The sequence below is a fragment of the Pan paniscus genome, chromosome 9 (genome assembly GCF_029289425.2).
Source record: "Pan paniscus chromosome 9, NHGRI_mPanPan1-v2.0_pri, whole genome shotgun sequence".
NCBI lineage: Eukaryota > Metazoa > Chordata > Mammalia > Primates > Hominidae > Pan > Pan paniscus.
The window spans coordinates 12,986,291-13,563,006 of record NC_073258.2 but is presented as its reverse complement, the minus strand read 5'-3'; the positions used below and the strand labels follow the sequence as shown (position 1 = coordinate 13,563,006).

General features: G+C 42.9%; 6 protein-coding genes, 1 long non-coding RNA gene and 1 other non-coding gene across 42 annotated transcripts; 5 read left to right on the top strand and 3 right to left on the bottom strand.

Moving 5' to 3' along the window:
• Positions 1-213,015: 213,015 nt before the first annotated feature.
• Positions 213,016-263,714, bottom strand: LOC106635240 (uncharacterized). Of its 2 annotated transcripts, none has more exons than XR_004664998.3 (3): positions 263,539-263,714; positions 256,622-256,688; positions 213,016-215,548 (listed from the first exon to the last, which is right to left on the bottom strand). It is a non-coding gene; the product is annotated as an uncharacterized LOC106635240 (long non-coding RNA). The 2 variants fall into 2 exon arrangements; XR_001338600.4 differs by lacking the exon at positions 213,016-215,548 and adding an exon at positions 239,479-243,604 and having other exon boundaries at positions 263,539-263,677.
• Positions 263,715-263,851: 137 nt separating this feature from the next.
• Positions 263,852-269,111, top strand: ZBED5 (zinc finger BED-type containing 5). Of its 3 annotated transcripts, none has more exons than XM_003818163.6 (3): positions 263,852-264,043; positions 265,649-265,762; positions 266,822-269,111. In XM_003818163.6, the coding sequence occupies exon 3, from the start codon at positions 266,963-266,965 to the stop codon at positions 269,042-269,044; it is 2,082 nt and encodes a 693-aa protein (XP_003818211.1). In that variant the 5' UTR covers positions 263,852-264,043; positions 265,649-265,762; positions 266,822-266,962; the 3' UTR covers positions 269,045-269,111. The 3 variants fall into 3 exon arrangements, with proteins under 3 accessions (XP_003818211.1, XP_008969671.1, XP_003818213.1); XM_008971423.5 differs by having other exon boundaries at positions 263,906-264,043; positions 266,827-269,111; XM_003818165.6 differs by having other exon boundaries at positions 263,906-264,043; positions 266,790-269,111.
• A 4,349-nt stretch (positions 269,112-273,460) lies between these two features.
• LOC106635239 (small ribosomal subunit protein eS27-like) lies at positions 273,461-273,870 on the bottom strand. Its single transcript, XM_014346690.4, has one exon. It carries the CDS (start codon positions 273,816-273,818, stop codon positions 273,564-273,566), a length of 255 nt encoding a protein of 84 aa, XP_014202176.1. The 5' UTR covers positions 273,819-273,870; the 3' UTR covers positions 273,461-273,563.
• Positions 273,871-312,506: 38,636 nt separating this feature from the next.
• On the top strand, positions 312,507-324,265 carry EIF4G2 (eukaryotic translation initiation factor 4 gamma 2). 5 transcript variants are annotated; one of them, XM_057299095.2, is made up of 23 exons: positions 312,672-312,864; positions 312,923-312,942; positions 313,838-313,964; positions 314,335-314,400; positions 315,173-315,313; positions 316,208-316,310; positions 316,813-316,944; positions 317,028-317,094; positions 317,181-317,332; positions 317,637-317,747; positions 317,933-318,016; positions 318,099-318,197; positions 318,792-318,933; positions 319,018-319,178; positions 319,529-319,642; positions 320,219-320,344; positions 320,471-320,575; positions 320,659-320,874; positions 320,958-321,216; positions 321,550-321,754; positions 321,880-322,091; positions 322,187-322,308; positions 323,438-324,265. In XM_057299095.2, the coding sequence occupies exons 1-23, from the start codon at positions 312,749-312,751 to the stop codon at positions 323,501-323,503; spliced, it is 2,946 nt and encodes a 981-aa protein (XP_057155078.2). In that variant the 5' UTR covers positions 312,672-312,748; the 3' UTR covers positions 323,504-324,265. The 5 variants fall into 5 exon arrangements, with proteins under 5 accessions (XP_063464455.1, XP_063464456.1, XP_057155078.2 ...); XM_063608385.1 differs by lacking the exons at positions 312,672-312,864; positions 312,923-312,942 and adding an exon at positions 312,507-312,514 and having other exon boundaries at positions 320,471-320,579; positions 320,663-320,874; XM_034932151.3 differs by lacking the exon at positions 312,672-312,864 and having other exon boundaries at positions 312,915-312,942.
• On the top strand, positions 319,695-319,836 carry LOC112441325 (small nucleolar RNA SNORD97). The gene has a single exon (XR_003029254.1). It is a non-coding gene; the product is annotated as a small nucleolar RNA SNORD97 (small nucleolar RNA).
• A 17,239-nt stretch (positions 324,266-341,504) lies between the features above and the next one.
• On the bottom strand, positions 341,505-390,889 carry CTR9 (CTR9 homolog, Paf1/RNA polymerase II complex component). Its single transcript, XM_003818160.4, has 26 exons — positions 390,739-390,889; positions 369,776-370,825; positions 368,464-368,562; positions 366,036-366,275; positions 365,438-365,555; positions 364,395-364,484; positions 360,910-361,058; positions 359,186-359,293; positions 357,700-357,807; positions 357,359-357,595; positions 357,039-357,128; positions 356,804-356,932; positions 356,509-356,692; positions 354,758-354,846; positions 353,255-353,440; positions 353,085-353,172; positions 352,755-352,903; positions 350,921-351,037; positions 350,615-350,760; positions 349,633-349,704; positions 348,592-348,727; positions 347,976-348,122; positions 347,068-347,225; positions 345,934-346,030; positions 345,604-345,716; positions 341,505-342,572 (listed from the first exon to the last, which is right to left on the bottom strand). The coding sequence occupies exons 2-26, from the start codon at positions 369,818-369,820 to the stop codon at positions 342,146-342,148; spliced, it is 3,522 nt and encodes a 1,173-aa protein (XP_003818208.1). The 5' UTR covers positions 369,821-370,825; positions 390,739-390,889; the 3' UTR covers positions 341,505-342,145.
• A 111-nt stretch (positions 390,890-391,000) lies between these two features.
• On the top strand, positions 391,001-549,456 carry IRAG1 (inositol 1,4,5-triphosphate receptor associated 1). 28 transcript variants are annotated; one of them, XM_063608383.1, is made up of 22 exons: positions 426,672-427,189; positions 430,363-430,467; positions 468,202-468,359; positions 486,307-486,413; positions 488,336-488,406; positions 490,687-490,860; positions 491,572-491,649; positions 492,373-492,425; positions 492,638-492,682; positions 493,815-494,432; positions 496,542-496,620; positions 512,649-512,772; positions 515,730-515,760; positions 517,923-518,063; positions 519,217-519,348; positions 521,409-521,550; positions 528,262-528,311; positions 528,858-528,965; positions 530,861-530,925; positions 540,557-540,676; positions 541,954-542,088; positions 545,970-549,456. In XM_063608383.1, exons 1-22 carry the CDS (start codon positions 427,123-427,125, stop codon positions 546,211-546,213), a joined length of 2,847 nt encoding a protein of 948 aa, XP_063464453.1. In that variant the 5' UTR covers positions 426,672-427,122; the 3' UTR covers positions 546,214-549,456. The 28 variants fall into 28 exon arrangements, with proteins under 28 accessions (XP_054950085.1, XP_054950084.1, XP_054950088.1 ...); XM_055094112.2 differs by having other exon boundaries at positions 426,675-426,905; XM_055094115.2 differs by having other exon boundaries at positions 426,682-426,905; positions 492,635-492,682.
• Positions 549,457-551,541: 2,085 nt separating this feature from the next.
• LYVE1 (lymphatic vessel endothelial hyaluronan receptor 1) lies at positions 551,542-568,873 on the top strand. Its single transcript, XM_003818158.5, has 6 exons — positions 551,542-554,076; positions 558,150-558,321; positions 558,445-558,584; positions 561,728-562,033; positions 562,634-562,712; positions 563,231-568,873. The coding sequence occupies exons 1-6, from the start codon at positions 553,992-553,994 to the stop codon at positions 563,415-563,417; spliced, it is 969 nt and encodes a 322-aa protein (XP_003818206.3). The 5' UTR covers positions 551,542-553,991; the 3' UTR covers positions 563,418-568,873.
• The last annotated feature ends 7,843 nt before the right edge of the window (positions 568,874-576,716 follow it).

The following is a 576,716-nucleotide window of genomic DNA, read 5'->3' as shown; positions in this document are numbered from 1 at the left end:
ATTAATGAAGCAGAAAAGATAAAAAAGCAAACAAACATGCAACAATAGAATACTAGAAACTAGCAAGAAAGAATTTTTTAAAAAGCAGAAAATAGAAATTAGATGACAGATAAAAACTAAACACATCTATTACAACAGTAAATGTTAACATGAAAAGTTAACCTAATGCATAAAAAGAATTCTCAGATTAGATTTAATATGAACTAAATCTAGCCGTAAATGCTCTATAGAAAAACAACACAACTTTTACTAGATCGCTTTCATTTGCTTTCCAGATCTACTCTGTTACACTCCACTGCTTTGTGAACCAGGAGGCCAACCAATACCAATGTATTCACACATGGCCTTGCCTCCAGCTTCCAGCTGGGTTTGGTCATAGGAAGCACCAGCCTGAGGTCTGAGAGAGGGAGGGAGGGAAGGAGGGAGGAGAGTGAGGTTGGGGCATTATCTCCCTGGCTCCCTTGTGCAGAATCACCACAGTGGGCTGCCTCCTGCCTCCAAGGTCCACAGCTGCCGTTAGGCAGCACCTTCTCTTCAGGCTCTGTCAGGCAAAGAAGGGGTGGTAATGTTGCCCAGTGGTTAAGTCCAAGGGTGCTACGCTGTCCCTGTGGTTTCTCCACACCCTTGCTCACACCTCTCTAAACAGTCCCTTTATTAAATTCTCATCAAGTTACCTAATTTGAGCATGGCATCTGTTTCCTGCCAGGACCTTGACTTATACACATTCAAACAAAATTACTCATAAAGCTGAAAATAAAAGAATAGGAAAGGAGGCCGGGCGCGGTGGCTCACGCCTGTAATCCCAGCACTTTGGGAGGCCGAGGCGGGCGGATCACGAGGTCAGGAGATCGAGACCATCCTGGCTAACACGGTGAAACCCCGTCTCTACTAAAAATACAAAAAATTAGCCGGGCGTGGTAGCGGGCGCCTGTAGTCCCAGCTACTCGGGAGGCTGAGGCAGGAGAATGGCGTGAACCCGGGAGGCAGAGCTTGCAGTGAGCCGAGATCGCGCCACTGCACTCCAGCCTGGGCGACAGAGCGAGACTCCGTCTCAAAAAAAAAAAAAAAAAAAAAAAAAGAGAATAGGAAAGGAATACTAGGAAAATTTAAAAACAAAAACAAAAACAAAAAGTCAGGGTTTGTCTTCCTCAGAAAATGCTGAGTTCAAAAAAAGTTCATTAAATGGGGTTTAAAAGATCACATTATACTGATGAAGGGTAAGATCCCATTAACATAAAATTATCTTGAAGCTATATGTGGTAAATTATACAGAATTAAAACATACGAAGCCAAAAAATTATCGGAAATGCAAAGTAAAAGGAGGCCAAATTTCAATAGCAATGAGGTATTTTAATACAGCTTTCTCAGTCTTTAAAGATCAAGTTAAACATTAGTGGGAAAATTAGTAAAATCTGAACAAACTCTGCGATTTACATAACAGAATTGTACCCATGTTAACTTCTTAGTTTTTTTCATATATACTGCAGTTATGCTGATTAACATTCAGGAAAGGTAGACAAAGGGGGAACTATCTGTACTAGGTAAGTGTGGGGAAACTGTACCATTTTTGCAAACTTTTCTGTAAATCTAAAATTATTCCAAAATAGAACATTTAGAAAAATACCAAGTTAATAAAATATAGAAATATATAAAATCTGAATGATGTAGTTAACAATATTGACCCAAGAACAAAAACTACTCTTTTCTTCTCATGTAGTCATAAAATGCAAACATTCTCTATACCTTAAACAAAAATAAACTCAAAAATTCTAAAAAGTAAAAGCATCAAACCACATTATTAACCACAATCCAAAATTAAGTAGAAACAAACCAAAATCCTTGACCATTTTTAAACCTTAAAACTTTCTCTAAGACCCTACATAACTACTAAGTTTAAGAGGTAACTAAAACTACAATTGCAGGAAGTAGCAGCTAATGCTGATTGCATTTTCAATAACCATTTTTTCTTTCTTCCTTTCTTATTTCAAATTTTACCTGATTTTTTAAAATATTCCCTCTTCTCCAAGAAGCCATCTGTTTCAGGTGAGGTAGGTTCCACTCCTGTTTCTAGGGGGTAGAATCTTGTTTGGTCTGAATCTAATCATAGCGGTCTCACTACTACCACTAGTGATCAGAAATGGTCACATGAAACATCCTGACAAATGAACTTTGAAGGAAAGTCAGAAGAATGTCTTCTCGCAAAAGGTTTACTTCAATGCTAAAAAGAAACTGTCCCCTTTCTATGTCTGAAAATTTTCATGGGCATGTGACACTCAAAGCTGCACCTTACCAACATGAAGGAAACCTACTTAAGAACAATCCCCATATACTAAAGGTGGCAGAACAGAATGATCAGAATAATGTGGGTCACTGATGGTATCATTGAACTGCTGAATAAACCAGCCCTGAAACCCTCCTACCTCAAACTTCTTAGGAAAAACAACTCCTCAAGGCAATTGTCAGTTTTCTGTTATTTGCTACAGAAAGAATCCTAACTTATGTATAAAATATCTGGAATGTAATTTAAAAAAAGAAAATAATTACATATTCAACCCTGTAGGGTCCAGCCAAAGCATTATTCAGAGAAAAAGTCATTCCCTTTCATCTCTTTCATTCCCGATATATATACTATCTCTAATAGATTAGGCATTTAAATCAAGAAGCTGGAAAAAAGAAAGGCAATATAATGTCAAGGAAAGTAGAAAAAGTAATTTAAAAATTCAATGTTTTTTCTGTTGCCAACTTAACTCTGCATATAGGCCTACAACCTCCTTTAAAGTAGAGCATTTTCTCATTCTCAGCTTCTCTATCATCTCTTAAGCTCAGCTTCAGATTTTGTCGCCCTTCTCCTAGTCCCAAGGCGGGGAGGGTAAATAGCAATCCACTTAGCTCCCTAGTACTTCTAGGAAGGTAAGCACTTACCAGGTCACTGCTATATCTTGCTCTTCAAACCAGTCTGTCTGGCTCAGATAATCAAGAGCTGACTGTGATGTTAAGGTTCTTGATATACAGGAAGGTAGGATCTCAGCTCAAATACTGTAAAACAAGAGCATCAGATGGCACAGATGGGACTCTCTAGAATGGAGTAAGAGAAATACATGCCAAGCCAAAACAAACATATCCCCGTAACTTCTCTGATAAGGATGTTCATCTGTTCCTTAGTGAGGAACCAGTAGATGTTTTCCTCAGAACACTTTCTAGGTCATTTATAATTGGCTGCATATATTTATGCTGAGGTAAGGTAGAATAAACTGTATCTAATTCTCATTCTAGAGCATGAATTCAGAAATTCTCCCGAAATCCTTTTGTCAATCTATTTAGATCTTACATTAAAATGCTATTTAATTAAAGACGTATGTTTGGACTTGGAAAGCCAAATCTGACCATAATAAACAATGTTCTGATCACCAAATGGGCAAAAACAAATAAGCAGATCCCCTGCATCATCATGATCATGATCATCATCATCATCATCATCACCAGAACAATAATAATAGCAGATAACCCTTACTGGGCACATAAACCCTTATTCGCCGTATGACAGAAACTACACTAAGCATTTTACGTGCATCACGTCATTTAATTCTGAAAGATGAGGAAGTAGAAAGTGGGATTCAAACTCAAGTTTGTCTGCTGCCAAAATCCACATTTAACCATAACAATAAAGTAACCAAACCAGGCTTTTCTTTTTTCTATCTGATGCTGCTAATATTACACTTTCACAGTGGTTTCTACATTCATACTCGTAACAAGCCAGTGAAGGAAGAATTATCCCCATCTTACAGACGAGCCTCAAAGATGTGAATAATATTCACAGATGATGTACTGATTAAGTGATAAAACCAGTACATGGTCTTCCTTCCTTATCCTCTAAAGCCCAGGCTTTTTCCATGCAGTATCTTGTCATGCAAGCCATTCCTCACTTGACTATCAGGCGAACAAGGAAGGTAAGGAATTGTCCGCTCGGATCAACATGGAACTTTTCCCTCTCTGCCTCTTTTTCCCATCCCTGGAAAAAAAAGCAGTTCTGTGCCCTTCACTATTCATTGCTCACCTTCATTATCTTCAGGCAATTTTTTTATCATGATGATTTTTTTTTCTTTTCCATTTTCTTATCAAGGGTTTGTACACAGGCTATAATTGTGTCACTCAAGATGACAGCCACTTTGGAAGTTTTCCATGCATTAGCACACTATTTAGAGAATAATCAACAGGCCCCAAGAAAAGCATAAATTTTAGCCAAAGCCATTGTTGGAATAGGGGGTTTCCAAGAAGTCAGAGAACTTTTTCAGAAATTCTCTAGTCCTTTTTGAAAGCAGGCTAGAGCAAAGAGATAAATGCCTTCCCTTCTTTCTACTAAATATTGGAAAAGATACTATTTTCCAAGTCTCCTTCCCCAGATGAAACAGTACTAGCCAGTACCAAGTGAGGAAGAAGTAAGTCCTGCATCTCTCTCTGTAATGTAACATGATATAACAAAGAAAGATGTACAAAATATAAAATGTTGTCAAAAAAGTTAAAATCTCAACAAAATGATAGATATCTCAAAAATGCACGTTATCAGTATCTCTTACAAAAACTTTTTGAAATTCCCTAATGCAGGACTATTAGGTTTCCCTCACTTCCCCTGAGTATCATGAGCTCTTTCCTACCTAAGTACCAAAAGACCAACTCATCTCTTGCTAACCATAAGCCAGTTCTCAGAGGAGATCTTGCACTATACTTGAGCATTAAAAAAAAAAGGCCATGATTTTCAGGGGCTAAAGACCTAGGATATGGTGGTGATCACCGAACTTCTGGTTGGTAAGCACTTCCCTCCTTTCTTCCATAGTAAGCAGAAAAGTCTTATTTTAAATTCTGCGGCTATGGTATTACTTTGCACAGTAAGTCAAGCTCAGAAGAGCATCTTAAAAAACTAAGTGGTGCCCCTACTTCTGGCAATGGCAGACTAGGTTATTTGAGTCCAAATCTTTCTCTAAAAACGGTAGAACAATCTAAACAAAATATTTTAAAAATCTGTTTGGAGGCATAGTAAAACTGCTATGATTATAAAAATTTTAGGGAACGGTAAGAATAAAATGGAGAAATACAAGAGGTTAGCTTAGCATTTGAGGCTTCCCTAGAGTTAAGTGCCAATTCTAAATGTAAAAGCAATGGTAGAGAGGCTGAGAAACTGAGTGACGTTTTCAGAAACCACAGAGCTAGAGTGACAAAAAATAAAGTTAATGGTCTTCCAAGAAGAAGGGATTCAGTAAACCCCAAAGGCTTTTGGTTGGTACCGCAAAAGACTGAAACTTTGGAGAAAATGTCAACAAGAAATAGATAATGCTCACAGAGACATACCTGAAACTGGGCAATTTACAGAAGAAAGAGTTTTAATTGGACTTACAGTTCCAAGTGGCTGGGGAAGCCTCACAATTCTGGCAGAAGGCAAGGAGGAGCAAGTCCTGTGTTACATGGATGGCAGCAGGCGAAGAGAGAATGAGGAAGGCACAAAAGCGGAAACCCCTAATAAAACTATCAGATCTCATGAGACTTACTCACTACCACAAGAACAGTATGGGAGAAACTGCCCCCATGATTCAATTATCTCCCACCGGGTCCCTCCCACAACACATGGGAATTATGGGAGTACAATTCAAATTAGATTTGGGTGGGGACAAAGAGGCGAATCATATCAACATGTATATCAAAATATCGTGTTGTACACCTTAAATATATACAATAAAAAATAAATTTTAAAAAACATCCTGGCCCGGCACGGTGGCTCACGCCTGTAATCCCAGCACTTTGGGAGACCGAGGTGGGCGGATCACAAGGTCAGGAGATGGAGACCATCCTGGCTAACATGGTGAAACCCCTTCTCTACTAAAAATACAAAAACTTAGCCGGGCGTGGTGGCGGGCGCCTATAGTCCCAGCTACTCGGGAGGCTGGGGCAGGAGAATGGCGTGAACCTGGGAGGCGGAGCTTGCAGTGAGCTGAGATCGCGCCGCTGCACTCCAGCCTGGGTGACAGAGCGAGACTCCATCTCAAAAAAAAAAAAAGATCCTGACATTAGAGTTATCCCACACAGATTTTAAAATAATTATTTTAATAAATGTAAAGGTTAAATATCAAAATAGAAAAGTTTTGGCAGAAAAACTATCAAAAGGAATTAAATGGAAATTCTAGAATTAAAAATTCCAATAATTGAAATGAAGAATTTAATGGATATATTTAGCAGCATATTATAGATAGATGAGAGGGAATTGGTGAACTAAAAGAAAATATAGTTGACTCTTCATATCCATGGGTTCTGCATTCATACAGTCAACCAACCACAGATTGAAAATATTCAAAACAAAACTGCATCTATACTGAACATGTACAGACTTTTCTTCTTGTTAGTACATCCTAAACAATGCAGAGTAACAAGTATTTGCATTACATTTACAATGTCTTACGTATTATAAGTAATCTAGAGATAATATAAAGTACACAGGAGGACAATCCCAAAATAGCAGTCAAGTTATATGCAAATGTGACACCATTTCATCTCAGAGGCTTGAGCATCTATGAATTTTGGTATCCAGAGAAGGTCCTAGAACCAATCCCCCATGGATACTGGGACAACTACATACAGAAGGAAGCATAAAAAGACAAAAAAATAAGTAAACAGCAAATGAAAGGGGAAAATATGTGGATAAATTTAAATCAAAATTGAATTAATGAAACAATAATAATATCCTATAATGCTTTAAATATATAGAGAATTATATAATAGTACATAAGAAAGGAGGAGGGTTTAAAGTGTTACATTGGCCAGAAAGTGACAAAAAAGAAAAGGATTTTTTTCTTTATCTCCAGGGTAACCACTTTAAAAGTATATAATGAATGAGTAAATAAAAGAAAAAATAAAAAATAATTTCAAAGAAGGAAATAAAAGAGAAAGAGGAACAGAGAATGAGTGTATTAGTCTGTTCTCACACTGCTATAAAGAACTGCCCAAGACTGCATGGTTGGGGAGGCCTTAGGAAACTTACAATCATGGCAGAAGGGGAAGCAAACACGTCAATTTTCACATGATGGCAGGAAGGACAAGTGCCAAGCAAAGAGGCAAAAGCCCCTTTTAAAACCACCAGATCTCATGAGAACTCACTCACTATTACAAGAGCAGTAACATGGGGGTAACCACCCCCATGATTCAATTACCTCTCCAGAGGTCCCTCTGCCAACACATGGAGCTTACAATTCAGATTACAATTCAAGAGGAGATTTGTGTGGGAACATAGAGTCAGACCATATCAACAAATGAGGCAAATACAAAGATGAAAGTTTTAGACCAAAATATATCAGTAATTACATTAATTGTAAATGGACTATAAATTCCAATTAAAAGGAAATATTTTATGAGTAGGTTTTTTTAAAAAATAATCTTTACTTACAATAGAGACCCCAAAACCTACGTCCACAGAATGGAGGAAAATAAAGTGATGGAAAAAGATATACCACAAAAACACTAATCAAAGGAATGCTGGTATAGCTATATTTAAATAGATGTCAAGGAAATAGCATTATTAAAGACAAAAAGAGAGAATTCATAATTATAGAGGAGTCTACCCAACAGGAAGCTATAAGAATTCTATGTATATATGTACCAAATAACATAGCCACAAAAAACATTAAGCAAAGCAAGCCGAGGTTGTCTAAGACCACAGAAGGAGTTAATAAACAGTCTGTTTAGTTTGCCTTGTACCACCAGTGCCTAATAAAATGTCTAATGCTTTTTAGTTAAACAATAAATGATATTTCTACTTAGGCTTACTCCAACAGAAATTATAATAACACATTCTTAATGCTTAAAACATACACAACAAACGTACAAACAAACACACGCTAATCTAATTACTATATGATAGTATTTAAAGGCATGGTAGGCTTTGGATTCATAATACCTCGGTTAAATTCCAGCTCCATCACTTACTAGCTATGTGACCTTGGAAGAAATAGCCTCAATGAGCCTGTGTTTCCTCATAGGTTTTTCCAAGTATGAAATAGAATAATATATAAAAAGTACATAGTAATGTCAGCCCCTAAGCAAATATTCCATAAATTGTAACAATTAATAGTAATGATTATACATTAGAAATTTGAAAATAATACCAAAATAGCAGTCAAGAAGCTCCTCTACAAACTAGGATCAGAAATGGAACTAGAAATTAATTTAGTTTGCATAATTATAAAAATTGGCCCTAAGAATGTTACTGTGGTAGACAAATTTTAAAATGGTCCACATGATTCCCACCTCCTATAATTAACACTTTTTAATAATTTTTCCCCTCAAATATGGTCAGCAAGTGTGACTTGTTTCTAACCAACAGAATGCAGTAGAGATGATGAGGTAGGTACATGATTATGTTTATATGATCATATAGCACCCATCTTGTTAGAGCCTCTCTCTCCATTGCTAGCTTTGAAGAAGAAAGTTACCATTAATCTGACAGCCACAAGGAAATGAATTCTGCCAACTTGAGGGAGCTTGGAAGTGGATCCTTCTCCAATCAAAGTTCATGAAAACCCAGCCTTGGCTGACACCTTGATTGCAACCCTTGACCCACAGAACATGGACCCTTGACTCACAGAAATTATGAGACAATAAATGTGTGTGTGTGTGTGTGTCGGTGAGCTTTATTGATATATAATTCACCCATTTACAGTGTACAACTCAATGGTTTTTAGTATATTTAGAGTTGCGCAACCATTATCTGCTTTGGAGAAATGTCTCTTCATATTCTTCACCCATTTTTAAACTGGATGGTCATTTTACTATTGAGTTTTAAGAGGTCTTTAGGTATTCTCAATACAAGTGCTTTATCAGATACATTATTTGCAAATATTTTTCCCCATTCTCCAGGTTGTCTTTTTGTTGGTGGTGTCCTTTGAAATAGAAAAGTTTTTAATTTTAATAAAGTTCCTTTTATCTATTTTTTCTTTTGTTGCCTGTGCTTTTGGTGTCATATCTAAGAATCTATTGCCTATTTAAGTTCATGAAGATTTATCCCTATATTTTCTCCTAACAGTTTAATAATTTTAGCTTTTGCATTTAGGTCTCTGATTCATTTTGAGTTAATTTTTGCATATGATATAAGGTAGGGTTCCAATTTCATTCTTTTGCATCTGGCTTTCCTGTTGCCCCAGCATCATTTGTTGAAAAGAGTATACTTTTTCCCTGTGAATTGCTTTGGCAATCTTATTGAAAATCAACTGACCATAAATTTCATGAAAGTTTATTTTCGTCCTCTTAATTTTATTACATTGATCTACATGTCTGTCCTTATGCCAGTTCCACATTCTCTATAGCTTTGTAGTACATTTGAAATTGGGAAGTGGGAGTCATCCAGCTTTGTTCTTTTTCAAGTTTGTTTTGTTTTGTCTTGTTATTGAAACTTCTTGAATTTTCACGTTAATTTCAAAATCCACTTGTCAATTTTTGCAAAGAATCATCTGGGATGTTGAGTAGAATTATGTTGAATCTGTACACCAATTTGGGGAGGGTTGACATCTTAATAATATTAAGTCTTATGATCCACAAATGTGAAATATTTTCCCATTTATTTAGATATTCTTTAATTTCTTTCAACAATGCTTGGTAGTTTTCAGAGTATAAATTTTGTACTTTTTTGTTAAATTTATTTCTAAGTGTTTAATTCTTTTTGATGCTCTTCTATATGAAATTGTTTTTCTTAATTTTATTTTCAGATTGCAAGTGTATAGAAATACAATTAATTTTTGTATATTGATGTCGGATGCTGCGACCTTGCTGAACTTGATTATTAGTTCTAATCATTTTTTAGTGGGTGCCTTAGGATTTTCTATAGACAAGCTCATGTCATCAACAAATACGATAGTTTTATTCTTCCTTTCCAATCTTGATGACTTTTATTTCATTTTCTTGCCTATTTGCCCTGTTGAGAACCTAAAGTACAGTGTTGAATAGAAGTGGTAAAAGCAGATATCCTTGTCTTACCCTAATCTTAGGGGGAAATCATTTAGTCTTTTACCAGTAAGTCTGGTGTTAGCTTTTTTGGTAGGACTTTCATAGATTCTCTTCATCAGGTTGAAGAAGTTTCCTGCTATTCCTGGTTTGTTGAGTGTTTTTGTCATGAAGAGGTGTTAGATTTTGTTCCATACTTTTTTCTGCAATCCTTTGAGATGATCATATGGTTTTTGTCCTTTTTTCTTGATATGGTCATTACATTCATTGATTTTAAGATGCCAAAATGTGAGTTGTTTTAAGCTAGTAGGTTGTGGTAATCTGCTATACAGTATAGTTAACATTTATGAAATGTTTATTATGTGTCAGAAACTGTTTAAGTGCTCATTACTAACTCACTTAATTCTTAATGTCACTGAGTATTAGAAAGGGCCACTATTATTAACCTTATTATACAGATAGAGAATATGAGGCTCAGGGAAGGTAAGTAATTTGTGCATGACCAGGTAACTATCCATACATAGTAGACGTAGAATTTGGAGCTAGGCAGTTTGACTCAGAATCTATGTTTCTAGGTAAAAAAAATTTTCTTCAAACCATTCAACCAATGGCTTAAGTAGGCATTGGAGAACCAGTTCTCCACACTAACTTCTGCCCTGGTTGAATGCTAAGGAAATTAACCCATTACAGACCATCCCAACAGCTGGACAATGTTCTCCATGGTGCCAATCTAAAAGTGAAGCTAAACTTCTCAAGAAATGTACCAATATACAAAAAATAAAAAACCTATTTGTTAATAGAGCTCATTTTTAACAAATAATATAGGGAAAACTGGATATCCACATGCAAAAGAATGCAGTTGGACCCTTACCTTACACCATATACAAAAATTAACTCTAAATGGATCAGAGACCTAAACATAAGAGCTAAAACTATAAAACTCTTAAAAAAAAAAAAAACATAGAGGGGAATCTTCATGACAGCAGACTTGGCAATGATTTTTTGGATATAACAAAAGCACAGGCAACAAAGGAAAAAATAGGTCAATTGGATTAGCCCCAAATTAAAAGCTGTGTGACAAAGAACCCAGTGAAAAGGCAACCCATGGAATAGGAGAAAAATTTGCAAATCTTATATCTAATTAGGGGTTATTATCCAGAATATATAAAGATACCCTACAACTCAATAACAGAAAAACAACCTGATTTTAAAATGGGCAAAGGTCTTGAACAGACATTTCCCCAAAGAAGATATACAAATGGCTAATAATCACATTCAAAGATGCTTGGCATCACTAATTATTAGAGAAATGCAAATCAAAACCACAATGAGATACCACCTCAACCCATTAGGATTGGTAGCATCATAAAAACAGAAAATAAAAAGTATTGGCAAGGATGTGGAGAAATTGGGACTCTTGTACACTGTTAGTGGGAATGTAAAATAGTGCAGCCACTGTGGAAAACAGTATGGTGGCTCCTTGAAACATTAAACATAGAATTACCTACCATATGATCCAAAAATTCCACTTCTGGGTACATACCCAAAAGAATTGAAAGCAGAGTCTCAAGAAATATTTGTACACCCGTGTTCTCAGCAGCGTTATTCCCAAAAGCCAAAAGGTAGAAACCACCTTATTGTCCATCAGTTGATGAATGGATGAGCAAAACATGGAACATTATTCAGCCTTGAAAAGAAATTTTGACACACACTACAACATAGATGAATGTTGAGGACATTATGCTAAGTGAACTAAGCCAGCCACAAGAAGACAAACACTTTATAATTCCATTCATATGAAGTACTTAGTGTAGTCAAATTTAGAAGACAGAAGTTAGAGTGGTGATTGCCAGGGGCTAAGGGAGCCGAGAATGGGCTTTTTTTTATAGGTAGAGTTTCAGTTTTGCAAGATGAAAAGAGTTCTAGAGATTGGTTGCACAATAATGTCAATGTACCTGACACTAATGAATTGTACAGTTAAAAGTAGTAAAAACAGTAAATTTTATGTTATGTGTATTTTTACCAAACTTAAAAATTTAGAAAAACACAAAAAAGAGAGATGTCTCAGGGAAAGTCCTTCAGTGAACAACTTGGGTTAGAAGGCAAGGCCTCCCAGAGGCATCTTCCAGAGATCTTTAGAGATGGTGGCAACCTGCCTCCTAAGGAGTGTGGGCCTATAACTGCAGGATCTTGTTTTGCTGAGTTTGTTATGAGAGTTTGAGCCAGAGCTGAATTGCTTGGGACAACAAAGGAGAAACTGCACCCGGCCCAGCACTTTCCTATTCTGCTCCTCCAGAAGGAAGTACTCAGCTTCTTTTCTTGAAAGCTGAACAAATATTTAAAGAGTATTTAGTTGAAGAGGCATCAAATTATCAGCCTGCCTGGGGTGCCCATGTGTCTCAGTCCAGCCCTGCTTCTCCCCATTAGGATATGGCAAAGCCAAGGGCTCTATAGCCAATCTCAGTAATTAGGAAGAGTTAAGCTTTTTGCTGTGTCCACAAACGGTATGGATTGCGGTGTTTCTGCTTAGCTGATCGGAAAATTGTAACACTTTGGCGTCAGTGTTTTCAGCAGCTTATAGCTGAGCATTCATTAATTATGCAAAACAGGCTTCAGGGGACCAATTCTGTTGAGTTAATTAATATTGAGTGTTGCTAGCCAATTAGCAGCCTTCTCCCTTATTGCAGGAAGGTTGCTATGGGACATGCCGGGCAAAGCTGGCTTCCCCTACACCTCTACTCTGACTCCTTCTCCCTTCCATGACAGCATCATTGATGAGGAGGTCCAAAGGCATAGAATTCCCCACCACCACCTGCCTGCATCCTGGGCCATTTCACTATCCATTTAGACATGGCACTCAAAGTGTGGGCAGCAGATCAGCAGAATCGGCATCACTGGGGATGCTTACTGAAATGCAGAATCTCAGGCTCCACCCTAGACCTAGTGAATTGGAATCTGCAATTTAACAAAATCCCTTGTGGTCCATATGCACATTAAAATTTGGAAAGCGCTGATGTACAAGACCCATCCAAAACCTTGGCCCTCACAATTCCTTGCCCTTCTTAATCCAGAAGCTTGCTGCTCATTTCCCTTACTGATCACAGACACCCATGAACACATCTAGAAACTTGCATTTCTCCACCACTTTAATTTTACCAGCCTGTAATGCACTCTAACAGTTTTCAAATTCCAACATGCAAATCTCTCATATCTAACGGAGACCTCCAGTGGATTGGCCAGGCCATAATCTCTCAATCTGACTCTCTCCTTGTAGCTTCCTTCCTTTTTTGATGATAGTGTAACTGCCCAGCGGGTTCACCTTGCCTGCTGCCTAGACAGAACTGATTTATCAAGACAGGGGAACTACAATAGAGAAAGAGTAATTCACGCAGAGCTGGCTATGCAGGAGACCGGAGTTTTATTATATTATTACTCAAATCAGTCTCCCCAGGCATTCAGGGTTCAGAGTTTTTAAGAATAATTTGGTGGGTTGGGGAGGCCAGTGAGTAAAGAGTGCTGATTGGTTGGGTCAGAAATGAAATCATAGGGAGTTGGAGCTGTCCTCTTGCTCTGAGTCATTCCTGGGTGGGGGCCACAAGACCAGATGAGCCAGTTTATCAGTCTAGGTGGTGCCAGCCGATCCATCAAGTGCAGGGTCTGCAAAATATCTCAAGCACTGATCTTAGGAGCAATTTAGGGAGGTTCAGAATCTTGTAGCCTCCATATGCATGATTCCTAAACCATAATTTCTAATCTTGAGGCTAATTTGTTAGTCCTACAAAGGCAGTCTAGTTCCCAGGCAAGAATGAGGTTTGTTTTGGGAAAGGACTGTTATCATCTTTGTTTTAAATTATAAACCATAAACTAAGTTCCTCCCAAAGTCCCATTCAGCCTACACCCAGGAATGAACAAGGACAGCTTGGAGGTTGGAAGCAAGATGGAGTTGGTTAGGTGAGATCTCTTTCACTGTCTCAGTTATAATTTTGCAATGACGGTTTCAATAGCACTTTAATCCTTCCTTCTTTATTATCCTCAACTCTACTGCCCCATGTAGATCCCACTACAAATGCTAAAGCTTTAGTGCTGCTAAGAAATCTTCTACATGTCCCCAGCAGCTTTCTACCCCATTCTGTAACTAATGGGCTCTTTTTGCCCACTGCCCAGATAGAGCTGATTAGTGAAGAAAGGGCAGTTGCCATAGAGAAAGAGTTTAATACATGTAGAGCCAGCTAAACAGGAGACTGGAACTTTATTATTACTCAAATCAGCCTATCTGAAAATTCAGAGGCTAGGATTTTTTTAAGATAGTTTTGTGTGTGTGTGTGTGTGTGTGTGTGTGTGTGTTTAAGAAGGCAGGGGGTTAGGAAACAGGGGGCTATTTTTTTTAAGATAGATTTTTTTAAGAAGGCAGGGTGGGGAATGCTGATTGGCAGGGATGAGCTCAATTGGTTCCTGGGTGGAAGCTGTAAGAACAGACGAGCCTGCTTACCAGTCTGGGTGGTGCCAGCTGACCCACCAGAATGCAGGGTCTGAAAAATATCTCAAACACCAATCTTAGGTTTTACAAAAGTAATATTACCCAGATGAGCAATTGGGAAGATTAAGAATCTTGTAGCCTCTGGTTGCGTGGCTGCTAATCCATAATTTCTAATATTGTGGCTAATTTGTTACTTTTACAAAAGCAGTCTTCCTCCCTCCAGGTAAGAAGGAGTTTATTTCAGGGAGAGACTGTTAACATCTTTGTTTCAAAGTTAACCTGTAAACTAAATTCCTCCCAAAGTTACTTCGGCCTACACCCAGAAATGACCAAGGGCAGCTTGGAAGTTAAAGGCAAGATGGAGTCAGTAAGGCCAGATCTCTTTCACTGTCATAATAATTTTTGCAAAGGCTGTTTCAATTCAAGCCACTATACTGCCATGCCTCATTTCATGCCCTCTTCTTGATGCAAGGAAGGCAAGCCCCAAAGTGGAGCTTAGCCTCTGAGTGTTCTTGGCTTTTCCCAGGAAATAATTCAAGGGCAAGCTAGAGGCAGAAGAAAATAGCTCTATTGAACAGACAGTGTTACAGCTCCAATGGTGTTACAGCTCTGTGCTCCTGCAGAGCAGAGCTACCCCATAGACAGAGAGTAGCAGCTCAGTACAGTTTTGCAGTCACATTTATACCCACTTTTAATTGCATACAGATTCAGAGGCAGTTTATGCAAAAATTTTTAGGGAAAGGGTATTAACTTTTGGGTAACTGGGCCATTGCCATGGAAAGGGGTGGTAACTCCCCGGTGTTGCCATGGCAACAGTAAATAGATGTGGCATACTGGTTGGCATGTCTGATTGAAAGCTGCTTCCATCCTGGCCCTGTTTTAGCTAGTCTTCAATCTGGCCCAGTGTATGAGCCCCACCTCTGGAGTCAAGTCCTGCTTCCTACCACAGTCTCATCAGAGGACCTCTCCTCTTATCCCACAGAGAACTCCAAGCCATCCAGACCACAATCATTTCTTGTCATCTTCAAACTTACCTGCATCTGCATTTATCTCTTCTTCTTCCTTCTCTCCTCAATGAAAGAGGCGACCCTCCTCCCATCTAAATCTAATGACTTGAAGCTCCACTGTTCAATGTCCTTCAATGGCTCCCTACAAATCTCCAGAATAAGGTTCAAACTCTGTCTCCCTGGTTCCTGACTGCTTTTCTTGCCCTTCACCCACTGTTCCTCCCTATGCCCTCCTCCTGCAGCCCTTGCACTCATTTGGAGTTTATCAGGTCCTACCAATTTATTGGAAGTCCCTCAAGTGTGGCATGTTATTTCCTATCCCCAATAATTGCAAATTCTGTTTCTTCTACCAGGAATGTCTTCTGGTTAATTGCTACTTTTCCTGTAAAACTCAATTCTACTTTAATCTCCTCAGATTTTTTTTTTTATCATCCTTCTAGCAATATGCCTTGGTACCCTTTCCATATACTATTGACAGTAATATCTGAAATAACTCTCAGTACTTTCCATGTGTCTATACTAAGTACCTAACCTGCTTAACCTCATTTAATCCTCATCATAACCCTCTGAAGAAAAGTTATTATTATCCCTCTTTTACAGTGGGGAAACTGAGGTTCAGAGACTTATAAAAAGTAACTTTTCAGAAGTTATATTGCAAACATAGGATTCAAAACTGAGATCTGTGTGACACCGAAGCCCAATCCCCTAATCACCATTTTACACGACAGTGCCCCATGTCATCCTGTGCTTTCCTTTACCAAAACATGATTCGAAGTATCCCTAAATCTCTGCTGGTATGTCTGTTTCTACCTGCTGCTCTTGGTAAAGGCAATGAGGTCTCTTCAGTCAGGGGCCGTGCCTTTCCTCTTTGTATACTCCCAGTGCAGACCACAGGGCCATGCATGTTAGCTTCCACAGTGGGCATGAGTATCTACTCACCTCGGCTGCCATAACAAAATATCATAGACTGAGTGGCTCAAACGACAGAAATTTATTTCCTCACGGTTCTGGAGGCTGGAAAGTCTGTCCAAGATCAAAGTTTCAGTGGGATTTAGTTTCTGATAAGAGCTCTCTACCTAGGTCGCTGATGACCATCTTCTTGCTGTGTCCTCATGTGGCAAAAACAGATAGATCTCTGGTGTCTCTTCCTCTTCCATAAAGACATCAGTTCTGTTACATCAAGGCCCCACCTTACAACCTCATTTAACTTTAATCACCTCCTTCAAGGTGCTGTCTCCAATACAGTCACAGGGTGGCTTAGGGCTTCAATGTGAATTTGAAGGGGATGCACATTCCATTTACAGCAATGAGCTACAACTGCTCCACTGTTTCAGGGACTCTGAGGCACAAATCTGCCAGCAGTGGAGGAGTATCTTAGATCTTCTAAGGTATTGGAAGTACCTGGGACGATCCAGGAAAACATCACAGAGAAGGGGTATTGATGGACACTTAGACTATTGAAGGAAGCTAAAATACTTTACCCCAAAATATACTTCTTTGACATATTTCAAGATGCATTATTCAGAAATGCTGGAAACACAGAATAGCTAAAAAGCTGCCTTTCGTGGAGATTTGTCTGCTTTTCACATATATAAGCATTGGACCCTGGAAACTGCAAATGCTGTGTTGGCAGTATTTGTTAATGGGCTCCATCCTGAGCTCAGTGTTCCACCTGGAAAACAGACTAAATTAGAAGCTACCTATCTAAATGAAATTGGCCTGCTTATAAAATACTGTGGTGAATCCCTACAATGCTATGTTACCTTGGTTATCTATTTATCTTCCTCTAACATAACCAAACTCCTTCTTTAGAAAGCCTATGCTCTCTGTGCTTTGAAGTGTAAGTTTGCTACCCTGTTTTCTCTAAAACTCCGTAAAGGCTTTGGCCTCGTGGGACAGATAAGCTTTAACCTGTTCCATTTAGAGATTGACAGTTTAATCCAACCATCCTTTTAAACTCTTGAGTTTTACCTGTCATATGACTAAAATTTTTCAATCAAAGCTATACAAAAATTTTGCCTATCATTTGAAGTATACACGTGTTCATGTCTGTGTTTATATAGTGTCTACATGGTACCAAAATGACTTGGAAACAATTTAGTATTCATAAATTACATAAATAAGCCCATATGCTTTTCAAGTTGATGTGACTTTAGTAATTTTTGGTAAGTAAAGTTAGCTGTAAAATTGTTGGTAAAATAAAATAAGAATGTCTTCAGAATTGTCAGTATTAACTACAATTCAAACATTTCATGTAGTACTAATAAAATATAGTATTTCATGTAGTATCAATATAGATTTTCATGTAACATTAATAAGATACAGTAAGAGATTTTCGTTTGAGTAAACTGAAAAAAAAGAGGGGGTGAGAGTGTACATCATGCTTTCTCTATCAGGTCTTTTGATTGTTCGGAAAAGCAATTCTCCTATCAAAGTCACCTATCATTTTTTCCTAGGTCTATTGGTTGGACAGATTTATGCTGTCTTTGCTAGATGTTTTAAGGATGTTTCAATTGTTTATTAAGCAATAAAACCATTGCTTCTGTAATACTTTTGATAATTGCTTAATTTGTCCATTAGCTTATGTCTTTGGTTTTGAGCAGTTAGATTCCAGGGTCTCTACAAGTAGTCATTGTGAGGCCTGGGGACATATGTGTGTACATAGTGCCTGGGCCACCAGCTGCAGGGCAGAGCCAGGCCCAATATCATCTCATTCTCCTAGCCTAGCTCTGTCTCCCAGCCAGGCTGAGAGAGGTCAGATCCTCCAGGCATTGTCTTCACAGCTGTCTTCTGTCCTGAGCTCTGTATCTGATACATAACAATTAAAATTGCTTACTTCCTAGGTTTTTCACTGAAAGTTAGGGTTACTAAGAATTAAAATTGTAGTTAATATATTTAATTACAGCTACAAGATATAAGAGAAAGAATCCTATATACAAAGGAAACTAGGATGTGTTTTTGGTGAAGAAGTTTACAAGGAAGACATGAGAATGTGGTATTTTTTTCAAGGAAAAGTAATTTTGTCTAGTTTGGAGGTTATTTAAAATTTTTTTTAGTGTGAAGGAAAAACGCATGATAGATAAAACTGAATGAATATAGAAAGTTGAAGAAAGAAAGAGAATGGGAAAAATTGTAAGAGGTTATAAAAGGTTTAGGAACTCTTTTGTGTGGTCAAAGCCGACAGAGATTAGACTGATCTGTTTTTAAGGTTTTATTAAAATTAGTTTTAGTATTAATAATACACTGATGCAAATGTAGAACTTTGTTTTCTCTTTTGAACTAGATTTTCATGTAGTATTAATAAAATATGGTAAAAGATTTTTGTTTACCTTTTGAGTAAACTGAAAAAAAGAAGTTGGGAGGGCGGTTGTACATCGTGCTATCTTTGTTAAGTCTTTTGATTGGAGAAGCAAGTCTCCTATCAAAGACTAAAGATACCTTTGCTTTTTAAAATCCATTAATTATAACTTTGGCTAAATAAATATTATTTTACAGTGACCTGTGATCTTATTTTGATTAAGTGTTTTATACTTTTGGTATTTGACAGGCTTCCCAAAATCTAACCTCAAAATTCTAAGATTAAGTCTTTTTGACCTTGCACTACCTTCTTGACCTTCCAAAAAGGGCCCCTGTAAGTCCAAGAGAGGCATTAAGTTTATTTGGTTTGTTAAATCATTGTCAAATAGAAATAATGTTTATTTTTTAGTTATGTTTGTATAAATGTGTTATTAATGTCTTCTGAAATTGTATGAGATTCCTAAAAACCTGATGTGTCTTGATACATGTTATCAGACATATTATTATTATGTAAAATTATCATAGGCCACAGAAAATAACCAAATTTCTTTGTTAATTCTGTCTTTATGACCATTTTAAATCTTGTCCATAGTAAATTTTTTTATGCTGATGCTTCCTCTAAAAGATCACTACAAGCAAGTATAATCCTAGGTTATGTCTTTAAGGAGGTTCTTGGAAAGGTTGAATAGATTCTGACAGGCATTTGAAATAGACCTTTGCTGGTGACTTTGACTGGGTAATAATTCCAAAACATTCAATGGAAAAAAAAACTGTACTAAAAAAATTTCTAACATAACAACAAACAGATTAAAAATCAATTACATGAGACTAAACTGATGGAGGACTAAAATAATTTTTATGACTTTTTTGTTTGAAACATTTGTGACTCTTTTTATGTGTTGTTTGTCGGCATCAATTTTTTTTCTTCTAAGTTATCTATAGCTTTACAGCAATTGGGTAAAATACACTTTTGTGAGCAAAATTAAAGGATTTACCTTTCTCTCTACCTGATTTCTCAAGAATTCAGAAACCATGAGTACTCTTATTTTATGGCAATATAGTTATTTGCATGAGTTCAATAAGAATCTGTGCTTTGGGTTTTTTGTTTTGTTGTTGTTGGGTTTTTTGGTAACAGGACACAGTTGGAAACAATGACTATTTTACCAAGGCTTTGATTGTGAGATCATATTTTCATATATGACCAGACTGCTTTGAGGAATTGAAGTTAACTTTTATAGAGCTGATAAAAGCCCCATGGACAAACTAACCTGATGCCATGTCTACACAGTCTTTCCAGGGTTGCTGACCTTTCAGTAAGTAAAGAATGTCACTTTCTGACAGGCCCAGAAACCTCAAGATATTTTAGGGACCTCAAGAAAAGAAGAATTCACCCAGTTTATATTGGTATTACAGATAGTTTTTGTCTTGGCTCCTAAGCCTCAAGAAATTTTTAAAAGTCTAATCCAGATTTTCTTGCAAGAATGTTCTAGCAAAGCCAACTCAAAAGAGCCTATATAGCCAAACACTTTTCTTGCTGTACTTTATCCAAATAATCAGGCCAAATATAATAGACCTGAAACTTACTTTGCAAATAAATTAGTTTTACTATAATTCATCTTGGTCGAAATGGGGGACTGGAGAGAGAAAAGCTATGTTTCAGAAGAAAACTATAGTACACATGTTATTATACTGCAAGTCTAACCATTGTTTTTGAGTTTTTGTTATTTGGCTACAATTTTGACTGACTCCTGAATTCGTACCTAGGTTTAAGTCTCCAAACCAACATTTCCAACTTTCTCCTGCTCTTCTGACTTAAAATCACTAGAAATTAAAACTGTGCTTTTCTTGAAGCCCTGCTAACTGAATCTAGACAACTTGATATAAACTTTAAGTTAAACCACTCTACAGCAACTTATATATAAACAGCCTTCATGCTTGTTGATGTATGGACTACTCAGGAAGCTCACTGGATCACCCAATTAGAACTACAATCCAGGAAAATCTGTCAGGTTGCCACTGCAATCTGAAATGCTTCAGAGATCTAGGAAAATTAGTTTATAGAATACTTCCAACATTAACCTTTGTTTTTCTCCTGTTTCCACACAAATGCCTTTTCTTAAAGATCTTCGTGTCTACCTCAAATGTAGAAGCCTGGCTCTGAAAGCCCATCTGCCATGCCACATTCTGAAATAAGATGCAACTGTTCAACTGAGCTGACCTATTCTCAGGACTAGGAGACTGATTTAAGAAGATATGATATGATACGCATAAATTTGGTCTTCTCTGCTTATCCCAATCTCTATTTTTTCTTCCCCTTTGCCTATCTCTTATCTCAAAAATTCTAACCCAAATTTCTTCAAAGCTATCAACTTGGCTTTTAATATGTGAAACTTTCTCAAAGTAAAGTTTCAAAGGAGGTGCTAAACGGAAGAAACTAAAATATTTTACCCCAAAATACACTTCTTTGACATATTTCAAGATGGCTTATTCAGAAGGGCTACAAACACAAGAATAACTAAAAAGCTGCCTTTTGTGGGCGAGATTTGCATCTTTAAAGGAAATAAAGTAAACAACAGATGCAAATAAGCTTTCTCTGAAACTCTTCCTTATCTGAATCTAGGAAAGATTAACTGAGACTTTGACACCCTTAAAGCTCTGAGAGAAACATCTACCACTGGCTACCATCATTCCTTCTGAGGGCTGCTACCTGTGAGGTTTCATCTGTATAACAAGACCACTTTTGCTAGCCAGGCCTCCTCTTCTCTCCCTCTTACAATCTCTTTTGCCATGCTCAAATCCCCAATTCTTTCTGTAACCTCAAGATAGCATAAAAGCATCAACCATTTGGCCATTTCTTTGAGTCTTTATATTGGTATGACTCTCACACACAAATGTGCACATAACAAAATTGTATGCCTTTTTTCCTATTTATCTATTATCAGTGTGTTTTATAAACTAAAATTGCCAAAACTTCAGGGGGAAAATTTAAACTTCCATACACTATATATAAGTTGAAAAGATGGCAAAGACCATTTCTGAGAGGAAGAAAAAGCAGGGATAAGGTGGGACAATGTCACAGAGTATTCAGGCAGGCTTCAGCTTAGCTATCAGACAGGATCCTAGTCATGAAGGATCTTGAAGGCTCTGTCTGAAATCACTGATTTTATATGATAGGTCAAAGACTACATAGCCTTTTACCTTCTCCATCAGCTTTTATCAGTAGGTTGGGGTTGCCTGGAACACTAAGTTGAGGATTCTGAGGCTGCATCTGAGTTCATCAGAAAGACGGCAGTAATAGATTAGTGATGTCTGTCCTGGCACTGAATACACAGGAATAAGAGTGGCAGCAAGAATGCTGTGGATTTGCCACCTCTGCTAGAGATCCTGCCCTCCAGGTCTGCCCCTGGTACTTCTAGGAGAGTTCAGACTCATGTGGACCTGTAAATATATCCCCTACTGTTACCATGTAGTGTCCACCATGCTCTTCCTTTCCTGCCCTGCTTTCCCTGATTGAGCTCATGGTCTGAAAAGCTGCTTAGAGGAGGCTTGGTTTTGCCCATGTTGAGGGTGCACTTTATGAAACTGCCTTAACCAGGCCAGGGTGTCATTTCCCAATGCACCCAGAATACTCCTGGGAGCCAGAACAGTGCTGAATTCCACGCAGAGTTGGAGAGAATGGAATATGACAAAACTGCATTTGCCTTTCCCCCATGACTCCAAAGCAGTTCTACTTATGCCCATAGCTCACCAAATTATCTCCTAAAACTTGGTCAGTTCTTTCAGCTTCCAACCTTCACCTTCCTAACCTTAGGGACTCAGACACTCTCCAAAGGGTTAGGTAGTGAACAAAAGTCATATTATCTGTTGTCCTTGTCTCCATTCTTCCTGTAGTCCCTGACCTCAGCTAAACTTCTCCAACTTTCTCAATTATAAGACAAAAGTCTCCTTACATATTTAGAAAAAAAAAAAAAAAAGGTCTGATGTGGTTTGGCTGTGTCCTCACCCAAATCTCGTCTTGAATTATAACTTCCACAATTCCCACCTGTCCTGGGAGGAACCTGGTGGGAGGTAATTGAATCATGAGGGAAGGTCTTTCCCATGCTACGCTTGTGATAGAGAATAAGTTTCATGAGATCTGATGGTTTTAAAAAGGGGAGTTTCCTTGCACAAGCTCTCTTCTCTTGCCTGCCACCACGTGACATGTGACTTTTACCTTCTGCTGTGATTGTGAGGCCTCCCCAGCCATGTGGAACTGCAAGTCCAATAAAACTCTTTCTTTTGTAAATTGCCAAGTCCTGGGTATACCTTTATCAGCAGCATGAAAATGGACTAATACAAGGTCCTTGTGAGAAGATGGATATTGACTATACCCTAAGCCCTCATCTTCCATCAGAATGCTTTATTACAGGGGAATTAAATTAGAAAACACATGTAACACCTGTAAGTTTCTCCCTCAAATCTAACACCACTGGAGACACTGAGAGCATACTGATAGATAAAAATTTAATGAAACTTTATTATGCAAATGCACTGTGCTAAGTACTATGCATACCCTATCTTATTTATTCCTCACATTAAATCTCGAGGAGGAGGGTAAATGTTGCGTTGTATGCTTTGGATTGTGATGATGCTTCTTGCATTCCTAGTGTTTATTTCCCTGTTGCCCTTTCTTAGGCAAGACTCTCAGAAAGGAAAAATGGAGTTTATATCTACACCTGAGCCAAGCTTTAAAAGGGAAACACCTCCCTACTTCTGAACACCAAACAAAGGAAAGGGTTAGTAATTACTAGGCAGGAGGATGAAGGAAACTTTCAATAATAATCATTGTTAGGGTTAGGCTTTGTGTCTCCACCCAAATCTCATCTTGAATTGTGATCCCCAGATGTTTAGAGAGAGACCTGATGGGAAGTGATTGGATTACAGGGGTGGCTTCCCCCATACTGTTCTCATGATAGTGAGTGAATTCTCACAAGATCTGATGTTTTCCAAATGGTAGTTTTTCCTGTACTGACACATACATGCTCTCTTACCTGCTGCCATGTAAGATGGGGCTGCTTTCCCCTCTGCCATGATTGTAAGTTTCCTGAGGCCTCTCCAGCCATGCAAAACTGGGAGTCAATTAAACGTCTTCCCTTTGTTTTATAAATTACCCAGTCTTGGGTAATCTTTACTGCAGTGTGAAAACGAACTAATACAATGATATTAACTAGCATATATTGTACCATTATTTATGCTCTAAGAACTTTACACATATTTAATCTGCACTATTATGCTATGAGATAAATGTTATTGAAGATTAGAGAACTAGGACAGAGAGTGGTTAAACAACTTGCCCAAGGTTAAACAGCTGGTAAGTGGTGGAGGCAAAATTCAAACACAGACAGTCGAATTCCAGCCTACACAGACTCCGGGCCACTAGATGAAGCTGCCTCCTCCAAGAAGGTGAAGTTCAAGGCAACCAGGTCACATCTGGTGGTCAGGCATCCTTGCAAATTTAATACTCTTTCTTGAGACAAGCTTCAGTGTTCTGTTGTAACAAGTAAAGCCCTCCTGTGTGCAGCTCTCTCTCTCTTAGCACTTGCCAACTGCCTTGGACACATCGTAGAGCATCTGCTGGTCATAAATACCATGGAAAATCAAACTGAAATACAATTGCCTTGACACTGGGCAGGAGAGGGAGAAGTCAAGGCATTGTCATGGACATCTGTCCTGTTGAAATTTTCATATTTCTATTGTCAAAGTGAGTCAACCAGACCCTCTGCAAAGAATGAAATTAATGGACCCAAATCAAAGTGAAGATTTGGTATTCTTGTCAGAGCCCATTAAAGTGACCAGTTCGGGTGGCAGCAGGTGGTGGCATTATCATGCAATTTCCGCAGTCAATTTGAAGACTCTCTCTCTCTCTTGCTGTAGCATGTGCATGCATATGAACACACACACACACAAAAGCCTCAAGGCACAAGGGATTTGGCTGGCCTCAAGGTTCAGTCTAAGGCAAATCAAGCAGCATTTCCCACAGGATCTTCTGTCAAACATTAGTGTTGAGGAAGGTTAATAGGCTTGTGGTTAACACAGGGTCCCAGGCTTTAATCATGTTGGGAATGCTGGATTAAGCAAAGTTAGTTGTGTTCCACAGAACTCCTCAGAGCCTTGAATATATTCATGTACACTACAAGTCTCCCAGAGGAGGATAGAGTATGCAGAATTAACCAAACTCCCTTGCCTGCTGGTGTTGCATGGAACATATTGAAGAGACTGCTTTTCTATAGCATGAGTCCTGGTCTTTCTCTCACCTCAAAGCTCCAGGTGCTGAGGCCTTTCCCTGCACATTCTTCCCAGCCCAGTTCTGCAGCCAACTTGACCAGGGCAGGAAGACATTAGCAATCTCAGCCTCACCAACTGGGGAGCCTCAAGAAGGTCATATAGACAAAGAAGCAACACTCCAACTCCCAGGTGCCAATTGAACACAACCTGCTCTTGCTTCCAACCCACTTCCTTGCCATGGGGTGGCTCAGTCCATGTATCTAGGCCTCTTCTGTCCAGTTTTCCTGCCCAGCAGTTGATTTCTATCCTGGGTCTGAACTCTCTGTCTTGAACCCCACTCCACTTGGTATGCCTCTTTCTTGTCACCCCTCCCCATGGACTCTTCTTGGTTCCCAGATGTCCTGTTCCTTCCTGGGAGCCTCCTGCAGCTGAAATGTTCACTGGAAATACTCCTGCCCCTCCCCCTGCATGACTACATAAATCATCTATCACTTGGGCAATCCTACCTCACTACCAAGTGGCCCTGGCATGGGTGTCTCTTGTGTATGACAAGCCCCTTGGCTCTTGGACAAAAGACTACCCACTATCTCCACCAGCACCAGACTCACAGCCAGGCCATTTGCTAGTCCTCAAGCCTAACTAGTGCTTGTTGCCCATCAATCCCCAAAGGTCTCTGTTGTTGATGTTCTGGCATGGTCAATGGCCAAGCCCTTCTCAAGTTGTGAATAAGAGCTTGGCAATTTCAGACAACATCCCCAACATCCCATGCATTAGTAAGACATGCAGCTGAGGTTTTAGGCTCAAGACTAACACATAAGTGGTGAAAAGTCTGGGGCTTCCATTGGGTGTGGTGCTGGTTGAGTGGCGTGAAGGTGATTTTGATGGTTTAGATTTTGGGAACAGGACAGTTATATTAGATCAATATTTCCAGGCATTTGGATTTCATGGACAATTACAATTTCAAAAATACTCTCTGGGAGAGTTTATAATATTGGCAACCAAGGTGCAATAAAAAAGTAATAATCTGTTAGTACCATCATTTCACACAAGAAGTTGTACCTTAATGTGAAAAAACACAGGGAAGATAATCTCGGCATTGAAAATGAGTTCTATGGAAAATTTTCACACTTTCTCTATTTTACTGGGGTCCAGTAGAAATTGGTCTTGGATCAGCCCCAGCCTGAGGACTGAAATTTTAGAGCCACGGCTCCAGAAGGTCTCTGAGGTCTCCTCAGAGGTTCTGTTCATCTAGTTGACTTCTCCTCACTGCCTCGCAATCAGTTACATATCTGAGAGTTCCGATTATTGGATGGCACTTGCCTTTATGAAAGCAAGTCTACCTGCCTGCAACTCCCACACCTTGGTCTTGGTTCTGCCTCGACCCTCCCTTTGGACATTTAAAGCCTGTGCCAAAGGCCTTCCTTAGGTGACACTCCTCCCTGTTTGCTCCCCCAGATTTAAGAGTGGACTTTCTGAAGAAGACCTCCCAAAGAGAAAAGGAGAGGTCTGAGCACTGGGGAGGGCTCTACTGGCCTTCCTTCCTCCCAAACCTTCATTCAACCACTCAATGGCATAGAGCAGGGAGATGCCCAAACAGAAAGCAAGAGACCAGAGAACCATGGGAGGTGGGACTCCTGAGGAGGTGGCACCCTGAGCCTTGTGTGACATGAGAAAGTTTTGGTGAGACATCATGGACTGGACCCCTCCCAGCAGAGTACACTGTCCTGTCACCTCCAAACCCAGGGCAGTTCCAGGGGTGGTTGCTTGGGGTGGTCATTGGAGCATGGAAAGGGACATGCCTTTGAGAACCCAGCTGTGCCCTCTTCTCATAGAGGAGAGAAGCAAAGTAACCCCACATCCAGGGAGCATCTGTCTCGGGACACACCTGTCTGTGGGCTATGTGTTAACTGCTCTTGAAGGATATGGCAGACCCATGCAGAGAGGCTGGCCCTACTCTCAGCTGCTCTCTGAATCAGGGCAGCTCATGCCTGCAGGCAAGCCACGGTCTCCCATCTGGAGAAAAGAAGTTGACAGTTTTTATGAGGCCCCAAAACACGAGTGATCTTCATTCCCATTTACTGAATGTTAATTTGTTTGATCATAAAATTTCTCAGTGGCTTCCCATTGTTTTTGAGATTTAAAAGCCATGTTTTTTCACTTAGTCTTCAAGGCACTGTGTTAGCCTCATCTTGCATACTCTGCCCTGACTCACTAAGATCCAGCCACACTGACTCTTCCAGTTCCTCAAATGTACCCTGACCTTTACACATATGCTGTCCCCTCTCTCTGGACCACTCTCCCCGTATGCCCCCTTTACCTCCTCAAACCTTACTCAGCTTTACTTTAGATCTCAGCTAAAATGCCCCTTCCCTGGGAGACTTCTCTGAACTCCTCAGTCTGGAGATGTATCATCAAATACCACAGCCACTACCATGTGGCTACCTAGCACTGGAAATGTGGCAGTCCAATTGAGATGCCCTGTAAGTGTCAAGTATACCCTAGATTTTTGAAAACTTAGTAAAATGTAATAATATACAATATCTCATTGATAATGTTTAATACTGATTACATGTTGAAATGATATTTTAGATATACTGGGTAAATATATTAAAATTAATTTCACTTTTTTTTTTTTTTACTTTTGCTAGTGTGGCTACCAGAAATTATTAAATGACATATGTGGTTCCCCACATCTGTGGCTCATGTTCTATTTCTTTCTTTTTTTTTTTTTTTTTTTTTTGAGACTGAGTATCACTCTGTCACCAGCCTGGAGTCCAGTATCACAATCTCGGCTCACTGCAACCTCCACCTCCCAGGTTCAAGCAATTCTCCTGCCTCAGCCTCCCGAGTAGCTGGGACTACAGGAGCACACCACCGTGCCCAGCTAATTTTTTGTATTTTTTTTTTTTAGTAGAGATGGGGTTTTACCATGTTGGCCAGGATGGTCTCGATCTCTTGACCTCGTGATCCAGCTGCCTTGGCCTCCCAAAGTGCTGGGATTACAGGTGTGAGCCACCGCACCTGGCCTCATGTTCTATTTCTTTTTTTTTTTTTTTTTTTTTTCAGATGGAGTCTCACTCTGTCACCCAGGCTGGGGTGCAGTAGCGTGATCTCAGTTCACTGCAAGCTCCTACTCCTGGGTTCACACCATTCTCATGCCTCAGCCTCCCGAATAGCTGGGACTACAGGCGCCCACCACCATGCCTGGCTAATTTTTTTGTATTTTTGGTAGAGACGGGGTTTCACCATGTTAGCCAGGACTCATGTTCTATTTCTATGGGATAATGCTGGGGCACATTGCCCTGGTGTGTGCCTAGACAGAACTTTATGTTTTTCTTCCTAATCTTTACTGCACTTTAGAATTATTCATTCCCACTGAAATATAAACTAGGTGAGGACGGAGACCATGTTTTTTCAGTTTCCCACTGTGTCCTTAGCTGTTAACACAGTCCTTGGCACACAGTAGGAATAAAATAGATATGTCAAATGCATTGATGAAATCTCTAACATGTTCCAAACACATTACATGCAGCATTTCCAAAAGGGTGTGCATGTGTGTGTGTACGTGTACGTGGCTAGGGAGAACAAAACTTGTTTGCTGTTGAGATCTTATAGAGAAGATCTTATAGAGAACGACAGAATAGTTTTGGATGACACTGAGTGAGAGGCCTCTGTGTGGCACACCTCACCCCTCACAGCCATCCTGAAGCACCTATGAAATCTTAGAGTCCCTGAAAAGACTATATGAAAACCACTGTGTTGCTTTACCCATGCCCCTCAACAGTTCAGTGAGAAATTATGGCAGAGGGCAGAAACATGACTTGTAGCCAGTGTGTGATGGAGTCAAATAGGTGTCAATTGAATAGCAAATCCCAGCTGAGTCCTCCCAAGGCACTAAAGAACCTCACTGTGTAGAGCAGAGGAGGTTCCTCAGGATACTCAGTTACCTACCTCCAGAGCAGCAAGCTGGAGGCTTTGTGACTATGAACAGCCCTACTCTGCTCACTGCTCTGAGACAAATGCAAACGAATATATCTACTTAGAAGGGGCTGCAGGGGAGATTAAATGAGATAAATTTACATGTAGCATCTAATATAGTACCTAGCACATAGGAGGCACTCAACAAATGGTTGCTATTATTATTGTCACTGTTGACCTAAAGGAAAAAACACTTGTTGAGGCATACTTTATATAGGTAGAGAGTTTATTTGGGCCAAGATTGAGGACTGCAATCAGGAAGCATAGAACCAAGTGTAACAGCCCAACAGGTGCATCTTGCCCACTGCCCAGAAAAGCCAAAGACTGAGAACAGCTGGTATTGCAGCAATGAAAGAGTGTAATTATTGCAGGGCCAGCCAAGCAGGAGGATGCTAGACATTTTTAAAATCTGCCTCCCTGAAAGCTTGGAGGCTAGGGTTTTTAAGGATAATTTGCAGACAGGGGGCTAGGGAATGGGTACTGCTGACTGGCTAGTAATGAAATCATAGGAGTGTCCAAAATGGTCCTCATGCACTGAGTCAGTTTCTGGGTTGGGGGTTTCAGGGTTGGGAATCTGTTCCTTGGTATGAGTCATGGGTCCAAATGGAGTCAATTGGTCACCAGAATGCAAAAGTCTGAAAAATATCTCAAGACCAATCTTAGGTTTTGACAATAGCGAACGTATCTATAGGAACAACTGGGGAAGTTATAAATCCTGTGACCTCCACAGAAGTAAATGATTATAGAAAGGCAAGCTAGGGAACAATGGCTGGTCATCATTTAACTACCCCTACATCCTAGTAGAATTCAGGCCCCTTCTATAATCCTAATCTTGTGGCCTTTCATTAGTTTTACAACAGCAGTTTTGGTCCCTAAGCAAGGAGGCGGTTAGTTTCAGGAAGGGATTGTTATCATCTTTGTTTTAAAATTAACAAAGGCAGTTAGCTTGTGAGGTTAGAGGCAACATTGAGTTAGGTTAGATTTTTCTCACTGTTATAATTTTTGCAAAGGCAGTTTCACAAGTTGCCCTGAATATAAGCTCCCGTTAGCAGAAGTTACACGTGGGTTTTTAAAGAAAAAGAAAAGGTAGTTCCTAAGTTGTTTACCAAGAATTTATATTAAAATAACACAAGCTATTGATTGGCTATACATTGTTCTTTGTACCACAAATTCCAGGAACATGAAGATAATGGGTAAGGCAGGAACAAAATGCTGTTAAACAACTGCCCTCAGGCATAGTTGTGGGGAGGTAGGGTGTGACTAAAGTCTCCATACTCATGTCTCTCTGGGCCTGATAAATTTTGCATGCCCTTGCATAGCTCAGACTGCTTTGAGCGATTTTTCTTTTCTCATCATCATCATCATTATTAAAAATAAGCAAGTAGTAAGCCTGAGCAGCATGACAGAAGCATACTTCATTATTGGCTAAATGTATTTCCTTTCTGTAGTCATTACTTACCTGGACCTATATCCATGACTTATACTTTGTATAGATAAACGCATGCACATAGATGTATACACAAAATATATAAGCCAATGGACTCTATCATCTGTTTGTATGAGATACGCAGGCAGGAACTGAGCTGAGTCCGTTTCCATAAGGGATCCAGCACAGACATGTGATCCTCAAATACAGAACCAACTGTGTCACCTCACAAAAACAATTTCAATACCACTAGGAGTGAAACCAGGGGCATATGAACATTTGTTCCTAATTAACAACAACAGAAAATCTGTCATGCTAGTCTTACTAACCAATTTTAACCCCAGTTCCTGAGGTGCTACTTGTCATGTTTCATTTGAGAAAAGCGTCATCGTATCTCCATGGTGCCCAGGATGCACTCTGGGTCTCTGCATTGCATACAAGATGGCAGCTCCCATTCGTCATGCATTAATAAGACAGCAGACCAGGAGGACTGGCTGTTCAAAGACTTGGTAACAACCCAGCACCTGTCAAAGTGTGAGCCAATGGAGCTGAAAACCGCAGCATTTTCACTGAGAACTGTTGTGGCAGAAGAGCCTAAAGTAAGAACTGCCAACCAGTAACTGGTGAACAGGCTTCTCTGTGGGCCTCAGCTGCAAGATTTTGGCCTGGAAACCAGGTGTGGTCCTGTCCCTTCCACCTTCCACCCACCCCTTGGAGCTAATTCAGAAGCCACATTTTGTGGCCCTTGCCCAATGGTCCATGAGCCCAAAACTGGAGCTGCAGAAGCCGAGAGCACTCAGAAAGCCTCCAGGGTATGAAAGGCCAGCAAAGGGTACCTAGAGTCCCAGGGTTTCTGACTCTGCCCTCTCCTCTCTAGCTAAAATCTCTGAAGGCACATGTGGACTCAGGGGCCAGAAGCCTTTCTACTACAGGAGGTCTATGAACTATTTCTGTAAATGGCTAGAGAATAAATGTTTTTGGCTCTGTGGAACCAACCATCTCTCTTGCGATGACTCAGTTCTGTTGTCCTAATTCAAAAGCAACCATGGCGTATTAGTCCCTTTTCACACTGCTGTTAAAGACATGCCCAAGACTGGGAAGAAAAAGAGGTTTAATTGGACTTACAGTTCCACATGGCTGGGGAGGCCTCAGAATCATGGCGGGAGGTGAAAGGCACTTCTTACATGGCAGCAGCAAGAGAAAATGAGAAAGAAGCAAAAGCAGAACCCCTGATAAACCCATCAGATCTCATGAGATTTATGCACTATCAGGAGAATAGCACAGGAAAGACTGGCCCCCGGGATTCTATTACCTCCCCCTGGGTCCCTCCCACAACACGTGGGAATTCTGGGAGACACAATTCAAGTTGAGATTTGGGTGGGGACAGAGCCAAACAATATCACATAGACAATATGTAAATGATAGGCATAGCTGTGTGCTAATAAAACTTTATTTACTAAAGCAGGTGGCACCCAGGATTTGGACAACCCTGCTTTACAGTGACAAAAGTGAAAAAAAATTCAGGTGGCAACCAGAACTTTTATCTTTAAACAAACTAGATTAGAATGGCATGGGATAGGATGGGATGGGATGGGATGGAATGGGACAGGTAGACTAGAACAGAATATGCAGAGTTTAGCATATGGAGAAATAAGTATTGTTTTGTGATTATTTTGTTACAAATATGTTTTTATCCAAATATACCATATGTGTGTGTGTAGCTGCATTCTAGATAGTGATTATCAATGTATTTCTTAGTCTGAGTCAGGATCATAAAAGTGGGAAATACACTGGCATAGCGAATAGAATCTGCTATTCTATACTGGAAGCCCCCGGTCAGGAAGTCTGGGTTAAAATCTCCATTCTGCCCCCAATTTATAAGATCAGACTTCCGATCTTTCAAAAGTCTCTTCCCCTCCCTGGGCCTCAGTTTTCCCATCTGTACACTGAGAGATTTAGGGATGAGGGCCGAGTTAACTTCTGGTTCTTAGAAGCTGTAGAGGCATAGATGTCATTATTTAGTGCCAGTGATCAGGAAATCCTGCAAACCAGATGGTCCAGGTCAGAGATTTCCAGATAGTCTAGCTTCATCCCCAGGGTCTCTGCCCCACTCCAGCCCTCTCTATTTTCAACTGAGAAGCATTTGGTTCATTTCATAGCTTGAAGCCTCATTTTACAAATCAGCTCCCACTTGTGGATGAGACTGAAACTCTTGGAGAGAAAGTCTTGCACAAAGACACGACACTCATCTTGCCCAATGGCACTCATAAGTGCCTGGACCAAACTCCAATTCTCGGTTGTTCTGTGTTTATTTTTTTAAATTTGAAGCCCTTGTCTTTTTTTCCATAGTATGGTCCTCCTTGGAGAGGGTAGTTTGTTGCAACCTCAAACCCCAAGCTTCAGCTCACCCTCTATTTCTACTTGGGGTCAATTCCTAAATACTTAAAAATGAGGCAGTGGCTGCTAGGAAACAGTTCAGGTTTACCAAGAATGGGCCACGTCAACTCAAGTATTTTCCTTTCTTCATGGGTTATTAGATGTGCAGGCAGGGAAATCAAGTAGAGAGCATGTATCTGAGTTTCTAGAAGATCCTGATAAGGTATCTCACAGGGCGCTGCAGAGTGGTGGGTGAGATGAAGGCTGGAGAAGGATCAAGTGAGGCAGGTCCATGGTTGGTAGATCAATCATAATCAAAAAGCATCATCCAATAGAGCAAAGGAGGGTATGGGAAGGGGGACTCAAATGCCTACATATGAGTGGTGGTGAGTTCTCTGGCCAACAGAAAGGGGTAGGGTCAGCTACAGGAAGAAGCCATCACCCAGGTGTAGCCTATTGTGGCCACAAGGGGCCTGGCCAAGTTGGAGCCAGACCCCAGTGAAGGTAGAAATCTAGATTTGCCAATTAAAAGTGCTGCAAGCACATACCAATGGAAAAACAAACACTGTGTCACACACACACACACACACACACACACACCACAACTGTGGGCCAAATACAACCTATAGCTGTCAGTTTTCAATGTTAGGATTAAACATTTGCCATTAACCAGAGAAAGGCAGTGACACAAGGCTCTATTCTCTAATCTGTCCTCTTCAATATTTTCATTTCCAGCTTGAATGAGGACACAGAAGCCATAATTATCACACAGACAGATATCAGGAAACTGGAAGCTGGGGGCAGACAGGATCAAAATTCAGAGTGATTTTCACAGGCTGGACCACTAAACCCAACATGTCGAGATGAGACTTATAAGAGAAAAATGTAAGGGCCTATACCATGGGCCAGAAACTGTTAAACCATAGTTGATCCCATTCACACCATATTGTTCTGCCCTCTCCCCCACTACACACTATATGTGTGCCCTCAGGTTCTGTTCCTCTTCTGGTGGACCTTCTCCTCTCCCGGGCTTCCCAAAGCAAGAGGGCACTATCCTAGGACCCCAATCCCTTCCTCTTCCTCAAGGAACGCTGCTGTCCTCAGCCTGTGGCCTCTGCAACCACCTACTCCACCTCCTGCTGAGGTCTGGAGTACAAGCCAGTAAAAGATACCTACCATCTAAACTGATGCAGCAACCCGGGCCTGACTGTTTTAGTAGACTTGGGAGTACTCAACCACCATGGGACTTACCCCAGACCCCAGCAGCTTCACTGAGCCAAGCCCAGCTCCAAGATGGCCTTGTCCCCCAGGCTGTGGGAAGGACTGGCCTTCATAGCTTATGAACCACGAGAACGTAAGCCCCACCAGGGCAGGGGTCCTGTCCATAGCATTCCTCACCATGGCCCCAGCACCTAAAACAAGCCTGACCTCAATTATGTGTGCAATAAATATTAGAAGTAAGGGCTACAAAAACACATACAGAAATTTGAATATTGACTATGAATTAGATGACTTAAATTATTGATAATTTTGTTACGTGTGATAATGACATTGTTACATAAGAAAATGTTTCTCTCTCTCTTCCTTTCTGTTTATGACAGGGGGTACAAACTAAAGTAATTTAGGAGTGAAATGACATGATGTTTGGGATTTGCCAATATGTTCTAGCCAAAAAGTGAGGGAGCTGGGGAACAGATCAAACTTTCTACTTTTTTTATGTTTGAAAATTGTCATACTAAAAGTTAAAAACAAAACAACAAAAAAAACCAGAAAACTGGTAAGGCTATAAAGCTGGTCTCCTACCAGCAGAGCTACAGGATTAGTTGCTGCAACCCCAGCTGGTAGTACATGGAGCCCTCTGGCTGAGGCCTCCTCTCCTTCCCTTTAGCTCCCCACGGGGATGGGAGGGCAGATTCCTGCCTTGTGATAAGAAAAGACACTGGATTATTTCTGCACACTGACCCTACCCTCCGGCCAGGCTCTGAAGCAGCATGTCCTAGGGAAGCCCCTGGGGCTGAGGTAAGCAGTACAGCTCTATCAGAAAAAGTATGGCAAAAGGGTGTATGGCACATCCTTTCAATGCCACAGTGGGGTGAAGGGCACACGAGGAATGTCTAGTGGATAGTATTTGGTTCAACTCATAATTTACTATTGATTTAAAATCTCAGATTTAACAAAGGTACCTACTGTTGATTTTGTCCACTAGAGATACAGATAATTTCTATCCACTGAAAATAATAATGCCTAAAATTACATTATGGGCCTGTTGGCCATTAACCCATTTTGGATCTAACCCAGCAATCTTCTACTAGCATTTTTGATAAATACCTGGCTTCTTAAACACTATTTGAGCCAGTTCTAACATCTTACTAGTTCCCTCATTAATTAATGACTGGAATAAACTCTTTCACATACACTCATTTTGTATTGGTATCAAAATGAAATTTTTTAACCTTTTGAAAATTATACTTCATCATCTCCCTGGAACTTACCTCCTGTAAGTCAGCTGTTCCTATGTTCTGTTGACATAGGAACTCTGGAGGTAGTCATTTCCACTTTGGATAGTTCCAATCATAAAAACAAAATTTAAAAATCTAAAAATGATTTATTTAATTTAGCTAGAGTCTGTCTCTATTGAGCTCTCTCCCTCTACTAATGCAGTGAAACAGCATTCAGACAAACCTGTGCTCATTTTATTAGCTGCATGACCTTGGGAAAGGTCCTTGATCTCCCCAAGGTCCTCCCCTTCCTATCTTCCAGTTGTGAGGACTAAATGAGATAGTCCATGTAAAGCACTTAGCACAGTGCCTGGTATAAAATAGATTAATTTATCTTCTTCTCAATCATTTTCTCATTCGTTCCTTTATTCAACAAACATTTGTTGAGGCACTGGTGGTAAATGCTGGAGATGCAAATATGCATAACAAATAGCTCCTGTTCTTAGGATGCATGCTAATTAGGAGGAGAAAAAGAAATGTTTATAAAGAAATTCTAATACAGCACGATAAGTACAACAATAGAATCATGTACAATGCACAGAGGAGAAAGTGATTAGCTCTGAGGCAGAAGCAGAGGTGGTTACCAAAGTAGGCTTCCCACAGAAGGTGATGCCTATGATGTGTTTTGAACATAAATAAGAGTTTCCCCAGCACTCAAAGAGGGAGAAAACATTACAAAGACTTGAAAAACAAAATAGTATGCTACACCTTGATGGAATATAAAGAGCAAATGAAGAGCCAAGAGATGAATGCTGGAGCGATAGTAATGGGAGATGACATTGGTAAGCAAAGGAGGTTTGACATTCTACTTAAAAAATGATGGCGAGTTTTTGAAAGGTTTTAGGCAGGGATGTGATATTATCATATGTGTATCTTAGAAAGGTTATGGTGACATGATCTATGACAAATGAAGCAAGACCAAGGCTGAAAGATATCTTTGACTGTTCTCATGGTGAAACAGAGTATGGTAAATTTACTATGACAATAGTGAAACAGAGGTGAAACCTGGAAACAGAATGAATGAAGAGGAAAAGTGTTCAAGAAGTAGAATCATCCATCCAGATTTGGCAAATGAGCAAGGAATGGCAGCTAACAGGTGCAGAGTAGGCACATAAGCCAAGATCAGCTCATTCATAGGCTGGCCAGAGACCAAAGAAGTATCTGACTATACAAAATTTGGTCCAATAGTATTGATGGTAACACTAGGACAGACTGTTTTTAAGAAAAAAAAAAATTCACACATTTAAACTTTAAAGAGTTTATTTGAGCATTCAATGATTCATAAATCGGGGTAACACTGGATCACAAGGGGCTAGCATTCCGCCAGAAGGGGCAAAAGAGGAAACTTTTATAAAGCATTTGCAGAAGCAAGACAAAAAAAGCAATTTTGATTGGCTAGAAGTTAGGTGGTGGTTTCTGATTAGCATAGTTTCTAGTTTCAATTTACTGTTTCCATTGTGTTTTCATTTGTTCATGTAGGAATTTAAAGTGCCAGAGCCACCCTAATCTAATGGACACCTAATTAGATTTTTTTTAAACAAGTCAGACACTTTCCTTTCTGAATTTGAATAGGGAAATGCAAAGATAATCTAGTTAATTGGAAAAAGAAAGAGAAAGGAGAATGGCGTGTAAAAAGAAGCACAGACGCTATTGAAAAGAGATCAATGCCAGAGGCTACAACAGCTATGACCACTAGAGAGCTGGACACCATACAGCAAAGCTGCTGTTAAAGCCTTACAGTCATTGGCATCTGGCGCATGAATTCATCTAAATCCATCTAGGTTCCTTCCAAAATGTGTAGCATTTTGTACCTGGTCAGATGTTAGGGAAAGAAATTCATCTGCGTGAATATTGCAATACAGGTCTCACCTCCTCCAAGTCTTTCCTCCAACTCTTCATTGACCACAGTTTGCCCTCTCTCCCCACTCTGATTTTCTCCATTGTGTAAACTCCAGGCTGATCTTGCTTGATGCCCCCAGGATCCAAAGTCAGAAGCACTTACCTCATTCCTAATTCTTAACTCTACTTGCCTGCTTGGAATGCAGCTCCCCTCCTGCTCCTCCCATCCAAACCCCAGGCTGCTCTGACCTTCAGCAGGTCAAAAGGAAAGAAAGGTTGCAACATGAGACAGAAACCTCTAGATTTACACTTGGTCACAGAGAAAGCAAGAAGAAGAAGAACCGTATTGCTTGCTGGAAAGAACAACCCTACATTCAATCCTTCATTCGGGAATAGTGTTTTACCAGGCCCCTGACCCAGAAGGTTCGAAACTAGCATTTATAAACAGATACAGTATCTGCAGAAACCCGGGTATCCACGCATTCTACTAATGGTCACATATATCCCAAAGGTTGAAGAATATGAGAACTTAACCTCCATGAGGGCCAAGATTTGTCTTTTTCATCACCGATCCTCAGTGCCTACAATAATGTCTGGCAGGTACCAGGAAGCCAGTAAATATTTATGGAGTGAACAAATGTATGGATTCACAGCAAGTCTACAGAGAAATCTCTGATGATATGCTAGAGTTCTTGGCCTTCAGCCTACCATGATTAATAATTCAATGAGAACATAAAGAGATTTCTGAAAAAAAATAAAAAATATAACAATGCAGCGGGGAAAAATTTTTAATGCATTGGTGAATCCACTCAAGATTTAAAATATCTGAAGAGGCCAGAGCAATAATCAATATGATGAGAGATTATAACAGAGCTGTCATACCAATTGAGAGATGTGATTTAGCAGCAGTACTCTTGGAAAAGAATCATGGTCTTAGCTGACCATAAACTCAGAAGGAATTTGAGGTATGAAGAAGTTGTCAAGAAAGTGGCTGTGCTCTGAGGTAAGGAATCCAGAAATGAGAGAAGTGATAGCCCAGTACAAGGCATGAAGCTCAGACCCCTTCTAGAGTGATTTGCTTGGTACTTAAAATATGCTCAAAGAAGGGAAATCAAGGAAAGAAAAGGATAGAGGCCATATTATATGAGAAAGAGTTGAAAAAACTGGAGGTGTTCAGCCCAGGGAAGCCCCAGGGAATATATTAGTTTGCTCAGACTAGATGTCTTAAAACAACTGAAATGTATGCTCTCCCCACTCTGGAGGTCAGAAATCCAAAATCAGGATGTTCACAGGGCCATGATCCCACCTTGTCCTTTCCTGCTTCTGGTAGCCCCCAGCATTCCATAGCTTCTGGCAGCATCACTCCAGTCTCTGCCTCCATCTTCACATGGTGTTGTCCCGTTGTGTATCTTCTGATAAGGATACCAGTCATACTTGATTAAAGGCCCACCCTATGCCAGTGTGGCTTCATTTTAACTAAGTGTATCTGCAGAGACCCTATTTCCAAGTGAAGTCATATTCTGAGGTACTGGGGGTTAGGACTTTGACATACCTTTTTGGATAATGCAATTCAACCCATACAAGAGGGCAAGAGAACCGTCTTCATGTATCCTAAGAACTGTCTTGTAAAAGATTTGATTTGCGTGGCCCAAAGGGCAGAGCTAAGAAGCAGGAATGCAAACTGTAGCTACTCAGGAAGAAGCACTTTCTAAGAGTGAAAGCTGCCTCCCTGTGGCTCCTGACTCTGAAGCTGCCCAGGAAGAGGCAAGTCGACCTGTGGCTCCTGACCTGAAGCTGCCCAGGAAGAGGCAAGTTGGTGGCATTGGGGGGCAGTCTCTCCCAGGAAGGGGATGGGGCTGCATGGCCTCATCTCACTCTGTTACTTGATTCTCTGGCACTCTGGCACGAGGGAACTATTTTTAACCAAGCAGAGATTTAAGTGGCTGTTTCCAAGAACCAGTATAAGTAGATGAGCTTCACGATAATGCAGACTGCTTATGAGAAATGGAGCATGAATTGCAGACCCAAAAAACGAATGTAATTCAGCCTCTATTTTAATTTTTAATTGGAAAAAAAAGCCCATCCCAGCCAGAAAGAACAGGGGAAGAGTGTACTTTGCACAGCGCTATAGAAAGAATTTGTTAGCTCTGCTGAAACAAATGGCATAGTCTCGTTGCTTCTGCCATCCCCACAATCGGGATAGGAAAGATTTCTACAGAGACTGCCGCTGCTGCCCGTCTCCATGGATAATGAAGGTCACGGTTTATGGGCACAAACTCTTCTGCTCCAGACACAGCTTCATTGGTATGCAGGCATGAAAACCCAGCAGCCAGCCCCACACACTGATCAGATTTTGGAATTTAGTCATAATGTATACCTTCTCTCACTCCCTCCCATTTTCTCCAGACAGTTTTGCATTTAAATGGAGCAAGAGGACAATAGAAAGGAGTCAGGGAAAGAGAATTAGCATTTACTAGGCACCTACTGTGTGCCAGGCATTTGTTTCATTGAATTATTCAGGCTTTGATTCCATGTAAGATGGGGTCAGCATGTGTGCATGTGCGTGTGTGTATGTGTGTGTACACACGCTGACATATGTGTGACCTAAATGGAAAATGAAGGGAAAGGAAAGAGGTGGAGAGTGCTTACAAGATGGAAAGAGGAATAAGGGTGGAGGTCCTGGAGCAGCCTTTTGAGACAATGAGTTAGGCTGTTTCTCTGATGGCCAGGCAGGGAAGTTCCTGCCTCCAGCAAGGGTATCCAACCTGGACAGGACCCAAGGGTCAGGTCCAACCAGAGTCACAGGGATGCCTGAAATCAAGGCCTGAGATGAAAGAAAGCTGAAGAATTTGAGAGAATGTAAGGTTCCATCAGTCCTGGAAGGTCTTCCAAGGCAGCCAGACCTCAGCTGGACATTTAGGTGTCTCTGTTCAGGATCTTGCTGCATCCAGAGCCCGAACTTTGTAATTTTACCCATTTTACATTTACTGATTTTCTTGATTTACTCTGGAACCTCAGTAAAACTCTCCCCTTTCTGGCTCCAGCCCAGTGGTTCTGAGTCACTCAGGTATAAATGGATCACTGGGGAGACTGTTTATAGAGCAGATCCCCAAATCCCACCAGCAGAAAGAGACGGGTTCAGGGGGTTAAGAATGAAGCTTGACGATCTGAACTTTTAACAAGCACCTCAGGTAAACAGAGGAGCATGCTTTCAGAAATACTACTTCAGGTCATTTACAGCTTTGTTCGAAGAAAAAGAGGATGTGTCCGCCCATGTGCTAAAAAGGAGAAGATAAAAAAGTGTCCTTATGGCCAAGTGTGCTGGTGCACCAACAAGTGTGCTAAAGCAGCAACATTCTGGGAAGTTCAACAACCATTAGATTAGACAACCTCTCTGGGCTCTCCCTTTCCCTGTGCTGAAATTTTAGAGACACTCTTTTTTGTACCTAAAAATCTCACCATTGCTTCTCTCTTCCTTAGGGTAAAGGGATGTCCAGCTCCAAGGTGTCAGCTATTAAGACCTTAGCATGAATTAGACCACACTCAACCAAATCCTTTCCCAAGAAAAGGACACACACAAGAGAAACTAGCTTTTGTGGAATGCTCCTAGATATTTCCGGCACTGCAGTCAGTACTCCGCAGTGAGGAAGACTGAACAAGACTTGGTTGATGCCCACACCAAGCCAGTGAGATGGCATTTTCTGCATTTGGCAGATGACAAAATTAGGGTCACAGAGATTTAGTAAATTGTCCAAAGTCACTTAGCAGATAGCAATAGACCCTAGATAGAATTCAAAGTCCGTTGGCCTCTGAAAATCATCCTAGCCTACTAGACCACTAGAGGAAGAAAGGGGACCCTACTGGGAAGGGCAGATCTGGGTGGGCTTCCAATAGAGGGTGGGAGAGGGTAGCCAGAACAGGACATAGGCCTGGAGGTAGAAAATTGTAGGCATAGATGTAGGGGGTCCAAAGACAACTTGTACTTTTGATTTGGTTCTCAAAATAAAGTGTTCATCAGTCTAAATAAGTATTGGCCTTTATCAAGAAAGAAAACATCTCTTTCTCTGGAGGGTTGGCCCTTTGGGCAACAGAGGAAGATCTGGGAGGTAAACAGCTGATCACAACTGGGATTAATGACATAGATTGGGTCAAGGCTTGCTATGCCTAGCCATCAGGTCTCAGGCATGATATGAGCCTCATCGGAATGGACAAAGGGTTGCACAGGGACTGAGCAAGAGGGATTTAACAAAATCTAGTTGGATCAAAGGAGATGCACAGGTGAACCACTGGATGCTATAGTGATGGAGACTATTGGGAGAATGTAGTAGAAACCAGGGATAGCCACTGGAGCATCAGGAAACAGGACCTGAGCTCTCCTGATAGCATGCCTCTGACAGCACTATGGCTGCAGGTCATCTCTGCTGGATGTCCTGCCATTTCCATAGCCTCTGCCTAGCTCAAACTGAGTTCACCAACTTGTCTGCAAAACCAGATTCTACTTCTGACTTCACTAATATTATCAGAAGCACCAACATTCTGGGAGGTTCGACAGCTATTACACAACCTCTTTGGACTCTCCCTTTCCCTCATATCCGGTTACTTGCCAAATCCTACCGATGGACTCTCCATAACGTTCCCCACCTCTTCACTCTTATTGCCCTGTCTGTACATAGGCTGGGGCCCAATGCACATATCTCTCAACCATAGCTTGCCATTCAAAGGCTTCTAGGGCCAGCCTCATCCTACCTCATAAACCAACCTTCCACTATCCCACTGTTCACTCAAATGAGCAACCCACTCTTGTCAAAGTGGCCTACTTTAAACCAGTCTGCGTTCCTTTGCTCATGCCATTTCTTCCACCCGGATTTCTATTTTCCCTGTGTATTCATTCACCACTCCCACCCCATCCATGCATTCAACAGATGTGAATGAGTGCCTTCTATATGCTAGGCACTCCTCTAGGTGCCAGGAACCCAGTGATGATTAAGACAAAGTCTTTCTGCCCTGGGAACTCACATTCTCCTGGAGAAGATAGAAAATAAAGCGGGGGAAAGGGATAAATAATGGCACAGTGTGTATGTGTGTGTGTTTGTGTGTGTCTGTGTGTGTGTGCATACACGTGTGTGTGCATGAGTGTGTTTTAGGCAGAGTAGAGTGGTCATGAAAGGCTTCTTTGAGGAGGGGTTAAGATCAGAGACATGAATGAAATGAGAACTAGTTATATGAAAACTCGTGTAAGAGCTTCAAAGTCCTCTCCTCCAACAGAGGGCAACATAAGCTGTATATAAGCCACCCTAACCCCTGAATTCCAGAACTTACTGCCTGTGAAATTCACACATCTCTGAGCATATCCTGCCTTGAGTTGCTTCTTACCTTTTCAAGCCTGACTAGATGATAAGTTCTTTGAGGGTAGTAGCTTGATCTTACTTCATAAAAATCACAGATTACTGGGGCATTGTGGCATGCAACACCTAGTGAAGGTAGAATAAGGGAGAAATCATTTCACTGTGCTTCTGTGAGACTACAAGAAAAAATTTATTCCTTGTGATTTAAGGAAGACCGTTTTGCAGGTGTCATTCATTCCATGTTGGACGTATCCCTAGCTGGAAGCTAGGAAGGTAACTGAGGTCATTTCTCTGATTTGAATCCATGAGCAGATAAATAAACCCCTCATGACTCAGGCAAAAATAAAAATAAAAAAAAAAATGCCACCACAGCCCTAAGAAGAACATCCACTGCCAAACTATCTTGAAATCATTGAGCTGAAGTCACAGAGCAAACGCCATTCCGAGGGTGCTTCTGCCCTTAGGAGAAGGAGTCCAGGATACATCAGCAACATTCTCATGACGAGGAGCAGCTGAGGACTAATGAAAAGGGAACTGAAATATGTGTAGACTTTATTGAATCAAATATTGGTTTCTAAATATTTTTAAAGTATACAGTGTTAATATTTAAAAGTGTGTATTCTTTTATACTACTTTAATGCATTTAACTGATTTAATAAACACTTATTTTATGCGAGGAAGCCAACACATATTAACTGTGCACCCGTACATCCAAGCACAGTGGGGGTACAGTGGTGACCTGACAGCTGTGTTCTTGTCCCCAAGGACCTTACAGTCTAGCAGAGAGGGCAGATGCTAAATAAATTAATGTCAACAATTAGGTGGTTACAAGTGAGCAAAATGCTGCAATTGGAGGCTACTGGAGTGTATGGGGCAGGGCAAGAGGTGGGCAGGGGTCAGAGTAAGTTCCCCAAGGAAGTAATATTACATCTGAGACAAAAGTTGACTAGGGCTAATGTGGTGACTCACATCTGTAATTCCAGCGCCTGGGGAGGCTGAGGCAGGAGGATCGAAGAGTTTAAGACCAGCCTGGGCAAGACAGTGAGACTCCATGTCTACAAAAAATTTAAAAACTTAGCTGGGTGTATTGGCACCTGTGGTCCCAACTACTCAGGAGACTGAGGCAGGAGGATCCCTTGATCCAAGGAGGTTGAGGCTGCAGTAAGCTATGATGGCACCACTGCACTCCAGCCTGGGTGACAGAGAGAGACCCTGTCTCAAAAAAAAAAAAAAAAAAAAAACAAGATAAAATAAGAGAAAAAAGTTGACTAGTAGTTAGTGAAGGAAGGTAACACAAAAGAATGTTACAGGCAGAGGAAACTGTGCACACAAGTTCAGTAGTGGAAAGGAGCATGGCACTCGAAACAAGGGCAAGGTCAACAGTGCTGGAGTGAAAGAGGCACAGGATGAGGCTGGGGGTGGTGGAGCAGCAAGAGGCAAAACCAGGCACGCTGTAGGCAAGTCGAGGGTTGTGGCTTACCCCAGGGGCTGTAAAAAGCCATCTCACATTTGAGTCTCGGGGAAGCATACCAGCCTCCATAAGACCAGAATCATATAGATCCCCTCTTTGAGGAAAAAAAATATATATATATGTGTGTGTGTGTGTGTGTGTGTGTGTATATGTGTGTATATATATGTCTATATATATGTGTATATATGTATATATATGTGTGTATATATGTGTGTATATATGTGTATATATATATCTGTATATATATGTGTATATATATATCTGTATATATATGAGTATATATATGTATATATATATGTGTGTATATATATGAGAAATGAATCACCTTTTAAGAAGCAAATCAGCTTTAATTAAAGAGAAATGGAAGAAAATCACTTGGACCTAAAAGTGCTTTTGTTTATTCAGGCATTACGCTGTAAAATGCTTTTCTTGCCTAATAAGAGAAGCTGGAGGATAAAAATTGTTTACAATCTAGGTAGTTAAAGAATCTATATGCTTGCAAGTCAGATTGAGATAAGGTCTCAGTAAAACTAAACATGATTATGCTCTTCTTAAGTGACAAATTTCTCAGTTGCCACTTCAGAGAAAGAGATAAGGGCTGTCTTCCTGTCAAATTGCTTTGACAGGCTTGTTTTTTACCCATCTGAAATGTAAACCTTTAGTGTTCTTACACGAACATCAAGAATTGTGAAACACGTTTTAGATAATCACGGGAAGTCATGAAACATAACTGGTGTAGGAGGTTGTAATCATTGAAAATGTGTAATTAGTATTAGTAACCAGATATAACTGAATGTAAAATGGATTAAATTTTTCTTCTTTTCCTTGTCTGAGCCCCATTATTGACTAACAATATAAATCCACAGTTTACAGTTTCAGGCATTTGAAACAGTAGCAATCTTTCCTTGGGAGCTGTTAAAATAAAAATGAGAGCTTTGTTCATACTACCTGCCTGCGGCTGGCCCAGCCACTCCTCCCCAAACTAATCCACTTCACTTTTCACACCCCTTAGCTTGTGCCGTTGCCCCTGCCTGGAATTCCCTTCCAAGTTCCAGCTCCAGAGCCTGGTGTTTCACACCACATGACTAAGAAGACTCTGCTACTTATTGGCAAGAAACCCATATTGTAAATTCAGGTCTTTGGAGTGACGAGTAAACCTCTTGAAAGCCACAACTCTAAATCCAATTTGCCACCATTTGCTGATTTCATTCTTTTTGTGGGAAAAATGCCCAAGGGAGGAACATGCAGACTAAAAATGTATAGTCAAATGACATACCCTGTAAATCAAAACGACATTGACTGACCCCTCTTCATAAAGCATGGGCTTTTGTGCTGCCCCCAGTGGCTAAGGTGAAAGAGTCGGTGAACCACCCACACCCTCCCTCTCCCACAATCCCACCACCATCAAAGGCACACACTGTGGATGGCCCAGTGGCCCGGGTTACAGAAACATTTGTGGCCAGAGTGAGGCTGCCTGCCTCACCTGGGAATTGAACCTGTTCACCTTGGCCTCAACTAATGCCAAGCCAAACAACAACAGACGATTTGGGAATGGAATGATCTTGGATATGTCCCATGGTCAATTTGGTGATATTATTAACACAAACCCCCAGATCACTTAAGATAATATTAAGATATGTTGGCACCTCTTCAAAGTGTTTCTCTCTGAGAAGTGGAAAGGCAGCAGGACAAATCTCGACTCATCAGAAAGCAGAGGTTAAACAATCCTCCCTGTGCTGCAGCTGACAGAATGAGGTCGAAGGGAGTGAGCTCCAGGTGACATCCGAGGATGTAGTCCACTTGGGCATTCTACCCAAAGCTGTATCCACAAACTGCCAATCAAAATGGCACCTTGGAAATCTGGTGTGTTTGATCTGGTTGGACAACCACATCAGGTCATGGAAGCAAAGAACTTCCAAGTTTAATGCTCCACGAGTCCACATGGATCCTATTAGCTCAGAGCTTATCCCGCAGAGACATCCCCCTGGACTCCAACAGTTAGATATTGCTGCCTTTGTCATTCCAAACCACCACTGTGCGGGCAGCTGCTCCTCTCAGACTGTCCTAATTAGCAGCATGGTGCTTATTAACAGCTGCTGCGTGTTCAAATGTTCTCCCCCGCATGGAGCCGGGCCTGCAAAGCCTCCCAAAATACATCCTCCTGCTAAAGTGGTGCGTGCCATGGCAGCAGATGTTTGCTGATGATGGGCCTGGCAATTTGCTTTTCCAGGATCTAAGATCCTGATTCTTCCCAGAGCCAGTCAGGGCGGGGCAAAGCACCCAGAGGCAACGCCACCATCATACAGACTCAAGGAGCTTAGCTGGGCATCTGGAATGTACTAGGCAAGAAACTAATGTTAGCTATCAACAGGGCTGATATTCAGCTAGTTTGCACCCAGACTGACATAGTAGTTGTCAAAATGGCTGTCCTCCTGGATGGTAAATAGCTGCTCGCTCTAGCCCCTGCCCACCCAATGTCCACCACCACCACTAATATCACCATCACTATGGTGGTGTGAGGGCCTCTTTCTTGGGACCCCAGAACCCCCTACAAGCCAGCATCCACTCTGATTGATCAGTGCCATAGACACAAGTCATTACATTCAATATCATGCCTGGCTATCACTATTATCATTCTCATTGTCATTATTTAGGGACTGATATTCTCACAAACATTTCTACCAGAAACTCCACCCCAGCCCTCCAGGCTCTCCCCTACTTCTCTGATTTCTCCTTATTCTCCACAGCAGGTTTTTATCCTCTGCCCATCTTTTGAAAGATTATATTTCCTGAGTCATCTCTTCCACAGCCAAGACTTCCCCTGCATTGCTTGGGGATTTGCCAATCCCATTGCTAGGGATTTCTTGGCCTACCTGGGTTGGAACTATGCTTCCAGTGATTCCCTTCACTGCATAGTTTTGTGTTAGCATGGACCACGAGAGGCATTTACAGGAGACTTGAAAGGCAGAAGTGAAGCAGAGACCATTTTCCTTTCACTCTCAGAGAGCCTCTGCAAGGCAGCAGGTGCTGTTGCTGTCTCTCTGTCTGCCCACCTCACCCATGTGAGGCAGCAGCCAGGTGGGCTGCCTCTCCAGCTCCTGCTGGCTTTCGCCCTTCAGCCGGGACAGGAGCACCCTAGGCTGTGTGATGGAGGAAACAAGCTTCTCCTGCAATGAAAGCTTAAAGGTGGTGAAAACATCAACACAAGTTCTAATCCAACCTCAAGAGTCCTGGCTCATCCTTGCAGGTCCCCTTTTGACCTGCTTCCCCACATCATATCCGTCTTCCTTTCCCGGCTGCCTGCTCTGTGGACACAAAAGTACCAGCTGTTAATAAACTGCTGACCCAGTTCCTGCAGTGCATGAGTTCAAATCCCTACAATAAATCTCTGCTTATATCTACATCTGTGTGTTTATCTATATGTAGACAGATATAGATTAGATAGACAGATGATAGATTAGAGAGGCGATAGATACTTAGATAAGATGACAGATAGATACAAGATTAGATGAGTAGATAAATGATAGACAGATAGATATTGCCTCATGGTCTGCTTCTCTGATTGAGCTCTGACTGATGCAAACTTCCACCCCGTCACTTAAGCCCTAAATCTAGTATCATCTCACTTCCTGTCTCTTCATCACTCTCAACATCTAAGTATCCATCCAACGAGCCACTCAACCTTCCAAACCTGTTGTGTTCTCTGGGTGCTTAAATATTTTTACTTTGTTCTGCCTTATGTTGGGATTTGACAACTGAACTATGTTTTCTAAATGGCAACTGGAATATCATGCTAGGAAAAGCAAAAGGGAATCATGAGTGCTTGTAGCTTAAAGGCTCAACAAAGAACGATGAACAACCTAATGCAGGACAGCTGTCCTTTTCATCCCCTCACAACGGTGCAAACGTTAAACAACCAGACATGAACCTTTGAAAGGGCATGGTCATCAAAGGGTGTCCACGGTTGTAGGTGAGAGTTACTCACTATAGAGCATTTGCTATAACCAGTGACAAGCAGTGAACTCACTGGGGGCTTGGCAGTCCCTTAATTATTAACAACGGCTTTTTAAAATGTGTCTGTATTTATTTATCATAAAGGCGACAGGAGTTGCTAAGAAAATTCATAATGCAAACAGGAGAAATGTTAGCCTACTTAAGAGCAAGGAGCTTAAGTACTGGCCTTTACGTTCACATAATAAATATGCTCATTACACATTTTTTCTACCTCTTTAATAACATCCTGGCAGGAATCTCTAACACATCTTCCCTCTTCCCTTTTAGCATTTTTTCTATGAGTGCTTGGTCATAATGAAGCTACATTTCCTTACCAATGTTTTGTTTTTCCATCCTATCATTCATCATCCATTAATTCACAAAACATTTCTTAAGTGCCTGTTGTTTGCCAGGTGCTGGGAATATGACAGCCTATTAGTACAGGATTTGTATTTGTGGAGTGTCCATTCTGATGGTGGAATATCTTCTATCAAGAGGTAATCAAACAAATAACAACTTCATTTACTAATAGGCACCACAAAATATACACACACACATAGTTGGGTAAGGGATAGTGAGTGTGCATGAGTGATCAAAGGTGGAGGTGACACCTAAGCAGAGATATGAACAAAAGGAAGAAACCAGCCATGGACCATATGGCACAAGAGCTTCCCAGGCAGTGGGAATAGCAAGGTTAAAGACCATCGGCAGGAAGCGTCCTGGGTCCCGTCATGCATTTATGCTGATTTTAAAAAAGGTGGGAGGGAGTTTCTTTCAGTTTCTGGAACCCTCCCAGCTCTTTTCTGCCTCGGGGCCTGTGCACATCCTATTGTGTTACCTGCATCACTCTGGCCCCTGGGCTCACCTGAATGACTCATTGTTCAGGTCTCAATTCTAAACATTGCTTTTTCAGAGGAGCAGTCCCTGACTATGCAACCTCAGGTGGGTCCTTCTTGTTATGTTCTCTAACAACACCAGCTTTCACCCTCACAAGGTAGTACTGTTTGCATGTGTACTTATTCAACACATAGAAAGCACTCAGCATCACTGCTGAAGAGAGGAACCACTGAGTGGATCGTAACAGTCATCCACAGAGCATCCAAACCAGGGAAGTTGAGAACTGTGAAAAGGGGTGGGGTGGAATACAAAAGAAAGAAAGTTATTGAGAAAAATAGTGATTTAAGGAAAAACAAAAAAGGAGGAAGGGAAGACTGCTAAGGGGAGCCAAGCAGAGGGACTGGGCTAGGGAGAAAGTGGTAGAGGACTGGCCAGGCAGGACAGTGGACAGCAGGGACAGAGAGTCTAATACCAAAACAGCAGCTGCACTGCAGGCTCATGCCAGCCAAGGCTTCAGCACTCAGAGGGACAGAGCCATGCACAGCCCGAGATGCAAGGCCTGGCACACCCACCTGCTCACCTGCTACCTACCAGCCAATCCTCCTCTGCCTGGACACTGTTAACAATGGACAGGGTCCCAGCACCAGTTCTGCATCAACCCCACATGCTAGTCTCTTCTTCTGTACTCAGAGCATTCATAGTCCCTTAACAATTCATCATGAGACAGTGGCCAAGCCATCCACCTTCTGTGCACCCCATGATACATTCCAGTTTGCTGAGATCCTTTTGCAGTGTTGCACACAATAGTACCCAGGGCACCAGATGTGGCTGAAGCCCCATGCACGGGCACAACTGCCACATTTGGAATCGTGACAGCATGACCTTCTCAGGGCCTTTGAAATTGGCAAACCCACAGCTGGGAGAAGGCTTGGGATGACAATGAGTTCCGCCTGCTTTGACAGGACAGGTTACAGCAGATGCTGTTGTATTTTATTGTGTGGCAAATGGATGTGACGTGGGAGGAGAGGAAAATAGAACCTGGGAAAGGGCACGCGAGTCTTTCTGGGCGGCCCCAACAGACGGGGCCATATATAACGAGATAACACAGGTTCCAATCCCAGAGCCAGCTACTGAGGCGTGACTTCCTTCTTAACGGAAAAAGTAGAAATTCTCCTTGAAATGAGAACTACAAGGCAGACATATGTGCCCAAGGAGAGCTTGAGGATTGAATGCCCCCACAGGGCTCTTTGGGGAGCCAGCAGCTTCTACTGAAAATGCCACCGCAGGTGGAGGCGGACTCCTGGTTACCTGCTCAGACTGGATGAGAAACAAACCCAAGCATTCTGTGTGCACTTTCCACAGGCTCAGGGAGACCGCATCTCTGATTGATGTCATTTTGGGCAGCTGTCTCCTTGGAGCTATTATTTCTCCAATTTTCTTTTGCCAGAAAAACAACTAAAGAGCTCCAGTACCCCCACTTCCCTGGGACATTTTTTTTTAGAATGTATCCATAAAATTCTATCTTTAAAAAGGAGTTGCTCGGTTTTCAACATGTGGATAATTGATTTGTTACAACTCACAAAAGAGCATTTGTCATTTTGCAACAACCAAGACCAACGTGCTTCCTCCAGAGATAAGCGTGGAAACACTTGACTTATTGCTGCCATTAAAGTGAAGTGTTCGGCTGATTATTTGGTATTTCAGAATTCCTTATAAATCACCACCTTATTTTGGTGATTACAATTTTAAGAAGAGATGCTTGATTTAGTGGCAGCAACAGGGAGGAGGAGCGATAGAGAGGGAGGGGCTGGCAGGAGGAGCAGCAAAGGCAAGAAGCTCAATAAACATACAATTGGAAACATCTGTCTGGTACATTGCCCTCTTCTCCATAACTTGCAGCTCAAGTGATATGCCTTCAGCTAGGAAATTTTCACTACTGGGCCTTTGTCAGAAAAAATATAAGAAGGGGAAGGGGCCCAGGGCTCTTTGCAGTGTGGGATGTGCCACTGCCCTCAGGGTTCTGGTTTCCCGCTAGTTGGGGGTAGAAGAGAGTAGAGCTCCAAAGTGAAATTCATCCTATTGTAACGCATGGGCAAGCCATGAGATCTGGGCCCATGTTCACAGAGAAAACAAGCAAGCAGAGGGCTGGCTCCAGCTCGACACAGCTGGATTCTGAGATGCAACAAAGTGGAAAATGACTTCTTAAGCCCCAGTGAGTCCATCAATCAACTGCATTTATTGACAGCTAAAGGGAGGCAGACCAATGCAGCAGGTGCTTGGAGGGATCCAGGAACGGTTAGACTCAATATCTGCCCTGGGTAAACTTACAGACTAACAGAGCAGGCCCAAGTGGCATGCAGATTGTCACCCACAGATTAAAAAGCTATGCAAATTAAGTCCTGGATGCGGTCGTGCATAGGTGGCACTTGGTTCTTCATGTCTCCCCCAGCTGTAAGTTGGTATCTGAAATGTCTGTCTTGGGGAACGAAGACCTCTCCTCCCACAATGAGAGGCCAGGCTTGAATGTCAAATGCCCCAGGAGAAGGAATGTGTTGGTAGACCCTGCCTGGTGGAATATGTTCAATGCTGAATTTTTAAAGTTGGAGCGTATACAGATGCCTAGGTGGCCAGGATGGTGGGAGAACCCAAAACTAGTCCTATTGGGAATATGTAAAGAAAATAGGACACTCAGCCTAGAGAAAAGAAGGGTCATGAGAGCTCGCATGGACCTGAAAGGCTGTCATGGGAAGGGGGAAACAATTTGTTTTGTAATTGCTCTAGAGAGGAGAGTGAGGACTACTGGTAGGAAGCTGCACAGAGGCAAGTTTCAGTTCATTCTACTCTAGCAATTAGAGCTACCTGGATGTGGAGGAGTGGCACATGGTGAGTTTCCTGCCATGGGAGGAGTTAAACGACAGTCTAGGTGGCCATGTTAGAGTCACAAATCAGAGAATCTCTGCATTTGGTGGAATGTAAAACTAGATGCAATTCAAGGTCTGTTGCCACTGTAAGATTATATGACACTGTGACCTAAATTCACACTAAAGTATGAATGGTTGATAGGTTCTTTCCAGAAAGTGTATTGTATTAAAACCAGAGGAAAATTTATTATAAAAAACGATGGATATGCTAACACAATCATATGTGCCTCTAACAGGAGAAATGGGCTTTGAAATGGATGATGACTGTGGGCGTCCATTTCAGCACTGAGACTCAGAGTGTTTAAAAGGCTTGCCCCAAAACATATAACCATTCATAGAAAGAGGGACATCTAGTTTATGAACCAGGGCCTATTTGACTTCATTCCCATGCTATTTTCCATAATGTTACAAGTAAGGTGGGACTTACAGGTATTCCTAACCTCCAGGATATTAAGTCGTGGGCTAAGGCCACATATGTGGCTTTGAACACATAGTGACACCCAAAGAGAGTAGGGAGGGCTGTAGGAAAAGACAGTAGTATAGGCTCCCATGTCCCATGCTCCATACACCCTTCACATGCCTGGCTGAATGTGTACATACACACACGGCCACACATATATGGCTGCATGTGTGCCTATACAGCCATATACATATATTATTAGCCGTCAGATGAAAAGGTCCAGGGTAAAGGTGGGTTTCACTTCAGCAAGGCTGTTGTCTGTTCCCTGACAGTCTCCCAGGGTAGCATTCACTACTTTAGCAAATTCCCTAGTCTAGTGTCTGGCCCTCATCCTCTTAGGCCTAAAAACAAGATTCTGTCAGTTCCCCAGAGGAAGAGGACTCAGGAAGGTGAATTCACCCAAAGCTCACAAGGGATCGGCGTCTAAACCAGTTACCAGTGTGTTCATTTGCAGCCAGGGCTCTCAGTGCCAAGACGCCTGGATATGTGAGCCCGAGCAGGTCCCTTCCCCCTGGAGACAGCTTTGTACAAAGCCAGCAGGCAGCAGGCAGCCAGGGAGCATGGAGCCAGCTCAGGGTCACTGGGAAGGACTAGGCTTCTTGGGCCAGGATGGCTTGATACCTCTTCCCCCAGAAAGACAGCCTGCCAGAGGAGCAGATGGAGGCCTCACCCTCCACTCTCCCTGCAGAAGCCTCCACCTCTGCCCTTGCAGCTCTGTGATGAGGGCTCCTGAAGCTGGCCAGCCCTCCTTCTGCCTGACTGTCCCCACCTCTTTCCAGAGGTTGCAGTCTCCATGTCTCACTGCCTCTCTAAGGTGGCTCTGCTAAGCTCTACCTGATCCTACCTGACCTACTTTATGGTTGAACTCTAAGAGAAGATTCCGTTTCCCTTACCTCCCGATGGTTGGAGTCCTGGCACCATCACTGCCCCTCCCTACACACACTTGGAGACACCCCTCACTTGGAGGAGCAGGTGGAGGCCCTCAGCAGGCAGAGTCAGCCAGGCTGGAGAAAAGGTGCTTCAAGGGTATCATGTTCTGCTTCCTGGTGCTGCGTATACTGCTGAGTGGGCCCACACTGCAAGATCCCCCAACCCCATCCCACCAGAGAGCATCTCAGGGATTTCAGCTCCCATCGTCAGCCTGAAAGTGAGTTCCTTTGCCCCAGACCTGGGAAGGCATATGCAGCTCTGAGGCTCTTTCTGAGCCCAGTTCACAGACCTCTGCATCCACAGCCCTGGAGTTTCCTCTTTCAACCCTGTCCCCATAACTGGCTGTCTTCCCTGCTGTGTATCCCATCCTCGCTCCAAACTTGAGCCCAACCCTGAGCTCCTGCAGCCGCTCCCCACAGAGCCCATTCAACTTCCTGGAGCTCCCCATGCCCTCCTGGTACCCTTTTAGAAGGGAACATTCATTCGGTTAATAACAAAACATTAGTAATAACAAGAGCTTACCATATGCCACCAAGCACCCTGCTGAATGCTTTACACACATTAGAATCTCATTTAATCCTCCAAACAACCCCAAGAGGTCATCCACATTTCATGGATGAGGAAACCAAGAAGCCAAGAGTAGAATCCCCAGTGTCACACAGCTAATACGTGCCAGGGCCAGAACTAGCACTCAGATCTGCCTGCCTCCAGAGTCCACGATTATAAGTTCTACCCTATCTTGCCACACCTGGGGCAGCACCATCCGGCTAGTGACAGTACCAGGCCTGCCTCACCAGGGAAGGGAGTAGTGAGAGGCCTTATCCCTTCCATCATTTGTTCAGAAGGGCTAGGAAGAAAAACAAAAGTAGTCTAGAGGAAAGGAGTAATGGGGGTTGCTATTTAGATAGGATGATCAGAGTTTCACTCTGCCAACTGCCCCCTGACTTTAATTTGAACTATTACACTCTTCTTAGTTCTATATATATTGCAAGAACAGCTTTGATCTTGTTTTAGCCAAGTTGTCACCCCCTAAAGCCTTCCAACATGAAAACTCTGGAGCCATCCTGACTTGATTCTTCCATCGTTATCCTGGGATAGGACCACTTACAGGCAAACCTCTTGATACCAGTATCTGTCCTCCCTAGAACCAAGCTCTGAGGCCAGGACAGCTTTTGGCAAGCTGTGCCTGTGCCCTGGCTAGTTTGCTTCCTCCCATGGGCCCCTAGCTCCCCAGCTCACAAACTTTGGGGCTTTCTGCACCCAAGCTGCCTCTTGCAGAGCCTCCCCATTATGCTTGGAAAAACCTCCTTCCGTCCCATGGTTCATTGACATGCATCCAAAAAGAGGAAAATTGTAATGAGAGAAAAAAAAAAAAAAAAACTAGCTACGGTTTTAAGATTTCCTGGCATAATTCAAAGGAAGATTATGCTAAGTATGGGGAAAAAATCTTTTCATCAAAGGAACATCATTAGAATTTTCCACATCACTTAAGCCTCTGTGATGATTTAAACCAGTGATTTCTTAAAATAATAATAACACTAATAATATGACTACCATTCTAAAAGCACACAAAACATGTTTAAGCAAATGCTTGGGAAGCTGCTCACCATGTCTTTTGATGGGTCTTTTTTCCCTTTCAATACCGTTAGGAACTGACAATCATGATTTTCTGAGTAACTACCATGAAAAGGGAATTGGCCAGAAAACCTTGCCTATGGGACTGTAGCATGCACAGGAGAGAAGTTGAGAGGGGCCACAATTAGACAATTAGGAATGGCAAGTCTGTTCAACAAATATATTTTGAGTACCTACTGTATGCCAGGAGCTGTGCTAGGCATTTATGATACAAATTTCTAAAAAGAAGAAAAAAAAGACCTGGACCCTGGCCTCAGACAGCTCCCAGTCCAGTAGGGATGATAGAATGGTGAGCCAGCCACTATAGCATGGTAAACGTTCAGGGTACCTCTCATACACACACAGCCAGCAACTCTAGAGTTCCAACTCCAACTTGTTGGTTCACTTGGGAGAGTCATCGAATTTCTCTGCTCCTCTCTTTCTTCACATAGAAAATGAGGATAGCAGCGATGAGCTGAAATACATAAAAGGGCCTGGAAGAGTGCCTGTCACAAGCTGTATGTACTGGCCACTCTTGTTATTGTGGGCAGGACACCCTGGCTAGATGGGAAGTTAGCCCAGCGGAGAAGGTGGGGAGTGGAGGGAACGGCATGGGCAAAGCAGAGGCGTCAATGGCAGCTTGTATGTGAGTTGCTCTGTCCCTGGGATGATGGAAGATGGAATTTGGAGAGTAGTAGCAGATACAGTAGGGAGGTGCAAAGGGGTCACCCCATAGGGAATCTTTGTCATGCTAAGGAGCTTGAGTGTTTTATTTACATGTTGAAAGCTGGTGAAGGATTTTAAAGAGAGAAGCAACAGAATCAGATCTGCAGCCTAGAAGAGAGCTTACCCTGGGGAGAGGCTGGATGTGGTCTGGGGCTCTCACTGGCAGAGGCAGACACAACCTTCCTCTCAGGAAACCATGAGGATACAAAAGTAGGATGGATCAAAAGAAGGAATCAAAAGATATTTAGGATTTCGAGTTCAAGATGATGGATTGAAGACATGTGTTTTTATCTCTGCTCCCTCCTGAAACCCCACTAAGGCAACAGTAAATGATATATATATCCCAAGGACAAAGATTAAAAGTGAAGAGTCAATAGCAATAAACTTTCAGAAACCTAGAAGCAAACCATCACTTGGTGGTTGACAAGCAAGTCCAAAGATTCAACTGGATTCAAGCTGAGTATGGTAAACAAAGCCAACAACCACAGGATCTGCCCCCACAGAAGTCCCAAAGGCCCAATAATGGTCTCAAATGGGAACATGGCTGGAGGTCTATTTATGAGACAGAGACCCTGCCCCAAGCTGGAGGACCGCCCATCCCCACTGGAGCACCCTCTCTAGCCTCTAGGGCAGTACTGCCCATAGAAATATACTGCAAGCCACATACATAATTCTAAATGTTCTAGTATCCACATTTTTAAAACTAAAAAGAAACAGGTAAAATTAACTTTAATATTATGGTTGAACCCAATATATACAAAATGTCATTTCAACATGTAATCAATATAAGAAATTACTGATGAGAACATTTACATTTTTTCATTTCAAAAAGTATGTATTTTACGATTATAGCACATCTCGAATTTTCATTAAAAATACTTGATCTGTTGTTAGATTTCATAAAATCTACAGTTGCAAAAGTAGATCCAGATACCCAATTTGTTCCAGAATATGTAGAAGTTTTTCTATACTGAATAGATTATATATTTTGAAAAGTAAATTGATCAAAATTAATTTTTTTTTTGAGACAGAGTCTCGCTCTGTCACTCAGGCTAGAGTGCAGTGGCGCAATCTCAGTTCACTGCAACCTCCACCTCCCGGGTTCAAGCAATTCTTCTGCCTCAGCCTCCTGAGAAGCTGGGACTACAGGTCCCCGCCACCATGCCGGGCTAATTTTTGCATTTTTAGTAGAGATGGGGTTTCACCATTATTGGCCAGACTGGTCTCGAACTCCTGACCTCGTGATCCACCTGCCTCGGCCTCCCAAAGTGCTGGGATTACAGGCGTGAGCCACCACGCCTGGCCAAAATTAAAATTTTAAAGTTTAGTTCCTCAGTTGCACCGGGCCACATTTCAAGTGCTCAATAGCCCCCATGTGGCTAGTGGCTATTGTACTGGATGGCAGCACAGCAAAATTACCCCACACTGAGGCCTAGGGGTGGTGAATCCCAACCATACACACACAGACAAGGATCCCCAAACATGTGAGGAATGCCTCTAGCCTGGAGACAGACGAAAGCAGATGGGGAAAAGCAATTTGAGAAAAACAGAGACTATACAGGGAAAAAACATCAAAAAATCTATTGCTATTAACCCTGGGGAAGTATCTAAAGATTTTGAATTCATTAGATTAAAACAGCATACTATTAAAAAACAATATTCAGAAGACAACACGCAAAAAGCACTCTTAGAAAGTAACAGAAACCTGTGAGGAAAAATGAACGATTCAATACAAAAGCTGGAAGATAAAATTAAATAGATAACCCAGAAAGCACAGCAAAAAGATAAGGAGATGGAAAATGAGGGAGAGAAAAGATTTAAAAAATTAAAAGATCAACTCAGACAATCCAGTCACTGAAAAATAGGAATTCTAGACGTAGAAAGGATAAAATGGTAGAGAGAGAGACACTAAAAATAAGTTCAAGAAAATATTCTGGAGCTGAAGGACATGGATTTCTAGAGTAAAAAGGCCCATTGAGTACCCAGCACAGTGGATGAAAATAGCCACTCATATGGTTTGGATGTTTGTTCCCTCCAAATCCTTTGTTGAAATGTGATTCCCAGAGATGGAGGTAGGGCCTGGTGGGAGATGATTGGATCACAGGGGTGGATCCTTCACGAATGGTTTAGCACACCATCCCCTTGGTGATGAGTTCTCGCTCAGTCCATGTGACATCTGGTTGTTTGAGGGAAACTGGGACCTCCCCCTTCTGTCTCTCTCTCTTTCTCTTTTTAATTATTTTTTCTTAGTCTATTGTGTGTTGCTAACCCCTTCTCTCTTTCTTGCTTTCACACTCATCATGTAACATACCTACTCCTACTTCATCTCCACCATGAGTAAAAGCTCCCCAAGGCCTCACCAGAAGCTAAGCAGATGCTAGTGCCATGCTTCCTGTACAGCCTATAGAAACATGAGCCAATTAAACCTCTTTCTTTTATAAATTACCCAGTCTCAGGTATTCCTTTATTGTGGCACAAAAACAGACTAATACAGTCAGTCACTCTAAAGCATACATAGAAGGGAAATTTCAGAACCCTGGGGGCAAATAAAATACCCTAGGAGCTCACAAAGAGAGTAGGGGAAAAGATTACAATTAATGGCCCAAGCACTTAAAACCCAGCTAATGAGGCCTCCAGGGGTGCAGATAAACAGCTAGTAGCATAGCTAGGACATAGGTGTCCTTCAGAAAGATGCCTCTTGGAAGGTAGTAATGTCACCTTCCTCAACACCTGCCTGGTAGGTTGAGGAAATGGAAGAGTGCAGAGAGCAGAGAGGGATGTTAGCTTACCAAAATGTAAGTCCTTCATCAGACCCGTGGGTATTTATAACCCTTTCACATGAAATACAAAAAATTATCAGGCCCACAATCACACAAGTAGTTGTGCTTTTAGTATTCATTGACTGAGAAAACACAATTCCAAAATACATCCCTGAAGCAACTACCGGTCTTAAGTATTTTCTTGTTCAAAAGAGCATCTATATACATTTGAAATATAAGTGAATACACAATTTCAAAATATACTCGTTTATAGGCAATGCTTGGTGAGTGTACGGATCTATGGAACTCTTTGCAATAAATCCTCATTTCCCAACTATCAGGGTCCAAGGTCCACCTGTTGGAAAAGATTGATCCAAACTATGGGGCATAGGATACTCTGCAATAGCAGAGAAACACTGCTACCCCTCATGAGGTCAAACTATTAATAGATATTACCAAGATCACAGAATGAAAATCTTTCAGGAGGAAGAAGGAGAAAGCCCCAAGATTCTGTGGGAAGATCCAGGTCTTTGTCTTCATCTCCTCCTGCGTGGAGTTTGCCATCCAACCCTGCAGGCACCAAAGAGTAGCATCTCAGTGTGTGGTATCAGAGCTCTCTCCCCAGTCTCCTAACAATTATCCTTGTCCCTCCACCCCTGCCCCACTCCAGTGAGCAATCCAATATGTGCCAGGCTAGGTGCTGCATACTTTAGTATATGCCATCTCTTATTGTTTAATCTTCACAACAACCTCGTGGAGTAGATATTAATATCCTCATTTTAAATATGGAAACTGAGGATCAGAGAAGTAAATTGCTTTGCCCAAGGTCACTTAGCCAATAAACAGTGGAGTCAGGATCCAAATCTACATCCTGTATGGTATAAATTTTCCTTTCACTCTTACACATTGCCTTTTCTCCTTCTGAAATATAGAATTGCTGTTGAGAGATGGGATAGAGGTAGGGGGGGTAGGGGGTGGGTGGTAATCATCCTGTAAGCTGGTTCCAGGCAGAAGGAACTCCTCCTAATGGCATTTCCATAATTAGAATGAATTTTTTCTGATAGTTATAATTTAGGCAATTGCAGTGACATTCAGCTGAAACCTGGCATGCAAGATGTTCATTTCTCTTAAAAGTTCACTTTTAATTGGCCCCAGTTCTTTCCAAGTCTGGAAGAAGTGCAGAATGTATTCTTCTGATGTTTCCCATGTTGAAGTTTATTTGACACCAGCACTCAATCCCTGGAGTTTATCCTGAAGTCTCTGGTAAGAGACAGGGCAGGGAGGACTACATAAGAAAGAAAGAGAAAGGGAGAAAGAAAGAGAGAGAGGCCTTGTCAGAAAGGGGGACTGCTCCTAGAGAGCACATTATTCCCAAAGGGATTCTACAAGTGCAAGCACATTCTATATGCCATATGAAGTAGAAAATGCCTGAAGATGAGACTTTGCTCCCTCATTCTGTACAGATCTCCAGGAACACATGGGCTACAATTACGGTGCTCCACTTAGTCAGTCTGTCCAGTCTTAGCTAGATCTTCCACTTGAATAGAATCCTCAGGAGAAGCTGAACTATGTCTGGTCAAGTGAGAGGACAGTTAAAGCAATACTCTTCCAGAATTCCTGTTTTCTTTGTTTCTTTGTTTGTTGTGTTGTGTTTTTTTTTTTTAATTATACTTTAAGTTCTGGGATACATGTGCAGAACATGCAGGTTTGTTACATAGGTATACATGTGCCATGGTGGATTGCTGCACCCATTAACCTGTCATCTTCATTGGTATTTCTCCTAATGCTATCCCCCTCCTAACCCCTCACCCCCTGACAGGCCCTGGTGTGTGATGTTCCCCTCCCTGTGTCCATGTGTTTTCACTGTTCAACTCCCACTTATGAGTGAGAACATGCGGTGTTTGGTTTTCTGTTCCTGTGTTAGTTTGCTGAGAATGATGGTTTCCAGCTTCATCCATATTCCTGCAAAGGACATGAACTAATCCTTTTTTATGGTTGCACAGTATTCAGTGGTGTATATGTGCCACTTTTTCTTTATCCAGCCTATCATTGATGGGCATTTGGGTTGGTTCCAAGTCTTTGCTATTGTGAATAGTACTGCAATAAACATACTTTTTTTTGGTTTGTTTGTTTGTTTTTTTAACGCAAGGTCTTTCTCTGTCACCCAGGAGAGAATGCAGTGGCACAACCATGGCTCATTGCAGTCTTGACCCCCCAGGGCTCAAGTGATCCTCCCACCTCATTTTTCTTTTTTTCTTTTTCTTTTTGTTTTTTGTAGAGATGAGGTCTCCCTATGTTGCCGAAGATGGTTTCAAATTCCTGGGCTCAAACAATCCTCCCACCTCAGCCTCCCAAAATGCTGGGATTACAGGTGTGAGCCACCATACTAGGCCAGCCTCTAGAATTCTTAATGCACTTCTGGGCTTTAGGAATAGCCCAAATCCCAAGGAGTCCTGTAATTTGCATTAAATAAAGAGAGAAAAACCAGGGAACCAGAGTAGTGTGGTAGAGAGAACAAAGGGTGAAGAGGAGCCAGAAGATGTAGATTTACGTTCCATTACTGCTCTGCCATTTGCTAGCTCTGTAACTTCCATGAGTCTCCATTTCCTGGGACAAATGATTAATAATCCCAAGATTATCATGAGTACTAAATGTGGCATTATATGTAGACTAGATCAAACTACTATTTCTGGTACATAGCAAACTAGGTATTCTGACAAACCCTCCAACCACCCTAAAGTATAGAAATAATTGAGTTTAAAAAAAGTAAACAATTTTCAGAGGCCAAAAACTAAGTAAAGGTAGAAAGCCTAGAGAGAATGTTGAAATCAACTTTCCTTTGTGGGCATCTGCCAAACCCAGGTGACCATGAGCTTCAGTATTCATGACCTAGCAGTTCATAGGAAACAAGAGACATAGACTATGGCCCATTTAAAGTGGAGAGTCTAATAGGAGAACCACCACCTGTGCTTAAAGCTAGGAACTCAAAGCCTTATTCTCAGTGTAAGGCTGAAGTTGAAATAACAGCCCACCCTCTCACAAGAGGGAACAGCAAAGAAAGTTGACTACCTCAGAATCTGGCTGCTAGGTGGACAGAACAAAAATATCTGAGAATTGCAACTACAAACTCAGGCCACAATGGGGATTTGAAGTTCAAATTGATATTACCCAGATTGTCCATAAAACCTCAAGCTTGAAAGTTCCAGTTTAATAGTGCCCAGGAGGCTACTGGAAACAAATACAAATTCTTTCTAGAGAAACTCATTTCCAACCCAGGCCTCAAATAATTCCTATATAGTTAAAAAAAGATGTGTGTTTATACTCAAAAAAGCGTAACACACAAGGAAACATGATACCTGAGCAAAAACCAGCAGAAACAGCACCAGCCTCAGCATACCCATAAAGACTTCAGATATTAGAATTATCTGACATAAAATATAAAATGATTGATATGTTTAGAAATAAAAATGAGAAATCAATAGTGAACTATAAACATGACCAAATAGATTTGAAAAAAGAACCAAAGATACCATCTACAAACAAAAAATGTAATAATTGAAATCAAAAGTCAATGAATGGAGATAACATTATTAGATACACCTAAAGAGAGAGATTTTGTCAACTCTAAGGCAAATTTTTTAAAACACCCAAAAATGCAACATAGAATTAAAAAATATTTTTGAAAATATGAACGAGAGGTCAAGAGACATCGAGGCTAAAGCAAGAAGGTCTAACTTACATCTAACCAAAGTTTCAAAAGAAGAAGAAGAGAGAGATGTAGAGGAGAAATATTATTCGAAGAATGAATGGCTGAGATTTTTCTGAGACTAAAAAGACATTAATCTTCAGATTAAGTGAATTCCAGGCCGAATAATTTTTTTAAAATCCATCCCTAGACCAGGCGCAGTAGCTCACGCCTGTAATCCCAGCAGTTTGGGAGGCTGAGGCGGGCGCATTACCTGAGATCAGGAATTGGAGACCACCCAGACCAACATGGAGAAACCCTGCCTCTACTAAAAATACAAAATTAGCCGGGCATGGTGCCATATGCCTGTAATCCCAGCTACTCGGGAGGCTGAAGCAGGAGAATCGGTTGAACCTGGGAAGGGGAGCTGAGATCGCGCCACTGTACTCCAGCCTGGGCAACAAGAACAAAACTCTGTCTCAAAAAAAAAAAAAAAACATTTATCCCTAGACAAGAGCCAGGTGCTGTGGCTCCTGCCTGTAATCTCAGGACTTTGGGACGCCAAGGCAAGTGGATCATTTGAGGTCAGGAATTCGAGACTAGCCTGAGCAACATGGTGAAACCCTGTCTGTACTAAAAATACCAAAAAATTAGCCAGGCGTGGTGGCATACACCTGTAATTTCAGCTACTCGGGAGGCTAAGGCATGAGAATCGCTTGAATCCAGGAGGCAAAGGTTGCAGTGAGCCAAGACTGTGCCACTGCACTCTAGCCTGGATGACAGAGTGACACTCTGTTAAAAAATAAATAAATAAATAAAATCCATCCCTAGACATACCACAGTAAATCTGCAAAACAGCAAAAGCAAAGAAAATGTCTTTAAAAGAACCAGGAAAAAAAGACAAATAACAACCTAAAGACAATGGAAGGAAGTCTTCATATGCTGAGAAAAAAATAAATTGTACACCCAGCAAAATTTCACCCATCAAGACTGGGGGTGAAATTCTTAGAGACAGGTGTTATCAGAAGACCCTCAGTATGCCAGCTATCAATTTATTGGCTCTCAGATACAAATTTGTCCTGCTCTGCTCCTGTATACCCCTATACAGGAGCTTTGTGGACAGTCTAAGTTTGGCCAGGCACAGTGGTTCATGCCTGTAATCTCAGTACTTTGAGAGGTCCAGGTGGGAGGATCACTTGAGGCCAGGTAAAGGTAGAGAGAAGGTCTTTAAATATTTTTTCTTTGCCAGCTGGCATCACATTAAGCTGGTATCATGTTATGGTCAATAGAATGTACTGGAGGGATATTGCAGGATATAGGGATTTTCCGTGCTGATTCCAATTCCTGACCTCCCAGAAAGCTCCGTGAGTAAGCCCAGCACCAGCCTCCTCCAGTGCATGGCAAGCAGCATCACCCAGCAGACAACAGCTTCCTCCAACTACTCCCTTTGGTGGTTTCATGGTGGAGCACCTCTGGCAATACCTCCTGATGAATAATAGCTTTCCCTAGCAACCTAGAGGACATATTTTTAGCAAGTTCTTCCAGTGCAGAACCACAGCAATTTTTCTGCCATTCAGTGAGCCATAATCATGCTTTTTTCCAACAAGGTCTGGGTCTCAGCCCTGCGGAGCTCATTCTTTGGATGCTCTATCTCAGCTTGTAGGAGTGGTGATTGCTTTCTATAGCTGCTATTCCTCTTAAAGTTCTCTTTACTACTTACTGCAAATCCCTTGTTACTGCATTCCCCCATTATAGTTAATTATTCTTTGTATTAAACTTTCCCTGCACAAATTAATGTGTGAGTTCTTTCTCCTGATTGGACCTTGGCTGACATATTCACTAAAGAGCATCTTTCATGCAAAGAAAAATGATCACAAATAGATATAGAATGCAAGAAGAAATGATGACTAAAAAGCAATAAATATGTAAATCTAAAATATACACACTGATTTTCTTTTTACATTTTTAAATACTTTTTTCACAAACCTAATGTTTTAGGATCATTTTTCTTTTTTATATCTTCCTATGTCTTGGACTATATTCCTATTCCAAGAAATTCCGCCTTTGGTCCTCTCCTCCTAGCAGAGCCAAAATGATGGCATGATGAAGCATAAACTTTGGAGTCAGATAAACCAAGGTATAAATCATAGCTCTGCTACTTGCCAGCTATGTAACTTGGGAGAAATTCCTTAACCTTTCTAAGTCTGTTTCCTAACAAACCCAGTTGCCATGAGACTTAACTGAGATAACTGATATGAAAGTGCCTGGAATATGGTAGGTTCTCTATTTCTTTTGAAGAAATCATTTTGAAGAGACACTTTCCCCCAGAGATCTCTGAATTCCTCTTCTAGTCATAAAACTTTCTTTCCTCCAGATGAGCACCATGCTCTTGAGAGGATTCTTCAGTGTTCTCTTCCTAATGGGTTTATTTAATTAGCTGATGTCTGCACATAACTCTGAAGAAAAATGCTGATCTAGCTCTCTCCATCAGCTGACTCTCTTCCCTATGTAATGGACTTCTAAATTTTTAAATCTGAGCCCTAGGTATCTACTGGCTCTAATGCTGTAAGGAGATCCAGGAGAAACCAACTGTTCTGAGCCAAGGATAAAGTGGCAAGGCAAGTTAATGCTTGCACTTGCTCTAAGGATATTTGCTGTGCTGTGAGTTTTAAGTCAGCCCATCTTTGCTAGCACTGATTAAGCATTTTGTAATATACAGGGCTGGTGGGTTGGAGAGTTTGGTATCAATACTCTTCTCCAAGCCTACAACATAATCTGGATATGAGCCAACCCTGCTAACCTACCCACCATGTGTTTCAGTCTAGCTAGTTTGAATGAACACAGCTAGATCCTGTATTCAGGATTCACAACCTCAGTTATGCAGCCACTCAGATATTACTTTGTTAGTGACACAAACTGAACATTCTGTTTGCAAAGCCTAGCATGAGGACCTGAATGAGACAAGTGAAAAATTTGTCTCTGCCTCCTGGGTGTTCATTCAAGAAAGAGCAAGTAAACTCAAAGTTTCACAACCTTAGAACGAAGATAAAGGCCTCAGAAGTTGTCAAGTGCCATCTCCTTCCTAATCCAGGACTTTCAGCCCCTGCTAAAACATTTCCAAACGTGGAGAGTTCACATTCTCCAGGGAATGGAGAGTAGCTAACATTAGAAAGTTCTTCTGCTCTTGCAGTTGAAAATTTTCTTCCATGCAGAGGATACAATGCCAATCCCCAAAGCAAGTGGAGAGGCCAGTATCTGAACTACAGATGTGTGAGGTAATTGGAGTGTCCCATGACTGGCATTCATAGGAAAGTATTCAGTGAATGCTTCATGGCACAGGCAACCATTATTCACTCGAGTTGGGACCTTCCACTGATGTCTTCTGAATCCAAAATCTCTCCCCAGAGAGGAGGACTTTCTCTTGTGGGGAGATATAGTAAACATACTTTCTTCTATTTCTCCTGCTATGTGTAACTAAAAACCTTGACATTATTTTAAAAAAAAAGAAAGAAAGAAAAGTCTGGCAGATAGAGAGAAGTAGGCAGATCAGCAGAGACTTTGGAACCAAGGAATTACACGGTGATGAGTTCCCTGGGTTTTACTTTTGTTTCACATATCCTAGACATGGAGCTAAAGAAGTGAGCAACCAGAAAATGCCAAGAGGTGCAGACCAAAAAAAAAAAGAAAGCCTCAACAAAAAAGCCTATTCTTTCTAGATAAAGGATCAGAAAAGGAACATCCTAGTAACACAGAAATTTTAGACAAAACCTCTCCACCCCAACCAAACACCACATGAGACAATCTGTGGCCCGATCCCCACCCATGCCAGCAAATGTTGAGTGGGGAGCCTAGACTTCATTCATGTGAGATTGTTAACAAGGCACCCATATTAGTCAGGGTTCCCCAGAGAAACAGAACAAATAGACTTAAGACATGTAGATATTTTTTGGCTCATACAATTAAGGAGGCTGAGAAGTCACACAATCTGTCATCTGTAAGCTGGGGAACCAGGAAAGCTGGTGGTATGATTCAATCCAAGTCCAAAGGCCTAAGAATCAGGAGCTCTGCTGTCCAAGGGCAGGAGAAGATGGATGTCCCAACTCAAGGAGAAAGAGAGAAAATAGTGCTTCTCCTGCCTTTTTGTTCTATTTAGGCCTTCGATGGACTGGATGATACCTGCTCACATTGGTGAAGGCAGATCTTCTTTGTTCAGTCTACCAATTTAAATACTAATTTTTTCTGGAAATGCCCTTACAGACACACCCAGAAATGGTGCTTTACCAGCTATCTGGGCATCCCTTAGCCAAGCTGAGTTGACACTAAAATTAATCATTACAGCACCCTAACATCCAGGCATGATGATGTCAAAAGTCAAGGAAGGAGCTGGGACTTATGTCCCTGCTGGACAGTAATGAGGCCAACTACCTCTCCCTCCTGCAGTGTCAGTGGAGACCACACTGGGATTCTGGACCTTCACCCCCACCCAGCAGTAATAAGGCATCTTTCCACTACTCACTGGAGTGGTGTCAGAGGAGACCTAGTGGAGAATAAAGACTTTCACCATACCCCAGCAGCAACAGGGTAACCCCATAGGGTGTCAACAGAGGCTAAGTAGGAAACCTATACTTCTACTTCCACCTAGCAGTAATGAGGCAACAGTGCCTTCCCCAGAGGGGATTGAATTTAAACAGAAGATTTGGGTAATATTTAGAGCCTTATAATTGTTTAAAGTCCAAGTTTCTATTGAAAATATCTTGTCATATGAAGAACCAGAAAATCTCAAACTTAATGAAAAAAATACAATCTAAAGATGCCAACCCCAAGATGGAAGAAATGTTAGAATTATCTGACAAAGATCTTAGAGCAGCTGTGAATTTTTTTAGTGCTCTAATGAGAAATTACTAACATGCTTGATGAAAAAATTGGAAAGCCCTTAGCAAAGAAATAAAATATTTCAGGAAGGATGTAGAAGATATAATGAAGAACCAAATGAAAATCTGAGAACTAAAAAATACAATACCTAAAATAAAAATCTCAGTGGATGGGTTCAACAGCAGAATGGACAGAGGGAAGCAATTAGTGAAGTAGAGGACAGAACAATAGAAATTATCCAATCTGAACAATAGAGAGAAAATAGACTGAAAAAATTACAAACAAACTTTAAGAGCCTGTGAAACTATGACAAAACATCTAACATTCATGTCATCGGAGTCTCAGAAGGAGACTACAAGAGTAGAGGTATGAAAAAGTATTCAAAGAAATAATGGCTGGCTGGGCGTAGTGGGTCATGCCTGTAATCCCAGCAATTTGGGAGGCCAAGGCGGGCAGATCACAAGGTCAGGAGATTGAGACCATCCTGACTAACATGGTGAAACCCCGTCTCTATTAAAAATACAAAAAAAATTAGCCGGGTGTTGTGGCAGGCACCTGTAGTCCCAGCTACTTGGGAGGCTGAGGCAGGAGAATGGTGTGAACCCAGGAGGCGGAGCTTGCAGTGAGCTGAGATCGCACCACTGCACTCCAGCCTGGGTAACAGAGCAAGACTCCGTCTCAAAAAAAAAAAAAAGAAAGAATGGCTGAAAACTTCCCAGATTTGGCAAAAGATATAAACTTACAGACTCAAGAAGCTGAGTGAACCCCAAACAGGATAAACCCAAAAAAATTTACAATGAGATACACTATAATTAAAATTCTAAAAACTAAAGACAAAAAATTGTTTGAAAACAACAGGAGAGAAATAACATCTTACATATATGAGAAAAGCAATTTAAACGACAACAGATTTGTCATCCAAAACTATGGAGGATGAAAGAAAGTGGCATAACATTATTTTAAGTGCTGATTTTAGAAAACAATTATCATCCCAGAATTTTTTATATGTTAAAAATATTCTACAGGGATGAAAAGAAAATCAAGACATTTTCAGGTAGAGGAAAACTAAGAGAGTCTGTCACCAGCAGATCTATCCTCAATAACTAAAGGGTTTTTTTTCTTTTTTATAGAGACTGGGTCTTGCCATGTTGCCTGAGCTCATCTTGAAATCTGGGCTCAAGTGATCCTCCTGCCTCAGCCTCCCAAAGTACTGGGATTATAGGCCTGAGCCACCATTCCTGGCCAAGAATCTTCCCTAAACAGAGAGGAAATAATAAAAAGAGGAATTCGGGAACAACAGAATGAAAAAAGGGACATGATAAGCAAAAATATAGATAAGAACAATAGAGTATCTTTCTCCTCTTGAGTTTTCTAAAATATGCCTGAGAGTTGAAGCAAAAATTATAACACTGTCTAATGTGGTTCCAAATATATGTAGATGAAATATTTAAGACAATTTTATTGTAAATGGGAAGAAGTAAAGAAACATGAAGGGAGGTGAGGTTTCTACACATTACTCAAAGTGATAAATAATGGCACCAGTAGACTGTGAGATTTACATATATATAACGTAGTACCTACATTTGGCAACCACCAAAAAAGTGACCAAAGAGATATACTAAACAACACTGTAGATATATCAAAATGAAATTCTAAAAAACATTCAAGTAGCCTACAAGAAGGCAGGTAAAGGAAAACAGAAAATGAAAGATGGCAAAAACAAACAGAAAACAAAAAACCAAATAGTAGACTTAATTCCAACATATCAATAATTCCATTAAATGTGAATGCAGTCAAACTACATCAAACAAAAAACACAGACTGTCAGAGTGGATTTAAAAAAATGTATCTCACATGTGTTGTCTATAAAAGATTCACTTCAAGTCTGATTACATAGGTGGGGGGCAGGAAATGTATAGAAAAAGATACATGAACATTAAACAAAGGAAAGCAAAAGTGACTATATTAGTATTAGAGCAAAAAGCACAATTATCAGAGACATTATGAATGATAAAAGGATCAACCTACAGAGAAGATGTAGCAATCCTAAGTGGGTACGCACCAAAAAACAGAGCAGCAAAGTATGTGAGGGCAAAAGCTAACAACAATGAAAGGAGAGGCCCAGCGGGTGGCTCACGCCTGTAATCCCAGCACTTTGGGAGGCCAAGGCGGGCAGATCACCTGAGGTCAGGAGTTAGAGACCAGCCTGGACAACATGGTGAAACCCCATCTCTACTAATAATACAAAAATTAGCTGGGCATGGTGGCAAGTGCCTGTAATCCCAGCTACTCCGGAGGCTGAGGCAGGAGAATCACTTGATCCCAGGAGGCAGAGATTGAAGTGAGCCAAGATTGTGCCATTGCACTCCAGCCTGGGTGACAAGAGTGAAACTCCATCTCAAAAAAAAAAAAAAAGATGAAACAGACAAACGCAAGATTATAGTTAGAGATTTCAACACCCCATTCTCAACAAGTTATATGACAAGTAATCAGAAAAAGTGATTAAGAACTTAAGAACACTATTAACCACAGAAATCTAATCAGCATTTACAGAATACTCATCCAACAATAGCCACATACACAGCTTTTTCAAGTGTCCATGGAACATATACCAAGATTGATCTTATCCTTGGCCAGAAAATAAACATAAACAATTTCTAAAAATTTAAATCATACAGAGTGTGATCTCTGATCACATTGAAATAAAACTTAAAATCATTAACAGAAAGGTAAGAGGAAGATCTCCAATCACTTAGAAAATAAACAATACATTTCTAAATAATCAACAGATCAAAGAGAAAGTCTCAAAAAAAATTAAAAATACACTAAAAAAACTAAATAAAATCAAAATAAAACTATCAAAATTTGTGGGACACAACTAAACCAGCGCCAAGAAAGAAATTTCTATAAGTAAATGCTACCCTAAAGAAGTGGAAAGTTCTCAGATCAATCACCTAAACTCCCATCTCAAAAACCTATAAAAGGAAAGCAAAATAAACCCAAAGCAAGCAAAAGGAAGAAAATAATAAAGATAAAATCAGAAATCAGTGATATGATATTAAAACAGTAAAACAATAGATAAAATCAATGAAACAAAGATCTGGTTCTTTGAAAAGATTATAAAATTCACAAACCTCTAGCAAGGGACAAAGATAATAAAGAAATAAGACATAAATTATCAACATTGGGAATTAAACAGGGAAAATTACCACAGGCCCAGCAGACATCAATGGATGATTAAAAAAAAATACTAAGAACTTCACTTGCATAAACTTGAAACATTAGACAAATTGAGTCAATTCCTTGAAAAACACAATTCACCCAATATAAACAGACTGTTTAAATAACACTGTAACTATTAAAGAAATTTAATTCATAATCTTAAAACTCATGATTGAAAATAATTTTTAAAAAGTCATAATTTTTAAAAATCTTTGGAGCCAGATACTTATATTTAATGAAAAATTAACACCAATTCTACACAAACTCTTCCAGGAAACAGAAGAGGAGGAAATACTTCCTAGTTCATTTTAGAAGCTAATATTACCCTCATACCAAGACCAGACAAAAACAGCACAAAAAAGAAAACTACAGACTACTGTCCCCCATAAATAAAGACATAAAAAGCCTTTAATGAAACAGTAGCAAATAGTATTCATGGTATTTTTAAAAAGTATACACAATGACCAAGTGTGGTTTATTTCAGGAATGCAAGGTGGGTTCAATATTAAAAATTAATCAGCATAATCCACCAGATTAACAGGTAAAAATAGAAAAAAATCACGATTGTATCGATCATGCAAAATAGCATGAGACAAAATTCTTTGACACCCATTCAAAATTTAAAGAAAAAAAAAAAAGCCCTCTCAGCAGACAGGAATAGAAACAGAAGGGAAACTTTCTCACCTTGATGAAGTATACCTCCAAAAACCCTACAGCTAACATTATACTTAATGGTAGAAAACTAAATGCTTTTCCCTTAAGATCACGAAGAAGGCAAGGATGTCTACTCTCACCATTCTTACCAACATAAAAACATGAAAGGCTGTACTGGAAGTTCTTGCTAGTGCAATAAGGCAAGAAAAGGAAAGAGAAGGGAAGGAAAAGGATAAAATTATCCTTATTTGAAGATGATATGATTGTCTATGTTAGAAATCCCAAGGAATCTGCAAAATAACCCCTAGAACTAATAAGCATATTCAGCAAGGTCACAGGCTACAAGGTGAATAAAAACTCACCATATTTTTATATACTAGTAATGAACACATGGATACAGATACTCAAATATAATACCATTTATAATAACTCACAAATATAAAATATTTATAGATAAATCTAACAAAACAAATGCAGGACTTATAAGCTGAAAACTACTGATGAAAGAAACCAAAGAAGAATTAAATAAATGAATATATTTCATATTCATGGATTGGAAGACTCACAAAAGTAAAGATGTCAATTCTCTTCAAATTGATACATAGGCTTAATGCAATTCTTACCAAAATCCCAACAAGATTTTTGTAGATAAAAGCATAATTATTTAAAAATTCAGATGGAAAGATAAAAGAAGTAGAATAGCTAAAACAATTTTGAAAAAGAATAATGTGAAATGAATCAGTCTATCAAATTTCAAGATTTATGGCCTTGCTACTCTAATCAGATATCTGGTATTAGCAGAAGGATAGACACAGTGATCAATGGAAGGAATAGGTAACCCAGAAATAGACCCCACAAAATGCCCAAATGATTTTTGACAAAGGTGGATAAGCAATTCAATGGAGAAAAGATTGCCTTCTCAAAAAATGGTGCTGGAGTAATTGGACATCCAAAGACAAAAAAAAAAAAAAAAAAAAAAAAAAAAGAACCTTGACTGAAGTCTCATGTGTTACACAAAAATTAACTCAAAGGGGAGGAAGCAAGCAAGTCTGATGTGACTGCTTAGAGCAGCAGATCTCCCATCCCAATCCTTTTCCAGTGCCCACCAGAAGGTCACTAGGTCCTGGGTAGCATAAGACAATGCACCTCCTGGTTACCTGGCTTTGTCCCAAAAGCCAGATGCAAGGTGAGGCCTCGGTTCCTCGGGTCAGCTTTTGAGGATGTGCAGAGTAGCAGAACACCTCTGGATTATCCATTTCTCTGCTGTCCAACTGAGGCAAGATGCAGAACAAAGCCCCTCCTCCAAGGACTAAATGTTGTAGAGGTCATCTGATCCTACACAGGTATCGTCTAATTCTATTTTTCAATTCCATTAAGTCCTCCAGCAATCCCTTAGTACCAGATTCTCTGAGGCACCTAATATTTTCCCCAGCTGTGCATCCTCCTGGCATATTTCATCAAAAGTGAGCCTGATGTGGGTCTCAACCTGGAGGTCAAAGGAGTCCACCATTACAGGTCATGGCTCCTAGAAATTGTTCCCAAGAGAAAGTCTACTGACCTTTGGTGACCTTGGATCCAAGTCAGAACACCCCCAGATTGTTGTGGGCAGTTTGGGGTGCCGTAACTTGAGTCGAAGATCAGCAGGCAGCTGTGTGTCCAGGAAGTCCCAGAACCCAGAAAAAGGTGAAAGAACCACAGCTTCCTAACCTGGAGATAAGACTTGGTGCACAGTTTTTCTCTTCAGAAATCTGAGGGCTGCCATGGAGAAAGGGAATTGTGTTCTGTATGGCTCCCTGAGTGACAGATGGGACAGCCTAAAAGAAGACACAGATAATTTTTTTTCCCTAGAACTTCACAATCATGAAATGGGCTGCCTGGAACAAGAGCAAGATCTGGAAATCAGTGGAGATGTTACAGCTGATGGCTTTTGGAAGGAATGTTGTGGGGCTGAAATCCTAGAGAATTTACAGACTTTCACAACAGGGGTCAAACTAGAATAGAAAATTCTATGGATCCTTCCAGCACTAAATCTATGACTCCAAGAGGCCAGACCAGGGATGAGGCCAATTAGGAAGCCAGAATCCATGCTGCAGGTAAGGGTCTTCACCCGCTGACCCTAACAAACCTGAGGGTCCACCCTAGAGAAATCCTAGAATCAGATCCTTACTTCCCCAGACCCAGATACCATATTAAGAACTGCTGAAAGGGGAGGAAACCTCATCTGAGGAGAGCCCAGGTTGCTCTGCCGCCAGGACACAGGCAGCTGGGTAGCTCTGAAGGCTCTTGAGTGAAAAGCCTCTATCGATCAGCCAGGTGCCATTAGAGCAAAGCCCTCTGGAGCTCCATGCAGCATCTCAACAGACCAGCTAAAACCAGTGGCTACTAAAGCCAGCTCAGATGACCCAAGCCCAGCCTGAACCACACTGGCCTGAGCAGAGACCACCTTGTACACACCCTTGCAAGAGACATATGCTGACTTGCTGCCCAGCCTCCTAACCCTGCCATCCAGCTGGTCATTGCCTTAAACCACAAGTTTGCAAACTTTTTCTTTAAAGACCCTGAAAGTAAGTATTTTGGACTTCGTGGGCCATATAGTCTCTGCTATAACTGCACAAAAGCACAGAGACATCATGTAAATGAATGCGCATGACTGTGTTCCAATAAAACTTTAGGTACAAAATCAGGGGTGGGCCAGATGGGACCAGCAGGCCATAGTCTGTCAACCCCTGATCCAAACTCATGACCACATTAGCCTGACAGGCTGGATTCTCCTGGACTCTGAGTTACCTCCATCACAGAGCCCTTCTCCTCTGTGCCTGGCCAATTTTCCTGCCTCTTTGGGGACTTCTGGCTCATTTGGGGCTGACAAAGACCAGAGAGCCCACCCCTGGATATCTCCAACCTCCTGATTCCTGCCATGCTACTCCTTGCCTCTTGCTGTATTCTCCAAGACACCCAGTGTCTTGCAGTTGTCCAAAGCTTCCCTCCACTCCTCTACCCATGCTGTTGCCCTGCCTGGACTGCCCTTCCCAACCCTCTTCACCAGCTGCCTCTCCCACCTTTAAGAAGCAGCTCAGCCATCTGACCTTCCAGGAGGCCTTCCTTGTACCACCTTCCCTCACTCTGCATCCCAGGCTGAGCCTAAGGCCCCCTCTTCTCCATTCTCATAATATTCCCTGCTTTCCCTGTTGTTTGAACATTGTCCATTTGTTGGCCTGCCTCTCTAATTAGGTTACGGATTCCTGGAGAACAAGAACAGTGCCTCACTCATCTATGTGTCCCTAGAACCCATCACAGGACTCAGCATAGATTCTCAGAAACAATTCGCCCAGTGGTGAATGTGTATCCCTCATCTGCTCACATACCACCCTGGATCTTTGTGCAATCATTTCTCCACAACTGACTTTTGTTTCCATCCCTACCCCATCTGCATTTGTAATGCTTTCATTTAGCAATCTCCTTAGAGGTCGGAGTCATGTGCATGCTTCTTCCTCCTTCTTCTCTGGACTTCAGGAGAGCTCCATCCCTCTGCCACCTCAGCTTCCCCACAGAGGTAAGCATTTCTTTAACAGATATAAACCAAAAATAAAATTTAAAGGCCCCCAACCATCTGAATGGGCTTCCTTCTCAGCCAGGGCTCTTAAATTTTAACCTGAAAGGCTGGTTCAGGCCATGAACGAAAGTGGGGGTCTGACATGCCTCATCATGCCTCTCTGGCACTAACGTCAACACAGACTTTAAGTCTGATAAGAAACATTGTACAACCTATTCTCGCTGAAGGCTGCTAGCTAAAAGCTTCATCTGCATGGTAAAATTTTGGTCTCCACAACCTCTTATCCCAACCCACACATTCCTTTCTATTGATCCCAGGCCTTTAGACAAATTCAACCAATTGTCAACTAGAAAATGTATAAATTTACTTATAGCCTGGAAGCCTCCACTTTGAGTTGTCCCACCCTTCTGAACCAAACCAACGTATTTCTTAAATGTATTTGATTGATGTCTCATGCCTCCCTAAAATGTATTTAAAAAAAAAACAAGCTGCACCCCAACCACCTTGGGCACATGTTCCCAGGATCTCCTGAGGGCTGTGTCACAGGCAATGTGACATACTTGGCCTGGAATAAATCTGTTGAAATATTTCACAGGGTTTGACTCTTTTCATCGACACAGAGATAATGAAGGGCTTGAAGTATTTCATCCCTGGGAATAAAGAAGAACTTTTCAAACCTGGGAGCATCATTACCACTAGAAGACACTCTGCTGGCTGCTAATCAAAAGAGCCCATGGATGCCAAGAGGCTGGCAGTGTAAGAAGAAGGAAAACTCAAACCTAGATCCCAGCTACAGAGAGCATAGTATTTGGGTGGGAAGTAGAAATGGTGAATTATAGCCAGGGAGAAAGCCGAAGATCCTGTTTTCTCCAGCCCCTCCTGGCTCTCAGCTCTCAAGCAAAACAGCTACACAGTCAGCTCTGGCCAGTCCTTGAGATTTCCCTGAGCAGGATGGGAAGAAGGCTGGGAGTCTCAGCCCCATTAGCAGGTGGGACCCAAGAGAACTCGGGACCACTGTGTTCTCACAGACTCGTTGGCTCCCCTGAGCTCTATCATGTTAATCTAGGTCATATGACTGGGCTTCTGCCTCTGTTTCCTGCCTAGCATGTCAATTATCTGCCGGAACTGGCTGTGCCCTGAGCCTCGGTCTCCAAGGCTGCAGCATGGCTCCTGGCCTAGCTCTTGCCATCATTTTCTCTGGGTTCCAGGATATGCCTCCTGTGCTCTGCTGTTACCACCCACTTGACACAGATGCAATGCCAACACACAAGAGGCGCTCATTAAAGGGCCATTCTGATCCTCTCCGGGCTCCCTGCTTTCCTGAGATGCCTGCTGCCCCTCCCCATAGGCCCCTGCACCAGATGATGCCAGCCTTCACCAGGCTTATTTCATTGGGGTACCTGGCAGCCACCACAAGAACTGATCCAGTAACCTTGCCAAGCTCCAGTCTGATCAGTCCTGGCACCTCTCCTGCCCACAGGCCTGGTCCTGCTGTACCTCCACAGTCCTCCTACCAAGTTATCACTCTAGCTGTGCTAGAGAAGAAGAGGCAGGTAGGATCCTCCTCTTAAAGCATTTTAGGGACTATAACTGGCCCCTCAGGGAAGAGAGTTAAATCTTTGAGCTCTGAGGCTGTACCCCAGCAGCCCCTCCCACCTAGTTCCAGGGCCTAAGGCTCTCCTGGCCAAGCCAGTGAAGAGGCTTGTCCATCATGGCTCTACCAAGGGCTGAGGGGAGGTAGCAGGTGAGGTCTGCAGGCAGAGATTCCTCAAAGAGCCCAGGAGCACCAGCTGAGATGACCTGGGGAGTCCTCCCTTGGAACAGGGTTCTGCCAGGGACTGGTTACACAGAGTGAGCTGCATCCACCTCCCCCAGGCTGGAGCAGAGTGGGAAGGTGTTGGGGACCGGAGAGTGGGCAGGAAGTTAGCAAGACCCAGGGAGGGCTTGTGTACGAAGCTGCCCTTCCTGCCTCCCGCTGACCCAGCCCCTCCTCTCAGCCTAGGGCAGCTAGGTTAGAAGCAATAATTCCCCAGGAAGGGGAAGGATGAAACAACACCCAGGAATCCAGTATCACAGCCAGCATTATCTGAGAGAAGGCTGGAGAGGAGCACAGGACAGGGAAGGAGGCATGCTTCTGAGGGGCCAAGGTGGCATCACCAAGATGCAAATGGCCGCCTCTTACTGAGCAGTTTCCCAAGGCCTGGCACTGGGCTAGGAGGTTTCCAGACCTTACTTCACCCTGACCGCAACTCTTCTTGGCAGGCATACCATCCTCATTTTACAGTTGAGGGAAGGGAGGTTCTGAGAGTGACCTCTCTAAGGCAGCACAAAAAGTGATGGGGTCAGCATTCAGCATTGCTCTGCCTGCCTCTGAGAGCAGCAAGACATGACCTCCCTAGAAAACATGTCCAAGAGGAAGGCAGGGAGTGGAGCCAGCCCTGGGAGGCAGGGCTGGCAGCATGGAGATGAGCAGATGGATCTGAGCAGTGTGTACCAGGCAGGCCTCCCCACGGAGGCCACTGCCTTGGGTGTGGCATGGGAGGGCAGGAGACAGAGAAACCCCAGGTCCCCAAGATAACTGGGGCAGAGGGGCCAGTAGGTGGCCAGCCTCTAAGCAGGGGTATCCCGTGAGCGCTGCCACCCAAAAGCAGTGCCTGAGACCAGCTATTTGGGATCTCAAGTGTCCAGCTTTGATCTCCATCCTCCTTCTTTCCTCTCCTGTTATCTTTCTCTTCTAGAATGTTCTCCCTCCTCCTGGTGCCCCGAGTTCCTGGAACATAATCGAGACTCTGAATCCTCCTTTTGGCAGCATTTCATCAATTAATCTTTCATCCACACTGATCCCCTGAAAAATGACTTCCTCATTATCCATCTTGCAGTTTCCACTTGGCAGCCTGAATGGTAAAGCATCTGTCAAGTTCAGATTCTCTCTGGTGCAGTGAGAAGAGCCAGGGTTTTGGGATCAAACCGACCCGAGAAGAGGCCCAGCTCTACCACTCTCCAGCTGTGTGCCCTTGGGTGAGTCACTTGGCTTCTCTGAGCCTCAGTTTCCCCATTTGTAAACAGGTTGAAAGCACACGCTTCATGGGGTTATTGAGAAGACCAAATGACACAATTCATCTGAGATTTTTTGCAAACTGCTATACAGGTGTAAAGCCTGTTTTGATTATTACTGTTTTTCACTGGTTCCCAGGTGGACTGAAGCTGATCTCCAGCTTGTAGGCCTCAGAGAGGCAAAGCTAAGGTTACAGGCTTAAGAGGTATCCTCAAATGCTCCTCGTCACCCCACTGGCCAAAGAAGTCACAGCATGCCCTGCAAGGCAAAAGCCCAGATATGACTGAGGCTCAAAGTGAAAGCCAAAATATAGGGGGCTCATCTCCGCTGCAGAAATATAGAAGTATGAAAAAAATGTGCAACCTTGCTCATGATAGAAAAATGAAGATTAAAACTATATCGAGACTTGATTTCTCATCAGCCAATCAGCTAAAATCCAAGTTAGACAACAAATTCCATTGGTGAAACTCAGGGGGAACAGGCATTCTTTACATTGCTGATGGGAATGCAAAAGGTACAGCTCCTATGGAGGAGAATTTGGCAATATCTAGAAAAACTACGTAGTTATTCATCTTTTAAGCTAGAATCCCACATCTAGGAGTCAAAGGAACACTTGTAAAACACAAAAGGAAAAAAAAGTAAAGGAACATTTATTCATTGCAGCAGTATTTATAAAAGCAAAAACTGGAAATCACCCAAACACCCTCATCCAAAGGGGACTGGTTCATTATACGATGGTGGGTCCGTGTGAAGGGGCATGAGGCACCTGCGGAAAGCAACGAAGATCTCTAAGTAATACTGTGGAGTGTTTGCTAAAATACCAGGGTAAGTGAGGAAAGCAAGCTGGAATACAGTGTATACAGTATTATTTTACCATTTATCTAAGCAAGAGGGGATATGTATACCTATTTGCCTACAGTTTTCAAAAAAAACCCACAATGAAAGGAGAGTTGGACTCTTTATGCCCGTCTTCCATTCATAGGCCACCCCTTGGCTCCATCCAGCCACTACTATAGCTGTAGGTGTACTATAGCTGTGCACACCTGCAGCCTGACACAGCCCCTTCCTTGCCCAAGCTGCACTGTATATATCTCCTGCAGGTTTCTCTGAGATGTCTCAGCCACTGCTGACAACCTCTTTGGCTTATGAGCACACTTGGAAGTTCAAGGGCGTTAACACCCCCAGGGCAATCCTTGATCAACAGGGAACAAGAACACACAGGGGCTGAGGATCAATACTCTCATCTTCCTGTCCTGGACAGGCGATCCTCAGGCACATTCTGCATGGTTCCTCAGAAGGTCCTCTGTGGGCCTGAGCCCCAGTTGCCCATTGTCATCAGCTCAACAACACCTTCTTAGCTTGGCATTCCTTCCTTTTGTTTCCCTCTTCCACAGTCTCTCATGACTGTCTCCTGGGGTCACCTCCCCAAATTAATTACCCGCACGCATCCATTGTCTCAGACTCTGCTTTGTAGAAAAACCCAAACCACGGCAATGGGTAAACCATTAAAAAAACGTTTTTTAATGATTACTGATAGGGGCAGGAGAGACTAAGGTGGCAAAAACAGGAATAGAAATTATATTTTATAAATACCGTTTACATTTTAGACTTGGGTTTTGAAGCATTTAAATATTTTACATAATTATAAAACACAATTACATTTCAAAAGGTAATTCCTAAAATCAAAAGTAAAATGAAACAAATCTAAATGTTTACAATGTCGGAGGCATAATCACACAGAAAAGAACTATTCCAAGTGCCTTTAAAAGGTATTTTAAAAATAAAAAATAATCTTAAACTCTTTTCAGTAGTCACATTGTTAGTGGTAGGGTTGCTATTGCTATTCTGAGATTGTTGTGTGCATAGTTATGAGATAAAACAATAAGCTATTATACTAATGTCATTGACAGCCTGGATTTTTAACATGAGTAAAAGAAGGTACAGGTATAAGGTTGATGATATTTTTAAAAACCTGTAGTTACGCATTTGAGTTACAGCTATCAATTTTTATAAACCCCAAAGTATATGTTATCTTTAAAAATAAACACATATTTTCCAGTGCCATCTCTTTATAGAGCCAAGAAACAATGATTAAAATGATTAGAAAGAGTGTTAACAAAAACCCTAGTGTCCAAATCGTAGTTCTTTAAAACCATTTCCCACTTAGAAAAAAAAAAAAAAAAAAAGCGAGAATTCTTGGAGAAATGGCTCATTCCAGATTACGGGAAGGAATGTACAAGATGAGCCTGGAACATTTTGTCATACCAGAAAGCAAAGAAGCTTCAAAAGACTCTTAGGCTTGGGGTAAAGAGTCTGGAGACCCTTGAATAAATTCTTCATGGTCAGCCAGTGATGGGGTGGACAATACGAGCACCAACAGGGATAAGCACCCCCATGGACCAAACCGTATCAAGTGTTTACACTTTCCAAATTGGTAAATAAATAAAAAAAAAGAATCCAGCATTTTTTCCTGCCTTTCCTATATGACTGTACTTCAGGATAATTAAACAGCTCATAAAGGGAAACTTCTCTCCATAGATGTAATAATTTAATAAACAAAGAAGAAATGGTAGAAGTAAACTATCATCATTTTGCAATCCAGCCAAAATGAATTGACAGATCCAGCCAATGATTTTCAATAGTTGTAACATCACAGAGTATGAGACACTTAGATGTTATGTACTTCTTAATGGTCTAAACTCAAACCTGGATCTGACCAAACTTATGGATCTACCTACCAAGCTAGGGTAAATACAGAAGACAGAGGAAGGTGTTAATAACACCACAGGAAGACAAGCAGCAAAAGTCAGCCTGTAGGAAACTACAAGGCATACGACTCTCTTTCTTCAACAAATAAACTTTAAAGAAAAACTGAAGCGAGACTTGAGAGACATCAAACAATTGTAGCATATGGACCTTATTTGGATCCAATTAGGCTTGGCATGAACGTCAAAGACAGGACTTGGCTTTGACCATGCTCCACAATGTACAACTGAGGTCGCGACTTTTCTGTGCTGGGAATCAATCGAGGCCTATTGGGGAAACCCTTGGCCAGTATTCATGTTCCCTGGCCCTTCAATCCACTATCCCATACCCCTGCCACACCCTCCAGCCCTCTCACTGCTCATGGCATCAGCCCTGAACTGTGTGTCCTGCTCCACGGCCTTTATCCCATCCTGTTCTTCACTTCTGCTGTTTACAGGCCTCATTGTTCATTCTCCTGTTTCTGACTTCATCCATCTCTCCAGAAGCAACACGCAAGACTACCATCTCACTGAGTCCTGGGCTCCCCCGCCACATCCTCCAATCCAGCTCCTCCCTCCAACCATGCTGCCTCATTTGCTGCTTTGAGTTAATGACGTGCCAGTGGCCCCCCAATCTCCAAACTCCATAGGTCACTCACTACACAGCTCACTGGGCCCATCAGTGCCACCCGGACAGTCCCTAAACTCTTCTGACTGCACCCATTCTCTCTACACTTTCAGGGAGTTGCAGAACGTCAGAGTGAGAACTGTCCTGCATCTGCTGATGGATATTAGTCCTAGGCTCCAAGAGAGCCTCCATCCAAGAGTCTAACAGATAAAGCCTCCACCGTGCCCATCAGCATGGACTAACTGAGGCCTGGCCCAACAGAAGTCAGGAATGATAGGGACAATGGGCTTCTATTCATACATTTACAGAAGCAGCCAGACGTGTTCTAATAATTCCCCTGAGTTATCTTTCACCCCAGGTTAGCTGTCTTGGTGGGGGTTAGGACAGAGACATTGGCCTCTAACCTTTTGCAGAACTTAGGACAGAGGCTTTGGGGATGGGATGGGGACCCCATCTAGGGACATTAAGCTCGGGTGAGTCATCCAGCCCCAGAATGAGAAGTCCATTTTCAGACTTAAAAGAGCCTCTTCAGCGCTAACCAAAGAGACAAGCAGCCCCTGGTTGAAAATAAACAATTGTTAGGGCTAGATGCCTTGTACTTGTGTGTTCTGTTTCTCATTCTTAAAAAATGAAAAGTGACTCAATAATTTATATTAGAAACTATGATAACACAGGCCAAAAGGAAAGGGAATAAAAAAGTAAGCATTCTTCTAGGAGAAAAACATAAACAAAGCAACATAAAAAGCAAGTTGGCTTTTGAAGCCATGACTGTGAGGAAGTTTGCCCTTCCTCCTGCCATGGCACTCCTTTGGGAAGCTTCTGTCTTCTGGATGGAAAGGGAAAAGGTCTTTGGGTAGCCACTGTGGGGAAGGTGTTGTGCTGGGTGTATAATCCCGACAGTGCTGAGCAATAAGCATTTCTGTTTCCATCTCACTGATTTAGTACTGAAGCTTGAAGAGGTCATGTGGCTTGACCATTGTCACCTGGTAAAATGAGAAGGAACCAGCACATGAACCCACATCTGTCTGGCTCCAAATCTCCTGCTTCTTATTTAACTCTTTGCTGGCTCTGGTACAAATCAGAATACCTAATTCTCCCTTCCCACAAGAGCCCTTCACAGTTTCAAAAACAACCGCCAGCTCCCCTCCTCTTCCCTGCTTCCAGACCAAAGTTTCGCAGCCCAAATAGTCCCAGTCCTGCATCAGTCAGCATGACATGGCTTCATATCTTTGCATCTTTCTTCTCGGAATATGTTCCAATTTGCCCAAATCCCCTTAAACATGTGAGGCCCAGAAGTGGACATGGATTTTCAGATCTAGACTGATGGGCTGACCAAAGCAAAGCCTGCAGGGATTATCTTCCCCTTTGATCTGGAATCGAAGCTGACGGTAGCACAATTTAGGATGGATTCATTAGCTTTGCTGACAGCCACAACACATAGCTGGCTCATGATGAGTGTTCACTCAGCTAAAGCTCCCCAGAGCTTTGCACCCTGGCCTCTGCTAAGCCAGCTTTCCTCGTCCTACACTTGAGCAATTTGTTGTTTGGAGCCTTCATTCAGGATTTTCTCATTATTGATTTCAGTTCCACTCAACAAACACCTGCTGAGCTAGGCACAAGCGCAGGTTGCTGGGGAGCTGGGAGGCGCAGGCACCATTGAGCTCTGCACTGCTATTTTCCATCCCTAGCCCTGCTCAGAGTTCCTCTGGGCTCCCCTGCATCCCCCCTCTGAGGGCCTGGCACACATTGCACTCTTCTCCCAACAGTTCCTTTTGCCTTCCTCAAGAGCAGAGCCACACCTTGAAAATTGCCAGGTCCCTGGAGTAGTTTTTGAGTGACCAGAGCTGTGCCAAGCAGGGTATTTTTGTTAGTGAGTGAGCAGCTGCCCAGAACATTTCAGGAGATGATTTACTCCTTCTCTCAGAGCTGCTTATACCAGAGCTCTCTGTTCCTATCACAGCCTGCACCTCCCATGAAAACCCTGTCACAGTTTCTGATCTGAGAGGAGCCTGTTTGCCTGAAGGAAGAAAAATTCTCTGTTTCTTTCTGCCAGGTTTTCTCGCTTGTCCAGGATGTGTCCCCCTGGCCTGGAAATGGGGGTGGAAGTGTAGGGGCTATTAGCTGACCCCAGCCTGGACCCCGCCCAGCAGTTTGTCTGCAGCTGGAGGTGCCATGTCCTTGGCCCCTACCCTCTGACAAGCTGATAGTGCCTGGGCTTAAGCATTCAACCCCATGAGGCCGGGAGACCGTAGGATAATTCTGGCCCTTTCCAATTCCTTGACCCAAAGCTTGCATTTTAGCTAAAATGTCTTGCAACTTGGTTTGGTGCAAATGGTGGCTGCATGGTATTGTGACAAGAGCTCTAAGCTGGGAGCCAGAGACCTGGGTCTGGGTTCAAACTCTACCACTCACCAGCTATGTGACCTGGGTCTGGGCCTCAGTTTCCTCATCTGCCACAAGAGGGCTGACATATAGACTCTCCAAAGGCTCTTAACGTTGCAGTATTATCTAGTAGTGTGGGTTGTGAGCATGGCTAAGGAGCCAGAGTGCCTGGGTTCACCCCAGCTGTGGCATTTACCAGCTGAGTGACCTGAGGCAAGTTACTTAGGTTATTTAAACCTTACTTCCCTCATCTGTCCATGGGGATAATACTAGTACTTACCTCCTAGGATTCTTATGAGGATTAAAGAAGCACAAAAGTGCTTACAGTGGTGCCAGGCACATAGTAAATGTGCAATAGCTGTGGTAGTGTTCTTGTTTTTATCACTAAGTACCAAGCTGAGTCTAGCCTTAGCTATCAGGGATGGGGGCTTCCTGTAGAAGCAGCTGTACTGGCAGCATTGTGTCTTCCTTCATCCTGACAGAGTCTGTGAAGTCAGTTACTACAACAGGAAAACCGGTGACCTCAGAACCAAAGTTCACTTGAAGCCCCCTCCAGCCCCAGCCTCAGCCCAGCCCAGCCCTGGACCTAGCCCAGGCCTGAGGCTTCCCAACCAGGCCCAGCCCCAAACTCCCTCCCTCCCAAGCTCAGGCAGACCCCTGGGCCTGAGGGGTGGGTTAGCACACTTGGGCCCCCAAGTCCCGAATCACCAGGCGATTAAACTTGCCTTTTATTGTGGTCCTGAGGATTATAAACAAGCAGGCCTGACATACGGGTCATTCCTGAGACTCCTGCTTCATTGGCTTTAAGGCCCCCTTGGCGGTAAAGAATTTCAAAGCTGCTAACACCATAGCATATTAAAGTGGAATAAATTCCTCTGAATGGTCCTCAGGTGAGAACCAGTGCTGAGCAAATACCTCCTGGTTTCCTCTTGTAGGACCCAAGACTGACCCCTGGTGGTCTGTAAGACCTGCTGAAGCCCAGACTTCACCATGGTCATCCTTGAGAACCTTCTGTGTCTGAATCTGGTGTTCTCTCTTTCTCTCTCTCTCTCTCTCTCTCATCTATTAGAACTCTCTCTTTCTTTGTTCTATCAAAGAAAAGACAGAAGTCATTTCCTGAGTCCCTTGGGGGTGGGAATGGCATTGGAGGGAAAGCTTCAAAGCCAGTGCTCAAAGTAGAGTGGCAGAATATACCGTCCTGCCCTCACCCTCTGCACACACATCAGAGTCCCACTTCTGGCACATAGCCAGGCAACCATCACTGGGCTCATGCTGCACACCCTGCTTTAAGGCCAGGACCAAAGAGCTTGGTCCCAGGCTGTGTCTACACAACCTATGCCTTCAGGGCCAGTGTCTAGACAACCTGCATCTCAATAATCCAATCTGCATACCATGCTTTGTAACTCCTGTATGTGAAGTTCATATCTCTACAATCCAATTTCTGTACACTGTATGTCTCTTTAACATTTGTCTCTACAATGTATCTGTACACTCCATGTCTGTACAACTCCCCTGTACATAATCCTGTCCTGGGAAGCACATATCCACACAACACGCTCATGCTGTCACATGGGTTTCTGCACACAACATGTCAGGGCAGAGAATGGATGACCAACCAGGAGGAGTTTTGCTTGTGACTCGTTTTGAAAAGAACGCCTTCCTCCTCAATTCATACTCCAGGATGGTGACCGCAAAAGCCATCTGGATTGTTCCTCCAGAAATGGCTCATTTATCTCAGGACTTCATAAAGAAAAGAAAAAGTTAAATGAGAAGAGCTAAAAACCTTACTGAGAAATGGCATGAAAAAGAGATTCTCTGTTATGTTTTTGAGGTAATCAAATTCACTATATTTTACTTGTAAAATAAACTTTGAAAAAAAACCTATCTCCAGCTATGCTTCTCTTTTAAAGTAGTTCACACTGTCCGTTTCTACTAATTGAGTTAATTAGCACAATATCAGTGATGTCATCATCACAAGGGTTAAGGTTAAGGTTAAGAAGGTTAAGGTTAGGTAAGGTGAAGATCAAATTTCTGCAGAAAATATAGTTCACAACTTTAAACAAGATAAAAAAAGACTGTTTTCTCCAAAAAAATGAAATATTCTTCATTACAATAAATATATTGTAATAAATGTTTCCAATAACAATTTTAGAGTCTTGAGCTTAAAACTATTGTTTAAAAATTAAACTTTAAAAATGTTGAATATTAAGGGAAGGCTCTTTGTCCATCTTAATAAACAGACTTAGAAACTCAATTTTATGATGACAAGATATAGAATAAGCATAGATTTCACTTAAATGTTAAGGCACAAACTATCTAAATAGTTGCTAAGATTTTAGCCATCTAATCTTGTTTCTCAGTGGAATGCTGCTGGCATTTGGGGTTAAGAATATTCTCACCTTGTGTCAGGTTGTCCCAGGCATTGCGGGATATTTAGCATTCTTGGTCCTGTCCACTGAGTACCAAAGACATCCCCCAGTCAGTGTGACAACCATAACCACTCCCAGACATTTTCAAACACACCCCATGGGGTGGTACTGACCCCAATTAAGAAGTGCTGGTCTCACATGGACACAGGAAGGGGAACATCACACACCGGGGCCTGTTGTGGGGTGGGGGGAGGGATAGCATTAGGAGTTATACCTAATGCTAAATGACGAGTTAATGGGAGCAGCACACCAGCATGGCACATGTATACATATGTAACTAACCTGCACATTGTGCACATGTACCCTAAAACTTAAAGTATAATAATAAAAAATTTTAAAAAATAAAAAAAAGAAGTGCTGGTCTCAACAAAACTTAATTGCTTATCCAGGACTCTACATTCTCAAAGCAGGGGTGGACAGCTCCTTAAAGTTTTCCTCAAGGTTTTTGTTAAAAACCCGTAGGCTTTGGCTTTAACTCATTTTTTATTGAAATTTTTATTGAGATGATTATAAAGTCACATGCAGTTATAAGAAATAATACAGAGAGAGTCTTTGTACATTATGTCCAGCTTCCCCATGGTAACAAAATGTTTGTTTTGTTTTGCAAGACTATAGTACAATATCACTGATTGACACTGAGACAATCCACACATTTTATCCTGATTTCCTACTTTACCTGTACTGATTTGTGTGTGTTTGTGGGGTGGGGGGTGTTTCACACATTGCTATCACCTGTGTTACGCTCATGCCTCCACCGCACAGTGAAGACATTTCAACACCACCAGGATCCCTCATCTGACCTTTCATGATCACACCTCTCTTCCCCCCCCTCCAACCGCCTTCCCCGAGGTCCTAACCCTGGGCAACCACCAGTCTGTCTCCCAATTCTAAAATGCTCTCATTTCAAGAATGTTATATAAATGAAATCATGCAGTATGCAACCTCTTGGTATTAGCTTTTTCCATGCAGCAAAATTCCCTATAGATTGATCCAAATTGTTGCATATATGAGTACAGGTAGTTTGTTACTTTTACGGTTGAGTAGTATTCCATGATATGTATGTACCACAGATAGTTTAACCATTCAACTGTTGCAGGACATCTGGACTGATTCCAGTTTTTAGCTATTACAAATAAACCTGCTATAAATATCTGTGCACTGGTTTTTCTGTAAATGTAAGCATTTCTCCGGGAGAAATGCCTGAACCTGTAATTGTTAGGTAGCATGGCAGTTGCATTTTTTTTAAAAGAAACTGTTAAACTGTTTTCCAGAGCGGTTGTGCCATTATTTTGATATTATACATTCTGCCCATTTTCTTTTTTTTTTTTTTTTTCCCGAGACGGAGTCTCGCTCTGTTGTCCGGGCTGGAGTGCGGTGGCGCGATCTCCACTCACTGCAAGCTCCGCCCCCCAGGTTCTTGCCATTCTCCTGCCTCAGCCTCCCGAGTAGCTGGGACTACAGGCACCCGCCACCACGCCCGGCTAATTTTTTTGTATTTTTAGTAGAGACGGGGTTTCACCGTGTTAGCCAGGATGGTCTCGATCTCCTGACCTCGTGATCTGCCCGCCTCGGCCTCCGAAAGTGCTGGGATTACAGGCGTCAGCCACTGCGCTCGGTCCTTTTATGGTTGAGTAGTATTCCATGATATGTATGTACCACAGATAGTTTAACCATTCAACTGCTGCAGAACATCTGGACTGATTCCAGTTTTTAGCTATTACAAATAAAGCTGCTATAAATATCTGTGCACTGGTTTCTCTGTAAATGTTAAGTATTTCTCCGGAAGAAATGCCTGAACCTGTAATTGCTAGGTGGTATGGCAGTTGCATTTTTTTAAACGAAACTGTTAAACTGTTTTCCAGAGTGGTTGTGCCATTATTTTGATATTATACATTCTACCCATTTTCTAATCGGATAGTTTAGCATTTTTGCTATTGAGTTTTGAGAGTTCTTTATATACTCTAGATATTAGTCTTTTGTCAAATACGTGGTTTGCAAATAATTTTTCCCAGTCCACAGATGTTTTTTCATCCTCTTCACATGAGATTTCACAGAGCAAAAGTTAATAATTTTGATGAGATCTAATCTATCAAATTGTGCTTTTGTTGTCAAGTCTGAGCACTTTTGCCTAGCTCTAGATCCCAAAGATTTTCTTCTTTGTTTTTTCTAAAAGTTTTATAGTTTTATGTTTTATATCTAAATCTGTGATCCATTTTGAGTTAATTTTTGCATAAGACAGGAGACTTAGATTGAGTTGGGTATTTTTTTATTGCCTTTGTGTCCAATTGCTCCAATACCATTTGTTGGAAAGTCTACTTAAATTTAATTTTAATCTAGGCTAAATTACAGACATTTGAGGTTTATAATCATTTCCCACACAGGCACAGGAGTAAGCAACAGAGTTCATTAACAGTTAACACAAGCATACATATTTAGAGCTAGTTACTAACTAGTTAAAGTAGTGGTATTAAACAAAAGTTTTGAAAAATATCTGCAACATATCACAATTGAAGTTCTAATGTCTATAATACACAAGGAAATCTTAAAAAGTGAGGGCCGGTTGGGCACGGTGGCTCACGCCTGTAATCCCAGCACTTTGGGAAGCCGAGACGGGTGGATTATGAGGTCAGGAGATCGAGACCATCCTGGCTAACACAGTGAAACCCCGTGTCTACTAAAAATACAAAAAAATTAGCCGGGCCTGGTGGTGGGCGCCTGTGGTCCCAGCTACTCAGGAGGCTGAGGCAGGAGAATGGCGTGAACCCAAGAGACGGAGCTTGCAGTGAGCCAAGATCGCGCCACTGCACTCCAACCTGGGAGACAGAGGGAGAGTCCGCCTCAAAAAAAAAAAAAAAAAAAAGTGAGGGCCAAAAACAGAGGCAAAAACATCTGATAGAAAAATGAATAAAGCCAAGTATGGTAGAACATGCGTGTAGTCCCAGCTGCTTATGAGGAGTACCTGAGACGGGAGGGATTGCTTGAGCTTAGGAGCTTGAGACCAGCCTAGACGACATAGATAGACTCCATCTCTAAAAAAGAAAAAGGAAAAGAAATAAAAAAGAATGAGCAAAAGTCACGAACAAACAATTTACCTAAAAAAGATATAAAATGCCCCTAAACACTTATGAGAAGTTGTTCAATTCATTATAAGAAAAATGCAAATTAAAACTACAGTGAAATGACATTTATCACCTATGGATAATGAGCAAAGATTTTAGAACTTGGCAACACTCTATGTTGGCAAGGCTGAGGAGAAACAGACACTCTTACACATTGCTGGTGGGAATGCAAAGTGATACAGCCGTATGGAAAGGAATTTGGCAGTATTTAACAACACTATATATGCATTGACCTTTCATTCCAGAAATCCCACTTCTAGGAATTTACTCTAAAAATAAGCCTGCAAAAATACAAAATTACATACGTACAAGTTTATTCACTGCAGTATTATCTGTCATTGCAAAATATTGGTAATAACCTAAATGCTCATAGATAGATTCATTGAATCAACTAAATTATATCCACACAATGCAGTGCTGTGCAGTGGTAAAAGAGAATGAAGATGAAGCAATGTGGAGTGATTTCCAGGAAATATTTTGTAAGTGAAGAAGCAAAGTGCAAAAGAGTATACGTAATATTCTACCTTTTGTGTAGGAAGAGGAAATAAGAAAATTACATGTATTTGCTTACTTCGTTGTGAAAGGAAATTGAGAAAAGATAAGCCAGAAACTAATGAGAATGGTTCCCTACAGGGTAGATGGGCTGGTCTCAAACTCCTGACCTCAGGTGATCCACCCACCTCGGCCTCCAAAAGTGCTGGATTTACAGATATAATCAGCCTCCCACCAGCTGGGACTACAGGCACACCACACCCAGCTAATTTTGGTATTTTTTGTAGAAATGGGATATGCCACATTGCCTAGGCTGGTCTTGAACTCCGAAGCTCAAGCAATCTGGCCACCTTGGCCTCCCAAAGTGTTGGGATTACAGGCATGAGCCACCATGCCGGCCCAGGTCTTCTAAACATTGTTTCTTACAATAATTTGAGGGTTTCTTGAAGAAATGGCTGATTGCAAGTTTGAGCCAAGAAGGACCTGGGATATCTTAAAAGTAAAAAAGTGCTTAAAAAAAATGAAGAAGAAGCAGCACATCAAAAAACATAAAGGCCAGTTTGAAGGGGCTTCTCCTGGCCAAATCTGGGTCAATGTGAACATCAAAATACATAGCAATAATAATGACTTAAAACTCATTGAAGGCCAGGCGCAGTGGCTCACACCTGTAATCCCAGAAATTTGGGAGGCCAAGGCGGGCAGATCACCTGAGGTCAGGAGCTTGAGACCAGCCTGGCCAACATGGTGAAATCCCGTCTCTACTAAAAATACAAAAATTAGCCTGGCGTGGTGGTGCGTGCCTGTAATCCCAGCTACTTGGGAGGCTAAGGCAGGAGAATCACTTGAACCTGGGAGGTGGAGGTTGTAGTGAGCCAAGATCATGCCATTGCACTCCAGCCTGGACAAGAGTGAAACTCCATCTCAAAAAAAAAAAAACTCATTGAATAAAATAAGAATCTATGAGTGTATGCTGATAGAATTAAATAAGTGAATAAATAAGTGGGAGATAAGAGAAAGATCTTTCTTTTAGAATTATGCCAACAAATTAATGTAGAAAAAATGATGGAGTTAGATAAATCGCCATTTTGCAATCATCACAGTTATTATAGATTCAAGAGTTAAACAAAGTTTATGGGAGGCTCCTGTTTTGGACGAGCCTCCTGCATCAGGACCAAGTAGACCGGACCAAACCAGAATGGAAATTTTGTGCTGAGTGCCATGTCATCAAACTGAACTTTGAAATAGGCAAGTTTACCAAAAAACAAGAGATTCTAGTCTACCTGAGTCGGCATAAGGAAGTCCCCTCTGTTTTAACCCCATAACAAGAGCAACTTTGAAACAACCAATCTACTTTTTATCCTCTGTTTCTGCTTTCTTCAGCCCTTTTCAGCCTATAAAGTCAATCTCCTCTGCTCAGCTCATTAGAAAAGTCATTCTTAATGAGATGTTGCCTGATTCTGGAATGGCAAATGGAAGTCAATTCAATCTTTAAACTAAATTTGTTGTAATTTTTTCTTTTGACACAAGTAAGAATTCTCAGCGGGTGCTAAAATTAGTGGGTGATGATTCAATAAGGAACAGGATATTTGCCTAGTTTTAAAGTATCTTTCAAAAATTACTTATTAATTACACAGGGGAAAATTATAACTTACAGTAAAGAAACCTGGAGGACAACAATATAACCAAGGGATCAATGCCACCGTCACCCATGAGACAAAGCAACCACATGTGCCTTCGAATACCATGTTCTGAGAAGGACACAACATACATCTGTGAGTTTCAAGCTCAAATGCAAGATCTGAATCTCATCATAAGGAAATGTTAGACAAACCCAAACTGAGGGACACTTTACAAAATTACTGACCTGTGCTATTCAAAAATGTCAAGGTCAAAAGCTGAGGAAATATTCCAAATTAAAGCAGACTGGAGAGATATGAGAACTAAATGCAATGCTGGATCAAATCTTGGACCGGGGGAAAAATTGCTATAAAGGCAATTGGCAAAATTTGGATTTGGGCTGAAGATTAGATGACAGCATTTTGTCAGTGTTAAACTTCCCAATTTTCATCATTGTACCATGGTTATATAACAAAATGTCCTGTTCTAATAAAATACACACTGATATATTTGGAGGTAAAGGAATATAATGCCTACTTACTCTCAAATGGTTCAGGAAAAAAACATTAATACTTAGAACAAATGATAATGCAAACAGGCCAAAATGCTAACTTGGTGAATCTGAGGGAAGGGTAAATGGGAGTTCTTTGTAGTATTGCAATTTTCTGTACATGTAAAATTGTATCAAAATTAAAATCTACCCCCCAAAATCTTTTTCCACCAGTAAAATTTTTTCTTAAGTGAAATTCCACCTGGAAGCCCAATGTGTCCAACAAATAAACTTGGAGTCATTTGAGTGAAATGGGGATGGTAGCTCCAGAGGTCTGCCCACAGATTCCCCTCCCACTGTCCACAGCTACATCTGAAGGGCAAGGCCATAGCAACTTAGCTGTTCACAACCAGTCCCTCTCTATCAGAGCACTGGATGTGCCTAGGGTGGCATCTCTGTCCTCACCCCTATTCAGAGCCTCTTCCCTGATCACCTCTGCCCTCCACTTTCCTCTGAGTCACACTCACTGTGCTAATCAGGCCTCTTCCTAATATTTATGCAAATATGTTAATTGCAGAGAATTCTCACACTGTCTGCTATTGCCTAGGGTCCATGACACTCAGAAACGTTCTTCGCCAATCACACAGGGCTTCCCAGTTGCTAGTCCCATTTCTGCTTCAGGCTGCAGCTGCCCACACCTGTACCACAGATGGACTTCAGAAGAAGGAGCTCTTCTTGAAGAAGTCAATGCACTATGCTGATCCCTGCTATCTCCTCTTGGCCCTGTAAAATACCTCTGGCAGCTGCAGTGGAACTCTTTGGCATTAAGCAAGGAAAAGATACTGTATTCATTCCTACCGCAACAAACTACCATTATTATGGTGACTTAAAACAACACAAATTTATTCTCTCACAGTTCTGGTAGTACATAGCCCAAAACCAATTTCACTGGACTAAAGTTGGGGTGTTGACAGTGCTAATTCCTTCCAGAGGCTTTGAAAGGAGAATCTGTTTCCTTGTTTCTTTCTGCTGCTGGTGCCTGTCTGTCTTCCTTGGCTTGTGGCCTCCTCCTCCATCTTCAAAGTTCATCACTTCAATCTCTGCTTCCACCATCATATCACCTTCTCCTCTTCTGTGGAATCTCCCTCTGCCTCTCTCCTATCAGGACACTCATGATTACCTTTAGGGTCCACTCAAAGAACCCAGAATAATCTCCCCGTTGCAAGCTGCTTAATCACATCTGCAAAATACCCTTTGCCATATTATAAAGTAACATTCACAGGTTCTGGGGATTCAGAAGTAGATATTTTTAGGGGCTACTATTCAGCCTACCACAGAGACCTAAATTGATTGCTGCCCAACAGGTTTTCCCTGTTACTCAAATTCCCCAGCCTTTATGATGATTTGCTGTCTTTCATTTAATTATTCCCCCAGGTGCACTGATTTGAGTTCAGAGTAGCTCGTTTGTAACATACACTGCCTTCGTTTTGCTGCTCTGCCCTATTGTGCCCCCTGCCGGCAGGTGACACTACAGAGCTTGTACCCACACAGCCCTCACCTCATACATGGCCATTGTCAAATGAATTGATGGATAGCCCTAGCCCTGGATGGAATCCCCTGAAAGCAACAGAAAGGGGGTTGAGCAAGAGGATCCTCCACTGTTTTCCAAGCCTCTGGCTGGGGCAGATTGAGGTCTCCCTGGGAGATCTCATCAGCAACAACCACACTCATAAATCAAAAAGGAACTGAGCCACAGTGCTCCTGGAGAATGAAAGGGAAAAAAGAACATTGGTTCATGTTTGGGCTGATTCTAAACTATATGGGAATGAAAGCTATGGGGGTGATGAATTTCCCTTTAATGCTGTCACATCTGTAGTCCTGGAGGTTTAACCTCTGATTTTTGGCTGTAAAACCAACATTATTTCTGCAAAGTTGACACCAGATGCTGCCAGAGAGATATAGCTAAAGTGATAAAAATCTATTTAACAGATTTAGTGAAGCAAATACAAACTAATTAACAATTTTAGAATTGGGATTAAACACTAATTCTTTTAAACTATAAAAACTGAGATGAACAAAAGGAAAAAAAATCTTCTCCCTCTGAATAACTCAAAGGAGCCATCTGTTTGTCATTGAGAAAATGGCCCAATTGATAAATTTTGAACAAATTCCTACTTTTTTTCTGGATTTGAATGCATTATGGACAGCCAGCCCAGAAAGAAGGCACATTACTCCCTGGCTAATGTGTCAATCTGGGCTTCCCTGAAGCTTCAGAAAACAAGCTATTTGTGTACTGACTCAGAAATAAGGAGGCAAAGACTAAAATGATATCTTTATGAATCATGCTTGAGGCATATGTTTTTGACCATTAGTAAGAAACGATGGCCTGAGGTTCCTTCTAGCTTCCTCATGCAGTAGCCATTGGTGAGACACAAATTCTTCATTAGCATCTCTCAACAAGGGCTGAGGAGCCTCTCTGCTGCCATTCTAAGACTTCCCAGAATGGCCAAATTAGGCCAAGTCTGAATCATAAAATTGTGGAAACTGGACTTGCTGACCTCCCGTCTCCCCACCTGGATGTTCTCAGCCTCAATATGCAGTTTAATTCTAGAACGCAGGCTATAGAATTAATCCCATCCTAATCAGGGTCGGGCAATGAGGAGAAATTCTGTTTACTCTGGTCGCAAATTCAGTTGATTTGACATCAAATCTGATTGTTGGACCCCTTCTGAGTGTCCCCTGGGAAGAACTCAGATCTATTGTGAGCTACTTGAGGATGGAGATCTTTGCATCCCTTGTGCCTAACCCAGAGGCCTGCATATATAAATGCTCAATTAATAATAATAAATTACCACTTGTTGAGTGCCAATTATGTGCCAGACACTGTGCTATCCCGTTTAGTCCTCTCAATAACGCTATGAAATAGGTGTTATTATGATCCCTGTTTATGAATAAGAAAACTACATCTTAGATTAAGTAATTTGTCTAAGTTCATACAGCTCCTATGTGGCAAGATTAAGTTAAAACTCAGGCCTGTCTAATTCCAGAACTGATCTATAACCACTACACATATTCTGCCATATGCATGTACACAATAAATCATTCCTTCACATTTCACTGTATTCTAAAAAAAAGTTTGTGATTACTTTTCACAAATACAGCTAGTAGAACTCAATTGGGAATATTGAGTTTCAGGAAAAATAAGAGTGGAAAGTCAAATTGTTAAGTGCATCGTCAGTCCAAATGAGGTCGGTGGCAGCACTTGGGGAACAATCTGAGGTACTCCTTGAGGTTTGGTCCTTGGACTCTTGAAGCAGGCAAGGCTGTGGACAACTGGTTCCAGGATGCCAGAGAAAGTCCCATCAAGCTATGATGACCACAGAAAAGTTGACCAAAGACCATGGAGGGTGACCTGCAAGTGGACCAAGCCTGTCAATAGGATTTTGGGAACAGATCCTGTAGATCTGGTACTATGCTGCCTCATTTTCTCCCAAGTGGGTCAGTGTTTGGAGTCTAGAAACAACATGTTTTCACAACTCAAAATTCTTCATTGGGTTGGGGCGTTATCAAAGCCAGTTACAGCCCATATCCTTTTTATCTGCCCATCCTGTAAAAGGCAACCAAGCTCATGGATTCCTTGTAGTTGTCTGAACATTTCCTTGGTCAGTGTTCCTTCTTTACTCCAAAAGACCCTTTACAACTAGAAATATAGGCCATTCTCTTGGGACGTCCTAATGGCTATTATCTAAAATTCTCCTGATGATACAGATACACACTCAAATATTAGAATAGCATAAACATTTTTCAGACTAGAGTTTCCAGTCTGTGCTTCTGGACAATGAGCAGCCAGATTAGACCCCTAATTCCTAAGCCTACCACTGGGCAGGATGGCAAGTGGTCACTATCAGAGAGGCATGGCAGCACCATACCAGATACAGAATAATACTTGAAGAGCAGAACGCGAATGAGCAATTAAGTTGCCTCAGTTTGCCAGTAAATCTGAGAACAGACCAACTTTGCTGAGATATAGATTACAGCAGGTAGAAACTGATTTTGTCACCCTCTGGCAATTTAAGCCCCTGATCTTTCCCTCAATTCCTGCCCCATATCAGGGAGCTAGTCACGCCATTGGGCTTTTCATGCCAGTATTTCTCAAACTAAGGCCACTGGACATTTTCTCTGAGTTCATGAGATTCTGATAGTTTTTCTAATTTGTTTTCATATTGATGAAAATATAAAAATTATCAATATTCATATCTTGTGGGTCAACTGAATGACCAACTCAAACCACAGAATTTCTATGTCCACATGTAGATTTGTGTTTATGACAGCATAAGGGTCAAATAGAACTGCTTTAATTCTCTCAGACTAGTGAAAAATGAGTGTGATGGACTTCAACACAAACAATGTGATCATTGACAAGTGAGGAACAAATGACCTCACAGCATCCTGTAGAAACAAAAGTGTCATGATATTTAGGATAGAGGAAGATGGAAGACACACTGAGTCATCGTGCAGCATGCAGCACATTCAGCAGAGTCGTGGCCAACTCACACAAACCTGTGCCATAGCCCCAGGACCATATCCACGTGGCAAGAAATGATTTTGTTTTAGCAAACCAACATCATTGATCCTATTAAAGATTAATCTTAATTCTATTGATTTTGTGGATTTGTTTGTATTTTATAAATTCATAAAAGCTTGTCTAAGCTTTTATGTTGAATGTTAATGTTTACACAGTATTGCTTATACTTAAATTTATACATGGGTTATGTTTTTAAGATTATACTTAGTTTAGCATCTGTGTATATTTAAATTAATTATGATAATAAAATTATTTGTCAGCACTGTTTTCTTCTAAAAAGAGACTATGCATCGTTCAAGCTGGAAGCACTATTTATTATTCTCTGAATATTACATCGTCAATTTCTCTAATACAGTGGCACTTGCCCCCCATTGGTCAATGGGTGTGTCTAATGTATTCTAATGGTTAGACTAACTTCTTTACTTTGTTATGGCCTCCTTGTTCAAAATCCATGCTCCTGAAGAATGCTGAAATGATCAGTAGTGTTAAACAGGAGTAGAACATAAAGTCCTAGAAGGTTCTCAAGGCAAGTCCTCAAGGGCTAGCATTTTGTCAGAAGGGAAAAGCAGAAACCCAGCATCAGATCTAGGTAAGACTTAGTTGTACCCAGGCAGCAGGACAGTCCAATGCTCAACCCTGGGTTATCTTGATCTCCTCCCACCATAACCATTAAAAACAGGCCTGGAGGACCAAGCCTGCAGCTGAAAATCCACCGGCCCCAGGTGTGAAGTGGCAAAGGCTGAGAGGCAGGACCCAGACTGGTGAATTCACAGATCGATTGCTGGCCACAGAGAAAACAAATTATTTTAGATATAATTAAGTGTAGACAATAAAACACCAAGGCCATCCCAATAAAACATCACATTACTTCTGACTTGAGCTATACAAAAGAAGAGAAGCAAGATCCCGTTAGAAGAAATTGTTGACATATTAGAGCTTTGCCCTTAAGCCCCATCCATGGCCCTTTAAATGTGACCAGCCTGCATATGGACAGCGCTGGGATCTGAGGAGGGGATGCCACCTGGGACAGAATGACAGTCAAGGTTAGTAATGCTCGCTCTGGGCCACTGCCTAGAACAGTTCCTGCCTGTCCTGAAGCAAATACCCACAAAATCCAAGAGAGCTATATGAACGAAGGAGGTAGACAAGCTTTTACATGCAGACACACTTGGTTTATATTAAATACATACACATACTTTTTAATCCCACAAAGAACTATGCTTTCTGCCATTTTTCTTGAAACATACAACCCCTTTTGGGCTACCTTTCATGGGTTTTCATTGTTACTGAAGACATGGATACACACAAATACTTTTATATCATAAGGGAAACAATAGTGCAAGGGTGCTGCAAAGGATAAGGGACACACAGTTTAAAGTTAAGAGATGGTGTGCTGAACTCAACAGCACTCGCTCTGAAAATCGCAGGCCCTGCCCAGGCCTGCTGAAGCCACTGTATATGCCTTGCTAAGGCAAACATCAGTTCTTCTCAGCATTAATTCCAGGTGCCTACAAAGGGAGCAGAGGATGAAATGACGTTCAAAGGCCATTCATCCTTTGGATTTGGGCCAACCATTCTCCAGTGTAACCAGTTTGCTGCTGGGCATCTTTTTCTGTAATACATTTATTAATTAACAACCTATATCAGATCATAGAAGTAGATTCCCAACGCAGAATACCATTACGTGTCTGGGTACACATAATGATGCCATTCCCACATCTTGGCCAACAGCCCACACTAACACGGCCCCGCTGATGTGGGTATAACACATTCTATTAAATGAAAAACCTAACATAATAGCAGCTATTAATACCTTCTAATATTAATAGGCAGCATTAATCTTATGTAATAGAATCTGTCCACTTACCAAGCACTTCGTTTCACAGCTTTTCCCAATTTCTTTAAGTGTCCTCCCACCACCCTGATCACTATCTGCTGGACACTCTCTGATTTGTCATAACTACCAAGGTGAGGGCTGGAGGGGCCGCCAATGCACTAACAGCACATAAAACGTAACCTCAATTGGGACTCTAAAGCTCTCTTATTCTCTCAGCTACATCCACCCCAAGAGGAGAATGGACACAGGAGACATCCTCTTTAGTATAACACACTCTTGCTATCCTTCAGATCTCAGCTTTGGTGTCACTTCCATCGGGAAGACTTATCCGCCTGTCTCCTCTACCTCAGTAACAACAACAACACCCGGATTAAATGTGCTCCAACAGGATTCCCCAGGACTGTTGGTTTTTCCGTATTTGCCATCACCTCCTGTGGTCTTCTTGTTAGCAGGGGGCATATCTCCAACCAAAGCATAGAAAGCATTCAATAAATATTGAGTAAGTGGACAAATAACTGAACAGATTTTTAGATGGATTAATGCATAGGTAGATGGGAGGATGGGTGGATGGGTGGGTGGCTGGGTGGATGGATGGATGGATGGGTAGATGGGTGGGTGGGTGGATGGATGGATAGATGGGTGGGTGGGTGGGTGGGTGGATCGTTGGATGGATGGATGGATGGATGGATGGATGGATGGATGGATGGATGGATGGATGTTCTTTGACTTTGTTAGAGGTTCTGTCTAAGGAAAGGAGTGTTCTCTGGTATGATGGTTTAAGGGTGATCTTGCCACAAGATGGCGCTCATAATTTTCTTAATTTATGGGTTTTATGGAAAATTTCCATTTCAAATTTTAAATTGTCTTAGAATCATTATATATGTTTCACAGCTAATGTAACTTATTTACTATACTGTCCATGTTTCATGTTCCAACACATTTCACTCAATAACCAACATGCTCTTTCCTCCTGGAACATCAAAACGACCCTGCAGCATTTTGCTGTGATGTTGGGTGGGTTGCTTTGGGGCTCTGTGCAGAGTGCAGAGAACAACGTTAGTCCCTTGATAGCACAGGGAATCAAGGCATTGTTCTTCTACCACACCATCTCCAACAACAGAGTCAGCAGAAAAGCGAAACCTCGACTTGAAATATCCATTAACCTTTGAAAACATGAATCTTGCCTTGACAAAATAATAATCTCTTACATTTACACAGAGTTTTATGCCACACAAAGCAATTTTGCATCACCAAAAAACAGTTTTTGAGTACTTGAGAACATGCCAGTCACTTTGGATTTATTAACTACATTTAACCTTCATGCCAACCCTATGAATTATGTCTTAATATCTCCCATCTTACAGATAATAAAATGAAGGTTCAGCGAGGGGATGTGACCCACCAGAATTACCTAGGTGGTAAGTGGCAGAGGTATAGTTCGGACTCAAGTTTTATTTTTAACTCTACATTAATTTGCTTCCCGTTATTTGCTGTGACATAAGCTATTTCAGTGTTAAGGAGACCGTGTTAGACAATAAGGAGAAAAGGAAACTTCCACGTATAACTTCCTGTGATTATGTGCATATATTTATGTGCACATGCATACACACACACACACATACATAAACTCACCAGCTCTATAAAGGGAGTAATAATTACCATTTCCAAGTAACCACAACATGCTAGGCACAATGCCCAAAGGTTCTTTCACACATCATTTCATTTTATCCCTACCTACTTCTGTGAGAAAGATCATTATCCCCATTTTACAGATATGAAAATTGTAGCGCAGAGAGATTAAATGGCTTATGTTATGTCACAGAGGAGCTAAGTACCAGGGCTGAAATTCAAGTTCAACTCTACCTGACTTCAAAGCTTCAGTCCTTTCTGTGGCACAAGATATTGCCAGGGGCCACCTGAGTACGGGTAAGGGGTAACTTGGGAATTCTGGGAAGGATTCCTGGAGCTGCCTCTCTACTCTTTCTGCTCTTATCAAACTGCATATAATCACCAAAACTTCCTCTGAGCCCTCATATGTTCTGTTCTTCTGCTGGAAATGCCCTTCCCTGCGGAGTTTGCCTGGAAAGCGCCTGCCACCTTTGAGCCCCAGCTCAAGTACCACTTCTCCTATGGTGCCTCCTCTGATAGCCCCCCACCGAATGTACACACACATCCTCATGCCACATCCATTGTCCTTCCTCTAAATCTCACCCTCTTCCCCTATACACACACATACACTCATCTTGTCAGTTTTTATAGAATCCTAAATATCCTACTGCATGGAGTCAACCGTGAATGGCCTGAGATTTTTATCTATCTGTAAGCTAACAAGCTGGCCTGCCACAGACTCACAGATGCTGGCAGAAGATGCAGATGATGTCCTCACTCCCTATCTCTGGCACCTTTAACGATGGCCTGCTCATAGGAGGAGCTCTGTCCATGATTGCTGAGTAACTGAGAGAGTAAGTTCAAGGCAAGTCCAAATGGTTGATGATACATAGGTACAGATAGGCTGTTGGCAGATCTGTGTGGAGCGAAGGAAAGAGATGTGAAAAGAAAGGCATGAGCAGTGGCAGCAGGTGGAGTCTGGGAGGAGTCAGGTTCCCCTCCATGGACTAGCTAGAAAGGCCGTGTCTATTTGTAAGTATTTAAGTCTCAAGCTGGAAAATTCGAGAATTAAGCCTAGCACAGTGGCACACGCCTGTAATGCTAATTACTTGAGAGACTGAGGTAGGAGGATCCCTTGAGCCCAGGAACTTCAGACAAGGCTAGGCAACATAGTAAGACAGATGAAAGAAAAGAAAAAGAAAAAGAAAGAAGGAAGGGGAAGGGAGAAGGGGGTAGGGGGAAGGGGAAAGGGGAAGCGAAAGGAAAGGGAAAAGGAAAGAAAAAGAAAATTCAGGAATCAATCTCTCTCTTGCTCTCGCTCTCTCTCTCGCTCTCTCTCACCCAGACTGCAGTGCTGTGGTGCTATCACGGTGCGCTGGTGCCTCAAACTCCTGGGCTCAAGCAGTCCTTCCACCTCAGCCTCCCAAGTAGCTGAGACTACAAGTGTGTGCCACGACACCTGGCTAGTTTTTATATTATTTGTAGAGACCGTTTCGCTATGTTGCCCAGGCTGGTCTCAGACTCCAGGTTTCAAGCCATCCTCCCACCTTGGCCTCCCAAAGCACTGGGATTACAGGTATGAGCCACTGTACCTGCCTCTCTTTTTTCTTTTATTTTATTAACACTTACACATGGCACTTACTTTGTGCCAAGCACTGGCTTGAAGAACTTTACATTTATTGACATATATGTTACACCTGTGTTCATCTTCACAGCCTCTGTGACTGCTGCAGGGAATTCAGTTGAATGTGGCAAGAACGACACCCCCTGACTTCAGGGTAAACACCTCGACTAGTCTGAGGCAGGCTGCAGGAAGTCCACGTGGAGAGAGAGGGCTGTCTGTTGTTCCAGCCACCAGTTGCTTGAGTGTTCCCAGGCCTGGCCCAGACTTAGAGGAAGGCTGCAAGATGACCCCAGCCGCCATTAAAACCAAGAGAGAGCCTACCTGAACCATCTACTCCTAGGTTTGAGAGAAAAGTAACTGTTTTGAAGCCACTGCTGTGGTGTGACTTGCTATGCCGCACTAGATGACTGACACAGGCTTGGGTTTCCTTTGAGATGAGTGCTGTTCTCAGCCCCAGAGTCCAAGTCCCTAACCACTACACTAAGGTGCCTCTAGTTAGGCCCATAAAATGAAACCAACTAGATAATCCCATCAACACGCCAGATCTCCAAGTTGCAACCGCCTCTACTAATGATTCCTGCGTGTTTCAAAAATGTCTGCTAATCCTTTGTTGTTTCGGTCATTCTGCTTGGCTCTAGTTAACAGTACCTCTAGGGTTGCAGCACTTTCAGCTCTTCCAAAGTATGCACACAAACAAGCTTAAGTGAAGCCTAGAAAGACCTCTAATGCCCACAGCAAAACAAAACTGGAAACAGACGAGGGCCCACTCTTCAGCTGTATACCTTGACCGGTAGTAAGAAGTCTAAACAACAAAAATGCTGTTGGTTAATGTGGAGTACAGCTACACCACAGAACTTTATTTAAAACACATTTTGGGCCAGGTGCGGTGGCTCACACCTGTAATCCCAGCACTTTGGGAGGCTGAGGTGGGTGGATCACTTGAGGTCAGGAGTTCAAGACCAGCCTGGACAACATGCCAACATGGTGAAACCCTGTCTCCACTCAAAATACAAAAATCAGCCAGGTGTGGTGGTGCACATCTGTAGTCCCAGCTACTTGGGAGGCTGAGGCAGGAGAATGGCTTGAACCTGGGAGGCGGAAGTTGCAGTGAGCCGAGATCGTGCCACCGCACTCCAGCCTGGGCAATAGAGCGAGACTTGATCTCAAAAAAAATAAAATTAAAATAAAAACAAAAAATAAAACACACTTTGGGGGGAAAGAAGTATACCTGACAAGAAGATTCTCTAGATAGGGGTGAGCAAACTATGGCCTACAGGCCAAATCCAACTGACCACTTGGGTTTGTAAATAAAGCCTTGTTAGAGCACAGCCATATCCATTCACTCATATGTTGCCAGTGGCAGCAGCAGAGTTGAGTCGTTGTGAGAGGCTGTGTAGCCCACAAAGCCAAAAAGATTTATTCTTTACAGAAAAAACTTTGTCAAATCCTGCTTTAGGTAAGAGACATTTTGCTCCTTTTTAATGTTTTAAATGTCTCTCAAATCATCCACCCCTTTCCCTCATTCTTGTTTTTAAATGTTTAATTATGAGATATTTCAAACATACAGACAATATGACTAAATAGTAAATAACTTGCTTACGTACCCATCACTGACATTAAACAGATGTTAACATTTGCCATATTTGTTTCCGCTCATCTTTAAAAAAAATAAAAAATATACAGCTAAAGTATCCCTATCTCTTTTTCTTCCCCGCTTCTCCACAGGTTGTCATTTCTTAAAGTTGGAGTGTTTCCTTCCTATTCACGTTTTTTGCACATCACTACAAACCTATACAATTTGCTACAGGCTTGTACTGTTTTTCCATAAATACTGTCATATCACATGTGTCTTTTGGCCACATTTTTCCACTCAGTATTATGTTTTTGAGATGTATAGTTATTGACACATGTATATCTAGTTCATTCACTTTCATTGCACATGACATTCCATTTTATGAATAAACCACAGCTTACATTAACAGTTATGTAACAACATGATGAGAGACAATTCGGTTGTTTCCACTTTTCTCTGTTATTCACGATGCTACATTCAACATCTTTGTATACATCTCCTTGTGCACAAATATATGAGTTTCCCTAGGGCATGTTCCTTTGAGGAATAGCTGGTCAACAGGTGGGAATATGATAAATGATCTTCCATTCACCCTTCCAGAGTCCACGTTCCATTCATTCCCATCCTGCTCTGGGCCCCCAGAGCTGCATAGTGTGAACTAACCAGCCGGCTCCCTTGCCTTCTGTCCCTTGTGTTGAGCCAATGCAGAAGACCAATGGGAAGTTTGGAAGGTGGAAGAAAGTGCAATCAGGATACTTATTTCCCCAGTTTCCTCCCCATGGGATCAGCGCAGGCTGATGAGGCCCCTCTACTGAGGGTCACAGCCCTCTCTGTCTCCAGGTTCCAGTAACTGCTCCGGCAGCTTTGCCCTTCAGGACTAAGGGTGGTCAGGTCCCACTGACACTAATTCCTGGGTACTGCCCCATCCCTTGTGCTTTTCCTGTAACTTGTCCATATCTTTCTAAATAGTCCTATTATTAAACTGCCCTCAAATTATCAAATTTGAGGGTGCCAACTGTTTCTGCCAGGGCCCTAGCTGACACAACGTGCATCCTCAGCTTTATAGTCTTTGTAAACTGCTCCCCAAAAGACCTGTATCAACCTGTACCCCCACACATTTGTGTATGAGTTCCTATTTCTTCACATTTTCTCCAAAACTTGGTGTGATCTGATTTATAACTTTTTCCAATGAGGCTGAGCAGGAGCATCTTTTAATATATTTGTTGGTCATTTGTAAATTGTCTGCTCATATTGTTTGCCTGATTTTCAGGCTTTTTCTTTTTCTTGATAATGTAAATGAGTCCTTTAGGTATACTGAACACTCATTCTTGTTTGACTGGAAAGAAATCTCCTAATCTGGGTCTGGTCATTTCCCTTGATTTATGGTGGTGGCTTTCAATTTGAAGGTAGTCAACATTGTCAATCTTTTGCTGATCTTGCTTTTTATAACTTAAAGTCTTTCCTAACTTATTGCCATAAACATAATCTCTTATACTTTCTTCCAAAAGTTGCATAGTTTTGCTTTTCATCTTTAGCCTATCTGGAGTATATTTTATTCCAGGTATTAGGTGAAAGGTAAGAATATAATTTTATTTTTTCCATACAGATAGCCATTAGATTATTGATTAGCCCTCCCCATCTTCACTAATTCATGAGGCCCCTTTGCCATATTTTAAGACTCCATATATACGTGAGGTTGTTTCTGGGCTCTGTTATTTTGTTCCATTTGTCTACTTGTCTATCCCTCTCCCAGTCACACTGCCTTTATGAAAAGTCTGGAAGTATCCTACCACCTTCCTCCAAATCTGCTTCTTCTTCAAAATTATCTTAAGTGTACTTTCTCATGTGCATTTTAGGTTGTAGATGTGTGGTGTTATTTCTGAGGTCTATGTTCTACTCCATCATCTCAGTCCCAAAACTGCTCAAACTTACAAGCAACTTCAGCAAAGTCTCAGGATACAAAATCAATACGCAAAATCACAAGCATTCCTTTACACCAACATTAGGCAAGCAGAGAGCCAAATCATGAATGAACTCCCATTTATAATCTCGACAAAGAGAATAAAATACCTCTAGCATGCCACCATTATGGTTTTGCACAGATTCATCTAAGTCACATAGGCAAAGTGTGACCACAGTTTGACCTAAATCTTTGCAGAGCGCCCTGCCATCCTCCCAAGAACATACATAGCATGGCAGACAAATACTCCCTATTTTGCAAGAGGTTGTCATGAGTCAGTTTCTTATCTGCCTGCCTAGTTCTGATGAAGCATGAGCTTTCAACCTTAATCATCCCCCACCCTGCTAGAGTACAGCCACACATTATAAAACTGCTTATCTATAGTCTAGAATTGGTTCCCCCATAACAGAGCAACCTACTGCTCATATCATCTGTCATCTGGACCCTTTCATTTTGGTGTCATCCTGGGGACAAGGTACATAGGGAGCTGACACCATACTGATCGTGCTTTTGCTATCTATGTAAGTAGTAAACTGTAGGCTTGTTTTGTCTTTATCAACCAAATCTATGGCTGGGTGATAAACCCTCGTAACTACTGCAGTAGTCAATGATGCCTGGAAGCTGCTTGACTCATTGGAATGATGTTGCTAATAGTCTTCTTCATGATTTTTAAAGTTAAAATCTCATTTTCCTTCTAATATATATTGGAGACTTAGCTCTTGTTTTTCTAATTAAATCTTATTAGAAGTGCATCTATCTGATTAGCTTTTTCAAAGAACCAGCTTTAGTTTTACAGATATTCTCTTTGTTTGTTTGTTTACGATATATTTTCAGGTCTTTATTATGTTCTTTTTTTTTAGATTTATTTAGTTCTTTTTCAAATTTCTTGCAGTGGACACTTAACTCATTACTTTTCAGTCTTCCTCTCTCTAATATTTGGTAAATTTTAAGGGTATACATTTCCCCTAAGTACGTTTCACTTGTATCTCACATGTCTAGTGAGTTGTAGAGTTTTGTTTTCTTGTTTATTTTGTTTTGTTTCGGTCATTCAGTTCTAAAAACATTTCTCATCTCAATAATTATTTTTTCTTTGAGTCATAAATTATTTGGAATTTTTAAAGTTTACGAATGCATGAAGGATTGGCTGGTTACCTTTTCATTAATGATGCCTAACTTTATTAAATTGGAGACAGACAATATAGCTGTTTGATAATGAGTCTTCACTTTGTGGCTTAGTGTGTGGTCAAATTTTAGAACCGTTCCAGGTATTCTTGAAAAGAATTTGCATTCTTAAATGATTATGTTTAAAGCTCTGTATATTTCCATTGAATTAAGCTCATTAATTTTGTTCTTCAAATCTCCTATATCCATATTAAATTTTGCCTATTTGGTCTACTAATACTGAGAAAAATGTTAGCCTCCCATTATGATTATAGGCTTGTCAATTCTGTCTTATGATTCTACCAGTGTTGCTCTGTGTATTTTAAGGCTGCATAAAAATTCATAATTATTTTAGCTTCCTGCTTTATTGTTTTATCATTATTTAATAACCCTCTTTTTACTTAACAAAAATAAAACCTGTATTATCTTACTAACATATCTATACTAGTTTTCTTATGATTGGTATTTTCATTTATGTATTTTCTTTTTTTAATTTTCCATTTTTATTTTTATTTTCTTTATTTTCATCATTCTCAGTTCCTATGTTTTTGAAATAACTCCCCTAAATAGCATTTTGTTTTGTAGCCAGTTTGAGAGCTTCTGGGTTTTTTGTTTGTTTGTTTGTTTTTGAGATAAAGTCTCACTCTGTCGCCCAGGCTGGAGTGCAGTGGCGCAGTCTCGGCCCACTGCAACCTCCGCTTCCTGGGTTCAAGCAATTCTCCCTGCCTCAGCCTCCTGAGTAGCTGGGATTACAGGTGTGCACCACCACACCTGGCTAATTTTTGTATTTTGAGTAGAGACAGGGTTTCACCATGTTGGCCAGGCTGTTCTCAAACTCCTGACATCAGGTGATCCACCCGCCTTGGCCTCCCAAAGTGCTGGGATTACAGGCATGAGCCACTGCGCCCGGACAAGATCTTCTGTTTTTTAAGTGGTGAGTTTGTTTCATTTGTAATTATTTCATTTATTGATATATTTGTATTTGTTTCTACCTTCTTATTTTATGCCTTCTATTTACTCTAGTTTTTCTTTTTGTTTTCTTTTTTCCTGCCTGCCATTGGATTGAGTTTTATTTATTCCCTCTCTTTCTACCCTCTACTGATTTGTAAGGCCTACCATCTATCAGTTCTTATAGTGGTTACTCTTAATTTTTGAACATGCATACTTATTTTAACAATATCTAAGTTTTATATATATATTGTTTTACTGCTCTTACTAATAACAATATATTTTAACTTTACATTTGCTTATCATTTATGTTATCACTGACCAGTATTATTTGTATACCATAGGAATTGGTTGTTATTTTTCTCATTTTATACAGTAAGGAGGGATGTATCCTTTGTATATACCCAAAACTGTAATGATTTATTTGCTCATTGTCATTTTTCTACATCCCACTTCTTCCTTTTAGGTTTGTTTTCATTTTTTTCTGAAATGTGCTCTTGACTAGTTCTTTAAGGAAGGGTCAGTTAGTGGTAATTTATACAGTTCTCATCTAAAAACGCTTTTACTTAACCTTCACTCTTGAGTGATAATGGAACAGAATTCTCAGTTGACAGTTATTTTCCCTCAGCTCTTGAAAATAGTCTTTCATTGTCTTCTAGAATCTATTGTTGCAGTTAAGAAGACTGTCGTCAATCTAGTGTCCTTTTATTAGCAATTTGTCTTTTTTCTCTCGTTGCTGTTATGATTTTCTTTTTGTTCTCAGAGGTCTGCAGCCCCTCTAATATAAGGCTTTTTTGCAGTAAGTCTCAGGATTCATGGCATTTCTGAATCTGCAGTTCCTTGCCTTTTGTCAGTTCTGGAAGAGTATCAGCTAATATCTCTTTAACTCTTTAAAGACCATCTCTACCCCATTCTCTGTATTCTGTGCATTTGGAATTTGGAACTTCATACACAGAAACACACATGCACACACACATGCATGTGCACGCACACAGACAGGAACATTTATATGAAATTCTTATGCTTACTCTCTGGTATACACACACAGACACACACACATATACACACATATTTTTCCATACTTCTGTCTCTCTGTCCTTCTTTTTGGGAATTTCCTCAGATCTTGCTTCCATTTCACTAATTTGGTCTTCAACTGTATTTGCTGTTTAACAAATCCAATGACTTTTTAAATTTCCAATGATTATAGTTTTATCTAAAAATTATATTTGTTGGCCGGGAGAGGTGGCTCACGCCTGTAATCCCAGCACTTTGGGAGGCCGAGGTGGGTGGATCACAAGGTCAAGAGATGGAGACCATCCTGGCCAACGTGGTGAAACCCCGTCTCTGCTAAAATTAGCTGGGCGTGGTGGTGCGTGTCTGTAGTACCAGCTGCTCAGGAGTCTGAGGCAGGAGAATCACTTGAACCTGGGAGACGGAGGTTGCGGTGAGCTGAGATCACTGCACTGCATGCCAGATTTACTAATAGAATCGAGTCCTAGCTATTCCTGCAACACTATTCTATGCTCTATTCTATTAGATTTGCTAATAGAATAGAGTGAGACTGTCTCAAAAACAAAACAAAAAAATATATATTTGTTGTTTTAAATTTGCTCATTCTTTTATCTTGATAATGTCAAAAATCCTTATTATATATTCTTTTTCATATTGATTTTTGGTGTCTTAAACTCTTAGATATCTAATTATCCCTTTTATTATATCCCCTGACTTTTATTCTGGATGGATCATTTCTTCATTTATTTTGTAATTTTTATGGTGAGATAACATATTGTTTCATTCCAGGGTCTCAATTCTAATAGTCTGCCTTAAGCAAGGTCAAGACTGTCCTCTCATCCTACTGTGGATGTTATAACCAAAATTAGCAAGACCAGTAACACACACACACACACACACACACACACACACCAGCTACAACCTCAGCTCTGTATTTACTGCTTTGGTTTTCAGTTCCTTCTTCACTTTGGGCCTCTAGAGGATCTCTTTTTTCTTGAAAACTCAGCTATTCATTCTGAGTGGTTATTATAATACCTTACCCAGCATTTCTAGGTGTTTTTATGTGGAAAGTTTTATGCATTCCTAATCTGCCATCTTGCTGGAACCAGAGATCAAACTGAACTTACTGGCATGTTGTATGTAATATTTTTTAACTATTGTGAAGTCAAAATTGGGTCATTAATGAGCAGATAACTGGTGGGGATACATCAGTGTATAAGTCATGAAGTTACACGTGTGAACTTCAGCATGGTTTCACAGAAATATCTTAGCGCTTCAAGATCCATAGACATTGCTTTGAATTTTAGCTCTGCAAAATGTAATACCTATGTGATCTTAGGTAACTTAGGATCTCTAAATATATTTTCACCTGCAAAATAGAAATGTTCATGTTTCACGGTCACTAGTGATGCCAAACCTAAAAACATGTATTAAGATCTATTTGGAATAAAAATATTTTAAAATCGTATGACACACTTGCATGCCTTCTTCCAAAGAATAAAAATTACTTTACCTTGTCTTAGACACTCGGAGTCGTTGCTTCCAGCCTGAGCGACCACGCTGAGAAGGGAAGAGAGGAACATGCGTCAGGACTAGTGTGGTCTGTTGGTCTTTTCCCCATACACAGGATGCCACCAATACAAAAGGGCTAGATGACAAGTGACACGAGTCTGCTGTGCTACATGCCAGGGCAGCCTCACAGTTAACATCTGCTCTCAAGATGCTCATACTTAGAAAAAAGTCAACCATGGAAATATAAGAACAAGTACAAAGAAGGTTCTGCCAAGACCTTTCTATACACCCTCTCAAGAATTTTCACAACAGCCCTGAGAAAATTATATTATGCCCATTTTACATATTAGGAAACTGAGTTTCACTAAAGGTTATATGATCACAATAATTCAGGAAGCCAAAAATGAGACCTTCTTAACCGCTCCACCACCCCTCCTCCGTCAGCCAATTAGGCTGTCCCTCCTCTGCACTCCCAAAACGCTTCGTGCTTGCCCGATATAGCACTTACCACACTGAACTCAAGTTTTCGGTTCAGAGTCTATCCCCGCCCTTAGAGCTTCTTGAGGACACTAATTGTCTTGTATTCATCTTTGAATCCCAAGCCTCTGGACAAGGTGACTCTAACAAAGATTTGCTGAATGAAACTCAGACCTCCTATCTCCAAATCCAGTATTCTTTCCTCAGTCCCACACTATTTCCTGGTCGTTATCACAGAAAGCACCAGAGCCCACCTGGAATAGCCCCCTGCCCATTTGCATCTGAATCCATGACTCTCTTCCAAGGTCAGGAAATAAACAAGGCTTTTTCCCTGGGTAGCAGAAACTAAAGCCAGATCCATTGCTGTGTCCCTCTCCAGGCTGGGCACAGAGTCTGGCATGGGGCTGGGCACCTCTTAGGGAATCAGAAAGCCTGGGTGATTGAAATTGATTAGCCTTTTGATTTGAGGAGCCTCAGACACAGAACAGTGCTGACTCGGGGAATCACAGCTCCCGCAATGACTCATACATCAGGACCTCTTTAATGGGAAATTATGGAAATGTGCTGCCTGGAGCTGTCTTAATTAAGAACGACCTGATCTTGATTGCAGCGTCTGAGTGAACTCCCCTCCCCTCTCCTTTTCTCCTTGACACCAAGAAGCGGAATCTGGCTGCCTTTGACAAGGCTTTCCTTCTCCCAGTCACGCTGCTGACAGGCTGTGGTTGGTGACAGTTGAGCTAGTTGGGGGTGGCAGCCCTTCAGCCAGCAGGAGGCTCCCTAATGGACAACATCAATCAGTGAGTAGCAGAGATTCCGGAGCCTCTGTCCTGTCCCAGGTCTCAGGAAAGGCTGGGGCTAACTAAGTCTAGGAACAGGCAAAACGTAATCAGGTTGGATGTTTTTCCGGCACCCATTCTCCCCACCTCTGTCCCAAAGCTAGTTTATCCTGGAGACTATATTCCAACTAGAAAATAAAGATAGACCCCCTTTACCACCTACCACCTCTGAGCTCCAGCCCCCAACCTAAGGGCAAGCTGGGCCTGAGCCCCCAAGGGAAGAAAGGGTACAGCCATTCTCTCTCCATGCTCATGGACATCCTATTAACCCATTAATGCCAGAGGTTGCAATTTTTTTGAAGTACAGACATGTGTGAAAAATCAGGCCGTGGCAATGACCTTGAGCAGTAGGATATAAATAACTCCCAGATGCTTAGTGTTCCAATAATGGAACACTAGGCATAAATGGGTTTAATATACTCAGGGTCCAAAAAGATGACTGGGCTCCAGGAAGGTTTGGCTTCTCAAACCAAGATTCTAAACCCCAGCCCAGAGCCAGATATAACCTGGAAATTTCCTGTCAGCCCAGATTCCCTCATTCAGACCATCCCTGGATTCCCCATCACCATACTCTATCCACGTGCCACACCCTCATTCAGCAAACATTTGCTCATGTGTGTGAGGTCCTGACACCCTGTGGCTCCATGTCCTTCTCCCCTCCCTCTCCAAACACACACACACACACACACACACTCACAATTTTGAAATCGGGTATTTATTGACCTGATAAAAGAGTTTTCAAAGAAGTTTTATCACCATGTGTGACTCATCTTTTAGTTGGTAGCTTTAGGTTTCTCTTGTCCCCAGCTTCTCAAGAGAGTAATTAATAAAGCATAAACAAACATTTAAATCATTTGGGAACTCACTATTTAAATGCTCCAAGAGTGAGCTTCATGTAATGATACAGCCATTCCTGAAATCATCTGTGGGCAAAATCTCCTTAAACAGGAAGACCCTGGGATAGAAGTCCCACTTGAATGAATAGGGCTGTTAAACCTCACCTGACAGGACAAGATGGGGGATAGTGTGTACCTACTCTCCATATATCAGCTGCCCTAACTTGTTCACAAGGGCTATCAGAAACCTTAATCCTAGAAAACACCCCTTTTACCTGTGGCTTGGCTCTGCTTCTCCTACCTAACCCTTTCCAGTGGCTTCGTGTTACCCAGATGAGTAATTATCAGAGTGTGGTTCCCAAACCAGCAGCATCAGCATCACTGGGAACATAAAAGAAATGCAAAATCTCATGCCTCACCCAAGACCTACAAACCAGAAACCCTAAGGGTAGGGAGGACCTGCGGCAATCTGTGTTTTAAGCAGCCTTCCGGGAGACTCTAATGAGAAAAGCTTGAGAACCACTGCCCTACATAGAGATGCAGCCTTCGCAAGACCTGCAAGGCCCTCCACAAAGATGCTGCTAGCCCACAGGAGCCTTTGTGTAAATTACAGAGTCTCCTCTGGGAGGATGTGACCACAAGCACACACTTGTCACACAGAGCCAGAGCTGTATTTTAGCCCCACTCGCCCCCTTGGCTGGGCACCCTCATAAAGTAAACAGCCCACACAGTGAGACATAGCAGCCCTGCCCCTAGGAACAGACTCTCTGACCCAAGGCTTCACCACTGGCCTCCTCATCCCCTATGTTCCGGCCACTCCAGACATTTTGCAGTTCCCTGCACACATCATGGTACTTCCTGCCTCTTGCATGCCTTTGAACAAGCTGGTCTCTCTACCTAGAATTCTCTCTCCCTTCCCCATGTTTCTACCTAGAAAACTCCTGCAACCTTTAAGACTCAGCTTGGTTGTCTCCTCTTCCAAGAAATAATTGCTGACTGCAGGAGAGTCTGATTCCACTCCTCTCAGCTCCCTTACTGCGCTGTGTTCGCCTCTCACATTGCCCTTACCTTGCTGCATTTTAATTGTTTGTTTCCTTGTCTCTGTCCTCCTCAAGGGCAGGATCTGTGTCTGATTCACCTTTTGTTACAATATCAGCACAGTTCCTGGCATATTCATACCGTGACAGAATCTACTGAATGTCAGTTCTGTACCAGGCTCTCTGTACCAGAGATAAAGTGAAGATCACACCAGACAGATTGACCTCATGGAGGTAATTCACAGTTAAGAGAATGGTGGAAAGGGAAGGAAGGAAGAAAGGAAGAAGCAAGACCTTTGCAGAAGTGGTGGGACATAATTGCTTTTCTGGTGATTTGGAATGATTTAGAAGCTGCCTCAAAAACATGATAACTTCCTCCAGCTATGGAAGGATGAATTCATTTTCTGTAAGGCCCTCTCCAGATATAGTCACAAAGCCAAAAAAGTCAAGACCAGTCCAAAGCAGAAAAAAAGTTCTCTAATCAGGAGGCCTGTCCTCCTGTGGAGCCTGGCTCAGTACCAGCTACTGAAGGGCCACCTTGCCATCCAGAGTGTTCAGTGCCTTCCCGCAGGGGATACCACCAGGATAGTGAACAGGGACAAGACCAGATTTGAAGTCTTGATGCCTCACCTCCTGCAACTAAGGCTCAAATCACTTTGTCAAGACTCAAATCAGGTTGGCATAACCCTCCTCAATTGGCAGCTAATCTAATAATGAGGCTTGAATTGCAAGTTTCTGTTCACTGTAGTAATGTAATAATGGGGATTCTAGTTGAAGCCATTTGACTTCTGGACTAATTTCTACATCCAGTGAGCAATGGCAATTAATAAAATAGGCATTCAGTTTATACATAGGAAAGATGACTTTTCTCAGAAATAAAAGAGCAGGTCTGGAGGTGGGAGGAAAAGTGATAGGGAAGAGGCTGTTGCAATCACCCAGGAGAGAGATGATGAAGCCTGCACAAGAGGAGAGGCAGTGGATGCAGAGGTCATTCTAGAAGGACATAGAGGTTTGGGATATAGAACTGGATGTAGGAGAAAGAGAACAAGAGGAAGCAGGAGGGAGGTGAAGGGGTCTGGTCTGGATTCTGAAGGTGCTGCAGGAATAGCTAGGACAGATTTGCTAATAGAATCGATTTTTGAGCACACTCCCCAGCCTAAGCCCAGGGTTACATGCACACACACAGACAGAGGCCTCTCACCCATAGACTCACATACAAACACAGAGAAGGCATAAAATTGCACATACAAACTCATCACAGGACGAATGGGGACTCATTGACAGATGTGCATAAACATATTCACTCACTTAAAACCAGAGTTTTGAAATAATTATTCAGAAAATGAACACAAAAATAGTTTAGTGTCAATTATAATAAATAATTATATACTTTATTTTATTGGGCTTTGCTTTCGTGTACTTGGCATATATTGTGTTTTTACAAATCAAAGGTCTGTGGCAAGTCTATTGGTGCCATTTCTCCAACAGCATGTGTTCACTTCATGTCTCTGTGCCACATTTGGGTAATTCTTGTAATATTTCAAATATTTTCATTATGATTATGTCTGTTATGGTGATCTGTGATCAGTGATCTTCGATGTTATTGTAATTGTTTGGGGACACTATGAACCATGCCCATATAAGATGACGAACTTAATTGGTAAATGTCATGTCGGTTCTGACTGCTCCACTAACCAATTGTTTTCTTGTCTCTCTCCCTCTCCTTGGTCCTTCCTATTCCCTAAAACACAACAATATTGATATTAGGCCAATTAGTAATCCTACAATGGACTCTATGTGTTCAAGTGAAAAGAAGAGTTGCATGTCTCTCACTTTAAATCAAAAGCTAGAAATGATTAAGCTTAGTGAGGAAGGCATGTTGAAATCTGGGATAGGCTGAAAGCTGGGCCTCTTCTGCCAAACAAGTAGCCAAGTTGTAAATACAAAGGATATATTGTTAAAGGAAATTGAAAGCGCTACTCCAGTGAACACACAAATGATGAGAAAGCCTTATTGCTGATATAGAAAAGTTTGAGTGGTCTGGATAGAAAATCAAACCAGCCACAACATACCCTTAAGCCAAAGCCAAATCCAGAGCAAAGCCCTAACTGTCTTCAATTCTATGAAGGCTGAGAGAAGTGAGGAAGCTACAGAAGAAAAGTTTGAAGCTAGCAGAGCTAGCTTCACATGGATCTTGAGGTTTAAGGAAAGAGGCCATCTCCATAACATAAAAGTGCAAAGTGAAGCAGCAAGTGCTGATGGCGAAGACGAAGCAAGCTATCCAGAAGATCTAGCTAAACAACAGATTTTCAATGTAGATTCAACAGATGGGAAAAGATGCCATCTAGGACTTTCATGGCTAGAGAAAGTCAATGCCTGGCTTCAAAGCTTCAAAGGACAGGCCAACTCTCTTATTAGGGACTAATGCAGCTGTTAACTTTAAGTTGAAGCCAAAGTTCATTTACCATTCTGAAAATCCTAGTGCCCTTGGGAATTATGCTAAATCCTCATGGATGTAAAAAGTAGAACTCTGTTTATTAGAGGCTGGGAAGAACAGGGAAGAAGGGAGGATATAGAGAGACTGGTCAATGGATATGAAATTACAGCTAGATAGAAGGAGTTCTAGTGTCTATAGCACTGTAGCATAAATATGGTTAACAATAAGTTATCAAAAGCTAGAAGAGAGGATTTTGAACAACACAAAGAAATGATAAATGTTTGAGGTAGTGGATAAGCTAATTACACTGATTTGGTCATTACACATTGTATGCATTTATCAAAATTTCACTCTGTATCCTGTAAATATGTACAAGTATCGTGTCAATAAAAAAAAGAAAAAAGAAATCATTCATGAAAAACAAAGTTACGCTGAATCTACTCTGCCTGTGCTCTATAAATGGAAAAGCAGAGCCTGATGACAGCACATCTATTTATGGCATGATTTACTGAATATTTTAAGCCCACTGTTGAGACCTGCTACACAGAAGAAAAGATTCCTTTGAAAATATTCCTGCTCATTGACAACACACCTGACTACCCAAGAACTCTGAGGGAGATGTACAAAAAGAAAAAGATGAATGTTGTTTTCATGCCTGCTAACACATTCATTCTGCAGCCCATGGAGCAAGGAGTATTTTTTTTTTTTTTTTTTTTTGAGACAGAGTTTTGCTCTTGTTGCCCAGGCTGGAGTGCAATGGCATGATTTTGGCTCACTGCAACCTCCACGTCTGCCACCATGCCCAGCTAATTTTTTTGTATTTTTAGTAGAGATGGGGTTTCACCAGGTTGGCCAGGCTGATCTCAAACTCCTGACCTCAGGTGATTCACCTGCCTCAGGCTCCCAAAGTGCTGGGATTACAGGCGTGAGCCACCACGTCCGGACTCAAGGAGCAATTTTGACTTTCAAGTCTTATAATTTAAGAAACACATTTCATAAGGCTATAGCTGCCATACATAATGATTTCTCTCATGGAGCTGGGCAAAGTCAATGGAAAACCTTCTGGAAAGGATTCACCCTTCTAGATGCCATTAAGAACATTTATGATTCATGGGAGGAAGCCAAAATATCAACATTACAAAGAGTTTGGAAGGAGCTGACTCCAACCTTCAGGGATGACTCTGTGGCATTCAAGACTTCAGTGGAGGAAGGAACTGCACAGGCAGTAGAAAGAGCAAAAGAACTAGAATTGGAAGTGGAGCCTGTAGATGTGACCAAATTGCTGCAATCTCATAATAAATCTTAAAACTTGAATGGATAACTAGTTGCTCCCTGTGGATGAGCAAAGAAAGAGGTCTTTCGAGATGGAAGTTACTCCTGGTGAACATTGTTGAAATGACAAAAAAGGATTTAGAATATTACATAAGCTTAGTTGATAAAGCAGCAGCAGGGTTTGGGAGAATTGACTCCAATTTTGAAAGAAGTTCTACTGTGGGTAAAATGCTATCAAACAGCATCACATGCTACAGAGAAATCTTTCAGTGTTGTCTGAGTTCAAGAAACTGCCACAGTTACCCCAGCTTTCAGCAACCACCACCCTGATTAGTCAACAGATATCAACATCAAGTCAAGACACCCCCACCACCAGCAAAAAGACTGAAACTAACTGGGAGGCTCAGGTGATAGCATGTTTTAGCAAAAAATGTTTTTCATTTGTTTGTATTTTGGGGGAGGTTTTTCGTAGTTTTTTCGGGGGAGGAGGTGTTTTTGTTGTTGTTGTTTGACACAGCCTTTCTCTGTCACTCAGGCTGGAGTGCAGTGGCATGATCATGGCTCGCTACAGCCTGGAATTCCTGGGCTCAGGGAATCCTCCTGCCTCAGCCTCCTGAGTAACTGGAACTACAGGCACATACCACCATACCTGGCTAAAAAGGTATTTTTAAATTAAGGTACATACACTGCTTTTTAGACCTAATGCTGTTGCATACTTAATAGACTACAGTATAGTGTAAACATAATTTTTATATGCACTAGGAAACCAAAAAACATTGTGTGACTCATTTTATCAAAATATCCACTTTATTGCAGTGGTCTGGAACTGAACCTGCAATAGCTCTGGAGTGTGCCAGTGTCTGGATTTTTTACTCATAAATAATGAATTGTTTTATTAAAATGTTCTATGATTATAAACCCTCTCCATCTATAAAACATCTTGTATTTGCATGGCACAGTTTACTTTTCAAAGAAAATTCATAAATGTTATCCCCTTAAAACCTCCAAATGCATTTTGTGCTGTGTACTGACTATTAGCACTCAGAACGATGCCAGCTCTTTTTAGCTCTTCTAGTGTCACCAGGAGCTGGAAACCAAAGACTACATTTTCCCAGATTCCTCTGCCAACAGGGTTCTGATTTTTATTCCACCGGTAAGAAGCATTCTCATGAGATTTGGAAGGTGGAAGAGGAACAAGCCATTATTAGTACTCAGACATTGGAGGGCAGAAGATTTTACAAGTGGTTTCCATAGGTCCTCCTAGGAATCACCCACATCAGTACTTCAGGCAGCTGAAATCATTGGTGGAGAGTTTTTTTAGCAACTTTTTGATCTTCTGAGGCCATCAGCAGTTTTTCCTGATCTTCACTCTTCCAGCTCTTTCAAATATGTTCTAAACATCAAGTTTTCTGTATTAATTTCTTCCTGCATGTAATGCCTTAAGCAGTTTTCCTGACTGATACAAATGTGTACATTACACACAGGTAAACATTAGTAACTATTTTTCCACTATCAGGTTAAACAGCATCTTCACAAACAATAAACTAACAGTACCATTTTACTTTTCTATAGGTGATCAGATTTGGATATTTGCTTATGCTATCTGTATTAATTTGCTAGGAGTGCTGTAACAAAGTACCATAAACTGAATGGTGTAAACAACAGAAATGTGTTATCTCAGTTCTGGGGGCTGGAAGTCCCAGATCACAGTGTTGTCAGGGCTGGTTGAGTGCTGTGAGGGGAAATCTGTTCCAGACCTTTCTCCTAGCTTCTGGTGGTTTGCTGACAATTTTTGGCATTCCTTGGACCCTGCCACATCATCCAATCTCTGCTTTCATATTCTATGATGCATGCGTGTGTCTGTGTGTGTGTGTGTCTGTGTCTGTGTTCAAATTTCCCCTTTTTTATAAGAATACCCGACATATTGGATTAGGGTGCACCTAAATAATCTTTTTATAATTTGATTGCTTCTGTAAAGACCCCATTTCTGAATGAAGTCACATTCTGAGGTACTGAGAGGTAGAATGCAACATATTTTGGGGAAAATGATACAACGCACAACACTATTCAATTCCAGGTGGAAACTCTCAGCAGCAAAGACGTATAGCTTAGGAATTTAGGGAAGATGTAGGCTAGAGATACAGAATTGGGAGTATTAGCAGAAAGTGGCATTGAAGTCACTGGGAAATTCAATCAGAGAGAATAAATAGAAGAAGAGAAGAGGTCTGTAAGCAGAATCTGGAGAATACTGACATGTAAGTGAGGGGTAGGTAAATGCGAGGCTGAAAAAGAGGGAGAAGAAAGGCAAAGACAAGGAAGTATCCCAGAGCCAAAGGAGGGGCAAGGTGAGGCATGAAGAGAGAGAAGTAGAAGATGGGGCAGGTTGGACTCTGGGCGGCACAGAGCTTCAGACAAGTGCTGTTCATAGAAACTAGCAATTGAGACTCCACATGCTAGGCAGCTCAGCCCTGTGCACTGGGCAGCTCAACCCCATGTACTGGGAAGCTCTACCCCATGCACTGGGCAGCTCTATCCCATGCACCGGGAAGCTCTACCCCATGCACTGGGCAGCTCTATCCCATGCACTAGGAAGCTCTACCCCATACACCGGGAGGCTCTACCCTATGTACCAGCCAGCTCTACCCCATGCACCAGGAAGCTCTACCACACGTACTGGGAAGCTCTACCCCATGCACTGGGAAGCTCTACTCCATGCACCGGGAAACTCTACCCCAAGCACCGGGAAGCTCTACTCCATGCACCGGGAAGCTCTACTCCATGCACTGGGAAACTCTACCCCAAGCACTGGGAAGCTCTACCGCATGCACCGGGAAGCTCTACCACACGTACTGGGAAGCTCTACCCCATGCACTGGGAAGCTCTACTCCATGCACTGGGAAACTCTACCCCAAGCACTGGGAAGCTCTACCGCATGCACCAGGAAGCTCTACCACACGTACTGGGAAGCTCTACCCCATGCACTGGGAAGCTCTACCCCATGCACTGGGAAGCTCTACTCCATGCACCGGGAAACTCTACCCCAAGCACCGGGAAGCTCTACTCCAAGCACCGGGAAGCTCTACCTCATGCACTGGGAAGCTCTACTCCATGCACTGGGAAACTCTACCCCAAGCACTGGGAAGCTCTACCCCATGCACCGGGAAGCTCTACCCCATGCACTGGGAAGCTCTACCCCAAGCACTGGGAAGCTCTACCCCATGCACCGGGAAGCTCTACCCCATGCACTGGGAAGCTCTGCCCCATACACTAGGAAGCTCTACCCCATGCACTGGGAAGCTCTACTCCATGCACTGAGAAACTCTACCCCAAGCACTGGGAAGCTCTACTCCATGCACCGGGAAGCTCTACCTCATGCACTGGGAAGCTCTACCCCATGCACTGGGCAGCTCAACCCCATGCACCGGGCAGCTCAACCCCATGCACCGGGCAGCTCTACCCCATGCACCGGGCAGCTCAATCCCAAGTACTGGGCAGCAGCTTGACTCCCACTGGTACTGCTGCCACCAGGCCATCTACTCATGGCACTGTCTTCCTCACCCCTCACTCCCAGATCCCACTAGCCCTCTTCAGTGGGCCCTGCTAGAGTGAGAGAGGCAGCAGTTTCCTCACTGAAGTCATCAGGAATCTTTCAGAAGTGTTTAGAAGTGACAAAACTTAAACTCAAAAGACCTCTAACAAAAAATAAGACTATATTGCTGGAGTGGCTCAGAGAACTGAAGGGGACGATGAAGAAGCAGAGCAGCTTCAGGAACCCCGGGAGAGGCTGGTTCCCAGAAAGCAACCCCGCAGACAAACATTCCTGTGGAGGACGTTAGCTCATTAAGGAGAGCCTGCAGAAAGGAAGGAAGCAGGGTTAGGCGAAGGGAGGACTTGAGGTGTGAAATTGCATCACTCAGCAGAGTCCCCACCTACCCCAGGGGAGTTCTGAAGCTGGGGTGATGGTGCCAAGTTTTCATCTCCCCATGTTGGTTGGCTGCCCTGAGTTGAGGCAGGAATGCCAGGTCTGTATACCCCACACCATAAAGGAGGGTGTGACCTTAGACAAGGCAGCTCTCCTCAGCTGAGTTACCATAGGAGACGGGCAGCTCAGGGCTTCCTGCCAGCAGCTCCCAGCAGCTTGAAGTAAATAGCCCTTCATCCCGTTACAGACTGAAAGTTTCTGTCCTCCACCACCCCACCCCAAGTCATATGTTGAAGCCCTAACCCCTACCGTGACTCAATTTGAAGATGGGGTCTGTGAAGTAGTAAAGATTAAATAAAGTCATGATTGGCGCCCTAATCCAAGAATGCTGGTGTCCTTATATGGGGCAGAAAAGACATCAGAGCCCTCTCTCTCCACCATGTGGGCACACAGAGAGAAGGCAGTTGTCTGCAAGCCAGGAAGAGAGCCCTCACCAGAAATCAACCATGCTGGCACCCGGATCTTAGGCTTTCCAGTCTCCAGAATTGTGAGAAAATACATTTCTGTTGTTTATCACAGACAGCCACCAGTCTGTGATATTTTGTTATTATGGCAGCCCTAGCTGACTCCTACAATTTCAAAGGACAGTGTCTGCAGCATATTCCAGGGGCCAGCACAGGAGCTGAACCAGGGACACCGTTACTCAGGATTGACTCTCTCTCTCTCTCTCTCTCTCTCTCTCTGTCTCTCTCACTCTCGCTCCACCTCTGCTCTTTTCCCTAAATTGTAAGAGACAACATGACCATCTACAGCCCCTCCCCTGAAGCCATGATCCAAGCAAGAGGAGCAATCTCCCTCGGGCTTTAATCGGAAAGATCCCAGGAAGGACTCTAATTTGCCTAGTTTATACCATGTGCACCCTCCTGGGCCAAGCCCGAGGTCAGCAGCATGGAGCACTATGATTGACTTTGCCTTTGATCAAATAGGCTAGATTTGCTATCAACAGGCAAAGGAGCAAGGGGGAGATGCTGAGCAGAAACAAGAAATAGATATGACACCCATTATTTTACCAATTATTTGCTCAGTCAAATGTCAGTAACTTGACCAGGAGCAGTGGCTCCCACCTCTAATTCCAGCACTTTGGGAGGCCAAGGTGGGCAGATCGCTTCAGCCCAGGAGTTCAAGACCAGCCTGGTCAACATAGTGAAACTCAGTCTCTATAAAAAAAAAAAAAAAAAAAAGTACAAAAATTAGCTGGGCCTGGTGGTATGTACCTCTAGCCCCAGCTACTTGGGAGGCTGAGGTGGGAGGAGCCCTTGAACCTGGGAGTTTGATGCTACAGTGAGCCATGATCACACCACTGCACTCCAGCCTAGGTGAAAGAGTAAGAACCTATCTCAAAAAAAAAAAAAAACTTAGTAGCTCACCAACCATGTGACATCAAGCAAATCAGTGCCTCTTTGAGCTTTCTCCTCCTCTGTCAAGTGGTGATGACCATGGACGTAGTGAGAATAAACGAGATAATGCATATAATAAGCCTGCCTGGCACAGGGTTGGCACATAGTAAATGTCCAATAGAAGATAACATCTATTACTTTTATTATCTGAATACTGCTATAAGAAAATATAATTTTGCATCTCAAACTTCTGAGCCAATTTTCAAAGCATGGATGATAAGAAAAATCCAATTATATTTGCCCGAGGTCCAAAAACTCATAAAGTTACCTGGAATATGCATTTTTCAAATAAGGAAACTGAAGCCCAGAGAAGTTAATAACTATCCCAAGATCTGAAAAAAGAAGAGATAGGGCTGGAATCAACAACCCTGAACTCTAATAGCATCCCCAGATACCCGCAAACCAGCTGCCACTCCACCCTGCCATTGTCTCCACAGGCACCCGCAACCAGACTCCAACCCATCCTAGCCCAGAGATGCAGCCTCATCTTTTTGTTCCCAGACACCCAAGCTATATGATCAAGCCCAGGGATGCTCAGTAAGCATTGCTGTGATGGAATTGAAACCCTATAGGATATCTAGAAAGCAAGTGGGGTATCTGGAAGTAATAAACTTCTGACTGCTTGTTCATTTGGAACCCAGTGGGGGTAGTACAGATTCTTCTCATCTCTCTTCCTTAAGAATCAATTAAAAAGTAGTGATACATTTAGCAGAGATTAAATAAATTAAATAGCCTTTTATGGGATTGATACTTTGGTTACATTCATAAAAGTCACTTGGGGTTAATTTGATATATCATTTGGTAATTGAAGTACAGATTTCAAAAACTGAGTCTTTGTGTCCTGAGAAGAAAAAGAAGTGTTTGGCCAGGGGATGTGGGAGCAACAAGTAGAAAGTAGCATTTTTAGTTGAGCGTTGAAGGATGACTAAGTAGGGTTGGGCATTCCAGGCAGGAAAAAACAGTGTGAGCAAAGATACAGAAGCAAGAAACGGGGAATGTGTTTGGGACTGGCAGGATCAGATGGGAGTTCAGAGGTGTTTTGGTGAGCATCAGAGCCTGGCCTGGAGTCAGGGTGAGGCTGGCTGCAACAGCCCCTGCACTGCCCCTGGGCTAAGCAGAGGCGTGAAGTTGCAGAGGAGGGTATGCAGACAAAGGCATTCAGACTTCAAAGCGATAGAATTTGGGGACAAATTTGTCTTTTCTGATCCCAACTTAGGGGTGCGGTAGGAAGACAGACCTGAGTTCAAATCCCACTTCTGCCATTTCTGTGATATGAGGTTTTATGCAAGTGGTTCACCCCTGGTGAACAACTATTTTTTCAGGTGCTAGAGACAATAATAATGCTCCCCTTAGAGTATGTAAACCCAATGCCTGTAGGTGCCAGGAAAGTAAGGTAAATAACATTGCCTGGCTATAATATAACAAGTACTAGAGACTGCATTCAATTCTAATCCTAAAAGTAGTCAGACTCAAACATTTAAAAATATTGGGCAGACTAAACGAAATGCACTTGGGCAGCATATAGCCAGCACGTGAATTGTTGATTATCTCATAAGGTTGTTGCAGGAATTAAGTGAGATAATGAACATAAAGTACTTCGCACAGTAGAGGAGCCAGACAAAAAGAGTTCATACACTATGATTCATTTATATGAAGTTCAAGAACAGGCAAACTAGTCTATGGGGAGAGAAATGAGAAAAGTGTTTACCTGGGAGGAGGAAGGGAGGTTGGCAGTGAGGGGGTGTACAGGAACCTTATGGGGTATTGCAAATGTCCTATGTCTGGCTCTAGCTTTGGTTACATGTTTTTAAACATACATAAAAATTAATTGAGATATACACTTAAGTTTTGTGAGCTTTATTGCAACAAGTTACACTTCAATCAAAAGGGAAATTTTAAAACAAGTCCTTCACAGAGTAATAAGAGCTTAATGAATGGTTGTTGTAGTTATTATGATCATTACTACTTTTACTACCACTTTCATTATTATTAAGCCACAAAGTCAGTAAAACAACAAACGAGCAACAAGTAATCATCAAAGACCCGCTAGATGCTGGGTGCTGAGTGTTTATTTCAGATTACATCTCCCAAAAATGACTATATGTAGATACTTAGCCTTCCATATCTATAGGTTCCACATATCTTTTCTTGTCATTATTTCCTAAACAATATGGAATAACAACTATTTATATAGCATTTATATTATATTAGGTATTACAGGTAATCAGAGACTATTTAAAGTACATGGAAGGATGTGTGTGTTATATGGAAAGTCTATAAATCCTACATCATTTTATATCAGGGACTTGAGCATCTTTGGATTTTGGTGTCTAAGGAAGGAACCAATTCCCCATGGATACCAAGGAATGAGGCTGTGTGTGTGTGTGTGTGTGTGTGTGTGTGTGTGCACGCGCTATGACATGTTTCATTTCCCCCACCAAGAGATGGAGTCTATGTTCCCTCCCGTTGTATCCAGGCTGGGCTTGTGACTATTCTCACCAATAGAGTGTGGCAGATGTGATGCCATGTGACTTCTGAGACAGGTCATGAAAAGCATATGACTTCTATCTGGCTCTCTCTTGAAACACATGCCTTGGGAGCCCTTCTTCCCATGCTGCAGAAATTACATGGAGAGGCTACATAAAGATGCCTGAGAAGCCCTGGCTATTCTAGCCCTTAGCTGTTCAAGGCTTCTTAGCCCGGGAACTGGATACATGAGTCAAGAAACATTTTCAATGGTGCTAGACACCATCTGACTGCAGCTTCATGAGAGACCCTGAGCCAGAACCACTCAGCCAAGCTGCTCCTGTATTCCTGACCCATAGAAATCATGAGAGATAATAAATGATTATTATTGCTTTAAGCCAGTAAGTTTTGAGGTGATTTGTTAGCAGCAACAGATAACTGATATAGATGTTGGTACCCGGAAGGAAGGTGATGCTGCAACAACAAAAACTAAAAATGGAGCAGTGTCTTTGAGGGCAGAAGTTGGAAGAACTTTGAAGAGACAATGGCATCTGATGGCTTCAGGGAGGTGGGTTGGAGCCATAATCTTGAAAGACAAAATCCCAAATGCCATAATTCTGAACATTAAAATCCTGAAAGATTAAAATCCCAAAAATATAATTCCAGAAAAAATAATTTTAAAAATTATTTAAAAGACATTGATTTACATTTTAAAAGGGGTTTTATTTGGGAAACAAATTTAAAAATGACAGAGCACTTCATAGGCCACTTTGTATGATAAAATAGGCAATAATAACCTACATATTTTTGTAAGCATAAGTGCTCATGTATTCTAGGGACAGTCACAGGGGTATAGCAGTTATGAGCAGATTAACCATATTCATAAAGAAATAGGTCAAAAAGTGAAATGTACAAACACCTGTCACTATAGTTGGTAGTTGCGTGCACCCAGCTTTATAACTGCAGTCGTCTGAAATACTGTGATGGACAACTTACATCTTTTGATGAGATCCTTCAAAAACCATTATGGGTCACCACTGCATATGCAGTTGCCCAAAGAGCCGAGATTTCAAGAGATTTTATTTTTAACAATGCAAATGTACAAAAAGGACATATCATCATTTATTGAGGAATTTTCCGTGTTTTTACATTGAGAATCAGGGCAGCCAGCTGTGTTAGTCTCCAACTGAGGCCAAAAGCCTCGGGACCTGGGTAAAACCTGGTGTTAAGTCCTGGAGTCCAAAGGCTGGTGAGCCTGGAGTTCTGATATCCAAGGCAGCAGAAGTAAAACCTCTCCCAGCTCTCAGAGAGAGACAAATTCACTTTCTGCATTTGTTCTTTCTGGGCCCCCAGATGATTAAATGGTGCTCACCAGTATTGAGGGCAGATCTTCCCCAGCTAGTCCACCCAGACTCACACACTAATCTCTGGAAACACCATCACAGACACACCCAAAATAATGCTTCACCAAGTTTGTAGGTATTCCTTATTCCAGTCAAGATGACGCCTCAAATTAAGTCCACAACTCCACCCCTTGCCAGCTTGGCACCCACACATACCTCCTTTTATCTCCTTAAATAAAGACAATAACAAGGTAATAGTTCCACCTAACATGATGCAACCATCCTGTGTACAATCAAAAACACAGTAATTTCTCTCCCAGAATTTGGCTTTCAGGATTTCAACATTCTAGATTTTAATCTTTCAGGATTGTGAGTTATAGGATTTTAGACTTTGGGGATTTTGATCTTTATAGATTTTGACCTTTTAGTATTTCTACATTCAGATATACAGCACTTGGAATTGTGTCTTTTGGGATTACAACCAGCACTGCAAGAAGGCTATCCATGAGTGCTTAAGGGAAAGTAAGAAAGATGATATTAAAAAATAGAGGAAAGGGAATCTTTATAATATGGTCTATCAGTCTGCTTGAACTGCCATAACAAAATACCATCAGCTGGGTAGCTTAAACAACAAAATTTATTTTATTTTTCACAGTTCTGGAGGCTGGGAAGTCCAAGATCAAGGTTCTGGCTGATTTGATTCCTTGTGAGGGCTGTCTTCCTGGCTTGCAGATGGCTGTCTTACTGTTGTGTCTTCACCTGAAGAGCAAGAGCTCAGATGTCTCTTTCTCTTCTTTTTTTTTTTTTTTTTTTTTTTTTTTTTTTTTTTTTTGAGACAGGGTCTTGCTCTGTTGCCCAGGCTGGAGTGCAGTGGCACAATCTTGTCTCACTGCAACCTCCACCTCCCAAGCTCAAGTGATTCTCCCACCTCAGCTCCCAAGTAGCTGGGACTACAGGCACACACCACCACACCCAGCTAATTTTTGTATTTGTAGAGACAGGGTTTTACCATGTTGCCCAAGCTGGTCTTGAACTCCTGAGCTCAAGTGATCTGCCTGCCTCAGCCCCCTAAAGTGCTGGGATTACAGGTGTGAGCCATGGCACCCAGCCCTCTTCCTCTTCTTTAAGGGCCCTGGCCTGATGGAATTAGTGCCCAACCCTTAGTGACCTCATTTAACCTTTATCACCTCCTCACTGACTCTGTCTCCAAATACAGTCACATTAGGGTTAGGCCTTCACCACATGAATATGTGAGAGGACATAAACGTTCAATCCATAGTATACAGTGAGGGAAAACTCAGCAATACTATCTTCTACAGTAAAATGGAAAGTAGAAAATGTACCTAATGAATTGGATGATCTAGCAAAGGAGATTTCCAGGCAGAGTGTTGAAGGTGCCACCTGGCTTCTGATTGCTTATAATAAAATGTGAAAAGTGAGAAGATATGTTAAAGAAAGAACCATTGAACATAAAGGGGCCAGGACTTGCTGAGTTTAAAAATAAAAATGTCTTATTGCTAAATTCTCCAGATAGGAAATGATACTGAAATTTTAAAATGTCCTCCAGGCAAAGATCAAATTCAGTGTCCCGGCAGGAAAAATGATCTAAAGATGAAACTGACAGAGTGAATGCAAAGCCCTTTATTAAGACCTCAGAAATATGTAAGGTGGTGCTTCAAACAGGGAAAAAAAGAGGTCCCTCACCCATAAACAATAGGGCTTCTGGTAATCTTAACTGTGGTATCCCATAGCAGCCTTACAGGAAACTCAAGATGCAAAGTAGCCTATCACATTGATACTCGTGGTTGTGACTTTTAACTAATGGAGTGAATGCCAACAGGATTTATACAGTCTTGTTCATAGATTATAAGGTTATTACATTGTGTGAAATATTGTCTGCATGGATTAAAAGGGACAGTGACCATATACACTGAAAATGGGTCTTTGCAGGAGGTGGAGGTTGCAGTGAGCCGAGATTGCGCCATTATACTCCAGCCTGGACGACAAGAGCAAAACTCCATCTCAGAAAAAAAATAAAGAAAGAAAAGAAAATAGGTCTTTGGACCTTTAAACCACTATAAGAAAGCAGGCTGAGAAAACTACTTAGCTGCAAACACTGGCTGTTTTTTATGGAAAAGAGAAAATGACTCAGTTTTTGCCTCTGAGCCCAGAGATTGGAGCCAAGAGCCATAGAGAACCATTCTCAGGCAGTAGGACTGAGTTCTAACCAAGAAATTGCCCATATTCCCAGCAGAATTTCAGAATTGCTGAGGCCCCAGTGTACCTCCCATTTTCCTTTCTTCTTCCTTTTTACAGGATGATCTATAATGCTTATCCTATGCCTGCCCTACGATTGTATATTAGGTAGAGGGAAGATAACATGTCTCTTTTTTCATGGGTCTATAGATCAAGAGGAACTGTGCAGGAGGTACTATATTTGAGAAATTTACCCAAGGAGCCTCATTTGAACCTGGACCCAATTAAATGACAAGACCTTGGAGTTCAAACTGATACTATAATATGACGAGACTTTTGTGGGCCTTGGGAAGGGACAAGTGTATGTTCAATGGGAAAGCTATGAATCATCAGGAGTCAGAGGTAGACGGAAGTAGCCAGCCTCCTATGATCTGTGCCTCCTGGTATCCTTGCCCTCACGTAATCCCCTCCCACACTGAATCACAGCTAGCCCTGAGTGACCAACACGATACAGAAGAAATGAGGCTGGGTCATAAAAGGCCTTGCAGCTTCTGCCTTGGACCCTCAGACCTCTTGCTCCAAAGGAAGCCAGCTGCCATGATGTGAAACATCCATGGTGCCCTATGGAGAGTAACTGAGGCCCCCTCCAATTGCCAGCACTAACTCACCTGCCAGTGAGTGATCCACCTTGAGCCCTGGCTGACATCAGAGGCAAGCTAATGAGAGACCTGAGCCAGAACCACCCAGCCATGCTGCTCCAGAATTTCTGTCCCAAACAAACTATGAGAGGGAAAAAATAATTACTGTTATTTAAAGCCATTAAGTTTTGGGGTGATTTGTTACACAGCAGTAGATAACTAAAACAACTCTATAGAACATGCAAAGAACTTGCAATAGAGTGAAAAGGAAATATATAGACACTGGAGCACACACAGTTTAGGGCAGCATGAGATTCACTTAGCCAGCTTGTTAAAGGACAGTTTCTTTCTCCTGCTGGGGTGTTGGCAGAAATGAGGAGCCTGGGGGTGGTGAGATTTTGGGAAACAGTTTCAAGAGGTGAGTTGTCACCTTAGAGAGAAGTTTCTCCTTTCAGCATTAAATTCTATCAGGTCCTGGCTTTGTTGTTGCAAAAGAGATCTTTCCATTTACAGAGCTTTTTTGCATTAGCTCTGTTACTGTGGGACAGGGGCAGGTCAGGGATTATCTTGCCTATAAAATAGGGGATAAAACTGAAGGTCCCACTGGGTAATTGGCTTGCCTGAGCCCTGGGCACTTTCTGCTTCCGTAACAGCCCTCAGCAGCACAGAGCAGCCTTTGACTGCCAAAAGAATCAGAATTCAAAATGCCAAGGCTGGCCAGGCATGGTGGTTCATGCCTGTAATCCCAGCACTTTGGGAGGCTGAGGCAGGCGGATCACGAAGTCAGGAGTTCGAGACCAGCCTGGCTAACATGGTGAAACCCTGTCTCTACTGAAGACACACACAAAAAAAAATTAGCTGGGCATGGTGGCACGTGCCTGTGATCCCAGCTACTCAGGAGGCTGAGGCAGGAGAATTGCTTGAACCCGGGAGGCGGAGGTTGCAGTTAGCTGAGATCATGCCACTGCACTCCAGCCTGGGTGACAGGGCGAGACTCCATCCAAAAAAAAAAAAAAGCCAAACCAAGGCTGGGCCATAAACACACATTAAGAAACAACAGGGAGGGAAAATGCAGGCCAATTGCTCTGAGACCCTCAATAAGTAATAACAGACTTTGGCTGCCTTAAAATAATCTTTCATACCTATTAAAAATCTGTCCCTCAGGGTGCTAAAGCTGAACTAATATCACAGCCAAGATTATGCACCTCTCTGCCGTGCGATCTCAGGCCTTTCTGGGTCTCTGAGCCTGATCAATATTATGTGGGGTTAGACTGTCTGGTCTCTAAGGCTTCGTGTGGTTCTGACATCATAGGATTCATGAGGAATTTGTAGGCCCTCCAACATGGAAGTTGGGATAATAATACCAGGCAGTTTCCATCTTGAGTCTCCAATCTACAAGATCAATGCCAAACAGGAAATTGCAGGCAGTAATTTATTCTGAATTCTCTCACCATGGGACTTGTTTATATACGTTGCTACATGGACTCTAATAAAACATTAAACAGACAAAGGTTTCTCCTAGCTTCCCCAGCCCCCTGACATATGCTTCTTTTCCTGCCAGCGCCCCCTAGACAGAGGACCTCCTGGGGACTAGAGCTGTGATCCAGAAAAACTGCAGAGAGCCAGGCAGGAGGTCGGTTGCAAAAATAACCAAGCCCATAAAGTAAAATGACATAAGAATAAAACATTATATAAAAAATAAAATGATCAAGCTAGATCAATATCAGAGGACCCTCTGATCAATACCCACCTTTGGTCTGTATGTCTAAAGGAGGAGAGACACAAATTGGAGTGTCTGCCTGCCCAGCCCTGCCCAATTGACTTTGCCCTACTGTATTAGTCTGGGTTCTCCAGAGAAGCAGTACCAATAGAATAGGTAGATAGATACAGATATATAGATAAATAATAAAGAGATTTACTATCAGGAATTAGCTCACACAAGTGTGGAGGCTGGGAGGTCCAAGATCTGTAGCCAGCAAGATAAAGACCTAGAAGAGCCAATGGTGTAGTTCCAGTCTGAGTGCAAAGGCCTGAGAACTAGAAGAGCCAATGGTATAAATCCGTCTGAGTCCAAGTCCAAAGGCAGAAGACTGATGTCCCAGCTCAAAGACAGTCAGAGAGAGAGAAAGAATTCTTTCTTACTTAGCCTTTTTTCCTCTTTAGGCCTTCAATGGATTGCATGAGGCTCACCCACACTGGGGAGGGCAATCTGCTTTACTCAGTCTTCCAAATCAAATGTTAACCTCATCCAGGAACATCTCACAGACACACCCAGAAATAATGTTTAACCAAATATCTGAGCACCATGTGGCCCAGTCAAGTTGACTCATAATATTAGCCATCCCATCCACTCAGGCCCTGGAGGAATAGGAATTTGCCAGAATTACACCCTGGCAAAACAGTAAGATGAAGTGAGGTCTGGAAACTGACCACTGTCGATCCTGGTGCCTGGCCTATTGGGCTTGGCTCTGGGAGCCCAAGTGAGAACTGAGCTGACATTGTGTTTTATAGTAGCCATTGTCATTTCATATGAGAGAATAGCATACCTTCAATCTTTCTCCATTACATCAATCTGTGCAGTAGCACATAGGATTAGAAATAGCTAGAAACACACGAATGAAAACTCCATTAACTTGAAGACTAAATTTTGATCCCCTAAAGCAGGAATGCCTGAGAGTTTGGGGAGAGTGAAGTGTTCACTCTGAACAAGGAAATGACCAGCATGGGGCTGTACAGGTTGTGGGCCAACATGGGAAGCAGAAATGATTCAGCAGAATATGCAGAATCAGGACAAAGCAGATGGCAGGGAACTGAATGGTGATTAAGCTGCTTCTGTCTTGAGGTCAGTGCTACCCCAGGAAGGCAGGGTTGGCAGTCAGCGCACCGCCCATTCTGAAATGGTGCCTCATATTGTTTATGGCTGATGTTAAATACAATTACAACTAGATTAACTGTTGAGTAAGTGAAATACAATAAGCTTACTTCTTTGCTAATCTTTTTGGTGTATATACAAATTCATGAATAAAAGGTGACTTTTGATACTTAAGAAAGACTAACTAAATTGCAAGGGCATAGTCAGTGTGTACAGTGGCCACCATAATACTCAGCAGGTACAGACTCAGGAAGCAGGTCCCCTTTTCCTCCTGCCCCAAGATGAAAGAGAGAGAACCTCTTTTTGCTAATGTGTGGGAGCCTGTCTTTACACTTTAAACTCCCTTATCACTTGGTGAGAGGCAGACCCAAGACAAGGTCTCCCATATCTTGACTCCTAGTCCATTGCTCTCCCTGCTTGGCTGTGAAGAAGCAAAACTCAGAGCCTGGGCTCAGAAACAAACACCAACTTGCTATCAGGTAAAAGTGGGACATCAAATACCAGCAGCCCCATCTCCTGTCTTGGCTTACATTTCTCTTAATTCGTCCTACTCTGAAGCACCTCACACACATGCATGCATACACACACACAAACCTCCCACTGCTGGACATCAGCACCCAGTGTGGACGTGTTGGAGTGAAGATGGGAGAACAGAGCTACTTGATTGGCCCAGGTACCAGAAAACTCAGAGGCAGAAGCTGCAGGGGTATGAAGCCTGTGCCTTGGACTGGTTGCAGGATGGTGGAGTAGACACTTCACTCTCTTTCAGTGATGCAGGCTACTCACCCCTACACCAGCTCCCTGCTGGCCCACAGTGGCTGTTTTAGCCCATAACTAGCCTTTCTTATCACAAACTTGCTCCCTTTCTGAACTCAGTATCTGCCACCCACCCCCGTCCCCCGCAATTCTCCAACCCTGGAGACTTTGCCTGTGCAAGGACTCACTGGCATCACAGCCTCACCTCTCCCCTGTGAACCATGACTTAGCTCATCCTGAAGACCACAGGGCACCTACTACCCCTTTCCCATTCCATCCCTGAAGATACCAACCCAACAAAATCCCAGCCTCTTGGCCAGTGGCTGTGTATGCCCAGATGCCCCGGGCAAGGCAAAGACAGACAACAGGACACTCCCTCTGTTCCAATGAGCCAGGTGATTTCAGTGTGTTTGCTGGGTGTAAGGATCAGGACATGCAGAGGGCTTTGGGAACAGCAAACAGGGTCAGGTCTAGTCTGGATCATCAGGAAGAGCATCCCAGAGGCAGTAATAATAAAGCTGAGACCTGAAGACCAAGAGGAATGGGAGGACAGTGAAGAGAAGGGGGAACAGGAGAAAGGGAACCAGCAGTTTACTGGGCTGGTAGGCAGGTAAAGAGGGAATGAGGAGGCCTAGGTACAGCTGTGAGGGGCATACAGCAGACACAGATGAAGCTATCTCTGCCCTCTGTCAAATTATAGCATGAACAAAGAACACTGGTTGCAGTTCAAAGACATGGTATCCAGTCCCAGCTCTGACACTCCTTGAGCAAGTCACACCCCCAATCTGAATCTCGGTCTCCCAACTGCCTGTTGTCACCCACACTGTAACAGAAGGTGTGCCATTACTGCTAATTGACATTTATCTCTCTCCATCACTTGGAAACCCATTTCAGCCCCAATTGTTCTCTGTGCCTCTAAAAAATAAAATAAAAAAATTTTTTAAATTACTAGGCTCCTAACTGAACAATAACTATCGTGGCATTACAAGGCCAACCAGGCCCCTTACCCTAGCCCATTATCTCTCTCCTCTTTTCAACTTAGAGAAAACAAAAGAATCCGTTCAACAAAGTCATTTATTCTCCACTTTATAGGCTGCAGAGCAAATGGTTTTCAAGGTTTTGTAACAGACAGTGTGGGTGACAACAGGAGTTGGGAGACAGATTTAGAGTGGGGGTGATAACCTACCTGTTGTCACCCACACTGTCATCCCAACTGTGAAGAAGCATATTGGAATGTTTGACCTCTGAAGACTGGTCCTGCCTCATTAATTCATTCAGCCAACATTTATCAAGAGCCTTTTATGTCCCAGCCCTTTTCCAAAAGGTGGGAATCTATCAGTGAACAAAACAGACAACAACTCTTACCCTAACAGAGCTTACATTCTAGAGAAGGGAAGACACACAATAAAAATATAAATATGTAAGAAATAAACAAATAATTTAACTTTTTCAGAAAGATCTAGGTGCTATAGAAAAAAGAAAAAAGTAGAACAGGGATTAGTCTGCATTTTAAAAAGGGTGATTAGGGCAGGCTACCTTGAGGAGGTGTGTTTGAGTGGTGAAGACTTGAAAGAGGTGAGATTTCAAGCCATCGAATTCTCTGGGAAAGGGAAAATGAGGGCAAAGGAAATACAGCAAAGCCTCAGGGCAGAGGATCCCCACCATGTTAGAAAAACAGCAAGAAATTCAGGTGTCTAGCAGGGTGTGAAAGGGAATAATGACATGAAATGAGGCCAGAGGGATGAAGGGGGATGGCTGCACTGATTGCAAAGGGCCCAGTAGGCTATTTAAACTTGCTCCACGGCCCCCAGACTCCCAGCCACTGGCAACCTCTTTGACTTAGCTGGGCTTCTGGAAGAAACTTCAGGGAAGTGACACCAGCCCAACTTCTTCCTCTAGTTGGGGGCTATAGTGCTGTCTCAGGAATGGCTACCATGTGTCTTGGCATTGAACTTGGCAGCCTAGACACAGGCTTGCACTGTGGTCCTCACAAAGGCCATACACCCAGGGATCTCCTGCCCCACCCCATCCCTCTACAGCAGCAGTCCCCAACCTTTTTGGAACCAGGGACTGTTTTCGTGGAAGACAATTTTTCCACAGATGGGAGGGGGGTGGGGGAAGGTTTTGGGATGAAACTATTCTACCTCACATCATCAGACCTTAGATTCTCATAAGGAGCACGCAACCTAGATCCCTCGCATGCACAGTTCACAACAGGTTCGCGCTCCTGAGAATCTCATGCCACAGCTGATCTAACAAGAGGCAGAGTTCAGGTGGTAATGCTCACTCACCCACTGCTCACCTCCTGCTGTGTAGCTGGTTCCTAACAGGCCACCACTGACTCTTCCTAGTCTGCAGCCAGGGGTTGGGGACCCCTGCTCTACAGGGTTCACTCTGTCCTTGTGCTCAGCCTTTCTCCTCATTGCTGGGCACAAAGGAGTCAGGAAGGAAGGCCCTGGGTTCCAGGTTGTAGAGGATTTTTTTTCTAGCCGATGTTTATCTCTCTCCATCACTTAGAAACCCATTTCAGCCCCAATTGCTCTTTCTGCCTCTGAAAAGTAAAAAAAAAAAAGAAACAAAACAAAAAACAAAAAAAACAAAACAACAACAACAACAACAAAATCATTAGTCTCCTAACTAAACAATAATTATCTTGGCATTGCAAGGCCACCCAGGCCCCTTACCCCAGCCCATTACTACTCTCCTCTTCTCAACTTAGGAAAAAAAATCTGAATCAGTGCAACAAAGTCATTTATTCTCCACTTTATAGTCTGCACAGCAAATAGTTTGTCAACATCTTTTAAAAATCACTTTCCTCCCTCACATTGTGCTCAGGAAGCTGCTTTGTCTTTCCCTCAGCTATTGATTTTTGCATCTTGTTAGGGTTGTTCTGTGCTCCTAAGGAATTAATAACAAATTAGCCAAAGTCCATGAGCTGCAGCTCAGCTTGCTGGGCTTACCTGGACAGCCAGCCTGGGCGCTGCTTCCCTTCCACTTCATTCCTGGAGGATGAGAATATCCCCAAGGATGGAGACTTGGCATTCTTGGTCTTACTCTATATTGCCAAGGAGAAGTGGAACTGCCCTGGGCTTGATCTTGGAGTCCTGAGGATTAAATGTAGACCTTTGGGGAGAATGGGGGAAGCCACAGGGAATAGTTGAAAGGATGTGGTTTTGGAGACAGACTTCAGTTTGAATCCAAACCTAACTACTTGCTGACTTTGTGGCTTTGGGCAAGTGCCCTAGTGTTTGGGGGTATGGGGGCCCCAAAGGTGTCACAGCTGTGAGCACCAGGCTGCAAGTCATGCTGGGTCTCAGCAATGGGATGGGGCTGAGGAGGGGTGATGGAGGAAGCTCAGAAAGTGCAGGTCTGGAGTCGGGCCTGTAGTCTGCCTGGAGAACAGATTCTTGAATGGGAAAATCCAGAATTCAGATCTCAATGTCCAGATGGGGTCACTGAATATTCAGGTTCAGTCCAGGCTGGCATCAGTGTCCAAATTCCACATGGGCCCTTGGGTTCAAGAAGGACGCTAACTGGGACACTGTACCATATGTGAAACAAGAAACAGAGCATGGTGTTCAGGAGCATGAACCAGGAAACAGACTCCCTGGCTCCAAATCCTTACTTTGCCACTTATTAGCTGGCAAAGTGTTTAACCTTTTGTGACTCAATTTCCTCATCGTAAAATGAGGCTAGTCATTGTATCCATGATACTCAAGGATTTATTGTTAAAATTCATGAGTTAATATATGTAAAGGGCTTAGAAAATTGTTTGGCAGCTAGGATGTGCTACATAGGGAGAGCTTTTAAAAATAAAATTAAAGCAAGTTCTCCTAATCCTGAATTATTATTATTATTATTATTATTAATTATTATTATTTTAGATATGAGGGTCTCATTGTGTTGCCCAGGCTGGAGTCGCTCAAGTGATCCTCCCACTTCAGCCTCCTGAGTAGCTGGGACTACATGCACACGCCACCATGCCCACCTCCTTTCACAGAAAACTTAATTGCCTTTTCCTTTCCTATTCACTTGTATGAGTAAAAATCATATATGGCTTTACAAACCCAGGCATCATCTTTAATGCTTCTGTCTCTGCACCCCACCAATCCAATCAACCACTCAGTCTTCCTGCCCCTTCTGCCACTGCCCAGCCATGCCTCCGTTGTGCCTCTCCTGGACGAGGCTTCAGCTCACCTCATAACTGCCCTCTGGTCTCCCTAGCTCTAGACTCACCTTATCTAATCCATTCATCACACTTCCAGCAAAGCAGTCATTATAAATCACAATCTGATCACACTGTCCATTTTAAGCCATTCCATTGGGCTTCTCCTATTATATCTACAGGAGTCATTAAAACTCCTTGGCACACAAGGTCCTACAGGTTCCCCTACAAATTCCTGCAGCTTTATTTACTATCTCCTGCCCCCACCCTTGACACTCCAGGAATACTAACTTTCCTGTTGTCACCCATACCACACACACAGGTGCACACACACACAGACCACTCCTTCACACACACACACACACACCATGCTTCACTTGTTCATTTGCCTAAAATATCCTCCCAGCTTCTCCCACCTCCCTCCACCCACCCCTCATCTCAACACTATCACTACCCCCACGCATTGCTTGCCAGCTCCTGGACCCAGTAAGCAGCTAAGACCCAGGTGTCGCTTCTTCCTGGAATCCTTCCCTGAAGCCACCCGTTGGATTAGACATTTGTGTCCATTAGGATAATCTTAGATAAAAAGTTCCTAAATTTCAGTGGTTTGATGCAATAGAGGTTTGTCATTCCGTGATAGTCTAAAGTAGGCATCCCTTGTTGGCAAGCAGCTTTCCCTCATGCGGGAATTAGAGATGCGTCTTTTGGCTCCATAACCCGTAGGGTCTCAGGGTCGTCTACATCCAGCTGATGAAAGGGGTAAGAGGGACTGGAAGAGGCACACCCACTTCTTAAGATCTCTGGCCAGAGTGGTAACCTCACTCCCACCCATATCCCATTGGTGGGAATGAGTCACAAGGTCATGCCTGGCTGCAAGGAGGGCTGGGAAGTGTAGTCCAGGAGCCTTCCAGCTCCACCCTGTTGACAGGGGAGCATGCCATTTGGTAGGCTGTTGGTTCTTGCAGCCACAGGGCCTCTTCTTGTCTCTATGTCCACCTCAGAGTTTTCACAATATGTGGCTATAATCTGTTTTCATGCCCATCTCTCCCACCAGATTGTGAGCTCCTTGAGGGCAAAGGCCTTGCTCTTTTTATCTCTGTACCTGGTGTCTGGCACTGGTGCTTGGGACTATTGGATGAATGGATGACCTGAGTAAGAACCAGCTCAGCACCTGTATGGGTCTGATCCTGCAGGCAGACAGTCCTCCCTGCGAGCAACTGAGCCAGACTGGGGAAAGCAGGGACACCAGGACAGGTCATGAAGGCCGATCTACCCAGAAAAACACAGAAGACCGGGAGAATGACTTGGCTCCTGTGAGAGGTTTGCATCTCCATCTCCATGGGATTCCCAGGCCAAGAAGGGCTCAAACCCTGAGAGCTCTGAAACACATATTCTTCATAGCTAACACTTACATGTAAGCCCATGCCATGTGTCAAGCACTATCCACCAATCCTCACAATAACCCCATTTTGCAGATAAGGAAATCAAGACTTGGAAAGGTTAAATGAACATGATACTGCCTCTAACCAAGGGCTTTTTTTCTTCTTCGGAGCCCCAACAAGCCCTAGGACAAGGATGGCTTCAGCCTATCTTCTAGAATTTCTGTCAATGAGGATTCAGTTTTGGAGGACAGCAGATGTTTGACTTCCTGGAGCACAAAGCAGAAAAGCCGACGCTTTGAACTTTCTTACCCCTGTTTGAACATCAGTGCTCAGGTAACAGGCCAGTGGCTGGAGAGCAAGCTTCCAAGATTACTCTTCACTGTGAATTCTCCAGCATTTTCCAAGCAAAGAAAAGCTGGACCTTCCACTGATGTTTACATCTGACAACGTCTTTTGGTCAAATTAAAAAACAGTAGAGGCTGAAGCCAAATAACAAACTACAAGGCCAGCTCATCTCAACATGACACTCATGCAGAATTAACAGTGATAGTGTTATGACAGGAGCCTGATACTCTCTCTGCATTCAACGTTAGGGCCAAATACCCAGAAGCCAGTGGTGCAGAAACACAGCTTCATTCAGCCATGCTTCACGTCCCCTATGCCAGCATTTCCATAATCTTAACTGGATAACAACCACAGACCCTCCTGGGAAAGCACGGCCTCGGAAGTGTTTTCACACTGATGACAAGAGAAACAGCTGTAATTTGTCATTATAGAAATATCCAATTATCAGGCCACTGAGTGATGTCTGCAGCCTCCTGTCCTCACTGCCATCAGTCTGGGCTCCGAGCAACACACCTATTAGGGCCAGGGCCTGGCAGATGGCACCCACAGAAGAGCCTGGCTTTCTTCTCCCATCACCTCCTGGAGAATCCAGCAGCCCCTGTCTCTGGCAGAAGTGCCTCCAAGGTCTCCTCCTGATACCACCTTTTAATGCAGGAAGAGCAGATTATGAGTGACTCAGCTCCTGGCTGAACCACACCCTGTTACAGGGCCATTGTCTATACCCTGGCAGAAGTTGCTTTTTCTCCTCACTTTTTCTGCAACAGGATAGAGCGGTCTGTGATAAGTTTAAGTGATCAGATGTGAAATCAGGCAGTCCTGGGTTCAATTCATGTTCCCAGGACATCCCTGCGACATGACCTGTGAGGTACACTTGTGAAAGAATCCTCCCTTGGTGGAATACACTAGGAAAAAAGCAAATAGAAGAAAAACAACTAAATCTGAGCTACTCTTGGTACACTGCCTGTGGGTTAGCCCTGCTCTACAAGGAACAGAAAAAAAAAAAAGAGGGAGGGAAGGAAGGAAGGGAGAAAGGGAGGAAGGGAACAGAGAGAGGGGAAAGAAAGAAAAGAAAAGAGAGAGAGAAAGGCAAAAGAGAATAGGGAAAAAGAAAAGAAAAGAAAGACAACTAAATCTGGTGCAATAGTAATAGCAAACACTTATAGGCACTTCATGCTATGTATGTATTAACTCATTTTATCCTCACAACAACCCTGCAAAGTGGGTACGATTATATTTATTTTATACATGAGGAAACTAAGGCAAAGAAATATCAAGGAACTTAACCCAGGACACCTGGTTGTGACAGATGTGGGATTTATACAGGCACTCTGGTTCAAGGATTGTCCTACTAACATGTTACACTCCTTTTAACAAGTATTATTGTCGTCTATGCACCAGGCATTGTATTAAGTTCTTTCTACACCTTACCTCATTTAATCCTGACCATACATTATCTCCAGTGTACAGATAAATAAACTGAGGCACAGAAAGTTTAAGTAACCTGCCCAAGTTCTCAGAGCTACTAAGTCACAGCCAGGACTCAGATCCAGGTGTTCTGGCACAGTCTGCATACTGAGCCACTGTCTGTATATACTATGCTATAGTTCCTTGACTAGTTTATATGCACTCTTGCATTTAATTAATCTTCCCAATAACCCTTGAGAAAGGTACTATTATTACCCCCATTTTCTCAACTGGGAAACAGAATTACAGAATCTAAACAAATTACAGTCAGTAATCAAGGACCCAGGATTCAAATGCAGGCATTATCTGGAACTCCCTATTTAAAACCCCTATGCTATAGCAACTTCCTATCCCAATCCAATGCCTGCTTATTCACAGAACGCGTGAATTTGAATTTAATTGAACTGAAACATGAATGGTCTTCTCAGGACCTGGTTCAGACACCACTTCCTCCCAGATGGCCTCTCTTAATCTATTGACAGAAATCATCTCTTTTTCTTCTGTTTAATCTCTGAGCTGGCCTTGGTACCCAAAATGGCTCTTGATCACTTCCATAGACAGTCCCACTGCAATTGGGTAAAACTCCCTGTGCCAAGTTGTTGAAGGTGCTATGGCCTGCCCCAGACCTCACTGTGATGACACGAGAGAGCAGGCAGTGGTGGGAAGAGGGAAAGCAGTCACAGGAGAGCAAGAGCTAGCTACCCAGGGTCAGAAACCTCATAAGAAACAAGAACAACAAGGACAGGGAACATAGGGAAGAGACCACAACAACAAAATTTGGAGAAATGGTAGGCAATTGGTTAAATGGTCACTGACTTGGTAGAGCTGGAGACGGTCAATCTTAACCCGACAGTGGAGAAAGCTGAGAATTAACACAATATAATAGGCATGGAGATGAGCGGCACTGATGCCTCTGGATCCGAGGATGGAGAAGGTAAAACAAGTTAGATTGGTTAAGAATTATTTAAGAAGCAATTAGAGCTTCTTTCCGTGCCTCTATGCCCGCAGGTGACTACCCTGCCCCATTCTCAAGAATACAGGAGGTTTATTCTCTGTAGAGCACAAAATAAAGGGTGTCTGGACTGAAGAACAACAGAACCAGTTGAAGGCCAAGATACCACATTAAATTAAGTGAACATACACATATGAAGTGTTGAGACTCCCATCTTGCTACCTGCACCGGGCTCCTAGAACATCAGCAACCAGGCCTTTGCCTTCCAGGCAGCAGAGTGGTAGGGTCTATGAAAGGTATCTGGCTGGTTCAAGAGAAAAGATTTTTTGAAAATTGACATTGGGGTTTTCCCTAGCAAATGGCATAGCTGGATAACCCTACAGAAAAGTTTCCGGTGTATAAACATCTTCTACAGATTTTTAGTCCCCGGCTCCTAAGCATGAGTAGATATCTAAGAATTACCAAGCAGCTTAGGAAAGTCTCCAGCATGAAGGACAGAAACCAAAAGAAATGGGACAGGGGGCGGGAGTGGGGAGGAAACAGGCCATACAAGAAGGAAAACATTTAAAAATTACTTTAGCCGGGCGCGGTGGCTCACGCCTGCAATCCCAGCACTTTGGGAGGCCGAGACGGGCGGATCACAAGGTCCGAGACCATCCTGGCTAACACAGTGAAACCCCGTCTCTACTAAAAATACAAAAAAAAATAGCCGGGCGTGGTGGCGGGTGCCTGTAGTCCCAGCTACTCCGGGGGCAGAGGCAGGAGAATGGCGTGAACCCGGGAGGCGGAGAGCTTGCAGTGAGCCGAGATTGCGCCACTGCACTCCAGTCTGGGTGACAGAGCTAGACTCCGTCTAAAAAAAAATAAAATAAAATAACTTTAATATGCTCACAGAACTAAAAGAATACATTATATCTATGAAACAAGAATAGGATGCTATAAAAGGGGAGTGGGACCTTCAAAGAACAAGGAGGAGCTCTAGGAAATTAAAAATATAAGAGTGAAAATGAGAAACTCAACAGAAGGACTGAGGAGCTAAGGAAACTACCCAGACTGATGGAAAAGGAAGAATATAAGGTAAGATAATTCAAGAGCCAATTCAGTAGCTCCAATATCTCCATAATAGGAATTCCAGAAACAGAAGACCCTCTAATACCAATTAAAGTCTTCCCAGATGTATAGGCAATGAGTTTCCAGACTGAAAGGGAGTGCCCTGCAAAATAATTAAAAATACCCAAACCAAAGCACATCATTGTGAACTTTCAAAACACAAAGACCCTACACATTTCCAGAGGGGAAAAAAAATAGGTCGTATATAACAAATATGTAGTCTAAAAAATCTTAGCCAAACTATCAATCAAGAGTGAAAGTCCAAACATAAATTTTCAGATAGGCAAGGTCTCAAAAAATGTATCTCCCACTTCCCCTTTCTCAAGAAGCTACTGAGGATGTGCTCCACCCAAATTCGAGGTTAAACCAAAAAAGAGGAAGAATAGAATACAAGAAATAAGAGTACCACAGGGGAGAGAGGCAAAGGGAATCCCTAAATTGATGATGAAAGAATGTCTCAGGATAATAGCTTCGTACCAACTAGGGAAACCAACCAGCAGTTCAGAAGGCTATGGAAAAAACTACTTTAAGAAGATGAATTGAAAGGATATCTGATGTGAATGAAAGGAAATTTAGACAATCTTTGGAGAGTTTGGGGCCAAATTGATGATAAATACATGAAATAGCCAACATACACATGAAAAAAAGGCAATTAAGTCCAGAGAAACCAAAAAGTTATTTACTATAATGGCTCAGACCTGAACAGCATACATGGCCATAATATTTTAAACATTGAATATTGATCTAACCAAAACTACAATTATGTTATTGAGAGGATGGGAAAATGGGAAGGGTGCATGTGTTTGGTGGGACAAGAGGAAAAAAACAGAGCTAAATCCTCAATTTCCATAGTGAGAGGTCAATACATGATGCCTGAAACAAACGAAAAATCAGGAAGCATCAATACAGATATATTGTTGAAGGTAAGGTGGTAAGGATCAAAATATAACTAGAAAAGGTGAAAGTGGTTGCTTCTGTGGAAGGGGAAATAGGTGAGGTGGCTAGGGGCTGTTTTTGTATTAAGTAAACCTGGTAGGACTGATTTAGTCATTAAACTATGTGCATGTATAATTCTGACAAAAAATTTAAACTTTTTTTTTTTACTTTTATTGTAGGTTCTGAGGTACATAAGCAGGTTTGTTATACAACTTCATGTCATGGTGGTTTGTTGCACACATTATTTCATCACCCAGTTACTAAGCCTAGTACCCAATAGATGCCTATTTTTCTGATCCTCTTCCTCCTCCCTGCCTCTACCCTCAAGTATACCCAGGTGTCTGTTGTTCCCTTCTGTGTGTCCATGAGTTCTCATCATTTAGCTCCCACTTGTAAGTGAGAACATGTGGTATTTGGTTTTCTGTGTTAGTTTGCTAAGGAAAATGGCCTCCAGTTCCATCCATGTTCTTGCAAAAGACGTGATCTTGTTCTTTCTTATGGCCACATAGTGTTCCATGGTGTATATGTACCACATTTTCTTTATCCAATCTGTCATTGATGGTCATTTAGATTGAGTCCATGTCTTTGCTATTGTGAACAGTGCTGCAGTGAACATATGAATGTATGTGTCTTTGTGGTAGAATGATTTATATTCCTTTGGGTATATACCCTATAATGCAATTGCTGGATCAAATGGTAGTTCTGTTTTTTAGCTCTTTGAGGAACTGAGATGCTGCTTTTTACAATGGTTGAACTAACTTATACACCCACAAGCAGTGTATAAATGTTCCCTTTTCTCTGCAACCTCATCAGCATCTGTTATTTTTTGACTTTTTAACAATAGCCATTCTAACTGGTGTGAGATGGTATTTTGTTATAATTTTTATTTGCATTTATCTAATTATCAGCGATACTTAGCTTTTTTTTCATATGCTTGTTGGCCACATGTGTATCTTCTTTTGAAAAGTGTCTGTTCATGTCCTTTGCCTACATTTTAATGAGGTGGTTTGTTGTTTTCTCATAAATTTGTTTAAGTTCCTTATAGATGCTGGATATTAGGCCTTTGCCAGATGCATAGGTTGCAAATATTTTCTTCCATTCTGTAGGCTGTCTATTTACTCTTTTGATAGTTTATTTTGCCATGAAGAAGCTCTTAAGTTTGCTTAGATCCCAGTTTTGAAGTTTTGCTTTTGTTGAGATTGCTTTTGGAGTCTTCGTCATGAAATCTTTGCCCATTCCTGTGTCCACAATGGTATTGCCTAGGTTGTCTTCCAGGATTTTTATAGTTTGGGGCTTTACATTTAAGTATTTAATCCATCTTGAGTCGATTTTTATATATAGTGTAAGAAAGGGGTCCAGTTTCAACCTTCTGCATATGGCTAGCCAGTTATCCCAGCACCAGTTACTGAATAGGGAGTCCTTTCCCCAGTACCTGTTTTTGTCATCTTTATTGAAGATCAGATGATCGTAGGTGTGCAGCCTTATTTCTGGGCTCTGTAATCTGTTCTGTTGGTCTATGTGTCTGTTTTTGTACCTGCACCATGTTGTTTTGATTACTATAGCCCTGTAGTATAGTTTCAAGTTGGATCATGTAATGCCTCCAGCTTTGTTGTTTGTTTGTTTGGTTGGTTGGTTTTTGGTTTTGGCTTAGGATTGCCTTGGCTATTTGGGCTTTTTGTTCCACAAGAATTTTAAAATATCTTTTTCTAGTTCTGTGAAGAATGTCATTGGTGGTTTGATAGGAATAGCATTAAATCTGTAAATTGCTTTGGGCAGTATGGCCATTTTAATGATATTGATTCTTCCTATTCATGAACATGGAAAGCTTTTCCATTTGTTTGTTTCACCTCTGATTTCTTTGAGCAGTGTTTTACAATTCTCCCTGTAGAGATCTTTCACCTCCCTGGTTAGCTGTATTGTTAGGTAAAAAATTTAAACTTTAAAAAGAAGTTTTCTCCTCATTAACATAGTAGTGAGGAAGAAGAAAGAAGAAAGAAGGAAGAAGAAAAGGAAGGAAGGAAGGAAGGAAGGAGGGAGGGAGGGAGGGAGAGAAGGAGGGAAGGAGAAGAGAAGGAAGAGGAGAAGGAGGAGGAGGAGGAGGAGGAGGAGGAGGAAAATAATAATTTTCTCTGGCTTTGAAATGTAAACTGAAGAGAACATGATGGTGTTCTCTGACAGAATCCAGACCTTTCATGCTTTGACATGAGGATTATGGCGATGAAATAAATACCTATAATCATACTGCTGTACCTTTGTACCACCTTGGAGTTTATTCATTTATTCAACAAATATTGATCAACAGCCCACTACATGAAGGCAATTTCATACCTATTATCTCTAGCCATCTGGCTTTTAGAAATCAGAGGCAGGTAATGTGGGTCAGTGGCTCCTTCTCTTGTCAAGTTTACACAGTGTCCACTGACTCCTCTGGGAGAAGAGGTAGGTTCTAGTTCTGTGATGCCTGAGGGTAGAAGAAACAGAGGCAGGTCTTCCCCTCTGGGCCGCAGTGGATGTTACTGTACTATGTCTAAAATCAGACATCTCACAACCCAAGGAGAAGTTTCCTTCCAGACTAATTCTCTCCCACAAGATAAACCCCTACTTCCCCTACTAATGGGGTACATGAGAGAATGGAGAAATGAGAAAAAATATGTCTATTCTCCCTCTTGTGGGATATTTGCGGCCTAGAGAAGTATGTAGTTTAAATTCTACCCACTCACCACCCAATGTGTGAGGAAGAATACACATAGCACACAGAGTCTAACATATGGAGTGTGCTCTTTCTGAGACTGTCCTGCTTGCTATAAGTCACCAGAAGTTTGGGGGAGCTATCCTGTCTCCTCTGCAAGGAGTCTGCATCACCCTTCTACTTAGGAAGCAATTCTGACTTCCTTGGTGATATCGTCTTCCATGTGAGAGGTATCTGAGCTATATTCCAAGGGAACAACTGAGACTGCCCTAGGATCAAGGTGCATGATGTCAAGGCCGATGACATCCATCTACTCAATGGGGTCAGCTATTCTACCATGAAAAGGAGAGGGGAAGGAAGGCAGAGAGGAAAAGAGCCAGGGCCCAAGTGGACACCATTAGGAGCTGTCTCTCAAAGTCTATTTAATACCACACTTGGCTATCAATCTCTTCACTATAGACTCCCTAAATCACAGCCAAGACAGAGGGGGACTAGTCAGTACTAAGGTTGTTTGTCGCACTTCCCTGTCATAAAAGCTACATTTCAGACCCAAAAGATAAGCTAATATTCTGCTTCGATGTTAGTAGTAAAAAGCAAATAACGTTGGGCATGAGAACCAAGAAATAAGAAGGGAGCTTTAATGCTTCCATAGAGAAGCAAATATTTGCACTTATTAATATCCTGAAACCCATGTTGCCATGAATAGTTCCTTCCCCTTTTATCCCATGCCTTTTGTCTAACACAGTGATATATTGCCACCCTTTCAAAATCTTGACACAGATGACATTGAAGCAAATTATGTACCTCGGCCAGATTTCTCAGTTGAAATGGAGATAGCTGATGTGTACATTTTTCCATCTAATTAACATTCCACAGTTTGAATAGCTGTTATCATGCCCTGGGTCCCATATGAATGGATGAATAGATAAAAAGATCCATAAACAGCTTGGCTTGCACAGAATGAGATTTTTCTCCAGACAAAGAGAAAATGGAATGAATCATTGTTATCTGGATGGTGGCAGTCATTAGAGACTCGTGCAAGCACATGCTCCCCTGTGTTCAGAACACAAATGTGTTGCCTAGCACCAGCAGCCATCTCAAAAGGACTTTTGTCCACTCCACATCTCTGCATTTAGCCATATAATTTTTTCCACCCAGGTCTTTGTTATGCTGTGTGATGATTTCAAAAATATGTCCCATATTTTTATACGCCTCCACTCGAGAGGTGCAGATTAATTCTTCTCCCCTTGTACTTAGTGACTCACTCTTAACAAATAGAATATGGCAGAAGTGATGGTGTGTAACTTCAGACTCTAGGTCAAAAAATGCATTGCGCTGTCTTGTGCTCTCATGCTCTCTCTCTCTCTCTCTCTCAATCTCTCAATTTCTCTCTCCAATCAGTCACTCTGGGTAAAATCAGTTGCCATTTCATGAAGCCATGCATACAGTCCTATAGAGAGGAACCGAGGCATCCTGCCTGCCAATAGCCATGGGAGTGAGCCATTTTGAAAGTAGATCCTTCAGCTCCAGTCACGCTTTCAGATGAGACCATGGCCAACATCATGACTGCAACCTCATGAGAGACCTTGAGCCAGAACCACCCAGCTAAGCTGCTCCTGCATTCCTGATTCTCAGAAACTGTGTGATATAATAAATGTTTTTAGTTTTAAGCAGCTAAATTTTGGGGTGATCTACTGTGCAGCAATAGATAACTAATACACACTGTGACTTCTTTTGACTCTGATCACTGTATTTATGGAAATAATTTATTTTTTCTCCCAGGTAGTCAAAGGCCAAGATGAACACTACCTCCACGGCAAGGCTCCAGAGACACTGAAAAGTGAGTGTGAGGGTCTCAGGAGGCTGGTAAGGCCTTCAACAAGCTCACCAACCCTGGCCAGGGCATGCAGTGTGAAAAGTCCTTTGGTGCTTTTAAAGCAAGCTGGACATGGAAACCTCCATAAGTGGAATAACTACAAATTAGCAGGGTGGTTAAAGGTCTCTGTTTTAAAGCTAGACAGAAATGGGTTTGATTCCAGAAATCACTGTTGATTATCTGATTAACAGTGGACAAGTTAAATAACGAATCCTTCAGTTCTTCCTCTGTAAAATGGTAGATAATACTCCTACCTTAATAGGATTACATTAAATCTAAATGAGATTTTAAAATGTAAATCTAAATCTAATCTTACATTAAATCTAAATTAAATCTTGGTACAGGGCCTGACACTTTACTCAATAAATGTTGCTGTTAATAGGGGTAGACAGGTTGCAATCACAATTTGAGAATCCCTTCCTAGCCCTGTGTAGTTCCTTCATTCCATCTCATTGTAAATTCTGGTGAGTCCTCATACTGGCAAAGCATGGCCTCCTGTGACACGTGTGGGGGTATTTTTCCTGCTTTAGTGCCTGTTCTCTGGTTTCTGTCAGCTCTGATCCTGACTCCTGGCTCCTGCCCTCACTCCCAGCCCACTCATAGTCTCTGATCATGCTCTTCCCTTGCTGGCATCTACCTACATTCACCCTTGATCTCGCCCTGGCTGGCCCCAGCTGCTCTGTGGGATCTGAAGAGGAGCCCACCACCCTACCATGACATGTTCCTATGCATCTTCAAAGGTTTCCTATCTGGTTTTGACTTTGGAAGAAAAGAGAACCTAGTCACCTCCTTTCATGCAGAGAACTGCCTATTCTGGGGAAAACCAGCTGAGGTAATTTATACACCCTGCTTAATTACTTCACAATCAGACTCCCAGCTAAGTTGCCCTAGCAACACCTAGCAACTGGCCACTGTCACCAGCTGCTTCTGTAAGAGAGTTCCTAACTGTTTTATAAACAGTTTTTATTTGGTGGCTTTGATGCAGAAAAGAGTAAGTTAAATAGGACTCTGAACAATATGTAACTGGTTTCATGCCATCCTTCTGCTTGGCTTTGCCTCCGTTTTCCTGTGTAGGCCTAGTGGCATTTCTCCAGGGCTGGGGCAGTAATGGACACTGTTTCAGAACACATCTTTGTAGGCAGATAGACAATCTGGCTGTGTGACACTGAGAATATTATTTAACCTTGACATGCCTCAGTTTCTTTTTCTATAAAATGGGGGCGATAATATCCCCTTTACAGGGTTAACATGAGGAAGAATTAATATATTGCACAGTGCCTGGCACAAAGGCCATATTCTGGCACAAATATGCTGCCAGAAAAAAAAGGCCTGGCACAAAGGCTGCTATAATTATGAATAATCTAAAAACAGAAAACAACAGCCATCTTTCCAAATGGCACTACAGCAGAGCCAGCCAGACTGGTCATTCATGTGATCGTGAAATGTGGCGAGTCTGCCTCTGGGATTATACAAATTACACCCCTCACCCTCCTTCCTGGTGTCCTGAGCTGCCCCCACTCTTGTGTTCTATTCCCATTCTCACTACAATGTAAGAAGCTCCATGAGGACAAGAATTTTTGTCTATTTTCTTCACTACTGTATCCCAACACCTAGAACAGAGCTTGACACATAACAGGTATTCAATAAGCATTTGTTGGATGAATGGCTGTTTGCAGCATATTGTCTTATGCATAAGGTTCCCTTGGGAATTTCAAGTGCTGGGATATGGGAATCCCTGGATCCCTAGCCTTATACATCTACTAACACACCACCCAGCTGCCATGTTGTGTTTTTGCGTAAAGCCAAGACTAACCAAAACCCCAAATGTAATATCTCAGACCATCCTATGTGGCCATTTCATTGACAATTTATGATTACAAGGCGTAAACTAAAATGAAATCTAGACCTGCTGTGAACTAGAAGGCAGAAGTGGAAGGAGGCATTCTCAAGACTGCCATTCTCAGTTTGTTTCTCTCTCAGACCCGGTAAATCTGTCCTAACCAGGAAGTCTAACAGGAGAGGGAGAAGAAATGTCCAAACCAAGAGGAGAGAACTTGTTTGAGGGGTGAAGAGGATGCAATTTCACATCAGGGGTGTGAAATCTAGGGCCAGAAGCAGAGCCTGCCAGCACCCGGAGTCAAGAAACCAGAATTTTAAGGAAGGCTAGAGAATCAAAGTTGTATGTTTAGAGCAAACAGGGAAGAAAGCCAGACAACAGTGCAGATAACAATGTATTCATTGCTAAAGTGATCCAGAAAGTGTGAGGCTACCTCCTACATGTTACAAAGCCCAGGCTCTGCCTCCCAAACCTAGGCCTTCTGTTATAAATCAGAAGAGTTCTATGAATGTAGAGGGAGCTAATGCCCACAACAGGGCCAACCTCTTGTGATATAGCTCATGACCTTCCAAACTTTCACTGTGGAAGCAGAGTCGAAAGGACCCCAGGGTGCTACATTAATCCCTAGGGCTGTCAGGGTCTCTGTACCACCTGAGGCTTACCTCCCCAACTTGTGCTAAGAATCACTACATAGCGGGAGAGCTCGCTCTGTTGTTCCCAGTGCCTGCTTCCCTCGAATGTGGTCTGGAAATCAGTCTCTCCCTGCTGAGGCAAAATGAAGACCCGGCCACTAGAGTTATAGCAGAGGTGGATGAGGCTGAGCCGAGTATGAAAGGCTCAGCAGCTAATGGTATCCTGGCTTTTCAGGCCCATCCTAATTTATGAAATTGTGGAACTGAGATTCAGAAGGAGACATGACTTCCATATCACACATCAAATCCATGGGCAAGGTGGGACTGGAACCCAGGACCCTTCACTCTTGGTCCTAGGCTTTCTTTCTACTGCTTCTGGACCCCACCCCCACTAATTATTCCAGCACCAAACAATGAACCCTTTGCTCTGAGTAACCAGGAATGTATTTGATACCCTTATCCTCTCATCTCCAGTCCCCCCAGGAAAACCAGTACAGTGGGTAAATCTTGAGATTAAATGTCCAAAGGGCAGATCTAGTACCCAGCACCACCTCTCACTACCTGTATGATGTAGGTAACTCAGTTAACCTCTCTGACCTGTAGTAGGGATACCTGTAAAGTAGGAACAACACTAATGGCCAGACCTCATGAAATTGCTTGAAGGACTCAATAGAAAATGTGTGAAAACACTTTGTATATTCAAAAGTGATATACATGCAATTGTTATTTTCTTCCCCATGGTTTTCTGTATTTTCCAAATGTTCTACTATACTGATTTTAAAAGAGAGAAAGAACAAATTACACTTAATTTTTCAAAAGGAAAAACATTTAAGGAAACAGTCCTTTTACCTATCAAATTGGCAGAGCTTTTATTTCCTACTCTGACATTAAAGAGCGCAGTGAGATGAGCATTCTCATGCACAGCTAGTGGAAGGAAAAATTGGAACTAACTTTCTGGAAAATTACTTGGCAACAGGCATCAAGTTATTTTTAAATGTTTATGCTTCTTAACCCAGTAATTCTCAGAATGTATGTAAAGAAAATTCTTATTGATGCAGTTCAACATAATTAATAAGGCACTTGTAGAAGAATTTTTTCTTAAATATACCTAAAAACTAGAAGCAACATAAACGTCCCCAAGTGAGAAATTGAATAACTTACAGCACATCCTACAATGAAATATAATAAAACCTCTAAAAGTTAACTGTTCAAAGAATATTTAATGGAGTAAATATTCACAGTATAATGTAATAGAATATTAGACAGTATTTTTTAAAATATAGAGAAATGCACAGAGAAAGAAAAATTCATAAAAACATTAAATTAATAGTGTTGCGTTTGGATGATGAGATTATGGGGTTTTCTCTCTTCTTTATAATTTTTTTGCATTTTAAAATTAATAACAATGAGCTTGTGTTCTTTTACAACCTGAATATGCTATTAAAAATAACTAGGTAAATACTTAAAGATGTATGCCTTTTGCATTCCATTTTGTTGCCTATAGTAGCATTATTTTTTCTTTATTGAAGTATAATTGACAGATAAAAATAGGATATATTAATGATATACAACCTGATGTTTTGATTTACGTATACGTTATGAAATGATTACCACAATCAAGCTAATTAACATAGTCATCACCTCACATAGTTATCGTTTTGTATGTGTGGTAAGAACATTTAAGATCTATTCACTTAGCAATTTCTGAGTACACAATACATCATTACCTATAGACACCATGCCGTCTAATAGATTTCCAGAACCTATTCACCCTGTATAACTAAGACTCTGTGGCCGGGCGCAGTGGCTCACACCTGTAATCCCAGCACTTTGGGAGGCCGAGGTGGGCAGATCACAAGGTCAAGAGATAGAGACCATCCTGGCCAACATGGTGAAACCCCATCTCTACTAAAAATACAAAAATTAGCCGGGCATGGTGGCGGGCACCTGTAGTCCCAGCTATTCGGGAGGCTGAGGCAGGAGACTCACTTGAACCCGGGAGGCAGAGGTTGCAGTGAGCCGAGATAGTGCCATACACTCCAGCCTGGCTACAGAGCGAGACTCTGTCTCAAAAAAAAAAAAAAAAAAAAAGACTTTGTAACCTTTGGCCAATTTGTCCCCATTCCCTCACCACTCCCCACCCCCATTCCCTGGCAACCACCATTCTACTCTGCTTTTACAAGTTCAACTTTTTCAGATTCCACACATAAGTGAGATCATGTAGTATTTGTCTTTCTGTGCCTGGCTTATTTCCCCTAACATTATGTTCTCCAGATTCATCCATGTTGTCGCAAATGAAAGAATTTCCTTCTTTTTTATGGCTGAATAATATTCCATTGTGTGTGTGCATGTGTGTTTGTGTGTGTATACAGTCATGCGCTGCACAATGACATTTCAGTCAATGATGGACTGCATGTATTACGCTGGTGTCATAAGATTATAATGAAGCTGAAAAATCCCTATGGTCTTGTTACATTGTAGCCCTCATAATGGTGTAGTGCAGTGCATTACTCATTACTCACATGTTTGTGGTGATGCTAGTATAAAGAAACCTACTGTACAGCTAGCAGTATAAAAGCATAGCACATACAATTTTGTACAGTAATACTTGATAATGATAATAAACAGCTATATTACTGGTTTATGTATTTACTATACTATTCTTTTTTTTTTTTTTTGAGATTGAGTTTCACTTCTGTCGCCCAGGCTAGAGTGCAATGGTGCAATCTCTGCTCACTGCAACCTCCACCTCCTGGGTTCAAGCGATTCTCCAGCCTCAGCCTCCCGAGTAGCTGGGATTACAGGAATGCCACCACCACACCCGGCTAACTTTTGTATTTTTAGTAGAGATGGGGTTTCACCATGTTGGCCAGGCTGCTCTCGAACTCCTGACCTCAGGTGATCCTCCTGCCTCAGCCTCCCAAAGTTCTGGGATTATAGCCATGAGCCACCGCACCCGGCCTATACTATACTTCTTATCATTATTTTAGAGTGTACTCCTTCTACTTATTAAAAAAAAAAAAGTTAATTTTAAAACAGCCTCAGGCAAGTTTTTCAGGAGGTGTTCCAGAAGAAGGCGTTATCACAGAAGATGACACCTCTATGCGAGTTATTGTCCCTAAAGACTCTCCAGTGAGAGAAGTTGTAAAGTTGGAAGACAGTAATATTGATGACCCTGACCCTGTGCAGGCTAATGTGTGTGTTTATGTCTTCATTTTTAACAAAAACTTTAAAAGTAAAAAGAGAAAATAAAAAATTTAGAAATAGAAAAAAGCTTATAGAAGAAAATAAAGAAAATATTTTCATACAGCTGTACAATGTGTTTGTGGTTTAAGCTAAGTTTTACAAGAGGCAATAAGTTTAAAATATTGAAAAGTATGTAAAGTTAAAACATTACAATAAGCTAAGGTTAATTTATTATTGAGGAAAGAAAAAGTCTTTTTATAAATTTGGTGTAGGCCAAGTGTCCAGTGTTTATAAAGTCTACAGTAGTGTACAGAAATGTTCTAGGCCCTCACATTCACTCACCACTCACTCATAGACTCACCCAGAGCAACTTCCAGTCCTGCAAGCTCAGTTATGGTAACTGCCCTATAAAGGTATACCATTTTTATCTTTTATACCATATTTTTATTGTACTTTTTCTATGTTTAGATACACAAATATGTACCATTGTGTTACAATTGTCTGCAGTATCCAGTATAGTCACATGCTACAGGTTTGTAGCCTAGAAGCAATAGGCTATACGGTATAGCCTGGATGTGTAGTTAGCTATACCTTCTAGGTTTATGTAAATATACTCTATGATGTCCACACAAGAAGATCACCTAACAACACATTTCCCAGAATATGTCTCCATCATTAAGTGACACATGACTGTATAACATTTTCTTTATTTATTCATCCGTTGATGGACACTTAGTTTGATTCTGTATTTTGGCTATTGTGAATAATCCTGCAACAAATATGGGAATGTGGCTATCCCTTTTACATACTGACTTCGTTTCCTTTGGATACATATCCAGAAGTGAGATTGCTGGATCATATGATAGTTGTGTTTATAATTTTTTTGAGAAAACTCCATACTGTTTTCATAATGGCTTTACCAATTTACGTTCCCACCAACAGTGTACAAAAGTTCCCTTTTCTCGGCTGGGTGTGGTGGCTCATGCCTGTAATCCCGGCACTTTGGGAGGCCGAGGTGGGTGGATTGTCTGAGGTCAGGAGTTCAAGACCAGTCTGGCCAACATGGTGAAAACTTGTCTCTACTAAAAATACAAAAAAAAAAAAATAGCCAGGCGTAGGGGCGTGCACCTGTAATCCCAGCTACTCAGGAGGCTGAGGCAGGGGAATTGCTTGAACAAGGGAGGTGGAGGTTGCAGTGAGCTGAGATTGTGCCACTGCACTACGGCCTGGGCAACAAAGCAAGACTCCATCTTAAAAAAAAAAAAATTTCCCTTTCCTCCATGTTCCCACCAACACTTGTTATCTTTTGTCTTTTTAGTTATAGTCTTCTAACAGGTGCAAGGTGATATCTCATTGTGGTTTTACGTATCTCTAATGATTAGTGATGCTGAGTATTTTGATATGTTGGCCATTTGCATGTCTTCTTTTAATAAATGTCTATTCAGTTCCTTTGCATATTTTTTTCCTGCCTTATTGCCCTGGCCAGAATTTCCAATACTATGTTGAATAGGAGTGGTGAGAGAGGGCATCCTTGTCTTGTGCCAGTTTTCAAAGGGAATGGTTCCAGTTTTTGCCCATTCAGTATGATATTGGCTGTGGGTTTGTCATAAATAGCTCTTATTATTTTGAGATACGTTCCATCAATACCTAGTTTTTTGAGGGTTTTTAGCATGAAGGGCTGTTGAATTTTGTCGAAGGCCTTTTCTGCATGTATTGAGATAATCATGTGGTTTTTGTCATTGGTTCTGTTTCTGTGATGGATTACGTTGATTGATTTGCATATGTTGAACCAGCCTTGCATCCCAGGGATGAAGCCAACTTGATCGTGGTGGATAAGATTTTTGATGTGCTGCTGGATTCAGTTTGCCAGTATTTTATTGAGGATTTTCCCATCGATGTTCATCAGGGATATTGGTCTAAAATTCTCTTTTTTTATTGTGTCTCTGCCAGGCTTTGGTATCAGGACGATGCTGGCCTCATAAAATGAGTAAGGGAGGATTCCCTCTTTTTCTATTTTTTGGAATACTTTCAGAAGGAATGGTACCAGCTCCTCTTTGTACCTCTGGTAGAATTCGGCTGTGAATCCGTCTGGTCCTGGACTTTTTTTGGTTGATAGCCTATTATTACCTCAATTTCAGAGCCTGTTATTGGTCTATTCAGAGATTCAACTTCCTCCTGGTTTAGTCTTGGGAGGGTGTATGTGTCCAGGAATTTATCCATTTCTTCTAGATTTTCTAGTTTATTTGCATAGAGGTGTTTATAGTATTCTCTGATGGTAGTTTGTATTTCTGTGGGATCAGTGGTGATATCCCCTTTATCATTTTTTACAGCATCTATTTGATTCTTCTTTTCTTCTTTATTAGTCTTGTTAGTGGTCTATCAATTTTGTTGACCTTTTCAATAAACCAGCTCCTGGATTCATTGATTTTTTTGAAGGGTTTTTTATGTCTCTATCACCTTCAATTCTGCTCTCATCTTAGTTACTTCTTGTCTTCTGCTAGCTTTTGAATTTGTTTGCTCTTTCTTCTCTAGTTCTTTCAATTGTGATGTTAGGGTGTCAATTTTAGATCTTTCCTGCTTTCTGTTGTGAGCATTTAGTGCTATAAATTTCCCTCTACACACTGCTTTAAATGTGTCCCAGAGATTCTGATACATTGTGTCTTTGTTCTCATTGGTTTCAAAGAACATTTTAATTTCTGCCTTCTTTTCATTATTTACCCAGTAGTCATTCAGGAGCAGGTTGTTCAGTTTCCATGTAGTTGTATGGTTTTGAGTGAGTTTCTTAATCCTGAGTTCTAATTTGATTGCACTGTGGTCTGAGAGACAGTTTGTTGTGATTTCTGTTCTTTTACATTTGCTGAGGAGTGCTTTACTTCCAATTATGTGGTCGATTTTAGAGTAAGTGCGATGTGGTGCTGAGAAGAATGTATATTCTGTTGATTTGGGGTGGAGAGTTCTGTAGATGCTGATTAAGTCTGCTTGGTGCAGAGCTGAGTTCAAGTCCTGAATATCTTTGTGAACCTTCTATCTCGTTGATCTGTCTAATATTGACAGTGGGATGTTAAAATCTCCCATTATTATTTTACGGGAGTCTAAGTCTCTTTGTAGGTCTCTAAGGACTTGCTTTATGAATCTGGGTGCTCCTGTATTGGGTGCATATATATTCAGGATAGTTAGCTCTTCTTGTTGAATTGATCCCTTTACCATTATGTAATGGCCTTCTTTGTCTCATTTGATCTTTGTTGGTTTAAAGTCTGTTTTATCAGAGACTAGGATTGCAACCCCTGTTTTTTTGTTTTTTTGTGTTTTTTTTTGTTTGTTTTTTTGTTTTTTGTTTTTTGCTTTCCATTTGCTTGGTAGATCTTCCTCCATCCCTTTATTTTGAGCCTATGTGTGTCTCTGCACGTGGGATGGGTCTCCTGAATACAGCACACTGATAGGTCTTGACTATCCAATTTGCCAGTCTGTGTCTTTTAACTGGGGCATTTAGCCCATTTACATTTAAGGTTAATATTGTTGTGTGTGAATTTGATCCTGTCATTATGATGTTAGCTGGTTATTTTGCCCATTTCTTCATAGCATCAATGGTCTTTACAATTTGGCATGTTTTTGCAGTGGCTGGTACCAGTTGTTCCTTTCCATGTTTAGTGCTTCCTTCAGAAGCTCTTGTAAGGCAGGCCTGGTGGTGACAAAATCTCTCAGCATTTGCTTGTCTGTAAAGGATTTTATTTCTCCTTCACTTATGAAGCTTAGTTTGGCTGGATATAAAATTCTGGGTTGAAAATTCTTTTCTTAAAAGAACGTTGAATATTGGCCCCCTCTCTTCTGGCTTGTAAGGTTTCTCCTGAGAAATATGCTGTTAGTCTGATGGGCTTCCCTTTGTGAGTAACCAGACCTTTCTCTCTAGCTGCCGTTAATGTTTTTTTCCTTCATTTCAACCTTGGTGAATCTGACAATTATGTGTCTTGGGGTTGCTCTTCTCAAGGAGTATCTTTGTGGTATTCTCTGTATTTCTTGAATTTGAATGTTGGCCTGCCTTGCTAGGTTGGGGAAGTTCTCCTGGGTAATATCCTGAAGAGTGTTTTCCAACTTGGTTCCATTCTCCCCATCACTTTCAGGTACACCAATCAATCATAGATTTGGTCTTTTCACATAGTCCCATATTTCTTGGAGGCTTTGTTCATTTCTTTTGACTCTTTTTTCTCTAAACTTGTCCTCTCGCTTTATTTCATTAATTTGATCTTCAATCACTGATTTCCTTTCTTCCACTTGATCGAATCTGCTATTGAAGCTTGTGCATGCATCATGAAGTTCTCGTGCCATGGTTTTCAGCTCCATCAGGCCATTTAAGGTCTTCTCTACACTGTTTATTCTAGTTAGCCATTTGTCTAACCTTTTTTCAAGGTTTTTAGCTTCCTTGCAATAGGTTAGAACATGCTCCTTTGGCTCGGAGAAGTTTGTTATTACCGACCTTCTGAAGCCTACTTCTGTCAGCTCATCAAAGTCATTCTCCATCCAGCTTTGTTCCGTTGCTGGCAAGGAGCTGCAATCCTTTGGAGGAGAAAAGGCGCTCTGGTTTTTAGAATTTTCAGCTTTTCTGCTCTGGTTTCTCCCCATCTTTGTGGTTTTATCTACTTTTGGTCTTTGATGTCAGTGATCTACAGATGGGGTTTTGGTGTGGATGTCCTTTTTGTTGATGTTGATGCTATTCCTTTCTGTTTGATAGTTTTCTTTCTAGCAGTCAGGTCCCTCAGCTGCAGGTCTGTTGGACTTTGCTGGAGGTCCACTCCAGACCCTGTTTGCCGGTATCACCAGTGGAGGCTACAGAACAGCAAATATTGCAGAAGAGCAAATCTTGCTGCCTAATCCTTCCTCTGGAAGCTTCGTCCTAGTGGGGCGCCTACCTGTATGAGGTGTCTGTTGGCCCCTACTGGGAGGTGTCTCCCAGTTAGGCTACACGGGGGTCAGGGACCCACTTGAGGAGGCAGTCTGTCCATTCTCAGAGCTACAACGCCATGCTGGGAAAACCACTGCTCTCTTTAGAGCTGTCAGACAGAGATGTTTCTTCTTTGCATATTTTTAAATTGAGTTGTTTCCTTGCTATTGAGCTGTCTGAATCCCTTATATATTATGAATAGTAACACTTTTTCAGATGTATGGTTTGCAAATATATACTCCCATCCCATAGGAGCATATATTTGCAAACCATACATCTCAAAGAGTTAATAGGAAAAGAAAGGAAGGACGTGGGCTATATCACAAAGGAAACAGTCATGTGCAGAAGCTTTTTAGTTTGATGCAATCCTGTTTGTCTATTTTTGCTTTTATTGTCTGTACTTTCCAGGTCATATAAAAAAAATCGTTGCTCAGAATAATATCATAAAGCATTTTCCTTACATTTTCTTCTAGTTTTGTTTTGTTTTGTTTTACAGTTTCTGGTCTAACAATTAAGTCTGTAATCCACGTTGAGTTGTTTTTTGTACACGGTATGAAATAAGGGCCCAACAAGGGTATATGGTATGAAAGAGGGTCCCCATTCTTCTCCATTGGAACATTCAGTTTTCCCAGCACCATTTATTGAAGAGCCTGTCCTTTCCCCCTTTTGTGTTTTTGGCACCTTTTGTCAAAGATCAATTGACTGTAAGTAAATGTATGGATTGATTTCTGGGCTCTATTCTGTTCCATTGACTTATATGTCTGAGATTTTTTTTTCTTTTTTCTTTTTTTGAAACAGGGTCTCATTCTGTTACCCAGCCTAGAGTGCCATGGTGAAATCATAGCTCATTGCAGCCTCAACCTCCCCAGGCTCAGATGATCCTCCCATCTCAGCCTCCCAGGTATCTGGGGCTACAGGGGTATACCATCACATCTGACTAATTTTTGGGTTTGTTTTGTCTTGTAGAGACAGAGTTTCACCACATTGCCCAGGCTGGTCTCAAACTCCTGGGCTCCAGCAATCCACCCACCTCAGCCTTCTAAAGTGCTGAGATTACAGGCGTAAGCCACCATGCCCAGCCTATGTTTGTTTATATGCCAATACTATGCCATTTTGATTACTATGGCTTTTTTTTTTTTTTTTAGTCAATTTTGAAGTCAGGTAGTGTAATGCCTCTACTTTGTTCTTTTTTGCTCAAGATTTCTTTAGCTATGGGTCATTTGTCATTCCAAACAAGTTTGGGGACTTTTTTTCTATTTCTGTGAAAAATGTCATTAGATTTTTTTAAATTTTTTTTTTGAGATGGAGTTTCGCTCTTATTGCCCAGGCTGGAGTGCAATGGCGTAATCTCAGCTCACTGCAACCTCCACCTCCCCGGTTCAAGCGATTCTCCTGCCTCAGCCTCCTGAGTAGCTAGGAGGACAGGTGCCCGCCACCATGCCCAGCTAATTTTTTGTATTTTTAGCAGAGACAGCGTTTTGCCATGTTGGTCAGGCTGGTCTCGAACTCCTAGCCTCAGGTGATCTGCCCACCTTGGCCTCCCAAAGTGCTGGGATTACAGGTATGAGCCACTGCGCCTGGCCAACATTAGATTTTTGACAGGGATTGCATTGAATCTAGAGATAACTTTGGATAGTATGGACATTTTAACAGTATTAATTATTCCAATCTATAAATATGGGATATCTTTCCATTTATTTGTGTCTTCAAATTATCTTTTTTTTCATGCTTAATTGCTCTGGCTAGCACTTTCAGAACTATGTTGAATAGAAATGGTGAGAGTGAGCATCCTTTTCTTATTTCTGATCTTAGAGGAAAAGCTTTTAGCTTTTTACTGTTAAACGTGATGATAACTGTGGGCTTGTCATATATAGCATTTATTATATTAAGGTATATTCTTCTTACACCTAATTTGTTGAGAATTTTTATCATAAATAGATGCTGAATTTGTCAGATGCTTTTTCTGCCTCTATTGAGATGACCATATGATTTTTCACTCTGTTAATATGGTATATCACATTTATTAATTTGCATATGTTAATTTATTCTTGCATCTGAGGGAAAACTCCCATTCAATCATTGTATATCACCCTTTGACTATGAGGTTGAGTTCAATTTGCTAGTATTTTGTTGAGAACTTTTGTATTTATGTTCACAAGGTATTTTCTTGTGTCATCGTTGTCTGGCTTTAGCATTGGGTAATGCTTACCTCATGGAATAAGTCTGGAAGTTCCTTCTTCAACTTTTTGGAAAAATTTGAGAAGTATTGGCAATGACTCTTCTTTACACGTTTGGCAGAATTCACCAGTGAAGCCATCTGGTCCTGGGCTTTTCCGTATTAGAAGATTTTTGATTAGTAATTCAATCTCCTTGCTCATTACTGGTCTATTCAGATTTTCCATCTCTTCATGGTTCAGCCATGATAGGTTGTAAAATATATGTCCCGGAATTTATCTGTTTCTTCTAGGTTATCCAATTTGTTGCCATATAATTGTTCATAGTTTCTTATGATTTTTTGTATTTCTGTGGTATTGTAATGTCTCCTCTTTCATTCATAATTTTATTTATTTGAGTCTTCTGTCTTTTTTTCTTAGTCTGGCTAATGGTTTGCCAACTTTATCTTTTAAAAAAACAACTCTCAGTTTCATTGATCTTTTCTATTGTTTTTCTAATCTCTACTTCATTTATTTCTGTTCTAATCTTTAATATTTCCTTCCTCTGGTTACTTTGAGCTGTTTATTCTTTTTCTAGTTCCTTGGGGTATAAAGTTAGGTTATTTGAGATTTCTTTTTTCTTAATGTAGGTATTTATCACTGTAAACTTCCTTCTTCAAACTGATTTTGCTGCATCTCATAAGTTTTAATACACTTTGTTTTCATTTTTTGTTTGTCTCAAAATATTTCTGATTTCTTCTTTCACCCATTGGTTTTTCAGGAGTATGTTGCTTAATTTACACATATTTGCAAGTTTTCCAATTTTCTACTATTATTGATTTCTAGGTTCATACTAGTGTGGTCAGAAATATTCATATAATTTCAGTCTTCTTAAATGTGTTAAGACTCATTTTGTAGCCCAATATATAATCTATTCCAAAGAATATTTTGTATGCACTTAAGAAGAATGTGTATTCTGCTGCTTTGGGATGGAATGTTCTATACATGTCGTTAGGTCCATTTGGTCTATAGTGTTGTTCAAGTCCACGTTTCCTTATTGATTAACTGTCTGGATTATCCATCCATTGTTAAAATTGGAGTATTTAAGTCCCCTACTATTATTGCATTACCACCTATTTCTCTCTTCATTTCTGGTAATATTTGCTTTATATACTTAGGTACTCCAATGATGGGTGCATATATGTTTACAATTATTATATTCTGTTGATGAATTGGCCCCTTCTCATTGTATGATCACCTTCTTTATCTCTTGTGACAATTTCTGACTTAAAGTCTGTCTTGTCTGATTTAAGTATAGTGACTCCTGCCCTCTTTTGGTTACTATTTGCATGCTATATCTTTTTCTATCCCTTCACTTTCAGCATATGTGTGTCCTTAAATCTTAAGTGAATCCATTTTAAGTAGCACAGAGTTGGATTTTTTTAATCCATTCAATCACTCCATATCTTTTGATTGGGGGATTTAGGCCATTTATATTTGAGTAATTATTGATAAGTAAGGACTTATTATTGACATTTTGTTAATTGTTTTCTGTTTTATAATTTTTTCTCTCTTATTATCTTTTGTGATTTGATTTTTTAGGGTAGTAGTATGCTTTGATTCCTTTATCTTTTGTGTCACTACTTCAGGCTTTTTCTTTACGATTATTACGAAGCTTGTATAAAACATCTTATAGCAGTCTATTTTAACAACTTAATTTTGATTGCATTTAAAAATTCTACACTTTTCCCCCATACACATATTATATGTTATTGATGTCATAAATAACATCCTTTATATTGAGTATTCACTAATTATTGCAGCTATAGTTATTTTTAATGCTTTTTTTGGTTTAACTTTTATCCTAGAGTTCAAAGTGATTTATGCGTCACCATTAAAGTATTAGAGTATTCTAAATTTGACTCTCTACTTACCTTTACCAATGAGTTTTATACCTTCATATATTTTTTAATTGCCAGTTAGCATTCTTTCATTTCAACTTGAAGAATTTTCCTTAGTATTTCTTGTAAGGCTATCTAGTGGTGATGAACTCCCTCAGTTTTGTTTGTCTGGGAAAGTCTTTATCCCTACTTCATTTCTGAAGGATAGCTTTGCTAGGTATAGTTTTCTTGCAGACCTATTTATGCTCAACTCAACCTATTTGGAGTTATTTGGGCTTCAAAAATCTGGATGTTAATTTCCCTCTCCAGATTTGAGAGGTTCTCTATCATTATTTCTTTAATAAGTTTTCTGCTCCTTTCTCTTTCTCTGCTCCTTCCTGGATTTCCATAACGTATCTATTGGTTTGTTCAGTGGTGTCCCATAAGTTCTGTAGGCCTTCCTCATTATTTTTCATTCTTTTTACTTTTTATTTTTCTGACTGGATAATTTCAAATGATCTTTGAGTTTACTAATTCTTTCTTTTGTCTGATTGAGTTTGTTATTGAAGATCTCTGTTGAATTTTTTAGTTCAGATATGGTATTCTGCATAATCAGAATTTCAGTTTGGTTTTTAATAATGGTCTATTTTTCTTTGTTGAACTTATAATTTTATTCATGTATCGTTTAACTGATTTTGTTTAATTATCTATTTTCTCTGGTAGTTCACTGAGCTTCTTTAAAATGATTGTTTGAAACAATTTGTCTGGTGATTTATATACCTCCATTTTTTGAGGTCAGCCACTGGAGCTTTATTTTGCTCCTTCAGTGATATTATAGTCCCTTGATTCTTTATGTTTCTTGAAACTTTGCATTGTTGTCTTCACATTTGAAGATGCAGTCACTTCCTCCAGTCTTTGTTGACTGGCTTTAGGAGTGAAAGACCTACACCAGTGAGCCTGGCTAGAGACTTTTGGTGTCTTTCAGGCCTGTTCTATTGATGTATCTACTCCACTCATCTTGATCCTTCTTAGGGGAAAAGTCTTAAGATTGTGTGACTTCTCTTGATCTCACAAAGCCATGCTTGTTGCTAAGAGTCTTCTGTTTATTTTCCCTAGGACTGTGCCCTGAGGTGTTCAAGATTGTGTGCTTTTTCCCAAACTATCAGAGAAAAGCCAGCTGCCAATATCTGCACCTGCCATAGAGATCCATGTGTTGTCTGTGGGAGCTTGTGGGTGTTACACACAGGAACATGTAGGGCACTGTCCACAGGATGGAGGGGCAGGGTGTTGGGATCATGTGTCTACTTGTTGGGAGTTCCACAGGTGAGTTGTCCTATGGGGCTCATGGCAGGCCTCTTGGTACCATTTGTGAGCCTGCTGATAATCACATGCCAGTGCTGTACACTCCCACCTTTTCTCCCTCCTCCTAGCTGCTCTCAGACAACTCAGCCATGCCAATCCTCTTGGCATTCTGTTCTTATTTATTGAGATGAGATAGAAATGAGCCTCCTGGGCAGTGTCCCAAAAGACTGTAGAAGTTGAGTGCTCACTTACCCTGTGGGAGAAGTTATGGGCCTCTCTCAGCACAGGGGGCCTCTTTCAGCCCTGAGCTTTTGGGAGAGGGGGTGATGTGGGTAAAGTGAAACTACTTTTTTAACCTCTTCAATATACCAGCTCTTGAATTTTTTGTTCCACCAGAGTGTTGCAACCTCTCAGCTGGACTCTGAGGCTCCCACAAAAGTATTCTTGTCTATGAGTGGTTGCCAAAATTGGTGTTTCTATAGGGGTATGAGGGATAGAACTTTCTATTTTGCCATCTTTCTGACATCATCCTAAATTTTTGTATATTTAATTGGTTTTAGTGCTTACTACTGCCTCTTTCCAATCCCAAATTCCCCATCTTAGGCTTTTGTTTTGACTTATTTTCATATCATGTGGATAAATGTTTTGAGTCATTTTTACAGAAAGGACACTTGGTAACTTTTCTTAGCCTTTGGAGATCAGAAAATGAAACTGTTGCTGCCCTACATGATGACAAAATGGCAGGGGGAAACGTCTTTATCACATTCTTTTTCTCTTAAATTTCCATAGACCTTCTATTGCTGACTTCTAGAATTTATTGGCTCAGAGAAGAAATCTAATGTTAGTCAGATTTTAATTCCTCTAAAAGGATCCTTCATTTTTTGGCTTGATTGTAGGACTCCTAAACCTTTGAAATTAAATTATGCTACAACTATTATTGATTTTGGAACCCAAAAGTCACGAGTTGGAGCAACAACAAAAGCCTAGCTCACAACAGTAAGCTTTGCAAAAGGTTTCAGAGACCGAAAGCCTTTCTCCATCAGACAATCATTCACATTTCATTCTGAGTTTAGACCTACCTCTTCTCACCAAAACGATCTCTATCCTATCCTTCCATATATTCTCCTCCCTTCCTCATCTCCAGCTAACAGCAAAATCAAGGTTCAAAAATTAAGTGTCTTTCACACTTCCTCCACTATCACACATTTGTACAATCATACACCAGTATGCATAGTTTGGTAATTTGGGCATTATTTTGCACACACACACAAATACGGTTTCACTGTATAGATTTCTGTACATTATGCTTTTCTTACTGAACTAAAAATCTCTCTAGGTCAATTAGTGTATTGGTCCATGCTCATGCTGCAATAAACAACTACCTGATACTGGGTAATTTATAAAGAAAAGAGGTTTAATTGGTGCACAGTTCCACTGGCTTAACAGGAAGCATGACTGGGAGGCCTTAGGAAACTTACAATCGTGGTGGAAGGCAAAGGGGAAGCAGGCATGTCTTCACAATGGTGGAGCAGGAGAGAGAGAGGGAAGGGGGAAGTGCCACACACTTTTAAACCATCAGATCTCATGAGAATTCACTCACTATCATGAGAACAGCAAGGAAGAAATTTGTCCCCATGATCCAATCACCTCCCACTAGGCCCCTCCTCCAATTTGACATGAGATTTGGGTGAGGACACAAACAAACCATATCATTCCACCTTCCACCCCTTGCCAAATCTCATGTCCATGTCCTTCTCACATTACAAAATACAATTTTCCTTTCTCAACAGTCCTCCAGTCTTAATTCATTTCAGCATTAACTCAAAAGTGCACAGTCCAAAGTCTCATCTGAGACAAGGTAAGTCCCTTCTGCCTATGAGCCTGTAAAATCAAAAACAAGTTCATTCCTTCCAAGATACAATGGGAGTATGGGCATTGGGAAAATGCTCGCATTCCAAATGGGAAAAAATGGTCAAAACAAAGAGGCTACAGGCCCCATGCAAGTCTTAAACCCAGCAGGGTAGTCATTAAATCTTAAAGTTCCAAAATTATCTCCTTTGACTCCATGTCTCACATCCAGGCCACAGTGATGCAAGGGGTAGGTTCCCAAGGTGTTGGGAAGCTTGGCCCCTGTGGCTTTGTAGGGTGCACCCCTGTAGCAGCTTTAATGGGCTGGTCTTAAGTGCCTGTGGCTTTTCCAGGTGCACAATGCAAGCTGTCAGTGGATCTACCACTCTGGGGCCTGATGGACAGTAACCCTCTTCTCACAGCTTCATTAGGCAGTGCCCTAGTGGGGAATCTGGATGTGGGCTCCAACCCCACATTTCCCCTCTGCACTGCCCTAGTAGAGATTCTCCATGAGAGCTCTGGCCCTGCAGCAGACTTCTGCCTGGACTTCCAGGCATTTCAATACAGCCTCTGAAATCTAGGCAGAGGTTCTCAAACCTCAACTCTTGCCTTCTGTGTACTGGCAGGCCCAACACCATGTAGAAGGTTTGGGGCTTGCACTGTGCACCTGGAAAAGCAATGGCCTGAGCTGTACCTTAGCCATAGCTGAAGCAAGAATGGCTGGGATGCCGAGTGCCATGTCCAGAGGCTGCACAGAACAGTGGAGCCCTGGGCCCACCCCAGGAAACCATTTTTCCCTCCTAGATCTCCAGGCCTGTGATAGGAGGGGCTGCCACAAAGGTGTCTGAAATGCCCTGGAGACATTTTCCCCATTGTCTTGGCTATTAACATTCAGTTCCTCCTTACTTATGCAAATTTCTGCAGCTGGCTTGGGCCTGAATTTCTCCCCAGAAAGTGGGTTTTTCTTTTCTACCACATGGCAGAGCTACAGATTTTCCAGACTTTTATAGTCTGCTTCCCTTTTAAATATAAGTTCCAGTTTCTTTTTTACATAGTATTTAGATATCCTCTTGGAAATTGCCTATTTATATCCTTTGCCTATTTTCCAACTGAGATGTCTTTATCAGTTTGTAGAGTTATTTAAATGTTTTAAACATAAAATCCTTCACCTATTTTTTTTAGACAGGATCTTGCACTGATGTCCAGGCTGGAGTGTAGTAGTGTGACCATAGTTTACTGTGGCCTCAAACTCCTGGGCTCAAGGGATCCTCCTGCCTCACTCTCCTGAGTAGCTAGGACTACAGGCACACACCACCATGCCTAGTTAATCTCTTTCTTTATGCAAATGAGCATAGGCTTTTAGGAGCAGCCAGGACACATCTTCAAGGTTTTGCTACTTAGAAATTTCTTCTGCCAGATAGCCTGAATCATCTCTCTCAAGTTCAAAGTTCCACAGATCTCAGAGGAGGGGCAAAGTGCTGCCAGTACACAGGCAAATGCTACCAGTCTCTTTGCTAAAGCATAGCAAGAGTAACCTTTACTCCAGTTCCCAATAAGTTCTTCATCTCCATCTGAGACTACCTCAGCCTGGACTTCATTACCCATATCCCTATCAGCATTTTGGTCAAAACCATTCAACAAGTCTCTAGGAAGATCCAAACTTTCCCTCATCTTCCTATCTTCTTCTGAGACCCCCAAACTGTTCCAGCTCCTGCCTATTATCCAGTTCCTAAGTTGCTTCCACATTTTCAGGTATCTTTATAGCAATGCCCCACTCTTCTAGTACCAATTTTCGGTATTAGTCCATTCTCACACTGCTATAAAGAACTACCTGAGACTGGATAATTTATAAAGAAAAGAGGTTTAATTGACTGACAGTTCCACAAGCTTAACAGGAAGCATGACTGGAAGGCCTCAGGAAACTTACAATCGTGATGGAAGGTGAAGAGGAAGCATGCATATCTTCACAATGGTGGAGCAGAAGAAAGAGAGAGGGAAGGGGAAGTGCCACGCACTTTTTAACCATCAGATCTTGTGAGAACTCACTATTATGAGAACAGCAAGGGGGAATTCGCCCCCATGATCCAATCACCTCACATCAGGCCCCTCCTCCAATTCAACATGAGATTTGGGTGGGGAGACAAATCCAATCCATATCAATTAATATAGATATAACTCATTTTTTTCTAATGGTTGCATAATTATTCAAATTATGAACATATAATTTATTCAGCAATGTATGTATTGATGGATATTAGGTTATCTTCCATTATTTTTATTTGTATGTTTGTTTTGTTATTATTGTGTCTGTTGCCACAACAAAAATGCTGCAACAAACACATTTGTAAGTGTATCCTTATTTCTTAGTTCCTTAATTTCCACGGGATAGATTCCCAGACATGAAATTGTTGCATCATATGCATGTTTTTTTCTCTCCATAAATTCTGTAACAGTTCAATTTCTTTTAGTAATGTGAGAGAGTGCCCTTTCCCTAGCAAAAACCCCTGCTACAGATTTTATCTGCTTAATTTTTCTCAACATAACGTGTGAGACGTCTTATCTCACTTTCCCTTTGATTTGCATTTCCTTAACACTTTTTTACATAGTATTTAGACATCCTCTCGGAAATTGCCTATTTATATCCTTTGCCTATTTTCCAACTGAGATGTCTTTATCAGTTTGTAGAGGTATTTAAATGTCTTAAACATAAAATCCTTCACCTATTTTTTTAGACAGGATCTTGCACTGATGCCCAGGCTGGAGTGTAGTAGTGTGACCATAGCTTACTGCGGCCTCAAACTCCTGGGCTCAAGGGATCCTCCTGCCTCACTCTCCTGAGTAGCTAGGACTACAGGCACACACCACTATGCCCAGTTAATTTTTTATTTTTTTGTAGAGACAGGATCTTGCTATGTGCCCAGGCTGGTCTCAAACTCCCAGGTTCAAGCAATCCTCCCATCTCAGCCTCCCAAAGTGCTGGGATTACAGATGTGAGCCACTACACCCGGCCCTTTACCTGTTTTATAAGCTGCAACTTTTTCCCAGTCCATCATTTGTCTTTTGGCTTTGTTTATAAATATTTTTCCATGTAATATAAAGTTTATGCAAGCAAATATGACTATGTTTTCCTTTATGGCATCTTCATTTATTGTCTTGATTTAAAAGATCTTCCCCACCACCAGGTTATGTTCATGGTCTCCTACATTTTGCTCTTATGTTATTGTTTTGTCTGTTTTTTTACATTTAAATTTTTAATCCACCTGGAATTTATTTTAGTATATGGAAGGAGTTAAAAAATGTCTTTGTATTCTTCCAGATGGGTAAAGTTGAAGAGTATGACTTAATACATAAACCATTTTTGTTCTACCAGGATTGACTTAATAAGGATATTACAATGTGTAGTTCCACAGGGCCCCAAACCAGAAGGACCCTACATGCTTGGATTATTGCCCTGCTATCATCATCTTGAAATTCTCCTTAATTTTATCTTTCAAATTGTGTTTTGTAAGTGAATTCCAATGGAACGCTGAGGAGGGGGCCTGGAGCCTCAGTGTAGTCCCACTTCCCACTACCTCTCTGCCTTTCTAGGATAGGTTCTTGTCTTCTATTCCCCAGCCATCTGGCACCCTGGCCCTGCCCAGCTTCCCCTTTCCCATCCTCACTTCTTTTCAGACTTTTAAAATTTGCAAGGTCACCAAAAAATTAGCTACCTGCACCCTTTCTGAAAAACAAACTGAAGGATATACTCTACCAAAATAAAAGAATAAAACTAGAGAGAAAAATATTGAATTCTAGAGGCAAAGATCCAAATGGGAGAGAGGAAAAAGGACTTCAATAAAGATAGCTGGTCCTGGAGAACAGCCCATTCAAACTGGAGCAGGAAGACAGAGGGTTGTGGGTGGGATGTGTCCAGAAAGAAATGGAACTGCTAGATTTCCTGGTGTACTGGCTGAACCTTGCTGAGAGGAGTTTTACAGCTCTGTGAAAGTTTAGAACTGGGGATGAGTTCAGGTTAAAAAAATAAAAATAAAAATCCAGGAGTGGTTGGCAAGATGGCCAAATAGGAACAGCTCCAGTCTGCAGCTCCCAGCTAGATCAACACAGAAGGCAGGTGATTTCTGCATTTCCAACTGAGGTACCCGGCTCATCTCACTGGGACTGGTTAGACAGTGGGTGCAGCCCATGGAGGGTCAGCCGAAGCAGGGTGGAGTGTTGCCTCACCCAGGATGAGCAAGGGGTCAGGGAACTCCCTCCCCTAGCCAAGGGAAGCCGTGAGGGACTGTGCCATGAGGAAATGTACATTCCGGCACAGGTACTACGCTTTTCCCACGGTCTTCACAAACTGCAGACCAGAAGACTCCCTCGGGTGCCTACATCACCAGGGCCCTGGGTTTCAAGCACAAAATTGGGTGGCCGTTTGGGCAGACACCAAGCTAGCTGCAGTTTTTTTCATACCCCAGTGGCACCTGGAACACCAGCAAGACAGAATCATTCATTCCCCTGAAAACGGGGCTGAAGCCAGGGAGCCAAGTGGTCTAGCTCAGCAGATCCCACCCCCACAGAGCCCAACAAGCTAAGATCCACTGGCTTGAAATTCTCGCTGCCAGCACAGCAGTCTGATGTTGAACTGGGATGCTCGAGCTTGGTGGGGGAAGGGGCGTCCGCCATTACTGAGGCTTGATTAGATGGTTTTCCCCTCACAGTGTTAACAAAGCCCCAGGAAGTTCGAATTCGGCAGAGCCCACCACAGCTCGGCTAAGCTGCTATAGCCAGACTGCCTCTCTAGATTCCTCCTCTCTGGGCAGGGCATCTCTGAAAGAAAGGCAGCAGCCCCAGTCAGGGGCTTATAGATAAAACTCCCATCTCCCTGGGACAGAGCACCTGGGGGAAGGGGCAGCTGTGGGTGCAGTTTCAGCAGACTTAAACGCTCCTGTCTGCCAGCTCTGAAGAGAGCAGGGGATCTCCCAGCACAGCGCTTGAGCTCTGCTAAGGGATGGACTGCCTCCTCAAGTGGGTCCCTGACTCCTGTGCCTCCTGACTGGGAGACACCTCCCAGCAAGGGTTGACGGATACCTCATACAGACAGAAGAGTTATGGCTGGCATCTGATGGGTGCCCCTCTGGGACGAAGCTTCCAGAGGAAGGAACAGGCAGCAATTTTTACTATTCTGCAGCCTCCACTGGTGATACCCAGGCAAACAGGGTCTGGAGTGGACCTCCAGCAAACTCCAGCAGAACTACAGCAGAGGGGCCTGACTGTTAGAAGGAAAACTAACAAACAGAAAGGAATAGCATCAACATCAACAAAAAGGATGCCCACACAAAAACCCCATCCAAAGGTCACCAGCATCAAAGACCAAAGGTAGACGAATCCACAAAGATGAGGAAAAACCAGCACAAAAAGGCTCAAAATTCCAAAAACCAGAATGCCTCTTCTCCTCCAAAGATCACAACTCCTCACCAGCAAGGGAACAAAACTGGATGGAGAATGAGTTTGACGAACTAACAGAAGTAGCCTTCAGAAGGTGGGTAATAGCAAACTCCTCTGAGCTAGAGGAGCATGTTCTAATCCAATGCAAGGAAGCTAAGAACCTTGAAAAAAGGGTAGAGGAATTGCTAACTAGAATAACCAGTTTAGAAAAGAACATAAATGACCTGATGGAGCTGAAAAACACAGCACAAGAACTTCGTGAAGCATACACAAGTATCAGTAGCCAAATAGATCCAGCAGAAGAAAGGATATCAGAGATTGAAGATTAACTTAATGAAATAAAGCATGAAGACAAGATTAGAGAAAAAAGAATGAAAAGGAATAAACAAAGCCTCCAAGAAATATGCAACTATGTGAAAAGACAAAACCTACATTTGACTGGTTCTCCTGAAAGTGATGGGGAGAATGGAATCAAGTTGGAAAACACACTTCAGGATATTATCCAGGAGAACTTCCCCAACCTAGCAAGACAGGCCCACATTCAAATTCAGGAAATACAGAGAACACCCATAGATACTCCTCGAGAAGAGCAACCCCAAGACACATAATCATCAGAATGACCAAGGTTGAAATGAAGGAAAAAATGTTAAGGGCAGCCAGAGAGAAAGGTCAGGTTACCCACAAAGGGAAGCCCATCAGACTAACAGGTGGATCTCTCTGCAGGGACCCTACAAGCCAGAAGAGAGTGGGGGCCAATATTCAACATTCTTAAAGAAGTTTCAACCCAGAATTTCATATCCAGCCAAACTAAGCTTCATAAGCAAAAGAGAAATAAAATCCTTTACAGACAAGCAAATGCTGAGAGATTTTGTCACCACGAGGCCAGCCTTACGAGAGCTCCTGAAGGAAGCACTAAACATGGAAAGGAACAACCAGTACCAGCTACTGCAAAAACATACCAAATTATAAAGATCATCATCACTATAAAGAAACTGCATCAACTAAGGGGAAAAATAACCAGCTAGCATCATAATGACAGGATCAAATTCACACATAACAATATTAACCTTAAATGGAAATGGGCTAAATGCCCCAAATAAAAGACACAGACTGACAAATTGGATAAAGAGTCAAGACTCATCAGTGTGCTGTATTCAGGAAACCCATCTCACGTGGAGAGACACACATAGGCTCAAAATAAAGGGATGGAGGAAGATCTACCAAACAAATGGAAAGCAAAAAAAAGCAAGGGTTGCAATCCTAGTCTCTGACAAAACAGACTTTAAACCAACAAAGATCAAAAGAGATAAAGAAGGTCATTACATAATGGTAAAGGGATCAATGCAACAAGAAGAGCTAATTATCCTAAGTATATATGCACCCAATACAGGAGCACCCAGATTTATAAAGTTCTTAGAGACCTACAAAGAGACTTAGACTTCCACACAATAATAATGGGAGACTTTAACACCCCACTGTCAATATTAGACAGATCAACGAGACAGAAAATTAACAAGGATATTCAGGACTTGAACTCAGCTCTGGACCAAGCGGACCTAATAGACATCTGCAGAACTCTCCACCCCAAATCAACAGAATATACATTCTTCTCAGCACCACATTGCACTTATTCTAAAATTGACCACATAAATGGAAGTAAAACACTCCTCTGCAAATGCAAAAGAACAGAAGTCACAACAAACTGTCTCTCAGACCACAGTGCAATCAAATTAGAACTCAGGATTAAGAAACTCACTCAAAACCACACAACTACATGGAAACTGAACAACCTGCTCCTGAATGACTACTGGGTAAATAACAAAACTAAGGCAGAAATAAATAACTTCTTTGAAACCAATGAGAACAAAGATACAACATACCAGAATCTCTGGGACACAGCTAACACAGCATGTAGAGGGAAATTTATAGCACTAAATTCCCACAGGAGAGCAGGAAAGATCTAAAATTGACACCCTAACATCACAATTAAAACAACTAGAGAAGCAACAGCAAACAAATTCAAAATCTAGCAGAAGACAAGAAATAACTAAGATCAGAGCAGAAATGAAGGCGATAGAGACACAAAAAAAAATCCTTCAAAAAATCAATGAATCCAGGAGCTGGTTTTTTGAAAAGATTAACAAAATAGACATACCACTAGCCAGACTAATAAGTAAAGAGAGAAGAATCAACTAGACACAATAAAAAATGATAAAAGGGATATCATCACTGATCCCACAGAAATACAAACTACCATCAGAGAATACTATAAACACCTCTATGCAAATAAACTAGAAAATCTAGAAGAAATGGATAAATTCCTGGACACATACACCCTCCCAAGACTAAACCAGGAAGAAGTCGAATCTCTGAACAGACCAATAACAAGTTCTGAAATTGAGGAAGTAATGAATAGGCTACCAACCAAAAAAAGTCCAGGACCAGATGGATTCACAGCCGAATTCTACCAGAGATACAAAGAGGAGCTGGTACCATTCCTTCTGAAACTATTCCAAACAATAGAAAAAGAGAGACTCCTCCATTACTCATATAATGAGGCCAGCATCATCCTGCTAAACCTGGCAGAGACAAAAGAAAAAAAGAAAATCTCAGGCCCATATCCATATCCCTGATGAACATCAATGCAAAAATCCTCAATCAAATACCGGCAAACCAAATCCAGCAGCACATCAAAAAGCTAATCCACCACGATCAAGTCCCTGGGATGCAAGGCTGGTTCAACATACACAAATCAATCAACATAATTCACCACATAAATAGAACCAATGACAAAAACCACATGATTACCTCAAAAGATGCAGAAAAGGACTTCAGCAAAATTCAACAGCCATTCATGCTAAAAACTCACAATAAACTAGGTATTGATGGAACGTATCTCAAAATAATAAGAGCTATTTATGACAAACCCACAGCCAGTATCATACCGAATGGGCAAAAATTGGAAGCATTCCCTTTGAAAGCTGGCACAAGACAAGGATGCCCTCTCTCACCACTCCTATTCAATATAGTATTGGAATTTCTGGCTAGGGCAATCAGACAAGAGAAGGAAATAAAGGATATTCAAATAGGAAGAGAGGAAGTCAAATTGTCTCTGTTTGCAGGTGACATGATTGTATATTTAGAAAACACCATTGTCTCAGCCCAAAATCTCCTTAAGCTGATAAGCAACCTCAGCAAAGTCTCAGGATACAAAATCAATGTGCAAAAATCACAGGCATTCCCATACACCAATAATAGACAAAGAGAGGGCCAAATCGTGAGTGAACTCCCATTCACATTTGCTACAAAGAGAATAACATACCTAGGAATACAGCTTACAAGGGATATGAAGGACCTCTTCAAGGAGAACTACAAACCACTGCACAAGGAAATAAGAGAGGACACAAACAAATGGAAAAACATTCCATGCTCATGGGTAGGAAGAATCAATATCGTGAAAATGGCCATACTGCCCAAAGTAATTTACAGATTCAATGTTATCCCCATCAAGGTACCATTGACTTTCTGCATAGAATTGGAAAAAACTACTTTAAATTTCATATGGAACCAAAAAAGAGCCCGTATAGGCAAGACAATCCTAAGCAAAAAGAACAAAGCTGGAAGCATCAGGCTACCTCACTTCAAACTATATTACAAGTTATTGTAACCAAAACAGCATGGTACTGGTACCAAAACAGATATATAGGCCAATGGAACAGAACAGAGGCCTCAGAAATAATGCCACACATCTAAAACCATCTGATCTTTGACAAACCTGACAAAAACAAGCAATGGGGAAAGGATTCCCTATTTAATAAATGGTGTTGGGATAAACTGGCCAGCCATATGCAGAAAACTGAAACTGGACCCTTTCCTTACACCTTATACAAAAATTAACTCAAGATGGATTAAAGACTTAAATGTAAGACCTTAACCCATAAAAACCCTGGAAAAAAACCTAGGCAACACCATTCAGGACATAGGCATGGGCAAAGACTTCATGATTAAAACACCGAAAGCAATGGCAACAAAAGCCAAAATTGACAAATGGGATCTAATTAACTAAAGAGCTTCTGCACAGCAAAAGAAACTATCATCAGAGTGAACAGGCAACCTACAGAATGGAGAAAATTTTTGCAATCTATCCATCTGCCAAAGGGCTAATATCCAGAAACTACGAGGAACTTAAACAAATTTACAAGAAAAAAAACAAACGACCCCATCAAAAAGTGGGCAAAGGATATGAACAGACACTTCTCAAAAGAAGACATTATGCAGGCAACAGACATATGAAAAAATGCTCATCATCACTGGTCATCAGAGAAATGCAAATCAAAACCACAATGAGATACCATCTCATGCCAGTTAGAATGGCGATCATTAAAATGTCAGGAAACAACAGATGCTGGAGAGGATGTGGAGAAATAGGAATGCTTTTACACTGTTGGTGGGAGTATAAACTAGTTCAATCAGGATCTAGAACTAGAAATACCATTTGACCCAGCAATCCCATTACTGGGTATATACCCAAAGGATTATAAATCATTCTACTGTAAAGACACATGCACATATATGTTTACTGCAGCACTATTCACAATAGCAAATACTTGGAACCAACCCAAATGCCCATCAATGATAGACTGGGTAAAGAAAATGTGGCACATATATACCATGGAATACTATGCAGCCATACAAAAGGATGAGTTCATGTGCTTTGCAGGGTCATGGATGAGGCTGGAAACCATCATTTTCAGCAAACTAACACAGGAACAGAAAACCAAACACTGCATGTTGTCACTTATAAGTGGGAGCTGAACAGTGAGAACACATGGACACAGGGAGGGGAACATCACACACTGGGGCCTCTTGGGGGTGGTGGGTTAGGGGAGGGACAGTGTTAGGAGAAATACCTAATATAGGTGACAGGTTGATGGGTGCAGCAAACCACCATGGCACGTGTATACAAAAAAAAAAATCCCTAGCAACTGAGAAAATAAGATAATCATTAACTCCAAGAAAAATAAAATGTCATAAACAAAAGGAAATATAATCATAGGTTATTTCCTGGCTAGCTGTAATATACCTAAGTGGTCATAAGGAGGTAAATACTGAATTTTGATCTAACTAAAACTTATAACTATATTAGGGGAGTGACAAAGGAAGGAAGTTTGAGGGAAGGGTAGAAAAGAGGTAAGAGAACTAAAAGATATCCTTATCTGCCATAATAGGAAGTTAATAGGGAAGGTCTAAAACAGAAAGTTTAGGAAATAGCCGTATAAGCATGTTACTTAGAAATATGGAGATCAATACCAATAGAAATAGCCAATGAATGCAAAGTATCTCTGGGGAGCAGAAAATCAGGAATGAGAAAGTGGTGCATAAAACTGTTGCTTCTTATTGTAATACTTATAGTACTCTTTAATTTTTTAAACTATATGTTTTTGGCACTTTTATAAAATAATTAAATGTTTTAAAAGTAACAGGCAATAGAAATTCAGGCTGTCACTAACTTCACATGGGTGAGGCTGGCTCTAGTCATTTAAAGCAGGTCCATAATGCCCGAGCCAGTCTCCGTAGAGTTTGAATGCTGACACTTTGGAGTTGGTATAAGCCGATCAGTTTTGTTTCAACTCTGTGAAACTATCAAAGAGCTGGATGATGCACAGATGGTTATTCTCTAATTTCAGGATTTTTAAACTTAGTAACAATGTTTTTGTATACTTTTTTAAAGTTTCCGATTCCCTCCTTAGTCTTTGAGTTTTCATTTCTGTTATCATCTTTTCCATCTCTTTCAACTCCAAATATTTCCTTTAAATATTTGGAGTTTTAAAGGAACTCCAAATATTTAAGAGGGCTTTTTAAATTTGATCTCTGTTCCAACGGTGGAATTTTTCTCTAAGCTCTCAGCACTTTGTCGGTTTCCCAGAACAGGCCCAAGACTTTTCGGCACTGGGAATCAAAGCAAGCAAATGTTTATGGATTTTCCTGAAAGCAGAATAAAGAAAACCAGGATAATAGAGAGCAATAACCGACAGCAATGAAAATCCAGCATAAAGGAATTTCTGCATTGTACCTAGGTAGTTACATTTATTTTTTTAGATGCCGATTATGAATTATCACTTGTATATATTTAGTAACTATTCAGATTATTTTAATACAGGATTTTGATGGGGAAAGTGTGACTAGACTAGCAGCTTTCAATAACCTGAAAAGCTTTTTAAAATCCTGATGCCTAGGTCCCACTCCCAGAGATTCTGATGTAATTGGTTGGCATGCAGTGTGGGGACAGGAATTTTTTTAAACTCCTCATGTTAGTCTAACATGCGGCAATAATTGGCTATCACTGGACTGGATCATGTCCCAGGTGTTCTCTCTCAGTTAAAGCAGCTGAGAAAAGTCTAATTCCATAACCATAATCTGGGCACTAAATTCACCTGATGACAAGTGCCCATATGGCATATGAATTCCTGGAGGAAATGACCAGTGGCTCTTGCAAAAACCTTTAAGTGGTAGCAATTGTCACACAGCCACCCCTTAATGTCCATCGAACACTAGGTTCCCAAGATGATGTGTCAAGGGCAGCATGGATGGCTGGTAACTCTCCCTCATTATGGCTTCCCTCTGCCTGGGCAATGGTCATTTCTTGTTAAGCAGCTTATTTGAACGACAACATTGCCCATTTTAGAGCCACTCTAATTGCCCAGGCAACCAGCTTCCCTGCACTTTTTAATCAAAGAATTGGATAGTCCAATCATGGTTAATTCTAAGTCCTTTTGTTCTGGTCCCTAGCATACTGGATGAACAAAGGTTTTATGGAGCTCATTTCCTCTGTGGGACTGGAGGATGCCATGTGAGCATATGTGAAACTACTCTTCAACAACTTCAATGGTGTCTGCCCCCCTTGGATAGGCATGTGTTTGGAGAGGATGAATCGAGCCCCACAGCTGAGACCTGAGATTAGTGATTGTAGTCAGCAGTTGGTGCCTAATTAGTGAAGCAGGTAAGGGGGACTGTTGAAAGGGGTGCCTGCTGAACCAAAAGCCACCGCTGAGACTGAGCTGCAGAAAGCATTTCTAAACAGCAGACAGCAGGAAGTAGGCTGATCTGGAGCTCAGGTAGAAGAGGGAGCCAGGCTGACATAGGGCTATGTTGGCCTGAGTCCCAGAACAGAATCACCACTGGACCTCTTAGGAATGCAGGGCTGAGCTCAGGGAGTAGGAGAAGGGGCTAGAGAGGGAAGAACGCCATCATCATCTTCCTACAGATGATCAGTGCTCTAGTCTAATTGCTAGAGAAGTAGAGTGAGGGTGGTGGAAGAAGACCCACGGAACATCACTGGGGCCATCATATCAGGGCCAGAGGCCTCCAGAAGCAAGGAGAGAGCCCCTGTGAAATACCAAGTCCTAAACCAAAGCCACCTACCCCAGCCGCAGTCTGCAGTTCCAGATGCTGTGCATACCTGGACAGTATGTCTTCAGCTGCTCTCTACCCAGCTTGAGTGTAGCACTGTGCATGTGCTCAGCTCAGACCTGAGCAACAGGGAGCACACTCGGACTACCCGCTGAGTCCAGGCCTGGCAGAAGCAAGGAACCATCAGTGGATAACGACTGCAATCAGAACTTAAGTGGAAACAGAAGGACATGCCTATTCAGCCCTTTGAAAGCTGGACTCATTACTAGTTTTCCTTGTTATACTGAAGAACCAACATTTTTAAGCTAATATATGAGTAGAAACATGGATGCAAACTTCATTCTAATTATTAATGAGAAATGCAGATTATCCTCCTTCCTATGTTTAAAATAATCCTGATCTACGTGTATTGGAGAGTCAGACCCCTTCCTACTAAACCAGTCCCTTTATGCACTAAACCCCTTGAGCAAGGCCAAAAGCTCCGGAAAAATGCTGACCTTTCTTCTAGGCTCTAAGTGTTGAGAAATCTCTACAAATCCACAATAGAAATTAAACAGAATCACAGAGCTATGAGCTGTTAGACCTTAGTTCATCAAACATTTACTGAGCACCTACTTTACACCAGCACTGAGGGTACACAAATAAATCAGATCTAGTGTCTGCTTCTGTAGGCTCTCAGAGAGGGCAATATGCATGAACAGATGATTTTAATACAATACAATGTACACAAACCACAGAGGTATGAATACATAATGGAGAGATTGGCCTGCATTAGAAAGGGGGAGAGAAATGGGCAAAGGCCTCAAGGAAGAAGTGGCTCTGGAGCCTAAGAATGAAGAAAGAATACAATAAAGGTTGAAATATTCACTGTTATATATTAAAATGAGAATAAGATGATTCGTTTTAGAGCATAGTGGAAAAATAATAACAGTGGGGAAAGACCACTTCTCTCACCCCAGCTCAATAATTATCTGAACAGAGAAAAAAAAAATGGTGAAAGATTTGGAAGGAGAGGTAACAACATCAGACACCATACAAAAATGACTCGCTCTTTACCAGTGATGACAGGAAGGGTGACATCAGCACGAATGAGAGATTTTTAAAGACCAAACAGGACTAGCTCCTGTCTGAGGAACTACAGCAAAATAAGAGCTGTCAAGGCTTGGGAGTGGGGCCATGTAAAATAGCATTAAGAGCAGGAAGAGGTAGGCTGCAGAGGAGTTAACATGAGTCTCCAGGACCCCACAAGGGAAGAGAGGTGCCTAGGGAAGAGAGCCTGAGACACAGTGAATCCACTGCTTATGTTGTGGGGCAAGGAAAGAAGGAACACGCTGGGAGCAAACAAGTTTTCTTACTAGTGTTGTGGCTGTGAAACTAAGGCCGAAGCTCAAGCACACAAGAAATGGGACTTCACTGCACATTGTATGCACTGTCAAAATATCACATGTACTCCATAAATATGAACAATTATTATGTATCAATTAAAAAGTAGCTTTATTGAGATATTTATATACAATAAATTCATTTGTTAAAAAAAGTAGGAATTTGCTTTGTTATTACAATTTATTTTTAAGCTCCATTCCACTGAGGTTCCCTTCTTTTTCTCAGAGTTAAAGAGGGCCAAGGCATTGGAATAGGGGTGGCAATCTGCTTTTCTGTTATTATCTACCAACACTGATATAAGCTCAGATGTCCTGTCACCTCTCATTCCCAGCTATAAACCCTATTCAGATTCTACTTGCCCAGCCACTTTCATACTTCTCTCTGGTGACTAGGAATTAATTCTGCACCTCCTACATCATGCTGGGCCATAGGAAACTGTGGCACTGTCCAAGGCCCTATGATGTCACAACAGGCTGGCCGAGGGAGACATATGACTAAGACACACAACCCAGTCATTTCTTCTCTCTGGTCTGGCTACTTCTCTGGGGCTCCAGAATGAAACAAATACAGTGACCCTGGTGAAATGAACTGTGTTCAACTCAATACTGGACGTCAGTGATTATAGCTAGGAAGGTGCATCTGTCAGGATGCCTTCAGATATAACAGTATTAGTTATCTTCTGTAACATAACTAATTACCCCCAAAACTGAATGGCTTAAAACAATAAACATTTATTTTCACACATTTTCTGCAAGTCAGGAATTTAGGAGTGGCTTAGCTTGGTGGTGCTGGCTCAGATTCCCTCGTGGGGTTGCAGTCAAGATGCCAGCTGGGGCCACAGTTATTAGAGAGCTTGTCTGGAGTTGGAGAACTTGCTTCCAAGATGGCACATTCACATACCTGGCAAGTTAGTGCTGGCTGTTGGCAGAAGTCCTCAGTTCCTTACCACATGGACCTCTTCATAGGGCTGTTTGAGTGCCCTCATGACACAGCAGCTGACTTCCTCCAGAGTCAGTGATACAATAGAGAAAGCAAGGAGGAAGACACAATGCCTTTGTGTCCTAATCCCAGAAGTCACTCACTGTCACTTCTGCCATATTCTCTATGCTTTACAAAAAAATCACTAAGACAAGCCCACACTTAAGTGTAGGGGAAAATTAGGCTCCACTCTTTTAAAGGAGGAATATGAAAAAAATGTGTATTCATATTTTAAAACCACCACAATAAGAGGACAAAATAAATGTGTTTGAAACATGAGGATGTATGGACTCACCTAACTAGAATCCAGAAATAGAGCAAATTTCAGGATGTTGATTGACCTAATGGCTTGTTGAAGTCATCAAGGAACCAGGATCTTTCTGATTCTTTGCTCTTTTATCCAAAGGATCATCTTGAAGCTGACTCTCCTCATGGTCACAGGAAGGCTGCCAACAGCACTGAGGGTGACGTACTTCCTTGTTCATATCTAGCCAGAGAAAGGATGAACTCCTTTATCATACAACAGAACTCCCCTGTGGTCGGGGAGAATCATGTGCTAATTGGCTTAGACCTGGTCTATCTGTGCGTTGGCACAGTGGCAAGGGGGTAGAACTATCTGACTGGCTTAGACTTGGACCTTGGGGTTGCTCATTCCCTCCCAAATCACAGAGTTTACACAAAGAGTGAGGGAGAATGTGGATATTGAGGAAGAATGCAATGTTCACCACAAAAGTAGCTAGGCGAACAAGCTGCTGATTCTAGGAGAACTAACACTAATAGCCACGGCTCAACCCCCTGAAGTTGTGGAGAAACTGGACATAACCACTCCCACTCATCTTCCCCCTCAATCCCACTCAAGGCCCAGACAGCCCACCAAGTGGAGATGCAGCTGGACCAACAAGCTTCTGGCTGGGGAGGCAAAGAGTGTGTGAATATATCAGTCACCTTAGGTTCCATCACTTGAATCAGCTGAGATCCCAAGAGCTCACACTCAAGGGATTGGAACTTAGATTGGAAGGGAGACAGGGTAAAGGAATGGGAAAGTGGAAAGGAGAGGGGGATGTTGACTAGCACAGGCCTTTCTAAGCAACTCCCCAGCTTTCCCACAAGCCCCACACACAGCCTCCCTCTCTAATTGTATCATGGCCATGGTGGGATGGCCCAATTCACATGGGCCCTATGCCTCAAAGCATCAGGTACATACAGAAAAGAGGCTTACTATGTTGGGCCCTGTATTAGTTTCCTAGGCTGCTGTAATAAAGTGCCACAAACTGAGTATAGCTTATTGTCCCGAGAATTTATTGTCCCACGGTTCTAGAGGCTAGGAGGATGAAATCAAGGTGTTGAGGGGGTGGTGTTTCCTCTGAGACCCTGGTAGAATACTTCCTGGCCTCTTCTTAGCTTCCGGTGGCGGTCAGCAATCCTTGGCATTACTTAGTTTGCACCCGCATCACTCCAATCTCTGCCTCTGTCATCATATGACATTCTCCCTATGCATCCCCGTCTTTGCATGGTGTTTTTCTTTTCTTATAAGGACACGAGTCATATTGGATTACGGCCACCTTAATGATTTAATCTTAACTTTATTATATCTGCAAAGACTCTATTGCCAAATAAAGTCACATTCTCCAATACCCGGGGTTGGAACTAAAATACATCTTTTGTGGGGATGCAATGCAACCCACAACAGACCCCTTTCATTAGTTCTTCCTCCAGTGCTTTTGGTAATAGCTGCTGAGCAACTGCAGTTCTTTCCTTTAAAGAATAGTCTGTATTTCCCAGTCTAATCATCCTTCATGGATTTGGAAGGTAAAGCCAGGGGGATGTCCTATCTGCTGGTCCTTCAAGAATATAACGCACTGGCTCACCAATGGATGCAAGATTGGTGATTTCTCTGTTAAATTAGCCTGTGTACGGAGTGCTCAGCCTGCTTAATGCCTTCCTGAACCAGGGAGATGTACTGAAGCAGCATTTAGGTTCTGGCCATACAAACCTAACCTCTCTCTCCTCTCAGGGCCTTAGTTTCCTCATCTGTAAAATCTAGACAGGCTTCTAGTATCTAACAGTGACTGTAAAGTGGCCACACCTGACCCAAATCAGATACACATCAAAATTCACGCAGCCATTAGGCGGGTGTCCCTTGAGACCTGCAGGAAGGCTCATTAGAGCTATTAAAGCATCCCCCTGGAGACAGTGTGTATTTTACTATGCAGATTCCAAATTTAGATAATAAAGAAGCTAATGCTCTTCTCTTCCCAGGAGCCAGTGCTTTGTGTTCATACAGAATGTCTGGACACCCACGAAGACATCCCTTGACACACACATAAGTAATCATGAAGGATGAGAGTGAGCAGGGCAAAATGTCAGAATTACAGGAGACCTGGGGTTGTTCACTCTGCAGTCACTCAGCAACCAGTGTTCTCTTGGCTTCAGTTTGGCAACTGCACAAGTACTAAACAGCTTTCCCTACAGAAGGAAGAAAAAGAATCTCTGGCCCAGCAGGACTGAACCAACACAGCTACACAGGCCTGCGAGAGTCAGCAGGGCCATCCAAGGACTATATCCAAAGGCCATGGGGTCCTTTGGGCAGCCATATTGAATCCAGCAACAGCAATGGGCTCATTCAGTAAGGTCCTGCTGAGGGCTGGGGCCAAGAGCACAGGACCAAGCACTCTAAGGAAGAAGCCCGGGAGGACTAGGCAGGCTGATTCACACCAGAGCAGGGCTTCCAGCCAAGCCTGGAACCTCCACACACAGCAAAGAACCTGATGGGTAAATGTTAATTGAATGAAGGAGACAGATAGAACTCAGAGGTAGTGGTGGAGGAGATGGGGAGAAAGGGAGAAAAAGAAGCAGAAGAGGAAAAAGAAGGGGAAGGGGAAGGAGAAGCAGAAGGAGGAGGACAAGGATGAGGAAGAGGAAGGGGAAGGAGATGGGAAGGGGAAAGGAGAGGAGGAGCCCAGTGATAAGGGGCAAGCCCTATGGCAGGGGCCAAGATCCTTTGCCTTGGTGGGCTCTGGAGACGCAAGGCTCCCATTGGCATGTGAAATGTCAAGCCCCTGATTAGCAATTCCAGACGCACCCACCGGTGGGCCACGGTCTCCAGTGGTCTCCTTGCCCCTGGTTCAGGTGGGCTCAGAATCCAGGTAGGGCTGGAGGACAGCAACAGACCCTGCACTGTGCATGTGTCAACCTTTTCCTCAGGGTCCTCTGAAAAGGCACTCCTGCCTCACCCTCCCTCCAACCAATCTTTCCCACAACCTCTCGGAACCAAATGAACACATCTGTTGGTAAAAGGCAATGTAGTAAGAGAACAAGATCTGGACCCAAGTGGTTGGGCTTGAGCCCTGGCCCTGCCATTCACCAGCTTTTCATCACTGGACAAATGACACAACCAACCTAAGTCACTATTTCTTCATTTGTAAAATGGAGAAAATGATAATATCTGCTTCCCAGGGTTGTTGTGAAGAATAAATGAGATAATGTATGTAAGTAGTGTAAACTGGTGTGTGTGTGTGTGTGTGTGTGTGGAATGCTTATTGTGCTTATTGTGTGTCAGGCACTATGTTAGTCATTACACTTACATACAATGCATATATATATGTGTATGTATCTCATTACCCTTATACAGAAATGAGTAGGGCTTCTGGGTGACGTGAGTATTGTCTACACGACAGAACCCAAAGTCAATCTTAACGCCTCTTAATTTGGCAGTTAAAATTCCATGCAGCCCCCAGTGGCAATGCTTCCACATCTTGAAACTGAAAACTCAGATTGCAAGTGGCCTCTTTTTCCAGGTCAAAGGAGGCAGCTTCTCTTAATAACCATCCTGGAAAAACACCACATCTGAGAAAAGGTGCCCTCACTGCCTCATTCACTTGTCCCCAACTAATCAGAGTTTCCTGCTTTTGCCCTGGGAGACTGATTATTGCCCTTCTCCTCACTGGGAGGTTGTGGGCAGGGAACATGCCAGTCAGGGAGGCCTCTGCTTGCACCCTCTCTACTCCCCAGTGAAACAGAAGGGGATGTCAAAGGAGCACTTCCCCTTGCAGAGCTTGGACTGCTCCAGGAACGTGCTGCTCAGAGGCCTGTCTTGGCCTCCTTATTGACTGAGGAAAGCAACATCTGTTGGCACAAAACAAAAGCTCTTAACTGTCTTGTTAAAGCCAGAGCTCCTCAACCAGCTCCCACTGGGTAATTTTTCTGGGTTAATAGTTGGGCCACAGAGCTGAGAGACAGGGAGGGGTAATAGCCCTTGTTGCCTCTTAAAGCCATCTATACGTCTTGCCTTTGCCATGAACCCATTCCAGCTTTTCCCAGGTTTTGTTCCCCAGGCTTCCCATAGATGGCCTAGGTCAGAGTTTTTTTAATCTCTATTGCATCACAATCACCTGGGGAACTTTGGTAAAACAAGAAGACTGAGCTCCACCTGGACTAACTGAACCGGAATCACTCGGGTATGGAACTCAGGGAATCTGTGCTTCTTAAAACCTCATGGAGTAATTCTGATGCACAGTGAGGGTGGTGAACCACAGTTCCAGACAGTTTTCCATAGGTTTGCTGGGTCTTTCTGTAAGCAAGTGGCTGCTGCTTAGAAAACTGTTCCCACCCCATACCCTATGCACAAGCACACACACACACACGCACACACACTGTCTCTCAAGTATCAGGGCTGTAGTGTGGTATAACTGAATCATGGGCATGAGCCCCTTTCCCAACCTGCCCACCAGGTAAGCTCAGGTCACGAGAGCAATAATTACCACATGTGCAGGTCTTCACTGCTTACCAAGCTTTCTTCAGAGATATGAGTGCCTTTAATCTTCTCAGCTGCCTGGGGAGTAGTGATTATATTACCATTCTGCCAAGGAGAAACTTGAGGCCTGTGGTAGGCAGAATAATGACACCAAAGATATTCACATCCTAATTCTCAGAACTTGGTGGTTCTGAAAATTAATATAAACCCTTTGAAAAACATTTTGTGTAAAAGCCTTTGATCCAGTGACTCCACATCCAGGAGCCTATCCCAAGGAAAAACTTACAAATACAAACATAAAAATCCTTATGAGCAAAAGTATTTATCATAGAGTTATTTATATTTAAAAATTAAAATGATTTACATTTCCAAAATTATGGGAAGGCTTAGGTAAAATATGGTATAGTCACTCAACTATTTATGTAGTCAATAAAAATGTTCGCTGTGTATATTAATATAGACTATATTTAGTATAATTTAGCACATTTTATATAATTTAGAATATATTTAGACACAATATTTAATTGAAATACCAGGATCTCAAGTTGTATATACAGTATAACTATGTAAAAACTATTTTTTAAATGGAAGGAAATGTTTATTATGTTTCTCTTCTATTGTCTGAACTGTATTTTCAATTCTTTATGAGTATACTTTATAAATGAGTATTACAGTTCACCCCCTGCAAAGAAGTCCACATCCTGATCCCCAGACCTTATGAACATGTTACCTTATGTGGCAAAGGGACTTTGCAGATGGAATTAAGTTAAAATGGGGAGAGTATCCTGGACTATCCAAGTGGGCCCAGTGTAATTACAAGGGCCCTTTTCAAAGAAAGACCGGAGGCTCAGAGTCAGAAAAGGAGAGGTGGTGACAGAAGCAGAAATCAGGGTAATGTGTCCAGGAGCCAAGGAATGCAAGCAGTCTCTAAAAGTTGGAAATGGCTGGGCACAGTGGCTTGTGCCTGTAATCCCAGCACTTTGGGAAGCTGAGGCGGGAGGATTGCTTGAGGCCAGGAGTTTGAGGCCAGCCTGGGCAACACAGCAAGACCCTATCTCCACGAAAAAGAAAAAACAAAATTAGCCAGATATAGTGGCGTGTGCCTATAGTCCTAGCTACATAGGAGGCTGAGGCAGGAGAAGTGCTTGAGCCCAGGAGTTCAAGGTTGCAGTGAGCTATATTGCACCACCGCACTCTGGCCCAGGCAACAGGGGGAGACCCTGTCTCAAAACAAAACAAAGTTGGAAAAGACAAAGAGCGGATTCTCCCCTAGAGCCCCCAGAAGGAACACAGCGTTTGATTTTAGCCCCAACAAGACCCATTTCAGACTTTGACGTCTAGAACTGTAAGCTAATAAACTTTAGTTGTTTTAAGCCATGACATTTATGGTAGTTTGTTACAACAGCAATAGGAAACTAATATAAGACCCGAGGAGGTAAAGTCCAAAGTACCTGTAGGAGCTGAGACCAGTTCTCGTTTCCCTCCTACTGTAGACTCAGGCACCCCAAAGCCCAGAGCTGCCCCTTAAGGGGAGAAGAGACAGCTCCACTGTGTGCATGCATCCCTCTAGGGCTGTGGACTGGTTGAACCTATGGCAGTCCCAGCTGTTGAGCCTTCCCGCCTTCCCCTTTTCCTCTAGAGTCTCCTTCCTAGGGATTACAGTGTGGTGTACAGATAAGAGCAGAGGAACTGACTTGAATATAAGAGCATTTTCCTTTGGAACACTCCACTCCCCAGCCATCAAGGTTTTTATAGCAAACACCATCCATAGCAACAAGATCAAAAATTCTAAACAGGCAAAAGCTAACAATAAATATCTAAAACCATTATGTGTTGAATGACAGTGGTTAGAACAAACCAAAAATTAAACTAAAACCAGAAGGTGAGTTCTACCACTTTTTAAAGTGCCTGCAATCGCAAATACCCATCATCCAGGGGGAGAATTGGGGTTCTTTGGCTTTTGGTTTTTAAGGTGGAGAGAACATTGGCAGAACCTGTTAGGAAATGAATTCCTTTACATTGTTGGTTCTCCAGACCAGCAGTATCAGCACCATCTGAGAACATTATTAAAATGCACATTCTCAGGCTCCACCCAACACCTACTGAAAGGGGCTCTGGGATGCAGTGCAGCCCAGCCATCTGCTCTAACAAGCCCTCCAGGTGACACTCATGCGCACCAGTTTGAGAACCACCGTCCTACAGGAAATCCAAATGCTGCTAAAAAGTTTGCCTGTCTGCTATCAAACCGAAAACATAACAGTTCCCCAGTATGTAGGTGAACGGCTAGAGTTTGGGGCCAGACTGGCATAAAAAAAAAAAAAAAAAAAACCTCCGAGTTTGGGGCCAGATTGGCAAGAAAACCGAAGTAAAATACTGACGGGGAAGGGCCTCTTTACAACTTTTTTCTTATGGATGTATGATATAAATAGTATGCTTGCTGTGCAAACACATCCCCAACCCCTCCTTCCAACGCCATTGCTGCCCCTTACCCTCGCCTACAAAAAAACTCCGTATCCTTCCGTTCCTCAGTCCGGACTCCAGCTTTTTTCCTGGTCTCTCTCAAGTCATCCAAACCTCCTCCCAACCGCCACAAAGCTGCCCACCTACTATGCAAATCTAAACCCTTCCCATTCCCTCCCTTCACACAGTCCTGAAAGTTCCCTCCACAACGAAATTTCGTGTCAGAACTGTCTACTGGAACCCTTGGAAGCAAATAAACCGCCTTCCTCTAGCCTGAGAAACGTTCATCTGTCTCCTCTCCACTCTTGGGACAGCACCAAGAAGCTGGTTCCCGTAGCTTAGGGTTCGCTCGGCTCGGACTAGCCCCGGCTGCTGGGCGAAGCGGAGACTGTTGGAAGACTGTAGTCTGGAAGGTTTAGACTGAGCTGGAGGGACACCATGTGGCCATACCCAGTATGACACCTCAGGCCCGGAGGCTTCTGTTGTTTCTGTGGTGGTGTTTTTGTAAAGACCGTGAAACATGATGTTTAGGGTATTTTTGAGAATTAAAAAAGAGCAAAAGTTCACTCACAATTATGCTAACAAGATTATTGTTATTTCTGTTTCTTTTATTAAACATTTTCTGACAATTACAACAACACCCCCACCCCAAGGAGCACCCCTTTCTTTTCAATGGAAATCTGATCATCAGCATTTTCCATGTTCATTCAAGTTTTTTGCAATCATTCTCTTCAGTGATAGATAACAGTAGACCCTCGATACATGCTAGTGCAATGAAATGGAATGAAGGAGCATTCAATTGTAGAGGGATGTTCAAGGTATAGAGGAACAGGGAAGTGAACCATTAATTCCGCCTGGACAGTCAGGGAAGACTTCTGAGAGATGTCATTCGGCTGAGGTGATTGAAGGAGAATCAGGTTATAGGATTGAAGGAGGATCCATTAAAAAGGTGTTTATTCTAGCACAGCTGAACACAATAAAGCCTGAACCAGGACAGAGCCCTGGGATCGGGTGGAGGGAAGGGGTGCAACAGAAATCTCTGGGGAGCAAGTTAAAACACAGATTCCCAGGCTTTGCCCAGAGACCCAGATCTTGTAGGTCTAAGGAGGGGCCCAAGAATCTGAATATTTAGCAAGACCTCCCCACAGGGTGCTGCTGTTGCAGGTAATCCTCATGCCCACCACTGTTATTAAGCCCACAATCATCCTCGCCCCCCTCCTTCTTACTGCCTCTGTGGCCTCTGCCTGGAAAGTTCTTCCCATTCTGCTCCCGCTTGGCAAATGCCTTCTCCTTCAAGACCCGGCAGTGCAAATGTTCATAGGTAAACCCTTTCCGAGTGCTTGCTTTGTGCTTTGCACCACATTATTACTTTTTAAAGAAACACTATTTAATTCTTAAAAAAAAAAAAAGAAAAAAAAACCCTACAGAGTAGGTCTCCTAATAAACCCCATTTTACAGACGAGGAAACTGAGGCAAAGCGCACTTGACTAACTGGCCCATTACCCATACTGCTGAGATGCATGTTTTCTTTCTTTTTTTTTTTTTTTTTTTTTTTTTTTTTTTTTTTTTTGAGAAGGGGTCTCACTGTCACCCAGGCTGAAGTTCAGTGGTTCGATCATAGTTCACTGCAGTCTTGAACTTCTGGGTTCAAGTGATTCTCTCACCTCAGCCTCCCAAGTAGCTGGGACTACAGATGCATACCACCACAGCAAACTAATTTTTTTATTTTGTGTAGAAACAGGATTTCACTGTTTCCCAAGCCGGCCTCAAACTCCTGGCTTCAAGCAATGCTTATGCCGTAGCCTCCAAAATGCTAGGATTACAGGTGTGAGCCACCACGCCCAGCCTGGGATGTATGTTTTCTATGTCGCCCGACAAGAGTACTCACAGCAGGAGGCTGAAGCTATGGTTGTCTCTGTGGCCCTGGAGCCTAGGGCAGTGCCGACATTGTAGTTGCCTTGTAAATATATGTCAAATAAATTTAAAAAATAAATACTGCCTCCTTCCATCGTGACCCTCAGCCAGTGCCTAGGCAACAAATCCGCCCTCTCCCTCTGCTCTCTTCCTCCTCTCCTTGACCCCCACTGCTTCCTCCTCCTCCTCTCTCCTTCCTCCACAAGGCTGCCTCCTCCTCATCTCCTTCCCCCCACCACCTCCTCCCCCCCACCACCTCCTCCTCCTCTCCTTTCCCTCCACTCTCTCTTCCCACACTTCTCCTCCCACTCTCCTTCCCCCACCACCACCTCCTTCCCCTCCTCCCTGCCCCCGCGCCCCGCTCTCCTTCCAAGGGGCCTGGGACCCCTTTCCTCCTGTTCTGTCACCTGGAAGTACTCAGCAGCCCCTGAGGCCAGCCCTAGCCTGCTACTGACTAAGCGACAGGAGTACCAAGGAATGCACTGTTCCTGTTTGTTGAGCCTTTTTATGTGGCAAAGCATGGAGAGAGCTCTCTCAGCTTCCAGACTTGCCTCCTCAAAGCCTCCTCTTTGCTGAGGCTCCCGCCAAGCCTCTCCCTCACAGCTGCTCTCCGCCTTCCTCTCTCCCTCCGGGTCAATTTCTGGATCCCTCCTTCCTTTCTGCTCCCCGCCCTACGTTCTTCCCACCCCTTCCCTGTCCCCTTGGCCTCCCTCCCACTTTCTCTCCGGGTTTCCCTGCCTCTTTTCTTCTCTCCTTCCCCTTTCCTCCCGCTCCTCTGTCCTCCCCGCAGCACCTTTGCTTTGGCTCTTTAGCTTTGGCTGGTCTCTCCCCGCATCTCCACCAGCCCGGCCTATCCTCTCCCTAGTTACGCGCTGCTCCGTCCCGGCCTCCGCACACTCCCCGGGGAGGCCCTTGGCTGCCCGGCTGCCTCCTCCCTGCGTCAGGGCCTCCCGCCCTGGAGGCCCGCGCCGGGCCCCTTGCTCCTCCGAGTGCTCATTACGGCCGCTCACCTCACACCCGGGTCCGCCCCCTCCCTCCTAGGGCGGCCTCCGCGGCAGCCCCCGCAGCTCTGCCCACGCCGACCCCGCCCCCCAGCACCACCACCACGGGCTCCGGCAGTCGGGAAAAAAAAAAAGAAAATCACCGCGTCCCCGAGCGGAGACCGAGGCACTGCCCGCCCCAGCTGCTGCCCACGTCACAGTGCAGGCGGACGGGAGCCCCAGAGGCAGAGCGGCCTGCGCCCCGCGGGCCCCGCCGACAGTAGCGGCCCGGGGCGGGGGCTGGAGCGCGGGCGCCACGAGTCCCAGCACTGCCCGCCGCGCTGCCGGCGCCCCAGGCTGGAGGAGGATGCCGGACCCGCAGGGAATTCATTCCCGTCCCAGCCCTGGCCGCCCTTCTGACGGAGGAGCGGCGGGCAAAACCCGCTGCCCCCCGAGCAGAAGCTGAGGGGAGACGCTAGGCAGCCTCGGGGCGACGGCGGCCAGTGGGCGCCGAGCAAGGAGCACGAAGAACCGGCTGCGGCCGGGCGAGGCGGCGGGAAGCTTTCGGAGCCGCTGCCGAAGCTTCCAGCAGAGCCCTCGAAGTCGTTCCGTTCCTTTCTTCTGTAAACACCTAATTGCAAGCCCCCGTGGGCCAGGCATGGGGTACCAGAGATCAGTAAAGCGGAGTCTCTGCCCTTGGGACCCCGTGTGGCGAATACAGTGTGGTAAATGAAATCACAAATCGTGGGAAATTGTGAAAGGAATCACGTTCTGTACACACACGCGACAAACAGCTCAACACATTTCACATATATTTCAGTCCTCATCTGGTCAGAAGCTACTATTAAAAGCTACTATTATCCCACCTCACAGAGGAGGAAACTGAGGCTCAGTTGTGTAACTTCTTGCTCAGAGTCACACAGCTAATAGTAAAGGAAGCGGGGATTCTTAAACTGCCTGATTGACTCCAAAATGGACTTTACTGCTTTCTACTGATAAAAGGTACCATGGATGCTAAACTGTGTTAGGGGGTGAGACCCCAGTGGTTTCTGAGGGATGAATAGGAGTTCCTTCTGTAGCCAAAGAACTCTAGGTCAAGGGATGGTGTGTGCAATCTCCTTTGATTTGCTGTAATTTTTTTCTTTTAATGAACTTTTTTTAAATCTGAAATAATTTCTGATGAAGTAGTTTAGATAATGTTCAATTCAAAATTTTTCTGAGGATCCCAACATGAATGGGTTTTTTAAAATAATACCAAATATCGGCTGGGCGTAGTGGCTCACGCCTGTATACCAGCGCTTTGGGAGGCCGAGGCGGGTGGATCACTTGAAGCCAGGAGGTCAAGACCAGCCTGGTCAACATGGTGAAACCCAGTCTTTACTAAAAATACAAAAATTAGCCAGGCGTGGTGGCGCATGCCTGTAATCCTAGCTACTAGGGAGGCTGAGGCAGGAGAATCGCCCGAACCCAAGAGGCAGAGATTGTGGTGAGCCGAGATGGCGCCACTGTACTCCAGCCTGGGCGACAGAGTGAGAAAAATAGAGAGAGAGATCAAATATCAAATTAATACTTAACAGTAATACTAAAGTCAACTTTAAAAGGGGGGAACAGAATCACCCACAATGCCACCATCCTACCCTGGCCTTTTTTTTTTCCTTAAAGACAGGGTCTTGCCCTGTCACCCAGGCTGGAGTACAGTGGCCTGGCCCAGTCAGAGCTCACTGCAGCCTCTACCTCCTGGGCTCAAGCATGTGCCACCACACCTAGCCTTTTTTTTTTTTTTTTTTTTTTTTGGTTGGTTGGTTGGTTTGTTTTAGACAGGTTCTCCCTATATTGCCCAGGCTGGTCTCAAACTTCTGGGCTCAAGCGATCCTCTTGCCTTGGCCTTCCAAAGCGCTGGAATTACAGGTATGAGCCACTTTACCTGGCCTACCCTGGCTTTTTAAATCACCATATATTTCCTCCCAGTTCTTGTAAGTAAATGCACAGGCACTTAACCTGGGTGATGTGGAAAGCAGTCCCATTAGTGTGCTCCATCAGTGTGACCAAGTGAATATTAAGAGGGTTCGATGGGATTTACAAATGTTCTCTCAGTAGCTGTTTTTTCATCAGTAAAATTTCTCTATCTGAATCACTATTTCTATGTAGCAAAAACAATTTAATATCTCTATAAAGGTCATTGATTTCTTGCTTACAAAGTAAGCACGTCCTTGTAAGCAAAGTCCTTGCTTACAAAGAAGACACACCCAGTGTATGTGCACCTGCTTAGTTTTCATGGAGGAGACTGCATTCTTAACTGGTGCCCAAGGCCCAGGTCTCCTTCCCAAATGAGTCTCTTGCTCCCCAAAGTCTCCACTTATGTCAAACAGCCATGCCTAGTGTTCTTGGAACATATCAACTACGCCCCCATCTTCAGGACTTTGCTCTTATCCTTCTCCTTCCTCCAGGGCCTTTTCTTTCTGCTTGCCTCATATTTTTTTCAGCCCCCATTCATTAGAATCCAAATAAAGTCCCAATTTGTCAGTAAAGCTTTTTTAGCATCCCCAGGGATTTTTCCTGCCTCTGAGCCCCTCCAGTTCTTGCTATCAACACCACTCATTGCTTTATGTTGTTGCATCATTTACAGACATGCTCTGTCTTCTAGATTTGAAGATCTTAAAGGCAAGGACCATGTCTGATTTCTCCTCCTCTATCTTCTGCTCATAGCAGACACTTTGCAAATGTGGTTGATTATAATGATGCTGGTCATAAGTGATACAAAACACTAGAATTTCTAGCCATAAGAAAAGAGCATAGATTCAGAAGTTAAACTGAGCCAGATTCAAATCCTACTGCCTCCATTTACTAATGATGTGACCTTAGGAACCTCTCTGAATTCCTCTGAACCTCAAGTTTCTCATCTATAAAATGGGAACAATGGGTGGGGCATGGTGGCTCTTGCCTGTAATCCCAGCACTTTGGGAGGCTGAGGTGAGCAGATCACATGAGGTCCCGAGTTCTAGACCAGCCTGGCCAACATGGTGAAACCCCATTTCTACTAAAAATACAAAAAATTAGCAGGGTGTGGTGGTGGGCACCTGTAATCCCAGCTACTCGGGAAGCTGAGGCAGGAGAATGGCTTGAACCCGGGAGGTGGAGCCGAGAACACACCACTGCATTTCAGCCTGGGTAACAGAGTGAGACTCTGTCTCAAATAGATAAATAAATAATAATGGAAACAATGATAGGATTATTGGGAGGCTCTAATGAAGTAATGCTTATTACAGTGTAAAAAGTGCTTAGTATATCATACACACTGAATAGTTGGTACTATTTTTTACTACTATTAATAAAAATGAAAAAAAGATTGACTAGAGTTTGCTAATCATTTTAAAGAGCATTTGTTTAATAAAAGTCTGTCAAACATGATGAAATTATCTGTCAAAGAATTTCACATTAAAGATCAGTGACAAATAAGTAGTTCTGGGGACTTCGCACTTGAGTGAAATTCCATAGCTCTGAGATTTTGCTAGCCAGTGCCAATGTCTGTGACCCTTGCTCAAAGTTACCAAAGTATGCTAATTTTAACAGTCATTACTTTGTTTCCAGAATTTGAAATGACACTCAGAGCTAACTCAGTCTTCTAGAACGCTGGAGCTGGGAGTCACTCTAGGGACAGCCCTTGTTCTGTAAACAAGGGAGCAACAGCCCTGACAGAGCCAACTGGCAGGTAAGTGGCAGAGCTGGAATTTTGAACTTCAATATCCTAACCTCCAGTTCAGAGCTCAGAATCACCACACCTTGCTGAGTGCTTGGAGAAAGAGTAACTGGGGAACTCATGCCCCATAGACCAGGAACACTGGGATTTGATCTCCTCCAAGTGTATTTATTCCCATGAGCTCCACTGAGTGACCATACTTACAGACTGCAGGAAGAAGGGTGTGACTTGTTTAATAGCTGTTGAATGTAAAACAGTTCTCTTGCTAAAACCTTTGGCCTCCTCCAGTGACTGCTCTCTAAATACTCCATTTTCTGAGAGTGAGAATAGTTAATGCTCAAAGATGCTAAACAACAGCTGCAGTCTGCATCTTCTCTCTAGAGTTGCTGCTCAGCATTGAATCCAGCCTCTAGGCTGGAACTCAAGTAACCTCGCTGCTTTGAAAGGTAGCTCTGGGGAATATTAAAAAGTCACCAAACCTCCTGGGACTCATATGCAGAGACACTTTGTATATGGAAGCAAACAGGATGAAAAAGGCTGCACAGAGCATGCCATGCTTCTGACACATTGTGGGCTCCAATGTATGGTCTCTGACTGCTATGGTTTCATCTGAGAGGAAAGCAAAGAAGAGAAATAAATGTTTGTTGAGTGAATGACTAATTGCCAAAGGTATAATTCAGTAATCAGTCACAGCACCATCAGTCATTTCTGAGCAACTAAAATTTCACAAACAGAATCATCACCCCTCTGGCATACAGGGCAGAGCTTGGCTCCTGTCTCAGCATTCTGGGGGCTTTCTCAGATGACAGATTGTAGGAATTCCTGGCATGTAGAACTCACAATGAAATTTGCCCAGAGGAGCATCTTGCCTGAATCAAATTTAACTGTCACATGGTTCCCATGAAGGCACTTGGCAGGGAGAGTCCATCCCTGTGGACTAGAAATATACCTTGATTCATAAGGAAGCCCCATCAAATTCAAGGCCCAGACTAGAGCCAAATAAGGTCCGTTCCATCCCTCATCTTCTATAAACTCAGCCATAACTCTCATCCTGAGAATCTAGCATTGTGACCTCATCACAGCCTTGCCCTTACCTTGTCCCCACACATGTGACCTCTGAGCCGTTCACTCGTGATTCATGACTTACACCCCTTTCAGGACAATACTAAGCACTGACCACCACACCGGCTGACATTGCAGGCTCCAGAACCTATACTATCACCTCCTCTAGACACAGTGATGAGTGCAGTTCCTCCCAAGCTAACTCTCTAGCCTACAGCATTGCATCTATAATTGTATAGAATCAAGGCCAGGCGCGGTGGCTCATGCCTGTAATCCCAGCACTTTGGAAGGCTGAGGCAGGTGGATCATTTGAGGTCAGGGGTTCAAGACCCACCTGGCCAACATGGTGAAACCCTGTCTCTACAAAAAATAGAAAAAAATGAGCCGGGCGTGGTGACGCGCGCCTGTAATCCCAGCTACTTGGGGAGCTGAGACATGAGAATCACTCGAACCCAGGAGGCACAGGCTACAGTGAGCCTAGATGGCACCACTGCACTCCAGCCTGGGTGACAGAGTGAGACCCTGTCTCAAAAAAAAAATGTATAGAATCCCAGACAGACCCATTTGTTGAGCATTCACTGTGTGCCAGGTACGTAGCTAAACATTCTACAGGCATTATCTGATTTCATTCTCCCAATAGCCAAGTGAGGTAGATTTTATTATGCTCATTTTATATGTGAGGAAACAGAAGCTCAGAGATCAAATGACTGGCCCAAGGTCACACAACTAACAAGTGACAGAGCAAAATTAGTACCCAGATGTGGCTGACTCCAAATCTCCAGCTGGTAGCCTCTGCAGTCCACAGCAGCCTTTGTCATGCTGTCTTTCATTGCTAAGGGACAGCTCTGCACACTCATGAACACCAGGCCGCCAGTACTGGAGACAGCTGGAACTGGTCTAGCCAGCTCACTCATCCATCTGTTCATCCTTCTAGCAGATGTTGATACCTACTGTAGGCCAGGGCTGTGGCAGGTGCTGGGGATTTAGAATAAATAGCGCAGAAGTCCTGCCCTTAGCATGAGGATTTTGAAGGCAAACAAGGACTTATTCTGGAGGCTGCTCCGTCTGTCGCCCGTGTAGGTTCACTTTTACCAACAGATCATATTTGCAGGGAGCTCTGGGTTGCAGAGCTGGGCTCTTGGGGCCTGGATCATGCAAAGTCCAGAGCACAGGGCCAAGTCACACTGCTGTTGACACCACGCTCGGCATTTATCCCAAGGGAACTTCAAACAATGGAGTAATCCAAAACTTCTCATTTTCACCTGCCTGGAATTGCTCTTTGGCTATACCTTTGAATGACTCAGTAATAGCAATATTTCTAGAGCCATCATAATTCATATAAAAGTGGTTTGTGTTTCTTCAGTTACCAGCTTAATCTGATATAGAAGGCCTGGAGGGCCATGGAGAAATTCCCAAACACCTCCTAACATTCCTCGAATTTTTTTCCTTCTCATGGGAAATGAATGAGGCAGACAATTGTGACTGACCCTTGTGCTGAAGTCACACCACACCTATGTGCACCCTTCCAGAAGCTCTACTTCTTCAACAGGTGGAACATGAAAGAGGTGCAAGATTTCTGTAATAAATTCTCCTTCTCCAGCAATTATATTCACTTACACTTTAAGTATTCTTATTAAGGATAGCGAAAGCCTGCCTGCTGAGACTGCCCACTCCAACAGGGAAACACTCCAATTTCTTCCCCAGAGAGGTAAAGGAGCTTGAGAGTGCTCACAGAACTTGGCCATGGCTGTGCACGGTGGCTCACGCCTGTAATCCCAACACTTTGGGAGGCCAAGGTGCATGGATCACCTGAAGTCAGAAGTTCAAGACCAGCCTGGCCAACATGATGAAACCCCGTCTCTACTAAAAATACAAAATACATATAGCCGGGCGTGGTGGTACGTGCCTGTACTCCCAGCTACTAGGGAGGCCGAGGCATAAGACTTGCTTGAATCCGGGAGGCAGAGGTTGCAGTGAGCCGAGATTGTGCCACTGCATTCCAGTTGGGCGACAGAGTAAGACCCTATCTCAAAAAAATAAAAATAAAAATAGAACTCGGCCAGAACAAGCTTGGCCAGAACAGGCAACTGACTTCTGTGTTTACCCACTAAGACCAAATAGGCCATCCCAGCTAATCCTAGATTATTCAGACTTCCAAAACAACCCCACCTTTGGTGATGAACTGAAAAACAGTGCAGATTGCACCTGAATGTTGCTCAGTAACACTTTCCATAGAGAAAAAAATATATAAACAAAGACTATTCCTTTGACTTGTCTCTAGCTCATCATGCCTGAAATTGCCATCTCATTCCTTAATGAAAAGAATCTAGGTTGGCCTACCCCAGAGAAGGTATATCCCTGATATTGACAAGACCCTAAACAGAGGCTTCTTATAAGGGTAAACACATATTGGTCAAAAAGCATTATGTTCACTGATGGGGAAATGTCATTATGAACAAGGTGGCATAATAGGTTTTCACTTTTCCTAGTTTTATTCCTTTTGTTTACAAGTGGTTTTATGCTGTGCTGGTTTAATGCAAGGTACCCCAAATGGTTTTTGTCCCTACAAAGTGTGTATAGTCTGTTCATTCCTGCCCACTTCAATGTACCCAAATACAGTTCTCAACCAAGCCTGCCTCCTCCAGGAAGTCTGCTGTAACTTGTATACCACATTTTTTCAAGCCTTTTTAGGATGCGCCCTCGAAACCTTAGTTAGACAGCATTAATGGCCTGATATGACTTCAAAACAGGATAAAATCACCATTGAGAGGAAAAATATCTTTTGTCCATTAGAGGATAAGGCAGACGGAAAATTGGAATTGTCCAATGACTTTTCAAAAACAGCTTGACTGTCAATCAGCTGACCTTTCCCAGGAAACTACTACATGTATAGAACTGTAGCTTAGTATTCCTGTGCAAAGTAGCAATATACTACTGATATTTCTATTACTTGTCTACCAGCTATTTTAAAAATTGTATATGATGGTACAGCCTTTTGAGGGAACATATTTCACTTCTAAAACTTATTCTGAAGAATTAAGTGTAGCTGGCTGGGCGTGGTGGCTCACACCTGTAATCCCAGCACTTTGGGAGGCTGAGACGGATGGATCACTTGAGACCAGCCTGGCCAACATGGTGAAACCCTGTCTCTACTAAAACAAAAATTAGCTGGGTGTGGTGGTGCACACTTATAATCCCAGCTACTTGGGAGGCCGAGGTAGAAGGATCACTTGAACCCGGGAGGCAGAGGCTGCAGTGAGCCAAGATCGCACCACTGCACTTCACCTTGGGTGACAGAGTGAGATTCCGTCTCAAAAAAAAAAAAAAAAAAAAAGAATTAATTGTAGCTGTCCACAAACATGTCCATTATGATATTATTTTTATGTGACAGAAAAGAAGTAGGGGCACGTGTAAGTAAATTGTAGTATATCCACTGGAGAATACCACACAGTCATTAATAATCACGTATAATAATATCTAAAAATATGGCAAATTATTCACAATGTAGTGTTAGATTTTAAAAAGCTATATAGTATACATTATACTGTCCCAATTTTGCACATAAATGATGTTTATTTGCATAAATACAAGGAAATCCTGCCATTTACAACAACATGGATGAATCTGGAAGACATTATGCTAAGTGAAATAAGCCAAATGCAGAAAGACAAATACTGCATGATCTCACTTACATGTGGAATCTAAATTAGTTGAACTCATACAAGCAGAGAGTAGAATGGTAGTTACCAAGGCTAGTGGGAGGGGGAAATGGGTAGATGATGATTAAAGTTACCAACTTTCAGTTATGCAAGATAAATAAGCTCTGGAGATCTAATGTACAGCATGGTGACTATTGTTAGCAATGCTGTTTTGTATACTTGGAATTTGCTGAGATGGTAGATCTTAAAGTATTCTCATCACAACAAAAAAAAAGATAACTGCATTAACTAGTTTGATTGTGGTGGTTATTTCACTATACGTATATATAAAAACATGAGGGCTGGGCACAGTGGCTCACGCCTGTAATCCCAGCACTTTGGGAAGCCAAGGTGGGCGGATCACGAGGTCGGGAGATTGAGACCATCCTGGCCAACATGGTGAAACCCTGTATCTACTAAAAATACAAAACTAGCTGAGTGTGGTGGTGCTTGTCTGTAATCCCAGCTACCTGGGAGGCTGAGGCAGGAGAATCGCTTAAACCAGGGAGTTGGAGGTTGCAGCGAGCCGAGATCGCGCCACCGCACTCCAAGCTGACAACGGAGCAAGACTCCATCTCAAAAAAAGAAAAAAAAAAAAAACATGAAGCTGTAAACCTTAAATATATACAATTTCTACTTGTCAAACATACTCCAGCAAAGTTGGAAGAAGGAAAAAAAAAGAAGTCCACATACAAAGAAAGCCCTAATTCCAGGGATGGACATTAAGTCAAGCCTGACCGATCACAGCATCACAGTCCCTAACATAGGGATTGCTTAAGGAATAGCGTTTGCTGTAATCACAGCCAATGAAATGCAATAAAGTTTTTGTGGAACTGCTGAGAGAGAAACACATGATCTTTCCTACTGGACTTAAATCAAGAAAGACAAAAGGCTGGCACTGCCAGAAGCCTTCTCACTACCACTTACAGCCTGAAGGTGACATCAATATCAATCTAGGGAGAACTAGTGCCAAGAAATAGAATGAGATTTGGATCTAGTGACATCATTTAATTCCCTGATCAAAACATACCTGAAGCTATACTACTCCTGTACTTTTTAGTTGCACAACCCAATAAATTTCCCCCACCTTTTTTTTTTAACTTAAGCCAAGATGAGCTAAGTTTTCCATGGCTCACATACAAGAGAATCCTAAATGATATGCTCTCAAGTTCAATACCTATTTCCAAATATTGCAGGGATGGTCAAACACACCTTTTAGAAATTATAAACATCCTGCAGAAGCTGAAAAACTCTCCATAAGAGTAATTATCATAGTTATTATCCTATTCAGAAATCTATTTTTGACTCTTATTATCCCATTTGATTCGACAATTATACCCCTGAATAACAGCTCCTCCTTCAAAGGGGCTGTTATGAAGAATAAAGGAGGATAAAAATACATTAAAATGCTCAGAACAGTGCCTGACACACAGTAGGTTCTCAACAAATCTTAGTCTCCTTTTCCTAGAATATGATGCCCAAACACAAAATGCACACAGATGAGAAGCTTACACATTATCAAGACCTACACAGTTGTCCAAGATAATGTTCTTTGGACCTATTTTGCACTGAAACATGGGCAGAGCATCAAATATTTGCAAGAAGACATCCCTAATGCAGTGATACTGTTATGCTTACAAATGATGGGCCAAAATATGTATCTTATGAGGAGGACATCACAGTGGACACTTTCGTAGAACAATTGCCACAACAGGAGAATTGACTCCAGGTAGATGGGAAGCAGGAAGTCCTACCAAGGACAAACTACAATGATGCATTTGATGTGTTGACTGAGAAAAACAGCCCCAGAGAATCTGAAGAACCCGCGCTGACACAGAACTAGAAGGAGATATGTGTCCCAAAGCCGGGCCTTCTTTTTGAAGATGTTGCTGACGTTCCTAAGAGGACAAAGTATTACAAAGCGCATGCATTTGAAATCAGACAGACCTAAATTATAATCCCAGATAATTATAATCCCCTACTTACTGGCTAAGTGGCCTTGAACTACTTTTTTGTTTTGTTTTGTTTTGTTTTTTGAGACAGGGTCTCGCTCTGTCATGTAGTGGTGTGAGCATGGCTCACTGCAGTCTCAACCTTGTGGGCTCATGTGATCCTCCTACCTCAGCTTCCCAAGTAGCTGGGACTACAGGTGCATGCCAGCACACCTGACTAATTTTTTTTGATGTTGTGTAGGGACGGGGTCTCATTATGTTGCCCAGGCTGGTCTTAAACTCATGGGCTCAAGTGATCCTTTTGCTTGGCCTCCAAAATGCTGGGATTACAGGCATAAGCCACTGCACCCGCCTGACAAATGCACTGAGCTATTTCTCAAACTCACTAAGTCTCTGTTTTCTTATCTGTGACATTTGGATAATAATATGTACCTGGTAGTGTCTCCTTTCCTCTAAGGTGTGACAGTCGTTAGGGATGCTGACAGAGTCCTGTTCTCTTGCCAGGTGTATGTAGGTCTGTACTTCCCCACCCTCTTTGAAGTCAGATGTGTTCTTATGGTTTCCTTTGGGAAGTGAAATGTGTGCTGAAGTGACTTAGGTCTGTTGAGGTGGAAGCTTTATGAACCAGAGCATGATCTGTTAGGTCCTCTTCCACCTGACAAGGTGATTCCAGAAGCGAGTATCCAGATTGGACCTCTGTCAGCCTGAGCCGCCAGGTGTCTATGATGGACAAAACTCCCTGCTGAACTGCCCTGGATATGGATCATGAGCAAGAAATTGATTTTGAGTTGCTTCTTATTTGAGCATAACCAAACCTATCTTGCTTGATACATCAGGTTAGATCATTTCCTGTATGTGAAGTCATTTAGAGATATTCAGTATACACTTTAATTCACTCAAAGCTTTGAACTTCTCCATATATTACAATCAATGTGAAGATATTTCTAGAATTGTAAGAGTAAAGTTAGGAAGATTCAAACTAAAATGGACAGGATTAGAAAGGATTGATACTATCTGGTGCCAACCAAGATGTAGGATGACAAGCATTTTCATACCCTGCTGTAAGGAATGTAATTGCCTAATCCTTCTGAAGGACAATCCAGCCCTGTCTATCAAAATCTGACCTACTTTAGACATTTTTTCTTAGAAAATTATACACCCATGCAAAAACTGGTTATAAGAGTGAAATATTGGAAACAACCTAAATGTCTAATAATAGGAGGCTGGTTATATAAAGCATGGTAAATACGCATATGGAATACTAGGAGGAACATAAAGAACAATGAGGTCAATTTATATTTTTAATACAGGTATTATTATTTGTAAAAGGCAAAGTAAAGTAGTATATATGGTATGATTGTGTTTTCATAAATACATGTTTGCAATACTGAAAGATAAGCTACCAAAGTGCTACTAATGGTTATCTTTGTGTAATAAGCTACAGTTAATTTTCACTTTATTCATTTTTCCTTCTGAGCACCTGCTTCTTTTTCAAAAAAACCTACAAACATATATTATTACTTTTTTAATCAGAAGAAAGTAAGAAAGCTATTTCTATTCTGAAAATGGAGGGGAATGAGTGGGAGGAGAGAGGCAGAGGCAGAGGCACAGGCAGACAGAGAGAGCGACAGAGGGAAGGATTAACCTCAGTGCTAACCTCAGATTAGCAGGAGTGACCAAGCAGTTGTCTGTAAACCATGGCTGCAAGACTGTGAAACACCCAAGTTCTGTGGAGAAGAGTTATGTTTAAAATGATTGTAAGAACACAATACCAAAAGCTAATCAGCTAACAGACCCTGAGAAAAGACATTTTTAAAAGGTTGCTCAGGGTGGAGTATAGAAAAAAAGGAGTCAAACAGCCAAACTGTGTTCCTGTGTCTAGAGTTTTTCTGTGAGATATGGCAGCCACTAGCCACATGTAGCTACTGAACACTTGAAATGAGGTTAATTCAAATTGAAATGTGCCATAAGCATAACATAAACAATGGACTTCAAAGACCTAATATGAAAAAAAATAAACTATGTTATTAATAATTCTAACATAGATTATGTGTTGAAATAATAATATATTTCATATATTGGGTTAAAGAAAGTATATTTACATTACCTTTGCCTGCTCCTATTTACCTTTTAATCTGGCTACTAGAAGGCTTAAATTTCCATACATGGCCCACATTTTATTTCCATTGGACAATGCTGGTCTAGATTATTGTCCTGAGGGAAGATTGTCAGCTCTGGCTTAATTTACCTGAACCAATTTATCCAGAATTCATATTTGCTAAATGTACAATATTTTACACTGGAGAGAATGATTTCCAACACTTTTTTAAAGTTTGGTGCTTTTTTTTTTTCTAATTTGCCCACTTTTGAGCACTTTCCATGAATACCAATCTAAGGCTATTTCTGTCTATTTCTATCTAAGGCTATTTATGTCTCAATTTTAAGTTAAAATACTAATCAGAAGATGAGAACATTTGGAGAAAGTTAGATTCAGAAAAAGGGAAACTTATTCCCTGTGACTAGGAAAACAGCGTAGCGTCTCACATTTTTCTGTCATCGTTTTTATTTCTTTTCAACAAGGAGAAAAAGGCAGGTGGCTCATTGCAGAAAACTCAGAAGTGCAAATCGGCTCCTTCTCTGAGTATAATTTAAGCAGGTGGTCAGATCCTCTCCACGGATTTCATACCAACATAAATTCCAGATGGACCAAAGAGACACTTTTTAAGCCATAAGAAAAACTATATGAATATTAAATGTACTACATATTTAACCATTGGAACAGGAAGATTTTTGAAACAACAAGGAAGAAGAAAAAAAGTGGATAGAGTAGACTATATACAAATTTAAAACATCTAGATATAAAAAAGTATAGAAACAACAGATGAGAGAAAATAATTATAGCAAGTATCACAAACATTAAATAAGCTTTCAAAAATATATAGATCTTAGACAAATTGATTTTAAAAATACTTTGACCTTGATATGGTTTGGATGTTTGTCCCCTCCAAATCTCATGTTGAAATGTGATTCCCAATGTGATTTCCTGGTGGGAGGTGATTGGATCATGGGGGCAGATCCCTCATGAATGGTTAACACCCCTTGGTGATAAGTCAGTTCTTGCTCAGTTAGTTCACGTGAGATTTGATTGCTTAAGAGTCTGGTACCACATCCTAGTCTCTCTCTGTGACTTCCTCTCTCACCATATGATTCATCTGCTCCCCATTCACCTTCTACCATGACTGTAAGCTTCCTGAGGCCCTCACCAGATGCAGATGCCAGCACCATACTTACTATACAGTTTGCAGAACTGTGAGCCAAATAAACCTCTTTTCTTTATAAATTACCCAGTCTTAGATATTTATAGCAACACAAGAATGGACTAACACAGAAAATTGGTACTGAGGAGTCAGGCATTGCTATAAAGATACCTGAAAATTTGGAAGTGCCTTTAGAACTGGGTAATAGGCAGAGGCTGGAAGAGTTTGGAGGGCTCAGAAGAAGATAGGAAGATGAGGAAAAGTGTGGAACTTCTTAGAGACTGGTTAAATGGTTGTGACTGAAATGCTAGTAGAAATACAGATACTGAAGGCCAGGCTGTCGAGGTCTCAGAAGGAAATGAGGAAGTTATTGGGAACTGGAGTAAAAGTCACCCATGTTACACTCTAGCAAAGCATTTGACTGCATTGTGTTCATGTCCTAGGGATCTGTGGAAATTTGAACTTAAGAGTGATGACCTAGGATATCTGGCAGAAAAAAATTCTAAGCAGCAAAGCATCCAGAAAGTAGTCTGCCTGCTTCTAACAGCCTGCAATAAGTTATAGGAGCAAAGAAATGACTTAAAGTTGAAACTTACATTTAAAAGGGAAACAAAGCATACAAGTTTGGAAAACTCGTAGCCAGCCATGTGGTAGAGAATAAAAAAGCATTATTGAGAGAGGAATATAAACAGGCTGTGGAGCAACCACTTGCTAGGGGGATTAGCGTGACTAAAAGGGTGCCAAGGGCTAATATCCAAGACAATGAGCAAAAGGCCTCAAAGTCACTTTAGAGATCTTAGAGACAGCTCCTCCCATCACAGGCTCAGAGGCCTAGGTGGAAAAAATGGTTTCAGAGGCCAGGCCCAAGGCCTCACTGTCCTGCTCAGCCTCAGAACACTGCTCCCCACATCCCAGCTGCTCCAGCTCCAGCGTCAGCTCAAAGGGGCCCAGGTATAGCTCAGGCTGCTGCTTCAGAGGGTGAAAGCTGTAAGCCTTGGCAACTTCCACACAGTGTTAAGCCTGTAGGCATGCAGAATGTAAGAGTGAAGGAGGCTTAGCAGCTTCCACTTCAATTTCAGAGCCTAGGTGCTAGGGCAGAAGTCTGCCCCAGGGTCAGAGCCCTGGCAGAGAGCCTCTGCTAGGGCAGCCCTGAGAGGAAATGTGAGGTTGGAGCCCCCACACAGAATACCCACTAAGGCACTGCCTAATGGAGCTTTGGGAAGGGGACTGTCATTATCCAGAACCAAGAATGGTAGAGCCAGCAGCAGCTTGCATCCTCAGCCTGGAAAAGCCACAGGCACTGGACTCTAGCCCATCAGAGCAGCCATGTGGGCTGCATTCAGCAAAGCCACAGAGGCAGAGCTACCAAGACCCTGGGAGCCCATCCCTGCACTAGTGTTCTTTGGATGGGGAACATGGTGTCAAAGGAGATTATTTTGGAGCTTTAAGATTTAATGGCTGCTCTGCTGGATTTTGGACTTGCTTGGGGTCTGTTGCCTCTTTCTTATGGCTGATTCCTCCCTTTTAAAATAGGAATGTTTACCCAATGCCTGCACCACCATTGTGTCTGGGAAGTAAATAACTTGTTTTTGATCTTACAGGTTCATAGGTAGAAGAAACTCATCTCCAGATGAGTCTTTGGACTTGGGACTTGGGACTTTTGAGTTAAGACTTCAGAGGACTATTATGAAGGCATGATTATATTTTGAAATGTGAGAAGGACATGAGATTCAGGGAGCCAGGGGCAGAATGATATGGTTTGGATGTTTGTCCCCTCCAAATCTCATGTTGAAATGTGATTCCCAATGTGATTTCCTGGTGGGAGGTGATTGGATCATGGGGGCAGATCCCTCATGAATGGTTAACACCCCTTGGTGATAAGTCAGTTCTTGCTCAGTTAGTTCACACGAGATTTGATTGCTTAAGAGTCTGGGACCACACCCTTGTGTCTCTCTGGCTTCCTCTCTCACCATATGATTCATCTGCTCCTCCTTCACCTTCTACCATGACTGTAAGCTTCCTGAGGCCCTCACCTCAGTGGGGCAGATGCCAGCCCCACACTTCCTGTACAGCCTGCAGAACTGTGAGCCAAATTAAACTCTTTTCTTTATAAACTACCTAGTCTCAGGTATTTCTTTTTTTGTTTTTGTTTTTGTCCTTTTGGTTTGTTTTTGTTGTTGTTTGAGATAGGGTCTCTCTCTGTCACCCAGGCTGGTATGCAGTGGTGCCATCATGGCTCACTGCAGCCTCGAACTCCTGGGCTAAAGTGATCCGCCCACCTCAGCCTCCCGAGTAGCTGGGACTACAAGTGCATGCCACTGTGTCCAACTAATTTGTTTTTTAGAGATGGGATCTCACTATGTTCCCTAAGCTAGGTTAGGTATTTCTTTATAGCAACACAACAGATTAACACAGACCTCCTAAAAGTAAAGTCCTGAATTCATAATTTATCAAAGAATTATAGCTAGCAGGCTGGGCGCGATGGCTCACACCTGTAATCCCAGCACTTTGGGAGGCCGAGGCAGGTGGATCACTTGAGGTCAGGAGCTCTAGATAAGCCTGGCCAACATGGTGAAACCCCGTCTCTACTAAAAATACAAAAACTAGCCAGGTGTGGTGGCACATGCCTGTAATCCCAGCTACTCAGGAGGCTGAGACAGGAGAATCACTTGAACCCAGGAGGCAGAAGTTGCAGTGAGCTGAGATCGAGCCACTGCATTCCAGCCTGGACAAGACAACACTCTGTCTCAAAAAAAAAAAAAGAATTATAGCTAGCTAGCAAAGAATCTCATGAAAACATGTTCAGTCTCCCTTGTAAACAATCAAATGCAAATAAAAGCAAAAGATATCTATGCCACCAAATATTAATGTCACCAGATATATATTCCACCAGATAGATAGTCCATTAGATATATATTCTGATTATCAAATATATTATTGCGATTGTTATTTTATTTGGTGCTGGTGAGAATACAGCAAAATGGGCACTAACTTATTTCTGTTGATTCTAAAAATTGGTATAAACTGTTTGAAAAAATTTCCTGTGAAAAGCCTTTGATATAGTAATTCAGCATCTGGGAATCTATCTCAAGGAAAAACAAACACAAACACAAAAGTCCTTGTAAGCAAAAATATTTGGCCCAGGGTTATTTATAAGATCAAAAAATTAAAAATAACTTTTTAAAAATAAAGAGAGGCTTAAGTAAAATATGGTATATACACTCAATGGAATATTGTGTAGTCAATAAAAAATGTTTGCTCAGACTATAGACTAACATGGAAAATACATTGATATAATATTTAGTGAAAAAACAGGATCTCAAATTGTATACATAATTATAACTATGTAAAAACTATTCTTTTTTAAAAGTTAGAAGGAAATGTTCATTTTGTCTATCTTTCAGTAGTGCAACGAGATACATTTTTCTTCTTTCTTTGTTTCTAAACTCTTTTTTAATGCTTTATAAATTAATATTACAGTAGGCTAAATAGTAGAAAGGAGTTTTATGGTAGACCATCCCAAAGATGTGCACATCCCAATCCCCAGAACCCGTATATATGTTACCTTACATGGTAAAAGGGACTTTGTAGATGTGATTAAGATTTCAAAATGGGGAGAGGAACTGGATTGTCCAGGTAGGCCTAATATAATCAAAAGGGTCCTTATAAGACGTAGACAGAGGGGCAAGAGAGAAGACAGTTGATGTGGGGACAGAAGCAGGGGGTATAGTCAGAGAAACAGATTTGAAGAAACTATACGGCTGGCTTTAAAGATGCAGGAAAGGGCCTCTGAGTGAAGGCATGCAGGTGGCCTCCAGAAACAGGGAATGACAAGGAAATATTTTCTCCAAGAGCCTTCAGAAGGGACTTACCCCTTAAGACACCTTGATTTTAAGACTTCTGATCTCTAGAACAGTAAAATAATAAATTTGTGGGCCAGGTGCAGTGACTTATGCCTGTAATCCTAGCACTTTGGAAGGCTGATGCAGGAGGATCACTTGAGCCCAGAAGTTCAAGACCAACCTAAGCAACACAGTGAGACCCTGTATCTACAAAAAATAAAATTAGCTGAGCATGGTGGTGTGCACCTGTAGTCCCAGCTACTTGGGAGGTTAAGATGGGAGGATCTCTTGAGCCCAGGAGGTCGAGGGTACAGTGAGCCATGATCATGCCTCTGCACTTCAGCCTGGGCAACAGAGCCAGACCCTATCTCACTTAAAAAAAAAAAAAAAGAGCTATGTTGTCTTAAACCACTAAATTGTGATTGTTACATCAACAGCAGGAAAGAAATATAAATATATATAATTTTTATGATGGAAAAAACTTTATTTGGTTAAGACAGGCTTCATTTGGTTCAAAAGAGCATTAAAATATAATATGGGTTAATATTTGTGGTCCAGTATCACTTTGTCATTTAGGTGTCACAAGCTATAAAGTGCAATAGAGCTTAATATGTTTCTGATGAACGCCTTATTTTTTCACTTCCACTGTCAACACAGAAATGCCTCACTACAGAGCAACAAACATTAAATTTGGGTTAATTTGCTTAATGATGACATCTAGTGCACAAAAGTCTAAGATGCAAATAATAAGCAGCAGGAAGGAGAAGCTAAAAAGAAAAAAGGAGAAAGTTGATGAATCATAAATAAAACACCCCCTGAGTTGGGCAACTCTAGATTTATGCAAATTCAACATTACACAAATGTTTCCAAAAGGCACATACTGCAAATTTAGAAAAATAGAAAGTTATAAGATATGTAATGGGCAATAGAAATACAAAACTACTATTATTATCTCCTTACTTCAATCCAGTCTCTTGTTCCATTCTTGATTCTTGGTTTGATTTCCAGTTGACAGTCTTGCCCCTGCTGCTTTGGTCTGGGTGGTTCAAGTTGTCTGGAGTGTCTGGCTCTTGCCCTTCCAGCTTCCCCCCATCACACACACACAAACACACACACACACACACACACACACACATTTAGCTCTGCTCCACCCATTTTCTCCATCCAGCACTGTTTCTGGCTTTATGGCTGCCCTAGCTCTCAAGACACAATCTCCAGTCTTGAGCTCTAGGAGATGATGGGGTGATGGCAGCATGAAGTAGGGGAGATGGGCAACCTTAGATAAGTAAGCAAAAATATCTTTGAAATAAGAATAGAAAAGAAAGCAGGAAGGAAAAAGGGAGGGAGGAAAGGGAGAAGGAGAGGAAGAAAAGAGGGAAGGGAAGGGAAGAGAAAAGGAAAAAGAGGTATAAGAACTGCAGAACATAAAACAGTCACCAGTCACCATAGACAGAAAAGACTCAGAAAGCTATGGAAACCATCCAGTCACACATGAAATGTTTTAACAAATACTCATTTTAGGTAAATGGCTCATTAGCTGACTTGGCTTATGGGTGAACTCGTTTTAGTGAGCTGGCCTATTTTCCAAGGATGCTGTAGCATGGGCACATGTGTACACCACTTGGCAGGTTCACTCCATCCTGAAAGTAGGGAAAAGGGCCTCCAGCCATCCTGGCTAGCTTGGAGGCAGTCTGCTCAGATCCCCTCATTATGTGGTTCTGTCTGCACTCATCAAGCAGCCTTCTCATAATAACTTGGCTTCCCATGCAGATTTTCCTACCAGCAGGGAACAAGCTGACCTGTGAGCAGGAGTATTCTGGTCCCACTGGCAGTTATTCTGCATGGAAATTAATAAATCAGCATTCTCTTGAGAATTTGATTTGCATGTCCATTCTCCAGAGTCTAAAAAAAAAATTTACTGCACTAACAGAAAAAGTTATGTTAGTGTGTTAGTTAAGGCCTTTTGGGTCAATGAAACCCACTCCGTCTAGCATTAAAAAAATGTAAAAATTTATTATAAGATGGTAGCTGTATGCCACAGAACTCAAGGGAAGAAAGGGCTGTTGGGACTGAAAACCAGAAACCAGAAAGCCATCAGGATTGAAACCTCTGCCTTCACTCTTGGTCTGTACTAGGAGAAACTGTTTCTCTACTCCAAATGTATGGGTTTTCCACACCAAGCAATATTCCAGTTCTATATGGACACCAACTGGGTGCCCTAAAATTGAATTCAATTCTGACAGTACCTACCCAGAGTTATTGCAGACCCCACAGATTAGAGGCTCAGTCCCACAAGACTGCCCCTCATTTCAGACACCAATTGCAAGCAGTTGGTCCCCAGGTTATTTACACTTTGTTCAGACTTGGCCACAACCCCCTCCTCAGGTTTAATAACTTGCTATAATGGTTCACAGAACGCAGGGGAGAACTTTACTTATGCTTCCTGGCTTATTATGAAAGACACAAATGAACAGCCAAGTGAAGAGGTACAGAGTAAGGGCCATCAGGGTCCAGAGTGAAGGAGCTTCTGCACCACTGGGGTTGGGGTGTGCCTCCCTCCTGGTGCATAGATGTGTTTACCAATCAGGAAGCTCTTCAACCCCATCACTGAGGGTCATTATGGAGGTTCCATTTCGTAGTCATGATTGATTAAATCATTGGCCACTGGTGATGAACTCAATCTCCAGCCCTTCTCCTCTTCCCACAGGTCAGCAGGTGGAGCTGGAAGTTCCAATCTTCTAATCATGTGGCTGGTTCCTCTGGTAACCAGTCTGCACCCTCCAAGAATCACCCCATTCACATAAACTCAAGTATGATTGCAAGAGGCGTATTATAAATGACAAAAGAGGTTTCTCTCACACCTATCGTTCAGGAAATTCCAAGGATTTTAGAAGTTCCGCGCCAGGAACCGGGGACAAAAGCCAAATATTATAACAAAAGATACTCCTCTGACTCCCTACGCTCAAGAAGTTACAAGTGTTTTAGAAGCTCTGTGCCAGGAACCAGAGACAAAGACCAAATATATATTTTCTAATTATATTACAGCATTACCGTCTGCATCTCACACTCCTGCTGATGCTCTCCCCTCCCACTCTCAGGCTGCACGTACACTCCTTTCTGTTTCTCTCTTTACACCTCTCTCCCTCTCTCTCTTTCTCTCTCCAGATCAACTTTCTCCGCTTCTCAGGTATGCAGCTTCAGAAAGCTGCTTCTCACCCGCCTCAGTCCCTGCACCCAAGATGAACATCTATGAATTCAAACTCTACAGTCTCACAAAGAAAATCTGATTGGCCCAATTTGGGTCAAGTGTCCAGCCCTGATCAAATTATCTGCAGCCCTGATCAAATTATCTGCAGCTGGTGGGGGAAGCTGGGCGTAGGAGGACAGAGTAGGCCCAGCTTCATGAAGTTGAAAACAATTTCCAGAAGAAGAAGGAAGACTGTAGATAGAGTAAGCATCCCCAAAACCATCACAGGTCCACAAACTCTGAGAGTCAGAGGTGTTTCTGAATTCAGAAATTTTTTGGACTCTAGAATATGGTCTTGTGCCTCATATAACATCACACACCAGTGGAGTCTAGGGCAGTTTTCCATAATCATATACACCAATCTTTTTGCAATGAAAACATGAATAGTTGTGCAAAATAGGAAATAAGCATTATGAATATTTTCACATGAGTTCAAATCAGGTTTTGCCTCAAAAGGAGTTATAAAAATACTTTTGGCTTTTATTGTTTCTGGATTTCAGGTTGCAGTTGAAGGATTTAGGCTGAGGACCAGACTGCAATGCTATCATTCAAGATAGCATTCTTCAAGAGGTTCCCCAGGTCTTTGCTCCTCTAAGTGTGGTCTCTGGATCAGCAGCATCAATGTCACCTGGGGGCTTGTTAGAACTACTGAATCTCAGGACCCATCCCAGATATGCTGAATCAGAATCTGCATTTTTAAAAATGCCCAGGCACTTCACGTGCTTATTAAACTTTGCAAAACACTGCTCTAAGTGGCAGTCAACATTCCTAAGTCCTCGGTCTTTGTATTTGTACAGATGAACTGCAACACACATGTGTACAATCATCCCTTCTTATGAGTTTTTTGAAAATAGCTCCAACCATCATTTTTACACCAACAAAGAAACCACCTTAACTTCAGATCTGTGCCATACCGCTCACCACCCAGCTCAACAGATACAGTCTCTCTAGCTACCACAAAGCATCATTTCACAAATTCTTCCTGTACTGGTTTTTAAGCTAGCACACCTGGATAGGAGCTTCTTTTTATGAAACTATGTCTATCAGAGGACATTTATATAATCCTTCATAAAAATGGATCCAACAGGTGGGGCACAGTGGCTCACGCCTGTAATCACAGCACTTAGGGAGGCCGAGGCAGGTGGATTGCCTGAGGTCAGGATTTTGAGAGCAGCCTGGCCAACGTGGTGAAACCCCATCTCAACCAAAAATACAAAAATTAGCTGGGCGTGGTGGTGTGTGCCTGTAATCCCAGCTACTCGGGAGGCTGAGACAGGAGAATTGCTTGAACCCGGGAGGTGGAGGTTGCAGTGAGCTGAGATCGCACCATTGCACTCCAGCCTGGGTGACAAAAGCGAAACTCCACCTCAAAAAAAAAAAAAAAAAAGGATCAAATAGGATATAAAGTGGCTGGGACTATAACTAAGAAATTATTTAAGAAAGAGTGCAAGCGAGTGAAACACAGAGCAGTGGCCTGAGCATCAGCTCTTTTTGCCCTTTTCATAGAGAGTAGAATTTTTAAAAGGGCTAACAATATAAAGCCCCTACCCAGAATGTATTTACAATCCAGTGACAGTCTTTTGACTTAACACCTTTTACCTTGCACTCTGCTGTTTTGGAATTCATAAAGGCAATAAGAAAGGAGTAAGTAGATAGAGAGGGGCTTCTCAAATAACAGGTTTATTCATTGAATTTGCTTTCTTAAGTTCTTTGGGAATAGAAGAACACTTCAAAATCCCAAAGAAAATAAAGAAGTTATGAGCACAGAAGCACCTCTCAGACTATCATTGCTTACTGCCTGCTAGAAGCAGCAAGAAGAAAATAATTTAAAAAACAGCAGTGACACCGGCAGCTTTTAGGAAATCTCAGCCACCGTGGAGAAAACTTTAAGAATCTGCAAGAAGTAAGTGATTCTTCTTCAGCAAACTAACATCCGTAAGCAGAAGCTGACCAGGCAACAGCAGTCTGATGCATTTCATGGGATGCTCCTCTACCCAGAGTCCCCTGAGGCAGAGTGTGTTCTCACCCCACCACAGGGCCAGTCCACCCAGACTGCCCTCAAACCAGAGCTGCAGTGAGTTTCTCGTGCTAACACCCCATGACTCACATTTCCACCAGTCTTATCACCCAGAATGTCGGTTAGCTCTTCCTCTCACCTCTCCTCTGATCAGAACCCCCACCACCATCCCCCCCAGTACCCCCAACCATTTCACTTGAGCCTTTCGGAACCTAACTCCCCCTGCCCCCTCAATCTGTGAAGAATGTTCCCTCTGTTTTCTCCTTGAACTAGAAATAGTAACTTCCCTGCTATGGGTAGAACTTATCCCCTGCTAAAACGTATGTTGAAGTCCTGACTCCAGTACCTTAGAATGTGACCTTATTTGGAAATAGGGCCGTTGCTGATGTAATTAATTAAGATGAGGTGATACTGGAGCAGCATGGGTCTGTAATCCAATAAGACTGGGGTCCTTATAAGAGGGCCACATGACAAAACAGACCCAGGGAGAACGCCATGCAATAACACAGGCCGAGAGTAAGGTGATGCTTCCACAAGCCAAAGAACACTAAAGATTGCCAGCAAACCACCAGAAGCTAGGAAGAGGCAGAAGGATTTCGCTAAATTTCACAGGAAGCATGATCCTGCCAGCACCTTTGTTATCCGTAGAGGGTCTTGACTGCAAGTTGTCCAGGTTCTTGGCATTTTGAACAAAGAATCGGACAAAACTCACAGCAAAGCAAGAAAAGAATGAAGCAATGAAAGAATGAAAGCAAGGATTTATTGAAAGTTAAAGTATACTCCACAGCGTGGGAGCGGCACCAGCAGGCTCATGGGCCCGGATACAGAATCTTCTCTGATCCAAATCCCCCTAGAGGTTTCCCGTTGGCCACTTGGTGCTCACCTCATGTAAATGAAGTGGTGGCCCACAATCAGAGACTGAAGTGAAGTTACAAAGCCGCACTTCCATGCAAACGAAGACTCGGCCTGCAATCATTTTGATTGGTTGTGGACAGCAACCAATCAGAGGCTGGAGTGAAGTTACAAAGTTACACTCCAAAGCAAACAAAGTTACACTCGTATGCAAATTGAGGTACTTTCGATTTCCCATCTGCCACACAGAAAAGGTGGGGGTTTGCAAAGGGAATAGCCTCTGGTCCTTTTGTTACTTAGGCATGGAAAGTTCTAGGAAGTCTGCATGAATTTAGTTCTAGGAAGTCTGCATGAAATGGCCTTAGGTTCCCTGCCTTCAGACCTTCTTCTCCTGCTTCACCCTGATTTCTGACTTCTAGCCCCAAGAACTGTGAGACAATAAATTCCAGTTGTTTTAAGTCACCCAGTTTGTGGTGCTTGGTTGTGGCAGCCCTGGGAAATTAACATAGCTCCTGAAGACACTGGCCCTCCGCCAACCCTTGTTTGAGGAGCTGCCTTATGATCTTACTCCCCACATTCCTCAGACTCAGTGGCCACCAGTCCTCCTCACTGCCCAATTAAGTGAAAACATATGCTGGACCCCCACTCCACTCTCCCATAATCCTTTGCTCCTTAAAGTTCACAGCATCTCCCCATTATCCTTCCACTTCGCTCGTATCTGTCATTACCTGGTCGCCTCAAGTGATCTCAACATGGCCAAACCCAAAGTCCTCATTTCTCCCGTCCCCAGACTCTCCATCAGCCCATTCCTGACCCAAACCTCTTTTCCTGCATTTCCTATCTCAATTACTAGCACCACCATCTGCCCTGTCCTTCAAAAAACCTGAAAGTCAACCTTAGCTCCTTCCCATTCCTTGCTCTCAAATCCAACCAAACACCAGCAAGGCCAGTTTTACCGCTTAAAGTATTCTTCACCCCACTACTCTTCTCCATGCCCGTGTCTTCACTCCTAGTTCTGGCTAACTCACCCAGAATTATTTCAGCAACCTCTTAAGTGAACTGCCACATCTAGTCTTATCTTCCTTAAGCCCATCCTTCACTATGCATCCAAAGTAACTCTAAGTTATGTCATTCCCCTACTTTATAATAAATAAAATAAAGATGTTTTTTAAAACCTCAATGCTCCCAATTCCCTATAACAGAGATTTCTCAGTGTGTACAAGTTTCAGGCATATCTGTATCCCCCTAAAATTACCTGTTAAATGTTGAGTGTATGTTAATTTTGGTAGGAAGACGGACCATAGCTTCTATTAGTTTTTCAGAGAAATCTATGATCCTATAAGGATTAATCTTCTCGTAAATCCAAATCATTTCTAGTTTCCCGTGCCTTGTTTGTGCTTATAACATTTCCTCTGCTGAGATTTCTTTCGCAAATTCACTGTATTAAATGTCTTCCATGTACTAGACCATGTGGTGGGGTGGTAGGGATACCACAATGAACAGATCAACAGAGCTCTTCTCCCCACTTGGCATCTGGCCCATCCTTCAAGTCTTAGTTCAAGTCTCAGCTCCTCCAGGAAGGCTGAGTGATACCCTTCAACTTTGAACCTTTGACACCTAGTAATTATTTCTACCATTTTATAATAAAAGTATCTGTTTATGTGTCTTCTTCCCTAGTATAAGCATCATGTAGGTCCAGGCTAACTGTGTATTCTCAGAGCCTAATACAGCTCCTGGTTCACAATAAGGGTTCAATAAACATTGGTTGAAAAAAAGAAAAAGTCCAAGATTGTTCCTCCTGCCCTCCCCATGAAATGGAAACAGCTGGTTTATTCCCTACTGAATTCATAAGACTACTGGGAACGTCGTAACAGGATAGAGGCTATTATAAGATCCTATTCAGAATTAAGAGGAAATTCATACTTAGATAATTTATCCTTCTACAAATCACTGACATCTGAGTCAACAGAAAAATGTTAAGGATGATGGCCCTGCTAGTAACTGTGAGTAGCTGCAAAATGAGCTTTCTCCTTGTGACCTGGTGTTGGAAAAGGACCAAAGTCCCATGTTTCCATGGGGTGCATCTGGAATGCAATCCGGGATTCTTCAGAACGTGTCCCTCCAGTTCTGTGGAGCAAGACCTTTGGGGGCATGACCATTGTTTCCTCTTACTTCTCATGTGCTTCAGAAGCTTCATATCCTACAGCAGGTGGCAATGTTCTTTAGTGGTGTGGCGCATAAGGCTGAAAACATTTGTCAGGATGCTTTTCCTTTGTGCATTTCCTGGCATTCCATTTCTCCCCGGTGACAGCTGTGCATCACCTCAGAGAAGATTAGGGTTGGTGTAGCTGGATTACAGAGAAAGACTCAGTGCTCGGTTTTTGACTTTCAAAATGGGTTTGTGAAATAGTTCAGTAGTAATAGCTGTGGGGGAAAAAAAAAGCAATTTTCCAAATAAGCTTTTAATGAGAGAAAAGAGGAGAAAGAGAACATACTGAAATTCAAAAGGCAAACCCTGAAGGGACTAAGGCAGGACATTTGTTCATTTAAAAAAATGAGCATCCTCCACTAAAATTATTAAGCAAATCTAGTCAAGCTTTTACAATCAATTTCCAGTTTCCAGAGCATACAAGGGCTACATATGTATTTTTTAAGTTAAATGATACCACAAAGAAATGGTTAGACAAATCAGAAGGTGAGACATTCTGCATTACAACTGCCCTGACTCCTGATGATATAATTTTTAAAAACACAAATGGGATTGTTTTAGAATAAAAGAGAGTAAAAATCATACTACTAAATGCAATGCATGAACTCTGATTAAATTCTGGTTCTAAAGTACCAATTTAAAAATTCATGTGGGGGACAATTGGGGAAATATGAATATACAATTTAAATTAGATGATGTTAGCCAATTACTATTAATTTTCTTAGGTGTGATAATAGTATTGTCATTATGTAAAAGAATGTTGTATTCCTAAGAGATGCATGTTGAATACTGAAGTGTTTATTAATGAAAAGTCTACAATTACTTTGAAGTGGTTCATATATATTCTATTAAAGTAAACATGACAAAATGTTAACAATTGTTTAATCAAGATTAAGTGAATATGAGTGCCATGGTTCTGTTCTTTCCATTTTTCTGTATTCTTGAAGATGTCTATAATACATAGTTTTTAAAATAGCTTGAAGCCAAGCTTGGTGGCATGTGCCTGTAGTCCCAGCTATTCAGGAGCCTGAGGCAGGGGGACCACTTAAGCCCAGGCTCAAGGCGATAGTGAATTATGATTGCACCACTGCACTTCAGGCTAGGTGACAGAGCAAGACCCCATCTCAAATTAAAATATTAAATAATAATAAAATAAAAATTAAAAATAGCTTCAAAAGAGAAGAGATGAAGATCAAAAGTAATCTCAAAGGTGAGTATTGGAGTTGCCATGAGTGACAGAGCAGGGGCATGAGGAGGGAAGTCAGTAGAGCCTCCAGGACTAGAGTGGCATGTGACGATGAGAGTCAGATTCAAGAGATTGCCCCACCTGGGCCCAGGTGAGCATGGTCCGTAGGCAGCGCCAGGGTACCACACGAGAGAACATCCAGTGCCCAGAATTCAACCAACACTTACTACCTGGGCTGATGAGTCCTTTGCTCATTGTCCCCGAGTGAGGACATCCCACCAACAGCTGCCTCTGGGTAGCCATATATGGTCCAGCAGGACCAATGCCCATCCATGCTTCAAAATCTTCTTAGCCCAAGAGAGCCACGCTATGAGAAAAACCCAGATTTTGATGGCTTGAGACACTTGTAAGTCCCACCAAAGGAAGGATGGGGACCTACCTAGCATCCTACCCTCCACTGCCTGTACTTGGATAAAACCAAATGAAACCACTTTGAGAATTTTCCTAGAGTCAATAGTAGTTAAGACCCAGTCACATGACATATAGAAATAAACACCTTTCTGAAGAAAACTAGCATAGAAGTGGCTCAAGAAACTTGTCACTTCCAAGCAAACTCCTCTTTGGTTCCCAAAAGTCTGGGACAACAATAAAAGAAGCTCTGGAAGAAGCAGAAACCACTGAGAGTGCAGCCACTCCAAAGTAGACGTTGATTAGACAAACTTCCACACAGATAAGTCATATTTCATCAATTTCAAGGCTCCCTTGCCTCCTCTTTTCTCAATGTCTTTTTATTTTCTGAAAATGTGACCAAGTCCAAAAAAACAGACTGTAATAATGACGGTTTCATCTATTCTCAAAGTCCCTCATGAGTGTCATCATCTAGCCAAAAGTAAGAGGTCTATCATTGCTACATATTGGCAATTAGTAGCTCTGCTTGGAGCAAACATTATAAATTAAATGAGATTAATGAATTGATCATTGTGAGAATAAACTGCATAATAATTTTGTTATTAACAAATCAAAACATACCTAACCCAAAGGTTGCTGCCCTTCACCAGCCAATAGGTACAATTAGGCTTGTGTTCACATTATCATCTGAATCTCATTGGCTTAGCACCCCATCCAGTCAGGCAAGAATTACAGTCTCTGGCCGGGTGCGGTGGCTCACGCTTATAATCCCAGCACTTTGGGAGGCCAAGGGGGCGGATCACGATGTCAGGAGATCGAGACCACGGTGAAACCCCGTCTCTACTAAAAATACAAAAAATTAGCCGGACGTGGTGGCGGGTGCCTGTAGTCCCAGCTACTCGGGGGGCTGAGGCAGGAGAATGGCGTGAACCCGGGAGGCGGAGCTTTCAGTGAGCCGAGATCGCGCCACTGCACTCCAGCCTGGGTGACAGATCAAGACTCCGTCTCAAAAAAAAAAAAAAAAAAAAAAAGAATTACAGTCTCTGACGAAGTTCCTCCCCAAGACCTTCCAGGAGTCCCTGAGTGGGACCTTACCTATGAACCCAAATCAGCTCAGGCCCCCCCATGCTGCTGGCCTGTATCCGTACAAACCAGAGCTGCTAACGCACCTTCTGCTAGCCTGAGATCTGGGGGTCCTGCTGCTATACACCATCACTGTGACGTAGAAGCCCACCACTGTCACTGCACTGCCTCTGCTGAGCTGGATGGAGACCCTCTTCGCAACACCAATGACTGAACCACTGATGTTCATGAGGGAGTTACTCAGCTCCCCAGTCACTGCCAATGGGAAGAGAAGAATGCTTGACTTTTCATAAGCCATAGCAGGAGTCCTGCTATAATTTCCCTTCCCTCTTCCCCTTCCTTTCCTTTGGGCCCCAAACCATCACAGAGTTTACTTAAACAGGTTTTCGAATTTTTACACCTGGCCCTTGCTTCCAGGGTGCTCGGGGGTCTTGATGCCACTCCTCTTTGGTGCCCAGGCCCCACTACCAGGTCTGGACCACCATGCCAGCCTACTTTCTCCCTTTCAGTGACTTTTCCCTCAAGGAGCCAAATCACCTTCCTGAAACCTGGTTCTGTCAGACCCCCCCGAACTATCAGCTTCTTCTTCTTTCTTTTTTTTTTTCTGAGACAGAGCAAGCTCTGTTGCCCAGGCTGGAGTACAGTGGCACAATCTCAGCTCACTGCAACCTCTGCCTCCCTGGTTCAAGCAATTCTTCTGCCTCAGCCTCCCGAGTAACTAGGATTACAGGTGTGCTCCACCACACCCAGCTAATTTTTGTATTTTTAGTACAGACAGGGTTTCACCATGTTGGCCAGGCTGATCTCAAACTCCTGACCTCGTGATCCACCCGTCTCAACCTCCCAAGGTGTTGCAATTACAGGCGTGAGCCACTTCGCCCGGCTACTATCAGCTTCTTAAGCGTTCTTGCTCAGGACTTCTTTGGTCTTAAGTAAATCATCAGATATATGGCTAAGAAAATTTTGAAGCATGGATGGGCATTGGTCCTGCTGGACCAGCTAAATGCATGGGAGGAAGGGTGTTGCCCAAATCTGCATATCAGATAAAGTCTCACTCAGCTCCTGCCCAGCTGAGACCTCTACAGTCACACCACCCTGAACACGCCCGATCTCGTCTGATTCCCCAGATACAGATACACAATACATTTTATTTTTTATTTAAGGAAGTTACTTTACAGCTATAAGCAGCATCTAAAACAAAGAAGTGTATGTATCCACTCAGCTTCCCCCTTTATAGTAGTTTCTGAGATACAATATCATTTTTTCTATCTACTGTTGAAAAGTTTCTGAAGACTTTCTCTGAAAAGAAGCAGGCATGAATGATCCTTGGAGACACTGTGCTAAGTGAAATGGGCCAGACACAAAGGGACAAACATTGTATGGTTCCACTTATACGATGTACCTAAAGTGGTTAAATTCTTAGAGACAGAAAATAGAATGGTGGTTGCCAAGGGCTGGAGGAAGGAGGAAATGGGGAGTTGTTGTTTAATGGATAGAATTTCAGTTTTGCAAGATGAACATGTTCTGGAGATGGATAGCGGTGATAATTGCACAACAGCGTAAATGTACTTAATGCCACTAAAGTATACACTTAAAAATGGTTAAATATGATCCAGTGGTCACACTACTTGGCATGTAACCAAAGGAAGGGAAATCAGTATATTAAAGAGACATCTGCACCCCCATGTTTCTAGCAGCACCACTCACATTAGCCGAGATATGAAATCAATCTAGGTGTCCAATAACAGATGAACGGATTTTTGAATGGTGGCACATATACACAGTGGAATACTGCTCAGCCATAAAAAGAATGAATTCCTGTCATTCGCAGCAACATGGATGGAAGTGGAGGACATTATGTTAAGTGAAATAAGCCAGGAAGAGAAAGTTCAATACCACATATTCTCACTCATATGTGGAAGCTAAAAAAAAAAAGAAAAAAAGAAAGTTGATATTAGAAGTAAAAAGCAGGCCGGGCACAGTGGCTCACGCCTGTAATCCCAGCACGTTGGGAGGCCAAGGTGGGTGGATCACGAGGTCAGGAGATAGAGACCATCCTGACCATCCTGGCTAACACGGTGAAACCCCGTCTCTACTAAAAATACAAGAACAATATTAGCCTGGCGTAGTGGCGGGCGCCTGTAGTCCCAGCTACTCAGGAGGCTGAGGCAGGAGAAAGGCGTGAACCCGGGAGGCGGAGCTTGCAGTGAGCCGAGATCCTGCCACTGCACTCCAGCCTGGGTGACAGAGGGAGATTCTGCCTCAAAAAAAAAAAAAAAAGAAGTAAAAAGTAGAACCGAGGATACTAGAAGCTGGGAAGGGTAGTGTGGAGAGGGGCAGGGGAAAATTTGTTAAAGATACAGAATGACAGCTAGATAGGAGGAATATGTTGTAGTGTTCTATAGCATTGTAGAAGGACTATAGTTCACAATAAGAGAGAGACTCAAATAGCTAGAAGGATATTGAATGTTCCCAACACAAAGAAATGATAAATGTTTGAGGTGGACGTCTATGCCAGTTACCCTGATCTGATCACTATATATTATATGTATCAAAACATCACTATGTACCCCATAAATATGTAAAATTATGTGTCAATTTTAAAAATACAATTTTTAAAAGTATTTTGAAATAAAAAAATTTGTAATGTTTTAATGCTAAGTTTTATATTCTTATATGTTACTACTATGAAATGAATAAAAAAATAATAAAAGAACATACGGACGACCCTGAAAAAAAAAAAAAAGAAGTAGCAGAAGCAGACGCAGAGGTGTTATGAGTGGAGTTGGGGGTTAGGTCAGCCTCAGAAAGCCAGAGAGAAGGGATTTGCCTGGAATACTGAAGAAGCTCTAGCCACAGATGAGGCTAAGTTGAGTGTGAAGAAGGCTGAAGAAAAGAAAAGGATTTTTTTTGTTTTGTTTTTGGCATGGCACATAGTAATAATTATCCCTCACAAGAATGTAGCATGTTAGTTTTCAAAACACTTCCAAGAGTGATCTAACTTGCTGTCATGACAAGCAACCCAAGTGAAGGGCAGGGGCTCAGAAAACCAGGGCCACTGAATGGGGAAAGCCGTTCCTTCCCAGTGCAAGCTCATAGCCTCCACGGGGAACTGACAGTCCATGTTGTCAGTAAGGAAACCGCAGCTCAGACAGGTGGACTGACTTGCCCCAAATCCCAGAGCTACTAACTAGCAGAGACTTGATCCTAAGTCTCTCAACTTCCAACCCACTGCTCTTTCCACAACCAGGTATGAATTAAAACAGAATGAAACTGGAAAAGTTAAACATAATTCTCGACCGCGTCGAAGAATGAAAGGATCCCTATTGTACCTTAAAACTCAAAAGACAGAAGTATATAATTTGGGGATATATTTTAAACTTTACACAATCCTCCCACCCCTAGCTCTGAGTAGGAAAAAGGGTAAAAACAGAATCTGGGGTGAGAAGTCATCTGACTCATCCATGATGTGGTGAAGAATCTGTAAGCAAACACCCTGCATTTATTTCAAGTACTGTGTCTCATTCTGCCAGCCCTGGCAGCCGGCCCACTGCTTGTGCTTCAGGGGCCCTCCTTTGGAGACGTGCTCAGAGCCCTATTTTAGGAGGACAGAAGTGGCCTAAAACATGTGGCCATTAAGCTAGAATTTTAAAGGACACACACACACACACACGGACACAGCAAGCTATCTGGTAAGCTGGTGGTTAAGAATCCGAATGTGTGCTCAAGGCCCCTCTGACACAGGCAGCCTTATCCACAGAACTTCATCCCTGTGTTTTGGCCTGTTCCAGGAAGAGCCAGCAAAGTTGCCTGCAAGAGAGAGCACGTGGCCTGAGGGGTGAACCAGGGACAGCCTCTGAAGAGCCAAGGATTTATCTGAGCAGCCAAATGTCCACTGACAGACAGGTCTGTGTGTGCTAGAGAAACTTGTTCCACAGCTCAGATGAAAAACGTATTGCGGAATTCACCCACGAGGGGAAGTGAGTTAATGACTGGGGCGTTTCACCTTCTGCCTAGATGCGTCATAAAATCAACTTGTAAAGCCTGGCTCAGAAAATACATTTACTCTCCCAGATGTGGTTCCATATAGGGCTAGGAAACATTTCAAAGAGTGATCGCTCACAGAGGAGTGCGTTCTTAGGCTTTCTCTGTGCTGGGAGTGGGGCCGGTGGCCTGAGCCTGACAGCCCATCCAGGCTGTGGTCAAATTTGCTGACAAGCAGCCCAAATCTGCCCAGAGCATCTGCTCACATCTGGGATTGTGACTCATCTGCCTCTGTCTCCCCCAGCACTATTCACTCACTCCTGCAGGCCTGAGCATGTAAGCCCCACGGTGCCCAGGCCCCAGCGCCCAGACTTGTCCCTCCACCCAAGCACCCATCACGGCTTGTCCTTATCTCCAACACTGCCTGCCCCTCCCATTTAGACTTGGTCTGCTTTCCCAGCTCCAGGTTCAGGGCAAACCATGCTTAGACCTTCTTGGACTCAGCCTGAGCTATCATAAGAGGTTCCCAGGCTAAAACAGATGCACAGTCTCCTGCACAGTGGTGTCTGTTCTGGCCCTTTAAATTTAGGAGATCCACACTCCCACCATGCCCAGCTGGCCCACCAGAGTGAGCCACAGGCAACACGTGTTCTCAACCAACCCTGTTTACCCTGGACCTACTATTTTTGCACTCACCTCCCTGGTTCTCAGATTCCTGGCTCCGGTTCCCAGCTGCCATAGCTCCTTTGGCCCCTTCACTTTGGTGACCCTTTAGGCTTCCCTTTTTAGACCACAGCTGTCACATGTTTCTGACTCAACTTGCTTCTGCCATGCCAGCGTCACCCCTGGTCTCAGGTGAGTACCCCATGATTCAGCCCCAGACCCTGAACACCCCCTCCCCTGAGATCACTCCCAGAAGAGGTGGAGGGTGAGGGATTTGTTCCTGGGGTCCCTGCCTGGCTTCTCACCTTCAGCCTTGCGTTGTCTTTCAATTCCAGCAGCTGGACTTCCCTGGTCACGCACCCGGGCATTGGCCTCAACTTAGGTCCTGATCCTCGGAGTCCCTCACTCACCTGGGACAGCTCTGTCCCGAACTCAGTTTCTGATTTCATGCTGGCCTTGCCCCAGTTACACCAACCCACCCCCTTCACTATCTCATTGAGGTCAGAGTGGAGGAGGCTCTCAGGCTTCTGAAGGGAGGGAGGCAACACTGCCTCAAATGGAGCCCTGATGGGGCTCAGAGCCTGTGGGGAGTCTCACAGCTACCTGGGAATCTTTCTGTCCCTGGGGACAGCACAAGTTAAGGCACTTGAGGACTCTCAGTTGTGTGTAGGGAAGAGGATGCTGCTCCAAATAGCGCAGACAAGCATTCAGTTCTAAAACCTCAGAGCTCAGAGCAGCTGAAGAGCAGAGGCAGCCCTCTGGTCCCACATGGCTCACATTCTCTTCCTTGTCCGCCTGACTCCATGTGTGACTTTAGCAACATGTCTGTCGAGGATGTTCTACCCCCAGCCCCTGCACCAGCAAACAAATAAGTCCTCCCAAGGCTCCCCATACCTGATGTCTCCATTCCCTCCACTCGAGAAGGAGCAGAAACAAGGGCCGGCTCCCCTCCTCCTCCTCTCCAGCCCTCATCACTCCCTTCCCTGGGGGCCAAGGCACTCAAAAACCATCTTCCCCTAAAAGCTCAGGGACTCACTTGGTTTTCTTTCCCAGAAGCCCTAAAGATAGTAGCTTTGCTTAATGAGAATGCCCCACGGTGAAATGGTGAGGACCAAGACTCTGGTGCCTGGTCCACAGGGGAATTCCAGCTCTGCCTCTTGCTAGTGATGTGACCCTAGACATGTGATGGAACTTCTCTATAGTGTTTCCTCATCTCTGAGGCTGGAAAACTAATGGTCCCCACCCCACTGCATTGCTGTGAGCCATATACGCATTAATTAGTGTAAAAATGGTGCCTCCATGTAATAAGTGCCGTGATGCACAAGCTCTCATTTATTGATTTTTCACTGTATGTCAGGCCTTACTCTAAATACCTTACGTCCAATAATTCGCTTTTCCTAAGCAAAGTGAAATAGAGACAGAAGGATCATTTTATAATTCTAATTTAAATTATCATTAATATTTATTGCATAAGTTCCATCAACAGGAGTTGAAATGCATTGTTGAAATTCATCACAATATTTGCTACTTTAAAGAATCAAACTATTTTTACTTTTTTTTCTTGTGCTCTCTCTCCTGGCCTTGTAAGATTTATGCATAATAAATATTCATATCTGGTCAAAAAATAAACTAAGTTGTAAAAGGTTAGAGAATTTCCCTATCTGAATACGCAAACCCAGTGTGTAAAGATGACAAAAATAAACCACCCAGGGGACAGAAACTCCCAGTAGTGCCCCTTCTATGGATACAGGCCTGTATCATAGTATGACATAGTACAGGCACAATTCTGTATGTATCTCTTTTTTTTAGAAACAGGTTCTCACTGTGTCACCCAAGCTGGAGTGCAGTGGCCCTATCAAAGGTCATTGCTCACTGTAGCCTCAAACTCCTGTCAAGTGATCCTGTCACCCAGCCTCCTGAATAGCTAGGACTACAGGCATGCACCATCACGCTCAGCTAATTTTTAAATTTTTTTGTAGAGATGGGGGTCTTGCTATGTTGCCCAGGCTAGGCTCAAATTCCTGGCCTCAGGCAATCCTCTCATCTTGGTCTTTCAAAGTCCTGGAATTACAGGAGTGAGCCACCATACCCTGCCCTGTATCTTTTGACTTAACATTAAATCATAAACAGTTTCCATGTTGCTGTATAGCCTTTGAAAGTATCATTTCAATGACTGTAGAGTAACTCATTTAGTTGAATTACTATAATTGAACTGACATCATTATTGAATAATGGTAGGGTTTTTTTGCTATTACAAATGATTCTGTAGTAAACTCTTAGCAGAAATGACATTTTTTTCTTTCAGATGATTTCTTAGGCTAATTCTCAGAGATGGGGTTATTGGGCCAAAAAAGCAAACTATGGCTTTCCGAAGCTCTCATTGTTCCTATTATGTCATGCATCCCTGAGATGCAGTCAGCAGAGGATTCTATTTGAGGGACTAAACACTCCTGGGGAAAGCAGGAAGAAGGAGATGGGAACTAACATTTGCTATTGAGCGCCAGGCATCGTCCTACAGGCTTCAAAGTGAACCTTGGATGTGCTGCTGATCTGACCTGCCCAGATTTGTCATCATTGTTATTGTCTTGGCCGCTTATGAAGACGTTCACCCAGCAGGACTTCAGAAGCTTTGTTCACTCGATCTCATTTAATCCTCACAATAGTGCCCTAAGGAAGATATTAGTATCTCCATTTTACAAAGGAGGAAACGGGAACCTGGGGAGATTAAGCGAAGGCCTCACAGATCATGAATAGAAGAGGCTGGAAACCTAGTCTGGTTCAAGGGTGTGCTCTTTCTGCTCTGCCATGCTGTGCTTCAGCCCTTCCCCACTCTCAGCCCCATGTGCACGCAGATAGGGATTTTCACTCTTTGCCCTGTATGAAAGGAGGGAAGGTAAGACACATGAGCCTAGGGGGAAGGTCCATCTGCAGGACTACCCTGAAGGGGATGGGACATTCCTGGCCCTCAGCCTACAAACTCTTTCCTTTTATTTCCTGCTGGTGAAAAGCATAATTTAAAAATGACTTTGTTTTATACATACACATACATACAATCACACACACACACACACACACACTCACTCACTCCAAGAAGAGGGCTCTCTGTAAATAAAAGACCTGTCACCTATCAAAGATGCTAACCAAGGACTTACCAAATGTCCTTTGATGCTAAGTATCTTTCAGAAAAGTTATTACTCAACCTGAGTCCACGGACTAGGCCTATCCTTATGTTAAAATAATTCTCTCATGGAATTATTTGATTTGGCCCAACATCTACCAGCTTTGCACATATTTCAATATTTCAATTAAACCACCAAACCTCAGTCTATATTAATTCCAGCCTTTTTTTTTTCTACTAAAGGGGACCTTCATTATTTCCCAGCATGTTTGAAATTATTGTCTCTCGGCCAGGCGTGGTGGCTCACGCCTGTAATCCCAGCACTTTGGGAGGCTGAGGTGGGCAGATCATGAGGTCAAGAGATCAAGACCATCCTGGCCAACATGGTGGAACCCTGTCTCTACTTAAAAAAATTACAAAAATTAGCTGGGTGTGGTGGCACACGCCTATAGTCCCAGCTACTCGGGAGCCTGAGGCAGGAGAATCGCTTGAACCTGGGAGGAGGAGGTTGCAGTGAGCCGAGATCGTGCCACTGCATTCCAGCCTGGGTGATAGAGCAAGACTCCATCTGAAAAAAAAAAAAAGAAAAGAAAAGAAAAGAAATTGTATTCAAAACACACTGAATTCATAAAATTCCAGATGCTGCTCAATGATGCCTCTGGGCCAGTGACATCCTGGCTATCTTAGTTAAGACTACAAAGGAACAGGGTGGAACTGAGGCTACAGCTGGAGAGGGTTATGAAAGCACAGGGACTGGCACCAAGAAAACTCAGATTTACTGGAATGAGTATGTTAGAGCCACTGCTGCATGTGGCAGGAGATCATTTCAATGGCTCCATGAACTGAGTTTTGCAATGTGTAGAACTGTGTAGACTGTTTGTCAGGCCTCTTTCAGATGCAAGTGAGAGAAACCCGACTAGCTAATGCAGAGGTAGGATTTATTGGCCCCTAGTTGAAAATTCTAGGGGTAGTCCTCAAGTGTAACTGGGTTCGTGCTTAAATGATATCAACAGGAATTTGTCCCCATCTTTTGGCCCTCTTTTCAGGGTGGTGATGAGATGGCCACCAGGCCTATTTCACAGAAATTTCAGCAGAAAGAAGAACTTATTGGCCGATTGTTCCATTAAAAGTCCCAGAACTAACTCTCAATTGGCCTAAATTGGCTCATTTGCCAGATATCCTCAGCTTGACCTCCAAATCTACTCTCTCCTCTTCTTTGAGCTTGGTAGCTGGGAGGTTGGCCACTCTCTACTCTTCTTCCAGCTCGGTCGGTGAGAGATTGGATATATCAATGGCTCCTTTCCTCTGTGCCTTGCCTTGGGTATTGTCAATAGTGAGACCAGTGGGAGGCTGGAGGAAGAGATAAGAATGAAGTCAGGATGTTAATTTCCCCCAGCACCCCTTGCAAGGGTCCACATGAGCTGGCTATATCTCTCAGCCAATAGTCACAGGTCCTGCCTGCAGCTTCTCCATACATCTTCTCTCTTTGAGTTCCAGTAATGGCTTCCCAGTTTTGCCTCTGCAACCTAAAAGCAGTACTATGCCCTACTGTGAGCAGCCCCAGAAACTGCACTATCCTTTACGGTTTTCCCACACTCCACCTACACCTCCATGGAAGGGTTATTTGATAACCGATTTTGAAAGTGTCATCTGTTTCCAAGATCCTGACCGATACAGCTAACATGTCCATCCCTAAGACAAATCCATGTGTCTCACTGGGCAGGCCTACCCCTGGGACAAAGGTCTGAAATTAGCTCCATCAAAACCACAGGTACTGAGAGTGGAAGTATGGTAGTCCCCCAAAGGGACAGACAAAAACAACCTATGATCACCACATTTATCAAAGTAGACAAGAATGAATTCTAATCAGCAATATTAGGCTACCCAAGCATTCTTCAGAAGCAGTAACTACATATAAATAAGGATAAATTTCGGAGACTAAACACATGCTGAAACAGCATTCAGGGTGTCTTTCATCTATGTACACTCAAATCAACGCCTTTTAAAGACCTGGTCACTCATTTTCTGAGCTCTAGGTCTGTTGATAACTCTCTTCTGAAACAAATTGAAATTTCTATCATCAAGTCACTTTGAAATGTCATAAAGCAGCTTAGGCCTTGGCTGGCTGAGCAATAAAGCAGGCCCTCTTGGCAGCTCAGATGAGCTGCCCCTGACAGCAAGGCAGGGGACATGGCATTAAACATTGCCAAGAATGAACAATTTGGAAGCTGCCTAGTGGCAGGAATGACAAGGCTGAAATCATAACCACTTTGAAAAAAATGACATCAGTTGAAAAATAAACATAAAATGGGGCAATAGCAACCTCATCACAGAGCTGTAAATGCTTAGAAGAACATCTGGCCTGATATCCCATGAAGCTGCTCTGTCTCAGCAGAAAATTCTTTTTATAAATGATTAACCCTGATTATAATGATTGACTGTCCCATGGATGAGTCACCTTGCAGGTAAAACTATGGACCACAACCCAAGTGAATCTCAGCATTTCTTTCCATTACCCAGAAGTAGTGAGGATCTTAGTTACCTTGTCCACCAACCCCATGTTTTGACAGAGCCTGCACTGTACCTTTTTAATGGACATGTTGACATTCAATAACATGCTAAGGATACCTGGCTTTCCTCATCAGTTTTCTCAGTAAAGCCTCTGATGCCGCTTTGGTTAAATTCAGGAATATGCTTTTGCCAGAAGGAGAAGCCTCCTGAGCCAGTCGTGTGCCTCTCCTGGCTCCACTAATAACTCCTTTCTAATACAATTCCTTTGCAGTTCTCTTCACCTGTAAAGACACTTGGATTTCAGCTCTTTGTGGAAGAGGGATCTAAAGGATCCATATGCTTCAGTCCTCTGGAATCTAGGAAATAAGGAAGTTTGGGACCCAGAGAAAGAAGAAATTCAAAGGCTGTAGCCAGTGGAATCCTTTAGCCACACCTGGGACCCATAAGGATAATGTAGAGACTGTGGTCATAAGACACAAACAGACCAGAGTGTGTGACCTTGAGCAAGTCACATCTTCATGAATTTGAGCACTATTAGTATTACAGTTATTATTGATTCCAAGACACTAATAATATGATAAGCATTAAAAAGTTATAAAATATTATAAATAATAAAATAATAAATGAGTTTTCTGAGCCAGGCAGTTCTGATTGGCATGTCCAAGGACATTCCTCCTTTGGAGGACCCATCTAAGCAAAAGTTATCAATCTTAGAAGACAGAATAGTGTAGTGGAATCAGGCCAGACAGGTTTCATCTCACCAGCCACATCCACTTGATTGGCGGTAGCTCCTTGGGGCCCTGTATTCAAAAGGATTCTGAGGTCATATTTGGGTTCAAGAGGGAAGAATGCCCTGATCAATGGGTACAAGAGGAGGGTCTGGCACCTTGTATGACATCCCTGTTGTTGACTGAAAGTATTGAGCTTGACAGTCAATTCTTGGAGGAAGGAACATGTATTCACCCTTGCTTCAATAACAAAAAACAACCGCACAATTTCAGTGGCTTAGAAGCACAGATGTGTATTTCTCACCACATGGAGGATAAGGCTATGGGCTAGGGCTAGACAGAGTCCTCTCCACCTTTCTTCTTATGCCAGGACCCAGGCAGAAAGGTCCAAAACATGCTCAGCTCGTGGCAGAGAACAGAAACATCAATGGCCAAGCCAAATCAGGCAATCATGTCTACAGCTTCTGCTCAGATATAGCATATGTCATATTGCTAACATTTCATTGGCCAAAGCAAACCATATGGCCAAGCCCTGAGTCAATGGAAAGAGGAAATATAATTCACTTGCTAAGAAGGAGGAAGTGAATGACTGCAATTAATCTAACAGATGGTGTCTGAGAAAGATACTTTCCGTATTAAGATGCTCTATCTGTTTTTTCTTATTTTTTCTACAATACATATATATTATATATAATACAGCTGGAATTCTTCAGAGAATATGTGGGTTTCATAAACCAAAAATAAAATTCTAAGCTCCCCACCAAACTGAATGGACTACCCTCAAACCTGCCTGCTTCCTTGGTAGAATGCCCAACCAAGGGCATTCCAAAGTTATCCTGAAAAACTAGGTCAGGCCATGATGGGTAGGGAGAACAAGATATGTCTCATTATCCCCTCTTCCCTTTGGAATTCAGGCACAACTGACCAGCATTAACAATCTATGGAATCCTGGTAAAGTTGGTGAATAGGTGTCTTCTAGGAAAGCAATTTCAATAGGAAGCCAAGCATTAATAAATTATAGAATAAATATTTATCAAGTACCTACAAGGCACTAGATACCATGTCAGGTGGTATAGGTATGCTATTGTACAACAAGAGAAAGATACCTGGTTTCTGAACTCATGGAGCTAGGTTGAATGATGGAAACAGACCACAATCAAATCTTAAATGGATGCTCAAGCTTCTTTCAATCCAAGAACACTTTCCTAGCATTCACATTCAAAATGAGTAGGTCCCATCTTCTTCTCCTTCTTCAAATTCATTGCCCCAATACTTGCCCCTATACCCAGCAGATAATCTACCCTCCTGCCTCATTTTTTTTGAAAAAGAGCAATTAACAGACCTCCCTCATCTTCTCATCAACAAAATACCAACCTTCTTTTCTCATTCAGTACATATTTGCTTTGCTTTCTTTCTTTCACAATGGACAAAATATCCCTGTCCCATCTAAATTCCATCCCCTCTGGCATTCTCAGTCTTCACTCCTGCAATTGTCCCATTTCTCTCCACATTCTCTCTCTCTCTACTAGATTATTTGCATTGTTACACAAACATGTTGTAGTTGAGGAAGTGGAGGGGAACACAATTTCCCTCTCCAAGGAAAATTTGGAAATGAATGATGATGCATTTTGATGTCACAGTGACCATGGAGCCCTAGTGGCATTTGGTGGAGGCCAGGGGATTATGTTCTATCTTATTTTAAAAAGGAGAACTTCCTTAAACCTTGCAATCTCCTTCAACTATTATGAACTACTCAAACCCACCACAGGAAAACTTCTTGATAGAGTTATATATGAACACCGTCTCCACCCCATCATCTCACAATCTCTTCTCAGCCCACTCCAATCAAGTTTCTGCCCCCATCACTTACCAGAAACTGTTCCTTTTTTTTAATTTAACTTTTAAGTTCAGGGGTACATGTGCAGGTTTGTTACATAGGTAAACTTCCATCAAAGGGGTTTGTTGTACAAATTATTTCATCACCCAGGTATTAAGCCTAGTACCCAATAGTTATTCTTTCTGATCCTCTCCCTCCTCCCACTCTCCACCCTCAAGTAGGCCTAAAGTCTGTTGTTCCCTTCTATATGTTTATGAGTTCTCATCATTTAGCTCCCACTTATAAGTGAGAACATGCAGTATTTGGTTTTCTGTTCCCGTTAGTTTGCCAAGGATAACAGCCTCCAGCTTCATCCATATTCCTGCAAAGGACACGATCTCATTCTTTTTTATGGCTACATAGTATTCCACAGTGTATATGTACCACATTTTCTTTATCCAGTCTATCATTGGTGGGCATTTAGGTTGATTCTATGTCTTTGCTATTGTGAATAGTGCTGCAATGAACATACACATGCATGTATTTTTATGTACACATGCATGTACTTATATTCCTTTGGATATATACCAGTAATGGGATTGCTGGGTCAAACAGTATTTCTGTTTTTAGGTCTTTGAGGAATTACCACATTGTCTTCCACAATGGTTGAACTAATTTACATTCCTACCAACAGCATATAGGTGTTCCTTTTTCTCTGCAACCTCTCCAGCATCTGTTATTTTTTGACTTTTTAATAATAGCCATTCTGACTGGTGTGAGATGGTATCTCATTGTTGTTTCAATTTGCATTTCTCTAATGATCAGTGATGTTGAGCTTTTTTCCATATGCTTGTTGGCCACATGTATGTCTTCTTTTGAAAAGTGTCTGTTCATGTCTTTTGCCCACTTTTTAATGAGGTTATTTTTTTCTTGTAAATTTAAGTTCCTTATAGATGCTGGATATTAGATCTTTGCCAGATGCATAGTTTGCAAAAATTTTCTCTCATTCTGTGGTTGTCTGTTTATACCAGAGACTGATCTTTTCAAATATTGACAAAGTGGTGGTCACTTCTTGGTCTCCATCGTACTTGACGTCTCATAACATTTGACCCAACTAACTAATCCTTCCTTCTTGAAAGGTTGTCTAAACTAAAATAGGTATCTCAGGCTTAAAAAACAAACAAACAAAAAGAACACTTGATTTATTTTCCTCCACCAAGGAACTAGCCAAACAAACAAACAAACAAACAGACCTGCTACTCCTCCTCTTGAACCCATCTTTGCAAAATTATGACTGAGACAGTGAAAGAGATCTAACCTAGCTGACTCCATCTTGTTACTAACCTTTAAGCTGTCCTTGTTCATTTCTGGGCATAGGCTGAACTAACTTTGGGAGAAACTTAGTTTATAGTTTAAAACAGAGATGATAACAGCCCTTTCCCAAAACAAACCTCCTTCTTCCCTGAGGACTAGACTGCCTTTGTAGGACTAACAAATTAGCCACAAGATTCGAAATTATGGCTTAGGAGTCATGCAGCTGGAGACTACAAGATTCTGACCCTCCCTAAACTGCTTCTAAGATCATTGCTTGAGATATTTTGCAGACCCTGCACATGATGGATCAGCTGGCACCACCCAGATCAATAAATTGGCTCATCTAATCTTGTAGTCCCTACCCAGGAACTGACTCAGTGCAAGAAGACAGCTTTGACTCCCTGTGATTTCTGACCTGAACAATCAGCACACTTGGCTCACTGGTTTCCCCCCACCCACCAAGTTGTCCTTAAAAACTCTGATCCTTAAAAACTCTGTCCTTAAAAACTCTGATCCTTGGGGAGACCGATTTGAGTAATAATAAAACTCCGGTCTCCTGCACAGTCAGCTCTGCATGAATTACTCTTTCTCGATTGAAATTCCCCTGTCTTGATAAATGGGCTCTGTCTAGGCAGCAGACAAGGTGAACCCACTGTCGGTTATGCTCTTCTTGTCTGAGGAAATACTACAAAGGTAAAACCAAAAAACTAAACAAAACAAACAAACAAAAAAAAACCAAGAGTCATCCCTGAATCATCTCTTCCATTCCCTACAGAAACTCATCAGTAAGTTCTATCCACTCTATATACAAAATATATTGTAAAAGCCTACACTTCCCTAATCTTCATTTTTGCCCCCCTGGTCTAAGCCATCAACATCTCTTACCTGCACTATAGAGAAAGCCTTACCCCTCTCCCTACCTGTCTATGACCCATTCTTAAAACAGTCCCCAGAGTGATCTTCTTAAATTGTAAATCTCATGCTTAAAATCCTCCACTAAATATTTATATCATTGGCAATAAAATCCACATTCTTACCTTATTTTACAAAGCCCTTGCCCACTTCTCTGACTCCCCTTGATACCACTGTTAGCCATACTAGTCTTCTTTCCATCCTTTAAATACCAATCTCATTCGTAGCTTTTTGTGCAGCAAATGTTAAGGAATTTATTGCATAAAAGATAAGCTTAAAGTAGATGTTAGTGGGCAATTAGATGGGTTGAATATCCACAATGTACCACTTTATATTAGAAAGCACATATGAACAGAAAGACAAAGAAAGGTATTATATATATTGGTAAAAGGATCAGTCCATCAAGATGGTATAACAATTATAAACACATATATATGTAATAACAGAGCCCTAAAATATGTGAAGCAAAACTGACAGAATTGAAGGCAGAAATGACAGTTCTACAATAACAGTTAGAGACTTCAATACTCCCACTTTTGATAAAGGATAGAACAATTATTAAGAGATCAACAGGGAAACAAATAAAGGACTTGCCAACAAAACTATAAGCCAACTAGACCTAACAGACATATACAGAACACTCCACCCAACCACAACAGAGTACACATTCTCTCAAGTACACGTGGAACATTCTCTAGTATAGACTATGTGCTAGGCCACAAAACAAGTCTCAATAAATTTTAAAAGATTAAAATCTGTTCCACCCTGAGCAGGTCTATGTAAACCTACCCCTAAAGGCCAAGAGGCCAAAGAAAGAGTCTAGCAAATCCAGTTTCTCAGAAAGAAACTGTTTGTTTGTTTTATAAACACAAGGTCTCGCTCTGTTGTCCAGTCAAGAGTGCCGTGGCATGAACATAGCTCATTTCAGTCTCTAACTCCTAGGCTCAAGCAATCGCCCCACCTCAGACTCCTGAGTAGCTGGGACTACAGGCACGTACCACCACACCCAGCTATTTTTTGTTATTTTTTGTAGAAACAGGGTCTTGCTATGTTGCCCAGGCTGGTCTCAAACTCCTGGCCTCAAGCAATCCTTCAGCCTTGGCTTCCAAAGTGCTGGGATTACAGGCATAAGCCACTGCTCCTAGCCAGAAAGAAACATTAAAAAGGGACTTACAAACAGAAGCTCTGACTCAGGCAGCCACAAAACAGTAGATCCCTGCACCATTAACCCCCAGACTCAGGGCTTATACACCACAGGGAAAGGGTATATGTGCTTCATATATCTATTTAAAAAATGCATCATCAAGGTTGTTTTGACCTAAGGGCAGGGTTTATGGTAAGTACGTGCTCTTCACAGTAGATAAACTAGAAATCTCAGAGGCATTCCCAGAACTGGAGTTAATCAGAAGTCAACATAGCGGATTAGCATCCAAAATGGAGTTGCTTCTGCCTCTACAAAATCATATAAAGAATCTTCCCCAACAATAATGCAATGAAACTAGAAATAAATGACATAAGGAAATCTGAAAATGCACAACTATATGGAAATTAAACAACACACTCTTTAACAATCAATGTGTCAAAGAAGTGATTGGCAAAATTTTGAAAATTCTGCCTCTTTGAGCAATCTAGTAATTATAGTACCTACGACCTTAACATCCTAAAAGCCACTATTGGATGATGTTCTAGGAAATGATCTGTGTCCCTATACAAGTCAGATTGTGCTGAATAACAAACCATTCTAAAACTCTGTCATGCAGCAATAAGCATTTATTCTCATGTTCACAAGTCTTCAGATAGAATAATAGGCTGCTTCAGGCTGCAGCTCTGTGAAGAAACTATGGATAGTCAGGCTGAAAGAGCCACAGCCCCTGGGGCATTTTCTTCTCATGGCAGAGGACAAAAGCTCATAGAGCAATGAGGGAAGGTACATAATTCCTCTTAAGGCCTAGGCTCAGATCTTATATGATATCACTTCTACCCACATTCCATTGGCCAAAGCAAGTCACACAACCAAGTCCAACATCAGTAGGAAAAGGAAGAATACAACCCTACTATAGGAGTTAGAGGGGAAGGAATGAATATTTGCTGAACAAAATCTACTACTTCACAGCCCTCTTAGAGAAAAGCTTTGAGAAATGGTGCTATGGTTACTGCTATGGATGCCAAACAATAATATCTTGTTATCAACCATGTTGGTTATAAGTGAGTAAGACTCGTCTTCTTACTGTATTTGTAACTACTAAGAACCATTTAGAAATGTCAGATTCTTCAAAGCTATTTTACCCGATTCAATCAACAAGTATTCAACTCACCAATTTTTTCTTAGCTGAACAGCATTATCAGCTCAAGAAGAACTTTTGCTTCAATGTAATTTAGTTTCTAGTACTGGATAAGAACTTTTTAAAATGTCTGTAGACTATATCAAAGCACCAGAAGTGGATCTGACACCATCAATAGGGACTGAATTAATATACCTTTTCTGAAAATCTTCCTAAAAGAAAAATATCTCTGACATCTGAATTTTAGACTTATTGTAGAAAATTTCAACCCTTCGAAAGAATCTTTGTGAATTTTATCACTACTAAAGTAAAAAGTATCCAATATAAATACAATACAGAGTCTAATCTTTCCTGGCCTTGAAGACCTCGATATGTTGCTAATAATTGCAATAAAAAAAAACTCATTGTGAATGATAACCTTATCTTGAATTCTGCATTAGTCAGTCAGTTAATGATACATAGCCTCCTTTGATGCTACAACCATCCTTCCAATAGCTCTCCCACAAAGATTTCCATTTATTTGTTTGATTTCAAACTTGGTGAAAAGAAATTTTTATCTTAATTTCATACCAGAAAACATGAAAGAAGTCATGAAAACATACTGAAAAGGATAGATAGTTTTTAAACAGGACCTTAAAAACCAGACTCAATCCCTGCTGCCAAATTCAGTGAGGGATTGTTTAGAGTAAAAACAGAGCATTGCTCTGGGATTGAGCCAACTAGAAAGACTGATACACCATGACGTCTCTGGCTTGTATAACCTCCCTGCCCTTGATGTGAACTCTGGAAGGAAGCAGCACAACCAAAGTTGACAGTGAGGTGAAGAGTGCACCTCCAAGTCATAAAGTACCTAAAACCTCACTATTCAAGTCAACTAGTTGGGAGAAAGATCCATCCAAACTAGTGGAAAGTCCAAATTCCCATTATTTCCAAATAGAAGAAATACTTTTGGATTTAAAAAAATGACAAATGGAATCAAAGTTTTTCCACTTTTTCCAAAAATGCCATTGAAATAATAAAGATATAAAAAGAAAAAAAAATACCAACACTAAAAAAATCAGGAAGAATTCTATGACCCCCAAATAAATGTTGAATTTCTGGAAGATATGAAGCAGACAGGACAAATATAATTCTTGATGTATATTTTTAACATATGTCTAAATATAAATATTTGATTAATGGAGCAAACTGACAAAAAGACAGTTAGTGCCAAGGGTGAGCACTCAACACAGGCAGAAGAGAATAGGGAAGTAAGTAGATAGGTTTCCCCAAAAGACCTATATAAAAAAAAAAATCAGACTTAGCACAGCAAGAACATAAAAAGTAGGCTGGGGGAAGCTCAAGAGAATTACACTAAAAGACTTACATTTTAGAATTGTGTCACTGTCTCATATGCTAGACCTACAGACCAGTACTTCTAAATGTGTGAGGCCTGTGAGATAAAAACTATTTTCAAAATAATACTAAGCTGTTATTTGCCTTTTTCACTGTATTGACATTTGTTTTGATAATTGTTGCGGGAAGCCAGGCACCCCGAATGGAGAGACCAGCTGAAGCCGCGGCAGAAGAACAAAAATTGTGAAGATTTAATGGACATTTATCAGTTCCCAAAATTAATATTTTTATAATTTCTTACGCCTGTCTTTACTGCAATCTCTGAACATAAATTGTGAAGATTTCATGGATATTTATCACTTCCCCAATCAATACTCTTATAATTTCTTATGCTTGTCTTTAATCTCTTGATCCCGTCATCTTTGTAAGCTGAGGATGTATGTCACCTCAGGACCCTGTGATGATTGCATTAACTGTACAAATTGTAAAACGTGTGTTTGAACAATATGAAACCAGTGCACCCTGAAAAAGGACAGAATAACAGTGATTTTCAGGGAACAAAGGAGATAATCATAAGGCCTGACTGCCTGCGGGGTTGGGCAGAACACGGCCATATTTTTCTTCTCGCAGAAAGCCTATAGATGGATGTGTGAGTAGGAGAAATATTGCTGAATTCTTTTCCCAGCAAGGAATATTAATAATTGATAGCCCTGGGGAAGGAATGCATTCCTGGGGGGAGGTCTATGAACACCTGCTCTGGGATTGTCTGTCTTATGCAGTTGAGATAAGGACTGAAATACACCCTGGTCTCCCGCAGTGCCCTCAGGCTTGCTAGGATTGGGAAATTCTAGCCTGGTGAATTCTAGTCAGACCGGTTGTCTGCTCTCAAACTCTCTTTCCTGTTAAGATGTTTATCAAGACAATGCATGCACAGCAGGACATGGACCCTCATCAGTAATTCTAATTTTGCCCTTGCCTTGTGATCTTTTATTGCCCTTTGAAGCATGTGATCTTTGTGACCTACTCCCTATTTGTACATCTACTCTCCTTCTAAAATCCTAATAAAAACTTGCTGGTTTTGCAGCTCAGGGTCGCCATCACGGTCCTACCAATATGTGATGGCACCCCCAGAGGCCCAGCTGTAAAACTTCTCTCTTTGTACTCCTTCTCTTTATTTCTCAGACCGGCCGACACTTAGGGAAAATAGAAAGAATCTACGTTGAAATACTGGGGGCTGGTTCTCCCAGCAGATAATGCAAAAAAAAATTGTGGTGCAAAAGTAATTGCACCAACCTAATATAATGGAATAACTGAGACTACATGATTTATAAGGAAAAGAAATTAATTATCTCATAATTCTGAAAGTTGATCAAGGCATTGGCAGGTGAAGGCCCAGTTTCTCTGCTTCCAAAATGGCACGTGAATGCTGTGTCCTTTGGAGGGGAGGAAGGCCAGGTCCCCACATGGCAGAAGAGCAGAAATGAGAGAAAGCCACTCTCATTCCTGTGAGCCCTTTTATAACATCATTAATCCATACACCTCCCAATACTGTTGCCATAGGGATTAAGTTTTCAACACATGAATTTTAGAGGAAACAATAACATTTAAACCAAAGCAGTCACTTAACTGATACTAATAGTCATTATATTCTTTATCGCCAGATACTCACAGGAGGGGGAAAAAACTGTTTCACATAAGAATGCCCTGGTGAAGCAGTAAAAATTATTAATGTCATCAAAATCTCAACCTTTGGGTCTTTTAACATTCTGTGTGACCAAATGGGATGTATAAGGCACTTCTATTGAATACCAAAATCTAATGATTATCTCAAGAAAAAGCACTTGTACAATTAATTGTTTGAGCTGCAAGCTGAATTAGCTGCTTTTTTTACGGAACACCATTTTTTTCTTGAAAGAACAACAGACACCAAACTACAGTAATTCAGACTTGGTTATCTGTCAGACATTTTCTCAAAAATGAATGAAGTGAGTCTGCAAGAAAAACAACTGGCAGTATTTGTATCCAATGATAACATTCTAGCTTTCAAGCAAAAATTAGAATTTTGGGAAACTTGTATATGCCACTATAAGCTTGACATCATCCCAATACTATGATTTTTTTTAATGAAATCAGTGGTAATATTAATGAATGTGGTTTTTGATGCTGTACAAAGAAATGTGTCAACATTTGAAAGATATGCATAATTCAATGAACCAATATTTTCCAAATGGCCAGTGCATCATGGTACAAAATCATGCATGGGTAATAGAAATTTTCAAGGTACAAAATAGGGCACTAGATTTTAACATAATAGACTACATAACTTTCACTGCTGTGGTTTCAGATTCCACATTGGAACCATCCTTTAAGAAACTAGCTAGGACTTGTCCAGTTTTGGTGTAGTATCAAAGAAGATTATCCCCACTTATCTGAAAAAGTTATTATAATACTCCTCCTTTTTTCAAGTACATATCTGTGTAATGCTGGATTTTATTCATATACTTCAACCAAAGCCATATATTGCAATAGACCCATTGCAGAAGCAGATGTGAGAATCCAACTGTTTTCTGTTAAGCAGTCATTAGGGAAATTTGTAAAAATGTAAAACAGTGCTACTCTTTAATTTTCTTGTGTTGAAAAACAGTACTTTTTCATAAAATATGTTATTTATATTTACATGTAGTAGGTTTATTATTGTGTTTTAGGATGTATCAATTCTTAAAATTTTCTCTCATTTCAATTTCTAATCAGCAACTCACAAACAAAAGCCCTTTGAATCTTCAATTTTTAAGTGTGCAAAGTGGTCTTGAGATAAAAAATGTGGAGAATCGGTGCTGTATTTATTCCATGTTTGCCATGGCTAGGGGTAAAAAGGAGATGGGAGGGGTGGAAAAGTGAATATTGATAGTGTCCCAGCTGCAACCCTAGTGGGAGAGTTGCACATCATGGAAGTGACATCCCTTAACTTTATCTGCTACTTGGGTAAATCTCTTCATACCTTTTATGGGGCTAAATTTCTTAGGAAACATGAACATCCCTAAGATCCATCAGTAGATGCTAGAAAGTGATAATTTGAGAGCAGGTTTAGCGGAGAAAATGAAAGCATTCCCATACAACCCACTCAAACGCAGAGCTGCTGGCCCGGCCCCATACAAATTTGAGAAAAGTAGGGAGATCAAATGCATGACCTATAATAAAAAGAAAAGATAATCGCCTGCTGCCAGTTTTATGACTCCCTACCCTTAGGCAAACATACCATGAGTTTGTATACCCTGGCAGGTACTTTCTTCCCCTAGCGCCCTAGGATTTACAAGACCTGAGCTGTAAAGATGGTAAAGTAGTAATATGCAGGATTTTAAGGCACAGGCAAAGCCTCAGGACAAGCATTCGGATTCTTACAGATGATGATGGTTAAGCATTTAATCACCAAGAGTTCTATGTATTAACCAAGGTTTGGTGCATTTATGGACAAGTTGGTATTGAATTTTTTAAATTTAGATATATATGAATCTGCTACAAGATACATTCTCCTTCAGACTATCACAAATTTTCTTTTCCTTTTAAAAGTGACTTCTTATTTTCAGTGGAGGAAACAAATTATTACTATGTCAGTGATAAGGCCCTTCAGTAAATCAATAATGTTTCAATAAAATTCTGAGAACATGCAAATCATTCTACTAAAATTATCAGTGAAATGGCTTGGCTCTCCAGAAAAAATCCAATGTAGTTTCTTTGAAGAGTGATAAAATTACTTTCTCTATCTCAATTCTGGTGACTTAATTTGAAATTTTTAAAAGGGTGTCATTGGTAGAGTTACAGGTCCTGGGAGAATTGGAAAAATGGCAGTCCTAACTGATAACACATTATCTTAGTTTCTTGTATAACTGCCCTCATTTTTCATCTTCATTTTAGTAACTAAGAGTTAGGATTTGAGAACACTTGGGCCAGGTCTGCTATTATCTTCAGCAATCTTTGAAATTCCCACCTCTCCCTAGAGTAGCTAGACAAAATTTTTCAGCAGTCAGTGGCAAAAATAAGAGAGATCTGAAATGCAAACACTTTTCACTTCCTCTAGCAATTCCTCTTGCTCCAGAAGAATAGGGCTTCACGTGTGTTTATGAAAGAAAAGCGGGCAGAGAAATATTATTAAGGTGAATAAACGGTGGTATTATGTCCATTTCAATGCCAATATCTTCCATGATCATTCCTGGGCTATAAAGAACACACACCACAGAGCTTGTCAAGGATCCTCGTATCTTCCTCACTAATGTTTTTCTTTTTGCTTTAGGGAAGGAAATCTCCTCTGAGACTTCTTGAAAGATGTAGGAGAGAGAAATGGGTACACTGGTCTCATATGAAAATCTATTCCAACATTCCTCTCTCTTTAGCTTTTGGAGTCCTTTCAAATATTATGCAAGAGAAGTTATGGCACCAAACTTCATCGAATGTAGGCCATCAATGAGTCAAAAATTTAGTCATTCCAGAAAGCTATTAGAGTCATTTCTAGCTTTATCTAAAACATTAAATCTAGACTATCTGGTAAATGTTCTTATATCAATATGTTAATCCTGAGACAAAATTATATTCTGTTCCTTTTAGCCTAACACCCTTGTATACTATTCTCACACATATTTTCTTGGTTTTTTCTATATGAATTATCAAAATCCTGCCTTTTTTTTTTTTTTTTTTTTTTTTTTTAGGTATAGGCAATTTCTCCCCAGGTCTGAATCTCCATTCTGTTTGAGTATGCTGAGATCTAACTCAAGTTTAGGTCTAGACTAAAAAATAATCAGCAATGGGGATGGGTCTTGAGGATAATAAGTATCCCTTGTAAGGCAGCTGCTTCAGATGAATTGATTATAGAGTTTTCAAGAAGGAAAGGTCAATCTTCTCTCTTGTTTTTGTTTTTGTTTTTTGAGACGGAGTTTCGCTCGTTGCCCAGGCTGGAGTGCAATGGCGCGATCTCGGCTCACCGCAACCCGCCTCGGCCTCCCAAAGTGCTGGGATTACAGGCGTGAGCCACCACGCCCAGCCTTTTTTTTTTTTTTTTTTTTTTCCCGAGACGGAGTTTCGCTCTTGTTGCCCAGACTGGAGTACAATGGCGTGATCTCGGCTCACCGCAACCTCAGCCTCCCAGGTTCAAGCAATTCTCCTGCGTCAGCCTCCTGAGTAGCTGGGATTGCAGGCATGCACCACCACGTCTGGTTAATTTTGTATTTTTTTAGTAGAGACAAGGTTTCTCCGTGTTGGTCAGGCTGGTCTTGAACTCCCGACCTCAGGTGATCCGCCCTCCCCGGCCTCCCAAAGTGCTGGATGACAGGCGTGAGCCACCGCGCCTGGCAATCTTCTCTGTTATAAGAGGGACTGCTTCTGCTTATTCAGAGGGACCTGGGCATTTAGCTTCATCCAAGTCCAACGCAAGTCTTAGAATCCCGCTTGCTCCCAGTGCCCTTATTGTCACATAAATGACTTGATGAGTCTCTAAATTTAATTTCCATTTTAATTCTGCAACCCACCTAGTTATATTTTTAATAATGTTGATCTTATAGCTATAAGAAATCAGAAACTTTTTTCAAAGTTGCTATAGAAGTTCTCTGTCTCAATTTGACTTGAACTTAGACTTCAAAGTCTTCAATTTGTCACTTTCTGCCTGTAAGGTTTCCAGTGCATAGATGTCATCCCACTCACAGTCCTTGTTGTCATCTGTACTACCACAATGGTAAAATGCAGCAGCCACTTGATCCCTGAAGGCAACTACTTCAATAGGTATTTTTTCCCAAGAAACCATAGATGATACTTTAATTAATCATGATCCTACTTATGTTATAGATTACCAGAATCTTGTTTTCCATTGGCAAGGAACTAAGCATTTCATTCAAGGCCGGCGACATCTACAAATTAATCTCAGAATTTTTGGAGGAGTGGAGACAATGAATATACTATTTTCATAATTAAGTGGTTCTGAGCTGGCATATAATGAGCAGTCCTCTTTATGTTAGTCCAGTCAGAAAAACAAACAAAAAAAAGCCATACCAGGTATTTCAATGGAGGAAATTTATTTATTACAGGGAAATTGGTTATACAGGCATTAGAGGGCTGAAAAGCAAAATACAAAGGCTGAAAAACCAAAAGTCATCTAGAAATAATAACTTCAGAAAGCAGCTACCACCTCTAGGGCTGGAGGAACAAAAGGAAAAATATGAAGTAACCAGAACTTAGAAGCCCAGAATTGCAACCACAATCTTTGTGGAAGGTAGAACCATCTGGCTGCTGTTGATAATCTCTGAGCGGGTACAGGGGGAATCACTGAGGCTGATTCCAGTAGTGCTGAAAGAAGCTGAAGTGGCACTGCCACTGCTGGGAGAAGTGCCTCTAGGTGAAGAAGCATTGCTGGTCCTGTAAGCAACATTAACAAGAACAGAAAAAACAGGAAGCATATTCTCTCCTTCTGCCTCCCAGTCTCTCTCTAGTGACCCCTATTGGCAGAACTGAACAGGAAGCAAGCTTACAAAGAAGTCTGAGAAACAGTTTGAGGACAACTAGCCCCATCATTACAGGGAAGAAGAGTACAGAAGGTAGATTTAGAGGTGAGGGGCAATAAGTAAATGACTCGCACAGATGGTGTTCATGCTCAACATTTCTCTTCTGAACAATTTTCAGATTTGGTGTTAAAGCACCTTCTGGCCAGGCGTGGTGGTTTATGCCTGTAATCCCATCACTTCGAGAGGCGGGGTCGGGTGGGGATTGCTTGAGGCCAGGAGTTCAAGACTACCCTAGGCAACATAGTGAGATGCTCGTCTCTATTAAAAAAAAAAGAAGAAAAAAAAAAGGGGACCCAAGGCCATATATCTGTTTCATTCCTAGAAACTCTCCACAGTGTCAGATGAAGACTGCAAATCTAGTGGTCCTACATTCACAGATAATTCCTAGCCTAGTAAAAACAGAGAGAAACAGAAATAAACAACAATATTAGTTTGAGTAGCTGGAGAGGATCACAAGAGTAATAATTCTTTGCCCTCCTCTCAACCCCAGAAATTAAAAGAATAATTGTAGTATTTTCATAAATAAGTAGTTTGCTAGTCACTGACTTACATCATAAACGTTAGACACTATAATTCTCAATGTGCCTCAGTTACCACATCTGAAAAAAAAATGATGATAATAATATCTACCTCACACCAATCTCTTCAGAAATCTTACAGGGAGACATTACTGTGGATTACATCAAGTTGGCAGGCTAAGTGTCTGTTAAAGATTAGCATAAACCTGATGTCAAAGCTGGAGGACAATAGACCATGAAAACAAAAGAAGAAATCTCTGGCAAGTCTCAACTACAAATATGAATTTTAAAATTATAAATAATGTATTACCTAATTAAATCTAACATTATACTATTTTTTAAAATCAATTCATCATGACCCAGTAGGATTTATTCTAAGAACTTCAGGATGCCTCAACATTGGGAAATGTATAATGTAATTAATTACATAAACTCAGATTGAAGGAGAAAATCATGTGTTCATCTCGGTAAATGCTAAAAACAGCATTGTAAAGATTAAATACTTATTTCTAATTTTAAAAAGAGAAACTCCTTCACAAAGAATTATTAGAAGCCTACATAAAATACCATGCTTTCATGATGAAACATTGGAAGTATTGTTACTAAAGTCAGGAACAAGACAAGGATACCTGCTGTGTCATCTCCAAGTTTAGACTATAAGTTGTAGACAATGAGATTTGATAAGAAAAGTAATTAAGAGGTACCAACATGAGAAAGGGAAATATTATTTATAGCTGAAATTTTAGAACTAATAAGATATTTAGTAAAGAATGGGCAAATACAAGATCAACACACAAATTTGTGGAAATATACAACCCTCCTAGATTCAATCAGGAAGAAATAGAAACCTGGAACAGACCAATAACAAGCAGTAACAATGAATCAGTAATTTTTAAAAATTGCAAAAAAAATAAGTCCAGGACCAGATGGATTCACAATTGAATTCTATCAGACATTCAAAGAAGAATTGGTACCAATCCTACTGAAACTATTCCAAAAGTGGAGAAAAAGGGAATCCTCCCTAAGTCATTCTGTGAAGCCAGTATCATCCAAATACCAAAACCAGGAGACGACTTAACAAAAGAAGAAAACTACAGACCAGTATCCCTGATAGACATAGATGCAAAAATCCTAAAAAAACAAAAACAAAAAACTAGCTAACTAAATCCAATCACATATCAAAAGATAATACATCATGATCAAGTGGGTTTCATACCAGAGATGCAGGAATGATTTAATGTATACAAGTCAGTAAATGTGATACACTACAGAAACAGAATTAAAAACAAAAAAGCAGAAAAAGCATTTTAGAAAATCCAGTATCACTTTATGATAAAACTCTCAACACAGAAGGGACATAACTCAAAGCAATAAAAGCCATAGACGACAAACTCACACTGAACATAATACTGAATGGGGAAAAGTTGAAAGCATTCCCCCGAGAACTGGAACAAGACAAAGATGCCATTTTCACTGCTTCTATTCAACATACTACTGGAAGGCCTGGCTAAAGAAATCAGACAAGAGAAAGAAATAAAGGGCATCCAAATAGAAATACAGGAAATCAAACTGTTGCTGTTCACTGACAGTATGATCGTATAACTAGAAAACCCTAAAGACTCATCCAAAAATCTCCTAGATCTGATAAACGAATTCAGTACACTCTTTGGATACAAAATCAATGTACACAAATCAGTAGCACTGCTATACACCAACAACCAAGCTGAGAATCAAATCAAGAACTCAATCCCTGTTACAACAGCTGCAAAATATAATACAATACTCAGGAATATACTTAACCAAGGAGGTGAAAGATCTGTACAAGGAAAACTATAAAACATTGCTGAAGGAAGTCATAGATAACCCAAACAAATGGAAACACATGCCATACTCATGAATGAGTAGAATCAATATTGTGAAAATGACCATACTGCCTAAGGCAATTTACAGATTCAATGCAATTCCCACCAAAATGCCATCATCATTCTTCACAAAACTAGAAAAAACAATTCTTAAATTCATATGGCACCAAAAAAGAGCCCATATAGGCAAAGTAATACTAAGCAAAAAGAACAAATCTGGAGGCATCACACTGCCTGACTTCAAATTATACTATGAGACTATAGTTACCAAAACAGCATGTTACTGGTATAAAAATAGGCATGTAGACCAATGGAACAGAATAGAGAATCCAAAAATAAGACCAAATGCTTACAGCCAACTGATCTTTGACAAAGCATACAAAAACACAAACTGGGGAAAGGATACTCTATTCAATAAATGGAGCTGGGGAAACTGGCAAGCCACCTATAGAGAATGAAACTGGATCCTCATCTCTCAGCTTACACAGAAATCAATTCAAGATGGATCAAAGACTTAAATCTGAGATCTGAAACCATAAAAATTCTAGAGGATAACATCAGAAAAACCCTTCTAGACATTGGCTTAGGCAAGGAATTCATGACTAAGAACCCAAAAGCAAACGCAACAAAACAAGAATAAATAAATGGGACCTAATTAAACAAAGAGCTTCTGCATAGCAAAAGAAATAATCAACATAGTAACCAGACAACTCACAGAGTGGGAGAAAATATTTGCAAACTATGCATCCAACAAAGGACTAATAACCAGAATCTATAAGGAACTCAAACAAAGAAAAAAAAATAAGCCTATTGAAAAATGGGCAAGGAACATGAATAGAAAATTCTCAAAAGAGGATATACAGGCTGGGCGTGGTAGCCTGTAATCCCAGCACTTTTGGAGGCTGAGGTAGGTGAGTCACTTTGAGCTCAGGAGTTCAAGACCAGCCTGGGCAACAAGGTGAAAACCTATCTGTACAAAAATTAGCCAGGTATGGTGGCTCATACGTGTAGTCCCATCTACTCAGGAGGCTGAGGCTAGAGGATCACTTGAGCCCAGAAAGCAGAGGTTGCACTGAGCTGAGATAACACCACTGCACTCCAGCTTGGGTAACAGAGCAAAACCCTGTCTCAGAAAAAAAAAAAAGGAGGCAATAAACATATGAGAAAATGTTCAACATCACTAATTATCAGGAAAACACAAATTAAAACCACAATGAGATACCACTTTAATCCTGCAAGAATGGGCATAATTTAAAAGTTAAAAATCAATAGATGTTGGTGTGGGTATGGTCAAAAGGGAACACTTTTACACTGCTGGTGGTAATGTAAACTCGTACAACCATTAAGGAAAACAGTATGGAGATTCCTTAAAGAACTAAAAATAGAACTACCATTCAATCCAGCAATCCCACTACTGGGTATCTACCCAAAGGAAAACAAGTCATTATATGAAAAAGACACATGTACACACGTTTATAGCAGCACAACTCGCAATTGCAAAAATGTGGAAAAAACCTAAGTACCCATCAACCAACCAGTGGATAAAGAAATATGGTGTATATATACACCATGGAATACTACTCAACCATAAAAAAAATGAAATAATGTCTTTTGTAGCAACTCGGATGAAGCTGGAGGCCATTATTCTAAGGTAGGTAACTCAGGAATGGAAAACTAAATATCACATGTTCTCACTTATAAGTGGGGAGGAGCTAAGCTAGGAGGATACAAAGGCATAAGAATGAATTAACAGAATTTTGAGACTTGGGGTGGGGGAAGGGTGGGAGGGGGATAAAAGACTACATACTTGTTACAATGTACACTGCTCAGGTGGCAGATGCACACAATCCCAGAAATCACCACTAAAGAACTTGTCCTGTACTCCAAAAACTATTTAAATGTTTTAAAATTAAAACTTTTAAAAAAAGATCAACACACAAAATTCAGTAACTAGGGACTTTCATCTGCCCATACTGGCAGAGTACCTCGGTTATACTAACCCTCGTTTAGATAACAATAATAAAATCTGGAAAAAAAATTAAAATTATTTAAAGGCACTGGAGGCTGGGTGTGGTGGCTCACACCTGTAATCCCAGCACTTTGGGAGTCTGAGGGGGGGCAGATCACCTGAGGTCAGGAGTTCAAGATCAACATGGTGAAACACTGTCTCTACTAAAAACACAAAAAATTAGCCGAGCGTGGTGATGCATGCCTGTAATCCCAGCTACTTGGGAGACTGAGGCATGAGAATTGCTTGAACCCAGAAGGCAGGGTTACAGTGAGCCAAGATCATGCCACTGTACTCCAAACTAGGCAACGGAGCGAGACTTCATCTCAAAAAATAATAATAAAATAAAATAAAGTGCCTGACAGATAAATAAGTGCTTAATAAGGCAACAAGGGGAATTGCTTACGGCCAGGAGTTGGAGACCAGCCTGGGCAACATAGCAAGACCCTATCTCTATGAAAAATAAAAACGTAGCCAGGCCTGGTAGTGTATGCCCATAGTCCTAGCTACTTGGGGGACTGAGGCAGATGGATCCCTTGAGCCCAAGACTTTGAGGCTGCAGCGAACTATGCACTCTAGCCTGGGTGATAAAGATAGACCCTGTCTCAAACCACACACACAAACACAAAACATGACACCTCCAAAGGAACACAATAATTCTCTGATAACAGATCTGAAAGAAAAGGAAATTTATGAAATGCTTGAAAAGAACAGAGAAACTCAGTGAGTTACAAAAGAACACAGGTAAAAAATAGAAATCAAGGAAACAATTTATGATCTGAATGAAAAATTCAACAATGCAATAGATATCATTTAATAAAAAACAAACAGGTGGCCGGGTGCGGTGGCTCACGCCAAAGTAATCCCAGCACTTTGGCAGGCCAAGGCGGACGGATCACGAGGTCAGGAGATCAAGACCATCCTGGCTAACATGGTGAAACCCCGTCTCTACTAAAAAATACAAAAAAAGTAGCCAGGTGTGGTGGCGGGCGCCTGTAGTCCCAGCTACTCAGGAGGCTGAGGCAGGAGAATGGCACGAACCCGGGAGACGGAGCTTGCAGTGAGCCGAGATCGCGCCACTGCACTCCAGCCTGGGCGACAGAGCGAGACTCCGTCTCATAAAAAAAGAAAAAAGAAAAAACAAACAGAAATCCTGGAACTGAAGAATTCGATGAATAAAATAAAAAATACTATAGACAACTTCAACAATAGACTAGATTAGGCGTAAGAAATAATTTCTGGCTGGGCACATTGGCTCATGCCTGTAGTCCTAACACTTTGGGAGACCGAGGTGAGCAGATCACTTGAGGTAAGGAATTCGAGACCAGCTGGGCCAACATGGTGAAACCATGTCTCTACTAAAAATACAAAAATTAGCTGGGCGTGGTGGCACACACCTGTAGTCCCAGCTACTCAGGAGGCTGAGGCAGGAGAATCACTTGAACCCAGGAGGCGGGGGTTGCAGTGAGCTGAGATTGCACCACTGCACTCTAGCCTGGGTGATAAAGTAAGACTCCATCTCAGAAAAAAAGAAAGGAAGGAAGGAAGGAAAGAGAGAAAGAGAGAGAGAAAGAGAGAGAAAGAAAGAAAGAAAGAACGAAAGAAAGAGGAAGGGGAGGGGTAAGGGGAAGGGGAAGGGGAGGGAATTTCTGAACTTGAAGACAACTCGGAAGAAAAAAATGAAGAAAGCCTACATAACATATAGAACACCACAAAGTGACCAAATGTTCAAATTCTGGGAGTTTCAGAAGGAAGAGAAACGAGCAAAGGCATAGGAAATCTATTTAACAAAATAATAGCTGACAACTTCCCAAGTCTGGCAAGAGATTTAGACATCCCAGATACAGCTCAGAGATCCTCAAATAGATTCAACCCAAAAAGGTCTTCTCCAAGACATATTATAGTCAAACTATCAAAAGTCAAAGACAAAGAGAATTCTAAAAAGAGCAAGATAAAAGCATCAAGTCATGTATAAGGGAATCCCCATCAGACTAACAGCAGATTTCTCAGCAGAAACTTTACAGGCCAGAAGAGAATACAATGGTATGTTTAAAGTGCTGAGAGAAAAACACTACCAGCCAAAAATACTAAACCTAGCAAAGCTATCCTTCGAAAATGAAGAGAAATAAAATGCCAGACAAGCAAAAACTGAGGGAATTCATCACCACTAGACTGGTCCTACAAGACAGGCTTAAGTCAGTCCTATATCTGAAAGCAAAAGGACAATATTTGCCAACAAGCAAACACATGCAAATGTAAAACTGGTACAGTAGATATATAAATAAGAAAGAGAAAGAAGTCAAACATTACTGCTACAGAAATCCACTAAACCTCAATGGTAAACAGTAAAAGAGGAAGAAAGGGACCAAGGATATACAGACAAGCAGAAAACAACAAAATGACAGAAATAAGTTCTCACGTATCAATAATAACTTTTGTTTTTTGTTTGTTTGTTTGTTTGTTTGTTTGTTTTTAGACAATCTCACTCTGTTGCCCAGGCTGGAGTGCAGCAGCCTGTTCTCGGCTCACTGCAACCTCTGCCTCCCAGGCTCAAGCAATCCTCCCGCCTCAGCCACCTGGGTAGCTGGGACTACAGGCACACACCACCATGCCCGGCTAATTTTCGTATTTTTTGTAGAGATGAGGTTTGGCGAAGACATCCAGGCTGGTCTCAAACTCGTGGACTCAAGCAATCTTCCCACCTCAGATAAAGAATAATGTTATCTCCATTATCTGGCAAAAGGCATTACTAAATTGGATGCCCAATAAAGAAAAAAAATGTTGATGAAAGTGAACAAATAAAATGGAATAGGGAGTTTCCTACCACTCATTGATTGTTATGGTACCAGTTGAATTAATATATTACATTAACAGTTGCATTACATCCAAAAAACTATATGATTATCTCAACAGATGTAGATAAGTATTTGATCCCCTCACAATAAAAACTCTCAACAAATTAGGCACAGGAGGAACATACCAAAACATCCTAAAGGCCATATATGACAAATCCACAGCTAATCTACTCAATGAGAAAAGCTGAAAGCCTTTCCTCTAGGAACTAGAACAAGACAAAAATTCTCACTTTCACCACACTTATTCAACATAGTACCGGAAGTCCTACCCAAGCAATCATGCAAAAGAGAGAAATAAAAGGCATCCAAATTGAAAAAGAGGAAGTGTGGCCAGGACCATGGCTCACACCCATAATCCCAACACTTTGGGAGGCCAAGGTGGGCAGATCAGCCGAAGTCAGGAGTTAGAGACCAGCCTGGCCAACATGGCAAAACCCCGTCTCTACTAAAAATACAAAAATTAGCCAGGTGTGGTGGCATGTGCCTGTAATCCCAGCTACTCAGGAGGCTGAGGCAGTAGAATCACTTGAACCTGGGAGGCAGAGGTTGCAGTGAGCAGAGATCGCGCCATTGCACTCCAGGCTGGGCAACAAGAGTGAAACTCTATCTCAGGAAAAAAAAAAAAAAAGTAAAAGAGGAAGTCAAATTGTCCTTCTTTGTAGACAACATGATCTTATATATAGAAAAACCTAAAGATGCCACCAAAAAACTTTTAGGACCAATAAATGAAATCAGTAAAGTTGCAGAATACAAAATCAACATACAAACATCAGTAGCATTTTTATCTACCAATAACAAACTAGCTGAAAAACAAATCAATAAAATAATCCCATTTACAATAGCTACAAACAAAATGCCTAGGAATAAATTTAGCCAAGGAAATGAAAGACCTCTACAAGGGAATCTATAAATCACCAATGAAAGAAATTGAAAAGGACACACAAAAAAATGGAAAGACATCTCATCCTTATGAATTGGAAGGATTAATATTGTTAAAATGGCCATACTACTCAAAGCAATTTACAGATTCAATGCAAGCCCTACAAAAATACCAATTACATTCTTTACAGAAATAGAAAAAAAAAATCCTGGGCTGGGCACGGTGGCTCATGCCTATAATCCCAGCACTTTGAGAGGCTAAGGCAGGTGGATCACAAGGTCAAGAGATAGAGACCATCCTGGGCAACATGGTAAAACCCCATTTCTACTAAAAATACAAAAATTAGCCGGGTGTGATGGCAGGTGCCTGTAGTCCCAGCTACTCAGGAGGCTGAGGCAGGAAAATCACTTGAACCTAGGAGGCAGAGATTGCAGCGAGCCAAGATTGCACCACTGCACTCCAGCCTGGTGACAGAGCGAGACTCTGTCTCAAAAAAAAAAAAAAAAAATCCTAAAATGCGTATGGAACCAAAAGAGACCCTGAATAGACAAAGCAATCCTAAGCAAGAAGAACAAAGCTGGAGGCATCATACATACAAAAATCAATTCAAAATGAATTAAAAACATAAACTTAAGACCCAAAATTATAAAAAATACTAGAAGATAATATAGAGGAAATGCTTCAGGAACATTAGTCCAGGCAAAGATTTATGGCTAAAACTTCAAAAACACAGGCAACAAAAACCAAAATAGACAAATAGAAAATATTAAACTTCAACAAAGGACTAGCATCTAGAATATGTAAAGAATTCTCACGCCTATAATCCCGGCACTTTAGGAGGCCAAGAAGGGAGGACTGCTTGAGACCAGAAGCTCGAGACCAGCCTGGGCAACATAGTGAGACTCTGTCTCTAAAAAAATACAAAATTAGCCAGGCATCCTAGCTACTTGGGAGGCTGAAGCCACAGGATCATTTGATCCCAGGAGTTTAAGGTTCCAGTAAGCTATTATTGCACCACTGTACACCGGCCTGGGTGGCAGAGCACGATCCTGTCCCCCCACCAAAACAAAAAAAAATCCTAAAACACAACAGTAAAAAAAAAAAAAAAATCCAATCAGAAAATAAACAAAAACAAAAGACATGAAGAGACATTTTATCAATTAAGATATACAGATGGCAAATAACACATTAAGAGATGTTCAAACATATTAGCCATGGGAAAAACGCAAATTAATACTACAGTGAGATATCACTATGCACCTATTAGGATGGCTAAAACATAAATCGTAACAATGCCAAATATTGGCAAGAATGTCGAAACACCTGATCATTCATACATAGCTAATGGAAATGTAAAATGGTACAGCCAAACTGGAAAATGGTACAGCCAAACTTTTCAATTTTTTAAAAAGTTAGACATGCAATTACCATCCATTATACCATGCATATAATTGCACTCTTAGGCATATATCCTGGAAAATGAAAACTCATGTTCACACAAAACCTGTACCCAAAAGTTTATAGCATCTTTATTCATAATAGCCAAAAACTGGAAATAACCAAGATGTCCTTCAACATGTAACGGGTTAAACAAATTGTGGTATACCCATACCATGGAATACTGATCAGCAATAAAAAGGAATGAACTATTGTTATACTATCTGGGTGAATCTCCAAAGAATTATGCTAAGTGAAAAAACTTCAATCTCATAAAGTTATCTAATAATGTATGATTCCATTTATATAACACTCTCTGTCGCCCAGGTTGCAATGCAATGGCATGATCTCAGCTCACTGCAACCTCTGCCTCCAGGGTTCAAGCAATTCTCCTCCCTCAGCCTCCTGAGTAGCTGGGACTACAGGCGCTGGCTAATTTTTTATATTTTAGTAGAGATGGGGGTTTCACCATGTTGCCGAGGCTGGTCTCAAACTCCTGAGCTCACGCAATCCGCCTGCCTCGGCCTCCCAATGTACTGGGAATACAGGCATGAGCCACTGTACCTGGCCTATATAACATTCTTGAAATGGCAAAACTACAGAAATAGAGAACAGATTAGTGGTTGCCAGGGGTTAAGTGGGAGTGGCAGAGACAACACCAGAGATTCTTGAGGTGATGGAAATTCTCTTTATCTTGATTGTATCAATGTCAACATCCTTGTTGTGATATTGTACTGGAGTTGTGTAAGACTTTACTACTGGGGAAAAGTGAGTAAAGGGTACATGAGGTCTCTCTGTATTATTTCTCCCAACTGCATGTGAATCCACAGTTATCTCAAAATAAACTGTTTAAATTTTTTTAATCTAAGAGGTAAAAAAGAACTGTAAAAAGTAAGAGCAATTTTGGGAGTAGAAAGTAGGAAGGGAGTCAAAACAAGAATGGCAGAATGTTGATCATTGTTGAAACTTTGGGGTGGGTACGTGGCAGTTCATAACTATTCTGTTTACTTTGTATATATTTGAAATCTTCCATAATAAAAGAAAAATTAAATTATCAGGTAGGATACAGAAAAAATATTAATAATAAATAACTTCTCTCATCAATAATTAACTATTAGAAAATAGAATTTTACAACTGTATTCATGATAAAAACCATAACTATAAAATAACAGAGAATTAACTTTGTAATAAACTCAGATAAAGAAAATTACACAAATATACTGAAAATCCTAAAAAAAAAAAAAAAAAGACAAAAGCAGACCTAAATGGTGGCCTAAATAAATGGAAAAACACACGATGATCCAGACTGAAAAGACTCACTACTATAAAAATGCCAACTCTCCTACATTTAATCTATAATTCCTAACCAAAATCCCAGTGTTATTATTTATAGAGTCTAAAAAGCTCATTCTAATGTTACTACTGAAGAAAAAATGCACAAGATTTTGCCCTGCAATTCTGGGGGGAAAAAAGAATGAGGGAAAACATTGTATATCAGATATCAAGATAGATTATGCAGTTGCAGAAAATAGTAAAAATTAAATAATGCAATATTAATACTGAATTAGGCAAATGGCTCTGTCTAGAAATAGAATCAAGAATTACGAATGTTTGATATTTTTGAAAGATGGCATTTCAAATTACTGGGATTAAAATGAACTAATTAGCATATTTGAAGCAACTGGCTAAACATTTGGTAAAATAATAAAATAGGTTCCTTTCTCACAGCTATTCAGAATGCACCTCACAAGGATTAAAGAGTACTTGATGCTTTTAAAAATAGCAGAAATATAAGGACACTATTTTATAATCTTAGGGTAGGGGTAGTAGAAGAGTGTCCTTCTTAAGAAGACACAAATCCCAAAAGTCATAAATGTGTGAGGCAAAGTAGCAAACATCTGCCTCTGGCTAGCCACACCGTCTGCCCTTGCTGTGAAGAACCACGTTTGCTCATTCTGCTTGTCAGCATAAACCTCCCAAACCCCTGACTCAGTGACTGAGCTCAGCTCTCTGGAAAAATGCTTGAAGACCATAAGCAGGATAGAGCACAGTTTCCCATGTCTGAATCACTGCATTTTTGGAAAAGATAAGTTCAATGAGCCATTGCCTTTTCCTATCCATAAGATAACATCTGACAGGATTAATGAATATACCTCTGTAATCTATAACCAGACGTACTCTCGCTCCTGGACTTTGATGAGATTTTGCTCTAATGTAACCTCTGAGCACCTTTAGATAACTTCCGAGCACATGCAGAACCTCCACCGCCTGTATAGAAGCGAGGGCTGAAACGCTGCTTTGAAGCAGTCTAACAGAGACTCTCTGAAAGACTCTCCCGGGTTGCAATGCTCAGGAAGACTCTGAATAAAACTAACATTGTAACTTCTGAGAATTAACTAACGTTAATTCTTTAAAAGCCTGACTTTTTAAAAATTATTTAAAAGCCTGACAAATGAAAAGACTGATTTCATAATTTTATTTATTTTTTTTGAGACAGGGTCTTGCTCTGTCACCCAAGCTGGAGTGCAGTGGTGCCATCATGGCTCACAGCAGTCTCAACTTCCTGGGCTCAAGCAACCCTCCCCCCTCAGCCTCCCAAGCAGCTGAGACTATGGGTGTGCACCACCACACCAGACTTGATTTCATAAATATTAAAAACTTTTTCTTCAGCAAGAAAAAAGATAACAATGTAACAGCAAGGTGGGAAACATACCTAACCCAGTATTCATAATCAAATATTTTAAGAGATTTTACAATCAATAAGACACAGACCAGCCTGGGCAACTTAGACCTCGTTTCTACAGAAAAATGGAAGTAATAAATAAATAAAAATCAGCCAGACATGGTGGCATGCGCCTGTAATCCCAGCTACTTGGGAGGCTGAGGCAAGAGGATCACTGGAGCCCAGGAGATTGAGGTTGTAGTCAGTCATGACTGCACCACTGCACTCCAGCCTGGGTGACAGAGTGAGATCCTGTCAAGAGGGGAGGGGAGGGGAGGGGAGGGGAGGGGAGGGGAGGGGAGGGGAGGGGAGGGGAGGGGAAGGGAAGGGAAGGGAAGGGAAAAGGAAAGGAAGGGAAGGGAAGGGAAGGGAAGGGAAGGGAAAAGGAAAGGAAAGGAAAGGAAAGAGAAAGAGAGAGAAGGAAAGAAAGAAAAAAGAAGGAAAGAAAGAAAGAGAGAAAAGGGAGAGAAAGAAAGAATGAAAGAGAAACAGAAACAGAAACTCACCCCACAGGGAAAATGGGAAAGCCTCTGAACAGGCAGTTCACAGAAGAATAAATGTAAATGGTTGATAAACTTACAAAAAGATGCTCAACCTCATTAGTAGTTAAGAAAATTAAAATGAGTTTTTAATCTTCATGGCAAAATTTAGAAAGACTGATACTATACAAAGCAACGTTGACCACAGGAGAAAGATACTGTTGTGTGCTATTTATGGAAGTGTACATTGGTAAGGCTTTCTGGGGTACAATTTAATACATATCCTTTCAGCCTGAAAGTTTAAGCCATGTTAGAAATCTAACCTACAGAAGTACACACACAGATGTGCAAAGATGTATATACAGGACATTCATTGTAGCATTGTTTCTAATGTTGAAAAATTAGAAACAACTCAAGAATCTTTTCATAAGGGAATGATTAAATAAATCAACTGGGAAACTATGCACCTATTAAAAAGAAAGATTTACATGCTGACATGAAAATTTCTTCAAGGCATATTGATAAGGCCAAAATATTATAAATATTTTATAAATTGTGGAATAATTTATAAAATATATCAGTCATATACACTAATATATATACATATACATCTGGATATATAAAAAACAATTAACTGTGGTTACCTTTGGTTAGTGAGGAGAATGGGATGGGAGGACACAAAATGAGAACTTTTTTGTGGTATGCTCAATTCTGCAAGTAAAAAAAAATCACAATAAGAATGATTTCTTGTGAAATGTTTGTAATTACAGTTTTTTGTTATAGACTACATGCTACATAGGAGGCACGCAAAGCCCCGAAGTAATGATACTGCATAAATTCAAGGCACTGATATTATCGTACTCATTATTATTGTCAGCGTTCTTATCCTCCACAGCTATCAACACTGATATGCCTTTCATCAGAGAAATTTAAACAAGATTTACAAATAGAAGTTCATTTAATCACAGAGCACACCTTTGAGGCAAGGCTATAATTCCAAAATACAGACATAATAAATGACTTGCTTAGAGTCTCAAACAAGTCAGGAAATGATCCAGAGCCAGGATTCCACTCTCGTACAAATAAATATATATACTGGCTCTCAGCACAGTGCTATAAATAACCCCATCCGCTGGCATTTCAGTTTCTCCCCAAGTAATTGAGTGTCTAAATGACCTGTAAACCTTCACTTTGGCTTTAAAAATTGTCTATATCTAGCATTCTTTTTAAAGGGATGGCTTTTAAAAGTTTAACATCAACCTTCCCGAGAAAGTTAAGGGAGTAAGATTAATTTTCACCTTCTGTAAGAGGGCAACTCTGGAAGAACATACTGTTTTTCCAAATGACAGTTCTGACTATATTATTTAGCCCAAGATCAATAACTTAGCAGAAGTACTTTGTAACTGCATTATCCCAATCCTGAAAACTTTCTTAAGAAAAGGAAGTATAAAAGACACTGATCTGAATCAGGAAAACTGATCCAAGCACTGCCTATTCCAAAAACTGTATGTTGCATATAGTTTTGCATAAACCCATCAACTTAGATTCCTCATTCCTTGTAAATAGGGATAAGAATACCTCCCTGCTTAATTAAATAAGTTGTCTCAAGTTTCAAATGAGAGAGAGATTGTGAAGGTACTCTGTATGTTCCAGACAAATGATTATTAATGGACCAGGTGCAGTGGCTCACACCTGTAATCCCAGCACTTTGGGAGGCCAAGGTGAGCAGATCACTTGAGCTCAGGAGTTTGAGCCCAGCCTGGGCAACACGGTGAAACCCCATCTTTACCAAAAATACAAAAAAAAGCTGGGAGTGGGGGTGGGCACCTGTAGTCCCAGCTACCAGGGAGGCTGAGGTGGGAGAATCACTAGAGCCCAGGAGGCGGAGGTGGCAGTGAGCCAAGATTGTGCCACTGCACTTCAGCCTGGGCGACAGAGTGAGACCCCATCTCAAAAAAATTATTTTAATTAAATTATTATTATTTGAAACTTGGGTTCTCAATACAAGTAAACCTGTCCTTCTCCCCGAAAATATGAGAAAGTGTCTGATTTGTAATATTCAAGCCTCTCAATTTGGGGCCCAATAATTAGTTTATTTTCTAGACCAAGTTTCAACTGCAGGGTTTAGAAAAGGAGTATATGGCATTTATTTGTGAGGTGTGTCATGATTTCATGATTTAAAGTAACAAAGTAATTAGCCTTTTATAAATCAAAGAGAATTACACTAGAGATGTTGCAATATCTGCCACAGTTCTTTTCTGAGTGAACAGCCCTCCTTCACCTTCTGCTGTACCTGCTGTACACACCAATCCTGACTTTTTCTTTTTTTTGAGACGGAGTCTCGCTCTGTTGCCCAGGCTGGAGTGCAATGGTTCAATCTCAGCTCACTGCAACCTCTGCCTCCTGGGTTCAAGTGATTCACCTGCCTCAGCCTCCTGAGTAGCTGGGACTACAGGCGTGCACCACCACACCCAGCTAATTTTTGTATTTTTAGTAGAGACGGGGTTTCACTATGTTGGCCAGGCTGGTGTCAAACTCCTGACCTCAGGTGATCTGCCTGCCTCGGCCTCCCATAGTGCTGGGATTACAGGCATGAACCACTGCGCCTGGCCTTTTTTTTTTTTTTTTTGAGACAGTCTCGCTCTGTCACCCAGGCTGGAGTGCAATAGTGTGATCTCAGCTCATTGCAACCTCCACTTCCTGGGTTCAAGCAATTCTCCTGCTTCAGCTTCCGGAGCAGCTGGGATTATACGCTTGCACCCCATCATGCCCAGTTAATTTTTGTATATTCCTGCTCTTTTTTTTAACCACAACCAGATCTGGATTAAAAGGTGAGCAGTTGGGGCGTTGCCCAAATCATTTATCTGAAAGGGGCACTGAAATATCACTGGAATAATCAGTAACTATAGAGCCAATTAACATTTGCATAGGCAAATTCTTACACAAGTAGAGGAATATAAATTTTTTCCTGCTTCAGGGAAGTGGAAACTAAAAACAGTAGTATTAATCTTTCAATCTAAATAACAGAGGGAGGCTCTCTAGAAGAAAACGATGTTTATTTGGGAATACAGCATTCCAGTGGGAATATGTGTGCCATAGTAAACTATGTGCACATTCAGGGAGTTAAGGGAAGACAAAGGTTTTTAAAGGAAAAAGTGTGGAGGATTATAATAATTATTTTGAGATAATTATCTTTGGCTACAAAGATCAGTAACAAGGGTGACAGCAGCCCAAGACTGCACAGGGAGTTGCTGGGGAGATGTCCTTGAAGAACTATTTTTTGTCTAAGATTTTGACAGCGTTTGTACAAGGTCGTGGTTTTGCAGTGTTTTGTGACAGTTTTTGTTAGCAGGCATCTGTGCATGAGAATCCTCTTAATGGCCTTCCTGGGTTCTATTTGTCTGGGTTTTTTTGTTTGTTTGTTTTTTTCCCCCACACTAGTGACTCTATCTTGATTCTGACAATTTTCACAAACCTAAGAGTTACTGGATTTGTTTTTGTTGTTGTTTGAGACAGGGTCTTGCTATGTTTCCCAGGCTGGTCTGGAACTCCTGAATGGCATAAAATGTTACAAGGGATTGCATCTGAAGAAGGAGCCAAGAAATGTTTTTTTGTTATTGTCTATAATATTTTTAGTTCTACTTGAATTTTTCAACTCTATGCTTGCATTGCTTGGATAAAAATTAAAATTAAAACAAAACAACAAAAAGAATACCTCAAACTTGGGCCTTTAAGCCAGAACAAGTAAACTACACATCACAAGATCACTAGCTAAGGAGAGGGAGCTCCAGACATTCCTGTCCATAGTTGCCTTACTTCCCACCTAGCACTGTCACTGTGTAACATTGAAAACAAATTTTAAAAGCAAAAACAGTTTTGGGTCAGTGTGGTGGCTGGCTCATGCCTGCCACCCCAGCACTTTGGGAGGCAGAGGCGGACAGATTGCCTGAGCCCATGAGTTTGAGAGCAGCCTGGGCAGCATAGCAAGACCCTGTCTCTGTAAAAAGTAAAAAAGAAAAGCAAAACCAGTTTAATGAAAACCTTAAATGCCCAGTTAAAGAGTTGATCATGCCAACAATGGGATAACTTTGAGTAAAAAAATGACTTTAGGCTGGGTACAGTAGCTCATACCTGTAATCCTAACACTTTGGGAGGCTGAGGCAGGAGGATCACTTGAGCCCAGGAGTTCAAGACTACCCTGAGCAACATGACGAGACCTCATCTCTACAAAAAATACAAAAATTAGCCTGGTGTGGTGGTGGTGTGTGCCTGTAGTCCTAGCCATTCGGGAGGCTGAGGTGGGAGGATCACCTGAACCCAGGAGGTTGAGGCTGCAGTGAGCCATGATGGCACCACTGCACTCCAGCCTGAGCAATAGTGAAACCTCATCTCAAAAAAAAAAAAAAAAAGACTTTAATGTCTGTATTTTAGATAAAGTGCTTTTCTGTGTGCAGGATAAATTTGATAGAGATTGTCTGGTAGCTAAGAGATTGGTTAAGGAAACTGATAGTAAGCCTAGAGTGATGGCAGAAGAATTGGAGAGAAAAGTTGGTCTTAGAGATTAGAACAATGGAGGACTTTTTCTTGTTATTATTATTTTATGTATTATTTATGCATTTATTATTTTTATAGAGATGGGGTCTTGCTATGTTGCTCTGGTGTCGAACTCCTGGGCTCAGGCAATCCTCCTGCCCTGTCCTCCCAAAGTGCTAGGATTACAGGCATTGGCCACCATGCCTGGCCAAGGACTTCTTGGTGGCTGATCAGAGTCCTTTTTAATGGTAAGGCTCAGCCTCCTTACCTAATACATTACTGTAATATTATTCACAATAGTTTTCTGCCTAATATAAATCAAGTATGCACATAAACACAGTTTGTAGTTCCCACAACCAGCATCACACCTAATCCAGGTTCTGCCACTAATTAGTTATTGGAACTGGGGCAAGTTATTTACCTCTTTGTGCTTAATTTCCTTATCTGTAAAATAAGGTTAATCAACTGATAAAATTGTTGTGAACAGTAAAAGACTTAATACATTTACAAGTGTATAGGCCAGGCCTGGTGGCTCATACCCGTAATCCCAGCACTTTGGGAGGCCAATGCGGGTGACTCGTTTGAGGCCAGGAGTTTGAGATCAGCCTAGGTAACATGGCAAAACCCCATCGTTATAAAAAAATACAAAAATTAGCCAGACACGGTGGCATGCACCTGTAGTCCCAGCTACTCAGGAGGCTGAGGTGGAAAGATCATTTCAGCCTGGGAGGTTGAGGTTGCACGGAGCTAAGATCGTGCCACTGCACTCCAGCCTGGGCAACAGAGTGAGACCCTGACTCAAAAAAACAAAAAACAAAAACAAAAAAAGCGTATACAATAGCTCCCCGGCCTACATTATGTATTCAATAAGTGCTAGCTATGTATTACTGGTCTGAGTTCTACATTGTCTGTATTTTTTCTTATCTGTCCCATCAACATTCTGTAATAATTTGACACAACGATTACAAAAAAAGTTAAGTTTCATGAACTTTAATTATGAGACACTTCAGATTTGGGGCCCTATATTAATCCATTCTCACACTGCTATAAAGAAATACCGAGACTGGGTAATTTATAAAGGAAAGAGGTTTAATTGACTCAGCTGCACATGCCTGGGTGGCCTCACAAAATTTTCCAATCATGGAGGAAGGGGAAGCAGGTACGTCTTACAGGGCAGGTCTTACATGGCGGCAGGTGAGAGAGAGCATGTGAGACCACAGGAAAAACTACCATTTATAAAACCATCAGGTCGTGTGAGAATTCACTTAACTATCCAATCACTTTAATCCTTCCATACGTGGGGATTAAAATTCGATATAAGATTTGGGTAGGGACACAGAGTCAAATCATATCAGGACCTAATTCCTAAACTTTAGATGTACTTATTTAAACACTATTCTGCCTAACAGTTTAATATTTTGGGTTTTCCCTCTTCATGAAGATGTAAACAAGATGTGTAAAGATTGGTTTGGGAGCCTATCGCAAGGACAGGAAAATCAAACACCGCATGTTCTCACTCATAGGTGGGAATAGAACAATGAGAACACCTGGACACAGGGTGGGGAACATCACACACCAGGGCCTGTCGTGGGGTGGGGGGAGGGGGGAGGGATAGCCCTAGGAGATATACCTAATGTAAATGACGAGTTAACGAGTGCAGCACACCAACATGGCACATGTATACATATGTAACAAACCTGCACGTTGTGCACCCTAGAACTTAAAGTATAATAATAAAAAAAATAAAAAATAAAAAAAGATTGGTTTGGGAGCACATATGTAAAAGGTTTTTCTAAAATATGAAACACGAAAATATATTATTCCAATATTATTCTGAAGCGAGACAACTCCTGCAATTACAAAATCCTTTGCTCTTCAAGCGCGACTGTACCCCCTTCCCAAAAACGATTTATGCATTTATGGTTAAAGTTCAAATGAAGCTGATTTAATATAAATAATTTAAAAATAATAATGAGAATATATGGACAGCTTACTATAGGGTGAGATGATGTTGTAATTGACTTTAAAACATTTGGAACTAAATGTCAGTCCTAGGAAATTATGCACTCCTGTAAATTGTGTTATTAAGGGTTAGGTTTCTTTCAACACTTTAGATATTTGATCAGAAGCATATTTAAGAAAAACGAAAGCTGCCCTTGCTTTTGACCCCAAGTTGGGAATTTTCTATCATTGGTGCAGTGCCTGAAAATACGATCCAATCTTCATTTAGTCATTTGTACGGAGTCTGGAAAGGCTAAAACATTGCAAATAATAGGACCTACTCGTACTTTCCCCGCTTAAGAAGCGTATCTATTTCAAGGTGCCTATTTGGAAAAACAGACTCCAGGTCTCCACCACAGAACTTAACACAAAATGAAAGCACACAACCCGCAGCCTTTGGCTGTGGTGTTTTTGAAAACAAGGAAGGGCACAGAACCATGGCTTAAAATACCCGAAAGCTGCAGCCCACAAAAAGAGTATTTCAGGGCGGGCTGGCCGTTCCCCGCAGGCAAACGTTCGGTGCAGGCGGCCGGGCGTTCCTGCGGGGAGGGCGCCACTGTGATGCAAAGACATCAAGCGGACTTTCAGCTTGCCCGTGGACGCTGCGGTGCCGCTTTCCCTATCCAGTCCTGTTCCCGCGGCTCCCCAGCCTACCCCGGGCCGACCAAGAGGTCTGGCGGGGTCTGCGCCGCATCAGCGCCCGCTCGTCAGGCCTAGCCCTCCGCACAGCTAAGGCCGACCAGACCCCTAGACACTCCGTCGTCGGGTGTGGGGCGGAGAAGCAAAGGGCGAGTTTTCTTCCCAGATTCCAGTGGGAACCAAAAAAAGGAGTTGGCAGCTGTGTAAACTGGACCTGGGGTGCGGCCTCCGGGAACAAAAGAGGTGATAAATGCACAGCAGCCGAGGTTCTGCGTGCCCCCTTGGGGCCACTACGAATCCCCGTCAATCACCCCAGTCCGGGCAGAGGGCCAGAAATGATGAAAATGCAGATTCATGGCTTCCACTCCAGCCCTACAAGATCACCAACCGTATCTGGCAGTACCCAGGAATCTGCATTCTCGACAAGCGTCCGCGCCGACGGGGCTAGTGAAGTTTGAGAACAATTGCTTCCTACCCAGCCGCTCCGCTATCACCTAGGTAACACGGCCGCTGCGGCTGAGGCTGTGACTGCGGCTGCGGCTGGGCCGCGCCTCAACCGAGCTTGGTCCTTTCCTTTGGTCCCGCCCCGCTGCTCAGCGCGGATTGGTGGCGGGACGCAAATCTGGCGCTGATTGGGCGGCGGCAGAGTCGCTCGTGAAGACTCTAGGGTTCGGGTGCTCTAGAGTGCTAAATTTATCTTCAGACCAGCGACCGCGCCAGCCGCGAATCGGATCTCTATGGAGATGGCCTAGGCGATATCCCTGAGCTGAGAGCATCACCCTGTCCCCGAATCCTTCTTTCCTCTCTGTTTTGTTTTTCATTCCCCTCCCTCTCTCCCCTCCCCCTCCAGTCCACGACGACTGGCTGTTGACCCTGTTCAGGCCTCGGTGAAGGTGAGGAGCGGAGCCGCCGCCGCGGCTAAGCGGTGCGCTCTGAAATGGCCGCTTCCTGGAACTGCCTAAGATGGCGGTCGCGGGCTCTGCTGGGGACCGCGGCGCTGCTGTGCAGCCCAGCCGCGGCGAAATCCGTTCTCTCCATCGCTGATGGAGATGAAATAGAGAGATGGTGTTGGGTGCTGAGACGTTTTCATGTGGTCGTTAGCGCAGGCGGCCGCCCGGGGACGCGAGAGAAGTCCTGAGGCGAGGGTGGGCTGCGACTGGTAGGGAGCCCCCCAGTCGTGGCAATCTGTGGGCAGCGCGCACCTGTGACAGGGAGGAGCTGAGGGATAGTTGGCCCTGGCTGCACATCCAGGTGACCGTTTAAAAAAGCATTTAGGTGTTGGAAGGAGCATCTGTTCCCACCTTTTTGGCTGGCCTGCACTCAGATCCTGTCCTCCTGACCCTGAGGGTATTGTTCCCAGCCGGAACCGCCCGAAGATAGGGGAGAAAGGATTGTGATACTTGTCAGTTTAACCGGAAGGAGACTAAAGACGGAAGTTTTCCCCGCTCTTCAGGGAGTGGAAAGGAAACTTCACTCTCAAAGGAGTCCAGATTCTTTGTCCTCGAGAAATTCGGGGAAACACCTTTGAAGAGGTGGGGTTGAGGACCTCCTTTCTGAAAACAAAAGCTTCCTACTCTTCTGTGTCCTCTGGCAACGAGAGGGATCCTAATCTTTTACGTGAACCAGCAGCTCCACAAAGTTCTCCGTTGCAAAATCCAAAAGGAGACTGTGGAAGGAGAATCTGCTTTTTTGCTCCCAATAAGAAGTAGGGCTTTATGCTGTTGCTAGTATGAGACCCTCGACTTTCTGGCAGTTGTAACCCATTGTTCATCCGTTTCGCTGCATAACCCAACTACTAGTAACGAGATTTTTTTAGTAGTTGGGGAATTAAAAGTATTCAGGAACACGCAAGTAATGGCTAGACACATGGGCTATGCAGTCAAACTTTTTGGGCTCTGAACTTGGTTTTTCACTTACAAGAGGTGTTAGCGAGATGTGTTAACCTGTGTCTGTTTATCTCTAAAGTGGGGTTATTAATAATCCTTGTGTCTTCATAGATGAGATAATCTATATGAGGGATTTAGCAGTAATTGGCATACAGCAAACAATCATCAGTCATTAGACATTGTTTACCTGAGGAGATTGGTCACTGGGGGGCTAAAAATGATTGTAGTGAAAGAACTGCTTCATGTAATAGTTCTATGTATAATTCCATTTTAGATTCAAGACCTAGTTTTAGAGACATTGATGAGGTTGTACTTTTAAAAATTAGGCTTAGTTTCAAGTTCTAGAAAGTGTGGTGGTGGTGTTGTTTTAACATGTTTCTATGAAGTCAGTAGGTGGGGGAACATCTCAAAGCATCTAAATTGCCAAGATATTGAACAGGATGAAAATGTTAGAATTTTTACTATGCTAGGCGTCTTCTCTTTCAGTCCAAGATCTGCATTGCAGTAAAGAATCATTTTCACTGCTTAGATCCAGAAAGAATAAACCCATCTTACGGGTTTATAGTTAGTTCTGCTTGTTACTGTATCTAATTTTAATTTTTCTCATTCTAGGCTTTTGGTTACTCCCCTTCCCACCCCATCCCTTAATTTTATTCTTTTGAAGAGTGCATTTCAAGCTGCCAAGGTGAAGAGAGGGATTACAGAAAGGAGAACACCTTATTTCAGGTATCTTATCCTCTACCCCTTAATAGGAGAACCATTTTGACTCAAGATCTAACATGAGAATACAAAACTTACTCTATAGCCAGGTTATAAAGTTTAAATCAAAAGTAGCTATATTTGGACAGACATAATTTGTATGCCTTGATTTATAGAGTTAATAGTATTCTTTAGCAATCCTTAGATTGCATTATCCTTTTCATTTTGATTTGTTTTATTATATGAGAAATAAACCTCTTAAATGAGAGTTTATATTTTTTTTTTAGGTCCTGGTTAAGTCGTCACCTGTCGTATAAATAGAATGCAGAGTTATCTGTAAAAATATACATTACTTTCATTGAATCTTAATTTGGATAATATAAACATTTATATAATTTAAGTCCAGAGAAACAGTACCTAACTTTTGATATACAATTTATTCTTCATTGTTAACGCATAACATTTAGGATACAGTAGAATTATGTATCTCGCAAAACTTGGAACTGTGTGTGTGTTTAATTCACTTCTTCAGAATTGTTGCTAGCCCTGAAGGGACTTCAGATATAGAATAGTATCAACAACTAATACATCTAATGGCAGTAGGCATCAAAAGCTAAAAGAGATTTCACAATACTACATACCATGAGACAGGGCTGATAAATTATGGCCCATGCTGTCTGATTTTGTACGTAAAGTTTTATTGGAACACACCTGTGTCCATTCTTTCATGTATTGTCTATGGCTGCTGTCATGTTACAACTACAGAGTTGAGAGTAGTTGTAACAGAGACTATATGGCCCTTGACCAAAAAAAGCCTGCCAACCCCTGCCATGGGACATATTCTTCAGGGTCCCTTTCTTAAAAATATGTATAACAACTCTTAATAATTTATTGGCTCAGTGATTCCCAAATTATGTTTTATAGAATATTAATATTCTCTAAGTTAATAAATGTTTTGAGAAAATGATTGATGCTAATATTAGTTTTTCTTTATGGTTGATTTTAATATGTTTATTTAAATATGAGATTAAGACTGCTAAACTCATTTCTATAGCTTTTATTTTTATGTGATAATCTACCTTTAAGAAAAGGTGTACCATACCTGAGAGCACCAGGAAGTCGCATGAGAGATCACCTGATACATGAACGTATGATGTTCCATCTGCGCATTGATGAATAGGCAGCATTTACAAATTAACTGATGTGTTGCTGTATATCATCTCTTTGATGATTGCTCCTCTTCTTTGTATCCTGTCTTATAATTTCAACACATTTGTGATACTCAATGTCTATTCTAAATTAACCATGTTTTGTACCACAAACTCATTGCCCATGGATCTGTTGCTGAAACAAGGAAGTCTTAAACAAGAAGTGGAATCTTTCTGTTATCAGATTGTGTCTGAATCAAATGATCAGAAGGTTGGAATATTACAAAGTGAAGATAAGCATTTGCAACCTTCAGTTTCTAAAAAATCAGAAGGTGAGCTTTCCAGGGTCAAATTTATATCCAATTCCAACAAAATAACATTTAGTAAAAAACCGAAAAGAAGAAAATATGATGAAAGTTATTTGTCTTTTGGATTTACTTACTTCGGAAATAGAGATGCACCTCATGCTCAGTGTGTATTATGTAAGAAAATTTTATCAAATAGCTCTTTAGCCCCTAGTAAGCTTCGAAGACATTTGGAAACTAAACATGCTGCATATAAAGACAAAGACATAAGCTTTTTCAAGCAACATCTCGATTCACCTGAAAATAATAAACCCCCAACACCTAAAATTGTGAATACAGATAATGAAAGTGCTACAGAAGCATCGTACAATGTAAGTTACCATATAGCGCTGAGTGGAGAGGCTCATACTATTGGAGAATTGCTTATCAAACCTTGTGCAAAAGATGTAGTGATGCGGATGTTTGATGAACAATATAGTAAAAAAATAGATGCAGTACAGCTATCAAACAGTACTGTTGCACGTCGAATTAAGGATCTAGCTGCTGACATTGAAGAAGAGCTTGTTTGTAGACTGAAAATTTGTGATGGGTTTTCACTGCAACTAGATGAATCAGCTGATGTTTCAGGACTTGCTGTGCTGCTTGTGTTTGTTCGTTATAGGTTTAATAAGTCTATTGAGGAAGACCTACTCCTGTGTGAATCTTTGCAAAGTAATGCTACCGGTGAAGAAATATTCAACTGTATCAACAGTTTTATGCAGAAACATGAAATTGAATGGGAAAAATGTGTTGATGTTTGTAGTGATGCTTCTAGGGCAGTGGATGGGAAAATTGCCGAAGCTGTCACCTTAATAAAATATGTGGCTCCCGAAAGCACCAGTAGTCACTGCCTATTATACAGACATGCACTGGCAGTTAAAATAATGCCTACATCTCTAAAAAATGTGCTAGACCAGGCAGTACAAATCATCAATTATATTAAAGCTCGACCACATCAATCCAGACTATTAAAAATTTTATGTGAGGAAATGGGTGCTCAGCACACAGCACTTCTTCTAAATACAGAGGTGAGGTGGCTTTCTCGAGGTAAAGTTCTTGTAAGACTTTTTGAACTTCGTCGTGAACTTTTGGTTTTCATGGATTCTGCTTTTCGACTATCTGATTGTTTAACAAATTCATCTTGGCTGCTAAGACTTGCATATCTTGCAGATATTTTTACTAAATTAAATGAAGTTAATTTGTCAATGCAAGGAAGAAATGTGACCGTTTTTACAGTATTTGATAAAATGTCGTCATTGTTAAGAAAATTGGAATTTTGGGCCTCATCTGTAGAAGAAGAAAACTTTGATTGTTTTCCTACACTCAGTGATTTTTTGACTGAAATTAATTCTACAGTTGATAAAGATATTTGCAGTGCCATTGTGCAGCACCTAAGGGGTTTGCGCGCTACTCTGTTAAAATACTTTCCTGTAACAAATGACAATAATGCTTGGGTTAGAAATCCATTTACAGTTACTGTTAAACCAGCTTCATTAGTAGCACGGGACTATGAGAGCCTAATTGATTTAACATCTGATTCTCAAGTGAAGCAAAATTTTAGTGAACTTTCACTAAATGATTTTTGGAGTAGCCTAATTCAGGAATACCCAAGCATTGCAAGGCGTGCAGTGCGTGTACTTCTTCCTTTTGCTACAATGCACCTGTGTGAAACGGGGTTTTCATATTACGCTGCAACAAAAACAAAATATAGGAAAAGACTTGATGCTGCACCTCATATGCGAATCCGACTTAGCAATATTACACCTAATATTAAGCGGATATGTGATAAAAAGACACAAAAACACTGTTCTCATTAAAATTGGAGGAGTTTGCATGTCTCATGATAACCAAATGTAAGATGAAAATAAAAGATGATTTACTTCATCTCTGGTATTTGGGGGATTTAAATAAAATGATTCCTTTTTTTATACTATTTAGATTTTAAGAAGGCTAAAGAATCAAACGTTTTAAACATATTGTGTTATTATTGGTATTTCTTTACATTGTAATTTTAAAGAGTTCCATGATCATAACTGGGAAATAATGATCCCCAAGATAAAGTCCCAGTCCCTTAACATATCTCTTCAGGATCTAATCCCTACCAATCTTTCCGTGTCTACTCTGCAGCTCTCCAATCCCATGGAACTTCTTGCCATTCCCTAAACATATCACACTGTTTTATTGTTTCAGGTCTCAAAAAGCGATTCTGTCCCCATCTTACTTTCTGGTAGGCTCCTATTTGCTTCAACACTTTGACTTGTAGGTACTTTCATTCTCTGTATCTTCCTATTTTGATGCTGTTTCACACTTGAATTTAATGTTTGTGTCTGTCTCAACTGTGAACTCCTTGATGGTCTCATGGTTCCCAATGTTTTCAGACTAAGCTCTTAGAGAGTCTTATCGAGTCTTATCCAAATCTGTGTCTCCATAATCTGGAAAAAGGCTTTACTAAATTAGATGCTCAGTAAAGGAAAAAAATGTTGGTGAAAGTGAACCAACAAAAAATGGAATGGGGGATTTCCTACATTCATTGATTGGTATGGTAGCAGGTGTACACACTGCTACCCTTTGGGTTTTTTGACTCACTTACTCTATTAACTAGAGTTCAGTGTGGCCATTATGCAGAGGTCATCGAGGAATGTCATAGTTTTATGATTCAGGCTGAACTATTGAGGGAGAGGGGATGAAGTGTGAAGAGTATTTTCAGATACTTTGTTTTTTTCTCAGTTCCTATATAGATTGTTGTAAATTCCACATGCAGTATAAATTAATGAGACTTTACTGTAGTCAGAGATGCTTAGACCAGAAATCAGTTTGTTCTTATAATACTGTAAAAATTTCCTGACTGAATTTCCTGTCTCTGGGCTACTTTTCCTACATCACATCATGCAACACAGTTCACCAACTCAGTGTTAAATATTTGTTACTCCTGTAGTCAAGAACTACTGTAGATAACCATTATTTAATCTCATTTATTGAAACTTCCATTTTAGGGAGTAAAGGTACCACCCCCCACCATTAAGGCAGAATGTGGTAAAATGACTAGGTTCAAGTACCTACTTTACTTTGTAATGTACGGTAATCTGAACTTGAACCTCAGTTGTTTCATCTATAAAATTACAATTACGCCTCCTTTGAAGGGTTGTTATCAAGATTAAATGTGAATGTATAAATATAAAGCCCCTAACAGTTGATGATCAGGAGTAGGTGTACAGCATATATTAGTTCTCTGCCATATCCAACTATGTTCCAGTTAAAGTTGAATCTACACTTCACACTTCTAATCTGGATTTTTATTCTCTGGAGACTCAACAGTTTACTAGACCATGGGACATTTCCTGATCCAAGGCAACAAGATTACATACTTCTAGCCCAGGTTTTTCCTCCTTGTTGCCTTATTAAGCACTTATTTATCTGTGAGGAACTTTATTTTATTTATTTATTTATTTTTTGAGACAGAGTCTTGCTCTGTCACCCAGGCTGGATTACAGTGACGCGATCTTGGCTCACTGCAACCTCTGCCTCCCAAGTTCAACCAATTCTCATGCCTCAGCCTCTGAAGTAGCTGGGATTACAAGTGTGCACCACCACCCCCAGCTAATTTTGTTTGTGCTGGAGTAAAGTGGCGTGATCTCACCTCACTGCAACTTCAGTCCCCACCCCCCGCCCGCCCCCCATCCCCCAGCGATTCTCCTGCCTCATCCTCCCGAGTAGCTGGAATTACAGGCACGTGCCACCACACCCAGCTAATTTTTGTATTTTTAGTAGAGACGGGTTTTCTGCATGTTGGCCAGGCTGGTCCCGAACTCTTGATCTCAGGTGATCCACCCGCCTCGGCCTCTCAAAGTGCTAAGATTGCAGGCATGAGCCACCACAGCTGGCCTAATTTTTGTATTTTTAGTAGAGACGGGGTTTCACCATGTTGGCCAGGCTGATCTTGAACTCCTGACCTCAGGTGATCCGCCCACCTAGGCCTCCCAAAGCACTGGGATTACCGATGTGAGCCACTGCGCCCAGCCTGTCAGGCACTTTAATAGTTGCTTTGTATTTATCTATAATCTTTACAACAATCTTATGGGATTCAGTCATTTTTGGACTTGACCTAGGTCATAGGTAATTAGCAGGATTTAGTTTAAAGTAAGTCTTTCCCAAATACAGAGCTTTTTCCCATCATTGCCTTCTGAACTTTTCTAAGACAAACAGTGACTTGGAAGTACAGCCTGAAACTGCCTACTAGAATCTGGACATTTCTTTGAAGTCTTGTGTTTACTTCTAAATTCACCGAAATTGGCTAATTTAAAATATGACTAATTTTCATGTAAAATATAGAGTAAATTGCTGTCAACTACTAATTCCTTAGAAGATGTATCATAATTTCTTATATATGCAATGCTTTTTATTTACTAGTCCCAGAATTATACCCTAGTTTGAGAAGGATGTGCAGTTCCTTAATATCTGTGTCCAGCATATACCTCAAGCCTGGTAACTAGACTCCTGGGATTGCTGAGTTCGAGCCCTTCATTAGATTATTTGTCCAAGATGTCAGCCTCTTAAAATATAAAACCATTCTTGTTTTCCAGTCCTTTTCCCCTAACCTCCTTGGAGACTCTAGATTCCTGCTCTTAAGTCCAAGTCCATTATCTGAGACCCTGCTGTCTGCTACTAGACCTTTTTAATGCTGACCCTACCCATTTTGGTTCTTGATGCCAGCTGTTCACCTCATCTGTAACGTATCAGGACTAAATTATGGATACCATGCACAGCTAGTGAGAATGGACTTTTAGTACCTGAAGGTGGGTCTGGTGGACAACAGACAAGTCGAGTTCCAGATAGCAACTAGTTCTAGATTACCCTAACCTAAATGTAGTTACCGTGACTGAATCCCAAAGAGAAGATTCTTTTCCTTTGTATTTAAACCCTACCTACCCTTCAGAATTGGCTTTTTTTTCTCTAAATAAAACCAAAGGAAACCAAGTAACAAGCACTGCCAGCCTCCCTTTCTTCCATACTTCCAAAGCCCTTTGGTTACCCTTCTGCCACTGTAATGTCCCTGAGACTGTAATAATGAAGCCCTCTCTGGAGCTGGAGGGAAACCTCTGACAAACCCTTTCACGTAAAAGAGAGAACAACTCTTAGAGGAAGAAATGAATGGCATTCCATGTGATAAACGGAAGAGCTGTTTGGGGACTAAATTACATTCTCATGGCACCCTCAAATGATAGCTGCTCTTCCAACTGATGCATAAAACAGTAAAATGCCCCTCTTGTGTCCAACGCAAAAGGACTTTCCCACTTTTAATCCCTATATTTACAATAATTGAAATTGCCTTGATTTCTTAATTATGATTATTTCATAAGTTAGACTTGCCCTACCACCCCACATACAAAAATACACCATAAGCTCTTTGTGGGTATGATGTGTCATTCATAAATCTTGGTAAATTTCTAATAATATAAAAAGTAAACAGCGAATTGAGTTTCCTAGCTTAAAAAGTGAAGTATTAAGGTAAAACACAATTCCTACTATATGTAACATTACGAAAATTAACTTTGGCCCAGTGCAGTGGCTCACGCCTCTAATCTCAGCATTTTGGGAAGCCAACATGGGCAGATCACTTGAGCTCATGGGTTCGAGACCAGCCTGGGCAACATGGCGAAGTCCTATCTCTACAAAAAAATACAAGAATTAGCTGTGTGTGGTGATGCATGCTGGTTGCCTTAACCTCACTTAAACAGATAAGGCAGTAACTAGTCTTTGCCCTTCAAACACTTCAAAAGCAATATTTCTTTTTTTAGAGACAGGATCTCTTATCCCAGCTGCAGTGCAGTGGCACAATCATAGCTCACTGTAACCTCACTCCTGGGCTCAAGGTGTCCTCCCACCTCAACCTCCTGAGCAGCTAGGACTGCAGGTATGGACCACCATGCCTAGCTTTTTTATTATTATTTTTGCAGAGACTGGGTCTTGGTATGTTACCTGGACTGGCCTGGAACTCCTAGCCTCAAGCCATTCTCCTGCCTCAGCCTTTCAAAGTGTTGGGATTACAGGCATGAGCCACCAGCCAGCAGCATTTCTTTAATAAATTCCCCTGTTGCCTTAAAAATGCAGCTTTGCTGCCCCAAATATAAGTCACCTACAATTCTTGAAAGAATTTGTTAGCTATGTAAACCTGGCTGCCTCTGGAACTTACATGTTTGTTTACCTTTATTTTTAAAAGTTGGCATAAGTATACTGTTTTTTTTTTTGTTTTTTTTTGTTTTTTTTTTTGTTTTTTTTTTTTTTATCCAAAATGTGTTTATTGAGATGGTTTCCCACTCATCTTGACTCAGAGTGCTTTTAGTGCTGCTTCCTCCTGAAGGAACATCCTTCTGTAAGCCTTGCTTTTCCTCCTGTAGGCTGGCAGAGGACAGTGGAGCAGCCAACACACAAAACTACCGTTTGTGCATGGCTAAAGACCGTGGTGATTTTATAGCATCCTGGGCATTTCACATCCATGAAGTAGGAATTGGGGCTCTCCACCAGGCGTTTCTTCTTGTGTTTCCTCTTCTCCTCTTCTGGAGAGGGATGAAGGAGATCCTTTGCGAGAGGCATGTTCTCGGGTGCGTAGGTCGTCACCGCCGGAAAGGCAAGTATACTGTTAATTAGTACAATCACCGCCGGAAAGGCAAGTATACTGTTAATTAGTACAATGGAAAGAATTCTTAAGTGGGTGTCAAGAGACGTGTTCTGCTACTAATTAACTGCCTTAGGTAAGTTCACTCCCCTCTCTAGGCCTTAGTTTCTTAAGTGAAAGATGTTGAACTAGAATGAGCTCTGGGCTTGGCGTGGTTGTTCACACCTGTAATCCCAACACTTTGAGAGGCCAAAGGAGGATTCTTTGAGGCCAAAAATAATTCAAGACCAGCCTGGGCAACATAGCAAGATCCCGTCTCTACAAAAAAAATGATAATTAGTTGAGCATGGTGGCTTGCACCTGTAGTCCTAGCTATTCAGGAGGCTGAGGTGGGAGGATTCCTTGAGGCCAGAAATTCAAGACCAGCCTGGGCAACATAGCAAGACCCCATCTCTAAAAAAACTTGATAATTAGCTGAGCATGGTGGCTTGCACCTGTATTCCTAGCTATTCAGGTGGCTGAGGTAGGAAGATTGCTTGAGCCCAGGAGTTCAAGACCAGCCTGGGCAACATGGCGAGACCTTGTCTCTACAAAAATAAAAAAATTAGCCAGGAGTGGTGGTGCATGCCTGTGGTTCTAGCAACTCAGGAGGTGAGGTGGGAGAGTCACTTGAGCCCAAGAGATAGAGAATGCAGTGAGCTGTGATTGCATCACTGCACTCCAGCCTGGGTGACTGAATGAGACCCTGTCTCAAAAAAATAAATAAATAAATGGGCTGAGTTCTAAAGTTCCTATCACATAAGATCAAAATTTAAACATAAGTAAAGATTAGGGTGATAAGATGTACACTTTCCACCAACCAAATGATAAAATTTATGAGTTGCCCCATCATGGATACTTGTTGGATGGAAAGAATGAAGTGCTTTTTTGGAATGGATAAATACTTTGAAATTTAGAAGACATTGGAGGGGAAATGAAAATGTTTGGTTATGACTGTATTGGAATCCAGTAACTAAAGTATCAAGCAGGCTGTAGCGGAAATTGTTAGCTATCTCCTCAGCATGTATTTTCCTCTTCTAAATCATACCCTGATTTTACTTCAGATATCCATTCTTTCCCTGCATAATCCGAAGCTGACCCTACTCCAGCTTTAGGAGTCAACCTGTTTTGTCCAAGATGGTAGCTTTCAAGCTTTTTTTGACTCCAATCCACAAGTAGATTTTATATGGTGATCCAGGTGTGTTTGTGTGTATACACCAAAGTTTCATAAAACAGTATTAACTCGTCATATATGTTATGCAGTTTCAAATTTAATAGTCTAATTTTTTAAGTAATGGTTATAACCCAAGAGTTAATTTCCTAATTCATTCTCAGGTTATGGACCACTGTTTGAAAGACACTGATGAGTGTAATGCAATTGCCCTTAGAAAAATTGTTGAGAAACCTGGATAAAAGCCTACTGAAGGTATGGTATTACTCTGACCACAGAATTGGTCCAGGAATACTATGTGACTCAATACAAACCAGAGAAAAGCAAGGGCAATAGTATGGGGGCTTTAAAAAAAGATGCTTCCTCACTCTTAAGGAAGAGATAAGTGTCCTGTGTATGTGAGAGCAAGAATAATGCCACTCTAGCTACCCAGCTAGTGGTTAAAGCCACAACACAACAAAGAGGGCAGAGGCCTTATATGGTAACCTGAGTGCCTACATTTGTCTCTAACTTGCTAAAATTTCAGGCATGCTGAAAGAAATATCAAACTTAGACTAAATCTATAGCAACACCAAGAAGCAAAAAAGTTGTGTTTGCTCTCAAAGAATTTACATTCTAGTGGGAGAGACAGACAATAATAAGTGCTACAAGGAAATTTTTTCAAAAGAGAGTAAATGAAGGAGGGTCCTTACTGCGAGTGATCTAAGAAGGTATTTCCAAGGAAATGACATTTGAGCTGAGACCTCAGTAATAAGAAGGAGCCAATCAAATGAAGATTGGGGAAAGAATATTCCAGAGGGAAAGAAAGCAAGTACAAATACCCTGATGCAGGAAAGAGTGAGGTGTGTCTGAGGAATGCATCATAGAAATTGTCAGTAGGTAGGAAGGAGGCAGGGCGCTCAGGGTCTTACAGGCCAGTGTAAGGGGTTTGGATTTTATTTCAACTGTGTTGGGAAGCCACTGTGGTTCTTAAACACGGGGAAGGGGTGAGGGTTAGGTTACCTCCTTTAGGGAGTATTTACAAATATATAAGGGAATTGAGGGAAGAGCTATTGTTATAACGAGTATTGTAGACCTATTAGTATCATATACTCTTTCTTTCGAGAAACTCAAAGCATGGATGATATTGGGACCCTCAAAAGACTTCTGAGGAGATCCAGCAGTTTAAGGACTCCACTTTAGAAAATATACATATTAATTGGAAGATTCTGTATCTTAATTTTAAGACAGGGATCATACTTTGAACCTCTTTTCATCCCACACAGCACCATGTTAGGCTCCTTGAGACTGTTAAATTGGACAACTATCCAAATTTGGGAATATGCAAAATCATTGTCGTTACCTTTTGTCATAAAGAAATGTAGTGCATTGATCAAACAAAAGCCTGTGATCTATAAAAAATGCCCAAATTTGACTTGTTTTGTTTTTGTTTTAGTTGAGTAAAGGCATGAATATTTGCTAAGCCATCTCCAGTAACTCTTCCAAGTTGGCTTGCTACACCATGTCCTTTTGGCTGTCACAAATCTTTCCCCACTCTTCTGTTCTTTTGGGAAGAGGAAGCCGGAATTCTTAGTGGGTAGAAGAGCAAAGACTCACCCTTAGGAATTTCACTGTTGGAATTATTTTTTTAATTTTTAAATTCCCTCCACCTTGAATCACCTTGAATCATATGATTTCAAGACTTCATATAGAGAAGTAGCCCCTATCATCCTGCCCAAAGTGTGTAAGGGGAACCCTGATCTGAATAATATAGCACTGAGTAAGCTTGGAATAACAGAATAAGATTTTATTTCAAGGCTTTTCTCAATGCTACTAAAATAATATTTTAAGGATCACTCTGGATGTCCATTTCCAGAGCACTTGCTAGTTGTTAGGCAATTAACAACCATTTTATAGCTATGGAAGAATCACCTAACCTTCCGGAAGCACTTTGGGACTTTATAGGAGGCCTTTAAAATGCAAAGGGTTTTTGCTATTCTTAGATGTATAAATGTAAAGGTTAGACATCACTTCTTATACTCTTAAGATGTAAAAAATGGTATATTGTCAGTCTCAAAGTTTTTGGAATTCTTGACAGATTTTCCCAGGTTCATTCAGCAACATTTATGCATCTTTTTTTTTCCTCAACCAACTGCCTGTTTTGAAAGGCAGGAGTGAAGATGGCTGTAGAATACATGTACCTTAACAGAAACTCACTTTGCAAATACCCATTTCAGCTTTTTAAAATATTTATGGTCTATTAAAGCACCATAATTTGGCCACTCAGCTGTCATCAGGAACTAAGCCGACATCCCTTTTCATTTTCTTTTTTAATCTCATTTATGTTAAAGGACTAGCCAACATTCCTTTTCAGAAAAAGACTTTGGAGGGGGGGAAACACTTCTGACAGTCATACTGTGTACTTATTTTAGAAAATGAGCTGCTCTCAGGCTTCAGTATCCAGTCAAATATAATATAGAACTCTAGTCTCTTTTGAGTCCTACTACAATAATATTTTCACAATAGACTACCAGTTATGAAGTTCTCACATTTTTCCTGCATGCATCAAGTAATTCCAGCAATTCCTAAATAGTGCAGCACCCTAAACTCTACCTATTCTGTTTCTGCTTAATTTTGTACTCTAGGAAAAAAGGCAGAATTTCACCAACTAAACTTTATGCAAGAAGATGAGAGATGAATAGTGCTTATCAAACCTTTGTTAAGGCTTGAAGTTCAAGACACAAACTCTATTGTGAAAATCAATGAACAATTGTTTGGTGTATGTATGGAGCATTTACTTGGTATTTAGCCAGTCAAACACTGAAACATACAACCATGCCTCTGCCTTGTATTACATCACTGCTAGTGAAATGGACTTAGGAATCTGGACAAAGTTAATGTAGCATTTCCAAGTCATAAAATATTTTAAAACATGCTAATTCAGACTAAAGAAATGTTTAATGAAAAGTTTAAATTGTTATTTCCAATTCTATAGAGTAGAACAGGGAATGTAAGATCTATGAGGGCAGGAACCTTGACTTTCTTATCCACCTGTGTATTCTCAGGGCCTAAAATAATGCCTGATGCCTAATAGTTCATTAAATGGGTGTTTAGTATCGATATGTTAGTGGTGGGAAAAGGACTAGGTTTGACTCTGAACTCTGACACTTTCTAGTCTGGACCGTTGTTCAAGTCACTTAAGTTCTCTGACCCTCAGTTTCTTCCTCTCTTTTAAGAGGAATAATATTTTATTCTGTGTTTTACAGCCCTGCTCTGAGAATCAAATAATGTAATACATGTAAAATCCCTATGTAAAATGTTATAGCATTATCAAATATCATTATTTTAATACTAACAGTGTTATAACACAATATTACCTGGTAGAGATTTTTAGTAGACTTGAGTTAATAATAGTTACCTTTTTTGTTTTGTTCTTTTTGATCACATATTGGATGCCAGATGCTTTATATATGTATTTCATTTAATCATGATAACAACTCTGTGAGGTAAGCTATCAATCCCATTTTAGAGATGAAGAAACAAAGGCTATGTGTTAGTTACCTATTGCTTAACAAATTGCTCCAAAACATAGTGGCTTAAAACATCAACATTTATTACCTCACAGTTTCTATATGTCAGGAATCAGGTGGAGCTTAGCTTCAGAGTCTCTTACTGGCTGCGATGAAGGTGTTAGCAAGAGCTGCAGTCATTTCAAGACTCCACTAGAGCCGCGTGCGGTGGCTCACGCCTGTAATCCCAGCACTTTGAGAGGCTCAGGTGGGAGGATCACGGGGTCAGTAGATCAAGACCATCCTGGCTAACACGGTGAAACCCCGTCTCTACTAAAAATACAAAAAATTAGCCGGGCATGGTGGCAGGTACCTGTAGTCCCAGCTACTTGGGAGGCTGAGGCAGGAGAATGGCATGAACCCAGGAGGCGGAGCTTGCAGTGAGCTGTGATTGCACCACTGCACTCCAGCCTGGGCGACAGAGCGAGACTCCGTCTCAAAAAAAAAAAAAAAAAAAAGACTCCACTAGGGAAGGATCCACTTCCAAGCTTACTCCTGTTGGCAGGATTCAGTTTTTTGCAGGCTGTTGGAAGTTCCTTGACACATGGACCTCTACAGGGCAGCTCACAACATTCCAGCAGGTTTCATCAAAGTGAACAAGTGAGAAAGCACCAGTAAGACCAAAATCATAATTTTTTGTAACCTAGTTTTGGAGGTGACATCCCATCACTTTTGTTATGTTCTATTCATTAAAAGCAAGTCACTAGGTCCAGCCCATAATCAAGGGGAAGGTATTATGCAAGAGTATGAATACCAGGAGGCAGAAATCACAGTGAGCCACTTTAGAAGGCGTCTCCCTCAGGATCAGGGTGCTCAAGTTGTTTATCCAGTTTTGCAAAGCTAATGAGTAACAAACCTGAGATTCCAGGTTACATCTGTCTGACTTCAAAGCACACAGTATTTCCATTTGTTGCTCTTCTCTCAGTGAATACATAGAATTGTATGTATTTTTATATTATGTTTATGGTTAGCATAAACTTGACTAGAGATGAATTTTTCTAAAGCATTAAAAATGTTTGGCCAGGCACGGTGGCACATGCTTGTAATCCCAGCACTTTGGGAGGCCGAGACAGGCAGATTACGAGGTCAGGAGTTCAAGACCAGCCTGACCAACATGGTGAAACTCTGTCTCTACTAAAAATACAAAAATTAGCCAGGTGCAGTGCTGCGCACCTGTAATCCTAGCTACTCAGGAGGCTGAGGCAGGAGAATTGCTTGAACCCGGGAGGCAGAGGTTGCAGTGAGCAGAGATGACACCACTGCACTCCAGCCTGGGCAACAGAGCAAGACTTTCTCAAAAAAAAAAAAAAAATTTCTTTTGTGTCATAGAATAAGTTACCTTCATTCTAATGTTTTCCTAGGATTGTTCATCCTAATCAATTTTCTTAATAGATAGGGACAGTTAAATCTTTTTCATTCTTGGTCTGTGATAATAAATTCCAAGTTTTAGTTCATATTTTTAAAAACACACAAAGTAGAAGTTACCTGTCAGCAAGACCATCTAAGGAAAATAATCTGGTGGATATGCTAGTATTACTAATAGACCTGTGGAGAGCATTTTTTTCATTTGTTAATTTATTCACAGTTTAATGGGGTACAGGGACAGACATAAATAACAATAAAGATTTATACAAGGATCTATGTAAGTTCAGAGAAAAATATGATGAAGTATGAGTCAAAGACAAATTCATAGAGATAAATGCTGTATTTGAGTCTTGAACCATGAATCTGAATTTATCAGGTGACCGAGGCACTGTGTTTTTTTTTTTTTTTAAAAGCCCTCCCCTTTTTTTAAGAGACAGGATCTCACTCCAGGCTGGAGTGCAGTGATGCCTTCATAGCTCACTGCCACCTCAAACTCTTGGCCTCAAGTAATCCTCCCACCTCAGCCCCCTGAGTAACTAGGACTATAGGTGTGCATCACGATGCTCAGCTAATTATCAACTTTTTGTAGAGATAGGGTCTTGCTATTTTGCCCAGGCTAGTCTCAAATTCCTGGCCTCAAGGAATTCTGCCTTGGCCTCCTAGAATGCTGGGATTATAGACTTGAGCCACCACGCCCAGTCTGTTCAAGATTATTAAAGATTATCAGAGTCCAAATTACCAGCAGACTTGGAATTTTGAGGAGTCTGAAAGAAGGGAGATGGGATCAAATTGGCAGTGTAATAATTCAGGCTCAGAAGTGATAGATTAAAAAAAAGAGATGGATGGAGTAGGGGAGTAGAAGGCAGGGGTGGGGATGGCATAGCGTCCTAGAACAACTAACTATAAAGGATAACTTTTGGGGAATGGAATTTGAAACCTCTGGTTGGGTTGGCTCCTTCCCTCATTCATTCTTCAAAGCCAAGGGTACCTCAGAATGGTATTTGCCCCTAGCTAGCACAGTGACTTTGGAAACTTGGGGCCAATAAGCCAGGCAGTACCCCAGTGGCTACACTGTGTCCAGGAAAGGAAGCCTCATTTCACACTCAGAATGTTAGCTACTGGCATACCCTGTCCAGGATTACATTTTATCCCCTCACAATCACTAGAGCAAACTATGATAAACAGAAATGGCCTCATACACAGAGAACAGGAAATATCAAGATGAGAACAAAATTAGGAACAACCAAATGCCCGAGGAAGACCAGTACCATGAAAGCATGACAGCAGTCAACAAACAAAAAGCAAGTAGTTTTCAGAGTAAACAGAAGAGGATCTGTGAAATGATAATTATTAATAATTAGTGCATCCTGGTGTGGTGTCAGGCATTCTTCTAAGCACCTCACATGTTTTTTTAAAATTTAGTTTGTATACAGAATATCCCCAGAGGAATAGGAGAGAATATTGTAATGATGAAAAAGAACCAGTTAAATAGATTGTTACCATTTAAAAAAATTACGTGAGGTGTGGTGGCTCACACCTGTAATCCCAACACTTTGGGAGGCCGAGGTGGGTGGATTGCTTGAGCTCATGAGTTTGAGACCAGCCTGGGAAACATGGCGAAACCTCGTCTCTACAAAAAATACAAAAATTAGCTGGGGGTAGTGGTGCATGCCTGTAGTCCCAGCTACTCAGGAGGCTGAGGTAGGAGGATGGCTTCAGCCCAGGAGGCAGATGTTGCAGTGAGCTGAGATGGTGCCACTGCACTCCAGCCTGGGCATAGACCCAGACCTTGTCTCCAAAAAATAAATAAATAAAATACAATATAATTTTTAAAAATTAAAAGGTGGACTAAACAGTGAATGGACTTCTTCAATGAAGAGCAAACTAGCAAAACTGGAACAGTAAGCTAAAGAGTTACTCCAAAAGAACAAAGATAATGGTGGAGGGTGATTTCAGAGACATGTAAAATAAATGCAGGGATTCCAGTAACTCATAGTTCCAGAGAGAGACACATGAAATAATTTTACGGAGGAAATATTAAAGAAGTGATAGAAGAAAAGTCCATGTCTGGGTGCAGCGGCTTACACCTGTAATCCCAGCACTTTGGGAAGCTGAGGTAGCAGGATCGCTTGAGCCCAGGAGTTTAAGACTAGCTTGGGCAACACAGTGAGACCCTGTCTCTATTTTTAAATATATATGTATTTTTAAAATGTTATAAAGAAAAATTCCTGGCATTACTTTAGTGTAATTTATAAGATTTATTTAATGTCATTTGCATCTAAAAAAGGAGCAAACATTATTTTAGTGCATCTTATTTTTTATTCCACATTGCATCAAAAATTTCATCACTTCATGTGTTTCTAAATCATATATTTATGTTTGCATAATTGTGCTCATTTTTAAACTTTATATATATATATATTTAATAGAGATGGGGTCTCACTATGATGGGGTCTCACTGTGTTCAAGACTGGTCAGTCTTGAACTCCTGGCTTCAAGCAGCCCTCCCACCTTGGCCTCCCAAAGTGCCAGGATTATAGGTGTGAGCTACCATGCCCAGCCTAAACTTTTTATTTTGAAATAAAGTTAGACTGGCTGGGTGTGGTGACTCATGCCTGTAATCTTAGCACTTTGGGAGGCCGAGGCAGGCAGATCACCTGAGGTCAGGAGTTTGAGACCAACCTGGCCAACATGGCAAAACCCCATCTCTACTAAAAATACAAAAATTAGCCAGGTGTGGTGGCGGGCTACTCAAGAGGCTGAGGTAGGAGAATCACTTGAACCCGGGAGGCAGAGGTTGCAGTGAGCCGAGATCACACCATTGCACTCCAGCCTGGGAGACAGAGCAAAACTCCATCTCAAAAATAAATAAATAAAGTTACACTTACAGAAAAGTTGCAAAAATAGTACCAATACCTTCACATAGCTTCCCCTAATATCAACGTATTATATAATTATAGCATAATTATCAAAATTAATAAACATAAGTACAATACCATTAGCTAAATTACAAATACACCTTATATAAATGAGGAGAGAAAACAAGTCAATGGGAATGATTAACCTATATAGATACATACAAAATAGAATAAAGTAGATGGGTAGCTACTACATCTTTATTTCTACAACTGGTCTCGTAAACTAGAATATCCTTCCTTCATTGTCTATTCCATCGTCATATTGCCAGCATCTGCAGCTGGTTAATAAACTTCCAGTTAAGAGGAACCATTCTTGGATTTTCTGGGTTAGAGCATGTCTCCCTTAGATAAAGAGTTCTACATAGGCAAAGCTCAAAGTTGTGAAAATAGAAAGCAAAACATTTTGAGTGCATCAGTGGGTATCATAGTGGGAAGTGTTTATCTCAAGCCTGGGTTTCCCAGCAGATATAGATAAGGGAAAAACAGCGCTTTATGTTGGTTGCTGGTTCACAGCACATTGCTGTAGCACAGGAGTTGGCATACTTTTTTCTGTAAAGGACCAGATAATAAATATTCCAAGCTTTAAAGACCACACATGATTGATATCTGTCATGTATTCTTTTTTGTTGTTACTGTTACAACCCTTAAAAAGTGTAAAAAAAAAAATTCTTAAAATCTGTCCAAAAATAGGATTTAGGGCATATTTGCCCTCAGACTATAATTTGCTAATCTCTGCTATAGGGCCACATCCTAACTTTGCAAAGCATTCCTTCCCTGCTGGGAAACAAAAGACACATACACACAAATGTTCATTGCAGCACTGTTCACAATAGCAAAGACATGGAATCAAATGCCCATCAATGACAGACTGGGTAAAGAAAATGTGGTACATATACACCATGGAATACTAAGTGGCCATAAAAAAGAACGAGATCATGTCTTTTGCAGGAACATGGATGGAGCTGGTGGCCATTATTCTTAGTAAACTCATGCAGGAACAGAAAACCAAATACTGCATGTTCCCACTTACAGGTGAGAGCTAAATGTTGAGAACACATGGACACACAGAGGAACAACAGACACTGGGGCCTACTTGAGGATGGAAGGTGGGAGGAGGGAGATGAGCAGAAAAAATAACTATTGGCTTAGTGCCTGGGTCACAAAATGGAACAGCTGGAACTGAGTCTTCAAAAAGCTGTTCAAGAGTTCTGAAGACCAGCTGCTTCTGAATGATGGAATGTACAGTAAGACCAGTGAGTCTGTGAGCATAGTATTCTGGGTCACCAAGGATTAACACTTGTGTCTGATAATCCCTTAAAGGTCAAGATATTTCCTCCTGTGCACAATTTTACCCTAGCAAATAGTTATATGTCCTTTTGATTGAAGGCCGAGAGAAAGATACTTTTGATGTAATCACTGTAATCACACAGTTCTTTCTCAAAGGTACATAGTATACTCTGTATTCTGAGTCTCTGAACTTCCCAGGAATAGAAATAGATGTGGGCTCTGACTTTTAGTGGTGTCCGTAGTCAGGCCTGTGTTTTCCTAATCTAGAGTTTGTTCATTTGCACAAATCTTTATAAGTCCTTAGTGAGCTACACATCTGTTTCAGTATTAAAAACTATGATCAATTAGCGACCATCAAAGATCTCTGTAGGTCAAACCTTTCAATTACCACTCTTGGTAATTGTGCATAATGTTACTATGGCAGTTATGTTCTCCTGTCTGGCCTCTACCACCTCAGGATCCCTCACCATCACTGAAAGTGGAAAGCCCATTTCAAAGAAAAGAAAAAAGAACAAGAAAGGGGGAGGGGGGAAGCCCATTTCAGTGCCAACATATGCAACCTTTATCCCCAGAGGACAGCCATTATAGTAATGTTCAGGGGCACTTGCACTATACTCACCAGTCTATTTATTTATGCTATGGTGTGAAGATAATGTGCTCTAGGTCCTTTGGGGGACACAGGGGTTGATGATCCAATGCAAATAACAACCCATTTCAGGCTGGGCACAGTGGCTCACACCTGTAATCCAAGAACTTTGGGGAGGCCTAGGCAGGAGGATTGCTTGAGCCTAAGAGTTCAAGGTTGCAGTGAGCTATGATTGTGCCACTGCACTTCGGCCTGAGCAACAGAGCAAGGCTCTGTCTTAAAAAACAAACAAAAAACCCACTTTGAGTTTGCTTTCTTCTTTCTTCCTAAGCCTTTGGAGCTTATCTTCAGCATTATATCAAGACATTTATTCAACCCAGCAATCCCATTACTGGGTAGATACCCAGAAGAATATAAATCATTCTACCATAAAGATACATACACACAAATGTTCATTGCAACACTGTTCACAATAGCAAAGACACGGAATCAACCTAAATGCCCATCAGTGACAGACTGGATAAAGAAAATGTGGTACATATACACCATGGAATACTATGTGGCCATGAAAAAGAACGAGATCATGTCTTTTGCAGGAACGTAGATGGAGCTGGTGGCCATTATTCTTAGTAAACTCATGCAGGAACAGAAAACCAAATACTGCACGTTCCCACTTACAGGTGAGAGCTAAATGATGAGAACACATGGACACACAGAGGAACAACAGACACTGGGGCCTACTTGAGGATGGAAGGTGGGAGGAGGGAGATGAGCAGAAAAAATAACTATTGGCTTAGTACCTGGGTCACAAAATAATCTGCACAACAAACCCGTGACATGAATGTACCTATATAACAAACCTCACATGTACCCCTAGATCTAAAATAAAAGTTAAGCAAAATTTTGGGGCATGCCAGGCGCAGTGGCTCATGCCTGTAATCCCAGCATTTTGGGAGGTCGAGGTGGGCAGATCACCTGAGGTTGGGAGTTTGAGACCAGTGTGGCCAACATGGAGAAACCCCGTCTCTACTAAAAATACAGAAATTAGCTGAGTTTAGTGGTGCATGCCTATAATCCCAGCTGCTTGGGAGGCTGAGGCAGGAGAATCACTCAAACCCAAGAGGCAGAGGTTGCAGTAAGCTGAGACCAACCCCTGCACGCCAGCCTGGGTGACAAAGTGAGACTGTCTCAAGAAAAAAAAAAAAAATTATTGCCAACCCAATCCTATTTGGTTTCAATCACCAGTTGAGTCTAGTTTTTAATTAATCAACTGAGCATAACTAGAACACTCAAAGCTACCTGAACTAGTACCAGAATCTTAGACAAATGTTCTCATATCAGTACATTCAGCCCAATCCAAAATTATGTTCCTTTTTCCTTGATCTTGCATCTTCAAGAGTCTATTTCTACATATATTCTCCAGCTTTTTGCCAATGCAGTTTAGCAAAATCTTACCATTCTTCTGACATGTAATCTTTCTCTTCCCAAACTTACTTTATTGTTGGTCCTTTAGAGCAGCGGTCCCCAACATTTTCCAGGGACTGGTTTCATGGAAGACAGTTTTTCCATGGACCAGTATGGGGGATTGGTGGGGAGGGGTAGGGGTAGGATGATTCAAGCTCATTACATTTTTTGTACACTTTATATTATTATTACATTGTAATATATAATGAAATAATTATACAACTCACCATAATGTAGAATCAGTGGAAGCCCTGAGCTTGTTTTCTTGCAACTAGATGGTCTCATCTGGGAGTAATGGGAGACAGTGAAGATCATCAGGCATTAGATTCTCATAAGGAGCATGCAACCTAGATCCCTCACATGTGCAGTCCACAATAGGGTTTGTGCTCCTATGAGAATCTAATGCTGCTGCTGTTCTGACAGAAGGCAGAGTTCAGGCGGTCATGCAAGCAATGGGGAATGGCTATAAATACAGATGAAGCTTCACTCACTCACCTGCCCCTCACCTGCTGCTGTGCAGCCTGATCCTAACAGGCTGGGGACCTCTGCCTTACAGCATGTGAGGATCTGACTCAATATACGAATCTGGAGTTAGTTATAGGAGATAGGATAGAGAAGAGGAAAATTGCCATCCCTGTGCAAGATGAGACCTTTATTATCTGTATTGTGGGACACATTACCCAAAATTTAGCAACTGAAAATAACAAGCATTATCTCACACAGTTTCTTTAGGTCAGGAATCTAGAATTGGCCTAGGGGGGTGATTCTGGCTCAGGTTATCTCATAACGTTGGTGTCAAGATGTCATTTGGGGCTTGACTGGGGCTGGCGGATCTGCTTTCAATATGGTTCACTCACATACTTGGCAAGTTTGTGCTGGGTCTTTGTAGCAGGCCTCAGTTCCATGCCATTTGAACTTCTCTGTAGTGTCTTTACAATATGGCATCTGGCTTTCTCCAGATGTAAGGCAGAAATGACAATACCTATTATGATATCTATAGCCTCAGAAGTCACACACCATCATGTCTGCAATATTCTATAGGTTACACAGGTCAACCCTAATGAGTATGGGAGGAGGCTACATAAGGTCATTTAATACTAGAAAGTGGAGATCACTGCGGCCTTCTTGGAGACTGGTTACTGAAGGATCACAATATGGTTTTTGATATGGCTTTTCTGTGTCCCCACCCATATCTCATCTTGAATTGTAGGGACCAGGTGGAGATAATTGAATCATGGGGGCAGTTTCCTCCATGCTGTTCTTGTGATGGTAAGTAAATTGTCACGAGATCATGATGGTTTTATAAGGGGCTTCCCCCTTCGCTTGGCTCTCATTCTTCTCTCTCCTGCTGCCTGTGAAGAAGGACATGTTTGCTTCCACTTCCACCATGATTGTAAGTTTCCTGAGGTGTCCCCAGCCCTGCAGAACTGTGAGTCAATTAAACCTCTTTTTTTATTTTAATAAATTACCTAGTCTCGGGTATGTCTTTATAGCAGCATGAGAATGGACTAATACAGTTTTCAGCAAAGGCAAGACCAGCCTCATCAGAGGAGTAAACAGGCTGCTTCTGTAGGCATGGGACATTCAATAGATTTTGGGCGCACAGGATACCATTTTTATAGCCCTACTCTTTTTCAGTCGCTGCCCTAACTTCCACAATCAGAGATCAAGTAAAACCATTAATTCTACTTTGGTCATAATTCAGCATTCTACTGAATCAGATTCTGCTTCTAATTTTTGATGTGTTAGACTTGTGGCTTTATGGGATTTTTTAGGGCAATCATGGAAAATCCCTGGTTTTCTGAAGTGCTGAGTTAAAAATTTGAAATCTTGGGCCTATAATTTTCTTTAACTTTTCTAGCATAGTTAGAAGCAACCAGCACAACCCCTGCCCTTATATTCCTTGTACCTTCCATAATAGTCCCTCCCAGCGGCCAGTTGGTCCACCAAAACCTTGCCTTTTCCTTTTCAAATTAAAAATTTTTTTTTTTTTCCAGATATAGTCTTGCTCTGTCACCCAGGCTGGAGAGCACTGGTGTGGTCATAGCTCACTGCAGCCTCCATCTCCTGTGCTTAAGCGATTCTCTTACCTCAGCCTCCTAAGTAGCTAAGACTACAGGCACATGCCACCACACCTGGCTAATTTTATTATTATTATTGTTTTGAGACAGAGTCTTGCTCTGTTGCCCAGACTGGAATACAGTGGCACAATCTCAGCTCACTGCAGCCTCCGCCTCCTGGGTTCAAGCAATTCTCTTGCCTTAGCTTCCCAAGTAGCTGGGATTACAGGTGCATGCCACCATGCCCAGCTAATTTTTGTATTTTCAGTAGAGACGGGGTTTCACCATGTTGGCCAGGCTGGTCTTGAACTCCTGGTTTCAAGCAGTCCACCTGTCTCGGCCTCCCAAAGTGCTGGGATTACAGGCATGAGCCACCACACCAGGCCTATTATTATTTTTTCATGCAGATGGGGGGTCTCACTATGTTGCCCAAGATGGTCTCAAACATCTGGCCTCAAGCACTTCTCCCACCTCAGCTTCCCAAAGCCCTGGACTACAGATATGAACCACTTCACCCAGCCCCAAAGCCTTGACTTTAATAGACACTTCATTCCAGATGACCAGAGATGATCCTTTCTTTAAAAATATATATATATATTTATTTATTTATTTTGAGGTGGAGTTTCGCTCTTGTCGCCCAGGCCGGAGTGCAATGGTGCAATCCCGGCTCACTGCAACCTCCATATCCCGGGTTCAAGCGATTCTCCTGCCTCAGCTGGGATTACAGGCGCATGCCACCATGCCCAGCTAATTTTTGTATTTTTAGTAGAGATGGGGTTTTGCCATGTTGGCCAGGGTGGTCTTAAACTCCTGACCTCATACAATCCACCTGCCTTGGCCTCCCAAAGTGCTGGGATTACAGGTGTGAGCCACCATACCCAGCCAAGTTTTCTCTAATAGTAACAAGCTCCTCACTGCCTTCAGATACAAGTGGAAAGTTTATTGCTTACAACTTTTCTTATTTCTGCATCAATCCATGTTCAGTTGCATAACAGAGAATCTGGTCAAGTTTAAGCATAAAGGGATTTAAAGCAAGGAATTGAATGTGTACAAAACTACTGAAAGGACTAGAGGAGCAAAGCTGTAGGTCCAACTCCTTGGAACACCTTCCACCACTTACAACTACTCACAACTTCCACCACTCACAACTCTTTCTACCATGATTAGAAAAGCTCCCACTGGACTAGCACGGTGGCTTATACCTGTAATCCCAAAACTTTGGGAGGCTGAGGCAGGAGGACCGCTTGAGCCCAGGAGTTTGAGACCAGCCTGGGCAACATAGTGAGATCCCATCTCTAAAAAAAGAAAAAAAAGCCAGGAGTGTTGGGGCACACCTGTTGTCCCAGCTACTCCAGTGGCTGAGGGGTAAGGACCACTTTAGCCTGGGTGGTTGAAGTTACAGTGCACTGTGATTGTGCTACTGCACTCCAGCCTGAGCCACAGAGTGAGACCCTGTCTTGAAAGAAAGAGAGAGAAAAGAATAGCTCATGCCACCATTGCTGTAGGAATCTGCTGCCATTTTTGCTCACCACACAACTTATTACCTCTTCTGCTGCTGCTATTATAGGAAACTACTTGCTCCAGAATCATACAAATCACCTCTGCCAATCCACATAGCAAATTAGAGTCCATGCATCTTTCCTCTGTCCTGACATGACTCGGTTCTGAATTCATTTCTCACAAGATGTACTGAACCAAATCATGGCAGGAATGCTCACTGAAAGGGATTCTGGTAAATGTCACTTGTTAGCTTTCCAGCTTTTGCAGATTAGAAATAGATTGAGCATCAGTCCATAGCTCTCAAAACATTTTGTTCAGATCAAATATTGTACTATAGAATTGGTTAGTAGAATTGATTATATCAGATTGAGAGTTCTTTTAAAACAGAGATAAAATTTTATTCATATTTAGAATACCCAGCATTTACCAGTGCCTCCCTCAAATGCAATGCCACAAACAAAATACTATTTTTTTTTTTTTTGAGACGGAGTCTTGCTCTGTCACCCAGGCTGGAGTGCAGTGGCATGATCTTGGCTCACTGCAAGCTCCGCCTCCTGGGTTCACGCCATTCTCCTGCCTCAGCCTCCCGAGTAGCTGGGAACACAGATGCCTGCCACCATGCCTGGCTAATTTTTTGTAGTTTTAGTAGAGAGAGGGTTTCACCGTGTTAGCCAGGATGGTCTCGATCTCCTGACCTTGTGATCCTCCCGCCTCGGCCTCCCAAAGTGCTGGGATTACAGGCGTGAGCCCTCGTGCCCGTCTGGGTAATATTCTTAATAGCAGTGTGAGAGAACGGACTAATACAGTAAATTGGTACCAAGAGTTTGGGGCACTGCTATAAAGATACTTGAAAATTTGGAAGCGACTTTGGGACTGGGTAACAGGCAGATGTTGGAACAGTTTGGAGGGCTCAGAAGAAGACAGGAAGATGTGGGAAAGTTTGAACCTTCCTAGAGACTTGTTGAATGGTTTTGACCAAAATGCTGATAATGATGTGGACAATGTAGTCCAGGCTGAGGTGGTCTCAAATGGAGATGAGGAACTTCTTGGGAACTGGAGCAAAGGGTCACTCTTGCTATGCTTTGGCAAAGAGACTGCTGGCATTTTGCCACTGCCCTAGAGATCTGTGAAACTTTGAACTTGAGAGAGATGATTTAAGGCATCTGGCAGAAGAAATTTCTAAGTAGCAAAGCATTCAAGAGGTGACCTGGTTGATTTTGAAAGTGTTCAGTCTTATACATTCACAAAGAGATAATTTGAAATTGGAACTTATTTTTAAAAGGGGGTCAGGCGCAGTGGCTCATGCCTGTAATCCCAGCCCTTTGGGAGGCCAATGCAGGTGGGTCACTTGAGGTCAGGGGTTGGAGACCAGCCTGGCCTACATGGCAAAACCTTGTCTCTATGAAAAATACAAAAATTAGCCAGGCATGGTGGTGGGTGCCTGTAATCCCAGCTACTATTCTGGAGGCTGAGGTGCAATAATCACTTGAACCTGGGAGGCGGAGGTTGCAGTGAGCTGAGATCACGCCACTGCACTCTAGCTTGGGTGACAGAGTGAGACTCCATCTCAAAAAAAAAAGTGGGGGGGCAACAGAGTGTAAAAATGTGGAAAATTTGCAGCTGACCATGTAGTAGACAAGAAAAAACCATTTATGGGGAGGAATTTAAGCCAGCTGCAGAAATTTGCATGAGTAACCAGAAGCCAAATGTTAATAGCCAGGACGATGGGGCAAATGTCTCCAGGGCATGTTAGAGACCTTCATGGCAGCCCCTCCCATCACAGACCTGGAGGCCTAGTAGGAAAAAATGGTTTTGTGGGCCAGGCCCCGCTGCTGCTCTGTGTTTGTAGCCTTGGGACTTGGCACCCTTCATCCTAGCTGTGGTTGAAAGGGGCCAAGGTACAGCTTGGATCATGGCTTCAGAGGGTGCAAGCCCCAAGTCTTGGCAGCTTCCATGTGGTGTTGGGCCTGCGGGTGCACAGAAAAACAAGAAGTGAGGTTTGGGAACCTCTGCCTAGATTTCAGAGGATACATGGAAATGCCCAGGTGTCCAGGCAGAAGTCTTCTGCAGGGGCAGAGCTCTCACAGAGAACCTCTGCTAGTGCAGTGTGGAAGGGAAATGTGAAGTTGGATTTCTCATGCAGAGTCCCCACTGGGGCACTGCCTAATTGGAGCTATGAGAAGAGGGCCACCATCCTCCAAACAGGTTGCACCATTAGCCTGGAAAAGCCGCAGATACTCAATGCCAGCCATGAAAGCAGCCAGGGCGGGGGCTATACCCTGCAAAGCCACAGGGGCAGGGCTGCCCAAGGCCATGGGAGCCCACCTTTTTCATCAGCATGACCTGGATATGAGACATGGAGTCACAGGAGATCCTTTTGGAGCTTAAAGATTTAATGACTGCCCTGCTGGATTTCAGACTTGCGTGGGGCCTGTATCCCCTTTGTTTTGGCCAATTTCTCCCATTTGGAATGGGAGTATTTATCCAATGCCTATACCCCCATAGTATCTTGGAAGTAATTAACTTGCTTTTGATTTTATAGGCTACTAGACAGAAGTGGCATGCCTTGTCTCAGATGGGACTTTGAACTTGGACTTTTGGTTTAATGCTGGAATGAGTTAAGACTTTGAGGTACTGTTGGGAAGGCATGATTATGTTTTGAAATGAGAGAAAAAGACTTGGGAGGGGCCAGGGGCGGAATGATATGGAGGCTTTGTGTTCCCACCCAAATCTCATCTTGAATTGTAATCCCCATAATCCCCATGTGTCAAGGGAGGGACCTGGTGGGAGGTGAGTGGATCATAGGGGTGGTTCCCCCGATGCTGTTCTTGTGATAGTGAATGAGTTCTCACAAGATCTGATGGTTCTATAAGCATCTGGCATTTCCCCTGCTCACCCTTCTCTCTCTTATTGCCATGTGGAGAAGGTCCTTGTTTTTTCTTCACCTTCCACCATGATTGTAAGTCTCCTGAAGACTCGCCAGCCATGTAGAACTGTGAGTCAATTAACCTCTTTTCTTTATAAATTACTTAGTCTCAGGTAGTATCTTTATAGCACTGTGAGAATGGATGAATACACGAAGATCCCCCTTCTAGACACCAGAATGTATAATCTTGGTGTCAACTGTTTATCTCATCATAGCTATAGATGAACCCATCTTTGGCTACTGAATCTCCCCTGTATTGCTGAACCTCCCTCTGCCATCAGCCAGGCCAAACAGGGAGGCAGTTTCTAATGCCTAATTTTAGACCTAAGTCTTGTACACTTAGGCCTATCTTAGAATGTCATAATTCACCAATAAGTTCTAAAATATGACATCTCTAGCAAGACATCATTACTTATTATTTGTGCCCATAGAAACTTCTTCCTCTGCCTTCATTAAGGCTTTAATCATTTATAGTCTCCTAAGAGACCTCTTTTATTTTTTTCTATGTTTATATGTTGTCTCTCCAACAAGGCTATGACCTCTTTTGGGGACAGTTACTCCATCTCCTACATTCTGTAGTCCTGTTGTGTATAACAATATTAATCAATCCATAAAAATAATTTTTAAAACCTGGATTCAGACCAAATCTTTCAAAATTTTCCCACTCTCTGGACAAAGGCCGAGAAAGAAAAAGAATAGAGTCCTTACCTTACTGAAATATTCAACCTATTTGAAGTCAAGTAATTCAAATCTCTTTGGCTTTATGGATTTCAATCTATTCCCACCCATCCAGAGTGTTACTGGTTTTTATCTTAGCTTTTGATTTCTTTCCACTGAGAGCTGCTCCTCTGCTCACCTTTAACTGCTTTTTCCACTCATACTCATGGCACTTTATACTTCCTCTTTCATAACACATCGCATTTGGATTTATTTTTCACTATCTTTCTTCTCCCAAGGACTTTTAGTTACATGTAGGCAGAGACAATTTCTTCCTTCTTCATTACTAGGTATATCCCCAGCATCTTAGCATAATGCCTGGCACATAGTAGGCATTCAGTAAATATTTATTGAATAAATGAATAACTCTGTGCCTGGCCCCAAGTTACACTGTCTCACATTTCTCCCTGGCCCATATTTGTAAATAACAAAATGTATTTCCCTTGTTAGTGTATTTGAGATTTTTTTCAAAGTGAGTTTTATTAAAACGTAATGGATTCCAAAAGGAAGTTAAACAAACTACAAAAAAGAAAATTCAAATTTCAAAAATACAGATTTATTTAATAAAATTTATTTTTTTAAGTATAGCTTTCTGTTCTGACACAAACTGATTAATGCCCAGGCTCATGATGTCTGTTCCACATCCTACTCGATGTTGCCACTCACCTAGTGTGTTCTTCCTTTGTCCCCTTTCTTCCCTTGTCCCCTTTCTTCCCTGAGGTCTCAGGTATGTAAGTCCTGGGAGAAATTGCACATGAATGGGATGATGGGCCTTTTTTTTTTTTTTTTTTTTTGGATGAACTGTTGTTCTTACTCTTCTCCTTGTGCCTATTAGCAGTTTATCTTTCTGTGCATCTATCTGTAGTAGTGGGACCAATGAAAATGGCAAGCATCTTTAGTCAATGAGGAAAAAATTGTGTACTACTTTTGTCTAATCAGTACCATTTCTTCCTAATAATCTCCCTTGGAGAGATTATTATGCCAAATTAAAAATTTTTAATTAAAGTCAAGCTAAATTTCATATATCAATATATCACTCCACTTGCTAGTCTAGTCTCTGTTATAAAGGATTGGTTTGAAAGTGCATTAGTCTGTGCAGGCTGCTATAACAAAATACCATAAAACAGGTAGCTTTTAAGCTGCAGTAATTTATTTTTGACAGTTTTGGAGGCTGGAAAATCCAAAATAAAAACACCAACAGGCTGGGCGTGTGGCTCACACCTATATCCCAGCACTTTGGGAAGCTGAGGTGGGTGGATCACTTGAGGTCAAGAGTTGAGACCAGCCTGGCCAACATGGTGAAACCCCATCTCTACAAAAAATACAAAACAAATTAGCTGGGCATGGTGGTGGGCGCCTGTAATGCCAGCTGCTCAGGAGACTGAGGCAGGAGAATCGCTTGAACCTGGGAGGTAGAGGTTGCAGTGAGCCAAGATCATGCCACTGCACTCCAGCCTGGGCTACAGAGTGAGACTCCATCTCAAAGAAAAAAAAAAAAACACCGACAGATTCAGTGTCTGATGAGGGCCCTTGTTCTGATACATAAATTGTGCCTTCTTGATGTACCCTCACATGGCAGAAGGAGCAAACAAGCACCTCGGGCCTCTTTCATGAGATAATTAATCCCATTGATGAGGGTTCTGTCCTCAGGATTTAATTACCTCCCACTAAGGGCCCCCATTTCTTAATACAGTCAGCTTGGGGGTTAGAATTTCAACGTATGAATTTAGGGGAGACACAAGCTTTCAGACCGTAACAGAGAGGTGTTTTTCTTGTTTTTTTTTTTTTTAAGGCATATTCTCAGTTTGGGTGTGGTGGCGTGTACCTGTGGCCCTGGCTACTCAGAAGGTTGAAGAAGGAGGATCCCTTGAGCCTGAGAGTTTGAAGGTATAGTGAACTATGAACATGCCATTGCACTCCAACCTGAGCAACAGAGAAAGATGCTGTCTCTAAAAAAATAATGATAAATGAAAAATAAAAATAATAGGCCACGTTTATTGTTACTTGTCAGTATTTATATTATTCCTTTGATCAAAAGGAACAGGCTTTTTAGGAGCAGGATTTGATGGGTGGAGTTAGGGGGAAGTTTTAAAATTCTCTTGATTGAAGCATGGTGTGACCACAATTGATTTATCAATTTCTGAACTTGGCCTTCTGGATCCATCTGTTCCTCACCCCCATCTCCCATGCCTGTTTTTGTCCTTGGCTTTTAATCTTTCTCTTCCTCCTTCTCTTCTTGGTCTCGCTCTTGCTTACACTCTCTGCAATTTTTGCATAGCATAAAGGCACCCAGCGAAGGGTTTAAGATCTTCTGAAATCTACTGTACCATATCCACTAAACAAGCTTTGGGTATTGGTGAGTGAGTTTGCCCCAGTCTACAGGCTAGCAGAGGCCCTACCTGATTCCTGGCTTACTATTAGCCCACTGCCAATTTATACATGTATAGTGACTCTCCAGCCTAGTGTGACACTTCCTGTTTTTGGTTCTTGGGTCGGGCAGATATCTAGCTCTGGTTTAATGTATTGTGGAGTTATCCTGGGGCATTTTTCTGATTGACTTGAGATCATATGTGTGCTAGTATAGCATATAGGCTCTATAACCCATACTGCCTAGTCTCAAATCCCAACTCTGTCATGTACTCATTTCTCTGTGCCTCAGCTTCCTTGTCTGTAAAGAGAGAATAGTAGTATCAACCATCTCCTGTGGTGGTGTATACATGTAAAACACTTAGAAAAGTATAAAAGATGGTAAGCACTTAGTGTTTATTGATTATGAGTTCACCCATGTTCTTGTTGGAGAGAGACCCACGTCACTTCTACCACCCTAATAATTTAACAAATGTTTATTGAATGACCATAATGTATCACACACTATGCTGGGAAGAACATAGAGATGAAGCAAAAACTAATGCTAACTTCAATGAGCAACATTTGGTTTATAGATAGTAATGATGGCAAAGGAGTAGCTTTTTATTTAAATAATCATTTATAGGCCAGATGAGGTGGCTCACGTCTGTAATCCCAGCACTTTGGGATGTTGAAGTGAGGGGATTGCTTGAGCCCTGGAGTTCAAGACCAGGCTGGGCAATATCGCCAGACCCCATCTCTTAAAAAAAGTAGTTCTTTACTGTTGCCTCTATTGACTCTTGAATGCAAGAAAGAACATTTGCCCTTTGACTTCTAATATTATCTTATATTCTCTCTTCTTCAAAAGATCAGAAGCACATGCTGTAAACATCAATCATGATCATCTTTGTCTCCCTTATCAGATTGTCAAAATTATATCTTTTCCTATTTTCCTGCATACCTTATCTTTTTCCTAAATTCTCAGTTCTCCAAGTTCTCAGAAATCATAACTTCAGACCTTGAAATGATGACTCTGTTCCACCCCCATCCGGCTTTTATATTTATATGAAATACATGTGTATATATAGGTAAAGACGGAGTCTTGCTATGTTGCCCAGGCTGGCCTCAAATTCCTGGGCTCAAGCCTTCCTCCAATCTTGGTATCCCTTTGAGTACAGGCGTGAGCCCCTGCCCCCTGCCCCTACTCTGGTTTTGTTTTGGTGGTTTGTCAGTATATATGTGTTTGCCTTTGGGCTACACATAAATGTAGAAAGGTGAGCTGTAACCAGAAAGACATCACTGAATTTACCATTGAAATGTCTTCATTTAAGTCCATTTCTCAACAGTTGTTAGCCAGATCCAGCTGGATTTTATATCTGACTTGTGATCACGGTGAAAAAATGCAAAAAGGAGACACAAACTTTTAAAATGTTCTGTCCAGAAAAGAATAAGAACACTATCTAAAAAAACATGAAGTTCTAGTAAAAATGATGCTTGAGACAGAAAAAAGAATTTATAAAGATACAGTGAATTAACTAAAAATAAAAGTTCTTTGTTTGGTTTACCATTCTCCCCCCAAAACGGAGGGATATTTGTATATTTGTATATTCTGACAGGCACTTTCTCTTCTAAGGGAGGGAAGTAGTTAGAGGCCCTAGGCTCCACTGTAGAAATGTGATAATGGAGATGTGCAGTGCTCTAGGGCCAAGATTAGTCTCTGAGACAGCATTGGGTGACATTGTTTTACCGTAGTATTTTTGCTTTCTGTTTTGAGTTCCTTGTTGGTTCACAAATGTTCTCTTTTTCTCCACCTTTTATCTAATCAGTCACAATAAAATGTAACTGTCAACCAGAACAGTGTGTTTTTATAGCCAAGTGTTTTGGAAAAACCCTCAAACTGTGATTTTTCTCTGCTCTCATGCCAGCACAAGAACCATCAATCAGCACAGAAGACTTCTGTGACCCCAAACTATGTGGGGATTTCTCCCTAGCAACAAGCAAGCAATCAGTTTGGCAACAAACACTGACTGGATGTCTTCCAATTCAATTCCAACACTATCTACCTGGAAATAGTGTCTGATCCCACAGGGTAAGGGCTCAGCCCCCAAAAGATTGTCCTCTTTCCCTCTCCCAACACTGCTAGACACCAGTCACAGGTCTGGGGCCTCTGGAACTTCTGACAACTGGCTTCAAGTTGGGGTTCCCACAATCCCTCTTGGGGTTCAATTAATTTGCTATAGTGACTCACAGAACTCAGGGAAACATGTTTACCAATTTATTTTATTACAAAGGATACAGATGAAGAGATGCTCAGGGTGAGGTATGGGGGAAGGGGCACAGAACTCCCATGCCCTCCCTGGGCGAGCTGCCCTCCAGGAACTTGCATGTGTTCAGCTATCCAGAAGCTCTCTAAATCCAGTCATCCTGGCTTTTTATAGAAGCTTCATGACGTTAGCATTCCTTCCCCCAGGGTATGGGATGGGACCCTCTCTGGAATGGTGGTCTTATGACCCACAATCAGATTACAGACCTGCCTTGGGGCAGGTGAAAGGAACACTGGAGAAAGTCAGAGAGGCCTAACATACCAACATTGTAACAAAAGACTGTAACAAGGACTCTGGGAGTTATGAGCCAGGAATCGTAGATGGAAACCTATACATATGTGTGTATTTATATCTATTACCACATCAAGGAAAGGTTTCACACACTGGTATGAAACTGGAAATAATTAACAGGAGAAAACTTGGAAAATTTGCAAGTATGTGGAATTAACACTCCTGAACAACCAATGGGTCAAAGAAGAAATCAGAAATATCTTAAGACAAATGAAAATGGAAACACAACATACCGAAATTTATGGGATGTGGCTAGGTGCAGTGGCTCATGCCTGTAATCTCAGCATTTTGGGAGGCCAAGACTGGCACATCACTCGAGGTCAGGAGTTCAAGACTAGCCTGGCCAACATGGTGAAACCCCCATCTCTACTAAAAATACAAAAAGTAGCCTGTACTAAAAATCTGTACTAAAAATATAAAACAATTAGCTGGGCGTGGTGGCGTATGTCTGTAATCTCAGCTACTCAGGAGGCTGAGACAGGAGGATTGCTTGAAACCGGGAGGCAGAGGTTGCAGTGTGCCAAGATCGCGCCTCTCCACTCCAGGCTGGGCGACAAAGCAAGACTTCGTCTCAATCAATCAATCAATCAATGAGAGTGGATGCAATATTATCCCTATAATAATATTCTCAGTACCTTGCATTCATATATGCTTTTATTACTTTGGCAAGCAAGGAACACTGGGTATTGCACATAACTTGAAGCCTGTTTATCTCAGTTAAGTTGCTGCCAGTAATCTTGGTCACCTTTCAGGAGTGTTACAGATGAACATCACCCATTCTCTAACTTTAATTTTTCTAAATTAAATGAATTATGAAATATAGTTGACCCTTGAACAATGTGGAGGTTAGGGGTCATCAACACATCCCTCACTGCACAGTCAAAAATCCACGTATAACTTTTGGCTTCCCAAACACTTAACTACTAATAGCCTACTGTTGACTTTACTGATAAACCATCTATTAACACATATTTTGTATGTTATATGTATTATATGCTGTATTTTTTAACAATAAAGCAAGAAAAAAGGAAATGGGCCGAGTGTGATGGCTCACACCTGTTACCCCAACACTTTGGGAGGCTAAGGCGGGAGGATTGCTTTAGGCCAGGAGTTCGAGAACAGCCTGGGCAAAATAGTAAGAGTCCGTCTCTTAAAAAAAAGGTAAAAAAAAAAATTTTTTTTTTTTGAAACAAGGTCTCGCTCTGTCACCCAGGCTGGAGTACAGTGGCACGATCTCACCACATGGCTCACCACAGCCTCAACCTCCTGGACTCAAGTGATCCTCCCACCTCAGCCTCCCAAGTAGCTGGGACTACAGATGCACGCCACTACACCCAGCTAATTTTTATTTTATTTTATTTTTTTCGTAGAGACAGGGTCTCACTATGTTACTCAGGCTAGTCTTGAATTCCTGAGCTCAAGTGATCTTCCTGCCTTGGCTTTCCAAAGTGCTAGGATTATAGGTGTGAGTCACTGCTCCCAGCCAAAAAAAAATTTAAGAAAATGTTATCAAGAAAGTCATAAGAGAAATGTATTTACTGTTTGCTAAGTGGAAGTGGATCATCATAAAAATCTTTATCCTTGTAGTCATCACACTGAGTAGGCTACAGTGGAGAAAGAAGAGGAGGGGTTGGTTTTGCTGTCAAAGACCTCATTGGAGCTGTCTCAAGAGTAGCAGATGTGGAAGAAAATCCACTTATTAGTGTACTCGTGCAGTTCAAACCCATGTTGTTCAAGAGTCAACTGTACAGTGAACTAAAAGCACCAGTTGTCCTCCCCTCCTTAAGGCTCAAGTGTGTCTCTAGCCTATCTAGTATAGAAAATTTTGCTCTGGAATGGGCCTTCTACTCCCAGGTTACAAGTCCAATATCCAAAGGTAAAACTGATCTACATATTGATGAAGTCCAGTAAAATCACTTCAATCATGCTACTATGCAGGCTATTCATTTAAAAACTTTAAAAACTAAACACTATGTTTGACTTAGAAAAGAAAAATGGCAAAGGGAGAAATACTAGCAGGCGGGGTCTTGGTCTAGTTCATTATCCTGGCCTAACAACATGCATCATAAGTAAGGTGGTCACAGGACCTGGTTTGCCTGGTATAGTCCTGATTTATGTCAGCTATCCCAATGTAATTATTAGTAACACCCTCTTTCACCCCACACATAAAGTGCTTACTATTGTTTATCAATATATACCCTATTTCTAGCAGTGCACAGCATGTATTAGGTGCTCACTAAATATTTGTTAAATGAATGAATGAATGATGAGCCATATAAAAAGAGACTGGCTCATTAGACAGAGTTCTGAGAATTTAGTTCTGCAATAAAACAGTAAAGAGACTGGCCCATTAGATAGAGTTCTGAGAATTTAGTACTGCAGTAAAATAGTATGAGCACTGTAGTGGGTTGAATTGATGAGTACCCCCAAAAAGATATGCCCATGTCCTAATCCCTGTAATGTGGGAATATTACTTTATATGGCAAATAATGTAATTAAATTAAGGGTCTTGAGATGCTTAGCTTGGATTATCTGGGTACAATCACATGTATCCTTAGAGAGGCAGAGGGGGTTTGGGGATGCACAACACACACACACAGAGAAAGGCAATGTGAAGACAGCAGAGATGTGGCCACAGCCAAGGAATGTACACAACACACACACACACAGAAAGGCAATGTGAAGACAGAGCAGAGAGATGTGGCCACAAGCCAAGCATGCCAACAGCCACCAGAAGCTAGAAGAGGCAAGAGTTGGATTCTCCCCTAGCGCCTCCCTAGAAAGTGCACCCTTGCCAATGCCTTGATTTGACTTCTGACCTGCAGAACTGTGAGAAAATTAATTTGGGTTGTTTTAAGCCACCAAGTTTGTGGCAATTTGTTATGGCAGCCCAAGGAAACTAATGCAAGCACCTTATTCATGCAAAAGTGATAAGAAAGGAATATTCCCATTATAGCTATTCATGTTGCTGTGGGGTGGGGGAGCTTGATGTACCTGGAAAAGTATGAGATGCTGCCACATATTAACGAATTGCATTAGAAAAGTCACCAAACTTTCCATTTCCCAATATATATAGTGGGGGAAATAATACATCTCTACTTCCTCCAAATAGTTTGTAGTGAGACGAGATAATGTATATTCCTGTATTCAATAAATATTTAATGATGCCTAGTATATGCTAGGAACTATTCTAAGCTCTTTATCTCTTGCTGTCCAATACATTCCCTATCCAGAAGCTAGTCATCTTTTTAATGTGAAGTTTTTTGTGTGTGTTTTTGTTTTGTTTTGTTTTTGAGACACAGCTTTGCTCTATTGCCCAGACTGGAGTGCAGCTGTGCAACCTTGGCTCACTGCAACCTCCACCTCCCGCACTCAAGCAATTCTCATGCCTCAGCCTCCCAAGTAGCTTGGATTACAGGTGTGTGCCACCACACCCAGCTAATTTTTGTATTTTTTAGTATAGATGGGGCTTTGCCATGTTGGCCAAGGTGGTCTCAAACTCCTGGTCTCAAGTGAGCCACCTGCCGCAGCCTCCCAAACTGCTGGGATTACAAGCATGAGCTACTGTGCCCTGCCAGAAGCCAGTCATCTTTTAAAAAAATCTGTGGAATACAACATGACAGATAAAGTTCCTGCTGCCATTCAGCTTAACATCCTAATGCAGTGAGCAGACAAGACACAAGAATGAATGCAAAAAATCATTTCAGATAGTAAGAAGGACTATGGAAAAGACAAAAACAAAAAAAAAACTAAGAGGGGAAATGTAATAGAGTATCTAGAAGAGGAAACAACGTTACATGGGATGATCAGGGAAGGCTTTTCTAGAGAGGTGGCCATTCAAGCTGAAATCTAAATTATACACACACAAAAAGCCATTCTGTAAAAAATTGGGATAAGAGCTTTTGGGCAGTGGAACTTAAAAAAAAGAAATAGCCATAGTTTTTGCATACTTGAGGAATAGAAAGCTTTGCATGAGCTTAACATATTTGTAGAAAGGGGCCAGTGTGACTGAATAGAGATCAAAGGGAACATAGTAGGAGTTGAAGTCAGAGTGATAGTCAAGGGCCAGATCATGTAAGGTCATATAGGCCATGCTAAGGAGTTCGGATTTTATTGTGGATATTATATATATCCATGATTAGAGGGTTTTAGGCATGGAAGTGGCATTATCTGATTTACATTTTCTAAAGATTACTGGTTCTGGGTAGAGAATGTATTGGACAGCAAGAGACAAAGTTGAGGGACGAGTTCCAAGAGGCTATTGCAGTAATCCAGGCTAGGGAGAATGGTGGTTAAAGTGACAGAAATGTAGATCAAGAGAAGTGGACCAGTTTAAGATATATTTTGGAGATAGAGCCAACAGAACTTCTGATGGATTGAATATAGAAGGGACACAAGAATCAAAAACGATTCATAGGTTTTTGACCTTAGTAACTGACAGTGGTGAACAATGGAGAAAAACTATTCTGAACATGTTAAACTTGAAATGCCCTCTCCTCTCTCCTCTCTCGTCTCTCGTCTCTCCTCTCCCCTCTCCCCTCTCCCCTCTCCCCTCTCCCCTCTCCCCTCTCCCCTCTCCCCTCTTTCCACGGTCTCCCTCTGATGCCGAGCCGAAGCTGGACGGTACTGCTGCCATCTCAGCTCACTGCAACCTCCCTGCCTGATTCTCCTGCCTCAGCCTGCCGAGTGCCTGCGATTGCAGGCGCGCGCCGCCACGCCTGACTGGTTTTCGTGTTTTTTTGGTGGAGACGGGGTTTCAATGTGTCGGCCGGGCTGGTCTCCAGCTCCTAACCGCGAGTGATCTGCCAGCCTCGGCCTCCCGAGGTGCCGGGATTGCAGACGGAGTCTCGTTAACTCAGTGCTCAATGGCGCCCAGGCTGGAGTGCAGTGGCGTGAACTCCGCTCGCTACAACCACCTCCCAGCCGCCTGCCTTGGCCTCCCTAAGTGCCGAGATTGCAGCCTCTGCCTGGCAGCCACCCCGTCTGGGAAGTGAGGAGCGTCTCCGCCTGACCGCCCATCGTCTGGGATGTGAGGAGCCCCTCTGCCTGGCTGCCCAGTCTGGAAAGTGAGGAGCGTCTCTGCCCGGCCGCCATCCCATCTAGGAAGTGAGGAGCGCCTCTTCCCGGCCGCCATCACATCTGGGAAGTGAGGAGCGTCTCTGCCCGGCCGCCCATCGTCTGAGATGTGGGGAGCACCTCTGCCCTGCCGCCCCGTCCGGGATGTGAGGAGCGTCTCTGCCCGGCCTCCCCGTCTGAGAAGTGAGGAGACCCTCTGCCTGGCAACTGCCCCGTCTGAGAAGTGAGGAGCCCCTCCGCCCGGCAGCCACCCCATCTGAGAAGTGAGGAGCGTCCTCCCTCCTCGTCCGGGAGGGAGGTGGGGGGGGTCAGCCCCCCGCCCGGCCAGCCACCCCGTCTGGGAGGTGAGGGGCGCCTCTGCCCGGCCGCCCCTACTGGGAAGTGAGGAGCCCCTCTGCCCGGCCAGCCGCTCCGTCTGGGAGGGAGGTGGGGGGGTCAGCCCCCCGCCCGGCCAGCTGCCCCGTCCGGGAGGTGAGGGGCGCCTCTGCCCGGCCGCCCCTACCGGGAAGTGAGGAGCCCCTCTGCCCGGCCAGCCGCCCCGTCCGGGAGGGAGGTGGGGGGGGTCAGCCCCCCGCCTGGCCAGCCACCCCGTCCGGGAGGTGAGGGGTGCCTCTGCCCGGCCGCCCCTACTGGGAAGTGAGGAGCCCCTCTGCCCGGCCAGCCGCCCCGTCCGGGAGGGAGGTGGGGGGGTCAGCCCCCCGCCCAGCCAGCTGCCCCGTCCGGGAGGGAGATGGGGGGATCAGCCCCCCGCCCGGCCAGCCGCCCTGTCCGGGAGGTGGGGGGCGCCTCTGCCCAGCCGCCCCTACTGGGAAGTGAGGAGCCCCTCTGCCCGGCCAGCCGCTCTGTCTGGGAGGGAGGTGGGGGGGTCAGCCCCCCGCCCGGCCAGCCGCCCCGTCCGGGAGGGAGGTGGGGGGGGTCAGCCCCCCGCCCGGCCAGCCGCCCCGTCCGGGAGGGAGGTGGGGGTATCAGCCCCCCGCCCGGCCAGCCACCCTGTCCGGGAGGTGAGGGGCGCCTCTGCCCGGCCGCCCCTACTGGGAAGTGAGGAGCCCCTCTGCCCGGCCAGCCGCCCCATCCGGGAGGGAGGTGGGGGGGTCAGCCCCCCGCCGGACCAGCCGCCCTGTCAGGGAAGTGAGGGGCGCCTCTGCCCGGCTGCCCCTACTGGGAAGTGAGGAGCCCCTCTGCCCGGCCAGCCGCCCTGTCCGGGAGGGAGGTGGGGGGTCAGCCCCCCGCCCGGCCAGCTGCCCCGTCCGGGAGGGAGGTGGCGGGGGTCAGCCCCCCGCCCGGCCAGCCGCCCCGTCCGGGAGGTGAGGGGCGCTTCTGCCCGGCCGCCCCTACTGGGAAGTGAGGAGCTCCTCTGCCCGGCCACCACCCCATCTGGGAGGTGTACTCAACAGCTCATTGAGAACGGGCCATGAAGACAATGGCGGTTTTGTGGAATAGAAAGGGGGGAAAGGTGGGGAAAAGATTGAGAAATCGGATGGTTGCCGTGTCTGTGTAGAAAGAGGTAGACATGGGAGACTTTTCATTTTGTTCTGTACTAAGAAAAATTCTTCTGCCTTGGGAAAAAAAAGAAAAGAAAAGAAATGCCTATTAGATATTCAGGGGGAAATTTCAGTAGGCAATTCAATACAGATGATATACATCTATAGCTTGCATGGGGGGAAAGGTAGATAAGACATAGAGACATGAATTTGGAAATTTTTATCATATAAATGGGATTTAAAGTCATAGGATTGATGAATTACCTCGGAGAAAAGTATTCAGAGGGAAGAAAAGACCCAGAATAAATCCTTGGTGGTACTTCAATATTTATAGGTCAAACAGAGTAGGAGAACCCAGCAAAGACTGAGCTGAATTGGTAAAGGCAGTAGGAAATTCTAGAGAAAAAATAAATAAAATGGCAGCAAGATAATATGCACAAATATTTTCTCAGCTCTTGTGTATGTAAATAATTCTATTGGTAATACAAGAGAAGTACTTGATATCAAGAACCTTATGATTTTGGAAGGGAGATAAAAATAAGCCCATAAAAATAATAAATTATTTAGCCTTCTAACTAATGATCTCCCTATCTCCAAGTTTGCCCTCCTTTTCTTTTTTTTTTTTTTTGACACAGGGTGTAACTCTGTTGCCCAGACTGTAGTGTAGTGGCGTAATCACAGCTCACTGCAACTTCCTCCTCCTGGGCTCAAGCGATCCTCCCATCTCAGCCTTCTGAGTGGCTGGGACCACAGGTGCACCACCACACCTGACTTATTTTTGTATTTTTTTATAGAAACGGGGTTTCACCATATTATCCAGGCTGGTCTTGAACTCCTGGGCTGAAGAAATCCACACACCTCGTCCTCCCAAAGTGTTGGGATTACAGGCGTGAACCACCACACCCCAGTTCAATCCATTCTACACAAACTGTAAGGATAGTTTTTCTAAAACAGTACATGGATCAATTAAAACTGATCAGCTTTACACTAAAACTGATCAGAGTTCTGATCAGTTCAAGAACTTTGTCTGTGTAGTCAAGTCCCAAATCATCATTCTGGCACTTAAGGAAGAATGGCCACAGCCTCATCTCCCTATTATTCCCTTTATGAAAGCTTATGGTATCTTTGGTTTAGCACTGATTCCACCCTTCCCTGCCTTTTATATAATTGGTGTATTTATCTTTTGTCTAGATTGTGAGATCCTTGGAAACAGGTATTATGCATATAAACTCAATAACTTTATTTCTTTTTCTGCCAAGTGAACAAAGACCTCCAAATTGTAGTCACATGTAATACAGAACACTGGTATTGGTCATATCTCCATCTCTGATCCACCCTTCCTCCCATGCAAGCTATAGATGCATATCATCTATTTTGAATTGCCTATTGAAATGTCCCTTTGAATATCTAATAGGCATTTCAAGTTTAATATATTCAGAATAGTTTTTCCTCCATTGTTTACTACCTGCCAGTTGCTTAAGGCCAAAATCTATGAATCATTCTTGATTCTTCTCTCATTTTCCATATTCAATCCATCAGAAGTTTTAATGGCTTTATCTCCAAAATATATCTTAACAATGGAGCAAAATTTGAGTACCATAGAACCAGATTAGGGATAACTGTAGGAATGAAGGAGTGATACACCTAGGAATAGGAAAGTAGTCTGAAGCCAGATGATAAAGGTCCTTTTATGCCAAACTAAGAAGTTCAGATATTGTTAGAGGAGAGCTATTGAGGTTTTTGAGTAGGGCACTTATATATTCATTTTGTACTTCAGGAATGAATCAGTAGAGGGGATAAATGAGGGTACCCTCAAAATTGCAAGCAATGAAGTATTAGAACTGAATTTTTAGGGACAGCAATACCAGCCTAATTGGCTGCATAAGAGAAGACTGGGTGTTTGGGAGAGGCAAAAAATAAGGCCAAAAGAAAAGGTAGGGTAGGGACAGAATATAAAGGGCTTGAAAGCCAGGTAAAAGCATATAAACTGGGATCCCTGGGTTCTAATACCTGTTTCCCTACTTGGAGAAACTCCCCTTATCTTTTTTAAAACGCAGTTTCCTTTTCCTGGGATTTGCTTCAGCTATAAATGTTGTAATTTTCTATAATGCTCTGACCTGCTACAGTGGCTCTGAAACCTTGACTGCACACTGGAATCACCTAGAGAGCTTTAAAAGCTACTGATGGCTAGATCTCACTACCAAAGATTCAGATTTATCTGGTCTTAGATGCAGCCTGGACACTGAGATATTTAAAAGTTCTCCAGGTGATTCTAATGTGCAGCCAAGGTTGAGATCAACTCATGTAGAAAATAGTGAAGCACTAAGATTCTTAAGCATGGTAATAATATGTTAAAATTTAGTTTAGTTTTTTTGTTTTTTTTGTTTTTTCCAAGACGGAGTCTTGCTCTGTCGCCCAGGCTGGAGTACAATGGCATGATCTCAACTCACTGCAACCTCCACCTCCTGGGTTCAAGCGATTCTCCCGCCTCAGCCTCCCGAGTAGCTAGGATTACAGGTGCGCACCACAACGTCTGGCCAATTTTTTGTATTTTTAGTAGAGACGGGGTTTCACCATGTTGGCCAGGGTGGTCTATAACTCCTGACCTTGTAATCTGCCTGCCTCAGCCCCCCAAAGTGCTGGGATTACAGGCATGAGCCACCGCGCCTGGCTGAAAAAAGGTATTTTAAGAAAGACTAACAGGAATATACAGACTAGTAGGGAAAGACTACAGAAGATCAACTAGAATTTTGCAATAATCCAGGAGAAAAGTTTAGTAAGGGCTGGATTAGCATACATGCAATGATGTTGTACGGAGGAAGATGAATGCAAGAAACATTTGGAGAGAAGTAGCACCAGGATTCAGTAAGTGATTGAATGTTAAATCTGAGCAAAAGGAAAAAAAAATATGGTCAAGTTTCTAGCATAGAAGAATAATAGAATCCTTAACAAAATTAAAGTAGTTGTGAAACAGCTGGTTAATCAATATTATTGAGAATATGGAAACTAACATTAAATTCTAAGTCAGGGTCTAACCTACGTGCCTTACATACATTATCTCATTTAATCTTTACAACAACCATATAAATACTACTATCATTCCGATTTTACAGATTTAGAAACTGAGTAAGAGTAATTAAATTATTTGCCCAGGCCGGGCGCGGTGGCTCACGCCTGTAATCCCAGCACTTTGGGAGGCCGAGGCGGGCGGATCACGAGGTCAGGAGATCAAGACCATCCTGGCTAACATGGTGAAACCCCGTCTCTACTAAAAATACAAAAAATTAGCCGGGCGTGGTAGCGGGCGCCTGTAGTCCCAGCCACTCGGGAGGCTGAGGCAGGAGAATGGCGTGAACCCGGGAGGCGGAGCTTGCAGTGAGCCGAGATCGCGCCACTGCACTCCAGCCTGGGCGACAGAGCGAGACTCCGTCTCAAAAAAAAAAAAAAAAAAAAAAATTATTTGCCCAAAGTTACACAGTAAGTGGTAGAGAAGACATTTGACCTCAACTGGTCTAACTACTTTTCCTCATAGGAAGATGACCAGTTTACATATGGAATCTGTTGAATTTGAGCAAACAACTCAAAAAAGCAAAATGGCTATAGAGGCCAGATGGGAACATAAATGAGTGAATCAAGTCAGATGCAACTGTGGAGAAATCAAAACATCGAGAGAAGGTAGTTCTACTTAGTTACGCTTGAATGTTGCCCTATGAGAATTTCAGGCCCAGTATTGCCATATTTTAAGATTTTTCATGAAAAGATGGAAATCTGGATTTGTATGCAAAAATTTGTGTGAATATCAAATTCAAGCGTTTAAAAGTACTGTGGCTCAAACTATGGCTTCAAGTTTGCATCTCTGAGCAAAAGGCTGTTGGAAATTCAGAACTGGATGTAAAGTGAGAGATCTGGGCTGAAGGTATATGATTAGGGAATTCATAAGCACAGAGAGGATGGTAGATGCTTCCAAAACAGTATGTGTTAGAATAGTAACCAGCACTTGACATGATTAGTTAAAATAAGGCAAAAATATATGAGTTAACAAGTTAGTCAGGACTTAGAGAAAACTGATAAAACTAGCAGTGGAAAACTAGCAGACTTAAGTGGGTATATTTAAAATTCAATTTTCAATGAACTAAAAGCTAAATTCCAGACAATGACTTTGTGTGTGTGTGTGTGTGTGTGTGTGTGTGTGTGTGTGTGTGTGTGTGTGTGTGTTTTAAGATAGGATTTCGCTCTGTTACCCAGGCTGGAGTGCAGTGACATGATCATGGCTCACTTCAGTCTCGACCTCCAGGGCTCAAGCCATCCTACTGCCTCAGCCTCCCAAGTAGCTGGTACTACAGGCATGTGGGACACAGGCTAATTTTTGTATTTTTTGTAGAGACAGGTTTTCACCACGTTGCCCAGGCTAGTCTCAAACTCCTGAGCTCAAGCTACCCCCCTGCTTCAGTCTCCAAAAGAGCTGGGATTGCAGGCATCAGCCACCATGCCTAGCATTTTTTTTTTTTTTGAGACAGGGTCTCACTCTACTGCCCTGGCTGGAGTGCGGTGGCGTGACCATGGCTTAGTGCAGCCTCAAAGTCCTGGGCTTAAGGGATTCGCCCATGTCAGCCTCCCAAGTAGCTGGGCTACAGATGCATGTCACCACATCTGGATCTTTTTTTAATTTTTAATTTTAGAGACGGGGGGGGTCTCCCCATGTTGCCCAGATTGGTCTCCAACTCCTGGGCTCAAAGAATCCTCCCAGCTTGGCCTCCAAAAGTGCTGCTGAATTTTCATATATCCATGACGTGATGGAAACATTTAGAAAGTTTCAATGTTTATTTCCCTCACTTAAATATATTTCGATTTGAAAAAAAACTATTGTCTAGACTTCAAAGAGTATATTCATCTAGCCCTAAAAGCTAGATGTTCTTATAATTAAGACACTTAAAATTCAATAATTAAAAATTTTTTACACTGGGCACAGTGGCTCACACCTGTAATCCCAGTATTTTGGGAGGCCCAGACGGGTGGATCACTTGAGGTCAGGAGTTTGAGACCAGTCTGGGCAACATGGTGAAACCCCATCTCAAGTAGAAATACAAAAATTAGCTGGGCGTGGTGGCACATGCTTGTAATCCCAGCTACTCAGGAGGCTGAGGCACGAGAATTGCTTGAACACAGGAGGTGGAGGCTGCAGTGTGCAGAGATCACACCACTACACTCCAGCCTGAGTGACAAAGTGAGACTCTGTCTCAAAAAAAATTTTTTTCTAAAGGTTTTACTTAATGTTTTTATTTAATCTTTGCTAATTGTGAACCCTTCTGCAATGGGCTTTGCAGGTATGATTTCAACTTCAAATCTTTCTATTTAAGTGAGAGAAAGGTAATTGAAAGATTGTTTTATCAATGTTTTTACTTTTTCTACCTTAGGTTATTCCCTTCCAGGTCAATTTCTCACATAAACTCATATCTGCAAAGCCCATACCAAAAGGGTTCCCAATTAGCAAAGATTAAATAAAATATTAAGTAAAACCTTTTTTAAATTTTTAATTACTGAATTTTAAGTGTCTTAATTATAAGAACATCCGACTTTTACGGCTAGGTGAATATTCTCTTTGAAGTCTAGACAATAGTTTTTGAATACTACTCTTCCTAGTAAACTAATGTATTCGTTCATTATCAGATATATGGAATGTAAACCAGTTATGTAAAAATATCACATATACTAATGCATTTTTCCAAACCTTAAAGCCCTACAGAAATTATAAAGAAACATTATTCTCGTGTTATCATGAAGCTAGAAGGGTCCAAAAAATTACAAAGTGAAACCTCTTGTATTTAAAACAAAACTTGCACCACCACCACCCCAAAATAGTTGTTGTTTTTTTTAGAATATCTCTTCCAAGTTTTAAAGTTCAAGTAAAATTGATTTAATAGCAATAAGTGTAGTAACAGTAAAGTAGGGAATGGTGACTATTCTATAGCAAAGATCTACAGATGTTGGAATTGTGTTAGAAACCTTCAGAGCCACACCACAGCCTTCTATTACATTTAAATGTCGTAGGAAAAACTGCAATTTTCCGGAAAATTGTATTAAGGACCAGGTGCTCTAATACCAAGAGCTGTTTTGACACATCAAAGGTTAAGTTTGGGTCTTTGACAATCCTGCCTCTTACTGAACACTTTAAAAGTCATTCATGTCAAAACACACACATTCTTGCCTTTGACTATACACTGTAAAAGTACTACATGTTAAAATGGAGATGGGGACATTTTTGTTGTTTAAGTTTATGGAAGTATGACTCCATTTTAGTATAGCTACAATGTCGCAAACGATGGAATAAGGTACTCATCAATACATTACCTGGTAAGTATAAATAGTTCAACTTGCCGGCTTTGAAAAGCTTAATCCTATTTCTTATGGTGAACCTTAAATAAAATGAAAATACACAACTGACAATGTTTAACGTGCACTTAAGACAAACAAACAAACAAAAAACACACAAAAAAACAGGAGCTAGCAATTCGAAATCCTCCAAACACCGCGGAAGTCTGACACACAGGGTGTTTTCCTCGGTGACCGCCAGCCGGACATTCCTATGGGAAAAGCAGCTTCTTCTGTGCGGTTCGAAGAAAATCAATCCCTTCCTTTCATCCCTTTCTCATTCACTCTGCAGGGGGTGGGCCAATAAGGAGCTGAATGAAGCTCCCCTTTGGCATCCCGGCGCACGTCTCGCCTCCTCCCCACTACTTTCTGGGTTCCCTAAGGCTGCCGAAGCCGAGGACCTGGAGCCGGGTAGTGTCCCGGCGCTGCGCCCGGGGGCTCCAGGCCTCAACCCGACGGGCCCAGCCCCGGGAGAGGCCAGGCACGCGAGGGCAGCCACAGCTCCAAGGGGCGCCAAGAAAAGCAATGCTCACTCGCCACGCACAGGGTTCGGGGGAGGTAAGGGTGCGTTTTCTTCCCATATTCCCGGTGAGAAAACGAGGTCGAGGGAAAAGGGGATGATACAACTGGAGCATGGCATATGGACTCAGTGAACAAAGGGACTGGAGCAAAAAGCAGCAGCCACACCAACGCAGACTCAAAAGGGCTCTCCGGCCTTACGCACGCAACCCTCATCTCGACAGCGCTCGGCGCCCCTTACGCCACTGGCTCAGCCTCAGAGACTTCGCGAATATGGCTTTGCGCACTGCGGCGGGGCTGCGCCGCAACCGAGCTCAGCCCTGTGGCTCCTCCTCGCTGCCCTGCGCGGATTGGTGGCAGACGGCAACCGGGCCGCTGATTGGGCGGCGAAGGAGCCATTCGGGGAGGCTCTGGTGGGTTCGGCTGCCCCAAGAGTGATAAGTTCAGCTTCAGACACGCCTTAGCGCCAGCAGTGAGTCGGAGCTCTATGGAGGTGGCAGCGGGTACCGAGTGGCGGCTGCAGCAGCGACTCCTCTGAGCTGAGTTTCAGGCCGTCCCCGACTCCTTCCTCCCCCTTCCCTCCCCCTTTTTTTTGTTTTCCGTTCCCCTTTCCCCTCCCTTCCCTATCCCCGACGACCGGATCCTGAGGAGGCAGCTGCGGTGGCAGCTGCTGAGTTCTCGGTGAAGGTGAGTGGAGCCGCTGCCGCCGCCGAGTGGAGCGCTCTAAAATGGCCGCCGTCCCTGGCCGCTTCTTCTCGAGTGGTACAAAATGGCGGCCGCAGGCGGAGCCGGGTGGGGCGACCCTTTTTTAGCATTTCCTCTGCGCTTGAGACACCTGGAAAGTCTTGGCCTTTGTTCTCTCTTCCTGTTGCTGACGGAGTAGAAGGAAAACGTCAGTGTTGGCCAGACCGCCGTGCGGTCATGGCCGGATGGCCGACGCCTGCAGGGACGAGGCCGTGGCGGACCGAGGCACGGGTGTGCTCGGACGGCGAGGGAGCGTGGCTCGGACCGCTAGCGCCGTGGCGGGAGGCACGCGGGCCGGCAGGGAGGGCCAGGCCGTTGGCGCGGGACCAGGGAACCGTAGGCGTCCCGGAGCCTGGCCTCCCGGCGGGGAGGTGTGTAGGGCCTGGAGTCGGCAGGGGCTGCGCTTCGTCGGGGAGGAAAGAGAGAGTGATGATTTCTGCCCCTTTTGTCAGCAGAGGAGGCCGTGGCGAGGCGGTTGTCAGTCCCGGGGGGATTTATGGTGCAGGAGGGGGCCCGCTTGGAGGCGGCCGGTGGGCAGGAGGCCGCCTTCCTGCCTGGAGAACAAAGAGCTGGGCGCCGGGCTGGCGGGGGCGGCCTCAGCTGCTCCTCCCCGCCGAGCGACCCGGGCCTCGCGGGGAGGTTGTCGGAAGCACTTCCCTAACTTGCGCCTGGGTGGGAGGAATGCTCCGCTCTTTTGTTCCCAGGAAGGGAAAAACGGGGCGGAGGTTCCTGCTGCCATGTTGTGGCCCTGGTCTTCCGTCTGCAAGTGCTAGTCCCGTACACCCGGCCCCCTCTCGCGCGTCTTTCCACGAGCTCTCCACGGGGAGGAGGCGAAAGGGTGGACAGGGGAAAACTGCTGAAGAGCTTTCGGAGAGACCTCATCTAGTCGCTGGCCTCGTCAAGGCAGTAAAAATTCCTAGGGCAGACATTTTCCACGTGATGTTGCTCGTGTCTGTAGTTAGACTTTTCTATTGATCTCAGTGCTCAGTTTTAAAGATAGTAGAATGTGGCTTTTTCAAAAGATTCGTTCTGAGCCGTTTAAAATGCTCTTGTGTTCTACGAAGTCTCTTTGCATCCTTGAACATCGGGGAATTTCCAGGTGGCTAAACAAAATGTAATTGTCAGTGTTTTGAGTACATTTTAGGTTAGTCTTACAGATCTGCAATGCAGTGACAGTGCCAGGATCTGAAATACGTTGTAATTGAATGAAGGCTTATAGATCTGTATGTTAGCAGTGTCTAATTTTGGTGCTCTTTCTCGTTCCAGGTATTTCATTTCTCCTGTCCCCTCCCCTCCCCACCCCATCTATTAATATTATTCTTTTGAAGATTCTTCGTTGTCAAGCCGCCAAAGTGGAGAGTGCGATTGCAGAAGGGGGTGCTTCTCGTTTCAGGTACTTGTAGATTTATTTGGGGGAATCCTTTTGAAAAGGCCAGTCTCAAAAAGTAGTTACCACAGCAAATAAGTCCGACTTAATGGGCTGCAATTTTCATTTGAAAAGTTCTTAAGTTTTCTTTGACAGCCTTCTAAGAACTGCCATCTGAAGAATAAATAAAATCAATTATTTGCCTTTCCTTTGGGTCCGAGTTCAGTCTTCATTTGTAGCATAATATACAAGCACTAAAATACAGGCCTGGCTCCAGTCTGGGCAAAATAGCGAGACCCCCATCTCTACAAGCAAAGCAAAACACAAAATAGATGCTTTATTCTTTTTGAGTGAGACATAGTTGGGATACAGTAAACAATTTTTTTCTTTTAAATAGTGCTTCTTCGGGCGGAGGAGGAAGTAGGGGTGCACCTCAGCACTATCCCAAGACTGCTGGCAACAGGTGTGGTAAACATGTAAAAAAACAGTGAGCTTTATTTAACAGATTAAAAGTCTTTCCCATGTGACGGTATAATTAAGGCAATAGCCATCAAGACTCCTAATCTTAGGGGGCGTGGTTTCTGTTGGGTATCCTAAATACAGAATATCAGCTCCTGATTATTCCTTAGCCAAATTTTCTAAGTGAGTTGAGACTCTCAAACTGTTATTTTTTTCCTTATTCTTTGGGTTATTTTTACTAATGTTTTTTTCTGAAATCAGTAGCTATTATTCCTACTGATTGTTATTAGTAAAGTAGTACGCACTCAACATGGTCAATAAAACATTAGAAAGTGTTAACTGGCAGCCGGTACAGTGGCTCACACCTGTAATCCCAACAACAACTTTGGGAGGCAAAGGTGGGAGGGTCGCTTGAACCCAGGAGTTTGAGATCAGCCTGGGCAAGACAGCAAGACCCCATCTCTTAAAAAAAAAGTTAATTTTCAAAATGTGGTTCCACAGCGTTGATACTGGGAATATTTACTAGACATGCAAATTCTTAGGCCCCACCCCAAACCAGTGAAAGCAGAAACTGGGTGGGCCCAGCAATCTGTTTTAACAAGCCCTTCAGGTGATTCTGATGCACACTACTGTTCCAGAAGCACTAATCTCCAGAGTTGGCTTTCTTGGAGGGGAAGTCGAGAAAGCCTAAATTACTTTTTTCTGTGTAAGAGAATTTATGATGTTTAACATTTGGTGTGTGACAATAAGTGTTTTTGCTGATTTTTATTAATCAGCGAGTTCCTGGGGAAAACCCCAGGGCAAAACGCTCAGAAATGGATTCCTGCACGAAGCACTAGACGAGATGACAACTCCGCAGCAAACAACTCCGCAAACGAAAAAGAACGACATGATGCAATCTTCAGGAAAGTAAGAGGGTAAGTTTCAAGGTCTGTTTTACTAAAAGATGGGAAGTATGGATTAGCTGTGTTTGGTGTGTGTGCTGTACTACTAAGAAGGCAAGGTTCATGTCCAGAGTATGTATGTTTTAATGAATCCTCATGGTAGCAATTTTTAAAAACATCTTGAACTGGCCAGGCACTGTGGCTCACGCCTGTAATCCCAGCACTTTGGGAGGCCGAGGTGGGCAGATCACTTGAGGTCAGGAGTTCGAGACCAGCCTGGCCAACATGTTGAAACCCCATCTCTACTAAAAATACAAAAATTAGCTGGGCGTAGTGGCAGGCGCCTGTAGTCCCAGCTACTAGAGAGGCTGAGGCAGGAGAATCACTTGAATACCCCACAGGTAGAGGTTGCAGTGAGCCAAGATCACGCCACTGCACTCCAGCCTGGGTGCAGAGCAAGACTGTGTCTCAAAAAAAAAAAATGTATCTTGAACTGAAGAACAGTACGTCATATTTTGGGGCTTACCGTTGCTTTCAGCCATTGGATTGCAATCCATAATCCTGTCGTGCTAGCATTTCCCTTGACTAAGGGAAGTGCTATGTTATTTAAGCCAGTGAGGCATGGAATATAATGGTCTTAGTTCATGGTCTAGCCTTGATAATGAGATCTTTGCACTCTAACCTTGAGAAAGTGAGAAAGGATTCTTGTCAAACAGCTGGGAACCCCCCAGTCCAATTCAAATCATTGTAATTAAAATAACAGGTTTATTTCAGCATCCCTTTGGTTTTAGATGAGTAAGAAAACATGTCTTGATTTTTTAAAGGGAGCAGCAAGTTAGAAGAAAAATCAGTATAATTTAAAAGCAGTTTTTCAATTCAAACTCTGTGTATTAGCTAACACGTAAAATGTAATTCCTTTTTCTCCAGCATACTAAATAAGCTTACTCCTGAAAAGTTTGACAAGCTATGCCTTGAGCTCCTCAATGTGGGTGTAGAGTCTAAACTCATCCTTAAAGGGGTCATACTGCTGGTAAGTTTTAAATATTGGCTTAACTCAAAAGGGAGAGGGAACTGTTTAACAAACTCAAGTTGTGTTTTTTTACACTTGGATTACTACTTAAAACCCTTAGGTGTGAGTTAGATAGGTATGTATTTTTGAATACTGATGGTGATTAAAAAGAACCACTGACTTTAGTTAGTAGCATTAGATTGAAGAGGTAAATGTTAAGTTCATGGTATGGTTGAAGAGGTAAATGGGAGTGCTTAGCAAGCTGTTCTTTTTCTTTTGTGGAAAACACCAAATATATTTAGGTCCTGGAAATGCATTGTATGACAGTTTATGTAGACTTGAAAGTTTTGATATCCATGGCATTTTCTGACTCCCAGGAGATGGATGTGACTAGATGAAATCTGTATAACTGGACATTTTTGGTAGACTGTAATAGCTAACATTTAGGTGGTTGTATTTTTCCTAAAGGAAGGGTTCTTGGAGAAGTTTTCATATTTAGTTTAAGCAATGACATTTTCTGTAGATTGTGGACAAAGCCCTAGAAGAGCCAAAGTATAGCTCACTGTATGCTCAGCTATGTCTGCGATTGGCAGAAGATGCACCAAACTTTGATGGCCCAGCAGCAGAGGGTCAACCAGGACAGAAGCAAAGCACCGTAAGTGGTAGTTTTTGTTTGCTTGTTTTAAAGTTAACTTGAAAATTTTCCTTAATAAAGCATGACAATGTCTTCTTTTCCAGACATTCAGACGCCTCCTGATTTCCAAATTACAAGATGAATTTGAAAACCGAACTAGAAATGTTGATGGTAAGACTTATAGCTGATAATAAGTACTACTGTATATTTTCAGCTTAATTCTGAATGTTGGCTTACTTCATTGGTATTTTTTTCAGTCTATGATAAGCGTGAAAATCCCCTCCTCCCCGAGGAGGAGGAACAGAGAGCCATTGCTAAGATCAAGATGTTGGGAAACATCAAATTCATTGGAGAGCTTGGCAAGCTTGATCTTATTCACGAATCTATCCTTCATAAGTGCATCAAAACAGTAAGTGTGACAGGGAAGTTAGGCGAATGTTGTCGGTCATTTGGAGGAAATGAGTCAATTATTCATCTAAGAGGGAGGTTGACTAGTTAAATACAGATGGGCAACAAAATTTACTAAACAGAATAATTTGAAATACGTGGTGTGTTTGACAAAGTAGGGTTAGAACTGATCAACCAGACTGGTAGCCCTATACTAGATTCTGTAGGAACTGTGAATGAGTCACTGCAAACATAAAGGGAAAGAAAGTACTACACCTAAACCAGAGTAACTAAAACTTTGTCACCATGGCCTTTTATTCTTGTAGCTTTTGGAAAAGAAGAAGAGAGTCCAACTCAAAGATATGGGAGAGGATTTGGAGTGCCTCTGTCAGATAATGAGGACAGTGGGACCTAGATTAGACCATGAACGAGCCAAGGTATGTGTGTAGCTGATGAAGGTAGTACAAGTAGTTTGTCTTTAAATCAAGCTATTGATTTTTGTGACATCATAAGGGATTGCCATATTTAGCCATTAACTGGGTTATAATTTTAGAAGTCTTAAAGCTGTAAATTGAACACATTTGCTTTAGCTCTTCCAATGAATGTATTCTTCTCTTATCAGTCCTTAATGGATCAGTACTTTGCCCGAATGTGCTCCTTGATGTTAAGTAAGGAATTGCCAGCAAGGATTCGTTTCCTGCTGCAGGTAATACTGGTTTCTTTAAATTTGTTGGTAAGCTGAGTTTTTGGTTTAGGAATATTAAAATAAAATTATTTTTCAATTAAAGGATACCGTAGAGTTGCGAGAACACCATTGGGTTCCTCGCAAGGCTTTTCTTGACAATGGACCAAAGACGATCAATCAAATCCGTCAAGATGCAGTAAAAGTAAGATTGGGTTTTGTTTTGTTTGTCACATAGACTTTGTGTGTGTAGAGTAGAATGGGTTTCCTCCTCACCCACCCCAAACACTTGAGGGGTCTGTCTCATCTTAGTGGTGGAGCTTAATGTTTTTAGTGTCTCGTCTTCCACTTTTATTTTTTTATTTTTTGAGACGGAGTTTCGCACTGTCACCCAGGCTGGAGTGCAGTGGCGCATTCTCGATTCACTGCAACCTCTGCCTCCCAGGTTCAAGTGATTCTCCTGCTTCAGCCTCCCCAGTAGCTGGGACTATAGGCGTGCGCCACCACACCCCGCTAATTTTTTGTATTTTTAGTAGAGACAGGGTTCCACCATGTTGGCCAGGCTTGTCTTGAACTCCTGACCTCATGCAAACCAAGGCTTGGGCCTCCCAAAGTCGGGGGATTACAGATGTGAGCCATCATGCCCAGCCTTGTCTGCCATTTTTGGAAGAAGTTATTTACAGAAATAACATAAATTATGGTTTAATATTCTAGGTTTCCTCCCCTAGTTGCAAGAATTTTAGTTTTAAGTGAAATAGTGTCCAGAGACAAAAAGTGCTTATTCACTTCATTTCTAAAGGATCTAGGGGTGTTTATTCCTGCTCCTATGGCTCAAGGGATGAGAAGTGACTTCTTTCTGGAGGGACCGTTCATGCCACCCAGGATGAAAATGGATAGGGACCCACTTGGAGGACTTGCTGATATGTTTGGACAAATGCCAGGTAATTTTGAAAAAACAATGGTTTCATTAAGCTGAAAAATCAGTTAACTTTAGTTTTGAGAGTTGTCCGTATATGTATTTTAAGGTAGCGGAATTGGTACTGGTCCAGGAGTTATCCAGGATAGATTTTCACCCACCATGGGACGTCATCGTTCAAATCAACTCTTCAATGGCCATGGGGGACACATCATGCCTCCCACACAATCGCAGTTTGGAGAGATGGGAGGCAAGTTTATGAAAAGCCAGGTAAGTAATATTTGAGTGTTTAGGCAACAAATGTTAAATTCTGCAATATATGTGATTTCATTTGCTAGTAAAACATGAAACTATTTTAGGAGTGTGCATGTTTTCTAAACCTTATCTGCAACATTTATTTCAAACTGGAATGTTTATCCTTAAGATTAGTAAAGTATTAGTAAAATCACATCACTTTATTTGACAGGTTAGATTTTTATTCTTCCCTGTTTCATCTTTTACTTTTTCTGGGCAAATTCAGTTAAACTAACTTTATGGCTTGGCTCATCCCTTTGGTACTTGATTACCATAATTTGTGGACCCCTTTTTATCTAGACTTTCTTTCTCCTTTTCTGAAATAGGGGCTAAGCCAGCTCTACCATAACCAGAGTCAGGGACTCTTATCCCAGCTGCAAGGACAGTCGAAGGATATGCCACCTCGGTTTTCTAAGAAAGGACAGCTTAATGCAGATGAGGTACATTTGCCTATGTTACTTATATACCATAGTTTGTCCATTCAGAAATTTATTGCCCGATGATTATAAAAAGATGCGTTATTAAGAGGACTTTATGCTGGAGTTCTTGACGTTTTTCTCTCTTTTCTATACTTCTTTTTCTTTCTTTGAATGTCCAGCGTCCTGTGAGCGAAGATTATGAGATATGAGGGCAAGTCTGTTAGAGCAAGAAAACTGGTTGTCAAAATATTGTGGTTTCTTTCTTTGTAAGAAGGGTGATTTAACTAAGGATAAAACAAGGCATTTTCTAAACTATAGTTAAATTTGCAGTTTTTTATTTGAATATTTTAGTCACGCTAATTCTAAGAGAATTCTCATAAATGTAAGATTTATAATAGTATCTTACTACTGTATGCCTCAGATCTTTAAATTTTTTTCCAAAAATTAAACCTGTTAATGTGGAGTACCTTCTTTAGTTTTTCAAAAAGCTTAATGTTTCACTAGATTCTGTCACTGTATGGGATTTTAGAATGTTGTATTTAATATGTTCGCCAACTGCATGTTGTTAATTTAGATATATTTTGTTTTCAATTCCAGATTAGCCTGAGGCCTGCTCAGTCGTTCCTAATGAATAAAAATCAAGTGCCAAAGCTTCAGCCCCAGATAACTATGATTCCTCCTAGTGCACAACCACCACGCACTCAAACACCACCTCTGGGACAGGTACAGACCATAGTAGGACAGCATTTTCTAAAGATATCTGAAGACTTTTTTCTAAATTTAGTGTGTTCTTCCCCCTAATTTCATAGTCCTCTTTTTAAAAAATGTCTGTCATTGCTTGTTTTTTAGACACCTCAGCTTGGTCTCAAAACTAATCCACCACTTATCCAGGAAAAGCCTGCCAAGACCAGCAAAAAGCCACCACCGTCAAAGGAAGAACTCCTTAAACTAACTGTAAGTTTCAAATATCCCATTTTAGTGTAATTAGCCTGTATTTGAGATGGAGAATACATTAAAGATACTTGTGTTCTTCACAGGAAGCTGTTGTGACTGAATATCTAAATAGTGGAAATGCAAATGAGGCTGTCAATGGTGTAAGAGAAATGAGGGCTCCTAAACACTTTCTTCCTGAGATGTTAAGCAAAGTAATCATCCTGTCACTAGATAGAAGCGATGAAGATAAAGAAAAAGCAAGTTCTTTGATCAGTTTACTCAAACAGGAAGGGATAGCCACAAGTGACAACTTCATGCAGGTAGGACACTTTACTGATTGTGTGGTAAGAACTCTTACCACTCAAATTCGAAAACTGATAAACTGTTGTATATTTCTTTCAAGGCTTTCCTGAATGTATTGGACCAGTGTCCCAAACTGGAGGTTGACATCCCTTTGGTGAAATCCTATTTAGCACAGTTTGCAGCTCGTGCCATCATTTCAGAGCTGGTGAGCATTTCAGAACTAGCTCAACCACTAGAAAGTGGCACCCATTTTCCTCTCTTCCTACTTTGTCTTCAGCAGTTAGCTAAATTACAAGATCGAGAATGGTTAACAGAACTTTTTCAACAAAGCAAGGTCAATATGCAGAAAATGCTCCCAGGTAAGAGAATGCTGACTTGTTTGTTTTGTGTTTTTAATATTATATCTAGAGATTTCAGGTACCTTGAGTGGATTTATGTAGGTCAGAGAGTCTGATTGTCCTGCTCAGATAATGATAAACATTACCACAGATCTCACCTATAAAAAGAGATTTATAATTTAACTACTTTCATTTGATCCGTATGTTGAGTTTTTTTCATTTGCTGGGTTGGTTCTCTATTCTGCTGCATGGATCTTACATACTTGGGGACATCATTTGTGAAGCTCTGCTCTCTGGACAGGACAACTTGGTAAAATGAACTATTAGATGATGCAGGTGGCTTTGTCTCTTCAGAAATTGATCAGAATAAGGACCGCATGTTGGAGATTTTGGAAGGAAAGGGACTGAGTTTCTTATTCCCACTCCTCAAATTGGAGAAGGAACTGTTGAAGCAAATAAAGTTGGATCCATCCCCTCAAACCATATATAAATGGATTAAAGATAACATCTCTCCCAAACTTCATGTAGATAAAGGATTTGTGAACATCTTAATGACTAGGTAAGACGAATGGTTTTCTGCATATGGTAATGTTTCATGTACTAGAAAAGAAGTAGGAGACTAAGAGTTGTCTCATGAACAAGAAAACTCACTGTTGGGTTCTAACAAGACCTCTTTCTGTCCAGCTTCTTACAGTACATTTCTAGTGAAGTAAACCCCCCCAGCGATGAAACAGATTCATCCTCTGCTCCTTCCAAAGAACAGTTAGAGCAGGAAAAACAACTACTACTTTCTTTCAAGCCAGTAATGCAGAAATTTCTTCATGATCACGTTGATCTACAAGTCAGTGCCCTGTATGCTCTTCAGGTGCACTGCTATAACAGCAACTTCCCAAAAGGTGAGAGGACTTGTATCAGAAGAACGGCGTGAGGAACTTCTTAAACAGAACACTAAATAATGGGCTTATTACTTTCTTCTTTTTTTTTTTTAAAGGCATGTTACTTCGCTTTTTTGTGCACTTCTATGACATGGAAATTATTGAAGAAGAAGCTTTCTTGGCTTGGAAAGAAGATATAACCCAAGAGTTTCCGGGAAAAGGCAAGGCTTTGTTCCAGGTAAGTCTTTTGTTAAAAAATTTGGTCTGCTTATTTCAGTTTGCTTGGTATTAACTTCAAGTTAAGAGCCTTTTTCAACTGAAATACAGGCAAGGTAGTCCTAGTTAGTAGTTTGTCTTCACCTGTACATTTCATTCTGCACTATTTAAAGCTATGATTAAGTAAAGCTACACAATGAATCAATTCTAGTGGTGTATAAGATGTTAGAGGTAGCTAACTTTTCAAGGAGTATAGCTACTTATATACATGGGAGTGACTGTACAAGTTTCGATTTAAGCTTTTTTAAAAACATCAGTAAAGAGGAAATTGTAGCTGGGCACGTGGCTCATGCCTGTTATCCTAGCACTTTAAGAGGCTGAGGTGGGAGGAGCACTTGAGCTCAGGAGTTCAAGACCAGCCTGGGCAGCATAGTGAAACCCTGTCTCTAAAAAATACAAAAAATTAGCCAGACGTGGTGACATGTTCTGTGGTCCTGGTCCCAGCTACTCGGGAGGATGTCTTGAGCCCAGGAGGCAGAGGTTGCAGTGAGCTGAGATCACACCACTGCACTCTAGTCTGGGCAACAGAGTGAGACTGTGTCTCAAAAAAAGAAAAAAAGTTTAAATACTATATATTTTTTTAAAAAGAGGAGATGTTTCTGATTTCTCACAATTTGATTTTTTCTTATTGAATGAAGTTGTAGCCCTAGGGGAAGAACATCAGGGCATTCTCAAATCACAGTGAACGCATTAATCACCTGAAGAACAGTTTAAAAAGCAGGTTCCAGGCCTATTCCTGGAGATTCTGGTTTAGTAGGTCTGTGGTACAAAATCCAGGTGATTCTTTCTCATGCTATTAGTTTTCCAGGGGGCCCAGGCTTGAGAAACATTGGTCCTGCAGCATCTTACTACCTTTTTATTGCTGTGATGATAAACAAGATTCACGAGGATCATCCTTGCAGGATTAAATCTTTAGCTCTGTGTTGTCCCAAATCTGGATAATATACCACTGTTCATTAACTTAATATACAAATTGTTGGTAGGGATATCCTTGTTTCATATTCTAAAACTGTGTAGTACCACCTAAAACTTTTTGGATGGATTTCTGTTTATATCATGAACTATTTTAATTTACAAATCTTAATTTATAGGTGAATCAGTGGCTAACCTGGTTAGAAACTGCTGAAGAAGAAGAATCAGAGGAAGAAGCTGACTAAAGAACCAGCCAAAGCCTTAAATTGTGCAAAACATACTGTTGCTATGATGTAACTGCATTTGACCTAACCACTGCGAAAATTCATTCCGCTGTAATGTTTTCACAATATTTAAAGCAGAAGCACGTCAGTTAGGATTTCCTTCTGCATAAGGTTTTTTTGTAGTGTAATGTCTTAATCATAGTCTACCATCAAATATTTTAGGAGTATCTTTAATGTTTAGATAGTATATTAGCAGCATGCAATAATTACATCATAAGTTCTCAAGCAGAGGCAGTCTATTGCAAGGACCTTCTTTGCTGCCAGTTATCATAGGCTGTTTTAAGTTAGAAAACTGAATAGCAACACTGAATACTGTAGAAATGCACTTTGCTCAGTAATACTTGAGTTGTTGCAATATTTGATTATCCATTTGGTTGTTACAGAAAAATTCTTAACTGTAATTGATGGTTGTTGCCGTAATAGTATATTGCCTGTATTTCTACCTCTAGTAATGGGCTTTATGTGCTAGATTTTAATATCCTTGAGCCTGGGCAAGTGCACAAGTCTTTTTAAAAGAAACATGGTTTACTTGCACAAAACTGATCAGTTTTGAGAGATCGTTAATGCCCTTGAAGTGGTTTTTGTGGGTGTGAAACAAATGGTGAGAATTTGAATTGGTCCCTCCTATTATAGTATTGAAATTAAGTCTACTTAATTTATCAAGTCATGTTCATGCCCTGATTTTATATACTTGTATCTATCAATAAACATTGTGATACTTGATGTAGTGATGTGTGGCTGTAAATGGCATCCATAGTCTGGGAGAATTGTCAGCTTTGTTTTTGAGGTATAGGAGACCCACCTTAGTTTGACTTAAGGACTTCCCAATTTTTGTTTTTCTGCTGTACAAGCCTGGGTTCCAGAAGGAATTTTTAGACTCTTCAAGATGAGACACAAGATTTAAGGTGTTTATTTCCTTTGAGTTACTGAAACTAACCAATATAAACGATTTTTATATCAAAGATCACAAGTCTTATGAATTTGGAGGAACATTGCTACACATAGCAACTAAAATTTGGTGACAATTTATCTTTTGTCAGACTGAAATACATGGTGATCTCTGGATAAGGTTAGCTGTCCTGCAAGCATCATTCCCAGTAGCTGCCCCAAATGTCCAGGAAGATCCCTGCTTCCTCTGGAAAAATTCCAGTGTCCCAGTAAAATTGACTTCATTCAACTAAACCTCTGCATGTTTTCCAAAAACACACACGAAGGATTTGTCTCCAGCCCTGGAACATTCTGACAATCCTAGGATTACTTCTAACATTGGCATGGATGGGGGCTCTTGAAGTGTGCTACTGGAGTCCTGGTTGATGTCAACACCTAAGAACCTGTTCTTGGTGACTGGGGAGACCCTCAAGGCCGACTATCATACTGCCGAACCCATTAGAACCTTGAAGTCAAGAGGCTGCCTGCACATGCTCCAATGGGTGGGAGGCAGAACCAATCAATGTTTTTGTGTCTGTCTGATTTGGGCCAGGGAAGCTAAATCTTGCATTATGGCACTCATCTTCCCCTGAAGTTTTAACAAGTCATAAGCTTTTGGGTACTTTGAGTACAGCAAAATTAAGGCTAAACAGATTGGTATGAACCTACCTAAATTTTAAAGGGGCTGTAAATTGTTTCTCTGCCCAACCCTCCCCACGAAGGGAAGGAAACTAATTTTTAACCTAGCAAAAGGAGCAAGTGGTTAGGTGGATCGGCTAGTCAATTCTTATTGCCAGAATTTGCCTAATTCAGCCAGGGTATCAGGCTAAAGGAAGTTTTAGAACTAAACCTGGGCCCGGGTGCAGTGGCTTGCGCCTGTCATCCCAGCACTTTGGGAGGCCTAAGGCGGGTGGATCACCTGAGGTCGGAGTTCAAGACCAGGCTGACCAACATGGAGAAACCCTATTTTCTTCTAGAAAAATACAAAGCTGAGTGTGGTGGTGCGTGTCTACAATCCCAGTGACTCGGGAGGCTGAGGCAGGAGAATGGCTTGAACCTGGGAGGCGGAGGTTGCAGTGAGCCGAGATGGCACCATTGCACTCCAGCCTAGGCAACAAGAGCGAAACTCCGTCTCAATAAAAAATGAACTAAACCCGGTACGCAGTGGTTTGTCATTGCTTACAGAACCATGCTTTAATCTTCCCACCCCAAACATGTCAAGAGCTACTCAAAATATTCAACCCATAGAGAATGTATAATACTGCTGCTGCCTTGTTCTAAAGATACCTAACAGTGTACTTTATAATCTACCATACTGTGGAACGGCAGTATCTGGGTATAACTGGGATGTACCTTGCATGATTGCCAATTTCTTTAGAATCAGCATGTAGTGACTAATCTTCATTCACTTCATGGTGACTTCAAAATAAGATTGCATGTCTTTACTGCCCCCAATTTTTTTTCCTTTACTGCAAAATTGAAAGAGTTGTCTAATTAATTTTCCCCATTCTCAAGCCTCAGTAGGGCTTCACTCCCCGGGTTCCCCACACCAAAACTTTCTTAGGGTCACCAGTAACTCCAATGCTATATCCAGTAGGTTTTGATCCTCCTGTAGGCAGCATTTGACAAGTTACTCATTCCTTGAAAGTGTTAACTTGTTCCCAGGACATCTTTTTCTTCTCCGTTTCCAATGGGAGATGCCTGATCTCAACACTTTTTCAGTTGTTGTCATACTCTGCATCCATTCTAGCATCAAATCATGTTGATTGCATTCCAAACATTTTAGAAATTGAAGAACTCACTTCTTCAACCACCACCCTCATTTCTTACCTAGGTACCACAGTAGCCTTAACTGGCCTCCCTGCCTAGCCCTCACCTCCATTTTGTCGTCTCAACACAGCACCACTTGGCTCAAAACCCGCCAAATGGCTTCCCACCTAGTGGGATTTTTATGTCAAAATACTTAATTTGGTCTACATCACCCCGCATCTGATTTCCTTAGCCCTCTCCCCATCCTTGCCCCACAACCTGTTTCTCTGATCTCATTTCCTACTGCTGACACTTAATCCTTCTGCTCCCATCACACTGGATTTGCTGCTCCTGGGACATGCCAAGCATCTTCTTACTTTGGAGGTTTTATGTTCCTCCTTTCTTCTGGATAACTGGATGACTGGCTTTCTCCCCTTCCTCAGGTCTTGGCTCAAATGTCACTTTTTTTTTTTGAGACGGAGTCTCACTTTGTCGCCCAGGCTGGAGTGCAGTGGCGCGATCTTGGCTCACTGCAAGCTCCACCTACTGGGTTCACGCCATTCTCCTGCCTCAGCCACCTGAGTAGCTGGGACTACAGGCGCCCGCCGCCATGCCCGGCTAATTTTTTGTATTTTTAGTAGACACGGGGTTTCACCGTGTTAGCCAGGATGGTCTCGATCTCCTGACCTCGTGATCCGCCCGCCTCGGCCTCCCAAAATGCTGGAATTACAGGCGTGAGCTACCGCGCCCAGCTTCAAATGTCACTTTTATTAGTAAAGTCCTCATTGTCAATTCTGATAACCTCCTGCAGATCTTAAGGGGCAGGAAAGAAATTCATATATATATTTTAAAACTCTAAACACATCCTCATCCCTCTTTCCTTTTTGTATCTCCATGTCTCATTACATGACATACTGCATGGTTATATCTGATTCCTGCTAGAATGTGAAGAGCATGAAGTATTTGACAGTTTTTTTCACTGCTGTATTCCCAGCATCTAGAACAGTGCCCAGTGCCCGGTAAACTCAAATATTTGTTCAACCAAATCATGAATTAATAAAATTACCCTACATGGCAGGATGTGGACATAGAGGAAGGAAGTAGTGGAAAGACCTCAGACTTGAGTTGTAGATCGATCTAGGGTTAATCTCTAACACTTACAAGCAGGGTGATCTGAGGTAAGATATTTTTTATCTGAGTCTTGATTATTTTAGAAATTATTTTAGAAAATTTAGCTTGGGCAACGTGGGGAAACCCTGTGTCTACAAAAAAAAAAAGTAGAAAAATTTGCTAAGTGTGGTGATGCACACCTGTAGTCTCAGCTACTCGGGAGGCTGAGGTGGGAGGATCACCTGAGCCAAGGAGGTCGAGGCTGCAGTGAGCCATGATCACGTCACTGCACTCCAGCCTGGGCAACAGAGTGAGACCCTGTCTCGAATGAATGAATGAAAATGTGGCTAACGTGCAGCTGTAGTTCCAGCTACTCTGAAGGCTGAGGTGGGAGGATTGCTTGAGCCCAAGAGTTTGAGGCTGCAGTGAACTATGATCGTGCCACTGCACTCCAGCCTGGGAGACAGAGCAAGACCCTGTCTCAAAAATTAAAAAAAAAAAAAAAGAAAGAAAACAGGGTTAATACTTAAGGATTGTCATGAGAGCTAAACAAGCTAATATGTAAAAGTCACTAGGGAGAGCATCCCACATAGCAGCCCAATAGATATGAATGTCACCCTCCTTTCTAAGATTCCTCCCCAGGAGAACTGCTTCCATCTTCTGAACTAACAAGATCATTGGCTAGATCTAATTAAAGGGTATAGCTCAGTCTTATTTGATCAATCAAAAGCACTCGCCAGTTGACTTTCCTCTTTCCCACTTTGTTTTTCTCCCAGCTTCTCCTCGGTCTCCTTTAAAAACCCTCTTTTTTCACCTGGCCCCTGAATGTTGCTGTTTTGCCTCCCTCCTTCAACACTGTCACTCACTTCTGTGGATCCGATTACCAGCTATCTGCTGATGACATCTGTATCTTGAGTCCAAACCCCTTTCCAGAATGTCTAACTCGCACATCCAACCAGCCCCTGGACATATTTCTGAATGTGCCACAGCGCTTCAAACTCAATATTCATCCCTAAACTCTTTGCCGCAAACCAACACTCCCTCCCTTTCTAACTCTGGAACCATAGCCTCATGCAAACCAAAAACGAGTCACTTTCTCACTAGACAATTTTCCAAGCAAAGTCCTACAAGAATATGCAAGAGCCCTGGACGAGGAGACACCTGAGCACACGGCAGAGAGTAGCGGACACAGGACATTCAAGTCCCACAGCCTGCCCTGCCCCGCCCCGCAGCCCTGCCCCGCCCCGCAGCCCTGCCCTTGCCCGTCCTGAGCCAGGGGGAGCACCGGGGGCTGAGCTGGACCCAGGTCCCCGACCGATCAGCAACGCTGTCCCACAGCGCCCTCTGCCGGGCTGCTGGGAGACCACCCCTGGCAGGTGGGTCGGGTTGCAAGGCTCTGGCCCTTGTCCTGTACGGCCCACGCGGAGGCAAGATCGAGACCCACAGGTCACGCTCATGGAGAGGGGGAAGTGAGAATGTTGCCCTGGGCTTGGTCTCCTGTCAACGGTGCATGACACGACGATGTGACTGGTAAATGAGCAGTGACTCCTCAAGAGCTGCTCAGGTCAGCTGCACAGCATGCCGAGCCACAGAGCAGAGCGCAGGCCCCAGCTTCCCGGGTCATCAGTCTCGGAGCCTAGGCCAATCGCTGCACCTCCCCAGGCTCTATCTGACTTACCTGTGAAATTATTCTTGGTCTGCCCAGCTCTCCAGTGCGTTTCGAGGGGCCGCATCGCTAGGTATGGAACATCAGTGATGGACAGCTGTGGAACTGTTCTACAAGTCCATGCGTCTCGCAAACATGTACTGAGTACATATTTGCCAGGGGCTACTCCAGGGCCAGAGATGTAACAATAATGAGACAGTCTTCTTCTGGAACCAACGTTCTGGGTGATAGCAGAGAGACAGTAAATCAACAAACGTACAGTGCCAGGCAGTAAAAAGTGCTGTATGCAGGGATGCGAGTAAGGGCTAGGGAGTGGAGTGAGTGCTGCTTGAAAGAGGGGGTTCTGGGATGACCTCAGGAGGAGGTGGCCTTTGAGCAAAGATCTAAGAGATGCCAGGGAGTGAACTCCACAGCCATCTGGAGGAACAGCATTCCTGGCAGAGGGGAGGCCAAGCTGGAGGCCCTGAGATTGGGAACGCACCTGGCCTGTCTGAGGAACAATCTGGCCAAGCAGAGGGCAAGGGGGTTTGAGGCTGGGGAGAAGGGCGCCGGCCAGTGCAGAGAACTAGTCAGACCCAGTAAGGACTTTGGCTTTTATGCTGAGTGAGATGGGCTGCCTTTGGAGGATTGCTTTTTATCATTTGTTAATATCAATCCCTCATTAAGACCAGCGCACTGCCTGCACTGCATCCTGAGCTCTGCTAGGACGTATTATGATTACTGTAGCTAATGTTTGCCAAGGAGTTAGCATATGCCAGGCTGGACCAAGTGCATCAAGGTAGTCATCCCTTGTAATCATCCCAACATCCCTGAGGCAGGTGCTTCACTATCCCCCTTCACTATCCCCATGTCTGAGCCCCAAACTGAGGCTCAGAGAAGCAAAGCACCTGCCCAAGATCTTTCATGTATTTGGCAAGTAGTTATGAACGCCTTTTCTGCATTGTATTAGGCCGTTTTCACACTGCTATAAAGAAATACCTGAGACTTGGTAATTTATTTTAAAAAAAAGAGGTTTAATTGGCTTACAGTTCCACATGTTTGGGGAGAATTCAGGAAACTTGCAATCACGGGAGAAAGTGAAGGGGAAGTAGGCGCCTTCCTCACAAGGCAACGAGAGAGAGAGTGTGAAGGAGGAACTGTCAAGCACTTATAAAACCATCAGATCTCCTTGTGAGAACTCCCTCACTATCATGAGAACAGCATGGGGGAAACCGCCCCCAAGATCGAATCACCTCCCACCAGGTCCCTCCCTTGACACATGGGGATTATGGGGATTACAATTTGAGATGACATGAGATTCGGGTGAGGACACAGAGCCACATCATATCATGCATGCTCTTTTGAAGTACTGAGCCACACATCTATGAAGTCATGGGGTGGTGATTCAAGCCCTACACTGTAACTCAGGAGCCGGTGCTCATACCAGATACACCAAAATGCATGTTGGGGTAGGGGACAGAAACTGAAGGGAGAAAGTAAAGGACCCTTTGCAGAGGCAATGAGCTCCTCATGCTTGGAAGTGTAACCAGGGCGGAATGAGTGTAGGGAGGGGCAGGTGCTTCTGAGGGGTTGGGGTGTAGGACCTGAGGTGAGGAAGAATCAGCCCCCTAATCCTTCTGTCATGGGTTGAATTATGTCCCCAGCCCCCAAAGATATATGCTGATGTCCTAACTCCAGGTACCAGTGAATGTGGTCTTCCTATTGGGAAATAGGGTCTTTGCAGATGTAAGCAAGTCATTAGAGGAGGCCCTAATCTGATATAATGGTGTCCTTATAATAAGAGAAGTGGCACACAGACATGCAGGGTGAGCGCCATTTGATGACAGGGGCAGAGATTGGAGTGACACCTCTGCAAGCCAAGGACTGCCAAGGTTTGCCAGCAATGCTAGCAGCTAGGAGAGAGACATGGACAGATTCTCTCTAGAGCCTTCCCATGCCCTGCTGACACCTTGATTTTGGACTGCTAGTCTCCAGAACAATGAGAGAATATGTTTTTGTTGTTCAAGCCACCCTGTTTGTGCTACTTCATTACGGTAGTCCTAGAAACTAATACATTGCCCCCAACCCCAGTACCATCACTTCCATCCAGGGCCACCGTGCCCTCTAGCTCTGTCCCTTCCTCTCTCCTCCCCGGAACCCACCAGCTGCTTCACAACTCAGCTGGGTACAGAAAGGTGAGGGAAGGGCTTGGACGAACCAGTAAATAAAATGAGTGAATGAATGAGCAGTGGAGCTCTATTTTGTTCTGAGAAAAATTCTTTGAAGAAAATTAGTAATCCACTTTAGTACTAAAAAATTAGAAAATAAGCCAAAAGAAAAGATATAAAGCTAAGCCTATTAAAATTTTTCATAATTTGGGGTGAGGTGACTTTTCTTTGCTTTGCTTCTTTTTTTTTTTTTTTTTTTAGAGTCTCCCTCTTTCTTCTAGGCTGGAGTGCAATGGCGTGATCTCGGCTCACTGCAACCTCCACCTCCCGGGTTCAAGCAATTCTCCCTGCCTCAGCCTCCCGAGTAGCTGGGATTACAGGCGCCCGCCACAATGCCCGGCTAATTTTTGTATTTTTTACTAGAGACAGGGTTTTGCCATGTTGGTCAGGCTGGTCTTGAACTCCTGACCTCAGGTGATCTGCCCGCCTCGGCCTCCCAAAGTGCTGGGATAACAGGCGTGAGTCACCGTGCCCGGCCTAGGGTGACGTGACTTTTCTAAGCACGTTACTCGGGAAAGTTCCAGATTCTGTGGGGCCTGACGTTTACATAATTTGGCAGGGATGGTGGGAGTCTCTTTAGGAAAAAGAAAACAAAATCACAAATGAAAAATTAGGTGCAGCCTTGGAAGAGGCCCAGGCAAGTGAGGGACCCTGATGCCTAAGCTTTAACTTCATGGAACATCTATCTCTTTGTGAAAAAAATATACATATCCAGAAACGATGAAGGGAAATGTTGACAGATTTGCCTATTAATCTGTTTGTCCCAAAATGTTATAAAGGATAAATTAAAATATTTGCATGTGCACAATCAAGGGTTAACCACAAAAAGCTCTTTAAAAAATCAGTGGGAAAAAAAGACTAACCTTTTTGAACTCTGACTATATTATTCTCAGAATAGTCCTGGGATGTAGACATTGTTATCCCAATTTAAACAGTAGGAAATTGAAGCTGAGGGGGATGGAGCCATTGTTCAAAGTCACATCATTTGTCAGAGGAGGAGCTAGGATTTAGAGTTCGAATAACTCTAAAGTCCGCATTTTTTCTATTACACAGCAGTCAAAATTGGAGCTGATTTCCAAAGATGGGGAAAATAAAACAAAATGTGGCAAACTATAAATACTTGCAGGTTTTGTTTTGTTTTGCTTTTGTTTTGATTGAAGACAGGGTCTCATTCTGTCGCTCAGGCTGGAGAGCAGTGGCACAATCTCAGCTTACTGAAGCCTCAACCTCTTGGGGTCAAATGATTCTCCTACCTCAGCCTCTCAAGTTGCTGGGACTACAGGTGGGCCACCATGCCCGGCTAATTTTTTGTAGAGACAGGGTTTCACCATGTTGCCTAGGGTGGTCTGGAACTCCTGGGCTCAAGTGATCCACCTCCCTCAGATTCCCAAAGTGCTGGGATTAGAGGCGTGTTTCACTGTGCCTAGCCAATACCTGCAGTTTTTATCCTCTTGAAAAACAGCCTGACATTTTTGCTCTAACAATTTTTTCTTCTTCTTTTTTTTTTTTTTTTGTAGAGAAACATCTTCACTATGTTGAGTCTTCCAATCCATGAACATGATATATCTCTTAAGACTTTTTTTTTTTTTTTTTTTTTGGAGACAGGGTCTCACTTTGTCACCCAGGCTGTAGTGCAGTGGTGCCATCTCAGCTCACCGCAACCTCTGCTTCCCAGGCTCAAGTGATCCTCCTGCCTCAGCCCCCAAGTAGCTGGGACTACAGGCACACGCCACCACATCTGGCTAACTTTTTGTATTCTTTGTAGAGATGGGATTTCGCCATGTTGCCCAGGCTGGTCTTGAACTCCTCCCACCTCAACCTCCCAAAATGCTGGGATTACAGGTGTGAGCCACCGTGCCCAGCCTGAGTCTTCTTTGATGTTGTTTTCATCATTGTGTAATTTTTAGAATACATATCTTATACATGTGTTGTTAGTTTTATGTTTTTTACTTTTATTACTTTTAATTGACACACGATAATTGCCTGACAATTTCCAATTACATGAGGCCCTGTCAATTACATTTGTTTGGACAATAATCTACAGTTTGGGGATGACACATTAACCTGAAGTGATCCCAATCAATAGCTAGTTTTTGATGTTTACGGAGGCCTTCGAGAGGCTTGGTGTCAAAGAAATTGAATACAGATTTAATTGTTATTCCTGGGGACACGGTTGTAAAATCTCAAGAGTTTGCAAAAGTTATAAACAAGCATTTTAAAGATTGCTTTAAAAAGTGGTACATTAGCCTGGGCACAGTGGCTCATGCCTGAAATCTCACTGCTTTGGGAGGCTGAGGCAGGAGAATCACTTGAAGCCAGGGGTTTGAGACCAGCCTGGGCAACACGGTGAGACCCTGTCTCTCCAAAAATTTTAAAAATTAGCCAGGCACAATGCTGTATTCCTGTAGTCCTAGCTGGTAGGGAGGGGAGGCAGGAGGATTGCTTGAGCCTAGGAGGTCGAAGCTGCAGTAAGCAATGATCTGACTATTGCACCCCAGGCTGGCTGACAGAGCGAGAACCTCTCTCACACAAAAAAGAAAGAGCAGTACATCAAATGAAGATGGGAAAAGCCGCCTACGGGACAAATGGGAAGGCCAGTTGTTGTTCTAATGCGATGCAGAGGAGTGCTGGCAGCTCAGGACAACACATTCAGCCACAGAGCCGTGGACTCTCAAGCCTGGACCTCAAACAACACGATGGGTGGGAAGGCAACGTTCTCCTGAAAACTGTTAGATGATTCCGAAAGTGGCTCAAGTACAATGGACAAAGATTCTGTGATAAATTTGAGTGAAATTATTGTATGGAATATGAATGGAGGAAAGCAATTGTTCTCAACATTTTATGAATGTGTGATTTAAACACATTTTAAATTTAATAAGTATTATTAGTAGACATTGAACTATTTCATCTACATCCCCAAAGTTTGTAAGTTTAAGTTAGTGAAAAATCTTTTGGGCAGACAGAGAACCTTTACAGTGGGCATGGGGTCACGTTATATTCAGGACACCTTATACTCAGGCATCTATGATATTTGAAGCTCAAGACACAGCTATTGGCCAGGCGTGGTGGCTCACACCTGTAATCCCAGCACTTAGGGAGGCCGAGGCAGGTGGATCACCTGAGGTCAGGAGTCTGAGACTAGCCTGGCCAACATGGTGAAATCCCGTTTCTACTAAAAATACAAAAAATTAGCTGGGCATTGTGGCGTGTGCCTGTAATCCCAGCTACTCAGGAGGCCGAGGCAGGAGGATCGCTTGAACCCAGGAGGCAGAGGTTGAGTGAGCCAAGAGCATGCCATTGCACTCCAGCCTGGGCAACAGAGTGAGACTCCGTCTCAAAAAACAAACAAACAAAAAAACCCACAACTATTGCTTTATCTTTGGAAATGCTGAGCTGTAACCACCAAGTCACCAGTGCGTGGGGACAGCATTGTCTGACCACATTGCTCTAAAAAGGCAGCATCCATAACAACATGCCCTGGAGAGACAAGGTCGCGTGCATGGGGCTTCCACTCCATGGCTGAGACACCTGGGCCCTGGAGTGGGGCACCCCAGCTTCCTGTCCCAGGAGTGACGCCTCTCCTGAAGTTCTACTGCCCCTCCCTCATGCCTCCAAAAACAGCATCAGTGCATCACCCGAGTGCAGGAAAGAGCATCCCCAAAGGCCCTACTCTGTGCAGTTGGAACTGGTTACCTGTTTTCCCAGCCTGCTTCAGCCCTGCCTCGCCCACGGGAAGTCCAGGGGCCCCAGTATGGACCTGGACCTCACGCTGAACTTCTCCATACACCTGCTAATGTGCCTCCATTCTCCCTCCCTCTCCCCCCCTCTCCCCCCTCCCCAACCCTTCCTCCACACCCTCTGGGCCTCACGGTCTATCAGCAGCAAATTTCCCACATCCTCAATATCTTCTCTGGACAGTTCTTCATCTTCTTGCTCTAAAGGAAACCTGGCTGTCCTGTGACATCATCACTTCCCCTGCTGCCTTGCGTCTCATGCCCAGTGGCCTTGGCATGGCCAGTGTCCACTCTGCTTTCTGTCCACCTCTTTCTTCTGAAGGCCCAGGTCCTTTAAAATTTGTGCCATCGGACTTCACCACCTCCCCGGCATGCTCACCTGCCCACTCTTCACAAGAGCTGTTCACATCGTCTCCTCCCTGAGCCTCCTCTCACTCACTCCTCCTGCCCCTGGTAATATCCGCTTCTCCACACCCCACCCCTACCTGCTGAAATTGCTTTGTCAGGCTTTTAAGCCTCAATGAAAGAAAAGTTGAGGGTGTTCTCCCAGAAAGGGCACATTTGTAATGCTATACAACCTCCCGGGCTCAAAGTGTAGTCTTTGGATTCGTTTCACCTGAAAGCCGGTTAGAAATGCAGAATGTCTGGTCTCACTCCTGACCCACTGAATCAGAATCTGTAGGTGATTAGCCCATTAAAATCTGACGAGCCCTGATATCCACCCTAATCCGCCCAGGCCCCATTGCTGACCACCAAGGACTGTACTGCCTTCCCAGCCACGGTGACTCTGGGCCTCAGCTTCTACCTCATTGAGAAGCAACTCCATCCCCTAAATCTTCCTACCATCTAAGCTACTGACTTGCTAATAATTGCACTGACACATGATTTCCTTTTTTGTGGATGAAGGGACTCAGCTCTTTGCAAAGGCCAACCCTTTCCTCATGCTCCAACCCCATTGCCTAGAGTCAAATAACTATAAGGCATTTGTCATCCCTGCCACAGGGACAAGGACCTACCAGCCACACCACAGCTGTCATGGGGAGCACACCGTCAGCTCATGTGACTACTGAGAACTTCCAAGCTGCCTTGAATAGGGGTTTAGAACAAGATCAGCTGTTTGCAATGTGAGATTCCAGAAGGGAGGGTCCCGAGTCTTCCTGGAGGATCAAAAGGGTGGGAACCCGAGTTCTGAAATTTCTATAAACCATGAAAAAGAAGGAGGTGCATGGTTCCCATGCCAGAGTTCAGCTAGAACCAACAAGAAGGTTGCAGGCTGTGGAAGCAAGGTTTTAAATCCATGAAACTAGCCCCAGCATTTGCTCCTCACAGTTGCTTCTGGCCAAGGAATATATTGATGCTCCCTTCTCCCACCTCCTTGGCCTAATTGCTTTAGCTGCCACTCCAAGCTGGAAGCAGCAGGAAGTGAGATAAGTAAGGAGCGTGTCTGCACCTAGGCACAGGCACACACATGCAGACCAGGACAATCCGCAGCGGGCTAAGGCAGGAATTGAAGTCGCCACTTCTTTTCAGTTAAGGAAATCGGAGCAGCGGCTCCCATGGGAGATCAAAACAGTATTGTTTCAAAGAACAAAGCAGTTCAGAAGAGAACAAAGGTTTTGGCATTGATCCCCCTCTGGAGAAGATAATATCACAGACATTCCACCCTGTCTGGGACTAAAGACAAACCTACATGTTCATTTATTGAGTTTATGCTCAAGAGTAGTGATCTTTGAGTAGTTTGACGGACATTCAATGCCTTCACAATTATCAATATGAGAACAAAAGCTGGTGGGCATAAGGACGGTTTGTAAGAAACAGCAGCCTGACCGTTTCCAGCCACGTGGAGAGTCTGGCAGTGCATCTGCTGTGGCTGCGTTTGTGAAGGGGACCTGGACTTATGCCACATGCTACCACTGAGTTCAAGTGGAAACCTGACTCCCACAAAATGCATTTGCTAAAACACATTCTAGAAGAGCAGGATGGAGCTGCAGAGGCCTCAGAGCAGAGTCCAATCCTTGCCACAACCTCCACGTTTAGTTAATTCAGTTTTAAATTTATATTCAAAATATAAATTAGCATCTACTTCTTGCCAGGCTTTATGATTGGCCCCTGGAAATAGATGGAAACACTATAAGCTCTGTCCTCAAGTTCATGGTCTGGTGGGGATAAATAGATCATTTCAATCAACACTAAGGGGTCACGCAGGGCAGAGGCAAGGAGCCTGACACCTCACTTTCTACGGTAAAGCACAATGATAGCAATGTTCAAATTATGACCTACATCCTCAGAAGGGGCTAAACTCCCAGACAGGTTTAAACACTTTGCTCGAACATAGCATATATGGGAAAGGAGAGGTGTGCAACTGGGAAAGGGCACACAGGAGGCACACAGGAAAGGGCTCTAGAAGGGATATACAGGTATTAATTTATATTTATCACATCATATACTCTTCTATATGCATGATAAAAAGAATGAATAAAACTGAGTCTTTCATAATACTGAAACTTCTGATTGAACTGTAGCTTCCTTTCAGCAATCCCCCCGGATGTCCAGTTATAGGATACAATTATCTTTCCTGTTTTTTTTTTTTTTTTTTTTTGAGACAGAATCTCACTCTGTTGCCCAGGGTAGAGAACAGTGGTGCAATCTCGGCTCATTGCAACCTGTCCCCTGGGTTCAAGTGATTCTCATGCCTCAGCCTCCCGAGTAGCTGGGATTACAGGGGTGTGCCACTACGCCCTGCTAATTTTTGTATTTTTAGTAGAGATGGAGTTTCACCATGTTGGCCAGGCTGGTCTCGAACTCCTGAGATCAGGTGATCCACCCGCTTCAGCCTCCCAAAGTGCTGGGATTACAGGTGTGAGCCACTGTGCCCAGTCTTTCCTTCTTGCTAAATCAGTTTGAAACAGAGTTTTCTGTGAATTGTCACCAAAACTTCCTAACTGCTATAGCATTTTCATAACTTACTTGACTACAGAACTCTTTTTTAAGGAGTATCTTTTGGAACTAGCATGTCCTGGAAAACACTCTGGGGAACCCACTGGATCGAGGTCTGTTTAGGAGACAGAATTAAAAAGAAGGTAAATTCACAACTTGAGTGACTTCTGCAGAAGATACCTGAAAAGCCAGCCCCACATGCCTTGCTAATAAGTGTTCTCTTCACTATTTAGCTGTGGACTTCATGAACAAATATACTTGCCCTCAGAGTGTTAGAGTAGTGGCAATCCAGAATTGATCAGCTATATCAAGGCATATGCACAAAAATTGAGATATTTTCCAAAACTCACTGTTTTAAAAATGAAAAAATGTTATCAAAATACCTCTGCTATAAAGCAGAATAAAGAACAGCAAAAGGGGATGGGCACAGTGGCTCACGTCTGTAATCCCAGCACTATGGGAGGCCGAGACAGGTGGATTACATGAGGTCAGGAGTTCAAGACCAGCTTGGTCAACATGGTGAAATCCCGTCTCTACTAAAAACACAAAAATCAGCTGGGCATGGTGGCATGTGCCTGTAGTCCCAGCTACTCAGGAGGCTGAGGCAGGAGAATCACTTTAACCCGGGAGGTGGAGGTTGGTGAGCCAAGATCGTGCCACTGCACTCCAGCCTGGGTGACAGAGCGAGACTCTGTCTCAAAAAAACAAAAACAAAACAAAACAAAAAGCAGCAAAAGACAAGAGCCAAATAAATATACTTCCTTCAAACAAATTTTTAAATTGTTTTTGCTGGGTGCGGTGGCTCACGCCTGTAATCCCAGCACTTTGGGAGGCCGAGGCAGGTGGATCACCTGAGGTCGGGAGTTCGAGACCAAGCTGACCAACATGGAGAAACCCTGTCTCTACTAAAAATACAAAATTAGCCAGGAGTGGTGGCACATGCCTGTAATCCCAGCTATTTGGGAAGCTGAGGCAGGAGAATCACTTGAACCCGGGAGAGGGAGGTTGCGGTGAGCCGAGATAGCGCCATTGCACTCCAGCCTGGGCAACAAGAGTAAAACTAAGTCTCAAGAAAAAAAATTTTTTTTTTTAATGAGACAGGGTCTCACTCTATTGCCCAGGCTGGTCTTGAACCCCTGGCCTCGAGTAATCCTCCTACCTCAGCCTCCCAAAGTGCTAGGATTACTGGCACGAGCCACTACACCTGGCCCAAATAAATATATTTCGTAAGCAAATATATCTGTATCTATAAGAAATTAGGCTTAAAATAGCAGACAAGATTTTCAATTACTAGAAACACCTCAAGTTAAAAATGCAGTTGAGGTAGAGACACTGTATTTAAAATCATTTGGGCTGGGCACGGTGGCTCACGTCTGCAATCCCGGCACTTTGAGGCCGAGCTGGGCGGATCGCCTGAGGTCAGGAGTTCAAAACCGGCCTGGCCTGCATGGCGAAACCCTGTCTCTACTAAAAATACAGAAATTAGCCAGGCATGGTGACCAGCGCCTGTAATCCCAGCTACTCGGGAGGCTGAGGCAGGAGAATCGCTTGAACCCAGTTAGGTGGAGGTTGCAGTAAGCCAAGCTCATACCACTGAACTCCAGCCTGGGCATCAGAGCGAGACTCCATCTCAAAAATAAATACATAAATAAATAAATGAATAAAATAATCTAGAAAGCCCCCAGAATGTTAAAAGGATCATAAACAACCTCATTTTATAGATAGGGATACTGAGGCTGAAAAGTGAAGCATTTTGTCACACCGAGTGTCAGAGTCAAACTAGGAGCCAGGGCAGCCTTCCTATCATTAGGGGCTGATCCAAAGTGAGAATCTCTGACTCTAGCTGCAGTCTGATTTGCCCGGCCCCAAATCGGAGGATGCACTGAGGTCTAGATGCATTTGATTTGCCTGTAGCATATTCCCTTTCCTGGGCCCATAATGCCATTACAGGAAGCATTGCCACCAACCCATACTTCCCAGCACACCCAAAAGACCAGAGCATCAGAAACTACCCCTACGACAAAAGTTGCAGTGATCATAGGCTCCAAATTCCAGTTCGAGATGATATTATTATCCTTTAAAAGGTCTTTCTTGCCTCTTTTGGCTGATGACACTCCCAGGGATGGAAATTGTTCATTAGTGGAACCAAAACAAGGGATACTTTAAAAGCTCCAGGAAAGTCACATTTCCTGGAGATTCAAAATATTTTTCTCAAAGGGAACTAGGAAGAATTTTTTAAAGGATGACCTGTGAAAGAGTAACTGACCTAGTCCCCACTTAGGCTAAACGAGCCAAGCTTGATGAACAGTGCCAAACGTTCAGAGCCAATTCAATCACATGCATAATTTTATTGGGAATTTACAATGCATTCATCACTTAACCTACCTTAACTCATCATCCTCACAACATTCCTGAGTTGGGTATATAGTCTTGCTATAACGGGATAGTCTGCTTAAAAAGACTGTTAAGTAATTTCAGTAGGGAAGGGGTTTAAAGCTTCAGATTCAGAATGGTTTTTCTTGTGTAAATTTCAACAAAATTTATTTTTTAATTAAATAGCTCTAATTTTATGGTTGTGGTGCTTGGTCTAGTTCCAAATGAACATCAAAGTCAATGCAAGTCTTATTCTCTAATTGTGACATTGAATTGAGGCTTTCAAAGATTAACAGTGGAGAAATGGTTTGATTTAGATGAGGCACGTGGCCTATATAGGGGAAGTAACTTGCCCAAAGTCACATGGTTGGTTAGTGTCATGAAGTGAGATTCCAGTCCTGGACTCCTGGGTTCCAGTATCTCTGCTCTCAGCTCTGCTGCCCACGCTGGAGTGCAGTGGTACAATCACGGCTCACTGTAACCTAGAGCTCCTGGGCTCAAGCAGTCCTCTTGCCTCAGCCTCCCAAGTAGCTGGGACTATAGGTGTGTACCACAGCGCCTGGCTAATTTTTAAAATTTTCTGTAGAGATGGGGCCTTGCTAGGTTGCTCAGGGAGGGTCTCAAACTCCTGGCCTCAAGCGATCCTCCTGCCTTAGCCTCCCAAAATGTTGGGATTACAGGCACGAGCCACTGCACTAGGCCCATTATCTATGAGGCCTGTTCCTGCCGACACCAACTCCACTAAGAAATGGGAGGCTGATCCTGAGGTATAGGCAGGAGCCCTGGCTCAGGCTGAGTCATCTCAGGACTCCTGTCCTTCAAGAAACCTTGTCTTCACTGCTTCTTCCAACCTCCTTTTTGCTCCCACAACCTGTGCAAACATCATCACCCTATTTCTCACACCACAGGAACAACAAATTTATCTTTACTCAATTTTTGAAGACAAGAAGGGAACTTTATCTCTGCATTCTCACCTCAATGGCTAATATAGCACATTTAATAATACTTGTTGACTACAATAATTAAAGCTCTTACAAACCACTACATAAAAATATTAGTGTTAATTACTGAATTACTGAAAATAAAAATACATGCTGGTACCTTAGTTTTCTTGCATCTTTAAAATAAACACTCCACGAATCTGTAAGAATTATAAAAGTCTTGAGGCTTAATGTAGGATTTTTCAAATATTTGCATAATTTATGCTACACTGCCATGCACAAATATATCGAACAAAAAAAGACACGAAGTTACCCATGAAAGTTGGTAAAAGAATTTTATTATCATGTGGCTTAGGTAGGTTTTTGCATTCTACTAACAGAAAAGCATTTTCCACACCCTATTCAACCTAACAAATTATACATTTGTGATTTTATCTACATCGCTGCAGTATTACACTATTGAAAACCTTCCTTTCAAATGTACTTTGGTGCAATTATACAGTAGATATCTCTGCCTTCAGAAAATAAAAATATTCTCAATCTAAACTCAAAATGGAATAAAGACATCAATACCAAGTTTGTGCACCACTTGGTAAAAGATTGCAATAAAAATCAGAAGAGTATGCTGCTTAACATATAAAGAAGATGAGACATCTGCCACAGTTTCAGTCAAACCTTTGTAGGAATGATTTAGCATCTGGGTTTATTTTTACTGCAGTTTTCACATATGATAGGTGGAATTGTACCACAAAGAATAGTCTCATTTGCACGAGAGACTCAAATATTGGACTCTAGCACAGGAAATGTCTCTTGGGGCTTAGTAATATACAAACTGATAAAAAAGAAAATTGCCTTAAGAAAAATTTCACAATTGACTAAACATCTGAAACATGTTTATCACAGCTTTCATATATTAAAAAAGTTTCCTCCAGAGATGAAGCTTATTGATGAAATAAAACCTAGTCACTATCATCTGACCCATGTTCTGAGCCTCTATCTGAGGCCTCATTGTTGGATCCCTCTGGTTCCGATTCATTTCCAGAGCCTTGGCCAGAACCCTCATTATCAGATCCTCTCTCCGATTCGTGATCTGATTCGGCACTTGGAGAAGCTGGGCGAGAGTCGTTCTCAGAAACTCCTGAGTGGCTTCTCCCTGACTGCACAGATTCATTGTCAGACTGCTCAGAACCGGAGGGCCTTCTCTTTCTGGATGGCTGGTCACTGTCTGAGTCCTGATCTGACCGCTGTCTTCGTGGCCTCCGGGGACTGCCGGCCTCGCTGCCAGACTTGTTCTGGTTCTCATCGGAATCACTCTCTGATGAGGCACGTTTCTTTCGTTGTTCGTCCTCGTCTGAGTCACTGTTGCTGTTGCTGTTCCTGGGATGTCTGGCAAAGATGATCATTGGTTAGAAGCTGAGGATTCTGGCTAACTGGGGCCTTGATGAGCAGACAATGTGCTTTTAAAACAGAAGGGCATTTAATATTCTATTTCTTGACCTAAATAGTGGTTACACAGGTATCATTCTGTGATACTTGTTTTGTGTACTATTCTGTAAATGTGATATATTTCACAACTCAAAAACGTTTAAAAAGGAAAAAAAGATAAGGCACTTTAGCTATAAGTCAAAATATAAACAGGGATGGTGACTCACTGGACACTTTTCATCAGAATGAAGCATTTCCCAATTTCATATATAAAATTATGAAAAGGAAGGGATACATTTGTTTATCTCTGTACACAAATTAACAGCAACAAAGGTGAAATCCAGGATCTCAACTGGCTTGAAGACTTTGAAGAATTAACCCTTTTCCAAAGGCAGAAAAGGGTTTCAAAGGACATTTCCCTGTCCTATTGCCATCGGTGCTAACAGGTACCTGAAGAGTGAGGTCATTATTCCTGTCCTAAGATTTGCTACTGCACTAAGTCCCCTCCACCATGACCAGACTTGCTCAAGATAGGGAACTGGGGCTAAAGGGGCCCTTTGGTTTATTTCCCTTTGCTCCCAAGCTCTCCCCTCTACTTGTCAGTTGATAAGTGAAAGGAAAGGGGAAGTCATGCTTATGCTTAGAATGGTGGCAGCACCCTCAGAGTCTTGGCTTCCTGGAGGCTCTGAGGAAAGAACATTCCCTTAACCACGGTGACCGCTCCTTTGGAGCAGGCACACTTCTCTGGCACATTCCTTAGTTCTGGTTTTCATGACAGATATTCCAATAAAGGAATACTGAATCCCACAGAGTTCGGTCTAGGAACGGTGAGGGAGGTGAAATATATTACTCTCTTTCTGTATACATATTAAAGACCTGTGGGTCTTCCCTGGGATCCAATTCACTCCATTCCATCTTGCCAAATAAGCAAACACACTTTATGATGGTCAGGACAAAGCTTAACTGATGCAAGTGGCTCAAACAAACTTGGCCTTGACCTCAGGTACAGATTTGGCAGCAGCTCAGCCTCTCACAATGGACCTTTCTGCCAACACATTTAATAGTGCTCAGTCTTTGAAAACCACGTATTTCATTACACTGATCATGCATGTCTCTAAACAGACCTGGGTAACACTATGGGGACAAGGGCTAAACAGTGCTTTACGGAAAAACAATCCAGATGTGTCAGCCGGTGCCTTCAGAGAAAAAGGGAACTGCAAATCTTTTTTGTTTTTGTTTATTTTGTTTTTATAAAATTTCTGTCTCACTTGCTGCCCAGGCTAGTCTCACTGTGCTGCCCAGGCTAGTCTCAAACTTCTGGCCTCAAGTGATCCTCCTGCCTCAGCCTCCCAAAGTGCTGGGATTATAGGCGTGAGCCACCTCACCTGGCCAGAACTGGTTCTTTATAGATTACCTCCCTATGAGTCCAATCCCCACCAGAAGCCTTAGCCTCCTCAACATGCTAACCTCTGCCTCAGGAATCCCAATTCTTCTAAGACTCAACTCAAACACCCTTTCTTTTAGAAAAAAACATCTCTTACAACTCCTACCACCACCCAAACTCAAGACTAGGTATGGTTCCTGGAGAACAATAATGCAAATTTACATGATACATTAATCCAACTATAATGTGAGCTTTTTTTTTTTTTTTTTTCACAAGAGTCTCATTCTGTCGCCCAGACTGGAGTGCAGTGGTGCCATCTCAGCTCACTTCAACCTCTGCCTCCTGGTTTCAAGCGATTCTTGTCCCTCAGCCTCCCTAGTAGCTGGGATTACAGGCACACGCCACCATGCCTGGTTAATTTTTGTATTTTTAGTAGGGATGGGGTTTTGCCATGTTAGCCAGGCTGGTCTCAAACTCCTGGCCTCAAGTGATCCGCCCACGTTGGCCTCTCAAAGTGCTGGGATTACAGGTGTGAGCCACTGCACCCAGCCTACAACATGGTTTTGGTTTATCTGTTCTTTTCCACTGCCTCTGAAGCAGAAATTCCTTGGAGAATTTATGGGCCTATCTTTTCTCTCTGTATTCCCAGCACTTACACTATCTCACACACTGGATGTTCAAATGTCTGTTGAATGAATAAATGAAAATGATGGCTACAGAAGAACACAGTGTAGTACAGTATTAAGAGACCTGGTTGAGAAATCCAAATGGGGGACAACTTGAGCTTGAGGAGCAAGTTTAGGACAAATAAAATCAAGTATTGCTTCACTGGGTGGGCCATGAACTAAAGGGGTCTTGTGGAAGGAGTCTAGGATAAGTCCTCCACGGAGCAGGTACTGTTGACTTACCACCGCACAACGGGGGAGAAAACAGTCAAGAAATAGCCTCTCTCAACACGGAGAAACCCCATCTCTACTAAAAATACAAAATTAGCTGGGCATGGTGGCACATGCCTGTAATCCCAGCTACTTGGGAGACTGAGGCAGGAGAATCGCTTGAACCCGGAAGGTGGAGGTTGCGGTAAGCCAAGATTGCCATTGCACTCCAGCCTGGGCAACAAGAGCGAAACTCCGTCTCAAAAATAGATAGATAAATAAATAAATAAATAAATAATAAAAAGAAATAGCCTACCTCCATATGACCAGGACCTGGCTATCTGTAACACTTTTAGTGTGTCAACAGTAGGGCAGCAAAATGATACATTTCATTTAGAAGGATGTCATCTAGGAAATTTCAGCTAACATCCATGAAGAAATGAGACTTCAAAAAAGCTTTTCTTATTTGAGAGGAAAGATGTAGTAGGACAAAATGACAGGTTCAAGTTCCTTCCAGCTCTCAGATTCTAAGAAGCTGGGGAGAAGCCATTTCGGCACAGCAACACCCCCAGCTATCTATTTCCTCCAATTTTCAAGTCTGTCCCCACCCCTCTTATTATTTATAAATAAAAAGAAAGACAAGTATATTTTTCCTAGTACAGACAGGCTGATTAGTAATCACTTTTGATTTATCTACATCATGAGAAGAATTTACAAAGAGAAAATATCCTACCCTTCATCAGCAATTTTAAGTTTATCCTCATCCGAAGAGTCATCACTTGATGAAATTATGGCTTTGGATTTTATTTTTCCCTTCATTGATGGAGGCAGACGTTCTGGCTTGGGCTAAAGAATGTCAAACATAATAGATTAGTCAAGACTCTTACATTAGGCCATCTTGTTAAATTGGGTTTGCATTACAATGATACAATCAAACAGCCACTGATGAACTTTGAAAACAAGCATTTGTGCTTGAGAAAGATGCAAGGAAAGAATGTATTCTAGTGTACTGCAATCTTTCACATCTACTAGGGGACAGAAAAACACAGTACTATAAACTTACAGCCTTTTTCTTCTCTGCTTTTGGTGGACGTCGTTTTTTCGGTTTGGGGCCATTTTCTGTTTCATCATCATCAGATCCTTCTTCTCCCTTTGGATGTCTTAAATAGTGAACACCAAGAGAGAGTTTGTCAAGAGCCTACCTATAAAGTTCCAGACTACTTTGCCATTAAATTATTATTCATTCAGAATCCTCTTCTATATGGGTGCTGTCCTCAATCATACTGTACACTCCTCAAGGGCAGGGGACATAACTTACTCTTGCTGCACGTGGCTCAGAAATGTAAAAACTATGTATTTATGCAATGTCTGCTGATTAGTCACTGCTGAGCTCTCATTAATTTGCATTTGAATCTTGCACTTGGTAGAGTGACAGAGAAGATGAGAAAAGACCCAGTCTCCAGACTTCAACGTCCTTCCCTTCCTCTTCCTTCTTTCCCAACTATTGATTCCAGGCCTGCTACTAATATCCTCACCACAGCTTCAATTCCACAAGTCTGTGTCTTAATGTAGTAGCAGGTTCTTTCCCAAATATAGTCGGCCAAGGGTTGGGAAGGGCAGTCTAGGTAAGATAACTGAATGGAGGTTCCTGGGGACAGGATAGCACAACAAGAGAGGGACAAAGTAGCTTAGGAGGCACCTCCGCATGAGAAATAGGTAGGGCATCCTTGATCTTAACAGCAGAGAACACTGGGTGGTTTTAAAGGCGCTTTTACACACATTCACATCTTATGCATTGAGCAAAAACCATGAGGTAGGCATTGCTGTTACCACCGACAGAGAGGAAACTGAGGCTTAGTGATTTTTCCAAGATTGCACATGCACAGTTAGTGTGGACACAATCCAGGTCTTATTCTAAATCACATGTTTTCCAATAAATATTTAGAGACACAAGAAAGGCAATTATGACTAACTTGCAGCTCTTAGAAGGAAAGCTGTAGAGATGTATGGAAATCCCAGGTACTCAGTGGATTTTGTACTGGGGTCTATCTTAGGATTAAAGTAGGAAGTGGGGGCACAAAAAGCTTCACTGTTTGGATCAAGTGTTCATAAATTCTAAACATCAAAAGATTCAGAAGGTAAAAGGTCTTTCACCACTTTTATGAGGTTACTTAAAACACATTAATGATGACATTACCTTCTCCTCTTTTTCTTCTTTCTCTCACCACCCTCCTCATCTTCACCTTCTTGTTCACTGCCACTACCCTTTCTTCTCTTCTTCTTTTTGGATATAGGTAGGTCATCATCAGTGTCATCATTGACAAATTCATCAAACTCTCCTCCCTTCTTAGAACGCTAAAATCCAAACAAGACTATAGTCAGTTATTTCCTGTGTTGGTGGAATGTGGTTAGAATGCTAAGGTACAGAAAGGGGCCATATCCATTGTCATTTGACAATGAAGGATTTTTTTTTTTTTTTTTTTTTTTGAGATGAAGTCTCACTCTTTTGCCCAGGCGAGAGTGCAGTGGGGCAATCTCGGCTCACTGCAACCTCTGCCTCTTGGGTTCAAGTGATTCTCGTGCCTCAGCCTCCCGAGTAGCTGGGACTACAGGCATACATCACTACACCTGGCTAATTTCTGTACTTTTTAGTAGAGACATGGACCATGTTGGCCAAGCTGGTCTCAAACTCCTGACCTCAAGTGATCTGCCCACCTCGGCCTCCCAAAGTGCTAGGATTATAAGCATGAGCCACTGTGCCCGGCCCAAATGAAGGATCTTTTACTAAGCCACGTGGAAGAGGTTCTTGGCTAGGCCCATATTTTAAAGACTTCTAATTGAGACGAAAGTCTCAACTGGTTAAAACTTTGCAAAAATCAACTATTTAAAAGATAACTACAAGGTAAAATACACTTAGCAAACCTTGGAATGCATTGCTAAATACTGGATACCATTTAAATCATTCTCTGTGTTAGAAGACTGTCTCTTAACAAAAGAGGAAGTCAAAACTAGTAAGTACAGAAGGAATTTAACCAATTATCCTCATTTCTCAAAGCCAAAAGACAGAGAATGAGGTCACTTGTGCTAGCAGGAATTATATCTTACCCGTCCACCACCACCACCTCTTTTCTTCTCTTTTGTTGCTTCAGTCTCACCAGTAAACATAAGAATATTTTTGGTCTTCTCCACATACTGGGCCCGCTGTTCCAAAAGTTTCTTTTGCTCTTCCTTTTCTCTGAGACGTTTCTCTTCCTATGAGGAAAAATGGTAGAAAAGAAACCCCACTGCAAATTTTCTTATGATGAAAAATTAATGGCTACCATCCTAAGCAGAGGATTTTTTTTTTCTTTTGAGATGGAGTCTCACTCTGTTGCCTAGACTGGAGTACAGTGGTGCAATCTCGGCTCACTACAACCTTGGCCTCCCAGCTTCAAGTGATTCTCTTGCCTCAGCTCCCCGAGTAGCTGGGATTACAGGTGCATGCCACCACTCCTGGCTAATTTTTGTATTTTTAGTAGAGACGGGGTTTCACCATGTTGGCCAGGCTGGTCTCGAACTCCTGACCTCAAGTGATCCGCCCTCCACCCACCTCATCCTCCCAAAGTGTTGGGATTAGAGGTGTCAGCCACCACGCCTGGCAGAGGACTTTTTTTTTAAACATACAAAGTGTATGCATGCACATAATTCATTAATTCCAGTATAACTGGAAAATACAAGATACCTGTTCTTTAAGAAGTTTCTGCCTTAACAGCTCCTTTTCTTGCTCTTGCTTGGCCCGCAGCTCCCGCTCTTCTTCATCTTGTTTGCGTGCCCGGGCCACATGGTACTGGGCCTGGCTCAGTAAGTCAGAACACTGCCTAGAACATTTCAGGTTTAGAGAAACATGAATGTAAGTACTATATTAAAAAACTCAGCACATCTATTTTCCTTATACAAATTAAAAAATCTGAAGCAGGACCATTAGCTGATCTATGTGAAGTCTTTTTTTAAAAAAATGTTTTTTTTCTTCCTTTTTTGTTTAAGAGACAGAGTTTTGCTCTTGTTGCCCAGGTTAGAGTGCAATGGTGCCATCTCGGCTCACCGCAACCTCCGCCTCCGGGTTTAAGTGATTATCCTGCCTCAGCCTCCCGAGTAGCTGGGATTACAGGTGTGCACCACCATACCTGGCTAATTTTGTATTTTTAATAGAGACGGAGTTTCTCCATGTTGGTCAGGCTGCTCTTGAACTCCTGACCTCAGCTGATCCGCCCACCTAGGCCTCCGAAAGTGCCAGGATTACAGGTGTGAGCCACTGCGCCCAGCCAAAAAAAATTTTTTTTTTTTTGCATTACACTTGCCATACTATACCAATGTATGGAGTCTTAATTAGCAAAATTAACTTAGTTTATCATAAGCCAATACTGCCAACTATGTTAAGTTTCCAAACTATAAATGTCCTCTCAAAGCACAGCTAAAAAGATTTCCAACATTATCTTTACATGTAACTCAGAGTCATGAATTTTATCTTGACTAGGCTGACAGAGGTGACATAAGTAAAATAGAAAAGTATTTTCCCCCAGAACTCAAGTACTTGTACTAAGGCAATTTTATCCAATTCCCTGAAAGGAAAAAGTCCTGGCAAAGATTAGAGAGTCCCCAAGAGAAGTGTGAAAGACTGACCTGTGGAAGGTCAGGAACCTCTGTTCCCTACTGTGGCACTTTCCCAGCCCACGCAAATATCACTGCCTCACCCAAAGTCACCTTCCATAAATAGTAACATTACCTGGCTTCTGTAGCAGCAAGGGCCAAATCAAATCTCATTTTATCTCCCACTTTACTCAAATAACTGAAGTATCTAAATGAAACGAGAAAATACTTCACTTTTAAAAAAAGAGATTCTAATGAAATAAAGCCCTTAAAAAATTTAATCTGTGCTACAAAGTCTGAGAAAAGGTTTGCATATTGACTGATTTACACAAATTTATGCCACTCATTACATTTAATAGACACGTTCATCAAGATGGTCTAAGTTATATTTAATATTATCAGTAAATTCACAAATAACCACAAAGCAATTCAAGCAACGAGTATTTACTAAACATGAAATTTACTAAATATGTCAGGATGGAGATTACGGGGCTCAGGCCATGAAAGCACTTATAATTTACCAGGCAAGGCAAGAATTGTTAAACAAGAATAAAAATAAAGTTGGACAAAACCTGAAGAGATAACAGGTTTTAATTTCACCACACACTGACTCACCATATAAATACTATATGGCTAAATAAATTTTGAGCTGAACTGAATAAAACTATTAAGCATTATTTAAGAAGTAAAACCTTAATCCTAGTTCAATGAAAATCAACATCCCATTAAAAGACACACTGGTGTAAAATGGAAGACCAACGTAAGTGTCTAAAAAATTTCACATGTGTAAAATGCTGGGTCACATTACTGTCAGATTAATAAAAAATCTATGGCAAGTTTGCAAAGCTAGCCAGCCAGTTCTAGAGGTCAAGCTACAAGATCCAAATCTGGCAGGATCCTGACTATAGTTTGGCACCACCTGGTGGCAGCTGCTATCTGCTTTGGCTTAACTATTGCTGGAATGATTCTAATAGACCACCTTTAGAAGGAAGTGATTTTCAGCAGCTTGAGACAAATGGCTTTAAACAAAGCATTTCAGACAAAATCGGGAGAGTTCAAGATGGTATGGTCATAGACCAAACAAAGCATTTCATAGGCTGTTTCTACAAAATCTTTACCTATGTGCAAGCTCCAGTTCTTTCACAGCATTAAGTACTTCCTTCAGATTACTTTTTTCATCTTTCAGGACAGAGGTAGCTAATCTTTGCAGGACCAAGGCCACATTAAACATAAGAACTGTATCACTGGGTGCCACATGTCTAGCCTGTGAATAAAAAATAAATATTTCATATGTTCAAATGACATGAAAAGGATTTTAGACAGCAGAGTATTATTAAGTAGTAGGTATGTGAACATGCATCACAAAGAATTAAAAAATACAATGTAGCACAGAAATGGATGGGAATAACATCTCTCCTTTTTACCTTCAGCAAAGTCTGTTTGCATTCCTGTAACTTGCCACACTTGAAGAGGGCCCGGGCCAAATAGAGTACAACTTCAGTGTTTTGGTGCTTATAGAACTTTCGGAGGCAGTTTTCATACTACAAAAAAAGAAAAAAGTTAATTAAAACACAACAAAGAATAAATGACATTTTCATTTTGTAGCAAAATGGCATTGCAATTTTAAAGCTCTGTAAAAAGGTGTTTTACCCTTTGAATGGTTAATTTCAGAGAATAATTTGGGGAATGATTTTTGACATTCATCAGGATACATTTTCACAACATAAAAAATCTGACCATTAGAAAAACTAGATGCTTGAAATGGTTTCTTTCCATTTGAAATTTGGACCAACACTGAAAGAAAGGGTAAACAGATTGGAAAGCCTTTTTCATACTTTTAGCAATACTATCTAGAATTAGCTTATTGACCACTGATGAGAAGTCATACACCGTTGTCCTTTGCGTTTTACCATCTACACCTTTCTTAACGATGGGCAGAACCTACTGGCAATGAGCATGAGGAGTCTTACAGTTCTGGTTGTTAACTTCTTGGTAAAACCAATACAATACTAGTGTTAATTGTGACACGAACATAGCACTTTTTGACCACGGAATACCTCTTGTCATAGGTAAGACCTTTTTCATGAAAAATGGTTAAGACCATTTTTTCCTGAACATCCCTAGTAGTTAATTTGCATTTATAAAAGACAACATTATCATTCAGCAGCTCAGGAAGGCCAGCCTCACAAAACACAACCTCTGAAGCTCCATATGCAATCTAGGTTCTGTGAGTTTCTGTGATTATTGACTTTCCAGTACTCTGAATATTGATAATAACCCACCCATTTTAGAAAAAGGTAAACCACTTCTCAGAGCCTGGACTGCTCTTTTTGTCTACTTTTTGTAAGCTTTTCCTTTCTGACCATAATATATCCCATAGAGCCGAAGATCCTTTTTACTTTTTAATTTTATGGATGCTGAGTATGACTTTTATTTCGAGCTCAAGCACCCAACAAATATAAGCATAAAAAAATTCTACAGTCATTAAATCTTATCGCTGTTTTGTTTTCTTTTTTCTTTTTTTTCCCCGAGACAGAGTCTGGCTTTGTCGCCCAGGCTAGAGTGCAGTGGCAGGATCTTGGCTTACTGCAACCTCTGCCTCCCAGGTTCAAGCAATTCTCCCGTTTCAGCTTCCTGAGTAGCTGGGATTACAGGCACGTGCTACCATGCCCAGCTAATTTTTGTATTTTTAGTAGAGACAGGGTTTCACCATGTTGGCCAGGCTGGTCTCGAACTCCTGACCTCGTGATCCATCCGCCTCAGCCACCTCAGCCTCCCAAAGTGCTGGGATTACAGGAGTAAGCCACCATGCCTGGCCTCTTTTCTTTTAAATAAGTCATTTAACCTTTCTAAAACTCACAGTTCAGTTTCAGAAACTGAATACACAAATGAATATTCAATCCTACTACTTACTGGGTATTACTAATATGCTAGGCATGCTAGTGCCAAGTAGTTTTCATATGGGATCCTCACAAAATTCTATGAAGTTAAGGTACAATTATCTCCATTTTATAGATAGGAAAACTGGCTCAGAAAGGATGTCCTTTGCCTGAGGCATGTAATTAGTGGTGGAACCAGGACTCACATCTCTGTCTGGATACCAAAGCCTGGCCTTAGCATTATATAATTATAAATCTCTAAATAGACACAGTATCACAAGAGATAGCATGCAGCTCCATGACAGGGCCAGAATGGCTAAGAAAACATCTGCTTAACAATGAACAAGATATAAAAATATCTTGAAAGAGAAGCTATTACCATCTGAACGGCGCTGATGTACTGCTTTTGCTCCACATAGATGTGTGCTAAGTTCAACCACACATCACTAATATCTGCTGTTGCTTCTCTCACTTGGGCAAATACATCACGAGCTTCACGAAAATATCCTTTGTGGGCCAAAACAGCTCCTAAAGATATAAAAAGGTTCACACTTAAGAATTTTCTAATTGGAGTCAGAAAAACAACTAAAAATTCTATTTTAAAACAACTACATTGATCACATTTTAAGAAAAATTCTGATTTACAAACATTCCTCTGAAAGTATTCATTTGAAACAAATTGTTACGGGTACTCAAGTCTCATAATCACCTATGCCATTGGCAGCATACAGATTCTTTGCATCATTTCTGAGTACTTGTTTGTAGATGGCCAGAGCACGATCTTGATGACGCTTTTCCTGTAGAAACAAGTGCTCTTAAAAAAGATTCAAACGAGAATATAGAGTATCAGTTTTGTTTAAAAGGACAAAAAGAGATTACCTTTTCTCGATCTCGGGTGGGCTGATGTAAAGTTTGGAGCCACACGTTGCCAAGGGCTAGCATAGAATAGGTATCACTCTGTGTGGATGGCTGTTTTAATATCCTCTCAAACTTCTTCTGCCCAGGACCCCATTCTTGTTTTGCCAAATGAAGATTGCCAATCAAAGACCAAGCATCTGGATGATCCTGAAACATACATACATGAAGAAGGAAAATCTGCAGTTTAGTTTGACAGAGATCAATCATCTTCCCACAATAGCTGATTACTGAAGAGGTTTACAAGCTATATTATAACAGTGGTTTTCTTTTTTTTCTTTCTTTCTTTTTTTTTTTTTTTTTGCATGGCAATCCAAATTTATTGAACTACTAATGCTAATGCTAAGTTATACAAAATTGCACCACTTTAATTAATGCTTTCAGTTTACATTTGGCCACCTCAAAGTAGTTGTAACATTAGGTTGGTCAATTTAAATACTGTGGCTCCCTGTTGGATAGACACACAATCTTTACATCCAAACATAAATGCATACAAAGCAACAAGGCACTGTTAAATAAAACAGCAATAGTTACTGCAAAGTAGGCCTTGTGACCAATTACATATGATTAAAATTACTTCCCCACATTCACATCCACAGTACTTGTCCACCATTTAAAATCTCAACCAAAACGTTACAAATGTGGAACCATCACTAACAGGCAAAAATACTAAACTATATTTGGTATTGCAAATACACTTAGGCATGAGCAAGCATGGGATTCACAGTGAGAATCTACAGCTGCAGAAGCCTGAAAATGATTTACAAAAATTGTTAAATCATTAAAAAATTGTTTGAAAATATACACTTCTTGTTGTAGACCCCCACATGAGTGGTTTTCAAACTGAGTTGATACCCATTAGTGAGTTGTAAAATCAATTTAGTTAGTCTTTAGTTATCTGCATAGTAAATGCAACAGAATGGAATAAAGTAAAAATATCAGTGTATCGCCCATTGGCAAAAGCAAACAATGATTTGTGAAACTTTCATTTCAGTTGTTTGTCTATATATACATTTGTGTTTACTAGGCTATGATGTGAAATCTATTTCTTTTTGTGGGCCATCAAAACGTTTAGATGACCTCTGTGGTTCCATACAAAATCCTAAGATACTATGCTATAAAGTTCTCTCATATGGTACTAACTAAACTGAAAGTGAAGTAAACTAGTGAGAGTAAAAAACACAGGAGCCAGGTCACATTTGTTGAAGCGGAGTGAAAGTACGGGATGGGGGAAGGGAAGAAGGAACAAGGAAGACAATAGGAAAGATTTACATTAAAAAAATGGTCCCTATTTATAACATGATTAGTAATGCAACCTAGTACATTTTTAGTATCTAACAAGTAAATGAAAACAAAACAAAAAATGACAAAACCAGGAAGATGTAGCCATTAAAAGGAAAAACTGATTTATGGGGAAGGAAAAGTGAAAATAATTATTTCTCAAACCTAAGAGTTAATATTACCAACCTGATTAATCTGAAGAGCTTCCTTAAACCAATCTGAAGCCTCATAAAAGTTTCCCTTATCTCTAGCCATGGCTCCTAGGCGCAAATAGCCTGAAAACATATTTAAAAGTTTTTATATCCCAAATATTAGCTATAAAGGATCATAATTTTAAAGTCATACTTTTGAAACAATTTTTTTCATTAATACCGCCATAAAAGGAAAAGTCCCAAAGGTGAAAAAATATCAATCATCAATCCAACGAGTTAAAGAATAATTTTGTCACCATCTAGACTTACTGTTTGAAATCTAAGACTTACCTCTGCCACTCTACTCCCAATGCTAGTTCCCTGGTCCAAGTCCTTATCTCAAGCTAAGTTATTTTAAAAGCTTGGAACTGGCCTGTTTCTAATTTCTCTCCAATACACACCATTGTCAGTTACCTTTTTTAAAAAAAACTGCTTGTAATACGGCAAAACAGTGAAAGTCTGATGAATAGGTATTACTACTTAGAAGATCTGGGCTCTAACTGGGGTTCTTCCATTAATCAATAGTGAAGTGCTACACAAATGTAAGTTGTTGTTTTCTCTAGGAAATGTCACTTCTCTCAGGAAACCAATAATGGTTCACTACTGCCTATCAAATCAATTCAAATTCAGTCTGGCATTCAACTGAAATCTTGCTTATTTTAAATCACTTGTGCATCCATAACAGCATGATAGGCACTAAGTTAATAGCTCCTGAAATGCCGGGCGCGGTGGCTCACGCCTATAATCCCAGCACTTTGGGAGGCCATGGTGGATGGATCACCTGAAGTCAGGAGTTCTAGACCAGTCTGACCAACGTAGCAAAACCCCACCTCTATTAAAAACACAAAAAGTAGTCGGACGTGGTCGTGGGCCCCTGTAATCCCAATTACTCGGGAGGCTGAGGCAGGAGAATCACTCCAACCCGGAAGGCAGAGGTTGCAGTGAGCCGAGATTGTGCCACTGCACTCCAGCCTGGGTGACAGAGCAAGACTCCATCTTAAAAACAAAACAAAACAAAAAAACAAAAAACCTCCTGATTTACTAGAGTCAAAACATCATGCTTTAGGTTCTTTTTAAAGAAAGTACAAAAACAAACAAAAAAACCCTCAAACACAAATAAAATTAAGTACACTATGTATATGATTATTATTTAAAATATAAAGATGGGGTCTCGCTACTGGGGTTGTTTAGGTTGGTCTTGAACTCCTGGACTCAAGCGATCCCGCTGCAGTGGCCTCCCAAAGTACTGGGATTCCAGGCATGAGCCACCATGCCAGGCCTAAATTTTTTTTTTAATTAAAAACTTTCCTTATTTTATAATGTATAGGTTGGGAAACTCAAATTAGGACATTTTAGCCATAATTGTTTAAAGGAAAAGCACTTTTCTTTCTCACTATTATAAACATTGTAAGAATGTTCATATGAAATCAAAGCAGGATGTTTCAAAGGTAAATGCATTATCAGATATGCCAAAGAGCTGTTAAAAGCCTAACAAAGGTAGCTGACCCACTGAAGATAACCTAGTCATTGAAATACGGTCCAATTGGTTTTAGTTGCTTATTTCTAGCACAAATGTAAGTAAAGCTGCACCTTTGTTTTAAGGCCACAAATTTGCCCTGGAGAAATGGGGACATTAGAACCTTAAACATTTTTTACTATCAATTCTAAATTTTTTTCAGGCTACATTTTTGCTGCTCTTGTGGGAATGAAGGGATTTCATTACATAAAGAAGTTTAAAATCCTTACAGTCAACATAATTAGGATGTTCACGTAAGATGTTTTTATACAGTTTTTCTGCTTCATGGAATTCACACATCGCCTCATATAGCCTGGCGAGATTATATGACGTGGTAACGGAAATGGCGTTATAGTAATGCTCATCGTGTTCCGCTTCTGCTTTTGCACGGTCCAATGACGCCAAAAAATATTTCTATGAGAAAGAAAAATCACACTGTTAAAAGATTTAGTTTATACACTTTTTAAAAAGGTGTGCATTCAACTTGATTCAGTATAAAAGAAGGAAATATTTCTATTTTCCTACCTTAGCCTCCCCTAGGTTTCCAAGTCTAAAATGGAGGGCACCCACATTATTGAGAATCTCTGGAGGAACATCGGCCTGCACTTTCTCCTGAAGGATTCGTGTTGCTGTTCCATAGGCTGAAAGGGCACCCTGTATTTTCATGATTGACAGAAAAAGGTGTAAGTGGAAGAGAGACACTACACCAGGCTTACAAAAAACACATCATATGAGAGATTAAAAAACATTACTAAAATACCTGTATATCAGTCTGTTCTAAGATTTGCGCCAATTCAATCCAAGCTTCAACATCATCGGGATACTGTTCTGTGACCTTCTTCAAATGGCCCTGGGATAAAAGAGATTGTTAAGCTGAAGTATTCCATCTATAGGTTGTCAAAATAAAAAGTGGGGGCTATTTAAGTCTGTTTAATAAATCCATTGTTCCATCTAAACTGGAACAAGCTCAGCTAACAAAACTGTTTTTATCATATTTCTATTAGCAATAACAGGAAATGAGAAATGGGAGTTTTGGGACAGCTAACAGAAAACAGCTAAGACTTTAAAAAAAAGATGTACCTTGGCAATATCTCGTTTTTCTTGATCTTCTGAGGCAGCATAGAGAGAGCCGAGAATTTTCATAGTTTCGTAATTATTAGGATAAGCTTTCAAAACCTTCTCAAAGCACTGAGATGCATTTTCTTTGTCACCTCGATAAATATACATTTGTCCCAAACCAAAAAATGGGAGCACAAAAGAGGATGAGGCAAACTGTGTGGCTTGATAATAGTACTGAAAAGCTTGGTCATAATCTTCCTAAAGAATGAAAATTAAAAAAGACCAATATGTACAAAAGTATTAGAAAGACTTAAAACACTATAAGTAAAAAGATTAGACATTTAGAGAAGTTATAAAATTACCTGAACATGGAATGATCTAGCTAGCTGATAGCAGCTCTCTGCTTGCATAGCTTCCACTTCTGTATTATGGAATGCATGGAGGGCCAGATGCTGGACTTTACTATAATCCTGAACAAAGATCAGAAAGTCAACTGAGTGAATTCATAAGACTAGCTTGCATAGCTGTTTTATCTTAGACTAACACTTCGTTTACCTGTAAGATACATTTCCATCTTCTTCATAAATAGTTGCCTTCCAGTGCTATAACCGTTATAACCTAATCAATAATTCACTATGAAAGGGGAGTATGTTTCTACAGCCAGAAAGAGTAAAGCACTGTGGTTAGTCTAAGGTCACATAACTATTAACCACAGTGCTTTACTCTCTCTGGCTGTAGAAACATACTCCCCTTTCATAGTGAATTACTGACTTTAGACTATTAACTCTTCCTCAACTTATCCACCCACAAAATGGGAATAAGATTACCTACATCATAGAATTATTGTGAAGATTACATAAGTAAATACATAAAGCGCACTTTTTTTTTTTTTTTTTGAGACAGGGTCTCACTCTGTTGCATGGGCTGGAGTGCAGTGGCGCCATCATGGCTCACCACTGCAGCCTCGACCTCCCAGGCTCAAGTGATCCTCCCACCTCAGCCTTCTGAGTAACTGAGACTACAGGTATGTGCCACCATGTCCAGCTAATTTTTAAAAATTTTTGTAGAGATGAGGTCTCACTATGTTGCCAGTGTTGGTCTTGAACTCCTGGGCTCAAGCAATCCTCCCACCTCGGCCCCTCAAAATGCTGGGATTACAGGCATGAGCCACTACTCCCAGTAGATTTAGTATTTTAAGAAACCTAAAATACCACTGCTTCTACAGAATTAGTGGCAACTTAAAAAATACAACATGATTAACATGCAAAATAAAAATGTCAGTGATTCCTTGTTCCCTACATAGCATGTCCAAATTCTGATATTACACAAATTCTCCACTATCTGAATCCAAAGCATTGCCTACCATAAGTATATTATACACTATTTCATAGATTTGTGTGTCTTTCCCTTTTCAACTATCTAGTGACCTCTTCCTAAAAACCTAGTTCAAAAGTTCTGCAGCCTTGGTGAAAATTCACCTAAGCCATCTGACCACTTCCTCATTTCTCTACCATAAATGAGTAGATACCTTTATTTTTACACTTACATTTGTTTACATGGCTGCTTTTTCTATGAAATTGAACTCCTTGAGTACAGACACCATGTTTTACTAATCTTCACATCACTACCACAGTGTTGGGTACAGTATATAGGGGTCAATAAATATGAAGCAAATAAATGAATAAACAAATGTAGGTACCCCCAGGTAACTAATACAACAAACTCTATAATTTGGAGGGGGGAAAAATCTGACATTTTCAAATTTCTTTCCAAGTTTAAAAAAGAAATAAAATATCAATTGCAGTACAGAAAAACAAAAATCAGAATTTAAAAATAAATGACTTCTACCTTTTTGAAGAAAAAGTGATTTGCCAAGTGGTTCAATACCATAGGGTTGCTAGGATCAATAGTATAGGCTCTGGAAAGAAGCTGGACGCCATTTTTAATGGAATCAGCCTAAAAGAAAACATTGCAACAAGGTAGAGTGAAAACAATACTAAATTAGCACTTTTGAAGAAGTTTTCTTTAGTCACAAGAAATAAGTTATAAATCCTAAGATCAGACACTAAAACGGATTAGAAGCTTCTTATGATTTTAAATATCTATATTGCATTTGTAATTAAATCTCCCTTTTAATCCTTAATTTTTTTGTGTGTCACTTTTTTCCCCTTTTTATTTTCTTGTTCAGTTCTTGCTTGAGACTTATCTCATCTACTTTACTAGTCCCTGCCCCTACTTCTCCCACAAAGAGCCACCTTTGCTTTTATTTATTTATATTAATTTTTATTTTTTTCAGACAGGATCTCACTGTGTTGCCCAGGATGGAGTGCACTGGCACGAACACAGCTCACTGCAGCCTTGACCTCCTGGGCTCAAACAATCCTCCCACTTTGATCTCCCAAAGTGTTGGGATTATAGGTGAGAGCCACCATGCCTGGCCTCTACCACCTTTGGTTTTATTGATCCGAGCTGTTTTCTTCGTGTGACTGATACTAGTGGATTACCCAACAGCCATTTTACCACTCATCCTGCTAACAGAATCCAGATTTTGTAGCCTGTGAAAATCTTTTGAGTTTAGGAAGGAAAGTTCCCTTCCCCTCTTCCCCAGGCCCGGGGGATGAATCATGATTGATCTACACCAGTCCAGATAATCTTTTCCTCTGGCCTAAGGTAGTGGTTCTCAACTGGGGATGAAGTCATGTTTGGTTATCACAATTGGAGGAACGCTATCGGCATTTAGCGGGTAGAGGCCAGGGATGCTGTGAAAACATTCTATAATGGAAGGGACAGTTCCCCACAACAAAGAATTATCCAGCCCAAAACATCAATAGTACTGAGGCTGAGAAACCCAGGTATCCCTGTTTTGGACAATTATACATAAGGGGAAGCATATGGAGAGCTTCCTTCTCAATATAAGACAGGGCTTCTCTAAGAGAAAGCCTTTTTATCCTTTCCCTTTCCTCCCTCTTTATAAGACCGATGTAATAATGAGAAGCTGGAGATGCTGCAGCCATCTTGTGACTATAAGGTGACAGACATGATGAAGAAAGGCTGCACATTAAGGAAGGGAGGACGGAATTATATAAAATCATAGGTTTGACGACAAGGACCTATCAAATTTGAGACCTTTGACAACTGGTTTAGTAAACACTAAAAGCCCTTATGTTTAAGGCACTGGGATGTGTTTTTTGTTACGTGCAATGAAAGCATTCCAAACTGATATACAAGTCTACGACCCCTTATCTGAGATTCTGAAATCTAAATGCCTTAAAAAACAAGTTTTGTTTTCTGTTTTTTTTTGTAATCTTGGAGCAAACTTATTTGGTGGCAATACTACCTGAATTGTAACCCTATCCTACTAGTGTAAACAGTCTATCATTTTGCCACAGAAATATAAGTTTGCTTTTGGGGTAGTGCCCCAATAACTAGGTGTTATACATTACAAAGTACAGGTACCCTTCTGTAATCTGTAATCTTAATTTCTAAGACACATCTGGCTCCAAGAGTTTTAGATAAGAGGCTGTGGGCCTGACAAAGCAGTTAGGAGCTAGATACTTTTTTCATTTACATACCTCTTTATTGTTGAGTTCTAGAACAGCCAGTCCAACCAATGCTCCCACGCATTTGGAATTGAGTTCCAGGGCTCTGCTGAATGCCAGACGAGCTTTTTCCAGTTTGTTAAGTTTCACAAAGCAATGACCCATTCCTAAACGAACTTCCGCTATAAAATGAAGTCATTCAATCTATCAAACTAGGGCATTTTTTAGAGTTCAATTACAAAAATGCTTAAACATTCTCTATTTATGAGTTGCAAAATCCCCAAAATTAACCTCAGTATAACTACACTACAAAATCTTTTGACCTATCACAAACTTGGTTTCCTTGGAGCCTACATCATACCACATTCCAACCCTCTCCTCTATCACTGACACATTTCTCACTATAGAACAGAACACCTATAATACTGGTATTCTTCTTGTCTTCTAACATCGCTGCTAACCATACCTTCAATTTCTCATTATTGAAGAACAATTTTTAAACAGAGAACAAAAGTTCCACTAAGACCTTAAATAATATGACTGATTATGGGCACATACCATTGTTCCTTTCAAAGCTATGCTCATATGTGCTACCTCATTTAAGGCCATGCCAAAACACAAACAAGTTCCCATCTAAAGCCAATCACCATACTGGTCACTAGATGCCCTCTTATCTATTTAAGGATACTGCTCCAGCAACCCTCCCCTATTTTTTCTCTCTACTGGATCATTCATTCTCATCTACACATAAACGTTCTGCCATCTTATACAAATCCTCTCTTGATTCTATATCCCTTTCCAGTTGTCGATCATGTCTGTTCTTTGATAGCAAAACTCCCAGAATGATCTAGTTACGCTTGCTATGTCTAATTCCCTTCCTTCCATTTTCTCTTGAATACACTCCAGTGAAGCTCTCACCCCACCATTCCAGTAAAACTGCTTTTATCAAGGTCACTATGGATTTGTATGCTGCTGAATCCAATGATCAATTCTGTGTCCCTATTTTACTTGACCTAACAACAGAATTTGACACTGTTGGTCATCATCTTCTTCTGGAAACATTTTACATTTGCCTTTAAAGACAATGCACTTACCCTATTTTCCTCCTATACCTCTGGCTATTATCTTCTGAGTCTCCTTTGCTGATTCTTCCTCATTTCCCTAATCTCTTAATATCAGAGTGCTCTAGGGCTCCACCTCTAGACCTCTTTTCTATTTGCACTCATTCACAGCTTTATACACTATGTATATGTTGATGACTTCAGCCCAGACCTCTTTCCTGAATTCCAGCCTTTCTGCTGTCTTCACTTTGTCAATTTTAAATAACGGGATTTGGAAAATATGATTAAGTATAGAGTGTATTGGAGTGCAAGGTGTGAGAATGGCCACCAGAAAAGTACTGACTCCAAATGAATGATATCAGCATTTTCCAAAGTGAAAAAGTTAAGGTTTTAATTATTTGGGGGAAATAGAGAAGTTCTAGTAGGATTGTAACATTCTAAAATATAACACCAGGTGCCTATGTCACAGCAATTTGATTGGTTACAAATTGCTATATTCTAAAAAGATTATTTTATTGCTCCATGTGAGGGGGATCTTATTTCTGGCACCATTTGATCTTAATTGTTTACAGAAAAAAAAAGGCAGAAATTGCAACTGCATGCCACGTGACTCAGGTTGTATAGCCACATTCTTCTCAAGGCTCAGGATAAAGCTCTAAAAGCTTTAAGGCTGAACTGCTTAATTTGACAACTTATATGTCTAAAAGGTATTTCAAACTTTTCAGGTCTAAAACTAGTTCCACTTAAACTATTTCCCAAATATAGTAAAATATAACTCTACTTTTCCAATTGCTTGTGCAAGGGAGTTATCTTTGACTCTTCCTCTCTGTCTTATATATCATATGTACTCCATCAGCTCTCCTTTCAAAATACATGTAGAATCTGACCACTTGTACCAACTCCACTATTACCTCCCTAGTGTGAGCCACAATCACCTCTGACCTGCCTGTCTGCAGATGCCTTCTCCCTGCTCTCCCTACTTCTGTCCTTGACCCCCTCCCCTTGAGCCCCACTCTAGTCTCAACCCCAAAGCTCAAACGAACCTTTTAAATATAGGTCAGATCACGTCACTCTGCTGCCCAAGGCCCTCCAATGGCTTCCCATCTCTGTCGATGTAAAAACTAAAGTCCTTACAATAATCTGTGATGCCCTACGTGATTAGTCAGTCCCTGGTTATAGCTTTGACCCCATTTCTTACTACTTTCCCCCCCACTCTTTCTCTCTCTATTCCAGATACAACGGCCTCCTTACTCTTCCTTAAACTTACCAGGCACTCTCTTTCCTCTGGACCTTTGTACCTTCTATGCTCTCTCTCTAGGAGTGGTCTTCTCCTATATATCTGCATGGCTGCTAGTTGTTTTTTAGGTCTTCACACAAATGTTACTATCTCTGATGAGTTTCCTTGGTCATCCTTTCTAAGCAACTCCTGATGCTTCTCATACCCTTTTTCTGCTTTATTCTTCTCCTTGGCTCTTACTGGTAGCTTACACATCATACATATTTTACTATTTATCTTGCCCACTGAAAACTGGACTCCATGAGGGCAGGAACTTTTGTCTCTTTGGTTAATTGCTACATTCTCAGGGTTTAGAACATTGCCTGCCACATAGTTGGTACTCAGTAAAAATTTGCTACATGAATGACATTTTGGAAAGAAAAATAGTATAGGGCAAAAAGATTATATTATAATCTACTATCCAGACTTTTTTTTTTCTTGAGACAGGGTCTTGCTCTGTTGCCCAGGCTGGAGTGCCGTGGCATGAACATGGCTCACTGCAGCCTCAAATGCCTAGGCTCAAGTGATCTTCCTGCCTTAGCCTCTTGTGTAGCTGCGACCACAAGCACTACCATGTGCGGCTGATTTTCTGTAGAGACGGGGGTCTCACTTTGTTGCAAAGGCTGGTCTCAAATTCCTGGGCTCAAGCAATCCTTCTACCTCACCCTCCCAAAGTGCTGAGATTACAGGTGTGAACCAGTGCAGCCAGACCCTATCTATTTTTTTTTTCCCCTTGAGACAAGGTCTTGTTCTGTTGCCCAGGCTGGAATGCAATGGCACAATCATGGCTCACTGCAGCCTCAACCTCCCAGGCTCAAGCGATCCTCCAGCCTGAGCCTCCTAAGGAGCTGGGACCACAGGTGTGTGCCACCATGCTCATGTAACTTTTTTATTTTTTGTAGAGACAGGGTCTTACTGCGTTGCCCAGGCTGGTCTCAAACTCCTGGGCTCAAGTAGTCCTGCCTCGGCCTACCAAAGTGCTGGGATTATTGGCATGAGCCATTGCACCTGGCCTTACTATCCAGCTTTTGACTCAAACATAGCATTAAAAAAAAACCTTGATTCTGACATTTCTATAATCCAACAATATCTTTTCATAACTTCATAAGCAACTGACAAATCCTCAATGCTTTAAGCTGGGTAATACACAGTTTAGACATAAAATAAAATTTTTCTCTTACCTGGACATCCTGGGTTAGTACGCAATGCTTTCTTATAGTAAGCAAGAGCTCCTCTGTAATCCTTCTTGTTGAAGGAAATGCAAGCTTTACCTGTAATGATTTTTAAAAATAAACACAGTGTCTGATTAAAGGCTACAAGTCTATTATGTTTTACACTAACTTATCTAAGTTAAATACATCTCTGAGTAAGAAATACTTGAAAACACAGAACAAAATTTCATATTAAAAATTTGTTTTTCATAAAAGTATACTAATTTATGTCTAAAAATAAAACTTCCTCTTTTTATGTTAAATGTTATAAAGTTAGCAAACTAACATAGGAACAGAAAACTGAATACTGCCTGTTCTCACTTATAAGTGGGAGCTAAATGATGAGAACACATGGACACAGAGGGGAACATCACATACTGGGGCCTTTTGGAGGGTGGAGGGTGGGAGGAGGAAGAGGATCAGGAAAAATAACTAATAGGTACTAGGCTTAATACCTAAGTGATGAAATAACCTGCACAACAAACCCCCATGACCAAGTTTACCTATGTAACAAACCTGCACTTGTACCACTGAACTTCAATAAAAGTTTAAAAAATGTTATAAAGTAATAATTGAAATAACTTTAAGTTGTCTAAGTAGAGATTGTTTATTGGCTCTTCAGAAGTGTATAACCAATTACTCTTTTTTGAAAAAATTATTTTTTGTAGAGATGGGGTCTTGCTATGTTGCCCCAGCTCGTCTTGAACTCCTGGCCTCAAGTGATCCTCCTGCCTCAGTCTCTCAAAGCGCTGGGATTACAGGTATAACGAGACAGGGTCTCAAAGTGCTGAAATTACACCATGCCTGGCCTAAATAATAAATTATTCTTAACTGGTATATATTTTATTTCTACAATTTCAACAATATTTGTTGTAGGTAATTTCATTTGTAACAACATAAAGCTCTTCTACTTTGCTGTCTAGCTGAGTTATTAAGGAGCTATTACCAAGAGATATATTCTAGGCATATGCTGAAAACAATTGTTTCCTAACATGTTGCCAAAGATCACTTACCAAGAAGGGCTGGAATGTTATTTGGAGACTGATTGAGTACAAAATGAAACTGTGCATCAGCTTGATCCATTTTGTCACCCTCAAGTAGGCAGAAGCAGGCTCTTCCCAACAAATGGTTCTATAAAGTAATGTATTATCTTAGATTTTACCCCTATATACCATGAACATGTAACACTAAAGTGAAAACCAAACAGGAAGGAGGTGGAGCACAGTGCAAATTCCCCTATCAAATGTAATATGCTTAAGCTACTAACAAGCAATTCTTAATTATAAAATAAGAAATTATCCTGAAATGTAAGTCTTCTGTGCCAGTAACAACAACCAAAAGAAAAATTTAAATTCCTTAAAATATCCTTGAAATTCACCTGGAGATAATAAAATTACTGGAGCAAGTTTTATGTACTACATTTGTCCATATTACTTAAACAGTACAAAAACCAAAGCATTCCAGTTTTAATGAGGAACCTTTCTTCTTTTTGGCTCTATCAACCATGTTACTCGAAGAAAAACTCTTTCAAAAAATCTGCTATCACACACATTTTGCTTTCATGTGCTTTTCTCCCTTCATAAATGGAAAGAAATTTGACTTTATTTTTACCTGATCATACATAATAATTTTATCGGCCATTGTATACAACAAGGTGGCCTGCGTAATAAGATCCTTTTTATTGTCCTTATTCTTTTCTTTCCGAGCCTGTTGTACATAATACGCTGCCAATGTATCCAAGCAAGTCATCTGGTCTTTTTCATGGTCTCTATAGTCCAAATTGCCATCTATACGTGCTGCTTCCAACAATTTTACAAACTCTTCTGTTTTTCCTTGCTTGTAGTATTCCAGCTATAAGGTAATGAAACAAATTAGAATCACTAAAGCATATGTCCATATAAAAAGTTGTACACAAATGTTTACAGCAGCTTTATTTGTAATAACAAAAAACTGGAAACAATCAAAATGTTGATTAACAGGTGAATGGATAAACAAGCTGTGGTGTATCCATAAAATGGATACTATCCTACAATGAAAAGGAATGAACTACTGATACATGCTACAACATGGATAAATCTCAAAATAATTATGCTGAATGAAAGAAATCAGACCAAAAAAAGAGTACATATTGTGTGATTCCATTTATATAAAACTCTAGAAAACGTAAAACAATCTCTAGTGTCAAAAAGCAAACCAGTGGTTGTCTGGCACGGGGATTAGGGGTGGGGTGGGGGACTTGTGGGGAGTGGTACAGAGGACACTTTCGGAAGGTGATGAATGTATTCATTAATCTTGATTGTGGTGATGGTTTCACAGGTATATACAGATGATAAAACTTATCAAATGGTAAATGTCAAATATGTGCAGTTTATTATAAATCCATTAGACTTTAATAAAGCTGTTTAAAAAACTGGAATCATTCACAATGTTCCCAATCTGCTGCTTATCTAGCTGATTTCTAACTAAAATTTTCAGATAAGTAGAGCCTAAGAGAGAAAACAATAGTGAAAGATATGAAGAATTCTAAATAGAAAACTTGGGTTCTGGTTCTAGATCTACCAAAAATTATCTGTGATTTGGGCCTGTTTAACAACTTCTCTAGGCATCTGTTTGACTTATAAATAATAAAAGAAATATCCACTAGGTGTGGTGGTATGCACCTGTAATCTACTACTTGGGATGCTGTAGTGGCAGGATGGCTTGAGCCCAGGAGTTTGAGTCTAGCCTGGGCAAAATAGAGAGACTCTGTCTCTATGTGGAATATCCACCACTTATTAACCACTGACTATTGGTCACATACCATGAAAGGAATTTCATACACATACTCTCTAATCTGTACAACCACTCTATGAGGTAGATGCTAACATCTCTATATTTTAAATGAGGACATATGCTCAGAAGTTAGATCATTTGTCTAAGGTCACACAGCTAGTTAGCAGCCATGCCGGGACTTGATCTAACCCCAAAGCCTACATTCTTTTCCCTGTAAAAATCTATATCCCACAATGTGTCATTAATTTATTCTACTACAGGTGCCATGCTAATCCTCCAATATTCTAATTTTTGTTTAAGTGCTGTTAAGGAGGGCATATGTACTTAAAAAATATATATATATATAATATATATTATATATACATCTAAATTACCATCTGGTTTTAAAAAAAATGTGTGTGACAAGGAGGCTTGGTCTCCATGGAATAAGAAAAGTTGGCACTTCAAGTCAAGAAGGCACTGCTTGTCACTGAAAATACTTCTCTGTAAATCCACATCTAAAAGGAAGAAACTCTTAGAGCAGTCTTGAGCACTGGATATAAGCCCAATTCCAGACCTATTTCTCTGACTCTTCAAGACAATATTAGGAGCCTCTTCTGTATGTTTGTATGAAAGCAATGTGGCATATCTACTTAGGAATAATGACTGTGACATTTATATTACCTATTCCTATAAAAAGAAAACATCATTATGCAGCTGATGCTGGCAAGTAGAGGATATAGAATTTTAGGGTTTCTGATTGGATTTTCTTGAGAATCTCCAGTAAGATTCACATTGAAGGAGACTAAATAGGACAAAAAACATAAGTCTGAGATAAATTTCACCCAAAAGAACTTCTGTGATTTTGGGTGAAGTGATTTTCCCAGAACCTAATCACATTCTAGAATATTTTAAGGGAAATGTTTTGTTGTTACAGGAAACAATGTTAAGCAGCAATGTTCACACAGAAGCACTTCGCTTCTTTTCAGCTTATCTATAAACCATAAGCCAGCCTTCACTGAACAAGCACTAAATAATAAAATATTCAATATAGAGTACTACTTAAATGAATTTTGCCTTTACCAACATATACTAATTCACCAGTAGAGCAGCATATCATTTAGGAAAACGGCCTTATTGTTCCATAAATTATTAACACAATTAACTTCCATACACATGGTATAACTAATCTATCATGCAGCCAAGCTGGCTATTACTATATCTGAAAACAGAAACTACATATTTTCCTAGTCAACAAATAAAAAATATTTGCTAAATGAATACTGACCGCCAAAGCAATCCATATGTGCAGTTGTGTGTGTTCCTGTTTCAGAATACTGATAACTTCATCTCCCTCCGGTAACTGATCGAAGTCAAGTTCAATGACCTAAAATACAAAAGGTAGGTCTTAACTCTTATTCCACTTTAAAATTCACATTTCATCTTTGCTGCTTTTCGTGAATATAATCAACATGCATATACATAGAGTACATGTTCACTTTCAATACGGTTGAGCTAATCCATGTTAATGTTTAAGGAGCACATGACGAATAGGTTATACTATAATAAAGTTAAAGCACAGAGAAGCAAACAAACCCTGCTACTTGTCCCCAAATCACTGGAACTATAAAATACTAGAAATGGTCTGCTTACTCAAAAATAACAAAACAAAATCCTACTTAACATAGAATCCAAGTAAAGTGCAGATAAGCACCCTAGAGACTATTATGCCATAGGTCTGACTCCTTGAGATGCATGACCCTACAAGCCATGCAAAGTTGAATGCCACTGCACACATTAATCATGGAGGTGGCACCTGCGTGTAACAGACAGTCCTGACTGTAAGCACAAAAATAATAATAGGAAAATGTCCTGGAATTAGAGGTAATGACTACACAACTTTGCGAATACACTAAAAACCACTGAATTTTATACCTCAATATTATATCTCAAACAAAAAAATAAAAATAAAAGATATACAAGAAGACTGAACATCAAAGCTGAGAGCTTTACTCAGACAAGCCACAGGCCACCCGTGAGTGAGACATGGGTAAGCGAGAGGAGGTTAAATTTTATCAGCACACAGGGGCGGCTAAATCTTGGGCTATCTCGTTGAAGGAGAGTTGGTGTAGAGAACACAGCGCACCATGACAGACTCGAGTTTCTAAGGGAGAAGAGGCGACCTCCTATATATTCCCAGGGAAAGATCTCGAGTTTGAGCAGCAAGCATATAAACCCCGGTAACATCAGCGCCCACCTCTGTAATCTGCGAGGTGTTTTACAGTTTATCGGGTACTCTCACACCTCTGCTCCTGTGAGTTGGTTAGGAAAAGAGTAGCGCACTGTCAAATTCGAACAGGCTGGAGAGGAACTTTCAAGAACTCCTTCTCCGAGTGGCCCTGAGGCTGCAGAGACGCGGTGCCCCCAGCCTGAGAGGGCACAGGGGCTGAAGAAGATGATGATCAGACCTTGGCCAGGTATTTCGATCAGGGCTCTTAGGGAAGGAGGATGCTCTCGCTTCAGAAACGAAGTCGAGCGAAGTCGGTGGGGGCGATCGTACAAGTTCATGGCCCCCACCCGCCTCCATACACGACACTTACCTCGTCAGTGTCCCGGAGGGGAATCTCGATGGAGCCCCGCGACATGATGGGGTCAAAAGGCGAGCAAGTGTCTCGCCCCGCCGCTCCGCAGCCGGTAGTCTCCGCTTCAGGCTAATCCAGAGGTGAGTGACGGCTCCGGCTCTGGACTTGACTGCCGCCCCGCGGCGCCGCTGGAGCTCTGGCTTCTCCTTCCCGTCAGCCGCTTAAACAACGAGCAGCGGACGGCGGACGGCCACTTCCGGCGACCCCGCCCCCTGTCCCGGAAGCACTCCCGGGGGAGCGTGCCCTACGCGAGCTCAGCTTGTGGCTCTGGTGTTTCCGTTTTGGGGTTGGCGGCTCCGAAGCTTTTGTTGGCGTGTCGGCTGTAGGGTTCCCCGAGAGCCTGCAGGACCTTCGGAACCATGTGGCGTTTGAATCTCCTCAGCGCTGGCGCGGCCCCAAATGAAACCTTGGAAGGCGTAGCCGCTTGGTCCCGCGGTGGGCGGGGCCCCTGCCTGACGTGGACCTCTTGGGACGGGCCTGGCCAATCCTGTTTTCTTCCCAAGATTGTTAGGGATAATTCAATCATTCGTTTCGCAACCCAATCATTAGTTCATCTTTTGGCCCCCGTTAGGTGTAAGTCATACCTGTGATACCTTTGTGACTAGTTTAAATAAAAAAATTTACAATTAATTCGGTAATCATTGTGATAATTCATGTCTTATGTTTTTTTAGTTCTTCGAAGCATGTAAGAGGATCTAGTATATTTGTGATTTAAGTAAAATTGCAGATGAGGCCGGGCGTGGTGGCTCACGCCTGTAATCCCAGCACTTTGGGAGGCCAAGGCGGGCGGATCATCTGAGGTCAGGAGTTCGAGACCAGCCTGACCAACATGGTGAAAACCCGTCTATACTAAAAATACAAAAATTAGCCCGGCGCGGTGGTGGGCGCCTGTAATCCCAGCTACCAGGGAGACTGAAACAGGAGACTCGCTTGAACCTGGGAGACGGAGGTTGCACTGAGCCGAGATCAGCCACTGTGCTCCAGACTGGGGATCGATCGAGACTCCACCTCAAAAAAAAAAAAAAAAAAAGAGGAAATTAATTTTAGTAATGTTTTATTTGACGTGATATATCCAAAATCTCATTTCAACATGTAATCAATATAAAAATTCAGATAATTTTTACATTTTTTAATACTGAGTCTTGAAAATTCGATATGTATTTCACATGCATACACTGATCTCAGTTGCCTGATTTTAATTGGAAATATTGGATCTGTGTTTAGATTTTATAAAGTTTGCAGTTGAAAAAATAGGTTCACACACTTTAGTTTTTCCAAAATTTAAATTAAAAAAATTTCTAATTAAATTCCTTAATTGGATTAGTCATATTTCAAGTGTTCAATAGCCACATGTGGTTAGTGAATACTGCATTGGATGGCATCAGACAGTATTTCCCAGAAATACTGTTTAATATATTTTAAAGTTTATAAAGTAAGCATTAAACAAAAGTACACATAGTGGTGATTGTTATTCTCCATGCCCAAAAGCCTCCCTGATATTAAAAACTCTGTTGATAGGTTTGGTTTTTCAGTTATTCGCATCCAAAGGCATCATACCTGATAATGCAGAGTGCTATGATTGAATAGTTGGGGCACTCAGTTTAGAGTGGGATTTGGAGGAAGTGACATTTAAGTTGCATCTGGGAAAATGAGTAAGGTTTGGCAGGTAAAGTATGTAGGGGAATGTGTACCAGACAGAGGGGACGGCATGTTGGGGAAGAGCTTTGAGAACCTGCAAGAAGGTCATGTGACTAGAATGTAGAAAATGAGGGGGAGAGTGGTGTGAGTTGAAGCTGATATAAGAAGTACCCAGACATGCTGGGCTTTATGCATATAAAGCAAAACTGACATCTTGTCCTGTTTCCAAAATGAGTGAGTGTACATATTACTTCCCACAGGAAAAACAAAATACTTTGTGTTCTGAAATAAACCGTGAAAGAACAGTATCACACTCTGTAGTCTCCAAAGTGAACAAAATTTTCAGCATTTCCCATATATTACTGACTCTCTTACAGTTTAATTGCTGACTTTTGTACTGCTACAGTCTGAAGATATGTGGGAGCTTGGGGTCATATGGCAATCATATGAGAAAATTGCTCTTTTCTCACCATGAAGCAACTAACTGTAAACCTTGGTGTGTGTGTATTTGATGTATCAGTCCTTCTAAAGCGTAAATTCACTTGTATACTTTTGCAAGTGTTTTTGTAAGTAAACTTTTTTTCTAAATGCTTTTGTCCTTCAGAATTTCTTTTGACTTAGTATATATTAATGATTTGGGGTTTTATCTTACATGCAAAGTGATTGAAATGTTTTAAGTGATGTGTATGTGTCAATGAGAGGGAGAAAGAATAAAAGAGAATTGGTTTTGGCCAGGCACGGTGGCTCATGCCTGTAATCCCAGTACTTTGGGTGGCCGAGGTGGCCTATCACATGAGTTTAAGAATTCAAGACCAGTCTGGGCAACATGGTGAAATTTGTCTCTACTAAAGATACAAAAATTAGCTGGGTGTGGTGGTGCACGCCTGTTATCCCAGCTACTCAGGAGGCTGAGGCATGAGAATCACTTGAGCCCCGGAGGCGGAGGTGAAGGTTGCAGTGAGCCAAGATCATGCCGCTGCACTCCGGCCTGGGCGACAGAGTGAGATTCTGTCTGAAAAAAAAAAAAAAAGAATTGGTTTTAAAAGATTGTTCTGGCTATGTTGTGCAAGATGGATTGGAAAGTGTCTCGAGAGGATGTGGGCAGACCACTTAGGAAACTGCTGTCTAGGTCACAGATGATAAATAGGAATAGGTTTAAGACAGTGGAGGTGGAGAGAAGTGGATGGATTTAAGATTATCATCTATCTATCTGTCTATCAATCATCTGTTGATACCTTAGTCACTAGGACTTGCCAATGTATTGGATATAGGCCGGGGTCACTGAAAAAGTAGTGTCAAGAAGGACGTCCAGTTTCTGGCATGAGCAACTGGGTGAATGATGTGTCATTTCCTAAAATAGGAAAGATTAGTGGAGGAGCACATTTGGGCAAGGGTAGACCACTAGTTGGATTTCACATGTGTTGTTTGTGCTGTCTCTGCGACAGCCAGATGCAGATTTCAGATAGTCTAAATTACAGATCTGTAATTTAGAAGACAGTTTCTAACCTGGAGAAATAAGTCTGAGAGCCATTGGCATAAAGATGAATTTTCAAACTATGGGATTAAATTAGATTAGATAACCTAGAGAGAGAATGGAGAGTGACAAGAGAAGGGCCTAGTTCCCAGCCTGAGGAATTCTAGCACACAGAGGGTGTGAAGAGGAAGGTGGCCTGCAAGGAATCAGCGAGGACAATGAAGAGAGAATCACCTACCAGGGGCCTGGCAACAATTGAGACTTAAACTACACTCTTGGTACCAGGTTGCTACAAGCAGCCTTTTGTTTTTCCCTAAATGTAGCAGGCACTGATGAAATTAGATGTTTTAAAGCTGTAGAACCAGTTTTGGAGCAATTTCAAAGATTTTATTTCAACTGGCATGATTGCATAATGTCCATTCACAAAACACCATGCCCCATATTGGGCCTGAGTGCACCAGATCAAGGCAAAGCAGTTAGTGTATTTGGCCAGTGTGGGTTTTGTTGAGTACGTGTTCTAAATAGATTGTTAAGATTCTTAGTTTTATGTTGTTGGTATTGCAGTTGTCTGTAATGTTGGTAAATATATACATTTAGCCAACCCAAAGATTAAGTTATTTTATATATTGATAAAATATGCTAATAATTAATTTATTATTTTTGAGGCAGTGTCTCACTCTGTCATGCAGGATGGAGTACGGTGGCACCATCATAGCTCATTGCAGCCTCAAACTCCTGGGCTCAAGCAATCTCCTGCTTCAGCCTCCCAAGCAGCTGGGATTATAAGCAGACACTACCGCATCTGGCGAAATATGCTAATTATTAAAAAGGAGTGAAGACAGTTGATCTTAACAAATTAAATATACATATAATTTGTTATATATAATTATGTGTGTATATATATTATATATTATATATATAATATATATAATATATTATATATATATATATATTTTTTTTTAGACAGGGTCTCACTCTGTCACCCAGGCTGGAGGGCAGTGATGTGGTCATGGCTCATTGCAGCCTTGACCTCCCTGGGCTCAGGTGATCCTCCAGCCTCTGCCTCCCAAAGTGCTGGAATTACAGGCATGAGCCACCACGCTCAACCTAAATAATATTTTAGATCTTAAGTTAGATATCTTTTAAATAGCAGGACACAAATTGAAGTGTTTGAAGTGTTTTAAGTAGTTTGTATAAATTATTAAGAAACAATACGAAGCTATGTTAGTTTGCTGGGGCTAGGGCTCCCATAACAAAGTACACAGACTGGATGACTTAAACAATAAAAATGTATTTTCTGACAATTCTGTAGGCTGGAAGTGAGAGCTCAAGGCATTGGCAGGTTTGGTTTCTCCTGAGGCCTCTTTCCGTGGCTCGTATATGGCCGTCTTCTCTCTGTGGCTTCCCATGTTCTTCACTCTCTCTGAGTTTAAATCCTAATCTCCTCTTCCTATAAAAACTTCAGTCATTGAATTAGGGCTCACCCTAATGACTTTATTTTAATTTAATGACCTCTCTAAAGATCCTGTCTCTAAATATAGTCACATTCTGAGGTACTGGGAGTTAGGACTTCCATAAATGAATTTTGAGGGGAACACAGTACAGCCCGTAGCAGAGGCCTATCAGCAGGACACATCGCTGCAGCTGAATTATTTTTATTATTTTCCTTTTTAAAAAAAGTTCAATAGTTTTGGGGGAACAGGTGTTTTTTGTTATGTGGATAAATTTTTTAGTGTTGATTCCGGAGATTTTGGTGCAACTGTCTCCCAAGCAGTGTACACTGTACCCAATGTGTAGTCTTTTGTCTCTCACCCCTCCACCCTTCTCCCACCCCCGAGTCTCCAAAGCCCATCATATCATTCTTAGGCCTTTGTGTCCTCATAGCTTAGCTCCCACTTATAAGTGAGAACATATGACGTTTGGTTTTCCATTCCTGAGTTACTTCACTTAGAATAATGGTCTCTAACTCCATCCACGTTGCTGTGAATGCCATTATTTCATTCCTTTTTATGGCTGAGTATCCCCTGTTGTTGCAGTTGAATTTTTAAATTATACTTTTCCCCATTAATTATTAAAATAAGGCTTGTTTATGAAATATTAGGATAAATCATCATTAGGCAAAAGTTTTAGGGTTATAATTTATCATTACAGTTGCCTGGGCAGTTGTCTTAGAATACTCTGTGTCATAGTTTCCTCTGGGGTTTCAATAAATATTCATCTCCAAAACATCACTATAGTTTCAGGAATTTAAAATTACATAAAATGCTCCTTTAGGTAAGAACTGGGAATAAAGGTCAACACACCTAATTTGACTGTCAGTAAAACACTCTGATAGAAATCTTAGTTCTGGCAGATTTGAATAACCAGAAAACCCTCCTGCTAAAAACACCTAGATTTGCAGGTCTGAAAACGCACACACACACACACACACACACACACACACACACACACACACAGTAAATGTCCTCATAAATGAATAGCTGAGCTATCTAATAATCTGAAGAACAGGCATTTAAGCCCATGCTAAGACTACCCAGGTAGTGGTGGCTGATATATTCCAGTGAATTGTGTCTTAATGTTCACACAGAAACAGGATTAGAGGCTTTGGGCCCACATTGGAATCCTTAAAAGATTACACCCTAAGTAAAAGTGGGGGAACTAAAAAAAAATCCCACCAACACAGATGTTCTGGGTGTAAAAGGTATAAATGGTGCAATGGGGGAATAGTCTCTCCTAAGCACTTATAACCACAGGTCTGTATCTCAGGTGGTGTTTAACATTGTCTACTTGGTCTGTGAATCCCCAAGGCAAGAGATTAGCATGGAAATTATCCCTAAGTATGTCATATCTTTGGGATGCCTGAGCAAATTACTTTTTTGATTGATTTTACTTCCCCTAGTAGTAATTAAACAGAAAGTTAACATCTACACTTAATACACCTAACAGGTATTGAATATTTACTTGTGTCAGAATTTTACATACAGAAACTCATTTAATCCTCAGAACAACCCTATAACAGGGGCATAGTAATCTGTCAATAGTGTAGACGACAAGGGTGGGAGTGAGGTTGGGGTGGGGTAGTCATATCTGTCTCTGAGGATTGGTGTAGAAAATAAGATGGGGTGTCAGGTGTTAGGTCAATGCGTATGTGTCATTGCTTTAGAAGCAGTCACTGCTTTGGAAGCGGTCACTACTCTATCCCTTGGAGTTTTCTCACTTCAGGTGGAACACAGACTCTCCAACTCTTCTCATCCTCTCTTTCTTGTCCCCAATGACAAGAAGCACATGATCTCTCCCTTCTTGTGTGTATATATATATATATATATACATATTTGGTAGAGACAGGGTCTTACTATGTTGCCCTGGCTGGCCTTGAACTCCTGATTTCAAGAAAAACTCTTGCCTTGGCCTCCCAAAGTGCTGGGATTACAGGTGTGAGCCATTACACCCAGCCCCTCCCTCCTGAAGGACTTTACTATTGATCCTTATTGAAGGAAGGAAGGAAAGAAGATAGAACTTCAGGTAGGCCTTGAAAGATGGGTAGGATTTGAATAAGCAGAATTGTGGGAAGGATGTTTTATGCAGAAAGGGTATCATGAGCAAAATCTTGACAAGAACACTCTTTAAGGCTAGCAACAAGAGCACAAGTCATAACATTAAAATTTACTGATTATCTGACATCCGTTGTGTGTTCCATCTCCAGGAAGTCTTCCTTGTTATCATCCTTTCACAAGGGACTCTCGCCTTTATATTTTTCTTATCATCTCCAAAGATAGCTTGGCATTGAACTATATTCAGCTTCGGAGAACAGTATATCACAGGATATTTATCCTTTTCTCTTTAAAATACATTGTTGTGTATGGAGTCTTGTCTTCCCTCTGCCTCTGTCCTTCTTGAAGAGATACTTTCCAAACACCCCCTCTCCCAGGGTAAGGATGCTGGAAATGCTCATTACATAAATTTTGAGTTTTCTTGTGTATAAAAAAATGGAAACATAGTAAAGAACTTTGTTTCTAAAAGCAAATGTTGTGTGGAACCCCTATTAACCTCAATAGGGAAAGCACCAGGTTCAAGAGGCCAAAGAAGAGACCCAGAGCCAGCAAAGGAGACGTGGGGTTTTATTAGGGGCTCACATACAGGGGAGAGAGTCTAGTGGCGGTGGGCTGGGCAGGAGACCCGCCTCACCTACAGAAACGGTCCAGCGGCGGCGGGATGGACCGCATAACCACATGACCTAGTGGAGGCAGCGGGCTGGGCAGGAAAACCACAACTGCTTGCAAACAGCATGCAGTTTATACAGCATTTTCACTTAACACTTTCCTGCTAACAACCTCCATCTGGCAACCTTCATTTAACACAGAACTCAGGGCCTCAATCTCCCGTACAGCCCGTGTTCCACTGGATGGGCCAGGGGCTCAGATGTTCCTCATTGACAAGGAAAGACTCTCCAGGTTGGTCACACACGGATTGCCTAGCTCGGAAACACACACATTTCAGGTGTATCTACCATACAAAGTCATTCTAAGGTATGCTTAAGTTATTGCTACAGGTGCATTTACCCTACAAATGTACACACAGACTTTGCACGTTACTGCTTTGTGTAGATGAAACTTTATGCTTCAGTGTTAAGTAAATATTTTGAAGATATTTTCAGGACCTTGAAGAGATTATTCTTCACATTCATTCCTAAAAGTTGTAAGAAATATTTCAAATTAAAAAATAGATGGGTCATTTTGACCGAATGATCTTGGATTTTGTATATTAAAAGATCTTTATAAAATGGGTTTAGAACTGTTTTAAAATATTTTTTTCCTCTTTCTCTATCTTTATGTATGTTATAAACATACTGTGTTCTGGGACCTGTCAGGGCAGAGAAAAAAATTAACCTGCACTCCAATGAGAATTCTTTTTACTTACCCCTGGGGTGCTTTTATGCCTAAAGAAGTATGCTAAACCATTTAAGAAATTCTTTCCCAAATGTCCTACCCACTTGCTCCCTCAGTTAGTGTGGAAAATAAATTTGACTGTGTAGTTTATGGTTGGCCACATTAGTGGCTAACACAGCGTAACCAAACTTAGTCAACTTATCAGTGCTGTTGATCTGAGGATGTGTCAAAGCCAGGTCATACTGACTTATCTACACCAGAGTGCAGACAGCTGGCGCATGTGAGGCCTATTTACAAAGGCAATTTAAAAAAGGAAAAAAAGGCATTGGGATCAGCACTATTTTTAATTCCTTTTGTTTTATTTGAAAAAAGTATGTTCCAATGGTAATAGCATTTTAAAATAACTTTATTTTACAGTGGAATAAAGGGAGAGCTTTTCAAGTTTTGGAGAGACTTCCCATGTTTTTGATTTCAGCGATAGGACAGTCCCTTCAGGCAGTGCTTCTCAAATGTTTGGGTAACAAGGATCACCTGGAGAGCCGACTCAAACTGAGATTTCTGGGCCCCGCTCACAGTTTCTGATTCAGTAGGTATGGGGTGGGGTGGATAATTTGCACTTCTAATGAGTACCCAGGTGCTGCCCATGCTGCTGGTTTGAGAGCCACGGCTTAGAGAACCTGGCGATTAGAATCCTAGAGTTGGACCTTGGAGGGAGAAGTTATAACTTCTTGGATGCTTACATTGCGCCAGGCACTGTGCAAGTCACCCCCCATACATTATGTCTAATCCATACAATAGCCTTACAAGTTGGGAATGATTATTCCTATTTTATGGATCAAGGAACTGAAGCTCAGAAAGTTAAGTTATCCAAGATCACAAAGCTAGTAAGTGGCAGAGACAGAATTTGAAGTGCGGTTTTTCTCTCTCCAGATCCAAGTTGTTTCCATAAAAATGTGCTTTATCTGGATTAAGTCTTATCCAGTCCCAGTTCCTTCCTCATGCAGGGAAAGCTGCTCTACCAACCCTGAACCACGATTCCTCAGCTTCTGCTCAGATCCATCAGCTACAGGTACTCTCTGCTTCATGAAGGACATCTTGCCGGGGGACAGCTAGAGTGACCAACCATCTGTTGGCCCCATTTGCCTGGGTCCTAGCAGTTTTCCGAGATGGCACTTTCAGTTTTAATACCGGGACAGTCCTGGGCAAACTGGGAATGTTTGGTCATTCTAGGGCAGCTCAAACCATTTCCGATTCTTTATGAAGAGCCAAGCCTCCACTTCTGTTACAGTTTTCTGTAAAAGGGTCTTGTACATGACAGTCCTTCAAATGTTTGACCATGGTACTCATTCCACCAGACTCTGGACTGCTTTTTTTTTTTTTTTTTTTTTTTTTTGAGACAGAGTCTCACTCCATCACCCAGGCTGGAGTGCAGTGGTGCAATCTCAGCTCACTGCAACCTCCGCCTCCTGGGTTCAAGTGATTCTTTTGCCTCACCCTCCCGTGTAGCTGGGACTACAGGTGTGTGCCACCATGCCTGGCTAATTTTTGTATTTTTAGTAGAGACAGGGTTTCACCTTATTGGCCAGGCTGATCTCAAACTCCTGACCTCAGGTGATCCACCTGCCTCAGCTGCCCAAAGTGCTGGGATTACAGGCGTGAACTACAGCACCCAACCTCTAGACTGTTTTTATTCCCCTTGGCCTTTCCTCACACAACATCATTTATACAGTACTTATGATGTGTCAGGAACTCTTCTAAATGCTTTATATATATATTAACTAATTTAATCCTCACAAGAGTCCTGTGATGTGGGTACTGTTATAGTCCGCATTTTACAGATAAAGAAATGGAGGCACATGGTAGCTCAAACAGGGAAAGGTTTTTTTATTTTTTTGTTTTTTTAATTTTAACTTTTAGGTTCATGGGTACCTGTGCAGATTTGTTACGTAGGTAAACTCGTGTTACAGGAGTTTGTTGTACACTTATTTCGTCACCTAGGTACTAAGCCTAGTACCCAATACTTTTCTGCTCCTCTCCCTCCTCCCACCCTCAACCCTCAAGTAGGCACCAGTGTGTGTTGGTCCCTTCTTTGTGCCCATGTGTTCTCATCATTTAGCTCCTACTTATAAGTGAGAACATGGGGTATTTGTTTTTTTATTCCTGTGCTAGTTGGCTAAGGATAATATAAGGAATTATTAACTGTGCTGAAAGGATTACTAAACTATGTAAAGAAACTCTGCTCGGTACCCTAGGGCTGAGGCAGGGCACCGAAAGAAGCCAACCTTGGGAGTAATTCGGATCTCACTGGAGAAGGTGTGGTTCAGCCACCAAGAGCAGTGTCTGGTTAGGCCAGGCTGGAGCTGGCTGGAGTTGCTGGACAAGCAGTTGGCCACCCCTAGAATGCAGGAAGATGTGCAGGCCATCAGCATGTGGTGGCCTGGGTGGTCAGGACACTGGTTTGGGCAGGAGGCCTTCAGAGCATGTGAGCCACACAGGGGCTTCACAGGGGCTCTGGTTTTTGCCGAGAGGGCTCTGGAAAGGTTGTGGGTAAGTCGAGCTGCAGGGTTGCAGAGACATAGTGCTCTGAGTGCCTGACTGGGGCAAAGCCACCATGCGTCCTCATGCTCACCCCACCAACCCTCGACCTTGGCAAAATGGCAGGAAGGCCTTTTCCTCCTGCATCATCCCTCCAGCCTCCAACTGAGAAAGCTTAACATCGTGCCCACTTTAAGGGAGAGACACTTAGAGGAAATCTGTTGCCTAGGGCAGAGCATACATTGAAAGGCTCATTCCATGAGCTGAGAGGCAATAAATTGATAATGAACAATTGAGCACCAGGTTTTTAAAAAATTCAAGTCAAAAAATAATATAAACCCAAGGTAAAAATTTTCAAATCCTTTAACTTTACTTTAGGATGATAGAAAATGAAAACAGACACTCATTTTTCTTCCCTCTCATCCAATTTTCTCTCCCTAAAAGCATACTTTCCTGTGATTCTTTCCAGAAAAAAAATTGCATCTACCTACATTATGTGTCAGTGTTATAATTTATACAAAGGGGATAATTTGTCCTCTACACCATGCTTTTTTTTTCACTTAACATATCTTAAAAATCTTTCCACATCACATATCCAGAACTACTTTTTTTTTTTTTTTTTTTTTTTTTTGGACAGTGTCTCACTCTCATCCAGGCTGGAGTGCAGTGGTGCAATCATAACTCACTGCAGTCTTGAACTCCTGGGCTCAAGCGATCCTCCTGACTTGGCTTCTCAAGTAGCTGGGACTACAGGCGTGTGCTACCATACCTGGCTAAATTTTTTGTGGGGAGGAAGGTGGGCAGAGTCTTGCTCTGTCATCCAGGCTGGAGTGCAGTGACTCAATCTCAGTTCACTGCAACCTCCACCTCCCGGGTTCAAGATTCTTGTGCCTCAGCCTCCGGAGTAGCTGGGATAACAGGCGTGTGCCACCACACCTGGCTAATTTTTTGTATTTTTAGTAGAGATGGGGTTTCATCATGTTGGCCAGGCTGGTCTCAAACTCCTCGCTTCAAGTGGTCAACTCGCCTCGGCCTCCCAGAGTGCTGGGTTTACAGGTGTGAGCCACCATGCCCAGCCTGGCTAATTTTTAAAAATAATTTTTTGTAGGGATGGGAGTTTCACTATGTTGCCCAGGCTGGTCTTGAACTTCTGGCCTCAAGTAATCCTCCCACCTTGGCCTCTCAAAGTGCTGGGATTACAGATGTGAGCCACCATGCCTGGCCTAGTTTATTCTCTTTAATCACTGTATGGTATTGTGTCATGTGGATGATGGATGATGGATCATTTAGGTACTTTTGATGAACACTTTGGGTTTGGCTTTTATAAAAATTCTGCCATGAAGATTCCTGTACATATATATGGCTCAGTTTTGTAGCTATAATAAACTATTTCTAAATTCTTTGCTATGTGAAAGGATATGTGCCTTTTACATTTTGATAGATTTTGTCAAATTAACGTGCAATAAGATTGCATCAGTTGTACTACCCTCTCATTAAAAGTGGGTGGCGGTATTCCTTCCCTCATATTCCTGCCAGCACTCGGGAAGACTTTCACCAGTTTAAGTGGAAAGAAAACGTTTTCTCGCTATTTTGATTTGCATTTCTTCTACTATACCTCAAGTAGAGCATCTCTCCATATGTTTACAGTCTTTGGAATTTGTTTTTCTATAAACCATTTCTATCCTTTGCACAATTTTCTATTAGGTTGTTCTTTTTTGTTGTTGTTGCATTCATGTGTATCAGTTCTATTTATGTTAAGAAAAAAAGCTCTTTTACAAATATGTTTTCAATATTTTCCCTGTTTTTGTTTTTGTAGAGATAGGGGGTCTCACTATGTTGTACAGGCTGTTCTCAAACTCCTGGCTCAAGCAATCCACCTGCCTGGGCCTCCCAAGGTGCTGGGACTGTTTTCCTTATTTTTGAACTGAGTCTTTTGATTTAGTTGTTTTATTTTTCCTTCTTTTTTTGTACCAAAGTTAGATTGCTACTTAGACAAACTTATTAATTTTTTGCCTTATTGCTTCTGGGTTTTGGGCTTTTCAAACAAAGTCCTCACCTTTCTTAGATTTGTAATAAATTGATCCACATTCTAAGATATTTTATGATTTTTTTTTACAAGTATTTGATTCACTAACATTGTTAGGATAAGGAGTCAGAGAGGAACTCGCCCTTGTCATCTTAACAGGTACTGACCAGCTGTACTATCATCATTTGTTTACTAATCTCTCTTTTCCCAGGTAATTAGAAATCTCACCTTTACTTTACACTAAATTCCCTGTACATTTGAGTCTACTTCTGATTTTTCTTTGGTTCCACTAATTTCTTCTCTTATATCAAATTGGTTTACTTAATGGAGTTTCAAAATATGTTTTGATATCAGGATAGACCTAGAAGTGGGCATACTTTGGATGGGGCAAATGGAGAAGATCTTGTTGACTAGGTGACAGGTAGGCTGACATTTGAAGAGTAGGAAGTAACCAGCTTCACAGAGATGAGGCAGGAGCATTCCAGGTAGAGGAAGCTGCATGTACAAGAGCTGGAGGCAGAAAACAGCTTGGCATGCGTACAGGAGGTTAAACGAAAAAAAGGCCAGTGGTGAGCACATTAAACAAGGGAGAGAAGGATGTGAAATGGGATGGGGAAGCTAGGCCAGATTTTGTAGGACTTCGTAGACCGTGGTAAGGAGCTTGTTTTGTCCTGAGCACAAAGGGAAGCAGTTAATGAATTTGAAGTAGGAAACTGACATGCTCCAATTTCCCAGAGGATGACGTCGTCACTCTGGCTGTTATGTGGAGGTGGAGGGGACAGGTGTGGAACTTTAAAAAATATCATCGGCTGGATGCAGTGGGTCACACCCACAATCCTAGCACTCTGGGAGGCAGAGGCAGGAGGATGATCTGAGCTGAGGAGTTTGAGAACAGCCTGGACAACATAGCAAGACCTTGTCTCCACTAAAAAACGTGTGTGTGTGCGTAAATGTGTAAAATATTTGGGCTTATCTATATTATAAAGTCTCAGCAAGTGAGCAAGTGATACATTTGCTGAGATGGGGAAGGCAGGTTTGGGAGTGACAGAGCCAGGATTAAATCAGGGTTGAGACACTAAGTTTGACAGATCTGGGAAATCCAAAAGCTGAGAGCGGGCAGGTGGTTCTTTGATACGTGTGGATCTGGAGCCAGAAGGAGGGGTCTAGGTGGAGACACCAATCCAAATAGGAATGTTATTCAAAATCACAGGAATGGAGGAGATGATGGAGGAGAAGTAGAGTGTGGAGAGAGAAGAAAAGAGGGCCCAGGACCAGGCCCAGAGGAGCATCAGCATTTAGAGATGGGTGGAGGCGAAGGAGTCTGCAGGACACTGGTGAGCTGGTGTGGTACGGAGAGTTGGAGGGCATGATCTCAAAATCCCACTTCTTCTTTTTTTAAATTTTTATTTTTATTTTTTTGAGATTGAGTCTCACACTGTCACTCGGACTGGAGTGCAATGGCATGATCTCTGCTCACTGCAACCTCCACCTCCCGGGTTCTAGCGCTTCTCCTGCTTCAGCCTCCTGAGTAGCTGGAATTACAGGTGTCTGCCACCACGCCTGGCTAATTTTTTATGTTTTTAGTAGAGTCGGGGTTTCACTATGTTGGCTAGGCTTATCTCAAACTCCTGACCTCATGATCTGCCTGCCTTGGCCTCCCAAAGTGCTGGGATTACAGGTGTGAGTTACCATGCCGGGCCTTTTTTTTTTTTTTTTTTTTTTTTGAGACGGAGTCTCCCTCTGTCACTCAGTGATGTGAAGTGATCTTGGCTTACTGCAACCTCCCCATCCTGGGTTCAAGCAATTCTCCTGCCTCAGCCTCCTGAGTAGCTGGGACTACAGGCACATGCCACCATGCCCAGCTAATTTTTAAATTTTTTTGGTGGAGACGGGGGTTTCACCATATTGGCCAGGCTGGTCTCGAACTCCTGACCTCAGGTGATCTGCCCGCCTCGGCCTACCAAGCTGCTGGGATAACAGGTGTGAGCCAACGCCTCACAACCCCACTTCTCAACCCTTCCATGGCTCCCACAGCACTTAGAATAGAGTCCAAATCCCTTTCCATTCTCATCGAGGCCCTGCCCCCTCTGGCTAACCTCCAGCTATAGCTACTCCCTACCTCTATCACCTTTTCTGGGGCCTTCACGACAGCCTTCTTGTGCCTCTCCCTGGAATACCCACCCCAAACCCCTTATCCCTTGGATGTGACTCGTGTTCATGCTTAAGTTGCCTCCTTATCTTCCCTGAAGCTTCCGCTTGTCTTAGTCTATCCCAGCATCTTACTGAGTTCCTTTATCATGATTCACAACTGTGTATTTGTGTATACAGAACAGTGAGCGCCATTTGGGCAAGGATAGTTTCTTTTTGTATCCTTAGTACCAACCCAGTGCCTAGCAAATAGTAGAGGTGCAATAAACATATGACTCATAAATGAATGAATAAGCCCTTTTAATCTTCACCCTGGTCCTGTGAGGTAGGGATTATAACCTCTGTTTTCCTTTAAAAAAAATCGAGGACAGGAGACTCTGAACGACTAGGAAACCGTTCACAGGTTCCAGCACGCTGAGGAGTGATGGGTGGGTGAAAGTATTGGTGAACCTGTTCCAGCCTCCAGATCACAGAGGAACATGAAAAGGTTGGCCAAGGGCCCCCGGTGTTCTTGGTGGCTGGTGAGCCCCGGGGCTATGTAGGCAAGGGCCCAGCAGAGGGCAGCAGAGGGCTGCACTGGACTGGGATCGCCGGAGGGAGCAGGCCCTGGGCGGAGCAAGGGGTGGGCGACCAGGCACTGGGCTGGGACTTGGGGAGATGACCTTGTTTTGTCTAATCCTTTGTAGGACTCTAGAGTGCGCTGATGGAGCGCTTGAGGCAACGTTCCTATTTGTGTTTACATGTGCCGATCCTCACCACAGAGTATAAGGAAGCCGTCTTTCTTACCGTGGGGCCCTTGTTGGAAAGGTCACTAAGTTTCTCCAAGGAGGCGGGAGGAGAGGACAGAGGACAGAGGACGGGGGTGGGGGTGACGGAGGGCCCTGAGGTGGAATGGTGAGTACAAATGTGCAAATGAGATTTTTGGCCTTGGCTGCTAGGGGACAAACGTCCTAGGGTGGCGTCCAGCAGTTAGCGCCAGGCAGGGAGCTGGGAAGGCTCTGAGACAGCTGGGTGGGGGAAATAGGAGGTCATAATTGATTCAGGGACACACATTGTCAGAAATGATTTTCTAGGTTTCTTATGCTCTCTGAATGGATTTCCTTTCTCTTCTCCTTTTTCGTTAGGAAAGTTGTTAAAATTTCCACCCTATCATCTATGCTTAGGGGAAAAGGGATTTTGCTCATAAACGGGGGCGAGGGTTGGGGGATGGGGGAGCCCCTTGGGGGCCAGCAAGGTGGTAGCAGCAGAGTCAGAATGGAAGGCCCCAACAATAATGATATAATGGACAATGGGGACTGGTGGGGGTGGAGGGAAGGTTGGGAGGGGAGTAGGGATAAAAGACTACATATTGGGTACAGTGTACATTGCTGGGGTGACGGGTGCAATACAATGTCAGAAATCACCACTGATGGACTTATCCATGTAACCAAAAACCGCCTATACCCCAAAAACTATTGAAATAAAAATAAAATAAAAATTTAAAAAATAATGCAAGGCACACTTAGTCCAGCATATGGTCTTCTCAACTAATACAAACATACACACACACTTATATGCACAATCACAACATACATGCTTACACAGTCACATCACATGTATAATACACTCTCATACCCACAAACACACACCTCACACACTGACACATCACACATACACACTGACACAACACAATACACCCACACCCACACTGAAGAAGGGTCTTTGGGGTGAATATCTGCAGTTGCCATTTCAGGTTCCCCCTTCCACACCCCCATCCTATTGTGGTTTAAGTCTAGCATCAAACCAACTCTTAGTTTCAGGGGTCAGTTCCAATTGGCCTAAACCCATCAACATAATCCCTGCCCCCTTGGCATTCCCTTGGCCACTGCGATTGTTTTAGGGGTGGGCATACAACCACACTGATCCCCCAGACATGAGTGAGGAAGCGCTGAGCCCTGGACGCTGTCAGCTGCCTTGTGCTACCTCAAGGAAAGGCTGGTTTAGAAAAAGCTGACTGGGAGGCAGAGGTGAGAAACTTTCAGACAAGCAGAGCTGCAGCCCCCAAAACACTGGGAGCTGTCAACAGCCCGTGCCAGAAGCCCACGTTACCTCTAAACTTTAGATTTTGTAAACCAATACATTGTTTTGGTTGTTTAAGGCATTCAAGTTGAATTTTCTTTCCCTTCCTCCCTTCCTTCCTTCCTTTCTTTCATCTCACTGTGTCACCCAGACTGGAGTGCAGTGGTATGATCGTAGCTCACTATAGGCTCAAACTCATGGGCTCAAGCAATCCTCCCACCTCAGCCTCCTGAATAGCTAGGATTACAGGTGGGTGCCACTGCGCCCGGCAATTTTCTGTTTCTTATACCTGAAAATCTCAGAATGGATCTACTGCTCCCAGAACTTTTTTATGGGAAAGCCCAGGAGGGGTCCAGCCTCCTCTTTAAGGAGGACTGCTCCTTCCTCCCCCTCCTTTGTCCTCTTGGTCCTCAAAGTAACCGCACGCACCTGACACAGTTCTTGGAGCCTTATGCATATAACAGAGAAGAAGAAAATAGTATTTAAAACCATGGCCCACTGTAGCCGCTTTGCCTTAAAAAGGAAAGTGACACAATTGAAATCTGTAACAAATCTCTAAATAGATCTTGTTCCTTGCAGAGGCCAAGATGAGATTCCAGCCAATGTTTGGAAATTTCAAAGAGCAGGAAACCTAGGCTGACATGGTGGCTCTCAGGGCACAGGATTATTATTTATATATATAATATATTCAATTATATCAGTATATATTATATATATTTAAATGTATTCATTTAATGAGTGAATTAAGCACCCTAAAAAGTGAGCATTGCTTTCCCCATTTTACAGATTATGAATGAGGCTCAGAGACAGAATCACCCACTCAGCTACAAAGGGGTGGAACTGGGCTTCCAAGCCAGGGCTTCTTGGCTCTAAAGTTTGTGGTTGCCCTTCCAGAACAGAATGCCACTTGCCACCCCCATAGCGGCCTCCTGCCTGTGATTTGGTCTAGGTGGGCTTCTCGGGAAGGGACATGTTAAAGAGGTAGAAGGCAAGTTTTATTTGTATGTTTACTTAACTTCTCATGTTTATTTAAACTTTCATGGGAGTGACAGAGGGGGGATGGGGAGAATAGAGAAACTCTTTTTTTTCTGAGACAGAGTCTCACTGTGTAACCCAGGCTGGAGTGCAGTGGCACGATCTTGGCTCACTGCAACCTCCACCTCTGGGGTTCAAGTGATTCTTGTGCTTCAGCCTCCCGAGTAGCTGAGACTACAGGTGCATGCCACCACCCAGCTAATTTTGTATTTAGTAGAGATGGGGTTTTGCCATGTTGGCCAGGCTGGTCTGGAACTCCTGGGCTCAGGTCATCTGCCCACCTCTGCCTCCCAAAGTGCTGGGATTACAGGCGTGAGCCACTGCACCTGGCAGAGAAACTCTTATACCAGGATTCTGATCATGGTAGGAAGGAGAAGCCCAGTGGGCCTTGGAAAGTCAAACTCTGCTGGGGAGGCAGTGTGGCATAGTGCTGGGCACACAGGCTTAGAGCCCAGCTAGACTGAATTCAAGTCCCAGGGCCACGGTGTATTAACCGTGATCTCACACAAGTTAATAAACCTATTAAGACTTGAGTTTCTATTAACCTATTAACTTAATAGGTTAATAAACCTATTAAGACCTTAAAAATGAGACCTACCTCCTAAGGTCTTTGAGGAAATCAAACCAAAAACCACAAGTAAAGCACTTAGCATAGTGCCTAGCATCCCTCAAATGATAGCTGTCATCATACACATTAAAATACATAGTGCTTGGAAGATTCGGAGGCATTCTAAAGTCCCCTCCTGGTAAACATTGCCATGCTCATATACTACGCCATACTGAGAGGGCACGGGAAAGCAGCTCATGCACAGTGCTTTTTTCTGTTTTTGGCGCTTGGGAGCAAGCTGGTGGGAAGTGGGGTGGGCTTTGACTTGGACTACCTCTGTCATTGGCTATTGGTATGAAAGGAGAAGGACCTGCTTACTATACAAAAGGCCAATATCCGTCATGGAGACATGAGGACAGAGGGATTGAAATATATTTGGTTTTTCGGTGCCAGGAAGCCTGGCACAGAAGAGCTGGTTCTCAGAGATCCGGGTGCCCACTCTCTCTGACATCTGGCCCAGAAATCAAGCTGGAGGAGGTAGGAAATCTGATCACCATGCTTGGCCAGGACCTGTTCAGAGATTGTCAAGGCTGGGATAGGGGTGCAGGTCAGGTCTGCCCTGGGAGCTGGCTAGAAGGAAGGTGAGGCAGGCAAGGCACTCGGGGCACAGCATTTGAGGAGACACTCACTCTCAGGTGCTGACCCTGCACTTGCATGGGCCAGAGAAGGAGTGTCTTCTTCAATTCTGTGTCCTGGGTACCCCCCCTTGACTCCCTAGCTAGCAGGGAGAGAGAGAGAGAGAAAGAGAGAGACAGAGAGAGAGAAGATGCAAGGAAGATGAAAGTCATAGTCCTTTATAGCCTAATCTCAGAAGTGACACCCCATCACTTTAGTCCTATTATGTTAGAAGCAACTCACTCTGTACAGTACACACACACACACACACACACACACACACACACACGAGGGGACACACCAAGATGTGACTGTAACTGCCTATTGGGTTCTCCTTGCCTGCTGCCTAGACAGAGCCAATTTATCAAGACAGGGAAATTGCAATAGAGAAAGAGTTTAATTCACACAGAGTCAGCTGTGTGGGAGACCAGAGTTTTATTATTACTCAAAGCTGTCTCCCTGAAAACTCGAGGATTGGGGTTCTTAATGATAATTTGCTGAGTAGGGTGTCGGGAAGTGGGGAGTGCTGATTGGTCAGGTGGGATATGAAGTCATAGGGAGTTGAAGCTGTCCTCTTGCACTGAGTCAGTTCCTGGGTAGGGGCCACATGACTGGATGAGCCAGTTTATCAATCTGGGTGGTACCAGCTCATCCTTTGAGGGCAGGGTCTGCAAAATATCTCAAGCACTGATCTTAGGCTTTACAATAGTGATATTAGCCCCAGGATGCAATTTGGGAAGGTTCAGAATCTTACAGCCTCCAGCTGCATGACTCCTAAACCACAATTTCTAATCTTGTGGCAAATTTGTTAGTCCTGCAAAGGCAGTCTAGTTCCCAGGCAGGAAGGGGGTTTGTTTTGGGAAAGGGCTGTTATCATCTTTATTTCAAAGTTAAACTATAAACTGACTTCCTCCCAAAGTTAGTTCGGCCTGTGCCCAGGAATGAACACGGACAGCTTGGAGGTTAGAAGCAAGATGGAGTCAGTTAGGTCAGATCTCTTTCACTGTCATAAATTTCTCAGTTAAAATTTTTGCAAAGGTGGTTTCATGACTATCCAGATCATCAAGACCATTTCAGAAGTGGCCTACCACAGGAAGGGAGTAGAGGCAAACAATTGGGATTTACTGAGGTCTAAACATGTATGAGGGCATCTCATAATTATCCCATTAGGTTCTTTTTTTTTTTTCGAGGTGTTTTACTCTTGTTGCCCAGGCTGGAGTGCAGTGGGAAGATCTCAGCTCTCTGCATCCTCTACCTCCCCACCTCCTGGGTTGGGCTCAAGCGATTCTCCTGCCTCAGCCTCACAAGTAGCTGGGATTACAGGTGTCTGCCACCACACCTGGCTAATTTTTGTATTTTTAGTAGAGATGGGGTTTCACCATATTGGCCAGGTTGGTCTCGAACTCCTGACCTCAAATAATCTGCCCACCTTGGCCTCCCAAAGTGCTGGGATTACAGGCATGAGCCACCGCGCCTGGCCCCATTAGGTTCTCATGTTAGGCTTGTGAAGAGACCGGCCTCTGTTATTCTCTGCACAAAAGAACATCGAGGAAGGTTCTGAGGAATTGAAGCCCACTTGGGAGGCCCATATACGTCTGAGGAAGACAAGTCTGACTTCTGTGAGAAACTACAAGTGGGGGCCCTGAGGTTGGAGCTCAGAGATGAGTCAAGTTTGTAGCATGGTTGGCAACTGACAGACAAGCCGACTTCAAACCCAAAGCCACTGCTTGAGTGGGGAAGGTGGAGACTACTCTCTTGTGATGAAATGTGTGGGGGACAAAAATGAGGCTGCAGGACAGCTCTGCAGAGGCTGAGGTTGGGATTGGAGTTATGAAGCCACTGCACACCCATGTTCCTGAATCATCCATGATGTTGTAAGAAACAGCCACAAGCTCCTACCAGAAGAAGTCCTCTGAGAAGCTGCCTCTATGCTTCTGGAAGGGTGTCAGTGGGCATGCCAGCCCAGCAGAGTGTCACCCTGATGGCTGCCTCAGACAGAAGCTGGAAGACGAGGTGGGTCCTGAGACGATCAGGATGGTCAGAATAGGAGGAACCTGTGCACAGAGGACAGCAAAGTGGGGACTGTGTGGAACTTTTGGAATTTCTAATAGATGGATCTATAAGCTAAGCTACCTTTCCTTGGCTTGTATGATTTTTGGAGTTTCCCCTACTGTCCTGGGATGCAGCTGTATTGATGTGACTGGAGGAAAGGTGACATCCTCTGTATGGGCTGGGTGTGGTGGCTCATGTTTGTAATCCCAGTGCTTTAGGGGGGCCAAGGTGGGAGGATCACTTAAGCCCAGGAGTTTCAGACCAGCCTGAGCAACATTATGAGATCCTATCTTTACAAGTAATTAAAAAATTAGCTGGGCATGATGGTGTGCACCTGTGGTCCCAGCTTCTCAGGATGCTAAGGTGGGAGGATCGCTTGAGCCTGAGAAATTGAGGCTGCAGTGAGCTGTGATCGTGCTGCTGCACTCCAGCCTGGGTAACAGAGCAAGACCCTGTCTCAAAAAAATAAAAAACAACAACAAAAAAAACAAAACCCGCGAAAAAACCTTATTCTCTGTAAGCCTTAGTTCCCATATCTTTAATGTGGTGATAAGGCCTACTCATCGTGTTATAGGAATTGAGGGATATAAGTTACCTCTTTTACAGTAGGTGCCTAATAAAAGCGAATTCTCTTCTCCCCTCCACCTTCTTCCTCTCTCCCCCCATTCAAAATGATATGGTGTGGTTTATCTGTATACAGTAGATTGACACTCAACCTTTATTACGTCTGCCTTCTAGTGAACTCTCCGGTAGTGCGAAGGCTGGAAAGCTAAAAACTACGTTTCCCAGATTCCCATGCGGTCAGGGGTCCGAGGGCGTTAAGGCTCAGCGAATCAGACGCACTGTGTGAGATTTGGGCGGAAGCCAACGAAGACCCTTGCCTGCTGCTCCCGCTGTTTCTGCGGGCACTTCCGTGAGGGGACTGGCACTGCAGCCCTGTCACCGTCCTCATGACGTTGGGAGGCGAGGGGCATCCATTCTGCTGGGGGCCGGTCCTGGTCAGAGGCGACCCAGCAGCCCCCTTATTGGCACGGGGCCCAGGTTTCATTTGGGTAAGCCTTGCTGAAATCTCAACTTAAAGTCTCTTCTAAATCCCACCTAGTAGTTTTGTAAGACACTTAATACTTTGTCATAAATCCTCTCTTGCTTAATCTGGCCAGAGTGGATTTTGTCTTTTAAGCTAACCAATATAAGTGGTATGGAGAGATTTTTATTGCCAAATTCCTCTTGGAGCAATCAGTCTGTGTGTTTTGGAAAGATGCCTTGATAAGGGCTTGCAAGGAGGGTAGTTCCCCCCCACTCACACACCCCCCACCTCACTCCCACCCCAGCCCTCAGTGTCCTCTCACACTAAAGCTTTAGGAACTTTTTGAGTTGCTCCTGAAAAAGAGGAGAAAAGAGACAAAAGTATGGAGAGAAGGCAGAAGGACTCAGCAGATGGCAAAAGCCAGGTGTGGTATTATATGGCCCTTTTCCAGGAACCCCACCCCCACCCCATTTTTCCACAAAGCTTGTGTAAATGCTTGCGGTGGTCAACTTTTTGTTGTGGAAACGAACGAAGTGACTGAATTTTATGTTGGGGAGAACGTACTATGGGGACAGAAGGGATGTGAGAGGAGGCCAGAGTTTTGAGAGGTAAAAAGACCAGGAGACCACGAGTCCTCCCAGGGGACCAGCAGATATACTGGGGAGGGTGTTGAATCTCCAGTCCATGGGATTCAGAAGTCTAAGGCCATCTCACTTAGGTACTGAGGAGCAGAGGCCCTCTGCAGACAGCTGGAGTACACCTCAATAGCAATTAGGGCTGAGTCCTTTGCCCTCTGCTGGGCTCTTTACCTCACAACCTGATCTCCGTCTCCCTGAACTCAAAATACATAAGCTCCACAGCCCTTCAAAGTGTGAGTCACTTTCTCATCTATATTGACACTCATTTTGCTTATTGTTGTTTACCTTTTCTGCAAGACTGTCAGCTCCTGGAAGGCAGAGGTTTGGATCTAATTCATCTTTCAATCTTTAAAGTTATTACATGCAAGTGCTGTGTGTATGTGCCTTCGTGCATTTTTTTTCTGGGTAGAGTACCTACAACTTTAATCATATTCTCAAATGAGTCCAGGACCTAGAAAATGTTGAGAATCTGCATGAGGAAGTCTTTTGGGGGATGTCTGGATATTGTTTCTTGACTTACATGCAAAGGAGACTCATCTTTCAAAAGTAAAATCCATCTTATCCTCAAGCTTGTCTTCCATTGAGGGTGTGCATCCACTGAGATCTAAAGCTCATGGGCTATGCAGGAAACCTAGACTCAGTCTCTGGTTTCAAGATTCTGTCAATTAGGGGTTCAGCCAAGCAATGCTTGTTTATAGCTTCTTCCCCAGGATGCCTTGCCCTGCATTCAGAGAGGTTTACAAGCCAAGCCGACACCAAGTGAGTCCCACTGTGGGTGGGATCCATGGCTGCCATGTGCTTTCCAGCCTGCTGTCTCTTAAGCTGTAAATATTTATCAAGTGAATGTGGGATGTCAGGCTCCAAAGAGTGTCTAGGGCAGTGTGTGGGTGTGTGCGGGGGTGGTGCTGGAGAGTGAGAGCCCCATGAAAGCTGGTATGTGATGGTGATGCCTTAAGACAAGAATGATAATAAAAACCCCATCATGAGTCTGTATCTCAGCAGCTCAGGGCTGGTGGGAGATGAGCTCCATTCTAACCTGCACATCTCAGGCCAGAAACCATGGGCAAATGTCGGCAAAGCAAAGCTGGGTTCCTGACAACTGCTGAGTTTGTGAACTTTCTCAAGTTCCCATATTTATCTCGGAAATTAATCCAGTGACACTTCTATTTGGCTGACAGCATGGTGTGTGGGTGTGTGGATGAGTTCAGTAAGGGAGACAATAAAAGACTGGAGGGGGCCAGATTAATTTTTGGTTGGCATTTTATGAGTTTTAACTTGGAGTAATTGGTTGTTAAAATGGAACTGTGTAACTCTCAGTTGCAGCTGAGGCTCCAAAATCCCTGAACTTTCCAAGGTAAGATCACCTATGCCCCTCACACACTTAAGGATATGAAAGAGTTGAAGTAAAGGTGGCCAGGAGAAGCAGGCATTGGAGGAAGAATTTGATGAAAGCTGTCTGTGTGCTTTGAGTACCCCGCAACCGTCCAACTCTAGAAGGGGTTGTGGAAGGTCTGAGAATTTTTTTTTTTTTTTTTTTGAGACGGTCTTCCTCTGTCACCCAGGCTGGAGTGCAGTGGCGTGATCTGAGCTCACTGCAACCTCCACCTCTCAGGTTCAAGTGGTTCCTGCCTCAGCCTCCTGAGTAGCTGAGATTATAGGTGCATGCCACCACAATCAGCTAATTTTTGTATTTTTAGTAGAGATGGTGTTTCACCATGTTCGCCAGGCTGGTCTTGAACCCCTGACCTCAAGTGATACACCTGCCTTGGCCTCCCGAAGTACTGGGACTGCACCCCACCAGGTCTGAGCATTTTCTACTCTCAGGAAGCCACCCGACTACTCTGTACAAGTGCCACCCCACAGCCATGCCATACTAGCCACAATCTCATAGCGAAAGGATGTCCCACTCTTTCTCTGGACACCCTTGAGTCGGGATCTGAACAATGGGGTTGCTGCCACGTATGATGCCAAGAAAGCACACACCTCCATGTCAGAGCTTGTCAGCAGAAATAGCAAAAGGCATGGGAGCTCAGCCCACGCCTGACTTCTGCCCTCCATGTCTTGCTTTAGCACATCTCATTGGCAGGACCTAAATCCTCTCGGAAGGGTTGCCTGCAAGGAGTCTGGGGGATGTAGTTTTCTTTCATGAGCCTCTGCAGTGCAGGAAGGCTCACCAGGAGGAGGTAGGCATGGGTGCCGAGCATCAGTTCACCTTGGTTAACACACTCCTACTCATGCTCCAAGGCCCACATCAAGGTCCCCACTGAGACTCCTATCTCACTGTCACCTGCCCCCACCCCAGTAGAAAACTTCCTCCCTGTGATCCCTGGTTTATTGTAATCCAGGTAAGATATCAATCTCCTGTGTTAAGCTGAGAGTTTCTTGAGGGCAGGGATTTTGATTCATTTCTATGTCTCTAGCACCTAGTACAAAGCCAGATAAGTCATATCTGTAGTGGTTTTAAAACATGCCCACAAATGTTTTGATACTTCTCTCTTCATTTTTTTTAAGGCTAGTCAAATGAAACAGTGAGAGGAGAGAAGAAAAAAAGAAATCTGTAACTAGTTGTGATCAATTAGTTGTAAACACCACTGCATTCAGACCTGCCTATGTCTCTCTTCAAAAAGTAGAACCTAATTCCTCTCCCTTTGAGTATAGGCTAGACTTACTGACTCGCTTCTAATGAATAGAATGTGGTGGAAGTGATGCGTGACCCTGAGACTGGTCATAAAAGATACGACTTGGTCTCTCTTGGATCACCAGCCCTGGGGGAAGCCGGCTGCCATGTTGTGAGGACACTCAAGCAGCCCTCTGGAGGGATCTACATGTCAAGGAACTGAGGCCTCTTTTCCCCAACCAGCGCTAACTTAAGAGGCATTTTCCTCTCCCGGGAGGGAACCTCTTTCTCATCTAATGTGGGAGGGCATTCAAGTCTCTTGTCTTCTCTGATCCATTAATGTGGTTAAAAACCACAGCCTGTTGACTCATCCATCCTCTTTGTTTCCTATGAGATGAGGCATGGTGCACAAAAGGAGAAGGAATCAAGGGTGGACAAAATAGAACTAAGGCTGGGAGTTCCCTGTTCTCATCAGCGTTACTGGTTTTGGTTTGGCCAAGTCTGACTAATCTCACTGAGGAAGGTGAGGAAGGACACCTGCAGTGCAGAGCCCCCTCACCTCTCCTCATCAAAGAGAAGCTTGTGGTCCTGGTGAACCCCAGAGTCTCTGGCACGGGTCACACCTGAGGAAGAAGAGCTCATCAAAGAGTAGCTTTGACTGGGCATGGTGGCTCATGTCTGTAATCCTAGCACTTTGGGAGGCCAAGGCAGGAGGATTCCTTGAGCCCAGGAGTTTGAGATCAGCCTGGGCAACATAGCTAGACCCTGCCTCTACAAATGATTAAAAAATTAGCTGGGCATGATGGCATGTGCCTGTGATCCCAGCTACTCAGCTTCAGTGAGCCATGTTTGCACCACTGCACTCCAGCGTGGGTAACAGACCAAGACCCCGTCTCAAAAACAAACAAACAAACAAAAAGCAGTCTTCCAGGCCTGGACCACCCTAGTTGGCCTGCATGCAAGCAAGTGATCTGGAAAGGCTGCACCCCACAGCCGAGAGAGAGAAGGGTTGTTACCCAGCAGTAATGCAAGAGCATTTAATGCAGGCGCATTAAGCCCAGCTCTCCAAGCAACATCTCCAACAGGAAGGCCCTCCTTTTCTCTGTTTCTTGAGGCAGTTGGGGATAAATGAGCAGCTGCCCTCAAGCAAACCAGCTGAGTGTAGAAATTTACTTCTTCAAGAAGGCAGGCCCTTGGCATTCCTTGACCTGCTTTTCCCATGCTGAAATCCTGTCTTTTTTGTTTCTAATTACACAACTAATACATTTTCATTACTAAAAAAAGTTTAAACAGTACAGTTATATGGAGTAAAAACACAATGTTCTTGACAACCTACCCCCCAGTCTCATTTCCTCCCTGCAGGTAACTATGGCTAACAGTTTGACATGTAGCCTGCCAGACCGCATGGATATAGAAGTATCACACTTTATATGTTGCCCTGCAACCTGGCTGTTTTTTTCTTCTCTTCATCTTTTTTCATGTATGTACGGAAAGAACTCACTCATTTTTCTAAGAGCTGTGAAATATATCATAGTATATGCAAGAGGAAGAAACTTCTGTAGAGTGAAGAGTATGGGTGTTGAATGGGGAGTTCTGCTGAGCACCTAGAAGGGTTTGGATGGTGAGGGTTGGGGACAGAGTAATGGAGAGCTGAATTACCCTTTCCAATAGAGGGGAGGGAATCTGGAGCTTCTGAGGCTCCCTGGGGTGGAGGGAGAATGGGGGAAGGAAGAGGTTGCTGACAAGATGGAATATGAGTGCCCTCCCCACAGTGGTCCTCCCCACAGCCCTCACATCTTCAACAAGTTTACTAAATCTGTGAATGAACATATTCCCCACCTGATATCTCAAGGATGCACTATAGCTCTTGGGACGTTGTTTGTTAAATTGTTATTTCCAGGTCTGTAAGAATTATGCTGCTACTTATGTTTCTCTGTGTGGGGAGGTAGAAAGAAACCATAGTTTAGGATATGCGTTTCTGAAATCTGAGAATGGAGATGATCTTCACAATGTCTGGCAGAACAGCACATGAATATGGAGGCCTGCTGTGTGCCAGCCCTTGTGCTGCACTGAAATGCCAAGGAGGCTGAGCTGACTCAGGCATCAACCTCAGCGCCCAGCCCCACAGGGCCGACAAGCTTAGGGGTCAGGCATGCATACAGAGAGTGGCCACACTGGGCGCGGTGGCTCGCGCGGTGGCTCACGCCTGTAATCCCAGCACGTTGGGAGGCCGAGGCAGGTGGATCACCTGAAGTTGGGGGTTCGAGACCAGCCTGACCAACACGGAGAAACCCCATCTCTACTAAAAATACAAAATTAGCTGGGTGTGGTGGCTCATCCCTGTAATCCCAGTTACTTGGGAAGGCTGAGGCAGGACAATCGCTTGAACCCGGGAGGCAGAGGTTGCCGTAAGCTGAGATCGTGCCATTGCACTCCAGCCTGGGCAACAAGAGTGAAACTCCATCTCAAAAACAAAAAACAAAAAACAAAAACAAAAACAAAAACAGAGAGTGGCCACAAATACTAGGAGAGCCACAGACAGGGAATTACAAGCATGTGATGCCTCTGCCCCACTCCCCACATTCACTCTTTTGGCAAATGTCCCTGATTGATCACGGAAGTATTTCTTGCTGAGCCCAGAAGCTGATTCGGAATCTTCTTAACACAGTGCTACAGGCAGCTGTCACCAATCAGTCAGAATTGGATGGTTGATGGGATGTATTTGCCACCCTGCTATAGGTTCAACTTAAAATGGGATTCTGAAATGTTGCCTTTTACAGAAATTTTATTTTTCTTTCTTTCTTTATTGTTATTATTATTTTTTGAGACCTAGTCTCACTCTGTTGCCCAGGCTGGAGTGCAGTGGCATGATCTTGGCTCGCTGTAACCTCTGTCTCCTGGGTTCAAGTGATTCCCGTGCCTCAGCCTCTGGAGTAGCTGGGATTCCAGGTGTGTGCCACCACGCCCAGGTAATTTTTGTATTTTTAGTAGAGACAAAGTTTTGCTGTGTTGGCCAGGCTGGTCTCAAACTCCTGGCCTCAAGTAATTTACCTGCCTCGGCCTCCTAAAGTGCTGGGATTGCAGGTATGAGCCACCATGCCTGGCCAAAAAATTTCTTCCCACTGGCATGGTGGGAAGATGGGTGAGTGGAGCTCAGAGGGGAAGTGAGTCCCCCGCACCCACTTCCTGAGGCTGGCCTGGGTCGCATCTGGTGAGCCTGGAAGCCCATATTGGAAGCCCTAGGCACTTGAGGAAGCAATGGTGGCTGGCTGATAGTGGCAGGGGAACCTCAGGAAGGGGCTGGAGCACATCTGCTGGGCCAGTTGGTATGCTATCTGCCAGGAAGTCAGGGCCTGGAATCAGAAGAGAAATGAGGGGAGTGTTCTGCCCAGCAGCCGTTAAAGGCCTTTCATGATCCTTGGACTTGAACCAGACATCACAGGGCCAGAAGATGTGAAAGCCCACATGAAAGCCACATGAAAACCCCGCAGCAGCTCTATGCCTGCCGTTGAGTGAACTGCCTTGCACAGGGTTGGTCCCCTTTGCTTCATTTGTCCAACAGTAGTTACTTCTCTGGAAGTTAGGCAAGAAGCGCCTGCTCTTCTCTATCTCATTCCCACCAAAGACCCAAGGAATCATCCTCAGAGACCGGTTTCCTCTGACTTTAGGGCAGCGTCTTCCCTGAGGGGCTCCTGTGGCCTCCAACACATCCCACCTTCTGGTCAGCCCTGGGTCACTCTGACCTTGAATTGCAGCTTCCCTGGTCTCTGTGGGTCCCAGATCCTGCCTTTTTGCCCCTTGTCTTGCGCTTATATCTCCTCAGGCCCCATCTCACATAACTGCTCACCTGTCTCCTGCCTACCCAGGATCCTCACAGGCTTCTCTTAGTGCCCAGGCCATTCCCTCTACAGAACAGTGACCCAACCTGCCAGATCCTTGAATACTGGCCTCACCTTCAAGCATCCTCCTACCAGCTGGGCCACAATTGTCATCCCTCACTGGGCTGTCAGCCCCAGCTCCTGTGTGGCCATCTGGGAACTGCCAGTGGTCGTCTGTCCAGAGTGGTCTGGGCAGGAAGCCCGTTTGTGTTTACAATACAATGAATTGGGCACATCTACATGGGAAGTACAACCACCAGGCATGGCTCACTGGAGCCCAGGATGCATGGTAGCATCACTCATAAGGACATCCCTTCTGTCTAAGGCAGCAATGGCTGGTGTAGAGAAAAGAACAGGGACTTCAGAGTCAAGCAGACTTCACAGTCAAGCAGCGAAGTTCAAATAATGGCTCATCCACTTAATACCCTGGATGAATCTCTTAACTCTTCAGAGCCTCGCAGTTCTTATTTGGAAAATGAGGCTAAATAAAAATATCTCGCTCACTGAGTTGTCATAAGGATGACTGAAATAAGTGAGCATGATTTACAGCGAGGATTTTTAAAGTGTGTTAGTTTCCTGTGGCTGCCATAACAAAGCACTGCAAATTGGGCGTTTAAACAACCAGAAATTTATCATCTCACAGCTCTGGAGGCTGGAAGTTCAAAATCAAGGTGTCCCCAGGGTTGGTGCCATCTGAGGGCTGTTAGTTAAGCATCTCTTCCAGGCCTCTCTCCGTGGTTTGGAGATGGCCGTCTTCTCCCTGTATGTGTGTCTCTGTGTCCACATTTCCTTTTTTTTTTTTTTTTTTTTTAAGTTAGGACATCCATCAGTCATATTGGATTACAGCCTCTCTTAATGACCTCATCTTAATTAATTACATCTGCAACAACCCTATTTCCAAATAAGGTCACATTCTGAGGTGCTGATGGATAGGATTCACCATATGAATTTGGGGGTGGCACAATTCAACCCATAATAATAAGCTGTCACTATTTGTCATCAGTTTTACTAAAGCCCTGGTTATTGATGGGATTTTAGTGGAATTAAATGGTAACCATTCAGCCTTTTCCAGTAAGCTGCATTCTCCTTGAGATATCTGTTGTATCAGTCACACACTGGTAGTAACAGGTCAGTTGATGGCCCCACCAGCCTCCAAGTCCATGTGTAGAAGCCAAATGCTAAAAAAGTCCCCCAACCCTTTTTCTCTAAACTGTGGTGGCAGTGATGACAGTGGTGGCAGTGGCAGTGGTGGGCTCCCAAGTGTCATGCAGGCTACACCTGAGCCAGGTGCCCATGTTGGATCCTTAGGGTCTGGGGCCTCCTTCGGACCCTACCTCCAACCCAAGCCACTATGAAGATGCTTCATGCCTCACTGCAAATTCCAGCCTGACTGGGAATTCTTTCCCTAAGAAGTGGAGGGGATGGCACCCCTAGGGAAGCCTCCATCTCCCTCCCTGTTCTGTAGGAGAGCTGGATTCCCACAGAAGCAGCGCCCAGCAGCTGATAAGCAGACTTTCTTATGCCACATGGAAGGCAATGGGGAAGTGGAAAGCCCAAGGGACACTGGGTGTGATGCAGGTGGAACAGAAGAGCTTCCATGACCAATAAGTCTTCTGCACACCCAGTCCATCTTGGCAGGGTTAGCTGAAGCCTAATGTCTTGGCTGATTCTCCCTTCCCCCTCCTCCAAGGGGAGCCATATTCAGGAAAACCGCTCTGAAAGTAAGGCCCAAGAGTGGGGAGCTTGAGTGTCTGGGACATGCACTTCTTTTTTTTTTTTTTTTTTTTTTTTTGAGACAGAGTCTTACTCTGTCACCCAGGCTGGAGTGCTGTGGCACTGTCTCGGCTCACTGCAACCTCTGTCTCCTGAGTTCAAATGATTCTTATGCCTCAGCCTCCAAAATACCTGGAGTTACAGGCACGCGCCACCATGCCCAGTTAATTTTTGTATTTTTAATAGATAGGGGGTTTCATCATGTTGGCCAGGTTGGTCTTGAACTCCTGACCTCAAGCGATCCACCCACCTTGGCTTCCTAAAGTGCTGGGATTATAGGCATAAGCCACTGCACCCAGCCTAGGACATGCACTTTTGGTGTCAATGTCTCAGCAGCTCAGCACCCAGATGACCTGTAGTTTGGAAAGGTGTCGTGTCTACTTCTCACCAGGTCAAGGATCTGTCTCTGAATGTTGTAGCAGGATTTGTGAGGCTGGAGACAGCTGGGGATTCCTAGTGAGCCCCTGGGCAATGGCCAAGCCCGAGGCTGCTGTTACTTTGCTCTCAGCTTCATCTATGAGGCTGTGCTAGTTTTGTGGAGGACACAGGGCCTCTCTCTTCTCTCTCTTCTATTAAGAGAAATTGGAATTTTCTTTCTAATTTCATCTTCTAGCTCAGCTCTGATTCAGCAGATATTTATTGAGTATCCACATCATGCTAGCAATTACAGCTGAAGAATAATATATGATCCAGACTTCAAGGAGTTTACATTCAAGTGAGGGTTAAAAAAAGACGTGGAAAAGCATTCACTGAAGCATAGGCAGAGAGCAACAAGGACAGCTATTTAGGTGATGGGAAGTACCAAGAGGCAGAGAGAAAAGAGCGGTTACTTCCAATTAAGGCACCTGGAAGCCCCATGGAGGAGGTGGTATTTGTTTTGAATTGTGAGGAATGGATGGGATTTCAATGAGTAAAGAGGGAGGAGTGGAAAGAATGAAAGAGCAAAGTTAGGAAGGTTGAAACATGCAGGGCATTATAGAAGGGTAGGTATTCAGGTGTGGCTTGAGCATAGGATGGTGCTAGGGATAGGGTGAAAGATGAAATTCGAAAGGAAAGTTGGGCCTGGATCATGTAGGATCTTGGGTGTCCCATGGAATGATTTAGATTTCATCCTATAAGCAACGAAGACAACATCTAGAGATCTGGACCAAGTTAACAATCTGATCGGAATGCTTTCAGAAGATTCACCAGGCATCTTTCTGTGCCATGGATTTATATAGTAGAGCTGGAGGCAGGAAAACCACATTACGGGCTGTGGCAACAGTCCAGGAGAGAGATGAGGCGAACATTAAGATGGCTGGGGTGGGTTTCACAGATGAGGAATAAGAGCAGACGAATGGTTACTTAGAGCAGGACAAGCAGAAGGGTCTTCCCCCTCCTACCCCGTAGCTGAGCAGGAGCTATTGGATGTGACCCAGTGGCAGGTCACACCAAGGATTCTGGCTGGTATATGCAGTGATCTACTGGTAAGCAACAATTATTTCATGTCCCTCACCTGCATGAACTAAGTTGGTAGAGCATCTTAAGTGGTGAGCAGGAGGCAGGGAAGCCCAGGTCGGCAATAGCTGGAACTCCAGGCAGGTATCCTGGAGCCAGGTGCTCCGTTATTGGCCCTGCCTGGCTGTGCAGCTTTGACCAGGCATTTTCTCCATTCAGCTGCATACTCAGGTCTCTTGGGCAGATCAGCCAGTGTCTAGGCTAGCTTGTGGCTTCCAGGTTTGCCCTTATTCAGGTGGTATGGTGCAAGAATCGCAAATTCCATCCTCCAGCCTGATCTCTGTAGCCAGTGCTTCTTCACCAAAGTCATCCACATTTTCCAAGGCCCAGGATTCCGTTGTGAGAAAGATATGGAAGTGCCAGCCGGTCTTGGGCCCTTTGGGATCCTCTGTCATCCTTAGAGACATGTCTTGGGTCTTCTAATGATTTCATTGCTCTTCTCATGAAATAGGAATGGGGACTGGGGGGCAGCCACTCAGCTTTATCTATGAGGCTGTGCTAGTTTTGGATAGCCTTAGCAGATGCCTTGTTACACGCAGATGCAGGGGCCAGGCAGATGGTGCACTTCCATCTGGCCAGGTCTGGCAAAAAGATGAGGACCCACCTCTTCTCCTGAAGCCAGTGGCAGCTAGGCCCACACTTTTCCAACTGCACTAGCTTCTTCATTGCTGGCTCTGTGGGAATGGCTCTAATTTGTTTAGTATCTCCAGCTACTCCACCTCTCAGAGATACTCCATTCTTCAAATGCTGGACATTGAAATTGGGTTTTGGTTTATTTGGTTTTTTCTTTTTTTTTTTTTTGTTCATATTCTCTAGGATTTTTGTACCTCTACTGATGAGCTACAATCCAGAGAGGCTTTGATGAAGCCATTGGCCTTCTTTTCAAATGGAGTGAAAAACTTGCCCTTGTAACCTAATTGTCAGGCCCCCCCTTAGTATTTGAGCTTTGGGAAAGATTGCTCCCAATCCCAAATTCCACAGTCTAGGTAAGTCCAAAGCAATCCCCAAGTCTACTGTGACTCCCCATGGTGCTTATCCTTCTGGGCTCTTGCAACTGTGCAAGCCATCTCTGATCCAAATGCTCATGTTCCCTGTATGCACAATTCATCCCTTCACTAGGACTACAAGGAATCCACTCACAGGGAGTATTTATGAACTTAGCAGAGGGAGGGGGTCACCTCACAAACCCCAAAGCCTTCTCGTTGGTGTCTCTTTCTTATTTCTGTCATGTCTTCCTCCAGAGTGTTGTCTCCCTTCCTCCTTTACAACACAGAGCTGTCCCCCACCTGACACCTCTTTCCCAGCTGACACTCAGATCTTTGAAGCTCCTCTTCTTGCCCTAATAGTTCTCAAGGTGTTTTCCTCAACAAAACCATTTTCTTCCTAGAAAAAATTCTAAAGCGTCAACTCTTACAATAATAAAAATTTCTCTCTCTGATTTCACATTTCTCATACGCAGAGTTGGGGGTTTTAAGAAATTCCCTTTAGCTATTAGGATGTGATTTAACAGGAACCCAATTCAAAGTGGCCTAAATGATAAAGATTATTGTTATCTCACATAATTAGAAGGCCAGAGACAGGTTGGCTGCAAGCTTCAGGGCCTCAGCTCTATCTCTTTGTTCCGTTCCAGGCTTAGTCTCGGACGATAGCAAGATGACTGCTGCAGTTCTAGGCTTCGTAGCAGACTCCACAATGTGCCAGACAAGAAGGGATAGTCTCTTCCCATAGCTCTTCTTTATAGGGAGGAGTCATTTCCCAGAAGTCCCTGAGCAGACACTGCCTTCCCATCTCATTGGCCAGGTTTGGGCACATGTCTAAACCCGTGGCTGGAAAGCGGGGTGGGATCTGTGACTCGCTTAAATTAAGCAGGAACAATTTTCTGCCGCTGATGGGGTGTGGAAGGCATGCAGTGAAGCATGAGGCTGTACGGAGGAGGATGGACACCCCAACAAAGATGGGGCACCTCAGCATTCCTGCTGCTCTGCCTCCTGGCCCTGCCTGATGGCAGTTTGTCCTCCCCCAGTATCCCTGTCTGTTCCTATACCCGCAACCAGAGGGGAACCTGCCAGACCTGAATGTCTCTGTCTTTACAGGTCTCCTCCCACCTCTGCACCAAGGGCAACCCATCACCTTCCTGGAGTAAATTATTCTTATGATTTGAGGAGTTTGTATTCTCATCTGTTTTTCTGTTTACAACATGCTGGCAGCCTTCTGCAAGTAATTGCATGAAATATTTTTTGAGAGAAGTTACAGGCATTTGGGGGATTCCAAAACTTCCAGTTCACATAAGCTCATAAGAGTCTTTATTTTTTATCTGTATGTATATATTTTTTTGCCTTTCACTGGTTAGGACAGTGGTTCTCAAATTTCCATGGGAATTTCTTAGAAAGCCTGTTAGAAATGACTGTGCCCTCCCCCACTCCCTGTCTGCAATCTGGAGTAGAATCTAGGAATGTATATTTAAAGTATGTATCAGAGGTGACCACATGTTGAGAAACACTATTTTAGGAGAAGGCATACCAATCGAACCCTGCTTTGATAGATTACTTGAAGAGGGGGAGCAATTCTAATTTCATATAATTTCATTTTTGTTTAAACGAGGGACTTGAGGAATGCAAAAGCAAAGGTCATATGAATTTTAGATCATCAGGACTTTTTCTCCTTTAAGTACATTTACAACTCAGAAAACAAATCTCTCACCAGGCTGTCTTCCTAACTAGACTTCAGGATGTCATTTGTTCGGATGAAATGGTAATTGCTTGTTTTCCAAATGCCAAGTGTTGGGCTGCTTAAGGCCTTGAACAGTCTGGGCCTGGAGAGAAAAGACTCTGGTACTTGGAGTATTTTCAGGGTGTTGAAGCCCCCGAGTTGGTCTTCCCTGAATAGGTTTGTTTCTTTATAAATGGGGACCTCTCCTTGTGAATTAGGTCAAGTTGACATGGACTGCAAACTGGCTGCAGAGTCTGCTTCTGGGGTTCTGCCCCTCTTGCCCCATTTCCCGGCAGAGTTGGAAGCTCCCAGTGTGGAGGAGGGGGATACAGTAGAGATGCAGTGAGTCAGAGAAGGTGGCCACTCTCAGCAGGTCAGGGAGCAGATGGAATCAAGGATACTCCAGGGTAGCCTCCATCTTTTGAGTTGGAACTGGGCAGCTTTAAGTTTCGACTTTCAGGGTGTGGAGATGGAGACTGGAGATCCTTTTTCCCTTTGGAGAAGGTTCCCAGCACTGCAGCAGCAGAGGGAGCATCTGAGGAAACAGGCAGAGACATGAAGAAAGACATGCAAGGGGCCGAGGCCTTTCATTCCCTGATACCTGGTCCCCCTCTGCCAGAGACCATAAGCAACAGAGTCCATTTTAGAAGTCTCTCCATGGCTGTTATGGGGGGGACTGGATTGGACAGAAGCAAGAAACAAGGAGACTAGTTAGGAGGAAGTAGAAAAAAGTATATGCTTATTGAAGGAATGAATTTTCTGCTGTGATATTAAGCTGTGGCTTTGGGTCCCTGCTTTGGGCAAAGGCCACTTGCACCATGTTCCTTAGGTACTGTGGTAGGTCATCAGACTTCTAAAAGAGTAAAACCCTTCTCTTCCTGCTCTCCTCCACTGACCCTGTAGATCTCCACTCTTCCTCTTCCTGGGAAGTCCCTGTGGCTGTAGCCCCTGAGATCCCATCCTGTTTTTCTCTGTGCTCTCTGGTGTGTTTGGAGCTCACTCTCAAGCTGGTATTAAGCCTGGTTCTGCTTTGGTGAACCCCACTTCGTTGCCTTTTGTAGTCTGAGCTGTGTCTTGCTTAATAGCAAACACTATTTTTTTTTCATAGCCTGTTTGGCTCACACCACATTTTTAGACCACCAGAATTCCCACCCCACCCCTCTACATCCACATTTGAAACACAGGCAGGTAATCTCCGGGCCATGGGATGACAGCTTACGTGCAGAGCCAAAGTGGCTGCCAAAGTCTATACACCTTTGAGGGGGTTACCCACTCTCCTCAGGCCCTTGCTGCTCTCAAGGAACCCACCACCTAGGTGCTGTGTCCCCAGAGTTCTGCCCTGCAGTTTTCCAATCCCAGGATGCTTAAACATTCAGAAAAAAAACAGGCATTATTCCTGTCCGTGAAAGCTGAGGGAGGTCTCTAGCACCCTCAAAGCTAGCTTTTGGGCCAGGCATGGCGGCTCACGCCAGCACTTTGGAAGGCCAAGGCAGGAAGATCACTTGACGCCAGGAGTTTGAGACCAGCCTAGGTGGCCGGGCGCAGTGGCTCACGCCTGTAATCCCAGCACTTTGGGAGGCCCAGGCGGGCGGATCACGAGGTCAGGAGATTGAGACCACGGTGAAACTCCGTCTCTACTAAAAATACAAAAAATTAGCTGGGCGCAGTGGCGGGCGCCTATAGTCCCAGGTACTCGTGAGGCTGAGGCAGGAGAACGGCGTGAACCCGAGAGGCGGAGCCTGCAATGAGCCGAGATCGCGCCACTGCACTCCAGCCTGGGCGACAGGGTGAGACTCCATCTCAAAAAAAAAAAAAAAAAGAAAAGAAAAGAGATCAGTCTAGGCAACATAGCGAGATCCTATCTCTATTAAAAAAAAAAAAAGATTTTTTTTTTTAAAAACTAACTTTTGGAGAATCTAAAGCAGGCTTAGATGCTTTGCAAAGATATCTTTTTCTTCTACTCTAGAAGAAGGAAGGAAGGTCACAAAGGAAGGCTCAGATCCAAAGTGAATTCTTTGTCTAGTGCATGGTTTATTTTAAATGGGAAAGTTCAAGGCTACAAAAACAAATGATTTGTATGGGGCATTTGTGAATTCTGAAGCATAGATATTTCTTCATGTTTGAAAGATGTGCTCAGATATTTGTGCGATTTTTGTCATTGTTGAAATAAAAGAGGTAGTGAGGCTGTGGAACATTGCACTTAGCATGATGTAAAAAATAAATAAACAACAGTACAGGCCCCAGTGTCCCAAGGAAAGGGAGAAAATGTGGTCCTGTTTGGTCTTCCTCTCACATGGTCCCAGAACACCTCAATGAAAAGTCTCTTCCTGACATACCAAACCGTGAGTTGGATGGCTTTACTGATTGAATGGAATAAATTGGCCAGGTAAGCTGTTGTCAAGAAGACTGACCTGCAGAAGTGGAATGCTTACTTTTTCTTTGTCCTTAACTATTGATTTTGTTAAAATCTCTTTATATGACCTTGGCATTAGATTGCATTGACTTGATTAGATAGCTTTTGGAAATGAATTTCTTGGGGAAAGAATTGAATTCAGTGTCAGTAACTGGATTAAAGGAAAGAGATGGGCCTTGGGGTGTTGAGGCCTAGCCCTACCATACAGCACCCGTATGATCTTGGATAAGGCATTTCAATTCTCTAAGTTTCATTATCTTAACAGGAAAATGCAGACCAAACTCTTTTTGTGAATATGCTTTGAGAGTAGATGATGTATATAAATTGCCCTCTATGGTATCTGGTATTATACAAAGTAAGTCTTTGATACTTGCTTGTTTTCCTTTTCTCCTCTGTTCCTCTTCCTATCTCCCTCTTCAACTTCTGCTTGTGTTCAAGATGTTCATCTTTAGCACTTTGGGAGAGATGTTTTTCGAGGGCATGTCTCAGAAGCTGAAAGACTGGCTGACTGGTTTCCTTCAATGTTTATGACTTTCTCATTGGACTCTGAAATGTGGCTCTGAAAATCTTTGTGTCTGTAGCTGCATGTCAGCATAAATACTCACACTCGATTTTTGGAATTAAGGTAGAGTGGAAGAGAATATGAGCTCTGGAGCTAAACTATCTGTGTTCAAATTCTAACTTTGCCACTTACATGACCTTGCATAAGTCACTACCCTCTAGGCGTCAGTTTCCTTATCTGTAAAATGAAGATAAGAATAGCATTTAACTTACAGAATTAACATGTGGTGAAACAGCTTAATATATATAAATACTCAGAACAGTACCCAGCACTAGAAGTAGCATTTGAATGTTGGCTACAGTGATGATGATGGGATGGTGATGATGATGGTGGTCTCCCCTGTTAGACTATAAACCTGAGGCAGGGAGTATGTCTAATTTGTGCCCCATGCCTAGCACCCAGCACAAGGGCTTAGTCCATGAAGGAGACCCTCAGAAAATGCTTGTGGGATGAATAAATGCCTGCATGAATTAATAATATGAAAATAATAAGGGATCAATGTGCCAATAAGGCAGACGCATGTGGGTGCTTCATATGTGTGTATTTTCCTTCTGGGTGAGAGTTCTTCAAATATTCTAGTTTCATTGTGAAATTTTTGGAGGAATTAAACCCAAAGAGCTTAAAAATGTATAAGATTTGCATTCAGGTTCCATGGCAGGGACTAAATGCCAAGGGTTGAGCACCTTGGTAGGGCAGGGGCACTCCTGCATAAGGCAGGTCACAGCCTGGGATCAGACAGGGATTAATGTGTGTCAGGTGGGATGGATCCTGGAGAGGTGGTCTTCATGCCATCCACCCAGGACCTGGAGCATCCTGGAGTCATAGGAGTCTGACCTGAGGCTAAGCAGGACCCTGGGAATGCTCTCACTCACATGGCCCCTGAAGAAACCATGATCCCAAAAGCCACGAGCCATGCAGGACCTCAAGAGCTTGTCTGTCAAGTAGAAGGAGAGTGCCATCTGTCATGGTAGGCTGACTTTGAGAGGGACAATCTTCAGGCCATGTGAGTGGGATAGGGTCTCAGGCATACCCAAGCCCGAGAACAGACACAGCATCTCAGATTCTGATGGGGTAGGGGGGCAGTCATATGATCCTATCCAGATCCAACACTGTTATCATCCTTAGATACGGGTTCAAATCTTGGCTCTCACCATCTATGAGATCTTTGAACCTCAGTTGACTAATTTATAAAATGTGACTCATAATGACACTTAGTAGGTACTCAATAAATTCATTAATTCATTCAGTCAGTCAGTCAAGAAACATTTACTGAGTGTTTACCTATGTGCTGTTGTGGGCACCAGGAATACAACAGCTGACAAAACAAAGTTCCTGCTTTCACATTCTTGAGGCAGAATATAGACAACAGACAAACAAATATGTAACATATTAGATAGCAATAAGTGCTATAAAGGAATAAAAGAGGGGATGGAGTGACAGGGTAGAAAGTGATACTTTAGATTGGATGGTCATGGAAGGTGACCCTGCATAAGGTGACATTTGAACAGAGACTCAAGAACATGGAGGGAGTGAGCCCAGCTGATAATAACTGGGGAAGAGTATTCCAGGCAGGGGAACAGTAAGTGCAAATGTCCTGGGAGTGGAAGATCACTTGGAAGAGCAGTGAGGAGTGAGACTGGAGATAAAGTCCAGGAAACCAGGATTAGACCTTGTAGGGCCTCTTAGGCCATGGAAAAGATGCTGGCTTTTCATACTGAGTGATGTGGGAAGCTATTAGAAGGTTATGAGCAGGGGCCGGATGCAGTGGCTGACGTCTGTAATCCCAGCTCTTTGGGAGGCCGAGACAGGCAGATCACTTGTGGTCAGGAGTTCGAGACCAGCCTGGCCAACGTGGTAAAATCCCATCTCTACTAAAAAATACAAAATATAGCCAGGTATGATGGTGGGTGCCTGTAATTCCACTTACTCGGGAGGCTGAGGCAGGAGAATTGCTTGAACCTAGGAGGCAGAGGTTGCAGTAAGCTGAGCTTGCGCCACTGCACTCCAGCCTGTGACAGAGTGAGACTCCATCTCAAAAAAAAAAAAAAAAAAAGAAGTTTAGGAGCAGGGAGTGACATGATCTAACTCATAATTGAAAAGAATCAGGCCAGGCACATAATCCCAGCACTTTGTGAAGCTGAAGCAGGAGGAAACAACCATCTCTACTAAAAATATAAAAATTGGCCGGCCATGGTGGCACATGCCTATAGTCCCAGCTACTTGGGAGGCTGAGGTGGGAGGATCACTTGAGCCCAGCGAGGTTGAGGCTGCAGTGAACGTCACCATTGCACTCCAGCCTGGGCAACAGAGTGAGATCCTGTCTCAAAATAAATAAATAAATAAAAGAATCACTCTGCCTGCTCTGTGGGGGCAGGGGAGCACTTAGGAAGCAATTGCGTTGATTACGTGGCAAGAAATTGTGGTTGCTTACACTAGGGTAATGGCAGTAAAGATGGTAAGAAATGGTCAGATTCTGGATATATTTCAAAGGTAGAGCAAAAGGACTTTTTGATGAGTTCCCTGTGGGGTGCGTGGGGAACTGGAGGAAAATCACAAATGACTCATGTTTTGTGCCTGAGCTACTTGAAGGATGGACTTGCCATTGACCGAAATGGAGAAGACTGAGGGAAAAGCAGGTATTAGGGGTGGGACACGTGTTAGAAATGTCTATAAGATGCCCCGAAAATGTATTGAGTAAAATAGCACCTGGGTGTATGACTTTGGAGTTAAGGGAGAGGTCCAAGCTGGACATAAACGTTGGAGAGTTTTCGGAATACAGATGGTATTGGAAATCATGAGCTTGAATAACATCATCTTGAGAGTGAGGATAGAAAAGAATCTGGGTCTGGGGCCCAAGCCCTGGAGCTGCCAAGTGTTGCACATGAGAGAGATGAGGAACAGATACATCCTTCCTTCCCCCACTCCTCCTCCTCCTTCTTTTTCTTTCTTTAATTCGGTTAGCCTTCACTTGAACAAATCTGCTTACAAAACTTCTTTTGGGTTTGCTCTTTAAAAGTAATATGTGCACTTTTTAACTTCAAAGACTTTTAAAAAGAAAAAAACACCCAACTCTGGGCTGTGGAAGAAGGCCTCGTGGTGCAGGCATTGAACCAGCAAGGCCAGTGCATCTGGAGATCAAGTTCCTTTTAGGATTAGTGAAATCGAGCTTTTGTTAGCATTCATCTAATGGTGGAATGTCAACGTGAAAACCTCAGAAATCCTTTCTGCTCCACATCTCTTTCTTTTTTCCATTTAACAGAAAAACTACGTGAAGCCAGAAGGGAGAATCTGAGAAAGATTTGACTCTTCCTTAGTGAGATAAACAATCTGTTGTGTCATGGCACCAGCATAAAAATCCTGTGTTTGAAGAACAGGCTGAAACACAGTGTTTCTCAGGATAATTTAGGAAAGGGCAAAGTAGGGATAGCTCAACTCCTGTGATAAAGATCTTAGGGTCTCAGTGGACCATAGATTTCCTATGAGCCAAGTAATGACATGGCTGATACAAGAGCAAACACAATCAAAGTAGTCTAGTGTACTGGCCATAGGAAATCAGAATCCCCTGAATAAAGAGGATACTGGTTGGATGACACAAGCAGTCCACGATGCTATTCCAGGCATTGCATTATGAGAGGGACTTTGGCAAAGTGTGTGGTATTCAGTGGAAGAGACCCGCATGGGACAGGTTTTAAACAACAGGAGTTTGGCCTCAGCTGGAGCCTTGGGCATGCTGTAGTCACTGTCTTTAGATATTTGCCAGGGAATGAGGGAGATTGGTTCTATATTACTCCTTAGAGAGAACTAAAGGAGAGAAAGTGACATAGAAGTTTTTATGGTTGGAATGGGCTTAACATAAAGTAATGAGCTCTCTCTCCCTTTCTCTCAAATGGAGGATAAGTTAATCAATAGTCAGGGATGCTGTAGAGCAAAGACTTTTAGGTGCGGGCCAGTGGATGAGCCTCAGGAGGTCTGTAAATCCCATGAAAGCACAGGCCAAATGGTATAGGCATGTGTGTATTTTTCTGGGGAGAAGATTCATAGCTTTTTGTCAGATTCTCAGAGTTATGGGACCCTAAAAATGTTAAGAAGGTCTGCCACAGCAAATAGCTGTAAGCTGCAAGGTTTGAACCCTGTGGTCTCCTTAGACTAAGTTCAATGGTTTTAACTAGCTTGAATAACCCCCATTCCCTGGCTGAGTGGTCCTGTGGAAAGAACATTGACTTTGCAGTTGGACAGATTTTAATTTGAATTCTAGCTCAGCTACCTTCTACTTTTGTGACTCTGGGCAAATTGCTTAACTTCTCTTCAGTGTCTTCATTTGTAAAATAGGAATAATCAAATCAATCTCACTGGGCCATTAAATCACATAATGCAGGTCACCTGGCACAGTTCTTAGCTCATAGCAGGAGCTTAGTAAATGCGAGGTCCTTTCCTCGCTCCTTTTCTCTAACATATTTTATTGCCTATCCCACCTACGGCCACCCTGTTTATCACGTGGTCCAAGATATGGCTATCTGGTCAGAGAGGGATGTCTGCCTTAAAGGTAGCTAGTAACTTTGGAGACTTGGCTTAAACAGACAAACCAGGTCTTTTTTTTAATCTGAAACAGGAGATAGCTGTCAGAGGGTCGGGGCAGGAGAAGGCTAGAGCTGAGAGGCCATGATGGGCCATAGCAATGTGAGTGTGCAGAAAAAGCTGGAGAAGAGGTAGGAAGAGGAGGAGGAGGAGGAGGAGAAAATGGATTCTCAGAGAGAAGGGGGAGAGAGAGAGAGATTACATGGCCTGTGAGATCACATGGTGTGTGGGAGACAGGGACGCAGACATTCACACAGATTAACAGAGTAAGGGCTTCAGTTCCTGACAGCCCTTTGCTCCCTCAAGGTCTGGGTGTACTTAATTACCAGTCCTGGGTTCTGTGGGGGTTCAGTTATCATTGGCACAGGCCCCTTTAACACTTGAGCCAGCCAGAGTTGGTTTCTGTTCTTTGCAACTCAAAGAATCCTGCACTCTCCCCATCCATTCTGCTATTGGGTCCAGCAGAGTCCACTCACCCAGCTGGCCCAATCTGGAATCCCTTCCTCCTCCCTTGATTTTCCCTATTCAACTCAACACTCAAGGCCCCACTGAAGCTTCTCCCTCTGTCATGAAGCCATTCCTGACCACTCCGGGAGCCAGAGACCTCTTTTTCCCAGAAGCTCCGCTTCTACAGCTTCTGAGCTTCTACAGCTTTTCTATCATTCCCAGCCCTGCCCCATCTTCGTATGGGCAGGCCGGGTAGAGGTTTCCTTGTGGGCAGAGTCCATACCTCATTTCATCCTTGCCTGGCCTGGTCTGTGCCTAGAACCAAGCAGAGCCCAGCAGGCAAGTAGCCATTGGCTCTATTCACTCAGACCCCAAACTGGCTGCACCTGGGCCTCTCCTCTTAGCAAGGATGTGATTTCAATTCCTGTGTTCCCATGCTGTTTCTGGTGTTCTTGAGGTGTTCCCTCTGGTGTTCCCTATTGACTCATTTTCTCCATGCACAATTCAGCTCAGATCTCCCTTCAAAGACCGGGAACCTATCTCTCCATGCCCAGTAACTAGATTTTTTATTCTTCCCAGTTTAATTCAGCCAACATTTTCACTTAACATGTATTAGATGTTAAACTAGGCACTGGGGCTATTGCATCAGGAGGCAGTGTGAGCCACTGGTTTTGGATGCTGGTTCTAGAATTTGACTAACTGAATTAAAATCTAAGCTTGCATTCTGACAGCTGTAACCTTGGTCAAATTACTTATCATCCCCAACCCTTAGTTTCCTCACCTTTAGAATGGGTTGATATTCATAACAACAACATGCCTGCCTTGTAGGGCTTTAGTGAGGATCGGATGAGATTATCCATATGAGGGGCTTAGCCCAGTGCCTGGCTCATAATAAATAATCAATGCATCACTGTTGTCATTGCTGTTACTATTATCATTATAAAGATGCATTGCCTGGGTCCTTATCTTTGAGGACCTCACAACCAGGTAGAGGAGGCAGAAAAGCCCCAACATTAGGCCACTGACCATTGTCCATGTAAAATAATAATAATAATAATAATAATGAAAGAAAAAGAAAAAAAAGTAAAGTTCTAACATCAGACGATAGGTGTGCAATACTGAGTTTCTCTTTGGTGTGCTCCAGCATTCTCATGGGCTACGAATGGGGTAAAGACAGGCTGAGATACTGATTCCTATCTGTTCTTTGAATGTATTGGTAGGGTGTGGGGCTACCACAATCCCCAACTGACCACCTGCAGCCATGAACAGTCTTGTTCACTCACCCTTGTGAGCAGGTAGACAGCCATGGAAAGCTCTGCTGTAATGATGTGTGTGAGCACAGGGTGCAGGGGAGCTCAGAGGAGGGAAAAAACTCATCTACCACACTTCTCCAAAGAGCAGTACTGCCTGCTCTGAAATCCTCACCTGGCTTCCACCTCATTTCGGGACTTCTAGGTCTCCCTGGTATCACAGTTCATCTTACATATATGACAGTCCATGGTTGCTCAGCGAATGATGAAGTGACCCTCACAGCCTTCACCTCCATGACCTCACGAAACCCACCGGTCTACTGACAAGGCTTTCTAAGGTCTGATAGCTTGTTTGCAATCCTCATCTCCTGGGCTCCCTGCAATACTCTACAGGCCACCTCCTCCTCTTTTCCATGTACTGACAGCAGCTTCCTGTCTCTTGCCAGTTTTTTACTGGCTCCTCATTTTTTGGTCCTCTGTGTTGATTTTCCCCTTTCTCTCTTTCCAAGCCTTTATTATGTCCTCTCTCTCTCTCTTTTTCTGTCTGTCTGACTTTCTTCCCTTAGCTCTCTTTTCTCTTATACCCACCCTAATCAGTTTACAAAGGCCTGTGACTGAAAGCTCTCCTAGAAGTCCATACTTCTGAATTCGATGTCACCAGTCTGCACCTCTCTTAAGCCACAATCCTTGTCACTCTGCATTTCTAACCATTTGCTGGGCCTCTCCATCTGGGCCTCCCACCAGCATTTCAAACTGAACTCATATCATCCTTAACCAATGCACTCCTGCTCCTGGCTTCCTCAGGGCATTAACTTCTCTCTACCTGTCCAGAGATCAAAACTTTGGAGTCACTCACTCTGTTCTTCCCATTTCGCACATGCAGTTAGGGCACAAGTTTCTTGAGTCTCTCTCTCATCTGCCCACCTCATCACTGTTGTTCCCACTTCTCTGTGGAGCTTCACATGTTCAACTGTCCAAGTGTCATCTCTACTTGGATGTTTCACAGTCAACCAAACTTAACATGTCCAAAATAATACTCTGAGTCCATTACTCCTGTGTCCCCGGCTCGCTCCTCCCAGGCTTTCTCATCTCAATAAATGATTTTACTTTACATCAGTTGCTCAACTGGTCATCCTGGATATCCTTTTATTTCCTGAGGGCCACATCTTTATGGGGTATTTCAAGAGGGCCCAGGCTAATGTTCAGCCCATCCACCCCACCATGGCTATGAATTGTTCAAATATTAAGGTACTTCCTGCCAGTTGCATATTGCTGCTGCCCTGAGACCTCTCCCTATCACCCCAGTCACCCTGGCCCCTTCCCTAGGATTACCTGGACCTTGTCATAGTTTGGCAACTGAAGGGTTGATGCCTGGTACTGCTGGGGACTTCCAGGACCCAGCTCTAGCAGGACAGTCACTGTTACCCATACTTAGTGGCTAGTACCCAGGCCATAACAGTTGCCAACTTTCTTGAAGGCAATCCCCAGTGTTACTGATTTTGAAGATGAGGAAACTGACATTGGAGAGGTTAATTAATTTTTCCATAGTTCCCTGGAGTCTGTCTGGCTCCAAAGTCCACTTTCTTTCCATGGCATTTTACAATAATCCCTTGACTTGTCCCCTGCCCTAGAGCAATCTTCTCAAAGCCCAGCTCATATCAGACACTTTCTCTGCTTAGAAACTTCCTGGGGCTCCCAGCCCACATAAAAGTAAGTTCAAACTCCCAAGCCTGGGGTTTAAGGCTCCTTCATTATCTGACCTACTCAGCCAGCCCCAAAACAGAAGCCCTACTACTGCATTCCTGAACACTTCGCCATACCTAGGCATGTACTACTTCTTTACCTGGGAAGAAGACCCTCCCTGACCCACTCTCCATCCTTTGAAACCTTGACCTGTTTGGACTTAATAACTGCCTCAAATGTCAACTAGAAAGCAAATCTTCCCAATGCTCCACTTCTTCCTCGGAGCTCCTGCAGCACTTGGTTCAAGCTCAGTGATCCCTAACTACTGCCCATCCACGGTACTGACTGTGTTCTTCCTTATAGAATAGTTCTACTAACAACACCTCATGTAAGCACAACAACAGAGCTTGCACACCACTTTCACATAGCTTGTATTATGGATGTTACTGACTTGTTGAAGTCTTATACTATCACCTCCTGGAGGGCAGGAGCCATATCTTGCCCACCTCTGAGCCTCCCTGCCTAGCAGAGGCCTAGGCACAAGGTATGTACATAGTGCATATCTGTGGAATGAATGGGTAAGTCATGCTCTTGGGGCAGAATGCAGAAAGCAGATGACAATGTTTCCAGTAGCTGTTCCCTCCAGTCAGGATGCCAAGACCCTTTTGCTCCCTCTTTCTCCCCAGCAGCCTACCTCAGGGCCTTCTTCTAATGGAAAGAACACCTAGGCACTTATTTTAATTTTTTTTATTTTTAAAATAATTTTTAAATAAAAGCAATACCTCCACATTGCTTTTTAAAAGAATCAGAAGAGAAAGCCTTGTAACAAAAAGTCCTGGTTTCCTACCCCAAGTTCTGCTGCTAGAGGGAACCCCTTTAACAGTGTCTTTTTTTACTCTTTTTCTTTTTTTGAGATGGAGTCTCTCTCTGTTTTCCAGACGGGAGTGCAGTGCCATGATCTTAACTCACTGCAACCTCTGCCTCCTGGGTTCAAGCCATTCTCCCACTTCAGCCTCCTGAGTAGCTGGGATTATAGGTGCTCACCACCATGCCTGGCTAATTTTTATATTTTCAGTAGAGATGGGGTTTTGCCATGTTGGCCAGGCTGGTCTCGAACTCCTGGCTTCAAGTATTCCTCCCTCCTTGGCCTTCTAAAGTGCTGAGATTACAGGCGTGAGCCACCACGCCCAGCCTAACAATGTCTTTAGATGGATACTACTGTAATGATGAATAATATAAATAATGTATGAATTACAGACATATCCCAAGGGGACCTCTTTAATTGTCTCTTTGGATAGTTACTGCCATAACTCTAAATTATAGAAGTGATTTAAGAGATTTAGACTTTATCCTTTGACTTTATACTATGATAGATGTTGCAGGAGCTCACTCACACTACTTTGATTTTCATTCCTTTGCAGGTGGCCTGTTCCCCCTCCCCCCACCCCTACCTCCTCCCTGGAAGTTTTTGATTTCTTCTCTATTTCCTTGTTGGTCTAAATTCCACAGTGTTATGTCCAAGTGTACGTCTTTCCTCATTTTTGTGTGCGAGGCACCCTGTGAGTTCTTTCAATCTGTAGACTCGTGTCCTTTGCCCCAGGGGAAATTTCTATTATTTCTTCGATAATGTCCTTCCTTCTACTTTATCTTTTTGTTTTTTCTTTTCCTGGAATTTCTATTCATTGGGATCCCTTGGTTTGGTTCTCTATGCCTCTTATTTTTTCTCTTTCCTATCCCTTTTTCTGTCTGTTCTGCTTTATGGCAGTGGAATTCTTCCACCTCACCTTTGGAAATTTAATTTTGGCACTATCTTGATATCCAGGAGTTCTCTTTTGTTCTCATTTTTAAAATTAGATTGCACATTTTTTTAAATCTTTCTGTGGATACTAGTTAGAATTATTTTAACAATTATCTTCTGTTTCCTGGATTATCTTTGTTTTCTCCATGGCCATATTTTTCTGCTCATTCATTTCTTCAGTCTAAATTTATTGTAGGCCTACTATGTCCATACACTATTCTAGTTACCAGGAAAAGAGAGATTAACAAAATAGACAAAAACCCAGTCCTTATGGAACTCATATCGGGAAGGCTGTGGGAGAGAGAGAGAGAGACAAATAAATAAACTAATTAGAATATAAAGTTTGTCAGATGGTAACAGGTGCTGTGAAGTAAAACAGAAAATAAGGATAGGACTGCCTCGGCAGGGGTGGGGCTCCGTATCATGAATAAGGTGATCAGACAACACCTCTTTGGGAATCAATGTTTGAGTAGAGACCTGAAGAAGGTGAGTGTGTGAGCCATGTGGAGACCTAGAGGAAGAGCATTCCAGACAGAGGGAAGAGCAAATGCAAAGACCTTGAGGCATGACTGTGTTTGGTTTTATGTTTTCCTTTCAGGTGGGCTTTCCTAAATACCTGGTTGTCCTTTGCTGCCCAGGTAAGAGTGAAGCAATAGAGGAGCTGTTAGCTCTGAGTGCACAGGTGGCCTGCTTTGCCGGCTCGCTTTGCTCAAGGGTGGGGATTGTTCCACTTTAATGTAATTCTCTGTTAGGGAATGGCTTTCCAAAATCACAAATCTTGCCAATTTAATCAGAGCTTTTTTGGGATGGGGGGATAGGACCCAGGCGTCAGTGGTTTTATTGATTGATTGATTGATTGATTGAGACAGAGTCTCGCTCTGTCGCCCGGGCTAGAGTGCAGTGGCGCGATTTCGGCTCACTGCAACCTCCGCCTCCCACATTTAATCGATTCTCCTGCTTCAGCTCCTGAGTAGCTGGGATTACAGGCTTCTGCCACACGCCTGGCTAATTTTTGTATTTTTGGTAGAAACTGGGTTTCACCATGTTGGCCAGGCTGGTCTTGAACTCCTGACCTCAAATGATTCGCCTGCCTCCCAAAGTGCTGAGATTACAGGTGTGAGTCACAGAGCCCAGCTGATCACTGGTTTTAAACAATCCCTAGGGGAAGCATTGTGCAGCCAATTTGAGAACTGGTGCATCAGGGCTGTGGCCAGTACTGGAATCACCTGAAGAACTTTAGCAAATTACCAATGCCTGGGGCCACATCTCTGAAAACAGTTAAAGCAGTGATCCTAACATATAGCCAAGGTTAAGGACCTCTGCTTTAGAGGATGGGGCTGCGCTTTCAGCCCACTCTGTTTTGCCATCCCACCTCCAAATGCTGGACTGCAGAGGGCTTTCTTTACTTAGGGGCAGCAGCAGCTCCCATAGGAGCTGGTCTAATTTATCCCAAGTTATTCAATTTCCTTAGAGAAGAGCCCTCTGCTGCTATTGTTCTTGTTGTTGGGGGTTGTGAAATCAAATATCTCATTGCCAAACTTGCTTTCTGCTTACAGAGGTAGGGGAGAGGGTGAGAGTAAAGGGGAGACTGATGTTTGTCTATACATCTTGTCTATATTGAGATTTGTCTTATAGACTCCAACTCCCTCTTTTTTTTGCCATAATTTCAGACTTACAGAAACATTGCAAGAATAGTACAAATAGGCCAGGCGCGGTGGCTTACGCCTGTAATCCTAGCACTTTGGGAGGCCGAGGTGGGTGGGTTGCCTGAGCTCAGGAGTTCAAGACCAGCCTGAGCAACACGGTGAAACCCCGTCTCTACTAAAATACAAAAAAAAAATTAGCTAGGCATGGCGGTGTGTGCCTGTAGTCCCAGCTACTCCAGAGGCTGAGGCAGGAGAATTGCTTGAACTCAGGTGGCAGAGGTTGCAGTGAGCTGAGATTGCACCACTACACTCCAGCCTGGGTGACAGAGCGAGACTCCATCTCAAAAAAAAAAAAAAAAGAATAGTACAAATAATTACTGTAGATCCTTCACCCACATTACCCAAATATTGATATTTTATATATACTTTGTTTTATCCTTCTATCTATTTAGCTATCTCCTGCCTACCCCGGACCCTGAACTGTCTACAGACCTTATTCAGAAGTTGCCAATTGTCTCAGTGATGTCCTTTAGAGCAAAAGAAAATCCCAGATCGTTTGTTGCATTCAATTGTTATGTCTCTTTAGTCTCCTTTTTTTTTTCAAATAACTGCTCTATTTGTGTCTCCTGTGATATTGACATTTTTGAAGAGTACAGGCTAGTTTTGTTGGATTTGGATTTTTCCTCACGATTACAGTCAGGTTATGCATCTTTGGCAGGAATATTGTATTAGTCTGTTATGCTGCTAATAAAGACATACCGGAGACTGGGTAATTTATAAAGGAAACAGGTCTAATTGACTCACAGTTCCACATGGCTGGAGAGGCCTCACAATCATGGTGGAAGGCCAAGGAAGAGCAAAGGGACATCTTATGTAGCAGTAGGCAAACAGAGAATGAGAACCAAGTAAAAGGGGCTTCCGCTTATAAAACCATCACATCTTATGAGACTTAGTCACTACCACAAGAACAGTATAGGGGAAACTGCCCCCATGATTCACTTATCTCCCACTGGGCCCCTCCCACAACATGTGGGAATTATGGGAGCTATAATTCAAGATGAGATTTGGGTGGGGACACAGCCAAACCATATCATTCTGCCACTGGCCCCTCCCAAATCTCATGTGCTCACATTTCAAAACCAATCATACCTTCCCAACAGTCCCCCAAAGTCTTAACTCATTTCAGCATTAACTCAAAAGTCCACAGTCCGAAGTCTCATCTGAGACAAGGCAAGTCCCTTCCACCTATGAGCCTGTAAAATCAAAAACAAGTTAGTTACTTCCTAGATACAATGGGGGTGCAGGCATTGGATAAATACACCCATTCCAAATGGGAGAAATTGGCCAAAATGAAAGGGCTACATGCCCCATGCAAGTCTGAAATCCAGCGGGGCAGTTAAATCTTAAAGCTCCAAAATGGTCTCCTTTGACCCCATGTCTCACATCCAGGTCCCGCTGATGCAAGAGGTGGATTCCCATGCTCTTGGGCAGCTCCACCTCTGTGGCTTTGCAGGGTACAGCCCCGCTCCCAGTTGCTTTCATGGGCTGGTGTTGAGTGTCTGCGGCTTTTCCAGGTGCACGGTGCAAGCTGTTGGTGGATTTACCATTCTGGGGTCTGAAGGATGGAGGCCCTCTTCTCATGGCTTCACTAGGCAATGCCCCAGTAGGGATTCTGTGTGGGAGGTTCAACCCCACATTTCCCTTCTGTGCTGCCCTAGCAGAGGTACTCCATGAGGGCCCTGCCCTTGCAACAAACTTCTGTAGGCGTTTCCGTACATTTCCTTTACCTAAAATGTAGGTGGAGGTTCCCAAACCTCAATTCTTGACTTCTGTGCACCCAAAGGCTCAATACCATGTGGAAGCTGCCAAGGCTTGGGGCTTGCACCCTCTGAAGCCACAGCCCAAGCTGTACCTTGGCCCCCTTTTAGCCATGGCTAAAGCGGCTGAGACACAGGACACCAAGTCCCTAGGCTGTACATAGCAGCAGGGCCCTGGGCCCATGAAACCATTTTTTCCTCCTACGCCTCTGGACCTGTGATGGGAGGAGCTGCCACAAAGGTCTCTGACATGTCCTAGAGACATTTTCCCCATTGTCTTGGTGACTAACATTTGGCTCTTGGTTGCTTTTGCCAATTTCTGCAGCTGGCTTGAATTTCTCCTCAGAAAATGGATTTTTCTTTTCTATTGCATCATCAGGCTGTGAATTTTCTGAACTTCTATGCTCTGTTTCCCTTTTAAAACTGAATGGTTTTAACAGCACCCAAGTCCCCTCTTGAATGCTTTGCTGCTTAGAAATTTCTTTTGCCAGATACCCTAAATCATCTCCCTCAAGTTCAAAGTTCCACAAATCTCCAGTGCAGGGGCAAAATGCCACTGCTAGAATCACCTTTACTGCAGTTCCCAACAAGTTCCTCATCTCCATCTGAGACCACCTCCACCTGGATTTCATTGTCCATATCATTATCACCATTTTGGTCAAAGCCATTCAACAAGTCTCTAGGAAGTTCCAAACTTTCCCACATTTTTCTGTCTTCTTCTGACCCCTCCAAACTGTTCCAACCTCTGCCTGTTACCCAGTTCCAAAGTTGCTTCCACATTGTCAGGTATCTTTACAGCAGCACCCCCTCTACTGGTACCCATTTGCATTATTAGTCTGTTCTCAGGCTGCTAATAAAGACATACCTGAGGCTGGGTAATTTATAAAGGAAATAAACAGGTTTAATGGACTCACAGTTCTACATGGCTGGGGAGGCCTCACAATCATGGTGGAAGATGAAGGACGGGCAAAGTCATGTCTTACATGGCAGCAGGCATATACACATACACATCTATATCTATCTATCTATCTATCCATCTATCTGCCTATCTAGCAATCTAGTTTACTCCAGTTCCTATAATTCTAACACAATACTGCATAGTTTATTCTATTTTCCCTCCTGTTTCATATTTGTAACTCCTTCCTTTGACAGTGAGAAACTTTGCTCTCATTATCCAATATTTACTAATTTGTTCAACCCTAGAATACAAAGAAAGTATTTTCAGAATTGCTAATACACATGTCTATGAAAAAGAAGTCTATTCAATATTTGTTTATAGTTCTTTTTGACTTTAGCCTGATGGCATCTAGTCCAAATCTAGTACAAAAGCTTCTTGATTTAATTCCCTTTCTGTCCCTTCTGCCCATAAACTTTAATTCATACCCTCTCTGTTTGGCTCCATAACTCATTCCTGTCCTTGTCACACCTGGCTTTTCAAGTCCAGAGCCTCTCAGGGGTTTCAAAGCTGGTGACCTCCCTCTCTAGGTGTCGTCTAGGGCTAGGCCGAAGCTTCCTTCTCCCTGCCTCATTAGGCACCTCTCTTCTATGCCCTTCCCAGCTTCCAGAAATATGTCCACTCATGCCTGCCCTCTCCCTCCATTCTTTTGTGGCTAAGAATTTATTCCTTTTTAAGGAGTTCTTTGCTATCATTTTAATGGGATTGTGGGACAGGGAGCGACACCTGTGTTCCCAGTTTGTAGTCTCAAACCTGACACCCGGGAATTCTAAAGTCAGAGAGATCTGGGTTTATGCCCTGCAAGACATCGGCAGGCATCTTGACTGCCCTGCATCTGTTTCCCCATCTAGGATGTGAGGGTGAGAAGCTCCACACCACATGGATTTGGTGAGGATGAACTCTACCGTATATGTAAAGTGGCTGACAGTGCTGGGCACCATGTTCAGTATGTAAAGTGGCTGACAGTGCCTGGCACCATGTTCAGTAAATGATACCTGTCATTGTTGCCTGGGTGCAATTCCTAGAGATGTGGTCTCTTATTTGCTCACTCACTCATCCAGGGCTGAGTGCTGAGCATATCACAGAGTTCCTAAGTCTAAAAGGGGTAGGGAAGTCAAAACACCCAGTGAAGTCAACCCAGCAAGTGATCGCAGAGCTGGCAGCATTCTTGGCAAGAAGCTGTTTTTCCTTGCTTGGCTCCCCTTGGTGCAAGGATGTGTCTTTTGCCTGAGACTCTAAAACTTCTTCCCTGGCCTTGGATTAAATGGCCTGTTGGGAGAGCCTCCCCGAGCTATGTGCCAGTCTGCCTCTGCTGGGCCCCTGCTTTTAGGCGGAGGACACATGACTGTCTCTGATGGGAATGAGTGAGAAGCTGAAGATTTTGGGAGAGCGAGGCCAAATCCCTGTGTGGCTCCAGGAACAAGGATAAATATAGCCAGAGTAATTGCTCATGCTCTTTTAAGGATTAAAAGTCAGCTTTTGGGCAAGCTGTGAAGCTCCATGATAGCAAGGGACACAGTTCCTTTTTTAGAGCTGTGGTCAGCACTCCTTGTGCATTGCTGGATCCCAGGCCTCCATGACGCTATTCCCAGTGGAGTAAAGGGATCGCCTTCACTGGTCTACCTGACACAAGGGAGGGATGGGTCTGAAGTGTTCCTGCCACATCCCATTGTCCCACGTGATGTCTGGCACACTAAAGGTGCCCAATGAGCATTTTTAAATGGATGAGTGAGCTGTGAGAAATTTATGCTTTTAAAAATAACCTTTAGGATAAGATGTGTAGTCTAGTTAACAGTAGCATCCCAGTGCCAATTTCCTGGCTTTGAAATATACTGTACAACACCGATGTAAGATGTCTCCGTTGGGGAAGCTGGGTAAACGGTATGTAGGACTCTTTGTACTATTTTTGTAACTTCCTGTGTATCTATAATTATTCCAAAGTAAGAAGTAAAAAAAAATAATAACCTTTAGTCAGGATCATGCCAATACCCTTTGACACTTGGGGGAAGCAGTGCTGGAAGATGAATTGAGTAAATCCCTGTTTACAGCAATGCTTTTGTTTTGTTATTATTTATTAATGTAAACACATGTTTTGCTCATATGATTCAAAACTTTAAATGTATCAATAAGGTGTAACCATGGTCAGTCTTTACCCCAGCCACTTAGTTTTATTCCCCATTGGCCACTAATCTAAATGTTATTCATTTCTTGTGCTAATTTTAGAGATGATATGCATACTCACATATGAACTTGTGTGTATACATGAATGCAAGTATATATATGTATTTGTGTGTATATATGTACATATTACAATATGTACACACACACACACGCTCTTTTTCACTCAAATAGTAGCATTTGATAGACACTGTTATTTTACTTTTTCTACTTAATGTATCTTGGAATCTTTTCAGATCAGTACACCAAGAGCTTCCTCACCCTTTGTTGTGGCTGCACTCCATCTTCTGTTATGGCCCCAGTTGCTAGACATTTATGTTGTTTCCAATCCTTTTGCTTTTGTAAATAACGCTGCAATGAATAATCTTGTTCGTTTGTTGTTTCCCAAGTGTGGGAGTGTGTTTATAGAATAAATTCCTAGAAGTGGAATCGGGTCAAAGGGTATAATCTTGATAGTGCTAAGTTGTCCTTTATAGAACTTGTTCCATTTTTACACACTGACCAGTCATGTGTTTTATAAAATGGTATTGCTAATGCAATGATTAAAAAGTTATTTGGTGATGCCTTTGTGTGGTGAAAGCTGTGGGTCTTTACCCAAGAGAAACATAAACCACGTAGTGGCTTACATGCAATTTCAGTTGGCTCAGAGACCCCTGAAGGTTATCCGTGAACCCTGGGTTCAGAAACCCTGGCTGAAACGGAGGCAGCATGATAAAGAGGACAGAGCTTTAGGGACAGACCACCTGAATTCACATCTCAGTGCTGTCACTTATTTACTGGCTGTGGAACATCAAGCAAGTTGTTTTACTTCTTCCAGCCTCAGTTTCCTTTTGAAGGAAAGGCGTAGACACTTGTGAGGATAGAGTGCTTTTATGTAAATCATCTAATCTAATGCTAGGAATATAGTAGGTACTCAATATGATATATGATTTTGAACTCTCTCTCTCTCTCTCTCTCTCTCACACACACACACACACACACACACAGCCAGCCCTAGGTTCCATTTCAACTTCTGATTTTGATTGTCCCTGTAGTGCCTGCTGCTGGACTCACAAGATCAACCTTTGAAGCGACATTCCCTAATGTGGGATCCTTGGACCAAGTACATGAGAATCACCCAAGGGCCTTCACTAAAATGCAGATTTCTGGGTCTGTGTCAGATCCATAGAATTAGAATTTCTGAAAGAGGAACCCAAGGAGCTTCACACTTGGGGGTTCTAATGCACATTGAAGTTGGAGAAACAGCACTGAAGAGTTTGGTCAGTTCCTTCTAGACCATATACTTGCAATTCTAGTAGTTACCACCATGTGGCTTTGTGGGGGACGGGGGTTGTGGGGGGAGCCTGTACCTCCATGTGGACGGGTGTGGACACTTGAGAGAAAGCATGGCTAGTACCCAAGACAGCCTCCTCTGGTTTCATTTACAAAAAACAATTATTGATGAGGGTAGCAGACTTCATGCGCTGCACCCCTGTTAGTGATCTCTCTTACAACAACCACACAGAAGAGACAGGACTTCCTGAGAACCACATGCCTGAGGAAGGTGCTGGGATGGAGGCTCAGTGGGCCAGGCTCAGTGGAGAGTGTCTGCCACTGCTGAACAACTGATCTGTGGCCAGGAGCTGAGCATAAGGACTGTGTTTGCCAGGAGAGCTTGAGGCCATAGGCCTGGGAGCTCCAATCCCTAGTGCTCTCTACCATGACTACTGAATGTTTTCTGGGTGGCTAATGATGGCCAAAAGCTAGGGTTCCCGGATTTATCAAACAAAAATAGAGGATGACTAATTAAATTTGAATTTCACATAAATAACAGTCTTTAATACAAGTATGTCCTGTGTTTATCTGAAATCCAAATTTAAATGGGTGTCCTGTAATTTATCTAGCAACTTTACCTAGGGTTTCTCTGTGCTGCTCTAACCACAGAAGGGGCTGAAGTCCCCATGTGGCTTGCCCCCAGCTTGGAGCTCCATGATCCTGGCCTTGGGTAGGCCCTATACCCAAGGCAGGTGAAGAGTGTGTATGGACAGGGTATGGATTTCCTGGGCAGGGGCAGGAAGCTCATTCATACTGATCTAGCTCTTATGAGATGCTGGCAGTGTGTTAAACACTTGACTAACATCTCATTTAATCCCCTGACTACCTAGTGAGTCAGGCATTATCATTATTATTTCCACTTTAGAGATGAGGAGACTGAGGCTCCACGATGTTAAGACCACAGGCTGTTTAATGGAGGAGCAAGGTTGACATCCCTGGGGCTGGTGCCAAGTCTGGGAGTAGCTGAATCTCCCAGGCCATTCTCTCTGGCAATCCCAAGAGTTTAACGCAGTGGGAGCAGCCCCTGCCCCCGAATCCCCAGGACAGGAACCATTCCCAGTTTCTCTTGGCGCTGGCCCAGGGTCTTCTCCAGGCTCACATGCTTGCTGGAGGCTCCAGGCGGGTGGGGAGATCTGCAGGGTCCCTTTGTTCCCGTCCGGCCAGGACAGTGTCCAGTGGCATGAGTTGCCATGGGGACTGCCATCTGCTGTGTGGATACCCATCGGAGGGGCCCAGGGTGAGCGACTGCCCCAAAGGCCCAGCCTGCCCTGAGCCCTGAGGCCAGCTGGTCGGCTTTCCCTGCCATTATCCCCCGAGCCAGGCCGGAGTGGGGCTCCCAGAGGAGCTCTCGGCTCTAAGTCCCAACCCCTCTCAGAGGAGGCGTGCGGCCGAGGTTCTGCAGCCAGAGGCTTCTCGGCTCCGAGCTCCGGAGCCAGATGTAACATTGACCTTAAATGGTAAAAGCTCCCCAGAGTGAAGGGAGGCTGGCCAGAGGAGGAAAGGAGAATAACTCAGTTTTAGGTAAGCCTCCCCCATATCCTAGAATAACCTGCCTCTTCGGCTGGGAAGCGGAGGGAACCTTCTCTTCCTTAAAGGTACAGGGTGCTGGGATGCGGGCGCTAAACTTTAACTTTCCAGGGGAGCTGGCTTTGTTGGGTGGCATTTCAGCTGAGTATCTTTATTGTTGCTGTCTTAAGTTTTAATTCAGAAGTGAATCTTGCCAGTCCTAACTTAACTAGATTGTGCTCCTTTTGCTTGCCGTTGGAAAGTGTGCACAGCTCAGGGTGAAAATGTGGGTCCTGACAGGCGATTGCAACCCCTAGCTTTCCTGTGGGCCCCTTTGTGGCAACAGTGGGGTCTTCAGCTTTGGCAAGTCTGCTAACAGGGCTTTCTCCCCTCTGTGCTTCCTGTGTCTCTCTCTCTGTCCCCCTACGCCCCTCTGCCTTGAACCTGGGCTGGCATGACCTGTCTAGATCCTTAAGCCTGCCTCTATTTCTGTCTCTGCCCGTCCCATCCTGTGTTCTTGTCACAGTCCCTGTTTTTATCTCTGTCCCTGTCTCCTCTTTTGTCTCCAGCTTCCCCTGGCCTGTGCCCTTCCCTGCTCCCTAGAGGGGGTGTATGTGCCCGGCCCGTGCCCGGCCCTGCTCACCTCCAGGGCTCCGAGTTGAAGCGATTCCTAGAGTGAGCACCATTTGAACTGGCTTTTTCCAAAGGAAAAGCCAGTGGAAGCCAGAGGCCAGAGAGAGGCCCAGCTGTCTTGCTCCCTCCTGCCCAGGAAACAGTTGTAAAGGCTACAGAGGCTCTGCAGTTTGAGTAAACAGCAGCCCGGGGTCTGGGACCCCTGGCCAGCACTCCAGCCTCCCAGAGCTCGGCAGCTGCTGAACACTCTTCAGGCTGCTCGCTGGGGTGGCACAGGGAAGTAAATCTGGTCTGAGCAGAGTCTTTTTCAGGGAAAAGGAGGAAGCTTCCTGGGACTGTGAGGCTGGGGGTCCAAAGGAGTCAGTACCTGCCAAGGATTGTATTGCCCCCACCGAGGGACGATGACATGCTAGTGAGGCAGGTGGAGTTGCCCATCCCCCTGCACTCCCCTACCCCAACAGTTCTATGGGGGAGGGAACTCAGGTTAAGTGACTTGCCTAAAGTCATTCCACCAAGATGGAGCGGAGCTAGGACTCAAACCCTGTATGAATTTGTATGACTCTAACTCCAGTGCCCATGCCTCTCAACACAGACGTGAATGCCAGGGTATGATGCTGCCTCCAATTGTGTCTTGCGATTTTTGACCTAATGGACAAAACAGTTGTCATTATCATGTTTGTACTGTCCATGATTCCATAGTGCGTGCGTGTGTGTGTGTGTGTGTGTGCATGCATGTTTGGTGGGTGGCTGTTTATATTCACAGCGGATGTAGCTATCTTTATGCTTGGAGGTAAGGGAGGCATTCCTGTATCCTTTATCATCTTGGAGGGATAACCATGTGCTAGCTGCTACTACATGATTGGTTATCCCCATAAATATATTTCTGAAAGAAAATAAACAGCAAACACATGGTTCTTACTATGTATTGAACACTGTTCCCCTTCCCATACATTAACTCATGACTCCCACAGGTCTACAAAGCAGGGGTCATTCTTTCCACCCTGGTCTTGTAGAGGAGGACACTTTAGCACAGAGAGGCTGCACAGCTGATGCTCAGCCCCAGGCCATGGTCTCTGGAGGCTCTGCTCTTGACCTCCATGGTCAGCTCCCGTCTGCTTGGGACCCCGTGTCAGAGTGCAGCGGGGGAATCACTGGCCCCCTTGCAACATGGTGCATCTGAGGCTTTCCACGAGGGATTTCACATGCCCCTCACAGAATGCCATGGGGGATGTATCTTTACCTTACTGCTCCAGGTGAGGACACTGGGGCTAGGGGATGTTAAATGACTCGTCCAAGCTCACCCAGCCACCAAGTGACAAAGCAGGGAATTTAAATAGTATCTTGGGTGAGGAAGTTAGGGCCATGTGAAACCTACTTGAAACTGAATCCCTGGGAGGCTGAGGAGGCTCATGGTTTGGGGATGAGGAGTTCTGTGGGTCTGTGTGAGGAAGCTAGGTTCCTTGACTGATGGGCTGAACTATACGTGATGGGTCCTCAGCTTTCTAAAAAGCCCTGCCTTTCTCCTCTAAGTCTTTGTAACAGAGGTGGACAGAAGCACCCCACACCTCCTGGAGGAGCAGACTGAGCCCTGCAAGGGCAGAGACCTTATCCCGTTCCTCACCCGTTGTGTGTCTAGCACCCAGAATGCCGGGAGCACACGAAGTGCTCAGGTTCAATCATGTTTCTGTGAATAAATGGACACAATGCTCATAAAGTGGGTTCTGGTTACAAAGGGCCCTGGGTTGATTTTGTACATGTGCCTGATGATCAGATTCATCTAGTTTGACCCTAAAGAACACAAGGTGGGGGCCTGAAGTTACCCACCTCTCTCACCCTGCCTCCTCTCCTGGGTCACCTCACAGAGCCTGGACTGCCCCTCAGCCGCTCTCTCTGGGGCTTATTGGTCAGCAGAGGGATTGTTTGCTGACTGAATAGAAGCAGAGGCCTGGGTAGATAGGGAGAAGAGAGCTTGGAGCCCCCAGACTCTGGCCCTGCCCCTGCCCCTTGGGGAGCTGAGTCAGAGGAGGGAGATGGAGAGCTGAGTTCTCAGGTAGTGAATGTAAAAGGAAACGGGGGAGAAAATTGGTATTAATTGAGCTCCTACTTTGTGCCAGGATCTGTGCTAGATCTGTTATTTAATGTAAGCCTCATGTTAGAGATGAGGAGAGAGGCATACAGCTGGTAGGTGGTGGACTCCAGCTCAAGCCACCTTGGTCCAAAGTGGGCGCTTCCTGCATTAGATGTCACCCTGCCTCTAGTTAGTAACTTAGGTCCTGGGGCAGTTACTGAGTGTCACAGTCCAAATCACAGGAAAATCATGAATAGAGGGAAAGGGGATATCATGTTAGTCCTGTGGACCTTGGAGGCTAGACTCTGAGTTCAGGTGACAGTCCAGGGCAGCCTCACAAATGGGCCTTCAAATTCAGAGTCTTAGCAGAGGCAACCCACGCCCATGACCCTGGACAAGCCCTGCCTTCTCTGCAAGGGCTTTCTCCAAGGGAGGTGGAAAGCAGAGGACAGTTGGTCAGACAGGAAACATTTTTTTTTTTTTTTAGACAGGGTCTCGCACTGTCACCCAGGCTGGAGTGCAGTGGTGCAACCCCACCTCCCGGGTTCAAGCAATTCTCATGCCTCAGCCTCCCAAGTAGCTGGGATTACAGGTGAGTACCACCATGCCTGGCTAAGTTTTACATTTTTAGTAAAGATGGAGTTTTTTCATGTTGCCCAGGCTGGTCTCGAACTCCTGACCTCAAGTGATCAGCCCACCTCAGCCTCCCAAAGTCTGGGATTATAGGCGTGAGCCATCGCACCCGGCCAGACTGAAAACTTTTCCTAGCAGAGAAGACATGTAAAAAAAGTCTGCTAAGGCTGGGCTTAATCAGCTCTGGTTACTTTCTTCCTATTACTTTTTTATTTGTAATTTGTAATTTCTATTCAGTTTTTTCTAGTAAAAAAAGTAATGCATGTTCTTTGCTAGACTTTCTTGGAAAATATAGAAATGGATATAAATAAGAAATTCAGAAATAAATATAAAGAAATAAAAAACCCTCTAGAATCCTATTCCTCAGTGATAAGTATTGTTTATATTATGGTGTGTTTCTTCCTTTACATTTCTCTATATTTTGTAAAACTAGGATCTTAGTGTGTATGTTATTTTTTAGTCTGCTTTTTAAAACTGAGCATTCTAATATAATCCTTTTTTCCATATCATTAAAGATTCTCCAAAACATGATTTTTCAATGGTTTTATAACATAGAGTCATTTTAGCTGTGCAACAATTTAATCACTGTTCCTCTTCTTGGCATTTACAAATGTGATTTTTCTTTGGGGACTTTCTCAGTGGCACATGTGACATGATGGCTTTTCCATAGGTTTGTAGCATTTGGAGACTCAGCTCTCAGAGGTGGGTTTGTGTGGTGTGGCCCAAGGTGTGGGCTTGTTCTGCAAGATGATTGTATGTGGGATACTGACCCAGCCTTAAACACACAACATCACATTGTAAGAACATTATTCCTTCTTAAGTTCTTTTTATTCCTTTGAATGAAGGAGAGAAAGCCTCTATTTGAGGTAGGGTGACCAACTGTCCAGGGTCACCCGGGAATGAGAATTGCTGCAGGACTTTCAGTGCTAAAATTGGGACAGGTCCTGGACAAATTCAAAAGGTTGATCACCCTCATTTAAGCCTCATATGCCTTCAACATCTTTCTGTTTGTTTCCTTTCTTAAAAAAATGAGAGCAGGCCTTAGCTAAGGTTTAATAACTGTTTTCATTTTATTTATTTTTATAACTCTATTTGTGGTAAGTGGTATTGCTTTTTCCATTTAAGGTAGGAATATAAAGTTTCCCTTTTAAATAAAAGTAATGACAATGGTAGCTAACACTTGGTGAGTGCGTACCGTGTGCTAGGCACTGTCCTAATGCTTTACCTGCAGTCGCTCATTCAGTCCTCACAGCAACCCTCTGAAGTAGTTACTGTCATTGTCCTCCTTATACAGATCAGGAAACTGGGGCACAGAGAGGGCAAGAAACTTGCCTAACAACACAAAGTTAGTAAATGGCCAACCGGGGTTTCAGTCTTGATTTTCTGGCCCATTGCTACTCAAATGAAAGAATATTAAGTAAATAAAGGCATAGGTAAAACACAGGCATGGGAAAAATTGTGAGCATAGTGTATAAATGAGTCAGGTCATTCCACCACGGCTTGGTGGAAATCGGGTTGTAGGAACTTGGTGGAATCCAGGTATTGGTGAGTGCAGGGTGTTGGGGAAGTTGAGTCATCCCAGCAAAACCAACAGGAATTTAGGAACCAATGGGCTCAGTGAGAGAGGCTGAGAGGGATGAGACTATACACTGCACACAGCCTGGCTCTAGGGGTGGGATGTGGTTCCCAGAGTGGCCACCAGGGAAGGGACACAGAGAGGCCACAGAGAGTTCTGTGGCTGATAAGCAAATCAAGAGGGTGTTTCCAGAGAGCCCAAGCTTCCTGGCTCATCAGGAGGAGAAGAAAGCCTGAAGACATTCTTGACTTTGCTCATACAGGTGTGGTGAAAATAACCCCGGGCCCTGAGTCAGGAGGTGGGCTCAGTGTTGGCCAGCTCTTCCCTTATTATCACAGTGGGGAGATGACATCTTGTAATGGAGGCAGCACAGTGTCCCTATGGAAAGTGTGGACCCTGGAGTGACCGTGTGGCTCCACTACTGACCAGCTGTATCCCTTGATCTGCACCTAATCTGTTGGCGCTTCAGTTTCTTCTCCTGTAATATGGGTTCAGTATCCCTTACCAAAATGCTTGGGACCACAGGTGCTTCAGATTTCACTTTTTTTTTTTTTTTTGGACTTTGGAATATTTGCATCATATTCACCCAGTTCAGCATCCCAAATCCAAAAATCCAAAATCTGAAATGCTCCAGTGAGCATTTCCTTTGAGTGTCTTGCCAGTGGCCAGAAATTCTTGCATTTTGGATCATTTTAGATTTCAGATTTTTCAGATTTGGAATGCTCGACCTATAATGATAGTGTCCATTTTACAAAGTTAAATACCACCCCCCCGCCCAAAAAAAAGCAAAGCTAAATCCCTTAGCCCACTGTCTATTCTTAGCACTCAGTATACATTAGGTCTTATTATTTCTAGCCCCTGTCTGTTCCCCTCCAGAGATTCCATCAAGAAGACTTCTGCACTGGGTTTGAGGCTCTGACCATCCACAGTCCTGGGTCCTATTCTCAACTCCAAAAACACCGCGAGGAGAGTGGTGGACTTACTCTCAAGAGGATTGGGCATCTGTATCTGGTGAAGTCTTTAAGGAGGCCCAATAAATAACACCTCTTTCCTTCACTGAAGCTTTAAGCCTTGTTGGGAATTCAGAGACTAATATCACCCATATGACTGATGAAGCTGGTATTAGAAAGTGTTTGGATCAACAGGCAAGTAGGTTTTCTAATATTGCATTGAGCAGATTTATCCCCCAGCCCTAGGGGGTGCCCACTGGGGAAAGTAGGGCTCTTTAAATATTAAAGCTTGGAGAAACAGAGCAGAATGTGTGTCCCCTGAAAGCAGCTAATTCCCTAGAGAAACAGAAGAGGGAGGGCTGAGCTATTCATGCAGGTACTTCTCAGAACTCACCATCAGATAGCCATTCTCTTGGTGTGGAAGAGCGTGGCACTCTGGGGTACCACAGTGAGGGCCTGGCTAAAGCCCACTTGCAAGGCTGGTCTCCCATGGGCACCTGGCGAGACTTGTGCCCTGCCCTAGTGAGAGACAGGCAGGGCCGAGGCTGCAGGGGTTGCCACATGGTCCCATGGGCACCCCCTCTCCTCCCTTTTCCAGTTAATCAATCCTCATCTTTTCTCCAGAGATGCCTGGTGGGGAACTTGTTTAATGCAGAGTCCTTCCTTAGACAAGGCAAGCATCTGACTAGAAGTATCTGCGGCGATGAATTTTCCTTTTTTCACAGAAGTTTCATTTAGGCAACTCCAGACAGGGAGCAAGTGATCTCTTAACTCCTTTCTTCTGGATTACTTCTTACAGATAGATGAGAAAATATATGGGAAAGGAACTACCATTCCTTGAGCAAGTTTGTATGTGCCAGGCACATTTTATACAATATCTCATCAAATCTGTACTTTAGCCATGCAAGGGAGGTATTTGTGAACAAACTGATTCAAGGAGGATAGTAACTAGTATGAGAAGAATGAGAGTCAAACCAAAACCATCAGACCACCAAGCCCCATCTCTTTCCATCTCTCTGTGGCCTATAGACCTGGCTGCAGGACAGAGTGATAATGCCTGACCCTTTGTTCCTGCCCCTATAAGAACAAAGCCCTGGAGGTCCCAGTGCTGCTGCTCAGAGCTGAGGTCCTGAGCTCTCGGGGCAGGGCACTGGAGGAGCTTCCCCACTAGGCTTGCTCTACTTTGCACTTCTCTTGGTTTCTTTCAGTATGTAATGATCTTTATCAGGTCTCCTAGTCTTGTTTATGAACAAGTTCCTTCCTCTATTTAGAAGGAAAAATACAAATTTAGAATCACAAGCTTTTTACTGGCAAGAAATGCCATGTCCTACATTGTGTGTCTTGAGTCACTTTCTATGGCTCTCCAAAGTTTGTGCCCTAAAAGTCTGTAAATGTTGCCGAGGTCACCCAGTCTGTTCAAATCCCAGCCCCACAACTTACTGTTTGACTTGGGCGAATGATCTAACCTCTGAGTCCCCTTACCTATGAAACGGATTGCTAGATCTAAAGTACTTATACCTGAATAAGTACCCAATAAGTAATTATTATTATTGAAGCCCAGATTAATATTGAGCACATGGGAGTCCTCTATTTTGGATGCCCCAAATGGTCAGGTTTCCCCAAGGACTCTCTTGTCATATTTTTGACTTGTATGGGTATGGTAGAAAGAATGTAATGTCTTCCTGGGCTTCTTACCTAAGACATCTTTCTTGTTTCCCACCTGAGATCTAACTGGTCCCCGTTGTAGGTTGGAAGGCAATGATGATAAGGCTAGGTGTTGTCAAGATAAACCTGGCTAGTTGGCTTCTAAGAGACTTCCCCAAGGAGCATCACCTTGGGGATGTTCTAGAGTCCTGGACCTATCCCTAAGCCTGGTTAGTGACCTGGAATTGATTAGTTGATTGCTTATGTAGAGACTGACTCACAATAATCAAACTCACAAGAGACTGAAGTATACAATTTTTTTTTTTTTTCAAGAGAGGCAGGGTCTCACTCTGACCCCTGGGCTGGAGTGCAGTGGTATAGTCACAGCTGACTTGCAGCCTTGACCTCCCTGGCTCAAGTGATCCTCCCACCTCAGCCTCCCAAGTAGCTAGGACTACAGGCATATACTACCTCACCTGGCTAATGTTTTAAACGTTTTTTTGTTTTAGAGACAGGGTCTTGCTATGTTGCCCATGCTGGTCTCAAACTCCTGGACTCAAGTGATACTCTTGCCTCAGCCTGCTAAAGCGCTGAGATTACTAAAGTATACAGTTCTTTTAATTCTTTTTTTTTTTTTTTTTTTTTGGGAACGGAATCTTGCTGCATCACCCACGCTGAAGTACAGTGGTGCGATCTCGGCTCACTGCAACCTCTGCCTCCCAAGTAGCTGGGATTACAGGCATGCGCCACCATGCCCAGATAATTTTTTGCATTTTTAGTAGAGACAGGGTTTCACATACCTCAAGTGATCCACCTGCCTCAGCCTCCTTTCAAAGTGCTGGGATTACAGGTGTAAGCCACTGCACCCAGCCAAGTATACAATTCTGAATGTCTATGTGCCAGTATATGATAGGAGACAAACCCTTTCCAATGGCCAAAATGCTTGATAGATAGAGATTTAGGTAAGAAGGCAGAAAGTTCTGAGGGGTGGGTCACCTAAGCTATGATGTGGCCTGATGAGCCACCTCTGCCTACAGCAGAGAGACTTTTCCAGAGCTCAAGAAGGGCCTCTTTCCTCTGGGAAGTTTGGACAAGCCTTTCTCTTTGCTGTAGAAAAATGCTCTATAAAATGGTAGTTATTATGTGATATTCACATAGTCTGTCCCAGCACACAAGAAATTGCAGATCCCACCTATATATTGGTTAAAGTTCTTTGGTTGCCAGATCTCAGAAGCCTATGTTGGCTAACTTAAGAGAAAGTAGGATTTATTATAAGGTATTTGAGAAAATCAAAGGAAAAGGTAGGTAGCCAGCAATGCCTCAGGAAGGCAGGACCCAGGGCAGCTTTCAGATCCCAGCAGCAGGAAATTGCCAGCCTTTTCTCTTTATTATTATTATTATTATTATTATTATTATTATTATTATACTTTAAGTTTTAGGGTACATGTGTACAATATGCAGGTTAGTTACGTATGTATACATGTGCCATGCTGGTGTGCTGCACCCATTAACTCGTCATTTAGCATTAGGTATATCTCCTAATGCTCTCCCTCCCCTCTCTCCCCACCCCACAACAGTCCCCAGAGTGTGATGTTCCCCTTCCTGTGTCCATGTGTTCTCATTGTTCAATTCCCATCTATGAGTGAGAAGATGCAGCGTTCGGTTTTTTGTCCTTGCGATAGTTTACTGAGAATGATGATTTCCAATTTCATCCATGTCCCTACAAAGGACATGAACTCATCATTTTTTAAGGCTGCATAGTATCCCATGGTGTATATGTGCCACATTTTCTTAATCCAGTCTATCATTGTTGGACATTTGGGTTTATTCCAAGTCTTTGCTATTGTGAATAATGCCGCAATAAACATACGTATGCATGTGTCTTTATAGCAGCATGATTTATAGTTTGCCAGCCTTTTCTCTACAGGAGAGGTCTTCAAGTTTTTTGGATGTTGCATCTTATTAGTTTAGAGAAAATTTTTTTAGCATGCACCTCCAATTTATGTATATTTCTTTATTATAAATCATATTCATGAGCTATTGTACTAATGCGTTACTTTATAAAACATAAAAATAGAAATTTTTAAAGAACAAGAAAGATGAAATAATATTTTGAAAATCATGCTTTTTTTTTTTTAAAGTGTCAACAACTTTCCTGCTTTCCCTAAATAAGTATTCTTTGGTCATGATTCTATGTGCTTCTTCAAGGGGAAAGAGAAGAAAATCGTATTACCAGAAGCTAGTGAGCTCTGGAGCCAGGGAAGAGGTTCCATCCAGAATGAGCTGTAGCTAAGGAGAGTCACAGTCACTGCCAGAGATGTGGTGCTGGAGCAAGGGAGGAAAGGCCCAGGCCTCTCTCTCCTCCCATCCGCTACTGGTCCCTTGGCCAAACTCAGCCTGCAAGCAAAGGAGCTCAAGTTATACATTCCATAGGTGTCATCCTGAAGCACACAGCAGAGAACCAGGGGGCAGGGCAGGGAGAAAGGGAAGGAGGGCAGAGGAAAACCAGCTCAGATACCTCATGTGGAAGAGGGACATCCTTACTTCCTGAATTATTATATTAAATTTTCAGTTTTATCCACTACTTTGTAAAATTTTTTTTTGAGAATTACTTTTAGCTTTATTAGTAGAAGTATTTTCATTGTACTTTTTTTTTTTTTGGCACAAACCTTTTAAGCCGCATACACATTTTATGATAGTAGGTTTGGTTAAAACTAGATAAATATGTTTTATTAACCTACTTACTTGGGCACACACACACTGTGTCACCCTTCAGGAAAAACAAATGGATACATGAGGGTGCTACATCAGTTCCGTAACACTGTAGAATTTCCCTTACAACAGCTCACAAACTGGATATAACTGGCCTTTCAATACATGAACCAGCACCACTGCCAATCTGTTTATTAAATATTAAGGAAGTGTACTTTGTTACTATTTTTAATTAAAAATTGAAGGTTTTTATTTTAAATTTCCTTCCTATATTCCACCAAGTCATCCTGCATTCCCTGGATGACATACTCTACTCTGAAGATCACTGCCCAGGCCACAGGCCCAGGATGACTAGGTTCCAGAAGCTCCTGGTCTCTAAGTTCTTGAAAGAAATAATCTGATAAGTCCAGCTTGGATCAGGGTCAATCAGTCATGGCCAGGGGACAGGATTGTGGGGTATAAATGTGGTCATGGGGAAGCCATCCCTCATATATAGGGGTTCTTACTAAAGAAGGGAAAATTGCTTGAAGTAAAAGTGTCTTCAAAGAATGTCATCACCCACTTATTTATAGTTGTCTTTCTGTCCTGCCTTCTAGAGATGTCTGTTAAGCCTCTCAACTCTGCAACCCCATACACAGAGAATTTCTTGGGTTACTTCCATAGATAACTAACCATGTCCATTGTTTATGGGTTTTTTTAAACCTTGTTAATACATTGGAGGGCAGCCCCGTTTCCTTGCAGTTATCTCCATGTATAGCCAACATTCCTAACAGGTCTGGGGTTCACAGACCTTATCAGACTTAGAGGAAGACTATTTATCAGGCCAGCTGGTCCCAGAAAGGAAAAAAAGATATGGTTGGTTATAGACATCAAGGATCTGTTGCATTAGACCTGAAAACATTTGGCAAGTTGTCCCTATATCACGATTCCTATAGTTTATAAAGGACAAAAGTTGCTTAGGCACATGAACAAAGAGAGCCTGACTTTTTAGAGTCCCAGAGGGGAAGATTCCATTTGCTGAATCTCCAGAGACTTGTTTCACATGACAAGAGTAATAATAATGTGCTTATTACTGTAACTTTCTGTCATTTCTGTCTGTAAATTACTGTCATTTATTGAGCACCAGCTAAATACTATGTTAAGTTCTTTACATACATTATCTCATATTTTTGCAGCATCCTGTGATACAGGTTATAATATTATCTCTATGTTACTGATGAGAAAATGGAGACTCTGTGAGGCCGAGTAGTTCACTCAGGATTACACAGCTAGAAAGTGGCAGAGCCAAGGCCATATTGCCCTTGGTGCAAAGTGCATGCAGCCCATCAACAGATAGAAACTCATACTTGGAGTTTTTCAGGCCAGGAGAGAGTAGAGCTGGGACAATAAGATTTCAAAAAGGGTTAGATCATTATGGTTTTATAGAAAGGTATTAAGGGAAGCTAGCACCATGGCAGTTTGTAGCAGGTATTTGGTAGATACATTAAATGAATGAACAAATGCATGCATGAATTAAACCTCTCAGGTTTAAGGGCAGTCAAGGTCTTCCAGCATCCGTCCCTGGTGCCACTTCCTAAGCTGAAATGAAGAGACCGTATAAGCAGTGGTCCTGAGTTGTAGGCCTGGTTCTGCCTTCAACTCATGTTGTGCTCTTGAGCAAATCAAATGTTCTTTCCAAGTCCTCATTTTCCTCATCTGTGAACCATTCACCCTACAAGGCCCAGTGATTCATCCCAATAGTTGCGTGATGGAGCCCATCTCAGAGAAATAATTGACAGCTGGGCACTGTCAGTGACAAGGAGGAGGACTGCAGGTGTGTTTGAAGAGTCAGCTGTTATTGTTTATTTTCTACAATCCCATTCAAGTCCTTTGGTGACAGTTAGAATGGGCATCAGGTCCAAAGTTAATGGAAGGTTGTATTTTTTAAAAAAACATTTACTGCTAAAGGGAATGCCTATTTATTCTCTTTTTTATTAACAAGGCACTTGACTCATGCGTTAGACATTTACTGCTCAGACTGGAAATGATGGTCCAGGCAGCCGCTAGAGCCTGGCCACTCTGCCCTCACACTACAGGGCCAGCTTCTCCCAGCACTCCAGCTCTGGGGGCAGATGAGTATGCCCTACAGGAGTAGTGGGTGGTGACAAAAGGACAAGATTTCTGTTCCTTGGAAGTGGTGAAACTCATAGGCACCAGAATTTGAGGGGCCTCCAGGAGGTGTCGGGCACCCCCTAAGAGCTCCCTAAGTAGAGGAGACCTGGTGAACGTGAAAAGACCCAGGAAGATGGATCAAGCAGCTAACTACCATCTGCATAGCACTTTCTCCTCCCACTGGAACTCACTGACCCTCCCTGAGGACCATGAAACCATGCTATCTGTGTAATCTTTCATGAATTATCTGGAGTTTTACAGTTTTATGCATTATAGGTAACATAATCCCTCTCACTGCCCCCTCTAACCCGCCCGGCCCCAAGGACCTTACTAGAATTTTTGTGAGCCCTATGTCACAAAAGGCATTGTTCTAAGAAGTTTATATTACATAATTCACAAGATTATTATTATCCATGTTTTACAAGTGAGGAAACTGAGGCATAGAAAGATGAAACAGCTTGCCCAAGGTCACATGGCAGGGCTGGGATATGAACCCGGGCAGCCCAGCTCCAGGGCCAGTGGACATAATTACTGTCCTCTCTCACCTCTGGACACCCTCTAACCTAAGAGGGTTTAGGGCATTTCTGAATGGAGATTTCCCTTCCCCTTCCCCTTCCCCTTCCCCTTCCCCTTCCTTCCTTCCTTTCTTCCTTTCTTTTTCCCTTCCTCTCTCTTTCTCTCTCTTTCTTTCTCCCTCCCTTCCTCTCCTTCCTTCCTTCCTTCTTTCTTTCTGTCTCTCTCCCTTTCTTTCCTTCCTTCCCTCTCTTTCTTTCCCTTTCTTTCTTTTTTTCTTTCTTTCTTTCTCTCTCTCTTTCTTTCTCTTTCTTTCTTTCTTTCTTTCTTTCTTTCTTTCTTTCTTTCTTTCCTTCCTCCCTCCCTCCCTCCCTCTCTCTCTCTTTCTTTCTTTCTTTCCTCAGTTTCATTCTTGTTGCCCAGACTGGAGTGTAGTGGTGTAATCTCTGCTCACTGCAACCTCCACCTCCTGGGTTCAAGCGATTCTCCTACTTCAGCCTCCCAAGTAGCTGGGATTACAGGCATGCGCCACCATGCCTGGCCAATTTTTGTATTTTTAGTAGAGACAGGTTTCACCATGTTGGCCAGGCCAGTCTCAAACCCCTGACCTCAGGTGATCTACCTGCCTGGGCCTCCCAAAGTGTTGGGATTAGAGGTGCGAGCCACTGTGCCTGGCCCAGAGTGGAGTTTTAAAGAGGACACTTTGAGATACTCCTTGGAAAAACGCTTCATGGTCAAATAAATATGGGAAACATTATATCCTTTCACCCCTTCTTGGAGATTTATACTGCGCATTTACTTTTAAAGGCTCTGAGATGTCCTGCAAGACAGAAACCTATCTCCCGCTGATATTCCCAAATAGAGTGAAACACATAACCTTTCTTTTCAGAGCTCCTGACAGCATCACCCAGATCTGGAGTTGTACAGAACTCTACACAACTTTGGGATAAGTGGTTAGTGGTATTCCTACTTGGGTGGACACAGGATGGATCACGTGGCATCTAGAGAGTCCTTGCTGCTTGCAGAACTGCTAAGGAAAGCTCTCAGTGAGCAAGGTCAGCTCACAAACCTTCTGCCTGAGAGGCAGACAGTGGGCCGGAATGGGGAAGGCATGGGCTCTGACGGCTTCAATCCCCGTTTGGCCACCCATTAGCTCTGTGACTCTGGAGGTCACAGCATCACATTGAACTTCAGTTTCCTTATCTGCAAAGTGGCATCCACCTCATAGGGCAGTTGGGGGATTGAGTGAGTAAATATGCCTAAAGCACCAGGCACCAGATCTGTGGTTGCCAGGGCCTGGGGGGAAGGGGAACAGGGAGTGACTGCTTCATTGGTACAGAGTTTCCATTTGGGATGATGAAAGTGTTCTGGAACTAGATAAGGGTGGTAGGTGCACAACATTGCGAATGTACTTAATGCCACTGAATCGTATGCTTTTAAAAAGCTCTATGCTTCTGATGGATAGAGAATGTTGTTATTGTTATCATTGCCTGTTTTGCTTATTTCTACAGTCTCCTGGTCTCATGTAGAACTAGGACACTAAGATTGGAAGCTTCCAAGGAGCAGTATAGACACAACTTCACCATGTCAGGCTGAAGGGCATTGTGCCTCTTTTCTACTCCAAAGAGGTCAGGGGACCCCTTGGTCCAAGGGATAGTTTCTTCCTGAGAAAGGGAAGGGGAAGCTCTTGGGTTGACCTTGGGTTGAACAAAAGAACAGGGAGGAAATTTAGAGAGCTGAGGTTGAGCTTGTGGGACACACTCAGATTTAGACTCATAGCAGCATCAAAAGGGAACATTAACCCAGGATTGCAGAAGGTGACAGAAGACCCAGAAAAGGTAAACATTGGTCTGTTTGGTACAGGCAGAATCTGCCCCAGGAAAAAGCTTCGATTACAAATGAGGTGCCAACTGGTAGAGTGTTTGCAGAGGTCCGTGCCAGCATCGACCAGTTGCCTACCAAGAGGGCATTTCTAAACAATGGTGGGTCTGAGAATACATTTCAGATGGTGGCTATTTCACAAAGACTTTGAAAAGAGAGGCAAATTGAGAGAGGGCCACTGTGGTGGCGTGGAAAGGGCACTGGGCTGGGGTCAGTCTCAGCTGGGCTCCTAATGGCTGTGTGACCTTGCCGCATCACTTCATCCTCTGAATCTGTCAGCCTCCACATCAAAAAGCAGACGTAATCGTTTCCTCCTTACAGTATTTCTGTGAGGAATAAATTAAATAATATGTCTGAAATAGCTTAGACAAAGGAAAGCTCTAAACAGCAAGAGGGCAGTATTAAAAACTAGGAACATCCTTTAGGGATTGCCATCAGGAGACGACAAGATGAAATCGCTCCCTTCTAAGAACCTTGGGCTCTCTCAGCGTGAAAGCAGTTAAATAGACCCAGCATGTTGTTGAGGCTTGGAGAAAGCAAGGATAAGCAGCTTCCCAGTAAATGTAAAATTTCCATATGACCCAGCAATTCCAGTCCTAGGTCTATATGCAAAAGAATTGAAAACAGGTGTTCAAACAAAAGTTGTATCACAATGTAACAGCACTATTCACAATAGCCAAAAGGAGGAAACAACCCGAATGTCTATCACCTGATGAATGAATAAACAAAATGTGGGATGGATAGACAGATAGATGATAGATAGATAGATAGATAGATAGATAGACAGATAGAGAGATAGATAATGATGGAATATTATTCAGCCATAAAAAGGAATGAAGTATGGATACATGCTACCATGTGGATAAACCTCAAAAACATTATCTAAGTGAAAGAAGCTAGACCGAAAATGTCACATATTGTATGGTTGCATTCATATAACTATCCAGAACCGGTTAAAGCCATAGGGACAGAAAGCAGATTCGTGGTTGGCAGGGCCTGCCAGAAAGGAGGAACAGGGAGTGACTGCTTACTGGGTACAGAGTTTCCATTTGGGATGATGAAAAAGTTCTGGAACTAGGTAGGGGTGATAGGTGCACAGCATTGTGAATGTGCTTAATGCCACTGAATTGTACACTTCAAAATGGTTAAAATGATAAATTGTATGTCACACATATTTTATCATAATTTTTTAAAAAAGAAGTTTACTGGTGAAGAGGAAATGTGACCCAAAGTTTAGGCACCCCTCTCCTAGAGTATGGTTGAGGGGAGGGGACGGGGTAGTCAGAGTTTGTCAGCTGGAAGCCAAGGTCTTGTGTCAGCAAATTCAGGGAGGGTCTAGAGTGAGCAAATCTTGTGTAAGGATCCCAGGGGATCCTGAAAGGAGTAAGACATGCTCCCTGCTCTCAAAAAAAATGTATAAATTACTCTCACGTCATAAACACCAAGAGGTACTACAGTATGTACAAGGGAGACATTGATTCAGGAGAAGGAGACATTGACTCAGTCTGGGGCCATCCATGAAGACTTCTCGGAAGAGAAGGTAGTTGTGGATCTGGCAGGTAGGTAAGAAAGAAGTGAGGAACTTCCCAGGAAAAGTACAGGGTTGGGAGAGTGGAGGGAGCATTTCAGAGTGGGGAAGAGGTTAATATGGGTGGGGCACAGAGTATGCATGGACCCAGAGGGGAAGGTCATGGGAGAGACGCATAAAGGAAATTAGAGTCAGATGTAGAGCTTTGCAGGTGGATCTGAGGAAGCTGGGACATGATCTCCAGGTAGTGGGGAGTCAAGGCATCTTCTAAGCCTGTGTTTGAGAACAGTCAGTGCAGTAAAAGACTGAAGAACGAGAGACTGAGGACAGGGAGATGAGCTGTGGCATTGTCTCTGCAGAGGCCAAGGAACACCGCTCGCCCCAGAGCAATGGCCGTGGGAAGGGTGAACCTCCAAACATATTGAGCTTGGCATTTGCCAGGATTCTGGTTTGCCTAGAATAGAAACGGATTCAAATTAGATTAGCAAATTAGCAGAATGTTCTGGATCATATCATTGAGAGTTCTAGGGCAATCTCGGACATGGCTGGATCCATGGTCTCATTCCCTTGTCTCTCAGCTGTCCTTGGTATTAGATGTATTCTCAGGTGACCTCTCCTGTGTGGTGGCACTGTGGCACCTGCAGTTCCCAGCCTCTCCTTTCAGCAACGCTTGCAGCAAGAACTCCCCCAACAGTTCCAACAGAAGTCACCGAACTGAATGTATTGGCCTGGTCTGAGTCATGTGCTCATTCCTCAGTTACAACCCAGAGCTGGGAGCATGGGATATTCTGTGGGGCCAGTCCAGTGTTATAGCTCCAATCCCACAGTGGGGTCAACCACCCCCATCCCAAGCACAAGTATGATGAATATGCTGCTGTTGCCAGAAGAAGGGGGACTAGGGGCCACATGGGCAAAAATGCAGCTGCCCCACAAAGTACTGACTTTGTGCTGAGTCATTTACACATCTCATGTCATCCTCTCAACCATTCTGAGGTAGAAACTGTTATCTCCCACCGCATAGGAAGAAACCAAGGTGTAGACTAACTTATTCTCCCTCCTCACTCCTCCATCACTTTCTGTGTTCTGTGCTTCTGGAATCTCTTAGGGAGGCAAAGTGAAGCCACTAAGAGGCAGTACGAGCATCACAGCTAAGAACCTGAGAATTAAAGGACATGATCACAAAGATCAAATCACGATTCTCTAGGCAGAGAGATTCCCAAACTGCATTTAAATCAGGAACCCCATGCAGTGGTTACAGACTCTGGCCATTTAATTGTTAGATGGCAGGCCAGCCTCCATGAGGCAGGGGAGAGGCTTGTTTCTTGCCTCACTCCTGTCCATGAATAAGGCAGCTGAGAATCGTGGTTGATCAGTGGGTAGGAGAATGCAGGGTGTGAATCTCTAGGCATGGGAGTGTAACCTGGGCAAAGGTGGCCATTCCAGAGCATTCATTGCAGACAAACTTAGTAAAGACCGCAGCTTCCCACTCTTAGGAAGGCGCTGAATAAGAGGATGAAGGGGCATTTGTCAGTCAGGGAAGAGGGCGTAAATGGTGTTTCCTGCGTAGAGTACAGGATGTGCAAAAGCACTGAGGTAGGCCTAGAGTGACAAGTCTTCATGATGATGAAATTCTCTGAGATCCCCAAATAATTTTGTCAGAGAAAGACAAGCCACTGTGGAAATGACTCCCTTTGGCATCAGCAGCAGACCAGAGGCTCAGGGTTCCTCAGGTGACCTGCTTCCCCAGTCGTCATTGTTAGGAATTAAATCCCAACTCAGTGATAGAGAGCCACACAGGCCACTTCTGCAAGGGACCATTTCTGCCCTTCCAAGCCATTTGCAGGGTTAAAGTTCTTGGATCTGGTAACAGCAAGTGGCAGGCATGAATTAGCATTTCCTGTTTGGGAGGCAGTACACGTGACACCCAGGAGAGGGGAACCGGGCAGGAGCCAACGGAACCAGGAGAGCTTAACGGTGGCCCAGATTCTACTTGGGGTCTGACAAAGGCACTCTGGGTGAATGGGGACATTTTAGAAATGCTGACATTCCCAGGGGACTGGCCCAGTCCAGGGTGGAAAGCAATTTTAGATGCTCTGGCTACTATTTTTGGAGCCTGAATCACATTAATTCACTGCTGCTCCAAATGGTGCACAGCCAGGGAGATCTTCAGGGAGCCCAAGGGCTGTTTCCCAGCCCAGCACTGGTGCAGCCTGCCCAGAATCTGCAGGGCGGTGCCCACTCCTTCCTGCTCCGGGTCACTCTGCGTTTCCTATTCGTGTGCCAGTGCACGGCGTCCAAAGCCCCCAACATCTTCTCCAAAGAGAATCCTTCATATGAGGGGATGAACCCCCATCTTAGGATGTGACTTGGGGCTATTTCAGGAATATTGTGTAGCTTGGACTCTCGCTAAATCTGGAGTTAGGAGAAGAGGGACCTGGGCAAGAGATATCCAGAAACGTCCCTTGCCTTCCCTCCTCAGAGTTGGCTAAATCTGAGTCAGGCAGGGAGCCGACCCTGTGCAGGAAGCAGTCACTTTTCTGTTGAGCTTCAATTCCCTTTCATGTGCCTGTCAGCAGCAGAGAAGCCACAAGACAGGGGAAGGGGCAACATGTGATGCCTTTATTGGGCCAGGTCGCCAGGTCTGGATGGGATGGAAGGAGGGTGGAACAAAATGTGTTCTGGTGTTCTGGGAAGTTTCCAGCTGAAAGCCCAGAGGAGTGGTGCTGGTGTGCCTGTAATAGGTCACATTCCTCTCTGTTTCCAAAGCCAGTCCCTCCCGATGAGGGGGAAAGAGTACTGGGAAGCTCTGGAGTGAGGGATGAATCCTGTCCTTCAGCCTCATTTTATAGAGACTTCAGGGTGAGAACTGAAAGGTGTCACCCCCATTTGTGCCCATACTTGTAAAAACCCGTTTATTTGAATGTCTTTGCTAGCAGAACTCTAAATGCCTCAGATGAGGAATGGCGCTCCCTACAAAAATGAGTCTACCTTTGGGACATTTGTGCATGTGGAGTGTGGTGTGGGGTGTGTGTTGCATCTGTGCACTTCTGGAGCATCTTGAATTACTGCATCCCAGCTCTCGCTCTCTGTGCTTGCTTGCAAATTGCCTGCTTACTGCTATGTCTCTTACCTCTGAGCTCAGTGCCCTGGTCTACCTGGTTTACTACTGCACAGAGCTTGGCACTTGGTAGGCGCTCTGTAAATATTTGTTAAATGGAAGAACAGATGAGTAATCTGCACATTCGTCCCAGTGAGTCTGTCTTTCTTTTGGGGTGTAGTCTTGTCTCCATGTCTCTGTCTGTCTCTCTGAGCCCGTGTCCCTGTCCCTTCATCTCTATTTCTCTTAGTCTTCTTATTGTTGCCTCCTCCTTCATATCTCCTCACATGAGCCCATCCTAGACACATAATCTATCTGTTTCCCTCAACCTGTTTTCTTACATTATGTATCCTCAGCAATTTCAGAGATGGAAGGCACGTTATAAATCATCAAGCTTAATTTCTAATGTTTATGTTTGAGGAAGCTATGCCCAGAGAGGTCGGTCACAAGGCACTAAGGACCAAAGCTAGCTTCCTTCTCTTTTTTTTTAATGGAAGTTAGAAAAAATTTTAAACAGCTTTGTTAAAATATAATCCACACGCCATATGACTCACCTACTTAAAGTGTACAATTCAGTGGATTTTAGTATATTCAGAGAGTTGTGCAGCCATCATGGCTAACTAATTCCAGAATATTTTTATCATCCAAAAAGAAACCCCACGCTTATTAACAGCCACGTCCCATTTCCCCATCCTCTCAGCCCTAAGCAACCATTAATTTACCTTCCATCTCTATAGCTTTCTCTATTATGGGCATTTTATATAAATAAAATAATACGTATGGTTTTTTGTGACTGGCTTCTTTCACTTACCATAATATTTTCAAGTTCATCCTTTCATTCATTTTAAGTTTCATACTTTAGCATGAAACTTAAAACTTATATCATTACTTCATTCCTTTTTTTTGAGACAAAGTTTCACTCCGTCACCCAGGCTGGAGTGCAAGTGGCATGATGTCAGCTCACTGCAACCTTCGCCTCCTGGGTTAAAGCAATTCTCATGCCTCAGCCTCCTGAGTAGCTGGAATTACAGGCGCACGGCACCAAGCCCAGCTAATTTTTGTATTTTTAGTAGAGACGGGATTTTACCATGTTGGCCAGGCTTGTCTCAAACCCCTGACCTCAAGTGATTCGCCCGTCTCAGCCTCCCAAAGTGCTGGGATTACAAGTGTGAGCCACCGCGCCTGGCTCTTCATTCCTTTTTATGACTGAATAGATTCTATTGTATGAATATACCACATTTTATTCATCCATTAATTACTTTATGGACATTTAGTTTGTTTCCGTGTTTTGGCTATTATAAATAGTGCTGCTATGAACATTGTGTACGTGTTTTTATGTGGATATACATTTTCATTTCTCTTGGGTACATATCTAGAAGAATTGGTAGATCATGCAGTAATCCTATGTTCAACCTTTTGAGGAACTGCTAAGCTGTTTTCCAAAGCGGTTATGCCATTTTACATTTCTACCAGCAATATATAAGGGTTCTAGTTTCTTCACATCCTAGTCGACACTTGCTGTTACTTGTCTTTTTTATTTTAGCCACCCTAATGGGTGTAAAGTGGTATCTTATTGCTGTTTTGATTTGTATTTCCCTGATGGTTGATGACGTTGAACATCTGTTCATGTGCTTATTGGTCATTTGCATATATTCTTTGGAGACATGTGTATTCAAATATTTTGCCCATTTTAAACTTGTATTACTTGTCTTTTTATTATTATAAGAGTTCTTTATTCAAGTCCTTTATTAGATATGCTATTTGCAAATTTTTTTCTATTCTGTGGGTTGTCATTTTACTTCCTTGATAGCATCACTTTCAATACAGAATTTTTTTTATTGCGATGAAGTCCAATTTATTTACTTTTTCTTTTGTTGCCTGCATTTACGGTGTTGTATCTAAGAAGGCATTGTCTAACCCAAGGACACCAAGATTTACTCACATGCTTTCACCTAAGAATTCTATAGTTATAGCTCTCCCATTTAGATGTTTTGAGTTAATTTTTGTGTATGGTATAGGAAGAGGTCCAACTTTATTCTTTTACATGTGGTTATCCCGTTGTTCCAGAACCATTTGTTGAAAAGACTCTTCTTTCCCCATCGAATTGTCTTGGCATCCTTGTTGAAATCAATTAACTATAAATGTAACGGCTTATGTATGAACTCTCAAGTCTGTTGCATTGATGTGTATGTCTCTTCTTGTATAGGGTAGAGTATCATACTATATTACGATAGTTTTATAGTAAGTTTTGCAATTGGGATGTGTAGATAATTTTTTTCTTCTTTTTAGTTTGTTTTGATTATTGTTGCTTCCTTGTGTTTCCATATGAAATTGGAATGAGATGGCATTCCAACAATTTAGGGCTTTAATTTCTTTCAAATATATTTCATATCTCTCAGAGTAAAAGTTTTACATTTATTTTGTTAAGTATATTTCTGGTTTTTGTTGTTGTTGTTGTTGTGTTTGTTGTTGTTGTTTTTAAGACAGAGTCTCACCCTGTCACCCAGGCTGGAGTGCAGTGGTGTGATCTTGGCTCACTGAAACCTCCACCTCCTGGGTTCAAGCGATTCTCATGCCTCAGCCTCCTGAGTAGCTGGGACTACAGGTGCGCGCCACCATGCCCTGCTAATTTTTGTATTTTTAGTTTAGATGAGGTTTTGCCATCATGGCCAAGCTGGTCTCAAACTCCTGGCCTCAGGTGATCCACCCACCTCAGCCTCCCAAAGTTGTGGTATTACAGGTGTGAGCTACCACACCCGGCCAGCCGTTGGGTGTATTCCTAAGTATTTATGCTTTTGATGCTATTGTGAATAGAATTGCTTCATTTTTTGATTGTTCATTGCTAATGTATAGAAATATAATTGATTGTACTATATCAATCATATATCCTGCAGCCTTGCTGAACTCATTTATTAGTCCTAATAGTTTTTTAGTGGATTCCTCAGGATTTTGCATATATAAGATCATATCACCTGCAAATAGAGATAAGTTTACTTCTTCAAAGGTAGAATTCTTGGGACCTAGTCTAGAGAGTTTTTATTTCATTAGAAAGGTTCTGAAAGGAGTTTTGTGGTTAGCCTGGAAAAATACTAAAGCAATTATTCTCCAAAATGTATTGATCCCTATTTCAAAGATTAAATGTTTGAAACAGACTTGAATTTAAATCTGATATGGCTGAGAGATTCTATCAATAGCTATATTAGATTGTCAGAGCTACTGTATTAAAATATCACAAGCCAGGTGGCTTAAACAATGGAAATTTATTTTCTAACAGTTCTAAGGAAGTCCCAGATCAAGGTATCAGCATGTCTGGTTTCTTCTGTGGCCTCTCTCCTTGCTTATAGATGGCCACCTTCTCTCTGTGTCTTCATATGGTCTTTCTTCTGTATAGGGACATCCTTGGTGCCTCTACATCCAAATTTCCTCTTCTTATAAGGACACCAGTCAGATTGGATTAGGGTCTATTCTAATGGCCTCATTTAAACTTAATCACCTCTTTAAAGGCCCTGTCTCCAAATACAGTCACATTATTATGTACTGGGGGTTAGGATTTTGACATAAGAACTAGGAGGAGTATTGGGGGGCACAATTAAGCCCATAACAATAGCCTTCTTGGTTTTCCTTTGAGAGATCTGATTTCTGGTTAGTTGCAACTAGTGAAAACAGAATTTGTTAAATAACCAATTCACCGTGACCACCAAATGACAGTGACCTATGGCCAGAATTAGAAAGCACTGCCTATTTTCACTAAGCTAAAGGATCCTTGTGCATGGTTTTGCATGACCCTAGAACTCGTTTTAGTTAAGGACTACTCTAAAGCCAAGTCAAGGAGGGTGGATGACCAGCCATTAGACTCAGACATGTACATAACACCTAGAATTTGATTTACACTGCCGGCTTTAAAGTACTTCCAGATCCTGTTGTGTAAACAGTACGGTGACATAGTTGTATGAGGAGTCCCTCTGTGAAGTGAGCTTTATAAAGTTCTAAAATGCAAAATCTCACTCAGTTTTGTTCTCTGTTGGACTAAGGGTTAGTTTTGGAAGCTCAAGATGTAGCTACTCCTTGCTCTGCAATTCTTGCAAAAGCCAAAAACAAGGTGCTGCTGATCTCAATTGGTTATGTCAGTAGGAACTGAAAAGCAAGATTCCCATCCCTGTGATCCAGACTGAGCAGTCATCCCACCTCGGTTAGTGCAGCTGTCTATCTCCCTCTTTCCTCTGCTCTCTTTTTCAGCATTTATTTTTAACTCTCTTGGCCTCTGAGTGTTTTTATTGCCATCTGGCCACAAGCCCTTTTAGGAAGCAGGCAGTTATAAATCACCTGCTGGGAAATCAATAAAAGTCAGTTCAATCCACAGTTACACCGATTTGCCCCCAGATAACCAGGATCCTGCAGGCTCAGTATTTTATCCCATGGGGGTGTCCGCAAGGAGGGTGAAGGGTAAGGGGGGGAACTACTTTCTGAAAGAGAGGGTGGACTGCTGCTCCCAAAGGCTCAAGGATGGACTTTGGCTTTCCTCCATGTGCTTTTCATCTGGCCTCGGGGGAGAGCTGAGTGTTTCCACTTCATCCAGCACAGAGTTTTCCACACCATGGCATTTTCTTATCTTCTGAAGATCTACTTCAGGGCTAAAGCATCTTCTTTAAGCCTCAAGAAAAGGCAGTAGAAATGAGTCGCTGTATTTGCTGGGGAGGACAGGGAATGTGCTACTGCAGCATGGAAGAGGGAAGACACTCTGTCAAGCTGCCTGTTGCCAGGCCACTGTTTTCACTCACCATGAGTTGGTTCATCCCTCTGGCTAGAACTCCAGGGAGTCAAGTCTGAAAGTTGTTATACAGAAGCTGAAAGCTAGGCCCCCTGTAAGGACCATGGGGACCGTTAGACCTTCCATTTGTACACTCCTGGATAATGGGAATATACTAACCTTTGAAGGGCTTCTTCCTCCCCTCTCTATCAGGGGAAATATTACAGCTGCAAAGCACAGAGTGCTGGGTTTTGGGTGGTGGGAGGCAGTGAGACTGCGGGATGCTGAAGCCAGGAGGGAGGCAGCCTCAGAGCCAGGTCTGCTGGCACTTACCCCATCTTCCCATCAGGGCTTTCAGGAGATGTGTGCATTTAAACTGGGTTAAAGAATTATTCACTTCAATTTAACATATACCAAGCCCTAATTATATACCAAATGTTAGAGATACAAAGATGAGAAAGACTTAGTTTTAAAGGATGAACAGGAGTCTGCCATGAAGATCCTTGAGCGTCTCTCAGCCAAACAGGGGAGACGAAACTATAAAAAAATAATTGCAATTATGTTAGAGCAGGGTTGGCTAACTTTTCTGAAAAAAGGCAGCTAGTACATATTTCGGCTTTATAAGTCAGAGTGTCTGCCTCAACTACTCAATTGCCCTCATAGCATGAAAACAGCCATAGACAATATACAAATGAATGGTTGTGCTGTATTTTGATAAAAATTTATTTACAAAAACCATTAGTTGGTCAGATTTGGCCCAAAGGCCATAGTTTGTTGAACTCTGTGTTAGAGGAATGCCATCATAATATAGGAATAATAATAATAATAAAAGTTACCATTCTGTTAGTTATTTTGTGCTACACACTGTATATCTAATTTACATACATTTACATACTTTTCAAATTTGAATATTTTTCATAATAATTTGTGAGGACATTGAAATTCAACAGCCAAAGTCATAGAGCTAGAAAGTGGCAAATAGAAGGTTAAAGTCTATGTTTCCAACTAAACAATTTAAAATGCTAAAAGGAAATGGGGCAGAGGGTTTAATCTGGTGAGAATCATGAGGTGGCTCCTGAAGGATGAGTAGGGTCTTTCATGGAGACAGATGGAGGGATGGCCTTCTAGGCAGAGGGAGTGACACTGAGGTTTGATAGCACGTGGAATATTCTGGAAAGTGAGCATTAGGTGAGGCTGGGGTGCAGGATACCTTGGTGTTAGTGACTGGAGAAAAAACAGAGAGGTTTGGCAGTCTCAGAGCAGAAAGTTTTGCATGAGTGCCCAGGAACCTGGACTTCATCTGTGGACCAGGGCTTCTCCAGCTCTGGTCTTTGGATCAGATTCCCCTTTAGGGGCTTTTAGCCGTACAGATTCCCAGGCCCTATTCCCAGATATTCTGAGTCAGTCTATCTGAGAAGGGTGTAGGAATCTTCATTTTATCAAGCACCTCAGGTGCTTCTAGTAAGCAGCCAGACTTGGGAGTCAGCACACAGAAAGCCATTGAAATGTTTGACTTGAGGGAGGCCTGCGACCACAGCTATGTTTTAGAATTCCAGCTGTGTGGAAGATGGATTACTTCATAGGAGAACCACCCTCCACCTACCCCAGGAGTCGATTTTCTGGTTATCAGCTTTTCTCATCTGGACATGTAGAATGAATAGGGCTGCAGGATGGCTAGATTTTTATGAGTAGGGAATTGGGAGGTAACTGAGGCAGTAAGAGGATATCCGGAAAGCATTGAGTAGCGGCTCCCTCCCTCCTGTCCTGGGGCCCCTGCCCAACTTGGGCCTTCCAATGCTGACCTGCAGGCTGAGCAGAGCAGAGCTGCTGCTCCCAACCAGTCCCAACCACAAAGCCTGCCAGCCATACCCCAGCCAGCATTCCAGCCCAGGGCCCTAGAAGGCCTTTGCTTTTCCCAAACTCTGCCAACCCTAGAGGAAGGGCCCTGTGTAGGGGATCCAGAAGATCAGAGGAAAAGAGATGAAAGGCCACGAGAACAATGTCCCAGGACTTTGGGGCTTCTGGGATCCAGGGTGACTCCAAATTAGGTGCTTTAAAAACAACAACAACAAAAAAAATGGAAAAAAAACTTCTGTTCTATAAACATATGTTGTCATATTAAAAATATCTACATTCCTCTACATTCTATCATAGCATTAATGAAAAAATCATTTTATAATTAGGAAATACCAACTGTGGGCACAGGAAAGAGGGGTGTCTGAGGCGATGTAAGGAGCCTGGGGGCCACCCTGGGAAAATGTTCCCCAGGGTGCAGGAGCTCCACTCAGGCCTTGGTAATGTTGCTAGTGTGATCCAAGAAAACCCTGCCAAAACCCAGTGATTTCCCAGTGCCTATGCTCCTTGTGGAACCTGGGCCAGGAAGGGGGTCTGCTCACCTGCCTGCCCACTCACAGCCCAGAACAGCTCCAGCAAAACTGCTGAGGCATCTCCAGGCAGTCCCTGGCCTTAACCTGCCCTCAGAGCTCTCTTTACTCAGTCTTTTCTAAAAACAAGAAAATACTTCACGAGAATGACTCAGCTTAACCCGTTGGATAAACTCTATGCTATTTACCAGTTAACTTAAGCAGAGCTATTGCATGTATAACAAACTGCAGGTTAACAAAGAACATATGTAAATCTGATTGTTAGGGATGATACCTTCTCCACGATGACAAACTGGTGAAGCCTTAGCCAGAGAAACCTCTTCTGGTCCTGTGTCAGCATTTCATTTTTGGTTGAAGTTGTTGCTGCTGCTGTCGCCCGGCTCTGTATTGACCTAGAAGCCTTCATTATGGTATACTGAGCAGAACCCTGGGCTTGGAGTCAGGCTCCCCTGAGCTCAAACCCTGTTAACATTACTTAGTAATTGTGATGTCTGAAACAAATTACTTCACCTTTCTGAGCTTCAATTTTCTCACCTGTAAGATGGGAATAATCGTACCATGCAGGGCTGTTGTAAGGACTGGATAAGATAAAGGATGTAAAGAGTCAGGTAGAGCACCTGGTACAATAAATGTCAGTTTCTCTCCTGCTAATGCCTCAGAATTACTCCCAGACCATCCCCACCTCTCCATGGTGGAAAAATGACTCCCCTGGGGAGAAATTCTCTATGGTTACTTCCAATCTCATATCATTAGGCAGTCACAGTTGCACATGCCCATTTAAGCAGTAGGACCTTGAAATACATGTGCCTCTAATCACCAAAGCTTGCTGTTGGGAGAGCCATTCCCAGGCTCTACCCTCCTGGCTTCCACCCACCCCTGCCATTGCATATCACTGTTTGCCATAACCTGTTCTCAACTTGGGTCTAAAGACTCAGCTAATGCAGCTGTTTGCATACATCTGGATAACCAAGGGACTGCTCACTTTTACTTTATCACGTGTCTTCTTGTGCACACACCCACCATCCTGCAGTTCAGCTCAGAGTCTATTGGTGAAAAAAAGACCCTGGCCAGGATCCACAGCTGCTCCCACTCTGCTGCTGGCCTCAGTCGGCAAGGTGTGAGCTTCCTTCCTGTCCTGCACATGGGAGTCTCCACCCTAAACTCTGGTGCTGGGGTTCCAAGCACAGGGCTGTGAGCCTGTTCACACAGCCAATCATTGTCCAGGTCTTGGGGTCTGCTCTTCTGGGGAGGGTTGAGAGTGAGAGCCTATCCAGCTCTGAGCTGAGGGATAGGTAGGTGGAGTGGTCGCCCCCAGGAAGTAATGATGTTTGAAAATCATTTGAAGGTTGAAATTTGACTCAACAAACATATCTTGGTTTGTACCAGTCTATCTTCTAGGCAGGAACATGGAGGTTGGTCAAACCGAGTCACTCCTCTGGAGCCCTAACAGTTTAGATGTGTGTATTAGTAAAAAGAAGTGGGGACAGGCATCCTGGAGAGGTGGGAGAAGGTTCTGTGTTTGGGCTGGGGTTTCTGGCCAGATGCTGGGCCCACCAATGGTAGCAGGGAATGCAGAAAGAGGAACAGGTTCTGAGGAAAAGGGCATGGTGATATTCTAAGTTAGGGAATAACTTAGGGTAAGCTCATCAACTCTAGATCTGAGTTCCCAGCTTAAACTCTCAGGGTTAGGGTTAGGGTTAGGGTTAGGTAAGCAGCAGAGTAGAGAGGTGAGAGAAGACTTTGGTGCCAAGAAAGTCCCCACAGGCAGCAGCATAAAGGATAGGCTGTTTGCACCAGTTGGAACTCTGTATTGCAAGTGCCAAAAAAGCTCGTACAAGCCAGCTTAAGAAAAAAGGGGTATTCATTGGTTCTCAAAACAGAAAAGGCTGGGGATATCAGGCATGGCTTGATCAGGATCTGAGAAGATAGCCTCAGGACCTAGTTTCTTTCTGGCTCTTAGCTGTGCTCTGTCTCACTTTGATTCCATCCTTAGACAAGTTCTTCTTCATCATCTTAAGAGGGATTCTGCTTTCACCCTCTGGAACTCAAGGCTGCAGTTAAGGATGGCTTTCCCAGGATGCCCAGTAATGTCTTCTTGCATCTCATTGGTTCTTGTCAGCTCACATGCTCACCCTCCAGCCAATCACTGTGATGAGGGGGATGTGATGGCTGCTTCCAGCCCTGGGATGCCAGGAAGGCCCCTAACTTCCTACTGTGTGACTGCTTTCAATAGGCAACGTGAACTTGAACTCATGGGGCAGAAAGCAGGGCTCAGGCTGGCAAGTTAGCCCAGCCTTTACTATTGAGATGGAGAGACTGAGGCCTGAATGGTGAAGGAACTCATTCCTACACAGGCAGTTAGCATGGCAGTCTGCTCTTCACTCCCCACAAGGCCCTGTCCCTGAACCCCTATCTCAATCCTGCTGTAGCTTTCTGTAGCACGCTTTACACCAGACTTTGCCCAGCAGCCCAGCCCAAGGTTATTGGGCCTATTTCCATGGCTTTGGAGAACTGGGATTCCCAGAGTGGAGATGAACAGGAGGCGGGGACCTGAGCTGGGGTGCTCCATCCCAGCAGGGAAGAACACTCTCTCCTGCTGGTCTTAGATGATCACAGTCGCAGCTGCTTCCTGTCTACCCCAGGGGATGCCGTGAGAAGGACTTCCAGTTCCTCGGAGAGGGGCTGCGTCTCGGCTGGTGTTGTTCTTGTTGGCTGTGCTGGCCCTGAGGAAGAGCTGGGATCTAGAATGATCAAGAGCACTGCCCTGTCAAAAAACATCTCCTAATACCCTTGTTCTGTCTTTGCTAAGATTAGAGAAGCATAGGAATAAGCTCTCTCTAAGGAAGAGCCAAACATCCCATTTTGGGCAGAGGAGACCCAGTGTTTAATCCTGACTCTGCCTTCTGACTGTGTGACCTAGAGCGAGTCACTTTGCTTGTCTAAGGCTCCATTTCCTCATCTGTAAAATGGACAAGTAATTCCTTTCTCACAGACCTGAGATGGTTCAAGAGCTAGCGTATCTACATTGTGCTGGGTGTGTAGTAGGCCATGTGAAAAGTGAGGCTTGATTCCTAGAGTCCTTGCTTTCAAAAGAAGAGATCCACCAGGTATTGAGAACTTTCTCTGTACCTGTGTTATGTTCCCAGGACAAAAGAAAGCTATCTGCCCTCAGGCTTTGCAAATGAGAAACAGAAACCACTGCTTGGCAGATTGGGATAGCCACACAGTGCTGTCATAGACCAGAGGAGAATATAGCTTCCAGGAGAGGTCAGGGAAGCCTTCCTGGAGGAGGTGGCCTTGGAGGACACACCCCAGAGCCCCAGTGCCCAGCACAGTACCTAACACATAGGAAGCACTCAACAAGCTTTTCTAGAATGGGTGAATGATTTAGGCAGGCACCATGGAGGCCATCTTTTCCTTCTGACTTTCCCAAACCAGTTCCTACATAGATTCCTATATTCCTATATGTATTCCTACAGGTTCCTAATAGATCCTGATGACCTCTTCCTAGAAGAAAACTAGGAAGGGAAGGGGAGATGATGGAGAAGTAGGAGGAACTGAATGAGAGAGGCACACTGGGAACCGGGTGTTAATTTTCTTTTCTTTTTTTGCTTATTTGTTTATTTATTGGGCTGTGGTGTTGCCAAGTCAAGGAAGCTTTATTTTTATTTGGAACAAAGTTTCTAAAGAATCCAAGGCAATAGGGTGGTCTAGATGGCCCTTGACAGATCTCTGGGCCTGGACAAAACACCAGCTTGCCTTTATCCATCCTTGCTCCCATCCTAAGAAAAGGGCATCTTCAGGTTCAGAGGCCAGGAGATCCAAGGAAGAGGCCGTTGGCTCAGATTCAGCCCACATGTTGGCTTCTGAAAGAACCAAGGCCATCAAGGCCTAGTGCGATCCCATCAAGTGGGTGCAATGCCTCCTGCCTTCTGCCTGAAATAAGGTACATTTCCCAGAGGTCTGCTTCATGGGAATGGGCAATCCCAGGTGCTGGATTGCCAGGACCCCTAATACGAGAGTCTGTGCCTTTGCCGGAGCAGGAATCAAGCCATGAGTCCAGGTCTGGGTTTAAAGGCAATGACCACCTTGCAAAGCCTCCCGGCTCTGCTCTGTCAGGAAGGAGGTGGTTCCAGAGTACCACAGCAGCAGACGCGAGGGTGCTGCCGCATTTGAACACACATAACCAACTGTTTGAGGAAATGCTTTGGTCAGCATTCCAAGCGGAGCCAGAGGGGCTGGTGGGGCTGCTCTGTGGTCTTCTGTTAGGCTTAGGTTAAAGCTAGAAGAGCCATTGATAAGTTAATCTGAAAACTCACTTTGCAAATTACTCCTGGATGGTAGGACAGAAGCATGAAGGTGTCAGAGAAGGAGGCCCTGGCCTTTTGTGAGGTTTTAGTTGTAGAATACTATGGGAGAAATTTGCACATCTGTGTGGCAGAGAAGACATGAAACCCAGGTACATCATCGAGAGGAAAACTTGGCCATTAACCTGGGGAAGCTCAATGAGAATGAGGGCAGGCAAGGCCACCCACTTGCTTATATAGCAACCCAGATGATGGCTAAGTTTTGTATTTTTAGTAGAGATGGGGTTTCACCATGTTGGCCAGGCTGGTCTTGAACTCCTGACTTCAAGTGATCCACCCGCCTTGATCTCCCAAAGCCCTGGGATTACAGGCATGGGCAACTGCACCCAGCCTATGTAAAACCTTCTTCTCTGCTTTTTAGAAATATGGTGTCATTCATTTATTAACTCAATAAACATTTAGTGAATGCCTATTCTGTGTTTGACCCTGTACTGGAGGCAGGTCATAAAAATATGAATATTATAAGAATATTCATAAAGCTATGAATAAGGCAGAGTCTCTGCTCTTGAGGTGTTCAAATTCTAGTTGGGTTGAGTTCTGGGCAAAGTACCCTGGGAGGATAGGGCAGTAGGCTGAATACTCCCCCCTCCCCAAGATGTCTACATCCTAACCCAGGAACCTATGAAGATGTTACCTTAAATGGCAAAAGGGCCTTTGCAGATATGATTAAATTGAGAATACTTAGATGGAGATTACCCTGGATTAACTGAGCGGGTTCAATGTAATCATGAGTTCTTATAAGGAGGCAGGACGGTGAAAGTCAGAGGAGAAGGAAATGTGAAGGGGGAAGCAGAGATCAGAGGGGAGAAAAGATGCCAGCGACTCTGCTGGCTTTGAGGATGGAGAAAAAAGGGTCACCAGCCAATGAATGTAGGCAGCCTCTAAAGCTGGAAATGGCAGAAATGGATTCTCCCCTAGAGCCTCCTGAAGAAGCACAGCCCTGCTGATGCTTAGACTTTAGCCTGCTGAGATGGATGTTGAACTTCTGACCTCAAGAATTGTAAGATAATGTATTTGTGCAGTTTTAAGCCACCAAATATGTGGAAATTTGGTACAGACGCAGTAGGAAACTACTACAGGAAGGGAGTAACTTTTCCTGAGGTGAAGAGGAGGAATGGGTTTATGAAGGAGAAGATATGTGAACTGGGTCTTGGAGGACAAGTAGGAACCCATAAAGTATAGAAGGAGGACAGAAGGCAGCCCAAGTATAAGCAGGAGGATGTATGCAAAGGGTGTAAAAAAGCAGGGCATGTTTGGAGGTTGGCTTTTGGTCCACTGTGGTTGGGGCATAAGGTGTACAAAGGCTGAAAGAGGGGATCAACCTCGAGAGAGGGGCTAGGAGCTTGACTCAGAACTGGCCCCCCCCATGGTAAAAGGGAATCAATCCTCAAAGAGTTTATGAAGGGGAAGGATGATCCAATTTGTGTTTCAGACAGACTGCTCTGGTATCATTATGGAGGGTCATTGGAAGGGACCAGGCCAGAGGTAAGGAGACAAATGAGGCTGTTGCAGTGACTCAGGTCACACAGAGCCATGGGCAGGGGTGCCAGGGATGGGAGGAAGGGCATTTCTGAACTAGGATTGACGGGACTCAGAGTCATCTAATTGAATGTGGAGGGTGACAGAAATGAAGGAGTCACGGTGACTTCTAGGTTTGTAGCTTGAGTGCCATTCTCTGGGGCACAGGAGGAGTGGGCTGGGGAGGGAAAGAAACAATGAGCTCTGTCAGGGATGTGTTGAGTGTAAGGGATTCATGGTCCACTTGGGAAAAGTTGTCCAAAGACAATTGGCAATGAAATCTCCATAACTATGCTATCTTGGGGTGATATTAAAGTTATCTGTGTTCCTTCTGCACCCTGGTAGGAGCAAGAATCAGGGAGCCTGGGGCTGAGTGGCTCAGTGGTGTGCTGGCAATGTTTCACGGCCAGCTCTCTGGGGGGAAAAGGCCCTGATATGTACATAGCGTTTGCCAATTTCCATGGTATAGATACTCCCACTATGACCAATGGCAAGCTACTAACTCACCCTCACTGATCATGGAACTGAGAAGAGATGGGCAGTAGCAAATCATTATATAGTTTCCGCTATGCAGAGACAATAGAAATAAATCTTCAGAAGAGCATAGATAATAGTAAAATGTAGTAAAATAATTAAAAAGCAGTTATTTTGAGTATTTATCTCTTTTGTTTAATGTGAGTTCATGTAATTTATTTTTTAATAATGTCTGTGTTTAACCACCAGTTCACAAAATTCTTGAAAATTACATTAGACTCTTACGAGCTGGAACAAGCAGGCTCCTGTGCACCACTAAAGAGATTCCTCCAAAGTACAAGTTAGAAGGGCCCAGAAATCCACCTACTTCTCAGGCTTAGTGACTCTCTAAAGTCACCCATGTGGGGAGGCAGAGCCAAGCCTAGGGCCTAGGAGACAGTTCCTGATCCTCCATGTCTTCCTGGAGACCCCTCGGTGCCCTGCCCTTTATGGGATCTCACAGGCCCAGAATGCCGTGTGGTCCTTGACCCCAGGATGATGACTCATGTCACTCTTGAGTGAGTGACTCAGGGAAGAGGCTGCTGAGCAGCCTGGAACAAACAGAACTGGGCAAGATTTATATCTGCTAGGCGCTAAACGGGAGGCTCAGATACTTTGCTGCTATTCTCGGTGCCTTTGAACTGCCTCCGATTGAGCAATTGTACATATTTTGAAGAAGAAAAAATTTTTTCAAGTGGACCTATTTTTAAAAAAAGAATTCCTGAAGGGAACCAGCTGGAAAGGAAACCTGGGGAGATGTTTAGGCTTATTTCCTGTCATTGGTCTGAGCAGGTGCTGGCTCCTTCCCAGGGCACCCCCAGCCAACAAAGCCTATACGAGATCCACAGGAGCGGAGAGCAGGGCTGGAGAAAATCGGGCCCTAAGAAGGTTTCCCACAGAGGTGCAAACCCCAGGATTGTCGGGGCTCTCAGGGCCAGCCTCCCGAAACGTGACTTTGTTTAGGGGACGCAGTCTTGGGGGAAGTGACTTCCACTTCCTCATCCTCCCTTTTCTGTTGCCATTGAGGCTTTCTCCCTGCATCTCCGCCCTACACCACTCCTGCTCCTGCACGATTCCCTTCAATCCAGATCCACTTTCAGGAGAGAATCCTGGGGCTTCCACCACACACCGGGGGGTGGCTGTGCCCCCTTCAGTCACTCACTTACCCACTTGTTCAGCACAGCACAAATACCTACTTGGCCAGACACTGTGGCTGGCTCTCTTCCAGGAGGGATTCCACACTAGGCCTCATGTCTCACCTGTGGAACAAAAACCTCTGTTTTGGGGGAGTCATCATGAGTACAGGGATAGTGGAAAGAACTGGGGCTTTGAAACCAGACCAACCTGGGACTGAGCACAGCCCAGACCTGGGACTAAGCACAGCACAGATCTGGGGCAAGCACAGCACAGACCTGGGACTGAGCACAGCACAGACCTTGGGCAGCCACAGCACAGACCTGGGACTGAGCACAGCACAGACATGGGGTGAGCACAGCACAGACATGGGGTGAGCACAGCACAGACATGGGGTGAGCACAGCACAGACATGGGGTAACCACAGCACAGACCTAGGACTGAGCACAGCACAGACACGGGGCAAGCACAGCACGGACCTGGGACTGACCACAGCACGGACCTGGGACTGAGCACAGCACAGACATGGGGCAAGCCCAGCACAGACCTGGGACTGTCCACAGCAAAGACCAGGACTGAGTCTCTTTTACTTGCAGGAGACAAATCTGGGAGCTCTGAGCCACTAGGATGAACACCAGAGTCTCTCTGAGCCTTGGCTTGGTTTTGTTGATGCTGTGCATGCTTAGAGAACTCAGCTGCCCTGTTTGGAGAATGGCGAGGGCACTGAGTGGACTCTATGTACCAGCACCTTGCATGTATTTCCTGATTTAATCGTTACAACAACGCTAAAAGGTGGGTGCTGTTACCTCCATTTTCAAATGAGGGAACTGAGGCCAGGGGAGATTTATCCAGCAAGGGAGAGGCAGAGGAAGGATTAGAACGGAATCTGCCAAGCAACAAAGCCCCGTGAGCAGGCCAAGGTTAGGAAGCAGGATGGGGCTTTCCCGAGGCAGGCTTCCCATCCGGCTCACTTGTGGAGTCGCGGAACCCAGCTCTGCAGTTGGCCAGGCCCAGGGGACCCCCAGAGGCACCTCCCAGCACTTTCAGCAGATCTCCTGTGGGGAGCATCCTCTCTCCTGCGAGAGTGACCATGAGAGCAAGAACAATGACGAGTCACTGCCGAAGGACGCCTGCTTTCACAGCACAGACACAATGGCTTACGCTTTACTATGAGCAAAACCGTCAAAATGAAAAGTCAGAAAGCTGCCACATGCAGCCGGGCTCGGGGCGTGGGGGCTCTGGGGACTTTTCTGACTCTGCCCCTCACTCATAGGTGTGGCCTTGGTCACATGCCTGCCCCTCTGGGCCTCGGTTCCCCATTGGTAAAAATGGGTGCAGGGGTAAGACTGGTGAGTTCTCAGTGGTCCCTCCGTCACCCTCTGGATTTGCAGAAGGGCTAAGAGAGCTCCACGTGCAGTCACCCCCAACAATTCCCCCCATCAGTTGTCCATCTAGAGATAGACCCGTGGTATTAATAGCAACCTAATCTCTTTCACATTCTTTGTGCTGCTAAAATGAAAGCAAAAATTCAAAGCTGGAAGAACAAAAAAACTCCCTTCTGAGAATACTGAGTCACTCCAGAAAGGTCAGTGGAGGCTAGGTTAACCCATTGTTTCCCGAAAGGGCTTCTTGGCTCTTCCCTCAATGCTCAAAGATTCACAGAGAGAATCTGAGAGCCACTTAGCTTACAGGCTGTGCCCCTGGGATACTGTGGTTTCAGAGAGGAGTTTGGTCTCTCCTAGGCAGGTTGCAAGGCTCTGGGAGAGGCATCTTTGGCACCATGATGAGAGGCTGCTGCTGCCTGCCGAGAACAGGCTTGGCCCTGCAAGGAAGGGGAGCATCAGACCCAGATTCGGTGAATTCCCAGCACTGCCATTCATGAGCGATGACATTGGGCAAGTCTCTGGGCCTCTGTTTCCTCATCTGTAACGTGGGTCTAACTTTAATGTTAATAATAATAGTACTTACTCTCCTCATCTCACAGGGCTGCTGACAGCACTGAAAGAGATAGTCTCTGTAAATTCTGTTCCTGAACCGTGCGTCCCGATGATGGCTCTATACTTTCTGGGATACAGTAAGGCCTTTGAAGCCTACAAGGCAGGGGCGGCCTCCGCTTCCTCCACCTGCTGCTACCACCTACCAGAGGACATGCAGGCTCAACTGTAGGCCACTCTTTAGCCCTCATAAGACCCTGGCCCGACAACCGAAGTGTAGGTCCTGTTTCCTCCCCTCTGCCTCCCACCATCCTTAGCCTCACTGGGAGTACTCACTCCAGCCCTCCCCCACTGGGAGGCAGGGCCCCCGTGCTAGTCTTTTCTGCCACACTCAAGCAGAACTCCTGGTGAAGAAGCCAGAGTGGAAGAGAGGAAAGATGGCGGGCCTAGGAGTCAGACTAGCCTGGATTATAACCCTTCACCAGCTACTTACTAGCTGTGTGATCTTGAGCAGGTTGCGGAACCTCTCTGAGCCCTAGATCCTTAATATATTAAATGGAAATAATAAAACCTATCTCATGGGGGTTAAAGAAAATAGCACTTGAAATACATTTAGCATAGTGTCCGATGCTCAGTAGGTGACTTAGAAGTAGCTGAAGAATGAAAGCATGAACAAAAGCATATTAGTTTGTTTTCTTTCATGAGCAGGGGCAGATAAAATATTTAAATATGGTTTAGGAACTTCTAGCCTCTTCAGTTGCACAAATTACTGGATAGTTATCCCAGCAGAGTCTCTTGGAAAATTTGCACCAGATACAAGGGTAGCTGAACCAGTCAAGTTGTTTCCGTTTCTGCACCTCAGTTTCCCGGCCTGTAAAATGGGCCAGGTTCTAGTTAGGCACTAGCTGGAGGCAGAATGAGTAGAGTCATAAAAGCTGATTAGCTCTTGGCACTGGCCTACCTAACCCTTTCCGAACCAGACTGGAGAGGCAGCAAGAAGGGCCCTGAAAATGGGTTAAAGAAGGAACAGCTTGAAGACCAAACATTACTAAATATTTTTTCCTTTTATGGGTTGGTGCTCTAGATCAGCACTTCCTGGAGATTATATTCTAAACTTTGCAGTGATGGATGTGAGGTCCGTGTGCCCACAAGCTCCAGCAGAACCCAGATGTCACCCTGGGGGAGGGACTCTCCTTTTACCTTGCTATTTTAAGCAGCGAGTTTATAATAATGGATGGGAGAGACAGCAAACAGGGCAGGAGCAGCGTGGGAATGGCCCCTGCAGGCAGGGCTGCTGGGGCTCCCCCGAGGAGCCTGGGGTTCCATCTTGTCAAGAGTGGGGCCTCAGCCAGCATCCACTCTACTTTTATGTTGTGGCAGCTGACATCTGACTTAATTCATTTGTTCTATTTTGCTTTCTGTCACAGGGACTGACTTAAGCTCTTTTTGGAAGAGAGGGAGGTGGAGGAAAGAAAGTAGAGGGTTAAAAAATGAGGTATTTCTCATGAGACTTCAGACCATAATCCCAAAATCCTGGGATGGAATCGTCAGGTCTTTCAGTTTGTTGTAGCTAAAAAGAGTCCAGGATTTCAGGGACTCCCAGAGTTAGAAAAGGCCCCTGAAGTGGTTCGGAATCCTGTGACCCTTGTCCCAGGCTTTACCAGAACCCTCCAAGGAATGGGGAGCTCACTACCTTAAAGAACAGCCAGCCTGTTTCATCTTCAGGTGGTTCCAACCACTAGAAGGTCGTCCCTTGCCTTCATCTGACCTTTCAGTCATTAGTTATGACATCCATTCTTTGGGGACAGTAAAACCACATGAATGCTTTCCAAACATCTGAGAAGAGATTTTTATTTCTCCCTGCACTTCCTCTTCTCCGGTCTAAAGTTCTCTAGTTCTTTAAACACAAATTTTTGTTCTCCTTGCTTCCTGCTTCCCAGGTTCAAAACATGTCCCAATTTGTCTAAATCCTTCTTAACAGGCAGAGCACAATATACTTTGTGTAGATTAAGACAAAAGAAAAGTGGAATAGTCACCTCCCATGTTTTAGAAACCATGCCCCTGTTAAGACAGCCTGGACCTGTACATACATCACACGTAATTTTAAAAGGTTTCCTACGAGATGTAGCCAACTTCCTTTAGTAGAATCAGGTTTGTGGCTAGTCTTTTGCTACCCTCAACCCCTGTTACCAAATACTTTACCCAGCACCACTGATGCCACTGCTGCTGAAATCCAAGTAAAGATGATAGAAATTAATCACAGAGCTCACCTTTGGGTGAACCTGATGCTCAGATTATTCATACAGTAAGAATTTGGCATGGAAGACACAGACAGCATGCCCTGGCCCCGTAGTTCTCATTCCCAAGAGCCAGGTGAAGTCTGTCCAATGTGGCTTCTCCCCATCCTGTCTTATCTTCCCCACTAGACACCCAGCTAATCTGTTCCAAGAAATTCCACTCAGCATTTGTGTTCATGGCTCAGCTCAAACATTTGTAATGTGAAATATTTGCTAAAATCATGTCCCACTATCCCAATTTCCACAGGTAACCCTTTTCTGGGGTCCTGCAACTTCTCACTTTCAAAATATTTACCCCATTATACTGTTCTCCAGCATCTCCTACCACTGGGCTCTATGTTCCTTGAGGGCCAAGATTATCTTTATGTCACCAGCCCCTTGCACAGGCCTGGTAGAGTAGGTGTAAAATTTTGGCAGTGAAAGAATGAATGACTTTATGGATGGTCTACTTGAGATTTCTTGAGGTGACCAGTAGGGGTCACCCTAACTGTTCCAGAGCTGTGTGGGCTAACTTGTTCATTGCAGAGAAAGACAGCAATCAAGATGGTGGTCACCTTGACCAATCCTGGGGCTAAAAGTCCCTAGTTCTTTAAACATAAATCAACAATCATTCTTTGCTGAATCTTTTGGGTACCTAGGATGAATCTGACACCTTGCCTAGCTCAAGGAGCTCAGTCCAGGAGTCTAGAGGTATGTGTGTTGGCTGGGGGAGTGTGGGGGTCTGTCAGAGCTGGGCTGATGGCAGCTCAGGCCTTTTCTCCAGCACTCTGACTCTAGGGACTTTCCGAGCCCTTTCTGAAGGAAAGGAAGAACACCAAATATTATGGGAGGTGGCAGGGCTTTCCGGTTCTTCCTCCTACAGCCTCCAGCAGTCAGCAGTACCTTCCAGAGGACCTGGAACACAGTTGGTGCTCAGTAAATGACAGTGTCCTTCATCTCCAGCCCCACCCACCATGTCCCATCAGCCAAAGGTCACCTCACTATGTTATCTGCATGGTGGTCTTAATCTACTGTGCAGTGGAGCAGCTCCTTCGGGGAATCTCTAAAAGTTGCAGAACCAGGCCAGTTGTTAGTTCTATAGATTCCTGAAGGTATTGCCCACCCCACTAATAGAAGAAGGAGGGAGTTTAAGGATGGGGAGAGGCCAGGCAGAGCCCTTGGAGCTTCGGCCAAGCTTCCTGGGCTGCAGACCCCTGTGCAGGTGGCCTCTGTGGGAACTACTCTGAACTGAGTGTGTTTCATCCTTGGAGCATCCTGCTTGGGAGGCATTCTTATCTGTTTTGACAAGAAAACTGGGACTCAGAGATGAAGCCAACTTTCCAAGGCCACATAGCCAGTGAGTGGCAAAGTGAGGACTCACACCGAGATATCTGGTTCCAAAGCCTGTGTTCTTTCTACATTGCTATCCTGCCTTTCCCTATGGAAACCTGGCATTGCTAGTCTCCTCTTCTAAGAGGAAGCAGAGGAGCTAGACCCATTGGCTCAGGTCTGTTGGCAGGATCATACTCCTAGGCATCTTGACAGACAAGAAGCACGAAAGAGTAGTGGAGCATGTTTTCAGTTACAAGGAACAAAAACCCAACACAAAGTGATTTCAACACCAAGAGGCTTAATTGTTCATGTAACCGGCTAGTCCAGGAAGTGTTCAGGCTTCAGGCACACTTTAATCAGGGCTCCAGTTCTGTTTCTCTGCAGGTCCCTTCGCTCTGCCCTCCTCTGTCTGGCTTTCCTCATGGAAGCAAAATAGTGTCCGTAGCACCAGGTCTCATATCTTCACACTCCACCACTCAGAGCAGGAGAAAGCATCTGGTCCTAGAACACTACTTTAAGCTCATCGATGTAGGCTGGGTCCATTGTCTATCCCTGAGCCAGTCACTGTGGGAGGTGGATGAGATTATGCTGATTGCAGTCCCAATCAGCACTGGGACCCCAGTGCCCCCAGGCTGCTGCACCATGGGGAAGGGATAGCCTGGCTTCTGGGAGTCAGTCTAAGGTTGCCAGGGATGGGCACAGGGCACACGGAATTCACCCTGCCTGAGCCCCCAGGTTTTAGCAGGGCTGGTGTAGTCCCCATAAGGGCTGAACTCAAATGAGAGAGCCTGTGCTGAGGGTCAGAAGAGCATGAGGGGAGGTGTCAGGGAGGAAGTCAGGAAACAGCACCTCTTACTCCCCATCCACATGGCTAAGGAACACTGTGTAGTATAGCAGAAAAAGCCCCAGCCTCAAAATCAGGAAGATCTGGGTTCAAATTATTGGTTCTCTGTATGATTTGGGGCAAGTGACTTTCACTCTCTGGGGCGGTTCTCTCATCTGTAAAATGGGAATATTAATGCCTGTATCAGAGGTCATCTTGAGGATTCAATTAGATGATGGTGATGCTCCTAGGACAGGGCCTGGCACCCATGCTCAGTAAGTGGTAAACAACTGCCAATCTGATCTCAATGGAGTATCTTCCATTAGCTACAGCTTTGAGGAGTTTGAAGCACTTTTCTCCCTTCTGGGATAGCTGTGTTTACTGTAAAGACCAAATTAGATGCAAAATCTCTAAGGTCACCTCTGACTTTGTAAACAAAGCCAGAGAGCCGGAGGAAATGAAATTCCAAATGCCCTCGCCTAGCCCGGTTTGACCTCCGGTGTTGATGCAAACTCAAGCCGGCTCTCACTGTGGCTTGTGGCTCCGGGAAATGGTACCCAGCTTGGGACAGGGATGGGAATGGATTTGACTTGTCCTTTTGGCGTCTCCCCAGCCTGTGGAGCCCAGGCCTCTTGGAGCATCTTTGGGGCTGACGCAGCGGAGGTTCCGGGCACACGTGGCCACTCCCAGCAGGAGGCTGCCATGCCCCACATTCCCGAGGACGAGGAGCCCCCCGGAGAGCCACAGGCAGCCCAGAGCCCTGCCGGCCAAGTAAGTGCCCCCTCCCTGCCCTCAGCTAGCCTGGCTGGGGGCCAAGCCAAGCACCCTGGGCTGAGGCCACAGCTTTTAGGCTGGCCAGAGGGTTTGCTGACAGCTCATGTAGGTTGCAGTGGGTACCTGGACAAGGTGTGTGGCTTCCATACTGAGGAATCAATTACTCTGAGTTAGTTTGAATTGACCGAGGCCCCAAATATTCTGGGTATAGAACCAACCATCTAGGCTGTGTCTGACTGAGGCCTCAGAAGTCAAACCACAAACCATGCAGGCTCCCTCTGCAACCGGAGAAGGACTTATATGAGAACCATTAGCACTGAGAACCTCTTATGTCAGGTGAGTGGGCATGAGAAAAGGCCACTTAAAGTGAATCCACTTAAAATGGAGATCAAAATTGTATAGTAAATAGCAAAAAAGGTTTTCAGTGAAATTTTATTATAGAAAGGAAATGATGAAAGCAGATTAAAGAGACATCAAAATTTTTATTGTACAAATGAGGCATTCAAAACAAGCTATTTTTAGCTATACAGATTACAAAATATAGGTTATGTGCTAATTTTCAGATTGAAGAAAGAATAAAATGTTGGTTTTGGTGTGGGTATATTTATTTATTATACCAGCAAAATGATCTGTTCACATAGTAACTCGCTCTTCACATTTTACTTTACAGCACCTAATTAAGAGGCTACATCTGTTTAATACTTAAGGGCTTCATCCATTTCCCCAAGGATCTCTTTCAGTCCCTCGATATTCAGATTATTCCCTTTTGAAGAACCAATTTGAGCATCATCCTCATCGTATTTTCTTCACTTAATTGATAAGCTCTATCTGATCTCCTTGGTCAAAGACCTTGCATGTAAAATTCTCCATCACTGTTTTCTTTGACTTCATGAACTTTGCAGTTGTTTTGCATTGAAATGGTATTGTCCTGTTATATCGGACAGTCGTCCAAACTGACCTGAGCCAGGGGGGATAGACGCTTTTTAAGTGAGGGAAGAATCTATGAGTGGAGCATTATTTTTACAAAAGGGCAGATTCTTAGTGAATATTTTCATGTTATGATGGCATTTGTTTTCTGACACATTACGACTCTGGGAACTTAGATAGTAAACACTTAGAAAAGAATGGCCCTTTGTATCTCCATATCCCAAGCTCATTGGATTAAGATGTTGCAGAACTTGGCAGCCTTAGGGGTGAGGGGGTTGTCCTTCCCTTGAATGTCTAAGTGACAGTGGGCCAACCCCCTAGCCCTTCAGCCTCAGGCAGCCCAGCCCAGGGTTTTATCAAGTCCAGGCCCCCATTCTGGGAAATAGTGGGTCCTGCTGCTGAGGGTGCCAAGTTCCAAAAGCTTGGGGATTAAGGAAAGGAGAGACAAAACACTCACAACTGCATTCAAATGCGACTGCTTCCAGACCCTCAGGCCATGACTTTCTTGGCCTCTGTCTCCTTAGCATCCCTATTTCCTCGCCCTGGACTCCTCTGAAAATGACCATCCCTGGCCCCTTCTACTTTACTAACAATGGTAGTACCCTTGAATCAGATTCTCAGGCAAAATGTAGCTCTTAAATCCTGGGCAACTCCCCCAAACAGCTGCCCCAAGACTAAAAGCATTCCTAAAATATAAGATAATAAAAGATCAGCAAAGATGCACCTCTGCGTCAGTGAAGACAGGCTTTTATATTAAGTTCTTCCTGCTTACAATGCTTTATAATTAAAAGTTCTTTCAAAGTATATCCTCAGGAAACATAAAACAAGACAACATAGACACCTGTCACTTAGACATTCAAGGGAAGGGCATCTCCCCACCCACAAGACTGCCAAGTTCTACAACATCTTGATCCCATGGGTTTGGGATATGGAGATCCAAAGGGCCATTCTTTTTAAAGTGTTTGTTATTTAAGTTCCCAGAGTTGTAATGTGTAAGAAAACAAATGTAATCATAACATGAGAATATTCACTAAGAATCTACCCATTTGTAAAAATAATGTTCACTCATGCATTCTTCCCTCATGGGTCCTTTTGCTGGGCCCCAATAATGCGGAAGCTATCAGTACCTGCAAACATTCTCTCTATAGTCTTGATTTCCCATGGGCACAGAGAGAATCATGGCACTTGAAGGGCCTTCAGAGACCATCCGTTATTTAATAAGAGTCTGGTTCTGGCTCAGGGTCACAGGGAGACTGAACTTGTGGGGAACTGGAATTTGGAGCTCCCACTAGCCAATCAGGGATCGCTTACTCTCAACTTTGTGGCAGGCAAGCTCATGGAACCCTCCCCCCATTATGGCAACCTCTAGAAATTCATCATGCCAACCTAATGGCACTGTACCTATATGCGTTTTGAAGCTGTGATGGTTAGGAAGGCCAGCAGGAATTCAGGGGAGCCGGGAGCCAAGAAGCCCAGGTCCTATCAGGGAGGATACCTAGCACAGGATTTAAGAATGTAAACTGTGCAGTCATACCAAGCTGGGCTTCAATCCCAGCTCCTCTACATTCTGGTCAAGAGACCTTGTCTTGGCCAAGAAACTTTGAGACCAAGTCTGTTAACTTTGCTGTGCTGCTGGTTTCTTATGTGTTACCCAGTACAAGGGTTAGTTGCTGCCTCCTAGACTCTGCCTGTTCAGCCCAGCCCTCAAGTGCCTTCTATAGCCTGAGGGACCATGAAGCTGGGGCAGTTCAGACCCCCCCAACCAAAGGCCACATCAAACTCAACTTTCTTTTACCCTCTTCCCTTACTGCCACGCCCTGGACATTTCAAAGCTTTTCAGAAGGCAACCAGGCATGGTGAGTAAAGTGCTTCTCCCACTATTGCACCCACCAGACCACCCACATTGGGTTTCTCAGGTAGTCACGGCCTCGGGAGGGTCAGGCCTCAGGAACTGGCCTGGAACCTTCAGGGGGCTGGAACCTGAGTCCCTGGGAGCATCTGAGGCCAGGCAGCCAAGGAAGCGGGGTTGGCCAGGATGACTCGGCTGGAAGTCCCAATCCTGCCTGAATTCCCAGTCTGTGAAGCAGGCAAAGAACAGAGCATCCTTCTAAGTTTACAGCTCCCCGGGGTCCAGCCCTAGTTGTGATTCCTCAGGTCCCAGCCCCTATTTCCCATCACTGGCATGAGCACTAGCCGAGGCCTTCTCACACACAAACACAAAATCTGTAGGACTAGATCCTGTTTCTCTTTCTGCACGTACACACACATACACACACACAGACACACATGCAGATACACAGGCATGCACAGACAGACGTACTCTTCAGGTCCTTAATCAGAAGCTGCAATCAAATACCACAAAAAGCCCCCCAACAATGCACTTTGTAAGGCTATGTCCTGAGTGGGGTTTTCTGCATTGGCCCTTGAACAGGGAGAGACTCAAAGGGAAGAGTTTGTAGGCAAGGGGTTCTAGCAGGAATAGAAGCTGTCAGAACACAAGCCTGGGACCTGAGGGGACCACAGAATGACAGACTGCCAGTGCTAGAAGAATCCCAGGTCACATCTAAGCTCCGCCCAGGCAGGCAAAGCTCTCTATAACGTGAGCCCCACTCAGTCACCCTGGGAATTTTTTGAACACCAGATTCCTCAGCCTTCCAAGACCTACTGAATTGGAATCTCTTGAGGTAGGTCTTAGGAATCTGTAGGAATATATCTTTGTATTTTTGAGACGGAGTCTTGCTCTGTCACCCAGGCTGGAGTGCATTGGTGTGATCTCAGGTCACTGCAACCTCCGTCTCCCAGGTTCAAATGATTCTTGTGCCTCAGCCTCCCGAATAGCTGGGACTACAGGCCTGCACCACCACGCCTGGCTAATTTTTGTATTTTTAGTAGATATGGGGTTTTGCCATGTTGGCCAGGCTGGTCTCAACAAAACTCCTGGCCTCAAGTGATCTGCCCACCTCGGCCTCCCAAAGTGCTGGGATTACAGGCGTGAGCCACCGGGCCCAGGGTAGGAATCTGTAGGAATATTTCTATAATGAAAAGCTCACCGCCTCCCAAGGAAGCCTGTGCACTGGTTGGCCAGCTCTGTCCTGGTCAAGCTGGAATCTGCCTCCCCCAAGACTCTCCCTCGGTTCTGCCCTCCATACAACCTATAGTGGGGTGAAATCCTACAGATGCAGGAAGGCAGTTCTGAGTCTTCTCAGAGTCTCTTTTTCTCTAGTTTCTTCAGTCTTTGCTCCCATGACAGTGTTCAAAGCCTTCCTAACCTCCGCTCAGGACACATACCAGCCCATCTCCGCCTTACTGTAGGGCCCCAGACCTGGCCCCAGGCTCCAGATGCAATCTTACCTAGGCCTAGATGAGTTCCTGGACTGTGACCAGCAGCCACAGTAGGAAGCTGACGCACCCGGACAGTGCAGCATCCTCTGAAGTGCCTTGTAAACCTGAGGGTACAAAGAGGCTCACGTTAGCTGTAAGAGCCCAATTTTCACCGGCTCTAGCTTCCACCTGAACACTCCCATCCTCCTCCAGAGGGTTTTAGAAGCCCCCAGGGGCAGGGCAGTGTGAACTCATAGGCAGACTTCACCTCTTCATATCACCCGTTCCAGCACCCAGCTACCACCTCCCCTGTTCCCCTACCTCCGCTGCACACACACAAAGCCACTTAATAATAACAGCTAACCCTGTGCCAGATACTCGTCTACCATATTAACTCATTTACCATACAATTAGCCTTACGGTAGGTATTATCATTCCCATTTCATAGCTGAGGAAACTGAGGCACAAAGAAATTAACTACCTTCCTCCAAGGTCATACAGCTCATAAGTGGCAGGCCCAGGATCTGGGCCCAGGCAGCCTGACCCCAAAGCCCATGCTTAGTCCATACCCGCACTGAGCACTGTTACTGCCCCTGGGTCCTCTGTGAGAGCTCTGGGACCTGGGCCAACAGTATGTTGTCCTGTGTTCCCAAAGCCACTCACCTCAGAAGGGCCAACTTCAGAGCTCGCTGTCAGGGGAATGCCAAAGCACCACCAAACCCCTTCTGCCTGCCAGCCCCTCAGGAGCACAAGCTCGTGGGGCCAGCAACCAAAGCTGCATGTCACATGCCTGTCTATGCCCCTTCCTCATTCTCCTTCAGTCAGGTAATCAAACAGCCCAACTTTAACTTGAGTGGGCTGTCTGATTGCTTAGCTGAAGGAGAATGAGGAAGGGACATGGACACATTGAGGAAGGGGAAGGGCACATTAACTCCTAGAAACACAGGCCACCATGCTATTGCCTGGTTTAGGCCACATGCGTGAGGCACTCTGGGTCTCTCCGAGCATCCACTTTGTGTTTCATTCGTTGATGCTCTAGGCAGACATGGATGCTCAGCCCTGTTACGCAGTAGCTCTTGTGACTTAAGGTCACTGCAGCACTCCACTGGTGAGTGGCATCTGCACCCCTCCCCTCCCGTAACTTTTAAGTAACTGAGATGAGGTTGGAGTGTGCTCTGGAGAAGCAGTCTTGTTTGTGTGGCCCTTATAGGAAGGGATCTGCTTGTGGAGCACCTAGAACCTCTGGCTATGGAGGTGCTGGCCTTCCTCCTCTTTTGGCTCAGAAATGGGGACTGATGTAAGTGCCACCATAACAAATCTGGGGTTGGGTAGATAATTGGCTGGCTAGATGATTAAATGACTGCACTAAAGGGCAGAAGAAATGGAGGGAGGGCTAATGTTAGGAAGGGAGGAAGGAAGGGAGGATAGTAGATATGATGGATGAATGACTAGCTGAGTTACTCTCCTTGGAATAAAGCTAACACATACTGTGTTGTTCCACACTCCCAAAGTCTGTTGGCATGAGAGTAAAAACAGTGGACAAGGGTTGTAGGAGGCCTATCCTGGCTTACACCCTCAGTCAGTGGGCTGGGCTCAGAGCCAACCTGTCTGTCCTTTAAGAAGAGGAGGATGACCAAGCAGCCAGGGAGTTCCAGAAGGTACAGGAAAGGCTCATAGAAACGTAAGGTATAAGCAGCATGGCAGAGCAGGAAGAACTTGGGCTTCACATCCTTGACTGCTACCTTGGATAAGTGATTCCTCATTATTCCTTGCCCCAGTTTCCTCATCTAGAAACTAAGAGTTATAGGAATAGCCACTAACAACAGCTAACCTTTATGGAGAACTTACTATGTGCCAGGTACCATATTAGGCTTGTTTTATATGTTACATTATCTCATTTAATTCTCACAATACTCCTGGGAAAACTATTAGTATTTCCACTAATAAAGTATTTCCACAGATAAAGAATTTAAGCACAGAAAAGTAATGTGCAGTGGGTGACATAGCTAAGGAAGTGGTTGAGGCTAAATTCAAACCCAGGCAGCTTGATTTTAATTACCGGAATAATATATATAAAGTGATGAGCAAAGTACTTAGCTCACAATAGGCGCTCAGTCCCTATAGCACAAAACGGTTTGCAAAAAGTTTCCACATGTGTCACTGCAAGTACAATGACATTGCAAGTGCAAAACCACTGTGAGGTAGACAGAGCAGAGAGAGTCACCCCCATGAAAGTGCGAATTTAGAGCAGTTAGGTATCTTATCCAGATGAAGGGAAAGAAACTAACACACAGGTTCCTAGTGTTTTCTAGCATTTAACCTTCAGAACGCAGTCGTACATGGTAGTGATGACTATGCACATTTCACAGATCAGGATACTGAGGCTTGGAAAGGTTAAGCCAGTTGCTGAAAATCACATAATAGGGAAATAGCAAGGCCCAGATTCCACTGTCTCATGGTTGTAAGCTGAGGAAATGGGCTATAATTAATTGTTTTCCTATTTCTATTCCAAAAATACCCCATTATATGCAATAGAGTTTGAGCACAGAGGCAAGGGATGACTATTCACATACACATGGTAGGCACTCAATAAATATGGAATTGAGGAATTGAAGTACATTTACTCAGTCAATGTTTATTGAATTTGCTCAATAAATGTTTATTGAGCATTAACTAACTAAGGTCCTGCTCTCAGGAAGCTCACTTCCTGGTAGATTTACTACCAAATGCCAGTTCTGTCAGATCCAATTTGCTCTTGTGTTCTCCCACGGCCTTCTCCCATCAGGACCTGGAGGAGACTTCTTCTGTGCTGTCTATGGGAATATCTCGAGTTTAGCCATATACTTTACTGCTCAAGGCAGATTGCCAGCTTCTCTATCCATTTGACTCCTTTTGGCTGTTCAAGCCCTGTCCTCACTGGCCAACAGAGAGGTTCTGCCTGTACGTCCCTGGAAACTCCTTGGGAACCGTGTGCTCCCCGACTAGAGAAAAGGTGTATGACCCAAAGGATCAATTATCTGTCAGGAATGAGATGAAGAGGAAACAGATAAAGCATGTAAAACACTTGGAACCTGGTAAGGACTGTGTAGAGTAGGGATCCCCCTGCCCCCCAGCTTCCCCAGTAAGAACCCTCATACGGTGCCTCCCATGTGCCAGGCACTGCTCTAGGCACTTTACACATAGCAACCTCACGACAACTCCAAGACACAGGCATGATGGTTATCCCACTTTATAGATGAGAAAACAGGCAGGTAAGGGCACTATACTCACCAGAAACCAGGAAGTACTTGGATGCTCCCATCGAGGATTTTGAATTCATCTTCTCTGAGTTCATTTCTACTTATCTCATCACATCCTTTGCAAGAACAGCCTCAATTAAGGCCTTCAATAAAATAATTTAAAATAAATTATCAATAAAATATTAGTATCTGGTATACAAGATAATGGTAGCAACTACTGGGGTATGTGGTCTAATCCCTCCAAGGTAGATATTATTATCTCTATTTTTTAGATGAAGAAATGGAGTCTCTGAGAGTTTATGTAATTGTCAAAGATCACCTAGCTGTGCTGTGGTCAAATAGAGATTCAAACTCAAGTTTCCCACTGATGTCATCCTGCCAGGTTTTCCTTCCTTTCCTGGCCCTAGCTAGGGACACCAGAGGCCCCATGCATGGGAAACAGGTGCTTGATGCTCCATCATTATAAAAAAGAGCTCAAGAGGACAGTTCCATCAGGCTGGCCTCTAGTGGTTCTGGTCACAGGGTAAGAGCTGTGAGAATTTAGCGTGGAAGTGCCTAAAACAAGGCAGAAAGTGTTTTAGAAATGTTGACGGTTACAGACAGTCAGAAATGCATATAAAAATTGTTTTCCCTTAGTTCCTATTGTGAGCAATGAAACAGATTGCTGTTCTTTGTTTTTCTGTCTCCACACATCAGGCTATGTGTGAGCTACTTGGGGGCCACAGACTGTGACTTTCACATGTGTATCTCCACCCATAAGCATAGGCTCCAGCATGCGGTCGGAGCTTAGGGAGGGAGGGAGGGATGGATGGATGGAAAGGTGGATGGATGCTTGATTGTGTTGTGATAGGTTGGGTAGATAATTGGCTGGCTAGATGATTAAATGACTGCATTAAAAGGCAGAAGAAACGGAGGGTGGAGTAGTGTTAGGAAGGGAGGAAGGAAGGGAGGATAGAAGATATGACAGATGAACGACTAGCTGAGTTACTCTCCTTGGAATAAAGCTAACATATATTGTGTGCTTTTCCACACTCCCAGAGTCTGTTGGCATTAGAGTAAAAACAGTGATGAACAAGGCAGTTGTTCTTTATATCTGACTTCTAGAAATAAATGGACAATGGCAGGAAAGAGGATCCACCAGAGGCAGAGCAGGCCCTTGCCTTGGTGCAAGGGAGGGCCTATAGGGCAGACACTGGGGAGCCTTTGGGGAGCCAGGGAACTGGCCCTCTGTGCTTGGCAGGGAGGAGCCCCATGTCCAGCAGAACTCAGCGGAGGCACTTCTGCTTTCTCCTGTGCCCCTAGGACTTGCCACTGGGATAATCATTTTCTTTCAAGTCCCCAGAGAGTCCTTTTTTTTTTTTTTTTTTTTTTTGAGATGGAGTCTCACTCTGTCGCCCAGGCTGGAGGAGTGCAGTGGCACGATCCGGCTCACTGCAAGCTCCGCCTCTTGGGTTCACGCCATTCTCCCGCCTCAGCTTCCCGAGTAGCTGGGACTACAGGCACCCGCCACCACGCCCGGCTAATTTCGCTTTTGTATTTTTAGTAGAGACGGGGTTTCACTGTGTTAGCCAAGATGGTCTCGATCTCCTGACCTTGTGATCCACCCGCCTCGGCCTCCCAAAGTGCTGGGATTACAGGCGTGAGCCACCGTGCCTGGCCCAGAGAGTCCTTTTATCCTGTTGTAAGAGCACTGGCTGCTTTTGCTGCTGGATCTCCTCTCTACCAAGGCAGTCCCTGTTTGCCCTCCAGGCTACAAGACAGGGATCTGGGGATACAGTCTCACAGCGCGCACCCACCACCACCACTTTCACCGTCATTATTATTGCTTTCTCTCATTTAATACTTAAAACAAGCCTAGAGAATAGTGATTATTAGCTCTATGTAATGTTTTAGACCATGAAAGAGAAGTTTAGTAACTAGTAACTTGCCCAAGGTCACCCAGGTGGGATTCTGGTCTAGGCCTACCCGACTTCTTCACTAGCCCACATTGCCTTCCAGCAGGGTCCTCCTCTCCTGGGCTGTCTGCCAGCGCCCATCTACAGGATCTAAACCCCCCATGCCTGCCTGAGCTGGAGTGGGCTGGAGCTGGGGCTGGGGGTGTTCCTTACAGTTTCCTAGCCTGGGCCTAGCCATGTGACTCTGGGGAAAGAAAGCTAATATTCCCATCTATGACACTGGCCTATATTTATCCCTGTGCCCAGGCGGTTAGGAAAACTATTGTGCATTCCTGAGAATCTATGAGTGAAATAAACATTTAAATGTTTCTATAAGATTTATTTAAGGAGAACAAAATGTGGCCTGCTGGCTTATTAGAGGGTGAGCTTGCTGGGAGATGACCCAGCCCTCAGTGCTTGGCTGATTCCAGGGAAGGGAAATGGACTCCCAGGGAGGCTGGGCCCATGGATGAGTGAGAAGGGCAGTGAGCCAAGGGCATCCTCTGCCCATGCTGTCCTTTTCTCCAGCTGTGTGTTCAGCCTTGTGCTGGTTTGAGGGCTTCCTGGAGGAAGAGGTACCTTCTGTGAAGGAGAGTGCAGCTTGGAAGAATAAGAGTATCAGAGGCCAGCAGGGCACCAGGAACCAGGGGAGGTGAGACCACAAACTGGGGATGCAGCTTTAAGAGCAGCGTGGTGTCGTGGGAAGGACACAGCCTGTGTTCAGTCACTTCCCCTATTTACAAGCGGCACAGCCCTGGACAAGTCAGTTTTTGCATTGATAAAGTGGAGATCAAAATAGAAAAGCAGAAGAGAAAAAGGAAAGATATCAATCTTCTACCCCATGCTCATGGCCTTCACTTTCATCTTCTCGTTTCCTCTTCACAATTCTATGAGTTTGGGAGGCATTATCACCCCCAATTTGTAGATGGTGTCCTCAGGTTTACCCACTGAGTTTCTGGGAGGATTCGGTGAGAAAACACTAGGGGGGTCTGGGACAGGGCCCACCGCACAGTGGGCCTGAGTAACTGCCAATTCCCTCTAGCCATATTTGTTTCTGTGCTTCCATGTCTGTAACCCACAAAGGGCATTGATTGGTTTGAGAAGCAGAGGGTGAGGGAGGGAGTGGAGCCGGGTGAAGGTGGCCTTGGTGGTGGGTCCTTGATCACTTGGGCTTATGTGGTCAGATGCCCCAGGAGAGATGCTCCATTGCGCCGTGACCACAGGGGCTGGGCCCTCCCAATTTAACTCCAAATGGTTGAGGAGACCCAGAACTAAGAGCAACAATCTTTTCAAAACCAAATGCCAAAGTCATTAATTCAATCCCAAAGGGAATAATAAGGGAACATAACATCTAATGCTTAGTGAGCATTTGCTCAGTGCTAGGTGCCCTTCCACAGGCTTGCCATCTAGGGCTGCCAGATTTGGAAAATGAAAATATGATTATATGCTGTACATGGTGGCTCACACCTGCAGTCCCAGCTACTCAGGTGAGAGGATCACCTGAGCCCAGAAATTTGAGACCAGCCTGGGCACACAGCAAGATTCAGTCGAGAGAGAGAGAGAGAATACAGTTATGTCCATGGAATATTTGAGACACACATACTAAAAATTATCTGTTGTACATTTGAAATTCAAATATAACTGGGGCATCCTGTGCTTTATCCAGAAATCCTATTTCTATATCAACTTGTTTAATTCTTATAACTACCCTGTGAGATAGTTCCATTATAGATTAGGTAACTGAGGCACAGAGAGGCAAGGTAACTTGCCCAAGGTTATCCAGCTAAAAAGTATACCATAAGGTAGTGTGGCTTCTGAGCCTGAGGCCCTGAAGCCCCTAAGCCAGTAAGTTGCCTGGCCAACGGTATTTGGTCTTACTGCTCTCCCAAGCTTTCTTGAAGGCCTGCCTTGTGTTTGACAGCTCAGAATGGGAGCAGGGATGCGTGTGTGCACTGCATTAAAATCTGGCAGAATTCACCCCAGAGGGCCTCTAGAATCTTCCCACACACTCTCTCCTGGATTACTGTCTCCCCAGTCCCTGAGAGAGTGAAAAACAGCCCCCACAAGACCTGAATGTTCCCACAAAAACAGTTTTGCAGAAAAGGAGAAGTTGCCCAGAGCTTGCTCAACGGTTCTGTGAGCTGATGCGGGAAAGAACACTATGATTTTATGAGTTGTGTATTTTGCACACATTAGAAGGCAAGTGTGAAGAACCTTCCAGGATGTTCCATCAAGGGATTAGAGGATTTCCTCCTAATCACTTTATGCTTCTTGCTTTGTAAGCCACTTGGAATTGTGAGTGTCTGCGGTTACCTGCTTGGCACTTGCCACCCATGGCTTGTTTCTGCCTTTTTGTATGGGCACCTCTGCCCTGGTCCTCCTCCCCAGTGAGATGCCTACAGTCAGGAGAGCTTTGCTTCAAGTAGCCATTAGCCAGCAAGCAGAGAAAGCTCCTATCAGAAGGCAGCTCACTCCAGTGCCTTGTACCCATTTACCTGGTAGGTATCAACACCGAGGACACTATTAGTAATAGCAGTGGAGGTTACTTCCCCTTCTCTCCCCATTCCGTCATGCTAATGAATGGGAAGCATTGCAGAGGCCCGCTCAGTTCACCTTTGTCTTCCCAGACCTTAGCATAGACCCTGGCCACAATAGGCATTCAATAAATGTTTGCCGGATGATTGGACAGAATAAAGTCCAATAATGTGGGAGTGTTCACAGACCACATCCCTTTCTTGGACGCCAAACAGAATCTGATCATTGCCAGCCCAGTGCCCCTCTCTTCTCCAAGAAGGTCTTTGCTCTGTAAGACTCTTCAGTAAATGTTTATGAGTCAATCATACAAACAAATGAAGACAATCTGCACAAAAAATAACTGGATGGAGCTGGGGGAGTAAAGGCTGGAGCGGGAGAAAGAGAGAGAGAAGGTGGACAGAGGATCTGGGCAGGGAGGCAAGCAGGGGAAGAGTCATCAGAGAGGGGGCGTGAGAAACGTGAAGGAAAGAGAAAAGGGCAGAGGAGAGGTCAGGATGGGAGTGAAGATTTGTTCCCCTTTCATGTTTTTTGAGAGGTGAGAGTAAAGAATGAAGTTCCTTCTATGCTGGTTTTCTTTCTGTTGAACAGTTCCGTAAGGCGAGCCTTCTCAGAGTCTGCGCCATGTGGATCACGGCTTCATTAGGTTTCAGGGCAAATAGTTTAACCACAACTCCCAACCATAGACGGTTAGGAGCATGAGGTTCTCTTTGTCTGCTAGGGATATTTATGTTTGTCAAATCATCCATCATTCCCCCATTTATATAGTCTCATGTTTTTATATCCTATATTTTATTGTTGGTTACTTTAAGTTGCTTTGAGAAGTAGATAGTGTCAATAAGATTAAAAATAAACAAAGGCCAGGCATGGTGGCTCACGCCTGTAATCCCAGCACTTTGGGAGGCCAAGGCAGGCAGATTACTTTAGGCCAGGAGTTGGAGACCAGCCTGACCAACGTGGTGAAACCCCATCTCTACTAAAAATACAAAAATTAGCTGGGCATGGTGGTGCATGCCTGTAGTCCCAGCTACTCGGGAGGCTGAGGCATGAGAATTGCTTGACCGGGAGGTGGAGGTTGCAGTGAGCCAAGATCATATCACTGCACTCCAGCCTGGGAGACAGAGTGAGACTCCATCTCAAAACAATACATAAAAATAAAATAAAATATGTATTTTACTTATTTAGCAGCCTGAATATATGAAACTGTTAGAAATGGATATATGCTATAACTCTCCTAATACCACCACGATTATTTTTTCAGAATACAACATGGAATTAGCTCATGTTTGGCCCATCCTGCCCCTTTAAATAGACACAGCTTATCCTCATCAATGCATGCCAGGAATTTGTAAAGCCCCACCACAAGGGGTGGTGGAAACCATATGATAGAATGCATGTAAAAAATGATATTTTAGACAAAATGCATTTCTTCTTGTTCATCAGAGGACTCATACAAGAAAGAAATTCTCTAAATATGACAGACATGAAAAAGGCAACTTTCAGAGCTCAAATTTTCATGGTCAGAATAAAATCCAGGGAAAGAAGCCCGCGCATGCTATAAGCACAGTCAGAGTTTCCATTGGCGTTCCCATGGTGATAGGCATGAGGCTGCCCAGATGATGTGGGTGGGAGAGATTTTAAGCACAAACCTCCTGTGCTCTGGAAAACCAGGCCAGGATGAAAACTACATGACACAGGGCAGTAACTCAGATGCATTTGGGGCCAGGGAGCACAAATAACTGAAGAAAGCCAATTTAGGATAGCTCAAACCTGGTTACTCTGCAGAAATGTGGGCCTAAGATTGTTTGATCTTTCAGTTTAAGGAAAAGCAAGCTATCCAGACCTTTATGTGAATTCTTACAATTATGGAATGTTGATAACTAATTTAAAAACTTGTAAACACTACTAGCAAACAGGCACATGGGTCTCTAATTTGCACCTCTGAGCTCAGAATATGCATCAGAGGATGCTGATTGCTTAATTGACATCCAAGAGATCACACCTGCCAGAAACACTGACAAATCCCTGATTCCCAGTAATGCCTTTTGCTAATGCTACTCCTTTTTAATGATGTGAAGAGATTCCTCTGGAAAGACTTCAGCTCTTCCTACTCACCAGAAAACCCACACAGTAGAAAACTCCCTATTCCTTCTTCTTCCCTGGCTCTCCCATTTAGCTTGGCACCTGCCCCTGGCCCTGCCTGCTGCCCCCTCTATCTGGCTACCTGCCATTTGATACACTGCTTCCCCTTCTTAACCTCCCCAGCCCTTGTGAATACTGTTCCACTGCATATCCTCGGGGCCCCAGATCATTGTTCCACTTCCCTTCTGGTCCCCTGGAAACCCCAGCCTCTGCTGCTTGCTGGCCTTCCACCAGGGGAGCCCACTGAACAAAAGATGGGAAAAACTGGCTCACCTTGAATAGAGCCATCATTCATTTTAATAATAATCATGACTCAAGGGTACTTGTAGACCATATGACACTTATCAAAGTGCATACACATTCGTCATTTGTTTTTACTTGCATAATCTTCCTGTGAGAGAGAGCAGGCCTTTGGCCATTGTGCCATTATAGGAACGGAGGGATAAAGCCACAGGAGGACAAGCTTATCACCAGCCCATCAAGGCATACTATCCAGAGAATGAGTTGTTGCTTTTCAGAAAACTCCCTGGGTGTCTCTTCTAGGGGGAGTCCTTGACAGAAGGATGGGTATCTGTGTCCTCAGAGGGACTGGAGCTCTGGGATCATGAGGACAGGTCAGCCAGTCTTGGTTTCAGCCACAAGCACGTGCCGACTTCTTGTCACTCCCTCTTGGCCAACTCTAGGTTTCCAAATGGAGACACAGCTCCTATTTACCAGGGAGCTCCTCAGAATTCCTATAGGGGATGATAGATGTTCCAATAACTGGGCCTCTTCTGTCATCTCAACCAGTGTGAATAGAGGGATGCATGGATGATCTGCTGTCAACATTTCTGTATTTCCCTTTGGGTAGTTAAGTTATTCTCAAGCCTAACCTTCAGGGCTTCCCATCTCCAAAACCATAAAGACCAAACTCATTAGAGTAGCTTCAAGGTCCTTCAGAAGCTGGCTCAATCTCTTATTGTAGTTTCACAATTCCCCCAGCCCTGACCTCTCCTACCTCACATGTCATAGTCCATGCACCTGCACCAGCTACACTGACAAATCCCTGATTCCCAGTAATGCCTTTTGCTAATGCGATTCCCTTTGGCCAAATCCTGTCCTTTAACATCTTTGTCGTGCAAGCTCCTATTCATCCTTCAAGACCTAGCTCAAATGTCCACTCCTCTCTAGAGTCTTCTTTAACTCCCCTCACTAAAGAGTTTTCTTTTCCTTCCTCTGAGCTTTCACAGAATGTGGTCCATCCCTTGTTACCTTATATTTATTATGAGTTACTTCCCTGTATCCCTTGCTTGACTGCGAGCCCTTTAGGGTCTTCTCTTCATATCTCAAGTTGCTTTTGGCACATGGTGGATAACCATAAAGTGTTTGTTGAAAGAGAAAGAAATCTAAAGTAATATAAACATTTATTTAAAATATTAATCATATGCTAGATGCTTAGCACATTAAGAATATCAATCATGGCCTGGCATCGTGGCTCACACCTTTAATCCCAGCACCTTCAGAGGCAGACATGGGAAGATCGCTTAATTCTGGAAGTTCAAGACCAGCCTGGCCAACATAGTAAGACCCTGTCTCTAAAAAAAAAATTTTTAAGTCAGCCAGGCCTGGTGGTGCACACCTGTAGTCCCAACTACTCAGGAGGCTGAACCAGGACAATCACTTGAGCCCAGGAGGCAGAGGCTACAACGAGCTATGATTGTGCCACTGCACTGAAGAAACTAAATAAATTAAATAAATAAAAATATCAATCATGCAATAGGTACCTTATCAATGTTATTTTTAATCTTCACACTAACCTTGTGAGTTAGACTTTATAATCATGGATCATAGAGAGGTTAAATAACTTGTCCACGACACATAGCTAGTAGTTGAAATTTGAGCCCAGGTTTGTCTGACCCTTCCAATAGGCAATGCTGCTTCCTTCTGCTTCTACACAGCCCACGTCCCTGCCCAAGCTTCCCTTCCATGTCCCGGGAGATTCTGAGTGCCTCCTCTTCCTTCAGCCACTGTAGCTTTCTGCACTGAAGAGCTCCCGGATAAGAACACAGAGCCCAATGAACATCTCCTCAAGGATCTGGCTCTGGGTTTCCACATAAAAGCATCCTTTCCACAAGAGAAGCAGCATGGTGCTCCCCAGGCTGGACTCTCACCCAGAGACTTCTCCAGCTCATGTGGCCTTATGCTTGGGGCCAAAGAAGGGAAGAGATGAAAGTGAAAATGGGAAAAGCTGGGTTCACTAAAAATTGTGGGACTTAAGAAGTCCAGATAGCACTGTATGAGACCCATTTCACAACAAGGCATAATGTCAAAAGGAGAGCGGGCCTCCTCCCTACCTTGCAGGGAACCAACACCTGCACACTGAGGGCTCAAGAACACAGCCTGGCTCTGCCAGAGGCTCCAGCCCATTGGCAGCTCCCACCGCCAGTGGGGCTAGTGGAGGTGAAAACATTTCATATGCAGGGGCTCTAGAAGGATTTGGCCCACCAGGGAAAGTGGCAATAGGGACAGTGGGCACCCACTGCTTTGAAGCTGCGGGAGGCAGCACCAATAGTGGAGGTGGCAGCAACATGCTCTGGGACGCTAGGAGGCAGGCCTTTGGCAAAGGCAGTCAGGTGCTCACAGAGGGAGCAGTGGCAGCACATGCCAGTCAAAGGGGTGGGAAGGAAGAGAAGGAAAATGACAGGCACCCTCTTAAGTTGATGGAAGGACCTAAGAGAAAACCCCAGGAGAGTCTTATAACAAATTACGATCACTGAAATATCAAAGTTACCCAAAGGTAGGACTGTCGTGGAACATCAGGGGTGTGTGGGTGCCACTACCTTTTCTCCAGGCCATCATTCTTCCCCAGCCAGGCTGGCCTCAATCTGAGGACTCTCTACCATTCTTTTCCTGCATTGCTAGCGAGAACTAACCAGGGATAGCTTATAGTGTCCCTAATCTTAGTGCATGAATAGTGGACCGTGTTAAGCTCAGGTGAGGGCCTGCTGGGGAATAAAGGAGAAACTGCCTTTTTTGTTTTCTGAGTAATCCAAATAACCTATATGTGTGCACCATTCACAATAGACAAGGTATGGAAACAATCTAAATGTCTGTCAATGGATGAATTTAAAAATGTGAAAAATATACACACAATAAAATATTGTATCTGTATACACACACACACACACACAAGAATATTATTCATCCTTAAAAAAAGAAGGAAATCTCACCTTTTGCAACAACGTGGGTGAGGCTGCAGGACACTATGCTAAGTGAAATAAGCCAGGCACAGAAAGACAATACTGCATGATCTCACTTATATGTAGAATCTTAAAAGGTCAAACTTGCAGAAACAGAGAGTAGAATGGTGGTTGCCAGTGACTGGGGGTGGGAGAAATGGGGCGATGTTGGTCAAAGAATTCAACTTACTATTTTGGTTATGAGGTGAATACGTTCTGGGGATCTAATGTACAGCACGGTGACTGTAGTTAATGATGTATTGTATACTTGGAATTTGCTAAGTATTGTCCACCACACAAAAAGGTAACTATGTGAGTTGGTGGACATATTAGTTAGCCTGACTGTGGTAATCATTTCACATCAAAACATCACACTGTATGCTGTGAACATGTCACATTGTATCAAAACATTGTATCAAGGTAATGAAAACATCACATTGTGTGCCTTGAATATATACAATTTTTATTTGTCAACTATACCTCAATAAAGCTGGGGGAATAAAGAGTAAACTGCATTTGTCCCCTTATCAAGATGGCTCTGAGCATCATGATGTGAGAATAAATGCTCTGGCTCCTGTCCCTGGAAGTCCCACCAGCCCAAGCCTAACTCTGTGTTTTTGTTCTAAACCAGCAGGGTCCTCCTACCGCAGGAGTATCTTGCAGTCCACCTCCCACGATTGTCCTGACTGGGGATGCCACTTCACCAGAAGGAGAAACCGACAAAAACCTGGCCAACAGGTACAGGTGCCTGATCCTTGCATTGTGACAAACAATATTTCCTAGAACATGAGGATCAGACAGCTATATTTTTAAATAAATCTTTTCTTTTTTCTTGTATCATTTTATTGACTAAACTATAATCAAGCAGTTTTTCAAAATACAAGATAGAAATAGGAATTTTTCCATTATCTTCCTCCTAAAATGATTTTTCCTCTCCTGGATGTGGTCCTTTTGGCTCTGCGACGGCTCCAGCCCATTCGCAGCCCCCTCCCCCAGCAGGGCTAGTGGAGGTTAAAACATTTAATGCCCAGGGGCCCCAGAAGGACTTGTTCCCCCATGGAAAGGGCTAGGCTTTAAGAAAAGCATAAATCACCACAGGAGAGTTTCCCATAATAACTGTCCAGCTATTTGCAGCCAAACATGAAAGGTGCAGGTGTTTGAATGTAGAATCCTGCCCCTGGCCAAAGTGTGTGAAATATGATCTCTTGGCAGGGACATGGGCTCACAGGTACAGGAATGTCTCCGCCTTGGTTTCACAGAGCACTAGCCCACGAACTGGGCTCGCTGAAATGAGACTGTCTAATTTTCAAAAAGTTAAAAAGATAATTCTCGGCCGGGCGCAGTGGCTCATGCCTGTAATCCCAGCACTTTGGGAGGCCAAGGCGGGTGAATCATGAGGTCAGGAGATCGAGACCATCCTGGCTAACACAGTGAAACCACGTCTCTACTACAAATACAGAAAAATTAGCCGGGTGTGGTGGCGGGCGCCTGTAGTCCCAGCTACTCCGGAGGCTGAGGCAGGAGAATGGCGTGAACCCGGGAGGCGGGGCTTGCAGTGAGCCAAGATCACGCCACTGCACTCCAGCCTGGGCGACAGTGCGAGACTCTGTCTCAAAAAAAAAGAAAAAGAAAAGGAAAAAGATAATTCTCATATAAATATACTGAGCATATGTCAAAGATTTACTTACCTCATTAATACGAGAAGCATCTGGATAACAAAGCCGGTTCAAAGGAGGATACAAGCAATGAATATACATATATCATCAGTGGAGAGGAAAGTGCTGGAATAAAACTGCGAAGTTAGATATAAAATAGGTGAATGTTCTACAGGGCAATGAAACCATATTTTTGTCTTTTTTCCCAAACAGAAATCATCTGCGTCTTTGTCAGACAACAATGATTTACATTTTATGAGGCTTCTACAAGTTAGATGTTAGCTCAGAGTCTGGGACCTAATGAGTAGGAAATAGTAAGTCAAAGTCACATCCTCTTAGGGCAGTGGTTGGAAAACTTTAGCACGCGTCAGAATCACCTGGAGAGCTGTAAAATCATAGCTGGCTGGGCCCACCTCCAGAATTTCTGATCTGAGTTGGGGCCTGAGAATTTGCATTTCTAAGACGTTCCCAAGTTGAGAGTCAGAGAAACCCTCGAGAAGCTTGTAAGATGATGTTCTAGGATGACTTTGAAAGAATATACAGGCATCTGGCTGGGCACAGTGGCTCATACCTGTAATCCCAGCACTTTGGGAGGCCAAGGCGGGCAGATCACCTGAGGTCAGGAGTTCAAGACCAGCCTGGCTGACATGGTGAAACCCCATCTCCACTAAAAATACAAAAATTAGCTGGGTGTGGTGGCACATGCCTGTAGTCTCAGATACTTGGGAGGCTGAGGCAGGAGAATCGCTTGAACCTGGGAGGCAGAGGCTGCAATGAGCTGAGATTGCACCACTGCACTCCAGCCTGGGTGACAGAGTAAAACTGAGTCAAAAAAAAAAAGAAAGAAAGAAGGAAAGAAAGAAAGAAAGAAAGAAAGAAAGAAAGAAAGAAAGAAAGAAAGAGAAAGAAAGAAAAAGAAAAAGAAAAAGAACATACAGGCATCTTTTCACCTATTTTCAAGTTGTGGATTGATTTTCTGAACAAGATGACTGTTCTGTCTTTCAGAGTTCACAGTCCCCACAAGAGGCTTTCTCACCGACACTTGAAGGTGTCCACTGCCTCCCTGACATCTGTGGGTAAGGACCAGGGCAATCTAAGGCATGTTGAGTAGAAAGACAGGTCTGGCAGCGTGGCTGGGCTTGACTCCTTCCTCTCTCCTGCTCTTTAAGGCGCTCCCTCCCGATAAGCCCAACAGGACGGGGTAGATCAGCCCCTCCGTGTCTGGGTCTAGGAGAAGCATATTTAATTCAGTTTTCATTGCTCAAAAGACAAGACCAGGGCATGAAGAGGAAGATGCAGAAGTCAAAGAAAGAAAGAACACTGAGTGAAGCTCATTTCTGGGGTTTAGGGGGCAGAGTCCTCCAGCCTCTGCTAAAGAGGCCCACATCCAGGTTGGAGTAGGTGCCTGAGTGTAAGGCCGGCCGCCCTGGTCATCTGCTCATCCCCAGATGGTGGCTCACGATCTGCCCTGGGCTGTTGGAACATAGATCTCATATAGAGTTGGTCCCTGCCTTCATGCTGCTCATAGACTATGAAGAGACTGAGAAATGAACAGATAATTGGGACACTGTATGATAAGAGACTGCACAGAAGAGCTAGGCCAGCCAAGGCAAGAAGGGGACCGAGTCTCTCTGAGGAGAGGAAGTTTTAGGAAGGTATTCCAGAGGAGGTGGCATTTGAGTTGTGCCTTAGAGAGCTGGACAGATAGGCGAGGGAGGAAAGGCATTCCAGGGGGAATAGGAAACACACTGAAAGAGCAGGAACCTCCCTGGAGCATGTTGCTGGCAACTGAAACTCTGCCATGTGTACCAATTGGGACTTTTTCAAATGATAGAAACCCAACTCAAACTACCTCACACCAAAACAAAATTTACAAAAGCCAGGGCTTGTGATTTCAGGTAGTGCTGGATCCAGGTGCTCAAAGTGGGTTATTAGCAATTGTCCCATTCCATCTCTTGAACCTTTTTTCTTGTGTGTTAGCTTTCTTCTTGGCAGACTCTTCAACACATGGTAGCCAATAGCTACCAGCAACTCCAAGCTTATGCCCCATCAGTGGAGAGTTCTTCTTCCCCATATACTCCACACCAGGATTGCCCCTCAATGGCTTCACATGGCCATCCCCGAGCCAATCCCTGTGGCCAAGGGGATTCTGTTCATTGATTGGCCAAGACTAGTCCACATTCCCACTCTTGGCACAGGGGAGGGGGGTTAGCTAATGGGGAATCAGAGAGGTTTTTACCAAGTGAAAACCAAGGATCTGCTGCCCAAAGACGAATGGAACCCAATGGAGGTGAAATGGGAGCTGTTCACTGCAGGCACAGCTGAAGTGGAGGGACTTGGGAGGAGTATGTGGGGCCAGCAAGACTGGCTGAGCCAAGTTTAGGGTTTGGATACCACACTGAGGAGCATGAGAAATCCCCATGAGATGAGGTGGAGAATGGCATGGCCAGATGTGGCTCTGATAGCCACTCTGATAGGCAGTGGGGGATGGGATGGAGGAGCTCGCCTGAGGGCAGGGACCTCTTAGGTAGAAGACATAATTGTCCAGGAAAGAGCTAACAAGTACGAGCGAGGCTGAGGCAGGAGAATCACTTGAACCCAGGAGGCAGAGGTTGCAGTGAGCCGAGATTGTGCCACTGCACTCCAGCCTGGGCCACAGAGTGAGACTCTGTCTCAAAAAAAGAAAAAAAAAAAAAAAAAGAGCTAATGAGCAAGAATGGAGATGAGGAACAGGCTCCAGAGATGTTTATAGGTAAATGCAGGGAGGACTTGATCAACTGATTGGATGTTGGGGGAGGGAGGAAGAGGGAGAAGTGGGAAGTGACTCCTGTGATCCTGAGCAGCCAGGTGAGAGGTGGTGCCGTTCACCCACCTCATCCAGAGGGGCAGTTTTGGAGAAAAATGGGGTGAACGATGTGACTGGAGGGAAGGTGGCCACGGGGTTGTGGCCGTGGCCAATGATCTTTGGTCTCCTTCTTTTATTCACAAACCTTAAGCGCATTAGCTTGTGAAAGAAACAGGCCAGAAGCAAGAATGCACTGGGGGCGCAGATGGTGCCGGAGGTAGGGCTCCTGGGTGGCCTTCCCTTCCTGACAGAGTTTAGGAAAATTCTGGGAACCTGAGATGGCTCCAGGACCATTTGTGACGGAGGACCACAGGCCATAAGCCACAGGGGCCAGGCCTGCAGAGGAAGCCACTGTCTGTCCTCATGCAACCCTCTTGATGGCACTGGGCTGAGGTTTGGCTGGATGGGTCAGCTGTGGGCAGAGTCCCTGGGATGAGGCATGGTATGGCATGACCTCATCCTGGGGCCACGGATGCAGTGGCTCTCACCCCAGCTCACCCTCCTTCTGCAGACCCCGCGGGGCACATCATTGACCTGGTGAATGACCAGCTGCCAGACATCAGCATCTCAGAGGAGGACAAGAAGAAAAACCTGGCGCTGCTGGAAGAAGCCAAGTTGGTGAGTGAGCGATTCCTGACCCGCCGTGGGAGGAAGTCCAGGAGCAGCCCCGGAGACTCCCCATCAGGTAGGGTGGGCCAGGATGTACAGGTGGCTGCCCTGAGCCCCTCTAGGGTCGGGAGGGAAGGGCCTGGCACCAGCTGCAGTGGGCGCCTCACCTCCGAGGAGGTCGCCTTGGACTCACCTGCTCTCCTCAGCAGAGGTCAGGATTCTGTCCTGGGCTCCCTTCCCTTGATCTCTGTGGGTGCTGGGAAGGATCCTAGGCCCTCTGGGGAAGAGGAGATGGTCTTTGGGGAATTTCTGGGTTAGAGGGAAGGTTTTCCTGGGCCCAGAAATCCTCCTGCTTCCTCTATGCTAGAGTCACTTTTCTTCCTGAGCAAAAAGTTGGGCAAGTGTGTAAGTGTACTTGGGAGGACAAGGGGAGCTTTTGAAGTCAGGGCCACCCTGGGAAGTCTAGAAGGAGCAGCCTCTGGAGCTGTACCTGCCAACCAACGCCAGGCCTCAGTTTCTGGACAGTGCCTTGAGGTCAGGCCAGGCAGGCTGAGAAGTGTGACTCTATCCTCGAACCCCCAAATGGCCTGAGGGCACCCATCTCTTAAGCAGCAGCAGGAAGGGGTTGGGCTGTAACAGGAGCATCATATGGCAGTCCAGCATCAGCCCCTGAGCCCAGCAAGGCAGACCCAGTTCCCAGGGCCTGGGAATACCTAAAAGGATGCCTTTGCCAGGTTGAAGTCCTAAACCTTCATGAATGCCAGCCAATTTGTGTCTGTCTTCACAGCTGTTTCCCCGAACCTCAGCCCCAGCGCTTCTCCTACATCCTCTCGAAGCAACTCACTTACAGTCCCCACCCCGCCAGGTGAGGCCCAGCTGCCCGGGGACTTCCTGCCCTGCCTCTCTCTCTGGGTGGCAGCTCAGCCTGGACAGATCAGCATGCCTCCCAGCCTGCAGGCTTCCCCTTCAAGAACTCTGATGGCCCCTTCACACCCACAGCAAGACCCCTCTCCAGGGGGCATTTGCTGGGCCACCCAGAGGAGGCAGATAGACTTTCTGTTAGCGTCTTGGGCTTGTGTCGGGAGGCAGGTGTACCCCAGGGTCAGAAAGGCTGGGTGGGAAAGGGGACTAGGACAGCCTCTCTGGCTCAGGGAGGCTCAGAGAAGCCCTCAAGAGCTTATACGGAAAGGCCTCTTTGGGGTCTGACTTCTTCCCTTTCATTAGGCTGTACCCAGAGCCACACCCTCCAGCCAACAAGGAAAGGGGGAGGGTGCCAGGAAGGGCAACCGGCCCTCATCAGTGCGGCAGGGCACGCTCAGGTCGGGGCCAGGCAGCCTGGGCCCAAATCTCAGTGCTGACATTTCCTGGCCATGAGACTTTGATTTCCCTGTGCCTCAGTTTCTTCCTGTGGTCTCTGTGAACATTCTGTGAGGGCCCACCTGAGAACCTGGCACACGGGAGGTAGTCAGCAAATCTTCCAGGCCTGAGATTGCAAAGGGAGGATAGCCTGGGGAGGGAGATGTGGCTGAAAGCACAGCTGAGGGCCTGGGCTGCTGGGCCTCACTCACTAGTGTCTGGACCCTTCCAGGTTTGGATGTGTGCAGTGGCCCGCCATCCCCTCTGCCTGGAGCACCACCACAGGTGACAGGACCCCCCACCTGCTGTGCTGTTTCTATGCCAATGGGTCTCTCCCCTTACCCCGAACACCAGGAGGCCCTTCGTGACCCACTGGAGATGGGGGTGCTGGGTGGAGGGCATGAACACCACTGCTAGGGGGCCTCCTTGGGGATATTTCAAGAGGAAACACGGTCTCTTCCCATTGCTGACTGACTCCTGTTCACCTTCTCCAGCAGAAGGGGGATGAGGCCGACGTCTCTTCACCTCACCCTGGCGAGCCTGTGAGTTTGAGCTTTGCTCCCTTTGGATGATTTGAGTGTGGGGGGCACAGTCTCCTAGAAGCCTAGGCTGGCTCCTGGGCAGCCTTCAAGTGTGTGTGCATGCACACATATGAGTGGAGGGTCAGGGCTGGGGAAACAGCAGATTCCCCTGCCTTATAGTGACTGGAAGTCTAAGGTGGAGGGGTGGGGAGGCAGGATTCAGGGGGGTGAACTCCGTGGAGGCAATACTCACAGCGCTGACCCCCAGTCAGGCTGCTGGTTGGAGACAAGGGGGACCTCCAGGCCAGGTGAGACTGTGGCTCCTGTCAGCTCCAGTGAAAAGGGCAGGAAAGCGCCAGCCCCTGCCTGGGATTCTGTCTGGGGAAGCCAGGAAAACCTCATCTTTGTTGATGAGCAACAGAAGCGCCCCACCCTGCTCACAGCGAGGGGCCCACGTGCTCAGTGTTTCAAGGGCAGCAGTAGAATTTAGTGTCACCTGGAACTGGGTCTGGGATACAGTCCTCTGGAAGAGTCTCAGCACACACGAGGCAGCCACACAGACCCCCAGACCCACGTGCTGCTCACGGCCCAGGTTTCCCTTGGGGAATGAACAAAGTAAACTAACACTGCAGAATCTTAGAGCTTCTGAGCAGGAAGACATCACCTTTGCAAGAATCACCCCATCCAATGATCCCTAACCTCTTTGGATCATGGAACTCTGAGAAATTGTTGAAAGCTGTGGATGTTTTTCCTAGAAAAACACCCCTCCACACACAGACATACACATACATAATTTCAGAGGGTTCACAAACCTGGGTCCCTAAGAGTTAAGGGCCTTGCTAAGCAGCACCAAGGCTAGATCTGGGGCAACTGAGTTAGGGCCAAAGCTGCCTTCTATTCAGGTTTCCTCAGCTCCTATCCCTTGGGAAATTCTTGGCTGGTTTTGGATTGCAGGTTCCATTTTCCTGTCTGTTTCACAAACGTCGGGCAGAAGCCCTCTCCTTCCACATCGTCCACTCATACCCCATACACGCTTATACAAATGGGCCCCTTGGCAAGGTGTGTGGGGGCAGATACTCCACAGCAGAAGTGGCCTCACCTGTTTCCCCTCAACCTGCCCCCGAGGGTTCCAGCTCTACCTTGTCTTTTTCAGAACGTCCCCAAAGGGCTAGCTGACAGGAAGCAGAATGACCAGAGGAAAGTGTCTCAGGGCAGGCTGGCTCCTCGTCCTCCTCCAGTTGAGAAGTCCAAAGAGATTGCAATAGAACAAAAGGAAAACTTCGATCCCCTCCAGTACCCCGAGACCACACCCAAAGGCCTAGCTCCTGTTACAAACAGCAGTGGGAAAATGGCCCTGAACAGCCCTCAGCCTGGCCCCGTGGAGAGCGAGCTGGGGAAGCAGCTCTTGAAAACGGGCTGGGAGGGCAGCCCTCTGCCGAGAAGTCCAACCCAGGATGCGGCAGGAGTGGGTCCCCCAGCCTCCCAAGGGAGAGGCCCAGCTGGAGAGCCGATGGGGCCCAAGGCTGGCTCCAAAGCTGAGCTTCCACCCACTGTGTCCCGGCCCCCGCTGCTGCGAGGGCTCTCCTGGGACAGTGGCCCTGAAGAACCTGGCCCCCGGCTGCAGAAAGTGCTTGCCAAGCTGCCACTGGCAGAGGAAGAAAAGCGTTTTGCAGGCAAGGCCGGCAGCAAGCTGGCCAAGGCCCCTGGTCTCAAAGACTTTCAGATACAAGTGCAGCCCGTGCGGATGCAGAAACTGACCAAGCTCCGAGAGGTGGGTTCCTGGGGGCCAGCTGGGCAGAGTGTGTACTCCAGGTACTCCCTGGGCTGAAGACCTCAGGGCTGAGTCTGGGCCCCTGGCCAGGGCAGCTCTGGCCTGGACTTGGGCCTTGTGAGGGCGTAAATTTTCCCACTCTGAGAAGTCAGGCCTATTTATGTGGCATCTCTTTCCTAAATACCAGTTTTAGGTGCTTTTTTATGCCAGTTACCAGGCAGAGCTCAGTCTAAAATCTAGTTGCCACACAAAGCCACATCTCAGGGGAAGGCAGACGTGTGGAGGGACACGTGGGCCCCTCAGTCCTGGGCTGCTTTCCTCCTCCAACCGGAGTCAGTGGCTCATAAACAGGAATCCCTTGATGGAGTGCCCAGTCATGCCTAGGATTAGCTAGCAAGGGTGAAATAGTGATTTCCTTTGTGATGCCCCCAAGCCTTCCTTCCTGATGCCTGTTAACAAAAGCTTTAAGTCCATCTGCAAGTGTGACGGCTGCTCCGCCCATGGTGAGTTTCTTCCAGTGCCCATGGTGTCCCCTCAGCTTCTGTTGGCCATCATACCAGGCACAGCGGTCTCCCATGGGGTTGCCACCCTATGCAGGGTATGATTGGGGGCATCCAGAGATAGAGACCAGATAACAGGACAAAGCAATCCTGACCAGTCCTGTCTCCTCCAGAAGGCCCACTTGGAATATAAACCAAGGCACCTGGATTCCACAGAGTGAGGCCCAGCACCCTCAGAGCAGGAGGCTTCTCCTGGCTCCTCTACAGAGGGAAATGTGGGGCAGGGAAGAAAAGAAGGTGCCCGATAGCACTCAAGCACAATTGAGGGGATTTCTGTGCTGGCAGGGACACATTCCAATGCTGGCCACTATCCTATTCAGAAACCTTCATGATGCTCTGAACTGGAGGCTCAGGGGAGCTGGGGCGTGGCTGCTGATGTTAACATTTTACACACAAAACTCTTCCTAGTCAGAAAGACCCAACTAACTAGTGGATCAAACAGCACAGGGCCCAGAGGAGTTGCCACAGTCCCAGATCTCTAGCGGAAGTTGGAGCCAAGGGGCCGATAGCCAGGGATTTGCCTTCATGGGCCTCTGGTTATCAGAGCCTCCTCACTCCCTACACTCCTGCAGATTTCGCCCACCCAGAGAAGTTACAGGGAACCTGGAGGCCCCATGTCACTAACCACTACCCTGGCACCTGAGTGCCCAGCCCCTACCCGACTCCAGTGTGCTGAAGCTGATGGGCTGTGGGCCTCTGGCTTGCTAACCAAATGGGTAAAGGGTCCTTGACCATGACTTCCACTTGGATCATGAGCACCCTCTGCTGGCCCCTTCCTTTCCTCCCTTCTCGGGGGACAAACCATTCCCAAGTGCCCTCTGCCACACAGCAGACTGAAGATCCATAAGTCACAGGGGCAAGGAGCTCTGCCAGGTGCCTCCACTCAGATCCTTGGTCTGGTGCTAATTGGCTTAGAGCAGGTGTGAGCCCACTTGGGCCACATCCCATCTCTCCCCGGGCTCTGCCAGCTGAGGCCCTAAGCCAGCAATTCTCAGGCCTCACTTTTCTGGAGAGTTTAAAAACTCAAGAGGTGCCATAAAAGGCCATTGATGACCCGAGTGTGTGGGGCAATCGCAGCTCCTGGAAGTGAGCAGTCACTGCCCGGAATGACAGGGCAGGAAGATCCAGCCAGCCATGAGATCGCCAAAGCTGTTTCCAGGAGCAGCGCCATACACACCCAGGGGACCCTCCTGTCCCAGAGCCCTTAGTTCTGCCCCTGTGTGTCCTTTGCAAACCTCAGCCACAGTGAGGCCAAGCAGTTCATTTACCCTGAAGCCCACAGACTTGTTTAAAAAGACCATGCCAAGGGTAGTCCCTGACCCATGGAAAGTGGTGCTGACAGTGGCGTTTCAGGCACCTTCACGGACTGGGAGAGGAACTATTTCCTGGTGCTTCTCAGGCCTCACCATGCCATGCCTGCCCACCCACCTCTCAGGCTGCCCTGCTTTCCCACCTAAGATAGTGGTCGCAGAACCATAGACAGAGCCAAGAGAACAGCCCAGCCCAGTGTCATCATCTGAAATTGTTATCTCTTTCTTTTACCACAAAGGAGCACATCCTGATGAGAAATCAGAACTTAGTGGGGCTCAAGCTTCCAGACCTTAGTGAAGCAGCTGAGCAGGAAAAAGGTAGGTGGGGTTGGGGCAGATGCTGTCTCAGCGAGTGCTGATTTGTCTGTGCCAGATCAAGGAAGGTGAATGTATAAACACAAGACTTCCTGTGTCTTCCTCAGGAAACATTTGCAGGTGAATGAATGAATCCGATTGTGTCTTCTGCCCCCTCAGCACCTCCAAACCTGCCTCCTTCCAACCAGCCCCCAGGCCTCGCTGTCAGCTAAGCCATGCTGGCATCTAGTGGGCCTGGAAGGGTGCCTCAGGCCTGAACTTTTGACACTTCCTTTTCCTCGTACACCCAGGAAGCTGCCCAAACTGAAGAGTTCCTCTTTTCAAGGCATCACGGCCATCTCTTGCTTACTAATCTGCTGTCACCACAAAGTCCATACCCCAGCCCTGCCCTGCTGGGTAGCTGCAGGCCCCTTCCTCCAAGCCTCTGGTTCCCTGTCCACCTTCTGCCAGAACCATGGCGGGGAAAATGGTTCTGAAAATGAGGCTTCAGCCCCCGCACTGCCTCCCTCTCTGCACTCACCTCTGCCGATGTTCTCAGTAGGGTTCTGACCCCTCTAGATCTAGCTGGGCAAGTCCAGCCCTGCTCCCAGTGCCCCCAACACCCTTCCTCGGCCCCATTCTCCTGCATGAGTATGTCGAGCCCCACCGCGAGTTGGAACTGTAAGCCCTGCTACCACTCAGGTGACCTGGGCAAGCTATTCAACCTCCCTGGGCATGTAAAACCAGGCTAAGAACAGTACCTGCCTTCTTAGGTGATTATGGAGATTAAAGCAGCTAATATCTATAAAGTACCTAAAACAATACCTGGTACATGACAGGTGTTATCTAGGTGTCAGCTATTATCCCTAGAGAAGAAGCCCCCAAGGGCAGGAGAGTGTGTGTGTGTGTGTGTGTGTGTGTGTGTGTGTGTGTGTGTGTGTGTGTGTGTGTATGTATGTGTATGTATGTATGTGTTTGTGTGTGTCCACTGCTTACAACAATGCCTGGCACTACTAGGGCCTGCATAGGTATTTGTTGAATGAACGAATGAAATTGTATGAGATGTGGCAGGGGGCTAGGTGAACCTGTAATCCCAGCACTTTGGGAGGGAGGTGGCTTGCTTGAGCTGAGGACTTTGAGACCAGTCTGGGCAGCATGATGAAGCCCCATCTCTACAAAAAATACAAAAATTACCTGGGCATGGTGACACACATCTGTAGTCCCAGCTACCCGGGAGGCTGAGGTGGGAGGATCGCTTGAGCCTGGGAGGTCAAGGCTGCAGTGAACTGTGATCGTGCCACTGTACTCTAGGGTCTCGCTCTGGGGTACAGAGTGAGATCCTGTCTCAAAAGAAACATTTTTAAAAAGATGTGGCAGGAGCATTGAGATAGGTACATGAAAATAATTTGTAACTGTAACCATAGTGCCATGAGGTGGGCAAAGAGGCATGGGTGAGTGGAGAGGAATGAGTGTTTCCAACAGGCCAGGCTCCTGGCTCTTCCCTCTTCCCAGAGCCTCTTCTCTGTGGCCACTCACCCTCTAGCCTCTGTGCCTCTGTCCCCGCGGCATCTCCCTCCTGCTGGGCTATCTCCCTCCTCTCTGAATCATATGGTACCTGTTCCTTAAAGCAGTGGGTTAGTCCCACCAGCTCTGCAATCTTCTACTTTCTTGACTTTCTTTTGTATTTTACTCTATATAGTACTCCCTTTTTCAGAGGGGGTGGGGGACTATTTTTTATTGTAAATATATATAACATTCAACTTGCCATTTTAGCCATTTTTAAGTATACAGTTCAGTGGCAGTAAGTACATTCACATTATGCAGCCATCACCACTATCCATTTCTAGAACTTTTTCATCATTGCAAACTGAAATGCCATATTCATTAAAACAATAACTCTTTATTCCCTCCCTCCCCAGCCCCTGGTGATCACCTTCTACTTTCTGTCTCTATGTATTTGACTCTTCTAGATCCCTCCTAGAAATGGAATCATACAGTATCTGTCCTTTTGTGTCGAGCTCATTTCAATTAGTAAAACATCTTCAAGGTTCATCCGTGTCACCTAGTCCTTTTAATTCAATCTTAATTAATAAACTTCCCATAGCATTTTCCACAGTATAAACCATTTTGTTACCTCTGATTTTATGTAATCTTCCCAGTCAGCTAAGAGGGGCAGGGATTCTTGCTCTTATAGTTGAGGAAACTGAGGCCCAAGGATCTCCTGACTCCAAATCTCATGGTTTGGCCATCTCATGAACAGTTTTAAAACTTTTTTTAAGTTGCACAACATTTCAGACAAGCTGATCTGTAGGAGGCCAGTGTGTTGGGGAGATGCAAGTGGGGCTGCTCTGGTTGAAGGGGGTAGAAGGGCTTGGATCTTCATCTTCTGAGACTGTGGGCCCAAGGTACCTCCAGGGACCCAGGCTTCACAGAGCACCATTTGAAAATCCTTGCCCCGCTTCAAGCTGCTGGGGGCCAGTCTCAGCATAAGAGCCATATGGATTCTTGGGTGAATGTGTCCAGGATGTCACTAACAATGGTGGAAGCCCCTGATCTGAACTGTAGTAACTTACACCTACCTATTTATTCAGCATTAATAAGAAGGTTCCCAGAAGTAAAATTTCAAAGTGTTTTTTCCCAAGGGCAAAATATTTTAAATAACCATCTTTAGAGAGATCTTTTGAAAATGCAGCATATACTTCTCTAATTATAATTTTAAATTTACTAAAGCATATTTAAAACACTGGAAAAAACACTTTAAAATTTCACCCACAATCCCATCAATTCTGAAAAACTAACAATTTTTCTTCTTTGCAATATTTGCCCATATTTATAATGTTTTCAGTTGATGTGATGAATAGATACAGCTTCTTTTTTTTACTTGTTATTTTATACTCAGCAATTTCTCCTCAGTTATGATTTAATGGGTGCATAGTTCCTCTTGTATTGACATATCTATTGTTCTTTGAACTAGGATTAACAATGCTAGTGTAAACAATTATGGACCGTTAGTTGTTCTTTCTTTCTTCCTTTAAATCATTCCCTTGAGATAAATGTTCAGACTTGAGAATCACAAGGTTAAAGAGTAGAAACATTTGCATTTCCCAAATTACTTACAATGAATAACGCTACTGACAAAGACTGAATGGACATCTTTCTCTTACGCATTACCCGCACTGGTGTTTGCTTCTGCTCCTTATTATTCAGAATATAGTAAGAATAATCAATAATTGTCATTGTTTTAAGTTTATTATTATTAGTGTGAAATTTCATTATTATTTCAATTAATTTGCTAGGAAGCTCAAACTTAAAATGTTAAAATAGTCACTTTGTTTTCTTACTGGGTGAATTAACTTCTTACATCTTTGCCCGTGTATCCATTTAGGTCTGGGGTTTTTCATTGATTTGTTTGTTTTTTGTTGGTAATATATGTAAACTTGATACATTATAGATATTAGCCCTTAATTGGCTTTCTTTCTTTTGGGGGGGGCTGTATTTTAATATATTTTCATTCAATCATTTTTTTTGCTTTTTAATCCGTTTTGTGTTATTTTAGAGGAATTGTAAAGATTTTACATAATCATGTTTGCCTATCTTTCCCTTTGAGAAGTCTTCTATTATTTCAATCATTATAAAAATACTACTTCTCCCCAGTTGTAATAATATTTCCACTTTTTTTCTCTATTAAAAACACTGTTATAATGAATACTATCTTACATAGATCTTTATAGAAATCTGTTTTTTCCATGGGCTACTATTCTAGACTTGCAATTGATTGGTTAAAAGTATTTACTTTTAAATGTATATGTGCACACTGCCAGATTAGCTTACAAAATTATACCAATTTAGACATCCACTACCTACAGCAAAACTTTATTATCCAATATTAATAGGGCATAAGATGGATCTTAGAAGTAAAATTATCAGGCAAATGAATTTGACTCCTATAAGCACCAAATTTTAAAAATAAAATTAACCATGGTCAGTGTCCAACAATATACACTCCCTCTCATTTTCTCTCAGTTCTAGGGTCTGGATGCTTAAGAGCTCAGACTTCATCACTTACCAGCTGCATAGCCTTGGTCAAGGTTCTAATTGTCTCCACGCTTCAGTTTGTTCATCTTTTAAAGGAGGTTAATAACAGTACCTACTTCACTAAGCTGCTGTAATGTTTGCATGTGATAGCTGCTGTAATGTTTGCATGTGATACTGGTCTTTATTCCAGCAGGAACCTGGCATACATTTTCATTTCTGTCATTTAGGTTGTAGAACTCTATCTTGCCAACCAAATGGGATATTCTTGTACACTGTGCTCCACAGTGCTAGAGATGTGGTGGGCAACCCTCCGTGTTTAATGAATACTTGCAGACTTGTGACTTTCTTTTCTTATATTCTGAAAGCCCCATCAAAGAGCCCCGTCCCCTCCCATACCCAGGATAAAAGGCTTTGGGAGCATTTTATGAGAGCTGGCTCAGATTGTATTTATAGGCACTAAATACAGCCCTGCATATGAACTCATGGGGAAAAATCCAGTCTCTTATGATGGTTGTTGGCTGTTCCTTTGAGAAATGGGAAAAGATACTTATCAGAACATTCTGGAGTCTGAAGAATTTTGGCTCTCCTTCAGTTTGTGAGGACTGGGAGGCTCATTTCTGTGCTGCATCTAGTCTTTCCAACAACCCAATCAGTTCCCTTCTCAGGAACTATATTGTATGCTGTTTTGATCTTTGATCAGTTGCAGGTTATTTCAAGCCAAATATGTGAGACTGACTGTGGGCCAGTTCTTAGGTTGTGTGCTGGGGATGCATTAAGTGAAAAGGGTTCAGGCCCCACCATCAGGGAGAAGGCCTTGTCCCAGCTACCATTATCAGTCCCCTTGGCTAACTCAACAGCTTGCAACCTGGTCCCCTCTCCCTGCACTCCCAACCCCCAACCCAGCTCACACCATGGCCAACACAGCAGCCGCAGGGATCTCTAGAAGGCAAATCTGTTTCAGCATCTTCAGAGGCTTCATTCTGCTCTTAGGAAGAGCACTTGAATCCTCAGTAGAACCTACAAGGCCCTGAATAGTTAACCCCACCCACTTCCCCAGCATATTCTAGGGCCACACTCACTCTCACTCACAATATTTTGGCCTGCCTTCGGCAGCTCATTCTTTCCTCTTCTTACGCATGGCACATTCTGTCTTCTGCATGGAATGTTCTTCCTCTCTCCCTCTTTGCCTAATGAACTCCCAACTCAATCTTTAGATATCTGCTCATGTCACTTTTCTTGGGAAGGGTTTGCTGGTACCTTCGGATCCCTTCTCCTTTGTAAAATCTCTCAGTGTGAAATTGTTTGGATGTTTCTCTGATTAATCTCTGTCCCCCTGAATAATGAGCTCCAGAGGATGTGGCATGTCAGTTTTGCTTAGCATTGTATCCTTAGCTCCCAGCTCATTGCCAGGGACGTAGTAAACACTCAATAAACATTAAACAAATGTATGAACGAATAAGCTCACTGTCTAGGAGAGGAAACATAAGAATAGACAAAGTCACTATGATAAATTGTGATAAAACTTTAACAGGCCATAAAGTACCTGGGAACAAAGAGGAAGAAGCAGCTAGCTCAGTGGGGTTGAGTCAGGGAAGGTTTTCAGGAGGAGCCACCTTGAGCTGGGGAAGAGAAAGTCATCCCAAGCAGGGGGACAGCAGAAGCAAAAGCATGTAGGCATCTTCTAGTGCTTGGCATACTTCAGGAACAGAAGGAATGTCATGTGAACTAAGTGTGAGCTACACATCCCAGAGAGATGGGCAACAAGGTGGGAACAGTGGGCTGAGACCAAGGAAATTGAAGGCTTTGAAGGCCAATTAATGAGTTTGAATTTCATTTAGGACACTTTGGAAAGAGAAGCCTACAGGTAAGGAAGCATCAGGATCAAATCTATATTTTAGAATAATTCTTCTGGACAGATTGTGAGAGCTGGCCTGAAACAGGAGAGGCTAGAGACAGGGAGACACCAGGTAAAAGTATAGGGAAATAGCCTGGTGAGAGGTAATGAGGTGGTAGTAAATGTGGACAGGATAGTTTGACAGCTATTGGAGATCAGCTTGTCAGGACTTGATGAGGAGATGGAGTTGAGAGGCAGACCAGGAATACCACCAGGCACCTGTCTGCATGGCTGTGAGGGTGATGAATTGTGAGACAGGAGGAGGAGTTTGCTTGAGAAGGAAGACAGTGAATTTGAGTTTGGACATGTCAAATGCCCACGGAAAGCAGCTTGAATGCAACAGACAAACCTGGTTTTGCATTCTGGCTGTACTGCTGATAAGCTGGACCCTAGTAAATCACTTTAACTCAGCTGAGCTTCAGTTTCTCCAGAAAATGCATTTCATAATACATTCTTTGTACTTTTAGAAACCAATTTCTCTTCTTTGGAGGAAGCAATTACCAAAATTCAGCAGGTCCTACAGTTTCACTTCACTTCAAGTTCAATTAAACTCTAATACTTTTAATTTCAAAAAAGTATATCTAGTATAATCTCCCTCTTTTTCCCTTGCTCCTTCTGTATTTGTGGGGAAGGAGGTGTTTAAGCTATTTTTTATTTGCAGTACTATTGTAAGAAATGACAAAGTGTATCTACTGCATAGTTGATGTTCAGTAAATGGTGGCTCTTGAAATGATTTTTATTCTCCTTAACCAGGTGGCAACGTCTAGAAGGTAGTTGGCTATCTGGACCTGGATTTTGAGGGACACGTAGGCTGAGGCAGAGAAGTACATCGAATGGACAGTCCTTCCAAAACCCCCAGTCTAGACTCAGAGCCTCAGGTCTTGGGCAGGAAAGAGGCCTCCCTGAGAAGAAAGAGGTAAAAAAAGTTTATCCCCAACTAGCAGCTTTGACTTTTAGGAACCATCCTGGGACTCAGAGCATCTTTCAGAGCTCCAAAAGTAATTTTTCCAAGTCCCTGACATGGTCAGAAACAAATATTTTCATTGGAATGAGCTAGTCCTGGGAGATACATTTGAAAATAAATTTATTACTTTTTGTTGAAAGTGGCTTATGTTCATATCTAAAAATTCAACCAATAGTGAAAAATACAAGGAAGAAAGTAAAAATAGCTTACACTAAACACCTCCTTCCCCACTAATACAGAAGGAGGAAGGGAAAAAGAGGGAGATTATACTAGATAAACTTGTTTGAAATTAAAACTATTAGAATTTAATTGAACTTGAAGTTAAACTATAAGACTTGCTGAATTTTGGTAACTGCTTCCTCCAAAGAAGAGAAATTGGTTTCTAAAAGTATAAAAAATGTATTATGAAATGCATAAAGGGTTTGGAGTTACTGAGGTAGTTTTTTGTTTTTTGGTTTTTTTTTTTTTGCTTTGGTATGAGTTTTAATTCAATTTTTATAAATAATCATGTCCATGGTACAAAATTCAAAAAGTACAAAATGAGACATAGGAAAAAGTAAGTCTCATTACATCTCTGTCCCCCAGTAGCAGAGGCAACCACTGTCACTATGTTTTAGTGTAACTTCTAGATATATTCCAAGCATTTCCAAATATAGACATATATGTAAAAGTGGATTTTTCTTTTTTTTTTTTTTGAGATGGAGTCTCACTGTCACCCAGGCTGGAGTGCAGTGGTGCCATCTCAGCTCACTGCAAGCTCCACCTCCCGGATTCACGCCGCTCTCCTTCCTCAGCCGGGACTACAGGCACTCGCCACCACGCCGGGCTAATTTTTTGTATTTTTAGTAGAGCTAGGGTTTCACCACGTTAGCCAGGATGGTCTCGATGTCCTGACCTCGTGATCCGCCCGCCTTGGCCTCCCAAAGGGCTGGGATTACAGGCGAGAGCCACCGCGCCCAGCCAAAAGTGGATTTTTTTAACATAAATGATAGTATATTATACAAGGTGTTCCCAACCTTGCTTTTTTCACTTAGTAATATGCTTTTTTATTATTATTATACTTTAAGTTCTAAGGTACATGTGCACAACGTGCAAGTTTGTTACATATGTATACATGTGCCATGTTGGTGTGCTGCACCCATTAACTCGTCATTTACATTAGGTATATCTACTAATGCTATCCCTCCGCCATCCCCCGGACCCCACCACAGGCCCCAGTGTGTGATGTTCCCCTTCCTGTGTCCAAGTGTTCTTATTGTTCAATTCCCGCCTATGAGTGAGAACATGCGGTGTTTGGTTTTTTGTCCCTGCGATAGTTTGCTCAGAATGATGGTTTCCAGCTTCATCCATGTCCCTACAAAGGACATGAACTCATCCTTTTTTATGGGTGCATAGTATTCCATGGTGTATATGTGCCACATTTTCTTAATCCAGTCTATCATTGATGGACATTTGGGTTGGTTCCAAGTCTTTGCTATTGTGAATAGTGCCACAATAAACATACGTGTGCGTGTGTCTTTATAACAGCATGATTTATAATCCTTTGGGTATATACCCAGTAATGGGATGGCTGGGTCAAATGGTATTTCTACTTCTAGATCCTTGAGGAATCGCCACACTGTCTTCCACAATGGTTGAACCAGTTTATAGTCCCACCAACAGTGTAAAAGTGTTCCTATTTCTCCATATCCTCTCCAGCACCTGTTGTTTCCTGACTTTTTAATGATCGCCATTCTAACTGGGGTGAGATGGTATCTCATTGTGGTTTTGATTTGCATTTCTCTGATGGCCAGTGATAATGAGCATTTTTCCATGTGTCTGTTGGCTGCATAAATGTCTTCTTTTGAGAAGTGTCTGTTCATATCCTTTGCCCACTTTTTGATGGGGTTGTTTTTTTCCTGTAAATTTGTTTGAGTTCTTTGTAGATTCTGGATATTAGCCCTTTGTCAGATGAGTAGATTGCAAAAATTTTCTCCCATTCTGTAGGTTGCCTGTTCACTCTGATGGTAGTTTCTTTTGCTGTGCAGAAGCTCTTTAATTAGATCCCATTTGTCAATTTTGGCTTTTGTTGCCATTGCTTTTGGTGTTTTAGACATGAAGTCGTTGCCCATGCCTATGTCCTGAATGGTATTGCCTAGGTTTTCTTCTAGGGTTTTTAGGTTTTAGGTCTAACATTGAATTCCTTAATTGATCTTGAATTAATTTTTGTATAAGGTGTAAGGAAGGAATCCAGTTTCAGCTTTCTACATATGGCTAGCCAGTTTTCCCAGCACCATTTATTAAATAGGACTCCTTTCCCCATTTCTTGTTTTTGTCAGGTTTGTCAAAGATCAGATGGTTGTAGATGGCTTTGTTCTGTTCCATTGGTCTATATCTCTGTTTTGGTACCAGTACCATGCTGTTTTGGTTACTGTAGCCTTGTAGTATAGTTTGAAGTCAGACAGCGTGATGCCTCCAGCTTTGTTGTTTTAGCTTAGGATTGTCTTGGCAATGCAGGCTCTTTTTTGGTTCCACATGAACTTTAAAGTATTTTTTCCAATTCTGTGAAGAAAGTCATTGGTAGCTTGATGGGGATGGGATGAAATCTATAAATTATGAGGTAGTTTTTTTGCATTATAGGTTTTAAATTTAATCTAAACTTTGGACCTGGCATTTGTTTTAATCAGGTATGGTATGACACAGAGACCCACAAATGATTCTCATGAAGGAATAGGTTTATACTCACAGATCCCTAATAGCAGGATGCGTGGCACATCATACAGAGCCCCTTGGGGAAGGGCTAGGGTGGGTCAGAAGGCAGAAGTGGTGAGGGGAGAGATGGCCCCAAGCCTTTACTGGGGTTTTCTTGGAAAGGAAAGGTAGAGGCAGGGTAGGTATCCTGAGTATGTTTAGGGTTGGCTAGTTTGAATAATGTTGGCAGGCCCTAGGCTATAGGGTGGCCCGTAGTTGTCAGGTACTGGCCCTGGGGTGATTTAGGGGGAGTATTGGCTTGGTGCGTGAGAATTTGATAAAGGTGATGTTTACAGGTGTGGGTTCTGGATTGGCTGGTTTGTATTTCAAAGACACACTTGAAGGAGAGTTGTTTCTAGGAATTAGCTAGCCTTGAGAGGGGCTGTCACTCCAGGATTAAGGCACCAAGTGACAGAACATCAAGAATGCGGAAGATAAGAACATTTAGTCACTACAATGGTACCTACTGACTTCCTGCAGGAAAAGATGAGAATGGCCAAATATCTTCCCACCTTCACATTTCTTCCTACATTTCCATTTCTACCTCTACACATCTTGAATTCTTCTTTGTACATCATTAAGGTTATAACATTTACATTCCATATTCTGTAACTATGGTTTCCACAGTTAGTTAGCCTTAGACTTAAATGTAAAAAGATTTCATGTTCACCACTGGTCCCTTTCCCAAATTTATTCTGATTTATGTCTTGTTTAGCTGGATTTTGTTTTCAACAATTTTCCTGAAAGAGTTCAGAGGTGCTGTGTTCCCTGAGTTCTATCACGTTTGAAAATTTTGTCTTATTCTTGAAGGACAGCTTGTGTGGTTACAAAATTCTTGGTTGACTGTTTTCCTTGGAACTGCGTAGATGTTGCTCCCCTGTATTTAAAGTTATGGAGAAAGCTGGGACCAGCTGATTTCCAGCACCTCTTAATCTTCACTTTCCCATGTAGATGTCTGGGTTTTTTTTTTTTGTATGAAGCATTTAAATATATTTTTTAACATGATGCGGTCTGTCAACCTGAAGGGTTCAACTTTCCCCTCAAGTGAGGAACATTTTTCTTCTGTTATATCTTTGAATATGTCCTTTGTTCCATTTGTTTTGTTCACTGCTTTGGAGACAACATAATGCATAGATTGGTCATCAAAGTCTCAACTCCAGGTCCATTATTTTATCTCCATATACTTCAATCTTTCTTTCCTTCTTTGCATTCATTATGATTACTCAATCTCTACCACCCTTCTCTAATTCAGTTTGAAGCTATATCTGCTTTATTCCTTTATTTTTCCAATAAATTGGTTGGTTGTATATTTCCCAATTTCTTGATTAGTCCTTTTATTTTGGTCTTTAATTTGTTTCCTTAAATAGCAATCATCTTCCATCTTTGCATGATCTTCTCATCCCAACTCAAATTTTTTTTTTTTTTATTATACTTTAAGTTTTAGGGTACATATGCACATTGTTCAGGTTAGTTACATATGTATACATGTGCTGTGCTGGTGCGCTGCACCCACTAACTCGTCATCTAGCGTTAGGTATATCTCCCAATGCTATCCCTCCCCCCTCCCCCCACCCCACCACAGTCCCCAGAGTGTGATATTCCCCTTCCTGTGTCCATGTGATCTCATTGTTCAATTCCCACCTATGAGTGAGAATATGCGGTGTTTGGTTTTTTGTTCTTGCAATAGTTTACTGAGAATGATGGTTTCCAATTTCATCCATGTCCCTACAAAGGACATGAACTCATCATTTTTTATGGCTGCATAGTATTCCATGGTGTATATGTGCCACATTTTGTTAATCCAGTCTATCATTGTTGGACATTTGGGTTGGTTCCAAGTCTTTGCTATTGTGAATAATGCCGCAATAAACATACTTGTGCATGTGTCTTTATAGCAGCATGATTTATAGTCCTTTGGGTATATACCCAGTAATGGGATGGCTGGGTCAAATGGTATTTCTAGTTCTAGATCCCTGAGGAATCGCCACACTGACTTCCACAATGGTTGAACTAGTTTACAGTCCCACCAACAGTGTAAAAGTGTTCCTATTTCTCCACATCCTCTCCAGCACCTGTTGTTTCCTGACTTTTTAATGATTGCCATTCTAACTGGTGTGAGATGATATCTCATAGTGGTTTTGATTTGCATTTCTTTGATGGCCAGTGATGATGAGCATTTTTTCATGTGTTTTTTGGCTGCATAAATGTCTTCTTTTGAGAAGTGTCTGTTCATGTCCTTCGCCCACTTTTTGATGGGGTTGTTTTTTTTTTTCTTGTAAATTTGTTTGAGTTCATTGTAGATTCTGGATATTAGCCCTTTGTCAGATGAGTAGGTTGTGAAAATTTTCTCCCATGTTGTAGGTTGCCTGTTCACTCTGATGGTAGTTTCTTTTGCTGTGCAGAAGCTCTTTAGTTTAATTAGATCCCATTTGTCAATTTTGGCTTTTGTTCCCATTGCTTTTGGTGTTTTGGACATGAAGTCCTTGCCCACGCCTAGTGTTGGAAGTTCTGGCCAGGGCAATCAGGCAGGAGAAGGAAATAAAGGGTATTCAATTAGGAAAAGAGAAAGTCAAATTGTCCCTGTTTGCAGACGACATGATTGTTTATCTAGAAAACCCCATCGTCTCAGCCCAAAATCTCCTTAAGCTGATAAGCAACTTCAGCAAAGTCTCAGGATACAAAATCAATGTACAAAAATCACAAGCATTCTTATACACCAACAACAGACAAACAGAGAGCCAAATCATGAGTGAACTCCCATTCACAATTGCTTCAAAGAGAATAAAATACCTAGGAATCCAACTTACAAGGGATGTGAAGGACCTCTTCAAGGAGAACTACAAACCACTGCTCAAGGAAATAAAAGAGGATACAAACAAATCGAAGAACATTCCATGCTCATGGGTAGGAAGAATCAATATTGTGAAAATGGCCATACTGCCCAAGGTAATTTACAGATTCAATGCCATCCCCATCAAGCCACCAATGACTTTCTTCACAGAATTGGAAAAAACTACTTTAAAGTTCATATGGAACCAAAAAAGAGCCCGCATTGCCAAGTCAATCCTAAGCCAAAAGAACAAAGCTTGAGGCATCACACTACCTGACTTCAAACTATATACAAGGCTACAGTAACCAAAACAGCATGGTACTGGTACCAAAACAGAGATATAGATCAATGGAACAGAACAGAGCCCTCAGAAATAACGCCGCATACCTACAACTATCTGATCTTTGACAAACCTGAGAAAAACAAGCAATGGGGAAAGGATTCCCTATTTAATAAATGGTGCTGGGAAAACTGGCTAGCCATATGTAGAAAGCTGAAACTGGATCCCTTCCTTACACCTTATACAAAAATCAATTCAAGATGGATTAAAGATTTAAACGTTAGACCTAAAACCATAAAAACCCTAGAAGAAAACCTAGGCATTACCAACTCTAATTTCTTAATTTTTTTTCAGGTTATTTTTTCTAGAGTCAAAGTATTTATGGTATATATTTTGCACAGAAGCATACTTTTGCATTTTTTGATGTGTTTCTTGCAACTATGTTTCCATCCTGACATCTGTCTCTTGCACGTTTCCCTTTTCCTTCCTTTCTACCTTCCTTCCTCTTTTGTCTATAGTATTTTTGTATAGTTGCCATGCCATCTGTTTTCCTTTTATTTCTTTCTGATTTGTATATTTCTACCTTGATTCCCTTTTCCTAGATATATTGTATTGTAGGTTAGTTTTTGTTGACTCCTTCCTACCTTAGCTGGGATCTCTTAGCCTTCCCTTTAGTGCTTTAGTTGAGGATTGTATATTTTGTGTTTGTTTTGTTACTGCTTAGGTGGTGGGGAAAAGGAGAAGTTAAGATAGAGCTGTTTGTAGAATTGGTTTCTTCTCTTTTTCCGTAACTCTGTTCATAGTCCAAAACATGAGTTTGTTATACCATGAGTTTGTTATACCAAATCGGGGGCATATCTTATTCCTTTGCAGGTGGTTAGTAGTGGGTTTCAGATTGTTTCACCAATTTAGGTTGGAATTGTAGAGACAAGCTCTCCGTAGGTTTATTTTCCAGACTTGACCCAATGCTTCCCAACGGCTACTCCTCTGCTAAGAAAGGAAGGAAAAAATGACAAATCCAAGGAGTTTAGCCACTGTTTTTCAGGAGTCGGGGGAGAACATGGTGGTTGGGGCTTTCCATGTGTCTCCTGCCATTCACTCCTTCAGAGGGATGTGTTTTATTTACTTTACCGTTAGTCTTCCTTCCTTGTAAATCCCTTCATATCATTCAAGAAAATCCACTCTGTGCTCTGTGCGATCATTCTGCCTTTCCTCTCTTCTTCTCACCAGTAAGAAAAGCAAAATGGCAGGCAGCCCAGGCAGTTTTTTCTCTCTTCGAAATGCTGGTAAGATGGAATGGAGAACCTTCTATTCTAGGGAAACTTTCTGAATCTCCTCTGACAACTGCCTACTTGCCCCCTCCATCCCTTTCCCTCTCTATTCTGTGGTATTGAACTCTTTGTAAGAATTTTTTCTCTCCCATCTTCCTTTCAGTACTGATTCTTTGGAGAAGAAAGGGTTATCATGAGTGGAAGCTCTACATTTATTCCTAGTAATTTTTATTCTTTCTCTAGTCACTATTTTTAAAGACTATTGCCTTTTCTTGTATCTTAGAGTTTCTTGTGTATTTTTTATTTGTTCTGAAATTTTTTGTTGTTAATTTGGTTGAATTCAGGAGGAAGGTGGTTGGTTCCTAGAATCCACCAATTCTGGCATTACTCTTCAAGCACCATTTTGGGAAACTTTTCTAGGCAAAAACCCTGATATGGATTTCACTTGATTATTAGACCTCATATGTTTCGATCATCCTATAGATATCTCAGGAGCTTGCTACTCAGTTGACTCTCTGTTGAGTGTGGTAGGGATACATACATAAAGGTAGAATGATGCCAGGGGTGACACAAGGTTTACCACAGAAACCTTGTCAGAGAGCTATAAATACCAGGACAGAACCAGAGAGGTAACAGGTAGCTAAGAGAACTTCTAGTTGAATCTCATATCCAAAGAAGAATTGCCGACTGACCCATCTCTGACAGATGATCCTCCAGCTTACTTGGATACCTTGAGTACCAAGGAATCCATGCCTACCATTCTCTTATTGGCAAGCTCAAAGTATTTAAACATATTTTACCTTGAGCCAAACTAGATAGCCTCTTGTCTCTTCATGGTCTCCTTTGGTGAGACTTCTTTCTATTCACATGATTCCCAGTCTTAACTCTTTAGGTGGCTACAACTATGCCTATAGTCCTGGTCTCTAGCCTAGCCTAGGATCCTGGAAAATGATTGAGCAGATTGGAAAGCTACCAGGTTAAAATCCATGAGAAAGAGTAAAACATGGATAAATATGAAGTTCTACATGCAAATGGAAAGTAACCATTATACAGGATGAGGATAACTGATTTGGGTCAACTAAAGAGGTTGAGAGTTTTGCTTAATGCTAAGTGTACTGTAAGCCCGTAGTCAGGCACACAAAATCTATGCTGCATGAATAACAAACATCAATGCCAGGGACATTTACCAAAGTCCTCCTGTGCTAAGATCTTGTTAGAGAACATCTGGGCCTCTGTAACAGCAACAAACCAGAATGTGTGCAGGAATGGGATGGTATCTAGAGACCATGGGCCACAGTGGAGCACAGTGAGCTTGTTGGAAAAATGGAGCTAGAGTCTGGAGAAGAGAAGCTTTAGAGAGGCACAGGAGCTGTTTTCAAACAGGAGAAAGATTTATGGAAAAGAGAATACTTGGTTTGTTCATTCTGTCTTCAAAGCACAGACCCAAGATAGTTTTAGAAGTTTAAAAAACAAAAAGCTGTTCATTGTCTCTGTTGACTAGGAGGCATTTATGTTTCTGAGATCTGTAAGAGATCTAGCAACCTTAGGTTTACTCTGGAAAATCTCTTATCTATGGGGTATGGAATCAGATGCTAATTTCTAAGTAGGATACATAATATAGAACATTTTAATTTATCCGAGGAGGAATAATTGAACAACAGGTCTCCTGAGAAGCCTGCCAAGGAGCAGGTTTTTTTCCCAAACATTATAGCCAAAGAGCCAACCAGCTTCCAATTGCCAGCTTAATACTGTGGGAAGCAAAGGGAAGAACATAACATTTGAAGCAGGTAGACCTTGAAGTCTGGCCATGTCATTTGCTAGTTCTGTAATCTTGAGCAAGTGACTTAACCTTGCTGAGCCTTGGCTTATCTACATGTAAAATGGGATGACTAAGTTCTAACTCATTGTGAGAATAATGTAAGATAACAATTAAAAAGCCCTTAACATAGAACTAGATACTTATAAATGTCAAAGCTCCTGAAGCTAGCTGCCAACAGTACTACTGTGATTTCAAAGACACGTTTTATAAGTAAGCACTTTTTTTTCAGGGCTTCCTTCTGAACTCTCCCCAGCTATTGAGGAAGAAGAGTCAAAGAGTGGCTTAGATGTCATGCCTAATATTTCTGATGTGCTGCTGCGCAAACTGCGGGTCCACAAGAGTCTCCCTGGAAGGTAAAATCAGGATGTGGGTTACAGAAGACCCTGTACCAAGTGGCCCCTGTGTTGGATTCTAGGTGGGACACAGAGGAACACCAGTCTTAATTCTTGAACCCAGAAGGGCCAAAGTCCAATTGTCTAGACAGGGATAATGCATTCGAAACAAAAAGAATAATGAAAGGCCAGGCTGGGTGTTTTCAACTCAAAGACCAGGTGGGGTTCTTAGGTGAGCACAGTTCATGAAGGCATAAGGGTCACCAGAAGCTCATGGCAGCAGAGAATGGGCTTTGAGCCAGGAGACATGGGTTTCAATCCCAGATACACCATTTACCCATGGCTAGTTAAGTTTTCAAATATTTTTTTGTAGAGATAGGGTCTTGCTATGTTGCCCAAGATAATCTTGAACTCCTGGCCTCAAGTGATCCTTCTACCTCGGCCTCCCAAAGCACAAATAACATTTAAGTAACCAAATGAATGATTTGAAAGAGTAAAGTTGGTAGAAAGACCATAAAATAGGGCACATCTAGAGAATGACATGAGAGTGGGGCATTGGGTAGGAGGTCAAGGAAAGGCCTCTGTGATAAAGTAATAATTTGAGATGTTCAAATAACAAATGACAAAAAGCCACTCATGCAAGGGTTTTGGTAAGATTTACAGAGGAAAAAAAAATTGTAATTTTAACAAACGGTGCTGGGACAACTGGATAGCCACATACGAAAGAGTGAAGTTGGACCCCTACCTCACACAAAACACACAAATTAACTCATAATGGATCATAGACCTAAATGTCAGAGAGAACACTATAAGACTCTTCAAAGAAAAAATATAAGTAAATCTTCATGTCTTTGGGTTTTTTAGATATGGCACCAAAAACACAAGAGACAAGATTTTAAAAATAAATAGTACTTCCTCAAAATAAAAACTTCTGTGCTGCAAACAGTGTCAAGAAAGTGAAAGGCAACCCACAGAATGAAATATTTGCAAATCACTTATCTGAAAAGGAACTTGTTTCTAGAGCATATAAAGAAGTCTTACACTCAATAAAAAGATAAATAACCAATTTTTCAAAATGGGGAAAGGATTTAAATAGACATTTCTTCAGAGAAGATATACAAATAGTCACTTAAAAAAGATGCTGTGTCCTTTTAGAGGCTCACAGCTCTGCCCCCGGGTACCTATGCCCATTTGTAAGGCACAGTTATCTGCATCAGACACCAGACATACCATGTGGCTTCTCTGCCTAAATCATACTTCTCTGAGTCCTCAGAGTTTCCCCCCAGACCCCCACTTTTTTTTTAAGGTGGGTATGTTCTAACTGGGTGTGGTGGCTCATACACCTGTAATCCTAGCACTTTGTAGGCTCAAGGCAAGAGGATCACTTGAGGCCAAGAGTTTAAGACCAGCCTGGACAACAGAGTGAAACTCTGTTTCTACAAAAAATAAAAATAAAAAATTAGCCAGGTATAGTGGCATGCACCCATAGTCCCAGCTACTCTGGTGGCTAAGGCAGGAGGATTGCTTGAACCCAGGAGTTCAAGGCTCTAGTAAGCCACCTCTGCAGTGATCCTGCCACTGCACTCCAGCCTGGGCAGCAGAGCGAGACCCTGTCCCCAGAAATAAATAAATAAAATAAAAATAAGGTGGGTGTGTTCTATAGCAAAAAAGCAGCATGTGAGTCATTGAAATAGAAAAATGTTTGGTTTATAATTTATGAAAATATGTACATTTCACATAATATCCCAACAAACCCAGGAGTCAGAGACAAACTTGGCAAGTTTTGCCAAATCATTTAAATCATATGTGTATGCTGTAGATGACAGTTAAGGCAAGGGCCTGATGGGTGGGGTTGTGACAAGGACTGTAAGTGTCAAACATCCCTGCAGCTGTTTGTCCCGTGTTCTGGACTCCGCTGACTTCATGGCCATGGGGTCTTCTCATCCTGACAGGAAGGCACTCATATCATTCCCTAGGGGTGAGAACCAGCCCCCTGCAGAGATGGCTGACCCCTACCTTTGCTCTTGGGGTCCCTTCACACCCGTTCAAGAGAGGAAGCTGTGTTTCCTGAGAAGCTTATTGATGGCATGCTCTGTTGCCAAGTTCTGTGACGCTGGTAGGACCCCTCCCAGGCCTCCCCGCCCCAGCACAGGAAAGGGCCTGTGCATTATTTACATTGTGTGGACTTCAGATGGGGCCAGCTTTAGTTACCAGCAAGAGCAGCAGCCACAGCAGCATCGAGTGGACTTGCAGATGCAGGGACTGCCTATAGCTAGAGAGCCCTGGCTGTGGGAACGCCACAGACGAGGAGCTGCTCAAAAGGATGCCTCTGTGTCGGCTGGGGCTTTCTTGCCACTCTGTGATTCTAGCCATCAGAAGTTCTTGCTGTGGAGAAGAACCCTGGTCACTCTCTCCTACCATTTATTCTCTGGCCCGCATGCACCTTTGTCACAGCCCTCAGAGACAGAGGAGGATGAGGCTTTGCAGACCTGGGTGGATATCCCCAGAACAATTATAATGGCAACTTAGATGTGTATGAGTTATAAAGTCCTTATCACATGCATTTTCTTATTTCTCACAGCAAGGCTATGAGTTCAAGGTCACATTTCCCGAGAGCCCACTGAGTGTGGATGCCATATATTTATGCATACAAACACATACACATACATACATGAGTACATATAGTGCTTATAATACCTCTGCAAGGTAGGTGATATGATTCCCATTTTGCAGATGAGCACGCTGGGGCTTAGAGAGATTAAATAACTTGTCCAAAGTCACAGAGATAGTCATGGTGCCGTAAGAGTCAGTATCTCACAGGTGACAGAGCACAGGCCAGGGGACATTGCATCTTTTCCTTCTCACCAACACAGCTTACTCCACCCCTGGAAACACATGGTCTGCTGGTCATTCAGAGTCACCTTTGGGTCTATTGACTAGGTTGCATACAGTTCAATTGTGTGTTTTCTTTTTCACAGTGCCCCTCCACTCACTGAAAAGGAAGTTGAGGTAAGTGACTCAAGTGTGTTATGAAATTTAGTGCCCGTGCTTGACTGGGCTTATTCAAAACATTTCTTCCTCCAGACTCTAGCTCTGACATTTTTAGACAAAAATGAGAGAGAGTGACTGTGGGGTAATGTGAACATTCATGACCAGCCCTCTTGAACCATGAGATGCCCATTCCCACGTCCGTTCATGGAAGATTTTGACAAATTTGGGCAAAAGGGAGAAGGTAGTTGGAAATTTTACATTCCTGTAAGGATTGTTTATATTCTTTAAATGTACGACTTAGATACACAAAACCAGCTGGGAGGCTGCAGAATTGAATCAAATTTATTTCAAAATTACTGAAAAATGGTCAGATTTCAAGTTCTAAGCTTTAGTTTAGTGGGAAAGGGGGCTGGCCTCCTCAGGGTTTCAGCTACAAGAATGCCAGCTCAGCGGAGCCGGGAAGCTGTGCTGTCAGCAATCCAGCCTTCCGGGATTCTTCACTGGGGCCTCCTTGTCCCAGCGGGGTTGTGAGTGAGCTGAGGGGAATCTGCATTTCATTCTGTAGTGGACAAAGAGAACTTATCAGAGGTGAGACAGTGAGAACTGCTGATGTGGACCAGATAAGCAGAGGAAGACAGACAGTATGAAGTATCTACCACAGATAGTATCTATAACTTGCACACAGGCATAGCCATCCTTTCAGCTGATCCTAACCAGCAGCTCTGAAAAGCAGGTGGAGCAGGAATCAGCACAAAGGAGAAAACTGAGTGAGTAAATAACCACACCAAGTTTCTAGATAGTGTAGTTGGCAAAACCAAGACCTAGATCCAAGTGTTCTCACTGAATTCAGAACTCATTATGTCACACTGCTGTTAAGGGGATAATCAAGGTATAGAAAATTAAGCATTGAGCATTATTCATAGACTTGACCAAGGCCGGGTAAGGCAGAAAATTTCTATCACTGGGCTATGAGCTCTAAGCCTACCCACTGACATTTGTGAAGATGGGCCATGGGCGGTTTGTTTAATGTCCAAATGCTGACCGCAGGTGTATATGGACACAGCTCTCAGCATGGTGGAAATAAAACAGGCTTTCAAATCAGACAGTCTGAGGTTAAATCCTGGCTCCGTTACTCCGTGTCACCTTGAACAAGTTAATGACCGTTCTGGTCTTGGCCTCTTTACCCATAAACAGGTATAACAGTTCCCACCCCAGAGGGTTATTGTGAGATTACATGAATTTGTAGAATGAAAAGCAGTGCTGGCATATAGTAGATGCTCAATAAGGAGTAGTTTTCAATATTGCCTTCATCATCATCATTGGGTCAATTCTGTACCTTCAATTCTTCTGGAGATGACTGCCTTCCATGGGCCACGTTACATGAACTTCAGAAGCCCCTGTGGTTACTAACCTTGCAGGGTATAAATCTGCTACCACTCAGGGCAGATGATGGCTGTAAAATTGAAGACCATTGCTTCCTTCCTGAGTGAGGTCCATCTGTCTATTTCTTCTCCCTAGTAGTTTCCTACTGTTCTGGGAATTCCATGTATGACCAATATTATCTTTTCAAAGTCTGTTCATGCAGGCTGCAATTTTGGCATGAAACATTTATTTATTCCAGAAAGCTTAACCGAACAGAATCATACCTGGCCTTATTTAATCTCCTGGCAGCTACTTAAAGCTTCTATCAATACAGGATTTGGAATACTCGGGCTAGATGCTGATTGAAGTTTGCTTTAAGTCAACAATGCTTAAATCTCACATGGAGTTTCTTTCAATACAGTATTTTCATGCAAAATCTCCAAAACCCCTCATGCAATAAATCCCAGCATAAATCCAGATGCTTACACAATTAGCTGTACTGGCCTGAGTTTATCTAAACCCAGATACAGGATGTTACTTTCTTAAAATTCAGGAAAAAGCAAAGTGTTATTCTCTTCTTATTTTTTGGTAGAATACATTTGGACCTCCGGTTCTGGGAAGGGCCTAGCATGGACCTTGGTTACTGCTTTACCATCTTTTTTGTGGTTTCCTGTGAAGTGAGCATTTCACTTGCACATGGCTGCTTTGGCAGCTGTTTCAGGGGCTGTTGCAAAATGCTCATACAAGGAACACACCTGCAGCCTTGTCCTCTGCAATAACTCCTCCTAGCACCTCTCTCACACTCTTGTTCCCAACAGAACGTGTTTGTACAACTGTCCTTGGCCTTTAGAAATGACAGCTACACTCTGGAGTCTAGAATTAACCAGGCTGAAAGGGAACGCAACCTGACAGAGGAGAACACTGAGAAAGAACTGGAAAACTTCAAAGCTTCCATTACGGTAATTGTGGAGCCTGATGTGAGGAATCCCTGGAGCAGAGACTGTCCCCAAGGGCCATACAGGGTGTCATGCTTCTCTCAGGTACCAAGTATAGTCTCCTGAAGTGAAAAATTGAGCCAAGACTCTGACAGTGTTCCTCAGAGAGTTGGGGGGAACTGAGGCAGAGATCCCAAAGGCCTGGTTCCCTCAGGGCTGTGGACAGGTCCTCCAAAGCCTTGGGAGCTTCTCAGAAGGGGGCAGGGTGGCCTGGGTGTGACTCCTCCTTTCAGGCGCCAGGGATAGCGTGTTCACATTGGGCTTCTCCAAGCACCAGAAGAAACTGTGGCCCAGGCCCCGCAGAGGCCACTTCTCTCAGCCTGGATGGGGCCCAGAGCTGCTTTCATGAGAGCTGAGTCTAGGCTTGGTATGTGTCTTAGTCAGTTTGAATTGCTGTAACAAAGGGCCTTAGACTGGGTGGCTTAAATGGCAAACATTTATTTCTCATAGTTCTGGAGGCTGGAAGGCCAAGATCAGGGCACCAGCATGGTCGGGTTCTGGTGAGGGCCATCTCTGGCTTGCAGACTACCACTTTTCCATTATATCTTACATGGTGGAAAGAGAACAGAACTCTCTGGGGTCCCTTTTATAAGAGCACTAATTCCATTCATGGGGCTCCACTCTCCTCACCTAATCACCTCGCCCAGGCCCCACTTCACTATCACATTGAGGAGTTAGGATATGTCCCCCCAAAAGTCAGCAGATGACTTTGTGGGGGGCACAGACATTTAGCCCAGTGGTCCGCAACCCCTGGGCCAGGCCGCAAACCAGTACCAAACCATGGCCTGTTAGGAACCAGGCTGCACAGTAGGAGGTGAGCTGCCTGACAGCATGACCTCCTGAGCTCCGCCGCCTGTCAGATCAGCAGCAGCATTCGATTCCCATGGGGTCACGAACCCTATTGTAAACTGTGCATGCGAAGGATCTAGGTTGTACCCTCCTTATAAGAATCTAATGATCAGAGGTGGAACAGTTTCATCCCCAAACCATCGCCCCCACCAGGTTTGTGGAAAAATTGTCTTCCAAACCAGTCCCTGAGGCCGAAAAGGTTGGGGACTGCTGATTTAGTCCATAACATTATTTGAGGACCCCGGGTGATGCTCCTACTCCTGTTCAGTCCTCAGCTTCACTCTGGCACCACTGTGAGCACCGGGAAACCTACCAGAAGTTGCTGGAGGACATCGCTGTCCTGCACCGCCTGGCTGCCCGCCTCTCCAGCCGAGCTGAGGTGGTAGGCGCCGTCCGCCAGGTGAGTCTCTCCAGCCCCCGGTCTTGCCAACTCTGTTCCACCTACGTAAAGTAGAGCGATCACCCAAGCAGCGGCAACTACAGATACCACTTAGAGGTGGCTTCCTCTGGGCCAGGCATCCTATGTACATCATTGCAGTATTATTCAGAGTATTTTTGGCAGATCACTGAACCCTCAAGGTGCTTTGTGGAAAAAGGTTTCTGTGGACGCACAAGTTTGGGGACTACTGCATACTATCTTTCTTTCTTGGAAATTTCTAACACATTGGCCTAATCAAGGCTTTGATAACTCCTATGGTGGAGAAGGCTGGCTCACTTTACCTACATAGTTCCCAAACGTATTTAACTGAAGAATTCCCCCCACAGCTCTCCATTTTATTTTTCTCAAAAAATACCTGTTCAACTCCCATGGAGCTAGTATTTGACAAAACATACTTTAGGAAAACCTGCTTTGTCTCATTAAATCCACCCAGCAACCCTATAAATATCCTGTCTCCCAGATGAAGATGCAGAGTCTCAGAAAGTAAAAGCGTTAGTGGCGGAGCGGGGCACAGGCCCAGGTCTGGCTCTCTCTTGGCCACTTTGAAGTCCTGAAGCATACAGAGCCCCGCCCTGGCCCCCCATGTTGTAGCAGGAGCACATTGCCCGAGTTCTAATCCTGGCTCCAACCTTCATTCGCTGTGTGACCTTGGGCCCCTTACTGAGGTTTCTCTGCTTCAGTCTTTTCAAGTATAAAATGAGGATGGTCACAGTATCTGCCATAGAGGGTTGCTGCCGTACTTGTAAAGCATTTGGATGTTGTTATTATGTTGCTATGACATGAATCTATGTCCTGCTGCTCTGGTTACATGAGAGGAGGTTCCTGGGGTGGTGCAGCCCTGAGCAGTTCCTATTAAATAAAAGAAAGACCTGTCGCTGGGCCATCCCACCCTGTGTCCTTCAGGACAAGGACATCTGACTCAGCAGTGGTGCCCAGGAAGTCACTCCAGCTGGGAGCAGCAACACAGGAGGACTCTAGGGAAGTAGCTGGTCTCAGCCACGCATGGCTGTGGGACCTGTTCCTGCGAAGCCACTGGGTGTGTCCCTCTGTGGCCAGGCAGGGCCTGAGCTAGATCCTCTGAGGGATCTAACTGGGGTATGAGCAGAGAGAAATTGTTCTCATTGTGTGCAGGCTTCCCAAACATGTGCCTCAGCCCACCTGTCACTCACGCCATCTGCTCCCTTCTCCAAATGGCTCCCTCGTCTTGGCTGCTATGTCTCAGTCTTTGCCTTCCTCTCTGGCTCCACTGGGCCAGGTCAGGCTTCATCCTGTTTTTACCTGCTGCCCTCACTGCCACCAGTCTCACTCCCTTGAGTCCCATCTCTACCTATGACCTGATTATATTACTCTCTTACTTTAAGGGAGATATTCAATGGCTTCCCTTTTCCTTCAGAATAAGTTCAAATTCCTTTGTCTAGCATTCGAGGTCCTTCACAACCCAGACTTACAAATAGACCCAACTGCTTGCTGATTCCTACATAGGTAGGAGGACCTGTAGTGTCTGGGCTTTCTGGACAGCCCTGGTTTATTATGTCGATTGTCCCAGCATAATTTGTCGTCGTGCCTTTCTTCACTCTCCAGAGGACTCTTATTCAGAGGATAAAACCTCATCTACATATAAGCCCTGTGCTTCCCTGCCTCTAGACTCCTCTTGGAGTTCCCTGGCCTGAATGCTGTGTCCCTCCTGCCCTTGTCTATGGGCCCAGATGCTGCTCACATCCTACATCCACTGCATTCCCTCTCCATGAAGCCTCCCCTGACCCGTTCTCTGCAAGCAGAAACAACTCTCCTCTGCCTGTCATCTCCTGCAGTGTGGTGGCTGTGCTTTTCTCATTCTCCCTAAGCACAGGTGCTAAGTCCACCTCTCAGCTCACCTGGCAGACAGCAAACTCTTCAGAGGGCAGAGTCTTGTCCCTGTATCCTTTTGATTCTCCTAGCCCAGACCCTAGGTCAGAGCAAATAAGTGCCAACGGAGCCTTTCCTCCAATGGCCTCATGCACTCATGCGCTCCTTCCCTGCAGGAAAAGCGCATGTCGAAAGCAACGGAAGTGATGATGCAGTATGTGGAGAATCTAAAGAGGACGTATGAGAAGGACCATGCGGAGCTCATGGAGTTTAAAAAGCTTGCAAATCAGAATTCAAGCCGCAGCTGTGGCCCCTCTGGTAAGGACCTAGGCTCCTGCCCCATCTTGGCCCTACAAGGTGGACTTCCAAGAGCTCTTGGCTAGGATTAGAGCTGTCAGAACAGCCCCAGGACTTATTTCCAGTTGAGCAGCACGCCTGTCTAGTGCTGCCCACAGGGGCCTCCCAGCAGCTGCTTCAGTGGGCCTGGCAGGGCAGTCTGGAACCAGGAAACATGAGCCTTTCCAAAGTGACTTCCTAACTCCCAAAGCAATAAATCACAGTGGCTGACCATGGATACAAAGCCCATGGGCTACAAGAGCTCTTGGACTTACAGGGTCTGAGAGTGACCCTAGCCCTGTCAGTCCGTGTGCTTTGGGATCCCCTTTTAGGCAGCACATGCTAAGGAATTTGGGCTTTATTCTGGAAAGCATTAGGGATCCAGCCAATGATTTTAATCAAGAAAATGACTTGATCATATATGTAGTTTAAGCAGATTCCCTTTAACTGTGGTGTGGCAATTACATTACTGGGACAAAGCAGGGATAGAAAACCCCATGAAGATGTTCTTGCAACAGTCCAGGTGAGGGGTGAAACCTGGGCAGTTAGGGTGGAGTGAGAGTCTGGCTGAAGGAGATGTTATGGAGAAAAACAGCAGACTCATGGGTAAGACAGAAGTTTCAAAGAAATACTCTTGTTTAGAAGTTCTATACGAATTGCTATAGGAGCACGGGGGAGGGCCCACCTGATTCTGCTTGAAGGGAGACAAAGAAGCCTTCAAAGAGGGATGGTATCTTGTTGGTGTTTTAAAGTAAAAATAGGAGTTCTCCAGTCAATAGAGGAAGATACATCCCAAGTGGAGAAACCAGCATGGACAAAGGTGTGGAGGTTGGGGGTGAAAACAAGATGAAACAAACAGTTTGTCGTAGTGGCAGTGTCAGGGTGTGGTAGTGACAGGTTGAAAGTGAGACTTGGTTGACCAGGGCCACACGCCAGGCCATGCTAGCAATTTGAGCCTCTAGGCAACGGGGAGTCATTGGTAAGTTTATACCACATGAGGTAATCAGGCTTTATTTTTAGATTATTCTGACTTCAGTGGACAATATATTGGAGGTGTGCAAAAGCTGAGGTAAAGAGAGACACAGTAGGAGGCTCTTTCTCAGTCCAGCAGGAAGAGGTTGGTGCCTTGGACCAGATCTCTCCATGGGCACTGTCAGGGTTTGAACTCTGGCTGATGAGGGTGGCTAGCAGGAGAAAACAGACCTTTTAGCAACAGGAATCCCTGTGGAATGCAAACATCCGTGTTACCAAGAGCTGCAGAAGGGAAAGTACAGAAAGTATAACAGATGGAGAAACCTTTATAAACAGGAGGTTTCACAAGTTTCCTGGAGAATATCAGTGACATGTCCCAGAGTCCAAAGGGAGCATGCACACATGCTCCAGACTGTCAGCTTTGGATCTGTCAGCAAGGCTCCTGACCCACATGCACCTAGGCCTCTAACCATTTTCCGTCAGTGTTGGAAGCTGAGGAAGTTGCCGCCAAAGGAATCCTAATGCATGGACTCCTGCACTTATTGCTGCACAAGGCCTCCTGAAAACCACCTTACCTAAGATTTATAGGATGAGCAGTTACCCATGAGTCTCATTCATTCATTCTACAGACATTTATTGAGTACCTTTGGTTTGCCCTATATAATACTGGAATATAGAGGTAAAGGGCACACAGTCACAGACCCAAAGGAGCTCCCAACCTTTGGGAAGTCAAGGCAGTGTAGCCAGTGCTATGACAGAAGAAAGCAGACTTCCAAGGAGAATACACCCCAGAGTCCCACATTCACTCTAGGAGGATGAGAAAACGCTTACCGTAGGAAAGGTCAACGATAGCTGTACATGTTTTTCTGATATTTGTTTCCACTCCAGTTGTTCTTCCAAGCTATACCTCAGCTTGGGCTAGGCAGAGTGGCCGTAACCACTCAGCAGGTGTCTCCATAAGATACTCTATGACTGTTCCCTAATAGTGTTTGTGTCTTAAGCCTTTATACAACCTCTGCAATCTTTGTCTATGCCTGGGGTTTTGAAGACTGCAGTAAATGAAATATCCCTGATTTCAAGGAAGGTGATATACATTTTTTAAAAATAACATGTTTCTTTCTGAATATGAAATTTACCAATTATCTGCATTTTAGATTATTTCCTTAGTGTAGATTTCTAGAAGTATGAATACTAGCTCAGGGGAAGTAAATTTTTTAAGGCTCTTAAAGCAAATTATTTTCAAATAGCCCATTTATGTTTTCACTGAATGGGTTACAATACTCAATTCACCGTGCCATTGACACAATTCTTGTTCTTTCTTTTTGTAAATATCCATGACTTTGATAGGCCACAATTCTGTCTTACCTTATTGTTTTAATTGTATTTCTCGGCCTTTCCAAATGTTTATGGAACATTTGTATTTCTACTTTTAAAAATTCTGTATTTATGACCTTTGCCACTTGTAAGCTTGGTAGTTTACTAATTTATATGAACTCTTCACATGTAAAGAATATTTTCTGGTTCTGCTATTTTGGCTGACTGGAAAACTTGAAAATCTTTTAACCACAAGCACTTAGAAATTGCTGCTGGACAAAATAAAGCAAACCTTTGTCTAAATAGCTGAATCCACAAGAAAATAAATTGAAATACCCAGATACAAGAAAAGAAAAGAGAACTGAAACCAAGCTGACCCTGCAGCTTCCTTAGGGACAAGTGTCAGCCTTGGTTATCTGGGAGCTGAGCTTTTGCACTTGCCTGTGGTCTGAGACAAGGCCTGGAACACCTATGGTAGAGAGTTGACACAGATTCCCACAGAAAGTTAAGGCCGTCCAAGGACTATATCCTCAGATGGAATTTGGATAAGGAAAAATAATAATCACCAACCAGCAGAGAAACAAGGAAATTTGTTTCACCCTGGACTGTAGTAGGAAAAAACACTTTCTCCTTCCTCATAGGGAAAGTACGTGCTCACAAAGTGACAGCAGTGATGATGCAATATGCAGAGGATTTGAAAAGAACAGCAAGATGGTGCCTCTAAGATATGTTAGAAATAAGCAGAAAAGTACTCTGGACAGACAGACCCTGCATCTGGACACACAGGATTCCTCTAATAAAGCCTCACTGAAGATGACTTCACAACTTAAAATTATAAAATACCCAAGAAAACAATTCATCATGAACAAAAATCATCAGTTACACAAAACAATAGGATTATATCCTAAGAACCTCGGAAAATAAAATGATCTGATAATTTTTTTTAAGATAAGCTTAAAATTGTTACAGGTAGCTGGGTACAGTGGCTCACGTCTGTAATCCTAACACTTTGGGAGTCCAAGGTGAAAGGATCGCTTAAGGCCAGGAGGTTGAGACCAGCCTGGGCAACAAAGTGAGACCCTATCTCCACAAAAAATAAAAATAAAAAACAATTAGTCAGGTGTGGTGGTGGGCACCTGTAGTTCTAGCTTATCAGGAGGCTAAGGTGGGAGGATCGCTTGAGCCCAGGAAGTCACGGCTTCAGTGAGCTGTGATCATGCCACTGCACTTCATTCTGGATGACAGAGTGAGACCGTCTTTAACTTAAACAAAAATTATTGGAGACATAAAAGAATGGATCAAAACCAGAGTAAAAGAATACAGTTATCAAAGAAGAATAAAATAGAACTCCTCAAAATGAGGAATAAAATCACAGAAATCAAAAACTCAAGAGTTTAGATGTGGTAGTTACTATATTTGAGGCTATTCTTCATTATTCCAGATCTCCTTCTTCTGGGCACATTTACCCATCCCCTTGAAGTCACAAGGCAAGGCCATGGGATTTGCTTTGGTGAATGAAATATGAGTAGAAGGACATGTCACATCTGAACCTAGGCCTCTAAGAACTAGTATGCAGTTTGCCCTGTTTCTTCCTCCTAACATGATAACCATCATTGCTCCAGAATAGTAGAAGGCCAGTATTAGGCTGAGTCCAGAGTGAGGAAACACAGAACCAAGCTTGCTGCAGACTTGGAAGTAAATGAGCATGTAGCATAAGCAAATCACATCTTCCTTGTTATCAGCCACTAATACTTTGGAGTTGCTTATTATTACTATGCTATTAAACTAGTATAACCTGGCTTATCCTGATTGATTATAACATTTAAATCAAATTGAGCACAGTTGAAAAAAAATTAGTTAACTTGAAGATAGGTTTGAGGAAGTTACCCAATGTATAGTTCAGAGAAATAAATTGATTAAAATTATGAAAGAAGCATTGAGATATGGGATATAGAATGTAGAATGAGAAAGTCCCAAATACATTTATTAGACCATCCTTAAGGGGAAAACCAAGGAGAGAAAATATGCCAAGAAAGAATGGCTAAGGATTTTCTAGAACTAAGGAAAGTCATCAATCATTGGATTCAGAAAATACGTGAATTCCAAGCAGGAAAAATAAAAACACACCAAAGAGAAACTGCAGAACAGTAAAGACAAAGGGAAGATCTTAAAAGTCATCAAAGAGAAGATGACTTACAAAGGAATGACAATTCTCAATGGCAATAATAGAAGAAGCCAATGGAATAATTTCTTAAAAGAACTAAGAGAAAATAACTGTCAATCTAGAGATAACACAGATGGCTAAGATAGCATGCAAGATTGAGGGCTTGGTAAAGACTATTTGGAGACAATTGAGAAAGTTTACCTCTCATAGACCCTCGCTGAAAGAACAACTAGAGGATGTACCTAAGGAAGATTGAAATTGAACTCAAACACATGCTCACAAATGTTCATTGCAGCACTTTTCACAATAGCAAAGACATGGAATCAACCTAAATGCCCATCAATGACAGATTGGATAAAGAAAAATGTGGTACATATACACCATGGAATACTATGCAGCCATAAAAAAGAATGAGATCACCTCTTTTGCGGGAACATGCCTGGGGCTGGAGGTCCTTATCCTTAGCAAACTAACACAGGAACAGAAAACCAAATACTGCATGTTCTCACTAAGAAGTGGGAGCTAGACATTGAGTACATATGGCCACAAACAAGGGAACAACAGGTACCAGGGCCTACTTGAGGGTGGAAAGTAGGAGGAGGGAGAGGAGCAGAAAAAATCAATGCTGTCTACTAGGCTTAATACCTGGGTGACGAAATAATCTGTACAACAAATCTTCATGACAAGTTTATGTAATGCACCTGCACATGTACCCTGAACCTAAAATAAAAGTTAAAAAAAATTGAGCTCAAAAGAAACAAGTAGGATACAAGAAAGAATAGTCAACAAAGACATTTGTAAACATGTGGGTAAATCTAAATAAGCACTTTCTGTAGAAATCAACAAACATAATGAATAATTTAAGAATACAAACACAAGGTGAAAAAATCCTGGAAAGCAATATAATTAAGAGGGAGGGTTATTATTTTAAGATTTATTCAAGAAAAGAATAGAGAGCTTGTTTAATTTTAAATTTAAAGTCAGTATGTTCAAAAGTTAAGAGGACATGCTAAAGGTTAAAAATAGAATGTATAATTTCCAAACAAAAGTGTCAGGTGGGAGGAGGGGTAGAAAAAGTCAATGAATAAAACAAAATAAATAGAAAATATAAAATTACATGGTAGAAATAAATACAAATATATTAATCACAAGAACTATAACTAGTATAAATCTATTGGTTAATAGAGAATCTCAGATTAGATTATGAAAAAAACAGGCCAGGTGTGGTGGCTCATGCCTGTAATTCTAGCACCTTGGGCGGCCGAGGCGGGTAGATACTTTAAGCTCAGGAGTTGGAGACCAGCCTGGCCAACATGGCGAAACCCTGTTTCTACTAAAAATAAAAAAATTAACCAGGTGTGGTGGCACACATCTGTAATCCCAGCTACTTGGGAGGCTGAGGCACGAGAATCACATGAACCCAGGAGCCGGAGGTTGCAGTGAGCCAAGATCGTGCCACTGCACTCCAGCCTACGTGACAGAGTGAGACTGTCTCAAAAGAAAAAAATTTTTTTTTTGAAAAAACACATACAGCTATGTGCTTTTCAAGAGACTCACCAAAAATATATGGATATGAAAGAGAGAGATATGCAGGCTAAATGATATTGGTTAAACTGAATCAAATTGAATTGAACTAGCAAATACCTTTCTCTGCACATACTCAGGTGTTTCCTGGTGGTAGGATTATCCAGGTATGAAGCTAAACATATTACGTGAGTTATATCACTTAATGTATGTAGTAAGGAGAAGAAAATCCTGGGGTGGTAGCTTCCTTTGTTCTGAGTCATTTGGTAGGTAACATATTGAAACTACTTCTGTTAGCAAGTTTTCATTATTTATTGGCACCACACCTTCCTTGCTCATAGTTTCTCTGACTGTACATCCTTGAACGAGCATGAAATAACCCAATAAGTCTTCGTGTTGCTGAGTAGTTTTCATACACTATCTAGGGTGTTATGCAGAGCGTGTTTAGTGGGGTCAGATAAAGATCAGAGGTCCAAGACTGGGGCTTCCTATAGTGAGAAGGGGAGTTAGGATAAAGGTTTTGTCCAAAAAAAGCCCCCACTCTGCAGCCCCATCTCAAAGGATGAAGTGCCAAACTCAGTGTCCCCAACACCCAGACCCTTGGGCTATCCCTTGAGGGCCAGTTCTGGCCCATGGATACGATAGCCTAGTTTCTGTTTCCTGCTGGTGCCTAGCCTGAAACTTACCTATGTTCTCTTCTCTGCTCCCTCCTGCTGCAGAAGATGGGGTCCCTCGCACGGCACGGTCCATGTCCCTCACGCTGGGAAAGGTATGCATGTTCAAGGAATACCAGGGCTCCTGGAAGGAGTATGACAGAAGTTTCCAGGGTCACCCAAACAATCATTCATTCTGGGATCCATGGATGCCAGAGAATCTCTGAACAGAGTTTCTATTCGGCTTTCCACACTCTCAAGTTTAGCCTCTGACATCTTACCTTTCTTGCTCATGGTTTCCTTAACTATGTATACATCCCTTAAATGAACATGAAATGATCATAAGCCTTCATATTGCTACAGGCAGCTTGAATACAGTCTCCAGGGTGTTACCCAGAGACTGTGGGGTCATTTCCATTCTGTATCTCCAAGATCTCATAAGCTAAAATAGAACAGATTGAGCGTTCACTCACCAACAACAGAAAATTTGGGTCAACTTTGGCCACTCTCTCCACACCAATTCTATCATTGCTACTGCAAAACCAAAATATCCAGTGAATGCCATTACAGCATTAGAAATGAGTAGGCTTTTTCCTAGCCCTTCTGAACTATGGCTATTGCTACCTCCAAGACAGTGAGCCTGGTCACTTCTCTTCCTGCAGAATATGCCTCGCCGGAGGGTCAGCGTTGCTGTGGTTCCTAAGTTTAATGCCCTGAATTTGCCTGGCCAAACTCCCAGCTCATCATCCATTCCCTCCTTACCAGCCTTGGTAAGTATGACGATGTCTGCCTCCCAGCACAGAATAGTAGAATAACCTTTCCTTCGTACTCAGTCCTAGGGCAGGGAGGGTGACCAAATGGGGGCAGGGTCAACAAGGAGAGGAAATTTCCAGAATAGAATCTGAGTGATAGGCTCAAAAACTCAATATACACCAGGCTGCATGTATTCTACTACTCTGGGAAGTCCCACTGCCCTTAGCATGGTGTTGGCAGCTCAGCGTTCTTTGCAAATGATAACTCTTTTTGTGCTTACACCACAATCTGCCAAGGTGGTTACAATTTTTTTCTACTCTGCAGTGGGCTTAAGTAGCTGAAGTTTGTAATGTGTGATAGGTGGTAGAACAGCTTTGAACCCTAGGTTCTCTGATTCCACAGCCTGAGTTCTTCAACCCATTGTTCTCCTGCCTCAGTTCATTGTAGCATTGTTCATAAATAATGAAAAGTGGGAAACAACTCCATGTTCACTAATAAGAGATTGGTTAAGCAAATGGATATTCCTATAAGGGGTTTCTGTAGAATTATCCATAATTTATTATGAATCAAAAGCAAGTAAAATAGAATATACAAAACCTAGTGTATAAACAGTATAATTCTGTTTTGTACTTTTTAAAAGAGTGTGTTTCTGTGTGTAGACATAGAAATTTCTGGTAGAAGATATGTGAAACAGCTAATAATGGTTATCTCTAGGCAATGGTAAAATAGTTCATTTTTATTTTCTTCCTGATGCCTTTTTATATTTCTATAATAAGAATGTATTAGTAATAATCAGGAAAAATACATTTCCATTTCTTTTAGACAAAGACGTTTGGATATAACAAAATATTTTCTGTATCCCAGGCCTTTGTGCATCTGGCTAATTCTCTCTAATTCTTTCTTCAGTGGTTTCTCTATCCCCTGCCTATGACTAGCACTACCCTATAAGGAAACAATCTGATTGTGTAAGCAATTGGAAATTCAAGCTCTATGTAATACCAATGAGTGGTATTCACTGCTTCCTGCCTCAAGCATTTCAGTCGTCTATGAAATCAACCTAAATTCCCAAATTACCCACTAAAATAAAACAACCTGAAAAAAATGTTTAAGAATGTTGGAGAGGACTGGTTAGTGTATTTTAACAGATCTATTTCCCATACTTTGCCTAAAAGCATAAATTTATTTTCCAAATATATATTCCTTTAGACTAGGGGTTGGCAATCAGGGCCATAGATTAAAAACCACACAGGGTACTTTTAAACCATTATTCCCCCAGGCCCCACACCAAGATTCTGGAGTGGATCGATACTTTTTTAAAACCTCCCCCAGATGATTCTAATGTGCAGCCAACATTGAGAACCATTACTTAAACCAAATCCATTGCAACAACACAACCTGGAAATCCTGGGGAACGTATTGTAAAGAAATTTCTGATGGTTTGAGCTTTCAGTAGTGATTTGCATCTCCTGAGAATTGTACCTGGAGCTGTGTCTCTAGGGACAGTGATGGGCTTGTGTGAATCTATTGTAAGGAGCCTGAGACCTGCATTTGTAGGAGGCCCACTGGTGTTCAGTCACAGTTGCTAAACAGGACAGAGAAAAACTGATGGCTCCTCTCCAGAATGGAGCCTCAAGATGTAAACTTTCCTCTTCACTTAAGGAAACTTAGCAGAGGTGAAGGAAAAGGAGGAAGCTGCATGTGCCCTAGAGGAAAGGAACGCTGAGGAAAGGAGGACAGGGAAGGCCTGAGGGAAAGGGCCAAGTCCTGGGCTCAGATGAAGATTGGAAAGTGGGGGCATGGAGGAAAGAGGAGAAGCAGCAGCCCCGCTCCCAGCATCATCAGAAATCCAGCAGCTCTGGCTTCTTCCTTCCATAGCGCATCCTCAATTCTCTGTCTTCTGTTTTTCATTCAGTCGGAATCACCCAATGGGAAAGGCAGCCTACCTGTCACTTCAGCACTGCCTACACTTTTGGAAAAGTAAGTTTGTCGATTTTCCTCTTGGCTTCAGGAATCTCTCAGGAAATTTTCCCCATTTTACTTTCCTTCCTCCCGTTTTTATCCCCAAAATGCAGTGGAAAGCAAATTAAGTTTTAAGGGAAATGAATGGGAGTCTGAAACCCACAAAGATTTCAGAACCTGTTTGCAAAATTCTTGAACCAGGAAGATGCCCTGAGTGAGGCCAAGTGTACCCAATCTTAGAGAGCCCAGAGAAGGCTGGAGCCTTCTCTGCCAATTGGGATTCTTTGGGCTACAGACAAAAGAAAGCCCCAACTCAATGGGACTTAATTAAGTCCAGAGGTAGAGCTGCTCCTGGTATGGCACAGCAGGGCTCTAGCTCAGCGAGTCTACAACTTCCTTGCCTCTGGCCACATTGTATGTTAACTTCATCATCAGGATTGTGGCAAATGGCTGGTAGTTCCTGGGATCCCCTCCAGACAGGACAATACCTAGAGGAAGAAAGGGACTGTTTCTTGCCATGTTCCTTTCTTAGGAATAAACCCAGAAGCCTTTCACCAGTCTTCTCTATTATCTCATTGACAAATCTGGAAGGAAGTCCCTTTCTAAAAGAATCACTTTGGGAAAGGGATTGTCATTACGGGATTAAACTATTCCCTGGGGTTGGTGAGAGGGTCAGCTTCCCATAAAGCAAAATGACTCCATGAAGAAGAGTAAATTCCTGAACAGAATCATGTTGCTGTTAGGAAGTAGGAAGGAAAATGCATATTGGATTAGCAGCCAGCAGTTTCTGTGATTTTCTAGGCATCTATGCAATTTGCAGATCTTTTCATCCTCAGCCAGAGTAAGGCAGGCTGTTTCTATGCACTCAGAGGAGTTTATAGCTTACTTTTCAAATTCTTTCATTTGCTTGCTGAAAAACATCTGGATCACACCTGCTGCCTCTCAGAATTTTCCCCTGCTGCCTCTCAGAATTTTCCCCTTGTGTCTTTTCTCACTTGGTAGAACATATACCTTATTCTTCCTTCTTCCTTGCCTCAAGACAGCTTTAGTCCTTTGTTTTTCTTTGCTGTTAGAAAAGTTTTGCTATCTGGCAGGGAACCTGTATGTTGGGACCCTTTTCAGTACAGACAAGCTCCCATCTCCAGACTCAGCCTGCCTCCTACATCTGTCATTCTGTATAGCCACCAGCTTATCACCCAGTGATTTGTTAGTCTTGAAGTTTGCCCAGCATTTCTTCTCTTTGCCACCTCACCCCCATAAGCTCACAGGTCCTTCATGTTATAGAGGGTCTCTTGGGGTCTCTCTCTCTGTCTTTTCTTGATCACTACAGGGAAATTGTCAAGAGGCAACACAACCACCACCACATGGAAGTAACCGAGTTTACAGAAACTTACCAAGTCCCTAGAGTCATAGTACCTCATCCAGGGTCTCTGAATCTCTCCAGAAATGGTCACCTCATGCTCTGACTGAGAAACCCACTAAAATTCTCCCTGCCAACCTTCCCTTTGGGTGCACAGATCCCTACTTCAGAGAACCCTCAACTCTAGCCCCTTTCCCAACTCTAGGCCTGCAGAGCCACTCAAGGCAGAAGATCTCTTCAACAGACTCTTAATCATGACAGAGAGGGCCTGAACTCTGTAGAACTTATGCCAGGCCAGTTGAGCACTTCTGTCCAAGGCAGTGGGGATTATGAAAACATGAATTATCCTTGGTAAGGGAAACTGAGGTACAAAATTGGAGACAATAAGCAGCAGCCCCAAATTAGGAGTGTCAATGGGTGACGATCAATAGTGGCATCACCTTTCCAGTGGTTTATAGAACCTGGAGAGATATGGACAGAGTGGGGATTAAGGCAAGTCAAGCACACTGGGGCTGACTCGCCAGTTGGGAATATACCCATGTAAGAATGGTTGCAAAGAGGTGAGGGCATCTTTAGAGGAAGAGGGGTTCAGGATGAACAACAGCTTCCCCTTCTGGATTTCTCAAAGATGTTAAGTGATTTCCATTTAAAACTGGAAACATGGCCAGGCACGGTGGCTCACACCTGTGATCCCAGCAGTTTGGGAGGCTGAGGCGGGTGGTTCATGAGGTCAGGAGTTCAAGACCGCCTGGCCAAGATGGTGAAACCCTGTCTCTACTAAAAATACAAATAAATAAATAAATATAAAGTGGAAAATTTACTTGATTCCCAACAGACTAACAATGAGACAATATATGAGTAAAAGTGAATTCGTATCTTCTGTCCTATACACAAATACAGTCAATTCTAGCTGCCCTATCCATATCGTGAAAGAGAAATAATGTGTTATAGTTTAATATACATTGCTTTGGAGACTGTTGTATTCAGCTTTGTGTTAAAATGATTTCACCTTTCCTAAGCAGGAAGTGACAAAGCAGGAAGGGCACTGGCTAAGCAAAGGATAAGATCAAATACCCTGTGGCTAGTTCACAGGAAAATACTTGAGAGCTGGTTACACTGCTTCATGAGATTTCAGAGAATGCTGAGCCTTGTTCTTGAAGGTCATTTCGTAATGAACTGCTCTTCACTCATCAAGGGCCTAGAAACCTGTAGACTTAAACATATGGGTGGAGAGTGATATTTAAAGTTAGTCCTGAAGATGAAGAGAAAACAAAGCTCAAGAGCAGTTCCGCAAGTAGAAATGGCTATGTAATTGTAGTCTTCTGTTCTTTCATTCCTTCAGCAATTAATCACCAAGGGCCAGGCACATAGAATGTACTCAAGGAGCTTGCAGTCTAGCGGGAAAGACAGATGGGAAGCAGCCTATTATAATACAACATGATGGGTGGGATCGTAAGGAAGTGTAGGTTGCTAAGGGAATGATGCGCAGAAAATGAGCACCTAACCTGATTTTGGTGTAAGGTTGGGGGAACTGGGGAAGTGGGGGGAAGAGAGAGCTTAGAAAATGATTCCCCTTGGCTGGGCAGTGGCTCACGCCTGTAACCCCAGCACTTTGGGAGGCCAAGGCAAGTGGATGACTTGAGCTCAAGAGTTGAAGACCAGCCTGGGCAATATAACGAAAGCCCCATCTCTACAAAAAATATAAAAATTAGCCAGGCATGGTGGCGTCCACCTGTAGTCCCAGCTACTCGGGAGGCTGAGGTGGGAGGATGGCTTGACCCCAGCCGGGAGAAGTTTCAGTGAGCTGAGATTGCACCACTGCACTGCAGCCTGGAGCCTGAGCGACAGAACCAGACCCTGTCTCAAAAAACAAAAAAAAAAGTTTCCCTCTAGGAACTTACTTTTAAAGTAAAAATCTAAAGGGTGCATAATCAACTAGGTGAACAGGAGGTTAACAACATTCCAGGCTTTGTCCATGTGACAAAGTATGGAGTATTCAAGGAATGATGATAATGATAATGATGACAATGGTAATTACTGTTGACTATTTACAGCACTGATGACAATGGTAATTACCGTTAACTATTTACTGCACTGATGACAATGGTAATTACTGTTAACTATTTACTGCACTGATGACAATGGTAATTACTGTTAACTACTGCACTGATGACAATGGTAATTACTGTTAACTATTTGCTGCACCTCGCTTTATGCCAAGTGCTTTGCTAATTGCTTTGTATTAATAATCTCAGTTAATCCTCACAGTAATTCCATGAGGTAGGTATACTATTAATATCTCTGTTTTATAGATGAGGAAACTGAAGCTCAGAGAAATCGTCACTTGCCTGAGGTTACACAGCTGGTAGATAGCAGAGCACATGCCCTTACCCTTTTAATAGACCGCCCAACTGGAAGAACAAAACGAAGTTCAGTGTGACCATAGAGAAGAGGATGAATTTAAGAGCTATTTTTGAAAGAGCCTGGTGACCGGTTGGGCATGGAGTGGAGAACAGAGTCGGGGTGAGAGACAGGGTGTGTGTGGAACCGTTCACAGAGGGATCAGCAAAACCAGGATGTAGATGATGCACAGGGTTAGTGTCAAAAAGGGGTTATTATGTTAATGTATCACAGAGCAATTTTAACTCTGAATCTCTAAAAATAACCATGTTTCTATACTCTTGAAGCACCCAGGGTAAAGTCCTTAAAGATTTCATAGGACACTAAATTTGTACAGTAAGCAACTCCCCTTTGCTGATGGTATCTTGGAGTGAATTCCTCCCTCCCCCCCACCCACCCCAATAAACTTGTGGTGGACCCCAGGTATCTAGGACTGAGTAACACGGAGTAAGGAAGCTTGGGTTCCCTGGGCTGGGCTTGTCAGAGGGAACCATGGCAGTGGGGGTGACTTGGAAATATTGCTGAGCCCAAGAAGATATGCCGATCACAAAGGATAGTAGCCACTTTCAAATATTGTTTACCATGTGGGAAAAGTTGAATCTAATATACCTGCCTGTCCAAAAATATACTTTGACTAAATAGTTCTTCACATTACTGACAGCTGAGCACAATGACAAACATTTTTGACCTGGTGCACGTGTGAGAATAATGAGCCTCATTTTCATGAATCATCCCAGAAAGAAAGCACATAGGATTTCAGGCAGGGGACAGATGCCAAGATCCATGAGCCTTCAGGCCAGAAATCCCTAGGGTGGGCACAGGCTGTGCTCAGCTCCAGTTTATAGCCATGATTACAGATTCGTTTAGTCCAACCCAAACACTGGGTTCTCAGGAAATAACCATTTACAGAGAGGACTTGTGCCTTTTACAACATTCCTAGGTAGGGACTGGATAAGTCATAGTGAAACCGATGCAACTTGACAGGCACTTAAAGGCACCTACTGTATGCCAGGCACTATTCTGACCCAAACACAGTCCTTCTTCCTGTGATTACAGTCATATGCAGGTATCTAAAACATACATCAATGCCTCCCTGTGAGTCATGCTGTCACAGAGGTGCGGTGGCAGCATAAAGGGAGAGAGAGGGCCAGGTGTGGTGGCTCATGCCTGTAACCCCAGCACTTTGGGAGGCCGAGGCAGGTGGATCACTTGAGGCCAGGAGTTCGAGACCAGCCTGGCCAACATGGTGAAACCCCATTTCTACTAAAAATGCAAATATTAGCCAGGCGTGATGGTGCACGCCTGTAATCTCAGCTACTTGGGAGGCTGAGGCAGGAGAATCGCTTGAACCTGGGAGGTGGAGGTTGCAGTGAGCCAAGATCATGCCACTGCACTCCAGCCTGAGTGGCAGAGCGGGACCCTGTCTCAAGGAAAAAAAAAAAAAAAAAGGAGAGATCAACTTTAACCAGAGGGTGTGGGGGAGGGGAGAACACCAGCAAAAGTTTCACAGAGGAGAAGGCATTTGAGCTTAGTCTTAAAGATGCTTAGAGAGAAACTTCCAGTTAGAGAAGATATTTAGGAAACTACAAGCTCAGTTTAGAGGTCAGGAGAGAACAGCAAACATTTTACATGTTGTGTTTCCCCCACTTGCCACCCTACCCGCAACCCCTCCACTCCCCCCTACCCGCCCTCCACACACACACAGTAAACAAAGGCCCTCCCAGCCACTTACACTGTAGACAAGCAGCCTTGAAAATAGGGGCAGCATGGAAGCCATGGTCCAGCCTGAGGGCAGGAAGGGCTTCACTCAGCAGAGTGAAAGGAAGAGACTTCTATTGAAAGAAAGGCAGGGGGGTTCATGGAGGGCTTCTATTGAAAGAAAGGTGGGGGTTCATGGAGGGCTTCTATTGAAAGAAAGGTGGGGGTTCATGGAGGGCTTCTATTGAAAGAAAGGTGGGGGTTCATGGAGGGCTTCTATTGAAAGAAAAGCGGGGGTTCATGGAGGGCTGGAAAGTCCATCTTGACACGCAGGTAGAAGACCAAGGTGAGAGTCCCAGCACCAATAATGTGAATTTAGGCAAGTCACTTAATCAACCTGAGCTTGGGTTTCTTATCTGTGAAATGGGATAATACCCCACCTAGGTGGCAGATAGTGCAGTCAGAAGAATGGGCACATATCAGACTGCACAGGGTAAAATTTGAGCTCTACCACACACTGGTTGTATGATCTTGGGCTGGTCCCGAGATCATACACATTCTCTCACTTGATCTTTCCAATGATAAGAAGAGCTAAAAGTTAACTTATTTATCAGGCTCTGTTCTAACATCTCATTTAAGGCTCACAAATGACCCAAGAAGGTATTACTGTTCTCTGTTTGACAGATATGAAATCACTTGAAATGCGATTCTCATGCCTCAGCCTACTTTTTGAGCCTTGGTTTCCTCATCTGTCAAACAGAGAACACTAATACCTTCTTGGGTCATTTGTGAGCCTTAAATGAGATGTTAGACCACAGCCTGACACATATAAGTTAATGTTTAGCTCTTCTTATCATTGGAAAGATCAAGTGAGAGAATGTATATGAGAGCCCTATAGGGGAGCTGAAATGAACAGAAGATCTGCATGTAAAAGAGTCGATGAAATGGGCTTCCTGGCCCTGCTAGGGAAAAGTTTTCCTCTCTAGAGATCAGTGACCCATGGACAATGAGAGCTTTGTTTACAGTCACTTATCTGCAAAATTCTAAGGTGCATAATGTGTGATGACACACAATAGACATGCACCTGAGAAAGTTCCTAAAGCCATTTTATGAAAATGTAATGTTAATTTACCATACCTTAAATTAGTTCACATTTAGGGTTCCTCTGACTCTGAAGTGTCTCAGTAATATATAACAAGTTCTCCCTTGATGATACAAATAATTGCCTGGATTTTTTATGAGTCATATTTGGAGGTAGCTCAGATTGCTCCCAAAATGTACCAATACATTTACTATATAACAATAATAATAGCAGATATAATTTGTTGAGTGCCATATTCCAGAAAGTTTATTTACATTTCTTCATTAATTCTTACACCTCCACCATCAGGTATGTATTACTATCCCCATTGTACAGTTGAGGAATCTGAAGTTCAGGAAGATTAAATAATTTGCATGTCTTGGAGCTGGTATTTGAATCCAGGTTTGCCTCAGGCGAGTTCTTTTCCTTTATACTACAGTGTCCTCCTTCACGCATGCTTAACATTAAGGAACCTCTAAGGCTGACAGTTGTATATAAATCAAAAGTCTGATACCAATATCTCATTTCATATATATATATATATATATTTTATGAAAGAATTACTTTCCCTGCCCTTGGCTGTAGCTATGTTTTTCTCCTCTTGCTCCAGTCATTTGGATAAATAGGAAACTGCACATTAGGCCAAGGTCACATGGAAGGGAGTGGATAATGTAATTTGCAAAAGGAGAAATGTTATGAATAGCTGGTATTTTTAGAGCGTTATCTTTCTTGTTCACAATGGGTTGTGGTTTCCAGCCTGACTAAATGTAAATTTTAAAAGGTCTGAGGAAAACTAAGAGATGGGAAACTGATGCCAAGAATGAGGAGAAGATACAAGGCTCACTCATAAACCCTGTCTGAGAGTTCAGGGAGGGTGGCAGCTGTGATCTTTCAGAGTCCTGGCTGGAAAGCTCTGCTCACAGTGTTGCCTTGTTGGAGGACTCCTCCATGACGACATTGCTCCCATTGGGAATCAGGACATGAAGGTGGGCTGCAGGATTTCTAGGGAAAGCATAGCCATCTGGATACTTCCTTTAAACTTGTGATCCCATACCTGCAATGATCTCCCAGCACCTCCCAGCCATCTTACCAAGATGTTCTAGTATGTCTGTTTTCCTTCTTTCTCATATAACTCTTTTACACCCCTCCTCTCTCCACAGACCTTCCTAGACCCCTCTACCTCTCACTCTCAGCAGATGACCTTGCCTTCCACTTTATAGAGAATACCTAAGCTACATTCCCATAGGAGCCCTCTCACTTTCCTTCACCAGATCTCCAGCCCAACAACTTCCTCATCATCTTACCTTTGTTACAAACAAGGAGAGATTCTCTAGTTTTCCAAGGTCTGTCCCTATTTCCTTTTGAAAAGACTGAGTTCCTTCAGGCATCCCTTTCTCTCATCCTCTACTGGATCATTTCTACCTACATTCAAATGTGCATCCTCCCTTGATCTACTTCAGCTGCACACTCTCTCCAACACACCCCTCTACTCTCCTTCCTACTCGAATTGCTGTGTCTGTGGCTTCCCCTTTCCAACCTCCCCTTCTTTACTTTAAACCTGTGCTTGGCTCCCAACATTACATAGAGGCTCCTGTTGACCTCTGTATTATCAAATCTAATAGTCATCTTGTCTGCACGCTTCAAACTCAGAAGTGTGTGGCACTGTTTACTCTTCCGCCTTGATGAGCTCTTGTCTCCTGGCTCCCAAGACTCCACCTGCTCCTAGGTTTCCTCTTACCTCTCTGGCTGCTACTTCTCAGCCTTCTCTGAAGATGCCTTCTTTTCCACCTGAGACAAGTGTGGAGTTCCTCATGACTTGGTCCTGGGTCCTCCTCTTGTCTTTCTTCATATTATCTCCCTAAGCAATCTTGTCTATCCACGTGGCTTTAAATAACATTTATGTTCTGATGACACCAGATGAATATCTCCAGCTAAAACTTCCCTGACTCACTTTGGTGAATTCAACTGTCTACTTGACATCTCCCTTTGGATACCTCACAGGCATTGCAAATGTCTCTTGTCCAAAAGTTAACTCCTGCCACACTGCCTCTTTTTAAGTTCTCAAACAACTCAGCACCTTCTGTGTCTCAGAGTCTTTACATAACCCGCATTCTCTTCCTGGAATGATCTCTCCTCTGCTTTTTTACTGAGTTTTGCTTTGTCATCCAGGCTGGAGTGCAGTGGTGCGATCTCAGCTCACTGCAACCTCTGCCTCCAGGCTCAAACGATTCTCTTGCCTCAGCCTCCCGAGTACCTGGGATTACAGGTGTGTGCCACCACACCTGGCTAATTTTTGTATTTTTAGTAGAGATGGGGTTTCACCATGTTGGCCAGGCTGGTCTCGAACTCCTGATCTCAGGTGATCCGCCCGCCTTGGCCTCCCAAAGTGCTGGGATTACAAGCATGAGCCACCACACCCAACCCTCTCCTCTGCTATTAATACATCTGACTTCTCATCCTTCAGGCCTGTGCTTCAACTTCAGCACCTCAGAGAGGCCTTTTCTAACTATTCACTCTAAACACATTCTCTCCTTGTTATTTTCTGTCACTGTACATAATTTCTTTCATAAAAGTTATTATTTGTAATTAATCACATATTTTTTCTTTCCTTTTTTGGGGCTTTTCCTTCTGCTAAGTTCCATGCTGGTAAAAACCATTTCTTTATTTTCTAATGTGCCCCCAGCACATTACAATGTGCCTGTGGCTTAGTCATGCTCAGTGGATATTTGAAAAGATGAGTGGGGGTCTTCAGGTGAAAGATAGACAACAGGAATGGAATGACCTTAAACGTGCTGGTCTGCCCCCATTTTCCTCATCTCAGTGCTGTAGATCACCCATTACAGCATCTCCTGGAATAAGAATAAACGCCAGTTTGGGAGCATGAGGAGAAGGGGAGCTGGTGAGGTATTTAATGGGCTGGGGAAAATTCATGGACTAGGACCTTTATAAAATCTTGTCTCAGGGTAGAAGGATTGGGAAAAAATCTGAAAGTTACTGAAAAAGCCTGAGTTTCCTCACTCCTAATCAGGAATCGGGCCAAAAACATGGTTTTGTTTTTAGGCCTCCACCTTTTTCTGAAATGATGCCCTGTACTTCCCTCTTCTCACTAGTGGAAAGACAAATGGGGACCCAGATTGTGAAGCCTCTGCTCCTGCGCTGACCCTGAGCTGCCTGGAGGAGCTTAGTCAGGAGACCAAGGCCAGGATGGAGGAAGAAGCCTACAGCAAGGGGTGAGTCAGACCTCAGCCACCCCAAGGGCACCTGGCAGTTCTCAGAAGATGCCTTCCCATGGGTCTTTCTTGTTTCTTAGAGGCTTTAGGGAAGTAACCAGTGGCCGCAGGACCTCCTTGCCACAGGAAGGAACTACATAGGAAAGAGCAAGACTGTTCCACAGGAAGGACAGGAGGAAGCAGGGTCAGAGGGTGTGGTTAGACAATAACGAGACTGCCCTCTTTTTAGGCAGAGAGCCACCAGAATGCCACCGCTCAGAATAGTCTGGAAATCAGGGGTCCTGGATGGGTTCCTCTTGGTGGTGCCTGAGGCTTCCTGACACGTGCTCAAAGCAGTCATGTTGCTGCCAGCAGTGCCCAGGAGCAGCTGCAGCTCTGCTTCCTAGAACTGCTTTGGTCACTCCTTCCTCCTATAAATGGAGTCTCTTCAACTTCGAACTGCCTCCTCCTCCATTTGAGCTTCAATAGCACCCATGGCCAGTTGTCAGCACTGGAGAGACCAAGTCCTGAGCAGGGCCCAAGCCTCAAGGTAGAGAATCACCTCCAACCATGTATGGTGCCCTATGCGTCTCCTGTCTCCATAGCTCATGAGGAAGACATAGCTTCCCACTGACACAGAACCCATGGGCTTCAGTGGTGGGTTTGCCCAGCCAAACTGCTAGTGTTAGACACTCAGCGTAGGACAAGTGAACAGAGTATGTTTGGGGTAATATTGATCCTGGGGGAGAAAAACCACAAGGGTTTCTCTTTGAAAGCCTGCCTTTTTCACCCACCACTGTGCTCTATCCTTGGAATGCATGGGCATGAACTCCTTCATTGGTTTCATAAACATTTACTGAGTTCCTCTCTAGATCAAGCCATGTGCCTGGCACTTGCAAAAATCATTCCAACGCCCTGTGAAATGAGTGTCACCCTCTCTCTTTTACAGATGAGAGGCTGAAGCTCCACGGTCACATGGAGAACAAATACAATCTTAGCCCTACGGAATGTTTTGTGGGTTAAGAACCCAGTCAGGAGACCCTGCGCCACATTTTTTCCCTGTCAGTTTTGTCACACTTGCACATAAACAGGAAGGATGACTGAGGAGTGAGGGGAAATGGTACTGGCATGAGCTGCCTTAGGATTCAGTGGAGCTTCCCAGCTTTTTCCTGTTTTGTGGAACCACAGGAAGCACATAATTATTGGAGGTGCTGCTCAAGTCCCCTCCCCTAGGAACTCAGGAAAGGATGCACTGCATCTGGCCTTTCCAGACTCAACTGTTCCTTTTTGCCCCCCAGATTCCAAGAAGGTCTAAAGAAGACCAAAGAACTTCAAGACCTGAAGGAGGAGGAGGAAGAACAGAAGAGTGAGAGTCCTGAGGAACCTGAAGAGGTAGAAGAAACTGAGGAAGAGGAAAAGGGCCCAAGAAGCAGGTGGGAAGCCTGTGTTTGGAGTCCTTGCCGTTGCTGAAACGGGGGTTATAATTCATCTAATTTAAATGCACAAAATCCCTGGAAATGCCAGTCCAGGGCAGCAGTGAATCTGGGGCCCCAGTGAGTAGCCAAAGAAACCAAGAGGGCACACATGTTGGGAAGGAGGTAGAGGAAATCCCAAAGAGCCAAGATAGCTAGCAATGAGAAGTTTGCAAGAGTTTGAGAGGTCAGGGGCAGTCATGGGAAGGGAGGATGGCAATCAAGAGCTCCAGGAGCTAAGGAAGGGCGAAGGGCCCTGAATGGAGTCCCTCCCAGCCCAGCCATGGTTAGCTCATTTCCCAGATGAAATTATGGGTAGCCATCCCCATGAAGAGGCCCAAGACAAAGAGAGTTGACTCGAAGCCCTGGAGTGAGTTTCTTACAAGAACAGGGACAGGGAGGACACACGGAATAGAGGGCAAACTCAGCTCAGTGGCAAAGGTGAGTCTCCAGCAGGTGCCTACCATGCTGACCAATCAAGCTTGGTCTTCACTTTAGGTTGGAAATACTTGGGGTTTTCTTTTAAAATACTTCCTATTTCAAAGGTACTTTCCCCTAAGTTGGGGGAGGAGAATATAACATGTAGATAAAGAGAATATAGACCTGTATCTTGTCCCACTTGTGGTTCCTGCCTGGCCTTTAGGATGCAGAATCGTAGAAATGACCTAATTTAGTTCCAGGGCATTCCATGCAATGAAGTATTATAGGAATGAGGTCTCAGCCCCACCTGGCCTGAATTATCCCCCAGAAGTTCATGCTTAGGGATAGGATAAACTAGCACCCATAGATGAGGTGTACTCTACCCCACAGATATAATAACCATGCCAACATTCTGGATTTTCAGGACAGCCCAATTTCATATATTCAGCTATGTTGTCTCTATTAGTATAGTTAAACCACAAGTCTTGAATTTTGATTTTTTAAAATGTAGTAATAGCCACCTTGGAAAACCTTCACCAAAATCTGTTTTTAGACCCCTGGGATATCTTGGGGTCCAGGGCAGCTCCAGACAAAATATCTAATCAGCTGCTGAAATACTATCTAATCCGGGTATGTATCTGTGCCTCATTGCTGGAAAACTCTGGAAACCACATGCATGCAACAAATAGGTAATGAAGTGAAGATTAGAAGCAAAATGGATAGGCGCACAGGAGCTATCAATAGAGCCCAGTTGGTGGAGAATTCAACTAAAGTCAGAGGTCTCAGCCCATGCCGGTCGACCCCATTGTTCAGGGGAAGAGCCGTTAGGAGAACTGGAGAAATGCTTCTCCACTGAAAACAAATCACACACTGCCTCCCCAGTGAAAGAACCTCCAAGTTTAACAATTAAAGTGCAATCCCTACTCCAAGCAACCAGATCCTGTTCTCCTTAGGCCTCTTCTCCCTCCTGAGGGTTCTCTGCTGATATTTCTCAGTCCACCACATTGCCTTCCTCCCCTTTAATGCAGTCAAGCAAAGCCCTAGACAAAAAGCCTTTCCTCTGGCACCCGTGAATACAGCAGAGACAGACTGGAACTTCTAACACTTCCAAACACTGAGAAAGAACAAAAGAGAAATAAACAGAGAGAGAGAGAGTACATGGAATATAAACAGTCTGGTTTGCAAAGCAAGGGGCTCAATGTCTTATCTAGCTAATTCAATCTCAGGCAATTGTCAGCTCCCTCCCATTTCATGAAACCCCAGGGGAAGTAAGGCTTAGCTTGGTTCCTTTCTGTCCAGCTCCTGGTCATCAGTGAGTGGCAATGGTGCCTGTAACATTTATCATGCACCTGCTCTCAAACATGATTTCTTCCCTGAAATGTTGGTACCTCACTAACAAGCAAGGTTTGAGGTTATTAAGAGTTCCATGTCCTACTTAGTGCATTTTAAAAACACTGGGTTCAGCCCAGCTGCTGATCGCTTAAGAGATTCAACATCACACATTAAAGTATTTTTGTCTGAGTCACGTATCTGTTATATATAACAATTATGTTACAAATATTGCTCTCTTGAGGATCAGTTTAACTAAACTTTGGGTGAACCCCAATATTTTAACCATATTAAAAGAGAAAGCACAGTCTTCTGACATTGAACAAGTGAGACTCATAAGGGACAAGATAAAACTTTTGTCTTTTCTCCTAACGGCTGTTCAAACCAGTTCTGTGGGGTTAAGAGGACATTTAGGTTCCTTTACTTTTCCAATAACTCTCAGGAAACAGAAGTTTACTTATCATAACCAAAAACTGACTTCTAAAGAAATTCTATTTCTAATCTATTTCTAAACTCTTTTATAGGCCAGGCATGGGTGACCAGCTAAGGTCACACAGCCAGATCTTGGTCTCTTCCTCCAGAGCCACACTTAAGAGTGGGGTTAGAGTAGGGAGAAGCCACTCTGGCACCTTGTTTTGGAGGATGGAAATACAGCCCCAAAGGCTCCATTTTAGCATCCAACTCTGTCTAAATAGAATCTAGAGAATCTACAAAGGGCTGAGAGAAAATAACCTTCTACTTCTAAACCCTGCCTTCCCAACAGTTGTGAAAATAGTCAATGATTTTCAAATCAGCGAATGTGTTCACTTTCGTGCTTTCCTTAATTGTGACTGAAATGATCTGATGGGGTTCCCGCATGGAACAGAAACCTGTCAATGTTCTCTGTGGCCCTAGCATCCAAGGCAGGCATTCTGAGCATCTGGTCCCTTTCTAAGGAGGGCATTTATTAAGTCTGTCAATCCTTTGTTAGTCATGCATTTTCTGCTACCTCAAAATTTGAGCTCTCCGCTTCTCAGCCAATGGCTTGGTCATTGTTGTGTGTGTATGAGCCTCAGGATCTTCAGAAAGCACTTCTATCACTTTCCCCACCTCCTTGGTTCAGGAATCCTCAGTATTCTCATTTTTCATATTATTTTTTAAATTGGATTAGAGGTTAAAAACATCAGGAAATCCTAGCTTAATGAAGGGGCTCAGGGCTTCTTCAGAGAGCTCTAGAATGAACTTGTCAAAGCAGGCCATCTGCCCGGTGTCTTTTTACCACACCACAGAGAGAGAGAGAGGACAAAATGAAAGACAGTTGGGAAGGAATCAAGAGGGAAAAGGGGCAAAAATGGAGAGGAAGAGAGAGATGAAAGGGATAGAGAAAGAAGTGTGGAGAGAGTGAAGGAAGAAAAGGAGGAAGAGGGAGAAATTAGAGAATAAATATTAATGAGGTTGAGATAACATCGTGAACAAACCACCCAGACGTTGCTAGAGGCTTCTAATCTTCTGCCTGCTCTTGGATGGTTTGAAGTGAACTCTTGAGGTTGATCTAGTCCCTTGTCATTTATCACTGGATATCAAGCTTCTTAGAGTATACACAGTCCTTCTACTCTGGACACAGTTAGATGTGGAACTGAGAACAATGAATTACGCATCTGAGGCAAGGGACAGGTTAGAGCTTGGAACTGATCATTAATGCAGCTAGGTGCTAAAAAGATGCATGGCCAACCAATCCTGTACCCCCGGGCTTGGGAGAGTGCAGATATCAGTAATCACCCCGTGAATAGATGAGGGCATGTATGGATGGATGATCAAACAATTAAGTAGAATGATCTAGACAAGTAGCTCTCAACTTCAAGGCTGTGGACTGGTGGAATCAAAATCACCTGGGAAAATTTAGCCAATGATTCCTGAACCATAACTTTGGATATTCTCATTCAGTATGCTTGGGGTATTTTGAACAATTGCTGCCAACCCAATCTAGGCACAGCTAAGTTTGAGAACTATTGCTCAAGACAGCATGGAAGCTATCCGCAGAGAGAACTGTGGGTCTGTGTATCATATGTGTGCCCAGTATACTAAAGCCTCTGCATATTTTTTTTCGTTGACAGCAAACTTGAAGAATTGGTCCATTTCTTACAAGTCATGTATCCCAAACTGTGTCAGCACTGGCAAGTGATCTGGATGATGGCTGCAGTGATGCTGGTCTTGACTGTTGTGCTGGGGCTCTACAATTCCTATAACTCTTGTGCAGAGCAGGCTGATGGGCCCCTTGGAAGATCCACTTGCTCGGCAGCCCAGAGGGACTCCTGGTGGAGCTCAGGACTGCAGCATGAGCAGCCTACAGAGCAGTAGGAAACCTCACACCTAGCCAGTGCCCTGCTCTGAGACACTCAGACTACCACCCTTTCCCCAAGTATAACGTCAGGCCCAAGTGTGGACACACTGCCGCCCATCCCATCAGGTCATGAGGAAGGGTTAACACTCGGCACTTCTGTGGGAGCTGTTCATACACAGTGACTTGATATTCTTGGAGGATCAACAAAACTGCCCTGGGAAAGCATCCAGTGGATGAAGAAGTCACCTTCACCAAGGAACTCTATTGGAAGGGAAAGTCTCCTGCCCCTAGCTCAGGTGGCTGGGGAGAACTAAAACACCTTCACTGGTGGTTGGGGGTAAGGAGCGGGGCATGGGGGAGGAGGAGGTAGGGGGCAGTAAAAGACTTACTCTCTTTTTTCCTCTCTGTAATTGGTTATCAGGAAGAATTTGCTTAATGACTAACACCCTAAGCATCAGACCTGGAATTTGGAGTTGCAAAGTGACTATCTTCCCATTTCCCATCTCATTTTCAATAACTTCAGCCTCCCATTCTTTCCTTTGGAATGAGAGTTTCTTTTTACAGAAGTAGGAAAGGCTTCTCAGAAAAAAAAAAAGTATAGGCTGAATTTAGCTCAGTGCTTGAAATGGGAAGATATGAATTATTATATACGCATCTGTCCACACATACACACATACTGTTGTGTACACACACACAACATGCCTGTGCACAGAGCCAACAACCCTTCAAAAGTGTGCTCTGGGTGTGTACCTCTGGATAGATAAGATGCATGCCAAGCCAACCCACAGATTTTCACTAGTGTGGGGCAGTCACCAGGCACCTGTTCAATAAGCTGTCCACATGGATTGAAGATGTTTTAAAAACACAGAAAACTCATGGCTTCAATGGCAGACTTACTAGTCTCCATTTCAAATGCCAACTCTGAGCTGCTGTACAGCACAATCTATTCCCTATTCTCTCTTTGAAAACAGTTAACCCACCTCACAGGTGAATGAGGAGAGAAGATGTGCTTTCTGCTTCAGTCTCTTACTCTGTGTGTGACCACATGCAAGAGTAAACTTGCACCTCAGTGCTTCAGTTCAAATGGGGTTTCCAACCCCAGTATAATTAGGGGTGTTTCAGAGCATCCCCAGTTATTTAGCACAACACTGAAGGAGCACATCCCCTCTCCATTTTGACTTCTCTCCCCACTTTTACAGCCACTGCCTTCATCAGTTTTGTAGAGGTTTGATTTCCATGTGGGTTTTGTTGTCATTGTTTTGCATTTTTGTTTTGTTATTGATATTGTTTGCTTTCATTGCTGAAACTCATATACGACTTACTATGAGCCAAGCACTGTTCTCAGTATTATATAGGTATGAATTCATTTAAGTCCTGAAGAAAAAGAAAACAAAATACGAAGTGGATACTACCCTTCCCATTTTCAAATAAGGAAACTGAAGCACAAAAAGAACAAGTAACTTGACAAGGACACCCCGGTAGTAAATCATGGGCCTGGAGCTCAACCCCAGGGTCGGCTGGCTCCAGAGCTGTGCTCTCCTTGACTCTTCTGATGGTCTCCTAGCTGGAAGCCTCACATTTCAGTCTCATTCCCCCAAGTGGCCCATCAGCTACTCCATCTCTGGCTCCCCAACTAAACAGTTTCTCTCATAGTGCTGGACCTCCACTCACTAGTTTTTTTTCCAGCTGTTCTTCTCTTTTCTTCAGGTCACTCTTCTCGACCAAGTGCAAAAATTATCCCCTCCATACCAGCTTTGATGACCTTCCTTCCATACTCCTCACCAGACACAACATAATAGGTCACACACTCCTCTGTGCTTTCTGGCACGTTTTAAACATTATTATTATTCACCTTTACCTATAGTATACCATGGCCTATTTATGTATCCATCTCCCCTAGCATTTTTCCTCAAAGACAAGAACCATGTCTTACCCATCTCTTGGGTAAGTGCCTAGCATGGTGGCTGACGCTTGGGAGGGTGTCATTAAATGTTGCTCAAAAGAACAAGCAAACATTTAAGGTGGTGGAGAGCAGCCTGGGGACAGCTGACATGCTGCATGCTTCTCAGTACCAGCACCATCACCACCATCACAATGCAAAAAGCAACATCTTTCTTAACCTCAGCTTATTCTGTTTCTCAGTCTACTCTGTGAGAGAGCAGGAATGAGACCAGACTAGCAACACCATTGCCAAGCTCAAGGACTGGGCTCAATGCAGTCACTTCTTCAGAGAGACCCCCCCACCCCAAGCATGCCCCACTTTAAAATAGCATGTTTATTGAAGGGGGCATCCTTTACAGTAGCTAGAAAATGACTGAGGCCCAAGCCAGAGTTGATCAAGGATGTGCCATTAAGGTAAAGAGTTACAGAGCAGGGCAGAGGGACTCTGGGGGCAGAAGTGGATGATTTGCCCGGCCTCTTCCAGGGGGTCTGGATACAACTGAAGGAGCTTTAGCTACATGAGGCCCTCAGAGCCAAAGACAGGATGCAAATAGAGTTCTAGAGAGTGGCCGTGGAAGCAGAACTCCAGGTGGGGAATGTTCAATCTCTGCCTCCCTTAAAGCAGGGCCAGGCTCAGCTGGCCCCATTGTTCACTTGGTCACAAGTTTCCTAGCTTTGTTTCTGGATGAGTCAAAGGCCAGGAAGGCAGTTATGGAGAGCTCCTGCACCTCCAGCTGCCCCACAGAAAAGCCGGCAAGAGTACTTCCAGGCACAGGCCCTCTCCCACCCTATTCCATTTGTAAGCAAGGGAGGTCGAGGAAAAGGACATCTCCAAAAGGGAGCATAAGAATAGCCATATATACAGGGGCTGAAAAAGTGCTCATGAGTCCATCTTTTCTGGAAAGCAAAGACCAGCCTGAAGCAGTGGGAGCTGCTGCCCAAGCGGTAGTGAACTGGAGAGAAACAGGCCCTGGATTTTCAGTGAGGATGTGGATCTGAAGAGTCCCCCAAATGCCTCTGAAGTCTGACATCTCTGCTTAGCCCTAGGAGTCTGGTTCCCTGCCTTCAGTTGCAGAGTGATGTGTTTGTGTCATTGTTGATGTCACCTCCTAAAAAGACCTTCACTTTCTGGCTGCCACAAAGCCATATGTGTTGCTCCCCATATACAGCCTGACAGAGTAAATGGAGAGGAAGTGCTGGATTTGTGTATCACTGGCTATCAGTTCCTCATGTTGTTAAGCCTCACACAGGTGTGCTAGCATTGAACTGTAGAGTGTCACATACCTGAGTTTGAAAATAAAAGCACATTTCCAAACCTCTGGCAGCAGCCAAACGCCTCCTCATTTTATGGAGTTGAATTACAGTCTTACCCCAACCCAGAATTAGATGCCTTTGGATATATTAGTGCATTCCAGAACCAAGTCAGAGGTCCCCAACCCTTGGTCGTTATACTATGGGCTACCTCACAGGGGCTGGATCAGTTCCTCCTCTTCCCTTCCCCATTCCTGATCCTGGTTTCCTGTATCTTCCTGGTCTATGATTTTTTTAATTAACACAGTTTGCTGTGATTGAGTCTGCTGAGTTTTTAACCAACCTGATTTCCACAGCTGAACTATTTTTGTCTTTCTTACAGCTAGCTGCAGGGGAATGTGGACTTTCCAAATCTAGTTCCCTAAAAATAAACTCTCCTGCCCAATACTTCACACCTTTTTTTACTCCCTTCTCTGCCTACCAAAGCCAGAGAACACTGAGACCCAAGAAAATGGCAGAACCACTAGACGGAAGCTGGGTCTTTGAATGAGCACTCCCAGTATTGAACTGTGACATGAATAAGAAATAAGATTTTAGTATATTAAGCCACAGAGATTCCAGGATGTTTATAGCAGTTAGCCTATCCTAATGCATACATTTGAACCAGAAATTGTGTACTTTAATAGCAAAATTCCAAAATATGAGGTTCTAGCTTACCAGTTACATGGCAAGAAACAAAACTGCTAGAAAGATGGTAGGATAGTAAAGTCTTACCTGTGATAACTTGGAAAGCATCTCATGGTTAGCCTATTTATAAGTGGTGGAAAGAATCAGCGTTGGGGTATGGAAACTTCTCTTGGCTGCCTTTGGCAAGGTATGGCAGGAGAAATAATTGGCTATGTGGGAGCAAAAATGAAAAAGAATATAGAGTATTCAGAAATGTGAAAGATTGAAGGGTGAGAAAACCTGACCACTTCTAAATCCCAGACAGACTAAAAAGAGCTTTGAGTGGGAGCCAATAAAATTTCTCAGTTGAACAGATCGACTCAGCCTTATGGCAAAGGCTAGATTAAGGATGTGGCCCTTTGTGAGTTCAAATGAACTTAGTGTATTCACCACTAAATTTGAGGGGTATGGTGCTGAGAAACAAGAAATACTTCTTGAGAATTATGACTGAGAAAGGATTTGGGGTATGATTATTGGCACATGGAAGCAGAAATCTAACTTAGGGAATTTACAAAGAAACACAAGCCAGGACTAAAAACCCCTTTCATTGTTCAGGTGAGGAAACAGCTTTGAGGAGGAAAGAAAATATATCAGAGAGATACCTGCACCCTCATGTTTATTGCAGCAGTATTCACAATCGCCAAGATATGGTATTAAAATGTGTCCAGCAACAGATGAGTGGATAAAGAAAACATGGTGTACATACACAACGGAATAGTATTCAGCCGTAAAAAATGAAATCCTGGCATTCACAGCAACATAGATGGAAATGGAGGTCATTATGTGAAGTAAAATAAGCCATGAACAGAAAGTTAACACCACATGTTCTAATTCATGGAAGCTAACAAAAGATCTCATGGAAGTAAAAAACAGAATAGAGGATACTAGTGGCTGGAAAGGGAAGAGAGGAGGAAAAGACAGATTTGTTAAAGGACATAAAATTAGGAGGAACAAGTTGTAGTGTTTTATGGCACTATAGGATGACTATAGATAACAATAACATATTTTCAAATAGCTGGAAGAGAAGATATTGAACACCCCCAACACAAAGGATAAATGTTTCAGATGATGGATATGCTAATTAGCCTGATCTGATCACTACATCTTGTTTGTATGGAAACATCAAAATGTACATGTGTATAATTATGTATTGATTAAAAATAAAATTTTTTTAAAATTAAGAAAACTTTTGGGATCTTAGCTTATGCCGGCAGGAAGCAGACTGCAAAAGCTGTGCTATTCCCAAGGAGGGCATACTCCCTAATATCCACTTCAAATGTGGACAAGCAAGATTATATGCAAATGAATCTCCCAGAGGGATGCAAAGGGCCGCAGAAAACAGTGGATGTGGAAGTTTCTCTCAGAAAGCAGATCAGAATCAAATCAAGGTTAAGTGACTGTGGAAGGCAGAATTTCTAGAATAGCCCTCCAAAGATGTCCCACCCTAATCCCTGGAGCCTTTGAATAGGAGCTCCAGGGGTATGGAGCTTTGTTGTGTTACATTAGATGGTACAGTTGACCTTAAGATAGGGAGGTTATCCAGGTGGGCCCATGAGCCCTTAAAAGCAGACAGCTCGCCGGGCGCAGTGGCTCACGCCCGTAATCCCAGCATTTGGGAGGCTGAGGCGGGCGGATCATGAGGTCAGGAGATCGAGACCATCCTGGCTAACACGGTGAAACCCTGTCTCTACCAAAAATACAAAAAATTAGCCGGGTGTGGTGGCGGGCGCCTGTAGTCCCAGATACTCGGGAGGCTGAGGCAAGGAATGGCATGAACCCAGGAGGCAGAGCTTGCAGTGAGCTGAGATCACGCCACTGCACTCCAGCCTGGGCAACAGAGTGAGACTCTGTCTCAAAAAAAAAAAAAAAAAAAGTAGAGAGCTCTGCTTGAGCCCAAGAGGTAGATGCTGCAGTGAGTCACGATGGCGCCACTGCGCTCCAGCCAACAGAGCAAGACCGTGTCTCTTAAAAGAGCAGAGAACTTTCTCTGGCTAACTGTAGAAGTGAAAGAGAGACTAGAAGTATGAGAAGGACTCAGTGTGTCATTGCTGCTTTGAAAATGGAAGGGCTCTAGGAGAAGAGAATGGTCCCTGGCTGACACCCTGCAAGGAAACAGGGACCTCATTCCCACAACCTCAAAGAAATGAATTCTGCCAACAACCCAAATGTGCTTCGAAGTGGATTCTTCCCCAGAGCCTCTGGGTAAGAGCCCAGCCCAGTCAGCAACTTAATGTCAGTTTCTTGAGACCCAGGGCAGAGGACCCAACTGAGCCCACTCAGACCTCTGACATATAGAAGCTGTGAAATGATAAATGAGTACTGTTTAAGCCGCTAAGTCTATGGTAATTTGTTGGACAGCAATAGAAAGCTGGCACAGCGACCTTTCTAAGGCCTCTTCATTGGTATTCCAGAAATTCTATGGCTGGTGATCACTGTGACTCTCATTCTCCTCCTTGACACAAAGCCTTGCCTTCCCTGATTCATTCTTCCCCTTCCTGTCTTCCTTCGTTCTTTTTGCAATAAGTGAACAAATGCTAGAAAGCTAGCTCTCTTTCGGGCATGGTGTTAGGCTTTAAGAATAATCATGAAGAGGCCAGGACTCTGCCTGTCTGCCTCCCTGGTGCTGTGATGATAGAGTCATGCACGTTTCTGAGAAACTGGGGCTTGTGCTCACCCAGATCATGAGGTCGGTATTGGAGATGTGTAAGGGCTGTTACCCTGGTCTTTTAGAAGTTCCCTGCATTTGTTTAGAGCAGATTCTCTTTTTGTTATTGATATTTTTCACACAAATATCTAACTTTATGACCAGTACCACTTATATAAAAAAGAATTCGTTATCCATATACTTTTCCTATAAAAGACATTCATTTTGGAAAAAATCTCATAAACCTTTGCCCAAGACATTGCTTACAAGCCAGAACTCCGTAATTACCATGAAGCAAAAACCACTGAAAATCCGGCTGGAAAAACATAGAATACACTCTGCTGGTACACAGCACAGATAAACCTCATGTTCATCGAACAACAAAGGTGGAGTCTGACTTGAATTCTGGCCTACCAGAATATTAAAGGAGTTATTAAGAAAGTTATTTCATAAAAGACCCCTGTGGTGATTACTATTGTAAAGTTAAAAATCCTTGGGGAAAGTGTAAAATGTTTAATTTTGTAAATTGCCCTCCTACTTGTGTTATGTAAATGTGAATGTTTATATGTGCCTGGTTTCTTTGAAAAAGGAATCACCTGTAGTGGTGTAGAGATTTCAAATGTGTAAAAGGAGACTCAAAGGAAGGCAGAAGGTTCTAGACTCAGTATTTAAGTGGACATTTACTTTCATGAGCTTCAGCTTCATACCCTGCAGATCACAAGGCCAAACAGCTGGGTGGAAAAATCACTGATTGCGGGAGGAAAAGAGGCATAACCTATGCTCAGTCTCCTTTAGGGACAGAGATGTTTCTAGGAGTACATAAATGATGGACTCCACAGGCAGTAACAGTGAATGGTGTGAGAACTGAGCTGCTGGGGGAGGAGGAACAGCAGGGAATATGGGAATTGGGAGAACCTTTAGCAGTTCACACTGTGCTATCTGCCTTCCTCATTTGTGTGTTTTCTGAGTCAGCATTAGCTAAATTTTCCAGAAGGCCATCCACAAAGTACAGCCTGGGCGTTCAAGGGACGTCATTCATTTCCCCCAGTGACCTTGACAAGTCAGAAGCTTGAAAGCAGGGAAATCCGGATGTCTCGGTTATGAAGTGGAGCAGTGAGTGTGAGCCTCAACATAGTTCCAGAACTCTCCATCCGGACTAGTTATTGAGCATCTGCCTCTCATACCACCAGTGGCCATCTGAGGTGTTTCCCTGGCTCTGAAGGGGTAGGCACGATGGCCAGGTGCTTCAGCCTGGTGTTGCTTCTCACTTCCATCTGGACCACGAGGCTCCTGGTCCAAGGCTCTTTGCGTGCAGAAGGTAGGTTTCTCACCAGATTTCCAAACTGAAGCAAGGCTTCAGTCCTAAGCCTCCTAAGCTGTTGACTATGGATTTCTGGGAATGAGGGTGACCCTCAGTGTCAACAGCAGGTCTAATTGGTGGTACTGCTCTGCCAAAAATATACCACCATATTGTCAACTTCACCAAAATGATTGACATTTACGTTTGTATCATCTGGACTTTTACTTTTGGTTATGGAATATTTTTAATGAGGACATTTTGAAATAAAACACTGAAGAGAAACCATTTGATTTTTACTCTTTTTTGTATGGGTGGTATTTAAATTTTTTGTAGCAATGGGATCTCGCTTTGTTGCCCAGCCTGGTCTTGAACTCCTGGCTTCAAGTGATCTTCCTGTCTCAGCCTACCAAAGTACTGGGATTGCAGGCATGAGCCACTGCATCCAGAAGTAATAATTTTTTTTTAAGTATTTCATTGAAGACGCAAACCATGATTGTAAAAAATTTAAAGCAATCACTAAGCTTGGGAATAATGGGTAACTTTCACTAAAATTGGCCTGTTTTTATGTTTTTTGGGAGTGTTAGCATAATTATTTTAATTTTGATTTTATCATACCATGAATGAGGTGCAATGTTTTTAAAAAATATTCAGTAAATAGCAAATTAGCTGAAAAAAATCTGTAAAAATATAAGTTTGAAAATTAAGCCATCGGCTGTCTACTAAAGGAATGACTTAAAGTGATTGCTGGGCTTTTGAGATGCCTAAATGGAAACCTCATTTTGCACTGTAGGCAAAAAAATTGTAACCACAAATCACTCCTTGCAGCTCTGGGCAAATGAAAATCTGAGCACTTTAATAGGAAAATGTGTGTTCCTATGCTGGAAGATGACCTGAGATATAAAATATGCTAGAAACAGACATTCAGAGTTGATTTATATGTTGTTGCATTACATTTTATAAGAAAGGTCAGAGTTATATGATTAGTTTTTTAAAATACTGTTACTTTCAAATAAGTTTGGTCCTCTTTGAAATCCTCTGGGGAGACTATTTTTCCCCACAGTGCTGCCATTATTCAAACTACTGGACACTGTTTTTTGAAAATGACTCCATCACACTCTGGACTATCCTCAGCAAGGGAAAAAGATTTTCTAGGGAAATTACATTTTTGGAAACAACCAAAAGTCAGCATAACCATGACTGCAGAATAAAGTAGTTGATGAAGGTAAGTGAATAGGGGTGGGAACTATTTTTGAGGGCCAAGTATATAGTGATCCAGAGCTAGGTGTGTATATACAATTTCATTTAATCCTCTCAAAAAGACAGTTTATAGGTGAAGTGACTTGCCCAATGTCATGCAGGCAGTACATAATAAATATTGGGTTTGAATTCAGCCCTATCTGATTCCTAAGCATATGCTATTATCTGATTCTACATCCTTATATCTAACTCCTAAGCATACACTATTTCTACTGTGTTTGCTGTTTCCTGAGAAATCTTAAGGAAGGAGTTACTGGAGTACTCCCTTAAATTCCAGCTCCCTCTTTTGATCCCTAAATGAAATAGGAAAGCATAAAATGACTAATGTTGTTGACTTCCTACTGGGCCCCGCCTCTGCTAGGTACAAGTTATCTAATTTAATTCTGATAAAAATCATGTGAAGAAGATATATCCATCCCCATTTTCAGATGAGAATGCTGACTTGCCTGATGTCCCAACAGCCAGTTAACAATAGAAAAAATATTCAAAGCTAAGTCTATCCACCTAGAATAAGTCTATCACTCCTCTAAATAATAGTATTTAGAGTACAAATGACATATGATGAGAGGGTAGTAAGACCACTTGATAATGTGACAAATAAACCTCTGCAATCCATTCCCAAAGAAGTAGCTATAAGAGACCTGAGCAATAGCAAGCTCATGAGCTAAAAGAGCCAAATTTCAGAGTAAACGGTGTGTTCAGGGAGTTCAGCCTAGGGGTGTGTGTGTGTCTGTGTGTGTTCATTTCCTTATAGCACTGTGAAAGGTAAAACAGTGTCATTGTTAAGAACTGGGGGCCGGGTTGGGCACGGTGGTTCATGACTGTAATCTCAGCACTTTAGGAGGCCGAGGTGGGTGCATCACCTGAGGTCAGGAGTTTGAGACCAGCCTGGCCAACATGGTGAAACCCCATCTCTACAAAAAATACAAAAATTAGCTGGGCATGGTGTCTCGCGTCTGTAGTCCCAGCTAGTCAGGAGGCTGAAGCACAAGAGTTGCTTGGACCCGGGAGGCAGAGGTTGCAGTGAGCATGGATCATGCCACTGCACTGCAGCCTGGGTGACAGAACGAGACTCTGTCTCAAAAAAGAGAAAAAAAAGGGCCAGGCACAGTGGCTCACGCCTGTAATCCCAGCACTTTGGGAAGCCAAGGTGGGTGGATCACCTGAGGTAGGCAGTTCAAGACCAACCTGACCAACATGGAGAAACCCTGTCTCTACTAAAAATACAAAATTAGCCAGGTTTGGTGGCACATGCCTGTAATCCCAGCTACTTGGGAGAATGAGGCAGGAGAATCGCTTGAACCCAGGAGGTGGAGGTTACAGTGAGCCGAGATCACGCTATTGCACTCCAGCCTGGGCAACAAGAGCGAAACTCCGTCTCAAAAAAAAAAAAAGAACTGGGGTTCTTGCTTGGCCATACTGGTGCACACCTGTAGTTCCAGCTACTCAGGGAGGCTGAGGCGGGAGGATTGCTTGAGCCCAGGAATTTACGACCAGCCTGGGCAACATAGCAAGATCCATCTCTTGGGAAAGAAGAAGGAAAAAAGAGGAACTGGGGTTTTAGAATCAGGCATAATTGAGTGTGTGCTCCTAATCTGCCACCACAGCAAGGTTCATATGGAGGACTTAGAAATGCTCCTTCCATGTTTTCAAAAAGAAACTTCCATTAGATATCAACCTAGGAAGTGGTCAAAGCATTTGACTGAGCATCCAATACACAGAGCTGCGTACAAGCTATTACTTGAGAGATTTAAATGCCCTTTTATGGATGTTTGTGGATGAAGCCCAGTAGGAATAATGTATTTGAATACAATACAACTTGGCAATTTTATACAGGTCTGTACATCCCAGAACCCAGAGAAAAGGGTTCAAAAGAATTCCCAAATCCATTAGATTTTGAGTAGAAATATTATTCATATCTTACCTATTCAACAGCCTCAGCTTCTGTGGGGTAATCAATCATTAGCAGACCAAAACCAAAATGCTTTAACGATAATGATAATGTTATGTGGATTTATTAAGCACCTACCATGTGGCAGGCACTATGCTAAACATTTGTATTAGAATTTACTCATTTAACTTTCACTACCCTATTCAGTAGACACTGTTACTCCCTTGAATTTATAAACAAGGAGGCTCAAAGAGCTGAAGATTAAAGAGATGAAGTATCTAGGTTAAGGTCACAGAGCTAGCAAGTGACATATGCTAGATCTAAGTCCAAGTCTGACTCTAAAATTCTGCTCTCTTTATTTAGTTTTTCTGCCATTCAAAGTTTACTGCCAGCTCCTCCAGGAACTTCTGAGTAAGCCTGTCCCCCAGTGGCCAAAAGACCTGGAACTGAGAGCACTCACATTCTTTTATAACAAGTGTGACATTTTCAGCCCATCTCACAAATAGTAGTGTCCCCAAACCACATTGGTTTGGGGTATTGCTAACTATTCTATTAACTAGAGCCCTGAATTCTATCTTTCTCAAAGTCTCAGATGCTTCATTTTACAGACTCCAGAAAGGTTTGCAGTAACTGCATCCCTTAGACTGCACCCCAACAACAGGTAGCCAAAGCCCCTATGTGGTGAGCAAGGCATCTTAATGCAGTGGGATGGGATAGACTTTGATTGGGCGACATTTACAGCTTGGACAAGAACAAGCATCCATCTAGCCCAGCAGATGGTCCTTGTGGAAAATGCCTGGTCTGTGTCCTGTTATTCTAAACCCCAGTCCCAGCCAGATAGACCTCCCTGCGCATCAGGACGATATACTCTGCTGGGAAGGAGAGTCTAAGGGCTGGAAACAAGGACAGCAGCAAACTGAGGACCTATGTGATTCCTTTGCAGAGCTTTCCATCCAGGTGTCATGCAGAATTATGGGGATCACCCTTGTGAGCAAAAAGGCGAACCAGCAGCTGAATTTCACAGAAGCTAAGGAGGCCTGTAGGCTGCTGGGACTAAGTTTGGCCGGCAAGGACCAAGTTGAAACAGCCTTGAAAGCCAGCTTTGAGACTTGCAGGTGAGAAAAAGCTGGTTTCACTGTCACTGCTGGAGTTCTTTTTTAGCTCTGTGTTCTTGTTCAGCAATAGAGATGAAGCCTTCTAATCATTTTTCTGTTCAACTAGTGTGTATTCTTTTACAGCTATGGCTGGGTTGGAGATGGATTCGTGGTCATCTCTAGGATTAGCCCAAACCCCAAGTGTGGGAAAAATGGGGTGGGTGTCCTGATTTGGAAAGTTCCAGTGAACCGACAGTTTGCAGCCTATTGTTACAACTCATCTGGTGAGTCTGATCTGCAACCTTTCCACGTGGCATTCTCTGGGTATCTCTCACTCTGAGACCTGTCTGGGAAGAGTAACCCTGAGCAGCAGCAGAAGCAATCACAGCCACGGCCATCTAATTCTCCCAACACTGTCTCTCTGGCCAGGCTAGGGTTGGCAATATGCCCCTCAAAGGAAAAAGTTAGGAGAGATATAACTGAATGGCAACACAGGAGAAGACATTCAGGAGGCTCAATTACCACTGCCACCATCCCTGCATCCTATAAGATAAGCAGGCAGAAGGGAAGGAAACAAAGGTACAGATGTATGTAATGCATCCATTATGGACAAAGTGATGCACAGTTGTCCCTCAGTGTCAGTGGGGGATTGGTTCTGGCACCCCATCATATACAAAAATCTACAGATGCCCAAGTCCCTGATATAAAATGGGGTCATATTTGCATATAACCTACACACATCCTCCTGTACACTTTAAATCATCTCTAAACTACTTATAATACCTAATACAATGTAGATGCTATGTAAACAGTCATTGTACTGTATTATTTGCTTTTTTATTGTTGTATTGTTATTTTTCTTTTTTTTCCAAATATTTTCAATCCAAGGTTGGTTGCTTCCACCTATATGGAATCTACAGATCCCTATGAGATATGCTTTATCATCCCCACTTTGCAAATAAAGAAACCGAGTTCAGGCCGGGCACAGTGGCTCACGCCTGTAATCCCAGCACTTTGGGAGGCCGAGGCGGGCAGATCACAAGGTCAGGAGATTGAGACCATCCTAACACGGTGAAACCCCGTCTCTACTAAAAATACAAAAAATTAGCCAGGCGTGGTGGCAGGCACCTGTAGTCCCAGCTACTCAGGAGGCTGAGGCAGGAGAATGGCATGAACCCAGGAGGCGGAGCTTGCAGTGAGCCAAGATCATGCCATTGCACTCCAGCCTGGGCGACAGAGTGAGACTCCGTCTCAAAAAAAAAAAAAAAAAAAAAGAAACCGAGTTCAAAGGATGTAAACACATTTGTCTAACGTCTCATTACTGTAAAGGTTCAGACTCAGGTCTAACTCTGAAACCGCACTCTTTCCACTGTTCCACATTCCTTTATAATTTTAAGAACCAGACCCAGTCTCCACTTTATGAAGGAAAAGATTGACACCTGGAGGGCAGCACTGATTTGTTTGTGGTCATGAAGTCACCCACTAACCTTGCTTGAAGACCTTGGCTGCCTTAGCCCAAGTGCTTCACCTAAGTACTTCTCCTAAAGTTTTTCTTTTACTAAATACTCACTTGCTCTCAGTTTGTCATAAGGACCCCTGTCTGATTATTACTCTTCACACATACTCATCTATCTGACCTTTTGAAGGTTAGGTGGCTGAGAGGTCATACACAGGATAGATTTCAAAATCATTCTTGAAGATCCGAGAGATAAATGTGCACCAGCCAATATTAGCAAAAACTGTCCCAGAAAGGCAATATAGGATCCAAGTAGTTCCCTGATCCAGAGGGCTTTGGCACAGAAAAGGCCCATGGAGAAACTTTGACCAGTTCCCTCACTTCATGGATGAAACAACTACAGTTCAGAACACGGGCTTAGCTTGTTCAAGGTCCTACGGTCAGTTAGTGGCAGAATCAAGACTGGAACATAGGGCTTCTCCTAACAGTGTATTTCCCATCTTCCTTCCCTTCTCTGCCTCTTTGGTCTATCATCACTGGCTGGGGAATTGGTGAGCTACATGCCTGCATACCTCATAGCCAGCCCATGCCTGTGAAATGGCTTTGCTTTTTAACTGCCTTCCTGCCAGCTGGCAATGTGATGATACCCAGCCCTCTGACTAAACAGAGAAGAGCCAGAGGAAGAGGACTTGGATTTGTCTATTTCCTCATGGTTTCATTTAACTTGTACTCCCATCCCATGTATTTCTTTTCTTTTTTTCCAGAGATAATTTTATTTTATTATTTTATTTTTATTATACTTTAAGTTCTGGGATACACGTGCAAAATGTGCAGGTTTGTTACATAGGTATACATGTGCCATCGTGGTTTGCTGCACCTATCAACCCGTCACCTACGTTAGGTATTTCTTCTAATGCTATCCCTCCGCTAGCCCACCCCCCAACCCCAGCTGATGCTACCCACTGCCACAAATAATTAGGGGCTTAAAATAGATGCAAATTTATATTATAATATATTGCACGGCTCTGCCATTTACTAGCTCTGTGACTTTGGGCGAGTTATTCAATTTCTCTAAACTTCAGTTTCCTCCTGTGTAAACAAGGGTTTAGTAATATTGTTCAATGAGATACCTATTTAAACACTTACTGCCATAGTCAACTCAGTTTAAGATGCTTTAACAAGTGTTTCCTCTCTAGCACATGCAACAGATTGGAAAGCAAACCCTTATCCCTCTCCTGGTCCCTTTTTGTTCACTTCTTTTTTTAATGAGCCCAGAAATATCAGGTCTTAGCATATCTTTGTCCTGAAGTGACACCACATGTGTATATTTGGTCTTCCAATCTATACTTTCCTTCCTTTCCCTTTTCCTTCCTTCCCTATTCATCAAATAGTTATTGAGCATGTGCTATGTACCACACACAGTGCTCATACCATGCTGACCAAGACAGACGGGGTTTCTGCTGCCAGAGAGCTTGCAGTCCAGTGGGGAACAGTGTAATGAGAACTGTGACAAGGAAGTACAAGAACATATGCCTAGGGACCCAATCAAGTCAACAAGTCTGCCTGAGAAAGACAGGGTCAATCTGAGACCTGAGGGATGAGTCAGAGTAAGCTAAATAAAGACAGGCAAAGAGTCATAAAGGTGAATAAAGCATCGTGGTGCAAGGCTTGGATGTAAGATAAAGTGTATCAAGGAATTTCAAGTAATTTCAGTATGGCAGGGGCAATGAGAGAAAAAGAGCAGATGAGGCTGGCATGTTAGCAGGGGCCAAATCACAGAAGGCCTTGTAGGCCATACAACAAAGATAGCCACTGAAGGCTTCTAAGGAAAAAAGTGATATGGTTAGATTTGCTTTTTAAAGACCATTCCAGCTGCAGTATAAGGGGTTTGGAGGTAGTAAGACTAGAGGCAAGAAGAACAGTTAGGAGGCTGTTGCAATACTTTTATTCCATGTTTCCCTATCCCAACAGATACTTGGACTAACTCGTGCATTCCAGAAATTATCACCACCAAAGATCCCATATTCAACACTCAAACTGCAACACACACAACAGAATTTATTGTCAGTGACAGTACCTACTCGGTGGCGTCCCCTTACTCTACAATACCTGCCCCTACTACTACTCCTCCTGCTCCAGCTTCCACTTCTATTCCACGGAGAAAAAAATTGATTTGTGTCACAGAAGTTTTTATGGAAACTAGCACCATGTCTACAGAAACTGAACCATTTGTTGAAAATAAAGCAGCATTCAAGAATGAAGCTGCTGGGTTTGGAGGTAAATGGTTTCTGTGTCTATGTTACGTGTGTATGTATGTTCATGTATAACAGACAATTCATAGAATCCTGCCTGTCTTTAGATGAGGCACTCAGGACCTGTCAAATACTAATAAAAGCTTAACACAAACTCAACTTTCATGAAGTCATAGTATCTGAGAGCTGTAAAGAACCTTAGTGATTAAGCTAAAAAGTGTAAGTATAAAAGAATTTCACTGTTGAAAACTCAAGACTTTTAAAAATAAATCACTATCTGTTCCTATGCATAAGTTCTTTTTAAAATATATACCCTAAAGGCCTATGACTTTATTCTAGTCATCTCTTTCTCAGGCAGGCTTGTTGACTAGAGTAGGTCTCAAGGCCATGGAGGAGAAATGAACTCTGTCATATTGCAACTGATAGAATTGAGAGTGTGAGAAGCAAGGCCAATGATTCTACAAGCATGAAGCAAAGAAGCTGGTGTGGGCCCAATATCATAAAGGGCTACAGAGAAGGTTTTTCTCCTGTACTATCTACTGTCTCAATCACCTGGATCATGCAATGAGCATTACACACAATGTTTAAGTGAAGGACCAACAGGCCTTGTCTCTGTTCCTTGCAGGTGTCCCCACGGCTCTGCTAGTGCTTGCTCTCCTCTTCTTTGGTGCTGCAGCTGGTCTTGGATTTTGCTATGTCAAAAGGTAGGGTTGTTGGTGCACTGCTAGTCTTGTAATCTTTGTCATGTTTCTATCCTGTGCTTTTTCAGGGTCACTGTTGGCATTTTGCTGATCAAATTGGAGATAGCAGTCCTCTTATATAAATTTCTCCCTCATCTCATCTCTTTCCCTTCAGCCCAATCTTTTCTATTTCAGCACATGCATGTCGTCCAGCCATCAGTCAATGACTGTCCTTTGAAAATCAAGAAATTAAAAAAAATTGACACCTGGGGAAAATTTATATGCTTTATTTGATTTTTGGTTCTTTGTTTTTGTTGGAAGAGTTATGTGGTCAGCCTAAAGTCTGGCCTGCAAACATATTGTCCAATTTAAATGAATCCATTAAGGTGGTGATGTCTTAATGTATTAGAGCATCCATGTGCTGGCATCACTCTGAAATAAAGGTATCCAGTGTACTGTGCCAATATGTACCATGGCCAAAAAGTGTTATCTATCGTTATGTGTGAGAGTCTCTCACTTTAATTTCATGTTTATGCCTAAAGGTATGTGAAGGCCTTCCCTTTTACAAACAAGAATCAGCAGAAGGAAATGATCGAAACCATAGTAGTAAAGGAGGAGAAGGCCAATGATAGCAACCCTAATGAGGAATCAAAGAAAACTGATAAAAACCCAGAAGAGCCCAAGAGTCCAAGCAAAACTACCGTGCGATGCCTGGAAGCTGAAGTTTAGATGAGACAGAAATGAGGAGACACACCTGCGGCTGGTTTCTTTCATGCTCCTTACCCTGCCCCAGCTGGGGAAATCAAAAGGGCCAAAGAACCAAAGAAGAAAGTCCACCCTTGGTTCCTAACTGGAATCAGCTCAGGACTTCCATTGGACTATGGAGTGCACCAAAGAGAATGCCCTTCTCCTTATTGTAACCCTGTCTGGATCCTATCCTCCTACCTCCAAAGCTTCCCACGGCCTTTCTAGCCTGGCTATGTCCTAATAATATCCCACTGGGAGAAAGGAGTTTTGCAAAGTGCAAGGACCTAAAACATCTCATCAGTATCCAGTGGTAAAAAGGCCTCCTGGCTGTCTGAGGCTAGGTGGGTTGAAAGCCAAGGAGTCACTGAGACCAAGGCTTTCTCTACTGATTCCACAGCTCAGACCCTTTCTTCAGCTCTGAAAGAGAAACACGTATCCCACCTGACATGTCCTTCTGAGTCCGGTAAGAGCAAAAGAATGACAGAAAAGTTTAGACCCTGAAGGCCATGGAGATTCTCATAACTTGAGACCTAATCTCTGTAAAGCTAAAATAAAGAAATAGAACAAGGCTGAGGATACAACAGTACACTGTCAGCAGGGACTGTAAACACAGACAGGGTCAAAGTGTTTTCTCTGAACACATTGAGTTGGAATCACTGTTTAGAACACATACACTTACTTTTCCTGGTCTCTACCACTGCTGATATTTTCTCTAGGAAATATACTTTTACAAGTAACAAAAATAAAAACTCTTATAAATTTCTATTTTTATCTGAGTTACAGAAATGATTACTGAGGAAAATTACTCAGTAATTTGTTTAAAAAGTAATAAAATTCAACAAACATTTGCTGAATAGCTACTATATGTCAAGTGCTGTGCAAGGTATTACACTCTGTAACTGAATATTATTCATCAAAAAATTGCAAATAGTAGAACGCTATCTGGGAAGCTATTTTTTTGTTTTGATATTTCTAGCTTATCTACTTCCAAACTAATTTTTATTTTTGCTGAGACTAATCTTATTCATTTTCTCTAATATGGCAACCATTATAACCTTAATTTATTATTAACATACCTAAGAAGTACATTGTTACCTCTATATACCAAAGCACATTTTAAAAGTGCCATTAACAAATGTATCACTAGCCCTCCTTTTTCCAACAAGAAGGGACTGAGAGATGCAGAAATATTTGTGACAAAAAATTAAAGCATTTAGAAAACTTCTTTGCTTTCTTATTTACATAGATGCATTATACCTTTCATGTAAAATTAAAGTGAGGACCAGATCATATCATATTGTTTGCAAAAATAAAAGGGACAATGTTGGTTGTTAAAATACAAGCATATGTCAACCAAACAGCATATATCATATGGGGCTATTCATGCTCCAAACATTTTATTTTGAGTTGGCCAAGTACATACACCTTAAACAGTCCTTTACTAGAGATGCTGGCCCTACATTTCCATCCATTTCAGAATTCACCAGGGAGCCAGAGATTCAGGATGGCTCATTTGTCTCACTTTTGACACCCCTGCTTCTCTAGTTTTCTCTTTCCCTCCCCCTTAGACTGCCAATTGTCTTCTTCCCCTCACCAGTGACCCCACAGCTCCATGGTTCCTTCAGCCCAGATGCCACAACCTGCTGGCATAATCTTTTCCGGTTGGCCCACGGAGTATAATCTTAAAATTTGATTTCATTTCCAGGCATTAAAAATCAAGAGATTTCACATGTTTACATTTCTGGGTTCCCTCTAAAAATGGAAAGATCTGGAAGTAAAGAACCCATGTTCCCTCATAGCAATCATTATCTGATACTGAGTAGCAGCTGTCCCCTTTCAATGGGGTCTGCTCTTTTTGTTTCACCACAGTCCTCACGACTCTCTATTGCACACTCATGCCAAAGTAAAGGTGCCCTTTCCTATGAACTTTGTAACACTGTGGCCTTTTCTTCACACCCAGCCCATGTCCCTCATATATATCACCTGCCTGCCCCAGTAGGTCTATGAGTTTGAAACTGGTTTGTCAGTCCTTAAGCTTTATCAGCTTCATCCATTTCTCAGGGAGTAAAGAAGAAAAGAGGGAAAGCGCCTAAGTAGTGATCTTCCCTCTGTGTGTTAGCTGAAAAAAAAACAGATCTCCCACACCACATGTCCCATCTTGTGGGCATCTACTACATATTAGAATGCTACCACCTTCTCCTGTTAAACAGGTTTGTGCCGTATCCAGGAGGAGGAAGTGGGGAGGAGAAAACCCTGCCCAGCCACATAAAATCACTCAATAGCCCAAATATCATGTGCAAACATACTGATAAGAATGTAACTTCCATGATTATGGAAGGAAGGAAGGAAGGAAGGAAGGAAGGAAGGAAGGAAGGGAGGAAGGGTGGGCTGGCTGGTTTATGGAGCATCTACTAAGTGACAGTCATTTTACATGTTGCCTCATTTAATCTCTACACTTTCCCTGAGAGGTGAGGATAATTACTGCCATTTTTATTAATTAGAAAACTGGATGTTTAGAGAAGTTAAATCACTTTCTGAGGTCACAGGTCTAGTTAAATGGTAAAGGTCAGAGTGACTGCAAAGCCCATGCTCCTTTCCCTACTCCACAGTGCTTCTCTTGCAAATGACAATATAGAAATGTAAACTATTCCAATATGCAAGCTTGAGATTGGACACTTAACACAAACAACAGGGGTGAAGTAAGGAAAACAACTTAGGACTCCTGTGTCAACTTCACAGAATCTATCTTAAATCCGTTGGCAATGACAAGGAGAAAAAGAGAACCACTAAAGAACTTTGAGAACTGCCTCCTCATTGATGTAGACACCAGCCTCAACAAAGACCTACCTGAGCCAGTTCATAGGGTCAGAAAATATAAGGCTCAGAAGGATCCAGAATAATTTCCTCTAAACCCTTCATTCACAGAGTAAATAAAATGAAGCCCAATGTCACAGGTAGCTAAAGTTAGGGCTTGGTCTAGAAATCTCCTCCTTATTTAAATTTTCTTTATTCTCCACTGAACAAAGAGAAATTGGAAGAATGCAAGAGATCTCCCCACTTCAGACCTACAGTCCACCTCGCCACAGCCAGTCTTCAAAAGAGGCAGGTGGAGAGCCACGTGATGGCATTTTCAGCTGGTGCAAAGGATCTTCCCTGCCCTTTCAGAATGCCCCTTCTTCATGCCTGCCTCCCTGGCTCACACAGAATAAATCCACTCCTTTGAGCAAAGACACTCTATCCTGAGAAGGAGTCATCTGCAAAATTGTATGCTTTTATAAAGGCCAGGCCACCATCAAACATTAACATGCCAATATAGGTCCAATCAAGCAAAGCTGATTTCCAAGAATAGGAAGCTGGACTAACGCAGATGACTTGAGGCTCCACACAGGGCTTGCACACAACTGGAGTCTACAGATATCATTTGGCTTGAACACAATTGAATCATATTGATTTCTAGACAAGGATCCTAAATTGTATTGCCTCTAGACCTTCAGCTAGTACCTAAAGCAAAATCAATTGCTCTAGGGAAAAACAAGTTTGTAAGGACAATAATAACATGCAAGTAAATACGTTTTTACTAAGGAATGGGAGGGTCTCTCACACCAAAAAGAAAATGTTTTACTATTATGAATGGTGCCACAATAAACATACGTGTGCATGTGTCTTTATAGCAGCATGATTTATAATCCTTTGGGTATATACCCAGTAATGGGATGGCTGGGTAAAATGGTATTTCTAGTTGTAGATAGCAAAGAGTTGGAACCAACCCAAATGTCCATCAATATAGACTGGATTAAGAAAATGTGGCACATATACACCATGGAATACTATGCAGCCATAAAAAAGGATGAGTTCATGTCCTTTGTAGGGACATGGATGAAGCTGGAAACCATCATTCTGAGCAAACTATCACAAGGACAGAAAACCAAACACCACATGTTCTCACTCATAGGTGGGAATTGAACAATGAGAACACTTGGACACAGGGTAGGGAACATCACACACCGGGCCTGTCGTGGGGTGGGGGGAGGGGGGAGGGATAGCATTAGGACATATACCTAATGTAAATGACAAGTTAATGGGTGCAGCACACCAACATGGCACATGTATACATATGTAACAAACCTGCACGTTGTGCACATGTACCCTAGAAGTATAATAATAAAAAAAGACAAAAAATAAATATCATGCTTGAAAAAAAAAAAAATTAAGCCTCTGTTTCAGAAAAACTCCCGAGCCTTGTTTTACCTCTGCTCTCACACCACCACAACAGTCATCAACTCAATAACAAAAGAACTCAATGACAAAAGGTAAGGGGGTTTTCCCCACACAACAAGCCGCAGACACCAGCTGGGTGTCCTCTAATTAAATTCTGACACTATCTACCTGGAGGTAGCGTCAGATCCCACAGGGTGAGGGCTCAGTCCCCAAAACTGCCTCCCACTCCACAGACACCAGTCACAAGACTGGGCCTCCAGAACTCCCGACGACCCGCTTTAAGTAGGGGTTCTCATGACCCCCTCTTTGGGTTCAATTAATTTGCTGGAGCTGCTCACAGAACTCAGAGTAACACATTTACAGGTTTGTTATAAATGTTGTTACGAAGAATACAGATGAAGAGATGCATAGGGCCAGGTAGGGAGGAAGGGGTGCAGAGATTCCATGCCCGCGCCATCTTCCAGGAACCTCCATGTGTTCAGCCATCCGGAAGCTCTCCAAACCCTGTCCTTTTTGTTTTTTACATAGGCATGATTGACAACTGTGTAGAAATGTGATTGGACAAAAAGGGTATGACCTCATACTAATAGACTGAGTTGGGAAGCCCAGCAAGGCCTGCCTGTTCAGGTTCCCCTTGGCCTCTCTGTGCAGCTTTTCATCCTCCAGATTATGGGACAGGACTCTGTCTGCAATGAGGGTCTTTTGACCCACAATCAGATTAGAGTCCTGCCTTGGAGCAGGTAAAAGGAGGACAGGAGAAGGTCAGAGAAAGAGATTCTGTTGGCCGGGCATGGTAGCTCATGCCTATAATCCTAGCACTTTGGGAGGCCGAGGCAGGCAGATTGCCTGAGCTCAGGAGTTCGAGACCAGCCTGGGCAACACGGTGAAACCCCGTCTCTACTAAAATACAAAAAAATTAGCCAGGCATGGTGGTGTGCACCTATAGTCCCAACTACTCGGGAGGCTGAGGCAGGAGAATTGCTTGAACCCAGGAGGCGGAGGTTGCAGAGAGCCAAGATCGTGCCACTGCACTCTAGCCTAGGTAACAGAGTGAGACTCCGTCTCCAAAAAAAAAAAAAGAGATTCTGTTTCCTGAGACCTGCTCCTGAGCCCTAAAGCACCTCAACATTGTAACAGAAGACTGTAACAAGGACTCTGGGAGTTATGAGCCAGGAACTGTGGATGAAAACCAATATATTAATATTTATATAATCGTAATATCATAGCCTCTAAACAGGAGGAAAAGCACTTCTTTGTTAGTTGGATTTTCTAGTTAAAATAAATAAAATTTAGTGGGTTACTCCTGTAATAGTCTATATATAAGGTCAAGTTTGATCTAAGAGCATTTTTCGTAATACTAAAATCAAATAGGAATTCTCTCCTCTCTCTGTGTTCCTCAGGAAATGCCCAAATTTCCAAACGGTGCTGATGTGATTTAAGATTTCCTCCTTTAGCATCTAGAAGACTATTTACTTTTTTTAAAAAAACTTATTTCAGAATAAATTTACCAAAAAAATGTGAAAATAGTGCAAAGAGTTCCCATACATCCACACCAGTTTCCCCTGTTATTAATATCTGATATTAGTATGGTGCATTTGTAACTTAATGAAACAATGCTGATATGCTATTATTAACTGAAGTCCATACTTTATTCTGATTTCCTTAGTTTTTACCTAATGTCCTTTTACTGTTCTAATAGCCTACCCAGCACACCACGTTACATTTAGTCATCATGTGTCCTCTTGGCTATGACAGCTTCTCTGACTTCTCTTGTTCTTGATAATTTTGTCAGTTCTGAGGAGTACTATTTGGGTATTATATAGGATAGCCCTCAGCTGGGATTTCTCTGATGTTTTCTTATGACTACACTGGAGCTATATGTTTTGGGAATTAAGACCACAGAAATACAGTGCCATTTTCATCATGTTATATCAACATGATCTATCACTGCTGATGTTCACCTTAAGCACCTGGCTGAGGTAGTGTTTGTCAGGTTTCTCCACTGTAAAGTTATTCTTCTCTATACCATATTCTTTGAAAAGATGTCACTACGCACAACCCACACCTAATTAGAAAGGAGTTATGCTCTGCTTCCTCAAAAGTGGAATATCTACATAAATTATTTGGGCTTTTCCTGTACAGGAGATTCATCTATTCCCCCTCATTAATTTATTTTTTAAATAATTTATTCATATCAGTATGGACTCAAGAATATTTTCTACTTTAGGTAATAATACAATACTATTTTATTTATGTTGTTGCTCAATTTTTTCGAAGACTGACTATTGGGACTATTGGGAGCTCTTTCCATTTGCTCCTGTATCCCTTTGACATATTCCCTTCTTCGTGTTTTTATTGGGCACTTCCCTACTTTCTGGCACTATAAGATGCTCCAGTGTCCTCTTATTTTGTATCTTTTTTTGTATCTTATTTTGCCCTGGTTCTAGAATCAACCATTTCTTCAGTGAGCTCTTGCCCCCTCCTTTTCTTTAGAGAGAGAGAATATCATTTCTTTACCTTCCTGTCACATGACTTCCCCTGCACTCTTTGACCAGTCAATGACCTCCATACTCTGGCCCACTCCGAAACCCTTAAAAACCTTAGCCTCAAATTTTCTGAGGAGACAGATTTGAAGTTTCCTTCTGTCTCCTTGTTCAGCAGCCCTATCTATGATTAAACCTCTTTCTCTGCTGCAACCCCTGTGTCTTGGCATATTGACTTCCCATGCACATTGAGCAACAGACCTATTACAGTTGCATCTCCTGCTTCCCCACTTTTCTTATTATAGAGGAGACGGAAGCTTCCCTAGTGGACCCATTCAGAGATAATTGCTCTGGGAGGCATTCCTGGGGCTGAGACCAGAAATTATTTCTCCAGCCCTTCCAATAATTTTATAAGTACCTAATTTCCTGTCTTAAACTTTTTTTTGTTGTTTAAAATAGTTGGCAAGTTTTCTGTAAGGGAACAGTGAAATAAATGACACTGAGTGCATTTTACAATTTGACCTTGAATCCTCTTCTCAAACCTTATTCATTCCTGCAAGGATACTTCATGCTATGGCTACACAAATTCATTTAGCATTCTAGAATTTAATCTCTACGATGCCCTCTCATTTTGCAACTGCCATTCCTTCTATTTTAATCACCTTCCTTTTCTTCCTAATTGTATGAGTTATCAATTGTTGAAAAGCAAATTATCTAAAAACTTCATGACTTTTACAGCATTTATTATCTAACATTGTTGTGGATCAGGAAACCAGGCATGGGTAACTGGGTCCCCTGCTTCGGGGTCTCTCACAAAGCTGCAATTCAACTGTCTTCCAGGGTTTAGTCATCTCGGGATTTGACTGGAATAGAATTAACTTTCAAGCTCACTCGCATGGTTGTTGACAGGATTTAGTTCCTTGTTTGCAGTTGGCCAAAGGCTACCCTCAGTTCTTTCCTAGCAAACCTCCCCTTTGGGACAGCTCACAAAATAGCGGTTTGCTTCATCAGAGCAATAAGCAAGAAGAGCCAGAGAGGAAGCGTGCTGGCAAGATGAAAGTTATAATCTTTTAGATCTAATCTTCGAAGTGACATCCGATTATTTTTGCCATATTTTATTCATTGGAAGCAAGTCACTATGTCCAGCCCATGCTTAAGTGGAAGGGATTATACAAGGGCATGAATACCAAGATGAGGAGATCATTGGGAGCCATTTTAGAAGGCTGCCTCCTATCACATTAATGAATTTTTCTCATTCATTCTTTTTAAAATTTGTTTATACATCTGTCTTATATGCCACATTGTATTCTGTTAATTGTGTACATATTTTATTTTTCCTTGCATTCTTAGCACTTGGGTAGTATATGTAAATCTAGCACATTTACTGAGTAGGCTTCGAGTAAATGTTGAATGAATACATGTATATACATTCATCATGTATACATTCATTCATTGAGATTTCATGAGCTGCAAGTTATACCTTTATCCAGTTATCTGCATTAAGTGCTAAGGTCACTCAGTACAGGGCTGTTTCTGTCCACTTAAATTTTGTTCTTCTTGAATACTTTATTTTGGTGTAGAATGCAACTATGAACAAGCCAGAAGAATGCATAAAGGCTACTATACTTGAACTTTACTCTCTGAGTTGGCCATTGACTCACTTCTGTGAGTCAAACTGATATTTATCTTAATAGAGAAACTAAACTGCAGTGTGTTTTGGACTGTGGGTAATTAAAAACAAATTGAGTTCCCTCAGTAACAACAAAGCTAATAAGTATTGGCAAAAATTTGATTCCTTGGTCTCTATATTTCTATTTTAGTCTTTGAAGCCTAGGACGCTTTCTTGGCAATCTAAAATTCTGCACTAAATGCTATCATTTTCTGAAAATTAGAATCCTTTTTGATAACTTCCAGACTCATTTTACCACTCCATTGTTATTTTGTTTGAATTTTGCCTTCAGTGAAGTTGAAAATATTTTTGTGATAGAAAAAAAGACAAAATCAATTAAGAATACCAAAAGACTGGCCAGGCACGCTGGCTCACACCTGTAATCCCAGCACTTTGGGAAGCCAAGGCAGGCGGATCATGAGGTCGGGAGATCAAGATCATCCTGGCTAACACAGTGAAACCCCGTCTCTACTAAAAATACAAAAAATTAGCCGGGCGTGGTGGCGGGCGCCTGTAGTCCCAGCTACTCAGGAGGCTGAGGCAGGAGAATGGCGTGAACCCAGGAGGTGGAGCTTGCAGTGAGCCGAGATCGCACCACTGCACTCCAGCCTGGGCAACAGAGCAAGACTCCATCTCAAAAAAAAAAAAAAAAAGCATACCAAAAGACCTAATTCAGTACTCCACTGTGCATATTCTTTTACCTATGAAGATCACCATTTCAGCAAAGTCAACATCATAAATGATAACAGTAATAACAAAGACTTCAATGTTATAAAACATTGATGTTATATAACATCGATACGATGTTATAGTATCATAACCAAATATCTTAAAATCACATTATGTTTTCTCCATTAGTAAAGATTAGTAAAATAATGTATCAAAGATATACTGTCAAGTTAAAGAACATAACAGAAATTTCTATGTAGTAAAAATATGGGGAGAGGATGTTTAAATATGAAGATCCAGCATGGAAAATATGTCTGGGTGGTCAATCCAGAAAGGAGGGTGGGATGAGGCACATACCATTAGTAAGCATCAGAAATGATGTCAACTCACCCTTGGTATTGACTGGTATCTGGGCAGAGGCAAGAGGCAAACTTGATCCTGATTTGGACAGAAACAAGGCTTTGCCTGCAAGAGATCTTGCCCCAAGCCTGAAACCCCAAGGCAGGTAGATCAAAGCACTAATATACTCAAACAAAATGACATAATAATCATTCAGTAGTCAGTGGGAAAGCTGAGGAATCTGCATCTGCATGAAGGAAAAAAGTCATGTGGTGACAATCAGAGCTGGGGAACAGTTCAGACTGTAACATAAGCAAGAGAATATTCCCATCCTTGCTCCCACTTCTTCATGTCCCCTTTCCAATTCCCCACTCATAGGAAGAGGAGTCGCTAAACCTACTGACAAAGACCAAGACTTTCAATGGTAGGCACACACATTTTACTGATTGATGAGGTTATCCTTAAACTTCAAGGTAGCTGAGCTACCTTAAAGCTCAGCACCCATTCATGGCACTCACTTGTCTGCTTCCTGTCTCAGCCTCTGGCAGGACTTGCGCCCTAGACGCAGGTTAGCCACTTTCTACCATTACTTCTATTCCACATATGGAGTTAGATAGCTGGACTCAGCCCCTGTTGCATCTTTCTCTTTGTGGATCCTACTTAGGCCTCCAGGCTTAAGCCATATGCTTAAAAGAGTTTTCTCAGAGAACTCTGCACTGAGGGTTATTACCTGATATAAATGAAGTACGGATGGGGGCAAAGATAATTATTTTTGTTGTAATATCCAAACTTCTTTTATTCTCCTTTCCCAGAATGATGGCTTGGGATGCACCAATGTAACTTTTCTCTGAATCGATTAAAGCAGAATCCTGCTCCCCGCAGAACAACAAACTTCTAGGTTTATCTGGAAGCAGGTGACTCAAATATGCTCACAAGCAAGTGTGATCACCTTCCACATAGCATTAAGTGTTTTCCCACTGCTCTACTCCCCTAATTCCACTAATTCTACTCCAGTGAATACTATCATATCTCCTGCTAGGCACACTGACCACTTCCCCTTGTTTTGTCCATCTTCCTCCATAACTATTTCCTCTAGGTATCACCACATCTAGCTGGTACTGCTGCCCCTACTAGGCACTGCTTCTCTATCTTCTGGGCACTGCCACACCCACAAGGAACTGCTGACTCTGCCAGACTCTACTGCTGATTCCCTGGTAATATCCTAGGTGGCATCTACCAAGTAACAGTGCTACTTCTCTACATGATGTCTTGTCCACTGGAGACTGCTGCCTTTTCCTCCAGCAACCATAGAATTCTCTAGGCTCTGCCATCTCTGCCAAGAACTACTGCGGTTGCTATTGACTGACACCAGCACGGATACGCTGGAATTCTGAAGCCACTTTAGTATGGAAATCAAGGCACCCTTGCTGTGGTACCTTCATTCCTATGAGAGATATTATGTGTAAATATGGAAATACAGGATTAGAACACCAATGAAAGATAACAATTGGCAATGTAGATTTGGAAACCATCTCAACACTGGTGAAAATTAAAGCTGAGAGTGCATGAGCACCACCGCCCCCCGGCCCCAAACATTTAAAAAATAAGAGCAGAAGGCTGAGAACAAAGTTTGAGTAGAAGCAGCCAGAAAGAAGAAATCAATGAGATAGAAGAGCCTCAAAGTCCTAGAGAATGATGAAGCTTTCATGTTAATTTTAGGTGACTAGGTGTTCCTCTTATTCTACAATGACAGAATTAAAAGCAGTAATGTATTGTTAGGAAAAGCACTGGACTAGTGGCCAGGAAATCTGGATTCTAACCCAGTTTAATTAACTTGCTCTGTACTCCTTAGATGAATCACTTTCCATCTTTGGGTCTCAGCTTCCTCACCTCTAAAAGAAGAATATTGGACCAGGTGATTGTTAGGCAGTTTTTTTTCAACTTTATGATTTTATGAATTACATACGGAAAGTTAAAAATGTTTACAATCCATAGCCACTCAGGGTCTTCCTCATATATTCCCACAGTCCTAACACAGATGCTTAGTGACCTTACAAAAAAGCAGGAGACATTGGACATACTTTCCTAGAAAAAAATATACCAGGCTGGGCTCAGTGGATCACACCTGTAATCCCAGCACTTTGGGAGGCCGAGGCAGGCAGATCACAAGGTCAGGAGATCGAGATCATCCTGGCCAACATAGTGAAACCCCATCTCTACTAAAAATACAAAAATTAGCTGGGCATGGTGGCGCACACCTGTATTCCCAGATACTCGAGAGGCTGAGGCACGAGAATCTCTTGAACCTGGGAGGCGGAGGTTGCAGTGAGCCCAGATTGTGCCACTGCACTCTAGCCTGGCAATAGAGCAAGACTCCACCTCGTAAATAAATAAATAAATAAATAAATAAATAAATAAATAAAAGGAAGAAAAAATATACCATTCTAAAAGTCTCCAATTTTCCTGATCTTCACTACAGGACCATGTTTACTAGAATTTATCAAAGCCTCTGTGTTTTCTTTAACTGGAAAATACTTATTTAAAAAACTATGAAAATCTGAACATACATTACAAATTACAAGACTCATGGCAAAATGATCCTTCTTCTTATAAAAAACTTAGAGGTTTCTTCTTCCATAACTTTTACTATTTATATATGTGGTTTCCTACAAATATTTTTCTTATACTTTTTTATATGTAAGAAAAATAAAGTTTTCCTTATTCTGCTGCAAAGTAGCTTCAAAATTCCTATTCCACAGAGGATTTCTAATCTCTTCTATTTTGTTTTAAGATAATCTTTATTACTGTCTTGTTCTGTTTTACATTCTAATTAATTCATTATGCTCATGCAAAGGTAAGAAGAAGAAAGCTGTTGTGATGAGAAGGTATCTAGAGATGTCATTAATAATATTAATTTAATACTGATTTTAAATATTTTAGTCTTTTAGTCTTTTCCTTGTCAATCCTCACTATACTCCCCATGAGATATAAGAAGGAGTAATGGCTCTATTTTACAAAGTTGAAGGCAATTTGTGCAGAGCACTTTTCATGACTGTTTAGGCCACAATACAAAACCCTTTAAAATTCAACTAGCTATGTCTTTTTTAAACAAGTTTATCGAGGTATAATTGGCATACAATAAACTGTGCATGATTAAAATGTACGAGTTGAGAAGTTTCAACATATGCATCTGTGAAACCATCATTTAAAATCAAGAAGATGAACATATCAATCACTCCAAAAAGTTTCCTCCCACTCCTTTGTGGTACTACCCTCCCACCCATCTCCACAACACTGCTCCCGCATTCCCAGGCAACCACTGATCTGCATTTTGTCACTATAGATTAGTTTGGATTGCCTAGAATTGTATATGAATGGCGTCACACCATAGGTACTCTTTTATTGCGGGGGAGGATCTGGCTTCTTTCACTCAAAATAGTTATTTTGAGACTCATCCATGTTGTTGAGATATACCAATCAACCATTCCTTCTTATTGCTTAGTAATATTCCATTTTGTGGATATACCACAATTTGTTTTCCATTCACCTACTGATGGACATTTGGGTTGTTTCCAGTTTGGGCCTATTACAGTTAAAGCTATGTATATTCATGTATAAGCCTCTGTGTAGGCATATGCCTTCATTTCTCTTGGGTAAATACCTAGGAGTAAAATGGTTAGATCATGTGGTAGGTGTATATTTAGCTTTTTAAGAAATAGCCAAACTCTTTTCCAAATTGTTGTATTATTTTACATTTCCAACATGCAGTATACAAGAATTTCAGTTGTTCCACATCCTTGTCAACATGTGATATGATCTGTCTTTCAAATTTTAGCCATTCTAGTAGCTACAGTGCACAGTGAAACCTTATTATTTTCCTAATTTGCATTTCCCTAATGATTA

Bases quoted from the DNA above. Each gene is read 5' to 3' on its own strand.
- ZBED5 (XM_003818163.6), top strand. From the start codon at position 266,963: ATGATTGCTCCTCTTCTTTGTATCCTGTCTTATAATTTCAACACATTT.
- LOC106635239 (XM_014346690.4), bottom strand. From the start codon at position 273,818: ATGCCTCTCGCAAAGGATCTCCTTCATCCCTCTCCAGAAGAGGAGAAG.
- EIF4G2 (XM_057299095.2), top strand. From the start codon at position 312,749: ATGGCCGGATGGCCGACGCCTGCAGGGACGAGGCCGTGGCGGACCGAG. The intron at 318,198-318,791 runs GTAAGATTGGGT...TCATTTCTAAAG, and splicing joins TCCGTCAAGATGCAGTAAAA to GATCTAGGGGTGTTTATTCC. The intron at 318,934-319,017 runs GTAATTTTGAAA...ATGTATTTTAAG, and splicing joins TATGTTTGGACAAATGCCAG to GTAGCGGAATTGGTACTGGT.
- CTR9 (XM_003818160.4), bottom strand. From the start codon at position 369,820: ATGTCGCGGGGCTCCATCGAGATTCCCCTCCGGGACACTGACGAG. The intron at 356,933-357,038 runs GTATTTTAGTAA...ATGAAAATACAG, and splicing joins TAGAACAGACTGATATACAG to GGTGCCCTTTCAGCCTATGG. The intron at 345,717-345,933 runs GTAAGTTTATAG...GACATTCTTTAG, and splicing joins AAGCAGAGAAGAAAAAGGCT to CCCAAGCCAGAACGTCTGCC.
- IRAG1 (XM_055094100.2), top strand. From the start codon at position 430,260: ATGACCCTGGACAAGCCCTGCCTTCTCTGCAAGGGCTTTCTCCAAGGG. The intron at 491,650-492,372 runs GTGAGGCCCAGC...GGACCCTTCCAG, and splicing joins TACAGTCCCCACCCCGCCAG to GTTTGGATGTGTGCAGTGGC. The intron at 528,966-530,860 runs GTAAGTATGACG...TTTTTCATTCAG, and splicing joins TTCCCTCCTTACCAGCCTTG to TCGGAATCACCCAATGGGAA.
- LYVE1 (XM_003818158.5), top strand. From the start codon at position 553,992: ATGGCCAGGTGCTTCAGCCTGGTGTTGCTTCTCACTTCCATCTGGACC. The intron at 558,322-558,444 runs GTGAGAAAAAGC...ATTCTTTTACAG, and splicing joins GCCAGCTTTGAGACTTGCAG to CTATGGCTGGGTTGGAGATG. The intron at 562,713-563,230 runs GTAGGGTTGTTG...TTATGCCTAAAG, and splicing joins GGATTTTGCTATGTCAAAAG to GTATGTGAAGGCCTTCCCTT.